Genomic DNA, 562,262 nt, shown 5'->3' with positions numbered 1-562,262 from the left:
CTTCTTATATTTAATAAAAGATTCTTCTTTCTTAAACAGATCAAATATAGGATAATATTGTATTTGATCACTACACACCCTTTAAATCAGTCTTATAGAACAGATACATTTTAAAAACTAAATTTAACATCATAGGTATTATTTATTGTTAACTTTTTAAATAATTTTTAATTAACAAATCATAATCATGTATCTGTGGGGCATGAAGAGATATTATCATATATGTATAAAACGTGGAATGATTGAACCAAGCTAATTAACACATTCATCACCTTAAATACATATTATTCTTTCCATTTAACTGCAGCTTTGTACCCTTTGAGCATTCCCTATTCTCCTTATCCCCCATACATAATATTTTTATTAATAGAGTGATGTGCCCAAGTCACAAGAGAGAATGAGCTCATTGCTGATCACACATAAACACTGAGAGAACTGGAAATATGTATGGAGACAAAGGGAGAGAGCCAATGAAACTGTAAATCACAAGCACACCTATGTCTTCTGAAATAATTTTTTTAAATATTGTTTTAGTTCTTGATGGACCTTTTTATTTTATTCATTTATTTATATGTGGTACTGAGAACTTAACCCAGTGCCTCACACATGTAAGGCAAGCACTCTACCACTGAGCCACAACCCCAGCCCTTCTGAAATAATTTTTAATGTACATTTATAAAAATAATATTAGATATCTTTACTAGTTCATGTACATTAAATCATTATTAGAAAATTTGAATATAATTTTTATGAAAGATTTTTTAATTTCTTTTTTAAAAATTCAGTCACTTAGTTATGAGTAAAACAGTAAAAAGTTTGACTTCTGGAGGTTTAGGCCAAAAAAAGAACTTTGATTTCTAGGTCTTAGAACTAAAAGTGAGTGCATCTCCAAATGGTGCAAAGTCTTATACAAAATGTATTGAGAGCTCCTATTTTCCTTTCACACATTTTCTATATTTTGTAAACCATCCAAGCCCTTCACATGTTGAGACTAAACTAAGAAAATAATACCCCAAAATCTAATAACTTTTTAACATGTAAACTACAAGTGTTTTAATAATTGAAAACTCAGGAACAAAATGTTGGTGCAGTCTCTGTGGGTCCTATTAAAAAGAAAAGTTTGTAGGCTGTACCTGTATCTCTAACATGAGTTTTTTTATCATAGTGAGTGCATCGTGTTACTATAAACACATGCTCCCACCAGCACACACTCATGGGAGACTCTTTTTTAACATGTCAAAACTATCCAGGGATGGATTATTTAAACTCTACAACTGAAAACAACATGAAATATATCAACATTTATCCAGGCATAAAAATGTAAGCTATACAAAGGAATCATCTGCTGTGAATTATCTGTGATGTGGGAGAAGCAAATAGTCAACAGTGAAAAAAAGTAAAAAAAGAAACTGAGAGACCAGAAAGATCATCTACTCTAACACTCCATCTTCATACAGTAGTAAGGGTCCAGAGGAACAATTTTGGAATCATGAGAAATTTCTTTTCACTTTTATCTAGATAAATAATCTTTGTCATACATGTACATATCCATTTTCCTCATTAACCAATATGACATAGCAACTTGTAATTTGTTACTAAAGTAACTATCAATTATGTTAAAATTTTTTTTCCCTTTTGTGGGTTGCAGGGGGGCGGGGGTCAGTGGGCAGGGAACTGGGGATTAAATCCAGGGATGCTTTACTGAGCCACATCCCCAGACTTTTTTTTTTTTTTGAGACAGGGCCTCACTAACTTGCTGAGGCTGACCTTGAACTTGCGATCTTCATGCCTCAGACTCCCAAGTCACTGGCATTACAAGGGCCACGCCAATACACCCAGCTTTTCCCTCACTCCTTCTAAAATACTCATAGTGAAATAAATAGGAAATTCTACAGTACTAGAAAGTTTGTTCCATTATTTATGAGATCTTAACTCCCCCCAAATTAACCCTCTGTTTTTTCAACCTCAAATATTAGGGTGTGGGTATTACAATATTTTCTATCAATGAGACCTTTCAGATCATGGAAACCAGATGTTAGCTTGCTGGAATGTGAAGTCTTTTTAAAGTACATTTTTGTTCAAAGCACACAACCCTGAAAACTCCTTGCAACACAGAGATAAAAGATTCCCTCTATCGCAATATAATGGAGGACCAATAATTTCCTCTAATTGTCTAAAAAGAGAAAAAAAAAAAAAAAAAAAAAAAAACAGGAACATAGTGGGCTCAGGCAGGTGAAAGGAAGAGAATAAAGAGAGGAGATGAGGAAGCACACAGGAGACTTAGAACACTTGAGTGGGCCTTTTCAGAAACAAAATTTCACTCTAGTGTCTGAGTTGGGTGATTCTGAGGCAGAGAACTTTTTTGGGTCTGGAAATGAGCTTGGATGAACAAACTGTGTTAGATAGTTTACTCTTATCTTCCAGAAGAAAGCTAAGTTATTTTTGTTTACTCTCAGCCTTATTAAAAATAAGGACCAAAAAGAAAAGCATGCATGGTCCCCCAATTTTTAAATACAGGGAAAGGAAAATCCACATGATAGATGCTTTGATTAGACAGAGCTGGTGCTGCATCTCTCCCAAAGCCATGTCATAAGACAGATTTTATTTTTCAAAAGTATCCATAACAATACTGTCCATCTTGCATGCTTTTGTTACAATGTGACCTTGCCACTTTTCCCATCAAGACCTAGTACCTGTGTTCACTGTCCTTGAACTTGGGCAGTCCTTTATAATTTCCCCAATTAAGAGTGTGATTTTGTGACTTCTCAGGCTACATCATAAATGACTTTGTAGCTTCTGTTTCGCTTTTGTTCCTGGAGTGCTTGCTCTTGGGAACAGCTGCAATGTGAGGAAGAAGCTCGCACGCTGTGGTGAGGCCACTTTCCAGCTATCAGCCACAGCTGAGTTGAGCTGCAGCCAGCACCATCTACCAGACACACGAGAAAGGAAGCCTTTCATATGTCTCCAGACCAGTCACCATCCGACCTCAACTACTTGAGAGACTCCCTACTAAGAAGTCCAGTAAATACCAAGAACAATAGAGTCAATAACAATAATGCTTGCAGTAAGTAATGATAATTGTTCCTACCTCACCACACAAATCCAAAGGCAGCATCATGGTGAATGAGGAAAAACTGAAAGCATTTCCTTTAAAATCTGGAACAAGACAAGAGTGTCCCCTCTCACCACTCCTATTGAATAAAGTACTAAAAATTCTAGACAGGGGGAGCAGGCAGGAGAAGGAAATAAAATGGATAAATACAGGGAAGGGGGAAATCAAATTACCATTGTTTTCAGATGATATAAGCCAATTCTTAGAAGACCCAAAAAACTCCACCAGATGATTTCTGGAGCTGATCAACAAATTCAGCAAAGTAGAAAGTTACAAAATTAACATACAAAAATCAATAGCTGGGTTGGGGTTGTAGCTCAGTGGTAGAGCACTTGCCTGATGCACTGGGTTTGATTCTCAGCACCACATATAAACAAAATAAAGGTCCATTGACTACAAAAAAAAATTTTAAATCAATAGCTATCCTATACAGTGATAATGAATCTTCCAAGAAAGAAATCAGGAAAACAATCTTATTGACATCAACCTCAATAAAATAAAATACCTAGGGATAAATCTAAACAAGGAGGTGAAAGATGTCCACAGTGAAAATGACAGAACAAAGAAAATGACAGAAGAAAGAAATTAAAGAAGGCATAAGAAAGTGGAAAGACCACAGACCTCCATGTTCGTGGATAGGCAGAATTAATATTGGTAAAGTGGTCATACTACCAAAAGCAACATTCAGATTCATTATAATCCCCATCAAAATATCAATGACATTCCTTACAGAACTAGAAAAAAACAGTTCTAAAAGTCCTTTGGAAGAATAGAAGACCCAGCATAACCAATCCAATACTAGGTCAAACAAGCAACGCTGGAGGCATCACAACATCTGACTTCAAATTATATTACAGGGCTAGAGTAACAAAAATAGCATGACCCTGACATAAAAACAGACACATCGACCAGATAGAAGATGCAGAGATAAAACCATGCAGATACAGTCTTCCAATCCTTGATAAAGGTGCCAAAAACATAAGCTGGATAAAAAGATTCTTTTTAACAAATGATGCTAGGAAAACTGGTTATACATATATAGAAGAATAAAACTAGACTCTTGTCTCTCACCGTACACAATAATCAACTCAAAATGAATCAAATACCTAGGAATTATACCAGAAACTAGGCAACTCCTAGAAGAAAATACAGGGTCAAGACTCCAACATATAGGCACAAACAATGATTTTCTCAATAGAAACCCTAAAGCTCAAGATATAATTAATGCCAAGAGTTAATAAATTACAAAGTTTCTACACAGTAAAGGAAACAATTGAGAAAGTGAAGAGAGGATCTACAGAATAGGAGAAAATCTTTGCCAGTTACTCTTCTGACAGAGAATTAATATCCAGAATATAAAAAGAACTCAAAAAACTTAACACTAAAAAAAAATAATAATAATAAACAGCAAATGAACAGACACTTCTCAAAAGAAAAAACATAAATGGTGAACAAATACATGAAAAAGTGTTCAATCTTATTAGCAATTATGGAAATGCAAATCAAAACTGCACGGAGATTTCGTCTCACACCAGTCAGAGTGGCAGTAATCAAGAATACAAAAAATAATAAATGCTGGATAAGCTGTAGAGAAAAGGAACACTTACACTATTGGTGGGATTGTAAATGAGTACAAGCACTGTGGAAAGCAGTATGGAGTTTCCTCAAATAAATGCATTCTACTGTCATGTACAACTAATTAGAAGAAAAAAATTTAAGAAATTTAAGTTACAAGAACAGTAGGCATGGAACCACTATACGATCCAGCTGTACCACTCCTCAGTATTTATTCTAAAGAATTAAAGTCATCATACTGCAGAGATAACATGCATACCCATGTTTACAGTAGCACAATTCACAACAGCCAAACTATGGAACCAGCCTAGGTATTCATCAATGGATGAATGAATAAAGAAAGTGTAGTATATATATACGCAATGGAGTTTTATTCAACCATAAGGAAAAATGAAATTATATCATTTGCAGGGAAATGGATGGAATTTGAGAAACCATTACATTAAACAAAGTAAATTAAACTCAGACGTTCATGGGTCATATATTTTCTCTATTTGTGGAAACTAGAGAGGAAAAATGAAAATAAAGGTGAGTGGGGGTCTATTGAAAATTGAAAGGAGATCAGTAGAGCAGAAGAAAAGGAGCAAGGGAGGAAGGTAGGGGAAGGAAAGGGGAAATACTGGGAAATAATATTGGTCAAATTGTCATATTGTGTACAAATATGTAACAACAAATCCCACCATTATGTATAACTATAATTCACCAGTAAAGGAGAGAGAGAGAGAGAGAGAGAGAGAGAGAGAGAGAGAGAGAGAGAGAGATTATAGTTGTTGCTTTATGCCATGTTTGAGGTTGTTTGCTATGTGGCAGTAGATAATTGGACCTTGCTCCCTTCCCAAGACAGTCCACCACTGAATAACATGATATGTAAAGATCTGGCTCCTTCTTCCAATTCATGATGATTCTAAAGGGTGCCTCCAGCTACCAAGTCAGCTGAGACTTCCATTATCATAGTTCAGCTTTTCCCTCTGCTCATTTTTACTTCCTTTCCTTGAAAACACAGGTGTTAGTTTCAAGAGCACTCCCTAATAAACCTACTGAACCTTAAGAAACCTGCTGATCTCCATCTCTGGGTCTGCTTGTCAGAAAACCCAACTTCAGACAATATATTTGTTCCCAGTATTATTTAACAAAGAAGGAAGAATTATGTTATGCCGGTTCTCACCATTATAAAGGAAAGAATACATTTATTGCTTGCTAATTTTCTTCTAGATCCCCAATAGTCAAGTAAATAGAAGCAGGTGGGGAAATGTGTGGGAATTACATTTGTGCTAAGATCTCATTTGCTTCCTTGAAATGGAGTTACCTGTTCCAGTTTGGGCAGACACGACCAAATGGCTTTTTATATTTTCTAGAGCTCATTCTTGGTAAGGAAAAACTTTAACATAAAATCTAGAAGTAGGTAAGTGCTGAATTAAACTTAAAATCCCACAGTTAGTGGTCACCTTTGTGTTGTTTAAAAGACATTTGAAACTCAAAATCTTGTATTTGCATTAAACCACAATATATATGTAGTTCTTATTTCTCCACAACATAAATTCAAAGAGTTGCAAGGGAGTTTAAGAAAAAAAATATCTACACAATAAATAATAATAGATGGAAGAGACTGATCACAAGACAGGACCACAGCATATTGTTGAATAGGTTTTGGGCTGTCCAATGTGGTCCCTGTAAGAATCAAGCAGTATACGTGTGCTCAGTGGTACTTGATGGCTTTGACAGTATGTGTTTAAGGGCAAGTGTGATGCATGTGAAGAAACCTGTTTCACACAAGGGATAAGAATGAGACTACAGTCTCTCCTTTGCACCTATTCACTTCCATTTATCCTGCCTTTGGCCCTTGCTTGGGCTTTCCCCAGATCCTCATTTTGGATTTTAGATCCATTATCTATACTAATTACCTTTCAGAGATTTCATTTAGTGTCTGATTCTGCCCCATTACCTAGACATGCCTTCATTACCTGGGTCTAGATTCCAAGATGTTTTTTGTGACTCATTTAGCAATATTTGAAGTTTTACTTTATTTTTCCCCTTGCCACTTGCAACCTTCTAATTTTAGAAGGAGAGGGACTTAAGAAATTTCATATTAGCTTATTCATCCATTCAGCATTCATCCATCCAATGAAATTGCAACAAAGTTAATTTCCCAAATTCTTTCTTCTCATTATGCTTTTTCTTAGTTGGATTTGTCCCCCCTTTTACCTCTCATTGAGTTTTACTTTGTTTTTGTTTGTTTGGTTGATTTTTCTCAATGAAAACCTCTCAGTACCATACAGATTTCTGGTTCATACAATATGTCTTCAAACCACAGAAGAAAGTAGACCAATTTCTGTACAAGGTCTGCAACTTTATAAGTAGACTTGAGCTGTGTAAGAGTCTGTGATTGCCTTTATATAGTCAGAAGATTGCTGATCCATACATTCACTTAATTTATTCCCTTTGATGCTAACATATGTCAACCTAAGATAACCTGATAATTTTCTACTTGGCTCCCAGGAATTCCATAAAGGGTTATATATTAATTTTTAAAAATCTCATCTAAAACTTATTTAGTTAATCCCTTTATAAGCAAAAAGTAAATCATGAGGCATAGTAAGATAAAGGACACACAATTATTCAAATTATACTCAGAGTATCTTTTAGTTGGCTTTTACTTGAAGCTGGTCTAAATTTCATTGAGTAGGTTGCTAAGTGTCTTCCTTTCACAAACTCTGGCAGTTAACTGAGTTGGGGGATGAGTTTGTTGTTGTTGTTGTTGTTTTAATGAAAATGATGTTTTAAAGAACTTAAGGAACAAAGTTTTTTTTTTTTTTTTTTTTTAAACATGGGTGAATCTGTATGGTTTGTACCATAAGCATTTTTATAAGCATTTTGCAGTCACCTTGAGTCAGACGCAATTACAGAATTGTTGGTAAGATCTAGTCCTTTTTTGTTATAGACTCAGTTTAGGTTCTTGTAAGATTTTCTTTCATTTTTAATAAACTACCCAAAACACAGACCACAACTCACCAACTTGTTATTATACTAACTAGTGAAATAAATAGAAAACTTCAGTTGCTTTAGGTAATTAGGCTCAAGGAACTGGATTGTATCAATTTTTTAGCCACACTATGGACTTTATAAATATGGTTCAATGGGAAAATAAGAGTGGTAACAGGAGGAATTTTCATCCTGGAAAGTTAGTAATGGTATTGGGTACTGAACCCAGGGGCACTGTACCCTGAGTTACATACCCAGCCCTTTTAAAATTTTATTTTGAAACAGGAGCTCATTAAGTTGTCAATCTGGCATTGAATTTGCAATCCCCCCCACCTCAGCTTCCCCCGTTGCTAGGAATACAGTCCTGTGCCACTGTGCCTGGCTAGTTTAGTTTTTTAAAAAATTCAGTAGAAATGTAGCAAAGTTTAGTTTCTATTGAGTATGAGAAGAAAGATTCATTTTGAAATAATTAAATGATCATCAAGTACTGGAGAAAAGGGTATTCTTGCTAAAAATGTTATGGCTCAATAAAAGCAGGTGGAAAGGCTAAGGCTTTTTAAATGCTTGGAAAAACAATATCTCATGTGCATGTACAAATATGTATCAACAAATCCCACCATTATGTACAACTGGAATACATCAACAAAAATATGGGAAAAAACAATATCTCAAATACAGAAAGTTAACTAGATGAGAACTTTGTGTTCATCCACCGCTTTTCTCCTCTTATGAGGTAAGCAGGCAAGGAGTTAATGTGTACTCAGGCCATGAAAATCATAGCTGCCTCTGGTTCCAAGTGATTCTGTGAGGTGCTCCAAGGCATCAGAAATTAAGTCATATTCTAACTTAGAGCTAGAGAGCTAGAGTCCTGTTTATTCAGGGAAAAACCAAACTGGCTCCTTTAGATGGTTGCTTCACCTATTTGTGTTCTCTGTTTGGTGGCCAATACTCAAGTTTGGTCAAACTCAGGGAAGAACTCCAGAATTTCTGTCTCTATATGAGAGACTTAGATATTCAATCAAGTTAAAATCAGGGTGCTAAAGAATGTGTGTCAAACATGTATTTGCAAAGCAAACCCAGAGTTTGTGTGTTTATTTGGAATAGCTTTGAGGGGAGGGGAAGGGCTAATGGAAAGAATAGATATGTTTGAAGTCCTTTCAAACAGCCCTTGGAGGTGTCTCTACCTCTCTGTTAAAGGTCATACATTTTAAAACCACTGGACTCTCTAAATCAACAACTTACTTATCTAGCTTTATCAGGGAGTAAACTTTTCCCCATAATTGAATTTTCCAGATAACTAAAGCTGACTATTTGAAGTACTAAAATGTCTTATGTTAGCCATTTCAATGGAAATTTTCATTAAAGATTATCATACTTCCTTGATTTCTTAAACAACATAGCAAAAATAATTAACTTTGTGATAATGATTAGGTTTCTTAAGATGAAATCTATGAAATAAGGACAGAGAACACTGTTTACCACATACTTATTACATGGCAGCACATGTAAGGGTAGTGAGCCATCCAATAGCAAGGACAGGAAATAGTGTCATCAGCAATCTATCCTACACCCGGGGTGCTATTAGTATGGAGAAGCACCTCCATTCTATTTGAGACACTCCTGGCAAAGCAGCAGACTGCTAGGCTTTCATAGTCTTTATGCCTATATTTTATAGTTCTTCTAGCCTATATCTGATAGTCTTCTACCTCAAAACCTTTGTGTTGTCATCTCTCATCCCTTCTAAAACCTTAAGGGCAAACACAGTGTTTAGCCATGTTTGTGTCTCAGTGCTTACTCTAAGCCCTGCAAATTTGTTGAATACCTTTAGTTTAATATAGGTCAATACTTCCAGTAGTCTCATTCCCTCAATTTTCTAGATTATGCTATAAAAATGCACCAATCATATATTAAATAATGAAATTTACTAAAACAGTAACCCTATTTTATACATAATATCAGGCCATATAGAATCTGGGTAAGAGTCCAATAGTAATATTATTTCTTATAGAAAAAGGCATGTGTGTTTAATGATAACTTCTTTTTCTTTATTTATTTTTTAAAATTTCTAGATATATGGCTATGTTGTAGGTGTTTGGTACTCTACTCTTACAAATCTAACATTAAAATATTTGAGGTATAAGCAAAGGTAAACATTAAGCAGAAGATAACTGCTCTAAGAGTCATTTGGACTACATGATAATATATTATTTGAAGAATTTAGTTTTAGAATTAAGAATTATACTAATTCTGGTGTATAAAAGAGGAAATTCTGGCACTGCTTTCTACCTAGGTTCTATTTGCTTATTGTACAATATTGTATATTGTATGTATAATGGGCACATTAGCCTAGGAATCTCAGTGGCAACTCAAGATACTCCAACGAGCATCTCTAAGGGATATGAGCTGTGACTTCCTTCTAATACAAGATTTTCGGAAAGTCAAAACAAAATTTATCTCGGGCAATCTTCTATATCTCACGCACACCCAAGATCTCAAAGACAAGATCCTTTACTTTAGAAGCCTGTTTCTTCATCTGTTGTACAACTCAGCTGGACGTCTTGATTTCAAAGATTCCTTGTTTCTCTGATATTCTGTGAGTCTTAAAGAAGATTAACATCTCAAGAGTCTGAACAGAGACCTCTGGGATTCTAAGGTGTTGGTTTGTTACAAAATAGGAGTGTGAATCCCAAAATAGGACCATTTTATTCATCCCCTCCCCAAATGGCTCCTTCTCCATGCAGTAGCCTGCCCTGTAGCCTCCATGTAGTGGTGCATGGGAAAATGAAGCATGAGGCCAATCCAGACAGTGGAGTTGGAAAACATGTTGCCACAGTCCTCCCTAAGGAATACAAGATAGCCAATATTCATAATTTATAAGTTTTAAGTACTCTATTTTTCTACAATTGGGGAGAAATGATGGCCTTAAGTATCTGAAGAAAATAAAAATTAGGATACTCATTAGCACACATTAACCGAAGTCTACTGAAAACCATCACCAGTGAGTAGCACAAGAAAATGCTGAGGTCTTAGCACCAACATAACACAGCCCAGATCCTCATTCACAGCACAAATGTACAACCATGACCAAATTCTGTAAATAATTAGAATAACTTTATAAAGAATGTATACTCAGTACATTTCAATAAAGCCATATGTTCAAAATTCATACTTTATAAGAATACATAACTCTTTATTTCATTAGCAATAGTATTTTCTTTGAAAATCCAATTAGTTCAGTGACAAAAACATTATCTCTGTCACAAATGCTCAAATATGGAAGTCATACTGGAAAGGACAGTGTAACTTTGTAGGATCAAATCTTTGAAATTCTAACAGGCACTCTGAGGGATAAATTAAGTAACAGCAGGAAGTAACTACATGCATTAAAGTTTTAGCAGCTCAAGAACCATCTATACTACAAACAGTATATTATGAGTTGTATGAATCATTCCATAAGAATGGTATTTGATTTTCTGTAACCTTTACTAGAAAAAGTCTTAATTTTTTGGTCATTTGGTGTGAGAAGATAGAATAAAGCAAGCATTAAAAATAGCCTGATAAACTTCAGGTATCCCATGTCTCAAGAAAATTGCTGCAAAAGTCAACTCAAAATGAATCAGACACATAGGAATTAGACCAGAAACGCTGCACATAATAGAAGAAAATGTAGACCTAACACTCCAACATATTGGCTCAGGAACTGACTTTCTTAACAAAACTCCTAAAGCACAGGAAGTAAAATCAGTAATCAATAAATGGGATTGCATCAAATTTAAAAGCTTCTTCATAGCAAAGGAAATAAGAAGGTGAACAGAGAGCCTACAGAATGGGAGAAAATCTTTGCCACCTCACCTCAGAGAGGGCATTAATTTCCAGGATATACAAAGAACTCAAAAAACTTAATACCAAAAGAAACAAATAACCCAAGTAATAAATGGGCAAAGGAACTGAACAGATGTTTCTCGAAAGAAGAAATACAAATGGTCAACAAATGTATGAAAAAATGTTCAACTTCTCTAGCAATTAGAAAAATGCAAATTAAAACTACACTGAGATTTCATTTCACTCCAGTCAGAATGGCAATTATCAAGAATACAAATAACTATGTTGGTGAGGACGTAGGGAATAAGGTTTACTCAAACACTGCTGATGGGACTGCAAATTGGCGCAACCACTCTGGAAAGCAGTATGGAGGTTCCTCAGAAAACTTGGAATGGAACCACAATTTGACCCAGTTTTCCCACTCCTTGGTTAATACCCAGAGGACTTAAAACCAGCATATTATAGTGACGTGGCTACATCAATGTTTATACCAGCTCAATTCACAATAACTAAGCTATGAAACCAACCTAGGTGCCTGTCAACAGATGAATGCATAAAGAAAATGTAGTATATATACACAATGGAGTATTAGCCTTAAAGAAGAAGGACTTTATGACATTTCCCAGTAAATGGATGGATCTGGAGACTATCATGTTATGTGAAATAAACCAGTTCCCAAAAGTCAAAGGTTGAATGTTTTCTCTGATATGTGGAAGCTAACCCAAAATAAGTGGGGAAGGAGGAGGGAATAATAGAAGTTCAGTGAATTCCACAAAGGGGAATGAAAGGATGGGGGATAGGAAAAGGAAAGATAGTAGAATTATTCAAATACAACTTTCCTATGTACATGTGAACACATCATAGTGAATCTCCACATCATGTACAAGAAGACTGGGATCTAATTAGAATAAGATATCTTCCATTCTTGTATAAATATATCAAAATAGATTCTACTGCCATGTATAAATAAAAAGAATCAATAAAAAAAAGATTGCTGAAACTTCTCTGCTACTGTTGCTAGACTCCTTCATAGACTGTGATGGGCAAAGAAGGAAAACAAACTAAAGATAGAAATCGAGCGTAACTGGGACTGCAGAATTCTTGCTTATGTAATGAACAGGAGACCACTCTTTCTTTTTTTTCTACCATGTGCATCACTCCAGTTCCAAGCTAAGCGAGACCAGAGCTATCTTTTCCCAGAATTCAGAGGGACCTGAGATAGGAGAAATGCAGGCCTCCCTTGTTAGACTCCAGGGGAGGAAAATGTCATATTGGAATACACAATTGGGGAAGAGAGCAGAAATTGGTGATTTCATATAAGAAATCCAGCAAAGTTTATACAATGCTAAATAATCAGGGCAATAGAGATCCTCTTGCACATACACTCAGTGAAATATTTTGCAAACATTAAAATATTCATTATAGTTGGGCTTGGTGGTGCACATCTGTAATCCCAGCTACTCAGAAAACTGAGGCAGGAGGATCTTAATTTCAAGGTCAACCTGGACAACTTAGCAAGACCCAGTCTTAACAACAACAACAACAACAAAAAGCTGGAGAAGTAGGTCAGTGTAGAGTGCTTGCCTAGAATGTGTGAGGCATTGGGGTGAATCCTCAGTACCACAAAAAAATTATGAAAACTGGATGTGTGGAGAAATTATAATGATATCATGAAAGCAACTTGTATTAAAACAATAATATAATACATATCCTCATATAGCAGATGAAGAAACAAAAATAGAAATAGATTCTTTTTCTGAAAAGTAGGATTATGGGAGAATTTTTCTTTTGATTAAATTAATGCTTCTATATTTGTCCCATGATATTTTTAAAGTCTTGCCGAAATATTCATCAAGATGAGCAGATTTTGTAAGAATTAGTTTTTCTCTGTTTTAATGACTTACAGTAAAATATCCATTACATCTTTTTTAGATTTGAGGACTAACGTGTTCTTAATCTTGAACATCCATTGGCTAGTCAAAACTATTACTATACAGAATGAAATTTTAAAGCCAAAATGTGGAAGTAATCTGGACCCAATCTAAGAATGTTTCATTTTGAAATAATACCATACAGATTTGACCCAAATCAAGGGAAAACTGTAGATTTACTCCAATAATGTCACTTAGAAGAATGCTGAAGGTAGTTATTTGTGTAGTGCGCTCAGATCTCATGAATGTCATGTGATTCCTAAAGATTATGCCATGTTTCTGACTGCAAGCTTGTCTGACCCATCTATTAAAAACAGGAAACTCCCGGAGATAAATTGGCCATCCAATAACACTTGCTGTTTGAATATAACCTACAATGCCATGAAGTTCCTCTCCTGGAGTGAAATTAATTGCCCTCAGAATCACACTGAAAGTGGGACGTTAGTCCGAAAAAGAAGTTCCCACCAGGAAAAGACCTGGGTTGGACTTCGAGCAAGGAACAGGACAGTGTTGAACAGTGCTACTTTTATGTAAATGAGAATAAGGATTAGCCTTCCTTCCTGCTTCACAGCCTCAAACTCTGGCCCCAGGGTAGAGCAGGAGTTTGCCTCCACAGGTGCAGAATTGGTGTCTAGAGCCTTGAAAGTTGCTGAAATTGCGGTGGTATGGAGCCCAGGGCAGGCTTGGAACCCAAGTCTGTGGAGGAGGTTGGGAGCTGCTGGGTCCCTCTTACCCCCAGGGTCAGACTGGGCACCGGGCTTTTTGGTGCAGATCTAGTGCTGGAGTCTAAGATAAAGCCTGGTGCCCACTTCCCTCTCCAAAGGGAGGGTGAAACTCACTCACGCTGTGCTGCTTAGTGCAGATTACTTTTTCTGTAAGAGGATGAGCCCTGGAAAGTCCAACAAAGGTTTTTTTCTTTCATCTCCACACTTCCAACCTCCTGTCCCCCCACCTTCCCTGCCACCTTACGTATAGCCTCTTCAAGGTTTCCTAGCTGACCCCAACCCACTGCAGGCTAACTTGATAAATAAATGCAAGGTTTTCCTGTGCCTAGGCCCTTTAGAAGTGTGCCATCAGCCTTCTGAGTAGCGTTGACTGGGTGGGGATGACAAGGGCAGGCCAACAGGCAGGACTCTTGCCCCAAACTATTCATAGAATTTTGATCCTGCTCAGGATAACAAAATTATTCAGACCCTTGCGAATTATCTGCTTGGTGGACTATAGTACGGTCTGCTTTCCTCTAAGTCAGTGGCGCTATGAAGGCGACTTCTTTAAACAAGTTTTGTGGCAGAGAACAAGAAGTCACTTCTGGTGTTGCTGAGAAAGTCATTTTCAGGGCACAGAAAACCAGGTGTTCTTTCCCTGGATTCTAAGATCTTCATGTTCAAATTATAAGTGATCAAAGATACTTCCTGAATAGTTTAGAACTTCACAGAAAATACATAAATTTGGTTCAAGTTTATTGGGAGAATATTTGTTATTTACATTTTCCCTTTTAGTCATTTCAATTGAGAAACAGCTCTCAGAAAGTGAAGGTCACATGGGACTTGCCTACATGGCTTTTTTCCAGGGGCCGAATCTACTGGGCTCCTCCTAACATTCTTATACCAGTTAAATAAGATTAAAATTAGTATCAAAAACAGACTTGAAGTAGAAAATTGTGTTTTTAAATGAGCAAATTGCATTCAGAGAAAGATAGCAATAACATTAAAGTTATTGCTTTATAACATTAATGTCATTGCTCCTGTGGGACCACAGGTGACAGTCTCATTCCTTGCATCTTGGAGACAGCAGAGGCTGAGGAACTCCTAGTGCAACAAAGAGGCTGAAGTTTTCTTTTTTCATAAGCACAAATCCCAAATACAGTACAGTGGTACTACCTATAGTACTCATGTTGCACATTAGACTTCTAGACCCATTCTTCCTACATTATCTGCCACTTTATATCCTTGGACTTACATCTCCCTCATTTCCTCCCTCACCCACCCATACCCACCCTTGGTGACTACTATTTTGTTCTCTATTTTTGTATATTTGAATTTTTTAAAATTCCACATATAAGTGAACTCATGCAATATGTTTTCTTTCTGTGCCTGGCTTATTTCCACCTTGTGCCAAATGGCAAGTTTCATTCTTTTTAGGGTCAAATAATATTCCTTTGTATATATGGAAAATTTATCCATTTGTCCTTCAATGAACACTTAGTTTATTTTCATATCTTGTCTATTATAAATAATGCTATGGTAACATGGGAGTGCAGATGTCTTTACAAGGCTGTGGGTTTTGCAACCTTTGAGTATATGCCCAGAAGAGAAAATGCTGGGTCATGTGGTAGCTCTATTTTAAAATTTCTTTAGAAGCCTCTTTAATGTATTCCATAATGGCTGTACCAATCTACCTTTCAATCAACTGTGTACAGGAGTTCCCTCTTCTCCATACCCTCACCACTACTGTCTATTTTTTGACTTTTGATACTAGGAAGGTCTTCTTTAACACAGGCTGAGAAGCTGCCTGTGTCAACCACTTGTTTATTTGCCAGTTGCTACTTCAGAGGGTTAAGACCAGGTTAGAGACACAGTCACAGGCTGTACCAGAAACAGACAGGCAAGAGCCTGGGCCTGGTTAAGGGTATACATCCACCTTTCACCTCTCTTTCTTCTGTGCAGTTGGAAGAAGTCAGGCTAACTGAGGCAGCCACTAATGCTGCCAGTTACCCCCCAAAGCATCTCAGAATTCAAGAGACTTCAAGATTCTTAGTATATTAAAAAATGAAGGAATGCCTAAACAGGTTACAAAAATTTTGATAGATTTTTAATATTTACATGTAACAAATTGCTGTTTTTAAAACATACATACATTTTTTAAAACACATGAAACAATCATCATGGGAATTATGAGAGCTTAAGTCATAGTGTCCCATGGTTGATATGGTTCAGAGGATGGAATATGGGTTTAAAGTGGTGTCCGAGGGGTGTTGTTTTCTTTCAGTCCAGTCTCTGTAACTCTAGACACAATATTCATGTTTACACTTGAGACTTTTCATGACTGGGAGGCCCAGGCCAGATGGTCCCATTGGTTTCCCTGTGACTGGTACTGTTTACCAAATGTTCCTAACTTGGACTCTTTCCTTAACCATAAGCCTAGCACGCTACCTGCTCCAACATACCGTGATATCATAAAAGAGGCAAAAAGACAATTTGCAAAGAACCAAAAGGATTTTAGGATGTAAGTTCACGTCACACTGTTGTTTAATATAAAATACTTTTATAGAGCTGGAAGTAACCAAAGAAATCATCTAAACTTAGCTCCCTATTGTACTGTTGAGGAGATTTGTTTCTGACTCTCCTTCAAGTTCAGATTCTTTTCCGGTAAGAGTCAAGGATACATGTTGTACTGGTGGGGCCAGAGCAAGTGTCAGGGACTAAAGAAAGCAAGCAAGCTTTTCTGTAATATAATTGGGGATATACACCAGCAGAGCTCCAGGCAAAAGAAATCGGAGTATCATCCGTTTACAGAGATGAGTCCTGGAAGAAGAGTAGAAAACTTGTCTATAGTAGGAGTTCCCTGGAGCTGGGGTGGCAGCTGGGTTGGCAGTGAGGAAAGCAGGACAAGTAAGTCCTTTCTGAAATGTATTCTTAGGGAACATTTTCCGTTTTCTGTGCTTAATTTAAATGATTGCTCATGGCTAGTCATGGTATTTTTATGTGCTAGGAAGTTAGGAATGAGTTGTGAGATGATGCCCAGGAACTTTAACAAAAAAGAGTTGGCAGGATTGTTCTTCTCTCCATGGTCTAAAGTTACTGCCCAAAGATTTTGATGCCTTAGGGAGAGAGAGGATTGGGATCCTCAGCTTTAGATACCTAACGCTGTTCAGGGAATGGGAGAGGTAAATGGAAGAGCAGCCAGCTGGGTCTATCCAGCAAGCAGAACAAAAAGTCTGAGTCCCTGCTTTCCACAGGCTCCAGGCCCCTCTCACCCCACAACTCAGGGCACACATGCACTCTCCTTAGGATCCCTAGGCTTAGTGGGAAGAGCAGGGAGGGACACCTTTCTAGGAAGCCCTAAAGAAGCAGTGGGGCAGAGGGGGAGGTCCTGGCCACCCCAGGCATCCTGGGTGATGCCTTTGGCATATGCTTCTGAGGGGAATGGGCTGGGGAGTCCTGACGCCAAGCAGTCCATAGGGCTGGAAGGGATGGGTCTATAAAGAACTTTTACTGACATGCAGATGTCAGTAAAATGTTGATTTGCCTTTCCAATTAGGATTGACTGCCTTACTTTAAATTTTAACTTCAAATTTTGATTTTATAGAGAAAAGCAAATAATTAATGAAGAAATAAAACGCATAAAGCAGCGCCATCGAAGAATTGTCAAGGAGCTTGATAGGTTTGTTTCTTGTTCGACTTTGCAGTGCTTACAATCATTTTTAATTGAATGAATATGTTATGTAAAACCACAATGGGTTTATTATGTAAAAATATATCAACTAGAGTGTCTACAAAGAGGGTTTTATATCTAACAGTTCATCTTCAGCAACACTTTAGCTTTTTTATCCAAAATATTACCTACCCTCTTAATTTAATTGTTAAACATTATCATCCTCTATTTTTAGTCCTCTAACCATAGGACTTAATCTCAAACCCTTTTAAAAATAAAACCATACCATGCCCTTCCCTAAGAAGTATATAAACTAGAAAAACAAACTTTTTAGTTGTTCTTTAAGTTAGTTCTCTTTTCCGTTCTGCCCTTGCTGCTTCCCTGACACAAAAACATTTGTCCCCAATGAAGCAAGGAAAATTGGGTTCATTTAATTTGTTTATTTTATAAATTAGAGTATAAAAAGGAAAACTATAAAATATTGAGACCAACTGACTTCTTCCAACATATCTGCATGCACAAGAATAAGTATCAGATGCGTATAAGCCCCTCAAATGAGCCTCCTCTGGAGACTATGGCTTTGTGCTAGTCATGCTATCCCACTTCTAAATACTCTGAACTCACAAAGGTAGTTTCCAAGTCACATGAGAAAATCCAACATATTATTGTAGAATCTTATCTTACCTTTTGCCGAACACCTCATCAGCTAACTTTGCCCTTTGCAACACCTTTTGGTGTTTATAATTTATTATAAAATCTGATTCCAGATAATTCTTACAAGGTTCCAAAAAATCAAATCCACACAGGAAAAGATTTCTCACCATTAAGAACAAGCAGAAGAATGTAGAATAGTTCTCAGAGTAACTCCAAAGAAGCACTCACATGGTTTATGCAATGGCACATTGTTAGAGAAAGTAAAGGGGAACCTGCTCATTTGAATATTTAAACCCCATGTGCCTGTTAAGTGTATAAACACAGCATAGTAGCTCTCTTCTATAATCTTCAAAGAGATTGATAAAGGGGAAGGGCAATCAGAAAGAGGGAGATTAGATAGTGATGATGGTTGTAAAACTTTGTGAGTATACTAAAATGTTTAATTGTATACATGAAAAACTGTTTATTTTTGAGAGAGGACAGTAATTTTAAAGAGTTGGAAAAGTGAGTTGATTTTCACAAAGTGAGATGAAACTGAGTCAGAGAATAACTTGGAACCCAAGGAGATTCTAAGAGGGTATCAATGAGAAAGGCACCAGAGATATTTAGGAGTATGTCTATCTAGAATTATGAACTGTAAAAGTCAGATTTGAGACATGCAGAGAAAGACAGATAAGAGACTAAGAAGGTAATAACTAAGAAGAAAACCCAGGTTGAGGAGATTAAGTAGGCAGAGATAGACAATGCAGGGTGCGGTGGGGTGGTTATTCAGTCACAGAGTACTAGTGCAAGTCCTCTAGCTAGGTGGCCATGCTGTGTTCTTAGGTTTACCCTAAACAATGAAGAAACCTTTAGAACTTGCCTTGCTAGAGGATAGCTAACCAAACTTTATTTCAGAAAAGTGTAACTTGAATTGTCAAAAACTGTACCTCCTACCAATTTTATAGAAAAATATTTTAAAGTATTTCACATGAAAATTATAGTGAAATTAATAGCCTTATATGCCCTTTTCACTCTTTTGTCTCATCTGTTTCTCTTACTAATGTTTCACTTTTGTCCCAAGTCCCTACTTTTCCTTTCCTGGCCTACCTCTGCTTTTCCCCTCACTATAAGATTTCTGGAAGGGTTCCTACTGCCTCCTGAATTGAACCATTCAACCCCTTCATAAATTTTTCTCAGATGAATACTTGGTGACAGAAACCATGATATATTCCTAGACCCCTACCCTCAGTGAACTTGACTTTTCCATTTCTCTCATTTTCTTGCTTACATCTTCCCTTGACAGTTCTCTTACTCCTCTCTTCCCACCTTCACTCCTTAAAGTTCAAGCTGAGCCTGGTGGGCTCAGTTAAGGAAGGTAATGCTGTGTCTACCATCTGCCTGAAGAGGGCGCTCCACTGCTAGAAGGAAAGTCACACAGTGGTTGGAACTGAGGGCCTGAGTCAGTGCTTGGGTCCACATCATCTAATTTCTAGCTCTATGAATATGGGGGAACTGGGGTTACTTCACCTATCTCAACCCATTTTTTCAATGATAAAATAGGATAAAAGTAGTTCTTCATAAGATTGTCATAAGGATAACTGAATTAATATATGTAAAGTGTTTAACAAATGCACAGCATATTAAACTCTTGATAAATGTTGGCTATTAGATAGTATAAAGATAATTAGTATGGTTACTGATTTTCTTTATTCCATAGACTCAAAAAAAAGGCTGTCAAGAATCCTTTAGAAGTTAAGAAGGATTTGGAGAAGTTCCTACATGATCTGGTATGTTTTCTTCCTGAAAATAACCAAGAATTCTCTATTTCCTCTTCTACAGACCTGACAATATTTCCTAAGCAATTTACAGTCACACTCCAGTTACAGAGGCAGAACAGATCACACTCCTGTTATTCAATCATTCATATGCACATGTAAGATAGTCTCTATTTTACACATTTAGGGACAATCTCATGCTGCTTTCACCATTCCTTGCTTCCGATCAGGGACAATTTTTGCAACTAAAAATCTCTTGAGTGCAGTATGAATTACAAAGTAATAGAAAAATTATTGGTGTTTGAAATTATATTTTATTTTTCATTAGTAATCCAACAAAGGCAAATTGGTTGACAACAGCCACATTAAATGAAAGGCCCCTGCCCTCAGTTAACACAAACAAAAGGCAGAATGTGATAAGGTTCTAAAAAGGAGTCATATGTAGGAGGAAAGAAAAGAAGGAGACTCCTCCATCTTTTTTGTTTTCCTTGACCCCTCCTCATCTGCTCCTCCTTCCCTTCTGGGAGATTCCGTTAAGTGTGAAGGGACTTTTTCCAAAACACAGAGACCCTTGTACAAGAAATCAGAAAGTTGGACAATCTGAGGACAGGAATGGAACAGAGCCTTATTTTCACTATATCAGGTTTCCACTAAATCTAGAGCAATCCCATTGGTGACAGTATAACGGGTCAAAAATGGTTCAAGTAAGCAAATTTTTATTTGGGACAATAAGGTGATAGAAAATAAATGAAACAGTTGCATGTTCTATATTAAGTGGATGGAATGAGGCTTTACTCCCACACACACACACAAAATCTTTCTCCTATTTTTCTTCGTCTGTCTTTCCTATTACTGACAGATATGGGCACAGAGAAATACTTACATAAGAAAATAACAGTGCATATGTGCTGGTAAGGGGCAAGTGCCTGTGGAAAGGTAAATGGTGAATGGTCTGAGCAGGAGGGAAACCAGCACTGGGGGGCTGTGCCTCACCCAGCAAGGCAGTGCTGCCTCAGCCCTCATTCACTGTTGCCCTGCAGGAACGGAGGCCAAAGTGTTATCAATCTTCCACTGGTAATCCAAGTTCTTTATAAAATCTCTTGATTTAATCCCCAAAGTTTTAAAACATGCAGTGGGCCAAACTACATTTGAAGACCAGATGTGGCCTGTGGGCTGCCTGCTTGCAACTCTGGTCTAAATTCTTCCTGGATTTGGAGCTTTTCAAAAGCTGGTTCCAGCCACTACAGCCAATATTATTCTTCAGTACATCCCCAAACAAACCCTTCACTCCCACTGAGCATTCCGCCCACCCCGTGTCTGCAGGTTACACTCTATGCCATGTTGATCTGCAACACATACTCCCTAGCTTTCCAACTCTACTCATCCAATAGGGTCAAACTTCATTTTCTTCTTAAAGCTTTTTTTCCAGTGGTCCCAGCCTTATCCTTTCCAGACAAGTTTGATATCTTTCATAATTTCTAGACCACTTAGTGATGGCAGGATTTCTTCTTTTCAAGTCAGAAATCAGAATGGAACAAAATCACATTCGAATAAAGAATGTCCAGGAAAATCTGTGAATCCTTAACCATGTATTATTTTCATAGGATGCTGAGGCTAAAATTGAGGGAGAATTGGTGGCATCACTATCATCATCATCATCATCATCATCATCATCAACAGAAGACTACACCTTTGAGGAAAGACGCTTATGGAGAACAGAAATGAACTTCATTTAAGAATAATGCACACGATTCAATTGTATCAGTTTAATTTTAGTGGTGTGTTTAATTCAAGTCCAACCCATGTATTAACAGTGTGTTTCACCATTCATCTTTAAAATCTTCAAACCAATAAATTTTAGTAAATCATTCATAAAAGATCTGTCCAAGCACAATCTTGGTTTTTATTGGTTAAAAAAAATATTTTAAAATGGAAAAATAATCATTATGAAGTATAGAGAGATTTGAACCATTTCTTTGGAAATACATCTTGATAATAGCAAGCATTCATCATAATATAAAACAGAAAGAGGATTAATTTACTGTGGCATAGAAAGTCCTGCCAGTTCTTAAATGCCCTAAATAGTTTCTCTGACTTATTTTACATTGTTTAGGCCTCAAGGAAAACCAGAGCTCCACCTCCAGGTTTGGTAGCAAACAAACTCTGCTTCTCTGGGGCTAAGCTGCGATCGCTCCTCTGGTAATAAGCCTCCTGCACGTTTGCTAGGAAGCTGGGCAACTTGTCAGCAGGCACTATTGATACCGTGCAGCCTCCCCATCCAGCTCCAGTCAGTCGTGACCCAGGAGCCCCAGACTTCCTGAAACAATGAGAGAGAGAAAGATTAGCACATATAAGTGAAAACAGTGATTTGTTTGATGCTTACAGAACACACAATCCAAGTTCTGAGGAGGGAATAGTGGGGAGCTTGGGGGGTACTGCCAAATGTTTTAGGACATTAATTAAGAAATATTAGGACACTGAAAAATTTATACTGTTTCAGAAGACTGTAAGAAATCTGGCAATAGCCCACTGGAGTCTTGAGTTCATAAAGTAGCCACTTAAAAATGTGTGTGCAAGCCTATAGGTAAAACGGGAAAAGTGAGTAAAAAGAAGACAGGCAATCAGCATGGTTGACATAATGAATCAGAAGGTCACTACCAGGGAAGGCAGGTCAAAATCAAATGTGCACAGTCTTATACAAGTCAGAACTGTTTATTTCAATTGTACTCTTAAGGCTTTGCTATTCAACATAGGAGAATCAGACTCCTGGGGCTGGAGACATAACTCCACTTCCCTAGCATATGTGAGGCCCTAGGTTCAATTCCCACCACTGGAAAAAAAAAAAAAAAAAGAAAGAAAGAAAGAAAGAAAAGAATCAGACTCTTACAACTGATAGACTAGACATGTTCTACACAAATCTATCAACACAGAACTCATTACTGAACTCTAGATTGATTGGTTGGTTGGTTTGATCTCTAATGGAAAATTATACAATCTTTCCACACAGAAAATGGTGCCTATGCATATCCACACCATTTTTCCACACCTTCTGGAGCTGGTCTGACAACTGAACTAAGAATTTGCCATCAGATGAGATGTGTCTGATTAGGATAGAAATGACTATATAAACTACCACACAGCAAAAGGCAATTTTAGTTACCATCAACCAGGTACAGTTTCAAACCTAAAATTGAACTAAAGTGAAAGACCTTACACAAAGCACAAGGATCTCGCAACTTTAAAAGATGCAATTTATCTTGACAATAAAAGTTAACATATACTTTCAATTTATTCTTCCTAATATAATTTACTCCAAATTAGTCACAGATTAAAAACTCCATAATTAACTTAGCACAATTCTGTCTCTTTTTTCCATCTAAATGAGCTATTTTACTTCCTGGAAAATATCAATAGATTACCCCACCTCTAGGACATCAGAATTACTGCACAGCAGTAATTCATTTTCCCCCTCAATGATTTTCTCAATTGATTTCTTTTCATCATGTTTTATTCATTAAAATATGTTTTTCAGATGAAAATAGATGTTTAGGGAAAAAATAATACTTAAAAAGAAAGAAAGATTACTAATTTTCTGTCCTGCAAACATTCAGTTTATGGCCCAATAATTTAACTGAGACCAATCTCTAACATCCAGACTGAAAATTTCTTTGACCCCTGGAATTCTGGATTCTGACTTCCTGGGCTGACAAAGGGCCCATTTGCAGTATGTTGATTTAAAACAAACAAACAAAAAAGTCACATACAATCACATCAAAAACTCTTAATGTGGAAGATGTTGGGAAAAACTGAGGTGTCCCTGAAGCATCTCTAAGGACCTTAAAATGTTAGTGTTTTGGTCAACCATGGCAAGGTCTCTAGAGGACAACATGCCCTCTCGATTTTTTGACCCCAACTATGCCATTTTGCTGAACTCAATTCACCAAGGCTTTAATGGTCTTCAATAGACTTTGAGGCATTTTTCCTTACACTTTCTCATTTGAACAGTTTTTGAAAGCTGTGGTTTCAAAAATTGAACTTAAACCGAGAGTATTGTTTTTAATCTGGCTGCAAAAACCATAGGAATTGTGCCAGAAGGCGCAAAGAGCAAAAGCTAGAAGACTTATTTTATTCCTATGTATTATTATTTTGTGGGGGAAGGGCACTAGGGGTTGAACCAAGGGCTGCACACATGTGAAGCAAGTGCTCTACTACTGAGCTACATCCCCAGCCCTAGCTAGAAGTCTTTCTAGGTAAACACCTTCACTTCTGAGTCTACAGAACCATTCAGTTACCACCTTGCCTACCACAGAGGAAAATGGTCTAGATGGTATCAACCACATGGTCCCAATTATCAGAGCTCAAATTTCCCAAATAAAGAATAAGTGCTATTATGAATGCCCTTCTGCCCCTGAGTCAATGGCACTCCTGATCACAAGCCAGAGGCTACCTAGTAATAGTCTGCAGCCTGCCTAGCTGCACCTACCCTGAGGTGGAAAGGAGCCATCTATAGTGCTTCCCGCTAATGCTTAACATGCCCATTAGTCTATATCATTGAAATTCCAAGGGAGGCCCGAAGTTACAAAACCAATATAGGCTTTGAATTAAGAAAGAAAGGTAGGTGAGCTGAGGGTATTTAATAAACTTTTCACATTTAAATTTTTTTCTAGAACAACAAAACATTAAAAATATATCACCTGAGCTATTATACATCAGAGAGGCAATACAAGAGTTATGAAAAACAATCCCAAATCCCCCAAATACCACTTTGATGATCATGCTGACTGGGTGGGAATGATGGAAAGGGCTTGACAAAGCAACCAAAGCAGTCTCTGCCTTATAAAGCATGATTCACATAACAAATGCCAAGGCCATGAGGGATGTAGATTAAAAAGAATTTCCCTTTGATCCTTTTATTGCTAAAAAGAATGTTCATATAATTATTCATGCACCCAATACAGCCTATCTAAAATTTCCAACTTTTAAATGAACTGGTTTACCATAAAGCCAAGTTGCAAGGCGCAGGGCAACGAGGAACGAACGTAGGGAACCCAGAAAAACCCAACTGTGCTACAGACTAGAAAGGGGGAATAAGGCATCATGCTTTGCATTTCAATCAATTTCATTTATTTCAAAATAAGTAAGTATTTACATATTAAACAAATGGATATTAAATTACTTCAACAAATGATGAATTTAAGGACAGGGCATATCCATCACTCTAACCCCAGCTCAGCATAATTTTAGGCATTTGGTAGTTTCTAATAAATGCTGGGCTATTTGTTTAAAAATATAAAAATACATATTATATATAGATATAAACAGTCTATAGTATATTCTTCATAGGAAAGACTTCTAGTTTCTGTTCTCCAAAAACTGGCAAGTTCTCAGGAAAACAGTCCTTCTAGCACAATTTCTATGATTTTTGGTCAGGTTAGAAACAGCATTTTCAAATCTTCACAGCAAAGGAAGCAATCAAGAATGTGAAAAGAGAGCCCGCAGAATGGGAGAAAATCTTGACCACCTGCACCTCAGAGCATTAATCTTCAGAATACATAAAGAACTCAAAAAATTTAACACCAAAACAACTCACCCACTCAATAAATAGGCTAAGGAACTGAACAAACACTTCACAGAAGAAGAAATACAGTTGATGAACAAATAAATGAAAAAATGTTCAACATCTCTATCAATTAGGGAAATGCAAATCAAAACTACACTGAGATTTCACCTCACTCCAGCTAGAATGGCAATTATCAAGAATACAAGCAACAATAAATGCTGGCAAGGATGTGGGGGGAAAGGTACACTCATACATTGCTGGTGGGAATGCAAATTGGGGCAGCCACTCTGGAATGCAGTATGGAGATTCCTCAGAAAACCTGGGATGGAACCACCATTTGACCCAGCTATCCTACTCTTTGGTTTATACCCAAAGGACTTAAAATAAGCATACTATAGTGATACAGCCACATGAGCTGTTTACAGCAGCTCATTTCACAATAGCTAAACTATGGAACCAAACTAGATGCCCTTCAATAGATGAATGGATAAAGAAAATGTGGAATGTTACAGTAGAATATTACTAAGCCTTAAAGAAGAAAGAAATTATAGCATTTGCTGGTAAATGGATGGAGCTGGAGAATGTCATGCTGAGTGAAATAAACCAATCCCAAAAACCAAAGGCAAAATGTGTTCTCCAATATGTGGATGCTAATTCACAATGGGAGGGAGGGGCTAGGGAAGAATAGAGGTACTTTGGATTAGACAGAGGGGAGTGAAGGGAGGGGAGGGGGTGTGGTGGTGGGAAGGACAGTGGAATGAATCAGACATTATTACCCTATGTGCATGTATGATTACACAACTGGTAGAAGAATGAGAAGTTATACTCCCTTTATGTATGATGTGTAAAATGCATTCTACTGTCATGTATAACTAATTAGAACAACACCAACAAAAAAAAAGAAACAGCACTTTCAGATTGTTTTAGATTCAAGAAACCACAGTCTTCAAATTCTGCTCAAATAATAAAGCATAAGAATATGCACATACAAATCTATTTAGAAATGTAAGCCACTAAAGGCTACTGAAGAACAGTTGCTTTGATATGAGTAAAAGACATAGTAGAACACAGAAGTCCAAAAAGAAAGTTCCTAAGGATAGCTAGAGTGTCGCTGTTCCTTTTTCTTGGTAGGGTATGCAGATTAGGATCTAAATTCACAGGTTAAAGAGCACATAACTAGTATTCATACTTCATTCTTCCCCATTTGGACCTGGTCAGGAGAATGGGCACAAGAGGCTGAGAAGCTTAGCCATGGAATAAAGTTAAGAAAAGACTTCTGAGGAAGACAAAGCAAATTAACTTTTGTACCTATTGTTCATCCATTAAAATCTGTCATTCATCTTTCTTAACAGTTTGGGCAATAGTATAGCAATGAATTGTCTCTAGTTTCAACAAGTGTCAAAACAGAAATAAAAGGCATTAACTGTTTTTTCTTAAGTAAAATCAGGGACCCGATAACAAATGAGCTGTCTCACATTTAATTGACTTGGTTTCAAAATTGTTCTGTGCTCCTCAGTAAGTCTACTTTAAAATTTAACCATTTTTTTAAAAATTTACATTTTGTTCATTTGAAAGAGATATTTTATAATTGGGAAAACATCATCTTTTTCCTTCATCATTTTGTTTCACATAATTAAAATTCTAACATTAATTTAATAAAAAAAATAATAAACAGCTTAACTACGTAAGTGCAGTTTCCTTCTTCCTCCCTGGTCCTTTCTTTGGATTCTAAATGGATTTTCTCTTGAAGAGCAGTAAATGGCTCCATTAAAAAAAGAAAAAACCTCAAACATTGGTGATCTCTTTTACTTTTTTTATGTCTCTCTCCTCTCTGATCAGGTCATAAAATTGCTTGCCCCACACATTGTCCTGTAGGGTAACTACCTACCCATTCAAATATGGTCTAGGTCAGATCAGGCAAGGTTTTCATGTGTATATAGTATCTTGGGTGGTCTTAAGTATTCAAGTCCTTCATTCAATCATTCAGTTAGTTATTTTTTTCATGCAAAGTTTCCAAAAAGTTTTCAGAACACAAAAGGAATTTTATGAAGTGCTACAGGTAGGCCCAGGGAGGGTGACCTAAAGATTACCTTTGGCAGGGCTCCTCCTGGAACCCATTTCCTCTTCCCCCCTCCCTCTTCTCATCTCCATAAACAACCAGGGGCTCAGGCTCTCAAGTCTCAGTCACAACTTCTGATGTTAACATTTGTCAAGGTGTCAGGAAAATCTAGAGTTGATGTGATCCTCCAAACAATGCTCTATCCAAGGTTGAGATTATGGCACCAGTGGCCACCTTTCCAGCACATCCAACATCTCCCCTTCCTGGCCCAGAAATACTCATGGGGCCTCAGAAGGAACTAGGTCTTAAGTGTTTCCATTGTCCTTCTGAATCTTTCCCATTTTTACTACCTATTACTCTTCCATCTTCTGTCTTCCCCAGTTTTTAACCATCCTTTATCTTATTACCATCTTTTACAGTCTTCTGAACAGCTCCTTCCTTCTTGCCTTATCACTTCTCAAATATCCCCACAAAAGAAAGTACCAGTTTTTGAGATAAAGATTAGACTTCAACTTCACATGGTCTACAAATATCCATGTAAAAAACATATGTAGACTGCAGGGAAGAAAGACAACAATGACTGTGTCTATTTAATTCTTCCTTCAAGTTTGTTCTGCTACTTAGGACCTTTTAGTACTAATACCCACTGGAATATTTGGCTGGAATATTTCCCAGATATTATGTGCTAGTCACAGCAACAGCAAAGAAAATATTAATTAAAAAAGTTAAGGACCAGACAAATCTTCTGGTCGATATTTTCTTCACTATGCCAGAAGATAATATTTCAATATGGGAAACTCTATATGGTCCTAGAATAAATATAAACTCATTTTGATACTTAGCCAGTGACTTCCAAAGAAAGTCTGCCATGAAAAAAGAAATGGTGCTCCTTCTATTTGAGACACAGCTGATTTTTTCCTCAGAAAATCAACACAGCAGATGGAATATGTACTCAGAAACACTTGAGTTGCCATTCAAAAAGGAATTGCTCAAATAAATTATTAAAATAAATAAAAGGTGCACTTCCAAACCCATTTAAGACATAGCCACAAAGTCTTTCACTAGAACCACATTTTTTAAAATGTAGACCTGTAGATTGCTAGAACAGAAAAAGACAAGGGAAATCATAAAGCAAGGCAACAGTCTAAAGTTAAAGGGCACAGAATGAAAAGAAACAAAGTTAGAACCCAACCTGTCCAGTTATGGTCCAGTCTTACCTAGTCCACTGCCTGCCTCTCTGCTCAGCATGGATTTGCTCAATATTCAAATGCTGGAAACTATAACAACCAAGACTTCCCATCATATAGCTTCAAAACGAGGCAAGAAAATAGGTTTTGAAGGTTCACACTTGAATGTAACCAAGTGGTAGAGAGGCGGGAGCAGCAAAACACTGATCTGAGAGCCAGTCTTTCCCACTAACTTATTTTGAAATTTGTTCAAATCACTTCACCCCTTAGTGCCTTCTCAGATCTCTAATAAAGGATGGTAATATAAGATGAATCCTGACCCAGAATTGCCAAAGATGTGGCTTTTAGTAAAACAAAAAATGTTTCTCAAGGCAAAAACCTAGGAGTCATCTTGATTCCTCTCTTTCTCCCATACAGCAATTGTCTAGAATCTTCCTTGAAAGCGCATGTGGTGGCACTGCCATACAGCAATTGTCTAGAATCTTCCTTGAAAGCACATGTGGTGGCACTGAATCACTTAGCACTTGCACTGCTGCTTTTCTCCTCAAAGCTAGAGTTCTTCCCTGGCCTAGCCTCATAAGGCCCATGGGGTATGGCTCCCCACCACCTATCTACTTCCTCACCTGCTACTCTTTCCTTCCTTTACTGCCTTCCACCATACTGGTGCTCTCACTATGCCTCGCCCACCATGGCCACATGCCCACCTCCAGGCCTATTCACTTGCTGTCCTCACTTCTTCACGTCTTCAGGTCTCTGCTTAAATGTCACTTCCTCAGAGAGGCCTTATTTAACCATTCCATATAAAGAATATCCAGTCAACCCAGCAGTTTCTATCCTAATTTCTGTTCACAGTCACATACCACTAACAAACTACTGTTAACTGTCATTTCTCTCTTTTCTCACAAGAATGTACATTCCATAAGAGCAAGTGCTGGTTGACCATCCCAGGAAAAGAAAGCATGTTAGAGAATTTCAGGAGAATAGCAAATGCTCCTCTATGGCTTTTCAGGTAGGAGTCAAATCATCCCACTTCTTTCCTCATTTCTGCACATATCATTCCACTTCCTCTTATTTCCAGAACTGAACAATATCTGTCCCTTCCATTTACTGGGCCCTTGATATTTTCAGAAAAGTGCACTTACAATGAAATAAGCTCTGGAAGGCTTTAGGGCAATTAGTGAGCAAATACTGACGTCAGCAGAGTGGTTCTCATCAATGCTGGGTGCAAGTCTCTCAACAAGTTGGGTTATACATGCCATTTGTGATCACTAGAGCTACTTGGTTTAAAATTTTCAGGCTGGGAGTATGGCATGAGTGAAGCAAGCCACAGGCGCCAAGTGATTAATTATATTTCCATTACTAATTGCATGCAGCTCTATATTATCTTCTCCCACTGAAATAACATCAAGACATTTGAGAGCTCTCCCAATTTCCCTTTCAGTTCTCCCAAGGTCAGTAAGATCCCTCTGGGGAAAGGAGATCACTCTATTATCATAATTCTTTGACAATTATAAGGAAGTTGTTTTCAGGTTTGGTGAAAGAATTTCCCTTTTTACACTTCTGTTTCAATCCTTCATTTATAAACTGCACTTTCTTCAATCCTTATTTCCCCAAATTGCTTAAACTAAACCTAGAAGGCAGAAAATGCTGGCTGTCTGAGTGATTCTTTCAGCAATCTCCCCACATGCTCCTATCAAGCTTGAGACCTTCTTTTGGCTGTCTCCCTGCTTTTGAATAAAACTAGAAAACTTAATTAGGACATCTGATAGGAGTTTCTGGCACAGGAACAGTGTAATAATTAAAATATCATGAGAAAGTAATGACAAAGCCCATGTCTGAGAAAAGCTACTTTCCCAAAAGGTGGCATCGTCCAAAGAAGGGAAAGTCTTTCTTACAACATCATAAAGCACTGATTACAAACTAAGACCCTCATAAAACTATCCAGCTAGGTCTCAAAGCTTTCATCCTATAGATATATATAAGGGAATAAGGTTGGGTTCTATAGTACAGGAGGACCCTTATAGGAAGGAAAGAAGAATCTTCTTTCATGTAAAAGATTATGAAAATGTTCCATTTTTTTCCCACTGATTTGAACACTATACTTTGGTGGTATCCTTTGGTCCCCACCACGCTGCTCTCTCAGCCTCACCGACAGATGTCTACCAGCTGGTCCAGCTCAGGGCAACTGCACTCATACATGTCCCGGCAGCTCCTGTGGCTCTGGTTCATTAACTCTCCTAGCAGCTGGACTATGTTGTCAGGTGCTTCTTCACATATCTTCTTAAACTGGAGCACTCTTGCAGCCTCGCTGTACACGTGCTTTGCCCGCTGGTAGAGTTTGAAGATGAGCACTAAGGAAGCAAAGGCATGGGGAAGATTAGAAAGACGGACTGTACTACTCTGCACAAAGACAGTTTTGAGGCTTCCCTTTTGCCTTCATTATCAAAACTTAGACTTTTAATAGGTCTCTATTTTATGGAAAGATTTCCTCATAGTCAAAATATGCCTATTTGCAAGTCAGTTCTACTTCTTAATTTTGAATAAAATCCTGTAATAATACTTTCTTCATTCAATACAGAAAAATGTATACAGGTGTGTGCCAGCTAAGCCATTCCATAGGAAGGGAGGGTGACAGGTATTGAGTACTCCCTACAAATCAGGGGCTCTAAAAGCACTACCTCATGTGTTTCTCAATAGCACAGGGAGGCAAGCAATATTATTCCTGTTTAACAAAGAAGTAGGCTCAGTGGAGCAAACTGACATACCTAAAGTCACACATCCAGAAAGCAACAGATGCAGGACAAATCAGGGATGTATGGCCCTAGAGCATGTTCTTTTCACTGTACCCTCACCTCCCAGAAGGGAAAACTTAAAATGCTCATGCAACTATGTTTATAAAAATGTGTTTAAAGAAACATAGAAACACAATTCTTCATATATGTGTAAATATTTATGAATACATATATCTGTATGATATGTACTGCAGCCTTATTTATATTAGTAAAAAAATAAGAAACAATCCAAACATTTAATGACAGGGGACTTCTTAAAAAATATACTATACCCATTAAAATATATATATTATTGGAGCTGGGGTTGTAGCTCCGTGGTAGAGCACTTGCATAGCAAGTTCGGTTCTCAGCACCACATATAAATAAATAAAATAAAGGTCCATGGACAACTAAAAAAATTTTTAATTTTAAAAAATTAGAAATATATATAATTTTATATATACTATAACTTATAGATATTATATAGATCTAAATAGATAGAGCCTACAGAATGGAAGAAAATCTTTATCAACTATTCTTCCAACGGAGGAATAATATCCAGAATATGTATGAAGGACTCAAAAAACTTAATACCAAAAGCACAAATAACCCACTCAATAAATGGGAAAAAGAACTAAACAGAAACATATCAAAAGGTCCAATGACCAACATACATATTTAAAGTTTTTTCAATGTCAATAGCAATCAGCAAAATACAAATCAAAACCACACTGAGATTTCATCTGACTCCAGTTAGAATGGCAATCATCAAGAATACAAATAACAAATGCTGGCAAGAACACAGAATGGGAGGAATAGACCACCATATGATCCAGTGATAGCACTCTGTGTTATTTACCTAGAAGAATTAAAGTCATCATACTATAGATGATACATCCATACCCATATGTATAGCAGCATAATTCACAAGAGCCAAGTTATGGAACCAGACTAGGTGTCCATCAACAGACGAACTATTACAGAAAATGTGGTATAACTACATGATGGGGTTTTACACGGTCATAAAGAAGAATGAAATTATGTCATTTTCAGGAAAATGGATGGAACTGGAGAACATCAAGTTAAGGAAATTAAGTCAGGTTCAGAAATACAAGGGTCATATGTTTTCTCCTATATATGGAAGCTAGAGAGAAAAGGGGGGGGCGATGAAAATAGAAGGGAGACTAATGGGGTAGTGAAATGAGATCGGGGGAGGAAGGAGGGGAGAAAAAGACAAGGTACTGAGGAATGAAATTCATCTTTGGGGAATGAAAAAAGGAGGGCAGACAGTAGGCTCACAGGATTTATTCCCCAGCTCTTCCACGGAAGGACACTGAACTTCCTTCCACAACTCTCCTTCTCCTGGGTCTGCCTCAAAGTCCCTTCTCCCCTAAACCATAATTACTTTCTCAGAAGTACTTTTACATTTTTATTTATGAAGCAATAAATTCTATTACAGTTTCAGGTTACATTCTTTCTCCTCCACAGCACCATTCTCATAACAATGAGAGGTGAATAAAAAGGCGGCCCAGGCTAGAAGAAGGAAAGAGTCAGGAGTAGGAACTGCATGTCTGTGTCTTCCCAAAATTCATATGTTGAAACCCTAACCCCTAACTGGATAGAATTAGGGGCTGAGGTCTTTGAGGGGTAATTGCATTTAGATGAGGTCATGAGAATGGAGTCCCACAATGTGATTTATTGTTCTCATAAGAAGAGAAAGAAACTAGAGTTCACTTTCTCCACCTTATGAGGATACAGCAAGAACAGTCATCTGTATCCCAGGAAGAGGGACTTCATCAGAGACTGAATCTGCTGACCCCTGGATCTTGAACTTCTCAGGCTCCAGAACTGTAAGAAATAAATTTATGTTGTTTAAGCCACCTAACATGTCGTATTTTTGTTATAGTAGCCCAAATTAATACACTACTCACGGGATTTGTGCAAAAGTTTAGTGATTATAAGGATGGGGCTAAACTTATTAAAAATTAACAATGGAGAATTAATTTTTCTTTCAAATATTCTCAAATGAGTAATATGAGATATAACAACTATCTGCATCAATGAAATGATGCAAATTCGTGTAAACTTTCCAACTCTCTTTCTGAGGACCTATATTTAGTCTCTAAATCTAATCAGTTCCTCTTTACCAATATATGTCTTCTAATCTACTCTTTTATTCCCACATCTTCTCTGAATTTGTACTGTGTTCTCTTTCCTAGGGACTATTTCTCAGTTATCTGCTAATTGATATCCCTGTCTTGATATTCTTTCCTGCAACCTATCTTCCAGTCAATACTGCCAGATTGAGCTCCCCAAACACAGCCTTTTTCATATCACTACTCAAAACCCTGTCTCCCCAGTAGTCCAAAATCCTGCCCTCACTATGTTCAGCCTCAGTAGGATCTATTCCCTTCAGCCAAAATGGCCTGTGTTACCCTAACACTCCTTGTTTCTGGATATACTCATTAGTCCCACAGGGAAATAGTTTCTTGCCCTTTCTCTGTGTCAAAATTTTACCTCTTTCTGCAGGTTCAAATTACATTTTATATCATCCATGAAGCCATGAGGGCCTCAGCTGGAAACAATTTCTTGACCCTGAACTTGTACCACGCTTCCAGTCCGTGGCACTCATGTGGTGCTTATCAAACATTTTCCATAGTAATTATTTCTCATATCTCAACAAGGAATTCAAAATCTGCCCCCAGGACAGCCTCTCGCCCCAGAGCACTGCCACAGTGCCTTACGTGACAGTTCAATGAGTGTTTACAGTCGATGATCATATAGTAAGGGCTTTATTTTTAATCTTAGTTTGAAATCAAAATACTTCCATCTGGCCATTGTTGCTTTAAAAATGGAAGCTAGTTTCCACTATTCACAGCTTAAGGAGCTGTTGAGACTGAGGAAAGGGGATAGCAGGATTCCCTTTGCTATTAAATCTGCAATTGCTGACACCAAGTATGGGTGAAAAATAAAAAGTGGGGGAGGGAGAGAGAAATTACAAGTTAAATGTAGGTAAGGGGAAAAAACCACCCACACACAACAACAACATGTTTTGTTCCATCAGTAGCAGGTCATGTGAAACAGCCCACACTGCAATGTGAATTTGTTGTTTCCATCAGGCAGTTCCACTGAAATGGGAATATGATTTATTTTAGAGTCTGGGTGTCAAAACATCCCAAGGGAAAAAAGTCTTCCCAATACCCAATGCTGGCATATACCCTCTACAAAAATGGACCGTATGAGGAAAAACAGCACATGAGGATGTGGCAACAACTCCTCGAAATCTCTGAACAGGAAAGGACAAAGAAGTACAATTGATTGAGGTTACGTGCCTGAGACAGTGCCAATCATTTCATACATGTTACTATAATCCAGGTTGTAGAATATTTTTGAGAGGAAAGCTAATGACTTTGGTAACAGTAGTTTTAGGATGATTCTTTTCTAAACCTTGAAGTTGAAATAAAATGTTTAAAATACCAGCTTTGGGATTCCATGTTTCAGTTTTACTTCTGAACTACTTCACCCTCCACAATCAGCAACCAAGTTACAAAATCAGAGTCTGGGGAGGGAGGAGGGAAGAGTATTGTTTCATTTTTACTGCAGTGTTCCATGGATAAAGAAATCACCTTGTTTCCCCGTCCACTGCCATTTATGTCTGCAGGACAAGGGGCACAATAAAGCAACATCCTCTATGATCATAAAACAGTGCTATTTAGCTCACAAATCACAGCACCATGCTTTAATGAGTTAACTCTGAATAATAAAAAAAATTTCAAACAGATCAGACTCTGGTGAAAATACTATAGCAAACTCCACAAGCCATCACCTATACTGAACGATTACTAACATTTTCCATATTGACTTTAATTGATATTTTGCCAAAGTATTTTCAAATTAATTATAGACCACTTACATATTTTCCTCCTTCTCTATTTGAGTATGCCCTTCTATGAAATACTTTCTTATATAAATACTATATCATCATTACACCAAACACAATTACCACTGATTCCTTATCACACAAAGTGCATATTTAAATTTTCTGAGTTGTCCCAAGTTTAAATTTCAGTTGGTTCATGCCAAGACCCCAAAGTTCACACATATATCCAGTTAAATCATAAATTTACAGTAATTTTGATATTCTGGATTCCCAATATCATATCCAAGCACATTTCAGGGCCATATCCTATAATAAAACTCAATATAGTCCATTACATATTCCTTTAGGATTAAAGGTTCTGAAGTAGAAACTGTCTAGAAAGATGTTTTCTGTTAAACCTTCAGACTTGGTGCTTTGCTTTGTGACAAGAAACATTCAGACGGTACTGAGCAGATTATCAGAACCTCACAATCCTGGCAGCTCCTTGTGTCTATTCGTCCCTGCAGAGGAAGTGTTGGACAGCAAGCTTTCTGCATAGGAATGTCTGTCTAATGAGGGCGCTTGCTGGGCACTCTGAAGTTGCGTGAGAGATCACCACTGCTCATACTCCCCAACGGTAGTAACTGAGACAACAAGGGGAAAGGGCAGAAAGGGCATCTGGTTTCAATTGTGATATAAAGGTCTTGCCAAAGGCTAAAATAGATTTAGAGACCACCCTTTGGGAGGGAAAGCAGTTCTGTGTTGGCTAGATATCACAAATGCTCTCCAATCCAGGATTCTGGCTTATTATATGCTGGCAACTCCTCTGAATCCAAGAAAAGATCCAAGAAAATCTGAAACTTTGTCCATAACAGCTTTCTTCCCTGTCCAGTTAACTTTATAACCAGATGTTCCATCTGCCTATAAGCTCTTGTAATCCTTGAGAGCAATTATTATATTAAAGGATGAAGGAAACAGTTTCTTTCTATGTTCACTGCATGTGTGACTATGTCCAAGGCAAATTCAATTCAAGAATACAACACTAGATGTTATTTTCCGTCAATACTACTAGTAGCCTGTCCTACCCAAGGGAAATCCAAGGCTTCAAAGCAGGATGTACCACATGGATTTTGGAACACTGGTTTTCTCTAACGTGGATCTTAGATAATTACTGAATCTAGTCCTAAAATCATGCACCAATTCTGAAATCTAAATGTTCATGACCACATACTTTAAACAGCAAAATTTTTGTTATTTGATTTTCATTTGTATAGTAAATTCCATTGCTATACTTTCCCTTCCTCTGACTTCATCCCTCATCACCTACTCTTTTCCCAGACATTCTGGTCTTGCCACTGTGCCTCCAGAATACAATATGGGCTTCTGCCTTTGGCCCAGTGCAGCAGCTGCTTTGTTGATATGAAATACTCTTCCCCATGATCTTTGCATAGTTGGCCCCTTCTTGTCATGCAAGACTCAGATGCTACAGTTTTAGAAGCTACCCTCAATTCCAATCTAGAGTAGCACCTCCCCCCACACACACACCACATACACAACTCTTCATCCTATTTTATTTTTCCAAAACTTGTCACCATCAATATTTTCTCATATATTCCTTTTTTCATTGATTTGTTCAACTTTCCACAACTAGAAAGTCAGCTCCAGGAAAGCCAAGGTCTTGTCTGATATCTTTATTACTGTATCTCTCTCCAGCAGCTAGACTAAAATCTGGCACATAGCATGGGCTCAATAAATGTTTGTTAAAGGAGTGGTTCATCTCCCTGTCTAATACAACTGCGTCAAATGTAGGCTAAGTGAAGAGTTGCGGGACAAATACAACTGGAACTATGGAGAAGACCTCCTATTTTTAGAATTAATACTTACTAGAATCTTTACCAATCAGTGGGGAAAGTTGGCTAAAATAAGGCTTAGAGGTCATTGATAAACTTCAGTGTCCAAAGTGTATCTTAATATCCCTTATCACAGATAACTGATAATTGTTTATATTGTATTTTGCTTCATAGATGTGGTAGAGATTTCTAAAACAAATAAAATGTGTTTTGAATAAAAGGGAAGAAATAGAAAATAGATAATTATAACCAGTTAAGAGAGACTGGTTTTTGTTTCCCTTTTAGGCAATCTTTGCAACAAAGAAGTGCCTACTAACTTCTGCCTTAAAAAAGGTGGAAGGCTACATATCATCTTATGATCACAACCCATCTCTAATCAATGAATATAAATCAGGGCACAAATAATTGGTTATTTTCTTTCATCTTTGGTGAAGAAGGGTGAGGGAAAGCCTCTGACAAATGAAACACACTGAACACCATTTTCCTCTCACAAGTTCAGGGGACAGCAGGTCAACAGTAGATGAAGAACATGCCTATTCAAACTCTGAAAGAGTTCTACTGGTTAATTTTAAATTCTGCATGCAAGAGCTGGTGGCCTCTTCTTTATTACCTCCTTTTCTACTAAAGCGATGCCAAAAGCCCTGGGTAAGATGGCCATTTAGCAAGTCACCCAATAGTTCTTACTGAGTACCTGCCACGTGCCCCATCTCATGTTCAAAATGACATGAAAGATACATGAAGTAGAAATCCCTGCTTTAAGGATCTCAGCTAAATAGGGCAAAATATGAGACCTTTGGACAATGGCCAACTTCAGTATCTATCCAAGTGCTGGAAATGCTAAAGGTACGCTAAGAATACAGGACTTAGTGCAGGAGGATCAGTAATAGGAGATGACATAGGAGAGTGGTCTAAGCTACGGAGCTTCTCTGCTGCAAAGATAGAATGGCCAAAGGCCCAAGTTGGGAACAATTATGGATTAGATATTAGGTGTCCCCAAAAAGCTCTCATGTGAGACAATGCAAAAAAGCTAATAGGTGAAATAATTGGGTTATGAGAGCCTTAATGTAATCAGTGCATTAATCTTCTGATAGGGATTAAATGGGTGGTAACTGTACACAGGTAAGGTATGGCAGGAGGAGGGAGGTCATTGGGGTTATACCATTGGGGTATATATTTTGTTCATGGTGATGGAAATCTCTCTCTTTCTTTCTCTCTCTCACTCCTGGTGCTATGTCCTGAGTCACTTTCCTCCACCATACTCTCCACCATGATGTTCTCCCTCACCTCAGGCCCTAAACAATGGAGTCAGCCATCTATGGACTGAGACCTCCGAAACATGACTGCTAAATAAACTGTCCTCCTTTAAAAATGTTCTTGTCAGGTCTTTGATCACAGCAATGAAAAGGGTGACTAAAATAGGAACAAACAGTGTGTTCGTGAGCCTGAAGAGAGCAAGCTGGTTGGAACCTGGGGCAACCTCTTTAGGAAGCTGTTCTCACATCTAAAACTTCAATATCCTCTGCTGCACCGGGCCACACAAAGACTACAAATTAATAACTCATGTCTATAGTGGGTCTTAGTGATGCTTTCTTGAGTCATATAATACTTAATTTTGGGAAATTTTATGTGAGAATCTAGATTTTTGCTTTCTCTTGAAAACACCAAAAAGTCTGGCTGGGCTGGACCTGCATCCCTGCACAGCAACAGTTGGCTATAGCTGAGGAACAGCTACTTCTTGGAAACTTTATTCCACCCAGACCCACCATTCCCACCATCTGAGATTCAGCCTACCTCACTAGCTTATGTCTTCATGGTTCCCATAGGTATCATGTGGATCTTGTTCCATAAAATTCTCTAAACTAAGAATTCATTGCAGAGAGCAGTATGTCAGCAAAACTTTCCCAAGTGGGTCAGCATATCATAATTAGCCAACTTAAGTGTCATAATCAAATGTTCCCTCCTTAGGTGCATCAGAAGCTCCATATTGAATTATAGTCTGTCTTCCTATAACTTTTACTCTTTTGTCTTAGCTCTGTCCCCAGATATGTAAATTTCAAGTAGCCCTTCAAATACCTAAAGACAACTCCTGTGTCTTATGTCTTATACACACTGATGAAGATCCACCATGTGCCAGTTTTACAACTGAGGGACCAACAATAATTAATAAGATATTCTCTTCACTCTCAAAAAATAATGGTCTACTAGAGAGCAATCATTGTTAAGAACAATAAAGAGCAACAGATGCTGCCCTCACAGTTGAAGTCGAGGCACAAAACCAAGAGGGGATAACCTGAAAACACAGGTGGTATCTGGTGCAGGTGACAGGACTCTAGGAAACAGGGATCAAGAATAAGGAAAGTGAGTCAGGAAATGAAAAAAGGTAAGAGAGGGAGCTTAATTAGCACACTACCAGTATGGACAACCTGGACTCAGTGTGGACAACCTGGACTCAGTTGCTTGGGGTCTCTCTGAAGAACCTTGTAGAATGTGCCTTAGAACTGGCCCAGAGATAATAGGAAGATAAGCACTAACTCAATGAGACTTCCACTGTTTGAATGGGGCCCTTAAAAGGGTTAACTTCTCCAGAAAGATGTGCCTGGGAAGCAGAGTTGCCTTCAGTGACTTTGGGAAATGCCCCAAGGTCACAAGGAAAAGGCACTGACACCAGCAGCTAGCTTGACTTGGGCTACTGGCAATGTTGGAATTAGGTGGACTGATGGGACGTGCACAGAGATCACAACCTTCACCAGGGAGATGAAACAGTAGAGTACAGAAAGATGAGTGGTGTTCAGCATACCAATTAAAGGCTGAGTAGGGAGAAAAGAAAAGGACTGAGAACTTAAAGCAGAGAGAACACTATGAGCAAAGACACGGGAATTAAAAAACATGAAGAGCTTCTACAGGACCCATTGTAGTCTGATTTGAATGAAGCATGAAATAAGATAAAGAAACAGATGCAGCAGAGTACATGTTTGAAAGAGAAATTTAAAGCAGTAGGCAGAGGTCAGAAAATGAGGCCTTGTATATCATGGTAAAGTATATAAATTGTAACCTATAGATAGTGGTTCTGGTTTTTTTTTGTTTGTTTGTTTGCTTGTTTGTTTGTTTGTTTTTAGGGTTATAGAACCTTTTGAGAACAAAATAAAGGCGAATGCGTAGTGCAAAAGGAAGGTCAGGACACCGATATCTGGAAGCAACACTATTAGTGGTGCCATGACCCAGAGGGATAATTTCCAAAATCTGAGCCCCAAGCACAGCAGGGCTTTTACTTTTTATACATAAGCAAGTTTGAAGTACATTTAAGGCAAGCAAGTTGGTGCAATTGTATTTGAGGGTGTATTCTACATTCCTTATTTGAGTGCAAACTTGTCAATAGCCTAGGGACTCAGCTCATATAGCTTGGGGACTTTGATGCACTAAGCCTAAAGAGGAATTGTTCTGTCCCTGTTGCTTTGTTTCTTGCTTCTGCTACTGCAGTTATCTTTTACAGGTACCTGTTAGTCACTGAAAGCTTCTATGGTTAAACTAAGCAGAGCTGCTCTGTGTCAGCATGCAAAACCACGACCTATCAACTCTTCTACAAAGATGAGTAGTAAAGTTCCCATTTTGTTTTACGAAAAATGAACCCTCTCTCTAACATGAGTGTGTGCACAAATATCTAAAATTCTGCATACAGTGCAACACTCACAGAGATGCCATAAAGCTATGGTTGTATCCAGATTAAGAGTTCCAGCTAGACGTAAGAAAGCACTGTAGGTTTTAACCATTGTATCAGTTAGGATTCTTGTTTGTAAACAACAGACAGCTATACTAATTATGTCAAAAAGGAACTTATTTCAAAGATATTAGGGAGCTCACTAAATCTATAGAGACTCAAGACATAGTTCTGTTCTCTATTAGGATGTGAGAAAACCAGGAGGGAGATGATCAGAAGCCAAGAGAAGCAGGCAGTTAGGACACTCCACAGGAGCAGTCTAGATATGACACTCAACTCTAGATATTTTATCAACTGATTCATGCCTGCTAGACCCAAAGCCCCAGAAATAAAAACAACCCAGAATGGCAAGAGGAGTCTGGTACCATTGTTCATACCCAGGTTTCAATTGACCTAAGAGAGACAAAACTGAGGTTGGTTTCCACCACAGGAAACTGTGTATGTTGGTGAGAGGCACTCACACCAGCAGCTAGTTAATCAACATAAACAGTAGGAATTCCCTGATATGAAAAAGGGGCTCAAATGCTAGGGAACACCTGCTATTTGCCCCCTGTAGAATGAATGTCATTACTATTAGCTTTTGAGTCTTTTCTCCAGAACAACCATCAGCTTCCCTCAAATGATTGAATTTCAGGTCTCCTTTGCCTGCTTCTTCCTGTGATACAGCTTAGTCTTTATCTACACTTCTTAAAGTGTGGCTACCTGTCCTGGGAGTTAGTTCAGTTGTGTGTAAGAGAGAGTTGAACCCCTCATCTCCAGGGAGTGTCTCTCTCCATGTAGCCACATATCACCAAACTGCATAAAGTTTTATAAATACAGAAGAATGCAGAGCATTGGTTTCAGCTAATAAGCTAAAAAAGTGATAAATATCTTGGAAATCAGATATTCATTACAGGACAATTAATCAAAACAAAATAAGTATGCAAGTCTGAGAGAGTTGGAAATCTTTACCATGTGAGTATATAATTAATCGTTCTGAGACTCTCTTGCTCCAAAATACTTTCTCATTGTTTGGGTGAGGGGCTAAAAGCAGTTGTGGCTTTAGCTGCCTTTGTACAATCATGTAGCTGCCTGCTACAGGCCAATTTCTCTGCAAAGCAGAAAGCTCCAGTGGGCTCAACCCACGGTGGGTTTCCAAGAACAGCAATCCAGAGATGGATGGGGAAAACCACTTCAGAATCCACTTTGGAGTCCTCTCTTTTCCTATGCAGCAAAGTTATAATAAGTCCCTGTTCTGAGGCATAGACTCTTTGGAGTATTTAAGCAGTATAATGGAAAATCACTATACAATCCTCAATGAAGTTGGACTGTGGTTTCAAATTTATTTTCCTAGTAATAATATTTTTCATAAATGTGAAGTTTCTGAAATGGTCAAACCCACAAAAAATAAACTGCTGTTTTCAGCCACATTAGTGTCCCATTCCCATGCTGCAAAAGACTAAATTAAATTAGCATTCTACATTTAAAGGGAAAAAATCTTTAACTACCTGCTTTTAAAAGCAAAACCACCAACAAAAAAATACATATACACTTTCAACACAAACCACATTAATTCATGGAAAACTACATTCCAAGAGGCATTTGTGAGTATTTTAAAATCCACAGCATAATACCATTTTGTCCAGGAAGAGTAGCAGACCCACATGTTTACAGCTTCCCTTTCTCAGATATCCAAAGAAGCAAGAGCCAGCACTGTTGGCTTATAATAAATTTTACTGCTCTGATCTTAAAACTGTTGCTTTAGTCACCCTCACCTGCATTTTCCACTCTGGCACTATGCTAAGCTCCTTTGAGTAACTCTGGGGTTATTCACATGATAAAACAGCCTATCTCTCCCTTCCCTTCCATTCTACATTCTTATCTTCCTAGTTTGGAATTTTATCATCCCATGTCTGAACTATTTCACCACCTTCCAACCACTTTCCCTCCCACCTCTAATCAACCTGTACACAGCTGACATAATAAATTTCCCAAATCACTATTTTATGGCCTTCCTGAATATTTCATGCATTTCAGTGCATGAAAATTCAGCACATTTTCCCACTGTCCAACAAAATGAAAGCCCCTCAATGCGCTCAATCCTTCCACACCCCACATGAAATGTCCGTTCCATTGCTACCTATCCACTGGCAGCACAGAGTCCCAGAGGGAAGTCCCAACATCAGCATCCCACACAGATTGTGCATTCCTCAACATCTCTTTAAGTATCAGCTGGATTCACCTCTTCCATGAAGCTCTCCAAAAATGTAACAGTCGAAGGTATCTGTCTTCCCAACTCTATACATCTTTAAAATCTGTGCATTCCTTTCTAATTACAGTTATCACACACTGCTTTAGGAGGGCAGGAACTGTGCCCTCCTTCCCTTTATAACCCAGATTCTCAATAAATGTCATTTTGCTCCCATCCATCAGCCAGGGAAGAATCTGAAGCTGCTCCCTGCATGAACCACATTTTTGTGTTTCCTTCTCTTTCTTGGAGAAGTATTTTCCTACTAACTTCCCAGAATTTCACTACAACTTTGTTCTTGGAAAATGTGAAAGAAGGAGACAATCTCAAGTGAAAAGGAGCCTAGAGAGTTGGAAAGGAGTCTTGGTCAATGCAGAGCTGAATGAAGAACTATGGGAACAATGTCACGCTTGCCTACAGCTAGCCTGTCCTGATATTTTGACATAAAAGGGAATGAGTTCCTGTCTTAGCTTTCTTCTATTAATTGAATTATAGGAAAAAAGAAAAGGAAGAGGAAAAAAGGGATGAAAGAGAGGCAAAAGAAAAATCAATGCTTATCTGAGAAGTAGAATATTTCCATCAGAACACTTCAGTAATTATTGTTGTCTTTCCACAAAATGCTCAAGTAAATGAAGGCAAGTATTATGCTGGCCTTGCTGATTATGAATGCATAATATTTAGCACAGTGCTCAAAGAGTTGGCCTGCAATCAAATATCTGTTGAATAAAGGAATAAAGTCTACTTCTATTTAATAACCCAATGTGATCAAAAAGTAATCATTGAACTGATTACAACAACATTTTAAGCAAGTGTGAAGCTGTCATGCAAAAGGGCTTACCTAAAACACATAGGCTGTTGCCCCAAACTTTCTTTTGAGAGGGATGCACTGGAGCACACCAGGAAGAGTGGCCTGAGCACTGGATGAGGGTGCGTAGGAGTGAAGGAGCTTTGACTCATGTGCTAAATGTAGTCCTCCTCTGAATTTCCTCATGACAAGTATTCAAAGACAGTACACCCAGCTAGGAGTGTAGCTCAGTGGTAGAGCATGTGTTTAGCATGCTCAAGGCTCTGGGTTTGATTTCCAGAATGAAAGGAAGGAAGCCAGGTAGGCAGGTAGGCAGGCAGGCAAGAAGACAATACCTGAACTTTTTAAAATGCAGTGAAGTATTAGGAAGATAAAAATGTTTCACTTGCATAACCATCAAACATCTAATGAGATGTTCCAGTCCTCGAGGAGGTGTTTACAATATAACTGGCAATATCCTGAAAGGATAAATGAGGATATTGCTATTTTACAGTATTCTGTGATGACACATGTGTTTATATTGCTCTCTGGGGGCAAAGGTGGGAAGTGAGTGCACACAAGGATGAGTTTGTTTGTGGTTTCTCTGAATTTGTGTTTATGTGCTTTTCCATAAGCAAGCTCTGTATATACATAGCAGCCTCTCTCCAATTATCAGATTCTTTTTCCCTTTTCTTTGTCCCTTTTCATCTTCATCCTCTCTGCCACCTTTCCCTTATAAGTCTAAAAGTCAGAAATGAAGTATAAATCTTGCTATTTCTTGTGCTAATTATGCAAAATTTTATATTCCTTCTTCAGGGAATACTTCAGAATTTCTCAATTATATTATGCTAAATTATACTGCTTTCCTATGTAGGTGGTCTTTGGTCATTTTGCTGCTACATCAGTGGCTCTTGAAAAAAACAGGTCAATCTTCGTGTTCTCTCCAACTCGAATATTTCCAAAAGACAACAGGAGGAATCATCTTCCTCAATGTTTATTTATTTATTTATTTATTTTATTTTATTTTATTTTTTTTTTTTTTTTTTTTTTTTTTTTTTTTTGCGGTGCTGGGGATCAAACCCAGGGCCTTGCGCATGCAAGGCAAGCACTCTACCGACTGAGCTATCTCCCCAGCCCTCAATATTTTTTCAAACTATACATTGCCTCTGTCCAGAATGTAGAGTGGTGGCCTATGACATTTTTTTCTGAAACCTACAGCCTAAATGACCATCAATTGAGACTCTCATATAGTTAAAACTATTAATGTCTATACAGATACAATGGATCATTACTTTTGTTGCTGTTACTTTTGACATTTGGCAATAATCTGCTAAAAGTCACCAGATCTACTCATAGTTACTCACATGGAAACAAATGGCACAGTGGGTAGGAACTGGTATATAATTCCTAATTTAGAAGTTCTCGCTAGGAAACTTTTCCTAAATACTTTACAAAAGAAAAAAGGCTAGAGGAAGTAAGTGACTAACATCAAAGATGTTTTTCTGGATCATGCTATTAGAATAACAGACTGCTGAAAAGATACTGTGTGAACTCTATAATACAGGGAATGAAGTGACAAGCCACCAGGTCTAAAAAGACTTTCACCAGACCAACATACATAAAAAGTCAGTATGAGAGAAATACACAACATAATTAGAGATCTATCTAATTCCTGAGTGAAAATAACTTGGAATTCAGACTAGAACAATAGTCATTGACCCAGATGTCTGGAAAGAAAGAGAAAAATCATATTTTATATGAGAAAGTAAATTGGTTCTCATTGGTATCATGAATTTGATGGGATAAGACCCAGCTACACAGCATGAGAAGTATGGTTGTCATTAGGGTTGTTTCCAAATATTCCAATTATTCTTACACAGTTAGGACTGTACTCTTCTCTGCTCAGACCCCAACAAAGTTCATTACATCCATGTGATTTGCTTTGCCAATCAAATTAGAATAGGGGTGAAGTAGGCCATACTGTGGTAGACATTAAGAGACAATGAGCAATGAACAACATTCCCTTCCTTCTGCCACAGTGATTGTACAGTTAAGATAGAGCCCCTTGCCCACAAAGCCTAGTCCCTGAGTTTCTCAGAGGAATTGATTCCTTCACTGACTTGTTTTAGATATGCAGAGTAAGGAAGAAATGCATTGTTGGATCAAAACACTGTGACTTTGGAATTGCTACTGAAGCACAATCTGTTTGAACACACCAATAGAGGAGAGAATCAGTATGACCAAAATTAAAGCACTTAACTATACAAAAAGTTGCTTTGTCTACCAAAAAAAAAAAAAAAAAAAAAAAAATTGTCTGTACAGAAACATAAAGATGTGAAACTAAAATAAAAAGTAGCAGAAAAAGAAAAAAAAAGATACAATGTTAGCTTACTAGGAAGATAAGAGTAGAAGACAGAAGACAGTATCCTATAGAAAATGTTTCCAAACCAGCAAAGGAGTAGCAGAGAAGAGGCATCATTCTTCCTCATACCTGCAGAAGTCTCATTCAACTCAAAGCAGTGTTCAATAAGTTACCAACTGACCTTTAGATAGTTTCATCTCCCAAAAGGTAGAGACAAGGCCATGATAACTGCAAGCAAAGTGAATACTGAGTAACATATCTTTAGACTTAAAAACATATATTTGCAAGTTTAAAAATTACAATGTTCTTCTTTTCTTTCTTGAGGCAGCCATGGATGTCGGGGCCACAAGTACAGAGCCAAAGAAGCAGCTGAGCTGAGGAGGAGCAGAAACTACACCAAGGAAGCAGGTAGGGCCAGACCAGAGTAGTCAGAGCAGAGGAGCCCAAGGGGACAGGTGATACCCAGGCAAGAAGGCAGCAGTGGTGAAGATGATAAATTGCAGAGTCAGGAAACCAGGTAGATACAGGCAAATCAATACATACACAATGAATGATGAGAGACATGTTTTATGTTTCAAAGATCTATGCAGGGATATCTGGTGCCATTGCAGCTCATGCACATTGTTACTTATCTGTTGGCCTCAGGAATCAGAACTACTTCCATTTTTAACCTTATGGGATAAAAGGTAGACCCTAATGTTGGCCTAACTGCCAGTGGTTTAAGTAATGAACAATACACAGCACACATCACTGGTGCTCTTCCTACAGAAGACAAAAGTGTTAAGATACTCAGTCTTTAAAATCATATTAATATATTCACATTCACCTTTAGTTCCTTCAGTATTTGAAGAAAGAAGATGAGCTAGGGAAAAGGGGCATGTCATACACATCTGGAAGAGGAAAGGAAACCCCAAGAAGGAAGCACCATTCCCAAGCTATAGGAGATATTAGTTCAATCCCTATTTCCCCTTGAATATAAAGTAGGAACCTTTACTCCCAGCACAAACCTGCCCTCCATGGCCAGACAACTGAGGAATCAATAAAAGCTGAAGAACAAAAAGAAAATACCAGGCAGAGTGGGAAAGGAATAAGGCTAAATGAAAGCAAATTTTCCCCAGGCTTGACTTCCAAAACAAACTAAAGCATAATATGTTTTTTTGTATAACAAAAATAGTTATTATTTGATTTATTCTTTTATATCTTGTTTTACAAAAATATATTAGTTTATTTCATCCGTTAAAAATGAAAACAGGTAAAATCAAAAGACACTTTTTGTTTGGCGTTATCGTTAGAAGTTCATCATATAGATTTTGAGGATTTCTCTTCAACCAATATGTATAAACTCTAGAAGGATTTATAATTTCATTTGGGGCTTCTTCTAGCTTTTTATGGAAAACATTTCCCCCCAAATTTTTACAGAAAAAGCAACTGAATCTGTTGAGATCATAGAGTTTGGTGGTGAATATTTTACAAACTATTTTTAAATCAATTTCCTTAATGCCTAAAATCAGTAAATTAAGCATTTAAATTACTGAGCTGATAATTTTTATTCTGAGAATATCATTATAACTTTCTGTTATATAAAAACAAACTATTATTCTTAAACCTAACCTAAATGGACAATTTATGAGAACTGAAAAAGTTCATAGAATTTCTCATGGTTTTACAACACAAAAGTTCATGCTCATTATCGCCACGTTGAATTGTTATTTAAATACAGCAAGCTGCTGGATGCCACAGTCTTATCACTTCTAAAACCAAGGCATCAGAATGAGAGTCAAAAGGAAGCTCTTCATCCACAAAATAACCAATCTTCATCATCTTCCTTAAGTCTCAAGAAAAACTCAGAGTCAAGAAAGACAAGATAAAACATCATTTCCTCACTTAGAGCAAGATTGCTAAAAACAGCCTACAAGAATGCCAAGATAAATATGCAATGGAGAAAAGATAGCCTCTTCAACAAATGGTGCTGGAAGAATTGGAAATCCATATGCAACAGAATGAAACTAAACCCATATCTCTCACCCTGCACAAAACTCAACTCAAAATGGATTAAGGACCTTGGAATCAGACCAGAGACTCTGCAGATTATAGAAGAAAAAGTAGGTCCCGATCTTCAACATGTCGGCCTAGGACCAGACTTCCTCAACAGGACTCCCATAGCACAAGAAATAAAAGCAAGAATCAATAACTGGGATAGATTCAAACTAAAAAGCTTTCTCTCAGCAAAGGTAACTATCAGTAATGTGAAGAGAGAGCCTACAGAGTGGGAGAATATCTTTGCCAATCATACTTCAGATAGAGCACTAATCTCCAGAATCTATAAAGAACTCAAAAAACTCTACACCAAGAATACAAATAATCCAATCGACAAATGGGCTAAGGAAATGAACAGACACTTCACAGAAGAAGATATACAAGCAATCAACAGATATATGAAAAAATGTTCAACATCTCTAGTAATAAGAGAAATGCAAATCAAAACTACCCTAAGATTCCATCTCACCCCAATTAGAATGGCGATTATCAAAAATACAAGCAACAGGTGTTGGCGAGGATGTGGGGAGAAAGGTACACTCATACATTGCTGGAGGAGCTGCAAATTAGTGCAGCCACTCTGGAAAGCAGTGTGGAGATTCCTTAGAAAACTTGGAATGGAACCACCATTTGACCCAGCTATCCCACTCCTTGGTCTATACCCAAAGGACTTAAAATCAGCATACTACAGAGATACAGCCACATCAATGTTCATAGCTGCTCAATTCACAATAGCCAGATTGTGGAACCAACCTAGATGTCCTTCAATTGATGAGTGGATAAAGAAACTGTGGTATATATATATACAATGGAATATTACTCAGCCATAAAGAACGATAAAATTATGGCATTTGCAGGCAAATGGATGAAATTGGAGACCATCATGCTAAGTGAGATAAGCCAATCTCAAAAAACTAAAGGACGAATGATCTCACGGATAAGTGGATGAAGACACATAAGGGGGAGGGTGGGGGGAGTTAGTGTTAGGGTTAGGGTTAGAGTTAGGGAGGGGGACAAGAATGGAGGAAGAAAGGACTGTTTAGGGGGAAAAGAAGGGTGGGAGGGGTTGGGGGGAAGGGAAAAAATAATAGAATGAATCAAACAACATTACCATATGTAAATTTATGATTATACAAATAGTATGCCTTTAACCCATGTACAAACAGACAAACAACATGTATCCCATTTGTTTACAATAAAAAATGAATAAAATAAAATAAAGTGAAAAAAAAAAGAATGTAATTTCAGAAAAAGTATGGGATTAAGTCAGAAGGCTAGGATTTGAGCTCCAAGTACCTACGTGGTCTTGACAATCACATAACTCTCTCATTTCCACTTCCTTGTCTGTGTGATAGAGATAACCCCATATCAAGTGCTGTGAGTTAAAATCAGATAGGAGTGAAAAGTGTAATGAATAAGCCATAAAGTAGATAAAATAACAAGATGTCTTCTTGTTGTTTAGGGTTGCTTGGTGTACGTGTTTGTGTGTATGTTTGTGCTTTACCATCAACTCTAGGTGTCTTCCTAAAAAGCAATCTATGCCAATGCCTTGTACTTGATTAAAGCCATGATTATCACTTATGATTCTGGAGATCCAAACAGACTGATCAGAAACTGGCCAGCACTTAGTCAGAATATGGTCACAGGCAAAGTTGGTAATCCAAGCAATAAAATTTGTGCCCAGTTCAACACAGTGCAGCTAAGCAGCCAGCTGGGTCACTCCAACCTAAACAGTATGGACTTGCTCAAAAATGAAAGTTTTCAATACATTCTCCCTTTTTTAAACTAGCATCCAAAGTATCTGCCAATTGTTTTAATTCCCATTTCTTTCATGAATTTCCATGTTTGTCTCTAATGTGTGCCCTTCACTTGCATCCTGTGATTGATACATGTGCCTAACTCTCCTGCCTCTAATCACAGCTTCACCTTTTCCTTTGCCTTAAAAAACACCCTCTCTCAATTAAGTCTGGCCCCTGCATGCACTCTGAGCTTGTAGGATCCCAGACCAGTAGACCACACACTTAAACAATTCCTACCTGTAGGCAGTGTCAGGCAAATAATTCTTAAACTATTCATAACTGGTTCTTCACAATGGTTTGCAGTCAGTCATTCAAAACATCTAAAAGATTTGAGGATTTTTCTTTGAGTGTGTGTTTAATTTTAATGGTCTCTGAGCATTTCTAAATCTATTTATTAGAAATTTGGAAAGAGAAAATGAAAATTGCACACAGGCCTTTGGGAGTCTGGTTGGTTTAGCAGAAGCTGCAAACCACAGTTTTATTGTACACATCTCTCCCTATCCTGTCACCTCAAGGTCAACATCTCACAATTCACACTTATATCCAAGTGGAAAGTAATCTTGCCAAAATGAGACATAGGGAGCCTCTGCATCCCTAAAAGTCATGGGTTTCCATGATGGAAAAATTAGTTCAATCAAAACTAAGCATGTTAAAATGTAGGCACCTAGAGTAAAGGGGCAGTGGTGCCCTCCAGAGTCCTCTGCTAGGAAAATCTGCCATCTTTCCCTTCAGTAATTTAACCTAAATAGAGTGTCATGTTCAGGAAGAGTCACATCTTCTTTAAGGAAAAACATTTGTTTCAAGTCTAAAATCACACAAGTCAAAATTTCAGAAAGGATCAAATGAAAGAGATTTAAAAAAAGATTTTGATCCATAAAATTCAGCTGGAAATTTGGCTAGGGCTAGACGGCTAGATTTAGAAAGTAAATTAAGTAACATTAATCAAGGCAACTCCAGAATCCACAGACTAATTTATGTTCATAGTTTTTTAAAATTAATTTATTCAAAAAGTAAAAGGAAACCCTTTGAGGATGACAGGATTACAAAATGGATACACTCATTCAACATAGATTTATTGAGTACAAAACAAAGTAAATTATAGTGATAAAAGTGGAGCAATATTTTAGATAAAGAGGTAAGGTGAAGCATGCATCATTTTTACAAAAACAATGAAGTTACTATAGAAAAAACTTGAAAAATTACATAGCAATACATTTCCTACAATTAGCAAATTATTCTTTGTATTTTCCAATTTATTCTGGGTAATTAACTTAGTCCAAAAAAATGCAAAAAGAAGCAGGGAAGGAAAGATAGGTAGATGCAGAAAGATGTTAGAGAAAAAGAATGGTTTGTGGGTAGAGAAGTATAAAAGAAAGATAAAGCACATTGAGCTTTACAGACAGGTATAAACTACATTTCAGAAAAATGGACAAGTCCAGTCAGAAAATAACAGTGAGTTTAGTATTTAAAGTCCAAGGTGCCCACATGCCTATGTATAGACTCAAAAGGCAGATAGGACAGAACAGAGTTAAGGCCTGACTGAGAAGAAATCTAACACATTAAGGCATGTGGGATTTAGGTGATGGTGAACCTTATAAGGCATTACACAAGTCTGCTTTAAGAATGTCACTTGAGGCAATCCAAGATGGCGGACTAGAGGGTGACTGCATCTCCAGTACCCAGGATTCAGGAAGGGGAGGCATTGAGAGACTCAGACTAAAATACAGCCACGGGGTGAGTCTCCCCTACCCAGTGAAGCTCGGCCTGGGCAGCAGGCCCAGATACGGGCGGCGGCTTATTAGAGTAGGGCAGGGCAGCTAGAGTCTTCCCCAGGTAGCCCTGCGCACTCTGGCGGTGGGATCCTCCCACACAGCCAGATTCTCCAGCTTCTTGGAGCAGACCCCCCATTGAGAGCCATTCTGCACAGAACCAGCTCCAAGTCCCTGAGCCAGCATGGTGAGCTCTGGCCCCCCGGTAGCTTCAGGGACCAGGACAGGGCAGCCAGGGACTTCCCCAAGCAGCCCGGCTCCCTCCGACGGGAAGCGCCTTTCTAGGCTAGCTTGTCGGAGCAGTACGCCCAGTGAGAGCCTTTCTACAGAGAGCCAGCCACAAATCCCCAAGCCAGCAGAGACCTCCGACCCGCAAGCAGCCTCTGGGACCAGGGCAGGGCAGCCAGAGACCTCTCCAGGCAGCCCTGCCTCCTCAGGCCGCAGGCTTTTTCCACGGGGCGATCCAAGATGGCGGACTAGAGGGTGACTGCATCTCCAGTCATCCAGAACCCAGGATTCAAGGAGGGGAGGCATTGAGAGACTCAGACTAAAATAGAGCCACGGGGTGAATCTCCCCCACCTGGTAAAGCTCGGCCCAGGCGGCAGGCCTAGATTCGGGCGGCTTATTAGAGTAGGGCAGGGCAGCTAGAGTCTTCCCCAGGCAGCCCTGCGCACTCCCGCGGTGGGCTCCTCCCACACGGCCAGCCTCTCGCAGCAGGCCCCCCAGTGAGAGCCTTTCCACACAGAGCCAGCTGCAAGCCCTGGAACCAGTAGCGGGCTAGGGGCAGCTTTCTTCGGAAGCACTACATTATCAAGTTACTCCAAGACTTCATGCTACTGAAGGCTGGGAGGTGATACACTGGAAATCTACAGGGACACTATAAGCCAATAGAGGAAATCTGCAATATCACAGAGTCCCACTTACATCTGACCAATATGAGAAAACAAGGGAAGAAAATGTCCCAAACAAACCTAGATACTATATCAATAAAACCCAATGACAGCACAGCAGAAGAAATGTCAGAAAGGGAGTTCAGAATGCACATAATTAAAACAATCAGGGAAGCAAACGAGGAGATGAAAGAGCAAATGCAGGCATTGAAGGAGGAGATGAAAGAGTAAATTCAGGCATTAAATGATTGCACCAATCAACAGTTAAAAGACCAAATACGGGAAGCAAGAGATCATTTCAATAAAGAGATAGAGATACTGAAAAAAAAAACAAACAGAAATCCTTGAAATGAAGGAAACAATAAACCAAGTTAAAAACTCCACAAAAAGCATAACCAATAGGATAGACCACCTGAAAGACAGAACCACAGATATTGAAGACAAAATATTTAATCTTGAAAACAAAGTTGACCAGAGAAGATGGTAAGAAATCATGAACAGAATCTACAAGAATTATGGGATATCATGAAAAGGCCAAATTTAAGAATTATTGGGATTGAGGAAGGCTTAGAGAAACAAACCAAAGGAATGAACAATCTATTCAATAATATCAGAAAATTTCCCAAATCTGAAGAATGAAATGGAAAATCAAGTACAAGAGGCTTATAGGACTCCAAATATACAAAATTACAACAGACCCACACCAAGGCACATTAATATGAAAATACCTAAATACAAAATAAAGACAGAATTTTAAAGGCCGCGAGAGAAAAAAATCAAATTACATTCAGGGGAACCAATAAGAATACCAGCAGATATTTCAATCCAGACCCTAAAAGCTAGAAAGGCCTGGAATAACATTTAACAAGCCATGAAAGAAAACAGATGCCAACCAAGAATCTTATACCCAGCATAATTTACTTTCAGATTTGACGATGAAATAAGATCCTTCCATGATAAACAAAAGCTAAAGGAATTTACAAAAAGAAAGCCAGCATTACAGAACATTCTCAGCAAAATATTCCATGAGGAAGAGATGAAAAACAACAATTCATATCAGTAACAGGAGGAACTGGCTTAAAGGAATAGCCAAATAAAGGAGAAACCAAATCATGTCAAAAAACAAAAATGAGTCAAATGACAGGGAATACAAATCATATCACAATAATAACCCTGAATGTTAATGGCCTGAACTCATCAATCAAAAGACATAGACTGGCAGATTGGATTAAAAAGAAAAATCCAACAATATGCTGCCTGCAAGAGACTCATCTCATAGAAAGAGATACCCATAGATTAAAGGTGAAAGGATGGGAAAAAATATACCATGCACCTGGACACAGCAAAAAACTGGAGTATCCATCCTCATTTCAGAGAATGTGGACTTCAAGCCAAAACTAGTCAGAAGGGATAAAGAAGGACATTACATACTGCTTAAGGGAAGCATAAATCAGCAAGACATAACAATCATAAATATCTATGCCCCGAACATTGGCTCATCCATGTACATCAAACAAATCCTTCTCAAATCCAGAAATCAAATACACCACAACACAATAATACTAGGTGATTTTAACACACCTCTCTCACCGCTGGATAGATCCTCCAAACAAAAATTGAATAAAGAAACCATAGATCTTAATAACTCAATCAACAATTTAGACTTAACGGACATACATAGAATATACCATCCAACAAAGAACGAATACACTTTCTTCTCAGCAGCACGTGGATCATTCTCTAAAACAGACCATGTTTTATGCCACAAAGCTACTGTTAGCAAATACAAGAAGATAGAGATACTACCTTGTACTCTATCAGATCATAATGGATTGAAATTAGAAATAAATGACAGAATAAAAAACAGAAACTTCTCCAATACCTGGAGATTAAATAATACACTATTATATGATCAATGGATAACAGAAGACATCAGGAGGGAAATTAAAAAATTCTTAGAAGTAAACGAGAACAAACACACATCATATCAAAATCTCTGGGACACTATGAAAGCAGTACTTAGATGAAGATTTATTTCATGGGGTGCATTCAACAAAAGAAGTAGAAATCAACAAATAAACGACTTAACACTACAGCTCAAAGCCCTAGAAAAAGAAGAGCAGACCAACACCAAAAGTAGTAGAAGACAGGAAATAGTTCAAATCAGAGCCGAAATCAACGAAATTGAAACAAAAGAAACAATTGGAAAAATTAATAAAATAAATTGTCGGTTCTTTGAAAAAATAAACAAAATTGATAAACCCTTAGCCACACTAACAAAGAGATAGAGGGAGAAAACTCAAATTACTAAAATTCGGAATGAACAAGGAAATATCACAACAGACACAAGTGAAATATAAAACATAATTAGAAGCTATTTTGAAAATCTATACTCCAACAAAACAAAAAACCTCAAAGACATCAACAAGTTTCTAGAGACATATGAATTATCTAAACTGAACGAGGAGGACATACACAACTTAAATAAATCAATTTCAAGCAATGAAATAGAAGAGGTCATCAAAAGCCTACCAACAAAGAAAAGTCCAGGACAGATGGGTTCTCAGCCGAATTCTACAAAACCTTTAAAGAAGAGCTCATTCCAATACTCCTCAAAGTATTCGATGAAATAGAAGAGTAGGGAACCCTCCCAAACTCATTCTATGAAGCCAATGTCACCCTGATACCTAAACCAGACAGAGACACATCGAGGAAAGAAAATTTCAGACCAATATCCTTAATGAACACCGATGCAAAAATTCTCAACAAAATTTTAGCAAATCGCATACAAAAATATATTAAAAAGATAGTGCACCACGATCAAGTGGGTTTTATCCCAGGGATGCAAGGTTGGTTCAACATCAGGAAATCAATAAATGTCATTCACCATATCAACAGACTTAAAGTTAAGAATCACTTGATTATTTCGATAGATGCAGAAAAAGCATTCAATAAAATACAGCATCCCTTCATGCTCAAAACACTAGAAAAAATTGGGGTAGTGGGAACATTCCTTAACATTGTGAAGGCCATCTACACTAAGCCCATGGCCAATATCATTCTAAATGGTGAAAAAGTGAAAGCATTCCCCCTAAAAACTGGAACAAGGCAGGGATGCCCTCTTTCACCACTTCTATTCAACATCGTTCTTGAGAGTCTAGCCAGAGCAATTAGACAAACCAAAGAAATTAAAGGGATACGAATTGGAAAAGAAGAAATCAAACTATCCCTGTTCACTGATGACATGATTATATATTTAGAGGAACCTGGAAAGTCCACCAGAAAACTCTTAGAACTCATAAGTGAATTCAGTAAAGTAGCAGGTTACAAGATCAAAGCTCATAAATCCAATGCATTTTTATACATAAGTGATGAATCTTCAGAAAGAGAAATTAAGAAAACTACCCCATTCACAATAGCCTCAAAAAAAATAAAATACTTGGGAATCAATCTCACAAAAGAGGTGAAAGACCTCTACAATGAGAACTACAGAACACTAAAGAAAGAAATCGAAGAAAACCTTAGAAGATGGAAAGATCTCCCATGTTCTTGGATAGGCAGAATTAATATTGTCAAAATGGCCATACTACCTAAAGTGCTATACAGATTCAATGCAATTCCAATTAAAATCCCAATGATGTACCTTACAGAAATAGAGCAAGCAATTATGAAATTCATCTGGAAGAATAAAAAACCCAGAATAGCTAAAGCAATCCTCAGTAGAAAGAGCAAAGCAGGGGTTATCGCAATACCAGATCTTCAACTCTATTACAAAGCAATAGTAACAAAAACAGCATGGTATTGGTACCAAAATAGACAGGTAGATCAATGGTACAGAATAGAGGACATGGACACAAACCCAAATAAATACCATTTTCTCATACTAGACAAAGGGGCCAAAAATATGCACTGGAGAAAAGATAGCCTCTTCAACAAATGGTGCTAGGAAAACTGGAAATCCATATGAAACAGAATGAAATTAAACCCCTATCTCTCACCTTCCACAAAACTCAACTCAAAATGGATCAAGGACCTTGGAATCAGACCAGAGACCCTGCATCTTATAGAAGAAAAAGTAGGTGCAAACCTTCAACTTGTTGGCTTAGGATCAGACTTCCTTAACAGGACTCCCATAGCACAAGAAATAAAAGCAAGAATCAACCACTGGGATAGATTCAAGCTAAAAAGCTTTCTCTCAGCAAAGGAAACTATCAGTAATGTGAAGAGAGAGCCTACAGAGTGGGAGAATATCTTTGCCACTCATACTTCAGATAGAGCACTAATTTCCAGAGTCTATAAAACTCTACAGAGTCAAAAAACTCTACACCAAGAATACAAATAATCCAATCAACAAATGGGCTAAGGAGATGAACAGACACTTCACAGAAGAAGATGTACAAGCAATCAACAATTATATGAAAAAATGTTCAACATCTCTAGTAATAAAAGAAATGCAAATCAAAACTACCCTAAGATTTCAACTCACCCCAATTAGAATGGTGATTATCAAGAACACAAGCAACAATAGGTGTTGGTGAGGATGTGGGGAAAAAGATATACTCATACATTGCTGGTGAGGTTGCAAATTAGTGCAGCCAATCTGGAAAGCAGTATGGAGATTCCTCAGAAAGCTTGGAATGGAACCACAATTTGACCCAGCCATCCCACTCCTTGGCCTATACCCAAAGGACTTAAAATTAGCATACTACAGAGATACAGCCACATCAATGTTCATAGCTGCTCAATTCACCATAGCCAGTATGTGGAACCAACCTAGATGCCCTTCAGTTGATGAATGGATAAAGAAAGGGTGGCATATATATAAAATGGAATATTACTTCACCATGAAGAATGATAAAATTATGGCATTTGCAGGCAAATGGATAAAATTGGAGAATATCATGCTAAATGAGATAAGCCAATCTCAAAAAACTAAAGGACGAATGATCTCACTGATAAGTAGATGAGGACATATAATGGGGGGTGGGAGGGGTTAGCGTTAGCGTTAGGGTTAGGTTTAGGGTTAGGGATAAGGAGTGTGGTAAGAATGGAGGAAGGAAGGACCGTATAGAGGGAAAAGAGGGGTGGGAGGGTGGGGTGAAGGGGAAAAAAATAACAAAATGAATCAAACAACATTGCCCTATGTAAATGTATGATTACACAAATGGTATGCCTTGACTCCATGTACAAATAGAGAAACAACATGTATCCCATTTGTTTAAATAATAATAAAAAAAGAATGTCACTTGATAGTAAATATTATTAACATCTGTTAAGACTTCCTCACCTCTTCATTATCTCTTTGTTTTTTATTTAGATATTGTGCCATTTTACCAAACTTAAAGATAGATAGAAAACTCTTGCCCTATAACCACTTCCAAAGCCGTAATTCCCTAATTTTCCTAGCTATCCATACCTTGACTTTACTACCTTCTATTTCTTCTTTCCACTTTCCTCCCTCCCTCCTTCCTACTTTTCCTTCCTCCCTGGACACAGGAAGTCACCAATGCCAACTGAATTCTTCTTTATAATCTTAAGAATCTACCAAATGACTCTTCCACCAAATCTCCCCTATCCCCGGCCCTTGTTATCAGCATAAAGTAGTGCAATGGTCTCCAAGGTGGCAGCCATTGAGTCAGTCTTTCTGTCATCACACAGCACACCCCACCTCTTGGTACACATTCTCCAGTACTTTGTTCCTATGTTTCTGTCTTCACTCAGGCTGTACTATCTGCCTGGAATGGCCTATACCCCTCTCAGTCTGGGAACTCCATAATGTTCTTTCAAGATCCAGCTTAGCCACTCTCTCCTCCACTCTCAGGGTTCTTGATCAATACCTGTATTTTAGTAGGTATTCGTTACCATGATTGTTGCAGGGCACTCTCCTCCATTAGACACTAAGTTACCAGAAGGTAGAGACCATGTTCTACTTATCTTCATATCCCAGCATTTATTGTGATACTTAGTCAGAAGTAATCGATGCATATTTGCTGAATTAAAGAAATTGTCTTAGGTCAAAGCAGAAAATGCTGTTTTCCTGGAAGATCTTCCTGTCCAATTCCCTACCCAACCTCTTCATTTAATGAACAGTTTATTAATTCTCATTACTTATGCACATGCACACATAACACACACACACACACACACACACACACAGAGTATTTAGCAAGTCCTTTGGTGATGTGGGTCTATTTACAATCTCAGTCACCTCACTCTACATTACAGACATTTTGGAGATAAACACTCAACTCTCTGTACTTCTCTGGTCATGTTATTTTCTCTCACTCCTCTCTGCTCTGTACCTGCTGTTTTGTCTGCCTGGAATTCTTTCTGACTGCTTTTCTGCCTAGGAAACTCCTATCTATTATTTAACTTTTGGCTCACTGCTATCTCCTTAGTAAAGCTGGCTTTGACTTCTCCTTTCTTATCTCCAAAGTACTCTCCATCACCACACTCATCACTGCATGAGCACCTCCATTACAAAGCATGAATCTTAGCACATTACATGATTACTCCCTTAAGGGAAGTACTCCTATTATGTCTATTTTCATGGCAAAACTAAGGCCACCTTTAGTTTACTGCTTTTCTGGAGCAAGAATTTTAGGTTTTGTGGGCTATCTAGGCTCTGTAACAACTATTCTACTTTGCTCTTATAGTGAAAAATCAACTACAGCAAATATACGGCTGTGTTCTAGTGAAACTTATTTTACAAAAATAGGTGAAAGGCCTCAGTTGGTCAGTTCTGGAAACTTAATCAAGTTCATCAAAGTAAAATCAATCTGGCAATGTTAAAAATCAAAATGCAATCCCTGTCCTCAAGTGATCCCCTTATATTATCCCAAATTGGTCAATAGTGGCAGCCTTAAAGACTATTTCACAGACAAATCCACACTAGGAACTCAATAACCAGTCATAGAAACAAACTGAAGGGGATAGAAATGGGGCTTTGAGGCTTGTCTTTTTGCCAAAATCCCACCCTTCCTAACCTCACCCTAAAGGGAAATTAAATCTTAACTTAATGTCCTTGTCACTAATACTGACCTCCCACAAATAGACAACCTTTACTTCTAAGAGGAACAACTACTCAAAGATTCCATCCTGTACCTCCAACTTGAACTTGGGCTTCATCTTAGCTTCTGATGTTATCTGTTCAAAAACAAAACTACCGGGCTGGGGATATGGCTCAGTTGATAGAGTGCTTGCCTTGCGAGCACAAGGCCCTGGGTTCAATCCCCAGCACCGCAAAAAAATTTTAAAAAAATTTAAAATAAATAAATAAAAACAAAACTACCTCAAAGCAGCAGGCAAACAGAATAAACTTCCACTCTAAAGTGGGCCATGGGTTTCAACCTGAGCACTGAAGAAGGCTGGTGTTCCACAGCAGTTCTGAGTACTACTCTAACCTAGATCCTTCTATATAAATAACATAATAACCAGGAAAATGAATAAGGAAAAAATAAGATGAAAAGAGAGAGGCTTACTAAGTTACAAACCTCTTGAGGCAGGAATCATGTCTTATTCACCTTCACCTAAACCAAATACCTGGCATATACCAAGAAATGTTTGGTAATGAACAGATTTATGAACCTACAGACCTATGTAATTTAGTTTGTCAAAACACACAAAACTATGCTTAGCAGAATCCTTGGGGAAGTTTGAAAAACTTCCAGTTGTAAGTGGGGGAATAATCCATGCCTTCCTTTCTCCAGCAGACTTACCATCTTTTTTTTTTTTTTATAGACTGCATTTTGATTCATTGTACACAAATGGGGTTCAACATTTCATTTCTATGGTTGTACACAATGTAGATTCACACCATTCGTGTAATCATACATGTACATAGGGTAATGATGTCTGTCTCATTCCACCATTTTTCATACTCCCCCTCCCTCCCTTTCATTTCCCTCTACATAAACTAAATTTCCTCCATTCTTCTCTCACCACCCCCACCCCCCAGATTGTGGAAAGAACCTAGATGCCCTTCAACAGATGAATGGATGAAGACTTACCATCTTGAGTGTTTGGACTCAGGATTTGCGTTCGGAGTTCCTCCAGGCTAATTCCCAGACACCTACAGATCTCCTCAGGGCTATAGGGTTCAGAATGAAGGGCATCCTCTGTGACCAACAGCATTTCTTCCAGACTAATCCCTAGTTCCGTCTGCACCTCCTCCAGTCGCAGAACTTTGTCCCATTGCAAGCTTTTGTACTTAGCCAGGAGCTGTAAGTTCAAACCATGATAATAGTAATCATTCCACAATCCAATATATACTATTCTAATTAGTTAGATTCAACTTTCAGCTGTTCAGGATTTTGTTGTTGTTGTTATTCTTTGTTTTCTATTCAACCTATCCAAATTTCCCACCCTTGCTTGGAAGTGCAAAGTAGGATCAGATGTTTGGAATTAAATATGACTATATGACACTCACAGGTTAGTTAAATACCTGTACTAAAACACATATATACACATGCATGTGCACACATGTGCACATGTGTACACACACAAAACTAAACCCCCACTGAATTTTTTTTTTTTTTGGCCTATCACCACTTTACCCCAGGACTATTTATTTGAATAATTTCATTCTTTTATCCCTATTCAGTTCATCTCTACAACATCTCTTTATAAAGTCTAGAGAAAACTACTCAACTCTCATGTGACCTAAGATGAACACTGTATGCCTGATTTCATTAGAGCACTTCCTGTTTACTACATGCCTCTTTGAAAATGCCTAATGAGTTTAAGTATCTGGGCGTTTGGAGTGAAGTCCCAGATTTTAAATGAAAACCTCATTGGTGACCTTATGAAAAACCCTTTCATTAGGTCGCTGGTAGTAGTAGGGCTGTATGTTTCTCCACCCTCAAGAAAAAGAGCCTGTCTTTCAATTGTGTCCTGAGGCAGATCCACAATCTGATGGAGAGGGTAGAATACAAATCAAGTCTTTCTAACCAGATCCATTTATGGGAACCCCAGTCCACAATATATTTCTCTAATTTTCCCCAAACTACTGACATTCCTTCAGAGCAGGTGACAATCAAAACAATGAAGATTTCACTCCCCGGATATCTAAACAATTCATTGCCTGGGTGTGAGGACAGCAGGTGCAAAAAGAAGCAAGCAAGCAAGCAAGCAAGAGAAGGGGAAATTAGTCTTCAAGGAAATGTGCATCTGATTTGCTCTTCTATTTTGTTAATGATTTGATTTTCTCTCTTTTAGAGAGGAAGCAGGATTTACCAAAAGACCATTGTAGTTTGGTTAGGGCCACTCACTTCTGAAGAATGTTAATAACAGAAGTTCTTATATTTATTAATCATCTTTTTTAAAACCCTGGCTCATACATTTGAAAGGAGTTAATGATTTTAAGGCAGAACTGGGAAAAGAGACAATAGAACTCTGTTTTTCTACTCAATTATTTTACAGAACACGGTGCCATTTTTAAAGCGAAGACATAAGCTAAGACCTTTCTTCTGGCTTGTTTGCTTAGCACATTTAATTAGTGTTTATTAGCAGTGATGGGTTGATAGCTCTACAGACTCATTCATTCATTAAACTCAATCATTCATATTCTATATGACAACGTATTACAAAAATACTCTGACAAAACTTATAAACAAAAGAATAAATATACAATACATTTATTTTATGTGGAAAAAGAGCTGAAGTCAGTGATCTCCTACAATAATGTTTTTTTTTTTTTTTTTTTTTTGTGAAATGTATCCAGAATCCAACCAAGATAAGTAAAAAGCTAACAAATTTGGTTTCAATGTGCTTTTCTCTTCTTTTAAAATGTTCGAAAAACTTAGCTGGGCAGCAGCTTGGGAGGCTGAGGCAGAAGAATCTTGAGTTCAAAGCCAGATTCGGCAATGGCGAGGCACTAAGCAACTCAGTGATTGAGTGCCCTGGGTTCAAACCCCAGTACCCCCTCTAAAAAAAAAAAAAAAAATCTTCAACAAACCTACGAAATAGGTATTATTACACTATTTGAGAGATGAAAGTAACTTGTTCAAAGTCACCTAACTAGTAAATATCAGAGTTAGAAATTAAACTCAGGTCCTAGGGCTCTTTCTTGCTTCCCCCAGGCCACATTCTGAATGAGATATTCATATTAGTTCAAATCACCACCTAAGTCTTAGAAAGGCATTTCTAAGCATAAACTAATGTTTGTGCTAGACCTGAACATTCCAGTAATTTAAAAACACTTTAACAAATGGATTTCTTTGAAAATAAAGGAAAAGGAAAAACATCAGACATTTCCCTATGATAAAAGAGGGTACTTTCTAAGAAATTTTCAGTCACAAGTTCCCATCTTCATTCTCACTTGAACTAGTCACATTACCCTAGACACTTGATTTAAAAAAAAAAGAAAAACTGGGCCAGTGATGTACAGGAAGAAAGCCTATTAGGGATGCCTGAAGCCCATGATTCAGTTCTCACAGGACCCCACTATATTCTTTTCCCTAAAGACAAGAGGTACTAACATACAGCAGTTCACATTCACTCCAGCAATATCTCAGTTTTCTGTTAGCCCAATCGTCCACTTAGTCCTCAGCTGAAGGGTCTACACAGCCAAGCTGGTGTGTATTTCAATTAAGGATGAAATCTACCACATGTCCTCAACAACAGCTGCACAGTCCATCATCTGTTGAATTGCACTATACTGGGAGAGTAAAATAGGAAAGCCACTTAAGCCTGTTGAAATTTGGCTCAGGAATCAGAAAGATGACTTGCAGATGAGGGAAGTGGGTGGGTAAGATTGCTGTTACTCAAAGACAGAACTTCATGAGGGAATTCATCACTTGCAGCCCTGATGACTGGCCTACTTCACATTTGTGGGGCAGGGCTACAGGTCATTTTGTCACAAGTTCCTCACTCAATAGCAGGGTGGGGAAATAAGAAAAAGCAGTACTTTGTCAACATTTACCATTTTCTTTTTTCCATAGCAAACTCATTAGGTGTTCACATCAGAAACTACTTCTGGGAGGTTCCTAACTCTGTTTCATGATCCATGGACATAAAAGCAGGCAACAAGTGTTTTGTTTGGTCATGGAAAGAAGCACTGATATACAGTGATAGGACAATGTCTCAGGCTGCTTCGTCTCAGAAGCAGGATTTCAGACAAGAATCTGGGGGCAAGAAGTTGTGGGGAAGGTGATCCTAAAGACCACTGGTACAGAAGTGGAAAGCAAGACGAAAAGAAACCAATAGGAAGGGCACTGATTGACAGATGAGGTTAAGTCTGCTGGGCCCTCTGGGACCTGCATGTATAAACCTCAGCTGGGACTTACACAAAGGGCAAGAGAGCTGAGATGTTTGCCACTAACTCCCAATTATGACTGGTTGAGGATACTCTCAAGGGAATGAACTCCCTAGCACTTCCATGTTGTCTCAGATTCAAAGTAAAGTACTAAGCACTCTCCTACAGCCAGAAAAAGTTCTCAGTCCCAAAAATGGTCCCATTAAGCAAAGTTCAAAGATATTGACCCTATCAGAATCTACCTCTATTCAGTTATCTCATTGTATTAACCCATCAATGGAAAAAGTACCAAGTTTTCTCCTTACCAGGTCAGCAAAAGGAAGAATTACCTATAAAAACAGCAATTCATTGAACAGGCTGTTTTCCAGACAACATATATGTTTATGATAAAAATTTCAAACAATACATAAAAGTTCAAAGTACAAAAAAATGAAATAAAATCATTATAAAATCATTTGTAATCACCCTCAATGAACTAACCATCAACTGCCTTTTTTTTTTTTTGGTATCAGGGATTGAACTCAGGGGTGCTTAACCACTGAGCCACATCCCTAATCCTTTTTATCTTTTATTTTGAGATAGGATCTCACTAAGTTGCTTAGGGTCTTGGTAAATTGCTGAGATTGGCTTTGAACTCGCAATGCTCTTGTCTCAGCCTCCTGAGCTGCTGGAATTATAGGCATGTGCCACCATACCCAACTTAACTGCCATTTTGATAACCATCCTATCTTACTTTTCTTTCTTCATGCCTACACATATAGTCTGACATAAATGGAATCATACATAGCTGCTTTTATTGGGGATACTTTTTAAAAATCATTCCCCTCAGCCCTCTTCCAACTACAAGAGCCTTCCCCAATGTTCCACACTACATGGTGACTTCTGTGTTCATGTACTACCATGTACTACTTCTGTGCTCATAACTACCAAAAACACATTGACTACATTGACCTTCCCCAATCTTAGTCATCCCTATTTTCATGTTTTCCATATTAGTTTGCAGGCCACAGAATAATTCTGGTCCTGCAAATGGACCTACTACAATCCTATCCATACCCTCCCTCAACACGACCTCTTCTCTAAGGCAACCCTCAGCATCATGCTCAGGATTCCATTTATACTTAATTCCTAAGGGGATACAATGGAAAGAACAGAGGCTAAGACAGACTTGGACTCTTCCACTCACTTAAAAGAAGTCACCACAATACTTGGCCTGAAAGTCCAAGTATGTAAAGTGAGGCATTCACAAGCAATTGTGAAGATTAAATAATAATTAAAACACAAGTAACACCTTTCCTGGCCCAGAAGAGGTACTCTGGGAGGATTAAATTTTCTTTCCTCTGTACATTCTTCTGACTTTTAGCTGGTTCTTTTTCATCTGACTCCTTCTTCAATATACAAATGTTTTCTATCTTGAAATTCCTTATTCTTTATTTTTCCACTGCTTTTGCCATCCAACAACTAGAATAAGTGGCCATTCTCACCACTTCCAGGCCTTCTCTGGCTATTCTAAGCACTATGGCCTCACAAAGACTTCCTAATCTCCAAAACCACTTGCAAATCCATTGGTCTTTTCTCAGACCCCTTAATATTTATTTACTTGTGTATTTATCTTGTGTGTGTGTGTGTGTGTGTGGTACTGGGGATTGAACCCAGGGCCTCATGCATCTAGGCAAGCCACCAAGATATTTCCCCCCTTTTGAAACTTTATTTTGAGTTAAGTCTCACTAAGGGAGAACCTGCAAATCTCCTGCCTCAGTCTCCTAAATAGCTGGTATTACAGGCATATACTGCAGGGTCTGGAAGTTCTCTTAATTTTTCATTAATCCATGATCTTAGATACTGGATTTTAGTACCCACTTTTGAATTTCCCATTGCATTGGTTTCTATAGCATTAAATTTTCCTGGTTTCCCTCTTGTCTCCGATGCATATACCATTTCCTTCCATGACTCACCTTTTTTTCCTTTTCTTATTTAACTGAAGTCATCTCCAAGCTTATCCTGACCTTCTGAGCTTCTCTTTCCACATTCTTCCCCTCAGCAAACTGAATTTAGCTGTTGGTTTCAACTACAACCTTAAAACAACTATATCTGAAGGTTATATCCCTGACCAGTAGGTACATTCAAAGCTGAAATTACCAAGTACTTGTAAGAAAATTCCATGGGGAATCCGAGTCACCTTCGATCCTACCTTCATCAAATCTCACAGCAGCAGCACCATACTTTTCATTCGTCATTTCAACTTGAAATTGCAGCCCTTATAAACTCAATGCTTTTCCTTCATGCATGCACATCTGCATGCAGTGAGTGTTTACTGAGTGCCTGCCACTTCCCAGGTCCCAGGCAGACAGCAGCAATGAATAAGGCACATATGCCACCTGACCATAGGGAGCTTACAGCTACCAGAGGAGAGAAAATGTTAAATAAACATTACACAGCAAAGAACTTAATCCAACTGTGATAAACTGTATAATTGAAAAATATAAGATGTGCTTAGAGTATATACAAAAGTGTCAAATCTAATGAGGGTGGGGAGGATGTCCTAGAAAACTTTTCAGAGTTATGGCATGCATTCAAAAAGGAAAACAGAAACACAATCAGGAGATCTTGGATTCAACCCCTTACGAGGTCCAGTAATAGCTTCTCTCATCTCTCTTTGTATCCCACCCAATACTGTTAAGACACACTTCTCTTCAATCAAGTCAAAAGTTTCTGCTGTTCAATTAATATTTCTCAAATCCCCTGCTAACAACATAACAACATTAATGGCTCCCTGTTATTTCCAGGACCAAGCCTGGGTGATCCTTAATATATTCAGTACTGCTACAGTCTGTTTCCACTGTACTTATCACCAGTTTCCCAGTATGTAGACCCCTCTGCCATGCAGCTTGGACTCACCATTCTCTGAAAACTCCATGCTAGAGTCTTGGCAGTGTGCTCTACTATATCAACAGAATGAGGGAAATTGGCTACATTCTTAGGTATTTGGTTTTTCTCTGCTCAAATTAAGAAAACTGCCAAGGACCTGAGAGTATTATGCCAACTCCTACTCACATTCTATCAGACAAAGAATAAGTTCCATATTGATTGCTAAGTGAAAAAAACTGAAAAACTGGGTGAGGGATGGTCCCTGACCAGACAGGCCCTCAAAAGAATCGCTGAAAATATTCCCTGAAGTGTCCAAAGGACCACATGAAACTCCCTCCTTCATTGCTCCACATGTTGCCACAAAGAGTTCAGGATATGCAAAAAGCAACTGTATAATTTCTCTTCCCTACTTAACTTCCCATAATGCTTATTATTGCCATCACAATTTTATCCCTCAATGTAACTAAAGGATACTCTCTTTTAGAGACATAAAATATTTCTGGAAAAATTTAAGCCACTAAATACATGAAAAATATGAAGAATTTTGTGCCCATTAAAGATTCCTACCGCTTTAATTTAAGAACATAAAAATGTGCCTCACTTAAAAGTATCATTTACGCAAGTAATAATTATAAATCTCTACTGAGTTTTCTTTGAAATGTTTTTAATTTTAGTCCAAATGCTCTATAAGACTCTGACTTTTAATGACTCTAAATCAATTAGTTTTTGAAAGCTGGTGGAGAGAGGCAGAGACAAAGAGAGACAGAGAAAGGAAACAAGAATAAATGAAACTGTTCATATTAAAGCAAAACAAATAAAAATCACCTTTATTGGTTTAGTGTACTTCCCTGTGCTAAAGAGATATGAAAGATATTCAATATCAAAAAAGGAGTTTAGGAAGATAGGAGAATAAAAATAAGTGTTATTCGTTACATCTTTGCCCTGTGGTGCTCTAAAACTATCCTGACTAGCCATTCTCCACTGATACATTATTATTGTCTGCAAACACAAAAGTTTGTTCTGATTGAGATAAGTTTCTTTACATTTTAACATGAGTTTATTTTCTTATCTGATAAGACTATTTTCAAACAAAAATTAAATCTACTCATCTACCAAAAAAAAAAATGGAAGAATGGAACCATAAACCATATTGGCAGGAAAATATGCTTTACAGGATCTCAGTCTATCTTCCTAAGCAAAAGCATATTCCTAACATCAACATCTCTGGATGCAGCTCATATCAGCAGTCTTATCTTCACTTCCCTATTATACAAAACCTTCTAGTATAATTATTTGCTACATCCTGATATAGAAAAATTTCTCCGGTGTGATAGTCTTCCACTTTTCTTCACATTTGGGAGAGAGAAAATATTACAGTATTTTAAACAAGTGTTTTATCTACATCATTTGGGGGAAATAGGTAGCCAGAATTCAAATCCAGATGCCAATTTCACTGATCAAAATACCTTTAGAATGAATATGGAGATATGTGTTAAACTCAAAAGACATCTTCCAGAATAGGAGGTTGTATAGTGGCTTAAGATCTTCAGTTACTACTGTTTCCAAGTGATTTCCTTTTTTTTTTTTTATTTTTTTTTTTTTTTATTGTAAACAAATGGGATACATGTTGTTTCTCTGTTTGTACATGGCGTAAAGGCATACCATTTGTGTAATCATAAATTTACATAGAGCAATGTTGTTTGATTCATTGTGTTATTTTTTTCCCTTCCCCCCACCCCTCCCTCCCCTCTTTACCCTCTATACAGTAGTTCCTTCCTCTATACTTGCCCCCCTCCCTAACCCTAACTCTAACCCTTCCCTCCCCCCCATTATGTGTCAACCTCCACTTATTAGCGATATCATTCGTCCTTTGGCTTTTTGAGATTGGCTTATCTCACTTAGCATGATATTCTCCAATTTCATCCATTTGCCTGCAAATGTCATAATTTTATCATTCTTTATGGCTGAGTAATATTCCATAGTATATATATACCACAGTTTCTTTATCCACTCATCAATTGAAGGGCATCTAGGTTGGTTCCACAGTCTGGCTATTGTGAATTGAGCAGCTATGAACATTGATGTGGCTGTATTTCTGTAGTATGCAGATTTTAAGTCCTTTGGGTATAGGCCAAGGAGTGGGATAGCTGGGTCAAATGGTGGTTCCATTCCAAGTTTTCTAAGGAATCTCCACACTGCTTTCCATAACGGCTGCACTAATTTGCAGCCCCACCAGCAGTGTATGAGTGTACCTTTCTCCCCACATCCTCGCCAACACCTGTTGTTGCTCGTATTCTTGATAATCGCCATTCTAATTGGGGTGAGATGGAACCTTAGGGTGGTTTTGATTTGCATTTCTCTTATTACTAGAGATGTTGAACATTTTTCCATATGTTTGTTGATTGCTTGTAGATCTTCTTCTGTGAAGTGTCTATTCATTTCCTTAGCCCATTTGTTGACTGGACTGTTTGAATTCTTGGAGTAGAGTTTTTTGAGTTCTTTATAGATTCTGGAGATTAGTGCTCTATCTGAAGTATGATTGGCAAAGATATTCTCCCACTCTGTAGGCTCTTTCTTCGCATTGCTGATAGTTTCCTTTGCTGAGAGAAAGCTTTTTAGTTTGAATCTATCCCAGTGGTTGATTCTAGCTTTTATTTCTTGTGCTATGGGAGTCCTGTTAAGGAAGTCTGGTCCTAGACCAACAAGATGAAGATTTGGACCTACTTTTTCTTCTATAATCTGCAGGGTCTCTGGTCTGATTCCGAGGTCCTTAATCCATTTTGAGTTTAGTTTCGTGCATGGTGAGAGATATGGGTTTAGTTTCATTCTGTTGCATATGGATTTCCAATTCTCCCAGCACCATTTGTTGAAGAGGCTATCTTTTCTCCATTGCATATTTTTGGCCCCTTTGTCTAGTATGAGAAAATTGTATTTATTTGGGTTTGTGTCCGTGTCCTCTATTCTGTACCATTGATCTACCTTTCTATTTTGGTACCAATACCATGCCGTTTTTGTTACTATTGCTTTGTAGTAGAGTTGAAGATCTGGTATTGCAATACCCCCTGTTTCACTCTTCCTGCTAAGGATTGCTTTAGCTATTCTGGGTTTCTTATTCTTCCAGATGAATTTCATAATTGCCTGCTCTATTTCTGTAAGGTACGTCATTGGGATTTTAATTGGAATTGCATTGAATTTGTATAGCACTTTAGGTAGTATGGCCATTTTGACAATATTAATTCTTCCTATCCAAGAACATGGAAGATCTTTCCATCTTCTAAGGTGTTCTTTAATTTCTTTCTTTAGTGTTGTATAGTTCTCATTGTAGAGGTCTTTCACCTCTTTTGTGAGATTGATTCCCAAGTATTTTATTTTTTTCGAGGCTATTGTGAATGGGGTAGTTTTCCTAATTTCTCTTTCTGAAGATTCATCACTTATGTATAAAAATGCGTTGGATTTATGGGCATTGATCTTGTAACCTGCTACTTTACTGAAATCACTTATGAGTTCTAAGAGTTTTCTGGTGGAATTTCCAGGTTCCTCTAAATATATAATCATGTCATCAGCGAACAGGGATAGTTTGAGTTCTTCTTTTCCAATTCGTATCCCTTTAATTTCTTTGGTTTGTCTAATTGCTCTGGCCAGAGTCTCAAGAACGATGTTGAATAGAAGTGGTGAAAGAGGGCATCCCTGCCTTGTTCCAGTTTTTAGGGGGAATGCTTTCAGCTTTTCACCATTTAGAATGATATTAGCCATGGGCTTAGCATAAATGGCCTTTACAATATTAAGGAATGTTCCCACTATCCCTATTTGTTCTAGTGTTTTGAGCATGAAGGGGTGCTGTATTTTATCAAATGCTTTTTCTGCGTCTATTGAAATAATCATGTGATTCTTGACTTTAAGTCTATTAATATGGTGAATTACGTTTATTGATTTCCTGATGTTGAACCAACCTTGCATCCCTGGGATGAAACCCACTTGATCATGGTGCACTATCTTTTTAATATGTTTTTGTATGCGATTTGCTAAAATTTTGTTGAGAATTTTTGCGTCGATGTTCATTAAGGATATTGGTCTGAAATTTTCTTTCCTTGATGAGTCTCTGTCTGGTTTAGGTATCAGTGTGATATTGGCTTCATAGAATGAGTTTGGGAGGGTTCCCTCCTCTTCTATTTTATGGAATACTTTGAGAAGTATTGGAATGAGCTCTTCCTTAAAGGTTTTGTAGAACTCGGCTGAGAACCCATCTGGTCCCGGACTTTTCTTTGTTGGTAGGCTTTTGATGACTTCTTCTATTTCAGTACTTGAAATTGGTCTATTTAAATTGTTTATGTCCTCCTCATTCAGTTTAGGCAATTCATATGTCTCTAGAAACCTGTTGATGTCTTCGAAATTTTCTATTTTGTTGGAGTATAGATTTTCAAAATAGCTTCTAATTATGTTTTGTATTTCCATCCTGTCTGTAGTGATATTTCCTTGTTCATTCCGAATTTTAGTGATTTGGGTTTTCTCTCGTCTTCTCTTTGTTAGTGTGGCTAAAGGTTTATCAATTTTGTTTATTTTTTCGAAGAACCAACTATTTATTTTGTCAATTTTTTGTATTGTTTCTTTTGTTTCAATTTCATTGATTTCAGCTCTGAGTTTAACAATTTCCTGTCTTCTACTACTTTTGGTGCTGTTCTGTTCTTCTTTTTCTAAGGCTTTGAGCTGTAGTGTTAGGTTGTTTATTTGTTGAGTTTTACTTCTTTTATTAAATGCGCTCCATGAAATAAATTTCCCTCTAAGTACTGCTTTCATAGTGTCCCAGAGGTTTTGATATGATGTTTCTTTGTTCTCATTTACCTCTAAGAATTTTTTAATTTCCTTCTTAATATCTTCTGTTATCCATTCATCATATAATAGCATATTGTTTAACCTCCAGATGTTGGAATAGTTTCTGTGTTTTACTCTTTCATTTATTTCTAACTTCAATCCATTATGATCTGATAGAATACATGCTAGTGTCTCTATCTTCTTGTATTTGCTAACATTAGCTTTGTGGCATAATATATGGTCTATTTTAGAGAAGGATCCATGTGCTGCTGAGAAGAAAGTGTATTCACTCTTGGTTGGATGGAATATTCTATAAATGTCCGTTAAGTCTAAATTATTGATTGTGTTGTTGAGATCTATGGTTTCTTTGCTCAATTTTTGTCTGGAAGATCTGTCCAGTGGTGAGAGCGGCGTGTTAAAATCACCTAGTATTATTGTGTTGTGGTCTATTTGGTTTCTGAAATTGAGAAGGATTTGTTTGACATACATAGATGAGCCACTGTTTGGGGCATAGATGTTTATGATTGTTATATCTTGCTGATTTATGCTTCCCTTAAGCAGTATGAAATAACCTTCTTTATCCCTTCTGACTAACTTTGGCTTGAAGTCCACATTATCGGAAATGAGGATGGATACTCCAGCTTTTTTGCTGAGTCCATGTGCATGGTATGTTTTTCCCCATCCTTTCACCTTTAATCTATGGGTATCTTTTTCTATGAGGTGAGTCTCTTGCAGGCAACATATTGTTGGATCTTTCTTTTTAATCCAGTCTGCCAGTCTATGTCTTTTGATTGATGAATTCAGGCCATTAACGTTCAGGGTTATTATAGAGAAATGATTTGGTTTCCCGGTCATTTGGTTCATTTTTAAAATTTTGTTTATTTATTTGTTTGACACAACTTGTTTCCTCCTTTATTTGACAATTCCTTTAGGATAATTCCTCCCTTTGCTGATTTGCTTCTTTGTTTTTCATCTCTTCCTCATGGAATATTTTGTTGAGAATGTTCTGTAATGCTGGCTTTCTTTTTGTAAATTCTTTTAGCTTTTGTTTATCATGGAAGGATTTTATTTCATCGTCAAATTTGAAGGTAAGTTTTGCTGGGTATAAGATTCTTGGTTGGCATCCATTTTCTTTCAGGGCTTGAAAAATGTTGTTCCAGGACCTTCTAGCTTTTAGGGTCTGGATTGAAAAATCTGCTGATATGCGTATTGGTTTCCCCCTGAATGTAATTTGGTTCTTTTCTCTCACAGCCTTTAAAATTCTGTCTTTATTTTGTATGTTAGGTATTTTCATTATAATGTGCCTTGGTGTGGGTCTGTTGTAATTTTGTGTATTTGGAGTCCTGTAAGCCTCTTGAACTTGATTTTCCATTTCATTCTTCAGATTTGGGAAATTTTCTGATATTATTTCATTGAATAGGTTGTTCATTCCTTTGGCTTGTTTCTCTAGGCCTTCCTCAATCCCAATAATTCTTAAATTTGGCCTTTTCATGATATCCCATAGTTCTTGTAGATTCTGTTCATGATTTCTTACCATCTTCTCTGTTTGTTCAGCTTTGTTTTCAAGGTTAAATATTTTGTCTTCAATGTCTGAGGTTCTGTCTTCCAGGTGTTCTATCCTATTGGATATGCTTTCTATGGAGTTCTTAATTTGGTTTATTGTTTCCTTCATGTCAAGGATTTCTGTTTGGTTTTTTTTCAATATCTCTAACTCTTTATTGAAATGATCTTTTGCTTCCTGTATTTGCTCTTTTAACTGTCGATTGGTGCGATCAATCAATGCTTGCATTTGCTCTTTCATCTCATCATTCAATGCTTGCATTTGCTCTTTCATCTCCTCGTTTGCTTCTCTGATCATTTTAATTATGTACATTCTGAACTCCTTTTCTGTCATTTCTTCTGCCATGCTGTCATTGGGTTTTATTGATGTAACATCTAGATTTGTTTGCAGCATTTTCTTTCCTTGTTTTCTCATGTTGTTCAGATATCAGTGGACCGCTGAGATATTGCAGATTTCCTCTGTTGATTTACAATGACCCTGAAGATTTCTATATATATCCCCTCTTAGCCTTCAGTAGGCTGAAGTCTTGGAGGAGGTTGATAATGCGGTGCTCCACAAGGAAGCTGCCTCTCTAGGAGTGGTGGCCTTCAGGTGGGGTATATTCCCTGCTAGTGGGCAGAGGTGCCTCCACTTGTTGACCAATGGTCATCCAAAGGGGACCTAGGCTGTGGGCTGAGGCAAGGCCTGTTTGGGCCTGAGCCTGTGGTTTTACCGTCCTTGTGGGAAACCTCACCCAGCAGGGAAGACTCACCCGGTGGGGAGGTCTCGCTGGTCAGTTTCCTCCTAGAGGTTCCCCTCAATTTACATCTACTGCCTGGGCTGGGCTGCCTTCCTCTGCAAAGTTTCCAGGGGCCCGGCCCTACCTCCTGGGCCTGGGAGCCTCACCCTTCGCAGATGAATCTCCTTAGGCTGCCCCTCCTCAGAGAATTTGCCCATAGGCCTGGAACCTTCGCTCCGCCCTAAGCCTGTCTCTGTGCGGCTCTTCCACCCAGAAGCCTCCTAGATCCTGGGACCCTGTTCTGCACCTAATCGCCTGGCTGCGTGGCCCCTCCTCTGAGCAGCCACCTGTGGCCCCGGACAATCGCTCTGAGTCCCAGAGACCCGCCACAGGCCTCTTCCTCCAGACAGCCGCCCAGTATGCCGGTGCGGTCACTAGGAGTCCAAGAAACTCACTTCGTGCCTCCTCCTCCCACCAACCACCCGTAGCCTGGGGCAATCAATCACTCCGAGTCGAAGTGACCCTGCCCGTTCCTCCTCCTTCTCCAGATAACCCCCCGGGTGTTCAGGAGCAGTCCCTCTGAGTGGCTCTGAATCCACGTGACCCGCTGCACGGGTCCTCTGGGCCACCGCCCGGAGCTCTGGTGTGGTCCCTCAAGACCAAGCGTCCCACCACGCTTCTCCTCCAGGCAGCCCCCCTGTGTTCAGGAGCTGTCACTTTAAGACCAAATAACTCACCACTCGCCTTCTCCTCTGAGCAGCCGCCTGGAGCGCTAATGCAGTCACTGCGAGTCCAAAGGACCCGCCGCGCTCCTTCTCCTCCTTCTCCTACTCCTCCGGGCAGGCCCCGGGGTTCAGAAGTGGTCAGGGTCCAAACAGCTCGCCACGCAGCCCCTTCTCTGGCAACCGCCTGTAGTTCCCGTATAGTCGCCCGAATCCAAGCGGCTGCTCCTCTTCCTCCTCGTCCTCAGGGCAGGCCCCGGGGTTCAGAAGCGTCGTTCTGATTCCAAACAGCTCGCCGCGCGGCTTCTCCTCTGGCAACCGCCTGCAGCTCTGGCGCAGTCTCTCCGAATCCAAGTGGCCACGCTCCTCTCCTCCTCCTCAGGGCAGGCCCCGGTGTCCTGAGTCCACACAGTTCTCCCCGCCTCTCCTCCCCCGGGCAGCCGCCGGAGCCCCAGTGGCTGCTCCGAGTCCCAGCGCTGTGCCGACCGGCCTCCTCTATGGCGCTCCAGCGGGGGGAGGGGCGTCTTGCCGGCAGTTCTACTTCACAAAGTTTCCTGCGTTCCGGGACCCCCGTCCCATCCGGGATGCCCCCCCAGGGGGTGAGAGTCACCCGGCTACTTTGAGTTGGTCCCAAGCGTCTCAATATCTCCTCTCTTGAATCCTGAGTTCTGGAGCAACACGTAATGCAGCCACCCTCTAGGCCGCCATCTTGAAAACCCGTGATTTCCTTTTTCTAGTAAACTTTCAAGAGACATTTCCCCCATATCACAATTTTATTCCTCATTTTCTTCTTGCTTCTTTGGACTACAGTAGTGATAACATGAACCTTTTTAAACATCACCTTTGGCTCTGGTAGAGGATATCTAATTTCGTGATAGAACTTTTAAAATAATATTGTGTATGTCTGAGGTCTCCTTAGGAAGACAACTCTTACTCATCAACCTCAAGATAAAAAGTCAACAAGAGTAAACCTCAAACAAATAAGACTAATTTCTTCCATCTCCCTAAAAAGGAAGAATGTCCTAAGGGAGAAAAAGTTCATTGACCCCTTGATATTAAAAATCTTATCATACTCCTTCTGCATATATATACTGATCAGATGCTATGAATAGACCAATGTTAAAACATTTTTCTACATAGTCTTTAGAAATTATCCTAATAAACTTCAAAGATAAAACACTTAAATCTTGATTTGTTTAGAAACAAGGTATTAACACTAAAAAAAAAAAAACTTTTATTTTTCTGGCTTATTATATCTCTTCTCTTCCCAACTTCACAACCTTGTAAGGTAGGAATAAGAAGAGAAGTGTGAAGTAGGTCACCTTATACATCCACACAGGATCACAGGATCTAGGTCAGTGCTGGGCACACAAAAGGCACTTATAAAAGAAAAATTTTGAAACAGAGTGAAATAAGTGGGACAGAGCAGGTAAAATAGGAAGTAGTCATTCATTTATTCAGCAAATGTTTATCCTGTACCTATTTCAGCTTAAGCGCCACTTTGAACATTAGAGATATAGGAGTTAACAACATGGATACTGATTCAGTTCTCAGGCAAAATCAAATCTGAAAAATGAGACATACATTAAAAAAATAATTGTGATATGTACCATAAATGACATGCAAAATATAAAGGAACCTTACCTTAGTCTAGGACTAAGAAAGTCAAGGAAATTTTCCTTCAGGAGCATTTAAACTGAGACTTCAGAGAGGATTGAGAGAAGAGTATCCTGGATGGGTGCAAAGTCCCTGAGCTGAGAATGAACCTCATGACTGGAATATAATGAAAGTAGGAGATACAAGGAGATGAAGAAGATGAGGTATACAGAACTCAGGCATTTTAGCTTTCCAGTCATCAACAAGGACTTTTTATCTTATTCCAATGAAATGGTAAGCTTCTGAAAGGTGGTAAGCAAGGAAACTGCCAAATCAGATACAATTTTCTAAATCATCATTCTCACTGTTATTCTTGGGAGGTCTTTACTTATTTATTTATTTATTTATTTATTTATTTATTTATTTATTTATTTATTTATTTATATGTGGTGCTGAGAATTGAACCCAGTGCCTCACACATGCCAGGCCAAGCGCTCTACCACTGAGCCACAACCCCAGCCCTCTCACCGTTACGTGAAGAATGAATGGGAAAGAGACAAGCATGGATTTAATAAATAGTGAAAAGTCTAATGCCATAAGTAACGAATAGGGCAAATGATAGAAGAAAAGGTTTGTGAGAGAAAGATGGAGATCGGTTTGAACATTCTCAGTACAGATATTAAATAAAGTGTTCAATATACAGGTTTGGAGCTCACCCAAGAAAGCCTGTATCAAAGATGTTCACTGGGAATTCATCAGCATAGAGATGGAAGTTGAAACTCTGAAAGGGCGTGAGATTATTTGGAGGAAAGACCAAAAGAAATAAGAAAGAAAAGGCAAAGTCCCTGAAGAACTCTAAATAGAGAAAGGCATGTAGATATTACAGCAAGAAGACAAAGCCTGTGTGACCACATCTGTTTACAACAGAAAACAGAATAAGATCACTTTCAGAACTAGTCAGGCTGGGGTGGGGAATGAGAGTTCAAGAGGAGTGAAGAAGGTATGAAATTGTTACTATAGACAGAATAGGACCTGGTAAAGGTTGGTGATCATTAGTCTTAGGTAATATCCATCAGCTCAGAAGGATAGAAATCAAAGGAAGAGTAGAAAAAAACACAGCTTCTGACTCATGATCCATTCTTTAGCCTCCAGCCTCAGGTTTCTCCACCTTTCTATTCATATTACATGCCACTGTGGATTCTCCATAATGTTTAATTCCCGTGTCCCTTTAAAGAGGACTAGATTACTTACTACCTGATCACATAGTAAACATTGCCTATTGGCTATCCCCCTAACTTTAAATCCCTACTTTATTCTCTACTCTCTCTAACACTATGTCCTGGATGAACTCTTGTTTATCATCTTCATACTGCTATGTGTACAACAGCTACTCAATGAACACTTCATAAATAGATTTAAGGTTTGACTGGCAAGGATCTTCTAAACTATGAAACTGAGAACTGCCAAAACTCCCTTCTGGTTTGTATTTCCCTGATACACATGAGGAACTCTTCCTTCTAGTCACAGGAAATTTGCACCAAGTCTGTATTTCTGGAGTTCCCAGTACAGAAATGGTGCATCTGAGAGGACCAGGAAGGGTGAAGCTGCCCAGATTTCTTTTGAGGAAACAAGACCAGGTGTTGTCACTTCCATTCAATGCACAACTGTCTTTCTCCACCTATAGATTCAACTCAGTGCCACCCCAGAAGATTTCACTATGAAGTTTATATAACTTCCAAAGAGCTAGAGGGCAGAGGGCACACCTATGGCTTATCCATTTCCTAAGTCTGCAGTCCAGTTGCTCTGTATCCAAACATCTTCAGTTAGAATGTTGCCCTAAAATGTGTGAAAAGCCTACCAACTAAGAGGGAATAAGCAGAAAAAGAAAGAAAAGCCTACGAAGAGTTTCACTAGTTTTCCATGTTCATACCTTTGCGGCCAGTCGACACTCCATCACTCTGGTATTGAAATGGGAAGTTGCTGCCTTATTCATTTCCACACAACTGTTGGCAATCACAAATACTGCTCCACTTGGGAGTTTCACATCAGTTGCCCTCAGAGGACTAAATTCTATCAACTTGGCCTATTGGAAGAAAAATGACAGATGAGATATAATTGATTAGGATTCAGAAAATGCTTAAACATTTATGTATTTATTTATTCTAGCAAAGTCTTCTCTCAAAATACATTCATTTAAATAGCATGTGTTGGCATCCAGTCACTGTACCAAGCACTGGAGATAAAACAGTGAACAAGACAGATAGTGTCCCTCCCCTCACAGAGCCTACAATATAGTAGGAAAGACTACAAATACATTTCCAAGTTGTGTTACAGTGGTGGCAAAGCACAGGATACCATACACTTAGTTGAAGCACCTGATCAGATACATCCTAGTGAAACTCCTTTAAAAAAGGAAAATCTAAACTGAGAAGTAAAAGATGAGAAAGAGTAGGGCAGAAAGAGATTTCTTTCCTCAAATGGGACGTCAAGAAGAAGAAAAAGTTTATGCAAGTCCAGAGGCAACAAACAATGTAGGGTGTTAACAGAGTTTTGAATATTGAAAGTTAGCTGGAATTTAGAGTTGGAGGAGTGAGAGGTGGTGAGAAGTTACAATGAAGGGGTAAAGTAGGGGTCAGAGGATGAAGTATTTTGCCAAAGTCCAAAGAATCTGGACTTTGTTCAGATTCTATACCTGATTTACATTAACATCAGTACTCTTGTCATCGTGTCTCTTGTCATGTCTCATCCAAAACACCTAGAGTATTTTTTTAGCATTAAGCCAAATTTCCTCATGCCTCATGTCTTTGGCTTAGGAAAATCAACAACAAATATTCTTAACAAGAAGGAATCCAGGTGTTCTCTTGGAAGATAGCCAAGCCTGTAGGAATGTGACGAAAAACTAAGAAAATATCTTAAAGAAATGTCTGCTTCTATTTTGGAAATGGGCAGTTTATGGGTAACAACCAAAACCTCTGTCTTGCCTAAAGGAGTTGATGGCCAAGGGGAAGTAATATCCAGTGAAGGAATTCATTCCTGGCTTACCGTCAGCATTCTTTTTCCCACCACTGAAACCCCAAAAATGTTGACAGAGAAAAATGATACCAAAGAGTAAATTATAAAAAGAGGAGTTGTGAATACATGTGGTAAGAAAACTAACATTTGGGTTTAAAGCCAACATGAGACTATGAAAATGCCATGAATTGAAGTGATTTAGGACAGGAGCAGGAAAGGAGGTCTCAGTAAGTAGGAGTTGGGAAACTTCATCTTAAGAATGAAGACACGGGTTGGGGAAAAACCCACAGGAGAAAAATAGACTTGAGATATGATTCTGGAGGAGACAGAGGCTATCAACATGAAACGGAGTAAATTAACCAGTGATACAAAGCAGTTGGGAAAGAACATTCTATAATATAGCCTAACAGAAAACGTTGCTCATAACTAAGCATGCTGGGAAGTTCAAGGCCTTCTTCTCCTACGGATTTTTCCCTGTTGATATTTCCAAATAATTCAATGACACCTACAGTTCCTTCTTCTGCAAGAAATGATATGGACTGGTCCATGCCTCCTCCTTCAGTTCCAATATAACGCTCACTCTTGGCACAGATTTCTGCAAGCTCCACCTGGAAAAGTAAAAAACTGATTTAAACTGTAAGTCTAGTAATATCCCTTTCTCTCCATTTTTTATTCCAGACATGGCATATCGGTTTGAATTTCAGTGCCAACTCTGATCAATTAATAGCAGCTGCCTGGAGCAATGTGTTAACAAGAGCTCCAGAGTACCATTGAGTCCAATATGAAAACATATCAACATCATTTACCAACTGTGCTATGGATATGGAATGAAATATTGACTGTGTATGTTGTTCTTACTCTCTCTAAAAGATTCAGTTTCTCCCATCTTTCTCTTTACTCCATATCTCTCTAGACTGGTATTACTGAAAATCTCACATTCATTTATGCCTCAGCTTTCTTTGTCTCCCAACAGTGAACTATTCCAGTCTTGCCAAAGTCAAAGTGGGACTAAATGGGTCCCTAGTTGCTAGTATAAAAGTAATGCCATTTCTTTGACATCTCCATTAAATGTAAGAATATAACTTCCAAACAAGATGAAGAGGTCCTATAGACGAACATAGTTCTAATCTAAACTGAAATCTCAAAATATCTATTTAAGAATTTTCAATGGCTTCCTACTGATCAATTAGTAAGTCTGAACTCCTCAACCTAGCATTTCAAAGCCTTCCAAACTCTGGAACCAATCTGCATATGAAAGTGTATTATCTACCCTTCTTTTCCCATTAGCTATGTCTCTTGGATCACTCACATATTTATATAACCTAGTATCACTTCCCATCCTCTTCTTTATAAATCCTGTTTCTCCTCAATATCCAGCTATGGGCAAGTCACTGTGCTGGCTGCTCAAGTCTTCTTCCAAAATGGAGTCTTCCTGAAATATTATTTGCACGATGGTGTCTACTTTCTATGAACTCCTACAACACTCATAATCACTAAAATCTATTTACTCACATTACTACTCATTCATTCACCCTTTTAATACTTGATCCAGTCCTTTATTTCTCATGTATGAATTGCAAGATGTTTATGGTGACCATCCTGAAACACTAACAGTGCAGTGCTTGCCTGCTTGCTTGCCAACATCTTAATGCTCATACCTCTCAGTCTGGTCTTTAATGACTTAACCACTGCTCATTTCTCCAGCTCACTCTCCCACCACGATTCCCCATAACCCTAAGCTCCAGCTACGAGAAATACTGAACAAATGCTCTTCTTTCTCACCACCAGGCTCTCTCACTGCTCAGTGTCTTTTCAAGTATGATTTTTTGTCCTCCTCATTCAATCCTCCTCTATCCCCCAATCAGCTACTCAAACATCATCTCCCTCAGGAACCGACACCACTACCCACATTTATACATACCACATAACTCTTCTTCTTTACCCCCTATTTATAACTCTATCATCATTTTTTAACTACTCTTTAAATGTGGGTTTATTTATCTCTATCTACCAGGCTATGAAAGCCCATATGAAAACACCTATTCCAGAGTGCTCTAGACTGGATCACAGTATTTATTATCATTCTTTAATTGTGTCACTTTTCTATTACATCTGCTTTCCCCAGAAAATTCTGAGTCTTGTGAAAGAGAAAGTACCCTTTTGTATCACCTACTTCACACAAGGCCAAGCATGTAGCAAATACTCAGCAAACACCTGCTACCGAAATTTTCTGAGAATAGCTACCCAAACATCATCTGACAGATTCCACAAGTGTCATAGTTCTTGCTGGTCATGTGGATTCACTAACATTAACTCTGTCTTGTGACATGAAGTAAACTTGGAATTTTGACGTAAGGGGCATTGCACATGGCCTGCTGACCCACAGAGCCAGTGACCTGTCCATAAAGAACAAATTCAAAATAAATTAGTAACCTAAATGTCAAAACTTGGATTTAAAATATAGAGAAAACATATCCAGATGAAGCAGTGTATGCAGCATTCAGTGAGGTCTGGGTACCCACCTAACTGTGACCCCGAGCCAGTATGAAAAGTCACCTCCTTCTGAGCATGGTGCATGCCTGTAATTCCAGCAACTAGGGAGGCTGAGGCAGGAGGATTCCTAGTTCAAGGCCAGCCTCAGCAACTTAGCAAACTTAGCAAGGCCCTAAGCAACTTAGGAAAACCCTGTCTCAAAATAAAAAAAATAAAAAGGTCTGGGGATGTGGCTCAGTGATTAAGTGCCGCTAAGTTCAAACCCTGGTACCAAAAAAAAAAAAAAAAAATGTCATCTCCTGCTCAACAGTAATAATAGCCATATTTACTGAGTATCAGGTGTGTGTCAAGTATGCTAACCGTCTCCTTTAAACCTCCAAACAATATTCTGCTTCTCACCACTATACAGACAAGGATAGTTTAGAGACACATAATGGACACAGAGGAGCTAGGATCTGAATTTCATCTGTATGACTCTAAAGCCTGTGTTCTTTTAACACTGAACTTCAATTACTTTCCCCCAAAATGGAGATAATATAAACCATTTTTTCACTATTTCAAAAGGATATGAAACAACATATGAGAGCCACCAAAATTTAAATATTCTTCCTCTTTAAGAGGAAAGAAACTAGAGCATTTCATTACTTTTTTTAAAAAAATCTCTTGATGTATGGCAAAAATTAAATGCTTTAATAGAAATAACATGTTAATTTCTCAAAACGATTTATCTGGGCAGAATTCAGAGGGCAATCAGGGGATTTCCCTGCACCTTACTTTTAACTCTTCTGCTAAATTCTAACAAATCAATCCCATAACTGGAAAGACAATATTCAACAGGCATAAATGGGGAGAACACAAAGAAAATGAAGATAAAGAAGTTAAAAGATGGAAGACAGGATGAACTCAATTATAGCCCCCCCCAGAATGTGTAAGGAATTTAGATGTAAAATCGGTGCCAGAAATCTCCCAATCTCAGTTCAAACTCTAACTCTCCTGTTTACGAGCTGTGTAACCTTAGATTGCTCCACTTTTTTGAGCTTCCATTTTTTTGTATATTTTACCAATAATAATAATATTAATTATAATAAGACTTGTTGAGCACTACTATATGCTAGGTACTATTTCATTTGCATTGCCTGAATTATTTACCTCTCATACAACCATATAAAATAGGTATCCATTTTACAGATAAGGAAACCAGATAGGTTAGTGTGGGTAGGTAGTGTCAGTTAATACTGACACTAGGCTAGAAATTACAAAAGCTAGAATTCAAATTCAAATTATCTAACTCCAGGACTCATACTCTTAATCTTTATGCTATACTACCTGCCATTTGTAATATGGAGAAAAAGATCCACCTCACCAGTCATGGAATTATTTTGATAATTCAAAGAATTAAATAAACAACTTCAAATAAGAGTAACTCATGGTGCTCTAAAGCACTATTCAATTGTTAACATTATTATTTTTACAAATGTAAAAGGAATCATTTGATTTAGGCAAGAAAGTAGTTAAATCTCAAACCAAATGTAAACTACATGGAATACAGATCCATTTTTTAAGTGTTTAAGGAAAAATAGAATTTAAAAGATTCTGGATGCCCCTAAAAAAGTCAATTCAATGATAGGGAATAATGAAACCTGAGGTAAACAGAAAAAATTGTGTCCTCCTTAAAGCATTTTGGTTCAACTGAGGCAAATATCTAAAATACCTTAGTCCCACTAAGCGAAACATGCCCATAGTAAGAAAATTCAACTACAGGGTCATCGGCTGACTTTCCCAGTGCCCTGACCCTTCAACCCAGTATTAAAGCAGAAAGGTCAAATCCTAAATGGTCAAGAGATGTGAAGAAACTAGAAACATTTTTTTTAATCTCAAATTCTATTTAAGGAAAACACTTGCTCACTTTGGACAGTAGTCAACAATTGGTTAGACCCAGAGCCTAAGCCAAGAGAGGGTATGACCTGAACTCAAAGAATCATTAATGGAGGGACCTTAACAACACTATGTTGTAAATGGAAGCAGAGAATGCCTGTCATTCCGGATGATGTGAAGGAGGCATGTGAGCTTAACCACGCCTTTGCAGTCTTTTGGGACACTAGAAATAGAACCATAAAATATCCTCCAGGAATTATACTCAGAGTGACTTGCAAAGGCACTAAATCGATACTCCACACTGAACTTATATTGTGCAAAATCTTCACAGGATTAAGAAGGAGCTGTCAAAACACATTAATGAAGTGTATGCAAAATAAGTCTAAGGGAAGCTAACCACAGAGAAACCTGAAATGAATTCAGGGACCCAATTATGTTTGGCAAAAGACACAGTCATCTTTGCACCTGATAGCTGAGGAATCCTGAGACTTTTCCACTTCTTCCCACCTCCCAAACATGCACAACCTGAAAACCCTCAAGCAGGACTAGCATAGCTCTAACCAGAGGGCTTCCTTCCCCTTTCCACCAACCTATTTTTTTTTTTTTTTTTTTTTTTTTTTGGTTTGGCTCTTATACTGATCACCTCAAGAACCTCAAGGACCTCCAAACCAGTCACTGTAGTATTTGACTCTCTATCCTTCCTTCGAAATGCTAATTTCTGAGAATCATCAGGGAAGAAATGTGACTGCCTGAGAAATCACCAACATTTGTGCCCAGTAAGTAGTATCTGTTTTGACTTTTGCCCTCTGGACAATTATGAGAAACCTTTCGTTGTTCACAGATGTCACTTAGAACTACTGAAGATGGTTAATAGGGCCAGTTTAGTCCTTTGAGTGATATTATGGTTTAGATATGAAGTGCCCCCCAAAACTCATTTGTAAAACAATGCAAGAATTTTCAGAGGTGAAACGAGTGGATCATGAGAGCCTTAACCTAATCAGTGGATTAACCCACTGATGTGGATTAACTGGGTGGTAACTATAGGCAGGTAAGGTATGGCTGGAAGAGATAGGGAGTGTGCTTTTGGGGTTTATATTTTGTATATAGTCAGCAGAACTCTTTTTCTGCTTCCTGCCTGTCATGTCTTGAGCTGCTTTCCCTCACCACACCCTTCTACATGATGTTCTGCCTCATTTCTGGTCCAAAGCAATAGTGTTGACCATCTATGGACTGAGACCTCTGAGACTGTGAAGCCCAAATAAACTTTTGGTCACAGTGACAAAAAAGCTGACTAAAACAAATGGTTTTCTCAAAGCAGCCTGGGAAGGAACTAAAAGTCATGTGGGCTCCCTAAATAAACAGCTTACCCATTTGCTGGTCTGAGAGACTCTGGGTAAAAGGGGAAATAACAAGGTTAGATTTAATAGTCACTGAGAAGGGCCAAAGATTCATGAATATTTTGCCTGGCTAAACCTGGATATTTATACAAACAATAATAATTTTAAACAACTCAAGATAATACAATGAACTCAACTTTGTTTAGCAGTTCTGCTAATAAGATTGTCAAAAATAGAATTACATAGAAAGGAACATTAATCTCTTTGAGTTAGTTAACCAAGCCTATGAGAAGCCTAACTATTTAGAACAGAACCTTAATCAAGACAGAATCTGCTAATGTCACTTAAGATTGAAAAGTTCCCAATAAGTAATGTAGGAAATAAAAAAGGAGTTCAAACATTAAAACAATCAAAACTGGGAAGAAACAGTGAGAAAGTTCTCAAAAGTAAATCTGAAAAATCTGCTAAAACCTGGAATCACTGGAGTACTTATTAAGCACTCATGAGTGATGATATCACAAAAGAACAGAAGTGGACACTTTCTGTAACAGGATTTAATGAACCTGGAAAAGGCAGTAGTTGCAACATGTGGCTCTAAAACTCTCTGAGATACTCAGTGAGGGCAAATAGTCTTTGATTTCCTCCAAACCCTAAAGACACAGAGGGACGCCACTTCTCTAACCTACTGAACTGCAACTGAAGTTGTTAACGATCCACATTCTGAAATGGGGCCTTCGCCAAGGCAAGACACAGCATTTTATAGTAACTAATTTGGGATTCTTGTCCATGGAGATCCTGAGAAAATACCTATGACAGGCTTCTTCTAGACTTCAACCATCCCTGCCTGTACTACATGAAAAGGAACCTTCTTGGTAGATAGATGTTAATGTACAACCTTTGATATTTCTACAAATGATGATCCTGGATAGGCAAGGGTGTGTGACAAAATTATTAAAATATTAATATGAATCTAATAGGCAAAATGAGATGCAAAGGAAAGCAAGAGTATAGTACATTTTTTGTTCCTCCAAATATGATCTTGAGATGAAGTGTCAGTGTCTGCTGGGAACTGTTTAGAAGTACACAATCTCAGTCCCCTCCCCAGACCTGCTGAATCAGAATCTATAATTTAACAAAATCCCCAAGTGATTTGTACTCACAATGAATTAAAAAACACTCCCTTAAATGATTTCTTGCACTGTGAGTCTTTCTTGATAAACTGAACAGAGAGGAAAGAATCATGAAAAAAGAGAGGAAAGCTAACAAATGACAAATATTTTCCAAGGGCAGACACTATAGAGGGTATTTTCTATATGCTATCTCATTTAATTTCCAAAATAACCCTGAAATGTCAGAACTATTGCTATTTCATAGAGAAGGAAATTGAAGCTCAAAAAAGTCAATAAACTAACCTAAGGTAAGACTCAATTCCAGATAGGGCTGACTCCAAAGTCTACCAGGCTACTTTATCACTCTGCTTCATAGACTTCTACTTTATCACTCTGCTTCAGAGACTATGCCCAGACACCAGGCTCTAGTGAGCTGATGGTACATAATTTTGGCATACTCACATGTAACTACCTTTCATTAGAATGAAACGAAATTGATCATGAGCCCTAAAATACAGACATTTTTGAGTTATTACAATTTCACTTTGTTTTCTCCTTGGGTTAAAAGAAAATCACCTCACTGGATTGTTTGAGGCATGGAGGACTTTCCCATTATCCATACCCAAACACAATCTCAAACAAGTCATTCCCAAAGAGCCCAATGTTTTCCATTGTCCCACATCCCACAGTGATCTCAATATGAGGTTGATATGTTGTTGTGATTTCAGTGGCCTGGAAGTGACAGCAGTTTATATGTTGACCTAGACTCCATTCTAAGCATTTTTCATGGACCAACTCCTTCAAATCCATGAGAGAACTTTCTATTACTAAATGGATTCTATAATGAAGAAACTGAGGCAAAGAGAGGTCAAGTAAGCTGCCCAAGATCATTCATTAGTAAGAGGCAGGGCCAGGACTTGAACTCAGATTCTTGGTTCTATGCTTCCAAGTACAATACTAGAACTTATTCCTAAGAGGAGAGAGGTTTTGGGGGTAGGCCAGGAACCCCAAAATTGGAACCCAAAAAAGCTTCCTTCCTTATTTATCTCTCACTAGTACAGCTAATTTATTCCCTTTCATTGTTGGAATTCTAAAAGAAAAAAAAAAAAAAGGTGGGAAGTGGGGAGGCAGCAAATACACAACAGGGGCAACTATTATTGGGAAGAGGGGAGGGAGAAATGCCAAGAAAAAAAAGTTGTTGTGGGAAGACAGCAGGAGGCAGATGCCTGGCCAGACTGATGGAATCAGACAAGAATATGACTCAAGTCACTGCAACTAAATACGAATGGGGCCTCTAACGCCTGTGGTAAAGGCTGGTGTCGCTTCCTTGGCTGGTAGATTGCTTATTTTGGCTCTGACCTTCCAAAAACGCTAAATAATGATGATAACAGTAGATGGGTGGCAGGCCTACAATCTCTGTGGTTTGGCAAATGTGTCTTGGAACTGCATGTCCCTTCCCATGGGACCCTCCCACTTTCAAGGGAGCGCTCTTCATACTGTGCTTTGAACAGCACAGTTCCGTCTCACCCTTGAAAATCAAGCTGCAGCAATTCTGATAGTAAACCAATCTGGACCCTATGGGACAAGGCAAAGAACAGAGGGGACATTCAATAATCGATTATTGTTTTTCCTCCAGCATAAGAATTATTATTAGAAATAACACCTAATAATTTTCCTAATAGGGATCTAATAAAATAGACACAACCAAAGAGAAAAAATAACTACTGTGAATCATCATTTGAATCAGTCAAATACAAAATGTAGTTCTCACATTCACCTAAGGATTCTATGTAAGTAGCAGTCAAATTATAGAATTTGACACAAAGAGGGAAAACTCTTTAAAGAAAAGGCAAGGTTGTTCAAAGATTGTTACTCAGAATAGATTTTACTGATTTATGCTCAGATGTTATACCAAAAATATCTACCAAATGTCATCATAAGAAATAGTTGTGTGAATACAACTTTTGCTTTTTTTTTTTTCGGATTGTTACAGAAGTCGTTTTCATTATTAATAAGGTTTTAATATGGCTTGTCCCTACCAAAACTCATATTGAAGCTTGGTTCCCAATGGAAAGGTATTGAGAAGTGCTAGGGACTTTGAGAGACATCTGGAATCATGAGGGATATACTCTTATGAGTAGATTTTCTTATGGGAATGGGTTATATATCACAGGAATTTGGTCCCCATTGTGATGCCATCCACCAAGATTTGATACAGCATGAGGCTCATACCAGATACAGCTAGCCAATCTTGAACTTCCCTGCCTCCAGAACTGTTAGCTAAATAAACCTCTTTTCTTTATAGATTACTCAGTCTTGGGCACTCTGTTATTGCAATAGAAAACATACTAAGACAATTGTGTTTTGTATGCTCTAAAAAATTCATTTAAGAATGCCTTTTAAAATTTAGCACACCTGGGGTTAGAATTGTGGCTCAGTGGTAGAGTGCTTGCCTAGTATGTGTAAGGCACTGGGTTGAATTCTCAGCATCATATACAAATAAATAAATAAAGGTTCATCAACAACTAAAAAAAATTTTTTTTTAAATTTAGCACACCTAAACATATTGCCTCTTCTGAAGAATCTGAATGATTCCCCCAACTTTGCATTTTCCCTTTTCACCTTGTCTTCTAGAAATCTTAGTAAATAGTATTAAACAGAACAATTACATCAAGTAATTAACAGAGTGTCTGTATTACTCTTTCTTTTGCCCTGGCTTACTACTTCTAATTTATTGACCTTATTGAATATACATTCTCTATCATACAATCTTGGACTTTTGTTAAGGTAAACAAATAGGCAGTTGGCAATAGTAAGAGAAAAAAGTGAGACAAAACAGGCATAAAGTGAAATAGTTGTTAAGAGATGCAATGATAATGTAGAATACTTTTTAACAGGGAGAATAAGAATGGTGAAGAGAGTTGGTAACCATATTTCATAAGAAACAGTGAATGTGTGACCTAAAAAAGAATAAAAGGAGCCAGAAGAGGTTCCCTCAAACTCTGAAGGATCAATATCAAAAGAAGAAAAAAAAATGGGGATTTAGGTAAAAAAGGTAAATTTTGATTAAACATAAGAAAAATCTTTCCAATGACTACAGTGGTCCACAAATGAAAAGAACTAATTTGTCAAGCAGTGAGATCACTAGAATTCTCAAACAGAGGCTAGAAAATTATCTCTTGTGAATGTTGAAGAGCAGAATTCTGCTAGGTTGGGATGTGACTAGAGTAAATATGCATACAGGGAGAGAGTCCTGAGATCTGGGGTTCAGAACAGGGGCCTCTTAACTGCGGGGAAAACTGTACATTGCTGAGAGCCATCTATGAACCGTGTGTATGAATTGAGCCATGTTCAAGCCATAGGCAGGAAAGTTGCTGTCTTGGGAACTTCCAGGCGGAAATCCACTGGTTCAAGACCTTCCACTTCATGCTGGCACCCTGACCTGCTCACCGCTGAAGTTCAAGCATAGGTGTAGTTTGCCAAACACAATCAACTGTTTACTGCAAGACCCCTGCCACACCAGCAAACAAGCACTGAAACAAAACTCCTCCCACTGAAACCTTATCCCTGCCTTTGATGTATTCCTCCTTAAATAAAGAATTGGAACCCTTTTCAGCTGTTCAGTTCCAGTTCCTATTAGGACTGGAACACTCATCAGGTACTCCACTTTTTTAATATAATCTTTGGTTTTGTCTCTTTTATTGATTATTTCACACTTTTCATTTCCTCAGGCAGCTCACACCTCTGAGCAGGAATCTGCTCTGTCCAGGTACTGGCCACTCTGTCATAGTACATTTTCTTGCTCTCCCCCAAAATTTAAAATCTTATAAATATTGTGCTCAACTAAGGATAAAGGTGAATGTAGACATGCTAGAGACAAAAGGATCAAATTCTCTGCCCTTTATGGGCCAGGTAAGTTAAAAGAGAAATTCATGAAACAGGAAATTTTCATTTTGCCCTCTCCCCCAAAATGTGGATTATTGGGGACTCTTGTCCATGTCGTTGCCTCAGGCATACGCTGAGGTGAAGCTTCCTTCACCCTCCATGCATTCCACCAGGTCCCCCTTTCTGCACTGCACAATGTTCCCCAATGAAGGGCAGCTCCGGACACATTCATTTGGTCTTTCAGGCAGCATTTCTGTATATGTACTCAGAGCTCTACACCACACACATGGGAGGACCAAAGTGCCAAGACCCATATCCACTTTCATGAATGGGCACTCTTACTACAAGTCCCAGCCCAAGGAGAATTTAATGTAGAGGTTAAAAAGCTGTTGGAGAAAACATATCCTTTGGAAAATTGTCTCATTGCAATCTCTTACTCTAGAATTTCATTCCTTGTTGAGTACCTACATGTAGTGTAACACTCTCCAAAATATAAGCGTTATAAATACTGTATTCAGCAAGAGTTAATGTGACGAGAGAAACAATATTGCAAATGGCATTGCATAATCACTCTTGGATGTAAATATAGAAATGTGAGACAATGGTTTAACAAACTATTGATAGAAAAGCTCAAAGGAAGGGAAAATAATTTCTATGAAACAGGAATTAACCAAGATCAGAAGATGTGCCCAAATGGAGGTAATAAGACAAGGGGTTAGGCCCAGTGGTGCACTCCTGTAATCCCAGCAACTCTGGAGACTGAGGCAGGAGGCCCACAAGTTCAAGGCCAGTCTCAGCAACTTAGCAAGACTCTGTATCAAAATAAAAAATAAAAAGGACTGGGGATATAGGTCCATGGTAAAGCACCCTGAATTCAGTCCCCAGTATCAAAAACAATAATAATAATAATAATAATAATGAAAAAGAAAAGGGAAAAACTCCAAGGGGGAATTGATGATCATTTCCAGTAGACACCAGTCAGGGCAGGACCCTGCTATTCTGAGAGGTGGCTGTGGGCTCTGCTATTGGACCAAACATCACCCTGCATCAGCCACTGTCCAGATATTACCTGTGCCTCAGATTGCAGCTCTGCTAACTTTCCTTCTTCCCCTCACGATTCTTTCCTTCTACTCCTTTTGGGAAGATAAAAATTGCTTATTTCTACAGAGGAAGTTTTAATTCTATAAAGCATTCTGGAATACTTGTGTTTTATGTTAACACACGAAATAGTAACTTTTAAAAATTAATAAATTTTTGCCTGGCACCTCCTACATGGCTTTCACATCTCAACTTACTGCATAACGCCTTCCCCCAAAACTACCCCTTCCCATATGAATGGGATTCTCCCCATTTTTCTCAATGTATGTTTCCTTCATAGCATTTATCACCTTCTGTATATAAAAATTTGCATGGTTACTTAATATTGGTCTCCCCTATTAATCTAAGCTCCAGGAAGGGAGGAAGCATTCTGTTCACCTCTGTATCTCTGTACCTAATCTAGTTGTTAATAAATTAATGTTGATCTAGCCAGAGCAATTAGACAGACCAAGGAAATTAAGGGAATACGAATAGGAAAAGAAGAACTCAAACTATCCCTATTTGCGGATGATATGATTATATACTTAGAGGAACCAGGAAATTCCACCAGAAAACTGTTAGAACTCATAAGTGAATTCAGTAAAGTGGCAGGTTACAAGATCAATGCTCATAAATCCAATGCATTTTTATACATAAGTGAGGAATCCTCAGAAAGAGAAATTATGAAAACTACCCCATTCACCATAGCATCGAAAAAAATAAAATACTTGGGAATCAATCTCACAAAAGAGGTAAAAGACCTCTACAATGAGAACTACAGAACACTAAAGAAAGAAATCGAAGAAAACCTTAGAAGATGGAAAGATCTCCCATGTTCTTGGATAGGCCGAATTAATATTGTCAAAATGGCCATACTACCAAAAGTGCTATACAGATTCAATGCAATCCCAATTAAAATCCCAATGACGTACCTTACAGAAATAGAGCAAGCAATCATGAAATTCATCTGGAAGAATAAGAAATCCAGAATAGCTAAAGCAATCCTTCGCAGGAAAAATGAAGCAGGGGGTATCGCAATACCCGAACTTCAACTTTATTACAAAGCAATAGTAACAAAGACGGCATGGTACTGGTACCAAAATAGACAGGTAGATCAATGGTACAGAATAGAGGACACGGACACAAACCCAAATAAATACAACTTTCTAATACTAGACAAAGGCGCCAAAAATATGCAATGGAGAAGAGATAGCCTCTTCAACAAATGGTGCTGGGAGAATTGGAAATCCATATGCAACAGAATGAAACTAAACCCATATCTCTCACCCTGCACAAAACTCAACTCAAAATGGATTAAGGACCTTGGAATCAGACCAGAGACTCTGCAGATTATAGAAGAAAAAGTAGGTCCCGATCTTCAACATGTCGGCCTAGGACCAGACTTCCTCAACAGGACTCCCATAGCACAAGAAATAAAAGCAAGAATCAATAACTGGGATAGATTCAAACTAAAAAGCTTTCTCTCAGCAAAGGAAACTATCAGTAATGTGAAGAAAGAGCCTACAGAGTGGGAGAATATCTTTGCCAATCATACTTCAGATAGAGCACTAATCTCTAGAATCTATAAAGAACTCAAAAAACTCTACACCAAGAATACAAATAATCCAATCGACAAATGGGCTAAGGAAATGAACAGACACTTCACAGAAGAACATGTACAAGCAATCAATAAACATGAAAAAATGTTCAACATCTCTAGTAATAAGAGAAATGCAAATCAAAACCACCCTAAGATTCCATCTCACCCCAATTAGAATGGCGATTATCAAAAATACAAGCAACAGGTGTTGGCGAGGATGTGGGGAGAAAGGTACACTCATACATTGCTGGTGGGGCTGCAAATTAGTGCAGCCACTCTGGAAAGCAGTGTGGAGATTCCTTAGAAAACTTGGAATGGACCCTCCATTTGACCCAGCTATCCCACTCCTTGGCCTATACCCAAAGGATCTAAAATCAGCATACTACAGAGATACAGCCACATCAATGTTCATAGCTGCTCAATTCACAATAGCCAGACTATGGAACCAACCTAGATGCCCTTCAATTGACGAGTGGATAAAGAAACTGTGGTATATATACACAATGGAATATTACTCAGCCATAAAGAATGACAAAATTATGGCATTTGCAGGCAAATGGATGAAATTGGAGAATATCATGCTAAGTGAGATAAGCCAATCTCAAAAAGACAAGGGACGAATGATATCGCTAATAAGTGGAGGATGACACGTAATGGGGGGGAGGGAAGGGTTAGTGTTAGGGTTAGAGTTAGGGTTAGGGAGGGGGGCAAGTATGGAGGAAGAAAGTACTGTATAGAGGGTAAAGAGGGGTGGGAGGGGTGGGGGGAAGGGGAAAAAATAACAGAATGAATCAAACAACATTACTGTATGTGGATTTATGATTACACAAATGGTATGCCTTTGCGCCATGTACAGAGAGGCAACATGTATCCCATTTGTTTACAATAAAATAAAAAAAAAATAAATTTAAAATAAATAAATAAATAAATAAATGTTGAGTGAAAGAATCAACAATGAGCATACAATGTGAATTTCCTGTCCTCTTACTAATCTCCCATATATAGAGATAAAAATTTGCACCTTATAAATGAATATGTACCAAATAGAAACCCTGGGACTATTTATTACTCAGTCATTGCATGACATTGACACATCTTGGAAAGTGGAAATCTAGAATCTGGTTTTTGCCTTCGGTCAGGTACCTACCCCTGGATCTACAAACTGTGGTGGGGTGTGTGGGTGTGTTTGGTTAAGTCAATGGGAGATATGGGATTATTTGTGTGAATTGGGCAATCAAGAGATAAATTGTTAAAACCTTGTAGTAATTGGAAGGGATGGGAAAGAGGACAGTGTTCCCAGAAAACGTTAGAGATGGGGAGGGAGTAGACAGACATAGGAGTTCATTATACTGAGTTTTATAAATAATGTACTAATTTAAGGAGACTGAGAGTAGTGGCTAGCATGAGATATGATGAGAGACATATGCTGCAGTCATCTCCATTATCCCAACTAACAACCAGCCAATCTAGAACCAGCACTGCCTAACGGACAAGCAGCTGAGAGAAGATATCTTAGCCCAGCCAAGATAAAAAGAACTACTATAAAGCTAAAATCAGTTCAAATGGTTGTTATTTTAAGCCACAAAGTTTAGGGGAGGTTTGATACCTCAGCAAAAGCTAACTAATATAATTAATACGTGCCTTTTTATTGCAGGACATACACCTAAAGTAAATATCCCTTTTGTTGTTGTTGTTTTTGTTTGTTTTGGTGGTTGTTTTTTGTTTATATGGGGTTTTGTTTTGTTTTTTTTTGTTTTTTTTTTTTTTGGCAGTGGGTTTGGTACTGGGAATTGAAACCAGAGGACTTAATCACTGAGAAACATCCCCCACCCTTTTTTTTTATATTTTATTTAGAAACAGGGTCTCAGTGAATTACCTAAGGCCTCCCTAAGGTTCTGAGGCTGACTTGGAGATCCTCCTACTTCAGCTTCCAGAGCTGCCGGGATTATAGGTATGTGGCACCGGCACCGCACCTGGTGCTAAACATTCCTTTTTATCAAGTGAGCTTGAATGGCCTATCATCCCTTGCCAGCAAAAACATTAATAATTCACATTTGCATTTGAAAATATTTTATTTTCACAGAAGCCCAAAGAATATTAAAAGATTCAATTTTAAACATTTTGGGTTTAAAAAAATGAGACTATTCACACAATTACATATGTGCTGGACACTTGGTCTCCAGTGTGTCAGTGTTGAAGTTGTGGAACCCCTTGTAGGGTTTAGTGGGAGATAATTAGGTCACTAGGGACACAACCTTGAAAGAGGTTAACATAATTATCTTGGGACTCTGGTTAGTTCCCATGAGAGTGGATTGTTTTAAGAGTAAACCTGGTCCCTGGATCTCTCCACCTTCTGTCTTGCCACGTGATCTCTCGCTCTCACATGTGCTCCTACCATGATGGCATCTGCCATGTTGTGATGTGAGCAGATTCTGGTGATATACTCTTGAACCTTCAGAACTGTGAGTTATGTATCTTATCTCTATGTAACTAGCCTCAGGTATTTTGTTATAGCAACAGAAAATGCACCAAGACACATATTACACTTTCCAAGGCTCCATGATCATCTCTTCTATAATACATCAATTTTTAGATTATATTTACTACCAAATAAGTATTCCATTGCTTTTCACAAAAATAGATTTAATGTCTGACACCTGCTTACCTCTACCAGATGTCTACATTTGATTTTATCACATAAACAGTGATCCTGTCAAAATGAACTAATTTAAACTTTCTGATTATGCCATGTTCTACTCTGCCTCTTATCTTTGTAAATATTCTTGCTGTATTTGTTCAATAAATATAAAGGGCCAAGCAAAGGCAAAGCATTGTTATAGTTTCTAAGGGTATGGTAGGGCAAGGGGGAACAAAAAATAATTCTAAACCTTTCTGCCCTTGTAAATGCTCTGTAATGAACTAAATTTAAGCAATGATTGTTCTAGGAAGCTTTCCTGATGGCCTGGAATCTGAGTTACTCTCTCTGCTCCATCATAGCAGTTATCAGGATAGCACAGTAGTTAAAGTATGTGTTTCGTCATCTGCAAAGTGGGAATTGTGATAATTACTCAACTTCCTTGGGTCACTGTAAGGATTTTAAAACCCTAGTATATTATTAGTGCATAATTAACATTAACTATAATTATTGGCCAATCAGGAATCAATGTCCCACTGCCTCCGGATCTTTACACCTACCATTCTCTGAATCTGAAATGCTCTTGTCTCAAAATTTCTGCTCAAATATCACCTCATTAGATGGAATATCCCTCATGTCCCCAAAATATCTTAATACCCCATGCCACTCTCCATCTCATACCTGGCTTTTTCTTTGAACAACTTATATTATCTCTTTCTTGTTTTTGGTCTCTCTTCCACCCCACTCAAATGTAAGTTCTATGAAAGAAGGCACTTCATTTTAATCACTGTTCTATCCCAATACCTAGAATGGAATCTGGCACAAAATAGATATTCTATAAAGATTTAATTGAACACACGTGAGACAAATGTAGTTTCCTTGAATTGTAGGATTTAAAGAAGGTACACATATTTTATTTTCATCCCAATACTCAAGGTGATAATAAATCCAATCTTTGGTTGAGATTATGGGTTATTTTTAAATTTAATTTTAAATATATTTTTAAATTCCCTAATGTTCTATGATGAGAGAACATTACTTTTCTGGTACTAAAAATGACTTTTAAGGAATCTTTAATCATTCCTGATGATATTTAAAAATTCAATTTTTTTAAGAAATATATTTTTACCCTTTTAAGATGGTACACTGTATTTCCTATTTCTACTCATGGCTTTGAGAACCCCCAGCTCATGAACTAGCCCTCAAGACTAAAACTGACACTTGAAAATGCTTCTCATGCCATTACTTTCTGTTGATAGGTATGTTTTTTAACTAAAACATCCTAATTAGAAACTACTTGATTTTAAATTTCTGGTTAACAAGCAAAAAACACTCACTGTACTACTTTGTATCGGCTATATAATGCCCATCTCCTTTCTCCAAAGGAAAGAAAATTAGAAAGCAGAAAATAAGAGAGCATGAATCTTTACACTCAAAAAGATTATAATTGGGGTAACAAAGAAAGTTTCCTCATTGCCGAGCAGTTTACATCTTTATGAACTTCTTCATTTTTGGTAGCCTGTCATGTACCAGAGGTGCTTATTCTGTGACACTGCATCTGCTGCTCAATTATTACCTTCATATGTAATAACTCCTTCATCTAAGAACATAAGAGGTAAGATAAAATTCAGGAAATTCAAGTGAGGAGCCCAAGAGCGTCTTTACTCGTACCATTACTATGACAGCTCTACTAATTCACATGTTTGGATTTATGGGACACATGACATATCTGTACATGACAAAGCCTATTAACAACTAGGAAGAACCCAACACCCTGTACAAATGCCTGAAACTATGTACATTTTTAACAACTACGATGGCATACAGTATGGCATGTAGCTATAGGAGAGAAGGTGGAGATATGAGTGTATCAGCTCTATCTGGAACAGAATTCTTCAATAAATGTGAACAAATGAGTAAATTCTCCTAATTAATTAAATAAAAGCCAAAATCATTATTAATGTCATCAGGAAATTATGTTGCAAACAAAACCACATTTTTATCTTATTCAGTTAGGGATCATACTGCCTGATTTGAATCAATTATGATTTCTGTCCATGGGGATCCAAAGATTTAAAAAGGGATAGTCTCGATGATTAAAAATTTCACCATGACCTAGACAGAAACAGTTTTGCAATTGCAATCTAAAATGAGAAGCACTAAAGTGAGATCCTACAGGCCAAGGAACTTTAATTTAGTAGGTGGAAATCCATTAAGTCATTGTACAGCTATGGACTTAGCCACTGTCTGAGTTTGCCATCTCACAAAAGCATGCTAGTAACAAAGATGATACAAAATGAGCAAACACATGTGAATGGTTCAGTGCCTAACAATACAGTATCTGCCTACTATGGATGAGGCGTCACCTCATTAGCAAAGGCTGGCACTATTTATATTTTCTTTCTTATAACACACTAACAACATGACTAAAGAAACCTAAAAAGATCAAATGACAGCCCTGACTTCTATCAAATCCACCCGCCTGGAAAGAAAAAAAAAAAAAAAAAAAAAAAACAGTCAATACATAAAAACGCATGCAGACGACAGGCTGCCTTTGCCCTTGTCAGCACCCTCAAGTTCACCTGTTCCCTGCAGAAACTCTGGTTTACACCAACATTTATCCAGACAGACTGCAGTATCATTTTTACAGTTATATATACTACTGATCAACTTCTTTTAATCTAACATAAAGCTTTAAAGAATTAAGCCTTGTAGTGTAAACCCCTTAAAAGATTATAATAATTAGAGATACAGAGACATGTAAATATTTGTTAGTCAAACCAAATTCATGTTGCTTGGTATTTTCTTTGGAGCCTGCCCATGTCATTATGCTGAAATGTGATATATACAAACCCTGAGTGACTGCAAGTGAAACAATGTGACCCTATATACACAGTGACAGCTTAAAATTACATTTGCTTTGGTTATTTTTATGTTAGATATCTCAAGCAGTTTATACCAAGCTTAGTACATTTTGTTTCCTAAACAAAACAATGGAGGAAAACATGAAAATACTTAAATAGCAATACAACAATAAAGAATTTTTAAATTTTTGGACAAAGTTGAGAATTTGAGACTTTTAAGTCATCAGTATTTTCATTCATTCAACAAATATGCATTGAGCATTGGATTTATTAAAACACACAAGAAGAACTAAACACAGTATCTCTGACACTTCTAACCATTTTTTTCATAATTGTTATTAATAGAAAGTCCACCTTTATGAAAGAGAATTTGTCATATACCTAAACTAAGACAGTCTTTTGGATTGGCAGCAGATCTCTACCTAGCAATTTGTGTTTTTTAAAAAAATTAATATTTCAAGAAACAGAACCCATACAATATGATTCACTATGAAGGTCATTCATTATAGTATTCTTCAGTGGGGAAAAAGTCTCACGCCAGTTATAAGGCAACCATTTAACAAACCCAAAATGAGAAAATGTTACCCCACCTCCAAAAAAATTGGTCTGGACTCTTAAAAATGTCAACATCAGGCTGGGGCTATAGCTCAGTGGTAAAGCATCTGCCTGGCATGTGTGAAACTGTGGGGTCATTCCTGGCATTGCAATACATACATATATAAATTCAACATCATAGAGGAAGACTGAGGAACTGGAATAAAGGAATGAAGGAAAACTAAAAAATAAATAAATAAATAAAGGAAACTAAAGAAATATGGTAATTAAATGCAATGATTGATGCTTGAATAAATTCTGGATCATAAATTTTTAAAAGAAAAAATAACAGGAAAAATTGTAAAGGATATTATTCAGGTAATTGGGAAATTGAATATATAGCATGTAGGATAACAGTATTGTACCAATGTTAAATTTTCCAAATATGACAATTAGATTTTGATTTTGTGGAAGAGTGCCTTGCTCAAAAGAGATATAAACTGAAATATTTAGGGGTGGTGTCTATAATTAACTCTCAAACAGTTCAGGAAAAAAGTAAGAAGATAAAGACAATATGACAAGATGTTTATGTGGTTTTAGATGAAAGACATGTGGGTTCATTGCCTGTCCTTCAACATTTCGGGTATGTTTAAAATTTTTGCATAATAAAAAAAATAAGTGCTATATTAAGTCATTTAAATTGTGTTTGTGTGCATGTGTGCAAATGCACAGGTGTGAGAGAAAGAGAAAGAGAAAGGAGAAAGACAGAAGAGAGATTTAACACTGTTGTCAATAATTTCCCCAAATATTGAAGCAAATCAATGAAAATTTCTAAATAGAAAGACATTCTGCATTAAATCATAATTTTCTATGAATTGTTCCAAAAAGAAATTTACATCTTCTAAATTTTTCTGATAATTTTTTTGTTCTATCATTAAATTTTCTTTCCCAAGTTTTACCACCAAATTTATAAAACTTTTACCACCAAATTTAATCATCACAATCTATTTGAAGAATTAAAAAATTAAATCTGACAATTATAATATTTGTAGTCATGAAAGTAAACTTAAATATGTTATAAAATTAAAAGGAACATTTTCATTTTCTTTACAATGAAGAGTCCACAGCATGTAAAGTCCTAATTGCTTGAATTTTTGCATATATTTTACAAAGCAATAACACAATTTTTCAGAAGAAACATTAATCAGTTATTCTCTGGATGCCCTGAAACCACAGGAATCATGGACCATTTTACCTTCCCTGTAACTTACTTAAATCATAGGAGATTGTAGGCTTTAATGACCACACATACTGTTCCACAGGCCCCGCTTCCACTTGATTTAAATAAACACTGTCAAAATTAACAAGTGGTTAACAGCCCAGAATGTCTTCTTATGTGGGATATTACTCAAGATCTTTGAAACAATTGTTTTTTTTATTTTCATGCTTAAAAGAATTAAATCAGCATATTGGTCAAAGAGTAACCTGGGTGGTACTCATTAAAACCTATTATTTGAAAGTGATACCAAAAAAAGCCAACCTACTCTGTATGTTGTAAGATCAGACTGGAGCTGATACAAAGCAGGGGACACACGTATGTTAACAGCACATCCTGGTTTTCTAGAAGACGAGTTTTATAAACTCTCCCTGTTCGTTATGGAAAATAAAATGAAATAGGATCCTTATTCCTGCTTCAACTATTGCTCCAAGACGTTCCATGGAAAAGAGGTTAATTACAGATAAAGACTTTCACAGGGTAAATTATTTGAATATGTCAAATAAAGTGAATAGTCTACACATATGGAATGAAATTTACAAAACATTAATTTTGCCACTCACCCAGAAAACTAATCCTTCCTATTCTGAAAGATCTGTTCTCTAAAAAAGATTAATTATTGAAGAAAATTAACAAGAAAAACAGTCTAACAACTCAGGCTTTCACATTATTTGTTTTAATAATTTATCATGGAATCTTTTATCATGTAACAATGAAACAATGGCTGGCAAAATTCGAAGTTGTGAGATAAGAGTTAAAAGCATATGGTATACCACACTGTACAAAATAAAATATTTTATCATAAAAACCAAGCAACTCAAGGTAACTAGCAATATTCATGCACCTTTAACCAGAGTCAAAGACCTGGAATTTTGTCAGGCCAGTTCTCCAGAAGAGTAGCTTCATAAGCTAGTATTTTACTAATGACTTGATTGAAACATTCAATAGGCACAATATTTCCTTTTTGATATTTTTCCCCTGAATGTTAATGCTATAGCCTAATGATGACCATCTTTGATTTCCTAGGATACATGAGGGAAATAGTATGCCTGCCCTTAATGTTCAGCTCCAAGCAGAAATTCTATGAAAAGTGGGAAGGGAAAACAACAAAACAAATTTGGAAATCGACTAGAAGATTCTAGTCCCAAAACATGGAATACTGCCCTTGAGGCTACCATTCCTACGGACTCTACTTTGCTACCATTCCTATGGACTCTACTTTGATCCAAGCTCAGATGTCCCTCAAGATGGAGAAAGAAGCCCACCACCAGGACCTTGAAGTATTGTCACTCTGCCCTGGGGTTCTGTGCACCAAGATGACACAGGGGGTCAGTAGAAACAAGACTATATCCAAAGAATAGCACCAATTTCCTCAAAAGGAAAATTTTGGCAAGTCAGCAAAGCAGATGTTATCAGAGAAGAAGGTTCAAAATAGCTAATAGTTAAATATTTAATAAAAATAATTCAACCCAAATGACATTTCCTACATCCTCATGTTATCAGCTACCTGTACCAATACTTGATTTTGAGAATAATTGATGATTGCTTTAATTTGTAATTTTTTTTCATCTAAATTTCTTTTCCTTTAATTCTTTGTACTAATCACATAACTTAAAAGTAGCCTTTCACTAAGTCTTTCTTCATCATTTCTAGGCTTCATTCTCCTTAAATAAACTAACCCCATGTAAAAGTATCTGCCCATCTGTTTGGTTATTTTACTGTCTCTCCCATCCAGAATATAAGCTCTTTGTCTACCTTACACTTTCAGCCCCAATTTCTAGAACAGTGCATGCTTCAATAAACAGTGCTGATTAAAGGAATGGAAAGTAAAGTTCTTTTTACTATCTAATCCATTTCACTTTGTGGTACCCCTAAATCTCAGGATTAGAAGTAAAATAAAAAGGCTTTCAGTGAAACTAGCCTACTCATTTTCCAGTGACTCGGAATGCCTCACCTGCAGAGGAAATCTACCTTTTAATAATTGGAATGAGAATTATAGATTGTTATTACTATCATCAACATCAGCATTATAATAATAATGTGGTCATGACAATAATGATCATTACCATTTACAGTGAGCTGGGGGCCCTGTGCTTTATAAACATTATCCTCACAATGAAGTTACCAAGTAAGCATCATTATACCAATTTTGCAAAGAAACATGTTCATAGAGATTGAGTAATATACCCAAGATCACACAGTTCTTGAGGCAATGAGTGAGGAGATCAGGGTCTTTTTGACTCCACAAGCCCTATTCTTCCCACCATTCTGAGCCATGAATTAGTGAGTGAAATCAACTCCTTTAAATTATGTCCTTTAGTCTTTATGATCAGACCAAGCTGCTTTCCTGTCTCCTGATCCCTTACCACTGTGACTATTATTAAAATTAAGAATTATATCCATATACCCAAATTCTAAATAATCTCTAATAGTACTTCTTAAATATCTGGTATATTCAACAACCAAGGAAAACTTAATTTGTAAAATACTTCTTTCTCTTGGTCATTGATTTGGGGGCTATCTACATAAAATACAATTAAATTACTTTTATGTACCTATATTATCCATTAGGCACTAGTAAATAATGTAGGTACCAACTTCATTAAAATCTTTCATGAGGGGCCAGGGTTGTGGCTCTTTGGTAGAGCACTTGCCTAACACATGTGAGGCACTGTGTTTGATCTTCAGCACCACATAAAAATAAATAAATAAAATAAAAGTATTGTGTTCATCTACAACTAAAAAAGTTTTTTTAAGTCTTCTATAAATACATTGTTTTTCTAGCATCACTCCTCAGCATTAACACCTAGGAATTCACCAAGTCTCTTACTTTCAAAGACATCAAAGCCCCGAGAATATTAAAGTTGGAAAAAGTCACAATACACTAGTAAAATACTTCCCAACTCTGAAAACATATCAATACTTATAAATTGCTCAATGCTTTTGAGAGTAAACTACTAAAAACTTAATAGAAAAAATACTCAAAAAAGAAAATAGAAATTATTTCTATAAAGACTAACCCTAAAAATTAAATTTGAGAAACAGGAAAATTTGATAAATGAGATGTTCTTAGATTTTTCAAAGATAATAAATTAAATATAATCATTTCAAGGAATGTGGATATTTGTAAATTAGGTCAATGTACTTAGTCTTTTTATTGTTGCAAAACATTTTAATTAATGCATGTTTGTTACAAATGCCATTAGAGTTGATAGTAGCAGTGTCATACAAGTGTAAGACAAAGTTTCCACATTATATTCATGTGGAATTATACTGATTAAATTTAAACTTTATTAACTTGAGGAGTATAAGTTTGAAAAATAAAACATTTCTAATCATCTGAAGTTTCCCTAAGTATTTGAGGTGATGCATATGTTAACTAGTTTGATTTAATTATTCCACATTGTATTCATAAATGTATTTAGTTTTAGTGGCAGGAAATATGCAGTGCAGCTTTGAAAGGCTTTGCCATGATTTATAGTGTACAGTATTTGAATCTGTCCTCAGAGCCATGGGAATCTGGGTTTCACTCTCAGTCCTCACACCCTCACTTTTTTTGTTCCTCTCTTTTTCTTTCTCTTTTTCGTTTATTCAATTATTTTAATTAAAACTAAGAGCACAGTGCCCAGAAGTAAAAATATGTGTGGTCAATTCAAAGTGTGCTCAGTTACCCCAGTATCTCCATCTAGTGGGCATTATAGTTTATTTCATCCAATAAATTCCAAATGGTCAAGTTTATTAAACAAAATAACTATGAGCTAAAAAACAGAAGAAAGGTAGTAGGTATCTTCCTGGGGATGGAACTCTCAATCAGCATGACCAAGTGAGTTGAATTACATCATTAAACTATGATAAGTACCTATACTCACAGTGATTCAATTTTATTTAAAATTGCATATAGCTTTTCATTGGTTTGGTTTTGTTTCCAATAAGATCTAGAATCTTGAAATATTTATTGGAAGATTTAGAGGCAAACACAAGTTTAACTAATATACAGCTATTCAAAAAAATGTAGCCTTAAAAATGGCTTCACCTCTCAGATCACAGAATCTTAGTACTAAAAGGGACTTACTAATAATAGTCTAAATTTGTTTATTTTATTGTGAGAAAATTGCAATTTAGAGACAGGAAGAGACATCACTTCAGTTATAAAACTGGAGAATAATGGAGCCAAAATTCAGACAGCTCTGTTTTGTAGTCCCACAGTTTCACAACAAAACTAGAAGACACTGCTTCTGTGGAACAAAGTATTCATTTTATGTGTTCTTTAATTAATCTAAATATAGTACATAGAAGGAAATGGCTGTTTCATAGATGATGATAGTGATGATAATTTAATCCCATCTAATTGCCCCCTTTATACCAGGCAAGATGCCCATAAGTAAGTGATGTAATCATTTCTTTCTTCAGGGAGAGAAGTCTGTAAGTGTATATATTATTTACCAGACTTGTTGCATTTGTTCTAATCTTAATGGATATATATCCCTCAAGATTAAAAAGTCATCCCCATTATCAGTTACCGGCGGTTTGCCTGAGCACTGGAAAGGCTGAATGAACTTGAATCTGTCCACCAATTGCTGTACTTTCCAAATAGTTTTTTGTAGTTTTGTTGTTGATGATGGTTGGAGGTTTTAGGCCATAAGGGCAAGTGAGGGCAAAAGAAGTGAAATCTGCATATCTATTTGATATAATGTGCAATCCAGAGTTCCAAGTAAACAATCCTGTAACTAGGCTCCATGAAGTCTCTGAGAGGCAGAATTCTGGTCTAAAAAGCTGGCAGTCATTCCTCATTTTACAGAGTTGAAGTGGCCTACCATATGGATCATGGTAAACTCTTTGAGATTTTCCAAGTGCTAAACAGATGCTAGGTTGCATTATCCATGATTCAAAAGTGTATATCTTATGGCACAAATGCAACTAGAAAAACATTCCTGCTTAAAATACAAAATAGTACCAATTTTGGTTCCATTAAATAAGCTTCTGAAGATACAAAATTAAACATGGTAGTTGAGAGAGCCATGGAGTCTATTTAAAGGAGATGGTAGCTCTGAGAAATTTTTACCAAAATCCTTGAGTCTATCAGGCTTTTTTGTGAGCAAGTCCTTCACTTCAATATGAAATGAAAAGATGTACAGCATGTTCAACTCAATGAAAATAACATTGAATCCATCCTATGTATTTGCTCAAATATGACTGAAATGACTTTGGCTTCAGAATTATTAGTTTAAAAGAAATAAAACAGAAAAGTGGCTTGAAGAAGGATGAATATTTGCAACATATAATAGACTAATGGCTAATATGTGATGAGTTTACAACAAGATGATTAATGACTATTCCAAGAGAACATGAGCTGAGTAGATAAACATTCAAATCAAATAAATGCAAGTGACCATTTAAAGATATGGAAAAAGAGCCTGGGGATATAGTTCAGGCCTTGCATGCACAAGGCCTGGTGTTCAATCCCCAGCACTAAAAAAAAAAAAAAAGGAAGGAAGGAAGGGAGGGAGGGGAAAAGATGTTTATGCCCATAATTTTAAATCAATAGAGTGTTAATGAGGATGTAGGGAAATATATACTTTCATAAAATGTCTCCAAATACTAATAAAATCTTTCTAGATGGCAATTTGGCCATGTATTTCAAAAGTTCAAGTGAGAATATCCTTTAATCCAATAATTTTATGTCCCAGGATTTATGATAAGGAGAGAACTGAATAAGTGTGAAAATAATAATGTACAAGAATACTTATTATAGGGCATTTTTTTAATAATAGTGGAAAACTGGAAACAACCTAAATTTCTAATTTAGATTGACACAAAACTAGAAATACAAAAGTAGCAGTATAGTTAAATAAGGTGCATCCATACAAAAATTATTAATTATTAAAACTAATGTTACATAAAATTCTAGAAATAACTGATAAATCTAATAATAGCATCAAATGAATTATATTATGATCATGTATCAGAAAACAACGCATCCACTAAAGATAATTCAGCAAATGTATACGTGCTAACATAGACAGATTTTTTTATATACAGTTTTAAGTTAAAAACAAATCAGGGAGAAAAGCATATAAATATAGATATATTTATGTATAAAAATATATGTATATATAATTTTCTTATGTGTATCACAAAAGGGGGAAATACATATATATTACATTGGATAGAGTACTTTTCCATGGATTCATTGAAAAAAAACTTAAAAGTGGTAAATTGTGAAGTTAAAAGAAATCTTACTATTTTTTCTTTTATTGGAATGTAACACATTAGAGAAAAAGTGCATTAAGCATAAAAATAAAACTCAATAATTTATTACAAAGGGACCCTCCTGTACCTACCATCAAGGTCAAGAAATAAAGCTCTTAGAATCAAAGAATGGAAAGATAGTTGCCAGGGACCAAGGGACACTAGAGAGAGGGGGTTACTAATCAATGGGCATAAAATTTCAGTCATGGAAAATTAATAAATTCTAGAAATCTGCTCTACAATATTGCACCTTTAGTCAACAATAATGTACTACAAACTTAGAACTTTTTGTTAAGACAGCAGATCACATGTTAAGTTTTCTCACCACAAGGAAGAAAGAAAAAAGAAATGAAACATTGTCAGTACTCTAGAAAGTCCCTTCATGTGCCCACCTAATCATTTTTCTTCCCTAATTCCAAAGTCAGTCATTGTACTGAATTTTAATTTTCTAAGAGCTTTATCCTGTTAAATCTTATCACAATTTCCTTTATCTATCAAGATGACCACATTTTAGTCTGTTAATATGGTAAACTACATAGATTTTTAAATGATAAGCCAATCTTTAATTCTTAGAATTATACATTACCCTATTATATTCCTGGATTAAATTTGTGAATACTTTGCTTCAAATTTTTTTCATATAAGTTTATGAAAGAGATTTATCTGTGGTTTTCTTTTTTGTTATGTACTTGGCAAGTTTGGTATTAAGGTATTACATTTCATTTGGTATCAAAATTATACTGGCCTCATAAAAGAAGTTGGAAACAATTCTTTTCATGTCCTTTGGAGGAAATTGCATATGCTACTTTTGTATGACATTTCTAGATTTATGTTAATCTAATTTTCCACCTAAATTATAAATTCCTTAAACCCAAGGATAATACCTAGGTAGGGTTTTTTGTGTTCTTATTATAATCTTTTGCTTTTGATGCAGCAGGATTTCAATAAATAACCATTATTACCTTAACAAGGAATATAAAATCTGTCACCTATAAAATATTAAAATCACATTATTAACCATATGCATGGAAATTTGTGATTTACTTCCTCCATTTTTAGGACATCAGAAAGACCCTAGAATGTTAGGGCTGAATCTCACCTTCAGAGTGTTCCCCATGTCTATTATACTGGTAAATTACAGAATGTCATATAATTACATTATAGTAGGCAATAGCATGGCTGAGTAGAAAAAACAACTATTGGGGGTAGGGGTTGGTTGGTTTTGTTTTTGTTTTTGTTTTCTTTTCCATTTTTGGTGTACTATAATTATATATATATATATATATATATATATAAGTAGAATGCATTGTTACATATTTGCACATGTTCACAAAATAAAAATATACTTTGGTCAATTTTGTTCCCTCCTATCTCCCCTTTCCCTCTCCTTCTACCTCCCTCTGGTCCCTGCCCTCTATTCTACTGATCTTTCTTCTATATTTTCATGAGATACCCTCTACACTTTTTTCCTTTCCTTTTTTTTTTTTTTCTATCTTCCATATATAAGATAAAACATATGACCCTTGACCTTCCGAGTTTGGTTTATTTCACTTAATATAATGGTCTCCAATTCTGTGCATGTTCCTGAAAATGACACAATTTTACTCTTCTTTATGGCTGAATAAAATCTCATTTTGTATACATACTACGTTTTCTTCATTCATCCATTGTTCTATAGTTTGCTATTGTGAATTGCGCTGCTATAAACATAGGTATGCATGTATCACTATAGTATGCTTAGAATACTGACTTAGAATATTTGTTAGGATAAACACCAACAGATGGTATAGTTTGGGGGTTCCTAGTCTTTATATTAACCTCCATACTGATTTCCATAGTGGTTGTACTAATTTATAATCCCACCAACTGTGAAAAATTGTTCCTTTTTTCCTACATCCTGTCCAATTTTTTTTTTCCCCTGAGGCTAGCCTAGAATTTACAATCCTCCTGCCTAGTCTCCCAAGTTGCTGGGATTATAGGCATGTGCCACCATGCCTGTGGAGCATTTATTATTGGTATAATTGATGGTCATCATTCTAACTGGAATGAGAGGAAATCTCAGTTTAGTTTCAATTTGAATTTCCCTAATTGCTAAAGATGTTGAACATTTTTTTTATGTATTTGTTGGTCATTTGTATTCTTCTTTTGAGAAATATCTGCTTAGTTCATTTGCCCGTTTATTGATTGGGTTATTTGGGGTTTTGGTGATTTTTTTGAGTTCTTTAAATATTCTAGATATTAATCATCTGTCAGAAGAATAGCTAGCAAAGATTTTTCTCCCATTCTGTAGGTTCTCACACTCTTGTTTCCTTTGATGTGCAGAAGATTTTTTATTTGAGGCATCCCATTTATTAATTTTTGGTATTATTTCCTGAGCTTTAGAAACTCTTTTGAGGAAGTAGTTTTCTGCACCTATATGTTGGAGTGTCCTCTGGCAGAAAAATAAAACTGTTTTTGGATCAAACACATCTGAGCTAGAATTCAGACAACTCTAAGTGATTTGTCTTGGTCACATTATATAAATACTCTAGCCTCAATATTTTCCTCTGAAAAAAAATTAAAATAATAAAATATGCTTTACAAAGCTACTATGGGTTAGAAATTATGTGTTTAAAACATCTAGGTGATTAATTGGAGGGGAAAGGGCATCTTTTAGGGCCCATGAATTCTAACACAGAACCTTAAATTCTAATACAGAACCTTTTCAGTAGCAACCTCCAAATTTTGTCTCTAAAACTGTAGTGTATACCTTAAATAGTCTCCAGTTGTTAACCTTTTCCATTTGAGTTCCTTTCTTCTTCACATGATAGTTTGACTTCTTACTTTTCCCACAATCAATAATACACTTAGAAAAGTTCACATAGTTACAAAAACTTCACTGTTAATTTATTTTCCTACCTTATCTATGGTCTTGATAAACACTTTCCCTAAACTTTTCTAAAAATCTCCTACCAGGAAGGTCAGAGAACTGGAGGTATTGAGCCAATTTAACTGACTTTCCCCTGTGAAGTTAAAAGAAGTGTTAATCTTACTCTCATTTTAGAAACAAAAATGAGGCATAGGAAGATCATCACAAGTTACAGATAAAAATGGTCACAACAGAGGACAAGGTCTAGACAGTCTTTCATCATCCTCCTTACACTATCAAATATCAGTCTGGGGTCAGTATAGGGTAACACTTGACCAAGATGGCGCCCAACACCCCTGTGAAACATAAATGTATGGAAAGAGATGACAGGAACTTCTGAATTTGGTAGGGGGATTACGTGTCCTTGTATTTTCATCATTTAGGTATTTTCAATGCTCATAATAAATGTAAAGGTAAGGGCTATCCACATATGTGGTGTACTTAATTCCACCTGCATTGTTCCAGTTAAATTCTTAATACTGAATAATATTCAACTTTATTGCTGGGTGCAAGTCAAAGTTTAGACTCAAAAAACAGTGACCTATTAATAATACAGATCTATGATCACAACAAAAATTCAAAACACAGCCAGTCATGCACATGAATTTGCTGCAATACTCATTTCATTTGAAACCACTCAGAAACATTTTGAAACCACTCCTCCAATCTGCTATACCCTAATTCATCTTGTTTGCCTTGGTTTATGCTAAAGGTAAACATGTGTTTATCCTAGCAAAGGAAATGGAAAAAAAACAAAGGTGACCTAAACAATCTCTGCAGAGCAAGCCTTCTAATACACAGATAGCTTACTCACATCACCCAAGTGAATCCAAATTGCTCAAAATTCTTAAATAAATGATTCAGTCCCCAATCCTACCTACTTTTTTAAAAAAAAGAATCCACTCAGAGATACCAACACCATCCACATAATTCAAAGAAATATGATTCTCTTTTTATTGATAAAATTATGTGAATGGTTTTGTATATACATTACTAACTTAAAATTTCAAACATATTGAAACACAGGCCACCCAAGGCTAACACTAAAGCTTCCTGGGTTTTGTACCAGTGAACACATGGCTTTAGTCCATGTTCAACACTTAATTAAGAGATTCTTTTCAAAGATTATATTCTGGATTTACCATCTTCTCAGAGGCTGGCTGCTGCAGTTCATTAGCAGCCGACATCTGGCTGGAATGTTTTAAACTACTATTTTCCTTAACTATAATATGGATGAAGTTTTTGTTATTCTAAGAAAACTTAAACAATGTCCTTGTATGGACTTCTAAACATAATAATTAGTGACAGTGCAAATTGGTTTCTGATTTTTCTTATACCATGTAGCAAACTGCTATTAAAACATTGAAGTTACACTTTAAACCTTTGGATAACTGTGAAATTCTTTTCATTTTATAAAGTAGATGTTATATATTTTATAATGTAGTTATAGTCTTTAGTTTTTAAGTACAAGGTTAACAAATATTTCATTCTGAAGGTTAACAAATATCTCACTTGGGTGCAGCTATATACAAAGAAAAACATAATCTTAAACTTTCTCAAGAAATTGGCCATTATAAACTCAAGAAAGGGAAAACTTGGACTTATTTGGCACAGAACTTTGAACATTCCATGTGTTCTGCTTCTGAACCTCAGAGGTCCCCTGCACAGTATGGATTTCAACTTCAAAAACACTTCTTTGTAAAGAGTATCAACTCATGTCTATACAACTAATTTGCCCCTGAAATTAAGTTAACCAAATCTGTTCAGGGACTTAAGCAACTAGAAAAATACATACATATTTACATCCCAAATCTTCAGTACAGCAATGTTAAGAAAACAGTAGGCTTAGTACTGGGATACTAGGGGTCAACAGAGAAGACAGATATTACTATGTAACTGCTTGTTAACAACCTTATTGTTATTGTTCAAGAAAATTAGTGTTTTTCATATAACATCTGTGTTACTTACATAGAGAAAATTTTACTGTTTTTTTCTAATTGTAGAAAACTAGAGGTTTTGAGTTGTGCTATACTTTTTCCTATTGAAAATAATAGTAAGTCTCTGCTTAATTTTGTGCACAGCATTTGGCTTTCAGAATGAACTACTGCCATTCAATGGAATATGCCTGTATTTTCTTGGAATGTTTCACCCAAAACCCATCAACAAGCTTCTCCCTAGTACTTTCTGATTTGCTCACATTCCAGCAGCTCCTCTATTCTCAACTTCTATCCTTGATTCATGAAATCCCTTCGTGCCTCCTCATCTTCCAATTCCCCTGACTCTGGTCACTCAGGTCATCTGCCTCTCTCATCCTATTCATTTCTCCTTTCTATTCGTGCTTTATTTTACTTTTTCCAAAAAGATATTATACATAATCTACAAGAATAAATGGAGCTAAAAGCCTTAAAACAACAATAAAAGCAGTCCCTAGTTTGGAACCTCTCATCCCTATCCCCAATGTGGGGTGCAGAGAGGCAAATATTTTCAACTCTTCGCTTTCATCTCAAGTTACCAAATAATCTGAGTATGTTATTTCCTGGTTGATCCATTTTACACTTCATCTACTACTTTCTTATTATGGTATGAGGTTTTGGGCTCTCTTACAGCCACCCTTCCCCTACCAGTCCCAGTTTTCTCAACAAAATGATGTCAAAATTTTTGTTTAAAACTTTATTCAGTGTGTTAGTTATTGAACTATTATTCACATATGAGCCAAATACTGGAAATTTTATTTTTATTTCTAGCAGAAATGTTTTCCTATATTTAATAGTTGCCTTATTTACTTACCATTATTTGTATATCTAGCTAAGCCTTCCATACCCTATAACAGTTCTATAAAAGCACTCTTAATCCATTTTTCCACATGGCTGAATGTTTGTTTACTTATCGGTTCTTTTTTAACTGATAAGATTTATTAGTTAGTTCCATTTTTCCCCTCCCTCTTTTCATTTTAATCTGTACTGTTTTCTAAATTGCTGAATGTTATGCGTATTGTGTTGGGATTTCCCTTAACCAGTATTCTATAAATAACCAATTGTTCTTTCTCTTGCATAGGATTTTCCATTTCCTAGTTTCAATATCATTTTCCTTCTTGGTTTTCTCTCTGATTATGGTAGATTATGTCCCTTTCAACTTTCAGACTTTCCATCTTAAAAATGCCTTACTGTAGCCTCACATTTGATTAGTTCATTTAAACAGATATTCTAAACTAAAATTCATTGAAATTTTAAAGACATTACTCTGTTGCCTTCTTCTATCTTCCAAAGCTGTTTTTGACAAATTAATTTTCATTCTTGATTCATTAGTTGTAATCTCTTTTCCTTCTATTCTTTTGCTTTTCAATCAGCTTTTAGTGTGTTTTCTATTAACACTTGAGTTTCAAAATTCTCAGAGGGTATGCTTTGGTTTAGACTTTTTCATTTATTATGCAAACACCCATGGGCCCTTTCAATCTAAGGAGTCACATTCTCACTTTGGAGACATATTATTTAAAAAAAAAATCTAATGACTGTTTCCTCTATTTCTCCTAACTAGTTGGAGATTTTCTGGAACTGATCCATAAAAAAAAAAAAAATCTCCTATTTTTCTCTCTTATTGTCCACCTCTTTTTTTTCCCTACTTTACCAGATCTTCCAATCCTTTTATGTTTTGGCTATCATATTTGTAATATCTAAAAGCTCCATCTCATTGTTCTTTTTTTAAAATTACACTGTTTTTAATGATTTAACATTTTCTTTTATCTCTATGAGGACATTGTCTTCTTTGAAGCATTCTTCTACTCTCAGCATTGTCTGTTTCCTCTGAGTTCCTGTTTTTTCTTTGTTTCTTCATTTGTTCATTTAATTTTGGAAGACTTCTTCCAAAATCTGATTAATCTTGCTGCCCTATCATATTTAAGAATGAGTCACTAAACAGCTGATTAGAAGCTTTGAAAAATAAGCTTCTAACAGGTCACAGAGTAGCTGGAGAGTTTTTATGGTAGAGGAGGGGGTGGCAGTCACCAAATGTCAGTATCTACATCAAATATCAGATTTTTCTCTGGGATAGCTCCATTTCTTCCAAGAAGGATCCTCCAACGATCCTGGAGGGATATAGGGTAGTAAGACTGTCGGTGTGCTGGAGTTAAACAAAGAAAGGAAGATTCTTCTGTTCAGATGCAGCATGTCCTATAATCCCCCAGTTTTCACATCTATGTATTGTCCTGCCTTTCTCAGAGTTCAGTGTTTCCAAGTACAGAAGATCTCTAGTTGTTTCTCCAGGGGATTCCTGCATAGACAGAAGGAAATGGTCCCAGGTAGGAAAGGACTTTGAAGGTCTAACTAATCCTCAAAGGACTTTCCAATAAAAACCCATTGACCAAATTACCCTCCTTTCTTCCTACGCCTTCCAGAGAGCTGTGGGATGAGTCAGCTGCTTCCATCTATATCTCCTTCCACAGGCACTTGGCTTTGACCTTTCTCCATCCTGCCAAGTCATGCACCATTCTTCCATCCACTTTCCATCTTTGTGTTTTGTGGTTAAGGGTTATTTATGTCTCCCTGGTTTATCAAAGACAGAGCTTGTACTCTCTTTTTTTAATTTTCCCTGTTGTTTGGAGATAACTTTTTAGAAAAAAAAGATTGAGTAAAGGACAGAGAAAGAAAGAATAGAAATGACTTCATTTTGAAATCTTGAAGTCAGAAATCTCTAGTTTTTTTTTTTTTTTTTTTTTTTTTTTCATAAGTATTTTGCTACTTCATACTCTTTTCTACCAATATCATTCTGGTTCCTAATTCTGGCTTCTGGATCTCAATGTGGCTAGATATTTGTTAGGCTGATTTCAGACATGTGACATTTAGTTTGTTAATGAATTAACAATTTCTACATCTTCTTATCATATCCTATTTGCAATAATTATTATCTGCAACTAAATGAGGTCCACTGAATATAAACTAATTGAGAGGGCATTAGTCATCAATCTCCTGCAGGACTTAGTATACATGTCAAACAGCAGATTATTCCCTGTTTGTTCCCTGGCCCCTCCATTCTCACATTTCTGTTACTCCAGGAGGCTGACTTCTTTGAACAACTCCCTCAACCATTTCCATTTATTGCCATTTTCATCCATGTCATTGTTTTTCCCCCTGTCCTGCTGGGAAAAAGTAGAGAGATATTATTCCAGAGCCTCAGCTCTTAAAGTTTAATGGCTTCCAGCTTCACAAGGAAACCTTTCCCAGTTGGTTCTCTTGACCATGCACATCTATAAATAATCTATTAAGCTCTCTTCAGTTATGCCCTATGTGCCATTTGTTTCCTGATGGGGCACTAACTGATACATAAATGAGAAAGAAGATTTTAAACTAGCTCATCTCTAAAATTCCTTGAGTCTTATGCTTTATGATTTTTACAAGTCACAAATACAATTGGCACTTAATTAAAGACTATAAATACCAGGCTTCCTTTTGATCAGGATTCTGTCTCTCTCCAGGAAAAAAAAAAAAAATACTCTTCATAAAATTATGCTCAGTCCATAGAAAATATTAGTATGGTTATATAACTTAAACTAGCAGGGAAATCCAGGATATACATATCATTTCTTTTATGCTGTAGGCATTTTAGTTACATAGCTCCAATAAAAATATATTTTCTATTTGTTTGCTTGGAAAATAGAGACTATCAGAACTAATTCCAAGAGTTAAGTGTTTATCTTCTTTTTTTTTCTTTTCCCTTAGACATTCATATTATCAAGTCAGAAAATGCAAAAAATAAGTTTCACCAATCCTCCCATTAAAAAAGAAGTGAATTCCTTGACTTCACTTGACTCTCTCCAGTTATCAGATTATCTCTTTCCATGAATAGTCAGGAATTTTTGATCCAACAAACTTTTCCACTTTTTTGCCTCTCACAGATCCTTCAACCCAATCCTGTCTTAAATTATTCTTGTCAAGGTTTTATTCAACTTCTTTGTTGCTATATTAAATGACTAGTTTTCAGGCCTGCCTTGTTTAACCTCTTGATAGCAGTGAACAACACTGCCATTCATTTCATGAAACATTCTCTTCCTTGCCTTTGCAGTGGCTTCGCCTTTCCAGTTTTCCTACTTCTTGGACTATGTCTCAGTCTCTTCAGTGAACATCTCTTCTTCTTCCCATCTCATTTGCTCATGCTTCTTGGGGTTCTGTCCTTGTCTTCCTTATCCTTCTGTCTATACTCCACCATTAGACGTTTTCATCCCCTCCTGTGGCTTCAAAAGTCAATTATACATTTAATGATTCTTAAATTGATCATCTCAGGTCCAGATCTCTCTCCTCACCTTCAGAGTTTGTTTGTTCATTTGTTTGTTTGTTCCTTTCTTTCTTTCTTTTTGCAGTACTGGGGTTTGAACCCAGGGCCTTGAACATGTAGGCAAATGCTCTACCTCTGAGTTACATCCCCAGCACCTCACAGATTTTTTTAAATTAACTAAATACTAAAAAGCTCCATTAGTATGCACACAAGATTCCTCACACAATGTTTCAGCTTGCCCTCAAACCTAATTTCCATCTATATTCCTTATTCCAAAGAATCACACCAAGCCAGAAACCTGAATATAATCCTTGATTCTTTGCTGTCCCCTATTCCCATACCCAGTGACCAAATCCTACTGATTCTAACATATACTTTGATTCTATTATCCAGTTCTCTCCACTCTCACTACCATTTTTCCAGACCAATCATCTCCCTACTGTTAATAGTTACGCTCAAATCCAGACTTTATAACACACTAGCATGATCTTTCAAAAAATAGATGTGATTATGTTACCCTCTTCCTAAAACCCTAAAGTGGTTTCTTACTACTATCAGATGAAGCCCAAATTCTTCAACATGGTTCACAAAGCCCAGTACCTGATCTCAAAACCAGTACCCAATTATCATATGCTCCAGTCATAATGAGCCCATTTTAGTTCCTCCAACAAGCCATGAACATTCTTACTCTAGATAATTTACATTCTTTTCCCTCAACCTAATAAATGCTTGTCTAATGTTATCAGTGTTATGCCAGCAGTATTTCCTACAACTCCTTGAATTCTTGGTACCTTAGCTTAGATCCTATTCTAAGATGGGGTAGATTTGCTTCCACAGCATACTAATTATTCATTTATCACATTCTATTATAATTATCTATTTACTTATCTCTTTTAGATCCTTAGTTTGGTGAGGGTTAAGATTATGCCTATTATATCTCCAATATTTTGAATGTTATATAACACAAAGTTGTCACCAAACAATGGTTGAATAATGAACAAACCAATCATCAGATTAAAAGTTGTACCCAGGAAGGCATATTTTACATAGACTTCCTTTCCCTCCCTTTCTCTCCTCATCAAACAAATAATAACTAAGCTATCCTTTCTCCAAATAAATTATTACTTACAAAGGGATAATAATGGATATCTACACATGAGAATTGAATAGAATTTTGTCTGGGTCTTTACTTTCTCCTTCATTTCTCCCTGTCTGATGACATATAAATTTTTCAAACTGAAAATTTAAACATGCTTAAAAGAAACTAAGCTGTGGTTGACATTCTCTTGATCTGCCTGGTGCCCAGTCTGTTCCCAAACCATCTGTAAACTTGATAGTTTATACATGGAATAAAAAGAATCTATGAGAACACTTTATTTGAACCAGAACACCAAGTGTTAATTAAAGCTGAGCACACCTGCTCTGAACGGCAAAGTCAGAGATTTATGTGAACTTGTAAAGTTAAGGCTTTCTGACCTCTTGTAGGATTTATATTTCCTTTAAATAAGAATTTCCCCTTTGTTTTTTTTTTTTTTTTTCACAGATAAATTTAATAAAATACATGACAGTATACACATATGTTTAGAAAAATGCCAAATTGTTTTGCCAAAGTTTGCTTTTTTGCATTTGATGCCATGACTCTTTTTTTTTTGTTTGTTTGTTTTTTTTTTTGTTTTTTTTTTTTTAGAGGTCTATCAAATTCATTTATTTATTTATTTTTTTATTGTAAACAAATGGGATACATGTTGTTTCTCTGTTTGTACATGGCGTAAAGGCATACCATTTGTGTAATCATAAATTTACATAGAGCAATGTTGTTTGATTCATTCTGTTATTTTTTTCCCTTCCCCCCACCCCTCCCACCCCTCTTTACCCTCTATACAGTAGTTCCTTCCTCCATACTTGCCCCCCTCCCTAACCCTAACTCTAACCCTTCCCTCCCCCCCATTATGTGTCAACCTCCACTTATTAGCGATATCATTCGTCCTTTGGCTTTTTGAGATTGGCTTATCTCACTTAGCATGATATTCTCCAATTTCATCCATTTGCCTGCAAATGCCATAATTTTATCATTCTTTATGGCTGAGTAATATTCCATAGTATATATATACCACAGTTTCTTTATCCACTCATCAATTGAAGGGCATCTAGGTTGGTTCCACAGTCTGGCTATTGTGAATTGAGCAGCTATGAACATTGATGTGGCTGTATTTCTGTAGTATGCAGATTTTAAGTCCTTTGGGTATAGGCCAAGGAGTGGGATAGCTGGGTCAAATGGAGGGTCCATTCCAAGTTTTCTAAGGAATCTCCACACTGCTTTCCATAGTGGCTGCACTAATTTGCAGCCCCACCAGCAGTGTATGAGTGTACCTTTCTCCCCACATCCTCGCCAACACCTGTTGTTGCTCGTATTCTTGATAATCGCCATTCTAATTGGGGTGAGATGGAATCTTAGGGTGGTTTTGATTTGCATTTCTCTTATTACTAGAGATGTTGAACATTTTTCCATATGTTTGTTGATTGCTTGTAGATCTTCTTCTGTGAAGTGTCTATTCATTTCCTTAGCCCATTTGTTGACTGGACTGTTTGAATTCTTGGAGTAGAGTTTTTTGAGTTCTTTATAGATTCTGGAGATTAGTGCTCTATCTGAAGTATGATTGGCAAAGATATTCTCCCACTCTGTAGGCTCTTTCTTCGCATTGCTGATAGTTTCCTTTGCTGAGAGAAAGCTTTTTAGTTTGAATCTATCCCAGTGGTTGATTCTAGCTTTTATTTCTTGTGCTATGGGAGTCCTGTTAAGGAAGTCTGGTCCTAGACCAACAAGATGAAGATTTGGACCTACTTTTTCTTCTATAATCTGCAGGGTCTCTGGTCTGATTCCGAGGTCCTTAATCCATTTTGAGTTTAGTTTCGTGCATGGTGAGAGATATGGGTTTAGTTTGATTCTGTTGCATATGGATTTCCAATTCTCCCAGCACCATTTGTTGAAGAGGCTATCTTTTCTCCATTGCATATTTTTGGCCCCTTTGTCTAGTATGAGAAAATTGTACTTATTTGGGTTTGTGTCCGTGTCCTCTATTCTGTACCATTGATCTACCTTTCTATTTTGGTACCAATACCATGCCGTTTTTGTTACTATTGCTTTGTAGTAGAGTTGAAGATCTGGTATTGCAATACCCCCTGTTTCACTCTTCCTGCTAAGGATTGCTTTAGCTATTCTGGGTTTCTTATTCTTCCAGATGAATTTCATAATTGCCTGCTCTATTTCTGTAAGGTACGTCATTGGGATTTTAATTGGAGTTGCATTGAATTTGTATAGCACTTTAGGTAGTATGGCCATTTTGACAATATTAATTCTTCCTATCCAAGAACATGGAAGATCTTTCCATCTTCTAAGGTGTTCTTTAATTTCTTTCTTTAGTGTTGTATAGTTCTCATTGTAGAGGTCTTTCACCTCTTTTGTGAGATTGATTCCCAAGTATTTTATTTTTTTCGAGGCTATTGTGAATGGGGTAGTTTTCCTAATTTCTCTTTCTGAAGATTCATCACTTATGTATAAAAATGCGTTGGATTTATGGGCATTGATCTTGTAACCTGCTACTTTACTGAAATCACTTATGAGTTCTAAGAGTTTTCTGGTGGAATTTCCAGGTTCCTCTAAATATATAATCATGTCATCAGCGAACAGGGATAGTTTGAGTTCTTCTTTTCCAATTCGTATCCCTTTAATTTCTTTGGTTTGTCTAATTGCTCTGGCCAGAGTCTCAAGAACGATGTTGAATAGAAGTGGTGAAAGAGGGCATCCCTGCCTTGTTCCAGTTTTTAGGGGGAATGCTTTCAGTTTTTCACCATTTAGAATGATATTAACCATGGGCTTAGCATAAATGGCCTTTACAATATTAAGGAATGTTCCCACTATCCCTATTTTTTCTAGTGTTTTGAGCATGAAGGGGTGCTGTATTTTATCAAATGCTTTTTCTGCATCTATTGAAATAATCATGTGATTCTTGACTTTAAGTCTATTAATATGGTGAATTACGTTTATTGATTTCCTGATGTTGAACCAACCTTGCATCCCTGGGATGAAACCCACTTGATCATGGTGCACTATCTTTTTAATATGTTTTTGTATGCGATTTGCTAAAATTTTGTTGAGAATTTTTGCGTCGATGTTCATTAAGGATATTGGTCTGAAATTTTCTTTCCTTGATGAGTCTCTGTCTGGTTTAGGTATCAGTGTGATATTGGCTTCATAGAATGAGTTTGGGAGGGTTCCCTCCTCTTCTATTTTATGGAATACTTTGAGAAGTATTGGAATGAGCTCTTCCTTAAAGGTTTTGTAGAACTCGGCTGAGAACCCATCTGGTCCCGGACTTTTCTTTGTTGGTAGGCTTTTGATGACTTCTTCTATTTCAGTACTTGAAATTGGTCTATTTAAATTGTTTATGTCCTCCTCATTCAGTTTAGGCAATTCATATGTCTCTAGAAACCTGTTGATGTCTTCGAAATTTTCTATTTTGTTGGAGTATAGATTTTCAAAATAGCTTCTAATTATGTTTTGTATTTCCATCCTGTCTGTAGTGATATTTCCTTGTTCATTCCGAATTTTAGTGATTTGGGTTTTCTCTCGTCTTCTCTTTGTTAGTGTGGCTAAAGGTTTATCAATTTTGTTTATTTTTTCGAAGAACCAACTATTTATTTTGTCAATTTTTTGTATTGTTTCTTTTGTTTCAATTTCATTGATTTCAGCTCTGAGTTTAACAATTTCCTGTCTTCTACTACTTTTGGTGCTGTTCTGTTCTTCTTTTTCTAAGGCTTTGAGCTGTAGTGTTAGGTTGTTTATTTGTTGAGTTTTACTTCTTTTATTAAATGCGCTCCATGAAATAAATTTCCCTCTAAGTACTGCTTTCATAGTGTCCCAGAGGTTTTGATATGATGTTTCTTTGTTCTCATTTACCTCTAAGAATTTTTTAATTTCCTTCCTAATATCTTCTGTTATCCATTCATCATATAATAGCATATTGTTTAATCTCCAGATGTTGGAATAGTTTCTGTGTTTTACTCTTTCATTTATTTCTAACTTCAATCCATTATGATCTGATAGAATACATGCTAGTGTCTCTATCTTCTTGTATTTGCTAACATTAGCTTTGTGGCATAATATATGGTCTATTTTAGAGAAGGATCCATGTGCTGCTGAGAAGAAAGTGTATTCACTCTTGGTTGGATGGAATATTCTATAAATGTCCGTTAAGTCTAAATTATTGATTGTGTTGTTGAGATCTATGGTTTCTTTGCTCAATTTTTGTCTGGAAGATCTGTCCAGTGGTGAGAGCGGCGTGTTAAAATCACCTAGTATTATTGTGTTGTGGTCTATTTGGTTTCTGAAATTGAGAAGGATTTGTTTGACATACATGGATGAGCCACTGTTTGGAGCATAGATGTTTATGATTGTTATATCTTGCTGATTTATGCTTCCCTTAAGCAGTATGAAATGACCTTCTTTATCCCTTCTGACTAACTTTGGCTTGAAGTCCACATTATCGGAAATGAGGATAGATACTCCAGCTTTTTTGCTGAGTCCATGTGCATGGTATGTTTTTCCCCATCCTTTCACCTTTAATCTATGGGTATCTTTTTCTATGAGGTGAGTCTCTTGCAGGCAACATATTGTTGGATCTTTCTTTTTAATCCAGTCTGCCAGTCTATGTCTTTTGATTGATGAATTCAGGCCATTAACATTCAGGGTTATTATAGAGAAATGATTTGGTTTCCCGGTCATTTGGTTCATTTTTAAAATTTTGTTTATTTATTTGTTTGACACAACTTGTTTCCTCCTTTATTTGACAATTCCTTTAGGATAATTCCTCCCTTTGCTGATTTGCTTCTTTGTTTTTCATCTCTTCCTCATGGAATATTTTGTTGAGAATGTTCTGTAATGCTGGCTTTCTTTTTGTAAATTCTTTTAGCTTTTGTTTATCATGGAAGGATTTTATTTCATCGTCAAATTTGAAGGTAAGTTTTGCTGGGTATAAGATTCTTGGTTGGCATCCATTTTCTTTCAGGGCTTGAAAAATGTTGTTCCAGGACCTTCTAGCTTTTAGGGTCTGGATTGAAAAATCTGCTGATATGCGTATTGGTTTCCCCCTGAATGTAATTTGGTTCTTTTCTCTCACAGCCTTTAAAATTCTGTCTTTATTTTGTATGTTAGGTATTTTCATTATAATGTGCCTTGGTGTGGGTCTGTTGTAATTTTGTGTATTTGGAGTCCTGTAAGCCTCTTGAACTTGATTTTCCATTTCATTTTTCAGATTTGGGAAATTTTCTGATATTATTTCATTGAATAGGTTGTTCATTCCTTTGGCTTGTTTCTCTAGGCCTTCCTCAATCCCAATAATTCTTAAATTTGGCCTTTTCATGATATCCCATAGTTCTTGTAGATTCTGTTCATGATTTCTTACCATCTTCTCTGTTTGTTCAGCTTTGTTTTCAAGGTTAAATATTTTGTCTTCAATGTCTGAGGTTCTGTCTTCCAGGTGTTCTATCCTATTGGATATGCTTTCTATGGAGTTCTTAATTTGGTTTATTGTTTCCTTCATGTCAAGGATTTCTGTTTGGTTTTTTTTCAATATCTCTAACTCTTTATTGAAATGATCTTTTGCTTCCTGTATTTGCTCTTTTAACTGTCGATTGGTGCGATCAATCAATGCTTGCATTTGCTCTTTCATCTCATCATTCAATGCTTGCATTTGCTCTTTCATCTCCTCGTTTGCTTCTCTGATCATTTTAATTATGTACATTCTGAACTCCTTTTCTGTCATTTCTTCTGCCATGCTGTCATTGGGTTTTATTGATGTAACATCTAGATTTGTTTGCAGCATTTTCTTTCCTTGTTTTCTCATGTTGTTCAGATATCAGTGGACCGCTGAGATATTGCAGATTTCCTCTGTTGATTTACAATGACCCTGAAGATTTCTATATATATCCCCTCTTAGCCTTCAGTAGGCTGAAGTCTTGGAGGAGGTTGATAATGCGGTGCTCCACAAGGAAGCTGCCTCTCTAGGAGTGGTGGCCTTCAGGTGGGGTATATTCCCTGCTAGTGGGCAGAGGTGCCTCCACTTGTTGACCAATGGTCATCCAAAGGGGACCTAGGCTGTGGGCTGAGGCAAGGCCTGTTTGGGCCTGAGCCTGTGGTTTTACCGTCCTTGTGGGAAACCTCACCCAGCAGGGAAGACTCACCCGGTGGGGAGGTCTCGCTGGTCAGTTTCCTCCTAGAGGTTCCCCTCAATTTACATCTACTGCCTGGGCTGGGCTGCCTTCCTCTGCAAAGTTTCCAGGGGCCCGGCCCTACCTCCTGGGCCTGGGAGCCTCACCCTTCGCAGATGAATCTCCTTAGGCTGCCCCTCCTCAGAGAATTTGCCCATAGGCCTGGAACCTTCGCTCCGCCCTAAGCCTGTCTCTGTGCGGCTCTTCCACCCAGAAGCCTCCTAGATCCTGGGACCCTGTTCTGCACCTAATCGCCTGGCTGCGTGGCCCCTCCTCTGAGGAGCCACCTGTGGCCCCGAACAATCGCTCTGAGTCCCAGAGACCCGCCACAGGCCTCTTCCTCCAGACAGCCGCCCAGTATGCCGGTGCGGTCACTAGGAGTCCAAGAAATTCACTTCGTGCCTCCTCCTCCCACCAACCACCCGTAGCCCGGGGCAATCAATCACTCCGAGTCGAAGTGACCCTGCCCGTTCCTCCTCCTTCTCCAGATAACCCCCCGGGTGTTCAGGAGCAGTCCCTCTGAGTGGCTCTGAATCCACGTGACCCGCTGCACGGGTCCTCTGGGCACGGCCCGGAGCTCTGGTGTGGTCCCTCAAGACCAAGCGTCCCACCACGCTTCTCCTCCAGGCAGCCCCCCTGTGTTCAGGAGCTGTCACTTTAAGACCAAACAACTCACCACTCGCATTCTCCTCTGAGCAGCCGCCTGGAGCGCTAATGCAGTCACTGCGAGTCCAAAGGACCCGCTGCGCTCCTTCTCCTCCTTCTCCTACTCCTCCGGGCAGACCCCGGGGTTCAGAAGTGGTCAGGGTCCAAACAGCTCGCCACGCCGCCCCTTCTCTGGCAACCGCCTGTAGTTCCCGTATAGTCACCCGAATCCAAGCGGCTGCTCCTCTTCCTCCTCGTCCTCAGGGCAGGCCCCGGTGTTCAGAAGCGTCGTTCTGATTCCAAACAGCTCGCCGCGCGGCTTCTCCTCTGGCAACCGCCTGCAGCTCTGGCGCAGTCTCTCCGAATCCAAGTGGCCACGCTCCTCTCCTCCTCCTCAGGGCAGGCCCCGGTGTCCTGAGTCCACACAGTTCTCCCCGCCACTCCTCCCCCGGGCAGCCGCCGGAGCCCCAGTGGCTGCTCCGAGTCCCAGCGCTGTGCCGAGCGGCCTCCTCTATGGCGCTCCAGCGGGGGGGGGGCGTCTCGCCGGCAGTTCTACTTCACAAAGTTTCCTGCGTTCCGGGACCCCCGTCCCATCCGGGATGCCCCCCCAGGGGGTGAGAGTCACCCGGCTACTTTGAGTTGGTCCCAAGCGTCTCAATATCTCCTCTCTTGAATCCTGAGTTCTGGAGCAACACGTAATGCAGCCACCCTCTAGGCCGCCATCTTGAAAACAGAATTTCCCCTTTGAAATGCAATTTTTTTAAGTTTATTTCAGTGACTAACCTACTCACATAAACAAATATGCTGCTCACTTCCTTTATTTCCTTCTTTACCCTTCTTACCCACTGCTTGTCAAATATTTAATTTAAGGCTTTGGGTGAAAATAAGCAGGCCCAACCATGAGGCCCACAATTTCTTGCTCAAAGTTAACTTGTTAATGAGGTAATCTTTTTTAAAAGATATTCTTGCATTCAAACTTCATATTTAATCCAAGAGCATTTTAATACAGTAATTCACAGACTTGTTCACCCAGTTTAGAAAGTATCAGTTACCTTATAGTATTTTATCACAAGCAAGACTTGTTAGGCTGCAATGCTTGCCCATGTACATAGTCCTTTCGAGTAAGACAAAGTTTTTCAATCAAGGAAGACATTCTGATTTTGAGATTTGAATGCTAATGCCTTCAAAGGGATTCTGTGAGTTTTACTATGAAAGGCAGTTACCTTGGATAGGTTCATTCCCAGCACTGTAAGTGTCACTAAGCCAGCACAACAGACCAAAGCACTAGAGCTGGAGAGGCCAGAACTTGGTGGGATATTTCCGTCTACCAGACAGTTCATTCCAGTCAGGTTACTAAGACCAAAGTGTTCCTAAAAATAAAAGGAAAAACAGTAATAATAATTTCATAGTTGGATTCAAAATCTTCTTTCAAAAGTTCATACAAATTTACTATCATATTTGTAGAAACTAGTTATGTGACTCAAATTAGTGGAGACTACACATGTTATTTGATTTAATGACTCTTGTCCTTAGACTAATGTAATCTGAAGATTACTTTTTACTTCGTTCAACAAAAAGCTACTGATTCATTTCCTAAAATTGCCATGAATGTTCTGTTTCTTGATTATTGATTTAAACAATATGGAAAATATATAAAAAATACTTATAATTCAGCTTACCAAAGACAAGAAAATACACGATTATTAGCAAGGTAGGTTAAAAATTATGAAACACATCAGCAGCACTGTTACTATAAAAGTCTAACCCCTATGCAGTGGCATGTTTCCATGGAGTATCTTGCTTCAGAAAGACCTCTGAAGAAAATAACTCCAAACTTTCTCAGTCCTGTTTTACTTATTTAAAAGAGAGAGAGAGAGAGAGAGAGAGAGAGAGAGAGAGAAGGAAAAAAAAGAAAAGAAAAAAAACCTAAGCACCAACAAATTCAGAGACTTTTCCAAGATCATACATACAGACCTGGAAGTAGGGCCCAGGTCTCTGATTCTCAGTTCAGAACTTCTCCCCCACAATTAGAAACCTAGGCCAGAATACTGTAACTATGATTTAATATACATCAGCTATATGAGGAAATCCAGATTTTTTACTAGAGTTTATAGATATAATTTAGCCATATGGTAGCTATAAAGACAGTCAAATTATAATTCAGCCTTAAATGAAAATGCAGACTCCAAGAAGGTAGGGAAACTCTGTTTCTACAAATAGGAAAGCCCAAATTAGTAATCAGACTGATTTAAAGGTGGAAAATTCTAACATACTTACATGAATATCTAAGACTAGGACACTTTGAATGGTATCATAACCTCTATAAAGTAGGATTAAAAACAAATTCAAGGCCAACACCTTCTTAAGAAAAAGTACCATCATCTTCACACATTACTCAAACAACTCAAGACCAAAGTATGAAATACTATTATATTGCCTAATTATGCATTTCATCATACATATTATTCTAGGGAGAAATTTCAATAAACTAGTTAGAATAACTAAAGTAACAAAAAACTCTGCAAATAAAAGATCATTTTTCCTTAATTTTTTGTCCTTTTTTCTTAGTTGGCAAAACTCATGCACCACAAAAGAAGAGATTCACTTGGATGTACTTCTCTTCTTGATTTCAAGTCATCTAAAAATTTCTTTCCAGAAATACAAACAAATTATAAACTGAAAAACTGCTGTTGTCAATGCCCTTTCATACCAAACATCAGACAGTTTGTTTTAAAAGAGTAATCCTTGGGGAATACTATATATTTAACTACAAACTGATCCACAGGGTGTCTTGAATGTGAATCGTACTTAGTAACTTATCATGCAATGTTTAAATTAAAATGTACAACAGATTCAAAAACGCAAATGGGTTGTGCCAAATTCTGTAATAGCTCTATTCCAAAAGGATAACATGTTCAATTTCATATAAACAGATTATCCTCTGGAACTTTCTAGTATTAAGATTTCTGAACAGGCTAACATTTAAATTACTCTTCTGCCAAAAGTTCATTGTACAACTCAGCTTTTCTGCACATAAGTTGTCAAACCAAAGAGGAAGGCTTTAAGCCCTACAAGGCTCAAAAGCAACACAAAACATCATACATTATTTAGACCTCTTTATCCATCTCTACAAAAAAGCATGTTGTTATAAGGAAGATCATATTGCATTTACCAGGCAAATGCTTCCAAATACTGTAATCCCCACTAATGTATATGATAAACCAGATGATTTTAAGATATAAAATCTACCAATAATTTTTTCCATAATTTATTACCTTGTGTCTGGGAGAAAGATACGTACACAACAAAGAAATAAATGAATGTGGTAACTCTAAGACCAGAATTAGAGTACAGGACTATACATCAGATAAAATTTTGATACATTTCTGTAATAGGTCACTAAGTTCTAGGCTATTCATGACAAAGATTCAGAAAAGACCATCAGGCAGTTAGGAACACAAGGTCTCTAAAATACAGGTTAGGTTGTTTGTTACTGACTCACTTCTTAATATCATTTACCTAAACAAGAGTCACTATATTTGAAACACATACTGAAATACGAAAGTGGTTCTAAAATCAGCAAATATTGATTTTTCTGTTTATCTTCATTTTCTTTAATTACAAGAGAAAATGGAGATATCTTTCATAATTTTTAATTATGAGAGAAAAATGGAGATATTAATTTTTTTAATTATGAGAGAAAAATGGAGATATTTTCCTGTTCTTGCACATGGCATTAGAGATATTCAAGGTAATTATGCAATGTTTCTAGGAAACTACTTGTACTAATACATTTCACTATGTCTTTTTTTTTTTTTTTAACCCCAGCTGGAGTAGCAATAACAATACTAGTTACCATTTACTGAAGGCCTACCAGTGTCAAGCACTGTGTCATCCTTGTAACAACTCTTTTGAGGTAGCAATGACATCATTTTACAGGTAAATCTGAGACTTAGGTTAAATTAACACAGCTGGATAGAACCCCGATTCAAACCTGGGGCTGTTCAACCCTATATCCTTACAATATACTCCTATATAGTCAAAGAACAAAATATAAATAATTTATTAGAATGTATCCTTAACAGAAACATGATTCAGAGATTTAAAAACCAAAGAGATGTTTGTCAGATGCACCTGATTTTTGAACAGCTGCATGAAAACCACTGTTGCCCTCTGTGAATACTACCAGAATCAGTCATATTTTCCCACCCTTTGAAGCATAAGTGAGCAAAATAGAAGAGAAACATCAGTTAGCATTGAGAGGAGACCAAAATGATACAGTAAATAAAATAAAGCTGACATAATACACCCCATAATCTCAACTGCTAGCAGTTACCTTATAAACCAATTTACCTGAATTCCTTTAAATCCACATAGGAAATAGTTGTGCCAGAAAGGCTTTGTTTTGTCAATCTGAATGTTATTCGCACTAGTACTGAAGTCCCTGCAAAAACAAAAGGCCCCATTAATTTAAACCTTAGGCCTCGAACTGCAATATCAATGGCTGACTGCTGCCATCTTGTGCCAACACAGCGATACTGACATCTCCTTTTCCCTTTACTTTGAATCAATGTACCACACTCTACCCCAAAACAATGAACATCTCCAGCTGCTAAAAGTTAAGAGAGGAAGTTGTAGTAGCCTTAATGACTACACTGCCTTTAACTGACCCCTCTTATTTCCTGAAACAGAAAGGAACCAATATATTTTAGTATAATCTACAACCATTTTCTCTTTCATGTTGGTCCTTGTTAAGCTGGTGTAAACCACATGAATGCTTTATCCTCTGGGCCTGCAGTTTGGCAGACCCCCAAATGAAACAGGAGTACTCAAAGCCCTCTTTCCCCACACTCTCTGCCACCCATCCTATTTGACCATCTGTGGTGTTTAAGAAAAAGAAATAACAATAAAAGCAAATAATTATTCTAATGGATCATAACCCATTGAGGGAATAATATTCTGTGAATCTATACTGATATAAATTAACAAAAGAATAAATAGATAAATGATAGAGAAGGGGAAAACTCTTCCCTGTAGCAAACTGCTAACCAATAAATGTAGAAGAAATTATAGAAATAAAAAAATCACTACATGCTGAATTCCATGATAACTGATTCAGGAAAGACTCATCAATGGATGCTAAAATTAAAGTAAAAGTCTGATTAGAAAAAAAATATTTACACAAAATTTAAGTACTTCCCCACCAAATATTTTTAATTAAAAAAAATAACTTTATGGTAGAAAAATCTGGCAGACACCACCTTAACCAAATATTCAAAATTAACACCAATAAAAGGACATCGTGGCCTCCTTGATATGATGCATTGAGGATATATCCAAGGATATGTGTGAATTCTTTGTGCTATTTTGTGACTTCTTTGAAGAAAACTTGAAAATGGAAGATAAATAAATAGATAAGACAGACTCCTAAATCAGTCAAAGAATAAAATCTATGAACTTGGCAAGGAGCAACAGAAAAGGGGAAAGCAAGGCAACATCCCCCATGTTTTTATTAAATTTTTTTATTTGTTCTAATTTGTTTTATATGACAGTAGAATGCATTTATACATTTTGATAGATCATACATAAATGAAGTATAATTTCTCATTTTTCTGATTATACATATCGTAGGATCACATTGGTCATGGAGTCATATATGTACATGAGGTAATTAATGTTGGTTTCACTCTATATCCTTCCTACCCCCATACCCTTTCCCCTCCCTTCCCTCCCCTCTACCTAATATAAAGTAACTCTATTTTTCCCTATCCTTCCCTCTTATTGTGAATTAACATCCACATATCAGAGAAAACATTTGGCCTTTGGTTTTTGGGGTTTGGCTTATTCACTTAGCATGATATTCCCCATCTCCATCCATTTACCAGCAAATGCCATAATTTGATTCTTCTTTAAAAAAACCGAGTAAAATTCCATCATATACATTTTCTTTATCCATTCATCCATTGAAGGACTTCTAGGTTGGCTCCACAGCTTAGCTATTGTGAATTGAGCTGCTGTAAACATTGATGTGGCTGCATCACTATAATATGCTGATTTTTAAGTCCTTTGGATATAAACCAAGGAGTGGGAGAGCTGGGTCAGATGGTGGTTCCATTCCAAGTTTTCTGAGGAATCTCCATACTGCTTTCCATAATGGTCGCACCATTTTGCATTCCCACCAACAATGTATGAGTATACATTTTCCCCCATATCCTCGCCAACATTTATGTTGCTTATTTTCTTGATAATTGCCATTCTGATTGGAGTGAGATGAAAATGTTTTCCATATAATTTACTAAATATCTACTATGTGCCAGTCATTGAAATCAATACCTTCCATATCTTTCTTAACTCAGTAACATGGATACATAATCTCTATCAAAAAATATTTAGTGACTGATCACTTAAGTGCACAAGATATGCAGAGGAATATAAAGGCAAAGGGCAGAGGACTTGTCTTTTAAGAATTTGTAATCTAGCCAAGATGACATAAACACAAATCACTACAAGAGAGTAAATATGTGATAATGTGTAATATGAAGTGGGACATGAGGCTGAGAGGGTAGGTACTGTTTCCATAGACCCGCAGTGGGTGAAGAGGAAAGACCTTTCAGGAGGCTCAGAAAGGTTTAGTGACTTTCCAAGGATACAGCCTGATTCCAGCTCACAAATATTTCATTCTGTTGTTAACCATGGACGTTAAATATGCTGTCTACAGTCAACAAAGGGTTACAGAATTTGGAAGCAGATAAAATATATTAGCAAATCTGATGGGTTATGTTCCTAGTTATGAGAGGATCTTGTAAGTCATTAAAAAAAAAAAAAAGAAAAGGTGTGTATTCAGAAAAGAAGAGGAGGAAAGTTGCATAGAGGTAGAAAGCAAGATAAGCAACATAAAGGAAAAAGGTGAACAGTGCCAATTCCTACAGAATTAGAGGTACAGGCTAAGCCTTCATAGGAAAAAAAATCTGTTCTTTAATTAGCTATTTATGTTCACTCTTTCTAGTATTCTTATCTGGCCTTTCTGCTTAGTTGTTTCCTAAATTTCAAAAGCAGTCACTCATTTTTCTCACCAATCTCATTCCTGCATTTTATCACCTATATGTTTTCTCACTCCTACCCCCACGTTGTAGAATTCTGAGAATAAAATTCCTGAAAATAAGTATACAGGAGTGACTACACTGATACATTTCACTTACACATTTTATTCATTCATTCACTTGTTCCTCCAACATTTTCCCAGTGTCTATCCTGTGGATATCTGGTATAGAGCTAGAAAATGTACAGTAACAATAGTGTCAAAAATGTGAAATATTTAGAAATTTGACAAAAGATGTAAAAGACATGTATTCCAAAAACTACAAAATATTTCTGAGAGAAACTGAAGACTTAAATAAATGGGGAGAAAGATTCAAGGACTGAAAGATTCAAGATTGCTAAGATCCAATTCTCCCCCAAATTAAACATTCAATACAACTCTAATCATAATCTTGGCATACTTTCTCATTGAAATTGAATAGCCAATTCTAAAATTACTAAGCAAACACCATGAATTAGAATAATCAAAATCACTTTGAAAAAGACAACATTAGGGGACTTATACTATCTGATTTCAGGATGTGTTATAAAACTACAATTATCAGATAGTATGTTAATGGAATTAAGATAAGTCAATGGAATCATCAAATGTTTTAATCTTAGTAAACTAGAAATTTTTAAAAAAACAACTTCCTTACCTTAACAAAGTATATATACTAGAAACCCCTATTATGCATCAAATTGTCTCATACTGAGGCTAGAACATGAAAGAACACAACAATAAAGTCAAAAACCTTATACTCTACTGAGAGATACAGGTAAATAAACAGAAAATCATAATACCTTCTAATTAGATGTTCTCACAAGAGAATTAAAGGATGTCATAGTAACAAAGGAAAGACAACACAACCGCCTTTACTGGAGACTGTTACTTCAGTAGATGATAAATACCTTCTGGGCAAGGAGAGATTGCCCAGTATCTAAGACAATGTGTAGTACATGGTTAAGTCTTCAGTAAATGTTTCTTAAATGAATGAACAAAATGAACAAACATTAAATAGTAGCCTTAGATAGTAAATATCAGGTAAAAATATCAATAAATTACATAACTTTCTATAAATTTGATATCTTCTAAAGAGTCCATTTGGGTACAAACACACCACTATACTTCACAAACACAGATTACACACACATCAGTCAATCACAAATACTCACGGATACAAGGGGTTTGTGTTGGCCAATTGGAGAGTGTGTGTTTTCACAGGTTCCACAGCTATTAACATATCTTGTTCTACAGCCATAGGAAGAACAGAATATCCACAATAATCTATGTGCTCTCCTAGAAAAGAGATAGCATTTTTTAAAAATCATTGCTACCATATGAAATAAAAAAGTCCAAGTTAAGTTGACACGGGAAAAAGTCATGTTTTAACAGGAAGTAAACATACTATAGGAAGAAAGTTATTTGTTTTTCTTTTTACCCCACACATCTGAGCCAGGAACTTCTACCAGCCATAAGTATATTAGTTAGTTTCTGTCAATGTTTTGAATTCCTTTAATCTTAAGCTTTTCTTCCAATTTCTAATTCTTAATGACCATTTTCAAAATTCATATTATGTGACTAGCTATATGAGCATCAAGAAAAGTATATCTCCACCAAAAAATCAAGTGACAAGAAATATATGGGCAAATGAATTAAACAGATACTTTTCAAAAAGAAGAAATACAAATGGCCAACAAATAAATGAAAAACTGTTTGACATCATTAGCAATTAGGGAAATGCAAACCAAAACTATCCTGAAATTTCATCTCATACCAATCAGAATGTCAGTCATCAAGAATACAAATAATGATAAATGCTGGAGAAGATGGAGAGAAAAAGGAAAATTTTTACATTATTAGTGGGGCTCTAAATTAGTACAACCACTAAGGAAATCAGTATGGAGATTTCTCAAAAGACTAGACATGGAACCACCATATGACCCAGCTATATCAGTCCTCAGTATTTATCCTAAATACTGTACATATGAGTATATACATGCATACTCATGTTTATAGCAGCACAATTCACAGTAGCCAAACTATGGAGCCAGCCTAGGTATCCATCAACCGATAAATGAATAAAGAAATTGTGGTATATATACACAGTGAAGTTTTACTCAGCCATAAAGAAAAATGAAATTATGTCATTTGCAGGAAAATGAATGAAACTAGATAGAGACTATTATGTTAAGCAAAATAAGTCAAACTCATGAGGTTAAGGGTCGTATGTCATCTCCAGTATGTGGAAGCTAGAGGTAAAAAGGAAAAGAAAGGTGTGAGCAAATCTCATGAAAATCAAAAGAAGATCAGTAGAGGAAAGGGACCAAGGTGTGGGAGGTGATGAGGGAGAGGGAAAGTGTTGGGGAGATCTGTTGGCCAAATTACACTGTTATACTGTATGCGTGTACAAATATGTAACACCAAAACCCATCATTATGTGCAAGTATAATGCACAAACAAAAAAATGTGAAAAAAAGAATGAAACAAAAAAAGTAGTATCTCCTTTTCTGTTGCTCTTTTGTATTAACTTTTAAAATATGAACAATGAAGCCTTAAGTACATTCTCCCTTACATTAGCATTATTTGAGTTCCAGCCTCTTCCTTATCAGCCAATGAGCTCTCCAAATAAGGATTATGTTTATCACTGTGACTTAACCAAATGTTCAGCAATTAGATCAGCTCTGATAAGTTGTGTTTAATGTGCTAGACAAGGCTAAGAAAAAGAAAAGGAAACTATAAAAAGATATTTAAACTGTACTTGCAACAGGAAACAAACTATTCTTTTCATTCAAATTCTTGTATGAATCACCAGCAGGAATTTTTTTTCCTATTATACCATAATATTTTACCCAAATTACCACTTAAACTCAAGGTCATTATACATAAGACTTAAACACAAAATAACAAATTCAAGAAAGATGAGTTAAGCAAGTTCATTTATTTCCCTGGTTACAAATTTTTTATATCTGATTGCTTCAGATATAAATCAACTTCAGATAATAATCAACTAGAAAAGATAAATTTAATAAAAGACAATTCAATTGCATAATTATATTATTATTCTACATATTATTACAGGGAATAAGTATTTTCTTTCCACATTAATTTGCTCTTTAAAATGACATAAAAAAGTTTTGTGGGGGATTAACAATGATAAATGTAGAGCTGGTTTTCAAAGTTATCTTTCTCCAACTACCTTCAAAAGACAACAATATAAAACAAGTACAAAACACATATTCAAATAAACAGAACTCTAGGGAGGCATCATTCTGTTGGGAAGGTGGCAGCATGAATGGTAGCCTTCTGAAAATTAACAATTTCTCCTTTTGTCAAGACTGATTAAAGAAAAAAAAAAGAAATCACCCCAGTTGAAGGGGTGGGGAAGGAGCAGAAACTACTAGGAAGGAAGTATAACAAAACTATTATGAGGTACAAAAATATTATTGATGGAAATTATAATAGTGTTTTTAAGAAAAACTGAAATTCACTTTATCCCATGTACTAACTACTTATGTTAGAATCATTTACAAACCTCCTACACCTTTTTTAATCAGAAAACAGTCAACAAATTTACGAGAATATGAATTATTTTTTCAGGAAAATCCTACCCCCAAAACCACATGAAACTTGGTTCTTCTCTGAGGATACTGCTTCTTAGCAATCTTCTGGCAATTGAGAGAAGCTGATGTCCTCCTCCTACTCTGCATTTCCAGACCCTTTCCCTGTATTTCTTCTGAGGCTTATGCCACATTCTCTCCTCCTCACGACTTTCATCTATGACTTCTTAGCCACACCAGTCCTCACTAAAGACCTCAGCAGGTGGTTCCATTTCCCTCTTTTTCCCCATCCTGCAACAAACTGGGTAACATCCACGCAAATCTTGGTCCAAGACCCCAGCTTCTCAATTCCTTGGCCTCCAGAGAGTCTAACCTCCTCTCTACTTCAGCCGTCTACTTCCATGGCCTTGACAAATCCAATAATGACTGTAGACTTTCTTATCACCTGGAATTTTCTACCTATGAAAATTATTTCAGCGGGGCTGGGGAGATAGCTCAGTCGGTCGAGTGCTTGCCTTGCAAGCACAAGGCCCTGGGTTCGATCCGCAGCACCAAAAAAAAAAAAAAAAAAAATTCAAATCTCATAGTTTTTACTAAAACTTCCATCCTACTATTTCTCACTCAGTTTCTCCCACTCACCTGCCTTTCACATTTAGTTCTTTGCCTTCTTTACTTCATAAGTTCCTACTTTCCTTTCTTTTTCTCCTCATCATTGATTCCAAGGTTTATTACTTCACCTGCTCTCCTACCAATATTATGAACTTCTTCAGTCTGTCATTCTCTTGTCATTTATCAATCTTGTATCTCCAGCTTTTAACTAGATCTCGGTCCTATTCAGCAAACCTCTCATTTATACAATCATTTCCCTCTCCCATCCTTCACAAGAACTATTTATAATTTTTTGCCTTCCTAAATTTCCAGTTCCTTCCTTCTACTACCCCTCACACAAATTCCCTCAATCTTCTATGCTAAAATTATTCATTTACCAACTTCAACAGACATACTTTTCTTTCTTGTCTCTTGTTAAAAGTCAAAGTGGACTTCTTCCTATGCTCTGGACACCAGTCCTTCTTGCCTTCATGGGCATTCTGCTTTACCAGTTCCTCAGTTATCTTTACCCTTTCCCTTGACTTTACTCCATTGTGACCCTTTCCCCAATAACTATGCCCAAATATCCTGTATTTTTAAGTTTTCAATAATTGGCTTCAAAATAAAATAAGATTACCTGAATTGATAATAATTGAAGCTAGATGATAAATACATGGGAGTTCACTACACTATTGCAATTTTTATATATTTGTATTTTTCATTATAAAAAGGTTTTACTTTCAGTTCTCCCCTGACACTTGGATTTTTTCTCAGCTCTCAATTCCATTTTCTCATGATAAAACTTATTCATCCTAGAGTCACCACTTATAACTTCCTCCAAGAGACTTCTCTAGCTCTTCAATTCCGGATTGGATGACCTTCCTATGAACTTCTATTGTACCCTGCACTTCCCTATCAAAAATTTTAAGAAGTATTTTAGCTGTAGATAAAATACTGGTTCAAATGGAATTTTACATGGATGTGAAAAAAGTGAAAATGATTAACAAGAGGTTCTTCTTGCTGAGCTGCTTGCATGGGTGGCCTCCCTACTCAATAGTAGCCCCCGAGGAAACCCCAATGAATTCTGAGGGCTCTGCTGGACACAGTCTGAAGGCAACGCTATCAAAGTGCTTAAGAACTCCATCATAATTGCCATTAGAGGACTGGGGCTCAGTAATAGAGCGTTTGCCTAGCATATGTGAGGCACTGGATTCGATACCTAGCACCACATGAAACTAAATAAACCAAATAAAGGTATTGTGTCCACCTGCAACTAAAAATATTTTTTAAAAAATAATGCCATTAGATTGTTCTATGAGGGTAGAACTATGCCTTTTAATTTTCACCAAGGCTATTCTCATGCCTGCCACATAGAGGATACATAACAAATCTTTAGCTTCAACCCCATATTTCCCTCAATGAACTTCAGAAGCTCATATCCTAGTGCTTTTCCTGGCTAGCCAAAGGCATTTCAAGCTGAAAAATAAGTTTTTTACTTCCTCCTCTTCCCTCACTTAGAAAACAGTACCACTCAGTTGTCCAAACATGGAGTTCATCACTTAGACCTTAAAGTTAACCATCTTGTAACAGAAGACTATAGTGAAATTAAAAAAAAAAAAAAAAAATGCTTGCTGCTTTCTTCCTTAGCACTGCCCCTACTCTAGTTCACATTTCCATGAGACTCAGTTGTCTTTTGGCTTCTGTTTTTGTTTTTTGTTTGTTTGTTTGTTTGTTTGTTTTGTTCTGTTTTGTTTTAGGAAAGTACTAAGAATTTTTATTATTAATACAAGAGATCATAAGAGAAGGCACAAATAAGCTAATTGTTCTCGATAATTTTAGACTCTAGAGTCTCTCTATGGAGACAAAATACTATCCAAAACAAACAAAAAAGAAAAAATAGCAGATATTCAAGACAGTGGTCAAGATAATAACTGAACATAAACACAATAAAGTGAAACAGAAATGTACTGTTTCCTTTTCTCATTATAAGGTATGTGTTGAATAAAGATATAAACCTTGTTTTGGTGGGAAATGCTTTTGTATAGGAAAATTTTGAATTCTTCTACCTGTCATATAAAACAATGCCTGAAGAACTGGCTGCAGGATAAAGTGATACATTTTGTCTACCAAGAAGCAAGGAGACTTCAGTTTCGGCCTAAAAGATGGTCCCCTCCCAAGTCTGGTTTTTAGCTATACCCAGACCTATCTGACAAGGTAGGACCACAGCAGTCAAGAGGGCCAGAACCACTCAAACTCATCAGCAGGCACTTCTATACTGTGATATGTCAATGCTCATATTGATGGTGGTAAAAGAATCAAGAAGCCTAGGTTTCAGAGTAGCACAAACATTCTTTAAATAGTAAGAAATTATTGAAGTTCTTGTCTAGTGTAAATGATATGAAAATAGGTAATGAGGTCAACCACATATCACTTCTGAGATTATTTAGTCTGACTTTAAAGCAGTATAAAATGTTTTCTTCCACACAAGTATAAGCTTTGTACCGAAATTTCTGAGAAAACAATTATGTCTTCATGTCTAGCCTAAGTTTAAATGCTTTCAATTTGGATACTTTTCTGTGAAATTTGAGTAGAAATAGCGCCTATTTCTTCAGGTTTTTATGAAAATACAATGTCTTATTTGTAAATTCTTACTTGAAATCCCTTTACTCAAGATTTATTTAACAAATATTTCAATAAAAGATATATATATGTGTGTGTATATATATGTATATATATATATATATATATATATATTCCCTACATCAGAGACAAGGTAAAGCAAGTGAGGTGCAAGAAACCCTCTACACAGAGTCCCTGGGATAGAAAGAGCTCTAAAAGCCAATGAGCATGAGCACGTTTAAATTACAAGTTTGAGATTGTGGGTCCATGGCAGGTGCTTCTTCCCTCTTATCACTGGGATGTCCATCTTAGGCCATTCTAAGGTTGCTGGACTTATAGCCACTCAGATAGACCAGACACAAATCTGTTCCCTTAGAGAAGGCTTCCGGGCTCCTCTGTAGAGCTGGATGGTAAAATCTCCAGAATCAGACTTCTAAAGGGATCTTAATCCAAAAAAGGCTCCATTTATCTGATGGGTTTCTTTCCTTATCCCCATTTAGAGAATACATGGTGCTAGGACTTGGACCAGGGAAAGCTATGGGGGAACCACAAATAAACAAGCCTCTGGACTTTTACTTAGGGAAAGAAAGGAGGGTGATGCTTGAGGTAGACTGGGTTGATACAGGCTGCTCCTCTCCTTTTGTTACCTCTTCACTCTGTAGCTTTAGTTTATGGAATGCTTCTGCCACTCAAAGTACTTGGTCTCCTCTGGAATATGTAGCCAACATCTCTCAATATACTCAGTACTCAAAATGCTGAATGCTTTAATGGATCTGTTTTGAGGTCAGAGAATTCACAAAGACATGAGTAGTTTTAGCCTTCACACCAAGACCTTGTCTATACTGTCAATGGCTGATAACAGAATCATGGAAGAGGAGGATACACTGGAATTTCCTTCCTCCACGGTGGTGAAATACTAATACTTCAGAACCACTGGCTTCCAGGGAATGCTTCCCATGACCAATGGAGGAAAAATCATGAGTGTAGGGTCTTTGAAGGCATTATCAAAGCTGAATGCCCAGTAGTACATCCAAGTAGGCAGGACATCTTACTGAAAATCCCACTAGGCTCAAGAACAGGCATTTCTGATTGTCTTGAAGCCACCAAAAGACTGGGTTCCTGTTGCTTTTTTCCAATAGAATTCCAGATGAGTTCCGGCCACCACAGTGAAATGAAGTGACAACTATGCTGACAAATAGATGTTAATAAGAAATCATTGTCCAACTGCTGCAAATTAGAAAACAACTCAAGAAGAACCCATTCCAAGGGTTCTATTCTCCCACTGTGGCAAAGCATGTGTGGCCTGAACTACAGCAATAAATAGGCTCAGAGGACCTACATCTCCCAGGGGGTTCTGGCAGTCTAGACCCAAGTTATGTGGAGAGTAACAACAAAGGTTTTCACCATCTACCAGGGAGCACTATCACTGACCTTCTGTTCTTGTTTTTTATCATCATCATCATCATCATCATCGTTATTTTGTTGTTGATTGTGGTACCAGGGACTGAAACTAGGGCCTCAGTTTGCTGAGTAGGTGCTCTACCACTGAATCACATACCCAGACCCTTGTTCCTGTTCTTGTGAGACCTTCTCCCTCCTTATTGCTACATAAACTTAAACATTCTTTTTTACTTAAACTAACCATATGAGTTATTTTGTTCTTGTTGGGGTCGAAGAGAAAAAAAAAACTTATACAAGGCTGATTTCTATATGGTTAATTTCCTTTAATAGCCTTCAAACAGATCATAAAACCAAATTACACAGTTTAATAAAGCAATTCTAGTAAAAGCCAATGGTGCATTTATTGTATGAAACTCACTAATGATCTGGCTTAATACAACAATGAATTCTATGCTATGAAAATGAGTGGACAGCATAACTTTCAGGACATCTTTTATGATGGGTCATTTTAACAGAATCTTAAAGAATGGGCAGAAATTAGGCATGGCCTGGATATGGGGTAAAGGTATTCCAGATAGAAAAAAGGGAAAAAGGAAAGTCAAAGATGGACTGACAAAACATATGAGATTCAACTCAACCTCTCAAGCATTAACTATGTCCTAAATAGGTAAAAATATAAATGATACAGATATCCTTCAAAGTTTTAAGAGTTAGCTGGCAGTCACTGTTCCTTATGCTCTAGACCTAGAGAGGAACTAGCCACCCAGGTCAGTTTCAAGGACCACACGAGTGATACAAACTCAAGATTGATCAGAGGCAGCTTCCTTCCTGACTTTTCTGGCAGCCAAAACAAACTTTTAGAATGTCAATACAGTCTTATAGAATGTTCAGGAATATGAAAATGTTCTATGTCTGTGCTATCTGATATAGTAACCACTAGCCACACATGGTTACTGGGCATTGAAAGGTAACTCGTGCAAGTCAATTTAAATTCTATTTTACTTTAATTAATTTAAATTTAAACAGTCAAATGTGGTTAGTGGGTACTTAGCAGATAGTACAGACATATATAATTCATATCCTTAGCAATACAAAATTTCTCCTTTGTATCTTCAAAGAAAGGCTAGTGACATCACAACCAAATATATAATGTCTCTACAATAACCCTGATAATGAATCTCACAAAATTATAGATTAATAAGAAGGTAAAACCTGTTGAAAACAATTCTATACATGAAGATATATATTTCTGAAATCTACCTTGATTTTGAATAAATTTAGAAACCAGCGAAATAGGTTCCACATATCCTCAAAATAATGTTCCATAAATAATATCTATCTCAACAAGGCTTATGATAAAAATTCAAGTGATAACAATTTTGCTGATCAAAGTAAAACCAAATACTTAAAAGTTCAATATTCTTTTGTGAAAATTAACAGTTTAAGTTCCATGAAAGAGGGTACATCCTCTATTCTACCTATTTCTCCTTTCCACCTGAAAAAATTTCACCAGAAATTAAAAAAGAGAAAAGACAGAATGAATAATGCCATTCTCCTCTGTTTCTTTTCTATCAAATGGCTATAATACTGAAAAACTAGAAATAACTTCACATACAATGGAAGAAAGTTGTTAATTAAATTATAAAATATCAATTAGTAGGCTATTATGAAGTTATTAAAGTAATAATTATGACCTCTATAGAAAGAGGAAAATATTTATGACATATTAAACAAAAAGAATAAAAATTGTATGCTATATATTAAAACTATACCTATTATTTTATGTATACATGGAGGTGGACAGAAAGACAGTAGATGAAATTGTTAAAAGGCTACAATTTACTACTAAAATGTACTAAAATTCAAAAGCATTTCAGAGAAGAAACATAAAATAAAAATACACCTAGAAAACCTGAAAAATCTGTGCAAACACTTTTAAAAGCAATGAATTATAAGATTTCTGAGCATCTCTCTAAAATGAGAAAATGTACAGTCATCAAAATTACTCACCAGAGTTTAAAAATATAACCTATGGCACAGAAAAAAATTCATCTTCCATTCAAATAATAAAAACAACTGGGTTTCAACAAATTTATAGATTTAAAAAATGAATGGAAAAGGGCTGGGGTTATAGTAGCTCAGTATTATGGCACTTGCCTAGCATGTGTGAGGTACTGGTTTCAATCTTCAGTAACATCTACAACTAAGAAAGAAAAATTTTTTTAAATATGAACAGAAAAAAAGCAACATTAATTATATGAATTGGGAAGGATGAAAGTAAGGAATTGGGTAAAAGTGTATCTTAATAGATATATGTGTAAAATATTTGGTAATGGGGCAAAATTAAGAAAGAAATATATTAACAAAATTTGTATCTTATTAAAGGATGAGCAAAAAATTAAAAGGAATGTTTAAAATACCTATTATGTTGACTCTTCCTGGTGCTCGAACATAAAACTTGGGAATGGATCCAAATTTAGAGTTAAACATCTCCTTTAGCTTCAGTAATCTGAAAACAAGAGTAGAACATTTCAAAATATCATATATTAGAAACTCATAATGGGGGTGTAGCCCAGTGATAGAGCCTGTCCTTAGCATGTGTAAAGCCCTGGGTTCAATTCTCAGCACTGCAAAAAAGGAGAAAAAAAAAAAAAAAAAGACCCATAAAAGGCACACTCATCGATGCACACATTTCATGTAACTGCCACCACTAATTCCTCAAAAGAAAAAAAAAAAAAAAAGAAAAGGGGTAAGCTTTTCTGGTAGCATACTTACTACCTTTAAAACTCCAGGACAACAGGATGCAAAGTATAATGAAGTTCACTTAAGAATTCCAAATAAAGTCACATTCCAAGGTTCTAATGGACAAGAATTTGGGAGGATACACATTGAACTCAATACAGGGAGTCATATGAAAACTATCAGGAGACCACAATACTAATCTAATGGGTCCTCTGATTTAATGCCAAAGCTTGGCAAATCATTTTCCCTTGGTCCCTGGTTCTCTAAAAAATTTGAACTAGATATTCCTCCTAGGTCCCTTCCAGATCTGAAATCCTTACAATAGATTTAAAAATATGATACTGTCAAAGTATCTCAGGTTAATTCTGTGAATAGCTCCACTGTTTATAGTCTCACATCATATTGTGCCTAAATAATAATACCAGGACAGTAAACATTTATTAAACTTACCATATTCAGGAAATTGAGTAATTAAGTAAGTAATTGGTATTAGGGATTAATTAGTTGCAAGAAACAGAAACACAGAAAAAACGTTCAATAAACAAAGGAAATTTATTATAATGATAGATATGTTGAATATTTTCAGAAATTATTCAAGCTGACCTCCGGGAGAGTCATCAGAAACTGCTTATATTCATGTCTTTGGCCCTCTCTCTTCCTTACTCATCCCCTTATACCTCCAAAGATACCATCACTGTTCTGCTTTTCTCAGAGCTTTTTGCATTTTGCCTGCCTATCTGAGTTCCTCCACACCTTCAGTTTTCATGACACTGTGGCCTTGATGCTACAAGACTTAATAGCTCTAGTGTCTTCTACTATCTATCCTATACATCTCTATGTCCTTGAGTTCAAATTCTCAAAAGATATAATGTGTTTGGCAGAGTTTAAATGTAGTATCTATCCTGGTCCCCATCATCTATGGCCAAAAGGATAAGGCACTTGTTACAAACTAGGCTGTATGTTTTAGTTACAAATATGATCACTTGGATCCACTTCTTCAGAAAAGGCTATGGATGACAACAGACCTCAGCAGGAGACAATAACTGGTATCTCTAGCATTTTAAGAAGCATTGACTTGACTATCATGTATGTGTAGACAATGTTGACTGCCTAATTCTGAGTCTCCCTCTATATCCTCCAAAAGCAATCAGAACAAGAACAAATAAAACTATACAAAAAAAAAAAAATGTCTCCAGTGTGACTAGAAGACAGAGACTGTTAAACTTTAAGTTATAAGTAGAACAAAAAGGGAAAGATGAAGAAAGACCACAATGAGCTACTGGAAAAATAATAAGTGAAAGAGCCAGCAAAATAAAGATTAATATAAAACAACCACCAGGAAGAAAAGCTCACTCACTGAAAAATAGAAGGTGTGAGGAGGAAGAAGTGAAAGTGCAAAGAGCTCATAGACTATTAAATGGGCAACAAGTAAAAATAAAAAATAAAAACTGACAAAGCAGTGATTTTTTTTTTTTTTAAGTAATGGTGCAGGCATTATGAGAATACTACTAAATCACTTTTTAAAAAGTTATAGAAAGGGCTGGAGTTGTAGCTCAGTGGTAGAGCACTTGCCTAGCATGTATGAGGCACTGGGTTCACATATAAATAAATATAAAAAGGGTATTATGTCCATCTACAATTTAAAAAATTATTTTTAAAAAGTTATAGAAAGACCATGGCTTGTGTAGTCAGGCATGCCTGGGCTTAAATGTCTTTACCATACATAATGAAATTCATTAACCTCACTCACCTTTACGTGGGGTGAAGACATACATCCATGGAGTTGTCAAGATTAAATAAAGTAATGTAGGCACAGTGTCTAGCTTAGCGTTAGCATGAAATACATGTTTAATAAATGGTAGTTACTATTCCTGATTCCTAGGTTCACTATCATTTCCATTCTGTAGCATATAAATAAAAATTTATTAAAAGAAATGAAAGAAAATAGATAATTAAATGTTTATCTTGTGTCAGAACTGGAAGTACTATTAGGGCATTCAGTAATTTTGATGATGCCATCAATAAACTTTGGTGCTTTCTACCCACTTCTTTCCATATTATAGAGGATGAGAAAACTCAGATTGTTCATCCAGATTCTAGATTGAATGATTTAAAATGCTAGTGTTTTTCAACAGAAAACAGGAAGATGAAGAAGGAAGAGGAGGAGAAATAACTGACATAGATAGTAAAACAGGAAAACAGTCCCCTATTTCTTAAGGGCACTAAAAAATATAAAAGTACGAAAGTAACCAGTAGAAAAAAAAAATTGTTTTCTTAAATACCAAAAAAAATTAAAAAATAAAGAAGCAAAGAAAAAATTAAAGGAAAACAAAACACAGAAAACATATTATAACATGGTTATCAAATACTATGACAGAATTGAAATCAAACATATCACTATAGTTCTAACTATAACTATAGTTATTTTACTATAGTTCTCTGTTACAAGATGTTTAACCAAGGACTGAGTAAAGTTACATCAACAAATGTGACCAGGCCTAACATATCTCTTTAAAGAAAAAGATTTGCAATTTGGATCCAAAATCAAAACTGAACTACATGTTGTATACAAAAACACAACTAATGTCTAATAATTTTAGATATTTTAACTTAGAGTAATTCCAAAAGGCTAAATATCAAGGAATGGGTAGAAGTACTTCAGGAAAATAGAAATAAGAAAACAATGGGAATATCCTGATATCAGACATTGCAGAATTTATGCCAAATACCATTAAATGTGCATAAAAGAATCCTTCTTAATCCTGAGAGCCACAACTCAAAATAAAGATATGATTATTAAGTAATGCCCCAAATGAAACAGCAATAATAATTTTATAAGGCAAAAACTACACTACAGGCAATGTAAGAAAATATGAATAGAAATACATCAACAGTGAGGAACTATATGATACTTTCTCATATCATATAGACAAAAAATGAAGAGAAAAATGCAATATTGATAAAGAACATTTTATGGATGTATACCATCTATCAAACATTACATCATGATAATTTGTGCACAACAGCATAAGTATTGACCATATATTAGATCACAATAAAATGCTACTGAATTTCATAAGGTGAAAATACTATAAACAACACTGAACTCGATGCAACAAAACTTGAAATTATTAACTGATAATAAGTCACAAAAAGGGTCTCCTATACCTAGTGCAATGGCCCATGCCTGTAACTCCAGCTAAAAAATGCTAACAATTATATTATATGGATTCACTGATATTACAAGGATTTGAACCAAATGAACAATTTCTAAGAAGAGAAGTCAGAACTGGCAGCGCAGGGTAAAAACCAGAAGCAATAACAAAGAAAGTAACTGTGGGATTTTTCAGGTTTTACTGAATATAACTTTGGCTTTTATTTTTTTCTATTCTTTTCAGATATATATGACAGTAGGGTGTAATTTGACATATTATATATACATGGAGAATAATTTATTCTAATCAGGATCCCATTCTTGGGTTGTACATGATGTGGAGTTTCAGTGGTTGTGTATTCATACTGAATAAACTTTTAAATAATCCAAATCTTTAATATTAAGAGTGTGTTTAGGATCACCTAGTTGAATTGGCAGAACATTGAGACTTTAAAGGTGGTCATATGGTATCATATACAGCAGCACTATTCATAAGAGACAAAAGATGGAAGCAACCAAAAAGTCCACCAACTGATAAATGGATAAACAAAATGTAGTAATTCATAGGATAGAATATTATTTGATGATAAAAAGGAATGACATGGGGCTGTAGCTGTAGCTCAGTGGCAGAGCACTTGCCTAGCATATGTGAGGCACTGGGTTCCACCCTTAGCACCACATAAAAATAAACAAAGGAATTCTGTCCATCAACAAAAAAAAAAAAAAAAAAAAATTAAGAAAAAAAAGAAATGACATACTAACACATTTTACAAAATTGGCGAAACTTGAAAACAGGCTATATTTTTTTTTTAAAAAGACAATCCAAAAAACTCAAACATGTTTTATGATTGCATTTATTTTAAAGTCCAGAATAACCAAATCTATAGAGACAGAAAATACATGAGTAGTTGCTTAGGGCTAGTGGGGAAGCAGGAGGGGAGGGTATGGGGAATCTGAGGTGATCCCTAATGGAATACTGGGTTCTTTTTGAGTAAAGAAATGTTCTAAATTTGAGTATGGTAATGATTTAACGACTCTGAAAATACTAAAAACCACTTCATTGCAAACTTTAAATGGGTGAATTATATGGTATGTGAAAAATTAACAAAACTATTGCAAAAATAATAATCCAACAATTTAAAACTTAATCCAAATAAAGGGAAAAGAGAAGAGATACTGCTGTTTAGAAGGCAAAGAAAGATAAAACAGTGGAATTTGGCACCTTCCAGTAAAGGGAGGAAGCATGAATGAGATGCAGAAATAAAATCTTAGAGCTTCTACTTGTAATTGATTTTTATATAAGAAGAATACAAAAGAAATTATTTTTATAATGTGGTTATATTTGTATAATGTGGTTCACTAATGCCTTTACTCAGAGGATCTCCTGTCCTGTGAGGTTGATAAGGCATCTTGAGGAAAGAGTAGGAGTTACAGTAGGAGACAGGCTCCCACGGGGGCCCTCAGGAATTGCAACATGTGACCAGTTAATTAGATTTATAGATCACACTACCAAGATTTAACAAAACTATGCTTCCTAAAATGACTACGTAGTTTCAAAAGATTCCTGTGAACAAAATGTTGCTTGAAGTTAATCATCACAGTGCACACACAAGTGAAAAACAATAGCAGATCAAACAACATTACTCTATGTAAATTTATGATTACACAAATGGTATGCCTTTATGCCATGTACAAACAGAGAAACAACATGTATCCCATTTGTTTACAATAAAATAAAAAAAAATGAAGAAAAAAATAGCAGAATTTGTCTGATCATTTTTATGATGTCCTCTGTGGCTAGCAAAGGAAAAGAAATATTAATATTAAATATATTTTGCATGAATAAATACTATAAAATCAGGAAATACAAGAAAGAACACTAAGGAAATTTGGCAAACAATTCCTCATTTCTAGTGCATGTAGTTGTGTTAGTTACCACCTCCCCACTGCAGGGTTAACTATAGAAATTGATTTTTGTGATTTAAACCATATAAAATGGAAACATTGAAATACACAATGGATATATTTTACACAATAAAAAGTTTAAATTACAAGGGGCTGGATTTATTTTCATGTAACAAATTCCTCCTTACTATTATATGAAGCATGCCTTTAACAATGTGTCCTAATTCAATCATATATATCAGAGCAACATTAAAACACTCAAAGTCAAAGACATTCAGAGGTAATCCAAAACTGTGCTGGTCTCCAGAATTAAAAATTAAGTTTCTTTCTGGTAATTAAAGACACAGAGCTGGTTTAAGCATGAAAGAACATCTTCAAGTTATGGTAAAGTATAAAATGATCAACTGACCCATAATAGTAAATAAACAAGGAAATAGAGGAGCTTAAAGACTTGATGTTAGAGAACACAATTTTAGGGGGAAAGAGTTAAGAACAGCAAAGTGGGAAAGAAGTCAAACTCAGACAAGCCCTTAGATTAATGCAGCAAGTGAAAGACATCATTCAATGAGATTTTAGCCCTACAAGTCAGAACAAAGTGTTTCTACACAAAGTATCTGTAATTTAAAATATCCTCCACTAGTCATCACCAAATTACCAGTTATTCTGTAGCTAGCGATTGGCAACAAATTCCCTAAGTGACAATTCGGATATTCTGGGGTTTTTTTTTAAGATGCAGAGACCAAGGAGGTTTCTGTGTTTGCTTTCAATGAATATTTAGAAAGACGACTTTTAAAAGCAATTATCAACTGGCAGGCAAGGCAAAGGAGGAGTTTTAATTTATTTTTCTGAAGCCAGGTAGAAAGAAAGACTCTAACACCTTCAGCCAGAAACGGAAAAGAAGAATCTGCAGAAATAAAGCAATACACAATCCTTGGGAGCAGCGAAGGTGTAACGTGTTTGACGCAGGTTCTTTCTTGCAAGCCCGGCCTTAGAGAATTACAAGAGTTCTGTCTGCTCCCTTGGGACAAAAGCAGCGCCTCAAGGAAGCAGCCAAAAGCCGTGGGCCCTATCTGCAACCAGCCAACCTATGAGATCCCCAAAAGTGGCTTCTCCTCTCCCCCACCTGGGATGTTCTGCCACCTGGACTCGACGCGTGGCAGGACCCTCCGTAGTCATATTTCGCTAGATCCTTTTTTCTTCTGCAGTTTCGAGTTGCGAAGAAAAGCTTCTAAGGCTATCACGAGATAACCGCCTGTCAGTTGCCCCTTTCTTCCGGACAACACTAGCTCTCACCCTGCGGAAATCCTGCAGCTTCGCTGAGGTGGCTGCTTCCAGTCGGCGCCGCCTCCAGCTCCTCCTTCTGGGCTCTGAGCCAGAGTTCCCTTCCAGTCACTGACAAGTGCAACCACAGTCCCACACTAAGCTCACAGGCACTGGGGCTCTGAAGCCCCTGCACAAGCAAGTGCCAAGCTAAGGAGGTTTTCTTTCTGCGACCTATGGATAAGTCTGAGTACAGAGTGATAACCTGGAGACCAGCACACACCTTGGTCATCTGATCTAACTGGGGCTACAATTTTTCTTCTAGGTTAGGGATTTTGTTTTTGTTTTTGTGTTTTCTTTAACGTCTAGCAGCTACTTCCAAACAATACTGAAACGTTCACCAAATTTCCTCTTATGTGTATTATTTCCAAATCAAGCAGCAAAAAATCGATGCAGCATCTGATGCAAACGTATTTGCATTTATTTCCAGAATAAGCCTTTCAAGAATACAATTAATAGGAAAAGAAACATATTTTTTAGTCTACATCAGCCCTTAGCTACCCCTTAGATTTCCTATTGCCTAGAAAAATCCCAGATGCCCTATCTATAGGAGCACAACATTCCCAACACATCACTCTACATTATTGCTGTTCTTAGGTCTCAAAATGATAAAAAAAAAAAAAAAAAAAAAAATTACCCTGTATATTTATTTTCTTATGTGTTTATTGTCTGTCTCACCACCTCCACCCTCCACCATCACTATCACTAGATAGTAAGTAAGCAACTTGAGGGAAAGGGCAGAGTATCCCTGGCACCTAGAATAGTGCCTGGTAGATTAGTTTTTAATAACTAGATAAGATAAACTGACTGATGACTGAAAGGTGAGATGATATTCTTAAGTTCACACTGTTCATCAGCAGCAAAACTCAAGTTAAAATTTAGCTCTTTTAATTCTCAATCTAGCACATCTTGTACCTCAGAACACTAAGATTAAACTCAGTAATATTCCAAGATATTGGACTGGGATGTAGCTAAGTGGCAAAGTATCTGCCTTGTATTCCCAAAGCCCTGGGTTTGACCCCCAGTTAAAAAAAAAAAACAAAACAAAACAAAACAAAAAAAAAAACACCAAAATATAAGATAAAATATAAATATTATGTATTCCAAGATACTCCAATTGAGGAAGTTTGAGACAACATGCTTGTATTACACAACTTTCTTTTGCTATAACAAAATACCTAAGAATACAGAAAGTGTTAATTCCTTCCCAAGACAATGCCCCTAATGACCTCCCACCTCTGGAAGGTTCCAACACCTGAGCCTTTGGGGAACACTCTCAAACCTGAAATACAAGTGTTAGTAGAATAATTAGGAGAATCAATGCCTGACATACTAGGGATGGCATGGTAGCATAACTTAAGAGAAATCTAGTATGTTGCTGTTCTAGAATTCTGTCATTGTATATGTGTATGTAAGAAGGGGAAAAGGAAATAGAAGCTAACATACACATGGATGGTATCAGTTTAGCCCAAGGGTGGAAGACCATTGGCATCCCCTTGAGTTATTACTGTAAATGGCACAAAATGGAAAGTTATTCTGTTTTCAGAGCTGCTTTTTTATTGTTAAGGTTTTGATCTCTAATGTTCCCCAAAGGCCATGTCTTAAAAGCATGGTTACTAGTCCATGGCTCTATTGGAAGGTGATAGGACCTTTAGGAGGTGGGGCCTAGTGGAAGGGTGTGTCCTTAAAGGGTGGGTTAGTCAATTTTTCATTGTTATGATCAAAGTACCTGACAAGAATAACTTAGAGGAAAAACAGTTTACTTTTGTTCACAGTTGGCAGACTCCACTGCTCTGGGCCTGAAGGGAGGTGGAACATCATAAGAGTGCTACTTATCTTATGGCAGCCAGGAAGCAAAGAGAGAAGGGAAGAGACTGCAAGGAAGATGAACCCTTTTAAAGCATGCCCCCAGTGGCCCACCTCCTCCAGCCACACACCATTTAACCCATTCAAACAAGGAAGGACTGACTGGTTGCAACACTTATGATCCAATCATTTAACTTCTAATAATTCCTGCATTAACACAGGAACTTTTCAGGGACACCTCATATCCAAACCATAGCAAAGGGGATATTGGGACCCCAGCTTCTTCCCCTGTTCTCTTTTTACTTCCTGGTTGCCATGAGATGAGTACCTTTGCTCCAACAGGTGCTCCCCACCACCCTTTTCTGTCTCACCACAGGTCCCCAAATGAGAGAGTCAACCAATCATGAACTGAAAACTCTGGAATCATGAATCAGCATAAATCTTTCCTCCTTATAAGTTGATTATCATCATTATTTTGTCACAGTAATAGAAACCTAACACATTCACAATCATACAGTCCTTTCTAATCATTTCTAAAAATTTAAACATAACTTCTTTTTTGAACCCCAATAAAAATAATATTGTGGTTTATTCTTGAGTAAGGGACAATATCATTGTCACTTCCTGTAAATAGCTTTGGATAAGGAGAGAATCTAGTAAGAAAAAATATAAACTTTTTAGGAACATCAGTAAATATGGAAATGGACAGAACATTTTTTATTCAGATGTTTGTAATATATCCTTTTAGATCAACTGAAAAATAATCAAATTATAAAACTTTGAAAACACTGTTTCTTAAAAAATAGTACAAAATAAATTCATTTTATAATGGGTAAAATTAGTGATAAAGGAAACTTTCATAAAAGAATATTTCCTACTGAATGTATATTTGAGGACCAAACATTAACTTTGCTAAATGAAATGCAGTGTGAAATGATTAACTTGGGTCTTGGATGCATTCCTATTACAGTATCATCAAAACTGATACAGATTGGAAAGACCTTATAATGCAATTATTTTAAAAATTCTTTTTGAAATAACTGTCCCAAACTAAAAAGAGTATAGTGGAACTAGAATTAAAACCTACATACAGCTCTGTACTTGTAGCCCAGAAATCATACTACTTCAGAACATTTTACCTTTCATGAGATCTCAGCAAAGTGTGTTTTAAAACAAATTATTGAAACAATTAGAATTCTTGTGCCAAAGCTGAAATATGCACATAATTTTCATAAAGTATTGCTCTTAACCAACTATCAAACTTTTAGAGACCCCTACCAGACACACACACACACACACACACACACACACACACACACACACAATTAACATTACTTTCTATGCCAAGCATCTTGCAAGGAAAAACTTTGTGTATTATATTATCTCTTTAGATTTTCTCAATAATCCTTAAGGGATAGAAAAAATACTATTTCTCTGTCAGTTTTAAGGAGGTATTCCTTTGGTTTTTATTAGACATAGCTGGCAGTGAAATATTTAAAAACATAAATTTTATATTATTTTTATATCCACAAATCTCAAACCTTTCATCTTTATTTTTCTGCATATGGGCATACTTACACTGAGGCTTAAAGTCTAAATTATAAACTAATAGGCGGTGTATCACGGTAAGTTCTTAAACAGAGATCTAATTGATAAGTTAAAATCATTTTTCTTTAATGGTATTAGCCCTTGCTCAGATAAAATAGCAAACCAAATACAAATAAAATAAACACCAAATGGAGTAATTTTTAAAAAAAAATTGACCCAAAATAAAACAGGGTTGCTAGAGTCACAAGAATGTGGCTATCTGGCTGATATCTACAGATGTTTATTAGGTCTTACCTTAGAATCACTTCCTGTGGGAAGTTTCACTGTTCCTAATGCCTATCTTGACCTTCAAAATGAAGAATGTAAGGCCACAAAGAGACCAATTATTTACCTGATTTGTTATTCCTGTGACTTAGTCTATTTAAACAACTTCTGGGAAATATTTCCTATTTTGAATTTAATAAAAAAGTGTTATTTGCAATTAGGAGAATTAACTGGTGAATTATTCTGGAGATTTTCCCATTATGGTAAATAATAAACTTCTTTAATGTCTCCTTTACAATGATTATTCTTCTGAATATATCTCTACCATGTAATTATTTAAGCCAAAAGGTAAAAGATAAACTCATGAATTAGAAAATACATATTTAAATAGTTAAATATAGTATTATAACCTTTTAAAAATCAGTATGAAAGGAAAAGAAATCATGCAACAAGGTTTTAATAGAATATAGATTGTTTTTAGAATGAAAAATAAAACAAAAGTATCTCTAAGCACCCTCTGATTGTCCATTCATAGTAATTTTCACACCAGCACTGGGATTACTTGTGTTTTTTCTTGACTAACAAGTCTAAAACCTTGCTATTCAAAATGTGCTCCTCAAACCAGCAGCATCAACATCACCTGGAAGATTTTTATAAGTACAGAATCTTGGAACTAGATCTATGGAATCCTAACCTATAATGAAAGCCAAATATATAATTAAAATATTTAGAAGCTGCTTTAAAAAGATAAGATTTTTACTAATAAATTTTATATAGTAATACAAATTATCATTTCAAATATAATAAAATGTAAAATCATTCAACTATTTTACTTTTTCGCAGTAAATTTCTAAAATTCACTGTATATTTTACATTTAAATTAACTAAATGTTAACTCCAACTAAAAACATGTGGTTGTTATGTTGGACAGCATGAATCTCAACTGTAAGTTCCCTGAAGGCAAGGACCATTCTAAAACCCTTTTAGGGTTTTAGAGACTCTGGCTCAGTGTGTAGCAGGCACTCAGGGAATGTTTAATGAAGAAATTAATGAATGACCTGCATTAGAATGGCCCAACCACTTACTAACTTTGTAACTGGAGGCAAGTCTAAGATCTCTGATCCATAAAAACCATCCCAATATTCTCTCTGGTCATTCTCTTTGCCCTAAATATGATTTGTTGTCTTTGTGGCTATTTAAAATTACATTATTTATTGATTTTTATGTGTTTATTATCCATCTCCTCCATTAGAATTAGCATTCCAGGTTTCATCCATTGTCCTATCATCATTCATTTATTTTTAACAAATGTTTGTGACACTATGTTCTCATTTTTTTTTTTTCTTTTTAAGACAGAGATCTTGCTGTTTCCCAGCCTAGTCTCAAACTACAGGGCTCATGGGATCCTCCCACCTCAGCCTCCTGTGAAGCTGGTACAACAGACATGGGCCACTAACCTGGTCTGTGCAACTAAGTTAAGTTTTAAAAACTATTCCAGGTACAGTGGTGGATACAGTGATAAATTTTTTAAGTTTCTGCAATTATGGCAAGTTAAATTAGTTGAATAAATGAACTGATTATAAAAACTGATGTGAACTCTGCGCTATAATATACATTCCATCATTACAATGAAATAAGAATTTATAATAACTTTATTTTACAATTAGAAGCTTGCACGTCACACTAACCAAATTGCAGATTAATTGCTACAATTTAAAACTATATGCTTTTTCCTTTTATTTCTTGATTGAGAAACTGAGTATAATACAAGTTTTCCAAAGTAGACAATATTTTCCTCACTTTGTCACAACAATCCAATTGTGCCTAGCTCAATAAGGGGTTGATTATTAAACAAATTTTGTCTTTTTCTTTTTCTTTCTGGATTACTTTGCCAAGGGATCTTAGGTGACTAATGTAATTTAAGGACTTGTTTTTCTAGGAAAGCAATTGAGATAGTCAAAACCATCTACAATATCTAAGCATACTGCACTCTAGATAGGCTTTTTTTTTTTTTTAAGTTCTGATTCTCGGATCAATCCATGAAAGTAAATATAAGCTACAATACAGAAATAATAGTATTAGTATCTCACCCAGAATGTAAACCCCTGAACTAAGTCCTTAACTGGGGGTGGGAATGAGGTGGAGACACGGATCAGGATAGAGAAAAGACAGGTACAGACTCTGAGAAATAAGTAAAAACTGGGGAGAAAGTAGGAAAGCTTTGGTTTAAAAGGAACCAACAGGGAAAACAGGAGTTTGTAGGATCTGAAACAGACTTGGTTAAATAGCAAAAGTCTGGTAATCTCTAAGACCAGGAGGAGATGGAATGGGGAGTAGCAAAGGGAGTTCAGGTACAGTGTTCCTTCCTATGTAAGAATGGTTCCTGTCAATTCCCAATTGAGAACTGAGTACACAGAGGAATCATAAGAAGATTGTTAAAAGCACTGAAAAAAACTTATTAATTACAGTAAAGAAATAAAGACAGTTTGGAATTACACTATGTCAGTCCCTTGCTTTATCTCCACACTACATTTTACTGAAAGACTGGTTTGTTTCACAAAACTTGCAAGGTGCAGCCACCACTCTGGGTGGCAATAAAAACAATTGGGCATTAGAAATACCAAGATGGCAAATAACAAAATTGCTAAAGTTGGGTAATTGCAATTTCAAAAAAAAAAGACACATTTTTACAATATCAAAGTCTATGTAAATAATGAAACTTGGAGCATTCTGTAGAGGAGAAAAATTTTTTCTGTATTCTCTTAAATTTAGTAGCTGTGGACTTATATTAGTCAGCTTTCTGATACTGTAACAAATAATCATAATAAAATAATAACCAAATAATATAACTAATAAAAAGTTTATTAGTGTTTCAGAGGTTTTAGTCCATGATGAATTGGTTCTATTGCTTTGCGCCTGGATAAGGTCCCTCATCATGGATGATGCACATAGTGGAACAAAACTACTCATGTTATGGCCAGGAAACCAGAGCAGAGGAGGAAGGATTTTGGGTCCACTATTCCCTTTTAGGGTATATTCCCAATGACCTGTGACTTCCTACTAGGCCCCATCTCTTAAAGGTTCCATACCTGCCAGTAACACCAGGCTGGGAACCACTTATCCAAATCTTAAAAGGACCACAACTCCAACGGACAAAAGAGATTAGCAGGAGAAAAAGCATAGAAATTTTACAAATGTTTTTAGTTTTATGTGAATGGAGTCTTCATAAAAAGACATGAAAAACCCAAAGAAGCACCTGCACTTAGGGACATAACAAAGGGCAGTACATTGTGGAGAGGTGACTAGGAATATAAGAAGGAACTAATGGAACATAAGGGTTGTTTTAGTCAGCTTTTTCACTGCTGTTACTAAATGACCCAACCAGCACAACTGTAGAGGAGGAATAGTTGATTTGAGGGCTCACAGATTCAGAAGGCTCAATGCATAGACAGCAGGCTCCATTCCTTGGGGCTCAAGGTAAGGCAGAACATCCTGGCACAGGAAAGACATGGAAGGAAATGGCTCACATCAGGATCAGGAAGCAGCGGTCTCCACTTGCCAGAAACAAATTTATATACCCCAAAGCCACGCCCCCAATGTCCCACCTCCAGTTACCACTCAGTTAATCCCATCAGGATTTTGAGTTAAGGCCCTCACATCCCAATCAGTTTTTCTCTGAACTTTCTTGCATTGTCTCACTTGTGAACTTTTGGGGACCCCTCACATCCAAGCCATAACAAGGGTTTAGAATAGTTTGTTTATGCAAATTCAGTACTACTGCTCATCTTCCTGGTACAGAAGGGGACTATTTATACTAACTTCACAAAAGGAAATTTATAACCTATTTTCAGGCAAGTAAGGAATCTTTGCCCTTGATTGTAGGCAAAACTCTTACAACTCAATGGTAATAAGACAAACAACCCAGTTTAAAAACAGGCAAAATAAGTAAAGAGATATTTCACCAAAGAACTACACAGAATCCATATAAGCACACAAAAATATGTTCAACTTTAATCATTAAGGAAATGCAAACCAAAACTACAATGAGATACTAAAATACTCCTGCTATAATGGCTAAAATTAAAAAGACCACACTAAGTGTTGGCAGGTACATGGAACAATTAACACTCTTATAAACTACTAGTGGGTGTACAAAATGCTAAAACCATTTAGGAAAACAAATTAAAAGTTTCTTTAAAGCTTAAACACACATCTACCATAATATCCAACCATCAACACTAGGCTTTTATCTTTATGTGTACCCATAGATGAATAACAATATTATTGCCAACTTAGTAGTAAAATTCAATACATATTATCCCATAATTTCTATGACTAGGGAGTAGATGCATCCACTACTTTAGAGACTCACAAGGCTCAACTAGAGAAGAATTCAGATTCAAGTGGCTTTAAACAGCAGTCATTTCCTTGTGGGTTTTCAGACTAAGGCCACAGTTAATTGCTGGCTGTTGGTCAAATGCTACCCTCAGCTCCCTGCCACATGTTCCTTCACAACATGGGTGACTGCCTTCCTCTAAGTCATTAAGGGAGATAATCATTGCTAGCCAGAGGAACTTTACAATCTTGCATAATGTAATCATGTACACATCATCTTGAACATTAACTTTTCTATCAACTCTTCTTGATTATTAGCTATAATCAAGTCACAGACCTCACCCAAACTCCAAGAACAAAGAGTTATCCAAGAGCATGTATAATGGGGGAAACACTTTAGAATCTACCTAACATTATCCAGGATCAATGAAACATATACACATTAAAAACTCCTACACAAGTGTTCTTAGAAACTTTATTTATATTAGTCACAAAACAAAACAAAACTCAAATATCCATCAATGGGCACATGGGTAAGAAAAATTGTGGTATATACATATAATGGAACACTGATGGGTAAAAGAAGCCACAATGCTGCATGAAACAACATGAATGAATCTCAAAATAATTATACTGTGTTAAGCCAGGCAAATGAGAGTACAAGGTGTATGGTTCCACTTATATAAAACTGCTGAAAATGTAAGCTAATCTACGGTGACAAAAAGTAGATCAGTGGTTGCCTAGGAAAAGTAAAAGAGGGAAGAAATAGATTACCATGAATCTGCAAGTTCTAAAAAGAAACTTTTGCAGTGAGAAATATGCTCATTATCTTGGTATGGTGCTGGTTTCACAGGTGTACATATATGATAAATTTCATCAGATTGTGTACTTTATGTGTCACTTAATGTACCCTAATAAATCTGCTACACTGTACTTCAATAATGCTAGTTTTTAAAAGTATTTTTTAAAACATAAGATTTACTTGCAATAAGGACACTATGTTGCACCAATACATCCTGTTAAATAAAAATTTTTCAGCTATTTACCACTGAATAAAATTGATTTCAAGAAAAATTTAAAAATATCTTAGCTGCACAAAGTATTCAGGATAGACTATGTGAACCAGGTAACAAAAATGGACTTTTATGGACAAAAACTATTTGATGTGCAGAGATGGATACAAGCACATTCACTAAACAGAAAGATCTACTTATAACATATTTATTTACTCAATAAGTATTCATTAACATCTGTGTATCCAAGTAGTATGCTAAGAGCTGTGAAGTCCTTCTCAATTTCTCTTAGCAAACTTTCAGACTGGGCTTAATAAATTTAGATACGATGAAGGAAAAATTATGATCGAATTTGAGTTGTCATTTTTCTAGTGATTTCTAGTCATCTACTTATTTGAGTAATTCTTTTCCCGTAAGGAATAAGGTATTTCATTGAAAAGCAGCAAAACATGTAAATAAATTCAATGTAAATCAACATGTGGTTTTATACATGCAATCAGCATGCACAAGGTCAATAATCACTTTCAGAATTGGTATCTTGACTAAGAGGCAAAACTATAAGCAAATGAACCTCTTAACTACCTTGGGGTTCTATAATACATTATTTTGAAGAATTATGAATTACAGGTAGAGTCACCATGTGATTTATTGTTCTAATTTATGAGTTATGAGTGCTGTTAATTACAATGCTGGGTCACTGTACTAAGTCAGCTCTGTCCCAGGAGTACTGGGATGTAGTCATTCACCCTAGTTATAGGGAGGTTTTGCTTTGTTTTAAAGTTACAAGTACAGACTCCTGACCTCCACCCCAGAAACACTGAATCAGAAGCTCTAGTGTGAGATTCGGGAAGCTTTGGGTTCTAAAATGATATCATTAAAGGCTCTTCCAATTCTAAAATTTTATGTTTCACAGAGTAATTTTGAATATGTACTCAATATTAATATGAAGAAAGTATTAATCTTATATGTAATGATAATGTTATTATTGTATAGAATTCCTTAATTTTAGGAAATACACATAGCTGCATTTAGGGGTGATGTCATGATATCTGCATCTTCCTTTCACTTGATTCAGGGAATACACACACACACGAGTAAAGCTCATAGTGCATATACACATGTCCACTATTCTTTCAATTTTATATGTTTGAAATTTCTCATAATAAAATGGTAAAAGAAAAAGGCTTTTAAGGAAAATATTTGTTACTCTGTGACAAAGATGAGGCAGGATTATTGTTACAAACACGACATATAAGAACTGGGCCTTAATCGATTGAAGCATACCTAATTTGGAATATCCAGGGAACTGTTTTGCCAACTACAAATAGAACAAACATTACGTGTAAATCGTGTTGCTGAAAAGATCTCCAAACATCACAGGACCACCCATAGTAACGTGTGGCCTAAGTACACATAGATAACGGTGGCAGAAACACTACCTGTCACATAGGACTGGCATGTCAGCCTTTTCTCCGCGAAAGGCTTCTGGTCCTAAGCTGACCTTACTTTCACCTGAATGAGATGGTTCCAGAGTCCCAAGCAAGGGAGGAGACTGCTCCCCGACCCAAGAGGCTAGAAACTGTTCCATCGGAGAGCAGAGTTCTTGAGACCCTTAGATGGAGATCGGAAGCTACAGATTCCCCAGTTGCTATGTTTAGTTGCTAAGGCACAAATCGTCTCGCAGGAAGAGTGGGGTGGTGCACTCTCTTTTAACGTCGTAGCAAATCCTCTAGGTGCTGAAAGCATTGGTTCCGGAAAGAAACTCAGCTCCTCTAAGAGCGACGGGAAGACGAGGAGACGCTGGGAGTGACGCCTCTGAGCCGCGGAGGATTGTGGGAAGAGGTTGTCTCCAATTTCTCCTCCCCTCCCCCCCTCCCGGCCAAGATGTCTGACATGGAGGATGATTTCATGTGCGATGATGAGGAAGACTACGACCTGGTGAGGCGCAGGGAACGGGATTCTGGGGCTGGAGATGGTGCCTGCCTTTCAGGAGGAGGCTGAGGAGGCTACAGCGTCTCCCTGTAGAGCATGTGTCCCTTTGAGCCTCTCCGAGTGCAGTGACAGGACGGGTTTACCTCCTCCCCCTTCCCGCACCGGTCCTGGGCCCTGCTTCTCCAGCTTGGGGGAGGGGAGGGTGAAGGAGGCCGAGTAGGGGGTCCCGGGCTTTTACGCTCCAAGTCCAAACGCCTTCTTGGTTTACACCGACGTCCCTGGTCCGGCGCGTCCGGTTCTCGGTGCCTCCTACCTCCTTTACCGCGCGAGCCGCCTCGGGGACCGTGCAGCGGTCTAGGCCCTAGCTTTCCGCTTTGGGGCCCAGCATTCCGAGCCCTTCTTCACTCTTGAACTGAGCGGGTGCGAAATGCCAGAAGGCCCTGAAAACTGGGGACTATACTATTCCTAGGCCCGACCGCGAAACGCTGCTTGCGACTTTCCTGGAAACAGCTTAAATGTTTTTGTCCGGGGTCAGTTTTGGTCAAAGGTAGGGGTAGAGTGGAGAGTTCAGAGCAAGGATAAGCTGAAAAAAGAGTTGAACTACCTTTTCAGTTCTTGAAAGAGAAAGCTGGGGTAGGGGGTAGGTTTTGCTTGTTGTTGTTGGGGCGTTTTTCTTAAAGGGGGAAAGGGAAATAAAACCACGGGCCTTTTCTTTCATTTAAGAAATGTCCCAGTATTCAACGTTTAAAACGTAAACAGCATAGAAATAAACGAATTTATCTAGTTCAGTGGAGATTTTTTTTAGAGATTCAAGGTTTAATTTATTGTTGGATTTACAGGTTTTTTAAAAAAAATTACCAACGTTTCAGGTTCATATTCAAGAACAAATGTATGGAAACTAAGAAAAATTATAATGACTAAGAATTAGCATCAGCTTTATTTGGGGGCGTTTTGTTTGGTTCTTGTTTTGAGAGAGGGGTTTGTTGTTTCTGTGCTGGGGATTGAACCCCACAATTGGCAAGTGCTCTACCACTGAGCTACATCCACATCCCCGGCCCTGGTTTTTTTATATTATGATGATGGAGCATTATGGTAAAGTTGTGAAGTAGGTGATTTGGGAAGTCTGGCTCATCTTTTTAAGTGTCAGAGATTCTCAAGATATTATTATTATTATTTTTTAGTTTATATATAAAACTTACTTGTATACGGGGATCTAGAATTCATTTCCAGTTAGTCTTTGCATTTTAGAAAAAGGTACATTTTGCAAAAGGGAGAAGGATATGCTTCCTATTTCTTGAAAGTCATAGTGGAGATTTTGATAATTATTGAAGTTAATTGAAGGATATTGCTAACAGTTATGGTTTATGCCTGACAGATTTGCACAGACCAGCTGTAGGCAGTGCCTTCAGTTCTTTACGAATGTAACTTGTGGTATCTATGTATTTTTATTACATGTTTATTCATATTACAGGTGTTAAAGTGTTGTTTAAATGCGTTTATATTTTTAGTTGATGTTTTTAAATATTTCTACTCATCTTTTCGAAGTAATAATATTTAAATACACAACTTGTTAGCCCTAAGATTAACTTAAAGATGATCATTGAAAATGTAAGGTTGCAGCGATGAGAACCTTATCATCCCATGAAGTGCTTGATTGATTTTTGCAAGATTTTAAATTAAACATGTAATGTTTGAACTGTTTGCCCAACCTTTAAGGGCCTAGTCTACATGAACAGTAGAATAAGATTGAATGTGTAATTGTTTTAACTTTTTTAAATTTTCTTTTAAAAAACAAAACTACATAATTAAATGAAATTTGGGGATCTTTCTTTTCCAGCATTCTGTTAAATAACTCCTCTTCTTCACCCATCTCTCATGTAGATACCATTCTAGATCCCCAATCATGTCAAATAGAAGTTGTTACACTTTGTCTACTAACAGTTAAAACTTTGGTTACATTATTTTACCTAGGTCCTTTTTCTATTTCTTCATATTCATAAATCCTGCAGAATTGATTTGCTGCCTTAGGAAGATTTGTTTTTTTAAAAAAAAGGTATTGTTTGTTGGAAAATTGGTTATTTCAGTTTAGTTAAAATATTAACTAGTGCTGTGCATTTCTGTCAGCTCATTGATTGATGCTCATCATATCTTTATAGGCTATTCATTGATACATTTTAATATCTGAAATCACTTTTTGTTCTTGCCCAGTGGAACAGAAATAGGTGATTAACCTGAAAAATTTAAAGTTCAGTTTCTGTACTGTTTTATCCAAGAAAGTAAATAATTTGTGCTCAAGGTCTGAAAGAAAAGAGAAAAAATTAAAAGAAAGTCAATATACTTGACCTCTTATTTTTAAGATGTTTGGTTTTTATTACAGGCAGAAGCAGGCATTTTCTAAGGATAATAATCCGTATAGCAGTAAAGGAGACACAGGATATAGTACTAGTAGATACCTTTTAATCTAGTATAAGTGTTATAGATTTATGGGTTATTTGCTGATCTCATAATACTAATAACAGTGCTGTTTATTAAGTTGATAAGGCAGTTTATAGGTTATTTGCTGTAATTGTTCAGACATTGTAGCATGAAATAACAGTACTTCTAATATTTTTAGAAAAGATTTAAGACAGACTGACTTTATACCAAAAAATATTTTTAGTAAGTTCTTCTATATAGGTAGCATGTTTTATATTTGAATATAATTGAATTAAAAGGAAATCACTGTCTAAAAAAATAGAGTAATTCCACTTGGTATATATATTACCAAACTGTGAGCCTCATTATATTCCCCTAGTCTAGTTTTTAGTTGGAATTAGTGAATGAATATTTATTAGTGTTATTTTTCTTTTCTTTTCTAATTAGTTATACATGACAGTAGAATGTACTTTGACACATCATGCATAAATGGAGTATAACTTCTTCTTCTGCTTGTGCATGATAATCACACTGGTTATGTAGTCATATATGCACATAGGGTAATAATGTCCAATTCATTCTACTGTCCTTCCTTCCCTATCCCTCCTCCCCTCCCTTCACTCCTCTCTGTCTATTCCAAAGTAACCTCTATTCTTCCCTAGCCCCCACCTTATTGTGATTAGTGAATGAATATTTATTAGTATTTTATTATTAGTATTTATTTATTTATTATTTATTATTTATTTATTAGTATTAGTATTACCTTTCTTGTCTTTTTTTTTTTTTAAGTTGTAGATAATACCTTTATTTTATCTATATTTTATGTGGTGCTAAGGATTGAACCTAGTGCCTCACACATGCTAGGCAGGCACTGTACCACTGAACTACAACCCCAGCCCATTTTTCTTGTCTTAACATATGACAGTTATAATGTCCTAAAGTTTTGCTTTTGTACACTTTTTGGGGGGGAGAAGTGTGGAGATGAGCCTTAGCTACAGGATATCTTACAGAATTTCTTACTTATCTCCATTTTAATAAAATCAGAGAAGCAAAGGGTCCATCACCAGAGCTGTACACACAGTGCATACATATCCACAGTACCTGTTGAATTTTTTAAATATTGAAGACCTGATAATGTAATCATTACTGTCCCAATTTTGTTATATTGGGGGAAAATATAGAAAATGTCTAGAAGAAATTATTGGTGATTTTAATTTTTAAAAATTGTTTTTTATTGCAAACATTCACAGCTTCTTAAAAACATTCACAGCAAACTATAGTACTTTTATTTCTGGGAGTAGGGTAGATAGCAAGGAGCAAATGATGAATAAAATTGTTACTTTGGGGAGTAGGAATACAGCTTAGTGGTAGGGCATTTGCCTAGCAACGTGCTCAATCCTGGGTTTAATCCCTAGCACCACACATGCACACAAACATTATTTGGTCTTGGGAGACTAAGCAGTGATTCTGTCATTGCTCAGAATTGTTTTAGAGTTCCTCTTAGAAAATTGTCTTCAGAGCCTTCAACATGTTTAGCTTTTTAAAATAGGTAATACATAATAAGCATGATTCAAAACCAGAAAATAAATACATTAAAATTTCATTTCTATTTTTGTTCTTCTCCTACTGCCCAGTTCCCATCCCCCACCCACCCAACCAAATACATATCCTTATCCGCCGCCTCTTTTTAAAGCCCAGGTATAGAATATTTTAGTTCTATACAATGCATTAATTTACATATATATAGATATATATATATATATTTCTGAGATTTTTCCCTCTAAGTATACAAAGAGCTTCCTCTTTTCTACAGCTGTCTTTTATAGATTGCATGGTATACTATATTTTGTTGACAGAAACACCTGTCTGATGAAGTTTCCTTGCAAATTTCAGAAGTGTTACTATAGTCCATGTATTTATCATTGTAAAAAATTTTACTGCCTTGGGGTCGGGGGTAATTGGAATTAAACCCAGGGGAGCTTTACTACTGAGCTACATCCCCAGCCCTTTTTATTTTTTATTTTGAGACAGGGTCTCACTAAGTTGGTTAGAGCCTCCCCAAGTTGCTGAGGCTGACCTGGAACTTGCCATCCTCCTGCCTCAGTCTACTGAGTTGCTGGGATTACAGACATGTGCCATCATATCCAGCATTATTTTACTGCCTTTTAAAGCTACTACATCAAAGAAAAATATTGATTTGGAATATAAGTTTTGGTGAATTTTCTAAAAGGTCTGTTGCTTTACCTCATCGGTATATCTTATATAGTGAAATTAGAAGTTTTCAAACAAAGATAGCTAAAATAAATGGGAGACACCTTTTATATGCCAAGAACAAAATAAAATGCTTCTAAATATATGTAAAAAAGTTAATAAATTTAAGATTTTTCACAATAACTTAAAACTGTAAGCTATAAATATCCAACAAAGTGAATTAGTACTTATACAGTATTCTAAAATGAATGCACATACCTCGGTGGGCATTAGAAACTTCCCACAGGGTTCAATCCCAAAACTGACAGAAGAGGAACTAAAGCATCAAGGGTGAATGACATTTTTAATTTTGCAGGACAAATTAGTGGGAAAGTCAGGTCTAATGATTTTTATGATGTCTCTCCTTGAAAATTTTGATTTGACAGCTGAAAGTTTGGGACAAATAAAAGAACATCCCAATGTACATCATAGAATTTTAGTGAAATTTTTTAAAGTTTAGATAACTTTACAAATAGTTAAACCACAAATAGCTACTGAGGATGTGTATTATATATGATATTTAAAGATAATGAGGCATTCCCCAGACATCTCAGTGTACCTACCATTTGGTACAGCTGCCTAGATATGATCAAGTCTCAGAAAGCATTATTAATGAGTCTTGTTTTCCTAAAGTACATTTCTTAGGTCCTGTATTGGCAGCAGACACAAGAGTAAGTTAAAAGTAGATGAATTATGGAAGCAGGAACTACATTCCAGAATGTAGTCAAAATTTACCATAGCTATTATGTTATTATTTTGGAATAATCACTCTCTTTTCATATTATTAAACACTTACGGAGTATTTTGCAATATCCCAAGTTCTGGGAATATAAAAGATAAGTGTGAAAATTCCTGCTTTTATGACGTTCACAATTGGAGCCAGGTGCAGTAGCTCATGTCCTAGCCACTCAGAAGGCTGAGGTAGGAAAATCAGAGTTCAAGGCCAACCTCAGCAACTTAGCAAAATCCTATCTCAAAATAAAAAACTAAAAGGGGCTGGAGATGTAGCTCAGTGCCAAAGCACCTCTGGGTTCAAACCCCAGCATCCCTTCCTGGCCCCCCCAAACAAGATAAGTTCACAGATGAAAACTATGGAGAGGGGGGTGGGAATAACATATACACAAAAGTTCTGTTAGTTACATGTCATGTAACTGCATAACCATAGACAAATTGATTTTGCCGAGAAGAATTAAGGAATCACAAAGGTAAGCATTGATGAATACGTTTCCCAGACCTAGGCTGGGGGCACTATAGGAGAAAAGCAGAAATGTTAAAGGTGGGGAGGTGATTTAGAATTCCTAGCAAAAATAATAGTTTATGCTAAAGGCTTTAAATTTTGTGGCATATTTGGGGAAAGAGGAATAGATTTGAACAGTATGTATGGGGCACAAATGGCTTTGGGGAAATGTTGGGACATGATTTATTGTATAAGTAGGTTGAAACTATTATTGAACTTTAAGATTTTTAAATTCCTTTTATGGCATTCATGTGTTTGTTTATTTTACATAAATTGCTTAATTCTTTTTTTTAAAGCACTCTGCTTATATTGGTTAAAATTTCAGTTTCTTTTCTATTAAAAAAAATTTAAACTTACAAATTGGAATCTCAGTCAACATAAGTGTGTTTAGTTTAACAATATTTATTAATATATCTCCTATATTCCCTATTCTGATTATTGGCACCTTTTGATACTAAGCCATTGATGGTTATTATTGATAACTTTATTTTCCTTATCCTGTGCCCATGTGGTCTCTATTTTTATTCTATTCATATTCTCTCTCTCTCTCTCTCTCTCTCTCTCTCTCTCTCTCTCTCTCTCTCTCTCTCTGTACCAGGGATTGAACTCAAGGGCACTTAACTAGTGAGCCACATCCCCAGCCCTTTTTACTTTTTTATTTTGAGAAAGAGTATCTCTAAGTTGTTAGATCCTCACTAAGTTGCTGAGACTGACTTTGAACTGGATCCTCCAGCCACGGCCTCCCCAGTTGCTGGGATTATAGGCATGTGCCACTACACCCAGCATTCTCTTTCTTTTCTCCTCATTCTACTACTTGGGATCAAACCTCTGTCATGTCTTATCTAGACAGTTGTGTGAGTAGCCAACAGGGCTACTCTTTGCTACCAGAATGCTCTTCTTAAAATACGAATCTGATTATTTCTTTATAAAATCTTTTAGTAGCTCTTCTTTGGATCTGAACTCCTTGCTAGATTTCTATTGTCCTGTTCCTCTGTCCAATACCAATTCATCTCTCATCAGCCCTTTGCATACATCCTATGCTTTAGCCCAAACTATTCATGATTCTTCCAAATGTTTATAGTTTGTAAGCTTACTTGCCTTTGCACCTTTTAATTACTTTGTTTTAGCTGGCAAATTATTTCTCACTGCTGGCACTTTTATACTTGACTCAGGTATCTTTTCCTTCCTCTATCTCTAGAATAGTTAATATTCCTTTTTTGAGATGTCACTGAACCTAGTATTTGTCTGTTACTATTTCTATTGTGCTATAATGCAGTTTCATTTGCATATCTCTTCCTTGAAGGGAAGGACTTAATTTGCATTTGTGTGTACTAAATTGCTGGCATATACAGTCATGTGCCACATTATGACATTTGGATCAACGATGAACGATAGATATTATTGGGGGCCATATGATTATATCCCTTAGCAATGTAGTAGTTTTCTTAGTATAAGTACACTCTAGTTCACACAATGAGGAATTCCTCTAATGACTCATTTCTCAGAATATGTTCCCATTGTTAAGTGAAGCATGACTGTATTAAAGGTCATGATTGTTAAATATAAACAATAAAAGCATCTGAACAATATAGTGTTCTTCTAAAGACTTTAAATTGTCAGTTTAAAAAATCAGGCCTATGTTAAAACTGAAGAATAGTTTTGCTTTCATGAATAGCTTGAAGAGATGATTTGACTCACTGAGCTGCAGTTGACAGGTTAGTGATGTGATGATGACTGGTTCAAACCATATGAACGTGGTATTAAAGATCATAAGGGGCTGCCTATTCTATAACCATATATGACAAACTAAAAGAATATATCCATAAAATGTTGAAGACTGGATGAAGTCTATTGTCAGTCATGATTTTTCTGGAGTTACACAGTGTAGAATTTAGAGATCGCACTAATCTGAAATCAGTCAGGTTCCAGAAGTTGGAGGTAACCAGTCTTGTACTATAATTGTTATTTGGTGATTAAATAAGAAAGCACCATGTGAGCCATGGCAGGAAATTTAAAGGATCTTGTTTTCAACAATGTTGTAGTTGGTTCAATAACTTTTAGGTAATCGAAATTAATCCCCTTCAATTCATAAAATATTTTCAGTTTCCTCTTTGCAGGGGAACTCCATACTTCCAGTCCTGCTGTTATCATATGTAACTTTCAACTTATGCCTCCCTCTTGTGTCCTGGCCTACTTGTTTTTTCTAATATGCACAAGGAAATAATTATCCTCCAGAGGGCGCACATTACAAAGCTACTTTTTGATTATTGAAAAATTCATCCCATGTTCATGATATATTTTGAACTTTCTAAACAAGTACTACACTCAATATACCTTTCTGCACCCCTCTGCTGTTCTAAGGCTTTACAGAATTTTCCATAAATCTCTCATGAAGAAATTAACTGTATTCAGATTTAGAAATAACTTAATACTTTTCTTGTCTTTTTTTAAGTAATACTTAATCTTTCACCCTACTATTTTTAATTTAACATAAACTTGCTGCTCATGGCTGAGGAGGAAATAATCTTTATCTTGTGACTTCCCAAAATAATAATTTTCATTGTACTAATGTATGTTTATTTTGTAGTTCTCATTATTAGATTGAATACCTTGAAATTACTTAAAACTTATTTATACTTCTTCACATAGTGTTCATTTTGTTTTCCATTCTGCCTTTTTATTTTTCACTGAGGATCGAATTTATATTATGGAAAAAAGTTCATAAGTTAAATTACATTAATAGAAATAATTTGTAACATGAATGCACATAAAACAAATATTATAATTTTTTTAATTTCAATTATATTTGGCATTAGACTACTCTACCATATATAGATTACCATCCTACCTAGATAGGATATGTTAGAACAATAAAATTTAGATTTAAGAGAGTTGAAAAAAATTAGATTTCTAAAGCAAAGATTAATAATTAGAACTAATTTACATTAGATTTTTGTCAGGTTGAAATAGAGGGTCATTGATGCATATTCTTTACATTCTGCTTTTGTGTTGATTCTGTGGAAATTGTAGTTTTGATCTGAAAGGAAGAATTCTGTTTTACTATTTATTTGATTTCTCCCCAATTTTAAAATATTGGTTAAATATCAGTGTCATTTTATTTATGTTCAAGGTAGTTTTCTTTTTGTGTGAATATATGAAATTTCCTATTCTAACAGTATTCACTTTTTACAGTGCAATGTGTGTGTTCCTTTTCTTCCCCCTAATTCATTTAACTATTTCTTTCTTACCACACAGGAATACTCTGAAGATAGTAACTCTGAGCCAAATGTGGATTTGGAAAATCAGTACTATAATTCCAAAGCATTAAAAGAAGATGATCCAAAAGCAGCATTAAGCAGCTTTCAAAAGGTTTATATTTTTTTTCCAGTCAATTCTATCTCTTCAAGTTTGATATATTAGACCAAACTAAGTCCAGAGTGATTTTATCTCAGAAATGTGTTTTGAATATTTGGTGATAATCCTTAAGATAAGTTTGTGTGAGGGAGTATATATTTCAAAAGGGCCCGCCCTATTCTTTTTCCCAATCAAGCTGCCTCTGAAGCAGGGTTATCGTCCTGAAAAGCACACTAGCATACTGGCAGAAGGAAAACCAACTTGATGGTCCAACCACTAAAATCTTGTTCTTTTTGGAGACAGATCATATTGTTTTCTTGACTTTATAGAACACTTTTGGGTCACTCTTATTGAAGGTTATTCAGGAGAAATATTCTAGGCCCATATAATCAAGTAGTAGTTCTTAATTTTTTGACCAAAGAACTTCAAAATAAGCACATTATACATAAAAAGCATCTTAAGATTTATCTCTATTATAAGCCTTTTAAAAATGACATTGAGGAAAGGTGGAATTCTTGGGGAAATGTTCATAAGTATGATGTAAAGTAAATTCCAAACTTAGTGGTTGTCATTTTAAAATAATGTGTTAATATTAAGTTAAACTAAACTTCCTTCCCTTTTTTAGGTTTTGGAACTTGAAGGTGAAAAAGGAGAATGGGGATTTAAAGCACTGAAACAAATGATTAAGATTAACTTCAAGTTGGTAAGAATTGTTTTGAGGAGAATTAAACTAATAATGAGTGAATTCTGCAGGTGAAAACCTCATTGTGACAAAATGCCATTTTATCTACTTCTCTAGAATGGTTCTATGACATTACCATATTTAGTCTGCTTCGCAGTTTATAATACTACTATTCATTAAAAAAAATTCTGCATAGGATACAAAAGCTTAGGTAACAACCACATTTGCTACATTTTTTTATAGAGTGACTTTTCCACAAAATATTATTTTGGAAGTTTATCTTGGAGCTTTAAAATCCTTCCACTGACTAAGACCAAAACCATTAGTGTTGTACCTACCACCTCTTTCTTTCAATCCACAAATAATCCATTAGTAAATCCAGGTGATTTCATATATCTTCAGAATATATCTAATGTCTAACTGCTCTTTACTGTTTCTACCTTCATTACTCTGGTCCAAAGATAGCATCATCATTCACCTAGATTATTGCAGTAGCCTCTCATCTCCTTACTTCCCATTCTTCCTCTGCTATAGTCTGTTTTCTACAACTTGACTGCATGATTCTTTTAAAATGTAAATCAGATTATGTCATTCCTTTGCTCCTAATTTTTTAATGGTGCCCCATCTCCTCAATGAAATCCAAAGTCATTAACATGGCCTACAAGACCTTATAAATACTGTCTTTCTGGTCTTGTTTTCTATTCACTCCCTTACTAACCTTGCTGTTTCTCAAGTCATCCTAAGCCTACTCCTGTAAAGGCTTGCTCTTGCTGTTTCCTCTGCATCAGAGATTCCTAGATAGCCACATGGCTTTTTGTTTGATTCAAGTCTCCGTTCAAATGGTACCACACATCAGGATGGCCTTCTCCTGACTACCTGATATAAAAGCATTTTCCCCATCGTCACTTAATTACCCTGCTGTTTTTCTTCTTTGTAATTTACTTATTTATTAGGTCTCTCTGCACCTTTCTCCGCCAGTAAGTTGTAAGTTCCATGAGAGTAGGACTTTATTTTATTCACAGTCATATTCCTAGCAACTATGATAGTGGCTGGCATTTAGTATATACTCAGAATTTTTGTTGAATGAACTCAAAAATAAACTGGTATTGCCATGACATACCTTTATAGAATGCCAATCCTCAAATTTCTTTAAACTGACCAAACAAAATTCAAGAGTACAGGGTAGAAATGGGGCAGCGGGGGAGAAGTTTGGAGATGAGTACTGGGTGTAGACATGAATCTTAGATTGCTAAGGGTAGAAAAACTTTTAAGAGAAAGATAGCAGGGTTCAGGATAGCAGAGGGGCAAGCACCTGGAAAATACAGGAACATGGAAAGTGGAAAGATAACTGGTAATCTGTGACTTTCCACTGTTTATTTCCTATAACCTTCTTCTCTCTCATTAGCCTCTCTCTCCCATCTGAAATTGAATTTTCTGATTAGTACTATAATTTATCTAGTTAACTTCTGCTATTCTTACGTTTCTTGTTTTGACATATTCTTAGTCTGGTATATAGACTCCCTCCTTTAATGGGGATGGCCCTCCATAGCATCTTCTACAAAAACTATCCGTAAAATGTTTTAGCTCATCTCTTACCCCTAAATATCAGGACTATTCAAAATACGTTGAAATGTTACTAAGTTTTTTGTATGTTATATTTAAATCTAGTTGAAGAAGGAAAAGCATCTACATTGCATTTGCCCTTTCAATTTCTGCTCTAGCATTCTCAAAGCATTTTTATGTTGCACAAAGCTACTATGCTTTCTTGCCATGTACTGATTTTGAAAATATTAAATATTTTCTATATTGAAATTAATAACTTGGAGGACTAAGGAAGCAGCCCTAAGTGTCCTAGGAGGAAGAGATTTTTGATTAAACAATTATAGTGATCTTAAGAGCTAAGTGTTCAACTCTTAAGTTTCTATGATTTGAGATATTATCAAGAGTTCCTATAAAAATCTGCTCTTAACATACCAGAAGTACTGTAGTTTTTAGTCCTTTTAAACTGAACGCTTCCCTTTAGACTTGGTTTGTTAGCTTTCTGTCATGCGATAAAATACCTGAGAAAATCATCTTAAAAGGAGTTAAGATTTATTTTAGCTCATAATTTCAGAGGTTTCAATTCATAGTCAGTTGGCTTTGTTGCTTTTCAGCCTGTGGTAAGGCAGAACTTCATGGTGGAAGTGTGTGGAGAAGCAAAGCTGCTTACTTCAAAGCAGCCAAAAAGCTTAGAGAATGGAAGTAACTGGGGCCCCAATATCCCCTTCAAGACCACACACACCCCTGCCTTCCTTCCACTAGGTTTGATCTCCCAAAAGTTTCCAGTAGTGCCACCAACTGTTAATGAAGCCTTTAACACTTGAGGCTTTGGGGAACATTTAAGATGCAAACCATAATGCTTGGGTTTTGCCATTTTACCATTAAGGAAGTAAAGGAAAAGGTTATTTGAACTTTGTTATTTTGTCTGTCTATCTTTTATTTATTCTAACAGCATCTGAATAAGCTGTGGTTCACAAGTGGTGTTTCTAGCTTCCATCCTTTCTCCCTCATTTGCTAGTTAGATTCAAAGCAGAGATTACATTGCTGTATAATTGTTTTAGACAGTAAAAAGTTGGAAGGTTCATTATCAATTACTTTGTGTATTCACCATGCCTATAAGATCAGTTTACCTAATCTTCTCTTAATCTTCAATTACAATAACTTAATTTTTGAAAAATGAGCTTTAGAGTTATAGCATAAGGAGATTAATTCAAAATGTGCTTTTTTTGCTATAATCCTGTTTTAATACCAATATATTATGTCAAAGTTGGGATAGCCATATTTCTTTGATCTGTCTTTTCTATATATTGTTCTAAAGGGATTTTTGCACATCACCAATAGGATGTTACCTGTTACTTATTCCCACATGAAACTTGCATATCTAGAGACAAAAAAATAGTTTAATATATATAGATATCATTGTTTATTCTTCACCCTAATAAACACACGTTCAATTACTCAAGGAAATAAACACTTATATCTGCCAATGCTCTATCTCCCTGATTAAAAGAATAGAAGTAGAAATTATTAAAATAAGGAATTAATGACAGTTGGAGATTGTGGAGTCTGGATGCAAATTATAAGGTTAGACTCATGAAATGACTGAGTAAATCTCCCATCCAATATTTAGCTGCTGAACATTTCACTCGCATTCCATTTTTTCTTCAGATCTTTCATGCTTCTTGAAATAACCCACAAAAGAATAAATAGACATGCAAAGAATAGCAACATTAACTATGTCTGCTATTGAGTTGGAGCCTTAGTTAGGAGGACTTATTTGACATGAAATGAGTACTGTGGCTTGAAATTCTTTTACTTCATATTTTTATGTAGAGCCGGCTAACTAGGGAGAAAAAGCACATATGACTCTTGTTAGAGAACTTCCTAAAAAGGGTTAAATCTTCAGGGTAAGCTATATGTGCCCTACAATGAGGAATAATATCTGAAATTTGGAAAGTGAAAAAGTTATATTTGTCTTGTAGGCTGTCTGGATAAATTTCATTTGTATATCTGAGTAATATAATCATCTGAGTAAATTTTAAGATAAAATAGCTATAGCATTCTGGCCATTATATGTGGTCCCTCTTTTAAAAGTGTATTGTATGGGCTGGGTTGTAGCTCAGTGGTAGAGCACTTGCCTAGCACGTGTGAGGCCCTGGGTTCGATTCTCAGCACGAGAGAGAGAGAGAGAGATCCATTGACAACTAAATTTTTTTAAAGGTGTATTATGAATTATATAAAGTGTATTTCAATTAGGCACAGCATATACTGTATCTTAATCATGTGTACATGTTTTAGTACATAAATACGTGTCTAATACATTTATCTTCCCTCACAGACAAACTTTCCAGAAATGATGAATAGATATAAACAACTATTGACCTATATTCGGAGTGCAGTCACAAGAAATTATTCTGAAAAATCCATTAATTCTATACTTGATTATATCTCCACTTCTAAACAGGTTAGACTCAATTTTTTCCTCTTGGTACTATCATTGTGTTTATTATTTATAGTAAGAGCTTTGTTCTTTATAGAAGAAAAGGCCTAGAGATTCCATCAAAACAATTATGCCAGTTATTAGTATCCTTCAAAAAAAAGTACTATTTTCTTGATAAGAGTACTAATTACATAACACTAAAAGGTATTGACTCCCACTTAATCTCTTTAAATATTATCTTCAGATACAAAAATAATCTGTAAACAACTTTTGCAGATTTACATTTAGACTCCCGTACAGTTATCTCATGGTTCTTACATTTCCTTCTGCTTTATTTTGTTTTCTCTAGAGCTAAGAGCTCAAGCCCAGGGCCTTGCACAATTGGGCAAGTAACTCTACCACTGAGCTACACCCCCAGCCCTCATGGTTTCTTCTAACAAACTATTGCTGCCTTAGCTAACCTTTGGGAAGCATTTAATATAAATTGTATGTGCAGACTTGATTAGCATTCTGGCCATTATATGTGGTCCTCTTTTAAAAGTGTATTATATGGGCTGGGTTATAGCTCAGTGGTAGAGCACTTGCCTAGTACGTGTGAGGCACTGGGTTCGATTCTCAGCACCATAGATAGATAGATAGTTAGATAAGATAAGATAATAAGGTCCTTGTGAAGAGCCTTTTCTTATATCAGTTATTGCTTAGTAGGTGATATGAACCTTTTCTCATATCAATTATTGCTCAGTAGGTGCTCAAAAATAAATGCTTCTCCAAAGGATGGGTGACTGATAGTTAATGAAAGAAAGGGCTGATGAAAAAAATGGAAAAAAAAAAAAAAAAAGTTGGGAGTGATAGTACTTTCATTATTCTAGATTTTGGTTGTTAAGAAAAGGAATGACTTTGTGTGTTTTTTTTTTTTGTAACCTTGTTCATGTTCTTTTTTTTTTTTTTTTTTTTTTTTTTTAAAGAACAATTTTGTTTTATTTATTTTTATGTGGTGCTGCTGAGGATTGAACCCAGTAACTCGCATGTGCTAGAAAAGCACTCTGCCACTGAGTTACAGCCCCAGCCCCTGTTCATGTACTTTTAAGCAATATAATCTTAAGTTTTCGCTTTCTTTGATATTTGAATATAAGATGTATTCACTATATCATTTGTATTTCATAGAACATTTGATACTTTTGTTTTTAGAAAAAAAAGTAATCTCAGAATCAGTTTCTCATTTCCTGTCTTTGCTATTAGATGTCATTTTTATTTCTTGAGTTAGTTTATTTCTCTTTTTCATGTTTAAAATGTGATGGGAGTAGAAAAGGCAAATTTGTGTTTTGTTGAAACATTAGCACTTAACGGTGCTAAATATGGAATTAAGTTATATATCAAGAGCCTTTTCTTAAGTGGAAAAGTGTTTTCCAAGTCTTATACAAACAAGTGTCATCAAAACATTCTTGGTACACTATTTATGCCAAGTTTTGGGGGGAGGGAAGTTAAGTGCTTTTAAAAATTGAAAATCATGTGCTTCTGTCTGCTATTATACATAAGCTTTTTTGCCTTTTGAAAATAAGAAATGGGTAAAGTAGCATTCTGGTTTATTCCATATTCCAACAGTAGTCATGAAAAAATAGCCTTTCCTGAACCTGTCAAACTTGCCAGTTCTCATAGAGATCCTCTTTCTCTTGATCCTGCTAAGTAGAGATTAGAGAACCAGATATTCAAACAAAGGTAGAGCCCAAAGTAGAACAAGGAAGGTGAGCAGAGGAGCTTATGATAAAAAACAAATAGTGATTTTCATGAAAACAGTTTACACTCAGATTGGTGAATTAGTGAATTGGTGGTGATCAGACACAGCTAAATTACACTAAACTTTCTTTCCACCTAGCTCCAAGGTTTACCAGTGACTTAGAAGCTATGCAGTTCAGTTAGTTAATCAGATACATTTTAAGAGAAGAATTCTGAGGGAAGGAGCTTATTCTTTGTTAACCTAGCAGCTTGCTTAGTGTTTGCCATATAGAATATATCAAATAAGGGTTGAATGAATAAAATGCACACTACTAATAACAGTGCAGCACATCATTTACTTGTGTTAATATAAAATGAGTTATTAGATTGGGAAAGAGACCTATACTGTTATAGCATCAGAGCTTATAGCAATAGAGTTTATACAGTAAAATGTTTTCTTGGTGTTATAAAACAAACATAAAAACAGATCAAGGCACTTATCTTTTTATAAGTTTGGTCTGTGTTTTTTGGACTATAGAAGACATTTGGTAAGATACAAATAGTGTATCTTATGTGTATTAAAGTTCAAAGATGCACTTTTAGGTTGTTCAAATTAACTTTATTAACAGGTACAAATTTGCTGTTTACAATTATAGAATTCTGATTTTTTATGTCAGATGGATTTACTGCAGGAATTCTATGAAACAACACTGGAAGCTTTGAAAGATGCTAAGAATGATAGACTGTGGTTTAAAACAAACACAAAGGTAACAATTACAATTAGATTTCTTTTCTTTTGAAGAGTGGGTGGGTGTCCTTAATAATCTCTCCTAAAGCTATACATCTTTTCATGTTGAAATCTTTTTATTTTAATAAGTTTGCTTTTTTACAGCTTGGAAAATTATATTTAGAACGAGAGGAATATGGAAAACTTCAAAAGATTTTACGCCAATTACATCAGTCATGCCAGGTAGCATTCACTTATTTATTTTTAATGTTTCTTTCTTCATAATATAAAGCATAACAAATAATTGTATTTAAAATATTGTTTAGGGATTTTTGTTTAAGCATCATCCCAAAAATAAAATTGGGAAATAAGTTTTGGAAATACTAATTTCAATTCTTAATCTTTGGTGGAATGAGGTATAGAAATCAGAAAACAAATAGGCCTGTTATAAAACTTAGTAAGAATAAGCCTTGAAAATTTGAGAAGCAATATGGTCAGGACAGCACATCTCTAAGTTTAACTGGGCTTCCATTTTATACTCCTACTTTTCTTTTCATCAAATAAGTCATTTTGAGATTAATTTATATTCTACATAGAAGTTCTGTTTCAAATATTTTTAGCTCTTCTGATACTGATACTATGTACTGTTATTTAAATATTACATAAGTCATTTCTGTGAATGGGGACTTTCAGGAAACTAAATATCTGCAAATATTTTAATAGTTTTGCATATCAGTCATTTATATATGTTTGTTATATACATCTTGTCTTCTAAGTTCAGTCTGATAAATAGCTGTAGGTTCAAATTCATGTTAGATGAAAATGATAAGAGAAACCATTTCTGAATAGAGAACAGTCTTTCGATATGTTTGTAAGGAATAGGGGGGAAAGTGGGAAATGTTGTGCTTGTCTTGTTTGTTTTGATTTGGTTTTTTGTTTTTGTTTTTAATTGCAGTACTGGAGGTTGAACCCAGGGCCTCTTGCATGTTAAGCCAAGTGGTCTACCACTGACTTATATCCCTAGCTCTTTGCTTGGTTTCTATAGGAACATAGCAGAAATGCTGTCTGGATTATAAATAGCATTATAATACTTTGTATTTGATGGAATTAATATTGAGATAGATACATGATAATCTGGACATACACATTGTTTTGCATATCATGTGCTGATTATGATTCATTAGTGAATTTTAAATGGAATTTTAAGTTGAAAGACCCAATAAGCAATAAATTCTGGCTTAGTGTATATTAATGTTTGATAAATCTTCAAGTTGAAAATGTCAACATCAAACCAGGTCCAGTGGCACACACCTGTAATCACAGCTACTCAGGGGGCTGAGGCAGGGGAAATCATAAGATTGAGGCCAACCTGGTCAACTTGGTGATACCCCCGGCTCGATGAAAAATAAAAAGGGCTGGGATGTAGCTTAGTATTGAGGACCCCTGGTTTCAATCCCGAGTACCAAAAAATAAACAAACAAACAAATACCAAAGTATTCATACATACAAAAAACTTGTGATCACTTTTTACTTTTCCAGTAACTAGAAAGTTAAAAGGTTATGTTGATCCCTTTTGGCCATTAAAAGTCATTTTCTGAATATGATAGTTCTCCATTAAAATGTGTACTGCTTTTTTAACACAGAAATAGTATTATAAATGTCAGGCTCACTGACTGATTCAAATGAAAATGATTAGGTTGCCTGAATTCTAGCTTGACTAAAGTAAAGTATTTGCTTTCCTAGACTGATGATGGAGAAGATGACCTGAAAAAAGGTACACAGTTATTAGAAATTTATGCTTTGGAAATTCAAATGTACACAGCACAGAAAAATAACAAAAAACTTAAAGCACTCTATGAACAGTCCCTTCACATCAAGTCTGCCATCCCTCATCCACTGATCATGGGAGTTATCAGAGGTAAGTTTGGTTTGGAGAAAGTGGGAGGTAACATGGGAAGATATTCAGGTGTCATTGCCTATGACTGAATGACTAAAGGTTTTTTCGGTTTTTCTGAAACTAGATGGCAAAATATTGAAGTCAATGAAATGATCTAGTCTTAGAAATTAAGATGATTCTTTTCTCGTCAAAGTTTTAACAGTAAAGATTTTATTAGAAAACTCAGTTTATCAGAAGTTCTTTTCCTGTGTTGTAATGATGTAGAAAATTACATTCATCTGAGGATAAAGATTTGCAAATGATTGTTTGACTGATGTTTAATGAAGACCTTGTTTTTTATAAAGTATATATCCTGGGGAAAATGCTAATCAGCTATAGAATTAAAAACAGAAAATCAATGAAATAGTTTTCATTTGATCTTTAAAATTGGTTAGTCTTGTTATTACAGAACTGCAAATGTTCTTTTTCCTCGTGTTTCATCCTTTACAGAATGTGGTGGTAAAATGCACTTGAGAGAAGGTGAATTTGAAAAGGCACACACTGATTTTTTCGAAGCCTTCAAGAATTATGATGAATCAGGAAGTCCCAGACGAACCACTTGCTTAAAATATTTGGTCTTAGCAAACATGCTAATGAAATCGGGTATAAATCCATTTGACTCACAGGAGGTGTGTGTACTTTGTTAGTTTCTCTTACCAGATATTTTTTTGTGGAAATAAATGGTATTCTCTCTTTGTATGTATACATAATTTATTTGTTTTGTTTTAACTTGTGTTTAGGCCAAGCCGTACAAAAATGATCCAGAAATTCTAGCAATGACGAATTTAGTAAGGTAAGATTTAATGTTTCAGTTAAGGTAAATTTCTTTACAATTCATAAAGGACAAAAAACTTCAGAATTCCATTAGTATTCAGCATTTTATTTTGTACTTTTATATGAAGTATACAAAGTTCATGAAACTTTTATCTTTTTTTTTTTTGAAATTTTTATCTTCTGAAATCAATTATGCTATTTCTGTCAGAAAATTTTATAAATTATCAGCTATTTGGTTTTCTTGTTAGCCATGTTTGTGTGTGTGCTCATGCTTGCTATTTTTCAGTGGAAAAGTAGTTGTGGATATCTTAAAACGTTATTTCACAATGTATACCCCTGGCTACCTTAATCCAAACTAAAATTGTGTATTAATTCATGATGAGTCAAGAACTGTCAGTAAGGAAAAACTACATAAACATACTTCCTTATTCATCTTTTTTCTTAATGACAAAATGAAAATATTTTTAAAGAATGTTCCATGGGTAATTTTCTGAGGTAGAGGTTAAGGAGGCAAAGGAGTCCTAGTAGTAAGAAACCCAAGAATTTTTTGAGTACTTCTGTGGAGAGAAATAAATGATAATGGTTTGCCACTGAAGAACTTGCCATAATCAATTAATATTAAAGTTGTAGAAGACAAGACCAAACAAAAAGCCTAGAAGAACAGGTATGTTTTTGCAAAAGAAATCAGGGAGCAAGAGAAACTTTCCTCTGGGCCAGGAATAAATGGAACTGTAGGCTTCTGTGGACTTGCTTTGTAAAAAAAAGGGATAAGAAACATACTGTTTCTTCAAGTCCTTTGTTTTAGGTTGTATCAAGCCTGAAAAAATATGGTTAGGGCAAGAGGGAAGGGTTTTTTAATAGATACATTTAGATAATTTAGATAACAGCTGTTTCTTAGTAACCTTTTTTCATTAAAAAATAACATAAGTTGTAAGTCATCTGTATATAAATTTTGTTTATGGAGAAGACAGTTTATTTCATCACATTAAGTTTGTAAAATGTCCCCATTTATTCTGTCTTCATTTAACTATGACTTCAAGTTTTTTGTTTTGTTTTTAAAAATCCTCAGTGTAGCCATAAAAAATAAGAATCAGATTTTTTTCAAGGGAACTAGGAATGTCCGGGGGATAAAAATAAATTGTCACATAAGAAATCAATTCCTTTATTGTTTGCTACTTTAGTCTATTTTAATATCTGTTTGGTGAATCAGGTTTAGGAGAGTTATCTATTTCAAGCAGTTTATTTCATCTACATTTAGCCACATAGTTAACTAAGAGCTGATTTTGTTAGAGATTAACTTCAAAATACTTTAAAAATATTTTGTTCATAACATTAAATTGCTAAACAGCTGCTTTATCTTTTAAATAGTAAGAAGTTTGCCATTGACTTTAATATTTTATATAAATTAGGTTGGTTAGATACAATAAAATGAAATAAAGGACTAATTTTTTCAGACCTGTAAGAAGTATTGATTGTATTTATGTATTTGTTAATCTCACTCTATTCCAGTGAAGCCTCTGTGTTGGTAGAATTTTACCCAAACAAGTGACAAATAGTGTCCCACAATTTTGTACAAGATTTTTTTTAAATCTACTTAAGTAATGGAAAAATGTCTTATAGTTTAAAAATATATATGCAGATATAATTATTGTGTGCAAATGTTTTCGCTATTTGAATATATCCTCCTATAATATATTACAGTATTATATTGGGTAGGTAAGAAAATAATGCTTCCTAATTTTATCTTCCTAGTCAGTTGCCAGCAGACTAGAGGAAAATAATTCCTGTTGAAGCACTTGAATCACCTGTCCCTAACATGAAGTTACATTGCGACCCAACAGATGGAAGCACAGCAGAGGGCGTGCAGAATGGTTGATGATATGTCTTACATATAAAGCACACAGTGGTGCCATATCCAGAAGGTTGGCTTCTTCCTTCTCAGCACCTTTAGCAATCCCCATAGTGCCTTACAGAATTATTTCAAGAGTAGATGCTAGATTCCTCAGAGAATTATGAACATAAATCAGCCTTTGACCTTCTGCAACAGGGGATTCCATCACTTTCTATTTTGTGTGTATGCTCATCTGGCACTAATTATCGCCACTGATATTTCTGCTGAATAGTTCAGTGGAACTTTTAAGGCTGGAGAGACTAGAGAATCACATTTTCCTTAAAGTTTTGGCAGTTGCTGGTAGCTTTCTAGAAGATAAAAATTAGGAAGCTGCATTTTCCAAATAACCTTGAGAGAAGGTATATGTTCTTATTTGGAAGATAAGCCCAAACTCCGCCCTTAGTGTGCATGAAACCTGATTTCTTTCATTAAGAACAATTAGGAATTAAATGCACAATTTAATTTGAAAATATCAAACATTAGTTATTAAATGTTTTATTGTCACCTTTAAACCAAACTCAGATTTTGAGATTACTGTAATTAGCTATGTATAAATAAGTACATAAACCCCAAAAGATTTATTTACTCTTGCCTTTAAAAAAAAAAAAAAAAAATGAAATCATTAGAAAAAATATTTTGTGTGTGTCTGTGTCTGCATGTGTGTGCCCGTGCATGCGTGCGTGTGCTGGGGATTGAACTCAGGGCTTGCACATGCTTAAGTATGCAGTCTACCTCTGAGCTATATTCCCAGCCCAGAAATTCAGTTATTTGCAGAAGGATATGAGTTTAATTCTGATTTGCGTGGTAGAAACAGTAACGTAATTTAGATTTTTCCATGTGAAAATTGAGACACAGGCTCTGGATTATCTGACTTAATACTTGATTCTTCACATTTGACAAAATTGCACCTTATTTTTTTCTATCAGTGCCTATCAGAATAATGACATCACTGAATTTGAAAAGATTCTGAAAACAAATCACAGCAACATCATGGATGATCCTTTCATAAGAGAACACATTGAAGGTATGTTCTTTCTGCTAACTGAATTCTGTTGCTTTCTTTGCTGCTGTTAAATATTTCTTAATGGAATTAAGCTGTTATTGCAAAGTACAGAAATGTTTCTGAATGTTGTCATGGAACAGGGAACTTAAAATTATAAAACTATAGTTGGGCACGGTGGCACATGCCTATAATCCCAGCAACTCAGGAGGCTAAGGCAGAAGGATTTTGAGATCGAGACCAACCTCAGCAACTTAACAAGGCCTTAAAATGAAAAATAAAAAGGGCTGGGGATGTGGCTCAGTGGTTAAACGCCCCTGGGTTTAATCCCTGGTATCAAAATAAATAAATTAGCTGATTTTATAAGAATATAATCAGGTTCTTACATGATACCGTTTTGTTTGGAGTGGCTGTCACATTTAACTTTTTATTCTAATTAGGTACTGTTTCTTGTTTATTGATGCGTAGGTTCAAAGTTAATTTTTATGGCTTATTTATCAAAAAGCTTTAAAAATATCCTGCTATAGCTAATCCTGAGATGCATTTACTATAAAAGGTAAGATAACATTGGGAAGGTTTCATACCATTAAGTGAATGAGATTTTTAATCAATTCCATTGAATTACTAAGAGCAAAAATCATCTCTTTGTTCTGGGGTCTCTTTTAGCTCCAATGTACCCACCTGTATGGAGCTTTTTGAGGACCTTTAAATGACCATTTGGAACAACTTATTTAAATAGTTAAATTCCAGATGCATCAGGAAAATTTTTTTCTTTCTTTTATTCAGTAGACATTTTTTAGAAGTTCTTTCATGAACCTGGAATGGCACTGTGCTTTATAGATATAGAAAAATGTAGAAGCATTGTCCACAAACTCCAGACTAGTTTTAAAAAATTAAAAAGACAATTTAATGTGAAGAAACTAGGGGAAATTGTGAATGCCGTATATAAAATACAGTTTTTGAGAACTATACAAAAAAGGAACTTGGCAGGTATAAATCAGAACTTGTTGAAAGATTAGTTACTCTTGAGAAAATGATGGACAGAATGTGAAGGCAAGAGCATGTTTTAGTAGAGTAAGACATAAGCATAATAAGAAAGATGGGAACAAGAAATGGGAAAGGCAGCCTCTAAATATACTGTGCATCTATTGGATACATGTATCTTTAGATCTAAATACTTTATATCCTTGCAAAGCAGAATTCTGTGTTTTGAGAAGATATCATATATTAATATGATTTAGAAGCATATAATTCATAAAAATATACAAACAACTATGATTGTATTAATTTTTGTCTTTTCTTTCAGAGCTTTTACGAAACATCAGAACACAAGTGCTCATAAAATTAATTAAGCCTTACACAAGAATACATATTCCTTTTATTTCTAAGGTACTTATTCATTGATTTTAATGATGTATACAATTTGTACTTATAAATGTAGCATATCTTCCTTTTAAAAGACTAATTCTGACTAGAATGTAACATATAGTGTTACATTTTTAAAATTAAACATAACTTTGGAACTTTGATTTTAATGTGAATTTTTTGTGTTTTGGGGGGTTTTTTTGTCTTGTTTTGCTGGGGGTTTTTTTGCATAAAATTGATATCAGAAAAGACCTTTAACATTGTAGCAGATTACTTTCAACCTCAGAAAACTGTAGAAAAGAATAGTAGCTGAAATATATCAAGACCAAACTCAACCACAATAAAATCGTAGTCGGAATATTCTTCAAAAGTTAAATTGTTATCAGACCTGTGTTTAAAGTGATAATGAATTTACAAATCTTCACTAATTTTCCTTCATGCTGTAGAAATGACTTTAAAATCAAAATGATTATATAAAATCATGAAGTCTTCAAAAACGTTAATTAGTAGAATTATAATGAATCTTTTGTCTTAGGAGTTAAACATAGATGTAGCTGATGTGGAAAGCTTGCTGGTGCAGTGCATATTGGATAAGTAAGTACTTTGCATTTTTTTTTTTTTTAATCACAAGGTGTTTGAAACTATCTTAATAATGGTGACAAAGGTAGCAGTAAAATTCTTGATTTTTCATAAAAAGCATTGTGGCTTCAATTTTCTATTAGAAGAGGGGTGTTTATGTGTATGATGATTTTTTGATAAATGAACATATTAAACACATAATTTCTGAAAAAGTTCTAAATTGAAAGATTTTTTATTCAGCATATTATCTATGTATAGCAAAGAAATTATTTAAAGAATAGTTTTTTTTTATATGCTTTAAGTATAAGATATATGCTACAAAACAGTTTCCATATATCTTAAAAGCAGTATGGTATTTAAAGCTTCACAAAAAACAGTTTTATTTTGTAAGTCTATGCCTAGTGATTCTTTTAAGTAAAACTGATGAAAGGTAATCAAAATTCAGTTTCATTCTAGGTTTGAATGAGGCAATAAATATTATAACTAACACTAAATTTACTCAATATAGGCAGCAGGGTTTTTTTGTTTTTAAGTGTTTTTTTGTGTGTGGGGGTTATTTTTGTTGTTTGGTGATTTTTGGTGAGTCAGGAAAGTACTGGGAATTGAACCCAGGGCCTCTTTACCACTGAGCTACCTCCCCAACCCCTTTCTTTTTTATTTTGAGACAGGGTCTTGCTTAGTTGCCGAGTCTTAGTTAGTTGCTTAGTTGCTAAGTCTTACAAACTTACTGAGGCTGACCTTGAACTTGGGATCCTCCTGCCTCAGCCTCCCCAGTTGCTGGGATTACAGGCGTGTACCACCACGCCTGACAGTTTTTCTTTACAATATTGATATTGTGACTATCTAATGAAATGTTAGTACAGGAACTTTTCTTAGTGAAAATGATTTGTAGACACATTTTCTTTCATTTATTTATTTATTTCCAGCACTATTCATGGCCGAATTGATCAAGTCAACCAACTCCTTGAACTGGATCATCAGAAGAGGGGTGGAGCACGATATACTGCACTAGATAAATGGACCAACCAACTAAATTCTCTCAACCAGGCTGTAGTCAGTAAACTGGCTTAACAGAGAACATGCTTTTACAGACATACTTAAGGCAACAGTGCAGAGATGTAATCCTTAAAAGAACTGGGAATGGCAAAACTACTGTCGGTTGATGTGTCCTGAAAATTATTGGAGTTATGGCAGAAGTGCTTTTTTGATCAACTGGTTTGTGTTTTGCTGCTGCATTTATCCCAAGAAAAACAGCTTTAATCTCCAGAAGAAAACCAAAATACCATGGGATTTATGCTGTATTGACATCTTGCCCTAAACATACAACATCATAGTAATTTGTCATGGGCAACATGACCAGAGAGAAGATTTTTGTCATGATTTTAAATACACTGACACGCTACTGTTGGTTAAATTTAAACATGTTTTACCTGCAGAAATTCTCTCACAAATAACCTGCAATAACTTGAAATGCATACCCTTTTGAACACTTCCTTTTCTCATGTATAAATGAAAATGTTTGCTGCATTTTGCAAAATGTCAATTCTCCAAAAATGTGTCCGTATATTTCTGTACCTGCAGTGTAGTAAAGGTTTAGATGAAACCCCATAATTATAGTGGCATACTGTCACTTAGGTTTCAAGCAGCAAAATAAACAGTGCAGCTCAGAAATTGTAGTTTGGTTCTTGATGTGTTTTTATTACATTTGGGGTTGTTGTTTTGTTTTTTTAGAGATTTCAAATTATTTTATCTTCAGTTAATGATTTAAAAACCTGGAAGCAAATAAGTTGGTTATTTGCTTTCAAGTTTTTAAAAGTGGTCTTATTGGTAAAGTAAGGAGAACTACTTTCTAACAAAACACTTGCATAGTATTTACTTTGACAGTGATGCTTTAAAGGAATACAATTCTTTTTTCTTTTTTTTTTTTTTTTAAGAATGATATTCCTTTTTAAAAGAGTAAATTTTAATTCTCAGAATGTCACTTTAAACAAATATGCCAGAACATAGACAGCTAAATGAATGTTACCCTGCTTAGTGATCATGCTGGAAGGTTATTTTCTAATGCCAGCAATCTACCATTGCCCAAAACCTCATGGGTGTGCTCTTTTAGAATTGCATTCAAAGTTAATTTAAGTCATACATTGTTAACTTTATGATTATACATTGTTTAAAAAAAAAAAAAAAAAAATATTTCCAAGCCTGATTGTTTTTAGTTACTATTATTTGGCACCAAATGACAGTTTCCAAAACTTAAACCTAACTTTGAGGTAATGCAGAAAGTATGCAATTGGCTTTGAAAGCAATACCAAAAGGGTTTTAAAGGTATTTTGTGCAGTGGCAGTATAGGTAAGAGAATGAACTGTGGCCTTCCAAAGGTGACTACCTTAAAGGAACTCAGCTCATTTGAATGTATTGAGTTTTGGATATGTTTGTTTCATTTTTTTAAAAAGCTCACATTATTTTATAGTGTCAAAAGGAAGAACTAAGATTAACATAATTTCTTTGGTTTTTCTATTGCTTGTTATTATGTAAAAAGTGAGTGGCAGTTCAGAAGGAAGACTGTTGTAACTGAAGAGTGACAACCAAGAATTTTTGATCATTAAATCAGATTTTATAAACAGTAGAAGGAGCATGGACTTCACATAAGGCATGCTTATTCGGTTTTGTCAAAATTTTACAAAAATATGTGATATATATTTATACCAAAACTATATAATCCTTAGATTTAGGAAAGCAATCAGTTAATGTCTTTAGCAGATTAAAGCAGTATTAAATACAGGTATAAGTTGGAAATTGTAGAAACCTGAAAGAAACGAAAGACAAAATTAATGTCTATGATAGGGAATAAAAAGTTTAAGATATTATAAAATCATGTGTATTTTCTTCTCTTTTACTTAAGTCATTTGTGAAAAGTGTGCTAAAAATTTTTTTACAGGAGTGATATTAATTAGGATTTATTTTTCAATATAATTTGGAGACCCTTTGTTACCTAAATAAAAATGACAAGTTTCTGTGCCTGTATTCAAATATGTATGCATGTGATAACCTTGAGAAGCTAAAGCCCTGCTTAACTTTCAATTGATGGAATTAGAATTCAAAGAATTTGAATGATGTGATATAACGTTTACCCTCCAAATGCCCAGTTTTACTGTGATGTCTTTGCTGCTTGCAATGTTGCATCTTCTGGTTTCTAGAAAGAATGCTTGTGCCTGTAGTTCATTGGAACACTGGGTCAAGTATATAATAATATTTAATGTTATACCATAACTTTTAATTTAATGTAATGGTATGTGTATCACACAGGGTTTACTTACTATATAATTCCCCAGACACAGGTTTTTTGCTGTTTTCTTTTGGGTTTGTTTGGTTGGTTAGTTGTATTTTGTCTTTGTTGTTGTCACTCATTTGCCACTTTTCTTCTAGAACACAGTTTTTGACCTATCTTAACAGTCTAACTTGATATTTTTTTCTCTAAAGATTTTTCTTTTTTGTGAGGATCAGATATCTTACTTTTTACCAAAATATAATTAAGGGAACTAAAAAGTTGATCAGTAGATTTTGCATTTATCCATTGATTTAATCTTCCACACTTTTGTGAAAATGACAATGTCTTGTTGCAATATGTTCGTCTCATTTTTTCTTTTTAATCTCTAAACGTGTTAAACTTATTCCAAAGCAATCGTTGGCTGCCCCAAGTAGCTGCAGTCTACTATCAGAGCTGTATATTCTATTATTCTTGCCCTTAGATTAATTTAAAGTTGTTGATTTAAAATTTTTTTCTTTCCACATCTTAACGTAACATAACTGGGGTTTTTTAAAAGATGAGATGAATATATACATACTAAATTTTGCTTTCCTTACATTAGTTCCTTCTAACTAAAGATTGGTAGTGACGGTATATTTTTTAAGACTGTTAAGAACCTCATGGGAGTTTAATTTGTGAAGCCTGTTTTAGGTGGGCTATTATGAGTGATGTGATACTCTTTGTTACATAAGATACAGGTTTGTCTCAGACTAAAAACACCTATTCTTAATATTTTTAATAGCCATGTTACTAGAAATTTTCTTTTTCAATTGATAGTTTTTATAATTTTTCAGGTAAGTATTCTTTTCTTTTGGTTTAAAGATGTCTAAATCAGCATATGAAGCAGATTAATGATGATATAAAGCTCTAGTCAAATAGTCCAAAAGATACAGTATTTGCCTAGTGAATTCCTCTTATCTATTAAGGAGTTCAAAAGTCCTCTAATTTATTTACCAAGGTCTTTTTTTGTACCAGGGATTGAACCCAGTGGCACTTAACTACTGAGCCACATCCCCAGCCCTTTTTATTTTTTTATTTTGAAAACACGGTCATGGTAAGTTTCTGAGGCTGGCCTCCAACTTGTGATCCTCCTGCCTCAGCCTTCTGAGTTGCTGTATTTGCAGGCATGCACCACTGAGTCCAACATACTGAGGCTTTTTTTTTTTTTTTGGTGCTGGAGATCAAACCCAGGGCCCTGTGCTTGCAAGGCAAGCACTCTACCGAGTGAGCTATCTCCCTAGCCCCTACTGAGGCTTTAAAAAAAAAAAAAAAAAAAAAAAAAAAAAAAATATATATATATATATATATATATATATATCTTTTAGTCACTGACTTAAATAAACCTTAAAAGTTTTTATTTGATCCAGATCCTATTTAGTATCATATATTTTCTAAAAACCTGAAATAATTAAAGATCTTATAGTCATCAAATCTTAGAGTAAGAAGATAGATGCCAGCGCTACCTTACAACCCTGTGACAGGCAAGGGAAAAAGTATTTCTTAAATACTTTTCTTACTATTGGAAGCCAACTTTGTTTCATGCTGACAAAATTGTAAACCTTGGTTGAAATTTCCACATAAGTGACTGACCAGTACTATATTTAGTGGGTTTGTTTGTGAGTATACATATATAGAGAGAACATTGTAAAAGTACTAAATTCACTTCCTGGTCTATCATAGTAATTTTTTTTTCTAGTCTCCATTACTCAATATCACTTTTTTCTGATTCAGGCAAGTGTCAATGCCATGAAAATAATTGCCAGTGTACCAGTAACTTCTGTGTTAAGTTTTACATAAAAGACTGTTCAACTTTACATAGTAATCTAAAAGAATTTTTCATTTTAATTCTGAAATCAGATCATTTTTTAAATAGTTCGTAAAGGCTGTTTTATTGAACATTTATCTTATGTGAGTTTGAGAGATTTAAAAATGTGATCTTTTTTTTTTATTCATCCCATGAAGCTGTCAAAAGTTTTAGTATGCTTAATTTTTAACAGCATATTTTAGTGCTGCATGATGAATACCTATTATTTGTTTAAATGTTTGCCTCTCCCTAGTTACTACTAAGTTAAATACTTTGAGGATAATATTGTCAATTATACTTCAACCAAGAAATTGAGCAATGATATGGAAAATGCAGTGGATTTTGCAATGTGTTACATAATTGGTTGTTAGAAGTTTTCTCAATTTTGCTTAAACTAATGATAAAAATTGACATAAATTCCTTGAGTTCACACTAACTAGATGGTAAGAAGTAGGTGACTAGGAATGTAGCAGGTGTTTACCTGGAATTGGTAGATCTACAAGTCAGTACTTGAGAATCAACTAACAGGTGCAGGGGTGAATGATAAGATGCTATGAGGCTTAGGTGTTCAAGAGTTTTTGACTCATCTGGAAGTACGCATTCCTTACTGGTAATAAAGATTACATAAAATCTGCTTGTGAAATATTTACTATGTAAATATTAGTTACAATTAGTTTAAGACCAGAACAGTGACTTTGAACAGTACAATTATATATGCTTAATGAAGTATTTCAAGAATGCACCTCTGTAAAATAGCTTGCATATTTTAAGAACGTTTCTCGGGAAATACTACCAAAAATCTTAGCCATTTGGTTTGAAAATCAGTTTTAGTGTTCTTTTTTAAGATTACCTTCTTATTCTGCTTTGAAGCAGTCATGGAGGAGTTAACCTCTCCTGAACCCAGTTTAATTATCTGCCCTGGCATAATTCATGTTGCAAACCAATGTCTCTTAGAAATTATTCCTTCTGTATAAAACTACATATTTCCAAAACAGGAAATTCAGCCAAAGGAAAAAGTAAGGGAACAAATGTACTCTTCCAAATCCCTAGTATGGTTCTATAAAGTGAACAGTTTAAGAGCTGTAACATCTTAGAAACCACTTGTGAATTTGTTCAGTGTGTAAAAATAATACTGCTTTCAGTAACCTTCAACCCCCCAGTGAAATGGGCCAAATCTTATCTCAAAGTATAATGATAATGCAATCAGATAGCTTTTGAAAGTCAAAAGAACTTTCATATTGATAGTTATATGACCCAAGTTACAATGTAAACTTCTAAAATGAACTTTTTGTGTGCCGCAAATCCTTTGGCCTTCCAAGTTGGGGGACTAGAAGAGGAGTGAAACAGGTTAGCCACTTCCTATTTCATAAAACTGCATTCCAAAATGCAATGGTAGGTGGTATTATGTTCGTATCATTAGCCCAGCAAGGAACTACATATGCAGTATACATCTAACATTTTGAGTTGTGTAATTTATTGTACTTAATAGTTTTATATTCTCAATTTCTAATTTTTAGAGTACTAAGTAGAAATTTTAGTTTTCTTTCTGGAATCCTGTTTTAAGTTTTGTATTGTGTTTGATCCTCCGTAGATTAGTGGTTTTCAACTGAAGAAGGGTTACCTGTCTTCATCTTGTTAAAGTAAGCTGTTTCATGAATAAATATAGGTTACAAACTGATGTAATTTATTGGATAGGGTGAGATTGTTTAAGCTTGGTCACTTTCCGTTCTCGTTATTGTTGTCTTAACTACCATGGTAGTTAGGAAAGGAATCCAAACATGCTAGCATACTAAAAGATACATGCCCTTTCTCTACCCACCTTCATCTGTTTGTATAACATTGAGTGCTTTCCATGTGCTAAGGACTATTCAAAAGCTAAAGAATACCAGGTAAAACATATTGTCCTTAAATTGTTCTGTAGAAAATAATGGAAAAGATTTTACCAGTCAGCAAATAAATTGATTTCACACAATGTTGAAGGAAAGAAATAGACAGACCAATGAAAGAGAATTTTCAGCAGAAGTTAAGTGCATCTGAGTTGTGATGGGTGTATGTAATATTATAACTGCAGAAGTGAGCAGGAACCAGATCATGTAACCTTAGTTTGAGGTAATGAGTTGTGACTTTATTCTAGATGCAATGGGAAGCTTTTGGAAAATTGAAAGATAATTTTGATTATTATGTGAAGAAAGTATTGTGTGGGGCAGGAATGTCACAGAAAACAGCAACCATTGAAGAAGTGTGAATGAAAGATGATGGAGATTTTGGACTAAGATTTGCAAGGACTGCACACAATTAGGATAGGGCCAAAGTCTGCTTATCTGAGGTGAAATCATGAGTTAAAGGAAAGTGACATCTAGTATGGGTTTTAGGTTTCTTACTAAATAACTGGTAGATGGGTGTTTGTCATTAAGTGAAATGTGAAGACTGGGAAAGCATTTTTTTAAAAAGGCAGCAAAAAACAGTGAACTACAAGTTTGACAATAAGAGTGGTCTCAGAAGCTAGGCAATTTAAATGGAAAATAATGATTGGCAATGCTGCTGAAAGGTTAAATGAGGGCAAAGAAGAGCCCTAGGATTTTGTAAAATGCAAGTCTTTTGGTTTATTAATGATTGTGTTTCATGGAGTGATGTCCCAACCCTTCTCTTTGACTTTGAGGAACTTTATTTAAATAGTCACTGAATTTCCCATTATAAATCGAAGGTCTAAAAAAAATGCATCCTGCCTCCCAAGTCACTGGGATTATAGGTGTGTACCACCACACCTAGCCTCTAAACATGGTCTTGTACAGCAGATCTCTGGAACTAATCTTGCTTAATGAAACTTAGTCATTATTAACAATTCTATTCTTCCCCTAGCCTCTAGTGGCCATTTTACTCTCTTGTATGAATTTGACTGTTTTACATAACTCATACAAGTGGAAGCTTGCAGTATTTGCCCCTCTGTAAAACTTCATCCTTTTACCCCTACTAAGTGTTAAACAGGACTTGGAAAATTTTGAAATTGAGCATTCTATAACTTCAAACATTAAATATTAAAAATACAAAATATTTTAATGTTTTCCCCTTCCAATACTACATGTTTATAAAATTTTAACTTTTAATTTTTTCTTCGATGCCTATTAACTATGTATGAAATCCATGGTTTTAATCAACATTTTTATATCCCCACAAAAGCTGTCACTCCTTTCTAGTGCTTATGAAGAATGAATTACTTATACGTGAAAATAAGTTCTTTTAGCCTTACCAACTTTCATTATATCTGAGAAAATCGGTATAGTGAAAAGTCAGTAATTTCAATATCATGAATTGTTTTGTTTTCCAGCTAGTTCAAATATAAGCATTACTATAACATTTAGAAGTTAATATTTTGAACAATATACCTTCATCTGATACCAATTTTTATCTGAATGTGCACACTTACATACTTGAATGTCCCTGAATTAAGTAATAATTAATATTTACAGATCATCATATATCACAAGGATATGGCCATTTTTATCCAATCAATTCAGGAAACAAGAAGTGGAGTTGGATATCTGAGGACAAAACTACATGAACTCTTAAGAACAGGCTGCCATCTTAAAACTTTTTAATCCATGTTATTTTTTTAATTTAGTCCATTACTTCCATCGTCACTTTCATCTCATACCTGTTTACTTGATCATTTCTCTAGTGACAAATCTGTTTCAAGTTGCATATCCTTACTCCACTAAATAATTCTGTGGTGAATATTTTATACTTATTTCCTTAATTTTACCAAGTACTATTGGATAACTCATCAAAGTGACTATCATTTATTTCCTAGTCAGTAGCACTTGAAGTTTCCAACTCTCTCCTATCCATGACAACCCTTGATGATATCCAACTTTCTATAGTGGCATGTTAATTCACATTTTTCACAATCACTAATAAACTTGAACATCTCCTTATAAGCTACTCAGTTGTCTCCTGTGAACTATCTATTTGTGTTAGCTTTCCATCACTGTAGTTTACATAGAGGAAAGGTTTAATTGGGGTCACACTTTCAGAGGTTTCCAGTCTATGGTTGGTTGGTCCATTTGATTTGGGGCCTGTGATGAGGCAGTACATCCTGGCACAAATGCATGGTAGAAGAAGATGCTCACCTCATGGCAGCCAAAAAGTGAAAGAGAAATAAGAGGGGCCAGGCAGGGTACGGACATCCCCTTTAAAGGCATGCTCCCAATGACCTGACTTCCTCCTAAGAAGGCCTTACATTCTAAAGGTTCCACCACCTCCCAATAGCTCCACAGACTGGAGAACAAACTTTCAACAGTTGGGCCTTTGGGGAACATACCAGATCCAAATTATGGCACTACTGTTCACAGTCTTTATTGTTTTCTTTTTAGTTATTTGTGGGAGGTCATTGTATATTCTACATATCAACTTATCTTTTCTATTTTAGACATGCAAATTTCTGAAGCATTGCTTCTTAGATCCTTTATAGAACGTAAAGCTTTCATTTTGATGTTAAATCAATTCTTTTTTTCTCATCACCCATACTTTTTGGTGACTTGTTTAAGAAATCTCTCCCTGCACAAAAATCTTCTTTTTCAGTTTTATGGTTTCCCCTTTTATATTTAAGTCTTTACTTGAAGCTCATTTGGGAACATGATTTGCAGTAAGAATCAAGTTATCTGCATTAGAAAATTATTTTGATATTCTTGGACCTTTATTTTTCTTTATCAATTTAAGAATTAGTTTGACAGGTTTCTTTAAAGTTCTATAGTTTTAATTAATTGGAATTGTATTGAATTTGGAGATGAATTTAAATCTTTTATGTTATTTAAGATAGTTTTTTAGTTTTTCTCCATAAAGATTTTGAGTGGTCTTAATTTCCAGATATTTATAGTTTATGGTCTCTTATTTTCTAAAATAATTTCTAGTTGGTTATTATTGGACTAGAAGAATGTTATTAATATTTGCATACTGGCATTTGCATTACCAACTTTGCTGAACCTCGACTCTATTACTAGTTGGTCTGTTGATTTACCTGTATTTTCTATATAGATAATTATCAATCAAATTATTATTTTTTATCTTTTTTTTTTTTTTTTTTTTTTTTTTTTTGTCCTGGGAATCGAACTCAAGGGTACTCTTACCACTGAGTCATATCCCCAGTCTTTTTTTTTTTTTTTTTTGAAACAGGGTCTTGCTTAATTGCTGAAACTGGCCTTGAATTTGCAATTCTCCAGACACAGCTTCTGGATTACATTCACTGGGATTACAGGTGTGTGCCCCGCCCTCAGATTTCTTTGTCTTACTGCATTGCATTGCAGAGGATCTCCAGTAAGTGAAAATAGTATCCTTGCCTTGTCCCAGCCTCCAAGATAAATTGTTTCTCCGTTAGGCATGAAGTTTAGCTTTCATTAAATTAAAAGCATTCCTTTCTATTTCTAGTCTTCTAAGAAGTTTTCTTTTTTTTTTTTTTTTTTAAATCACAGTGTGTTGCTTTATTAAGTGTTCCTAAAACTAGTAAGATGAACAATTTTTTTCTTTTGGTCTCTTCATATAGTGAGTTACACTTGGGTGTTCTGATGTTAAATCATCCTTACATTCTGGAATAAATTCAGACTAATTATATATTCCTTTTTAATGTTGGATTTATTAACCAACATCTTATTTAAAGGTTTTTCACTTTTTTTCCCTTTCTTTTCTGAGCTGGGGTTTGATCCTAGGGCCTCACACACAATAGACAAGCACTCTACCACTAAACTATATTCCCAACATTCATCTGTGTTCTTAATTAGCTATCTTTATGGTCAATTTAGCTATCAGTAAACCTTAGTTACAAATAACCTTGAACAAGTTTTATTTTATAAAATGAACAGGCAGCCTTCACACTTTCTATTTTTAGACCAATATGTATCACATGAAAATCATCTGCTCACTCAGAATCTGGCCTGACGTTTTACAGAGAGAAAGATTTTTATATTACTACATCAATTCCTTTAATGATAATTCATCACTCAAATGTGGTTATTCATCTATTCAAGTGTTCTTTCATCTTATGCTATTTTGGCTGGTTGTTTTCAAAAATCTATTTTGTCTAAGTCTTCAAATTATTAAAATATAGTTTGTAACAGCCTTTTGATTTTTAATATCCATTATAGTCATGGTTATTCCTCACTTTTGTTCTGTGTTTGTTTGTTAGGGCTATCTTATTAACCTTTTCAAACTATCAGGTTTTGGTTTGTCTTTACTTTTTGTTATTGTCATTGTTATTTTTTGCTTGATCTGCATTATTGTCTTTATTCTCATCTCTGTCAATGTATATTCTGTGTCTTGTTAGCTTCTTGAGTCATTTTTAAGATTCATTATAATAAATTTTCTCAAAACTATACAAGGGGCTAGAGTTGTGGCTCAGTAGTAAAGTGCTTGCCTAATATGTGTGAGGCACTGGGTTCAATCCTCAGCACCACATATAAAATAGAATAAAGGTATTGGGTCCACCTACCACTAAAAAAAAGTATTAAATAAACTATACAAGTACTGGTCTATTTGCCATAATTTAATGTGTAAAGTTTTAGTTGACATTGTAAGGAATTTATTACTCATCATTGTGGGTTTTGTTTTTAATTTCCAAACATAGGAAATTTTTAGCTACCATCTTTTTATTGCATTTTTATGTTAATACACTATTGAGAGAATATATTACGTATGACATGGGTTCTTTAGAATGTACCAACCACAGTTTGCTTTTTGGCTTAATATAGATAATTTTGTGATTGTTCCATTTATGCATTAAAAGAACTTTTTGAGTTTTGCATAATAGCCTGCAAACTATTTGGTCAAGCATTTTAACTATAATTCAAACCTTCAAGTTTTTTGGTTTTGTTTTGTTTTTCTGCTTTGATATATTCCTTTTATAGAAGAATTTACTTAAATCTTGAACTCTAAACTCTTTTTTTAATCTATTTCTTCCTGTAAGTCTATCACTTCTTGCTTTATATATTTTAAGACATAATTGTCAGCTGCATATATGTTCATGGTTGTTATATCTTTGTTTTTTTAATAGTAAATGTATCCTTCTTCATCCCTTATGGTTTTTGTCCTTATGATCTGTTTTGTGTCCCATTAAAATCTTCAACTTCTGTTGTTTTTATTTACCAGGTATCTCTCCCTTTTATCTTCAACCTTTTCATATATATATATATATATGATTTTTTTTTTCAGTACTGGGTGTTGAATCCAGGGCCTCATTCACGCTAGTCAATTGCTCTATCACTGATAAAACTTATCTCAATATTTGTCTATGGCTTTTCAACAACAAAATAAAGTACATTACCTCATTCCCCATCTCCCACTGTTCTAACCATCTAACCATCTATTGGAATCTTTTAGAATTTTTTCAGAGGCTGTAACTGTATTTGAATATTTTGATCATCGCTTCTTTAGGTTGTAAGAAACAATCTGAATTCATTACTGAGCCTGAGTGCATTCAGAGAGGTCTTTGATAAATTTTCTGAGTCCTTGATATGCCTGTGGATACCTTGCTTCATCTTTATATATAAATGAAATTTAGCTTAAAAATAAAATCCTATTTTCAGGTTTTTCCCTCAAAACTCCAAACACATGACTCCCATTGTTTTTGCATCCAGTATTGCAATAGGGCAATATGAATTGGTCTATTGTTCCTTTACAAACAATCTTTATACCCAGAAAGTGAGAGTATTTTTCATGTTTATTCTAATTCTTGTATTGATAAAGTTCATCAGTTCTCTTGCTCTGGTATAGATTTGTTTCTGCTTTATTTATTTTGAGGCCATGTTTTAAAAACATATAAACTTAAAATGTTTTTCTTCCTGATGAATTAAGTCTTTTTATGAAGTATCTCTTTTTATCTCTAATAATGCCTTTTGCCTTAAAGTTTATGCATCTATCTCCTTTTATTAGTGTTTACATATTATGTATGTGTGTGTTTCTGTTCCTACCAATGCTTTTACATTTTCATGTCTTACATGTGTCTTATAGGCTGCATATAACATGATTTTTATCAGTCTGATAATCTTTGTCTTTTAATTGGAGCGTTTAGTCCATTTATATTTAATGTAATTATTTATATATTTAAATTTAGTACCATTCCACTATATAGTTCCTACTTTCCCACCTTATCTTTATTCCTTTTTCTATATTTAATTGCCTACCTTTGGTCTTATTTTTCTTTTTAGTGTGTTGATTACCTTCTATTAATGTGGAAATTATATACTGTTAACATTTTTAGCAGTTGTTCTAGAAATTACAACAGATTTTTGATGTATCAAATTTTAAAGTTCCCAAACATTGCAAAGAACTTTATATTCCCTGTCTTAGTTAATTCAATATTCTCTAACAGAATACTACAGAGTAGGTGGCTTAGATAACAGAAATTTATTTTGCACAGTTCTGGAGATTGGTTACTCCAAGATCAAGATGCAAGCTGATCTAGTGTCTGGTGAGAACCCACTTTCTGGCTTGTAGATGGCTATTTTCTCTTTGGATCCTCACATGGTGGAGAACAGTGAGGCAGGAAGCAAGTTCTTTTGTACTTTTAGTAAGGGCATTATGAAGGCTCTTCATTCATGATCTAAGTACAGCCAAAAGACCCCCAACTTCCTAATATCATCACATTGTGGGTTAAGATTTCATCATATTATTGGGAGAGAGGAGGTACAAACATTCAGGCTGTGGCATTCCCTCTCCCCATAACTTACTTGCTATTGTCACATTTTTAATAGTCTTTTCCTCCCTTCTCTAATATCCTTAGATGGGTATAGACATATATAGCCCCATGAGACATTGTTATTATTTTTATGTAGTCAGTATTTATTTTTATTTACCCACATATTTACTAATAGTCTGTCTGAAATTATTTTTCCTTAAGTTCCAGCCTGAGTTGTGTTATTTGGCTTTTTTTTTTTTTTTTTTTTTTTAGTATAGATCAGCTGGTGATGAATTCTCCTGGTTTTTGTTTCTCTAAAAATACATTTATTTCACCTTAATTTTTTGAAGGATATTTTCATTAGATAGAAACATCTAACTTTGATGTCATTTTATCACATTGATGATATATCATTGTCTTGTGATTTTTATTATTTCTATTAGGAGTCAACTGTCAATGTTTTGCCTTTGAAGATTATCTGTCCTTTTGTCTTTGACTGTTTTTAAGATGTTCTCTTTGTCTTTGGTTTCTACAGCTTTACTATGATGTATCTTGATGTGGAAGTTAAGTTATGTTTGGCATCTGTTGGGTCTTTATATAACCCAACTTTTACAAAGTTTTAACAAAATCCTCCCTTCAACTTTGTGTATTCCATTGTTAAGCCCATTATAGTGAGTTGAATAGTGTTCCCCAAAAACGTAGACCTCAGATATGACTTCATTTAGAAACAGGGTCTTTGCAAATGTCATTAGTTAAATATCTCAAGATGAAAAACATCCTAGATATAGGATGGGCTCTAAATCTAATGGTGTCTAGAGAAAGGAGAGCAAGATTTAGGCACAGAAAGTCTCAAAGAAGGGGGACATATAAAGACAGGCAAAATTGATAATGCTGCCACAAACCAAGGACTGCAAAGAGTCACCAGAAGTTAGAAGAGAAAAAAGGAAGGATCTTCCCATAAAACCTCTGAGGAAAGTGTGGTCCTGCCAGTACCTTGATTTTGGACTTCTGCTTCTAGAACCATGAAAATTAATTTCTGTTATTTTCAGCTACCAAGTTTGTGATAATTTGTTATGGCAGCCCAATGAAACTAATATGCCCATCTATTCAGTTATTCTCCAAGAATAATGGGAAATTCCTGAGTCGGTTTGCCAACCAACCAATCATGCATAATCTTGTTTTATATATATTCTTGTTTTTAAAAAAAACATTTAATGTATATTATTGATTCATTAGCATTAAACTCATGGCCAGTGGCACTATAATTCATGCCCCAACAAAACTTACCTAGTACATACATTTTCTTTGAAGAATCATTGCAGTTTTTGTGCTTAGTAACACTAGACAGCACTTTAGCATTCTGCTTGAGAGCTATTTTAAACAGCAAAGTCCCTAACAACACAAAAATGCAAAAAAAAAAAAAAAAAAAAATGGCACTAAGTAAATTACAAAAAGAACACTTGTTTATAGTCTTAGAGCTAAAGCAAGAAAGCAGAGCATCAACCCCAACTAGGAAAAAGCACTTTGAATGACTCAACTTTTTCATTAGTCTGCAATGTATGTCCATAAAAGACCATGAAATCACTGGCGAGTATTGATTTTCAAGTTACGAATACATTTTACATGAATAGGTGAGTTTGCAAATTTGAAATCTGCCAATATTGAAGACTGACTGTACAAAGAAATTCAGGTAAGCATTAACTTGCCACTGGAGAACTCAAGGTAAAGAGCTAATTAAGATAACTTCACATATGAAGCTACAGTACTACACAGGGTTTGAATACCACTCATTGCAATTAGTGGTCTATTCTCAATAGACTGACTAACCTTTCTGTAGTCCCAGTGCTAAAAATTCCCATTCTAATGCATCTTCCACATTGTGGTAACCAAATACACGCAAAAGAAAGCTCCATTTTTCCCTTCCTGTTTCTCTTCCCTTCCAAGTTATTCCCTTACCTTTCCCCCTTTTCTTTTGCAGAATCACCAGTTCTCCCCTCCTTGTCTCCTGATTTCCCAGTGACAAACTTGGGGTCTCCCATCCATCTCCGCCACCATTATAATTTATTTGCAAATAATGTGGCAAAAGAAATCTGAGCAGATAACTTGGCTTAGACTATCTGTTTTCAGAAGAGTCAAAAACTGAAACTAATCCAGTTCAATCACCATACCATTGGTCTTCTCTCTTGTTTTCTCTTGGGGTACTACTTGTTAATATATATTTTGCACTTAGGCCAGGGACAGAATTTAGCCTTTTTCCTCTTTCCTGTGTCTTTGATTTAAATATTTAAGGGTTCGTTTTTTTTGCTTTGTTTGTTTGTTTTTTGCAGTTTTGCTATCTGGGAAATCAGGCTTAGAGGACTGACTGGTTTATGTGACAGTTTTGGAAACTGCAGAGAGGCTCAAATGCAACCCAGGAGTTCACAGTGATTAAAGACATATTTTTGCTACTTTCTTGTGAATCTCCTTTGCAGAAAGTTCTATACTTATTCAGCCCAAATCAACCGAATAGGAAAAGATTCAACACACAGTGTCCTGCAAAGAAAATGCCGGAAATTCATATTGACCAGGTGGTCTCTTTCTGTAAACTTGAACTGAGTTCATGTCTCATAAATTCTTTTCACACTACCCAGGTATAGACTCCCTCACTATCCTGAAAGCAGTTTACAAAAAAAAAAAAAAAAAACAGAGGGGCCATAAATTTCTGAATTATTTGGTAGAGCAAAATATTTACTGAGGACATTTGCAAAAGAGGTTATATCACTTCCGCTTACTTTAGAAGGACTATCCCCCAAGATTGTCATTTTGTCTTGTCTTTATCAATGCTACTCCTTTCTGAAAGGTTTTATATTTGGTCACTTATTGGTGTACCCCCATATCAAAAGACTTTTTACCAGGACATTTTAAATTTTCATTATCTAAATGTGTAAGAATGCAGGAATTTTTATTCATACACAAGTTATCTGGTTTTTCTATCACAATGCTCAAGAGTTGGAATGAAGGTACAAGATAAAAATCAAAATACTTAGAAATATGTTTGTGAATTCCCCTTATGATACAGCTACAACCCTTAAAGTAATTTTTTTTTTGGTGGGGGGCAGGGGAGAGTACTGGGGCTTGAACTCAGGGGCACTCAACCACTGAGCCACATCCCTAGCCCTTTTTTGTATTTTATTTAGAGACAGGGTCTCACTGAGTTGCTTAGTGCCTCACTTTTGCTGAGGCTGGCTTTGAACTCACAATCCTCCTGCCTCAGCCTCCCGAGCTGCTGGGATTACAGGCATGTGCCACTGCACCAGGTGCTTAATGTAATTTTGACTCAATAAGGAAAGAGTGCCACACACATTTCAACAAGGCAGCAAAGATTCATCCAGATTGCTATGGTTTGGAAGTAGTTTGTTCCTGAGGGGTCCCTGTGTTGGAAGCTTGGACACCAATGTGGCAGTATTGAGGTGGTGAAACATTTAAGAAATGGGGCTTAATGTAAAACAATCTGGTCTTGTAGATACCACCCTGGGAGGAAATCAATACTGGTCTCTCAAGTGATTAGTTCCTGTAAGAATGAGTTGTTATATAAAAGCAAGCCTACTGGGCCCAGTGGCACACTCTGTAATCCCAGTGACCTGGGAAGCTCATGCAGGAAGATCACAAGTTTGAGGCCAGCCTTAGGAATTTAGCAAGACCCTGTCTGAGAATAAAAAGAACTAGGGCTGTAACTCAGTGGTACACCCTGGGTTCAATGTCCAGTTCCAAAAAACAACAACAAAACATAACAAGCCTGACCCCTGAATCTCTCAGGCATTTTGTCTTGCCATGTGATCTCTCCCTTTTGCACATGCTCCCCCATGGTATCCACCAAATCACAATGCAGCCACAGGCACTGTATCACCAGAGCCAAGCAGAGGCTGGTGGTATGTTCTTCAGCCTCCAGTACAGTGAACTAAAAAGCTGCTTTTCTTTATGAAGTATCCAACCTCAAGTATTGTGTTAAAGCAATAAATGAACAAATATACAAGTGGACAACTAAGCATAGCTGGCAACTACACCAGTAGAGTTCCTTCTGGACTGAATTAAGTAAGTTACCTCATTTTTGCAAAAATGCTGGGGTTAGACCCTTACATTTAGAGAATAACCCTGGGAATGCTTGAAGGTCATTGTTAATGAGAATTTCTTCTTAGCATGAATTAGGTTATAGGTAATATAATATTTATGCACACACATTTATTTTATTTATGCTGGTCTTTTATTTTGAATGACAAACTATTTCAGATGACAATTTTTTTGGGGGGGGGTGCTGGAGATCGAACTCAGGGCCTTGTGCTTACAAGGTAAGCACTCTACTGACTGAGCTATCTCCCCAGCCCCCTCAGATGACAATTTTTTAAGTCTTCTTCCTAAATTCTTATTATTCATAGAACTGTGTAATCTACTAAAGTATAAATTTTTTCTGTATGCATTTTCATATGACTTAGAAAACCATTCTGTAAATAATTCATGTTTGTTATTAAAAAACTAAACTCAAGAGTACCCAGGGGGATATATGGTAAAAAGAGAAAAATTTCTGATCTCAGATATAAAGTTACTATCAACAGATTACTGTCTCTTCTTCCAGAAATTACACATCTAAAGGCATATAAATTTTGCATCATCGAGGTCTGACTAAATGTTCTGCAACTTACTTCATAACTAATGTGTATATTTTAAGCTGATATGAAAATGGCATTGCAAGTCAAGGCTCACAATGCAGTATGACATTTCACAACTTTTCTTCTTGACTACCACATAAAGTGCCTTTAGAGTGAACTTTTGTTTTAGTATGTATGGCAGGAGCACAAGAGTTGACAATAAACAATATCTCACAATAATGACTCATTATTTGGAGAAAAAAAATCCAGCAAATGTCTTGGGAAAATGTCATCATGCATCTGGTGGTCAGCAAACTTGAAATGGGATTCCTGTCTAGTTCTACTACATTCCATATCCAGTCTCACAAAGAATGGGATTGTGAGAAAACTCATTTTACCAGTGGGATGTTTGACTAAAATTTTTTCCACCATGATACTCCCACCATTCTCAAGACCTCTAAGCCAGTTAGATTTTCTTTTAAATGAGTTCCACAAAAAGTGTGTATTATTTTTAGCACCGTGAATGCCTTTACTTCAGGCTCTTAAAAAGCGACCTCTACCAGTTAATTATTTTAATGCCTACTCCATGCCAAGCGACTATAAATATTTTAGGCATATAATCTTCTTGAATCCTCACAGCCACCTTCGGCCTAAGCACTGTTCTTTTCTGGTTTCCTCTCAGTTAATGAAATAGGCACACAACAGTTTTAAAAAAAAAAAAAAAAAAACATGTTGTAGACCACACCTGTATATGGGGAATCTGAGATTTAGACGGAGGGCAGTCTGACTCCAGAAAGCACATATTAACATCTGGGCTATCTGACTTTTCTTTCTATGTAAGCCCTGTCCCTTCTCTTCCTACCTAGTGCCCTTGTTCTGCTGGTATACCTCAATCAGCATATCTTCTGTGTTAGCTTAAACAGTGTATTGCCTTTATTTTTAAACTGTTATCATTATTTTTTAACTCCCTTCAAGGAATTCTTTTCCAAATACAGCCCAGACTACCTTAGCCGAGAGTTCAGCAGACACTGCCCATTGAAGTGAAAGCAGGGATTTCACATGGACAGGTGGCCTCCTTCTGAAACCTGGATCAGGATGATGCAACAACTCTATGCCACACGTACCTGTTCCCCAAACACTGGTGTTTAGTGTGACCTATATCCACAGAGCGATGGAGTCTAACTTGGTGAGCAGAACAAGTTAGGAGAAATTCATTGCATCTGGTCATGAATCCTCTCCTGAGCTTCAGTAATCATGAGTCACTATTCTCTTTCTTAACTGGCATGCATGAGCTTGGCCCTTCCTCTGAACCACCCAGTCTTTTTCTCTCACAGACTTATATTATGAGTTTATTTTTTTCTTCTGAATTTTTGTCCTTGCATTATTGTCATAGATTAACACAGATAAGCAAATGGGTATGCCTATATGGGTATGCATGGGTAAATGTATTTGTATGCCTGATGCACACGCTGATATATAGTCTGGCATATACTCCATAAATGTGATAAATGAATGGGAATAAGGATGTAAAATTCCTTTTCCATAACAAATACATGGTAATAGAGCTAGGGAATTCCTCTCACTCTCTTCCTGGCTAACTAACTTCTCTATTTACTAGCCATGACTTGCAACATTTTTATCTTGATCCTCAAAATATTTCCTTACAAATAGCTTTCATATTAGTCCCCTAAACTTTTCTCTCTCAATTTACCCTGGTATCCAATTTCAGATTCATCTTCCTAAAGCTCACTACCTAAGAACCTAGATATTATAGACAGAACAACCCTGCCATGTGAATGAATGTATTTTGGAGATAAGACTTTTAAGGAGGTAGTTAAGGTTCAAAGAAGTAATGAGCCCCCCCCCCCATCCAATAGTATTGGTGCCCTCATAAGAAAAGGAAAAGAAACAGTGCTTTTCTCTCCATGCCAGCACAGAGGAAAAGCCTTACTGTGAAGACACAGTAAGAAGGAAGGGGGCTATCAGCCAGGAAGGGAGTCCTCACACTAGGAACCAAATCAGCTGACACCTAGATATGGGATTTTGTGAACCAAATAACTTCTTATGGCATTTTCTTGTGGCAGCCCTAGCAGACTAATATATAAGGGTAACTCCCTATTTTTCTGACTCAGGACTCCTTAACACCCTCTACCAAATTTAGTCTCAGCAGTCTCAGCATAATTACCCATCCTCTCCAACCTCTCCCCACTTGGCATTGTCTGCACCAGTCAAACTCTTCCAGGGGTCCCTGAATACTTCTGTCTTTAATTCATGGTGACTCCCTGCTTCAAAACACACTGAAGCCAACTATTTTTCATCACCTCTGCTGCAATTGCCCTGGTTCAAGCCTCCATTGCCTTCAAAGATGATGTCAATAGCCTCCCAAGTGATTCCTGTGCCCTCACCCTTTTGTTTATCCTCAGTCTACTCTACTCCTAGCACAGCTGCCATGGTGATTTTGTTAAAGTGTGTCCAGCTATCTCACCCTGCTGCCTGAAACCTTCCGTGGAATTTCCATCTTCAAGGGTAGAAGACCATGTTCTTAAAATAGCCTCTAAAGCCCTACCCAAACTGCTCCCTCATTGTGTTTGTGATCTGACCACCTGGTACTCATGTCCTTGCTCACTGCAGCTATGCTATCTCCTTGTAGCTTCTCCAAACGGATAGGCATATCCCTCCTCTGGTCATTGCATTTACTGTTCCTATGGCCAGAACACTATTTCCACTGAATAACCAGTGATTGATCCCTTTACATCCTCAAGTCTTTGTGCATATATATCATCTTCTAAAAGACATAGTCTTCGACCATGATACTGTAATTTACATCCACCCAACTTCTTATCTCACTTTCTGGCTTTAGTTTTCCACTGCCACTATGTAACATAGTATGTATATTGCTTTTTTGCTTATTGTCATATCCTTCTGGAATATAAGCTCTCTAAGAGTAGGAAGTTCGTTTACTTTGTTCTTTCTTTATATGACTAGAAAAGTTCCTGACACAAAGTGAGTGCTTCCTGAAAACAAATCAATCCCAGGGCCTCTGCTTTCCTGTCTAATATTATATTTCACTACCCCAAACCACAGTACCATCATGCCAGATCTGTTACATGGTTTTAGTTTTGTCTTTCCAGTCAAGTTGTAAGTTTCTTGAGGGAGAAAACAATACAGGGGTTCTTTTCTATAATGCACAATTCCTTGAAGAGCACTGGGCATGTGCTTGATTAGATGGATTGATTCTTGATTAGATTCTATCTAAAGTCAACCAGAGTCTTTCAAGTGAGACTGCCTATTGGATAACTATAAAAATTTTCCAAAGGAGGCAACTGGGCAAAAGGTACACTTCCTTCTTGGATAGTGAGATTCATTGTGTGATAGAAATTTCCACAACTCAGAAAAAACAAGTGAGAGTCTTGTTTATTGGGAGTTTAAGGAAATATGGAGGCTGTATAGGAATCATTAATAATATTAATGATTAATAGGATTAATATTCCTATAATAATGACATACAAGCATGGTCATAATTTTTATAATAGTTTGTCTCCTCATTCACCAAATAATCTGCTGAGGAGATGGAAAAGCCAGATCCAGGGGTATATCTAAATGCTAAGAGGTAGATTCTAAATCCTGGACAGAGTTTATAAAATTTAATGCAGCCTCTTTGGAAAACAGTTTGACAGTTTCTCAAAATGTTAACATAAAGCTTCCTGTATGAGCATACATTTCATTCCTACCTATCTACCTAACTATTCACATGTAAGTCTTTATGTGGACATATGTTTTCATATCTATAAAGTACACTTCAGGGGAGGCAGGAGTAGAGGTTCACCATATTGAAACGGCAGCGGGGAATGGGGGAAAGGGTTGGGGGATGGAAATGGGAAAGGCAGTAGAATATATTGGACATAACTTTCCTATGTTCACATATGAATACACAACCAGTGTAACTCCAAAGTTAATGTACTTTTTCCAGTTGTATTAGAAAGTATAGAAAAGCTTTGAAGAGAAAATAATCAGCACCTAAGAAGAAATTAAAACTTAGTGTACTTCCTTCTGGTATTTTTTTTTCTTTTTGTTGTTTCAGTGCATGTGTTTTACATAGTTGAAATCGTTCTCAGTAAGCAATTTTAAAAATTTATTTATTTTCAACAGGTGCAATGGCACATGCCTATAATCCCAGCAGCTTGGGAGGCTGAGGTAGGAGGATCATGAGTTCAAAGCCAACCTCAGCAACTTAGCAAGGCCCTAAGCAACTCAGTGAGAACTGTCTCTAAATCAAATACAAAAAAGGACTGGGGATGTGACTCAGTGGTTAAGTGCCCCTGACTCCAATCCCCAGTACTACCCCCCAAAAAAAATTTCTTTTCCACATTATTTATTGGTGCATTGTTGTACACAATGATGGGATTTTTATTGTTACATATTTGTGCAAGCATACAATATACAATATAATAATATAATTTGGCCAGTATCACTCCCTAGCACTTCCCCCCAGCCCCCTGCCATCCCTTGGTTTTTTTCCTCTACTAATCTCCCTTTGATTTTCATGAGATCCACCCCCACCTTTTCCTTTTTCCTCCCTCGCTTCCACATATGAGAGAAAAATATGTCCCTTGACCTTCTTTCTGAGTTTGACTTGTTTTACTCAACATAATGGTCTCTAGTTCCATACATTTTCCTGCAAATGATATAATTTCATTTTTCTTTATGACTGAATAAAACTCCATTGTGCATATGTACCACATTTTCCTAATCCATTCATTGATTGATGGACACTCAGGCTGTTTCCATAGTTTCGCTATAGTGAATTGTGCTGTGATAAACACAGGTATGCGTGTTATCACTGTAGTATGATGACTTCAATTCTTTAAGATAATACTGAGGAGTGGTATAGCTGGGTCATATGGTGGCTCCATGCCTCAGTAGGCAAGTTTATATCCTTATTTTCTGAACAAATTTTACGGTCTAAGTATTTAAATTCATCATCGAAGCCTTTTACTCAATATCAATGGCTACATAATATTTTGTCATGGAAAAATAACATAATTCATTTAACTACCCTCCTTTTTGGATATTTTCATTTTATAATTATTGAATATCCTTTACAAAAAAAAATTACAAAAGTTTCTTTTTCAGTTTAGATTATTCCCCTGTTCTTAGTCTATTTTTCAAATCCTTAATTTAGAAACATGACCTTTGAAATAAGGACTTTTTTATCCTTAATTGGTGAAGTGAACCCTGTTTAAGTATAGAAAATCACTCATGATTTCAAATTATTCAGCATATGAGTTAGATCTAAATAAAGCTGTTGAAACTGTAAGAGGGAAGAAAGATAAAGAATTGACCATGAGGGGCTTCTCTTTAACATCCAGAACAGGGGGCCTATGAATATCTCCCCATGTTCAAGATCTCTACATCTGCTTACCAGTGACCCTAAGTTTTCAATACCAAAGACTGATTCCTTTGGGTCATTCCCTTGCTTCATTCCACTCTCAAAATACCCTGGGAGACTCAACTTACAGGAATGGTGGTCAAGCAAACGTGCCTCTTGGCTCTGGGGATTAGGGCATGGCCACTAAAGGCTGTGGAAAAACATTGAGAAACAAGAGGAGGAATTCACACACTGTATTACAACCAAATGGGAAAAACCTATGCAAAAAAAAAAAAGTTTAGAGGAAATTAAATTAAAATGCTAACAGCAGTATAAAAGAGAGAATGATACTTTTTGCTAACAATTTGCATTTTAATGTTTCTTTGTCAAGAAATAACATTCTGTAGTTCTTAATGATGAATTATTCTAGAGAAACAAAAGTACATCCAGTTCTGCTCATAGAACTTGCTTCATGAGACCTGGCTTTCTTCGTGACAAAAGAAGTCTAAGGAATTATGGAAACACATGGGGCTATCAGTGCTTCTAGGGCAGAAAAGACAGGGCAGGGGTGGGGGAAAGAAAGGGAGCAGATAAACTTGCCTTTTGTTTTTCTTGTTTAGAGTTCATATTTGTTTTTATCCATGTTAAAAAAAAAAGTTTTTAAGATTATAGATATATAGAACAACCTGGTTTATCTTCTCTTGACCTCTTCTACTTCAAAATGTTTTCTTTATGAACATACCAAATACCAGCTACTAATCTCCCTTTCTTAGAGAGACAACTTGTACTGGGTTAGGTGGAGTGAATTCAACCTTGTCTTGTCTGCAATGAGAATAGCAAAATAAAATGCAAATAACCACCTTTATCTAGACACCTTAACTAGCTTAATGTGAAAGATAAATGTTAGCCTGTGCTCTGGCTCCCTACAGGTTCCATCCATATCAGGAAAGGTCTGTGCTGGTATGAGGTGATTTATTCAGTTCTGACTTGACAGGTGGTTTCACATCTGCTAAAAAAGAGCAGGTCGTTCAATGGGAGGGGTCTTGAACATAATCTAGTTGAACTGTTATTTGAATTAAAGCCCAGAGAAGTGATAATCTATCCAAGGCTACATCAATGGCAGAGCCAAAATCTTATGCTGTCACCTGCCATGGAGCCCAGTGCCAGGCTTGTCTAAAGTAAACTTAAACCTGAATCTAGAAAGAGGTAAATGTGCCCTGTCCTGTCTCATGATCCTTTGAAGCCAAAATGCTTCTTTAAAATTGGAATATTCACTCTAAAAGGTTTCTGCAAAAAGTGTTAGTATGGTTTATGAAAATCCCCAAGCAGACAGACTCTTCACAACTTAAAGATAGATGCAAGTCTTATTTCAAAGCCAGGATATAGTGTGACTATTTCAAATAAAATTTGTACCACTGGAAAATTGAATCTTTCATTATTCTAACCAAAGTCATGTTTACAGAATTTTAAGAAATCATCTCTAATTCATGAGCTTAATCTGATTATTCAGGAAATATTTTCATACAGTAAAACATCCATTACTGTTTACATTTTCTAATTTCATACATTAGGTTAAAATGTGTTTCAGATATTTAAAAAAAGAAAAATGCATGCATGTGTATAACTATTTTGTGTACCATTTTAAAATGAAAGTTAAATATTTCTAAGGAGTCCACATGAGGAGTTTTAAAGGTGAATTGGACAATTTTTCATCACCATTCTATTTTTCATGAACTGAAGAATAAAGACGTCTGCTACTTTTATCATTTGAATTGTCCTCTCTGTGTATTTCAAAAGCAGGAAGACAAACTTAGAGAAATATCTAATGTAATGAATTCCAGAATAAATATTTGGAATAAAGCAAAGTGATTGAGGAAAGCAAGGCAGAGAAATTTAACAGTAATTGATAGCTGGGTTAGAGAAAGAGAGTTGCATTATTTGGAATTTTTAGCTTAGACAATTCCAAGAATGAGGCATCAGCCTGGCTTGGTATTGCTCTAGAAGTCAGAACTAGGACGCCAGTGGGAGGGAGATATTGGACTGTGGTGAAAAATAATTTCTTTCAATTACAGTTGAAGGTAGAGGAATGTGCTGTCCTGTTAATGGCAAGTTCCTGCTGCAGAGATTTGAAGCAATAGTTGTAAAAGTATCTAAATCGCTATGATTTGAGGAAAATAAGCTAACCATTACATCCACCCACTCAACCCTGCTTCTTCCTAAGGCCAGCATGATGGTTGCACATGACAAACCCTCCATTAATTTTTTTTTGAGTAAGTAAAGTCCTAAATATGGCTTAATGCTTATTGCTGCATAACAGTAAACTTGTGGAGATATAAAAAATTAAAATCAAAGTATATAGTATCAAAAACCAATGAAACATTTATAATCCTTTTTAAGTTTTTAAGCATTCTGCTAACAATGAAAATTTTTTTACTTTTTTTCTCCTCTGCATTGCTTTGAACACAAGGCTGTGCAAGATATTAAATAAAAGCCTCATAGCAGAGTGCCTGCTGGACTACAAAAGAATCCATTTCTTTCACAACAAAGTCATATTTAGTTTTAGGCCACTAAGAAAGCAGTCAACCCACAGCATCACATGATACAACTTAAGCTATTTGTAGGTAGGGATGATATTGTTACTGGTGGGAAGAAAAAAAACATAGCTATAACCTGTGTGCATTTTCTAAAAGCAGCATTATTCCCCCAGTCATAGAGAAGGGACCAGTAAAACAGGTTCACATTACACACAGACATACAGGCCATTCGTATATTCTTAAATAAATAGAGAAAATTGAGAAGAAATAAAAACAAGTGAAGTTCTGAAATTCTCCCACAGCATGTGAAGGTCTTCACTATAAATTTGCATATTTGAAATAAGCAAACCAAATAGGCATTATGTTATATATTCACTTTGACTCCTGTTCCTTTTTCACTTTATGTTATATTCTGGTTGAGTCTTTGATGTTTTATAAAAAGAATTCTTTCCCCTACTTCATCCCCATGTGTCACCACTTTGAATTTAAAGATTTGAAGGCATTTGTCCATCTGATTTGAATGTCATTGTTCAACATTACAGACTGAAGAATTTGCAAATTCCTTAAAGAGGAATTTAAGAAAATCTTAAACGTTTCATAAGTCATATCCTATTCAATGTCCTATTTTCAGTCTATTTTCCAGAGCAGACAAATTCCCCAGAGTTATGCAGCGTTCCAGAGCATCCTCCTTTTTATTTAATTATTTTGGAGGATGAAAAGCTTTTTCATAGCACCCCCACAAAATCTGTTATACCAAGCACCACAAGAAGTCACACATAGCATTGAGCCCAACACAATGCCTGTGATTGTCACGCTCCTCCTCAGCATCCTGTCTCTCCATTCTTTGGGCTTGTCATCTGTACACGTTATCTCTTCTGAATGCAGGCTTAACACTAACATACCCAGTCATCACACACATCTTCCTGAGGCAACCTCCAGGAGTTGGAGAGTTGTTCTTTCAGCGTACCCTACCTTGGAAGACAGAAGATTAAATTGTCTTTGATCACATATGAGCCAGGTCTGGTGTGAGATGGTGGCGGGAGGGGCACCTTGCTTGCAAATCACTAACAACTACTCTCAAGCCAAAACTGTCCATCGTGGCAGCTATCTCCCATTAGACAACAGACTTCAGGACTACATTCAGCAGGCGATTTTATTCAATCACCCACCCAGCTATACTTTTGTCAAAGAATTTTATCCAGAAACTTCCCAAGAAAGTATGCTGCTCATAGACTTTCTGTGGAGAGCCATTAGTGTGTGTGTGTGTGTGTGTGTGTGTGTGTGTGTGTGGTTTTGGGGAAACCTGTTTTAAAAATGTTTCTCACTGATCTTATTTCTTCTGTGCTGCTATGGCGCAGGTTAGGACTCGGATCACTGATTTGTCCCAGTATTGAGGGAAAGCCAGGTCTCAAGTGAGATAAACCTCCCCAGCATGTCTGAGGGACTTCACCAGTTTCTCTCCCACAGTCCTATGAACCCTGGTAAATGACTACACCCCACCTTAGCTGCCAGAAAGATCAGACTCATGTTTGTGGCCCCTCTCTAGCAAGTATGTAGGACTTCAAGACAAATGTACTAATCTCATGGCTTGTCTAATTTTTTCCACTGTATTAATTTGTGATAACTGTTATAAGAATGTCATATATTTTTAAAACTACCTAATATTCTTTCCAGAAGTGGTAGTCAATAAATAATTTTAAATAAACTTCTCATACCATATAGCATAGAAAGAGTTCTGATTGATTGTTCTCATCTTGAAGAAACATTCTTATTCATTGGTATTTAAATGTCATATAGACTACCGCTATTTGGAAGTTGCCTTTATTTATTTACTTAATTTTATTTTATCTTGGCACTGGGAATTGAACTCAGGGACACTTTACCACTGAGCCATATCATATACCCAGCCAGTTCTATTTTTTATTTTGAAACAGGGGCTCACTAAGTTGCTAAGACTGGCCTCAAACGTGATCCTCCTGCCTCAGCCTCCTGTTTTACTGGTAATAGAGGCATGTGCTACCACACTTGGCACAAGGGAGTTGATCGTATTTAAAATCCATTATCTTACTTGCAATTCCTTCCCTGCTTCTTGTAGCAGAATTGAAAAGATGATCAGGACAGACAATGTTCAAAAGAAAAAGGGGAGAATATTAAATGTACAAACTCAAATTCACTTAAGATTATTCATAAATGTCAGATATATTTAAAAGAATATGCACATTGTTTTACTGAGCTAAGATTGTATTATTCTGAATGAACTCCTATAATTCTAACAAGTAGATAGGTGCTAGAGGCTAAGCAGATATGATACAGTATCTATTTAATAAATTAAAGACACTAAATTATCTTAAATATATGAAAGACAGTAGGTTATATCCCATACACAATTTGATGTCAACTAAAGAGTTTAATTGTCTGGAAAGTTTAGGGCAATATTTTGTTTGGTGGATGTTTAAGAGTCTAGCTCTGTTTTTGGTTAGGATGTGACTGAGATGTTCAGTGGAGTCAGGGGAAAGAGTTAACAAGTCACTGTTCATCTTTGGTGGTAAAACAAAAAAATGGTGAAAAGCTCGTCTCATCAGACAAGTTTAGTATAGAATAGAAATTCTTTTGTAAGATAATCTGCTACCAAAGTTGTGATTGAAGAGAATTTATTTCACTAGATCAACAGAATAGTATTATCCAAGACAGTAACAGTTATCCTTTGTATATAGAAGCCAACAGTTCTTTTTTTCTTCTTTCTTTCTTTTTTTTTTTTTTTTTTTGGTGGGGGGTTACTGGGGATTGAACTCAGGGGCACCTGACCACTGAGCCACATTCCCAGCTCTAATTTATATTTTATTTAGAAACAGAGTCTCACTGAGTTGCTTAGTGCCTCACTTTTGCTGAGGCTGACTTTGAACTCGCAATCCTCCTCCCGAGCTGCTAGGATTACAGGCGTGCACCACCACGCCCAGCATTAAGCAACATTTCTTTTTTTGTTTGTTTGTTTTAGTTGTAGGTGGACATAATACCTTCATTTTATTTTTATGTGGTGCTGAGAATCAAAACCAGTGCCTCTGCTGAGAATTGAACTCAGAGCCTCACATATGCTAGGTGAGTGCTCCACCACTAAGCCACAACCCCAGTCCCTAAGCCAACATTTCTTATAACATATACACATATACATTTTTTTTTACAATACACTCATATATATTATATATTTCCATGAACTCAGATATATAATTAGCATATCTTTACTTCTATTGATAAATGCAGAGAAACTTAAATAAATAGGGTGAGAGTCTGATGGAGAATAAAAACTGAAGGTTAATTTCAATCTTTCTCCACCACAGCCAACTTTACTAGCTGAATTGAATGATGAGGACCTGGAGAGATTTAATTTAAAATGAGCTATTTGTTGACTCTCTTCAACTACTTTGAAACATTTATAGTCTTTACAATCCTTTGAGTAACTGCAATCTATCTGGTTCACACTGGGTACATGTAACAAAGCTAAAACTAGAATATATTAATCTTGAATATTGTTGCTTTCTGTTCTTGACTAACTATCCGTCTGCAGGGAGCATATTTTGATTTTCCACATTACTCTTTCTTACCAAACACTTTTTTTCCAGCTTCACTCTGGTTTTCTATGATTTATCTGATCCAACTACTTTAGTTTTTCCTCTCATTTCTTGCATAGGGTAAAAAGTTTTGTCAGGCAGGACACGGTGGTGCATGCCAGTAATCCAAGTGATTTGGGAGGCTAGGGAAAGAGGATTGCAAGTTCAAGACCAGCCTCAGCAATTTAGTGAGGCCCTAAGCAACTTAGAGAAACCCTGTCCCCAAAAATAAAAAGGTTGGTGACATAGCTCAGTTATAAAGTATCCCTGGGTTCAATCCCCAGTACCAAAAGAGGAAAAAAATAAATAAAAGCTTTGTCAGTTGTGTGAATAAACATTGTGCAATTTTTTTTTCGATTTCACAAATAAATTCTCTATAATCTTACCTTAATATCTATTACAAACTTTGCTAAAGGTAAAACAAACAGCTTAACAAAGTGCTTGAAGTGCAATGCTCAGTATCCTTCATGCAGTTTGATTCGCTCTAATTTTATTAGCAACAAAATTTTACGCAAAATTTCAACTTCTATATCTCAATAATCTCTAGTTGTTCTTTCATCTAGAAAGAACCTGCATTTTCTTTCCATAAAAAGGCAGCATTTTGTTGGGTCTGATTAGTTTGGCACAACCCATTAGCTCCACTAACAATAGATTAATTGTCAGTGAAATTAGCCTTTTATCTGTCACTCTTCCCCTCCTCCATTTTCTAGCTGACTGTAGTGGCAAGAGCAGGCTCTGCTGGCTTGAGATACAAGATTCCATCCCTCTGAGCCTCAGTTTTCTCATTCGCAGAACAAGTACAGCGATACACACATTTTAGGGTTGCTGGGAAAATGGGTCCAATTCCTTCAATAGCGTCAGCACTCAATAAATGTGAATATCTCTACCCTCAAAGAAGCTTGTAGGGGTGCTGGGGTTGTGGCTCAGTGGTAGAGCACTTGCCTGGCATATGTGAGGCACAAGGTTTGATTCTCAGCACCACATGTAAATAAATAAATAAATAAATAAATAAATAAATAAAGGTCTATCAACATCTAAAAAATATTTTTTAAAAACATTTTTTTCTGTTTGTTTTAAAGAAGACACTTGTAGGGAATTATACAAGCAAAGCCAAGACACTGAGAAGCAAGAAGTTACTCATAGTTTTTCACAATATATGTGTTTTCTAAAAAAAAATCACTCTCCTGAACAACTTTCAAAAATTTGTCCAAACTGGAACTTGGAAAAGACAGCTTTTAAATCTGACCCCTCACTTAAGATTAACATCTAATTTAACATCACAATTATAATACATTCATTTTCAAAGCACTTTGTACTATTCCTTTGTAGTATTTACCAAGAAGGTGATTAAATGCCTTTGGGCCCTGGTAGTTGATGAGCTCTATCTGGAAGGGAGGGACAGGGTCTTGGCCACCTTTAAATCCCCCAATGACATACAGTGGGTGATTTTATAAACATTGGGAAGTCAATGAGTGACTGTTTCTTTTTAACACAGCCTGTTTCTTTTTAATGCAGTGCTTTTAAAAGGCTGTAAATTAATCCTTTTTTGGGGGTGGGTACTGGGGATTGAACTCAGGGGCACTCAACCACTGAGCCACACCCCCAGCCCTATTTTGTATTGTTATTTAGAGACAGGGTCTCAATGAGTTGCTCAGCACCTCACTTTTGCTGAGGCTGGCTTTGAACTTGCAATCCTCCTGCCTCAGCCTCCCAAACTGCTGGGATTATAGGCATGCACCACCGCACTGGCAGGTGAATCCATTTTTAATCCATTTTATTTATCTCCCAGGGACTTCTGGTGAAAAAATTGCTAATGCTTTCTCCCCATTTCAGACTGCTCTTCACTTGGCCTTATCTCATTAAAAGAATCTATTGATCTCCTTCATGCTCTGTAAATACATGTTTTACTACTTGGAGGAGATAGGCTAAGAAGCAGAGGCTTCTATCTGAAGAAAGGCCATCACAGGATCGTTTTATTAAATGAAAGTTTTACCATGTGAAAAATTGGTCTTCACATTTTTGCATAGTGATATTTTTATATATTTTCTTGTAGTAATGTGTGGTAATTTTGGTAAAAAGACAGCATTTTGCACCTGTTGCAACCTCATTTAAAAAAATGTGCACTGATGTTTCCTCAAGACATTCAGTAAGTGTTCTTAGATTCTTAAAACATTTTCATAAAAGAGCAAAAAAACATAGTTTTAGGCAAATTCCATTTTAGTTTCTTATTCGAAGCCAAAAATCTATTAGTTACAACTACTCTTGATTTCCATTTGTCTTTTAACTAAAAGTGCATTGGAAAATCCATCTCAAAATCCATCAGTAGGAAAGGGGAAAGGATTTAATATTTCCATGAAACTGGAGACTGGGAATGGAAATGTTGTAATGAATTTAAAATCTCCAACTGCTTTTTTCCTAAAGGTGGGGGCTGGAGGGGGTTGGGGAGAAGAGAACTTCCTGCAAGAATTATTGTGATGTGATCTTTTGACAAAGGCAAGATCTTTTGTGATTGTTTTTCAGACCTGAATGGGTTGGGATAAGGACCCATGGGGATGGAACATATGCAGACTAAAACTGGGCTTTTTATATTGCGCAGGAATCTCTGAAGAACATGAGATACTTTTGCTTTGCGAAACACAGTTTGAAAAACACTCTTCTAAATCTGAATATAAGTAGTTCCCATCTTACCCCAGCCCTTAAAGCAAGGCTCTCTATGTACTTAAGAATCACCTTGGAGTCTGTGAAGGGTGCATGTTCAGTAGGTGTGGGGCTGGGCTCAGGCGCTGCACGTTAACCGGCATGCTTTTAAAAATGGTGATGTTAACATAGAAGAAGGCAACTGGTTTTAACTGACCTCTGCCATTTTCCTGGTTTTTCTTCTAGTGAGTCAATGCCTTACATGACTTTCCCACACATTCTGCATCTGCTTCTCATCAAGATCCTATCCAGGGGAGGTCCATGATAGGTTGTGGTCTCTCCTACTCCCAACCTGTGTCCTCACTCCATGGTCCTACCCTGCACTTCCCTTTTAAGCCCATTTGCTTACCATAACCTCAAAATATGTGTTGTTATTGTTTTGTAACAGGGGTAGAATCCAGAGGTGCTCTACCACTGAGCTACATTCCCCAGCCCTTTTGATTTTTTATTTTAAGCTGGCCTCAAACTTTCAATCCTCCTAACTCAGCCTCCTGAATAGTTGAGATTACAGACCTGCACCACCCACACTCAGTTCAGAATGGTCCCCATTTCACTTCATTCATTCATCTACAAGCTTGCCATTAATATTTCCCCAGTCATTTCATCCTGGACCTCTGTGAAGATAAGAATGCATCCAGGGTGAGGTAACCATGGAAGCCACATCCATGTGGGACAATATAGGAACTGAGGTGTTAGAGAGGATTTAGATGGTCTGTGGTGTTATCACTGAGGGATGGATGTTTTGTGGAAGTTGGCTTAGAATCATTCTGTGCAGTTCTATGACTCCTAAGCAGAACAGTTTAACAGAAATTACACAAAAGCAGATTTTGACTAAGTACAAAGAAAAACTTCCTAAGAAAAGAGAGCCTTATAAAGTTATAAAAATCTAGTCACTAAGACTGTTTAAGCAGAAGCTGGAGAATTTTCTATTTCACGAAGGAAGACATTCTCTTAGTAAGGGTCAGAAGAGATATTCCTTTGTTTGAAATTCAGTGAATGTTTATGGAGCAGCCACTCAGCAATGGTGCCCCAAACAGTGGTGATGCAAGGACAAATAGGATGTTTCATGTTCTGGAGGGCCTCAAAGTCCAGCAGATTTGTTTGGACGTTGAACAAATATATTGCAATATAGTGTATTGACTGTAATAGAAGATAGCTGGCATCTATCGCATGTGAATGAGCAAGCTCCAGAGGTTGTGCCTCTCAAACTCTGAGCTGTCCTAGGTAACACAAAGTGGGGCAGCAACAATCTCCTTGCAGCCCCAACCCCACCCAAGCTGCAGGTTTGGAAGCAAAATACGTATTGTTGTTGTTTCCTAACTGAAATTTTGTATCTTTTTATTTTTTTACTTTTTAATTGATTTTTTAAATCTGTTCTAATTTGTTGTAAGTGACAATAGAACATTTGCCATGAAATAACAGAAAACTGGAATAAGGATGAAGTGATTTCATCTATGTAAGGGGCAGAGAACAGTTGCCCAGCACGTGACAAACAATCATTAAATATTTAATGTGGTATTATTTTCTTTCTACTTACAATTGATATAAACATTATTTTTAAAAGCATTATATATTATGAGCTATATCAAGTTATTCAACTTTATCATCCCATGAGCTGTCTGCTCACATTTTCTGCCTTTTTCACATGCCTTTTTCCTCCTTCTTCTTTCCATTGTCTGCATAGCTCATGACCTCACGGGGTATATTGGCAAGGAGCTAAGGATTTCACATTTACCATTTACCTGACCTAGACTATTGCAGTACTCACTTTCCTGGTCAAGCCACTTTGAGCTTGTTCTTTCTGATCCATTCTCTTACATAGCTACCAAATATATATACATATATGCATGTATAATACATATATACATGTATAAACATTTATAGATTTATATAAATATCATTTTTTTAATTTACTTATATGTGGTGCTGAGAATTGAACCCAGTACCTCACACATGCGAGGCAAGCACTCTGCCACTGAGCCACAACCCCAGCCCTAAATATCAATTTTTTAAATTCAAATCTGACAATACACTCTCCTACTTTAAATCTTTCAGTGGCTTCCACCATTCTTAGAGTACAGTCTCCAACCCTAACCTTGCTTCACACCCTCTGTGGTCTGCCCTTCACTCACCTCCCCAAGTCTTATCACCTTAGCTCACTGTGCCCCAACCAGCCTGGCCTGCCTGTACTTCCTCTCTTGAATGCTTCCAGGTCCTGGAACACTCTGTTCTTTCTCTGGTCCTGAGGCTCTTTGAAGAGACTTTCAACTGTGTTAACTCCTCCCTATCTTTCAGACACCATCTTAAGTTTCACTTTCTCATAGCAGACCGCATGCTCTATAGCATTTCTTAAATGATAAATAACAGATAATAGCAACAATCACTCTTGGTGTCATATGGTCTATAGGTTTGAACACATATATAATGACATACATCCACCATTATAGTACCATACAGCACAATTTCACCACCTTAAAAAACTCCCACACTCTGCCTGTCCATCTCCACCTTCCCCACACTCCTAGCAACTACTAATTATCTTCCTTTTCCTAGAGTTAGAACCATACTGTATGAAAGACTCCTAGTTTTAACTAAACTCATCTCTTCTGGGACTTTATGCCAATAAACTTTTTTTTTTTAAACCAGCAGACATCATCGTAGTCCTCAAAGAGTTCATCATTGACTAGTGCAGAATCCAACAAGAAAGAAGAAAGAGAGGAAGAGGGAGAGGGAGTGGAAGAAAAAGGAGAAAGGGGAGGTGGAGAGAGGAAAAGAACCGTAAACTGTGTAGCAGCTTATCCTGGCAGGGGCACAAAGAGGTAGATGGATCAAGGAGCCTTTCTTGAAGGAGCTGGAACCTCAACTGCGGTTTTAAAATGAGTAGGATTTAACCAGTTGATGATGTTTTCTCTTTGTTTCTAAGCAAAGAAAATAACACAAGCAATAATATGGGAGTTAGAAAAAATATAAACATTTTCTGGGGTACTGGGGTTCGAACTCAGAGGCACAACATCCCAGCCCTTTTTCATTTTTTATTTTGAGACAGGGTCCAACCAGCCTCAAAGTTGCCATCCTCTTGCCTTAGCCTCCCAAATCACTGGGATTACAGGCCTGTAGAGCCACACTGGCAAGTAACATCTTTAAAAACCAGGAACTGTGCTAAGTGCTCTGTTAAGTTTGTTACCCTTAGCCCTCACAACCACCTTGGCACAGAGAAGTCACTAAGCTCATAAGAAACAAGATGGGATTTAGACCCAGCGACTTTAGGAAAGAGGTATTTAGCAGTTGCCCTAAAAGCAGAATCTTCAAAATCTGTTGTAATTCAGGTGAAGTTAAATTGACCTAGAACAAGGACAGAGGGATTGAGAAAAGTGAACAGATTTAAGGACTATTAAAAAAATAGAGTAAAAGTACTTGGTGGAAAAAGAAGTAAGAGAACCTCATCGGTCAGGATGCTTTGAACAGCAAGGAAAAAGAGGACTTAACTATAAAGGGCAAAAAACAGGGGCAGGGCGGCTGGGAAAGGATTTGGGGGCTCTAAGACGTCATTAAGGGTCATCCTCAGCATACTGGTGCTAGGCAAGAGTACAAGCAGGCCAGGGACTGTAAGGACCCTTACACACATGCAATGTGGACGCCCCAGTGCATCTCCTCCTGCATGCAGCCACCTCTGGGGTCCAGGGATGGGCATGCCAACCAGCCATGTGGGCCCCCACCAGAGGACAGTTGTGAAGTCACTCTCAGGGCCCTGGGGGCTCTGGCAAAGAGCTAGGGAGTTTGGAGAACAGGGTGCTCTGAGAATAGTGTAGAAGAAAGCTACAAGCTCTGGAAGGAAATGTCCCCTCTACACCAACCTCTGCAACAAGGAGCACCAAGGAGTCCTTCTGTTACATCCTCAGGATTCTACCCACCTTCTCATTCCCTGCTGGCTCTTCAGGCCCTCACAGCCAGGTGGAGCCACATGTCCTGGTCACAGAGGCAAAGGTAGCTGGGAGAGCAAACGTCATCTTTTCAACCCTGCAGAGGAAGAGGCAGTAAAGAGTAAGGAGTGGAATATGAGATAGATGGTAGAATGGACACCAACCATCACTTCTACGGAGTCAAAAGTCATGCTTAGAAGTTTCTTTAGAATGTAATGTATAAAAACATGTCTACCATATTACCCAGATATCCCCCTTCTAAAAATTTAACCAAGAGAAATAACAGTATATGTTCATACAAAAGCTTGTGCATGAAATACTAATTTTATTTGCAATAGCCCTAAACTGGAAACAATCCAATGGTCATGAATGAATGAACAAATTAAGTTATGTCCATACAATAGCTTGATACTCCCTAATAAAATTAATGAACTATTAATACACACAATTATGCTTAGTGCAAAAAGTCAGACAAAAAGGAGTATATGCTATATCATTCCATTTATATAAAATTGTAAAAACAGAGAAATATCTTCATTACCATGTTGATTTCAGCACTATTCACAATAGCCAAGATATGGAATCAACTTAAGTGTCCTTCAATGAATGAATGGATAAAGAATATGTGGTACATATATACAATGGAATACTATTCAGTCATTAAAACAGAATGAAATTCTGCCACTTGCAGTAACACAGATGGAACTAGAGAATATTATGCTAAATGAAATAAATCAGGCACAGAAAGACAAATGTCACGTGTTTCCACTCATTTGTGGGAGCTAAAAATGTTGATTTCATAGAAATAAAAAGTAGAATAGTGGTCACTAGAGAGAGGTTAAAAAGGGAAGAGTGGGGAGCAAGGGTAAAAGGGAACTACATAAAAGTAACCAAACTACATTTAGATAAGAGGAATAAGAATCAAGATATTGTATGGATATAGCCTAACTAGTGGGGTGACTATAGTTTATAACAATTTTATATATTTATAAAGAAATAAGAGAGATAAAGATTCCCAACACAAAGAAATGATAAATTTTAAAGAGCTGGAAATGCTAATTTCTCTGATTTGATTATTGCACTTGTATATATGTATTGAATTATCACAATATACCCTACAAATATGTACAATGATTTTGTATCAGTTAAACATTTAAATAATTCTACAAACTCAGAATTATTCTGTACTGACAGAAAAGCAGATCAGTAAATATGTGCAACTTACTGAGGTGCGTCAAGTATGCTTCAATAAAGTTGTTTAAAAATAAAACAAAATATATCACCTGAGTGATTCTTATTTGGGTAATTTGATGGTTCATCAAAATGGGAGACCACAGGTCTGGAGGAAAGTTATGAGTGTGGGCAGCCATAGAATATCCAACTAGAAATGTCAATAAATATGGGGGTATAGAGTTTCTCAAAGGAGGAATACAGGCTGGAGCCTGTTTTGTTTATATGTTTGTTGACTGGGGATTGAATTCATGCCAACGCTTTTTATCTTTTATTTTGAGTTAGGGTCTTACTAAGTTGCTGAGACTGGACTTGAACCTGCCTCAGTCTCCTGAGTCACTGGGATTACAGGTGTATAGCACCACACCGACTTGGAGCCATTCTTTTACAAATAACTATACACATTAATTTTTTGACATCAACCATTAAGGTTGAATAATGAAGACAGAAACCAGACTGTAGTCAACTAAAGAAGCAAAGAAATGTAGAGAGAAAAGTAGGCAGTTACTTTGGTTTCTTCTGTTGTAACTCCTGGGCTCATCTGCAAGGGACATGTACTCAGGAATTGAAGGCAGTGAGACAACATGCTATGCTTATAGGGAGGGCATCTGCTGCTGACCTAAAAATATTTTAAGAAGCGGGAATAATATGATCATTATCTTATTCTTTAAAAACAGGAGCTCAATACACTCATTAGGAGTCTGGTGCACTCATGGTTCAACTTCAGCAGTTATCAACTGATAGCCCATCTTCCTTCATCTATCCCACCAGTCTCCAACTCCCCATCCAGATGAATTTGAAGCAAATTCTAGATTCTTTCAAAAAATATTTATAATTACTTTACCATTACTCAAACTAAATAAAAATTAACAACAGCTCCTTAATATCTTCCAGAGTTTAGTTGGTGTAGCACCAGACTGTTGACCCCACCTACAGAGCGGTTATAGGTAGCATCCTTTGGAAGAAAAGAACAGAGATTCACATGACATGCACTTTGGCCCCTCACTGCAGTACTGTCATGAGTGCCTCCCCAAAGCTGATGAGCCCTGGGCACAAAGCAGGGCCATACCTAAAACCCTGGGTGATCAGAAAGTTCAAGTCCCAGAGCTTGACCTGTGGCAAGTCTAGAGCTGCAGTCTCAGCAGCATTTATTCAACCTACTCATTCATTAAGTATTTGCTAAGCACTTCCTTTGTGCCAGGCACTGTTTAAGGCATTGGCATATAGAAGTTGGCAAACCAGACAAGGCCCTTGGCTTCTCAGAGCTTTTAGCCTACTCTCATTGCCTCTTAGGGAGAATCCATACCTCATTCCTCCCATTTTAGCTCACATAACATTATCCTATATTCCAATTTGCCAATGTGTAGTCTTTTTTTTTTTTTTTTTTTTTTTTGGTACTAGGGATTGAACCCAGGGGCATTTAACCACTGAGCTACATCCTAGTCCTTTTAGATTTTGAGTTTGAGACAGGGTCTTGTTAAGTTCCTTAGGGTCTTGTTAAGTTGCTGAGGCTGGCCTTGAGCTTGCAATCCTTCTGCCTCAGCTTCCTGCATTGCTGGAATTACAGGTATCCACCACCATGCCTCAAATTACATTCACTGTTAAACAATTAATGATATTAAAGGAATTTTTTTTAAAAAGTTTCATCTAAAATTGCCACGTTTTTCTCATAATTGTATTTTTTCACATATTCTTTTAGAGTTTGGTTTCATATTAAAATCAGAAGCGATCTATATGTTCATCAGTATGGAATCATTATATTTATACAACCATTAAAGATGATGAAGTAGATCTGAATATGTATACACATTACAAATGTGTATATATACTCAAAGTTTGCTGAAGTCAGGGGTCTCAAACTTTAGCATGCCTTAGAATTGTGGAAGGCTTGGAACTAGTGATGTAGCTCAGCGGTAGAGCATTTGCCTAGCCTATGTGAGGTCCTGGGTTCTGTCTCCAACACTGGTGGGCGGGGGGGATAAAAAGTATTATCTGGAGGGTTTGTGGATGGTCTTCATACCAAAAAGGTCTATGGTGGGACCTGACATTGCAATTTAACCCAGGCAATGCCAATGCTGATAGTTTGGGAACTGCACTCTTGAGAATCACTGCCTGCTGATCTGATTCTATTAAGGACAAGGTTTATTCACTTTGATTTTGAGGAGCTGGGGACTGAACCCAGCGTCTCACACATGCTAGGAAAGTGCTCTACCACTGAGCTACATCCCCAACCAATGAAGGCATGTTTCAGAGTCTTTATTGCTTTGTGCTAAGTGTAGTGTTTTAAAGCAAATGCCTATTTATTTGGGAGGCTATTATAATAAGTATCAAAGTAGGCCAGGAGCTGAGTTTGGAGTAGAAGCAAAAGGTACCTCAACCTGCATAATGATAAAAAAAAAAAGGAGCATATTTTGAATATTGAGGAAAATTGGGGGAGAGAAAAAAGAGGTGAGAAAAAAATGACTTGTGAAAAATGATCAAGGGAACTTGAGAACAAACTGAAATATTCAATTTTAAGTTATTTATTCTCCTATACTACCAATAGTTGTCTCGAAATATTTAGATATTACTTTGTCAATAGTATTTGGGGGAGTAGGGGAATCAGATATGTCCGATATAGTATGATGTGGTACAGAAAGGGGGATACAAGGGTCAGATCAGAGCCAGGATCAAAGAATTCAGCTGAAGAGAATGACAAAATCAAAACTGACTGGGAGAAATGCAAACCCTGAAAGTGTCTGGGAGGAAAGATGAGAGAGAGTGCTCAGAGCTATTTGTGCTTAATATTATGAAAACGAGTGTGTCCAGAATGCTTGGCGATACCATCAGCTGGTACTCAGTTGGAGGTTGATATTGAGCATCAACAACAAGGCCAAGTGTGACAATGTGTGTGTGTTGCAAACAGTGGAGGCAGAGTCATGACTGTGGCAGAGAATTGAGACAGAACATCATTAACAGAATACTTACCCCTAGAACAGAGTCCCGCCCAAACTATGATAAGTTTAAATTGTTGATGTTTAGCTAGAGAAAACAACTCCCTCATCCCAGCTCTGGTCAACAACTATGTGGCTCCAAACAATAAGATTGTATCTTTAGGTACAATCTGTAGCTTGGTGCCAAGTGGCATTAATGGCCAAACATAATACCAGTAATGTAAGGAGAAGCAATCGTGATAACAGAGCTCTCTCTTTTTAAAAAATTATTTATTTATTTTTTAATTTTTTACAGGCTGCATTTTGATTCATTGTACACAAATGGGGTACATCATTTCGTTTCTATGGTTGTACGCAATGTAGATTCATACCATTTGTGTGATCATACATATACATAATAAATCAGCATGGGCTGTGAAATCCACCACTGCTTAACATTTTGAAAAGTATTGCCTTTGCATAAAAATTTTCATTTCCACTAGCAATACAATAACTTAACCTTTTGTGGAAAATAGAATGAGAATAATGAGCACCCCTCCAATGCTTCCTTCAGTTGGACTGATTCAAAACCTATGCCTATTCTTAATGACTCTGAGAAAAAAAATTGATGCAGTTCATGGTGGTACATGAACCTGATTCAAAGAGAACTTGTTTAACAAGACAACCATGCTCTTTATAGGTTTTTCTAATTGCAAAAATATACCCATCTAGGTTTCAAGCAAATGAGTACAGCAACTAGGTCTAGTTGGTGAGCAGCAACTACAAAGGAGATGCCAGACTTAACCCAATTAAAGGGAATGAAACTACAGTGAGTTGTATAAGCTCCAGGTGTCTAAGGAAAAACTGTGGGGAATCTGGTGATAATGTGTTCAGTAAGACTTTCCAATGGCATAGCTGCTCTGCAACCAGGTCCCTATATTTCTAGAAAGGACAGGCAATTCCCTCTCCATAACGGAGTCTTTAGCAAGATCAGCTATATGAGTGCTAGAATGTTGAAGGAATCCTGGCTTATTTGGTAATTTTGACAAAACACCTCACAAAAAAATATCATGAGAAAAACCTTTATTGATTATTGCAATGTTATGCCATGCTTCATCCATTCACTCATTTATTCACTCATTTATCCTGTTGTACACTCCAAAGTATCCTAAGGTATGTATCCTCAACCTTCTGATATGATGTAACCCTTGGATCTTAGAGTCCTGTGAATAATCCAGATCATCTGATATCAGGTGATGTGACCCTGTGGCATAAATTCTGGGTTCCATCTAGCAGCATTTAAAATAGTATGCTCTTTCAAGGTGGTCTTTCCTCATCCAGAATCCACACTCCACATCTTAAGATCTGTGACTCACCACATCTTCCAAGATGTTAGCACGCCTGAAACATCTACACTTCTTACAGAACATGCATTCCTTTTCTCAGCTCTCTCCATCAGTCAGTGTTTCTACCTACACATGAACTGAACAACCTTTAAGGAACACATGGTCTCACTAATTGAGTCCCTTCTTAAGTGTCAAATTTTAATTGCTCAGGTGCCACTATTGCAGGATTGTGAACTCCACAAATCTGGTGATCCCTTAACATGTCATCTAACTCGCCCCAGCTGTGGCATGAAAACAGCCATCAGAGCTCTGCAAGATGGAGTACAGTGCCCTCACTAGGGAATGAATTTCTATTTTGAAATTCAAATCTCTAACTACTGACCAGTGGTGGTGATTAGTAAGTGTCATGACAAACATCATCTTTCAATGAGCTCCAGACTTGCTTTACAGCTGCCCACTTGGATATCTTAGGGCATCTCAATGTGTCCCAAACTGAACACTGGCTTTACTACCTTTCTCCCAAACCTCTAGGTTTTTGCTCAGGCTGAAAACCTAGAGGTGATATTGAATCTTCTCTTTCCCTCACAAATTATCATCACGTCCTTTTGTTTCTATCTACAAAATATATCACAAACATGAGAGACCGTCCTCTCTTACCTTGATGACTCCAATAGCCTTCTAACTAGCTTTCCCTTTCCTGCCCCTGCTCTTCTATATCTAAAACTTAACCAGAGGCCAGAGTGATCTTTCTGAAACATAAGTCAGATCATGTCACTCCTCGGCTCAGATCCTACCATGGTTTCTCATCACATTGACAATACAATCCAAACTACCCTTCCCTTGGACTGGGGATGTAGCTCAGTGTCAGAGCACTTGCTTAGCACACATGAGGCCCTGGGTTCAATTCCGAGTGCTGCAAACAAACAAACACCAAGCTGTAGCCTGCTAGGCTCTGCATAGCTTTGTGGCCATAGGGCTTTGGCTTTCTTCCTAGTCTGTTCTAACCTGACTACATTGCTGTTCGATACTCTCCAAGTTATTGCCATCTCAGGACCATTGCACTTACTATTCTTTCTATCTGGAACATAGTTTTTCCCCACTTATTTGCCTAGCTAACTACCTCACTCCTTTCAGGGTTCTGCCTAAATGTCACTTTTTGAGTGAGGCCATTCCTGACTATCTAAAATAGCCTTCTGATGTTTTTTTATCCTTTTGCCGTGCTTAATTTTTATTGAGAGCAGATTATCACTTCTGACTTATTTAACTGTGATTTACCAATGGTGCTAAAGGTGAATTTTTATGACCTAATGTTGTCCAACTTTGTACATAGTATCCCTGCATATTTTCCCTCTGAATATAGCATGTTACCCTTAGAACATAATTTTCCCCTGGCAATGTACCTTAATGTTTTTAAAACTGAATCCAAACTAATCACATCAGCATATAATTTCAGGAACACAAAACTGAAAAAAAAAAAATCCATCTAGATCTTAAGAAGGAATAAGAGAAACAGCACTTATGGGGATCACAGATTCCCATAACTTGCAAACATCTTTCCTCCGCAGCAAGCAGTAGAATTGCAAAATGTTATACATCAAAGGTTGCCACAGGGTCCGGGGTGGAGTAGGCAAGGACTCAGGACTAAGTTACACCACTGAAAGTACTGCAGTGTTATCAAATTTGGACCCATGGAACTTGACCTCAGTGAGAATAAGGTCACTGAATGCTTTGGAGTTCAATGTCTCACTGAATTCTTTTCCTAGTATAGTATTGTAGTAAGTCACACTGCAGATCCAGAATAAGGGCTAGCAACTCTTTTTATTTATTTATTTAATTATTTGATACTAGGGATTGAACCTAGGGGGCTATTAACCACTGAACCACATCCCCAACCCTTTTTTGTATTTTGTTTAGAGAGAGGCTCTCACTGAGTTGCTTAGGGCCTCGCTAAGTTGCTGAGGCTGGCTTTGAATTCAAAATCCTCTTGCCTCAGCCTCCCGAGTAGTTGGGATTACACACGTGCACCATGGTGCCCAGGCAGGGGGCTAGCAAGTCTTTTGGTGCTGCCATCCCGGAGAAGGGTATTTACAGAGTGAGAAAAGTGAGAAGAAAGGGTGAATGATGAAGAGATGGATAAAAGAGAGCGGTAGAATGGAGAAGATTGGGAGGGAGAGAAACAAAGTGATACTTGAGCAGAGGTGGAACAGCAGGGAAGGGTAGGTGTGCATGGGGTTCTATTAGAACCCCCACCCTCAGCCACTGTAGACCATCCTGGTTTGGGCTCTGTGGTCAAGCTTTGGAACCAGGTATGTTGAGAATCAGGAGCGCTTCACATCCAGGGCCCAGGGTGTATCCTGAGTCTTCTCTTTTTACTCTACACTTGAGCCTCTTATTTCTCCTCTCCTTTCTTTGTTTTCTGGGCAAACCCCTTGCCCCTCAACTTTTTTCCTCACGAAACAGCCTGTTTTTCCATCATTTGGAGTGCAGACATTAACTTCCTGCAGAGGAGACTGAGTTTTTTTTAACACCCTAGGAAAATGTATGAACAGATACACAGATGTGGTGCCTCTTTAACAGCTTTGCTACCATGGCTGCTGCTGCTCTCTAATCCCAATTGATTGGGCATCAAAAACCACTTCCTCGTACTGTGAAGGGTTTGTGAACTTGTCAGAATGACTTTTCCCCTAGATCCTTAGTTCCTCTTTCTGTCCCAGTTTGAACGTGTCACTAGTTTGTCTTCTATGCCTGGGCAATTCCTGCTGGCATCATGAGTAAGCAGGACACCTCAAATCTCGAACGGTACTGTCAGGCATGAGCTGTCTGGTCAGGGCACATGGGACAAGGTGAAGCATTTCAGAGGTCTTGCTCAGCTCAGGACATAATAGCCCATGATTTCCAAGGCAACCTGCCGTGTCCCTGGCATTAGTCTCACCATCAGGAAAGAGTGGTCCCCTTCTGTATGAGACCCTTTGCTTGCCATATTCAAATTACAGTTTTGACACTACTTTTATTTATTTATTTTTTTAGTTAGACACCAATATCTGTATTTATGTATTTTTATGTGGTGCTGAGAATCGAAACCCAGACCTCACATGTGCTCCGCAAGTGCTCTACCATTGCACTACAGCCCCAGCCCCTAGTTTTGCCACTTCTAGCTGAAAAGGAGTTTGTGTATACCAATTAAGATATATAAGTGTCAGTTTGTCCCTTCTGGGAATAAAAAAGGACAATGATTCCTACCTCAAGGATTGTTGTGAAGGTAAATGAGATACTCTCTATATAGACCTCAGCACTGTTTCTGACAGAATTGGTGAAAGGTACGGTTATTGTTACTACTTGGTAAGAGGTCATTGTGAACAATCTCTACCATTTGCTGTTCTTGACTGTCAGGTGCTGCAGTTCCTATTGCTTCTCTTTCAGAGATCTTGTGAATCTCAAAGCTTGTGAATTTTAACCTGGTAGAACTGGGAATCCAGAGATCCCAGGGTCATCTGGCAAGTGAACGGGCTCCCCTGCCACCAGTCAACATGAAGAAAGAGGGCAGGTCAGCCAGAAGCAACAAGCCAGTATTGCTACAGGAGTGTCTTTCTTAAGAGTTCTGCCAACTCAGATTGTAGAAGGACTGGGGAAGAGGCTGGGGTTTTTATAAGCAGATGTAGTTTCTTGTTGACTTTTGTTGTCAATGGGTCTTGGATGAAAACACAACACGGAAGTTTTGATGTCCTTCTCTGTTATCTCCAACACAATTTCAGAATTTTATATTATTACCTTTTTCTCCTCTCAATATTTATCTAATACTACCTTCTACCCCCCAGACCCAGATAATGCAGTGCCTAGATAGTAAGGACTTTATAGAGTTGTCAACATGAGAGCCCAGCTGCCCTTTAAGTGGATGGAAACTCTGTTCTGTTCTGGGGTCAAGACTGGTCTCTGGTCTCCCAAGTCATGCATCAGGCTGAGTGAAGCATACTTTGGGGTTCATCGTAGGTCTCATCTCTCAGATTTCCCTAGGCTGTTTCAAGTTTTTCCCAAGTTCCAAGATCTTATTTATACAGGCCCCAGAGCTAGATGCCACGGTTTCTTCCTACCCCATTTCTAGAGAGCAGATACTTTGTTGTACAATAGGTCTGAGCATGTCTGTGTTACATGGAGAAAAACTAAGTCATGTAGGTATCTATTCATAGAGATGAACAGAAACCAAGAAGGGGAAGGAGAGTTAGCCTCCTATTTGTTACAAAAATGAGTTGTGGGTGATTTTCTCTCTTTTTTATTCTTATTGCTTTGAAGTTATTTATGTAAAAACATTTAAAACTCAAGAAAAGGAAAAATCACAATGTCATCTATACTGTATGCTTTTTTTTTTTAATGGTATTCTTTGGAGTGGGGATTTTTTCAGAGGAGTTAGTTCTGCTGATTTGAGTTGTTTAACTGGCACTACTTATTTTCCCTCTGAAGCCAATGCTCAGTCAGGTTGCTTGGAAGCCTTGGGGAAACCTGGTGATATGCCAAGGCTAACAAGAGTTACATATTCACAGGTAGGTGCAACTTCGTAAATCAGGTCCTGCTGATGAAGTAAGTTCCTGTTAGTTCAGAAAGGACATTCCAGAAAGTACCTAGATTTGGGGGGCTGTGGACATGAGTCAATGACTTGAAAAATCTCAATGGATTGTTTACAAAGGTTTTTAATAACAAAGTGAAAAAACATTGACTTGAAAGAGATTTTTTCAAGTCTGATTATATGACACTTCCAAATGAAGGGCAACCATCAGAGATTTACTGTTTTCACTATCATAAAAGTAGTTTCCTATAAAGAAAGATTGAGATTTAGAATAGTTCATGAAAATAATCCAAAGGCATAATAATAAATCTTAGAAGTTATTTCCTGTGTTTAGTTGGTGTGGCCTGATGACCTCACTGTCATAAAAAAAAATGAATGCCATGTTTAACTTCTGGGTCTCAGAGTCAGTCCATTTATGTAATAAATCCATTCTTTTCCAACTCATTCTTACCTAAACTAGATTATTCACAAGACTTCTTTGTGGTTGATCTTCATGTAATCTTTCCACCCACAAATCAGTTTTTGGATGGTATCTTCTGTGTTAGTTAGCTTTTCATCACTGTGACCAAAATACATGATAAGAACAATTTTGAGAAAGAAAGATTTATTTTGGATCATGGTTTCAGAAGTCTTAGGCCATGGTCAACCGACTCCATTGCAGAAACATCACAGCAGAAGGGAGTGGTGGAGGAAAGCTACTCAGCTCAAGGCTGCTGGGAAGCAGGGCCAGGAGGGCAGGGAAAGGATATACCTTTTCAGGGCATGCCCCCATTGACCTACTTTCTCCAACTAGGTCCCACCTCCCAGTAATCCATTCAGTTATCCACTGATGGGGTCAAAGCCCTCATGATCCATCACTGCCTAAAAGACCCACCTCTGAACCTTGCTCCATTGGAGACCATGCTTTCGACACATGAGCTTTTGGGGTGACATTCCATAACAGCTTTTTTTCTTTTTTAAATTTACTCACATGCAACTTGTATTCTCAAAAAAGAGTCAGAGGGTTTTTCATTTAAATCCACCATTTAATTATATCTCTTCCTTCTTTCAGTGAATCCATGTCAGCTATCAAGGCAAGCTTATTCATTCATTCAACACTGTTGACTAACACTGTTCTCAAGGGTGTACACTCAGACAGGAAAAAAACTATATATATAATTATACACAATACATAATTTAAGACAGTATGTGACGCAACAAGCTAGAGGAATTTGTAGGATCCTTTTCATGCAGGAAATGGAGGAAATAATTTTCAATGTGGGAAGGCCATACTAAGTAGGAAGAACTTCAAAAACAGAGTCAAGGAGAGTCAAGCACATTTAAGGTAGGCAGCAATCCATCACTGAAGTTTTCAGATTGAGTAGGGTGTATGCTCAGAGATTCCATGTGGAACAGCAACAAGAAATATATAGTAAAAACTTCCCTGTACCAGGCAGTGATCTAACCTTTGGGAGTACCCAGCAGTGGGTAAAACAAAATACAGAGTCCCTGCCCTCATGGAGCTTACATTCAAGTGGACATTGATAGTCAATAAACAAAACAAAATACATAGTATTTAGATGGTGATAAGTACCATAGAGAAAAAGCTGTAGAAGGAGGAGTGCATGTTTATCTGCTGTTCTAAAGACGGTGGTCAAGGAGGGCCTCCCTCATAGTCACATTCAAGCAAAGGCCTCAAGTCATGACGGAGCCAGCAAGACCAATGGCTCCTAGGTGGGAGAGTTCTGGAATGATAGGGGAATAGCAAGGAGGCTAGCCTAGCTGAAGCCAAATGAGAGAGGGGGAGAAGCAGGAAATGAAGCCAGAGCAGGGTGTGAGCCTGATCATGGTGGCCTCAATGACTAATCTAAGAACTTTGGCTTTTACACTGAGATGGGAATCTCTATTGGAAGGTTTGAAGACAAGAATGACATAACCTGATCTAAGATTTTTATGGCTTACTCTGTTTGATTGGGAGATTTTTCACCTAAGGGATTCTGACTTAGTATAAGGAAAGGCCTGAGCATCTTACTTTTAAAAGTGTTCCAGATTGGACTGGGGATGTAGTTCAGTGGTAGAGTGCTTGCCTAGCATGCACAAAGATCTAGATTTGATTCCCAGCACCTGGGAAAAGACGTACCCCAGATCTAAGTCATGCCTCTAGAGCTTGCAACATGATCTCAAATTCATTATCTCATCTTGAACCTCTCAACAACCCAATGCAATGTGTGGATGAGGAAACAGGCCCAAGGAGGCTCAAGTGACTTTCAAGCTTGCATGACCTCTAAGGGACATAACTAAGATTTAAACCCAAGTTGTACACTCTTTGTCTAATAGTGCTCTTTCCTTCACTATGATGATATCATCAGTGGGACCTTCATTCCAATCAGTTTGCCACTGATATAAAGGAATTTTGTGATTTATTTTATACACTGAAATCATGCAGGTATTAAGTATTTTTCCTTATTTCATATTTTTATTTCATTTTATTATAATTGTACATAATGGTAGAATTTGTTGTTATATATTTGTACATGCACACAATATGACAATGTAATTTGGCCAATATCATTTTCCATTTCTCTTCCCTCATCCCTCTCCCTGGTCCCTTTACTCTACTTTACTGATCTCCCTTTGATTTTCATGAGCTCCCACAAGCATACAACCTGTGACTTTCTGAGTTTGTCTTATTTTGCTTAAGGATATTCTCAAGTTCCATCCATTTTCTTGCAACTGATATAATTTCATTCTTCTTTATGGCTGAATAAAACTCCATTGTGTATTCATGTATCACAGTTTCTTTATCCTTCATCCATTGATAGATACCTCAGCTGGTTCGGTTTGGCTACTATGAATTGTGCTGCTATAAACCTCGGTATGCATGTGTTACTGTAGTACTCCAGTATAACGACCTTAATTTTGGGGGGCGGGTACTGTGGATTGAATTTAGGGCTACTCAACCACTGAGACACATCCCCCAGCCGTATTTTGTATTTTATTTAGAGACAGAGTCTCACTGAGTCACGTAGTGCCTATCTTTTGCTGAGGCTGGCTTTGAACTCGCAATCCTCCTGTCTCAGCCTCCCGAGCTGCTGGGATTACAGGTGTGCACCACTGCACCTGGCAGTGATAACTTTAATTCTTTTTTTTTTTTTTTTTTTTTTTTTTTTGTGGTGCTGGGGATCAAACCCAGGGCCTTGTGCATGAAAGGCAAGTGCTCTACCAACTGAGCTATATCCCCAGCCCTGATGACTTTAATTCTTTAAGATAAAAACCCAGGAGTGGTATAGCTGGGTTATATGGTGGCTCCATTCCTAGTGTTTTGTACCTCTAGTAATTTTTGATTAACATTATCTTTACTCATCTTTGATTTCATGGTCCATCACCCTTAATTACCCTCTTTAGATCATTTTCTTCTCCTACCAAAAAAAACCCAAGAAATCAAGTTCAGCTGTGTTTTGACATTTGTGATTAGCCAAAATCTAATCTTTCCAGCTTTAACTTCAGCCTTGACCTTTGGAAGGCCACTTTGTTAAATTCCTATTTCACCTTCTGGAAACTCTAAACTTGGTATGGCCCCATGCCCCCACATCAGGTAATCTCACTGGGTAATCCTTACATCTAATTAGTGTGACTAAATAAGTTATAAGAACAAAATATGTCAGTCAGGGTTAGTGAATCTATGGATATGCTCTTACAAATAAGTAAGCATTCTGGAAGTAGCTCCTTATATTGAAATTCCATTATTGTTTAAATATAGAGTAAGTTGTAATAATAATGGTGGTCATAAAAATTATTATTTTAAGGAAAAATTTCCAAATAGTTAAATAGAGAAATAATTGAAAGGCAATACAATTATAAGAAAGTTTGACTAAATAAATTTAGGATGAAAATTATATCCTTTTGAGTCACAAAAATACACACTATAATTAATAATGAAAGGCATGCCGAAATATATACATATTAAATGTTAATTCACTAAATGAGAATAATAATCTTCAGTCTTCATCTGAAAATATTTATAAAGTATCTTCAATCACAGCATTAGCTTTAGATTCTAGGGGCTTCAGTGAAATTAAATCACCTCCATTAGTCAAACCTTCACATACAGGAATTGAAGAGCAGATCAAATTTTACCTTATTCAATTTCTATTAGCAAGTAAGGGAAGAATAATAAGTAGTAACATCACTATCAGAAGTATTCTATACTTAGCAGAGGTAGCCAAAAAATATCTTGCTCCTTATTTGACTTTAGTTGAAAGTAGACGTTCATTAAGATCACAGTGTATAGTATCTGGCTATAGGAACACCTATGAACCAACAATGCTAACAAGTTGTTTGCACTACTTCAAATTTCTAAAGTTTGACCACTAAAATTTTTAACAATAAAATTATAATAATGACCCAATTCTTAAATAAACATTCAGATTTATTTTTATATCCTAGAAGCATTAATTTTAACATTTGGTTCTTCAGTATTCAGACAAAATTTGAATTCAATGCACCTCTTCAAAATCCTCCAAATGAGCCAGGTGCAGTGGCCCTTACCTGTAATCACAGTTACTTGGGAGGCTGAGGCAGAAGGATCACAAGTTTGAGGCCAGCCTCTACAATTTAATGAACCTTGTCTCAAAATCAAATAAAAAGCGTTGAGGACATAGGTTAGTGGTAAAGTGATCCTGGGTTCAATCCCCAGTATCAAACAACAACGAGAATCCTCCAAATGACTTTTTACTTAAAATTAAATTCAAAGCCCTTATTATGGTCTACAAATTCCTATATGATCTAGTTTAGACCAGTCTAGTTTAGACTTGTCTCCAGTTACATCTATTCTTTTCCCACCACTTTTTCTTTTGTGTGTGATACTGGGGATTGAACACAGGGCTTTGTACATGCTAGGCTAATGTTCTACCACTGAGTTACATCCCCAGACCTTTGCATTTATTTTGAGCCAGTTTCACTAAGGGCTTAGGCAGGCCTTGAACGTACAATCCTTCTGCCTTGGCTTCCTGAGAAGCTGGGATTAAAGCCATGCACTACCTTGCCTGGCCCTCCCACCATTCTTTATTCACACTGTCTCTTTTTTCTGTTCCTCCCATGCAAGATTTTCCCCCTCCAGGGGTCTATGCTTTGTCTTTTCTCTCTTTTCTTCCTTTTATATTATTCAAATTAGGTATCATCTTCTCAGAGGTCAATCCATTAAAAGTATTCCACCTCCCTCTCCATCTGCAGTTATTGTATTAGCATATTTTATTTGCTTCATAGCATTCATCTTATCTGAAATCATCTTTTTTTATATGCTCATTGTATATCTGCCAGACTACATTGTAAATTCCATGAGAGCAGGAATGTTGTCTTGTTCACAGCTGTATCCTCACTACCTAGACCTATGCCTAGTAGAAAACAGATGATCCAAGTATTTGTTAATTAAATGACCATGTAATATGATATTCAATAAGGATCATCTCAATTTTGAGCAGGTACTCAAAAGACAACACATAAGTGCCACATGTTTAGATCCTAAGCCAAATGTTAGCATACCATGCAAGATAAGCTAAGAAATTGTGATGTGGTATTAATCATCACTCACTTCCAGCCCATGGTAACTAGTGGGGAGTGGACCTGATGACTTCTGAAGAGCATGGCTTTGGGGGCTATCTGATACTTACCAATACCCCACCCCACCCCCGCAACACACGTACCATGGGAAAAAGGAGAGGCCTCTTCTTACCTCAAACTATATATATGAGAGCAGTTTTCACGGAAGCATTTGGAGAACTTGATGATATATATTCTGGAGGCTGGGAGAATATAGGGACCAGGGATCTGATACTTCTCTGAGAAAACCAAAGGAGGTATAAACATAAAAGACAGAAAACAAAATTAAAAAGGTAGGCATGGTGGTGCACACCTGTAATCTCAGCAACTTGGGAGGCTGAGGTAGGAGAATTGGAAGTTCAAGGCCAGTCTCAGCAATTTAGTGAAACCCCGCCTTAAAATAAAAAATAAAAAGGGCTAGGAATATAGCTCAGGGGTAGAAGACAAAACAAAAGCAGACATGCCATATCCCTTACTTCAGACTTCTAGTTTAAAGCAGAGCTAAAAGGGAGAAAAAGAAAAACTTTGACCTGGAATGAAGTTTGTGTGCCCTTCATTAGATTTCACCCAGGGCAGAAAAAAAAAAAAAAAAAAATTCAGAGAATGAGAAGGTACAGTGCAGTAAAAAATAATATCTTATTTATACCTAGTTGAATCCTTATTCAGTAAAATGCACATGCCTAATAAAACCCCAACTCTGGGTGAAAAAGCCCTGAGTTGATATTATATCACATGATAATTTATTCAGCAACTAGTAATTCAGCACCTGCTAGATGCTAGGCATTGGTACAGGTAGTAAGAATACAAATGTTTGTAGAAGGCAAACATTTGCTGTAAGAAGAGAAGTTCTTAAAATCACTGGGGGTAATGGTAACATTTTGTGGCTTTATGGAAAAAATTTGAATTACATAGGTGTATGCATTTGTTAAAACTAGAGTTGGTTATGTTTTTTTTTTCTTTTCTTGTAAAATTGCATGATGACATATATAAGCCTTAAATATGTCTGCTGAGTTTTAACAAGTGCATGATCACAATGCTGCCTCCTTTCACTGTCAGCAGGTAACATTGCCTCCCGCTTCCCTGAGAACACAGAAGCCATCAAACAGGCACTCCTTCAACTCTCAGCATCATACCTGTAAATGTATCTGCAGCCATAGCTATCTTTTATTTCTTCCCTTCTATTACAGGGGATTCCATGTCCCTACTTTTAGAAGAGACCAATTTCTTCTCCTGACTTTTGTATCCCACCACCTCCAAATTTCTCAGAGGACTTGTTCTATGGCATCCTAACACATGTCATTTTCTCTTCCTGAAACAGCCTCTCTTTCACCCATCACAACTCCCACTCCATATCTTTGTTTAGATGCTATTTATTCAGATGTGCCTTCTCTGACCTTCTCTCTTTAGACCTATTAAACTTTTTTCATGATACTAACTCACTTCTAATTACTTTCTGTATGTGTGTCTTGCCCACAAGACAAACATGGCCTTTGCTCTTAGAGTGTCTCCTTAACTGCTGTACCTTCAGAACTTGGCATAGTACCTGGCACATTAAATGTAATAAATATATGTTGCTATATAAAATAATTATTTTTAATTCATCTATATGATTTGTAAAATGTATTATTAATGGCTTCATTTTCTTAATAGATTTAATTTTTAATAGCTATTTATTGATATCCTTTTCAGGATTATATTAATTAATAAAGGCATTATAACATTGTTTCTATAATAATTATTACATTTATTATATATATATTTTTTGGAACTGGGGATTGAACCCAGGGCTGCTTTACCACTGAGCCACATCCCTAGTTCTTTTTTTATTTTTTATTTTGAAACAGGTCTTCACTAAGTTGCTAAGGCTGGCCTTGAACTTGTGATTCTCCTTACCTCAGCCTTCCAAGTAGCTGGGATTACAGGCGTGTGCCACTGTATCCATCTTAATTACTATAATTTCTTATGATTCTCTTCTTATAATTTAAATGAATGTCTTATACATAAAAGATTCTCTTTGAAGAAAAGTTCAGTCCTAAAAAGCCTATAACAAGAAAGATTCTTGGATATTCTATATTTAAATGTCCTCAGATCATTCCTCAGAAGAAAGAAAAACCTCAAAGTATTGTAGTAGTACTGTAGTATTTTCATAACTGCATTATTATTATGATTTTATTCAGATGGGGGTATTTTATGGCTATAAATCACCAAATTCAGAGTTAGATTTATCTTTTAGTTGTGGAGGATGATCATCTGTTAGTTTACATAACTACACCTTATAAATAGCTTAGTTTTTCTGAGCAACCCTAAATGCATTCAGCATTCATTGAATCACGACTAGGTGTGTAGAAGGCACTAAGGACTTAACATTACATTAAATGTACATTTGTAACATTCATGCATATATGTGTGATTTAAATATACATGCAAATAGATATAGTTATAATTCTTCTGCCTCCTCCTAAATTTAAGAGGACAGAATTAATATAACCAAATGAGAGATCTCTATGTACAAGTACAAATGTTTCTCCTTAAAAACCATTTCTTGCCAGCCTTGATATAAATCTTATTGACACACTATAACTCCTTTCAATAGGCCAAAATAAAGTATCAATACAATTACAGTTGGGGACTTTACAGACCAGCTTCATTTTGGAGTGTTATTCAAATAAAACTAGACCAACAACCTAGACAAACTGAAAAGGCAATTCCAGTCTTTACTGACATTTCCTGAAGCATGACAGAGCAAATTTCTTAAAATTCTCTTCCCCCTTCCCAGTCATGGATTACTTCAACAGTACCCCAAACAGCAGTCACTCTACCCTTTTTTTTTTCCCCCTTAGGTCTAACTTAGCTTATTCTGTTTATATTTCTTCCTCCTCCCAGAGCTTACCAGAAAGCAAGAACTCTTCAGGGAGGTCGTGTGTGTGTGTGTGTGTGTGTGTGTGTTGGAGGCTGTGTCTGAAGAGATGCCCAGAAGGAACTGGCCATCCTAAGGGAAGTGGTCAGTTTAAAGGCAGGCTCTGTCTTCAAGGAGCTAATGATCTACATATTAAAAGGAATAATTAACACGTGTAGTGGTGAAAGCTGCATACTTGAGTATGTAATTACTTGCTGGGTAGTATTATATAGATTCTGGGTACAATTAGGGTTCTGAGATGGTGAAAATCAGCCTGGAAGCAAGCCTAGAGGTGGGGCTGGATCCGGATAAGGAATTAATTAATCAATAAGTATTTGTGGAGTTTTCTAACAGGGTTTCTTTCTGATAGCTACTCTGCGTATGCATTTTTCTGGGGCAAGATTCCGTTGTTTTCATTCCTTTCTAGTCATGACTTCTTTTATCTGGATAACACGAAGGATCACATGTACATGCAGCTAAAATCTCTTCTAACATCACTTAAAAGTGGTTTTGGACCTGAGGTCCCTGACCACTGGCATCGAGTGTCCTGGGTCCGGAGTGGCCTGACACTTTTCCGGCTCAAGGGGAAGGAGCGTGGCTGGAGTCATTTACTTCTGAGCATCTCCACCTTGCTTCAGCCCGTAGGCCAGCCAGCGTTCCAGCCGCCCCAGCTCCGGCCATTTACGGCCATTCGGCCCACTGCCTCGCTCTGCCTCCCCCCTCCTCCCTGCCCTTCCGCGCGCCTCCATTTCCGACTACGCCTCCATCCCGTTTCGGCCCTCCTCGGCTTCCGTCCCAGATGATCCCTCCCCGAGCTTGCCACCGCCTCCTCCATCCTCCGGAGCTGGAGCCGCCTCGGCCAGTGGCGTAGCCGACTTGGTGTCGCGGATAGCTAGACAGTGGCGGAGGTCCGGAGCACAACCTGGACCCGAGCGGGGGGCCATGGAGAAAGCGGCCCGAGGCGCTCTTCATATCTACTAGAGCAGGCGTGTTGCGGCTGCAGGCGCCATGGACCGAGCCCCAACAGACCAGGTACGCGGGCTCAGGCTGGGCCCGCCTGGCCACCGGTTGAGGGTCGCCGCTTCCTTTCAGGCCAGGCTCTAGCCTCCGAGCGTGAGGCCCGGCGGCCGGAGACCTCGGGCTCCTGCGGGAACCCACCAGGTGTCCGGCAGCCCGGCTGCGCCGCGCTCTTCTGCATTGTTGCAGCTGCTGCTTCGGCTCGGGGCTTTCCAGCCCTGCACCCCTCGGGTTTGGCGAGTCCCCCCTGCCCTCCGGAGGAGGGGGGGGGGCTGTAACTTCCAGCTAACCCCGCTCCTTTGCCTTCAGTTCTGGAATGCGTTTTCAAGGTGGAAAGGCTTTTGAAGGCTTCCTACCCTGGAAGACAGAGAGATGTGCGGTAACTACAGATGAAGAGGGTCATGGGCCTTTTACATCTATGGTTGAGCAAAGCATTGTTTTTGTTATGGCTTAGGGAGGTATTCCTTTTTAAGAAACGATAGCTTCGGTTTCCCCACGTTCTCCTATATGATTCTTTTGCAAAAAACTGTAACTAGTGTTTTTTTTTAAAAAATCGAGCCCATATTTTTAAGGCTATAGGAGCATGAGTTCATTTCTAAGGCCTTTTTCACAGTCGCAAAATAGTACCATTAGTGTTGTTTTATTTTTAATTGCATCAGATTCTCGATAATCCGTGCTAGTAGGTGCTGGTAGTCAGGAACAATGATAATGTAAAAAATAATCAAAGGTAATAGTCGCCCCCCCCCCCCCCCCCAGTATTTTCCAGTCTTAGGATCACTTCGAAACCACTTAATCTGATGAAGTCTTAACGTTTATTCACTGTCCATTCCCTCTTCCAAGGCCTTGCGCAGGGATGAATTAGGCAAATGGATGAAAGAAGAGAGGATAGTGATTTGCTGTTTAATTTAGAAATTTATAATTACACTTGAATAAATGAGACAAGATTTCCTAAATTCCTGGTATATTTCTATACCCAGTAAGAGCCGGTTGGATTTTGAAGTCGAATTCTTAACAGGCAAAACACAGCTTCCTAATTGTGCATTTTTTATTTCACACAAACTTTAATGTTTAAAAAAAAAAAAAATTCATGTGAAGACAACTCTGAAAGCCCAAGAGTTTCACAAAACACTACATGAGTTACCAAAGCAAAATTGATGTTGTGCTCTTTGCAAATGCAGTCTTGCCTGTGACCCAGAGTTTTTTTTTTTTTTTTTAATACAGCCTGTATCCAATTTAATTTAAGGATTGTTTTTGAAGATATCAGAAATACCTGACATTTCAAAGTTCAACTGACAAATAGGAAAATTTCCGTGAACCATTTCCTTGTATGTCACTAATGAAAGGGTTCTATATTTTGGTCCTTCACCAAGATGCTAGAACTGTAACCAGTAATGCCACCATAAGTATACTTATGGTTCCTTTCATCCTAGAGGAAATGTAATTAACTATTTAGATGGTAACTTTTGACTTAGCTGTTTGTGTGATTATCTTAACAGCAGGTGTTGTGAGCAAATTGTTTAGAGAGTCTCTTCCTTTTTCATCCCACCTTCTTCCAAAGCCCCCAACCTTTTAAAACCTTGTAGAAATTTAAGAACTAGAGAGAAGAAAAAAAACAAAAAAAAAAACAAGTCATGCATGAGATGAAAATCTTCTTTCAAAGATTTTTTTCCTCTGGTATCTCTTGACTCTTCCCCAACCTAACCCTAAATGAGACAATAATTTGAACTCTCCCACTTTCCCAAAACAGATCCAGAAAAGTGATGTGTCTTTATCTAGCTAATGCATTAGGCAGTTAATTCCAGGATCTATGGTTGACCTAGAAGGAGCACACTTCATTTTTTAATGCACTTTTCTGTGTAAGAGTCCATTCTTTTCACCATATTCTCAAAAGGGTCTGTTCTTGGAAAAAGGGCTAAGAACCATTAATTGTAGATGAGAGGCTGAGATTTTTCAGCTCTATGGAATTCTTGATTCTTCTTACTGTACCAGAGTAATGTGATGGCTATTCCGGGTTATTTAGAATATACTGTTATGTTCCTACAATTTTTTAAAAAAATTTTTGTACCTTTATTTTATTTATTTATTTATAAGCGGTGCTGAGAATTGAACCCAGTGACTCACACATGCCAGGCAAGCGCTCTACCACTGAGCCACAGCCCCAGTGCATGTTCCTACTATCTAAATGAATTTAAATAGGTACAAAACATTAAAAAGTTTATGTGGTATATGCTGAATTCCCTCCCCCCCCCCACAAAATTTTTTTCCCTTTTAAACTAGTGTTGACTTGTAGTGGTTAGCAATTTATAAAGCTTTATTATCTTTTTAAAAAATTTTTTGTGGTTTTGGGTATTAAACCAGGGCTTCATGAATGCTAAGCAAGTACTCTACCACTGAGCTACACCTCCAGCTAGAAGTTTGATTTTTAAAAATAGTACTTAATAGAGACTTTCTGCATTTCATCTTAATCTAATTAAGTCCTTGAAGTATTACACAAGTAAGACTTTAAAAAGTCTAATTATTTTGCGTATGAGGCATTCATGTTGCTGTTCTTGCAGATTGCCTTTTTATATAAAATGTTTATAAAAAGATACATTTTGTATAAATTGATCATGATTATAAAAAGTAACTCACTGGGAATGCAGTGCTAGATGGATAATCTTAATTGCAATAATGACCATTTGAAAGAATGTTATAACTAATCAAGAGAATTTTGGGAATATTCTCTTTCAGCAAGACTTTTAAATCGAAACAGGTAGTTAAATTTTAACTGCTAGAGTTAGATGTTTTAAAAAGGGATGTTACTTGGTATAATGCATTTTGTTTTTCTAAAAAGAAAGTTATGTGAAAGGATGTGAAGAATAAATCATGGAGTTCATTTTGTTTATGAAGGTTTAGTGTCTCTGCTTTTAGGAAATTTAGAACAGTGGTTGGAGATTTAATAAACCATGGGCTTAGAAGTGATAGAACACTTGCAGTTCTCTTCCACCTGACTCTCTCTCTCGTTCTCTGGGTATTGTGAATTGAACCTAGGGCCTTACACATGATAGGCATCTTTCTCTCTTTCTTTCTTTCTTTCTTTCTTTCTTTCTTTCTTTCTTTCTTTCTTTCTTTCTTTCTTTCTTTCTTTCTTTCTTTTTTACTGGTGCATTATGGTTGTACATAATGGTGGGATTTGTTGTTACATATTTGTGCATGCACATAGTATGACAATATAATTTGGTCACTATCACTCCTCAGCACTTCATCCCTTCCTTCTCACCTCCCATCCTATAGTCCCTTCCTCTAGTGAGCTCTCGCCTTTCCCTTATTCCTTTTTGGAACAGTTTTATTTTGAGACAGGGTCTTGCTGAGTTGCCCTGGCTGATCTCAAACTTGTGATCCTCCTGCCTGTGCCTTCCAAGTAACTGGGATTACAGCCACATGCTTCCACATCTGGCTCACAGTCTCTTTTGCATAATTACAAACAATTTAAATGTTGGCTTAACTTTTAGTATATTAACATTAGATAATTTTTTAAAATAAATACAGAATTGCTGATATTTCTTACATCTTTCATTCTTAGAAGAACAAACATAATGAGTACATGTCATGCTATGTTGTTCACCAATAAGAACACAAAATTGTTTGACTTACAACTGTTCCTTTTAAATAATTTATAGACTTCGAATAATATCAGTACTCCAAACTTGATATATAATTAGTCCTCTTATCTGCAAGTTTTGTGTCTAACTATGGACTGAAAAAATTCGGGGGAAAATCATATGTGTATATGGAACATGGAGAGACATTTTTCCTTGTCATTATTCCCTAAACTGTTTAACAGCTATTTACATAGCATTTGCATTTGTATTAGATGTTATACGTTATCTAGGGATGGTTTAAAATATACAGGAGAATGTCCATATGTTATATGCAAATACTTTGTCATTTTATATAAGGGACCTGAGCATCCACGAATTTTAGTATCTGTGGTGAGGATCCTGAAACAAATCCCCCTTGAGCATTAAGGGATAACTGTATTCTAAATAAGTTGCTGCAGGGAGTGGTGGCACATGCCTGTAATGCCAGCAACTTGGGAGACTGAGGAGTATTTCAAGTTTGAGGCCAGCCTCAGCAACTTTGCTGTCTCAAATAACAGGAAGGACTGGGAATATAGCTCAGGGGTAAAACTCCTCTGGGTTTAATCCCCAGTATCAAATAAATAAGTTACTATAAAATGTTTATTATTCAGTAATACTTACACAGTGTATATGGGTATATATAGGTAGATAAATAATTGAACTATCTTAATAGATTTAAAAAAAATACTAACAGGGCATGATGGTGCACACCTGTAATCCCAGCAACTGGGGAAACAGAGACAGAAGGATTACAAGTTCAAGAGCAACCTCAGCAACTTAGTGAAGCTTTAAGCAACTTAGCAAGACCCTGTCTCAAAATAAAAAATAGAAATCACCGGTGACATGGGTTAAATCCCTGGTACCAAAAAAAAAAAAAAAAAAAAAAAAAAAACAACTTTCGTGATTGGAAAGTAAATACATGCTCATTTAGAGAAAATACGTTTTGAAATTTAAAAAGATATTTTCAAGCCTTAGGTCAAAGAACAAATAAAAATATATTTATTGAGAAAGTTTTACAATGAAGTACCATGTATGAAAACCTTTGAGATATGGCTGAAGCTATACTCTGAGGCAAATGCATAGTCATAAAATGCTTTCATTGTTCAACAGTTTAAAAGAAAAATAAAAATTATCCATCCACAGAAAGAAATTAGAAGGAAAGTCCCATTAAAACAAGAGAAAATAATAAATATAAAAACAAATTAATAAATTAGATAATCTGAAAAATAATATTAAATCTAGAAAGCTGGTTGTTAGAAAGAAACCATCAAATTTTAATAGGATTAGATTTGCTGTGTTAAGGAAAAGGGCAAAAATATGTGAGTAACAAAGTAAATGAGCAGAGTCTGTTAAATTCTTTGATTTATTTTTCCTTAGTATTTTCTGAAGTCTTAACAAACTGCACTTTGGTTTGGCAAGTGATTTACTTTCAGTACGAGCCAATGTAATCATAAAACAACGTAACCAACAGGTTTCTCTTAAGCATTAATCCTTTTCCTTCAGAAAACATTTATTTTATCTTTGACTATGGGATATAAAATATTTTAATGTTTGATATTTTTACCTTAACATAGAATATGGAGGGTTTTTATGATCATATTTTTTCTGTGGGTGTCTGGTACATACTCTGAAGTTTCACTGTGGGAGAGTGTCGCATTATGTTCTACTTCAGTTTTAAGTGGGTGTCTTTTTTTTTGTTGTTGCTTAATCTGGGAAAATTATTTACATTCTCTTGGAGCTTCTGCGTCTGAGAAGTTTAGTGTGCATTGTCTGCTGATGTGTGCTTCTTAGTAATGTTTGCCCATTTCCCTTAAACTGGTTCAGTGCAGTTTTCTTTCCAGAACATGTGGTCAATGCATATTTGTTGAATTATATAATCTCTTGGTGATCAGAATGCATTTGTCTAATAATCTCTTCTAAGCAAGGTTTTTATAGTTTCATGTTCTAAAACAGTTTATTGGATTTTTAGATTATTCACATTAAAGACATTTTATTTATTGCCATTTGCTTGGATATATATATACAAAACTAAAATGAGTGAAACTGCTTAAATATGTTTTCAAAGATAGGTTTCTGGAAATACTTTAATTTTTCATTAATTTGGAAATTTCTGAAATAATTTCTAGAAGATAAATTTACCATGTAGATAGTTGAAGGAAGATGGGAGTACAAGAATGACTAGACTATATTCAGTGTAGTTTAGATTTACTCCATATTTACATTTTCTTTTCTTTTTGGAGCTCCTGATATAACATTTCTGAAACCTAAGAAAATAGTTCATTGCAAAGATAGACTAAACATGGAAATTCAAACTGAGGAATAACATGATACTAAGTAACTAGTCTTAATTTTTTCAAAACATTTTGTTGCCCACTATGCAAAACATTTTTCTTTGATATCTGTTTGAATGTCAAAATATTACCAGAATCTGTCATTTACCTAACATTATCTAAATGGGTTTTATTATATGGAATTTTAAGACTCATTTGGGATCTTACCATTGCTTTTCACACCCGAGAATAACAGATGGTGCATTTTGATTTTTTATAAATACTGAAGGTCTCAAAGTCAAAATAAACAACTTTTGAGACCATACAGAGCTATAACTATAGAGAAAGTTTGTCAGTCTGTTCCTATTAGTGACATCTTCTGTTTGTGCAGCTGTTGACTGTAGCAGCTTCTCTCTCTCTCTCTTTCTCTCTCTTTTTCTCTCTCTCTGTCTCTCTCAAAACAAAGGATCATTTCAGTGTTTGTTTTATTGTTGAGCTCTAGTATCTAGAATTTCACTTAGAACAGAAACCAATACAAACTTTAAAAATAATATGCTGTGTATATGTACGGACATTAGTTATAGGTTACACATTTCACTTTTTGAACAGTGGATTGCCTAAGATCATAGAACACTTTTTTTTTTTATCAAGTGTAAATGAAGTGAGGTATAAAAGTTTGTTACAACTTATGACCTGAATGAGAATTGGAATTTGTTGTTACCAAAGTAACTGATGAATTGGGGATTTTTTGGGAAAGGGGGCCAGGAAAAGTGTTATTTAAAAAAAATTATATTTCTGTGTTCTTTTTCATTTCAGACTATTTGATGTACCCACGTTCCTTGCTTAAAAAAATGAATATAGTCCAGATACTAGTCCAGATTTATAAAACCGTTCAGAGAGTTTTTATATGTTAAAAAGGACTACTTGATTTTTATAAGACATTATAAAAATTACATTTTTAGTACAGTTAAAATGTGACTTAAATTTCTTCCTTTTTTATGCATATGTGTGAACTATATATAACAAGTTTCCATTAACTATGTGTTATTATTGAAGCCTTCTTCTCAAATTGGGGAAGCATTTACTAGTTTGATATAATATACTCTATGAAAATAAATCTTGAGTTCTAATGAATATCACAGTGAGAATTACTAATTTATTAGCATTAGAAGGTTTTTTTTGTCTCTTTTTAAAATTCAAGGAACCAACTTAATTTCACAAATGTTAAAACTGTTAACTACTTCAGGTTTGGTTAATAGTAGAAATGTAGATTTCAAAGTTAAATCAGGTAAGGAGGAAGTATGTTGAATTAATACTGCTTTATCGTTCAGATATCCATCTCTTCCCTCTACCTCCTTTTTTTTACAAGCATTTCTACATATACAGTGAACTCTTTAGATAATTTAATTTTTCTGAACAAAGGCTACATATTAAGCATAACAAGACTTGTCTTTAGTTTTCATGGATTTATTACTATTTTTTTGTGAAAAATGAGAGTTGTGCTTTGGTGGGAGCTGCTAATAAATATCATCATAGTGAGTTTTTTGGGGGAAAGTTCTGATTAAGACTTAATTGCTTTTAAGGCAATTATTTTATGTAGTTAAAACACTGGCTTATATTTCACTAACTTGTTTCACTAAAAAAGTATTTAATATTTTTCTAGTATTTACTTGGCTTTTAACATTCTCATAATTCAAAATTTTAAATTTGTTAAAATCTCCTGCAGAAAACTACTTAAAACCCTATACAACTACTTGAAACCCTTGTACGGCTTAATAAATCATTATAAGATGAACACTTTGTAAGTTTCACCCCAGTTAAGATACAGAACTTTGCTAGGCACTCCAGAAACTCTCTAGCTCCCTTTTTCCTAAAAGTAGTTCCAGTTCTGACATTTATGGATCTTATTTACTCTTCTTCATAGTTTTGTCATTCATGTGCATCCCTGAACACCATAGTTTTTATTTTATGTTTTTAAAAACTCTATAGATTTATAAAAAAAAAAAAAAAAAAAAAAAAAGTAGGAAGGAAACCAAAATGGAGTACATGTTATGGATTACTTTAGTTTGCTCAAATGTCTACTGGGAAACTGAAATTGTTCTCATTTTTTCCCCTACTTAACTATGAACCAGAAATTGTTCCCCTTGTGTTAAGGTTTCTTTTGTTTGTTTCATCTTAGGCATTTTCCTTCCTTTTAATTTAGGGATACTAATCTATAATTTCCTGAAATGGACAAATATTTTTTAGAATATTGAAACAAATATAATTATCCTTCAAAACTGTTTAGTGATTTCTTTCCCCAAACAAAATTAGTTAAAACCATATTGTCTAAAGAGTTAAGATTCTTACTACAAGTTTTGTTTTTTGATACAGAAGTTTGACTTCCTTGCACTCTTGATTGTTTAATGGCTTTAATTATGTAAGAAATTATTTCATTGAAACATAGTAACCTTTGATACAAAATTTTTCCTTATTTTATTGATCACTTTGTCTAAATAACTTCATCATTATTAAGTTATTTTAAATTGACATTACTGTTCCTTTCTGATTACTGTTTGTAAAGAGGAACTGTTCTGTTAAATTGTGAATTTGCATTAAGTTGTTTGCTTATTTGTAATAATGTATTCTACCTTTTCTTTGAAGAATGTTAAGCTTTCAGCTGAGGTAGAGCCGTTTATTCCCCAGAAGAAGAATCCTGATACGTTTATGATCCCTATGGCTCTCCCAAACGATAACGGAAGTGTTTCTGGTGTAGAACCAACTCCAATTCCCAGCTACTTGATTACGTGTTATCCATTTGTTCAGGAAAACCAGTCCAATAGGTAATTTATTTATTTCTTTATTGTGTGTGTAGTTTGGGGTCTAGAACTTGGCAAAGCATTGTAACTTTTAAACATTAATCCTTTGTTTATTTTTAAGAGGAGTAAATGAAACCAAATGATGTAGAAATTTGAAAATGGTTAACATGAATTATTTTCTCATTCTTTCTGTGAGAAAATGGAGTTTTTTGGTATGTTCCCTTTATTAAGTCATGAAATTTATTTGAAATAAATTGACCAGAGGGAGGAATTGAAATATTGAGAGATCTGATTTTGAGATTAGATGTCTAAACTCATAATTTCAGGAATAATCTCTGGCAAAATACAAGTTTTCATAGTTAGTTAGCATGTATTTCTAGATGCTTTTGGTTTAAACCCAGTGTTTGTGCTCTAGTCACAGGATGGTTTAGCAAAATGCCTGCAGTTCAGACAATGTGTGATATAGTGATTTGGATGTAATTTGTGGGTACTCATGATAGCCTTGCTAGCCCTTCTGTGATGGTGATTGTTATTTCAGTGGCACATCAGTTCATTTTATTGCTGTTTAGAAGTATTTTTAGTCTTTTTCAAGTTATGTAACACAGAAAATGGTATTTCCCCAATACAGTGGGATAAATGGGTGAGGCAGCTGGTGGCTATGGGCTCTGCCTAGCTTTCCTTTAGGGCTGAGGCAATCAATATTTCCACACATCTATAACCCATGTGGCATACTAGTGTGCCAACGCACAGTGTTTGAGAAATTCTGGATGGATATGAGGCCACTGAACTACCTTTTCAGATATTAGACATTCATGTTAATATTCTGAGATCTTAATAAAAAGTCTTGAGGGTTGGATAAACAGAAAATAAAGGATCACTGTTGATTGAAGTTAGAATTATATTAAAATCATTGACCTATTAAATAATGTGTAAGTGGATTTGTAAGCTAATAATATTTTTCTGTTTGACAACCTAGTTGTATACAGTATGATAAATTTAATTTGATTTCTTTTCTTGCCTTAGCAAGTAATTTGAGAAATCATGAGTAAGCCAGGTAGCATATATTTTAATATTTTTAGAATTATGGTAGTGAACATTTTTTCATTTTTCTTTGCCTTGACAGTAGTGAGTGAGGAAAAGCCTATGTTTCAGTTCTCCACTCCCAAGGTCCTCCTCATTCATCCATAGTGCTAGGGAGGCTGTTGAGACTGGAAGAATTCTTGCTGGTTCTTTATAGCAACTGCTCTAGAAGACGCTCTAATGTTGAGGATAATATGTCATTGGAGAGTCTTGCCTTTTCTGTTTTTTTGTTCCTGGAGCCTGCTTCTGTTGACAGAGAGAAAAGCCAGGAAGAGCTGAACTTAAAATTAACCAAGTAGTTAGGGGAATGTAGGAGAGGAGTAGGAGGCCCTGGAATGGACATGAATGAGAAGTAGAGAAAATCACCCTATGTAATGATCACCTTACGTAATGATCACCTTACTCTGCATCTTGCAGAAAGCTGTCACAGTTGTTAGCGCTGGATAAAAACTTTGGACTGACATTGTTTACAAACCCAGCAGCTGAATGTTTAACTTTTAAGCAGAAATATCTTGAAGGAGTTGAGAGCAGAGGTACAAATAATGGTATGTGGAATGTCATAAAACTATCAGCGTGATTTCTTTATACTGTCATTTAAATGGTTACAGGTACATGATAATCTCTGATGATAGCAGAGAAATTTATAAGATAATGTTAAATTTGTCCCCTTTCCCATAATTAATATGAAGCCACATTTTTTTCTTTAATTGAAAAAGAGATGAAAGATTTGCTTTAGCATTACTTTTATACTTGTCAATAGACTTGTTCCTTTTTGATTTGGTTTTGCAGGCAGTTTCCTTTATATAATAATGATATACGATGGCAACAGCCCAACCCAAACCCTACTGGACCATACCTTGCCTACCCCATTATATCTGCTCAGCCACCTGTTTCTACAGAGTATACGTATTATCAGCTGATGCCAGCACCATGCGCCCAAGTTATGGGTTTCTATCATCCTTTTCCTACACCTTACTCCAACACCTTTCAGGCTGCAAATACTGTAAATGCTATCACCACAGAATGCACTGAGCGTCCAAATCAGCTTGGACAGGTCTTTCCGTTGTCCAGTCATCGAAGCAGAAACAGTAACAGAGGACCAGTAGTACCAAAAGTAAGTGACTTTCTCTGACTTGTAAATTTGATATTTGTGTTGCTGATACTAGTATAAGTAATTTATTACTTGGATTGCTTGTCCTTTAATGCTGAATTTACTAATATAAAATGTAAATGAAGTCACTAATATAAAATGTAAAAGGTTTGTGGTTTAAAAATTTATTTCTCCTGTGATAATTTTTCCTTAGTCTTATAATTGTCTTCATGTTCCTTCAGAGTGTTTTATGTAAACATAATGCACAGTTATTTCCAGATTATTTCAATTTAGTGATAACAATTACATAGTGACATCAATAATAATAAATGGATTTTATAGTGTTGAATGGCTAATACAGTTCAAGATATTCTAGTCTTTAGAAATCAGGAGACATGGAAAAGAACATTTGTGATTCATTATATTCCTTCAACTTCATTGTTCTATTCTGTGAATTTTTAGTAGAAATAACACTTTGTTATTAAAGAGGTACTTTGCTATTATATGAACAAAGGATATCCTAGGACTGAAGAAACTGAAAGAAACATGTGAAACCACTTTTATTCAGGACCAACCATTTGACTAAGTTAAAAAAAAAAATTAAGACCTTGAAATTACAAGAGAATTAAGGTTCATTTTAGGCAGCTTTTGCACTGAGGTCTTAAATATGGAAACTAAAAAACTAATAATAAGAAAAAAACTTTGTAGTCAGCATTGTAAGCTGATGGGAGACACATCTTGTGACTGTTGTCAGGGAGTTGTTGCTTTCTCTAAATTCCCTTAGCCCAGCTTCTTCAGTGAAGTCTTTACTGCTTCCTGCCATAATTTTTACAAATTAAAAAACAAACAAGCAGCAGAGGTTACTTTGAAAAGCTTTTTGTCTTTGTTCATGGAAATAGTATGGACCAAGGGAAATCCTTTTGGAACCTCAGAATGAAAAGAAATAAGTATTGAAAATAAGATAATAGTATATAATTTCCAGATGTTGAAAGAATATGATTTCTCAGAATGCATTCCCAGTGGTTCAACTTAGAAAGTTAAAGAAGTTAAATTCAGAGTTCTATTGTGTAAATTGCTATTAGACAATAAATACACAAACTTTAAAAAGTGAAAAAAGGGATCATCTTTTTAATGTTTTCTTTTTGAACTCCAAAGCAGAATTTTTTGCTCATCATTGCTATCATGAAACTAAATTTTAGCCTTGGAGTAAGTTACCATGCTTACTTCAAAAGCAAAAATTTACAACCCTTTATATGATATGTTTATACCCTTGTTATTTATTAATTGTTGATTGATGAAATAAAAAAATTCAAGTAGTAGTTACAAATGAATTAAAAATGAAAAAATGAATGAATAAAGTAGTGTTAGTAGTTATTTGAAAGTAGTATATAAATGTGTATAAAGTAAATTATTTGGCCTGTTATGCTTAACAGTAGATAATTTCATGAAAACCTAGTAGAGAACCTTTCCTCATGGGTTTAGAGCCACTAATTTGTTGTATACATTTAGGTGTTTTATAATGAATGTATATTCTATGTTTAATAAATTGAATAGATTCTTTTTTTTTATTAACTTAAATCAGCAACAGCTTTTACAGCAGCACATAAAAAGCAAAAGACCACTGGTGAAAAATGTAGCTACTCAGAAAGAAACAAATGCAGCAGGTCCTGATAATCGATCAAAAATTGTGCTTCTGGTAGATGCTTCACAACAAACTGGTAAGGTGGGGGTTCTGTACATCACTGAGTTTTCTGTTTTCATGCATGGACTTTATAATTGTGGACTATACTCCCTTCAGGGTTCTAGACTTTCATCCTTCCGTTTTGTTCTGCCACTTTGTAAAAGTCTATTGAAGCATAAAACAATCCGTGTTCTTAATGTTCTTTGGAGCTTATGTACATCTTTGAACAGGGCTTACATTTCCCTTGCCCCTTGTCTTGTACTAGTGGAACAGTTCAGAGATGGGATTTTGCAGGTACTGTAGAAATTCGAGGAATTCATTTTGCTGGAAATCAAAATTGTACATGTTTTTATAACTGGATTAAAGCTCTTTTTGAAACATTCTAATGTCTTACAACATCTTCACATCAAGTTTTCTGTGCCATTTAAGCATAGATCTGAACCAAATCTATACGTGATACTTATAATCTATCAAAAAGTAAATATTTTAGTCAGATTTTTAAACTAATTAGTTGAAAATTTCTTAAAGTACTATATAAGCATTAAATAAAACAGCTTTATCTTGACAATAATATCCTTTTTGTTCCCCCCTGATACTGGGGATTCAGCCTGGGGTGCTGTACCCCTGAGCTACATTTACATCTCCAGTCCTTTTTTAATTTTGAGACAGGGTCTTACTAAATTGCTGAGACTGGCCTTAAACTTGTCCTGCTTCAGCCCCTCAAATTACTGGGATTACAGATGTGCTACTGCATTCAGCTAAGAATTAATATCTTGTAATCTTCTATTTTCCAGTTTATATCAAGAAATTCTAGTTTATATCTCTGAACTAAGCTTATTGTCTGCAGAGTAGATATGTATCTCTTTTCACCTGTTGTCACTGACACTGGTTAAAAAAAAAAAGATCCTTGTAAAGGATCCGAGGCCAAGAAAGAATTATATCTCCTCAAGGCACGGTAGCTTTTTTTCCTCTTTCTTTCTTTTTTTTCTTTTTTTTTTTTCTTTTTGGTGGCAATAATGGGAATTGTGCATGGTAGGCAAGTGCTTTACCACTGAGCTACATCCTTATCCTCCAGTTACTTTTTAATCTCTCTATTGTCTCTGTTTAATAAAATTGAAATGAACAAGATGGCTTACTTTTCTTTTTTACGTTTGGGCTATACTTTTTTTTTTAATTGGCTATCTATTCATAATGTCCTTTTAAAATTGCTTAGATCCTTTACCAGAGAAAGGATCTGGGGATTGGTTAAAAGTATTGGTCTTGGGATTGTTGATAGTATAATTGTAGGGTTTGTAGGCCATAAAGTTGTGAGATTGATTAACAGACTCCAACAAATGCTTGGAGTTGCCAAGGAAAAGAATCATTGGGTAATATATCCTAAAGTTTTCTGTTTTAGTTGTTCCTAGTCATAGTGATCCATTTCTACATCCTTTCAACTCTGGGAAGCCTTTTAAAAAACAATTATTCTGCTTCTTTAGTTTGCTCATTAGGTCACCATAAAGGCAACCTTTTGAAGCTTAACAATTAGAAAATGAGAAGATAAAGGCATCTATCAAACATTTTTATTCTTTGGTTTGTTTTTAATTTCTGAAAGTTAATTGGTATTAATAAGAGTTGAATATGATAATTTGATAGGAAAATGTCTTTATAGTTGTAACAAATATTTACTTTTGAACACAAGCTTGTATTATCTAGGAAAAGTTTAATATGGGTAAATATATACAAAAGTTAAATGCATCTCAGTATACCACTAACATAAAATTTAAGAAAAGATATCATTTATAATAGCAAGAAAAATATAGAGTTTCTGGGAATAAATCTTAAGAGATGCATGAGACGTATGCAGAAACTATAAAGCTTTATTGTAAACTCTTTAAAAAAACCGTAAATAATCCTATTCATGAAGAATGATATTGCAAATGTCATTTTTCTCATAATTAGTCTGTAGATTCAGTACAGTTCCAGTAAATATTCTCACAGGAAATTTTGGGGAATTGACAAACTAATTTGAAAATAAAGGAGCAGTGGTCTGAGAATAGGCAAGATTTGCCTGGAAAACAACTTTTCCTCTAGATATTAAGACTTAAAATGTCATCTTAATTTCTATAGGTTTATGTTATCAGTGTAGTGTACAAGAACCTTCAAAAAAGAGGCTAGAAAGGAACCCCACATGTGGAAATACATATGTGGAAAACAATAGAGATAATTTTGCAGATCCCTAATTTATAGTCCACTCAAATCTATTCCAGGTAGATTAAGAACTTAAGTGAGAAAATTAATGGTAGAAGAAAATATAGGCAGATCTTTAGACTGTAGGGAGGGAACTATTACTAAAATTAAGAATTTTTAATTTTTTTAAAGTGAGTAAAAGAGCCAGGTGCAATGGTGACACATGCCCATAGTCCTGGCTTCTCAGGAGGCTTAGGCAAGAGGATCGCAAATTCAAAGCCAACCTGTTTCTCATTTTTATTTTCTTAAAACATACTGATGATTTAACGAGAATTTATTCAGTCATCACAAAGAGTTGTCCCACTTTCCTTGCTTTGTAGATTTTCCTTCAGATATCGCTAACAAGTCTCTCTCAGAGAGCACTGCCACAGTGCTTTGGAAGTCCAAAGGCAGGAGGAGAAGAACTTCCCACCCCACGGCTGAATCCTCTAGTGAACAGGGGGCTAGCGAAGCCGACATTGACAGTGATAGTGGTTACTGCAGTCCCAAACACAACAACAACCAGCCTGCTGCAGGGGCTTTGAGAAATCCTGATTCTGGGACCATAAATGTATGTAACATTGCCTTGATTTATCTATCATCAACATCATTATTATTCTTGTGTCCTTTGGTAAAGTTTAAGTATCTATTACCATTACTAATTTCTATAATAGTGAGATGTTTAAAGTGTATTTGTGTATTTTATTAATAATAAAAGAATTTATGGAGTAGTATTCTAAGATTGTAATAAGTATGCTTCTAACTAGAGTAAATTGTGAAAGGTATTGCAAAGTATAATGCTCACTTTTAAGGAGAAAATAATTGCTTTTTTTGTTTCTTTTTTTAGCATGTGGAATCATCTGTATGTGCAGGTACTCATTTCTGTGTATTATTTTTACTGTATTTTCTTCTTTGTCCATGTCAGAGTTTTCCTTTCAAACATGAAGCTTGCTGATGTCAGCAATACAAAGCAAATACAAATACAAAGCAACAACAGCAACAAAACTATAAATCTTTCAGAGATTCAGGTTAATTTGAAAGTATAGTTTGGCCAAAAGAATTGGGAAAATGCCAACTGTAGATATTTTGCAAGATACAATTTGTGTTATTGGAATACCATTAAAATTTTCAGTGTTAGATTTATATTGCCTTAATTTCAGTATGTGAAGTTAGGGGGCAATTTAGATTTTGACTTCTTTTATAAGCAAATCATATTGTTACATATTTGTTGCAGGTGGTGTAAATTGGTCCAGTGTAACTTGCCAGGCAACTCAGAAAAAACCCTGGTTGGAAAAAAATCAGGCGTTTTCCAGAGGTGGAAGGCAAACGGAGCAAAGAAATAATTCACAGGTAATTTGAATTAGTTTGGAGAAATTTGATTGTGAGATGAATTTTTTTCCCATTTGTTTTAATAATGGTATAGTGATTATGGAGGACAGTATCCTTAATTTTTGAAGATGCATAATAAGTTATTTAGAAATGAACTAGTGGTATCTAGTGGCTTAGCCAATAAGACTTACTTAAATAATGAAACAAAATGGTAAAATGTTGAATGAATGTAGTGCATATATGGGTATATTTTGTACCATTTTCTACTTTTCTGTATAGTTGAATATTTCATAATTTAAAAAAGAATGCCCTCCAGTACTGATTCATCTGCCATGATTTTCCTATCCATGTTAACATGTTAAAAACATTTTTGACTTAAATATTCTTTGAATATAAGGACTGAAACTTTGTTCATGTTTATGTTTATTTGACCATTAACACGCTTCTGTGTATGGCATTGCCATAGTTCTTGCTGCATTGTGCCATAAGGGAGAAGCTGCAGACTGGGTTGCTTCCAGAAGGTCTTGAGGAGCAAGATTAAGCTTCAGTATAGCAGAATATGCTATAAATGAACTTCCAGTAACTTACATTGGTTGGTTACGAAATTAGGAAGTTGTTTATTGGTTGCTATTTTCCATTTTGTTTTTAGATAATTTTCCTGGATCCCCTAAGTTAAGGATTTAAACCATCATATAAGTAGATCTGCAGATGGGATCAAAGTAAGGAGCAACTTTCTAGTGGATTAAGTATGCCACCCACTTGCCTATTCTTTGCCTCCCTGAAATGGAGTACTTTAGAAATGCCTTAACATTAATTAGTCTGTCAGGAAAACAGGCAGAATAATGTCCTCCTTCTCTGTGGTTATTGCAAAAATGACTTGTTCATTACTGGCTTGTGTGGCTATCTAGCTGTATTTGATTAAAAACTGAAGAACTACAGTGGTAGGGTGCTTGCGCAAGCCCCTGGTTTCAATCCCCAGTACTGCACAAAACAAAACAAAACAAAACAAAAACCAAAAAAGCTAAAACATTTGTTTATATGGATTAGATAAGATCTACAAAATGTTTGTTTATGTGAGGAAATTTTTTGTTGAAACTGCAGACTGCTAATCTTGCCAAGTTTGTAGCACTGTTATTTTTGATATCAGTAGCCCACTGGAGTAGAAATAATCCTGAGATGAAAAACATGAACCTTTGTGGGGACAAACAACATCCAAACCAATCAGCATGCCAATTAGGTAGAGATTTTATCTTAGTATAGTTGAGCATCTTTCCATGTGCTGGAAGGCCATTTGAATTTCTCTTTCTGTGAACTTACTTGATCGTGTCTTTGAATATTTTTTGAATGTCATCTATTTCTTTTCCCCTTTTTTGGCACATTTAAAAATTCATTTGAACAAATTTCTTTCAAATTCTTAAAGTTTCTAGGAGCCTTTTATCTGTAATATGAGTTAGAAATATTTTATTAGATTTTCATCTTTATTTTTTACTTTACTCTGATCACTGCCATGCACAATTTATATTTTAAATAGCACTAAAAGGTTAGTTTTAAAATTGACTTTTTAGTCTTTTTTTAAAATGGCTTCTGAATATTTATTTATTTTTGATGTACTGGGGCTCAAACCTAGGGATACTCTACCTTTGAACTACATCCTCAACCCTTTGTATTTCAAGACAAAGTCTCACAGAGGTACTGAGGCTGAGCTCAAACTTACCATTCTCCTGCCGTAGCCTCCCAAGTGTCTGGGATTGCAAGTGTGTACCACCATGCCTGACTGGCTCCTGGTTTTAAATCAGCTGAAAAGTCTTGTTCTAACATCAGGTTTATAAAGAAATATGCCTGTGTTTTTCTCTAAGTTGTTGGGTGTCTCATTTTCTTACCTTTAAAGCTAGCTAGCATGTTGACACACACTTGTAAATTTCAGCTCCTGGAAGGCTAAGGAGTCAAATTGGAGTCAGTTTGGGCAACTTAGCAAGACCCTGTCTCAAAAATAAAAATTTTAAAAAGGGAATGAGGCTGGGAATGTAGTTCAGTGGTAGAGTACTTAACCTCGTGTGTGCAAGGCTCTGGGTGCCATCTGCAATACTGGGGAGGAAAAAAAGAAAAGAAAGCTTTATTCCATTTGGAGTCTTTCCATGTATATGGTGTGAAATATGGATCCTATTTTGTATTCCTGGTAGCACCCAAATCTGCCAACATCATTTATTGAAAGATTCGTCTTTTTCTCTTTTTCAGAGATATGAGACCACCACCTGTCACTAACTAAATTCCCACATGTATTGGAATCTACTCTGGTGTTTTCTGTTCCATCAGTTTTTTAATTAATCTATAAATTTAGGGAGAATGAACTACCTTAGGGAGGTAGCTTCTTTCTATACAAAAACAGTATGTCTTCCTATTTTTTGAGTTGTCTTTTTGTGTTCTTCAAGAGTGTCAAAATTTTTCTAAAATAAGTTGGTATATATTCTTCAAACATCATTTCCTGTATTTTTTTAATTACTTACTTATTTATTTATTTTTTACAGACTGCATTTTGATTCATTGTATACAAATGGGGTACATCATTTCATTTCTATGGTTGTGTACGATGTAGATTCATACCATTTGTGTAATCATACATGTACATAGGGTAATGATGTCTGTCTCATTCCACCACTTTTCATACCCTACACAGATCCTTCTACATAATCTAAAGTTCCTCCATTCTTCTCAGTATTTTTGTTGTTGTTGTTATTTGTGTTAATATGAAAATAATCTTTTTTTTTTCAGTGCTGGGGATTTGAACCCAGGGCCTTGTGCTTGCGCGAGGGAAAATAATCTTAGAAGTTGTAATAGGTATTTGAAGCCATAGCTTCTGCTTTGCTTTGTTCAGTATGCCCACTTTCTATCAACAGAACTCTTTCTTAGAACTGACAAAGTATTTAAACATCATGAGGTTATTGGAATACTTGCACATTTATTCAGGAGGTTATTGGATACTCGCATATCAGGTTCTCATGAACTTTGTTAGTACCATTAGTTTGGGGGTTTTAATTTAAAATCTGGCACTTTTGTCTCTAAGAATCAAGTTGTATTTGTTTTTAAAGAAAATTGTTATGTCCATTTATGCATATGTACTAACTCCAATTTATAGTAATAAAAATAGGAATAGCCAGGTTGTTGTAGGTCTTTGCATGTATGAGTTTGATTTCAGAATCAAAGGCTTATGTACTAACACCTACTCTCTAGGTCTGCTTCAAATTCTATTTGTTGTTAGAATTTTGGGGTAACTCTTAATGAAGGTGATATTTTTGCATCTTTTCAATTCTTCAAGTTAAGAGGGTCATTTATTATCAGGTATAATGGGTATTTAAGAGAAAGGACTTAAAATATCTTTTAAGATTCTTAGAACAGTTAATATAATTTATTTTGTGGTATTGGGAATTGAAACCAGGGACACTTTACCACTGAGCTATACTCCCAGTTCTTTTTTATGTTTTTATTTTGAGACAGGCTCTGAGTTGCAAGGCTGGTCTCCAACTTATGATCTTCCTTCCTCAGCCTCCCCAGTTTGCTGGGATTAGTCGTGTGCCACCACACCTGGCTTAATTTTTTTTTTCTTGACCTTATGACAGTTACACACTTCAAAAAATTTCTTAGTAAGATATTTCATTGCACTTGGGCAGCTATCAAAATGTACTGTAGACAAAGCGACTTATAAAGAGAAATTTATTTCTCATGATTCTCGAGGCTAGGAAATCCAGGATCAAGGCACTGGTAGAGTCAGTATCTGGTGAGGGCCTACTTCCTGGTTCATCAGTGGCTGTGTTCTATGTCCTCACATGGTGGAAGGGGTGAGGGAGCTCTCTGGAGTCAATTTATTTTTTTGTTTATTTTTCCAGTACTGGAAGTTGAACCCGTGGTCTTTTGCGTGCCAAGCAAGTTCTTTTACCACAGAGTTACACCCCCACCCCCTGGAACCCCATTAGGTCACTTTTATAAGGTCACTAGTTCGTTTCATAATGGCTCTGCTCTCATGACCTGATCACCTACCAAATCTCCACCTCCAAATGACATCACATTGGGGGTTAAGATTCAACACATGAATTTGGAGGATACAATAATAGTTTATGTGATTCAATGAAAATATTATTTTTGCACATCTGTTTTCTTAGAAACAAAAATTTTATTAACTACTTTTCCTTAGGAAATAAAAAATAAATAAATGGTAGGTATCAGAAGACTTACTTAAATAAGAAAGTAGAGTCTGGGATTATAGCTCATTTGTGGCTCAGTATTAGAGCACTTGCCTAGCACGTATGAGGCACTGGGTTTGATCCTCAGCACCACATAAAAATAAATAAAGTTATTTTAAAAAGTCATCTTAAAAAAAAAAAAAGAAAGTAACGTGCAATTTCTTGAAGTGGTAATAACATCTTGCAAAACTGTAGTACAATATTATAACCTGGATATTAACATTGAAACAGTCAAGTTATAGAAGCAATCCAATACAGAATCTCACTTTCTGTTATTTTGTTTCAAGAATGTTTTATAGCTGGGCATGGTGGTGCATGTCTATAATCCTAGTAGCTTGGGAGGCTGAGGCAGGGGAATCACAAGTTCAAGGCCAGCCTCAGCAACTTAGTGAGGCCCTGTCTCAAGATAAAAAATAAGAAACTTTGGGGGATATAGTTCAATGGTTAAACACCTCTGGGTTAAAAGAATATTTTATGATTGTACTTGTGTAATCCTTTTGGGATTGGCTTTTTTCACTCATCTGGTTCTCTGGGGATCCATCCAGGTTGTTGGGCTTATTAGTAGTTCATACTTTTACGGCTGACTACTGACTAACCATACTTTAGTGTGGATGTAGCAGTTAGTTTAACTGTTCACTCATTGAAGAACATCTGGCTTATTTCCAGTTTTTGGCTTTTGTAAATAAAGCTGATATAAATATTCATATACAGGAAAAAGAAAGGTAAGGTGTGTTGTCACATTTTTTATTTTCCTTATAATTACCTTATTTGTCAGAAATTTTTTAACTTTTTAAAATAAATTATGCATTTCAAACATTGCATTGTACATTTTTGTGTAGTTTTCTGTAAGTATGTTATATTTACATAAAATATATACTTAAAAATAATATTTTCTTTTCCCCTTCGGCATTTAAGGTTGGATTCAGATGCCGAGGCCATAGTACTTCCTCAGAAAGAAGACAGAATTTGCAAAAGAGACAAGATAATAAGCATTTAAACCCTAGTCAGACCCATAGAAGTGACCCGAATTCTGAGTCTTTATATTTTGAGGTATACTTTCCAAAATCTATATATATACTGTTATAGAAGATTTCTCATTAAGAAATCAATTTGTCATACTGTAAACATTTTTTAACATGTGACTCTACTATTAAACTGTAAATTATCCAGAAATATTGACTCATTTTTGTCTTAGTTATATATATTTAGTCTAACATTAACTTCACTGATGTTTGTTTTTATAAATTTTTGCCTGTGTGTTCATTTTGAGATAGTATATCAAAGTAGAATTCAATTTCATGTGGACTTCGTCCAGTATGAAACTTTTTCTTATTAACTTTGTTGTTGTTCAGTCCATTTGTAAGGTTTTTCATATTTGAATAGTTCAATCTAGTTAATTTGTGCTGCTATTCAGGTGTGTCTTGGAGAAAGAAGAAAAATGTACTCTCTAGTACTACTAGTATATGGTAACCTTCCTGTGGAGAGCATCCACTCACCTAGTTGTGGAAATATACATACCTAATGCTTGGTTGGGTGTGGTTGGACTTGAAAGTAGCCACAAGTCACATTGGGTTTTGGGCAGGATAGGACTAACATTTGAAATGGATTTTAAGGGATTAGTAGAATTTGCTTATGTCAAACATCCCTGATGATTTGTATAACTTATTTTGGTTGGATCATAGATTCTGTAAAATAGGCTAATAGATGGAGATTAAACTGGAATTCTTGAGGGTCAGAGGATACAGATGAAAAATATGTTAGATAAGTTAGTAATTTCCCCAAAGTACTTGAGAGTACATCTCAATTATTCTATGAAAAATAGTTTTAATACCTACAAATGTGGCAGCTTTTAAATAAGCACTTAACTGTATGATTGGTTGCATCCTTATGTTTAGTTAAAGATATTAGATACATATTTTCAATGTAAAAATATATGTTAGATATATATTTTTCAATGTAAAAGATGATATTGGTGAAGAAATAATTTGAATAGAAAAGATTTAAAAATTTTTAATCTTATACTTGTATATGTGGGATAGGGAATATATTAATAAAATTCATATTAAACTGCTTCAGATCTTTTCCAAATGATCTGAATGTGATAAAATCCAATTTAATTTTTTTCAATTACCTACCTGTTTGGGATATAATTAGTAATCAAAATGGAAAATAGGTGCAGAAATCCAAAGGATGAACTTAATGTGGCTATGCTCCCATGCTTTAATAATTAAATTGGGTGGGATTTAGCATGTAAGAAATGTGATTTCCTTTTTAAGACTAATTTTAATTAGTTCAGCAGTAGAATACGGAAAACTATTTCCTCATTTGTCATTACTCTTAGACATTATAAAAAAAACTTTCTTAGGAGTTTGCCCTGAATCATTTTTACTAAAAATGTGAAATTATTTTAGGATGAAGGTGGATTTCAAGAACTACATGAAAATGGAAATGCTAAGGATGAGAATATTCAACAGAAACTTTCTTCAAAAGTAGTAAGTGATTCTTTTTAAAAAGATAAGCAAAATAGAGCATCTTTTAAACTATGGCTATGTGAAAAGAAATGTTAAAGATCAATATAAGGAGACATGGGGCAAGGTACTGTACAGGATACAGTATGTTTGGTATTTAACTTTTTGTATTTTGTTTTTGTTTTTGGTACTAGGGGTTAAACCCAAGGGTGCTTTACCCCTGAGCAATATCCTTAGTCCTTTTTAAAATTTTTATTTGTTTAATTTATCTAAAAATTATATTTAGCCTTTGCTAAGTTGCTAAGTCTGGTCTTGAATTTGAGATATTTCTGCCTCAGCCTTCTGCATCATTGGGATTACACATGTGGGCCCCCACACCCAGCCTGAATGTTTCTTTTTAACATAGCCAAAACACTTTCTTTGAAATCCATAGTTTCATTACAAGACCAGAAAATACATTTAATTACATAAATGAAACATGTAACATTCTGTACAGAAATTTTCCCAATTAGTGAAAAATTTTACTTTGGAGATATTTTGTTTTATTTCAGAGATCAAAGGTCAAAACGTGTCCACCCATTTGCAGTAAGCTGTTGTCCTTTTTTTCCAGGCTGAAATGATCCACTTTCTTCTTTACGACATCAAATCCTTGGTTACAGAACATGCCTTATTCTGGATTTCTTTCTTTATGATTAGACTTTTATGAGATCGCTAACAAATGTTTTTCTCTGGTTATCATAGTTGGATGATTTACCTGAAAACTCACCAATCAATATAGTTCAGACTCCAATTCCCATTACCACTTCAGTTCCTAAACGTGCAAAAAGTCAGAAGAAGAAAGCTTTAGCAGCAGCTCTTGCCACAGCTCAAGAATATTCAGAAATAAGTATGGAGCAAAAAAAATTACAGGTATATAGTCATTTGTATGAGCAATTATGATAATTTATTTGCTGGGTTTGATGGGATGGATAGGAGTGATAAGCATATAATCATGGTAACTTGTTATACTTTCATACTACATCAAAAAATAAATATTTTCATATTCACCTTGCAGGAAGCTTTATCAAAAGCAGCTGGAAAAAAGAATAAAACACCTGTGCAGCTAGATTTAGGGGACATGTTAGCTGCTCTGGAAAAACAACAAGCAGCAATGAAAGCGCGGCAGATTACTAATACCCGACCTCTGTCATATACGGGTAATGATATCATTAGTCTGGGTAATTTGTATTTGGCTTTGGCAGTATATTTTGGATATTGTTAATATAAATTTATATTTGTATAGATGTATCTGTACATGTATGTGTGATCTAACTTAAATTGTGTATATATGTATATATATGGATACATATACATTACATATATATGCATTTTAGATATATACGCAATTTAAGTTAGCTCAAACCACAAGCCTTGAAATTGTCCATGTCTCTTCACTTTCCATGTCAAGCCAAGTTCTTCAGCACATCCTGTCTATCTTACCTTCAAAATATATCCATAGCCGGGTATGGTGGCACACACCTGTAATCCCAGTGGCTCAGGAGGCCGAGGCAAGATCATGCATTCAAAGCCAGCCTCAGCAAAAGTGAGGCACTAAGCAACTCAGTGAGACCCTGTCTCTAAATAAAAATGTAATATAGGGCAGGGGATGTGGCTTAGTGGTTGAGTGCCCTTGAGTTCAATCCCTGGTACCCACCCCCACAAAAAATATACGTATATATCCATAATGTACTCACCAGGTCCTTTCCTGTCACCCTAAGACTGCCCATCATTATATTGTACTACACTAGCTCCTGACTGCTATCTACCCTTCCCTCCCCCAGTTTCTCTCTCTCTCTCTCTCTCTCTTTTCAGTACTGGGGATTGAACGCAGTGGTGCTCTTCCACTGAGCTGTATTCCAAGACATTTTTATTTTTATTTTGAGACAAGTCTTGCTAAGTTGCTCAGGCTGCCCTCGAACTTACTATGCTCTTACCTCAGCATCCTGAGTCACTAGGATCACAGTTGCACACCACCATGCCTGGGCCCCCCAATTTATTTTAAAAGAAGTGATCTGTTTAAGATATAAGCTAGATTATATTGTTCCATGACTCAGAACCCTCCAGTACCCCTTCATCTCACTTGAAATAAAGCTTCATTCTGCCCCTCTTACCTCTTCACCTTTATTACCATTCTCTCCTGACACACTCGATCTTAGCTACATTCACTGCCTCAGCTATACACAACATCCTCCTAGCTCAGTATCTTTGGACTTGCTGTTCCCTTTTCCTAGAATGCTGTTTTCCTGGATATCAGTATTGTTTGTTTCCTCAGGTCCTTCAGATCTCTGCTAAAATGTCAATTGTGCATTTTGAACCAACCAAATTTCTTTCTTCTTCAGTGGTTAAAATAAAAATCACAAGTAATTTGGTTCTCCCATTCTATTACCCAGTTTAAGTAGCAAACAAGTTTTGATCAAATTTTGTGTGCGTATGAGAAAATGGTCTGACTTCCTACTGAAATAGTAATTTCTGTTTTAACAAACCTTGTCAGTTTTAGAACTCTCAGAAGTTCTAATGTGCTCCCTCATTTCTTTTTTATAGTCTTTGTTTTAGCGGGTGTGGAATAGGACAAAGGGAAGGGAAAGACATTAATAAAAAGTACTAGTGCCAAATGATGGAATGAATTCTATTGGTTCTGTTCCAGTGTTGCTTATTAGAAAACAAAAAGATAAGTAACAGTGTATAACTGTCATCTGTATGAAGAATGTTTAAACCTATAGCTAGTTACCCATCCAGTATACAACTGTGCTTTGAGTCACTATTAGTAAAAGTAATATTGGATGTATACGAAGCTTTAGAGTCACATGTTATTGAGATGGAGAGAGTGGCAGTAACAACTTCCTGTAGTCTTTTCCAGAGCACAGCAGTGTTGGGGAAGAGGTATGAACTTGTAGCTAAAAGCAGGGTCTCTGAAGTCAAGCTGTGTTTGAATATTGCTCTTCTATGTATTTATTTGTGAAGTTACTATGCTTCAATTTCTTTACATTAAAATGAGGGTAATGATAGTACTTACTTCAAGATTGGGGGAATAAAGAGATAATGCATGTAAAGTGCTTAGAGACTTTGGGTTATAATCACTAAATAAATGTTAACTAGTATTATTATGAAGAAGAAATTATTAACCTGTGACATTTCAAATGAGTTATCATTACAACTTTGATTCATTTAGCAAATGTTAATCAAAAGTAAATAACTGCAAAATATGCTGTCAGGATCTATTGGAATTGCAGAAATGATTGAGATATACTTTTGTTCAAGAAGTTTAGTCTGGTGAGATTAGAAAGACATACATAATGAAGGTTTTGTGAACCTGTGGAAGAGAGAGTGAGTGATGTATGTCAACATGAGGCTACGGTAACAGTGTTATAAATTATTTCATATAAGATAACATTTGAACAGAGCTTAAAGAGGGAATAGGATTCTCTGATTTTACACTTTATTTATTTAGTTATTTATTTTTTTGATCGTGGGGATTGAGCCCAAGGGCACTGTACCATTGAGCCATACCCCCAGCCTTTTTTTACTTTTTATATTGAGACAGCGTCTCACTAAATTGCCCAGGCTGACCTCCAACTTTTTATTGTCCTGCCTTGGCCCTGGAGTTGCTGGAATTATAGGCGTGTACTATCACACCCAGCCAGGAGTAGACGTCTTGATAGATAAAAATGAGATTAACTTCTAACCAGTCACAGGGTTTAAATTGGAAAGTGTTGATTACAAAGAATGCTGCTGGAAAGTTCAAGAAAAGAATGAGACTATGGTAGTGATGAAAAAAAAAAAAAAGAATTGTAAGGAATTGATAGACTTTTTAATGGTAGGATGTAGAAATGGGTCAAAGATGACTACTCTGGCACAGACTGTGTGGTGAAAAGAACTATGATGGTACTACACAAAGATCGTGGAAGATTTTTCTTGGGAAGAACAGGCAGGGGCCTTGATTTCAAATGCAAGCAATGAAGTTCCTGTGGTTCCTATTTGACATGTAGTTATGAATGTATAGTTTAGGTTAGAAGTTATTGAGTTTCAAATAGAATTGTTGAAGCTATGGAAGTAAGATTGTTAGAGGAAGGGAAAATTGGAAAAAAGATGCTCTGGGATAGAACTTTTGGAATGTGCAAATTTCTAGTACAAAAGAAAGAAGAACCAGAAAAATACAATTAAAAAGAGTTTAAAAAATCGAAATCACAGAAGGCACAGAAAGATTTTCGAGGAAAAGGATAGAGTGTCAAATGCCAAGGAAAATTAGAAGAGAGTAAAAGCAGAATTTTATTTGGCAATTGCAAGGTTATATGTGATCTTTACAATAACAGTTTCAAGAGAGTGGGTAGGACAGAGACCAGATTGTAATGATTTGGGAAGTGAAGATGGGAGAAAGACTATTCAGAAATTTAACAGAAAAGGAAAAAGTAACTGTGGCACCTTAGCTTGAAGGGAAGCCAGTCAAAGGAAGGACTCTGTCACCTTCAGCCCCCTTTCTTTTGCTTATTGTGAGGGGTCAGGGAAAAGAATCAAGAATTAGGGAGGAAATTGAAAAATGTAAGGGGAAAGCAATAGAGCAAGATCCTAGAGGAACTGAGATGGGAGTATGAGCAGAGGTAAGGATAGGAGTAAGGATATCTGCCACTTCCTTTCTTGTTGTTAATAACTTATATTAGATTTCATCTTTTCACAGAAGTAGTAGAAAAGCTCTGCCGGAATAAAATGATGAGGTTATCATTCTTTAGGAATATTAAAGATATTATAAAGATCCCAATGGAGATAACCATTGGAAAATGAGAGTATTGTCCAGTCATAAAAAAGCTATGATAGTTTTACACAAAGATCATGGAAGATTTTTCTTGGGAAGAACAGGCAGGGACCTTGATTTCAAATGCAAGCAGTGAAGTTCCTGTGTTTCCTATTTGACATGTGGTTATGAATGTATAGTTTAGTGCTGTATGGTACCTAGAGTGTAGCTGATGGGGGGAAATCAGCATTTTTACTGACATTAAAATAAGGAAAGGAGTGATAGGTTTCATAAGTTTCTTATGTAAGTATGAATAGGTGATTAGGAACAAGAAAAGGTACAGTTTTGAAAATTCAGGTGAAATGTTTCTGACTGAAGACTGCTGTAAGGAACTGCCATGCTTAAAGTTGCTGCAGTAAAGTAGAACTAATTTATCCCTTCTTTGGACCTCTAAATTGGCTAGTGGCTTTGGCTTTGTAATTTTTATCTTATGAAGGCTAAAAATTTGGAGATTTATCGTAGGGACACTGTATCTGAGGGACACCACTCCTACTGTTAGGATGTCTGATTTTTCTAGAGGAAAAGGATGTTCTTGTTTTTGTAGATTTATCATTGGAAATTTTGAAAGTATGTGAAATTGACCATAATAGTAAAACTAATTTCTTTTTTGTTTTTAGTGGTTACTGCAACTTCTTTTCACACTAAAGACTCTACTAACAGAAAACCTTTAACAAAAAGCCAACCCTGCTTGACATCTTTTAACTCTTTGGATGTTACTTCCTCTAAAGCAAAAAAAGGAAAAGAGAAGGAAATTGCAAAACTAAAACGACCTACAGCACTTAAAAAGGTAAAACAAAATCTGGGGATGTTTATTTTATAGGATGAATAAGGGTTTTAATCTGTTTTGCAAAACTAATTGTGTTTTAACCAAAATATTATTGGGAAGTATTCATAGACACGCATTTTTATGATAACTGGTTAATTTGAAGCCTGGGATATCATGATTGTCTGTGAGGAACAAGGCCTTAGAGAATGATTCTTTCTTCCCATAAGGAAGGTTTAAAAAAAACAGAAAATAGTTAAACATTTAATATCCAAAAGCATTAGACCCTAAGAATCAAAATCTTTGTGGATTTTTTTTTTAATTGTTTTATATTGTGTGTGTGTGTGTGCGCGCACACCTGCGCATGCGTGTGGCAGTGCTGGGGATTGAATTCAGTTCTTTATGCATGCTAGGCAAGCTCTCTACCACTGAGCTATGCCCCTAACCCCAACACTGAACCTTAATACTAACTTTATCTTAGTACTAACTTAAGTGCTTGCTCTGTACATAGTTTTAGGTAATTGTTTTTTTAACCTTCATTTTTCTCATCTATAAATTGAAAGTAATGTTTGCTTTGGTTAGCTCACAGTTCATATCAGAAGAATTAGAATGACATAATCCATGTACAAATAATTAAAAATGGTGAAATGTAAATCAGTTATATGGTTTCCAGACTTTTAAACTTAAGTCACTTTTTTGTAAACTCCTGTTTATCACCAGGATTTAAAGAATGAAGCAGATATAGTTTGATAAATATTCTCAAGCACAATCGCTCTCCTTTATTTTTATGTACAGTGTTTCTTTCAATCTACAGTGCCTAAAATTCTATTTACCTTTTTCCAGTTAGTTTATATTTTAGCCACGTAAACACATAACCTATTAAAATTCTCATGTCCACATGTAAGCAAACTATATACCTCTGTTTTAGTGTACATTGTAATCATTGTAATCAGTACATAGTTGATTAGTAAAGATTGGCATAATGACTTTTAGGTTATTTTGAAAGAAAGAGAGGAAAAGAAGGGACGTTTAACTGTGGACCACAATCTTTTGGGATCTGAGGAGCCAACAGAAATGCATTTAGATTTTATTGATGATTTGCCACAGGAGATCATTTCCCAGGAAGGTAAGGAGGTCTTTTTTCTCCTCTTCTCATGGAATGGTCTAGAGCATTCTAATTGATAGATGAGCTATTGCTGGTTATGCTCCTATGTGGAGGAAGTGCTCCATATTTTGGATAAATTTGATTTTGAGAGTGGTTTCTTTTGAAGATGCTTTTAGATGGAGACAGCTGGAGGACGGGACAAACATTATAGTAAATCTGTGACATTTTTGAGGCCTACATTTAGAATTTGTAATAAACCCTCAAAATTAAGATCTCTCTGGTTCCTCTGGAAGTATCAGATTTTCCCCCCATTTTCTCTTCTTTTATATCTGAAACTCTCTTGGTCATTTTTCTTCACGAGGGTATTTTTAATTGAGTTATTTCTGTTGATTTTCTTTCTTGCTTTTAGGAAATTGACATTTACGTTTGATGGGTAGAGAATTGCAGCACAGAGCCCAGTTAGTCAATAAGATTCAGTCCCATATAATAAATACCCATCACATAAGATTTTGCCACACATTTAAATCTAATTGATACACAGATTAAGCATCAGTATTTCCTTGTTTTTAGAAAAATGAATTTGCTTCCAAGGATTATTCACCTAGGCCATATTTGGTTAGAATTCCCTTTATTCTCAATTTAATATGACTCCCTTTGTATTTAGGGTTATTCATCCATCCATTCATGCAGCAAATGTTTATTGAATATCTACCACACATATTTTATTAACTAGTGGGAGTAGAGAGGTTGGAGAATGTAAAGGAGATATATAGTGGGCAGGTCCTGCTATCAAAGAGCTGATGATCCAATAGGGAGATAAGATAGATATTTGTGCAACTTTGCTAATTATTGAACTGGATATACAAATATGAACTCATTTCCTGAGCTATTTAGGGAAGAAGCCATAATCGAACAAAGGAAATGGTAGAGTCAAGGGATAGCATCTAAAAACGTGGCTTCCTGAGCACTGAAGCAAATGCCACATTAGAGAATCAGGAGTGGGTATGGAGAGAGTGAGATAGAATTTATCATTGCCAGCAACAATTGGAACTTCAAAAAGAAAGAAATATTTCTAAGAAATAGTGGACAAGTAGAGATGTAGGAGATGGGTAATATCTGAAAATAGGTGCAGATCTTTGTTCTTTAATTTAAATCCCCTGAGAATTCATGTTTTGGATAATTTGGCCTCTCATTTCTTTTGTGGAGACTTTAAGACTGGGCTTGATTTTTAAGAGCATATTTTTTATAGATAATGGGAAGATTTAATTTTTGTAGTATGTGAGGAGAAATGTTTATTTGTGAAAGGAAAAATGCCCAACTTATTAGCTTGCAGAGAGTTAGGAAATAGCCCAAAAGACAACTGCCATTCTAGATTGTAGAGAGCAGTATAGAACTTTTCAGCATTCAAGGTTTCTAAATTATTTTCCCTCATTTGAAATTTCCACAGATACTGGACTGAGCGTGCCCAGTGATACTTCACTTTCTCCAGCAAGTCAGAATTCTCCATACTGCATGACACCTGTGTCACAAGGCTCTCCTGCCAGTTCTGGGATAGGCAGTCCAATGGCATCATCAACAATAACCAAAATCCATAGCAAAAGATTTAGAGAGTAAGTTTTTATCTCTTTATTGAGGTGGAATAGTTTAGGATCTTTATTGTGGTTCCGAATTTAGTATTGTCATTATTACTCCATGAGTTGAGCATGCAAAAACACCAAAAATATTTTTTTCCAATTTTGTTTAACAGCTAGTTTTGCTATATTTGAAGCATTCCCTTGCCAGTGTTCATGGAGAGTGATTTGTCCGTAAATATATTCTATTTATATCTCATAATGTTTCTTCCCTAGAATCTTGGCCTCTTACATCTTATACCAAATGTTTTTGCTTTTATATATGTATTATTAACCCTTCAAAAATTTCTCTCTATTTAATATGTAATAAAGTTGTAGGACCCTATTATGTGAAATTAATCTATTACATAAAGCTAATTTTTTTATTTTTTTACATTGCTGGAAATTGAACCCTGTGTCTTGTGCATAGTGAGCAAGCGCTCTACCACTGAGATACACATTCAACACCAGCTATTTGTCCTTTGTTTGTTTTTAAATTCTTTTCATATATATTTTTAGTTGTTGATAGACCTTTATTTTATGTATTTATATGTGGTGCTGAGACTCAAACCCAGTGCCTCTCACATGCTAGGGCAAGTTCTCTACCACTGAGCCACAACCCCAGCTCTAGCTATTTGTTTTTAAGCAGATACTTATAGGTTTTAGAATTGAAACATTTAGTGAATCACAAAATGATAACCTTGTCTGTGAATAACCTTAAACTGACAGTTATTGCTGTGAAGCATTTTAGAATTTTAACATTTGCTTAGATGAACTGCACAACCTTAACTGCCTTTACTTATTTACTTATTTTTTTGTGGTACTAGGGATCAAACCCAGGACTTCACACATAGTAGGCAGATGCTCTATCAGCAAGCTGCATCCCCAGCCCTCTTAATTTCCTTTAAAGATGGCATATGGAAGAATCCCAGACTGAAAATATAGTCTTTGAGAGACCAAACCATATCAGTTTGTTTTGTTACTTTTTCTTATTCCATTGTTTTTGAGCAAATATTTTGAGAAGTTAATTAAATGTCAAATAACAGATGTGGAGCAAAAGAACCATTTAGGGAATAAAATGTTGCATATGTATGAAATAACAGTTTGAAAGAAAAAACAAATGAAAATTGCATTTTCAATATTCTGTTCAATTGTCTCTTTAATTTTGAATATTTTATGACATTTAATCTTCCTGCAGTGTGTCCAGTTTTCTCTTCTGAAGTAATGTTGTAGTTACTTAAACATTTTTTACATACATCATAAAATTCCCAATACAAAAAAAAATTTTTTTTTTCCACTAAAGAAGGGCAGGCCTTAATTTTTCCACTATATAACTTTAAAATAGAAGGCTTCTATTTTCCTTGTCTAGTCATTACTAGATTAGAACTTATACCAATTCTCATTGTTAAATGCCTGCTTATAGTAGAGATGAGGGATGAGAACTAGAAAAGATGGAAAGGGTATATAAAAATATGCTTGGATGATTTTCTTATCCTAGAAGTTAAGTACTATAGTGACATTACATTTTTTCCTGTTTTCCATATGATAACCATACATGATTTCACAAAGAGCCTCATTCAGTTGCTTTGTCTGATAAAAGGTATATGACTTCTACCTCAAGGCCTCTTTAATTTTGACCTCAGTTTAACTTTTGAGTTCATTCTCCATAGCTGTAGATTTTCAGAGCTAACAGGGCCATGAAGGTCATCTCACCTGACTCATTTTTGTGGTTGAGAAATACCCAGAGACTTAATCCAAACTCAAGATAAATTGTTAGGACATTCATTTAAAAGTTAGATTTATTTTTTTCCTTTTGGAAGCACCTTTAGTATTCACTGGACTGAAATAACTTTGTCTCTCTTTACTAGAAATATTTTATCTGTTTTCACCTCATGGCAAGCTAACATTTGATTTGTATCTTTAGGAATTTAATAATTGGAGTTCATATAGTACTTCATAGAGGTTATGAACCTATCTTTCACTAAAAGCCAGTTTGTTGAAATTCAGTATCAAAGACAGTCTATGTCACTCTTGTGTCTAGTTGACTGAGGGATTTAGAGGCTTTATTTATTTATTTATTTAATGGTACTGGAGATTAAACCCAGGGATGATTTATCACTGAACTACATCCTCAGCCCCCAACTCCTATTTTTGAACAGGGTTTTGCTAACTAAGTTGCTAAATCTGGTCTCCAATTTGTAATCCCCCTGCCTCAGCCTCCCAAGTTACTGAGATCACAAGTATGCACTACCATGCCCAGCTAAGGATTTAAAAGTTTTAAAGACTTGACTTTTCATGAAAACCTTTTATTGAATGTAGTTTCTCTTAAAGATGTTTTCCTAATAATATTTTTTAATTACAGAAAAATAGGATGTAGTTCCTATTGTTTTTTATGTTTGTTTTTCTTTCCTTTATAGGTACTGTAATCAGGTTCTTTGTAAAGAGATTGATGAATGTGTGACCCTTCTTCTCCAAGAACTTGTCAGTTTTCAGGAACGCATCTACCAAAAGGATCCTATAAGAGCAAAAGCACGAAGACGGCTGGTTATGGGTCTAAGGGAGGTCACCAAACATATGAAGTTAAATAAGATCAAGTGTGTTATAATATCTCCAAACTGTGAAAAAATACAGTCAAAAGGTATCTACACTTAGATTTTGAAGCGTTTTGATATTTATTTGGTATAATTGTAGTGTTTTTTAAACATTAGTCTTTCTCTGTAAAGCATAATATAAAACAAAATATTGAGCATGAGAATAGAATGAAATATTTCAGTGACTAAAATTAACTAGGATAATTGGAATTGGGTTATAAAGGAAATCCCTATGTATGAATAGTGGGTAAGGGGGGATACTAAGTGTCCCCACTGTTAATGATCAGAGTGGAGACTAGTCAAAGTGTATTGTGCCTTGTCATGCATCCTTACTTGTCCTTTTTTGGTGGAGGAGCTACTTTAGATTGGAGTAGACACATCTGTCAGGTAGCAGTGGTAGCAAATGCATACATAGGATAGAAAAACCAATAAAATCAATAATATGTTATCTGTCTCACTGCATTGTGATAGGTCATTACTTGAGCTGAAAGATTGAATAAAGGAGTTAGCCACTATTAACAATTTTAAATAATTTCTTCATTATAAATGTCTGTAAAATTGAAATTTCATTCTTGCTCTGCTAATCTGTATGAAGAGACAAAAATACTGGGTTTGAAGGAATTTAGAATTTAATTGGTGAGAAAGAAAATGTGTGTGTGTGTGTGTGTGTGTATTTAAAACATACATGTACCCATATGTAATATAAACTCAAATAGGATAATGTGTGTAACAGTGTAAGTGCTATGAGAATTTTCATAGAATCCTTTGTTCCATGTTTTATGCTTTATCTGTTGGGTGCTAGATTAGCTCCATTTAGGAAATAACTGAATTAATACCTCCCTATGTGTTGATTTTCATAGGTGGACTGGATGAGGCTCTCTACAATGTCATAGCTATGGCACGGGAACAAGAAATTCCTTTCGTGTTTGCTCTTGGAAGAAAAGCTCTAGGACGCTGTGTGAACAAGCTAGTTCCTGTTAGCGTAGTGGGAATCTTCAACTACTTTGGTGCTGAGGTATGAATTTAGGCAATACACTCTCTTGTTCCTTCCAATCCACACATCCCTCAGATCGTACATTTTCTGTGGACACATACCAGAGTTATGTTTAAACATTTAAAGGGGAGTGAGTTGATGACTCTCAAAGAATAAGTGGAAATTCTTAAATATTACCTTTTCCTTTGAAAGCAGTGAAAACATTTATGTAGGTTAAACTCACAATAGTTTGAGAAGATTTTAGTTTCTCTTTTGCCAAGATGTTTTTTTTAAATTTTGAATTCAGCTGTTTAGTACTTGATAGTTTATTTAACTGCTAGTTGAAGATATCCAGTATTATGCAATGCGAAATAATTTCTTCAGACTCTATGATGACTATATTTTGTATACTAGGAGTTAGGAGAAAAGAATCCTTTAATTGAAGGAATTTTCCTTTAGAAAATGAAATACCTTAAAAAAAAATAAAATGAAATACCTAAACAGTTGTCAGAATAGTTCTGCATACATGATACCTTCACCTCTGGCAGTTTGCTAATACAGAGCTTACAATAGAACTGATAAAATGAAGGTTATTAGTTTAGAAAAATGCTTGCCAACTAATGGCATTTTAAGACTTTTTTTTTTAGTGGGGTTGACTCTTAAGTACTTTGTGATATCATGAGCAGATCATTTTCTCTTGCCAACCATACTATTTTTATATATTTAAGTGTCTCTCCCTGTCTTTTCACTATGTTTGCATACATCTCATTCCCCCATCCATTAAGTTTCTTTTCCATTGCCCACAAAATTATCTACCCACCCACTTTTTATGAATATATAATAATTTGTGCTCTCACAATTGCCCTTGCTTTTCTCATTTATAGCTTATCACATTGCTTTGCTATAGTTTATGTGTGTTTCTTTCTCTTTCACTGACTTCTTTGAAGGCTGATAGGCCCCTTGTCTTTGTGTGCCTGATACCTTTCACATAAGGGAGCATGAACAGGTGACAAATGTTTGTTGAATGAATTGTGATAGATATTATCTGCTCTATTAAACTATATGTGGGAATTTGGGTGCTAAAAAAGAAGGGTCACATATAGATATCTGATAAAAATGTCCTCTTTTTAAATTCACTGTTAGAGTTTATCAAATAGGAATAGGGTCAGGATCCAGAAAAGTGGATTTGTTTTTAATTGTATCAGCTCCTTCATATATTATGTGTGTTAACTTATATAATTTTATATTATAAAATATTTGCCAGCTTTGCACATTTTTTTACTTGTCCTCTATAATATTAAGGTAGGTAAATTATTATTTAAACCAAGTTTCTTAAAAGAAAATTTTTTAAAATATTAGTATATTGTCAAGTATATCCATTTGTGGTAGTGTTATTTAAGTGGTAATGTTATGTAAGTTATTTTTATCATCTGATAAAACCTTTGATTTAACTTCCTATCCTTACTCTGACATTTAATACTTTCATTCCCCGTTCCTAGCTACTCTCCTTAGTTTTTCTTCTCTTTCCTTATATTCTTTTATTCCTAATAATCTTTTTATGTGTAAAACCAATATGAATCTCAAAATCATTTATCTTTTTGCCTATTTTCCTGTTATTGGTTGCACTCTAAATGCATTATTTGTTAAACACTGCACAAATATTTGTCATGTCTGTTGCATGTAACAGGTAGAGGCTGTTTTAATCATCTTCCTTTTTAAAAACAAAGTCTTAATACTGCTAGTTGTTAGCACCTGCCTTCTTCAAAAAGCAGCACAATTAGTAACATTGTTTATTGTACATACTCCTTTAAATAGTTTATAAAGCATGGTACTTAACATTTTTTCTATTTTTGGGGTGCTGGGGAATAAACCCAGAGCTTTACCTATGCTAGGAAAGAGCTCTACCACAAAGGTACATCACCAACCCTTTTTAAATTTTTTGAGATAAGGTCTTCCTAAATTACCCAGGCTGCCTTTGAACTTGTGATCCTCCTTCTGCCTTAGCCTCCAAGTAGCAGGCCTAGCTACATTTTTCTTTCTTGAAGTTAATTTTTGGACATCTTAGTTGCACAGTAATGTGGTACCTTTTGTCATGCTTTTATCTTGTTAAGGTTTATTATACTTAAAGGACCAGTACCATGATAAGAAAAAGAATCTTGGAATACTTTTCCTTCATGTCTGAAAGTATAATTTTATGTAAAATTAAACATATTCTTATAAATATCCAGATCGTGTTTACCAGTTGAAATTCTGTGTTTAATATTGTGTGTTTTGTTGTGCTACTAAATCAAGACATTTAACAGGAATAGGTTATTGTGTTATATGGCATAGGAACCACTGGAAGTTGTCCTGCTCATGGCTATAGACACTTGAGTTTTCTTTGAACATCATTATATACAGTTACTGAAGTATAACTTTAGTACTGTGTTATTTGCCATTTTATTAAAATTCAAGTATGTTCTTTGTACCTGCCATTTCACTGGAATTATTCTATTCATACCAACTTTTGTTCACTGGTATAGGAAATTCAATTATTTAGCCTGACATTCTACATTCAGGTTCTATATTCTGGTGTTGTTTTTGTTGTTGTTAGTTTTTATTCTTAATTATAAGTTTAACTGTAATCCAGCTAGATTAAGGAAAATATGGGAAGTTTTGTTATTCATTTTTATTCATAATCATAAACTTAGTCTAGCTAGGGTATACTGCTTTTATAATTTGCCTTTGACTCAATAATCATGCTTACCTCTTTTGTAGGAGTCATATTTTTATCATTTTCAAAACCCTGACTGACTTCCTTTTGGTCTTCTTCATGTTCTTCCAACAAGTGAAATTACTGGGAATTTTTAATTCATGTGGAGACTGCCGTCTTCTACATCTATCTGTAAATGTCTCCCTGCATATAGTCATCCCTTATTTCCTAATCCATGTATGATTCCTCACTGCTCTCCAAATAAGCCCCCTACTTTTTTTTTTAATGTCTCTACCCTTATTTATGGTTTTGTTTGTTTACCTAAGAATGCCCTATCTTTACCCCTCAAAATTGTATAGATATCAGATGTCATCTTCTTTCATGAATTCCAGCAGTTAGAGTTGATGTCTCACCTAAAAGCCACAACATGTTGTACCTCTCAAGGCATTTAAGCTATTATGCCTTGAATTACAGCTGTCTCTTGTCTTTTTACAACTACATAGAAGATTCCACTAAAGCAAAGTTGGTTTTCCAGTCTTTGTAGTCTCTGTGATGCCAGACAAGACACAAAATGAACTGCATTTAACTTGTTTTGTTGTTGTTGAATTGATAAATTTTGGAAGAACTTTAAATATGTATCACAATTAGTGGCTAGTGTTGGAATCAAGGAATTTCTTCAGACTTGTACGGTTCTGTGGTTTGCATACCATTCAGATTTTGTCCTGATTGAAAGTGTATCTGATCCTAAAATAAAAAGATATTTATTGCTGAAAGTAGAACTAAAAAGTATAATAAAAAAATTGACTAATTTGAATCTTTAAAGATTAAAAGAATCTTTATTTCTTTCTAGAGCCTGTTTAATAAATTAGTAGAACTCACTGAGGAAGCCAGGAAAGCATATAAAGATATGGTTGCAGCAATGGAACAAGAACAGGCTGAAGAAGCCTTAAAAAATGTGAAAAAGGTACCACACCACATGGGGCATTCTCGGAACCCCTCTGCAGCAAGTGCTATTTCTTTCTGCAGTGTTATTTCCGAACCTATCTCTGAAGTAAATGAAAAGGAATATGGTAAGTTGTTGTATACCATTTGAATGACTTAAACTTTGAAATAATTTAATTAAAATAATTTTGTGCGTAACTTTCCATTCTACCTTTTGTTCTTACCTTTATTTTTATAACTTTTTTAAAATTTTTATGTGGTGCTGAGAATCAAACCCAGTACCTCACACGTGCTAGGCATGCACTCTACCACTGAGCTACAACCACAACCCACCTTTATTTTTGATTATCCAAATTTTGCTTAAAATTTTGGCTTAAGAAATTGTACCAAACATTCCACTAACCCATAAAATTCCAAGTTTTCAATTCTGTATAGAACAGTGGGACATAATGGGTTAAAAACCAGGAGAATTTTTGTGACAGACTTTCTATGAGACCCTGGAATTTAATCACAGTTCCAAAAAAATAGCCAAGGTGGATCTTGAAAGCAGAATGTACCATACATGTGACCTATCACTAAGTAAATATTAGGAAGTTTTATTCTAATAATTTATACTCACTTATTGAAATTCTGTATTTACTAAGTAAACTAAAGAACTGAATACTACTGAGTCTAATCTTATGAAACCTAGACATATGACATTTACTTTGAGTTTAATCTGATTGAGGTAAAAAAGAAATACAGACTCATGGTATTTGTGTTTAATGTTTAACATTATTTACTACAGTCTACATTTTAATATCTTTGCCTTGTTTCTGTAATACTTTGAACGCTCTAACTTCTCTTCCTTGAACTAGTTTCTGATTCATTTCCCATATCTTGCTTTTTCTTTATCTTTCTCTCTTTTTTTTTTAAATAACACCCTCCTTCCTTTTGGCATCTTGTTCTTCTTTTCTTTTCTCATGTTAATCTTATCTGGAAATTTATCAAATAGCTTGTTAACCACCTAAAATTTAATATATAGACATCTGAGTTTCCATTTTCTTCCCATAGTCCCTTCCTTGGCCTCCTTGTCTGTGATTGTAGCTAAGTGTTATAAATGCCTTTGATAAATATCCAGGCCAGAGGCAATTAGCAAGTTGTTTTCAGCCTTTAGGAAACTGTTGGTCATGGACAAATGTCACTGGCTAAAGGGAGCCATGTTTCTTTTGCTGGATGATAGCTAGTTGAAAATAAAATGAATTAAATAAGTTCACTCTTCTCTCTATCTATATTTAGTAAAAGACCAGATCTCAAAAGCAGTTTGCAAAATAAATCTATAAAGCAAAGGGTTTGGGCTGATGAACAGATTGATAAATAATCTTCATGTGAGGATGTATGGTGAAAAATAGCATGAAAAGAAACTCTCAGATTTAGTATCAGATTTAAACTGTTCAAAGATTGAAAACTTGGTTTTTCACCCTCTGCTTAGGGGATTTAGGTATACTCAACTAATCTCTGAACCTCAAATTTCTCTTTAGGAAAAAATTGCTTGAAGGAAATGTAAATATGCCCTAAAATTTTAAGAAATTTAATGCCTTTACAGTTTTTTTTTGCATAATTAAACATATATGTGAGCTTTTTCATTTTAAGTCCCTCCACCACCAGTACTTAGTACATGACAACCATAGGGGGCATGGGAGTGGGAGTGAGGAGGATTAATGGTGGAACAGCAAACAGAACAAATGCTTTTTGAACTATGTAAAAATTGTGGGAGTTCAGGTTAGCGAATGCCTCACAAAGGAACTGACATTTGGGGTGTTTATCAAGGATGAGAAAAAATCTGAGGGGTAAAAGAAAACACAAATTGAACAGAAAGAACATTGTATGCTAAAGCATAGCTTATGCTGTAACTTCAGGTAGCATTGAGAATCCAGTGATACAGGATGACATGCATGGCTGGGGTCAGGATGAAATGGGACTGGAAATATAGATAAGGGTCTGTTTTAGTCAACTTTTTTTTGCTGCTGTGACCAAAAGATCTGACTAGAACAACTTTAGAAGAGGAAAAGTTTATTTGGGGGTTCACAGTTTCAGAGGTCTCAGTCCATAGCAGCTGACTTTCTTCCTCAGGGCTTGAGGTGAGGCTAAACATCATGGCAAAAGAGTGGCAGAGGGAAGTGGCTCATATAATAAACAGGAAGCAGAGAGAGTAACTTGCCAGATACAAAATACACAAGCCTAAGACATGCTCCAATGCCCACCTCCTCCATCCACACCCTACCTGCCTTCAGTTACCACTCAGTTAATCCCATCAGGGGATTCATTCATTGATTGGGTTAAGACACTCATAACCCAGTCATTTCTCCTCTAAACCTTGCATGGTCTCACACATGAACTTTTGGGGGATAACTTACATCCAAACCATAATAGGGTCAGATTACAAAAGATTTGGCTGTGCCAAGCTGAGGGGTTTGAATCCTGTCGTAGGGTGATGGAAAGCCAGTTAGATGATAGAATCAATTCACAGAATCAGTTAGGAAGGTATAAGACAGGAGCTAAGGCAGTAGTGATCAAATTAAGTAGTTTTTGAGCTTGTAGTGACAGGATGAGTTCAGAGGAATGAAGGTGTTTACTAAGGGAGAAAGAAGACAAGGATTAGTGTGAGGTTTCTTCAGCTTCAAGATTAGCTGAGAATGAGAATATAGGAGAAAATTTCGTTTTCATGAGGTAGGAGTAAAAATGGGAAGGACTTGTTCTTATATTGAAGTAGCTATAGGAAAGCCATTTTTTTTTTTCATAAGCCATGTACCTGATTCAAAGTGTCACAAATATCACTATATGAATGTATAGTCAGTCCATGGATGATAATCTTATTGAATACATTAATATGAGTAGGTTTCTTTATTTCACTACAACTTGATGAAAATATACCTATAAAATATAAGCCAGAATTGGAGTGTAATTAAATATTTTTATTTAAATAATAAAATAGAGGGATGGGAGAACTGTGTTTTATCTACTGATTCCTGGAACATTTTTTGCTCTATACTGATTTCCTGATACTAAAAATAATTTAGATTATCACCACTATATTGTATGATAACATTTTTGGCACTCCAGAAGCACTGTGTAAGCCCGGCTACATATATTATTAAATAAATCTTCAGAATATTAGGAATGCAAGGACAGATTTATTGCTTATAAATGGAAATACATCCCCCAAAATATTTTAGTAACTTGCTGACCAAATGTGGTATAAACTCATGAAATCAGAATATTTTTGCTGGATATCTTGGTTCTGCCATCTGTAAGTTGTGAGTACTTGAGCTCAGTACAACCCTAACCTGCCAACTGCCCCCTTCAAAAAGAAAAGAAAAAAAAAAAAACTTTAGATAATCCATTGATTTTTATGAATATATGGATTTTATATATGAATGTCAGTGGGTTCCTATTGGTGTAAGAACTTTTGCTTTAATTTATAGTTTTTCAGTCAGTTTCTGAAGACAACAAATTTCAGTATTTTGTTTGCACTCTTTTTGCATTTTTAGGTTCCATGATTTTGAAACAGTATTTTAACTTTTAAAAATCTGTTTGCTATTTGTAGAAACAAATTGGAGAAACATGGTGGAAACTTCAGATGGACTGGAAACATCAGAAAATGAGAGAGAGGTTTCCTGTAAGCACAGCAGTTCTGAAAAACCCATTAAACTTCCACTTGACACAACTCATGGTGGTAAGCAACCATCATTAGTGTCTGCAGGCAGTACTACCTCAGCTACAGATCCTGGGAAATCTACAGCAGGCGAGAAAGAGGAAGTGAAGCCAGATGACCTGGAATGGGCCTCACAGCAGAGTACAGAGACAGGCTCTTTGGATGGCAGTTGCCGAGATCTTTTAAATTCCTCTATCACCAGCACCACCAGCACTCTTGTACCTGGCATGCTTGAAGAAGAGGATGATGAAGATGAGGAAGAGGAGGAAGATTATACTCAAGAACCCATATCAGTAGAAGTGCAGCTTAATAGTAGAATTGAGTCATGGGTCTCAGAGACCCAGAGAACTATGGAAACCCTTCAGCTTGGAAAAACCCTTAATGGTTCTGAGGAAGACAATGTAGAGCTAGGTGGAGAAGAGGAAGCAGAAGCACCTGAAGTGTTGGAGCCAGGGATGGACAGTGAAGCATGGACTCCTGACCAGCAAGCCAATCCTGAGCAAGAGAAGTCCAGCAATTGCAGCTCCATGAACAAAGAACAGTCTGATTCTAATTCTACACCCCAAAATATATAACTCAGGAAATGTCAGCTATCTCCCAGCCATGTAAGGGTTGCAGCCATTACCTTTTATGCTTCATCTCAACATTTAGCACTGTCTAGTAGTTATATGTGTTTAATTCCCAACAAATATTTTTGTAGCTTTTATGTGTTCATTATGATCTATAGCTTAACTTTTAATTAGCATCAAAGTATATTTCTAAGGACTGTGCAGAAAATTCAGATCTGTTTCACCTTATTTTATAATGAAAAATGATTTAAAAAAAAAAGACAACGAAGTTTTAAAGAAAATAAATTAAAAATGCCTATTTAAGGTCATTTTGAAAGCTTAAGATGAAAGTTCTAAGGATAAAAGCGGTTGCCAATGTTTGTTTCATGACTACAACTCTTTTACTCAATTTGTCTGATTAAAAAGTTTAAAAAAAAAAAAAAAGGTGAAGTTAGACTGAAACTTAAAGACTGAAGTTAACAAGTCCACAAAATGTATACATTAAAAAATTGATGAAGCTATCATTTGACCCACAAATGCTTACTTCAGAGGTCACTGGTCATTATAATCCATTAAAGTTGGGATGGGCTAAAACAGAGCCTCCAGAATTTAGCAGTGGCGCCACTCAGATAGATTAGAACTGGCTGGCCTCATTTGTAGAAAATGATAGATGTCATTTATGATAGTGAACAGTCACCCATGATAGGACCTGTCAGGTTCTATCTTGTATTTGCTTCTTACTTACCTCAGGAATGCTTTTGTACATAGTCTTATTTACATAAAGTTAGACAAATTTTGACAGGTGAATAACTGTAACTGATTGTATGACTGCAGCACTTACATGTAAGCTATCCTGAAAAAGTCTATTCTGGTATGTTCTCTTGCATGCTTCTGGTTCAGGACACTCTTGATTTGAGATACGGATTTGATTGGGCATTCAAACTTGTCCTGAGTGCAAAACCATTTCATCTTTTTTTAAATATACATTTCAAGCCTAGCCTTGAGAACCTTCCACATAGCAACCACCCATAGTTACTGAAAGGAAAAGGAATTTTGCACAATTCATAACATATATCCTGATAATCAAGGCTCAGAAGAGGAAGTTTTAGAAGAACAGAGAAAGTTGTTCTAATTGTGCTGAACCTATTAGATGACTTATATACAGGTATTTTTTATTCACTATTATTTATCTCTGCCCTTCTCTAAGAGTGTGTGTACTTGCTTGGGAGAAATTAAACTTACTGAGCTTAATGTTTTATTTGCTAGCCCATCATCACCTGAACTTAAGTGATATCTATAAGTTTATGAAATGGTAAGAAAATTACAAATTATCCATTTCTCTGTCTTCCCTCTACCACTTCCTCCATCTCCAGCTGACCAACATGCATGTGCTTGATCAGCTTTCCACTTATAAGCTCCCATAAGCAGATGCAAAATTGAGGAGGGAATGTTATTTCCCTGCCCTGATTATATGGGGCAGGGTATTGCCTCACAGAGGCAGAAGAGAAGAGTTGGGCAGATTATTTACTGAACTTATTGGGACTACTGTGCTAATTTTGATATTTTATGATGCTGGCACTTAATTACTGGAGAGATTAGATTCTTGGTTGGTAATATAGTACTTGTGACTTAGGAAAGTTTAGGAGCGTTGCTATATAGAAAACATCAGTCTGTCAGCTTTATTAGTGTTCTAAATGGGGACATTATTATGCTGTCCTGTCAGCACTGTTCTCCAGTGTAGACTTCCTAGGCACTAATTATCCAATACTTAAAGGAACACAGCATGTAAGGAATGAAGCCTCTGAAATAGTTATCATGGATTTATATGTGGCAGATCTTACTGTCTCTACACATTTGGAAGTGTTAATTTGTTTAAAGAAATGATAGAGGTTTTGAACTACTGACAGTCTTAAAAGTGAATTGAAAAACTTTCCATACTTTTTATGGTGTTAATTTCCTTTACTCCATGTCAGTGATTCAGATAACTCTTGATCTTGAGGTAATGGCTTTTCAAAGGTTTCTTATATTTTGTATCTCTTCTGAACATGAATCACCATTTTAGATTTTTGACATTTGTATCAAAAGAGAAGTTGGGGAAATCTTCAGAACACCAATAATTTAATTTTGGTATAGACTTTGGAAGTATTTGATTATGTTTGATAAATGCTCTCATGCATGCAGTACCTGCCAACAAAACCAAGGGACCATAGCCTTTTTTATATGAGACAGGTCACTTCTAGAGGACAACCCAAGATTTATTAAAGAAAATGCTATTATGTTGAGAGTATACTTAAATATGTATTAATGATGTCTTTATAATTTGTTTCTTTAGTTAAATTTTGGAATTTGTGTATATTGAACTATAGGCTTTGGGTGAGGTATGAGAATTAGGAAAGTTTTATTTTTGGAAGTTGTGTGGTTCACTCTTTGGAGACCCAAAAAGAGATCTCTTGGTAAGAGTAAGGGTTCATCAGCACAAGAAGTAAAAACGTGGTGATTTTTTTCTTAGTGTATAATTGTTTTACTGGGAATTTGTAATGTTAGATTTCTATTTCAGTACATAGGTATATGAATTACAGTATGAATTACACTCCCCAAATTAGATTTCTGCTTCAGTAGATTTGTTTGCTGTGAAGATTACTTCTCAAAAGACAAATGTTCATATTAGCTTAATTTTTTGGTTTAAATATGTTTGTAAATGATGTAATATATTTCTTTTGACTAAACATGGAAAAATAATGTGTGTTATATTGAAAAGTTTTTACAGGCTTTGACTGGAGGTCATTTTTGCAGAGATGGTATTTTATATGCTTCCAGTATTTGGAAAAGAATTAGTCAAAAGGAATTCACATACTTTAAATATTGATAAATTAATATCCAAATAATGTACTTGTTTGATTTCTTAATAAACTGGGGGAGGTGGGTGGGGTGGGAATTATAATGTGCAAATGAGTAGTGATCTCTACATTAATTTTCAACTCTTAACATAAAACTGCTAAACCGTAACACATTGTTACTTTAATATGTGTATAAAGAAGTATTACTGTTTGTAAAGCTGCCTTTGGCTTTAAAAAAAAAAAAGAACTCATCATGTAAGTATTTTCTGTATGTTGTGCCAACAGGATAGAATATTAATCTGCTAAAAACTTAATTATCTTCTTTTGGTTTAAAAAAATTTTTCTGTCAAGTAATTTATTTATCATCTTCTTCCCTTGTCCTTTCAACCTTTACTATACACACCACAAAATCAACCAAACTTTTTCTAGTCTGAAACTGAAACCTAAATCTTAATGATACAAATTTAAAATTTGTTGGCACATCACATCTTTAAAGTATGTGTATTATTTTGTAATTTAATTTCCAGATATACCATATGAGTTTATAATTTAATGTCTTAATTGTAATGCTCTAATAAAAACTAGCAACATTAGTTGAATTATAACATGAAGGGATTTTCATCTTGCTCTTTTGCTGTATGAAGAATAATTGTTATGTTGGGGGTAATAACAGCTTTTTTGCACTATGTAAATTCTAGTGGGGGTTCTTCTGTACTAATAAAATGATATTGAAATGTAGTCTTATCATTTCAGAATAGATACTCATCCAACATGTAGAATAGTGAAAAAAGAGGTTTAACTCTTGGTAATGTTCAGTACTCACCTATGTTTGCCAAAGAATATTGTAAAGTCTCCATATGGTTGGTGTGAGCTATGGCAAGGGCCTAGGCCTTGTTGTTAGAAGACTCCTGTAGAGTCGTCCTTTTTCTGAGTTCCTCTGTGCCAGACACTGTTCTAAGCCAAGTCCCATATTAACACATTTAGTCCTCACAACGGCCCTGTAAGGTAGAGGCCATTACTACTTCTCACTTTTCAGATGGTGAAACAGTCATGTTGACACTAACTTGTCCAGGATTCCACAGCTGGTCATTAGCAGAACTGGAAACTGAATTCCATTCCAGACTGCTTGATTTTAATCACCACTTTGTTGTGTCTCTGCACAAAGTGCTGAGGATGTCCAAACTGAGCATACTCCCTTCACCTTCTTTAGGTGTCCACTCAGTGTGAAACAGGAATGAACTGATTGCTTTGGAGACTGGATTTATTGGCCCTCACCTGTCACTTTCCCTAGAGCACTCCCAGACATTGCCACTGTCACAATGAAATGCAGGGAATCTGAAAGATTAGTCTTCTCTATTAAAACAGTAAGACACTTAAACTTCATTTCTTTTATGAAAATTTTGTTGATCACAAAGGAGGAGTACATCATCAATGTATCAGAAATGTCCTTATTTTCAGTTATACATGACAGTAGACTGTATTTTGACATATACACACATGGAGTGTAACCTATTCTTGTGGCTTGTACATGATATGGAGTTACACAGGTCATATATTCACATATGAACATAGGAATGTTGTGTGTGTCTGATTCATTTCACTGTCTGTCCTATTCCCATCCGTTCCTTCTTCCCTCCATTTTCCCCCGTCCGATCAGGTGAAACACTACTCTTCTCCTCCCCCCGCCACCCTGCCTATTGTGAGTCAGCATCTGAATATGAGAGAGAACATTCAGCCTTTGGTTTGGGGGGACTGGCTTATTTCATTCGGCATGATAGCCTCCAGTTCCATCCATTTACCAGCAAATGCCATAATTTCATTCTTCTTCATGGCTCAGTACTATTCCATTGTGTGTATGTACCATGTTGTCTTTATCCATTCATCTGTTGAAGGGCACCTAGGTTGGTTCCATGGTTTAGCTATTATAAATTAAGCTGCTGTGAACATTGATGTGGCCACTATAGTATACTGATTTTAAGTCCTTTGGGTATATAATGAGAACTGGGATAACTGGGTCAAATGGTGGTTCCATTCCAAGTTTTCTGAGGAATCTCTGTACTGCTTTCCAGAGTGGTTACTCCAATTTTCAGTCCCACCAGCATTGTATATCTTTTCCCCTGCATACTTACCAACATTTATTGTTACTTGTATTCTTGATAATTGCCATTCTGACTGAAGTAAGATGAAATCTCAGCATACTTTTAATTTGCAAGAAACGTCCTTATTCTTAATGTTTGTACTACTCCCTATGCTTTTTTTTTCCCCATTATGATTGTTTTTTTTCTTCTAACTGACCAGAAGAGGTTGTGCATGGCACCTGAAAACAGTCAAAAGCTACCATATCACATTAATTTTTTAATGTGCGGAGAGAAGGTATCCTGAACTATAGATCTTGCCATAAAAGGTGCTTAGTTCTAAGTTTATACTCAAGAACTTGGGGACCATGTCTACCAAATTTCTTTTTAGAAACTTTTTCTAAAACTATCAAAAGACATTTAGAGTAGTCAAGTTGTATGACATTTCTAAATTACTTTAGCAATTCAAATCACTAGTTTTGGCTCAACTTGGGTCCTGATGTTAATGACAAATGACACCTGACTTATTCCATAACAGGAATCAGTGGCAGCCTGTGGATTGCCAAGGTGAAGCGTGCTCCATTAGAACTCCCGCAGCAGAAGATTTGGAGAACTGGGAGATGGTTCAGTTCAGGATGCAGTCTCAGTCCTACATTCCTTCCCATCCTACTCTTTCCATCTTGACACTTTGAGTAATTCCGTGTCAGCCCTGAGGCAAGCAAAGAAGTGTTTACTCTTGCAAAATGGGTTGTGTAATTGACTATAACCAGGCTGTGACTCTATGAGCTTCTAGTCTGGAAACAGGACTGGAGCAGGTAAGAATGAGCTGCATAAAAGTTGAAGGTCATAGCAAGTATGGTGTTCTTTATAACATTGCCGAGAGCCAAACAATGGAATTGCAACATGACAGGCTGTGCTGGAGGCTGGCATAGTATAAGCTGCTGTGGAGGGACAGGATGCTTTATCTCCTTGAAAGCATCAGGCATGGTTATGGCCTTGAATGACACAGAGGGGAAAGGTAACTACCACAGCCTTCCCTGGGTGGGACTCTTGATTTGAGACGGTGTCCATCACACCCTTATTTACCAGGGGTGAAGTGGTGTCAGTGAGCATGGTACTTACCATGAAGATTCTTCAGGTTATTGTTTCTGTTTTCTCTGCGTGGAGAGTTTGACTGTTTGTAAACCTTCAGCTTGAGAAAGGGATAATGAATTGAACTTTAAGCAGTTCATTTTGTTCATTAACTCTGGATAAAGAGAAATGAGAAAAGTTTGAAAATATAGGAGAAATATCAGAGGTTGTTCTTGTCAGTATTCTTTTTCCTAGCTTCCCCTTTTAAAGCCAATATTGAAAGGCAAATGGTGAGTTTCTAAGTGATGGAGTGAGTTGTAAACAGGAAGGTAAGAGAACACTGCATTCCTACTTTACAAATATTTAAACACAATGATGACCAAGAAGATGGATACGGCTATTCTTTAATTTCTACAGTGTTCAATAGATTTAATTATCTTTTAGGTAAGTTGATCAGTAGACTACAGTATATGGGCCAAGTCAGTTAGCAGCCTGCTTTTGTAATTAAATTTTTGTTGGAGCACAACCATGCCCATTATTTTACCTGCTGTCTTCAAGCTCCAATGGCAGAGTTGAGTAGTTGGAATAGACCACATGGCCCACAAAGTCAAAAATATTTATTCTTTGGCCTTGTACTGAGAAGTCTGTGAACCACTGAAGTTGAGATGATGTCCACAATGCTTTACATTCAAGTGTTTCCCTTCCAGTTCTTTTGTTTCTGGAGATGACACATCTGTTGTGAATTTACGTATTTTCAATCACATTGGGCTCTGCCGTGGAAGGTGTGTGGACGTGTGGGAGGAGTGCCATCCGAAGCCAGCCTGGACGCCGGCTGTGATGTACTAAGACTTGGAAAGGGAAGCCTGGGATCTTGTTTCTCCATTCTTGCATTAGCTTGAATGTGAATAAAACACCTGACAAAAACAACTTAGAGGAGGAAAAGTTTTATTTTGGCTCATAATTTCAGAGGTTCAATCTGTGGTTAGCTGAGCCTATTGCTCAGGACCTGAGGCAAGGCAAAACTTTATAGGGGAAGGGAGCGACAGAGGACACCTGCTCAGATGAGGGCAGCCAGAAAGCAGACAGGGGAAGGAGATGTGGGAAGATGAACCTTCCCAGGGCACGGCCCCAGTGACCCATCTCCTCCAGTCACACACACATGCCTACAGTTACCACCCAGTTAGTTCATTCAAACTAGGATGGACGATGAGGTTACAGCTCTCGATCCAATCTCTCACCTGTGAATATTCCTGCATTAACACAGGAGTCTTAGGGGGACAGCCCATATCCAAACCATAAACATTCTCTACTCATTCTAACGTTGGGCAAGTCTTTTGAATCTCTGGTTCTTGATTTCCTCCTTTATCAACAAGAAATGTACAAAAGCTTGGCTTCTCCTTAGAGAAACAGGCCATTCTTTGGCCATGGGTGCTTATAAGTTGGACCAGGGCTGAGCACTTCCCTAAGGCCATCAGCACATTCAGGGTGAACCTAGTACCCAGATCATGGTAGTTAAGCCCATCACCCTAGTTCCCTCGAAAAATTGAACTGGAAGCCACTGAAAGCAGAATGGAGTGGTATGCAGAGAAAGCAGGCTCTGAGGAACAGCAAGGAGCTGCCTTCTACCACAGTGGTTTTGTATTTTTAGTCCATTCCCATGTCTCTGATCAATACTTTTCTAAATTGTGTTCCTGGATTTTCTAAATTTTTATGTTCCTGGATTATTTACTAAGAGTAGCTAAGAGGAACCAGCCAAACACAAATGGAATACAACCCTTTTCTATTCCACAACTGACTTCACAAACTGCTCTAAGTCTGACTTTGATACATTGCCAAAGAAAACTAGTGGTAGAAGTGGAACCAGAAGCCAGGCTTAACCTCCTATCCTGACTATTAAGCAAATTGCTACCATTTGTTAAGTAGCCAAAAGCTACAAATACTATTTCTTCCCATAAACTAGAAACTGTCTCCCTTCTCACCTTGGCACTCTTTATGTGGCCTAACCCTCTACCCCAGAATGAGAATGAGTCCCATCTATAACTCCTCCATCTGCTCATTAGCTAGGGCAAGGTGCTTTAATTTCATAGAAAGATTGAAGATTGTATTAACAACCTTCTTGTTTGGTTTCCTCAGCAACCAGAACGCAGTATTTAAACTGATGGCCTCCCTGGCTCAGAATAGAAAGTGAATAAGCTTGATTGTGTGTCTCTGGTCTGCTCATGACTGCTTTACCTCTTCAAAGACTTCCTCACCTGGCTATTCATAAAGGGGCTATATCCTGGAGTACAATCTTAGCAAAAACTCTGGACCTGCATCCAAAGCCAGCTTCATCCTTGCCAGTTACAGTGGCCTTTATCTTCAAGCCATGGAAATATTGACCTAGTTGTCTCTTTTAATTCCAGTATTTAGGAAAAATTTTCCATGTCTTTGTAACTTTGTAGACATTTCAGTAAATTACCACCAGTTTCCATGAAACCTGAGCAAGAATCTAGGTGATGGAGTTGCCTAGCCATTTAGAAAAAAAAACTTTTAAAGGAAATTACTATTAAGGAACTATTAAGTAGGTATCTGTTGTTTGTCTGTTTAGTTTATCCCTTCTCTGGGAAACTGATTCCTGCTCCTAATATCCCAATCAGTATACAATCTCTTAATTAGAACTGGAACAATAAGTCAACTGATCCAGAAACCATTGATTAGTTTGGAAATCCTGAAACAGTTTAATCATATTGTGCCAATGGGGTTTTTCCTTGGGAATCTCAGACCTGGGACTGTGAAAGAGTGAGTTTGTTTTAGATACCTGGATTTTTTTTTCTTTTTTTTTTTAAATGTACTGGGGATTGAACCCAGTGCCTCACATGTGCTAGGAAAGCGCTCTACCACTTAGCCACAACCCCAGCCCTGGGTACCTGGATTTAAAAATATATATATATATATATATAATATTTTTTATATATTTATATTTATTATATATATTTATATATAGATATTTTTTTTAGTTGTCAGTGGACCTTTATTTTATTTATTTACTTATATGTGGTTCTGAGAATTGAACCCAGTACCTCAGGCATGCCAAGCAAGCACTGTACCACTGAGCCACAACCCCAGCCCTGGGTAGCTGGATTTTAAGAGAGAAATCTCTGGAGTCATTAGTGGTCATGAGAAAGCAAAGTCTCTATCCCATAGTGTTGAGCAGGTTTCCTTACTGTCAAACATTTCTGAACTTCCAACATCCTAATGTATTTTTTTTCCCTAATGCATTTTGACTTTCCGCAAAGGGAAAGATTTATCATCTGTCGGGCAGCATTTCTCAAAACATGTTAAGGGGGTGGGGGGGTGACTAAGAGAGTGTGTGATTAGCATGTTCGAGGCCCTGGGTTCAATCTCCAGCACCAAAATAAAATGGAAAAAAAAAAAAAAAAAAAAAACCTCCTAAAAACCCCCCAACCAACCAAACAACAACAACCCAACAAAACCAACCATACAAACAAACAAAAACAAAAAAAGCCCACAGTGAACCATGGAAATGAAGTTCTCCATGGAGCACTTTTTCTGTGCAACAAGTGTGAGCATCCTGGGAACCAGTTTTTCATGTGTGCATCCAAACATGTTTCTTAGACTGTGAAGTTCCAGAAGGCCCAGATGAAAAAGGGACACCTACAAAGCTGTAAATCAGAGCTTCTCAATCAGGAGCACCCCATTCCCCACCCCCCACACACACTCAGCACATTTGGCAATGTCTGGAACTACTTTTACTGTTTCCACAACTGGAGAAGTTGTGGCTGTCCTCTAGTGGGTTGAGACAACAGATATGGCTAAACATCTTAGGACGCACGAGACAGTGTCACCCTCCCCAGCAATGAAGAATCATCTGGCCTGAAATGTCTACGGTGCAGAGGTCGAGGCACCCTGCACTGATGCAATGTCAGGATGCTGCATTAGACCCACACAGGTTCGGGACCCCAAGGAGGGGGCCATGTGATCATGTGGCGTTATCAAACACTCTTGCATCATTTCTGCTGCATGGTTAGACCTTCTTTAATGTTCCATAGTGGGTTTAGCCAGACACATCCTGATCTTCTGGATAACACAGTCCCCCTCCACATACATGCTTACTGGGGGAAAGAATGAGGAAAGTTTGACCCAGAGCTTCTGTTCGCTTGCCAGTGTCTCTTCCCACATCTCCCATCTAATTTCTCCCATCGCAAGGGCAGGTGCGTAAAGAGAAGGCTGCCAAGGGAATGCTCCAAGAAAATTGCCAGTCAAGTGCTAAGAGGAGGCCTGGGGAATGAGCTGGTCTGGCCTTGACCACACAACTGAAGCAAGTGTGGCAAGGACTGCATTTTATAGGATCATGATATAGAATTCAGCCACTTGCCCTGGTAAGCAGAATCCCTGGAACAGATTCCAATCCCTTTTCAGGGAGAATCATTGGACTGGTACTTGGAAAGGCCTGAGCAGTTCCAATATTTCTGGAGAGAAACTAGAGCACAGAGCCCTGCCTATTAAGGATTAGCTGTCTTAAAGTCATCAACATCCTGATCAGGAAGGGCTCCTGATGCACTGGGACTTAGTTTTAAAACCAAGACAGCCCTGGGTAGTCTGGGAAGAGTTGGACACCCTACTGTTCAAAGACATGGGGAGACTTGCCATCACAAAATGAGGACCCTCTATTTCATTTTAATTGAATTGATGTTGGTTGGTGCTGATGATGAGCCCATGGTTGAGTGAAGCCCCTGGCAGAATCAAGACACACTCACACATGGCTGTGTGCTAACACATAGGAAGCCATTCCTAGGGATGTGAAATGTTTTCTCAGAGAAATCATATAAAAATGTTGGGCTAGGGATGTAGCTGAGTAGTAGAGCCCTTGTCTAGCATATATGAGGTACTGGGCTCAATTACCCCTTCTTACACCTCCAAACCTGGCAATCCTTCAACACAGCTTACATAGGATTTGAAATGATGGGGGAAATTCCCACAACTTTAAGAAATGATGCTATTGCAAGTCATGTTTCAGCTTCATGGGTTGAAATTGCTGTTGTGGGTTCCTTTGTTTCTAGGAGAAAATGTGTAACTCAGGACAACAGTCCCATATTTGAAATCTCCTGGCCTCTCCTACTAATGTGCATATGAGCACATACACACGGTGTGCACACTGTCTCTTACTCCCACCCCAGAGGGGCAGTGTGCCAATCACAACTTCCCAGCTACACTTTCCCCTGCTGGGTGCTGACCTCTTTGGATAGACCATCACCTGTCTATAGCCTCCAGACACGAATGACAGGGATGAGAAAACAGCGCAATTCCCCAGTCTAGCAAACAGACACAGGGCAGGCAGCATGTGGGTAGGGACCTATGTGAGCTGCACCCAAGACAGGCTTCCCAGGATGTAGGAATTTTAGTATGAAGAGAACCACAGAGATAACTCAGTTCAAGTCCCAATTTGGGGATAATGGATGGGAAAACAGAGACCCAGGGAAGTGATGGGACCTGCCCAGGATTACTTAACTTTTTGGAAGAATATTAGGCTGGCATCCCAGAGCCCCTCAGTCCCCAAGCTGTCCTCTTGCCACTCCATCTCAGAGTCTCAGAAACTAAGTATCTCCATTCCTAATTCCACTCTCAAAAAATACATTCTCCACTTAGCAGGTGGAGGTGTGGGGTGTGAGAGAAGAATGGGGGAACTTTAGATTATGTAGAAGGAAATGAGAGGGAGGGGAGGTATGAAAATGGTGGAATGAAACAGATGGTGGTGGTACATGTATGATTACATGAATGGTATGAATCTACATCGTGCACGACCATAGAAATGAAATGATGCACCCCATTTGTGTACAATGCATCAAAATGCAGTCTGTAGAAAATTAAAAAATAAATAACTAAAAAAATACTACTGAAATTAAAGAACAATAATGATAAAAAACTTTAAATAAATGGTATTGTGATGTATATTCAGCCGCATGCTCTTTCTGTTCAACTCCAGCTATTGTAGGATCTACTCTCATTCATTAACTTAAACTGCTGTATGTTTTCCTTTTTATGGCCATATCATGGTTTACTTACCATTCTCCTGTTGATGTACACTACATAGTTCAATATTTTGCTGTTCTTAATAATGCTGTAGTGAACATTATTGTATATATCTTCCTGTTTGCAAACGTGTGAGTTGTTGGCTTAGCCATTTGAAATAAAATAGAAAAAAAAAAATACATTCTCTAAGAAAATCTTTATTTTCAGGCTAAAATAGCTATACCTACTAAGTTGGGGTCATAGACATGGGTTTACAAACTTTGCCACCCATGACTCTACAGTGTCCTTGCACCTGGAATCTCCATTTTGTCTGTTTTTGTTGTGAAGGTATTTTTTCCCTCTTTTTTCTTTCTTTTTCTTTTCTTTCTCTCTTTTTTGGTGCATTATAGTTGTACACAATGGTGGGGTCATTGATCTATCTATATCTATATCTAAATCTATATCTATATCTAAATCTATATATCTACACACACACACACACACACACACACACAATATAACTATGCTTTGACCAATATTGTCCCCCAGTGTTTCCCCTTTCCCTCTCCTCCTCCCTCCCCCTGGTTCCTTTCCCCTTCTATTTTCACGAGATCCCCACCTCTTTTCCTTTTTTTCCTCTCTAACTTTCCCATATGACAGAACACGTACAACGCTTAACTTTCTGAGTTTGGATTATTTCCCTTAATGTAGTGCTCTCAAATTCCATTCATTTTCCGCCTGCACCCGAAATTTCCTACTGAACAGAAACCAGTGAGAGCAGTACCAACCAACATCAAAATCTGTCCCATCCTCATTAGATTTCCCTCCACTAGTGGGAGAGGGGCTGCTTCACTTCTGGCTATCTTCTGACCTCTGCAAATGTTCTTAAGTCCCCAAAGGAGAAAGATCACTGCAAGTAGGTGCATGATGGTGACAGAAACAGAGATCTGCTTCACTGAAAGATTTACTACTTGGTGCTTCAAACTGCTCTGTGCACAGATGTCCAGGCAAATAGTCAAACTTTACTTCTAATCTAGAAATGCCAGTTATCTCCCTCCAGGCCATGCTGCTTTCCCCAAGGTACTTAGGCTGTCAGAGGACATGAATAGAGTTCACCTTAATGACACAACTAGGATCTAGTAATGTATCTTACATGGAGGGTTGTTTACACCTTTCAAATGCTTTCTCACAGAAAATCTTTGCCACTCATATTTCAGATAGAGCACTAATTTCCAGAATAGATAAAGAACTCGAAAAACTCTACACCAAGAATACAAATAACCCAATCAACAAATGGGCTAAGGAAACGAACAGACACTTCACAGAAGAAGATGTACAAGCAATCAACAGATATATGAAAGAATGTTCAACATCTCTAGTAATAAGAGAAATGCAAATCAAAACTACCCTAAGATTCCATCTCACCCGAATTAGTATGGCGATTATCAAGAACACAAGCAACAATAGGTGTTGGCAAGGATGTGGGGAAAAAGGTACACTAATACATTGCTGGTGGGGCTGCAAATTAGTGCAGCCACTCTGGAAAGCAGCGTGGAGATTCCTCAGAAAGCTTGGAATGGAACCACCATTTGACCCAGCTATCCCACTCCTTGGCCTATACCCAAAGGACTTAAAATCAGCATACTACAGAGATACAGCCACATCAATGTTCATAGCTGCTCAATTCACAATAGCCAGATTGTGGAACCAACCTAGATGTCCTTCAATTGATGAATGGATAAAGAAACTGTGGTATATTTATACAATGGAATATTACTCAGCCATAAAGAATAATAAAATTATGGCATTTGCAGGCAAATGGATGAAATTGGAGGATATAATGCTAAGTGAGATAAGCCAATCTCAAAAGAACCAAAGGACGAATGTTCTTGCTGATAAGCAGATGATGACACATAATGGGGGTGGGAGGGGGCAAGAATGGAGGAAGGAGGGACTGTATAGAGGGAAAAGAGGGGTGGGAGGGTGGGGGGAGGAAGAAATAACAGAACGAATCAAACACCATTACCCTATGTAGATGTATGATTACACAAATGGTACGCCTTTACTCTATGTACAGAGAAACACCATGTATCCCATTAGTTTACAATAAAAATAAATGAAAAAAAAATGCTTTCTCACAGATGATCTCATCTGACCATGTGAAAAGATAGGGTATTTGGTATTCTTATACCAATTTTATGGATAAAGGAACTGGAAGTAAACTTGCCTCTTCTTCAAAGTCATTCAGTAGCAGAATCCAGTATCTTTCCACCAAAAATATAAGTCATTTGACTCTCACTACAAATATATTTTGGGATAGGGCCTTTAACTAGGTAATTAAAGTTAAATAAGGTAACAAGCATTATCCAATAGGTCTGGGAGCCTTATAAGAAGAGAGGAAACACAGACGTCTCACCCTCTGAGCATGCGCAGAAGAAAGATCATTGTGAAGACACAGCAAGGAGGTGGCTGTCCACAAGCTAGGAAGGAAACCCTCATCAAGAACCTCGCTTGGCACCCTGATCTTGAACTTGTGGCTTCCAGAAATGTAAGAAAATTAATTTCTTTTGTTATAAGCCACCCGGTCTATGTTTTTTTATGGCAGTTTGAGAAGTAACTAACCATATTAGTTCCCATGATCTAAGTTTCCACCCTCTACCTCCACCTTCAGGCAATGAGCCTAGGTGAGTTACCCAACCATCCCCTCCGGCATTCTTCTGAATTACAGGTATTCCTCAGAGTTTGGGTCCAGACCACTAAAATAATATTATAATAAAACAAGGCACACAAAATTTTTGGTTTCGCAGTGCATGTGAAGTCACATTTATCCTATACTATAGTCTATTAAGTGTTCAATAGCATTATGTCTAAAAAAAAGTATGTACCTTAATTTAAAAATACTTAAATGCTAAAAAGAATGCTAATGATCATCTGAGTTGCAGTCACAAAAAGCTGGTGGAAGGTCTTGCCTTGATGTCTGTCAATGGCTGCTGATTGATCGGAGTGGTGATTGCTAAGGGTGGGGTACCTGTGGAAATTTTTAAAAATAAGACAATGAGGTTTGCTGCATCAGTTGATTCTTCCTTTCACAAAAGATTTTTCTCTAGTGGATGATGTTGTTTGACAGTATTTTACCCACTATAGACCTCTTTCCAAATCCTCTCAAATCCTGCTGCTGCTTTTCCAACTAAGTTTATGTCATATTCTAAATAGTTTTAGTAGTATTGTCATGACAACAATGTTCAGAGCATCTTTACCAGGAGTAAATGCTATCTCGGGAAGCTATTATCTTTGCTTATCCTTAAGAAGCATCTACTTATCCATTGAAGTTTTACCATGTGATTGTACAATTCAGCCACATCTTCAGGCTCCATTTCTAATTCTAGTTCTCTTGCTATTTCCACCACATCTGCAGTTATGTCTCCACTGGAGTCTTGACCCCCTCAAAGGCATCCATGACTGTTGCAGTCAACTTCTTCCTAACTCCTGTTAATGCTGATATTTTGAACTTTTCTGAGAATTGAACCCAGGTGCTTGTGCAAGAACTCTAACATTAAGCCACAACCCTAACCCTTTTTAGTTTTTATTTTGAGACAGGTTCTTACTAAGTTGCCCTTTAGGGCCTTGCTAAGTCACTGAGGCTGTTTTGAACCTGCAATCCTCCTGCCTCAGCCTCCTGAGCCACTGTGATTACAGGTGTGCGCCACGACACCCAGTCCTATGAATATTCTTAAGGACATCTAGAATGGTGAGTTCTTCCTAGAAGACTTTCTTACTTTACCCAGGTCCAGAGGAATCACTATCTGTGCTTTAGGAAATATATGTATTAGTCATCTTTTTGTCACTATAATGAATCACCTAACACAGGTTACTTATGAGGAGAGGTTTATATTTTCTCACAGTTCTGTAACTTCAAGTACAAGATGGGGTGGCTCCATTAGTTTGGGCCTCTGGTTATAGTGGCACATCTGGTAAGAGAGCACAGCTGAGCAAACCATTCACCTCTCCAATCAGAGGGGAGAAGAAGAGAGCTCCCTCTTGAGCGCACTCCCAATAACTTTAGGACCTTCCATGAGGCCCTACCTCTTAAAGGTCCACAACAACTCCCAATTCACTGGGGATCAAGTCTTTGCATGTCGACCTTTGGCGACACTCATCCAAACCATTGCATTGTATTTCTTAAATGAGACTCGAAAGTTGAAATTACTCCTTCGTCTTTGGGTGCAGAATGGACATTGTGTTAGAAGGCATGAAAACAACTTTAATCTCATTGCACATCTCCATAGAGCTCTTGGGTGACCAAGTGCATGTCAATGAGCAGTCATATTTTGAAGGGAATCTTTTCTCTCTTTTTTTTTTTTCTGAGCAGTGCACCTCCACATAGTAAGCCATGTTGTAAACAGATGTTCTGTCAGCCAGACTGCAATGTACCATTTACAGGTAGAGTAGCTTTAGTAAAATTCTTAAGGGTCCTAGGATTTTTGGGATAGTAAATGAGCATTGGCTTCAACTTAAAGTCACCAGTTGCATTAGCCCTTAATAAGAAAGTCGGCCTGTCCTTTGAAGCCTTGACACTACGTGATGACTTCTTCTTTCTAGCTAGGAAAGTTCTAGATAGCATCTTCTCTCAGTAGAAGCTGTCCTGTCTGTATTGAAAATCTGTTCAGTGTAACCACTTTCATTAATTATCTTAGTTAGATCTTCTAGATAATTTCCTGCAGTTTCTGCATCAATACTTGCTGCTTCACCTGGCATTTTTGCATTAGGGAGATAGCTTCTTTCAGCAAACTTCAGGAACCAACTTCTGTTAGCTACAAATTTTCCTTGGGCAGCTTCCTCACCTCTCAGCCTTCATGGAAATGAAGAGTTAGAGCCTGGATTTGGCTTTACCCTAAGGGAATGGTGTGGCTAATTTTTCTTCTATCCACACCGTATCAGCAATAATGCTGTCTTGCTTTCTTATCATTTGTGTTTTCAGTGGACAAGCACCTTTAATTTCTAAGAACTTTCCCTTTGCATTCACAGCTTGGCTAACTATAGAGACCTGGCTTTCAGCTTGTCTTGGCTTTTGACATGCTTTCTTCACTAGGAAGCATGATTTCTAGTTTTTGAATTAAAGTGAGAGATGTGGGCCTATTCCTTTCATTTCAACACTTAGAGATCATGGCAGGGGTACTAACTGGCCTAATTTCAATATTGTTGTGTTTCAGGGACCAGGGAGACCCTGGAGAAGAAGAGAGACAGTAATGACTGATTGGTATAGTCAGAAAACACACATTTATCCATGTGAAGTTCTCTGTCTTGTATGGTCACAGTTCATGGTGCCCCCAAACAATTATAATAGCAACATCAAAGATCACAGATCACCATTACAAATATAATAATAATGGAAAAATTTGAACTATTGGGAAAATTACCAAAATGTGACCCAGAGACACAAGTGAACACAAGCTGTTGGGAAAATGGCACCAGTAGACTTGCCAAGCAAAGGGTTGCTGCAGACTGGTCTTCAATTTGTAAAAAAAAAGTCCATTATCTGCAGAGAAAAGTGAAAGGCAATAAAATGAGGTATGTTCATAACCCCTTATACCCTTTAGCCTCCTTCACTACTGTCTCAGCTCAAATCCTTCACCTAGGACAACCTTAAGTGCTCTTGTTTTTTATCGGCTTTTTAATGGCCCATTAAATATTATCATTATAAGGTAATAGGTCTCTTATCTTCTCTGTGTCTCTTTATATTTACCCATGAGTTACTCAATGTTGGTGGGGCCACGTATACAGGTGTGGAAACTTTTGGTTCAGAGTCTTGGCTCTGCCACCTTCTAGCAGTGGGCCTTGATGAAGTCACAGGACTGTCAGAGACTAAATTAATTAGTGCCAATTGTAAAGAGTTATCTAAGCAGAGAGCAGTGCTATTGTAGTGATGGTCATGGTTGTTGTTGACAGTGTTCAGTGGCTTGGAGGCATGCCCACACTGAGCCGTGCACCAGTGTTACGCTATCGTGAAGGAGCATTAGGAAAAGGAACTCTATTCACCAGTACCACCTGGAAGAAAGAAAGAAAAAGTAATTCTGTGAAACTCATTCTATTAAAGAAGGAGCATTGCTGATTGCTGATGTTCACCATGCACTGTTTGTCTTCACAAAAACTTTCCAAATAAATTTCTAAAAAAATAGCTGGTGATCCTGAGAAACAGTTTTGTTTTCATCAGTAAACTATGAATTATGAAAACGATCATGTTCCCTCTTTGTCAGGCCTGCTTGGGAGATCAAAATTAAGTTGACAGTCTACTTCTGGAACATTTACTTGTCCTCTGCCAAATACTTCATATTCTCTCACTACTGTCACTACAGCTTTCTCCTTAACTTTCTTTTTTTTCCCCCTTCACTTGGTTCTTAAATTCATTTATTTCATAAATTAAAGGATGAATGCATTCTTACTGTAAAAGAAGAAAAGAGTTTAGTATTAAACAAAGCAAAACTCAAAAGCATTCTTGTTTATTGTGGTACTCTATATTTGAGTAAGTAGCCTCAAATTCATTTGGGACATTCTTAGGGAAAAACTCAAATTTCTAAAATCATAAGTAAATGGCTTTATTGGAATTTTTACTGCTATGCTAGAAACATTCACACAGGCTTTCTTTTTTAATTCTCACTGCAACTCTGTAAGGCAGATATCATATGCCCATTTTAGAGATGAGGCAGTAGAAGGAGACTAAGCTAGATGTCCAAAGTTATAGGTAGTAAGTGGCAAAACTGAAATGACACTCTGGGATTCAGACTGTTAGTTCAGGTTCTTGGTTGTTTGTTTGCTTGTGTTTTAACTGTCTTCGTTGTCTGTAACAAAGAGCAGGATTACAAGCCACATGTGGGGGGGTGCATGTCTGTGGCGAGGGGAGAGAGTGATTTGGTCTTCAGCACAGATACTCTGCTGCAAGCCACTGGGCTTACTTAGGTAATGCAGCCAAGGCCTGCCTCCTTCCTTCCTTCCTTCCTTCCTTCCTTCCTTCCTTCCTTCCTTCCTTCCTTCCTTCCTTCCTCCCTCCCTCCCTCCCTCCCTCCCTCCCTCCCTTCCTTCCTTCCTTCCTTCCTTCCTTCCTTCCTCCCTTCCTCCCTCCCTCCCTTTCTTTTTCTTTCTTTCTTTCTTTCCTCCCTCCCTCCCTCCCTTCTCTTTTTCTTTTTGTTCTTAGGTGCCAACAGAAGTCTGGCCCAAGACACCTGATCTTGTGCCAACTTCAGGACAAGACTCACCAAAGGCCAAGTGTAAGGATAGTAGCTTACTTCCATCAGTGACCTTCCCTGCTGGCTGGTGGGCTGCAGCTATTAGGATAGAGCACAGCATGGTCACATTTTGGGGAAGAGGCAGGGACAGCATGTGGGCAACTGAAGGCTGATTAGGATCTAGTGAGAAGTAATCTGCACACCCCCTTCCCCCCTTTCCCCCTTTCCACTCCCCAACAAGGGCAAATTCTCATTGCTGTGTACCACATGTGCATGGGCCCCTTCTAGACAGAAGGCAGTCATCTGTACTGGCTTCCCCCTTCTCCCAGGGCCCTGGCCAGAGGACACGCCATTGACATAACACTGTCCACTGTCCCAGCTAGCAGGCAAGCACATTTCTATTTTCATCCGAATTCCCAGCATCGTGGGGAAAAAAACTTGGCTCTTCCTACTCACCAGACCTCTGGACAAGGGAGGCGAGCCTGCGGGCTCCTTCCGTAACCTTCCTTTGACTTGGACTCCGAAGACAAGGGTGAACTTGAGTGCTGCGGAGACACAGCTCCCCTTTATGCTCCCACCGGGCCCCGGGGCCGCCTTCTCTGCAGCACTGAGGCCCTTTTGTCCTGGCGGGGGACCCACGGCTTGACTGCCCACACTGTTCAAGCGCGGTTTCGACGCCCTCTCCCCCTCCCCCGTGAGTCGTTGTGCCTGGAGAAGGACTTTGGAGTTTCTCGAACGCACACTGGCCCTTTTCTTCTCCGGGTGCCTGCAGCTTTGATGCTGTGCGCCTGGCGGCCTGGTGCTCCGAGGGTCTTTTTCGGGGAGGTCGAGTCAAAGTGCGGAGTAGACGCTCTCCCTGCCGGAGCGTCCGACGGGGCTGCATTGGAGGGTCGTAGCCGCGGGCAGCAGCTCTGGCTGCGGGGCCCAGGGGGCGCTGCGCGGGGCTAGGGGGAACCGCAGCTACCCGGGGCCATAGGGAAGCTGATCGCAGCTGTGCCCTTCAGTTCCCAAACCTGCAGCCTCTGGTCTAGTCATGCTGCTTGTAGGGTCATTCTAAAAATACGCCTGGGGATCTCTGCGAGGATATTTCAAAAAAATTTCATCCAGATCTTATTGCAAAAAATTTCAAACATGCAGAAAAGTCGAAAGAATGGTATAGTGGACACTAGAATCCGAAATTAGCGTTTTGTAAGGAAAGATTCAGCTACAAGGGCTGTAACTGTTGTGTGTGTGTGTGTGTGTGTAAAGTTAAATCCCCCCCACCATTTATTAAATTGTGGCACATTTGCACAATAATACTACATAGCCATTAAAATAACAGCATACCTTTAGTGACATGGAAAAAATGTCATCTTTTTGCTAAGTGAAAAAAAAAAAACAGGTGGAAAACTGTAATACAATATTGTTATTTTTTTGTTTGAAAGAATTATTTATGCATGTTTGTGTAGATGGTGGTGGGGTGGATATCCTGATTTTTTTTTTTTTTTTTAATTTTCCTGCAGGGATTAGAACCCAGGGGCACTGAACCACCTAGCCATAGTTCAAGCCCCTCTCCTCTTTTTAAAATTTTTTATTTTGAGACAGGGTCTCACTAAGTTGCTGAGGCTGGGTTTGAACTTGTGATCCTCTTGCCTCACTCTCCCCCGAATCTCTGGGATTGCAGGCATGCACCACCAAGCTCTGCTGCTGATTTTTTTGTTGTTGTTGTTGCAAAAATATTTGCAAGGATTGTGTCTAAATTTGGTTATAGGCAAATTGAATTTTCATCTCTAGATTATTATTATGATTTCTCTCAATGAGGTACTTGTATGTAAAATGAAGAAAGAGACTTGAAATGAACGGTTAGCTCAAGAGGCCAAAAGAGCTTCCTGGGATTATTCCATCAGATTTTACTTATCCTGGAGAAGTCCTGGGCTCTTCGAATCTGCCTGCAAACATGGCTACATCTCTCTCCTGTCCATTAGCAGCTCCACCAGACCCACCCAAGTTCCTGAATCTGAGGACCAGATCCTCCTTTCTCTTGTCCCTCCTCTTCTGCACAAAACTGGATTTCTCCCTCTTGCTGTTACACCTGGAGGATCCTAAGTGTCTGCAGGTGGTTTTGGGGGTTTGACCTTGGGACTTTCCCCACTGGAAGTAAGTCTTGTAGGATGGAATTTCTCTCCTAAAGTTCTCTGACTCAACCCAGGTGCAGCACTGAGTGGGCCCTGAGTTCTCTCTCTGTGAGGGGACTGTCCCTGTTAGACTCCCAGGTGGAGCCTTCACTTTAATGCAGGTTCTTCCAACATTTAGGACTGGCAGGATGATATTTTCATCACCAAACAAGCAATGGCACTCTGGGAGACCACAGTAATAATAGCTAATTTTGCACACATATTTTTATTTTTATTTATTTTTAAAAAATTTTTCTTTTTAGTTCTATATAACATTAGGATTCATTTTGACACAATCATGAAAGTATGGAATATAATTTGCTCTAATTCAGTTCCCAGTACTTCCCCTTCTCCTTCCATCCTCCCTCCCCCGTTCCCTTCCTTCTACTCTACTGATCCTTGAGTTTCTTGTTTTGTTTTGTTAGTGGTGTATATACATGATGGTGAGATTCATTGTGGAATATTCATATATGTACACAGGAAATTTAGGTCAGATTCATTCCACTGTTGTTCCCTTGTCCTGCCCCTTATCCCTCCTCTTCAATTCCTTTAATCTAGTCTACTGATCTTTCTTCTATTTTAATAGAATTCCCTCTCCTTTCCTCTCTCCACCTTCCCCCTTATTTTGGACTGGCTTCTGCATATCAAAGAAAACATTCAACTTTTGACTTTCTGAATCTGGCTTATTTCGCTTGGCATGATAGTCTCTAGTTCCATCCATTTACCAACAAATAGTATAATTTCATTCTTCTTTATGGCTAAGTAAAACTCCATTCTGTGTGTGTGTGTGTGTGTGTGTGTGTGTGTGTGTGTGTGTGTGTCACATTTTCTTTATCCATTCGTCTGTTGAAGAACACCTCGGTTGGTTCCATAGCTTGGCTATTGTGAATTGTGCTGCTATAAACATTGATATGGATGTATTCCTATAATATGGTGACTTTAGATCTTTTGGATATATTGAGGAATCTCCATACTTCTTTCTAGAGTTGTTGCATTAATTTGCAGTCCCACCAACAATATACAAGTGTACCTTTCCCCCCACATCCTTGCCAATAATTGCCATTCTTTCTGGAGTGAGATGAAATCTCAGTGTAGTTTTAATTTGCATTTCTCTAATTACTAGAGATGTTGAATGTGTTTTTCATGTATTTGTTGGCTATTTGAATTTCTTTTTTGAAGAAGTGTCTGTTTAGTTCTTTTGCCCATTTGTTAATTGGTTTTTTTTTTTTTTGTATTAAGTTTTTTGAGTTCTTTATATATTCTGGATATTAATGCCCTTTCTGAGGAGCAGGTGGCAAAGATTGCCCACTCTGTAGGCTCTCTCTTCACACTCTTGTTTCCTTTGCTGCATGCACATAATTTTAGTTCACAAAGTAAATCCACACACTCTCTTATAGTGGTTCCCAAAGCAGTATCAAAATTCATTTGTAAATGGATAAAAGGTAGCCAACTTTTTAAAAAAAAAGTTTTTTAGTTGTTGATGGACCTTTATTTTTATTAATTTATATGTGGTGCTAAGAACACATGCTAGGTGAGTGCTTTACCACTGAGTCACAACCCCAGCCCCAGGGTAAACAACTTTTATTTTGCCTTGTAAAACCATTTAAAACATTACCACTGGGCACAGTGTATCATATCTATAATATCCCAGTGGCTTAGGAGGCTGAGGTAGGAGGATCTCAAATTCAAAGCCAGCCTCAGTAATTTATAGAGTGTATAAGCAACTTTGTGAGACCCTGTTGCAAAATTAAAAAAGCCCTGGGGACTTGGCTTAGTGGTTAAGCACCCCCTCAGTCTAATCTCTGGTACCAAAAAGAAAAAAAAAATCTCAAAATAAAAATTTAAATATAATTTATAAAATGCTCAGTATAAGTCCCTCTTTTCTCCCCCATATACTTTAAAAAATATTATTAATTCTTTTGGGGGGGGCATACTGAGTATTGAACTCACAGGCTCTGACCATTGAGCCACATTCCCAGCCCTATTTTGTATTTTATTTAGAGACAGGGTCTCACTGAGTTTCTTAGTGCCTTGCTTCTGCTAAGGCTGTCTTTGAACTTGCAATCCTCCTACCTCAGCCTCCCAAGTCGCTGGGATTACAGGTATGGGCCACCACACCTGGTGGGATTACTATTTCTATATAAATTGATGAAAACTTTTTACAGACAAGCACTTGCCAGTAAGGAAACTGAGGTTCAAAGACCATGAGCTGAAAATGATTGAATTAGAAATAAAATTCAAATTTATCTGCTCCAGAACCAGTGGTTTTCCCCTATTCCAGATCGTCACTGTGATTCTACCAAAGATTGTTAACATTAAATAGGCCTGATCTGCTTTTCCAAGTCTTGTCTAGATTTGGGTCACCAGAGTATACCCAGTGGATCAGATTTTATTTTTGACCCAAAATTACTGAGCTCATCAGCTGGTATTAGCCGTTCAGGGAAGTACTTTCCTAATTTCATTATTTGTTTTATTAGAAAAGCTATCTTTATAGGTGATTCCAAAGGGAGAAGTATATATTAGAATTCTAATCTACCCCGGTACATCTATTGACCAATGCCTGAAATTCCTTCAGTTCGATCTCTGTGCCTGTATTTACGGGTGTGCTCTACTGTCCCTGGCTCCTTCGTTGATGTTTTTTTTTTTTTTTTTGAACATCATTAAAAACTTGGAATAAGACACAAGTAGAGAGCATATCCTTTCTTTTTTTTTAAGTTTATGGTACCATGCAACAAAACATTTTTCACATTTCAAACAGGTTCAGCTATTACCAAAACTGATAATATCTAAACTTAAATTGGGGCAAATAGTTATAGTACACAGTAATCCCACCATTGGCACTCTGAATGCAGACTGAAGAATTAAAGCCATCCCTCAGGTGCAAGACCAGGTACAGGGTCAACTTTTTGTGGATGTCATAGTCAGGAAGAGTATGCTTGACCTCTAGCTGCTTCTCTGAGAAGATGAGCCTCCATTGGCCAGAGGGTTCTTCTTCATTCTGGACTTCACATTCTCAGTGGTATCACTGGACTCTACCTCCAGGCTGACAGTCTTGCTGGTCAGGGTCTTCAGGATGACCTGCATTTTGGCCTATTATCAAATGCAAAGAAGCTGCAAATCACCAGTTACATGGAGTCACCCAAAAGCCACTGCAGTGCCACTCTACAAAGCCACTGGTCACTGAATCAGTGGGTTCTTTCAGTGTTACACGGAAGCATTGACAGGCTTATTCAAAAACTACTTAACTATCCAGGGGAATATTACTGTGTTTGACTTTGGTTTTTACTATAATTGAGTTAAGACTCTGAAGTTACATGTTAACTTGTAGATGTTGTCTGGAATAGAGACAAATAATTTCTGTCTAGTAGAAAAGATAACTACCAGGTTATGGTTTTTTTTTTGTTTTTTTTTTTTGTTTTTTTTTTTTTTTTGCTCTGTATAACATTAACCAGTTTGGTCTGTAACTTGGCAAACATATTTCATAATGACTTTCCTGGTAGGCTGTATAAACTCTTGTTTCTATAATTCCCATTTAAACTAGGCTTACCAGAGCACTGGTTTGTTCACACTTTGATGAATTGAATAAAATCTATTTAAAGAAAGTCATGGACGATGCCACTATAATATGTTATCAATCATTTGAGTTGGTGTGAATGAAGAATCCCAGAACAGATCTTTAGAAGCTAAAAGAGATAATATTTGGGATTTGAGAAAGAGGAGGGAGAGAATGCATGGGCTGAGAGTGAGGAGGATTAACCAAACTTTTCAGGGCAGTTGTATAAAAACACCTTCAATTTTGTCACATATTTCCTTTGTCCTTGATCAGTGGCCAGTGGCATGGTTTACTTGGTATGGTTTAATTATTCCTTGAAATAGGATTTTCAAGGAATGATGGGGGAAGAGATTGAAAAGCTATTTGGGGCTAGCCTTGGTGAAGGATTAGAATTTTATCCTATAAATCTCAGGAGTCATTAAAAGTTTTAATCCAGGAACGGATGTGATCATATTTTTGAATGAGAAGCAAAGATAATTCTGAGAAATGTATTGGATATGTGAAGTCTCACTGGGAGATTACCAGGGCCAGACCTGTGAATGGGAAGTTGAGGATAAGATCAAAAGGCAATTCAAAGGTACAATGGACAGGTTTGATGAGTGATCATATATGGGACATGAAGAGAGAGGCATCTGGGGTGACAGCTGGATGGGGGGAGGGGAAGTAATGCTCTTAGTCAACCGCAGAATGTCAAGGAGGAAAGCTCTAGTTTTGACCCTCTGTGTTTGAAGATTGCCAGAAATTTGAATCTGGAGCTTAAGAGTTTGGATTACAAAGAAAATTCAAGGCTTAGCAATGCATTGTTTTTTCTTTCTTTCTTAATTCACATTTTTCTCTGTGGTTCTTGGATAGAACCAGGTCTGGAGTATGCTAGGCAAACATTCTATCAGTGAACTTCACTCCCAGCCTAGTGTATCAGTTATAAATAAAAGATATGGATATGGTTTGATGGCTGCAGACAAACGTATCATGGGAAAATCTCCCCACGACTTCACTGACTAGGGAACAGTGGTATGGTTTACCAGTAGGTATCTTCTTCGATTATAGTACATTACAGCCAAAAATAATACCTCAGCTGTATCCATTCTCCATGCCTATTTCACTTTTATCGAAATGGAGTTTCAGAAAGGCAAAGAAAATTTCTTAAATGTATGTTGCAGGAATGGAAGGTTATATGGGGAACATCTGGAAGCGAATTTTGCAGCCCTGACAAATACAGATAAGCTGACCCAAATGTCATGCCTCTACCCCCATGTCCTCCTTTCTACTGACATGACTGACAAGCGCCAAGCTGAGTGTGGCACGATTGGCCTGCTTTATGGTATGCCCCTCCCCCACCCTACTTATCTGCAGTGCCTTTTTTTTTTTTTTTTTAATTTGTTGCTTGACCTCCATGTGGCATCTGCAGGAGCAACATTATTCCAAAGCTCTAAGAGAGGGGACAGCCAGGTGCAATTCATCCTCATGCCTCCACCTTCCACCTTCAACAATTATCCACATGCCATCCATCTTATTTGCTTCATTTGTGTCCCATTTCCCCCAATTTTTTCTCCCCTGCTTGATTACTGTAAATTCCCATGATCACATTGTTTCATCCCTAAATAGTTCTGTATGTATCTCTAAAAGATAAAGAACTCTTTCTCAACACATAACTGGGGGACACATTTAAAATGTTCTAGATCAGCAAGTGTGGATTTGGTATCCATTCGCCCTGGTGTTGGTTAGTTCTGCCCCTTCCTTGGGCCTCTGTGCTAATGTTATGGTTCGGATGTCAGGTATCTCCCAAATGCTCAAGTGTGAGAAAATGCAAGAAGGTTTAGAGGAGAAATGATTGGGTTATGAGAGTCTTAACTCAATCAGCGATCAAAGGGGATTAACTGAGTGGTAATTGAAGGCAGGTAGAGTGTGGCTGGAGAAGGTGGATCATTAGGACCGTGCCTTTGCGGTATATACTTGTGTCTGCTGAGTGAAGTCTCTCTGTTTTCTGATCATCATGTGAGCCACTTCCCTCTGCCACACTCTTCTGCCATGATGGAGCCGGTTATCTGTGGGCTGAGACCTCTGAAACTGTGAGTCCCCAAATAAACTCTTCCTCCTTTAAAATTGTTCTCGTCAGGTCTTTTAGTCCCAACAGAGAGAAAGCTGATTAAAACAGCTAATAATCTTGGCTGTCTCATAATTATGGCCTACTGTGTGTCCCGTACTCATTTATTTCTTATAGTCATACTACATAGACATTGTTATCTTCATTGTACAAGTGAAGAGAAACTGGGGCTCAGAGAGGTGCAGTAACTTGCCAAAATGACATAAATGGTGTGAAGGGAAGGCTCAGGAAAAAAATTTGTAAAGGAAAGTTGTTGACCTCATATGGAGGTTCTTCAAGGAAGCCCATGCTTTAGAAAAAGATCAGCTCACCATACAGTTGGTATTTAAAGGAAAAGTGCAAGGTCACCAGGGTTACTACATGTGCAGTTAGTCTAGCTATGGCAGAAAAACAGCCATTTTTCTCTCCTGATTATCACATTTGTAGAGGTCAGCACATATTTTCAGTTCAGCATTGTAAAAGCTGTTTGCGTAAGGAGTTTGTAAGTTTTGAGGGAGCTGGAGATGTCATTTTTGGGGGGACTAAAATGAGCTGGAGCAGATTTATTCCCTAGTTATCAATTCCCTTTTTAATTTTAGTTGCTATTGCTGCTTTATTATCTCAAGGTGCAATTTGTAATAGAGAGTGCCTGTGTTGGTCACTACTATTCCCATTTTTTTTTTAAGTCATAAATTTAGCAACTTAAACAACAATTCAAATTTATTATCTTAATTTTGCATAGGCCAGTCCATCCTCTGGCTTCCAAAGATTCACATCTCTTTCATATGCAAAATACGTTCACCTGATCCTAAGGTCCTCAGAATTCTCAATTTATTATAGCAACGACTCAAAGTCCAAAATCCCATCTAAATCTTATCCGCTCAGATGTCCCAAATCTCATTATCTCAAGCATCTAAATTAGGTATGGGCAGAGCATTGAGAATGTTCCATGTTCCATCCTGGGACAAAGTATTCTCTATCTGCTGATCTGTGAAACTAAAACAAATTATCTGCTCTCAAAATATAATGGCAGGACAGGCATGCAGTAACAGTTACAGATATTTCAGTTCCCAAAGGGAGAAAATTGAAAGCAAAACTTGTTCAGGCAAATTGTTCTAGGTTTCAAGGCCTGGAATAATCTTTTGTGGCTCATAGTTCTGTACCCAGACTCCTGGGTCTGCCCTAAGTCATCCCCACTTTCCCATGAAGGGTAGCATGTGGTTGCAGCTGAGTATTTCTTCAACCTGTTTTCTGCCTGTAGGAGTTTGGGGGTTTGACAGCCTTCTTTGGTTTCGTACTCTTACTGCCCATTTCATTCCAAGCTACTGGAGTTTCTGCTGACTTAACATTCAAGTATCTAATGGGTCTCCCGCGTATGTCATGGCAATTTACTCCATTATACAAGAGGTGTGTGCACAGATCTTTCCTAGAATATTTTGATCTCCATTTTTGGTTTTTGATCCTATAGCTAAAAAACAGGTACTCTTTTTAGTTTTATTGAGGGTATTTGTGCACCATTCCTGTAATATCTTCTAAGAGCCTTTTTTGTGATTTATACATTTTGATTTTTCTGAAGTGCCATGCCCATGGATTTTTTCTGTAGTGCAAACTAGCCTTGACTCTTTCAATTTTAGCATCTTTCACCATCTGGATATTATGAGAGTTTTCAAAACCATCAAATCCTACTTCTGTTTTAAAAAAACAAAAACATGTTTTCCTTCAATTTATCTTTATCTCCCATTTTACTAAAACCAGCAAGAAGAAACAAGACCTTACTTTCAAAACTTTTCTAGGAACTTTCTTCTGCTAAATGTCAAATTTTATGTTGTACAAATTCTGCTTTCCACACAACCGCAGGACACAATTCCACTAAGCTTTCTGCCACTGATTATCAAGGATCCACTTTCCTCCAGTTTCTAATGACATGTTTCTCAGGTTTTCTGAGACCTCACTTGATAGTACCTGTTATTGTTTGAATATTAGGTATTCCCCCTTAAAGCTCCTGTTTTAATGCAGGAATATTCAGAGGTGAAATGATTACATTATGAGAACTATAACCTAATTGGTCCATCCTAGTTTGAATGAACTGACTGGGCAGGTGGGTATGGCCGGAAGGGGTGGGTCTCCAGGCACATGCCCTGGAAGGATGCATCCTCCCTTGGGCCCCCTCCCCTTCTCTTCTCTGCTTCCTAGCTGCCATGAACAGAACAGCAATCTGTTACACCCTTCTCGCCCTGGGTCCAGAGCAATGGAGTCAGCCATCATGGACTAAAAAACTGTGAGACAAAATAAATTGTTCCTCCTCCATGTTGTTCTTGTTGGGTATTTTGGTCATAGTGACAAAAAGCTGACTAACACAATACATTCAATGTCCATATTTCTATTAATAGTCCACTCAGGGGAATCTAGGCTTTCCCTATTGTGCTCCTCAGAATTCTAGCTACAGCCTGCTGACCAATTTCAAAGCCATTCCACATTTTGTATTTGTTATAGCAGCATCACATTCCTGATGCCAAAATTTATATTCATTTCCTACTGCTACTGTAGCAAATTACTATCAATGTAGCTTAGAGGACACAAACTTACTACCTTCTTATGCTATAGATTAGAGTAGAAGTCTCATAAAAGTCTCAGTGAGCTGAAATCAAAGAGCAGGCTAGGCTGCATTCCTTTCTGCAAGCTGTAGGGAAGGATCCAAGGTCCTGCTCACTCAGGTGGTTAGTGGAATCCAGTCAGCTTTATGGTTTAGATGTCAGCTGTCACCCAAAGGCTCATGTGTGAAACAAAGCAAGAAGGTTTAGAGGTAAAATGATTGTGTTATGGGAGCCCTCATCCGATCAAGTGAATTAATCCCCTGATAGGGATTAATTGGTAAGGTGTGGCTGAGGGGGTGGATTCCTGGGAGGGTGCCTTTGGAGTTTATATTTATTTTGTCCTTGGAAAGGGAAGTTCCCCCTCATCTCTGCTTCCTGATATGATGTCCTGAGCTGCTTTCCTTCACCATGATGTTCTGCCTCACCTTGAGCCCCAAAGAATGAAGACAGCCTTCTATGGACTGAGACCTCTGAATCTGTGAGCCCCCAGAATAAAATTTTCCTTGTCAGATCTTTTGGTCACAGCAGTGAAAAAAGCTGACCGAAACAGTGGAGACCCCTGTTTCTTTATTAGCTGTGAGCTGAGGGCTTTTCCCAGTGTCTTTGCTGCGTGATCTGCTACCTCCATCTTCAAAGCCAGAAACAGCAGGTGGAGCTTTCTCTTCTTTAAATCTCCCATTCCTTTTTTCCTGCTTTAAATCTCCCAGCTCTTACTGCAACTGGGAAATGTTCTCTGCTCTGAAGGACTCCTGCAATTAGATTGGGCCCAATCAGATAGTTCATCTTCTCAGTGTCTGTGGTTGAATGACATCTGTAGTGTCTTTTTTTGTCATGTTCCTGGGATTAGGACATGGACGATTTCTAGGGCCTTTACTCTGCCTTCCATACTGCTGGCATCCTGATTTGAACTCTAGACAATCTGACTCCATTTGGACTCTTCCTTCCAGGGTTCATAACCCCTCTCATAACTAAGCTTTATCTCTTGTCTGGAGGTCCCACACATCTTGTTCTTGCCACTGTATTTGTGTCAGATTAGTAATGCTTTGGGCTGTAAGTAATAGCAAAACGCTAAGATTTCTTGAGCTCTTTGATGAAATAGAAATTTATTTTTCTCGCATAACAACATGTCCAGAGATGGTTGCTGGGCTCAGGTTAGTGATTCAATGATGTCAAACCTTTGGATTGATATTGTTGGTCTTTCTATCATGGTTGCAATGTGGCTGCCAGAGCTCCAACTAGCACATCCACATTCAAGACAAGAAGACATGGGGGAAAGGCAGTGGGCTCTGGTTTTGTCTGTCTCTTTTATCAGGAAAGCAGATGTTTTTCTGAAACTCCCCATCAGGCTTTCACTTGCATCTCATATGTCAAAACTATGTTACATGCCCCCATCCCATGCAGTTGCAAGGAAGTCTGAGAAAGTGAATCTTCTGCTTCTCCTAGTGGAGGTAGGTAAAGGAACAGAAAATTGGAAATGAGGATTGGACCAGCTAACTCATTGTGCCAGCATTCCAATCTGTCCAGGATTCTGTCTTGGCTTTTTTTTTTTTTTTAAACCAATTTACATTGGAATTGCCATCTTGCTCCTGGTGATTGTGCTCGGACCTACTGTCTGACACCCACTGACTCTTCTGGCAAGATAGTCTTGACCCCAGTTTTTTGGTTAAACTACCAAAATGTGCTTCCTGTCATTTCTTGCTGGCCCCTGTAAGCACCTAACCATCTTCCAGAGGTCAAGAGACTCTGCGGGTCCCAGTGACCATGCAGAGGCAAGCTTGGATTCTGGCAGCACCTGCTTTCTTGGGTCTGTTTTAAACATTGTGTATGTGTGTGTGCACACACAGGAAAAACAGCGGTGGTGGTGGATTTAGGTCACATTGCCCAAGGACATTTTTATCCTAACCTAATTTTAAATTCTGAGTAGAAGTTCTGAAAATATCAACATGGTAGAGGTTACCATTGTCTACCAAAATATGTAGCCTCCTCTTCCCCAGAGACAGAACTGTGGTTTTTTGTGCAATAGCCATGCACCCGGACAAAAGACTTCTTTATTTTCAGGTGAAGAAAATGTCTTTTCTTACAACTAGGTACAGCCATGTAACTAAGTTCTGACTAATGTGTCACAAATGGATGATTCCTTAAAGAAAGGGCATGTCCTTTATTCTTTAATTCATTTGCTGTTTAGAGTACAGATGAAATGACTGGAGCTCCATTAACCACTTTGGGATATGAAGAGGAAGGAATATATATTAGGGATGGCCAAGAGCTGACATTAACCCCGTGTTTCCCACCACCAGGTAAATAAACTGTGTATTTAAGCCACCGTGCTTTTAGATGTTTGTGTTATTTGCAAGCGAACCATAAGGACTATTTCTTCTGTGTGATATCTAATGCTTTACAAGGCTCTGTCAGGTACATTATCTCATTTTCAACAGATGAAAAGATAAACTTTTTTTTTTTCATTTCTAGGTGGTCATCATTTCAGGAGAGCTTGTTAGGGCCAACAGCAGCCATCAGAGATGACCACCTACCAGGGCTGAAGACTGGAAAACAGAAAACATCTGGTTCAAGAGGCAAAGGACAAGGTTGCTTCCAGAATCAATGACAAACCTGGGAGAAATGGTCCTGCCTCCGCCTTTGCGAGGCGAGGGCCTGACTCTCAGAGAGTCAACCCTTCTTCCCATCTCACTTCCCCAACCTTAAAATGTTGTTTTGGTCTCTGTTGTGGGAGAGTAAAATATTCCACCTCACATACGTTCCCTTGGTTTCTCTGAATTGGTTATTCAGAGAAACTACAGTCACCAGAGTAGCTCTGAAAAACTGTCCTTTTGTCAAAGAAATTGACATCTCTCTACGTGTCAGATGCAGACAGAGCATGTCTTTTCTTTTTTTTAAAGTTGTGGATGGACACAATACCTTTATTTTATTTATTTTTATGCGGTGCTGAGGATGGAACCCAGTGCCTCCCACGTACTAGGCAAGCGCTCTATCACTGAGCCCCAGACAGAGAGTTTCCATCTGATGCTCCTCTGGCTGCTTCAGAAGGATCTTTCCAAGCACAAGGAGCAGAGACCCGGGGTCTGACACCTGACCCAGACAGGGGGCTGCAGCAGGTGGCTGTTCCCTGGGAGACTTTGCACACAAGGCCACCCTTGCTCACTGCTATATCCTCCTCCCTGGAAAGGGGGTGGATCAAGTTTTGGACTAGTATGAAGTAGGTGGGTAGTCACACCCTGTGATTTCCCCTCGTGCCATGGCTTCCTCCCTCTGCATGTTAGTGAATGTGTGGCCTTCATCCTGTTTCATGGTCGTCAGTTTATTCCAGCGAATCTTGAGAGGGTGGGGGCAGGTTCTTCTTCACACCGCCAATGACTTTATGTAAATATTGTCTCCAGGAATTCTTCCCTCCTGAACTAAAGCTTCAGTCATGTTGCCACTGCTTGCTTGGGCTCATCTTGCATAAGGCTTGCTGTGGGTATGTGGGGGGAGAATTCTCCAGGGTAGGTCTGCATTGTGATGGGAATGCTGGTGGTGGGCTGGAGTGGATGTCTTTGAGCTATCACATTCTGATGTCCCCTGTTCTACCTCATTCCAAAGTAGCAATCAGCTCACAGTCCCCCAGAGTTCTTTCTTTTTTTAATTTGTTATTTGTTCTAGTTAGTTATACATGACAGTAGAATGCACTTTGATACATCATCTATAGATGGAGTATAATATCTCATTCTTCTGGATGTACATGATGTATGTAAGGGAAATACCATGGAACCACGCCGGACTCAGGAAATCACATAAGGGAGTTTTTTAAGCAAACAGAGTGTCTCCCTGCAGGGTAAGAGAGAAAATGAGAGAAAGAGAAAGGAAAAGAAAGGGCACATGCTACAGAGAGTGGAAAGCCAGGAGGATAGAGAAAAGTGAGGAGGACAGACAGAAGGATGGGAAAAGATGGTGGGGAAGCTATAGTACAGTTGAATTCCGCAGGGCTAACAGGGGACCAATAACGGAGAAGGATACTTGCAAGCTGACTGATGAACCAATAGCTAGCTAGGATGTTCACAAATTGACAAGTGGTTGGGAGGCGGGAAAATGGCTGCACCTGATGGGCGGGGGAGCAGCTTTATACATTACAATGTAGAATCCCACTGGTCGTATAGTCATATATGCACATAGGGTAATAATGTCTGATTCATTTTACCGTCCTTCCTGCCCCCATACCCCCTCCCCTCCCTTCAATCCCCTCTATCTAATCTAAAGTAACTATTCTTCTCTAGCCCTCACCCCTCTTATTGTGTCAGTACTGGCATATCAGAGAAAATATTTGGGTTTTGTTTGTTTTTTGGGATTGGCTTATTTCACTTAGCATGATATTCTCCATCTTCATCCATTTACCAGCAAATGCCATAATTTCATTCTTATTTTTGGCTGAGTAATATTCCATCGTGAATCTACACCACATTTTCTTTATCCATTCACCTGCTGAAGGGTACCTAGGTTGGTTCCATTGTTTAGCTATTGTGAATTGAACTGCTATAAACATTGATGTGGCTCCCCAGAGTTATTTCTGCTTTATTTTGCCTATACCTCCCCACATCCTCTAATGCACCCTTCTTCCACCCCAAATTCCACACTGGATTATCTTCAAGAGCTGGATGGCATTTTTTCTTTGGGGGGGGGGCAGGTCCTCTTCTCTCCCACTCCTCCAAGAAGTTCTATGGGGTCCTGACTAATTCTAGCAAGGCCCCTCCTGACCCAGCTGTACTCACCAGAGCAGACTGACCCTTAGGAAGCTGGTGCACAGGAGGGGCCTCAGAGCAAAGGAGGCACACCATGTGGCCTGAGCAAAACTGTCGCTGAGGGTGATGATGAGAGGGGTTCATGGTTCTTTGATGGTTTAATGACAAACATGATTTTTCTTATCTGTGATTCATATTTTTCCTTTTTAGATATTTAGGATGAATTTTTTTCGGTCTGAGCTGCAAGGAGGGGAAAAACAAAAATTAACATTTAGTGAGCATGGAGCAGGACTGATGTCCTTGCAAACCCTGGACTGTAAACAGAGGTTAAGGGCCTGGGGTTGGAGTGAGTCAGTGCTCACATCTGCCCAGGTCTGCTACTCACTGGCTCTGTGACTTGGACAAGTCAGTGAATGATAAACAGCATCTGCTCCCAGTTGCTGGGAGGCTCAGATATGAAGTGATTACTTCAGGCCCAGCAGCTATTCTCTCTTACCATGCCCATTTTACATGTGAGAAAACTGTCTCAGAGAGGTCAGGTAACTGACTGAACCTGCTCTGTACCACCCAAGCGCATGCTCTTTCTACTCCACTAGGCTTCTAAGAACACAAGCTCGTGGGTAGTATTCCAGGTACCAGAGTTTCTTGAGTCATCAAGTCTAGTATCATCTTCACTTTGAGAAATTGCCTTTGGGCTAAATACACTTTCCCTTGGTAATTGTGTGTGTATGTGTGTGTGGGGAGACAGAAAACACAGTAAGTGGGGGAATCTTCTGTTAGGCCCTCTCTCGTTGACCTGTGAGGGCAGTGTTAAGGCTTCTCAACAATTCTAGAACCTCCAAGAATCCTCCAACTCTGTTCCTGCTCAATTGTGTCCCAGAGCTTTGGGGAGCAGCAAGAGGCCTGTGGTTCTCAACATAGGCCCAGAACCCAGTCTTGGGCTCTCTGTCCCCCCTGGGAGGCAGTGGAGAGCAGAGGTTAGGACTCTGGCTTTACGGTAAGGCAGAGCTAGAGGGGTCTTGGCACCATTGTTCAGCGATGGGGGGATGTGGAGCAAGCACTTCTGTCAACCTCATTTCCACATCTGTAGCTGAACACAGTCACAGCCTCCAGGAGTTACAGTTGACTATGAATACAGGTATATGGTCAGGTGTTTCATAAAGAGTAGATCTAATCAATATTATGTTTGTTATTACTGTTGAAAAGAATAGTTTAATGTCCTGGGGGAAAAGTACACTATACCTTGTATCCCAGCTACCTGGAATAGAAATCTGCTCAATAAACAAGCATACTCTTGGGCTCTTGAGATATCTTTTCAGCCCTGTGTTTAGGTTGAGAGCTGCCCAGCCACACTGGCTGGCCTTGCAGGCTTGTCCCACTGCTCAGACGCAGATCTCGGCTCTTTCACTCTCATGAGAAGCCCTGGTTGAGCTGCTAGGAGAGTGAAGGTCTCCAGGGTTCATGGGCAGTGGCCTGCCTGCTTTCTTACTGCCTGGTTGCCCTGAGACCGTGCCCGCCCCCTGCTGCTCCACCCCTCCCAAGACTCACTCCTTCTGAGGAATGGAGGGGTTGTTTTGGGCCCTGGGAGTCGCACTGAGACCTACAGAAATGAAGGCCTCCGAGAGGATTCACAACCAGCAGCCCCCTAACCACTGTTCTCAGGCCCATATGATGGGTTGGGAAAATGTTTCCTTGGACAATGTTGGTTCTTTTGTCTTTTCCTACTTTGTGCTTTTTAATTGCCTAGGATGGTGTAAGGTTAAAGGTACCAGCGTTAGTGGAGGAACCTGATTCCAATAGCCTTAAAATACTCTACAGCGAGTGGGAGAATATCTTTGCCACTCATACTTCAGATAGAGCACTAATTTCCAGAATATGTAAAGAACTCGAAAAACTCAACATGAAGAATATAAATAACCCAATCAACAAATGGGCTAAGGATATGAACAGACGCTTCACAGAAGAAGATCTATAAGCAATCAACAAACATATGAAAAAATGTTCACCATCTTTAGTTATAAGAGAAATACAAATGAAAACTACCCTAAGATTCCATCTCTCCCCAATAAGAATGGCGATTATCAAGAATACAAGCAAAAATAGGTGTTGGAGAGGATGTGGGGAAAAAGGTACACTCATACATTGCTGGTGGGGCTGCAAATTAGTGCAGCCACTCTGGAAAGCAGTGTGGAGATTCCTTAGAAAACTTGAAATGGACCCGCCATTTGACCCAGCTATCCCACTCCTTGGCCTATTCCCAAAGGACTTAAAATCAGCATACTACAGAGATACAGCCACATCAATGTTCATAGCTGCTCAATTCACAATAGCCAGACTGTGGAACCAACCTAGATGCCCTTCAATTGATGAATGGATAAAGAAACTGAGATATATATATATATATATATATATATATATATATATATATATACATACATACATACAATGGAATATTACTCAGCTATAAAGAATAATAAAATTATGGCATTTGCAGGCAAATGGGTGAAATTGGAGAATATTATGCTAAGTGAGATAAGCCAATCTCAAAAATCCAAAAGACGAATGATCTCACTAATAAGCGGATGATGACACATAATGGGGGGTGGGAGGGGGGCAAGAATGGAGGAAGGAGGGACTGTATAGAGGGAAGAGAGAGGTGGGAGAGGTTGGGGAATGAAAAAATAATGGAATGAATCAAATATCATTACCCTATGTAAATGTATGATTATGCAAATGGTATGCTGTTACTCCATGTACAAACAGAGAAACAACAAGTATCCCATTTGTTTACAATAAAAATAAATTTAAAAAAAATACTCTGCAGCATGTACTTAGAGAGACAGCCATTCTCTGGAGCACTGTGCCAGGACCTCTCAGGGATTAGGATTACATCATAAACCCTCCTAACATCTCCATTAGATAGCTACTCTTAACAATGAGGACATCCAGGCACAGAGAGGTAAAGTAACTTTCTCAAGGCAGTACAGAATGGGGTAGTCACGCCCTAGTGTCAGCAAGGAAGCAGCCCAGGGGAGGACAAGGCAAAGAAGGCAAAGACAGAAAAAGGAACTGGGAGGAATAAGAGATAACAATCTTACCCAGGAATAGATAACAATCTATTTCCTCAGCCCCAGGGATATGAGTTTTGACTGATTTACCACTGCCCTCAGTTTTGCCAGGAGGAGGTTTATGGATGGGTGAAGGTCAGCAAGGATTGAAAAGGAAGAGTCATGAAGATGCAGAAGGCGTTCCCAGGGAAAAAACACATCCAAACACACTCAGCAGCAGACAGGATGCCAGAAGGTTCATTCTTTCCGTGGAGGAGTAAGAAGCCACAGAGGATGTCTTTCCCAAGGGTCACCAGCAACCATTTAATTCCAAACCTGTGTTTGGAACCCCAGGGAGCTCAGGCTGTTAAAGTCATGAATACCCATGAGCCTATTGCAGCCCATGGTCAGTGAGACAATCAGGGCACATCCCTGACTCCCTGAGTTGCTAGCTTGCTTTAATTTTTGAATTAATGAACAATTTCAGCGCCCAAGCCTTGGTCTACAGAGAAATGCAACATTTCGCTGTTTTCTTATCTCTTCCACTACCATATTCTCACCCCTCCCCACCGGCACCCCAGTGTTTCAGCACTTTCCTTTTCTCTGTTCCTGAAAGAACCTGCATTTCCTCTGCCCTACTCCGGTTCTGGCTTCCTGTGTGCTAAGCCTCTTGCAGTTGTCATCATGTCTTCAGATACATTTGATAGGTTCAGGAAGCTGCACCAGACGGAAGATGGAACCAGCGATCAATTAAAAAAAAAAAAAAACAACCTACGTTTCTAAGAAAAATGCATCACTGGCTTCCCACAGGAGTTGTTTGTGTACCATATGCCCTAATATCCGGGACAATGTATCTAATATTTATCTTTTGTGCTTGGCTTTCCCCAAGCATCTCAACAAGAAAGAAAATAGATCTTTTAACCTGCTGGTACCAGCTTTCTGATGTTCTGTAGTAGAGATTGTCTTTATTTTAACCCATTCATTCATCAGACAGCACAAAATAAAATCTTTCCCTCCTCTCTCCCCCAGCTCTATTTCTCCTGGCTACTAGTTTAGTATATTTATGGTGCATGAGTCATCAAGCTGCTGCCTGATTGGATAAAAACCAAGCACCCCTGAGACCGTCAGTCAATTACAGCTATTCTCAGCTTCATTCACAGATTTATTAGCTTGCACACACGGAGAGAAATTCATTCTGCAAAGTTCATTCATAAAAATTTCAACACTCTGCTTATCATTCTGCACATCTCAGCCTTCTGCTGCGAATGGGTTCCTGAAAGAATCTCCGAGAGTCCGGGAGGGAGGGAAGCTCTGAGCCAGGGTGGGCAGGCTGGAAGGGAATCTAAGAAACACGACGGGGTGGGGTGGGGGAGAAGGGAGGGATCGAGAGTCAGTGAAACAATGCAGAACAGCGCCTGTCGCTAGTACTCCTGGCTTGTGGCCCAGAATGGGAGGCAAGACAAGATCTTCCAAGAGAGGGCAGCCATCAGAATCAACGAACCCAAACAGAAGGGCCTTTGACTCATATATACATTATATTTTTCCTTTTTAAATGAACAATCATTGGAACAAATAAAGGGTTAATAGGCCAGTCGTTGCCCCGCCCTGTGAAAACGAAGGGAGCAGGTTTAAAAGTTCCTGTGTGCAGAAGGGGGAGGCTGGGGGGTGAGGGGGGGTGCGTGCTACATATTTCTGCTAGATTCCTGCAAGGCTAGAGATGCAGCTGGACCGGCTGGCCGGTGTTTGACTGGGTTCTGTGCCGAAGAGTTGGCGGTGAGGGATTCTCCTCGCCAGTAGCCTGGGTGCAGGCTTTCCCAGCAAGGAATCTGAGGCGAGAGCACAGGGCGCCTGCCTCGGCCGGGGAGGGACTGAAATCAGAGCTAGGGAGGCGTTTCCCCTCTGGGCTGTCACCCTTAAGCGTCCGGGAGCCGAGGCGGGCAAGGGTTAGAGCAGAATTAGCGGTGGCTGCTTCGAGTTGCGAGTTGCACTGGGCGTTGAGGCGTTTGATGTCGGTACCGGTTATCTACCAGACAACGAAGCGATTTATGCTACAATATCCTGTTTCAGCACTGCCAAGGCTATGCGAGAACGCGGCCAGGACAGCCTGGCAGGACTCGTGCTGTATGTAGGACTATTTGGGCACCCCGGGATGCTGCACAGGGCCAAGTACAGCCGCTTTCGGAACGAGTCCATCACGTCTTTGGAGGAAGGCAGTCCTGGAGTCTCTGTCGGAAACAAGGGCTCGCCGCAGAATCCCCACCCCGCCCTGGCACCTCACCTGCCGGCTGAAGATGCCACCTTGCCGACCCAGGAGAGCCCCACCCCACTATGCACCTTGATCCCCCGCATGGCCAGTATGAAGCTGGCCAACCCTGCCACTTTATTGAGTCTGAAAAACTTTTGCCTGGGTACCAAAGAGGTGCCCCGGCTGAAGCTCCAAGAAAGCCAGGATCCGGCTCCCAGCAGCCCGGCTTCCCCCGAAAGCAGTCTAAATAGGATCGGGTCTGCACCTGCATTGCAACCAGACCTGTTGGGACACAGGGTGACCTCCTTAACCCCTGATGCTTGTCCGCTTCCTGGTCCTGGAGAACCAGTCCCCAGAAGCAGGCAGGAGAGACACTTTCTGCAACCTCTTTTGGGGATGGGCATGAACTTCTGCGTGAGGGTAAGTCCATTTCCCTCTCTGCACTCCTAAGGACTCTGGGGGAAAGGGGCATCTTCCCTGCTTTCTGCAAGGGGCTGCACATTACCTGGCTGGGTTCCAGGTTTGAACAAGACTTGTGCAACTGGACCAAGGGAGATGGGGAGCTGGCTTTACACATTTTCCTATAAATATCCGGCATGTACCAGAGTCAAAAAACCTTTGGTTCAAGGGCATGAACTGTTGCTAACTTGTAGGTAGTTGCCTGTGTAGGGGCAACTTCGAATAGAGGCAGCTGAGGTGGCACCTTCTTGTCCCCACTGGACCTAGCATGGTGGCCAAGAAGGGTCAAAGATTTCAAATCTGATTAGTGGTTGAGACCTGGTAGATTATAGTGGGGTTGTATTTTGGATGAATCCAGTAGAGATTTCTGTTAGAGGAGCCTGAAGCATGTAAGGAGGCTTGGATTAGTTCTGAAATTTTTAATTCAGCATTTAACAAACACTTCTCAAAATATGGCTGAGTCTCCAACCTTGTGCTAGGAGGAGGTCTTAGCTCCTCAGTGCATATTTATTGCCTACACTGCAGCAAGTAGGCCTTGTCTATGAACTACATGCAAAATCAAGGTCCTTACTGGCCTTGCATCTGTCCTTACCCAATTAAGATCTGGGGCAATGAAGATGTGGCCCCTTGCCCTTTTAGAACTCAGATCTCAATGAACACTTGTGAAATAATAAGAGAACAATACTTAGCTATTGGTATCTAGTGATAATGCTGAGGGAATTCAGAAAAAGGGAAAGGTGCTGTGATCTGGGATTCATTCATGTTGTAAACCTTCAGGAGAAGGTGCATCTTGGAAGAAATATCAGATCTGAAGATTACTGATGGGGCAAGAATAGGAGCAGAGTCACTGCGGTGGTGGCAAGGGATCCTACATAGGTCTATACAGAGCTTCCTTGAAGAGAATGGGGGATGCTGGAGAGGGGAAGAGTAATAGGTGACAAAGAGTGGCTGCTATCACATTGTTCAAACAAACATGAATCAAGACAAGTATAGATCCTGGATAGTTTAGGGTGAGGGGGGAGTTGTCTACAGCTCTTTGATGCCAAATGAGAGAGTCGTAAACACGCTGATGAACAAGAACCCTCCTTGGTTTGTAGGCAAATCATGACTTGATGGAAGTAGTTTTAAAAGATCGGTCGGTTGATTTATTGGGCATGAATTGAAGCAGGGAAAAATTTGAGCCTGAAAGGCCAGTGAGAAATCTTGGTATTGCTTTTGTTGGTGGAGACTGAGGATGATTATTATGAAGAGTGAAAAATCACTTCCAAATTTAAGTCTTGGAATGACATTAGCAATGCCAGTGAAAGAAACAGAAGTGAATTAGGAAGGGGGATTTGTGCTAAGTGTGTTTTTTGAAATTCTATATTAAAATGATATTATCTAATCGTGCTAATATGTAGGTGGACCGCAGAATAAGACTGGCACTCAGGTGAGAGTTTTGATCTGAAGGTATCAATTTGAGAGCTACTGCAATAACTGTATCATAGACAGACAAGAGGGAATCTTGAGGAAGGCCAAATAATGAGTGCCAGAAGGGTTACAGAGGGAGCAGGCTCAGGACATCCTCAACAGATGGGCACCTGCAACCTGAACGATAAATGTATGGAGCACTCAGTTCTTGCCCTCCGCCACAGTGAGTGTTCCATATTGGAAATACTTTATGTGCCTACGGAAAGTTCATTTGTCAAGCTTCAGTGCATGCCAAGTCCTCATGGGAAAACCAGTCACTCTCCAAACCTGTGCTCTCTGCACCTGTTCTTCTGTCTCCTGCAGATCCTCTACCCTCTGCTTCACCTTTTCTTCCCTCTTTTACCTCCTGCCACCTCCCCACACTCACACACCTGTATAGTTTTAAATGTGGAATAGTTGCTACGCCATTTCTATTTTCCCTGGGAAGTGACCTAGCTGGCATTGTAGATTTTTAATGAGGTCACCAGCTGTCTTTTCATGGCAATGATAACTAACCCCAGGAAAATTGCTGACCCCCTGACCCAAATGCACACTAGATAATACCAATAGCTATGACGTGACTCCAGTTACTACCTCTCTTACAAAGTCACTATACATGGAAGAGCTTATTTAATTTTTGTACAATTCTAACTTTGCAAGATGGAAGGATTCTATTTATCAACTTATCGATATCAGTGCCTCTATGGGAAAACTGAACCCTGAAGAAGTAATTTTTAAGGCCACACATGTGAGTCCAAAGCAGACTGAGATCTGGAACCCAAGTTTCCTGTGTGTCGTTCCTGGTGCTCTTTCCCATAGGTTCTCATCCTGGCCGACATTCTTTTCCTAAGAATTCTTTCGAGACATGAACTACTTTTTAAAAACTGCCAACCTATTAATTTATAGTGAAAATATCATACCAAGGAACCACAATTGTTATCCATGTAATTCATCTGCAGGAAAAGGCACATAGGAAGATTTAAGTCAGTGCTTGCTGAATAATGATGTCTTTGGATCGAGAAGTCATGTTCTTAATGGCTAGGGGACTTGGGGGCAAATTTCGTAGGCAAAAGACTGCCCTGTAGTCTAGTCCATATCCATGACACGTGACTGCTCCCCTCCCTGCCCAAACTTATTTGCCAACTCATCCACTCATTTAGTCAACAAAGTATGGACTGTGAAACAATTATGTGGTAAGAACTGTTCTAGGCACTGTGTATCAGTGAGCAAAACAGACCAGGTATGAGCCCTCATGAAACTTTCATTCTAAGGCACGGAGATGGGGCCTAATAAAACAATGAATGGGCATAGTAGTGAAGTGGACAAAGTCCATTAAGTGATGTCAAATAGTGACTTTCACTCTCACCATAAAACTAGGTCTTGTTTCTTAATGAGGTCTTCCCAAGGCACTTCACCCATCAACAGTCACTCATTTAAAGGTCTCCAAGGTACCCAACATAATCTGCAGTAAGTGTAGAAAATATATAATGTGACCAGTGCTCTCATCTCTAAAATGAGAGACTTTCCCCCAGTGGTCTTGAACATGTCTCCCAGCCTGAGCATTTAATGACTCCAAGGCTCCTTTATCCACATGGGAGGTATTTAAAATGTTTAGTTCCCTTTCCCACCACACCGCAACCCTGAACTTGCTTCAAAGACTAAATAAAGCAGAGGTGAAGAAATTAACCCTGTTAGAGCTTCTCCAGGTAACCACAAAGGTTCTCACAACAATGCCCTGAAGAAGACTGTATTCTCTAGGTCAGGACACTGACACCCCAAAAGCTTGTGGTGTGCATACACTTTACAACTAGTAAGCAACAGACTAAGGATTCCTACCCAGAGTTTTCTCCAGTGGTCCCCTTCCTTACCTTTCACCTACCTTTGAGCAAGACAGGCAATCTTGGAAGTTTATGAATGGAATAGTGTTGATGGAGAACCACACTATGCAGGATAGCTTTGTTATAGAACAGCCTACAGAACATTTAATGCACAATTCTACACTCCTCATTTCTGCCCAGTCTAGCCCAACCATTTCCCCAGACTGTATTAGTTTGCTATTGCTGCTGTAACAAGTACCACAAACCAGGAAGCTTGCAACAACAGAAATTTACTTTCTCACAGTTCTGGAGGTAAGAAGTCCCAAAGCAAGGTTATCAGCAGGGCTATGCTGTCTCCGGCGGCTCCAGGGGAGGAATCTTTCATCATTCCTTCTACCTTCAGGTGGTTGTCAGTATTTCTTGCTGTTTCCTGGCTTGTAGATGCACCGCTCCACTCTCTTCCTTGTCTTCACACAGCATTCTGTCTGTGTGTCCATGGCCAAGTTTCTCTTTTCTTATAAGAACACGAGTCATTGGATTTCAGTCTGTCTTAGTCAACCTGACTCCATCTTAACTTTATTACATCTGCAAAGACCTATTTCCAAATAAGATCACATTCACAGATTCTGGGGGCTAAGATCTGGATATTTTTTCTGGGGGTTTTAGTTCAACACATAAGAGTCCCTAAGAAAATTTATTGCAATGTGTCTGCTTACATAGGTATACTTGTGTTCATCATCTTTGTGTGCAAATACAAATGTGTCTTGAGAGATTTTCTTAACTTCCTTTGTGAATATCAAATCATACTCTGACCCAATCATCTTGTTCTGTCTAATTTGTATCTTATTTCTGAGCCAGTGAACTAATATTGTCAGCCTTCTATTGTTGAGACTAGGTGTAGTTCACAAAACTAAAACGTTATGTCTATCTTAGATATCTTTTCCACACGAGAGTATAGCTCTAGAAGTTAGGCAGCCTGGGTTAAAGTATGATGCTGGCTGACTGTATGATCTTGGGTGAGTCACTTCACCTCTCTGGGGCTTCATCTTATATTTAAAATATGAAGACTGAACAAAATGCTGTTTATTATCTTGAGATTTCAAGTCTCCTTTTCCACATGTCTGAGATATCTTACTATTAGGACCTTTTATGGTTAGAAAGAGTTCTCTGGAAGAAATCATTTTTAGCATCATCTTGTGAACAGAGAGGAGAAGAATGTCCTTCAGGATGCACTAACCTCTTCCTTATCACTCTTTCACAAACACTGAGCTGCCTTCACTATTAAGCCAGGAAGGGGTATGTTCCACCGCCATGGGCAGAGGTGGTACATTTTAGAGGTATGTGGAAAGGAGTCAGATTATGGAACAACATCCAAGTGTGGGACTCCAGGGAGTGGTGGAGGGTGGGCTAGTCTAGGAGAGGCCAGGGTTGGAAGAGGTGAGTGGTGGCACCAGGGATTCTGGGAGCATGGCATTCTCAGGAGTTGGTGGCGGCTGGAAGGACAGCAGGAGTTAACCCTTCCCTGTTCTCTCTGGACAACAGTGCTTAGAGAAAAAGGCCCTGCCACACAGACAACCTTGTAACTCTTGTCTTGAAAGAGGAAGTCTTGTAACTCCAGGAAATCCCTGAAGAGACAGTCCCATGGTGGACACAGCAAGGCCAGGCCTGGGCCGTGTGGCTCAGGTGCCCACAGTTAAGGAAGGTGGCTTTCTGCCTCTGCCAACTTCCCCCTTTTCTATGTTATTGGTGATGAAGTTGGAGATAGAGTGGGCGGAAATAATTCCAGCCAAACTGACAATTTGGCTTGAGGGTGTTGCATTTCCTTCCTGTTTCTCCTTGGGGGCACTTATGAAGTAGATTCTACTAGAACAATCTTAGGAAAATCCTGGCATGTTTGAAGTGTATTTTCTTTTTTAAGACCTTCCCTTACCCCTGATCTGTCTAGTCCTTCCATACCCCTTGACACCAGAGCAAAAAAGAATTCTAGAGATCAGTGAGTCCAAATGTTTCATTTTACAATTGAGGCTCCAAGATGTGAAGCAACTTGCCCCAAATAATACATACCCAGAAAGTTTACAGCATTCTCTTTTCTACTCCCTTCTTGCTCATTTTTTTCCATTCCCTGTACTAAATATGCTATTCCAAATGTTCCCTAGTTGGTTAAAATGCTGGGTATGCTTTTATAAGACCAAAATCAAGACTTTTTTCTAATAGGAAACTGTCTTAAAATAGTAGTAAGAAGATAAAAGAAGGCATGGGAGAGTGGCAAGGAGCCTATATTAGTCTGTTTTCCGTTGCTATTACAAAATATCTGATGTTGGGTAATATATAAAGAAAAGAGGCATTTTAGCTCACAATTTTAGAAGCTGAAAGTCCAAGATGGGGCAGGTCTATCTATTTGGTCTCCACTGAGGGTCCCTTGGCTGTATCATAACATGGTGAATGGCATCACTGTGTGAGTGCATGGGATAAGGTGAGATCACATGGAGACAGGAGACTTGAAAGATTTAAGGTCCAGACTCAGTCTTTTATAGCAACTCACTCTTGTGGGAACTAACTGGGACCCTGTGAGAACTACATTAATCCCTTCTAAGGGCATGCCCTTAATGTCCTACTTACCTCCCAGTAGGTCCCATTTCTTAAAGCTTCCACCGCCTCCCAACACTGCCACGCTGGGACCAAGCTTCCCACCCAGCAACCTTCAGGATACACACTCAGACCATATCCAAACCATAGTAGAGCCCATAGAGCATTGACTTTGCCAATTTCTCCCTTGTATTTAAGAAGGTCCCTGTGGGTGGTATGTATCCATGTTGGACTAGGACTTGTACAATTATGCATGGATTGGCCCTCTTTCGTTCATCTTCTGGGGCCCATTTCTCCAAGATGGCATGGCTTCCTTTCACTTCTGCTTCCTTCCTTCCTTTCTTTCTTCCTTCCTTCCTTCCTTCTTTCCTTCCTTCCTTCCTTTCCTTCCTTCCTTCCTTCCTTCCTTCTCTCTCTCTCTCTCTCTCTCTCTCTCTCTCTTTCTCTTTCTCTCTCTTTCTTCTCCTCCTCTTCCTTTCTTCACTGGGGATTAAATTCAGGGGAGCTTTACTACTGAACTACAACCACAGTCTTTTTTATTTTTTATTTTGAGACGGGTCTCACTAAGTAGTTTAGTGTCTCACTAAGTTGCTGAGGCTGGCTTTGAACTTGCGATCCTCCTGGCCTCAGCCTCCTGAGTTGCTGGGATCACAGGTGTGTGACATTACGCCTGGTTCACTTCCATTTTTGTATTACTCCAAAGCCAATACCATGTCACCACATGGATAGTACTGAACCAATCCTGGAGAGTGACCTAAATGATGCACACAGCTCTTGAGTCAAGGCTGCTTTCTCACTTCTCCTACCCAGCTTCACTTACTCACATCAGCTGCCTGCCCCTGAGGTGGCTAGGTTTTCACACTCACTTGGGCATGGGAACGTGAAGAAATTTCTAACCCTTTGTCTTGCACTTTCCAATTCAGAATACGTGGTAGAAAAACTGAGAAAGTCTTCTTGGGTGAACACACTGGGGCTCCTTTCTTTTATGCAAAGAACAAAGAGTCCTGGGAGACTGGGTGAGACCAAGAGAGGGTCCTGCCTCCTCAGCTGAGAGAGCCTTTTTCCCATCCTAACAATGTTGCAGAGTTTTTCGGGGCAGAACTCCAGGTCTAGTACAGGCTGTCTATAATTTTGAAGAAGTTGTGGGTCAAAAGTTAGTTTGTGTGTAGTTCTTTGGACAATGAAATTTCCCAGAGGAATAATGATAAAACTCGATAAGCTTTCTCATATGGTTAGGGAGAGGATGAAATGAGAAAATATGTGGAAAGGCTTAGCACAGAGCTTGTGTCATAGTAGGTCCCAGGTAATGGGAAGAGAATGGATGTGGTCTAGGAGTTCTTTGGGGCACACATGCAGAATAAATTATGAAAGGCTAAATTTGACTTTGGCCTTTCACCAAGCCCCTCTGGCATACCTTCTCCTGGCCAGCGGTGCTACCCTGGTGGAACCTTCTTCCGCTAAGCCTTTTCCATGGTCATTAGGGAAGGCCTGCCTTCCATTCTAAAGTTGCCCGCTAGCATCCATGGTCAACTCTCCTGTTCCCTCCATGCAGCAGAGTGAAAGCCTTTGCATTTTGAAAAGATGCTTATTTACTTCACAGACTCTTCATTGTAGTATTTCCCAAGTTTGCTGGGGAGGACTGATGTCAGTTAAAAATGATTGTTAAATGTATAAATTTCTAGCCTCCATCTTGGACTTATTGGATCATAATAGATGAGGCTTGGGCCCAGAAATTTGTATTTTAATAAGTTCTTTATATGATTCTGATGCACAGAAAATTTGGGTAACTGCTGAACGCAGCGCAGTGGTTCACAAATGGGGATCAATTTGCCACTTGAGACATTTGGCAATGCCTGGAGACATTTTGGGGTGTCATAACTGGGAGGGAAGAAGGGTACTACTGCAGCTGAACATCCTACAACACGCAGAGAAGATCCCATAACAAAGACTCAGGAGTCCCAACATGTCAATAGTGCTGAGGATGAGAAACCCCATGTTAGTGGGATGAATTGCATAAATGTGGGATGTGGGTGAGGCAGTAATGCTGAATAGAAGAATATGCAACCAACCAATAATTCCTAGAATCTAAACTAAGTGACCTCTAATTTTCTTTGTCCTCTTTTAAATGCGTAGATTTTCTAAAGTTTATAGTTTGCCACCTGACTTTCCACCCCACCATACTCCTTCAGATTCCACCTCAGGGTCTCAAGCAATGGGGGTGGGAGTGGGGCAAAGAACCCTTGTGTTGCCAAGTCACTTGCAGCTCAAGACATTCATGAGCAGCAGTCTACCTCAACTCAGATGCACTCTGGGCTAAAAGGCATCTATAGGCTAGCTGGCATCCTAATTGTGGCATTCCACTAGTATTGGTACCTCATTTCAGCAGTAAGAATTTTAACAACTAACAAGTAAATTTTAAGAACAGAGCCTTCTTGGGGTTGGAAATTTCTAGTTACAGGAGAAGACAGAGACTTGAGGAGAAAGGCTATGTATTGTGAAGACAACTCCAGAAATTGCACCCCTCCCCCACTGTGTTGTTAGATAATAATTTATACGAAATGCTTAAAGGCATAATTCAAGCTTAAATATTTTAACCTACTATGAATTCTAGAGCCTAAAATGTTTATTGTCCCACATCTCCTCTCTCAACACTTTTTTTCTTTTGTGGTGCTGGGGATTGAACCCAGGGCCTTGTGCTTGCAAATGCAAGCACTCCACCAATTAAGCTATATCCCCAACCCATCAATGTTGTTTCTTTAACCCTGGTCTCAGATCTTATCTTTCCATTTTACTACACCTTTCTGTTTCAAGGTGAGGTAAGCTCTCCAAGGTCACAGGGCTCGTCAGCAGCACAGCAAGGACTAAAGTCAGTCCAGTCTTCCTGACTCCTAGACCAGTGCTCTTTGCACTATATCATGGGAATAAGACAATTCTTGCATGAAGATGTTATAATAGTAAAGAAGAGCAAAGTTGTTCACACAAATTACTGTAATATGTCAGGTTGTAATAAATGGCACCAGAGTGTCAAAGGAAAACTTTCTGATTTCCAGGGAGGAAGGGTTGTGGAACACCTCTACACTCTGCTCTTGCCCATTCAGTGGATGGCAAGACAGGAGTGCCACCAGATCCATCCCAGACCCCAAACTCTTCTTATCCCACACAGCTTCTCTTGTCAAGTCCTGTTAATTCCACTTTTTGAGCTTCTCCCCCATTTCCCTTCATCCTCACTGTGGTTTCTTAGGTAGGGACTGTAGTATGCAGTGCTTCTAAACTTGTTTGATCAGCTTCTTACGAAACTAGTGTTGTGTGAAACATGTGGGGAAAGTGCTGTTGTTGTTTTCATTTGAAACCAGATGAATAATCATAATACAAGGTAGGAAACAGTATATGCCTGGACAAGATACATCTATCAGCATCAGAGAAGTAGAGGTGTCCTGGCTGGGTGGTCAGGGAAGCCTTCCTGGGCCTTTGAGATGGTCTCTAAGGACTTGACTGAATGTGTAAACAAAGGGGTTTTCAGATGGACAGGAAGTTGATAAGGAAGTGTAGGTTTCTATACAAGAGAGAACATCAATTTTCATTTGGCTAGAGTAGAGGCTGCTTGGAAAAGATTGAAAGATAATGATACTGAGATTTGAACTAAATATCAAACTAAAGAGTTTAAATATTGGAGCAGAGGAATGAGAATGAAGTAACTGGAGGTGTGGAAGCCCATTAATGGGTGATTACAATAATTAAGATGAGAAGGGTCTATATTAGGGTCTTGTTGGAGGATTTGCCTGAGGATTTGAGGTAGCAGGCCTAAAGTAGAGAGGGGGAGCTAGTGGAAGACACGGGGACCCTAGGAGGAGGAAAAGCAGTTGAGTGGGACCACCCAGGGTTCCATTTCTGACAAGCTGAGCTCAAGGTGGCAGGCATCCATATGAGGGATGACCAGCTGGCAGGCAGAGGCATCTAGCCCAATGTGTATTTTGTAGATCAAGCTTCTTTATCTGACAGTATTGGACAACTGTCCTATTAAGGTAGAGATATTTCAGGTGATTTTTGAGAATGGTATATTTTAATATTATGTAATGGAAGGCCTCTCCTCTGATACTATTGAGGCTTGTTATTATAGGATATAAAAATTACATGTATGAATTTTCTTTTTTTTTTTTTTTTTTTTTGGTACCAGGGATTGACCCCATGGGCACTCAATCATTGAACCATGTCCCCAACCCTTTTTTAATATTTTATTTAGATACAGGGTCTCACTGAGTTGCTTAGCACTTTGCTGTTGCTAAGGCTGGCTTTGAACTCGTGATCCTCCTGCCTCAGCCTCCTGAACTGCTGGGATTACAGGTGTGCTGGCTACATATATAATTTTAACATTTAAGTTAAACTTGCCTATCTATGATTTTGTTTTGTAAGGTCAAGGCCCTTTATCTGAATTTCATACACAATGATTTTTATCCTTTTCAGTTTGGGCATAAGTTCTACCTATAACACCTCATCTGCCTTCCTCCTTGCAGTATCTTTAAACTGGAATGAAGTCTTGGAGCCATCTTCAGAGCAATCTCAGTTCTCAGTACAGACCAGTTTCTTTTCTTCTTTTTCTTTTTAATCTTTTGGTGATACTGAGGATAGAATCCAGGGGTGCTCTATCACTAAGTTACACCCCCAGCTCTTTTTATTTTTATGTAAATTATTGAATGTCTTATAAGTTGCTGAGGCTGACCTTGAACTTGTGAACCTCCTGATTTAGCCTCCTTTGAACCCCTGGGATGACAGGTATGTGCCATATGCCCAGCCAGTTTCACTTTTTAAATTATATGTCTTAGAGTAGTTGTATCTACTTCTAACTTAATGTGTTTTCAAAAGTAATTTGCCTTCATGAAATCTTCCCAAAGGGAAAAAAAAATCTTCCCAAAGCTTTTGACTTATTTTCTTATTTTCTTTTTTTTTTTAAAGAATATTGTTAGTTGTAGATGAACACAATACCTTTATTTTATTTATTCATTTTTATTTGGAGCTGAGGATTGATCCCAGTGCCTAGTACATGTGAGGCAAGCACTTTACCCCAGCCATAACCCCAGCCCTAGACCTATTTTCATCAATGGACTACCTTTTAAAAAACTTCCATGCTTACGTTTTTATCAGTGTGTTTAATATCTCCTTAGATTATGTGATTTCAGCAGCAATGAAGTTCGTGCATACTGGTGTGGCACACACAGAGCTAGATTTTTGGAAAACCCACAGTTCAAATTATCATAGCAGATGTGGACACACCAGTGGCCTAGTGGTTGCTGCAAGTCAGTCAAATAGAGGTCAGTCCAAAGAATTTGACCAGAGTCTATGTTAACAATCCAGCATCATGACTTGGTGATCTGTCACACAGTGCATTTCTGATTTTCATCCTCACACACCTGCTTTGTTGCACAACTTTAATCCATGAATGCATTTTACATTAGATTTTTTTCTACTAAACCTGATAACATCTTACCCTGGACGACTAGACATCATTTAATAAATACTGCTGTACTTACTCTTAAAATGGTTTCTGTTCAGGAAAAATGATACCTCGAGAGTGTCCCAGGGCATCCTAGAAAACAACCTGGCTAAGAATACAACAGATACCCTGAGAGTCCATGCAGAATTCCATGCGAGATTTGGTGCAAGATACTCCAGAGGTGAAACCGAATTAGCAACTCTATCTCTTGGTATAGTGTTTTAAACTTAGAAACTCATCTAGAGCTTTCTCTTTATAAAGAAGACCCCAAACACGCCAGTTCCCTCCACTCGTTTTTAAAAACTTTTTAGCAATTTGTTCTAATTAGTTATACATGACAGTAGAATGTACTTACGTATTTTGATAAATTATACATAAATGGAGTACCATTTCTCATTTTTCTGATTGTGCCTGTTGTAGGATCACATTGGTGTAGTCACATATGTGCATGAGGTAATAATGTCTGTTTCATTCTACTATCCTTCTCCCTCCACTCAATATTTTTATTACTGAAGACTAAGTGAAGAGGCCTTGAGTTTTGTTTTTCTTAATAATAACCTGCGTCTTCTGGGATACCCTTTTCATCTCCTTAGTGTTTTGTGAACACTAAACAAATTGGAGTTAAGTTTGCTACAAAGGGAGATGTAATTTGTTCTCAATAGTTTTTGATGGCAATTCAGAGGAAATACATGTGCTTCTCAGATACAATGACATTAACTATTAGAAATCCACTCTGGCAAAACCCAATGTGGTTTTCCATATCTGTTTCCCCAAAACCATGATACTTTACCAGACAAACTGGTTGTATGTTTGTTCTTACTTATCCCACTTTTCTAGGGACTCAAAGGCTTCCAGGCTCTTGGTGAATGAGAGTTTTTTTCTCATTTGAATTTTTTTAAAAAATAGAAGAGTCAGGACTAGAATAACAAGTGACAACTTCTTTAGTTCTTTTTGTCTAAGATAATTTTTTCATTATTGTGTTTTCTGAAATGTCAAAGGTAATAACATGCTAATTTGGTAGAAAATTCAGACAACACAATGGGAAATAAGTGAAAGTTCATTCTCTGGGGTAATTGATACCATTAGCAGTTTGTTTGATATTCTTTCAGACTTTTTTCCCTATGCAATTCATATTTACATATACACACAAACATAGCTGTGGACACAGAGGGAGATCATTCTGTGTGCTGGAGTTCACAATGTTTTTCTCTGCTGACCCCACCGTGGTGGTGCAGTCATGGAATGGACCACACTTCTAACTGTTCCTCTATTTAGAGACCCAGGGTTCTAGAAGAGCCTGACCAGAGGCTGATTTATTATTTGTTTGGTTTCTGAAAGGATGTTAAGGATACATTTTCTGGTCAAATTAAGAGATACTTGGGAAGAGTTTCTGATTTGAAAATAAAAAATCTTGGAAGTACTAAACATTGAAAATAAATGTCAAAAACTTCATTTTAGCTCTAATTATGCCCCACTAACCCCAGATTCTCCCAGCATATCCATCACAGATAGCTCATGGGAGCCACCACATAACACCTGTTAGCATAATGCTGAACTCTTCAGGACCTAGTTATATCAAGTATCTCTTCTCAACCCTTCAAATACAGAGTGAGTTTTTAACACTCTGTTAACCCATCTGAAATAGCTTTGCAAAAGCAAAGAAACCCTTATTCGACATCAAATCTTAATTTCTTTATCTTTTATGACAAGCAGTAGTAAGTTACAGAGTTTTGAGAAAAGAAAGACAAGACAGCTGGTACCATATCATTGCGCCTAGTTCCATGATAAAAATGTTTGGGGAGGGAATGTTCCGAGTGTACTGCCCAGTGAGCAAAAAGGATGATAAGTGAGGCGGAAAGAGAGAGCCATGCAGTGAAATTATCAACACGAAACAAAGGGAAAGAGGTTCTGCTTCGGAATGTGTGATAGATTTCCAAATCTCCCTTCAGAAAGTTTAAGAATCTGATTGCCTAACTCCAGTCTGTCACCTATGGACAGAAAGAGGAAGAGGAGAAGGAGGAGGAGGGAGAAGAAGGATGAGGAAGGGTGAGGCACGATGTGGGCATAGCACTGGGAGGCCCCTGGGCCCTGGCAGGGAGTGAGTATTGATCCTGGAAGCCTTGCAGGAAACATAATGTGCATACTCATGGGTGATGTATTTATTTATGAGTTATACCCTGTCAGCTTCCAGAAAAGTTCGAGGTGGCCCACCTGCTAGTGAGGTAATGCTTCCTACACACACTGAGCCACTCTGGGGAGTGAAAGAACAGAGATGTGAGTCATCACCCAGCTGTTTAAGAGGGGGCGTTTCTTCTGAATAAGAGGCCCTCAGATGCTGTGAGTGCTCACAGTAGGAGTCCAACAGCGTAAGGCTCACCTCCTTGACATTGCCAGGCAGTCAGTGAGTTTTTCAGATAATTGAAGCTTCTCCCTTTAGAAGGGAATCTTTGTTTTTTTGGTACCAGAGATTAAGCCCAGGGTTGCTTAACCACTGAGCTACAGCCCAGCCCTTTTTATGTTTTATTTTGAGACAGGGTCTTGCTACGTTGCTTAGGGCCTTGCTAAGTTGCTGATGCTGGCTTTGAACTTGCAATCGTCCTGCCTCAGCCTCCCAAGTCACTGGGATTACAGGCGTGTGCCACGGAGCCTGGCTAGAGGACAATCTTTAAAAACTTAAAAATATTTTACATGGAAACCTCTGTGTGGTGAAGACAATGTACTTCTTTCTCTTCATAGATGATTGATATCAACTGAAAAAAAATGAGGGAAAATGCCATAATTTTTCTAGGTCTTTGACTTATATTTTTATAGAGAGATAATTCACATACCATGAAATGCACCTTTTAAATATACAGTTCTGTGGTTTTTAAAAAATATACTCACAGAATTGTATAACAATTACCACTGTCTACTTGTTGGAAATTTTTTTTTATTCCAAAAAGAAACCCAGTATCCATCAACAGTCATCCCTCTTCTCTTCTCCCGCAGACACTAATCTACTTTCTGTCCCTGTGGATTTGCCTCTTCTAGATATCCCATGTAAATGGAATTATATAAGATGTAGTTCTTTGTGTCTGTTTCCACTGAGCATGTTTTTAAGGTTCATTCTCACTTTTTAAAAAAATATTTTGCAGTACTGGGGATTGCAACCAGAAGTGTTCTACCTCTAAGCTACATGCCCAGCCCTTTTTATTTATTTATTATTTTATGTTGAGACAGGGTCTCCCTAAGTTGGTGAAGCTGGCTTCCAACTGTGATCCTGCCTCAGCCTCCCAAGGTGTTGGAATTACACAAAGGTTCATTCTTTTCTTTTCTTTCTTTCTTTCTTCTTTTTTTTTTCTTTTTAGTACCAGGGATTGAATCCAGGGATGCTTAACCACTGAGCCACACCCCAGCTCTTTTTTATATCATATTTAGAGACAGACTTTTGTTGAGTTGCTAAGGGCCTTGCTAAGTTGCTGAGGCTGACTTTGAACTCATGATCCTCCTGCCTCAGCCTGCCAAGCTGCTGGGCTTACAGATGTGCACCACTGTGCCCAGCCAGGGACATTCTTGTATTATGTATCAGTACTTTATTTTTAAAAAAAATATTGAATAATGTTCCATTGTATGGATGTACCATATTTTGTTTATTCATTTATCAAATGATGAACCTTTGGGTTCTTTCCACTTTTTAGCTATTGTGAATAATACCGCAATGAGCATTTCACGTATAAGTTTTCATGTGGACATGTGATTCAATTTCCTTTCTCTCTCTCTCTCTCTTTCTCTCTCTCTCTCTTTTTTTTTTTTTTTTTTTGTCTGGTCGAAGTAGAACCTTTGTTCCAACAGTCATTGGTGCTATATAATTAGGACAAGGCAAATCTTCAGGAGTGAATGGGTTAGTTGCCCCTGAACTCTGGGTCCCCCAAAGGCCTGAGCTTTTGGAGTTCAAATATCTATTTTTAAACAAATTTTCAGATTTCTTCTGTTTAATCAGCTGTCACTTTTTGCTTTTGATGGTGTGAGTCTGTCCCAGGAGGACACAACATTTTAACCTGGGCTTCTGAGCTCTAGAGAGAACAACCTGTTACAATTGTCAGCTAAATCAGAAGTAAACGGGGGTCAGGGGATGAAGCTCAGTGGCAGAGTACTTGCCTAGCATGCACCAGGCCCTGGGTTCAATTCCCAGTACCACAAAAAGAGTAAATGGACTCTGAGTTAAGAACCAAGGTATTTTCCTAGGAAAACACAGCAGAAGCTTTACTGTTGGCTGGGTAGTGTTTTTATGTGTCTTGGGTGCTTGCTTTTGTGTTCTCCACCATGCTTAGGACATTTAGCTTTGTTAGGTCTAGAATTTCCAGTTAAGGTTTTATTGCATAAAGGCTCTAATTTCAGACAATTGGGATTCAAGTGTTACTTCTGCTGGCATAGGAAAGTCCGGGTAAGAATGGCTGGACTGATTCTAGTAAGAAGGCTTCTCATGAAGCTCTCCTTTGTTAGGAAGGGAACTGCAGAGATGCCCAGAAATGTGCCATCTGCAAAGCACAGGTTAAAATGCCCCCTTGGTATTTTGGACTAAGGCATGATAAAAGTTCAACTAACTGGAGTTTAAGTCAACTAACTGCAGTTTAAACAAGACAGAGTTTTGCCATTTTGCTTGGTGACAAAAAAGTCCATAGCTGCATGGGTCGGTGGGTCATGGTTATCCAGTCATAATAACCCTGACTCCTTCCTTCTTTCTCTTTTGCCATCCTCAACACATGGCTTCCAACCTCAGGCTCACTCTAGACTGCAGTATGGCTGCTGGAGTACCTTCCCCCTGTTTGTCTTCCAGGAGGCAGGAGGGAAAAAAGGCAGGGTCAAAATATACCTCCTGGCTGAGTAAGCCCCTTTTTCCATAGCTTTCCTTGATGGCTTACCCAGTGTCATCCTCTTACATTTCATTGGCCTCCTGGCTTCAAGGGAAGCTAGAAAAGGGCAGTTTTAAAACTGGGGACACTGGGAGTTCTGTTAGTAAGGAGAAAAGGAATAAGGGGGGAAAGATAGAGGAAGGAAACTTAAAGTCTCTGCCTGGGGCTCCTTACAGCTCATGGTTTACGATGGATGAGGCAAAGGAAAGTTATCGCAGTGTGATACACAGAGCACGCAGCTGTGTAGAGCTATTTAAGGGCCCATCCCTGGACCATTTCAAGGTTTGTAGGCTTACGTTATTAAAATGTGAATAGACATTTTTCCAGAGAACATATACAAATAGCCAATGGTATATGGACATCCACATCACTAACCGTCAGGGAAATGAAAGCCAAAACAATGAGCCACAATGAGATAACACCTCACACCTGTTAGAATGGTTGTTATCAAAAAGGCAAGAGGTAACAAGTGTTGGCAAGAGCTTGAAGAAAAGGGAACCTTGTATACTGTTGGTAGGGATGTAATTTGCACAAGCATTATGGAAAACAGTATAGGTTCTTCAAAATATACAGAGCTACTATCTGACTCAGTGACTTCTTCTGTGTATGTGCCCAAAGGAAATGAAATCAGTACCTCATAGAGACATGTGCATTTCTATGTCCATTATAGCAGTATTCAAAATAGCTAAGATATGGAAACAACAAAGTATCCATGGATAGATGAATGGATATATATATCTACATATCTATATATAGATAGATAGTTAGATAGATATAGATATATGGCACACATATGCAATGGAATCTTATTCAGCCTTAAAAGGGAGATTCTGCCTCTTGTAACGACATGGATTGAACCTAGAGGACATTATGTTAAGTGAAATATGCCGGGCACAGAAAGAAGCAAACTGTATGACCTCACATGTGGAATCTTTAAAAAGTTGAATGTATAGAAGTGGTAAATACAGTGGTTCCCAGGGGTGGGGAAGGCAAGGAAATCAGGAATATGTCAAGAGGTACAAACTTGCGGTTAAGTAAGAAGAATGAGTCTAGCGAACTAATGAGCAGCATGAGAACTAAAGTTAATAAGATTGTATTACATACTGAAAATTTGCTAAAGGAGTGGATTTTGGGTCTTATCACACACACACTCACACACACACACACACACACACACACACACACACAAAGGATTGTTGAGAGATTGTTGAATTGTCCATCTCAGTTCTTTAAGGGGAGAATCAGAGGATTTCCTAGAAGATATGGGATTTCAGAAGAATATTAAAGGAAATGATGCTGTGAACAGACCCACTTCAGGTGTGATGGGAAGGCTGGCTTGGAGCTGGGACAGTGTCACTTGCTCTTCTTTGTTCCCATTGTATTCATGAATGCCATTGGTCAGGGGTAGCCAGGGCAATTGTGGGAGGTTCCTAGAGTGGATAGGTGGGCAAGGAGGAAGTTGCTTGACTTCCATGAGAATCTCAAACCTGAAACAGACTCCTCACTATGAGCTGTAACTTCCCAACCTCTCCCTGCCTCTAGTCTCATTTGAGCATTCCTATTTTTTAATTACTTACGTTAAACTATATATTCTTTTAGAGAGGTATTACTTAAATGGGACAGGAGGGGATGGGGGCAGGAAAGATAGTGGACTGAGACAGACATCATTACCCTCTGTACATGTATGATTACCTGAATGGTGTGAATCTACATTGTGCACAACCATAGAAATGAAAATGTTGTACCCCATTTGTGTACAATGAGTCAAAATGCAGTCTGTAAAAATAAAAATAAATTAAAAAAAAAACAAATTAAAAGTTTATCCCCCCCCCCAAAAAAAAAGAAGGAAAGGTACTACTTAATGTCATAACAAATACTACTAATTATTCACCTCATGCTATATTGGACTTTAAAAGAGAGATCTTCTTTGCACCCTCTTTTTCCTCAGCTAAAATGCTGTTTGTTTTTTAAGGAGTACAAACCATAAAATAAACAATTTAATCTAAGTTCCTATTTGAGTTGCATTCTAAAGATGCCAATTTAAGTAATAAAAGAGTTTTATTTGAATGTGAGTCACAATTCTATGGTAGAATTTGTTGGGAACTTGATGTCTGGGATAGAGTGACGAATAGCAAATGTCTGTGCTTGTTCCGAGCCTTGTGATACTGGGTGACCTTGTTCAAGTCATTTAAATGTTTAAAAAATAAGGAATTTGGGGCCAAAAAACCTCTTCCAACACGAAGGTTTTATGAATCAAGTTTTTTTTTTTCTTTTGTTGTTGTTGTTTTTAAATACTGACTAGTAGGTTAATGTCTTTTTAGCTCTGATGGTGATTACCTTGTGATTTAATCCTGAAGCAACACTTTGGTTGCTGAAGTCAGGGGATCATGCTGCAGTTCATCATAACTGCATTTCTACTCACACAAATTTACGCTCAGTCCTAATTATTTATAATGATATTTAAGATTGCCCTAAAGGTAACCCGTTATATGAAAAAGGGAAATGTTATTTTTCACTTTGAAAGTTACTTGATGTGGGCATTTGGGAGAATCTGACTCATTATTAATGATTTATTTGAATCAGGTCTTACATATTTCATGGCTATTTCCACTCCTACCTCCCCAGGGACTGTGAACTCACCAATATTTCTCCTCCCTCCTGTTATTTTCAACCTTTTTAACACATAAACATGTTCAAGTCTGTTCCATCCTTAAAATTACTTCTCTCCTTAGCTTGAATTTCCTCTTTTGTTAACACGTAAATCCCTCAAAACAAAAACAAAGCAAAAGCACTATGCCCACTGGCTTGCTTCCTTGCCTCTGTATCAAATTCTAAATCTCCTGCTGTCTGGCTTCTGTTTTTACCCCTCTACTGATGTTACTTCACTAAAGCCAACAGTTAAAGCCAACAGTTGGTAGATTCCTATGGATGTTTTCCAGGTCCTTGTCCTATTGGCCATCTGCACTGCCCTGCGTTCAGCTACCAGCCTCTTCCTCCAGGAGCTCTAATGCCTTGACTTCTCTGCCATATCACATCCTTCTGGTCTTCTGGTTCTTGTATGTTTCTGGTTTTTGTTTCATGTCTTTTTTTCTTTTTTTTTTTTTTTTTTTTGTGGTGCTGGGGATTGAACCCAGGGCCTTGTGCACTGTTTTGTGTCTTTAGTAGATTCAGTTCCATCTATTCTTTAAATGCTGAGTGATATCATTTTATTTTAATTCTTTATCTATGAAAAGTAGCGGAGTTGGAATGAATAATTTCTAAGGTCCTTTCAAGCTTTAGTATTCTCTAAAGTCATACCAGGAGTCAGAATTCACTGATTCAAATTACAGAAAACGCTTGTGTTTCATGTAGAAAGAAATGTAGTGACTGATGACCTAACAACTGGGCTGTAATTCTGCAAGTGCATATTGTTGGCTGCTTCTTTTTGAGGGAAATCATGAAAGTTGGAAACTAGTATGGCATCATTCAGCAGTTTATCACCACGTGGGAGAGTGACCAGGGTAAGGCATGGTTTCACCATAATGAACACTGACCGTTGTGTAGGACTTGAATTCTGTGACTTGGAGAGAAGATGGTGTGGATGAGTTCTTTGGCCTCCATGGCCTCCACACATTGACCACACACAGGTCATGGTGACATCCTAGAGGACTGAGAAGATGGGAGCCACCATTGTACTGACACACCCCCTGGAGATACCGTGGTTGACTAAACATGGCAAATGATGATAAGTATTTTGGCTTTGTCCAATTTACCTTTTTCATTAAAACTTAATTAAATGATAACGTCAGTTCTTAATAGTAATTTAGTTATGTATACTGCTAGCTAAGATTTTACTCAAAGCAGTGTTTAATATGATAAGCAAGGGCAGGAGCAAAAACTTAAGGGTATTTGGACCTCTTTTAAAGAGGGCAGGGTGTAGACACTTGGTGGGGAGGGGAATGGAAGAGAGAACTCGATGGAGCTTCTGTCATTTGTACCTGTGGAAGTACTTGCAGATGCTCTCATTTGTGAGTGTACGAAGTTCCTTCAGTAGGTGTTTAATTCTGTCAGATACTTTACGTCCTAGGCACTCAAGGCTGAGTTAAAGTGTGTGATTAGGGGATGTAGAGTATAATTTTCTATTTTTGGAGTTCATGTAGAATTGAGAAATAAGGTTATAAAAAAAGATATTCAATTTTAAGTGAATTATGGGTTGTCAAGAAAGACCATACATACATTACCATTATTAGGTTAGATTACATCCCCTACTGAATTAGACAAGGTTACAAAATATAATCAGTAGGTCATCTCTAAGCCATGGGAATGATTCCCTAAGTTGTGGCTCTTCCTTAGCTACAGCAGAAACCATACTAAGGCTATAACTAATAGGATGGTGGACATGCTGGGCCACGGAGACAATGGCAGGGCTCTATTCCATTTGCCTAAGTACACACCCAGAGGACCCGTATTCCTGTGTGTTTGGGCCCATGCCTCTGCTGCTCTGAGATGGGATGCAGGGCTGCTGCACCTTGGCATCTCTTCCTGGAAGCCTTAGAACACCAGATGGGCACTCAATGTAGGGTCTGAGCATTGCATTGGCGATCTGCACAACAGTGGTGCTGGCTTTTTGCCTAACCTTTCAGAGCAAAGGACATCCAGCAAGACTCTCTTGGGAAGCATATTAACTTCTGTGAGTCACTGCTTTTCCATCTCATTTATGATTCATGACTTAGGCTATATTTTTAGCTTTTATTTATTTGGGTCTGAGAAGTGGGCCGGGTGGAAGTGTAGTTCAGAAACTCATGGAAGAATGAGGAGAAATTGACATCATACTTAAGCCAGGGTTGCATGAAATTTGGTTGTATTACTTAGACATTCAGCAGACCTTAATTAAGCGCCTACAATGTGCCACATATTGTGCTGTACTCCAAGACTGTAAGGATAAATGAGACTCAGGTTCTGCCTTGCATGAGCTCAATGAACTATGTGGGCAGATGGTTTATGGATAATTAATGTAGTGTAACACCTGCCAATACTCCCAGTTGTATCTCTGGACTTTAGGTGTATTGAAGTATTTAGAATTTTTGAAGCACCCCTTATCCTTGGCCTTACTCTTGCACACGCTATGTTCATTGCCTGGGAATTCCTTTTCCAGCCTCTTGCTTGTCCTTCATCACTCACCCCAGCATTCCTTCTGAAAATCTTCCCTGACCCCTGAGGCTAACCTGGAGCCCCTCCTACATACTCCCATGGTCCTTTGCATCACAGCACTCTCACATCCTATAGCGTGCTCTCATCAAGGTCCCCTCACAGGAGTTGAGGCTGATTCATCAGCTCCCCAAACTAAGGCAGGTGGAACTGAAGACAAGCCAGAAGAACAACAGGGTCATCCCAATATAGTAACTACCTTTTGCTGAGTCCTTTCTATATGCCAATCCCTTTGCTTAACATGGCACATGTTATTACTCTATTGACGCCTCATGATGATCCTATGAGACAGATACATTTTTTAAAATCGACTTTTCAGAGAGGTAACCAAGGCTTTGAGGTTTGTAGTTATTTGCTCAAGGTTTTACAGCTAGTCCATGCAAAGCTGAGATTCAAACCCAGGCCTGTCTGACTTTCGAAGCCCACACTCCTACTCTGTGCTGCCTTCCTTCTTCCCTTTGATGGTTTTCCAATCAGTCAGGATGGGCCAGGTCTTTCTCTGTTAACACGTATCCTCAGCGTCTCAGAATTTTTTGCTTTAGCTGAATGTTCTAACACACCGGCTAGAGCTCTGCTCTCAGTCACCTGGGCTGAGGGCAGCTTCCCAATTGCAAAAAAAAAAAAAAGGAGATAGGACAAATCAGTCCCATAAGTGATGTTATTGGCCTAATGAGGAACCTCATCCAACTTCAGAGAGGCTAGAGAAGTACAATTCTACTATGTGCAGGGACACTGAGAAATTGGAAATGTTTGTGGATCTGCACCAATGACTCCCACCTTTACAAAAGAAAGGAGTGAGGGAACTAGAAAGATGAAAATAAAAGAGAAGGATAAAGTGTCCAGAGGAATGAGAGCATTCCAGGAAGTAAGAAAAGTCTTTTTAACCATAAGTCTCTGGTTAAACAGCTGCTGGGATCAATTATTCAGTTGTTCCTCCTGTAAATAGCGCAGTTAAGGCTGCTTCTGTTCTAAATGTATTAATGCTTTGACCCATCTTGGGATTTCCCTTGGTCCATCAGGGGAGAATAGTCAATTGCTATCACAAAAGCAACTTAATCTGAGTAAGGCAAGCTTTTGCAAGCCAGTATTTCAGCTCTCATTTTCATTATGAAGAACCAGTCCTACCAGGTTAGTGACTTTCCTCAAGAACAATAGAGAATAGCATTCTTGGTCTCCTAGTATTAGGCTTCCACAGTGATAAAAATCTCTTAAAAATTTGCTTAGGAGGCTTGGACATAGAGCTGACATTTGCTTCTCTCTCAAAGACTTGAGTTAAAGCTATTAGTTGCAACTTTTGAATCTCAATAGCAACATTAAAACTAAATATAAGATACCAGGCCCCAGGGAGTTTCTGCAAAGAGCTACACTGAGTATATTTTAGTCAGGGAGAATTCACCTTTGTACCCTGTAGTTCCTGCTTTCCTAGAACACAAAGGGTGACTGATGTAATGTGGAACCAAAGACAGTATTTACTGTTTTATGTGGTTGCCCTAGTCCATTTTCTGTTACTATAACAGAATACCTGAGACTGGGTAATTCATAAAGAATAGAATTTTATTTGGCTTACAGTTCAGGACTCTGGGAGGTCCAAAAGCATGGCACTAGTATCTCGGGCATCTGGATAAGAGCTTACTTGCTGCATCATAACATGACACAAGGTATCATGTGGTGAGACAGAGCAAGTGTGCAAGTGTGCTAACTTGTGCCTCTGTTCCTCTTCTCAAAAAAACCCACCAATGCTATCATGGGGTACCCTCCTTCATGACCTCATCTAATCCTAATTACTTCCTAAAGGCCCTACTTTCCAATATATTAACATATGAATTTGGATGTTAAGTTTCCAATACATGAACTTTTGGGGAACACACTCAAACTTGGCAATCATGGATATTGCACTCTTTCAGTCACACCATTAGTTATTATATATGTGAAAACACTTATATATATATATATATCTCAAAACATTTGCTGCCATCAGTGATGCCTGGCTTTACCACTCTTCTTTCTCTTTATAACTATCTATCATCTATCTATCACGAGGATTTTGATTGTTAAAGGAGAGACTCAATGTAATAGCTTTAAAATTTTTTTTTTGAGTTATAGATGAACTCAATATCTTATTTTATTTATTTTTTTTATGTGGTACTGAGTATCAAACCCAGTGCCTCATGTGTTCTAGGAAAGTGCTCTACCACTGAGCCACAACCCCAGCCCACAATGTACTATCCTTAATCAAGAAGTTTTTGGGTTCTTGAATTTATTTTCATGTTGAGTATCTCCCCAGATTAAATCCACTGTGGTACATGGGGCTTTTCAGGAGGGTATGCACAAAACTTCTGTCTGACCCAGGTGCCCTGGGAGAATACTGTCAGCAAATGCCTCATAGATCAGATGAAACACTTGAGTGTTAGTCAGTACCCCAAATCATTGTGTACTGTACTATATTTTTTCATAGATGCAAGGATTAGAGTCTCCCCCAGGTGATAAACTTCTTCTGGGGAAGAAGGTGACATGGAATAGAGTGGATTTAAACACTAAGGATCTGAGTTCTTCTCCATTTACGTCTATGATTCTTTCGCCCCTTTTTAAAATTTTTACCCAGTGTGATTTTTCTGGCCATGCTCAGCAGCAGAAAGAGCCACTTGTGGCTTCAAACACGCGGATGCAAAGTTATCCCTTAGGTGAAGTCATAGCTCTCCAAATTGTGTAATTTTTGCCACAGGGATAACCTCAAGATGAGTGACTTTGTCCTTGTTCAGGTCTGTAGGCAGAGATTAAAAAAAAAAAATCCTATGTGTAAGTGGTTTTCAATGGGAGTAGGACGTCGGAATGACACTGCATAACAGCCTTGTGGGGCACAGATGGTTGTCATACTTTCCTTGCCCACAGACAACCAACTTTTTTTTTTTTTTTTTTTTCAGATGAGTTAGAAAATTTCTTTGGATAATTAAAGTCAGCCCATTACCCAGCATAATACAGTGTCATGAAAGCACTAAACAGACCATGATCTTGAATGTGTATTGGTTTTTGGCACAGAAGACATTTAATTTCAGGTTCCTGGGTTGCCCACTGTCAAAGAGAAACTTTTTTTCTGAATCAGCTTAAAACTTCCCTCACTTAATTCTAAAACTCCCCAGGAAATTATACTTAAGGTATTAGCTCTGCTTACATTAGGAAGACTTGCAATGGAATCTCAGTGAGCAGAGACAATCCGGGCTTCTTCAGTCATTGTGTGTGAAGAAGTGTACTTAGTGGGGGAAGGGTGTGATGGAGAGGGCTTGGGCCAGGAGCTACAGACCTTTCCCACTTCACAGCCCTGACTTTTGGCATGGGCAGGAACCCTGGAGAGGGAAAATCCCTCTTGGGGAAATAAGTGGAACACACAACTTACTTTTAGAAGGTTTCATCTTTGTAAGCACTAAGGATTTAGAAGGTTGAAATTCCCTGGTTGCCAAGTTCCCAGTTGTGAATGTATGAACAAATTGAGATTTTTAGGCTTTTGAACCGGGACGTAAGGAAGAGCTTTTGACTGATGTTTGGATTTTTAAAAAATGTGTTCCGTGCAATCAACTAAACAGTATTTTGAGGGACTGTTGTGTGCTAGGCAGTATTCTAGGTGATCAGGACAGAGCAGACATGCCCTCCGATACTAACCTTCTTGTGGGAGACACAGCACAACAACAACAACAACAAACAAATAATATTTTCAGCAGTAAAAATCTGCAGAAAAACAAATGTAAAAGGTCCGGGAATAGTGGAGAAAGGAAAAGTGTTAGCATCTCTGTGCTCTTGGATGGGAGATTTGAGGGTGTTTGCTCTAAGTTCACTCCTAAGAGGAGTCCATGTTGCCAAGATCTCTTGTGCATTTTCCTTTGGGGGAGTCTTTTCCTCTAAATCGCTCCCCATTCCAGAGAAGGGATCCCTGTCTCATTGCCCATCTGCCTGGGTTTTCACTTGATTATTACACTAATAGGGAAGGGATTTATTCATTCCCTTCTCACAGACCCTCATTCCAACTCAAACCTGGCATGAGGAAGGCTTTGACCAGCTTGGCTTCAGGATTATTTTAACTGGAAATATATTCCTTTAAGAAGGAACACATTACAGATGATCCAGTTAGGATGTAGGTTATTTTAGGACTTCCTGAACATCATTTCTTGGCAATTCATTCAAATAAATCATTTATTGCACTGTAAGAGGTGCTGGGGATAATGATGAGTAAGATTCACTCTCTGCCCTTGAGAAGCCCATAGTCCAGTTGGGGGCATAGACATCAATACAGATAAATTGCACTAAATGAGAGCAACGTGGGGGCATGACTAAGATGCTCTGGAACCCCAAAGAAGGAGCAGTGAATTCTGCCTGCAGGGTACTAGAGAAGATTTCTAACAACTGTAATAATTTCTAATTCTCATTGATTTATTCATTCACACTCATTCATACATATTTCTTGAACATGTTATATCAAGGGTTGCAGATATTGCTTGTTTGACCTCATGTTGTTTCTTCTTTGATAATTGCTTTATTGAGGTATAATTCATATACCATACAATTCACCCATTTAAAATGTACAGATCACCTTTTTAAAAGTATATTTCCAGAGTTGTGCAATCATCACCAATTTTAGAATATCTTCATCAACTTCAAAAGAAGCTCCGCACTCTTTAGTAGTCACACCCCATTCCCCCCAAACTCCCAGTCCTATTTGCTAGTGTTATAGATTTGTCTATTCTGGATATTTCATACTAATTAAATCAGGCAATATGTGATCTTTTTCACTCAGGTTAATATTTTCTAAGTTTATTTATGTTGTAGCATGTATCAGAACTTCATTCCTTTTTATTGTCAAATACTGTTCCATTGCACGATTATACCACTTTTTATTTATCCTTTCATCAGTTGTGGACATTTGGGTTGTTTCTACTTTTTGACTAGTATGAATAATGCTGCTATGAATATTTAAGTGCAAATTTTTATGTGGACATATGTTTTCAGTTTTCTTGGGTCTATATCTAGGAGTGGAGTTTCAGGGCCATATGGTATTTCTGTTTAACTTTTTGAAGAACTGACAAGCTGTTTTCCCTAGTAGTTACACCATTTTACATTCTCACAGCAATGAATGAGGGTTCCAATTTCTCTAGATCTTTATTAGTATTTGTTATTTTCTGTTTGTTTGCTTTCTTATTCTTAAAATTATGGATATCCAGAGATTGTGAAGTGATATTTCAGGGTGGCTTTGATTTGCATTTCCCTAATGATGAGTGATTATTGAACACTGGTCATTTGAATATCTTATTTGGAAAAATGTCTTTTTAGATCTTTTGTGCATTATGAAATTGGGTTATTTGTCTTTCTATTATTGAGTTGTAAGGATTCTTTATATATTCTAGATGCAAGTCCCTTATTAGACATATCATTTACAAATATTTTCTACATTCTGTGAGTGGACTTTTCACTTTCTTTTGTGAAAGTGTTTAATTTTTATGAAGTCAAATTTATGTATTATTTCTTTGGTTGCCTGTGTTTTTGGTATCATATCCAAAAAAACCAGTTACCTAATTTAAGATCCAAGGTTCTGATGAGTTATGCCACTTATAGTTTTAGCTCTTATATTTAGGTCTTACAAGCATCTTGAGTTTATTTTTTCATAGATTATGAGGTAGATGTTCAACATCATTCTTCTGAATATAGACATTCAGTTGCTCCAGCATCATTTATTGAAGACTATCCTTTTACCCACTGAATTATTTTGGTATCAAATTAGTTGATAGAAAATGTGAACCTTTATTTCTGGACTGTCAATTCTATTCAGTTGATCTGAAAATCTATCCTTATGTCCCATACTACACTGTCCTGACTATGCAGTAAGATTTGAAATTGGGACATGTGAATCATTCAACTTTTTTCCTTTTTAAGGTTGTATCATTTATTCTAAGTCCTTTGAATTTCCACTTGAGTTTAGGATCTGCCTATCAATTTCTGTATAGAAGTCATCTGGGATTTTGATAATAGTGTGTTGACACTTCAGATCAGTTTTGAGAGCATTGCTATCCTAACAATATTGAGTCTTCTGATCTATGAACATGGTTTACCTTTCCATTTATTTAGTTCTTGAATTTTTTCAATAATATATTGTAGCTTTCCAAATATGTTTTGCATTTATTTTGTTAAATTTATTCACAAGTATTTTATAGTTTTTTTCTATTGTAAGTGAAATTGCTCTCTTAATTTTATTTTGGATTATTCATTGCGGCTTTGCAAATAAAGTCTGATAAAGTGAATAGTTTGGATCTCATTCTTTTTGTAGGTCAGGTAGTTCCAACTTAGCTCTAACCTGTCTACTTTCTTAACTCTGACTTCATTCACTCATTAATCATTTTATTAGTAAGCACTAAGTTTTTGTTCTTTGGGGGACATCTAAATTAGATGAGGTTTAATTTGGAAAGGGGATTAATATTATGAAAATCTTTAATATGACTGTTTTAGTATACACATCCTATTCTTTCTCAAAAGTTACTTCAAGTCACATTGAATTTGCTCATCTCAAGAATATTGTTGAGCCAGGCTTTACAGAGAGTATACAATGAAAAAATAACCATCCCTGTTTTAAAAACGATACAAACACATTGACAAATAGATGCCATATGGGCAACTGACGTTTTATAAAATATCTAGGAATTCAGGCAGTATATAGAGATGGGCTCAGAGAAGTGAGTGGTCAAGCCTGTGGGTAAAGAGGAGAGGAAGAGGGAAGGTTTCGTAGAAGTGACTTTTGTATTCCCTTCTGAATGATGTGTAGGAGTTGCCAGATGGATGTGGTTAAGAAGGGTATTTCAAGATCAATGGGCAGAGGAAAGGTTCTGGATCGAAATGAGGTGGCGAGTTCAGCAAAATGACTGGGGCTAGTAAGATGGGAGGGCAAGAAAGGGAAGAAAAGACTGACGATTTCAGCTGGGGTTGGATAATCAGAGGCCCTGACTAGCATGTTAGGGAAGCTGGATCTTTTTCTGAAGATTGGCGTTTTCTCCAAAGTGTGTGTCTTGGACCACCTGTAGCAGAATGACCTACGTGCTTATTAGAATGGGGTTTCCCATGCTTACTGAAGAATCTGAGAGCTCAGAAATCTGCTTTTAAATTTCCCAGGTGATTCTGAAGTTCTAACATTTGAGAAGCTCTGCTTTAAGGATGGGGTGACTATAAGGTTTTAAGTGGCACGGGAATGGGATAGTTTGGAGTGATAACATGCTATATGTGTTTCAATAACATGCTGGTTGCACTGGGAAACACAGATTGAGAGACACATGGGCCCCATTTTAGGAAGGACTGTTTTAAAGGCAGCACTGGAATTGAATTCAGGTACAATAAAGAACAGACTGGGCCATTCTTGAAATATCTAAGACCTGAGCATGTAAACTGTCAAGGGTCAGAATCAATGTTTTGTATTTCTGTTTGTATTTACACAGAGATTCCTTTCCCAGGAGGGCAGTTAAAGTCAAAATCTAGTTTGGGGAGTAGGGAGCTAAATGGGCTGATCTCTGCTCTGCCTACCAAATGCATATAATTGAATTCATGAACATTGAATATGCATACAGTGTGAGTTCCTTGTGTTGGAATTGAGAGAAAGAGTGTGCTTGCCCTAGGATTGTAAAAATTGAGGCAAGGAGTGGAGTTGAGGATGGAAACAGGGCAGATATGAGCAATGATATGAAGATTGCAAGGATGGGGCTTAGCTCCACATTGGATGAGAGATTTGAAGGAAAGGGAGTTGAGTTTTCTGTTTATGTAACTAGAGAGATAGTGACACTATTGGCTAAGATCAGAAATGTAAATTCAGGAATAATTCAATGTATTGAATTTGAGATGCAAGTAGAACATTCATTTTTTTAATGCTGACCTAGAGGTGAGAGAGAGCTTGGGCTGAAAATATGCGTGTCATTAGCACCATGTAGCTATGATAGGCATGAGTCTACATGCTAGGAATTCATTTTCTTGGACTGGAGTTGAACCTAGGAATTAGTTTTTAATGCTTCCCTAGTGATTCTAATATGCATTCAGGGTTAAGAACTACTGGTATAGGCTGAGAAGAGAAGGAACATTGTCTAAAGAAAAGATGAGATGAGGGGGAAGTAGCAAAGGAGACTGAGAAGGAGTAGGCAGAGAAGAAAGATAATAAATCAGAGAAAATACTCTCATAAAAACCAAAGAAGGGGAGCAGTCTGAGGAAAAATAAGAGTGGGTGGAGAGCCACACTTTACTAGAGTGAACCAGGAGGAAGTAATTGGTTTGTTCAGAAGGTTTCAGGGGTGTTGAGGCCAAAAGCTTAACTATGGTGAGTTGATGCATGAATGGAAAGTAAAGAAGTAGAGATAATGTCTCAAGGTTGTATAGGAATGTCCTTCCTTGACCTTTTTTTTTTTTTTTTTTTTTTTTTTTTTTTTTTTAATGGGAAAGACTAGAAGTTATTTAAGGAAGCAGGAAAATCCCCCAGTGTCTTTCTGCCAACTCAGTGGCCTCTACCATTGTTGAACATTTATTGCATGAAGGTCAGACCTTCATACTTGGTCTTCACTATTTAATTATTTCATAACTGTTGTTCTTCCTTATCTTGCTACCCTTATTTTAAAAGTGCAGGGGCTAGGCCTTAAACTTCATAATATTCTCTCATACTTTGAGAATGGGGAAGGTATATTCTAAAGAAAACATGCCATTGATAAAAAGAATTCAACAGACAATATTTTTATTATGTATTGTGTGCATGTACAAATATGTAACAACAACTATAATGTACCCATAAAAATTGTGGAAGAAAAAGGAATTTAACCCTATTTAAGAAACTGTGGTTCCTAGAGTTGAGGTGGTAAGCTTGTTTATTTCATTTTAACTCTAAAATAATACTACATACTTATTTTTAAAAGCATGTCTGTTATGGTTTGGATGTGAGGTGTCCCCCAAAAGCTCACATGTGAGACAATGCAGGAAGGTTCAGAGGAGAAATGATTGGGTTGTAAGAGTATTAAGTGAATTAATCCCAGATGGGATTAATTGAAGCGGTAGGGTGTGGCTCGAAGAGGTGAGAATTGGGGTGTGGCTTTAGGGTATGTATTTTGTATCTGGAGAATGGAGTCTGTCTCTGCTTCTCTGATTTGAGCTGCTTTCCTCTGCCATGTTTTTCCTCCATGATGCTCTGTCTCACCTGGAGCTCCAAGGAATGGAGCCAACCTTCTATGGGCTAAGACCTCTGAAACCGTGAGCTCTCAGATAAAACCTTTCCTCCTCTCTACAGTTGTGCTGGTTGAGTCATTTAGTCACAGCAGAGAAAAAGTTGACTGAAACAAAATCAGTGCAAAAGTATGAAGTAAAAATGAAAAGCTGCCTCTTCCCAGCACAGAGGCAGTCACTCTTAATCTAGACACTGTGGACATTCTTTCTGAGGATATGGGGGTGTATCTTTTTTCCATAGGTAATATCCTCGAAGTCACCCCTCTCTAGAGTCAGGTGAGATGTTTTCTCAAGGTTATACAGGAATAACTAGTTGTCACTCCTTTTCTCTGAAAACCCCAGTAATTTCACAACTGGAATGGATTGCCCTAGATATACACGACCATAAATTGGCTGGTCACTTTTCACTGGGAGCAAATGATTGAAGCTCAGACAGTACAAAAATATTATTATTGGGGTGTGCAGAGAGCGAGTGAGCTGGGAGTTAGGTAAGCCACCTGCCAGGTGCTGAATGGAAAGGTTGCCTGGGCACTATCCAAGCTCTGCCTGCATATCTTTGCCACAAGGTCAGGAATTAGGGAAAGTTTTCTGTCTCATGTGCCACTCCTGCAGTCCTAGGGGAGCCTGCATTCACAACCGATATCACATTGGGCCCCCAGTCTCGTCACTGTGTTACCGGGGTCAACTAAAGGAGGGGACTGGGAGACTCTAGACAAACTCTTTCCTTTTTACTCCTGTTATGCAAGGTCCCAGCAATGGGCAGTGGACCCTAGATTGAACCCTAATTCAGTTTCAGTAAATAAACGAAACTGAACCAGGCCCTTCTCTTGAATAGGCTTTAATTTCTTCTTCTATTAAGTGAAGTTAATAGCAGTGACTCACCTCATAAAAACAGAAGTCATCTCTTTCCATGGTTATCCTGTCTTTATGAGGCCAGGTTTCTTAAGAACAGAGACCATGTTTCATGCAGATCTGCATTTAATAAATGAATGAAAGTTATTGTCATCTCTAGTTATTCCCACCATACTGAACTTCTCCTCCCTCAGGCCTTGATATTCTGCCACTCTATTTATGCATTTATCAGGTACCTAAACAAGGAAGTGGACAGGTTATTTTCATGGACCCCACCTCCCTGCTTCCTCATAGCAATGGTTTCTAGGTGCAATGGACTGTGATTGGAAGATCGATTCCATTCAAGGCTTTGGGGTAATTGTGACAACAAGCAGTTGTGGCTTCCTCAACAGGTGCCTGCAGAAGGGCGAGGAATCGCACTCATTGTCAGTTATCTCAGACTAGGACTCACAGTTCTTCAGATCCTTGTGTTGTGTCACAGTGAGGCTGACCAGAGGTGTCACCGGAACCATTGTTGACAGTCAAGTATATGAATCAAAGTGCATTACCATGAAGGGATGGAATCCCACAGCAAGGCCTGGGCCTGCCTTAGAAAGAAGCAAATAAGGCAGCTATTGCTAAGAAGTGTGATTAAAAAAACACCTTGTAGAATGCCTCCCATCTCTTGGCCCCAAAATACTACCCCTCCTTTCACTGACAAATCCCATCACTGGTAATTCATTTCATTGAGTTGAGATTTGCCCCACTCCGTCACTCTCCTGCACATGGGTCTTAGAGCTCACCAGCTTTGGGGTGTCTCTGTCACAGCTGGCTCCCTTTTCTCTTTGCCCCCCCCCCTTCACACACGCAGCCTACTCTCCTTTCCTTTTAAAGTCTCTGCCATCTACTCTCATTTGAGATTGGCCCCAGCCCTAGCCCACAGGCAGTCTGAAACATGGGGCACATTGACCCCTGCTTGCCACCCCACTTTAAACCCCCCGTCTAGGTTGTTGCCAGTCTTTGGAGAACGGTAAGCACAACACACATGGAGCAAATCACCAGGCAATCTAGAACCTTCCAAAGGCAGCACCCCCACCTCTAGTGCCTGCATCTTTCTCCTGAGACCTTGCCATTCCTGTTCTCCTTGTTCATCTCCCCACTTGGAAAGAAATTCATCCCCCTCAGCCTCTTCTCCTGCTCTGCTTGTTGTAAAGGTTCAGTAGAGTTGAACACTAGGTGCTTTCTGGGTTCTTTCAGCCAGCATTATGGATACCCACTGGGTTCTTGGCACTATCTGAGGTGCTTGGATTAGGGTGCTTGTAGCCAAAGAAATGGACAAGCAAATTACAAGTAAATTCAATTATCCTTCAGTGACATAAGGTGTCATATAGGACTCTGAGAAAGAGTGGCAGTAGGGAACCTCTAAGGAGGTGTTGTTTGAATTGAAACCTGAGGGATGAAGAGGACTCAGACTTGCAGAGCAATGGGGGACAATTTTGAGAGAACAGTAGAGGTCAAGGCCCTGCCTTTGGGAAGAGTAGGGTGTATCTGAGGAAAAAGAAGGAGCCAGTGTGGCAGCAAAGTGCATAGGGACAGAGTGACAATGATGGAGTTGGAAGGGTGAGCAGGGCCAGTAAACACAGGGTCTAGGGGTTATAGTCATAGGGTTTTTTTGTTTGTTGGTTTATACTGGGGATTGAACCCAGGGGCATTTTACCACTGAGCTAAGTCCCCAGACCTTTTCATTTATTTTGAGACAAGGTCTTGCTAAGTTGCTTAGAGCCTCACTAAGTTACTAAGACTGGTCTTGAACTTTGGATCCTCCTGCCTCAGCCTCCTGAGTAGCTGGGATTACAGGCATGTGTCACGATGCCTGACAGTGAGCTTGTTTTTATAGATGTTAAGGGTGTTAAGCAGTGAAGGCTCATGATCTGGCATGATTTTTGAAAAATCACTGTGGCAGAGGGTGAAAAATGTAGGTGCTTGGTCACCTTTTCAAAAAGTGTACACTGATAAGCCAATTAGTACCACCTTGCCTTGCATTTGTGATTTACAACTGCGGGAAAAGATTATACCTCTGTACCAACAAGGTGTTCTGGGGGAACTGGAGGCGTAGCCTAGAAGTACTCCCCAAATTGCGTGGGGAATCTTTCTTTCCAGGGCCAGCACTGTAGGAGACAGGGCAGCAGGAGCTGAGTTGGGTTGTGAATCAGAAGAGGGTACTGAAAAGCAAAAGAAACCGAAGCAACCAGTGAGGACATGTAGATAATCTTTTTGATTTACCTTGAATGTGGAACTTAAATCCTTGTCCTGAAAAGGACATTTCTAAATCAAGTTTTCCTTTCCTAATAAGCCTTATGGTTTATTGAACAGAAATCCCTAGACATCACTTACTTCCATGTGGCAGGTACTCAAGCCTTGGGAAGGTAAGCGTGATTGGGACAGAACAAAATATCCAAGATGTTTCTTGTGTTGCTGTTGGAAACTCAAGAGGAGTGTGACTAACAGTGGTCTGGCTGAGAACATTCCAGCCAGTGTGTTCTCCCCAACACTAGGCTCAAGGCGATACTTGAGCACTGAGCTAGTCTTAGGATGCGAATCTAGAGAATCTGCTCAGAATACTACATGAACTCTTTGGAGAGCAAAACCTCCCCCACCCAGTTCCTGCCATCTTTCCACAGTGTTTTCGCCATATCCAAGCAGAGGGAACTGGAAGGCTTCCGAAGGAAAGCTAAACAGGAAACATGTCATTTCCAAGGAGCTGACAGATCACTTTCAATCAAACTGCTTGGCTCTTAAAACATTTCCAAAGCAGTACTCAGAGAAACACTCTCCCTAGTCAACTAAGGCTCTGCTAAGAGGATTTCCTCCCACGGCCTCACCTGGCAAAGCTACACAGAAGACGAAGTCTGCATCCCTACACTTCTTTTCTCTACAGGATCCAGGATTCAATTTTCAACTGCCAACTTGTTATTTCCTGGCTATCCCACCAGTGTCTTACAGTCAATGGATCCCAAACGAATTCATCATCGTCCCCTTCCTGGCTTTCCTGTTTCTGTTGATGGCATTACCATTCCCTCTGCTACCCTGGCTGAAAAAGTCTGAGTCATTCTTGACTCATCCTTCTCTTATTCTTCATGTCAAATCAATTACCGAATCTGGTAGCATCTATTTCCGTGATGTCACTTGAATTGGTCCCCTCCTCCCTATTGGGACCATCCTTCCTCCACGTGGGCTGTCAGTACCTCCGTCTCCACAGGAGCATCCTCCTAACTCACTCCCTCACTATTAACCCCCGCTTCACACTGCTGCAGACATCAGCCTCCTCAAACCCAAATTGCATCAGGCTGTTATCAGCAGCCCGCCGTGGCTCCCCACTGCTTCCACATTAAATACACACTGTCTTTTAGCTTCATATGTCACAATTCCTTTTCCAACGTTCCATGTTCAAGTTAAACTCACTAATCACTGGTGTGGAACACAACTTTTGTTTCTTGAACTGCTTTAATATTTCAGCGATTTTGCAAAAGATGATAAGATCGTCTTATGTTACTAACTTCTGTGTTATATGTATGTCTCTGCTCGTTAGAGTTTCTCTGAAGATTGGACATTCCTATATTATTTGTCTCACTTTTTTTTTGCCTCCTGTAATATTCAAGCACTTATACATAGTAGGCATCTGAGAGCTTTACACGTGTGAAATAATTTAGCTTTTACAACAATTGTATTTCCATTTTACCAATGACAAAACTGTGATGCAGAAAAGTTAAGTAATTGGCTGTGATTCCCTAATGAAGAAGTGGCAGAGACAGGATGAAAATTCACACCATCTGGCCCTGGAGCCCACACTCTTGACCACTAAACTCACATCCATCCCTATTCCCTGCATTCCTGGCAACAATAGTTTGCATTTTGCTAATGTTTTATAACTGAACTGAAGTGTAAGCCATGTGTCCATTAATGGTCAGATCAATGACAGTTGGAGTGTGCATATGTAACTTGACATCAGGAACTTCCCAGGAAGTCAGTATTTAGCTAAGACCCAGCTTTGTGGTATTTTTGTCCTACTTGTTCTTATTTTTTTCTTATTCTAGTACATGGGCTGTATTGAAGTGCTGCAGTCAATGAGGTCACTGGATTTTGGAATGAGAACCCAAGTTACAAGGTAAGTGACCAAAAATTATGGGGAGGTTTAAGATCTATAGTTTAAAGTCACAACCATTTCTCCTGTAGGAATTTCATGTAAGCCTTCAAAGTCATTATGGGTTTTTGTCCATATGGCTGGAAGGCAGAACATACCCCAGTGACCTTGCATCTCATGTGGCTTTATCTCATCATGGGAAAATTTCCCAACTGTGTGGCAGAGCATCTGTGTTCCATATGAAGACTAGTAAGATGATTCAGTCTACAGAAATAGCTGGTTTCCCAGGTACCAAAGTACTTAAAATTATGTCTGGAAATAGGACATTACAGAACCTCAGACCTGTCAAAGAGGCAGCTAAAAATAAGAGCAGGCAAGAACTTTTAATATAAAAAATCCCAAGCTGTCCTCATTTATACCATCCCTGACATGAGACTCTGTCTGAGTCTCCCTCCTTTTTGTATAGTGAGCTAGATGAAAGAGTTGAACTGGGGGGCAGGAGCCTTTAAGCAGGTGTCCCCAGGAAGCTTATGGGAAGAAATCAATCTTTGTTATGTAGAGCTCAAGTAAAAGACAGAAATACAAGGCATGGTTCCTTATAGCCAAGTTCAAAGCAAGGGTGTGAAGGAGAACATGTAAGTGAGAAACTGATAACTGAGAACCCTGTGAGGTGAGAGGAATGAGGTGAGGAGTCTAGGATAGTGGTTTAGAATGAAGGCTTGGGCATCTGTGGTAGATGGTGCTATGTCTCAGGGATGTGCCCATCTGGATCTGTGGGTGCTTCCTGTTCTGAAGTTGAAGGTTCTTTCTGTGAGGAGAGGAACTTGTTCTAATGCTCAGCCCATGGACTTCTGGGGCTAGGAAAGTATCCTGTGATCCAAAAATTTGAAAAAGAGCCTGTTATGGTTTGGATGTGAGGTGTCCCTCATAAGCTCATGTATGAGACAATGCAAGAAGGTTCAGAGGAGAAATGATTGGGTTGTGAGAGTCTTAACCTAATCAGTTAATTAATCCCATTAGGGATTAACTGAGTGGTAACTGAAGTGGTGGGGTGTGACTGGAGGAGATTGGAACTGAGGCGTGGCTTTGGGGTATATATTTGGTATCTGGAGAGTGGAGTCTCTCTCTCTTTCTGCTTCCTGATGATGCAAGCTGCTTCCCTCCACCACCTTCTCCCCCATGATGTTCAGCCTCACCTTGAGCCCCAAGGAATGGAGCCTGCTATCTTTGGATTGAGACCTCTAAAACTATGAGCCCTCAAATAAACTTGTCCTCCTTTAAGATTGTTCTGTTCAGATCTTTTAGTCACAGCAGCAAAAAAGCTGACTAAAACAGAGCCTTATTGCTCTTTAAGAGAATCACAATGTGCAATGGTATATTAAGAACTCTGAGAAGTCCTGTGCTATAGTTTAAAAAACTAACTTTACCTCAAATATTTCTAAACTTATTTGGACCAAGAATCTTTTTTTTTTTTTTTTTCATATAACAAACAATCCATGTATCCCTAGGGTTCCATGGGATACACTTTAGGAAATGCTGATTTGATTCTCTGCTTTATGCAGCATTGAAATATGTCTTTGCAAACTTCTTACAAATCTTTGGTATTCCATCTGGAGTCAAAGAAATGAGGTATAATTCTGGTTTTTTTTTGTTTGTTTGTTTGTATTCTTGACACCTACCCCATCCCTAGAACATGGAAGAGGTTCGGTGGATATTTATTAAATCAGTGCATGGTTCCTCTTGACTCCACTTTCAGTATTTGGAGACAGCTACCACTTTCTTCTCTTCTTTATACCTTCCCTTTCACATTCTTAGCCCCTTTAATTATCTTCAAGTGATGTGGGGTCTGGATTACTTTCTACCCTGTTAAACCTATTTTGGAAATGTTTTAAGCTTTATTTCACTTTGGTGATCCTTAGTTTGAGAAAACCTTTCCTCTGATTGATACTCCAGGTGTCTGGGATGGGGCACAGGACAAAGGAATGTCCACTCTCTGGATCTGAGGGCTATGGTCTGAATGTGCCTTTCTCCAAAAATTCTTTTTTTTTTTTTTGGGCGGTGCTGGGGATTGAACCCAGGGCCTCATGCTTGTAAGGCAAGCACTCTACCAACTGAGCTATATCCCCAGCCCCAAAATTCTTATATGAAATTTAATTTCCAATGTGATAGTATTAAGAGAGGAGTCCTTTACTAAGTGATTATGTCACAAAGGCAGAGTCCTGGTGAATGAGTGCTCTTATAAAAGAGGTGAGAGGGAGCTGTTTGCCCTTTTTGCCATGTGAAGATGTACTAAGAGGCTCCTGTCTATGAAGCAGAAGCCAGACACTGACTCTGCTGGTGCTTTGATCTTAAACTTCCCAGCTCTCAGAACTGCAAGAAATAAATTTCTATTATTTATAAATTATTCACTCTAATGTAGTTTGTTATAGCAACAGGAATGAACTAAGACACTGATAGTGACCTTTTTCCTGTTCATTCATCCATTTATTCATTGACTCATTCTCATTTACTCAAGTATTTATAGTATATCCATTAAGTCCTGAAACTGTGTAAGAACTAAGGATCCAGCAGTGAATAAGACAAAAAGTCTGCCCTCATGAAATTTACATTCTGGCTGGGAAAATGGACTATGGCAAGGAAATAGATGTGCAATATAGTTTTAGGTAGTAATAAGTGCTATTACTAAAACAGTAATGCAGAAAAAGTGGAGAGATGTGTAGGAACTGGGTTTTTAAACTTTATTTTACTTCCTAGTTATAAAAACACTGCATGTTTACTTAGAGTGTTGGGAAATGCAAGTATGAAAGAGGAAATTACTCATAATCTCACCTAGAGATAATGTCTATTAACATTTTGTGTTTTGGAATAGCCTTCCAGTTTTTTCTTCGATACAATGTTTTCTGTAGAAAAAATGAACAATACTATATATTTCCTCCATATTGATCATTTTCCCATTGCTCCAATTTTTTTTTTCCTTTTTTTTTTTGGTACTGGGGATTGAACCCAGAGGTGCGTGTTACTGAGCCACATCCCAAGCCCTTTTTATTTTTAATTTGGAGACAGGGTTTCACTAAGTTGCTTAGGGCTTTGCTAAATTACAAAGGCTGGTCTCCAACTTGCAATCCTTCTGCCTCAGCCTCCCAAGTTTCTAGGATTATAGGTATGTGCTACCATGCCTGGTGCTATCATTTTTATTGTGTGTGTGTGTATATATATATAAATTTATTATTTTAACCAGTTTTAAGTATGCAATTCAGTGTCATGAAGTATGTCCACACTGTTGTGCAACCAGTACCATCATCCATCTTCAGAATTTTTTCATTTTCTCAGAATTAAGTAACATACTCATTAAACACTAACTTTCTATTCTCTGGCTCCTCACCTTCCACAGTCCCTAGAAACCACCATTTCTACTTTCTGTCTCTATGATTTTGACTAATCTAAGTATTTATATAAATGGAACATACAGTATTTGTTCTTTTCTTTCTGGCTTATTTCTCTTAGCACAATGCCTTTGAGGTTGATTCCTGTTGTAGTATGTGTTAGAATATCATTTCGTATTAGCCCTGAATACTATTCTATTGCATGTATATTACATTTAGTTTATCCATCCATCAGTCAAAAGATACTTGGGCTGTTTCTTTAAAGAATTTTTAATGGCTGCATAACATTCTTATAATTATTATGAGACTGCTGTGAACATCTTATCAACATCTATTGATTATTTCTATAGGACAAAGTCTAGAATTAGAATCATTGGTCAAACAACTTAAATATTTTAAAGGCTTCTGTTGTGTATTGCTCGGTCGTTTTGCAGAATAACTCTACCAGTTGATATCTTTTCTCCTTAGTCATGTATCTGTGTATCTTCTAGAGTCTGGGGATGCAGCCTAGTGGTAGAGTACTTAGCTAGTATGCACAAATTCCTTGGACCTTGGATTCAGTCGCTAGCACTGCAACATATAACATACAGACAACTTTATAAACTTATGTGTCTATACTTTCCTATTCTTTAGAAAATATTAAAAGCCAACTTTTCCCCTCTGCTGTGAAGACTCAGCTTCAGACTAATGTACACAACAAAGGAGAAGGTCTGTCTTTGTCTTTGTATATTATTCCTTATAGATGTGTGTATATGTGATACAGGCATAGGAGATTGTGTGCTGGGCAGATTTATAGAAGCTTGAGGATGGTGGTCTTTTTAAGATTTGGTAGTGAGGCACCCTCTCTGAGGAAAAGAAAATTGAGCTAAGACCCGAATAAAGTGAGGGATCCAGCCACAGGAGTATCTAGGATAAGCAAGCTCAAGGCAGAGAGTCAGGATGGCTGTTCACAGCATCAACATTTTGGCAGGTAGTTTGGAAGAAGTATGAAGGAGTGTGCGCCTTCTCCCAAGAGTGGATTCAAAATACATTCAACGAGTCCCAGCCCAGGAGAGAGCGAAATTGACTGGAGGGGAGGGAGCTCTGAGTTTTAAGATGCTCTTTGGTAGCGTGGGGATCTCATCTGCTATGGGCCTTGAAATCTTGTGGCTGACTTACATATGTAAGACCAATCATCATTCCCCTTACTACAGGATCATGTCCTAAGATTTCCCTTTCCAGCTTCTTGAACCCCTTTCCTGGGGTTCATCAAGTTCTTCTCACCTTGATGTTAGATGGGCACATTCAGTAAAGTGTGTATCTCAAAGCCATGAAGTCTCTGCCCCTGAACAGATGGCTTCATTGTTCTTATGTGACCAGGTTAAAAAATGGTTCACTTTCCTTACAGTCTCTATTTCCCACCTTATTTCCAAATATTTAATCCTTTTCATTTTCTTTTAGCTTTTCCTTTTTTTCCCTTTGCACTTCTTTCTTCCTAACCTGTATGTGTTTTGACATTCAACAAATATTCAAGTTACTTTATTAACATTTTTCATGGATGTCATCTTTAAAACATTATTGTTAACTCAGGTTTCAAACTTTTTTTAATTTAAAATTTCATCTGCTCACAAAGTTTTCTCTTTAACACATAGTCCTGTTTAGTACAAGACAAAATTTTCAGTGGGCCAGTTACAATTTTGAAAGGAAGAATTTTATTTTGTGTGCTTATACACAGTGATCTCCAGACATTTTCTTTCAAGCATGATCATTCAGATCAGTGTAGCTAAAAATCTCTATTATGGGTATAAACATTAGGGCCTGATGTCCCACCCATGGTGTGTGTCTCACAATCTCTAGATTGCAAGTAATAGACAACATGACATCCTGGTACTGAGGAGGAGCCATAGTTAAGCTATACCAAGAGGGTTCCCATCTGAAACAGGAGAGAGATGAAGCAGAATTCCTGTGTTTATGATGGACTTCTTGCCAATTGTCTAAGTGGTAAATTCATAGGACCAGAACACATAAGGTACTCACATAAGAGCAGAGAAAAAGAAAAGGACAAGAGGCCTTTATTTTCTCAGTAGTTCCCAGCTTATACCTAATTCGATCCTCTTGTCATACCTTTCTACCTTGTCTCTGGGTGGAGTCCCTGGGGAAGCTCCTTAGGTGGCTTTTCCTGTTGTTCCTCTGCTAATTCTTATCTAGGTGTTCATTCCTTGACTGATTCTGTTCCAGATCTCAAGTTTTAGAAATAGCATATTCATGCAGAAGGGCAAAGGAAGAGGCTTTTCCTGATAGTAAAGAAAAATAAGATCATCAAGAAAGCAAAGCTTTCCAGGCATGATGGTGTTCGCCTGAAATCCCAGCAGCTTGGGAAGCTGAGGCAGAAGGATCCCAAGGTCAAAGCCAGCCTCAGAAAAAGCAAGGTGCTAAGCAACTCAGTGAGACCCTGTCTCTAAATAAGATACGAAATGGGGCTGGGGATATGACTCAGTGGCCAAGTGCCCCTGAGTTCAATCCCCAGTACCCTGCCCCCCAAGAAAGAAAGAAAACAAAGCTTTACAGCCTCAGTTGCCTTCCGAATGTCTGGAAGATAGTCTCAAAAGGATATATGAAAAGGTGGACAGTGAAAATCATGATGAAGATGATAGAGACATTTGCTTTCTCCTGGAAAACTGCCCTCGTGATTTTAAAAGGAAAGTTAAAGAAAACAACCCTCATCTGATCCAAATCAAGAAGCACACACACACACACACACACACACACACACACAGAAATCAGGTCGTTGAAATGTAAAGCCCAGCTTCCTTCCGTTGAGTAACCAGCTATATCAAGAAAAGAAGAAAAACATCTTCCTCTGCAAGGAGGCCTCCTTGGTGTATCCAGGTAGGGCCTGTCTCAGACACTGAAGGAGGAATAGACACCTCAGGGTAAACCCAAGGGTGAAACTGGTGGGATGAGGCTTGGCTTCCAACCTGAAGAACCCCATATTTTGATGCCCAAGGAAACCATAGAGGAAATATGTAATTTAACACCACATCACCACAGTGCATACTGTACCCCAAGGTACAGGGCACACTGGTGGCAGAGGGACCTCCAGACCCTCACCTGACTCCTCTGTTGTCTTTGAGTATTTGGTGCCTTACATTTGTAACTCATATTTGGTAATGAAATCAGCCAGGCTAAGAGCTAAGCATGCAGCACAGGATCTGCTCCCGGGGCAGCTGGGCAGCAGTGGCTCACAGTGGCTTTGCACGCTTGCCATCCCTGGAATTCTGTGGAGGAAAATGGGGAGCTGCCAGAGAATGAGTGGTGAGTACTCCCTTTTGGGGTCCTGTCTTAAGATTCATTCTCTCTAGCTGATCATAACGGGCTGCACATTATGGTTTATCTGCCCCATTATGCCATGGGGGAAAAATTCTTGAGTGGTGTTTTTTTGGAACTGCTGCTATAGACAGTAAGCAGGCTGTTTGGGTGATTTGGTACTAGGTACAGCAACAAGGAAGCAGAGATCATAATTCAGAAGATATTATAATTGAACTAATTTCCTGTTTGTATGTAATGTTACTGCTCCTGAGCAGTGATTCTGAAAATTCAATTCACTCACTTGAAAATTTTGTTTCTTTGGTTTCAACAGGACATTAAAGGTAGCTCTTCAGAGACTCTGTGTGTGTGTATGTGTGTGTGTATGTGAGAGAGAGAGAGAGAGAGAGAGAGAGAAGAGAGGGAGAGAGAAAACAACCTTTTGATGCAAAGCAGATCCAAGGTACAAATGAACATTTCCATAAGGGCTGGTGCATGTGGCTTTTAAGAAATGTGAACATTAAGACAGATATTCTGTAGAGGTCAAATATCTGTGTGTTAGGTGATTACATTAAGATACCCATTTGTTTGAAAACAACCTGGCATTTATCTAAATTTCCTGAGTATTACAGGATCAGGATTGGTGAGTATGTATATCTCTGCCCAAACCTTGGAATAGTGGAATGGCATATGGCATATTGATTCTGTGTTGACTTAGGATGAGACCATTGAGTAGGAGTAGGATTGCAATTCAAATGGCATGTTAAATAAGAACCACCAGAGTGGAGATAAAAGCTGGAGTGAATTAACCTGCCAGGCAAGAGAACACACCTCGATGAAGAGTTTTAAAGTTCTAGTTTACACTGGTCATACTAAGGATTAGACACAGCATTGTGGCTAAGATGGAATGTACATGGCTGGTTAAAACAAGTCCCATTTTTCGTTGCTCAGAAAAGAGTGTTAAGACTCCAGTAAGGGTCTGGAGTCCCAGGGTCAGGTTCATGACCTTTATCGGCTGTTAGACCAATAAGCCATGCAATGAAACATAACGCTCAGAATTGGTATTTCCTAGGCAAGCACTGGTGTAAGTGGACATATTTCCTTTTACACGTTTAGCTGTCAGGAGGCCTTTTGCTGGATGTTTGATGGCCTTTTGCAGGTGTGTGAGTGTGTGGACAGTGACCACCTTTTTTTCAAGTTTTGCTGCCCTCCAGTTCCTCATGACCTATTTAAGGAAAAGAGCTTCTCCAATATTTGAGATAAATTAAACAGTCCATTAAATTTATTTTAGAAGTTTTCAAAGATCTAACTAAAAACTATAACTAAAAAAAAGTCTCCAACCAATTGGAAAAGATTTTGATGGTATGATGGAGTCCAGTGCAGAGAGAGGGTACGTAAACCAACTGTACTCTTTTGATGGTATGATGAAGTCCAGTGCAGAGGGAGGGTATGTAAACCAACCGTACTCTTTTGTTTAGTCAGTGTATTCCACATGGCAGGTCCATAGTAATCATGGGAATGAACAGATGTAAGGTTAAGAAGTATACTTAATTATACTTCAAATGTAAATGTGGTACACACACACCATGAAATACTATTCAGCCATAAAAAGGATGATGTCCTCTTGTTTGCATCATCATGAATGTAACTAGAGCTCATTAGGTTATGTGAAATAAGCCAGGCACAGAAAGACAAGTACCACATGATCTCACTCATGTGGAGTATAAAAAAGCTGATCTCATAGAAGTTGAGAGTAGAATGGAGGTTACCAGAGGCAAGGCAGAGTAGGGAGAAGAGACAGAAGGGTGGGGAAAGATTGATCAATGGGTACTAAGTTATAGTCAGAGAGGAGAAAGAAGTTCTGGTGTGCTTTTGCACTGTAGAATGAGTATAGATAATATTAATGTATATTTCAAAAATTCAGAGAAAAAATTTTGAAAAATTTTACCATAAAGAAATGATACATGTTCGAGGAAATAGATATGTTTAACCTGATTTAATCTGTTGTATACATGTATCAAAATGTCACCTCATTGACATGTCTAACTTTTGTTTTTCTCTATCAGTTAAAATTAAGTTAAATTGGAAAAATTATTTTCAGCACAAGAACAACATCACCATGATCATTATCATTGCTAATGTAAATCCTATGGGAGATATTTCATTGTTAAAATATTTTCACTTTTTTTCTGGTTATGGAAAGTAAATCTGGTTTACTGTAGAAATCAGTAAGTGGGATTAAAGTAGAAGAAAAATAAAACACTGAGATAACCACTAGTAACAGTTTGAGGTATAGTTTTTCTACTCATGTCTAAAACTCATGTGGGATTATGTGGTGCATATTAATTGATAAGATGTTTTACAATTTATTGTGCTCATTTTCTAAGTCATTAAGTTTGAGTGGTAATTACTTTGACCTCAGTTTAAGGTAAAAGGAATAATTTTAAGTATATCCATTTTCCATAGGTATGTTCATTGAGTCTTTTTGGTTTTAAGTAATAGGAAAATAAGGGCCGAGTTTATTCTCTTTCTTTCTTTCTTTCTTTCTTTCTTTCTTTCTTTCTTTCTTTCTTTCTTTCTTTCTTTCTTTTCTTTTCTTTTTCTTTCTGCTACTGGGGATTGCTCTACCACTTAGGTATGTGCATGACCCTTTTTATTTTGAGACAGTCTTGCTAAGTTGCCAAGGCTGGCCTTAAACATATAATCCTTCTACCTTAGGTTCCTGAGTCACTGGAATTAACAGCTGTGCACCACTGGGATTGGCCAAGGGAAATTTCTTGGTAAGGATATTGGGGTAGCTTATGGAACCTGAGAAGCAGTGAACAATCAAGCCAATAGAAGGACCAAGGGCAGGGCTTCTAAGCCTCCTCACTTCCCCATCTCTGACTTTCTCAGTTCCAGATATCAGATTCTCAGGAAGGATGCTGATAGTGATTGCGGCCTATTTCTGAACCATTCATTCGCCTTTGTCCAGGACAGTGTTGTATTGTGGCAATATGGCAGCTCCGCGGTAATCATATATTGGGGAGGGCAGAAGAGAGCAGCAGGAGGAAGAAAGGGAAAGGAGGGGAAGGAAGAAGAGGAGGAGGGGAAATACAAGGAAGATAAAAGGTTTATAAAATAGAGGTAGTAAAAAATAATTTCCATCTCAAAGGGAAAATGAGACATCATATCAATTTCTTTGGGCACTTAAAAAAGAAAGAAAATTGAGATGGTTTAAATCATCCCTAAATGCTCCACTAAAATCTCATGCTTGCAAAATTGTTAATCCAATTTTTAATGTTATTATAGCAGTGCATTAATTTTAGAACATACATCAGTTTCATTGCATTTTTATATGGTGGTTGGACATTTCTGGAAACTTGGAGAATCCATGTCTAGGTACTGTATATATTTATGTCCCTTTTATAGGACTTAGGGCATTGTTTTAAATATTTATAGAAATTTGTTAAATGGTCACAGTTTTTGTTCCATGACAAACTATTTAAAGTATATCTATATTTTACTTACTGAGGGACTCCTTGATCAGGAATGAAACTCCCAATTATAACATCTTTTCCTTAGAAAATATGGTGCACTTTATGGAGTGGTTTCTAAAAATACGTTGCAGCTAAAAACGGGCTGCTGGTTTATCATGTACATCTATAGAAATGTACAGATATTATCACATAAGCACTTACTGCAAACAAGTTATATACACACATTTGCCAACCTAAGACAGAAGAGGTATATATCTGTCCATGTCCATGTATGGATAGGAGTGGATGGCCCAAGAGTTTGAAGGGAAACAAATCAATTCAGAGGTTAAAATACAAATGTTAAAGCCCATGCATGTGGAAGAGACTCCAGCATTACCATTCAGTTTTATGAATGAAACAGGTCTCTCCAGTGATGTCTTCGCAGGCCTCCCTTTACATGTAGAATCAGATGAGAATGCATTCTACTATTTCCTCTTGTGGTCCTTTTGACTTCCTGAATTTCTAGTTTAGATTTTGTCAGTGGCCAACCCCTCATCCTAATCATTTTACAGTGCAAGTAGAACAGGCCTTTTGAACTGTTGTTCCTGGAATCACCAATGCTGCAGTTGTGTGGGAGCTTCCTGAGAAAGCACAGTGTGCCCCAGAGTGTGCCTGGCCTGGATGGGATTGGGTTCCCTAAGGTCCTATTTCAATGAAACAATCCTAAGGGCTATATCATCCTTTGTCTTTGGACTTAAAGGTTCTCCCTTGGAAGTTTTGGTCTATGAGGCTGGTAGGGTTCAGAACCACAGTGCCTGGGACACAGTTGGATCAATGAATATTTATTGACTAATGGGGAAGTTTCAAGGCTTCTCAGACCTAGATCCCATATCTGAAAATGACCCTGGAGGTTTCGAAGTCTCCATGGTCACTGCTGATTAGAGAAAAGCAGGAAAGACCTAAAGAATCTGAAACATGGGATCTGGAATTCTGAAGCAGGCCAGAATGAGAAGCGCATAGACAATTGGATCAGGTCGCTGGCTCCACAATACAGTGTTGGCATATGGGAAACACATATATGTGCAAAGGAATAAAAATAAATTCACTGAAGATACTCAGATTGGTTCAAACAGCCTCGAGGTCCAAGCTGATTCAAAGGAAGAGAAGAATTTCTCGATCCACATGGAATTGGCTGAACTTCAACCTCTTTGTAGTTGAAGAAATAAAATATGATTTTCAACTGTTAGCAGTTAACAGAGAAGTTTGTTATTAACTAATAGCTACTACCATCAACATTCTCATTACAAATTTAACATTTAGAATTAGTAATCCTGTTTTACCAAGGGAATATTGAGACTTAGAGAAATTAAGGAATTTATCAAGGTCGCCTGGCAAGTCCATAAGTAGTAGAGCCAGAAACCAGATCTGCCTGACTCTTTTGCACTATGCTTCAAAGTGAGAAAATTTTAAGGAACGAATTTTAGGAAAATGCTGAAAGCCAGAAGTAACAGAATAAGAAGACATTTAATCCTCAGTTTGGAATTTGGCCTGTGTTTGAAATGCCATATTCCCTCTTAGTAAGTTCTTTCTGAAAGGCCTTCATAAAGACACTAACAAATGTGTAGGTCGGGGTACTCGTAATGTCCTTTTCTCTACTAAGGAAAAAAAAACCCTGTGTAGTTCTCATACTAGTAAGCAAGGACTTGTTAGAAATAATGTTGTACTGCACCCCTGGAATTTTCAGGTGATACTGATGCTCCTGGTCTGTGGACCACACTTTGAAAATCACAGGTACAAGGGAAGCATATCAAGTTTCAAAAGGAGGTTTCCAGTTGGATCACAAATCACATGAAATCTTTTATTTTTTAACGAATCATCTCCCAGAAAATTCCAAAATGCAACTGGGAGTGGTGGCACTCACCTGTAATCCCAGTGGGAAGATAAGCTAGGAGGATCATGAGTTCTAAGCCAGCCTCCGCGAAAGCAAGGTGCTAAGCACCTCAGTGAGACCCTGTCTCTAAATAAAATACAAAATAGGCCTGGGGATGTGGCTCAGTGGTTGAGTGCCCCTGAGTTCAATCCCTGGTACCAAAAATGGAAGGAAGGAAGGAAGGAAGGGAGGGACAGAGGGAGGGAGGAAAGAAAAGAAAATTAAAAAGGCATCTGAAAATTTTTATTTTTAAGAAAGGAAAGTGGAATACCAAGGAATGCTAGAGCAGTGGATTTTAATTCTTCTACTTTCTAAGAAGACAGAGAAATTAATGATATAGTTCTGTTTTAGTCAGCTTTGTGTCACTGTAACCAAAGCCTTCACAAGAGCAACATAAAGGAGATGTATATTTGCATGTTTCAATAATAAGGACTTTTGGTTCAGATTACTGGTGCCACTTTGAGACATTCTCTGACAATGACTTTTTTCACTGTTGTCTGTGGTAACATAGATTCTTTTCGTAATTACATTTTTTTAAATTGAGGCATGGTATTTTCACATCTTCATGGGATATATTATGGAAACGACACATTTATGCAATGTATAATTATCAATCAAGATAATAAGCATTTCCATCTCTTCACACATTAATTATTTTTGTTAGGAATTTTCGACTATATTTTTAATATTTTTATTAGTGCATTATAGTTATACATAACAGTGGGCTTCACTTTGACATATTCATATGCATAAAATATAATTTGTGCTATTTCAATCCTCAATACTTCCCCTTCCCTTCCCTGCCTCCCTCCCCGATCCCCTTCTTCTGCTCTGTTGATTTTCCTTCTAATTATTTATTGTCTTTTTAATTGGTGCAGTATAGTTATACATAAAGTAGAATTCATTGTGATATATTTATACATGTGCATAGCATAATTTGGTCAATTTCATTCTGTAGTTCCTCCTCTTTCTCTTTCCTTCTCCCTCCCCCTAAATCCTCTTTCTCTACTCTACTTTTCTCCTTTCTATTTTCAGGAGATTCCCTTTCCTTTTAATTCCTTATTTTTTTCCCCTTAGCTTCTGCATGTGAGAGAAAACATTTGATCTTTGATTTTCTGAAATTGGCTTATGTTTTATAATATAATGTTCTCAAGTTCCATCCATTTACCAGCAAATTAAATTGTTTCATTCTTCTTTATGGCTGAGTAAAACTCAAATATATATATATACCACTTTTTCTTCATCCATTCATCTGTTGACAAGAATTTTGGCTGACTCCATAATTTGATTATTGTGAACTGCACTGCTGTAAACATTGGTATGCATGTGTCACTACAGCATGTTTATTTTAGTTCTTTTGGACAAACACCAAGGAGTGGTATAGCTGGGTGATGTTGTAGTTACAGTCCTAGTCTTTTGAGGAATCTCCATACTGCTTTCCCAAGTGGCTGTACTATTAGTACAGTTCCACTAATAATGTATGAGCGTACCTTTCCTCCCACATCCTCACCAGCATTTATTGTTATTTGTATTTTTGATGATTGCTATTCTAACTGGAGTGAAACGAAATCTCAGTGTAGTTTTGATTTGCATTGCCCTGATTATTCAAGATGTTGAACACTTTTTAATGAATTTGTTGTCTATTTGCTCTTCTTTTGAGAAATGTTTGTTTAGTTCTTTTGCCCCTTTATTGCTTGGGTTTTTTTTTTTTTTTTTTCATTTTTTGAGTTCTTTATGTATTCTGGATATTAATCCCCTGTTGAAAGAGTAGCTGGCAAAGATTTTCTCCCATTCTGTATGTTCTCTCTTCACATTCTTACTTGTTTCATTTGCTTTTTAATTTGATGCCAGCCCATTTATTGATTCTTGGTTTTATTCCTTGAACTTAGGAGCCTTATTAAGGAAGTCAGTACCTGTGCTGATATGTTGGAGTGTTGAGTCTGTTTCTTGGTAGAAGTTGCATAGTTTCTGGTCTAATTCCTACATCTTTGATCCACTTTGAGTTGACTTTTGGATAACATAGATTCTTAAAAATAAAAAAGACATCCTGTAGTTAAATGTGTATGTGAATGTAAGGTGGCATATAATTCTGGCAGCAACTTATTGGCATGTCTTAGGTAAATGGAGAGTTTAGTACAAAAGGCTTGCTGGAGTACTCTCAAAGTTAGTACCTGAGGGAGTGAGGGAAAGAGGCTGGATATAAGGAGAGGCTGAATAGCAATGAAGTCACAACATAGGTCTCTGCAGATACCATGGGCAGTTCTGGAGCGAGGATGGCACTTCAGAGTTGTCCCAAATTGAGGCAAGGGGACAAGGCCTTCCAACCCCATACTGACCAGTATTGGATGCCTGCTGCCTCTGGGATTGGGGCATATTTATGGGGAAGATGACTTCTTTCAGGAGAGGACAATTTCTGGGGAAGAAATCCAGCTGTGTGCCATCAGCAGTCCACTCCAGCATTTGAGGAAATAAGCACCTCCATTTTGAAGGGGTGGGGGTTTATACAGGGAGATAATGGTCATACTTTGTTTCAATGTCATGGAGACACCTAAACTTTTATATATTTCACCCATTTTATGTCCAAAGTAGTCTGCAAGATTCCAGGGGTATTTAAAGAAAATCAGACATGCAATCTGTCTTTATAGAAACTTGTAATATCAAATACTACTTGTATAATAGATACAATTTATTATCCAATGTATTATCTATAGCATCCCAGTTATATCAAACATATACTTTGCTGGTACTAGGCATTGTATAAAATAGATTAGATCCAGTTCTTAAAGCAGAAAGCCATTAGAAGAATAAAGCAATAGCAATAGCTGGCATTTACTGAAACATTGTTCAAAAACTATTATTATTCCTACTTTATATATTTAAGGAATTAAAACCTAGAGAACTTTAAAAACTTCTTCAGGGTCACAGAGATTTTTAAGAGACAGCTAGATTTGAACTCTAGCTTGCTCTAGAGGAAACCAAAGCAACTGGGGCCAGTCCAAGATCTCCTGGGTCCTGATTTTCTCTAGAGCAGTGATCAGAAAATCATAGTCTACAGGCCAAATTTAGCCAGTGGCCTGATTTTGATTCTTGTTACCTTGCAGTCTAGGCATAATTTTGATATTGTTAAGTGGTTGGAAAAAAGAAGATATTGTGACTTGTGAAAATTATATGGAATTCAAATTTCAGTGACCTTAAGTGTTACTGACATCACAACCAGAACTGTTCATTCATATACTGTCTGTGGCTACTTGTCAAGCCATAGTAGCTGAGTTGAATAGCTGTGACACAGACTGTATGGCCTGCAGAGCCTAAATTATTTACCATCTGGACCTTTTCAGAAAAACTTGCAGAGTGATTCTCAACCTAATCTCATCTGGAAACACTTGGGAGAGGTTTTAAAACTTGCAGTCCTTAAGCCCCATCCTGCACCAATTAAGTCAGAATCTCTAGAGATAAGACTGTTAACTTATCTTGTTACTTGTTAACACACTCCTTGGAGTTTCTCCAGTGTGCAGTCAAGACTGAGAACAACTGCCTCGAGCGGGAATGCGTTTTGAGGTACAGATGGACCCAGCCTCTCTGCCTCCAGACTGCCAGATGGGAAAGAGAATGCAGGTCACTCTTGCCACCTGCATGTGCTGTGAGCAAAGAGGTTCAGGACCTCCAGATGCCCACTGATAAAAGCATTCCCCAAGAGCAGGCAAGGCAGGAAGGCAGAAGGGAGAGGAGTGGATTTACCAGATATCTAAGCTGAAAACAGATTTTCCCTCAATGGAATATCCTCAAATGTACAGGGAGTGTAGCCTTCCTTATCAACCCTCTAGGAACAGTTAACCTAATTCCTTAGCATCCCCTAAGAAACCATCTGGTCAAAGCTATAGATCACAAAACCAGTTATCCTATGTAGTTGAGTCCAAGAGAAGTTTTAATCAGCCATGTGAGCCATCAGCTCTGCTTCAGGATCAGCTGAGAGGCTTGTCAAATGGAAGATTCTAGGCCGCATTTTAGACTTAGAGAATCAAAATCTCTACAAACAACCCCGGAAGTCTGCACTTTAACAGGTACCAGTTGATTGTTGAAAACTTTAAAGTTTTTTGCCATTACCTAATTGGTTATGCTGGTAAATTCCTGGCAGACACGTAGGTGCAACTTGTCCTTCAGTCATTTGCCACAGTGGACTTAACTGGCTAGGCCAGGTATGATTCCTTTTCAGATAAAATTGATAACGTATATGCCAAATGGTGTTAAAAAGAACCAGTTTTTTTTTTAAGTGGTGTAATTTTTTTTAAATTGCTGTCTCCATGCTATAAACACCTTTGCAGCAAATATTAAATAGGACCAAATCTTCCTTCTTTGAAAAAAGGCCAAGTTTTTGCAAATAGATGCACATCATTGAGAGTGAAATGGAGTGAATAAAAAGGGGCCGATCAAGTTGGATCTGTTTTGGTTTAAAAAAAAAAATAAAGGAACTTTGACTGTTAAGTGATCCCATTGCATATGGTGCAGTCTTTAATTCCAAAAGCCACACCTTCATAATATTTTGAATATTTTTCTAACAAAGTTGTTTTAAAGAAGCCCAGCTTATCCAACAGTAAAGGAAAACAGTGTTTTGGACTGACAAATTTTGTTGTATTTTGTATGAAACCAACTCTATTTCTTGTCATTTTCATAAGGCATGACCACTTACAAAGGCTACAAGCCTTCATTTTGTGGGTGTAGATGTCTGAATACTGAAATGCATGATTCTGTTACAGGGAATCATTGTGAGATAGAGAACATTAGCACTTTCTGTTAACTAGGGAGACTTGTAGGGGAGATGTGATACTTTGAATAGGATGGTCATTTCACCTCATTTCAGTGTGATGAATGGGTCCACATTTGCATCAGAGCCAAAGGGCGCAGAACAGAGTAGACAGAACAACCTATGTGGTATCGTGGCTGAGCTGGGTTGAATTGCAAATGCACTTTAGAATCAGATTTTACATATAATTCAGGAGGACAGTGGTAGATAAGTCAGTGTGAGGGTAAATGCTGTGGCAGCCCTGAAAGGTTTTGTTTGACCACCTGGGACCTGAGATGCGTGTTTCTAAAATGAAAGGATATATTTTATGAGCTGGGTGTACTCTCCATGAGTGCATGGGTGATGCCCCTTGATAACAGCACAAAGGGAGTTTGAAGCTTTCCATTTTTAACTTGTCTGTAGACATTGACTGTGTTCATTGTGCCTTATCGCCATGTTGGCAGGCTCAAGTTCTAAAATTCCTGTCCAAGGGCTCTCACAAGTCCTTGGATGTCTTTAATTTCACCACGCTGAACAAAATTGAATACACGGATCACTCAGCCTTGATGTCCTGACGGCAAAGATTTTGAACAAGATGGCACTGGGTTCCCTAGAACAATTGGAATAACATGACAACACACTGATGTGGAGTCCAAATGACTCACAAGTGTCTTCATTCATAACATGAAGGTATTTTGAGACTTTCAGGTGACAACTTGACCCTTAGACATTGCTAACTGGTTTCTTTAAGGATCATGTTGGAGATGAGAAGTAAGAGGAAGTCCCTTGGGAAATAGAGGCAACTTTGTGTGGCAGGAATCTTTTCATTTTGGAAAGATTCTTATTGTAATTAAAAATTTATTCTCATTTCTGTTGCCAGAACAAAACTGAAACCACTCACTCCTTCTCTCTGTGTGTGGACATATGCGTTATGTGAGACAGCGGCTGTGACTCTGGCTGTGTGTGTGGGGGGTGGGGGGTGAGGGGTTGTAGGAACATTGCCTGCAATCATTCCAGCGGGGGCCCTTTGCCTGGTTTCATGTGACACATTGTCTGTCTTTCCTATTTACTGAAGAACTGCATTTTCACTGGGAGAAAACTGCCCTGCAGCCTCTCCCCACCCCGCCCCCCATTAAATGTTCCACTTTGTCTTGGATTGTGATATTGCCTTCCAAACTTGGGGGGAGAAAAGGAGGGGGGTGTTAGGCAACATTGCTACCAAAGGAGCTTAACTATTTAAGGGTTAAAAACACAGAAAAATTATAACTTAAGTACTGCTGTGGGCCAGGGTTAGTGAAGAAAGATGGCTTTGTTTAGATGATTGGTTTGGACTTTGTGAAGGCAGACAAAATATCTTTTTTGGTCTTATGGCGTAGGCAGGGTTTTATAGTCTTAAAAGCAAATCTTCAACTGCATTCTCCTTGTCTTACATCAGCCCACTTCTCCCCTTCCCTCTCATGTGGTGAAACAATAAACAAAGTGGCCACTGTTGGTGTTGTGGAGTGTTTCTCTCTCTCTCTCTCTCTCTCTCTCTCTCTCTCTCTCTCTCTCTCTCTCTCATTCTAGAACAGGCTCCCAGGATAAAAATCTTCAGCCACTTAAACTCCAAAAATTCTGCTCCTCTAAGAGAAGACAATTGCTGTATGTTTGCTAGCTGCAGAAGATCTCATGGCCCGGCAGCTCCAAAAGGGCTCTGCAGAAAGGCAGGCTTGCTGGCAGCGAGGCAGGCTGGGAACCCTGGACCCTGGGAGAAATCGCCACTGCAGGCTCCCAACTGTTTTCTTTTTCGGTAGCATTTGTAAAGTCAGTGCATTAGGCCGGAGGGTGTGGCTGAGACTCCAGAAAAACTCTGAAAGTACTATTTGTTCCTAAAAATGTTACAGTTAATTTCTTGGTCCCACTCTCAGGGAAAGAAAAGATCTTTGTAAAGAAAAGCAACCAAATGTAGGCATATATCTGTTTTCTGTGCCTGAGATTGTTAGATTTGTTAATATTGATATCAGCAAAAATAAAAGTGAGTTTGAGAGGTTATTTTTAAGCAGTGGTTTAAAAATGTTTTGGGGAGAGTGAGGTGGGAAGTGGGCCCTTTGAAACTGACTAAAGGTAGCGTGAACACATTTTTCGGGGAGGGAGCCCATGGTTCATTTTGGAGTTCCAAAACAAAACAAAAAGCCCTCCATTAGCAAAGCAAGTTCATAAGCACAAGTCTCCCCTTATTTTCTTTTGAGGAGAGTTGTATATCCAGAGATTTTGACACTCAGAAGTTGTAAGCATCTCAACTGACTTAAAATTGGGATGAGTGTGAGAAAAGGAGGGGGGCGTTAGGCAACATTGCTGCCAAAGGAGCTTAACTATATAAGGGTTAAAAATACAGAAGGCACCAGCAGCCAAGGGACAAAATGCAGAGACTGGGAAAGATCTGGGGCTTCAAGGGAAGCCTTTTCAGAGCTGATCCCAGCCCCTTTGCCCTATGCAGTTTATCCCAGCCACATTGGTGTGAGCATTGGCTAAAAGGTAGCCCTCACTCTGTAGGGGACGTGAGCAAAGGAAGGACAATCAGTACCCCCACCCCAGCCTTTGGCTCCTCATCATCCACTTGGCCACATGTTTCCTCCTGCCTGAGCTTGAGTTTCAAAGTCAGATCTGGATTTGCATTCTGTGTTTTCCACTATCTGCTGCCTTGTTTGGAGGCAGTAAAATTTAAGTTATCTGAAATTTAGTTTCCTCCTTTGTAACATGTGAATAAAATAATCACCTTGAAATGACGTTATTAAGATTGAAGGAGCTGATGTTACTTAAGTTGCTTAAGGCTGGGCCTGGCCAAGAGTGATCAATAAATAGGGGCTGCTCATTTGAGAAATTTGGGCTCCCTGTCAAAGCAAGTTGTGAAGGAGAAATTTCTAATGTGTGTGTGTAGCTAAACTGGGTTAAGTTTTTTTTCTTTATGAAATTTTTGGGACAAGGAACAGGCAAGCCTAAAAAAATCAAAACAAAACCACCACCACCAACAACAAAAGCCCCCCAAGCCCCTGAAAAAGTAAATTTGGTTTTAGTGACTAGAAAGAAGGAGTCATTAAAAGCCAAGATGGATGGGAGTAGGGAGACAAATAGAAAATATATGACTGGGTGTGCTGGTATACACCTGTAATCCCAGCAATTTAGGAGACCGAGCAGGAGGATTGCAAATTTGAGGCCAGCCTCAGCAATTTATTGAGGCCCTGTCTCAAAAGAAAAAAAAAATTTTAAGAGCTGAGGATGTAACTCTGGTAAAGCACCTACTTTGTGTGTTTGTTAGGAATTAATAGGAAGAAACATTAGTATAGCGTGAGTAATTATGTTCTTATTTAGTCAATAGTTATATTAGTTTTTCAAAAGTTGAGCAAAAATATGGTTGTCTGTTAGATTTCTTTGGGAGGGTTGCCTTCCTTGACATCTCAGAAGATCTTAGATCTAAAACTTGCTATTTAGGGGTGGGTAGAATGGAGGATAAGGCTGGTGTACCTACTCCTGAAATTAAGCTGCAGAGGTACGAAAAGGTCAGTGTATCATTGGGAAGCCCATTGGGGGAACTGGCATACTCTCATATACTGCTGAATCTCTATCTAGCTTTATTATTTAGTTTATTATTTGTATTCAATAACCCCTAGGTTCAATTCCTAGTACCTTTAAAAGAATCCATTATTCCATTATTCTTTATAACACAAACACTCTCCCACCTCTCTGCAGGTGTCAACTCTCCAGTGGGACATCTTTGACATGCCCTCACATTTCCGCAACATCTGTGCTTCACATGCTTCAACTCCTGTTGAAGGAAATTTGCATTCTTTGAATATTTTAGAAAGATTATTTATAACTTCACAAGCAAAGTAAAACATAATATTATTTACATTGTTAATATCTAAATTCAGCAGAATTAGAAACAGGAAATAACAAACCACAAACACCTAAAGTTAAGTCTCTGTAGGCTTTCTGTATATCACTAATTATACAGAATTAATTGTACATAGTATATACCATTCCAAGTTCTACTCTCCAACTCCCAGTTTACATAGATCTTCCCCTTGTAGTTCTGCAGTCCTTATTCTTAATTTGCTTAGTGACTTTCTTTCTTTTCCCCTCCCTCCCTCCCTCCCTCCCTCCCTTCCTTCCTTCCTTCCTTCCTTCCTTCCTTCCTTCCTTCCTTCCTTCCTTCCTTCCTTCCTTCCTTCCTTCCTTCCTCTTTTGAGACAGGGTCTTGTTATGTTGCTCAAACTAGCCTCGAACTTCTGGGCTCAAAGAATCCTCTCTTCTCAGCCTCTACAATATTTAATTTGGCATATTTTATCTCTACATCACAAGCTTTGGGGTTGTTTTTCTACTCCAAAATAAATGTTCCTTTTATATACACACTCAATGATGTTTCCATACAAATTCTTCCCCTGTCAAACCTTTTGATAATTTTTATATTTGTCATGCTTTATCAAATTACTCTTAAAAGATTGTGCTAATACTATTTAGGCTCCTACTAATGGATAAATATGTCTGAAATGGAAGTTTTACATCTTTCCCAATAATGGATTTCATATTTGTCTTTTTCCTAATGTAAGTGAAATATCATGTGGTTGTTTTAAATCAAATTTTAAAGTGATAATGGATAAGAATATTTTCCTGTCTTTTAAGATTGAACTCTTCTCTTTCCTTCTGTGTGAATTAGCAAACCATGGTCTGTGAGCCAGATCTTGCCAACTGATTGTTTCTAGAAATAAAGTTGTATTGGAATGCAACCATGCTCATTTGTTGGCATATTTTTTGAGGCTGCTTTTTGCGTTACAGTGGCAGAGTTGAGCATTTGGAACAGAACAAAGACTGAAATATTTACTATCTGGTCCTTAACAGAAAAACATTTGCCACTCTCATCTCATCTCTTATCTCTTATTCACTCTTGCTTTGTTGTCAGATGTGGGTTGGCCTCTCGGGAAGGGAGTGAGTGCGAGGACGATGCCCCTCAGCTCAGACACCGGGAGCAGGTTCTGTGACACAGACTCAATTTATTCAGGAAGTGCAATAGTTTATATATGGAGTGAGAACCAATCATCTTAATGAGATAGCCAGGCCACTGCTCAGGTTACATGTTTACAATACCGTACTACAGGGAAGAGCAGACTTCTACTGGGGACCAGGAAGGCCCAAGAGGCATTGGGTCATCACAGAGTGTTCTCATGTGACATGATGAGAGCCCAGTGTTCTGTGCTCAAGCCCAGTCCATACCCTGGATCCATGCCTGGTACACCCCAGGATTCTCCTCATTGCTTTACCACATTTTTTTCCCTAGCAATGTCAAAGACCTTGTCCCCCTCATATACTTCATCTTTTTGGCATATTTGCTTTTGCTCTTCTTTGTCTGGGATTTCCAGTCCCCATTATGCCAGGCAGATTCATCCTTCCTTGAAAGGTGCCCAATCCTAAAGAATCCCCTTTAATTCAGATTTACCATGTTACTTTCGTTAGAAGATATTGATAGTTGGTAGGTGAGAAGTAAAAAAATAAAAACAAAAAACCCCAGTACCCAGGAAAACGCTTCGTAAAACTACAAGGCTCTATATAAAAGTAACAACTTCTTCTAAAAATAATTCTAATAATACTTATTATATCTGGTAGCATCAGGGTCCACCTTCCTTTGTACTTTATTTTGAACTACTTAGAAAGCACCCCAATTGACTCTCATGGAGTAAAGGACCTGCCCTTTCTTATAACACTGTATAAAATACTATCAATACAGTGGGGTACCTGGACTAGTTATTTTGTCAGTCAATATGAGTCTCATCAATTATTGAATAATCACTAAGGTGACTCAGAACATTAACCAACCAACCAAAGAAGGGAACCCAGCCTTCTGCATTATCCTTCTTTGGGAATTCAGCTCACTCTTCCAAAGACTCTTCTGGATCACTGCTCTGCACTACCACTATCCTAACTGTAGCTTCTTAGTAATGGGTCCACATCCCTTTCTCTGATGCCTCCCCGTTTTCTGTGGGAATCAAAATTATCTCAGGAAATATTACAAAATATTATTTAAAAGCTTAAAATACAATGTTATATTATCTGAATGTACAGTTTGTTACTTTTAAACTGTGATCTCCAGGGGACCCAGGAAGGAGCATGGTGATTTCCATTTGCCCTGCGAAAAGTTTAATGCGTGTGTTGAAAGCAAAAGGCTAAGGTTCATATTACACAGAGTAAGAAGGGTCGGTTATGAATGTTCATCGTCCTGGACACAAAAGCTTTTAGTTAACTGCATTTCTGGAGAGGAGGGCGTCTCTCCTCCACCACTTCCATTAAGGAGCAACTACTTATTTTAGTGGTGCTTTTCTCTCAGGAAGTGCAATATGTAGTAAGGGCAGAAAAATAAGCAAAGGAGGAAATTTGATATTGATTTTCTTTTCTTCTGTGAAATTACATGAAAGCTCAATGGCATGTAACAGTTACTTAGTCAATAAGGCTCCATTTGAGCCTACCTTGAAGTCCAGTGCTCTCCTCTTCTTTCATACTTCCTCTAGTGTTGTATTTGTATGTATTTAATTGTCTTTGGTGCTGAAATAACCACGAACCACAGTGAGGATTTTGCTAAAGGTAAAATTGTAAAGTATTTCCAGAAGACAAAATTCTGCCCCTCCTTTTTGGTTAAAAAATCAAACAATGGGAAAATCAAATCTGAAAATCCAAGGGAAAAAAATTAATGAATAAAGTGAATAGTAGGACTCCTTGATGGAAAGCAGTTTTTCAATATTAGGATGTTTCTAGGTCTCCCTGGATTTGAACTGCAGAGATGATTCTAAGCAAAATGCTTTCTCCTGTGGATCTCTGGGAAGGTCACTTATGGCAGCCTCATTGTTACGTTTGTATATATGTTGGCCATACTAATGCTAACCTTTTTTGAATGCTTACAGTGTGTAGGTGGTATGCTAAGTATTTCTATGCTTTCCATTCTGTAGGGAAGCAATAAGTCGCCTGTGTGAAACTGTCCCTGGGACAAATGCAGCCACTAAAAAGCGAAAGGTAAATATTGATGTGGTTTTGCTTTATGTTTCTCTAACTATGGCAAAGAAGGTATCAAAATGGTTGTTAGTTCATTCCACTATGTTAACCTGGTAATAACCTGGTTATCATCTTTCTAGAGAGTATACCTGTAAAGAAAAATGAATTTTTGAGTTAATTCCCCTTGATAACTAGCATTTTGGAACACTTAATGTATGCCAGGAACTTCCCAGAATTTCATTTTTTAAATACTCTTCTTTTCCAAAAATTTTACTGTGTTAAAATACACATAACAAATCTATTATCTTAACCATTTTTAAGTGTACAATTGAGTGGTATTGTTTTTCTATTCTCTATTTCTTCCATCTCTGCTCTAATCTTATTACTTTCTTCCTTCTGCTGGCTTTGGGTTTAATTTGTTCTTTTTCTAGTTCCTTAAGTTGTAAAGTTAGGGTTTCTTTCTTTCTTTCTTTTTTTTTTAATTTGAACTCTTTCTTCTTTTTCATTGTAAGGGTTTATAGCTTTAATTTTCCTCCTGGCATTGTTTTTGCTGTGTCTCTATTTTGGCATGTTTGCTGTGTTTTTATACTTCGTGAATCATCACAGAAAACTATTACTTATTCTCATTTTACAGCTGAGGAACCTGGGGCCCAGAGGGGTTAAGTAACTTGCCCAGTGACCCAGGTTGCCAGATTAAGCCCAGGCAGTCTGGCTTCAGGGTCCATTCTCTTAACCACCATGTTCTCTGCCTCTCTGGCCTTGCATATCTCCCTGATCAGGGAGCCAAAAACTATTAAAGTCAACTGAATATGCTGAGGATCTCAGTTTTATTGCTTTAGGTCTGTGGGATATTTTACCATAGGCAATTTGGAGGGCTGAGGATTTATTCATTTGTGTGATATCACAAGTTTCTAAATCTAAAAGTCGAATAACAAAAAACAAAACAAACAAAAAAATGCAGGGGGGGGTGGAGCTCCTGAGGGACTGTGATGTGGAGTCAGAAGAGGCAGTCTGGTGTCAATACCAATAAATTAATTATTTTATATCAATTAATGTCTCCCTATCTTAGAAGTTTTCTCATTTATAAAATGTAGAAAATCACCCCTCCCAGCCAGCCTCCACTCTTTTGGTGAAAGTTGGGAAGGATCTGATTCTCAACCTCTCCTTTTTGGTCCCTTTCCCTCCTACTCTGATAGTGGCCTGTCCCTAGGCCAGGACCTGCACAATGTTCCCCCTCACTCTTCTCAAAAAGAAATACTGTAACACAATTGCCAGAATTCATTTAAAACATAGTAATTGCAATCACTACCATCTGTTAGCATTTCACTATGTACTGTGCCTTTCCATGTACTTTATTACTGAATTCCATTCTTCCAAGAATTCCATGGCTAGAGGTAGAAGGACAGAAGCAATGTTATTATTCCTGTTTTATAAGTAAAGACACTGAGAGGGGTTCAGGGAGTTTCCTAAGGTCCCTCGCTAGTTAGTAGCACCTGAAAATTCCTTTAACTAGTTAATAGTTTCCTAAGGTCCTCGGGCTAGTTGAGTCGGAGTTGCCCACTACCAGTCCTGTTTGCTTCTGTTCTGCTGCATTTGCCTAAAAACCATGTGCTTTCTCCTCCATGGGTTATTGGAAAGTTAGGTCATTTCTAATAATGGAATGAAATACTTTAACTCCTGTATTTTTTTTTTTTTTCTTTTTTGTAGTGTTAGGGATGGAACCCAGGGCCTCATGCTCTCTAGGCAAGTACTAAACCACTGATGCTAAGTCCTCAGCTTTGTCTTCTATATAATAAATACATTTGGGCATTTCTCACAAGGTTAAGGTTCTTGTGAGGGGGAAAAATTAAATAATATATGTAAATGATTTTTATAAATAAGGAAGTGCTTGTCAAGTATGAGAATTATTATTTAATTTGTATTTAATAAAAATTTTAAAAACCCAAAGAAGCAAGTAAGTGGCTTACTCTCAAATATAATGACTTTAGTTAACACAAAATCCCTGAATTTGTGGTTTATCTCGCTAAGCGCTATAAAAAGAACAAAGAAAGCAGACCAAGAGTCAACTTTATGATGGAAGGATACATATGTTCTTTAGGGTATCTTAGTTACATTGTCATTATATTTTAGAATGTAATTGAAATTGAAATTGAAAATAAACTGCATCAAATTTCAATGATGTCACGAATGGTATGAATCTGCATTGTGCACAACCATAGAAACAAAAAGTTGTACCCCATTTGTGTACAATGAATCGAAATACAGTCTGTATAAATAAAAAAATTCTTAATAGGCCTATTATCAATAGCGCATAAATCTGTATTTCCTTTTTTAAAAATTAAAAACTTAATCCCCCCCAGAAAATTTAAATGATGTATATTTAACCATTTGGTGTGATTCCATAAGGAATCAAATAAAAGTACTATAAAGCAAAACTATGAAGAAACCAAAGTATGTGTTCATTGATTGCTTCAAAGTATTGATCTATATGTTGAGGAATCACTAATTTTCTATCTACAACTGGCCACTTTCCAGCAGAGGATTTCAAAACTTAATTCAAGCATCCACCCCAGTATGTAAATCCTTCAAACCATCTTTTAGGATTTTCGAATTGGAAAGGACAACAGCAACAGCAGTAATAGTGATCATGCATACAGCCAAGCACTATGCTAAATGCTCTCCATTTATTACCTAGTTCAATCTACAGTGGCCCTTTTTTCACTTCTTATACAAAAGGAATATTGAGGCTTAGAAAGGTTATTTCTCCAAGGTCATACAGCTGTAAATGGCACTTCTGCTTGAGAAAATTGGTCAACCCATCCCAAAGAGGTACTCTGTGTTCGTAACTCTTTCTCAGCTTTATGATACCAGTGCCTAGTTTTATAATGAAAAGTCATCCCATCTCATTGGATATATGTAAAGTGAGATAGAAAGAGTATAGACTTTGACTCATTTTTAACATTTAAAAAACATTACTGTTTATAACAAAATCTGTTACTTACAGTGTTGTTTTGTTATTTTTAAAGCCTCCAGTTAAGTCCCTATCAACAGTTCTTGGCAAAAGTAACCTTCAGTTTTCGGGAATGAATATAAAACTGACCGTCTCAACGTGCAGCCTCACACTGATGAATCTCGACAACCAACAGGTGAGACAATGAATATCATTCATAGTTTATGTATCATCTATTTTTTCTGGAAAACTGGGGGTAGAGGAAAATAAAGTGTTCAACAGAGTATGACTATAATTTAATAAGGTATAAAGGAAAAAATCTCCCCAAGATTTACTTATAGTTTTGTATAATAATAATTAGAATAATAGTATTACTAAGCCATCACTGAGGCATTTAACGGCCTACGTACTTGCCGTTCCCTAATCAGCTTCATATAAAGAACTAAGGTTCAAAGAACACAGTAAATACCATTTACTAACTAATATCCTTCATTTGGTCATTGATTATTCTCCGCCAGCCCTCGCTAAAGGGAAAACATTTCCATTATCAGAATTACTAGAGTATGTGTTGGATTGGGATGCAGTTGAGGGACAAAGGAGAAAGGTGATGTCAGGGTTAATGTTGTAGCTAACAGAAATTTAAGCAAAAAACATTTCCATTCAACTCCTGTGGTTGAAAGCTTTCTACAATGTTATTTATTGTATAAACTCACTTTTCTCCCTTGATGATTGATGTTACTACAGTATGCCTGAGTTTTCATTGTGAACCTCATTTCTCATACAACAGTATTGCGGGAGCAAATATAAAAGATATATAGGAATGGGCTAATTATGTACCTAAACTAGGACACTGTTTTTGATTTAGTTTAATTTTTAAGCTAAATTCCTTGTATCGATTTACTTATATGTATTGGATTCTGATTTTTCTGTGTCTAATATGTATACACGGTTCAAGGTTCTTCATATTTAAGGTTTTACTCTATGGAGTGCTCAAGTATTCATGCAAGATTTAATGTGCACTGGTAATGATAAAACACTAAGAAGTTTAAGATCATGTGGGGGCGAAATGATGGTTTTGCCATTTATTAACAAGTTACCCTATTACTGTGAGTTTCAGTTTTCCTCATCAGTGAACTGCAGATATTTTTTTAATAGGAAAATTGTAGATATACTTTATTTACATAATGTTAGTTCTGGAAGGAAGAAAATGTACACGGATATAATAGCTTCTGAAATTTTGGAGGATATTTCTGGGTATTTAGGTAGGACTTTGAGATGTGAATCCTGTTTTCTTCTTTTTAACAAATGGGTCTTAAATTAATTCATGACTTTTTCTTTACGTGATTCTACTTGCACAGAATCATAACTACCAGTCACAATTATGGTCAGATATTAACTCCTAAGTAAGTTGAAGAAGGCAAACAGAAGGAAAATTGAGAAATCTTTCTGAGATATCTGGGGTATGGGTGAAGAGAACAGAAAATGAGGTTACAGGACTATCGTAGGGTTTCTGAGAGGATGGAACTTAACAGTGTCTCATAGGGCTATAGGATTAAATGAGATAATGGACATAAATCATTTAGTATAGTGCCAGTCACATGGTACCTATATTGTTATTTACTTATTCCTTCTCAGAGACATTTTTCATATGTGTACTCAGTACTTAATGGGGAAAGCATAATAAAATATATAAAATTATAAAACTCTCAGTAACTTATGTGTACATGTTTTTGAGGGCTGTTTTATTTTCATAATTAAAATGGAATAAAATACATTGCTGATGCATTAAGATGAAACATCTCAGAGGAAAATACTTAATATGAAACAATTCAAAGTAGATTCCCATCTAGTTGGGTCTTGACTGATTGTCTAAGAGAGGTGATACCATTGGTATAATGACAGCAAAACATTTTGTCCTGTACCTGGAAGATGCAAAGCATCTGGGTGGAAGATGAAACATTAAGGCATTCATATGCTTTGACCCCAAGAGATCTGTGGCTATAAAATTTAGTTTTAGTTCTCACCCATTGGTATGGTGACCATAGAGGCTCAATGCTCTTAGTCATGAGATATGTGTTTAGGAGCTCTCGAATTACCTCAGAAATTTTTAAGGCAGGAAGAGTAGGAAAAGCTGGAAACATTATGGTGGCAGCCTTATGTGCAGAATTGAATAATCATTTTTTAAAAATGGCCCCTTGAATGGTGCTTGAAATAAATGGAATTTATGAACAATAGAATTGTGGTTCATGTGGTGGGCATAGTTTATTTTCGGCATTTACTTCCTTCTCTACCATCTTCTTCAGGTCATAGCAGTTAGAGGTGGCATTACTGTATGCCCATCATCTTTTCAGTTCACACAAAGCTAGAAGAATGGGTATGGGTAGCTTCTACTGCTGGCAGCTATAGCAATGATTTGTCTCTGAGAATAGCTCACATATTTTCTACACTGGTAGTACTGAGTGAGTTTATGTTCAGCCCACTGCTGGAGTGGGGACCAAAGTTAGGATCTCACTGATCTCAGACTCACGGCTGATTTTGAGTTATTTTGCAGTGCTGGGAGATGACTAGAGGAAAAAGGTAGAGATGTACCAACATGGATGCTTCAATTCAAGAAACTTTATATATCTCATGGAAAGGGTAACTAAAATGTTCAAGGTATGAGGGCACCAAAGAAGAAAGACATTATCAATGTAGCATGAGAAAAGGATTTATTAATTAAATCTTTAAAGAAAGCTATCCCTGGAAGTTCTAAGATAAATAAATAAAAAGAAATGTGAATGCCTCCCCCTTCTCCTCAACTTCTAAAGATACACGTTGGAATGAAAACATAAACAGGTTCAAGTTTATGGATATATTCATAGATGGTAGCATCTATTGGTTAGGCAGCCCCATCTACCTTCAGTCACTGAGAACATTAACAATATAACCATTTACTCCTAGAAAATGTTTCATAGTGCTTCAAAGGCAGAAAATAAAATTGTATTAAACATGTAATGTTTAAACAACTACCATATTTTGGGGTGAGAAAATACATCTTGGAAAGGCAAGTTATATGTGTTTTACACATTCCTTATTTTAAAATTTGAGCAACAGGCTTTTTTGACATACTTTAATACAGTAGTTCTGCCTTATCTGTGGGGGATATGTTCCAAGACCCCAGTGCATGCCTGAAACCCCAGTGCAAACCAAACCGTATATATCCTGTTTTGTTCTTAAGGTAGATCATAGTAACCTCAGCATAGAATTTTTTCCTTTCCTTACTAAGTCAAAAACTTAAACTTTTCACTTAAGGGACGTATTTTATGACTTCTCTTTGGCATATCCAAATTGCCTACCTTACTACTATTTTGTTTGTGTCCTGAGGTAAAATAAGGATTACTTGCACAAAGATACCATGATAGTGGATTCACTGATCCTGAAAGGGCTACTAAGTTACTGTAGAGGACGTACAATGTGGATATGCTGGGTAAAGATGATCAAGATTCTGTATAGGATCGAGCAGGACAGCATGAGCTTTTATCATGCTAATCAGAATGGTGTGCAGTAAGATTTTTCAATCATTTACTTCTGGAATTTTCCATTTAATATCCTCAGACTGCAGTTGACCACAAGTAATTAATTGAGGAAAGTAAAACTATAAGGAGACTATAACGTTTTGGGGCCTTAAGCAAAAACGTTTCAGTAGTTCCTACTCCCACAATTGATTCATTTTCTACAATTGTCACCAATTCTAACAGCTATTAAATTGAGAAAGATGATAAACACATTTTTTAAAAAGGTCCTTAAGAAATGGATATATCATTTAGTCTCCATGAGGAGAGACAACTTCAAATATCTAGAGGGCAGTCAGGCAATGCAAACTGTCCAGGTATAAGAAAAAACAGGGGTGCAAGCACAATGGTAAATGATGGGTGCTACTTGCCACTATAATGGGGAAGTGACACTGGAGAACCTGGCAAACAGAGTACCTTCCTAAAGGTGAATCGGATGTATTTTGCAACATAGGACTAGTTCAGGGGTGGCATATATCCCACTTTTGTGAAAATAAAACTTGAAAACCTGTTTTTAGGTGGTATTTCTGATTCGAGAGATTGGTCTGTCATTACATTAAAATTATTAGCATGAGCCAAACAAAATAGACCTGGGGTAGCCAATGTGGGACATCTGATCTAAGGAAACATAATACATATGGAGACATACATACATACATATAATCTGGAAAATAGACAACCCCAATCACACTCTGAATGTTTAAATTTCTTTAAATTCTCTATTCCCACCCCAATTCCCCTCCCCCTTGCAAAATAGAATTTCCCCAGAACTCCCTTCTTCAGTTTCCACTGAATGTATATATATATCTATACAGATATACACCTTTTATATCTGTAGATGCATTTAATCCTCATAATTTATACGGCACATCCAATTACTTTCTTCAGTTTAGGACCCAAGTCAGAGAGATGAATTTACTATTACCAAAGTAGTCCAAATTTGAATCAGGAAGTCTGGTTCCCTTTTGTAACAAACATTAAAAAAAAATACAAATTAGAAAATGTTACCATTTTCTATTTTCAGTAAATATGAACAACTATTTCAGTGGCCTCAGCTTATAGCTTTGTGTTACTTAGGATTGAACTCAGGGGCACTCTACCACTGAGCTACATCCCAAGCTGTAATTCTTCATTTTGGGACAGTTTTACTAAATTGCTGAGGTTAGCTTTTAACTTGGAATCCTTCTGCCCTCAGTCTCCTGAGTCACTGGGATTACAGGCCTATGCCATTGTGCTTGGCTGTTTTTAATAACAAACCATCCATTAGTTGCAGAGCCCAGTGTTTCTCCCAGAGATGAACCTACAATGCTCCTCACTCAGTCCCAGAAACAATCTCAACTTGTTTGTAGACCTCAGAGATTTTTTTCTGAGCCTGTCTTTCCTGCCATCTTTATCTGAAGGTAAACACAACCAGTCAGTTTATTGTATTCTGGCATCCCGCCACCCTGTTAATTTGTTTATCTACCCAGACTCACCTGACCGTGGCTACAAGGTATATGAGAAACAAAAGGAAGACCGAGGTATGGAGAGGCAGCAGGATTAAGGACCAACATACCTCCTTTCTAGTCTTTCCTTCCTCTCTCCCTCCCCTTCCCAACCAAGCCCTATTTATCTTATTATTATCCTTATCAGTCTTGTAGTTTATAGGACTATCCCACACCAAAAGACAGGTTGACTGTAAAGATCTGAGTGGTCCTATTACATTGGTTCTGAATTTAACTGCCATCTGTGGAACCCTTTTATTATTCATGGTAAGCCTGCTGATATACTCATTTTACTTGGCACAGCCTTCTGATAACTTACTTTCATGGAACTTTGGGCTTTTAATAACCAAGTAACATGCTCAATGACAAGACAAGTTTCCCTAGGTAGGCAAATTCTTATAGGTAATAATGGTTTGATATCCAGAAATTAATTTGTAAATCACCTTGGAGCTGGATCATTTCCTCTTAAAATGTTGGCTTTTTAAATCATGAAGTGGATGCAGTGAAACACAATAAAAAGTAGCGTACAAAGTATATATGCAATACTATTAGCCAAACAAAATACACAGAACAAGAAATTTTATTATCTCCAATGCTGGTGCATAAGGAATAACAAGTTTAATTAGAGGAGGAGACAGAGGGAAACTTCAGATACGGAGGTGAATTTCTGGGCAGGTTTAAAACCTTCAAAGGTTGACAGCATAATTATGCATATAGTCTTTTTAAAGATAGAGGGCTTTCTGTTCACTTGACAATTTTCATCAACAGTTGTTACAATATGAAGTTCAACAGTCTTTCACCTGGCAAGTTAAATGAAAAACAGCAAAGCAAAACTTCCCTAGTATATAAGGGTATTAGAAATAAATTGTCTTTTTTGTACTTTCATATACATTTTAATGTCTAAATTTGAAACTTTGTAAAAAGACATTAATTTTTGATTTTAAAAGTCATGACAATGGATTTTCCTGAATTATTGATCATAGCTTTATAAATGATCAGAATACATGTACAAAATTTTTGATGCTCTTGGAAACATTTTAAGATATAGCACATGTGATACATATAATTCACTAATCCTTTTGTAAATGAATACTCAATTCATCTCACACTGAAAATTTAGCCTTTGATAACCATGACTTGGCTAGATCACGAAGTAGAATTTTGAGTTTCTCAACAGGTTTTCAGTCCAAATAACTCAAGATATCTAATGTATTTTTTTTTTTTCCTCCCATAATTCCTATCAGTGGGCTTCTGTATCAGCAGTTTGTCTTGGTCATGATTTACTCTTGTAAAACCATCTTTACAGCCTAACAGAAAGATATCTTCCCCAATGGAAGGAAAATAATCTTGATCAATAACAAAGTCAAAGCCATAGGTATTTCAGGACTTTCTTGGAAAACACATTTTCAACAGTCTTAAGACCGCCTTTTCTTTCATGATTCTTTTCCTTTTCACAACTGTGCAATCGCTGTCCTACTGTCCTTTATTCTGAAAAACAAAAACCAACTTTTTTTTTTCAAAGATCAAGTTTTTCATTGGCACAGATCTATTTGAAATGAACCCAAAGAACAGCGGAAAGTTGGGTCTCTCCTCAAGTAGTTTCCCCCTCTTATCAGCATTTAACTACTCTCTATCAATAATCTCATCACAACCGAGTTCTTCGGTCAGACGATTGACCACCATAAGTGAAAAAAGCTCTTCGATAAAAGCTAACTGATCAAACGGGGTCTTCTCATAATGCATCTGAAACCCGCCATCCAGGGCTGCTTCTCTTGCTCGGGATGTTCTCAGAAACATCTTGTTGGCTTCTTCAAGGGCAGCGGACACTCTGTAGCCCGCCCCGCTCAGCTGCTCCTCTTCGGGATAGTCGTAGTCATCCTCCCAGTCATCAAATTCCTCGCCCTCCTCCTCACTCTCGAAGTCTGGGCCGGCGATCTGGCCCGGCTGTTCCCCAGGGTTAGGCCGGATAGCCAGGCCGCGTTTCCACTTTGGCGCCGCCATTGGCTGGGCCTCCTCCGCCTCCATTGGGCCTTCCTCCTCGAGCTGTGGCGGGGCCCCATTGCGGGAGGGGCTCAAGGATGGCTCCCGGTTCCCGCTGCCTACCTCCATCTGCGGAAGGTCACCCTCGCCAGGCATCACATCCATCTGCAGGTCATTGCTCTCTTCATACAGCTCGGACAGCTCGGCCATTTCCGACATTGTTGAAACCGCACAGTCCTGCAAAGGGCTTTCAGCAAATTAGAAGATGCGCGGCCGTGGAGTTGTGCGCCTGCGCAAACGCTGCGCTTGCGTAATTCCGTGCGCACGCGCGTTGCCTCAACGAAGCATCCCCTTATGCGCGCAACTGTGGTGGGAGTCGCTCTTGTTCCTCAGGGAATGTTAGCGTGGCGGGCGGGTTCTGTTTTGACAGTCTGAACTCTGCGTAGAGACTGTATCCAAGAGCATCACGTAGTCTTTGCGTTGCCTAACCGTATTTCTGCTTATGATGCTGTAAAATACGTGTCCTCGGTAGCAGCACTTCAGAATCCCAGCCCACTCCCTCCCTCTCCCTCCCCGCTGGCAGTCACATCGAACCTTTAATTACCTTTTATCCATGCTCAAATGACTCTTCGGTCCATGTCCCCGAACCAGACAATATGTGCAACCACAGGGCAACATATTAACAAATGACCCAGTCTGCTCTTTTTTGTCATTTAAAAAGTTAAATTAGCAAGTAACATACTATTCTTTTAAAAAATCTGCAAAGAAATGCTTGGTCCTATATCTTCTCCCAGGAGCTAACTTTTCACGATTATCAATTTGGTGCTTAGTTTTTAAGACCCCCCCCCTCCTTTTTGTATTTACATGAATCTTCATGTAACTTGTAGAAAAAATAGGTTTTGTGGATTTTTTGTATTATTTTAACCTGACTTTAAAGGGAAAATAAGTCACAAAAATGTCATGAAAATTTAACTTTTTTTTTCATTCATGTAAATATACTGTAGTTGATCTTATCATGGACAGATAATCTGTGGGTTTTTTTCCTTTCTTTTGTTTGTTTATTTTTATGTGGTGCTAGGCAAGCGCTGTACCACTGAGCCACAATGCTAGCTGTGTGTGTGTGTGTGTGTGTGTTTTGATGTTATAAACAATGGCTAAATGAACATTCACATGTGCCAATGTTTTTCTAAAATAAATACCTAAAAGTGGAAAGGTGGAATCGTAGGGTATGCATATCAGTTTAAATACAGCCTGTCGAATAGCTCTCTGAAGTTGCTCTACAAATTTGAAGCCAGCTGTGTTTGAGACTATCCACATCCTTTGCACAATATGATTTTGTTGGACTTAAAGGATTTTATCAGCTTAATGGTATCCTGTCTTATTCTTCATGGCATTAGTTTCTTGGAGGTTGGTTATCTTTCAGTATTGTTTTAGCTTTTTGGCTGCCGTGACTAAATGATCTGACCAGCAAACTGTAGAGGAGGAAAAGTTTATTTAGGGCTTATGGTTTCAGAGGTCTTAGTCCTTAGAAGGCCGGTTCCATACCAAAGGTGGAGGGAAGCAGCTCACATCATGGTGAGCAAGAAGCACAGAGAGAATCTGCTAGTCGGATATAAATGTATACCCATAGCCACGCCCCAATTCACTCCTCCTCCAGCCACACCCTACCACATCGGTGACTACTCAGTAAATCCCTATCAGAGGATTAAATCACTGATTGGATTAAGATTCTCACAACCCAATCATTTGTCCTCTGAATCTTCTTGCACTGTTTCGCATGTGAGCTTTTGGGGGACACCTCATATCCAAACCATAACAAGTATGATTTATTTAACATTTGTGTTCCCTCTGTGAATTAACTGATCTTCTTTTTCTTACTGAATTATGAGAATTCCTTATTAATTCTGCATGTGAATACTTTGTTTTTTTCATTTTTCAAAATACATTCTCTGACTCCTGTTTGTCTCATTTAAGGGGTCTTGTATAAAAAGTTTTAAATTTACTCTTTAATCAAGTTTAAGCTTTTTTTCCGTATATCTTTTTCTTCCTGACTTTTTCATACTTCAGTGATGTGTATGCTCTTTAATAAGAAAAAACTTGTTTTGGGTCTTTAAAAAAATTGTGTTAGCTCTTCTTGCACATTTATTCTACCTATGAATTTTAGAAGCAGCCTAAATGTCTTTTTATAATTCTGCTATCTGATGAGGGAATTTTTATGTACTTGTTCTTTAAAAAATGGTGTAAGCTGTTTTTCCACATTTATTCTTCCATATTAATTTAGAAGCAGCTTGAAAAGTTCCTTTAATGACAGTGGTAGCATATTTTTAGTATTAGATGGGATTTATGGCTTAATTTAAGGAAGAAAATTGACATCTTTATGTTATCTTTTCATCTATAAGGTGATATGCATATTTCTACTTATTCAAATATTATACCCTTCAACAAAGTTTCTAAAAAGATTTACATGATTCTTATTAGTTTTATAAATAATTACACCATTGTGTAAAATGTTCCTCTGACTTTGTCCCCTAGATAGTGTCTAGTCACCTGTTGCTGATACATGATAATGACATTGATCTTTGTATATTTTTGTTTTTAGTGAAATCTAAATATAGAAAAGAGAATAAATAATTATGTAACTTATAAAATGAGCATATTTGTGTAACTACTACCCAGGTCATTTGTACCATCCCAGAAAACCACTTGCCCCCTCTTCCTGTGCTTCAGAAATAACCACTATCCTGACTACAAAAACAATAAGATAATTTGGTCTATTTTTGAACTTAGATAAATCATGCAATATATATTTTTTTGTGTTTGAATTCTTTTGTTTAACAAACACATCATTGTATGTAGTAGTCTTTTGTTTAAATATCACAGTGGTCATCATTGGAATTGTTTCAGTTTAGGGTTATTATAAACAGGGAAGTTGTTATCTTTCTTGAGGTTATCTTTTGTTGCACATATTTACTCAATTCTGTTGGATATATGTCTAGGAGTAGAATTGGTCATATATATGTCATTGTAATAGAGTCTGTCACGCACAGTTCTGAAAACAGGATTAGTCAACAGTGTATAATTGGTATTTTAATGAACCTTTAAAACAGTGTAGCAAATTATCTCTTTAAATTGGTGATTTTACTGTGGTTTCCAAACCAGCAAACAAACTAGAATCTCAAGTAAAAGGGACAATCTTCTTGACTTACTAATGCAGTTCACTTGTCTAGTCTTACTTGATGTTAGCAGTCTTAATATTCTTAGTGTATATCCACTTGATGGCAAATTCAAACTATGCAAAAAATAATAAATAGAAACATATGTAAAAATATAAATGGAAGGGAGAAAATATATTGGTTAAAGTGATAGAACAAATGTTCCCATCAGACTTTTTGCTGTTTTTAACTCTCAGCTGTATCTCCAGAGGGAAACTTTGGAGTCCAGCAGGCTTTTCCCTCATAGCAAAAGATGATCCTCAGAAACCTAGGGCTTACAAGATCCTTAAAACCAGAGAAAGATACATTTTATTATCCATTTCAGTTCCTTCCAGAAACGTTGATTGCCTTTATATCCAGAGAGATGGTATTTTCTGATTGGATAGACATGAATCACATGTCCAGCTAGGTGGGGAGGGACAGTGAGATGGGCATTTCAAATCCACCTGAACCTTATGGTTTCAGTTAGATTATGGGGGGTGGGTGGCTCAGTGGCAGAGCATGTACTTAACAAATACAAGGTCCTGAGTCCAATTCCCAGTACAAAAAAACAATAAAAAAGGGATTATTTTGGAATATGGGTGGGGTGGTTTCCAAAGGAGTGCTAAAAAGGTGAAAACAAAACAGATATATGTATGTCCACTTCTGTTAGACTATACATAACTAGGAATAATAATTTACAGGATTATACATGTTTAATTTGCTTATTTTTCAGATTATTGCAAATCATCATATGCAGTCAATTTCATTTGCTTCTGGAGGGGATCCGGTAAGTATGGATTCATAAAAGTTATTTTAGGAGTTAAAAAAACTTTCATGTAAGCCTATTAGCCACGATATATCTTTTCCAAATATCTTATTATGTTTTGTTAATAACTACATGTAACAAGTAATAAAATTTGACTCGGGCAAAATATTTTGTTACTGAATTTAAAAATATTTGGATTAGTAGATGAGCTCACAGTACTTCATTGTGTCATTAACCATGGAGTTGTCATCTGTAAAGCTTCTTGTTGAAAGCATCCAAAGCAAGTATGTCTGTTATACATGTGTTGCCACTCCTCTCTCAGAATTCTTCTCAACACAAAGTTCCAGGCAGGCTAATTAATTGGACTTAGTATATGAAGGAAGCCTATTTGCCATCCTGGCTATCAAGTAAGGCTTAATCTAGAATGGTATTGCAAAAACCCATGGAGGAAAAGCTTAACTGGGCAGAGAGAACTTATAATTCTGCTCTATCAAGAAACCACGTGGGGTTCATATCCCACAAATTATGCTGGATTCTCTCTCCAACTCTACTTTATGGAATGGAGTGTCATTCCTTCTCTCCCTTCTGTATCATTTCTGGATCAGAGTCTTTGGATAGTGTCATTGAAGTTATGGAGTCTGTGACTGAACAAGAAACAAATCTGTTTAAACTGAGAGAACAGAAGGTCAGATTTGTTCCTCAGTGATATTATTGGCCATTTTCTTGTACCTGTAAACATTTGGAAGTTTAGACAATGGCAAAGTATTAATTAAATAATGAACATCGATAATATCAAGGAAACAAATGGAGAACATAGGCAGACAACAAATACTTTGCAGAGGAGATAATACATTCTGGGTACGTAGTAGTATTAAACATGTCCTTCAGAAATGAGCCAGTTAAATCCATTTTGACAGCTATTATTTTTTTATCCATTCCATTCAGTTTCTCACCATTTTTTTTTTTTTTTTTGAAACCAGGAGTTGAACCCAGGGGCACTTAGTCACCGAGCCTTATTCCCTTTTTATTTTTTATTTCAAGAAGGAGTCTTGCTAATTTTCTTTGGGCCTTGCTAAGTTGCTGAGATTGGCTTTGTACTTGTGATCCTCCTGCCTCAGCCTCCTGAGCTGCTGGGATTACTGTCGTGCACCAGTATACCTGGCTCAGTTTCTTGCTTTTAAATGAGGAATAAAACTTAGAGTTATAAATGATGAGCCACATAATCGAGAAACCCAAGATAGCTATGAAAGGGTAATTAAAACAAAACAAAACAACACCTAAATCTGGCAGATATTATCACTGCAATGTTTTGATTTGGTTTAAACTCTATGATAAATATGTAAAGGAAAAACATGACTGTGTACCCTAAAAGAAAATAAAATTTGGAAGTTACTGATTGATTTACTGTCTACTAACGTGTGCGAGCAGGTTCTTCTACTTAGGTGTTTATGTAACGTTCTTGTGTGTGAAGCATATAGCTAAGTGCCGTTGAAATTAATCCATTTAAGAAATCTTCAGAAATTACTTTTCTTCACTTTGGCTAGCAATGACTCAAAAGTATTTAAGCATATCGGCCAAGACAACCTGCCTTTGGAATTTCTTTGAAGCATATGAAAGAAAAATGATCTTTACAGAATTATTGTTTGTTTACTTTTTAAGATATGCAGTTTTTCCTTTTAGGCTTCACCACTTTCTTATCTTTTGGTTTTGGGGGCAGTTATTTTCAAATGAATATATTAATCCCACAATGACACCAAATACAAATGAACCAAAATTTAAGAGCTCTACTCCCCTGCTCCCAACAGACTCCATGGGTGGCTAATCGTGGATTTATTAGCAAACGGGTCTTGCAAGATGGCTGGTGCTTCATAGCTGCTATGTGAGCCTAGTAGTAGCTCTAGACTCTGATTTACCCAGCCTTTTAATCTGTCCTCAGGAGTGACATCAAGGGTTGCGTAGCAGAGATGGTTCAATGAATCCAAGCTGAAAAACACCAGCATGAATTCCTTTCCTTAATTATAGCTTGGTCATACATGAAGGAACTCAGATACTTTTCTTGTGTTCTTTAAGTGTAGTGTGAAAAATAACACTATAACAAATAACGAATACTATTGGTGTTTGGTCTAAAGTGCCCTTTTCAAATTTCAAGAGTTGCCATCATTTCAGGATTGGTATGCAAACCCTCATCTACCCCCAGGTGTGCCCTGCATGATTTCTCACACATACTTGGAACTACCTCACACATGCTAGGCAAGTGCTCTACCACTGAGTCACAACCCAAGCCCTTCTTTAGTTCTTTTAACTCACCAAAGCACTGTCTGTACCAAAAACAAACAGCATAAAATCTCTATCACACTGTGAAAAAATATGTACCTGCTGAATTGAGTGGAATCCCTATGGTCTCTGCAGCTGGTCCCTATTGATTCAGATTTAAATAGGAATATGGATCCATCCTAAGCATCAGCATTAGAAACCCCACTGAGGGTTTTTACGCTCATGTCTGGGAGGCAGTGTGGTGTAGTACAGGTGTTGAAATCAATTTACATGATTTATTTAACCTAAGGTTCAGGGTTCTTCTCTGTAAGATTGGGGATGATCTCTATTGCCTCACAGTGTTGCAAAACTTCAGTGAAATGATATGTAAAGTGCTAGCACAGTGCCTGGCACACAGTCACAAATGTAACTTTTACTGATGTATATCCATAATTGTTTTAGGATACTCACTGAGCTAATGTACAACTTCACAGCTAACTGGGTCCAAGGGGTAGGAAGCTGACTTAAAAGTTTCTGTGGTCCAACATAGACATTTTCTCTCTACCAGATTTTCTCCAAGTTTCAAAAATAGAATATTCTTCCTTGCCTGTGACCTTTACTCACCCTTACATTTTCTGTCTTCTCAAAAAAGTTTGTTTTCCTTCTATCAGCTCTGAGTGGAAATGCTTCTATAGCCATATGTGCTTTCTCCATTTCAAAAATGCATTGCAAGGATGTCAAAAATTAACTACATTTAAAAATATTTCCCCTGCTATTTGTGCTATCCTTTTGAGCATTCTTCAAATTCTCCCAGATGTTTTCGGTCACAGAATTTTAGAGTTATTAGAATGTTGAGAACTGTTTTGAAGATAAGGAAAACTGAGGTCTGGAGAGGTCCCATTACCTCTTTCCCATCGATTGCACCAGACAACACTGCTGGCATCATGCCACTTCTTCAACTTAATGAGAGTGTTTTCAGCAGTTGCTTTTCTTCTAAGTTAATATAAAACAAAGCTCATAGACACAACCTCATTTACTTAGGATATATATCAATCCTTTTTTCTTTTTACATGAGAAATTTATTTACGTTTGTGTTGTTTTAAAAAATAACTCAAAACAAGTTATGCTGACCCTGATATCTGCTTCCTGTATGAATCACTGTGGGTTATTAAGTGATTGTCCTTGAGGGCATTACAAACATGGATTTTTATTTCCTGCCAGTTGATTGCATCTTTCCTCTAGAGAGTCATACTTTTAATCTGTAAATGGCATTATGTGTTTCTTTTCCTGAGAATTGAGATAACAAAAAGCATCTTTAATTATTAAAATTTTACCATTCATCAGCTTACTGTTTTCAATAAAAGCTAGAATGTTGAAGTAGCTTTTATTGTGTTTGTTGGTAGCATGCCTTTTTGACCTTAAGTATTTCACAAGTTCCCTTCTTTTAAGAATTTTTTTGTCTATATATCGATCAAATAAATGTGTTATATTTTTGTTTTATTATTCCATAAGTTAGCTTCACTGCACACATGCAAGCTAACAGCCACAGAACTCATCTCTTTTAATCCATTTAATTTCTGAGGTACATTGTATCTGTTTGAACAACAGAGAAATCACAATACCATATCCTTATTTATGACACTTTTGCGATCACATGATCCCTAATATTTCAATTTCAACATAGGAGTCATAGTGCCCAGTTATTTTCATTACCTATGTCCTAACATAATCCCTATCTGCACTTTTTATTCTTAATGACATAGCCTGGCTCTAAACTTTTAATCTTCAAGTTTTTTCCCCAAGAGGCAGAGAATGTGGGCTCCACAATGGTTAAACTATGTAGTATATATTGTATTCCCTCCTGAAGTGCTTTCCTTTTCTCTGAAACAGAAACATTCCTGTTTAAGTCCTTGCTTCAGTATCATGTCCTAAATGTACTCTTACCTTTCAATGGTACAATTCATTCATTTAAAATGTAATCTTCCCCCCCCCTTTTTTTTACAGGATACTACAGACTATGTTGCCTATGTAGCTAAAGATCCAGTTAATCAACGAGGTATGGAAATCAATTTCTAGATTTTGTTGAGAGCTGTTATATACCAACTTTAAAAAGTAAAAGGCAGTTATTTTTAATATGCAGAGTTATGAGTATCACTGTATTGCTATATTACATTTTAGAAATATTATGTATATAAGTTGGAAATAAATAGCAAAATAGAAAAAAAATATATAGGTGAGATTTTAAATCCTAGTCACTTGAGAGATCCACAAACTAAAAGCTATAACTATAATTAAAACTATAAACTATGTGTATACTCAAAAGGGAAGCTGTTTTGGTTATGATTGCGTGGACTGGATGCCCATCCCCAGTGGGCAAGTAAAATACACATAAGACCCAACCCATTGAAGTCACCAGCCTGCATTGGCATTGGTGTGCGTGAGTGTGTATGCACACATGTATGGAGCCTGTGCACTTGCTGTTCACATGTCTGGAATGTCACTTTGAGTGTTTGGCATTTCATGTTTTGAATCTTAATTTTAAACATTACTTTTTCATAAAGAATACCTCCAGTAGCATATCTCACTCTGATGCATTGTAACACTTTATTTCTCTTCTTAACAACCCACATTTTTATTATCTTATTTACTCATTGCACTTGTTTATATGATTAATGTGTCCTTTCTACTAGGCTAAACTTTCCATGAGAGCCAGAATCCTATTTCTCTTACTCATTTTTGTTCCCAAGTATTTATCACAATGCCTGGCACACAAGTGGTGCACAAAAATTGTTTTGTCAATTGAGTGAATGGAAGAGTTGATTGGATTTCTCATCCTGGGACTTGGATGAAACTCATCATCCAGCCACACTGTGGTTCAAGGGCCTGAAGTCCCTCAGGTGTTTGGACCTTGCTGGACAGATGTGATTAGCATTGCTAACTGTGGGACATTCAGACTCTTCTAAAGGATGAGTTTAGGTCAGTTCTCCTCCTTAACTTGAACCTCTTAGTTAAGGAATCTTTGCCACCCCAGGAATGAAGTTTGTTTCAAAACATTTGTTAAGTGAATATGGAATAGGATTTGGAAATTAAAAGAGCTATAAGTCACAGTGGTGGAAATACACATGGCATGCTGGGAAGCAAGTGAGTAGAATACACTAAACTGCAGAATGTATGTGGAAGAAGAAAAAAGTCTAATAAGCATCCAGAGGGCATAAAAAAAAGAGCTAATAAATAGGGACTTAATCCTGTGAAGAAATGGGTAGAGAGTGCTGTTTACAAAGCAGAGTTTTACAAAGATTGGTTTGGCAGCAGACTGAAGTAGGTGGATTCAAGGAAAAGTCTGAAACAGGGAGATCCATTTGGAAGCAGTTGGGATTGTCAGAAGTGAAATGATGAGGATCAACTGCTGGCACAGAGCCTGACACACAATAGTTGCTCAGTAAATGTTAGCCAAAAGAATATGGCAAGGTGAAGAGGAAAGAAATAGTTGAAAAACTCACAAAATACTCCATTAAAATCAAATCACACTAAGGTAAATAATGAAGAATGGATAATGGTCAAAGAGTGGGCAAGAGAGACAGAAACAATATTGGTGTAGTAACAGCACGGCAAAGGATTCCAGCAAAGAGCAACTTCTTTTAATCCTGCATAGAGAATAATGGCTTGTTATATTATATTTGGGAAGACTTCTGAACAAGAAGCTTTTTTTTTTTTTTTTTGCCCTTTCCTAACATGAAAAGAACAGGATGAAAGGAAGAAAAAAATAATGTCAGGAAATATAGATGCATAGTAACTTTGCCACCAGTCACTGAACATCTCTGGACATGTTATTGTTATTAAGTAAACAGTGATGAGGAGGTCAAGGGTCAGAGTTGGTTGCTGAGGGTATTGGCCATGAAGATGAATCCATGTGCTTGCCGATCACTTCTCTTGCTTATTTGAAACAGGTAGAGAAAAATTTGCAGCACATTCACTTAGAAAGCTCCCATGGTACCTGAGTAGTATGTCAGAGCTGAGATGCTTGAAAGGGATCTATAGGGATCCTGGCATGTGGATTGTAAGAATGCATTCATGAGAACTGTCAAGTGCGGTCATATGGGCTTTGAGGGACAGAAACAGCCCCAAAAGAGCTTTCAGTTTTTCTTTCAGCCATTAGCCTATATGTAGGAAATAAGATCAATACTGGAATAAGAAAGACTGGGTTAGAATAATAATTTTCGTATCATTTCACTACATAACGTTAGGCATATTTTCACATCTTCAAACCTTGACTTCTTTGTCTTAAAAGTGGGAATAATAGTGTCTACCTCGTAATGTTGTTGGGATGAATAACTGAGATAACATGAACAAAGCATAATTTTCTTTCCTTCTTCATCTCATCTTTGTTCTTCTTTAGGAAAACAGACCTATCTTAGAAGTTAGATAACTTAAAAGTATAATGATATTTTTCTTGGATTTAAAAGTTAATTATCACCCCATCACTTGTTCCTACTTTTCCTATCCCCTCACCTCCTCTCTTACTTACTTACCTTGTTATAAAAAGACCTGTGAAAAGACCTCTAATGTTAAATCTTTCTCCCCCATCTGAGCCCCTGGACTCATGGTACCTGCAAAGAGGTAGTGAGGTAAATTTTGAGGCCACAAATAATTATTAGTTAATCCTAAAACAGATTGTTGGGGGTATCATTTGCTAGCCAATAGGTCAGTAGTAGTCCTCAAAGATGGTGAATTTTATAAAAATTATATGGCTTCTGTCATTCTACTGAGATTATAATGTAAGTTTTTGGCAATTCTACCTGTAAAGTGATATTGAAGTAGCATGGAATTGTCGAGTCCAATTCCGGGGACATCTCATTAGTTCTAAACTGCCTTGAAGAAGGAAGGCAGTTTTTTAAATTTATTTTTCATTGGTGCATTATAATTATATATAATGGTGGAATTCATTATTGCATATATGCATGCACACAATATAACAATTTGGTCAATGTTGTTCCCTAATATTTTCCCTTTTCCTTCCCTCCCCAGGTCATCTTTCTCTATTCTACTGGTCTCCCTTCACTTTTCATGAGACCCCCGCTCTTTCTTTTTCTTTTTCCTCTCTAGTTTCCGTGTAGAGAAAGCATACAATTCTTGATTCTGAGTTTGGCTTATTTTGCTTATCATAATATTCTCAGGTCCATCTAGTTCCCTGCAAATGACATAATTTCATTCTTCTCTGTGGCTGAATAAAAACATCATTTGGTGTATATATACCACATTTTCTTCATCCTTTCATCAATTGACAGACATCTAGGCTAGTTCCATAGTTTGGCTGTTGTGAATTGTATTGCTATAAACATAGGTAAGCATATATTGCTGTAGTATGATAACTTTAATTCTTTAGGATAAATACCAAGGAATGGTATAACTGAGTCAGATGATGATGGTTCCTTTCCTGGACTTTTGAGGGACCTCCAAACTGATTTCCATAGTGATTGTAATAATTTATAATACCATCAACAGTGTTCATATTCTCTCCAGCATTTGTTATTGTTTGTATTCTTGATGTCTGCCATTCTAATAAGAATGAGATGAAATCTCTGTGTAGTTTTGATTTGCATTTCCCTAATTACTAAAATGTTGAACATTTTTTCATATATTTGTTGGTCATTTGCATTTGTTCTTTGAGAAGTATCTGCTTAGTTCATTTGCTCGTTTATTAACTGGGTTATTTGTATTTATGGTGTTAAGTTTTTTAGTTTTTTTATATACTCTAGATATTAATCCCCTGTTGGAAGAGTAGTTAACGAAGATTTTCTCCCATTCTGGAGGTTCTCCACATTCTTGTTTCCTTTACTGTGCAATAGCTTTTTAATTTCATGCCATCTCATTTGTTAATGAGCTTGCCTCTGTATTTCCATTATATTATTTCTTGAGCTTTAGGAGTCCTATTGAGGAAATTGTTATCTGCACCTATATGTTGTAGTGTTGACCCTATATTTCTTCTAGGAGTTGCACAGTTTTTGGTGTAATGCCTAGGTCTTTGATCCATTTTGAGTTCATTTTTGTTCAGGGTGAGGGTGAGATACAAGAATCTAGGGAAGGGAAGTTTTGACTGAATTGTAGATGGATAGTATTTGAGATTATTTAGACATGAAGGTTGATGAAGAAATGGAAATTGAATATTCCCAGGGACTTCATGAGATATTGTATGCGATGAAAACATCTCAGTGCTTGGCTAATTGTAAATATGTAATAAATGGTAGCTATTATTATCCTGTGTGATTTGGAGTGGTGTTTTCACTAGAGAAATAGGGATTCTCACTGATAGGAAAAAGACAAGCAATACAATGGAAAAATAAGGCAAAAAAAAAAAAAAAGCTACTCTGTGTTGCATGCTTACCATATGCCAAACATTGTTGGAGTACTTTGTCCACATCCAGTTGTTTAATCCTCACAACAATCCTATGAGGTAGGTCAGAACACTATTCCTTTCTTACAGGAAAAAAACCCACAGGAATTGAGAAAAGGGAGGTGTTTTCTTAAAATCACCAGCCAGTGAGAGAAATGACCAGTTCCAGGTCCTGAGCAAAAACATTACAAAGCAACAAGAAACATTTGGATAAAAAAGTTTAGTCTCAGTAACAAAGACACAAATTATAATTAGACACCATATTTTATCTTCAAATTTCAAACATTGAAAAAAAGGCAAAATGTGTTTGAGTAGTAATTAACAGTTGAACACTGCTGATAAAAGTCTAATTCAAACATTTTGCAGAGCAATCTGACAGTTTACATCAATGAAAACACATTCAAACCAGCAATTTCACTTCTGAGGAAGTAATTAGGACTTGCACAAGGATTAAACAATACAGATCATTGTCATATTATTTATACAACAGGACAAATAAATTCAGTATTTGCAAATGGAAAATAATTTACTTGGTTCCATATCATGTATTACTAGGCAGCAATTAAGACTATTTTAGAAGAGTATGTGATGATGTGGGGAAAATATTCCTAATGCTATTAGGTACAGAAGCAGGATATAAGGCAATGTGATTAGTGGGACCCCAGGCAAGTTTTGGGGTGAAAATATACACTAAAAAGTTTGAAAAGATGAAAAGACACATGCCAAATTATTAGCAGTTGTCCTTATATGGTGAGATTTTGTGTAATTTTTATTTCTTCTTAGTACCTTTTCATTTTCTAAAATTCTTACAATGAATGTTTATTACACTTAAGAATAAAATGTTCTAAATCTTTGATTAAAATAATGAAACCAGAAAGATGTATTTGATCTGTACATGGGAATATGGCAGACAGGAGAAGCCCAAGGAGTGGGTCTTGATAGTGAGGAGACAGAGGAAGAAGGAAAGGGAAAGAGGGGAGGAATCCGGGGAGAGAGAAGAAGAACACCTACAGGTGCAGGTTTGTAAAAGCTAGAACTTAACTATAAAAGTTAATGAGATCACCAAAGAAGGAATCTAGAAAGAAGGCTAAAGGTTTTAGGGAATGGGAGAACTCAAACATAGTATGATGCTCCAGAGTAGTCAGGAGCAGGAGAGAAGGAAATCAGGAGATGAGTACTGCTTAAGAAGGAGGAATGGCAAGTTTCTCTTGAAGAAGACATTGGGGGAATGAAGGTGGGAAATGCAATTGAGACCATAATTCACCTTGGGAAGCACAATTTTGGTGGACTAGAAAATTCAGGAGCCAGATGGTAGGGATGAGGCAGAAAGTATGACTGACAGGAAGTGGAGGTGGGCAGAGGAGATTAGGCATTCTGCTAGTAATCCTGAATGTTCCCACTGTCTCCCATGTGCTTAATTCACTTTTCACACTAGTGCATGCAAATTAAGACAGTTATCATTTTTTCCCCTATTTTAACTAGGACCCTTTAGTGAACTCTTCATTTTATAAAAGGTCCTTTCTGTTGAAAAGCCAATTTCCAGTAAGAATGTTTTGAGTTTACTTAGTGACTAATACAGCTTTCCTCTGTAATTGCTGTCAATGAGGAAATCCATGTTCTTCTCATTTCTACTCCAAGTGTGTAGCAGTCTAGGAAGGTTTGAATATTTTCTCTGAACTGAGTCTGTAGGAGTCTACAGAAAGACCATAGTTCTGAGTCTCTGAAGAAGTTAAAAAAAAAAAAAAAACACCAAACAAAACTTAAAACCAATTAAATGGACAGTTAATTTGTACTTATGTTACGGTTATGAAGTACATGCACTACTGCACTGGCGACATCCGTTAACCATGAACTGACAGCAGGCCAACTTCTTTGAGCTCCTTTCTTCCTAAGGTGTGTACTCCCTGTTTCAATCTCACAGCGCCATCTGGTGGATGACCCTAGAAGCTGAACTTTGGAATTTCTAATTTTCTAACAAACAAAAAAGTAACTGTTCTCTCAAAAACAAGTAGAACTACCAAAGAAGGGTCTGTTATCCCATAAGAATAGTCCTCATCCTCTTGTTCATGACTACCCAGTTAGGAAAACAAACGAAAATGAGAACGACAGATGATAAATCTAAGATTCTTTTAAATCTTACTTAATATCATGCTTGATACCAACTAGTAGAACTGTGGGTCTGTCTGGAATCAAAGTGGGATGACATGAATCTAGATCTGCATCTGAGATCTGGAGAGCAAAGCTCAGATCTCCATGGCAAAATTATGTCACTGAAAGTCACAATTTTTTTTTTTTGGTAGTGGGGACTGAACCCAGGAGCACTTAACCCCTGAACCATGTCCTCAGCCCATTTTTATATTTTATTTATAGACAGAGTCTCACAGAGTTGCTTAAAACCTCACTAAGATGCTGAAGCAGGCTATGAACTCGCAATCCTCCTGCCTCAACCTCCTGGGCATGTGTTTGGTGAAAGTCACGCTCTTTAGGGGGGATTAGGAATTTTTATATACTTGTCTTTCTTCCTACCCTTTAACTGAACATTGGGCAATTCTTAGTCAAGCCTTTGGAGATACTGAGAAATGGCATATTTATGTGTTTCAAAACCTAACCCTATGTTGGCTCATGACCAATTTTATTTTATGTTTTATATTCATCTCTTTATTTATCTTTAAATGAACTTAAGAATAAAAATATGAGAGAGTATGTTGGTAAATGACTACTAATGGTTTACCATTTTGAAATGCTTAAATTACTTCTAGGAATTGGATGTATTCCCAAAAAGTAAGCTAAATGACAGTCACCTGTTGACTATTAGTATTCCCAGGAGTCATTATCATCTTTCCCGAAGAGTCACAAAGAACAGATGGATTTCTCACAAGGAAATAGACTTTTGTGTGTGTATGTTTTTCTTTTCTTTTTATTAGAGCTTTATGGTTATCCATAGTCATGATAAATTTTGGGGACTGAACTCTGGGGCACTTGACCACTGAGTCACATCCCCAGCCCTATTTTATATTTTATTTATAGACAGGGTCTCACTGAGTTGCCTAGAGCCTCACTTTTGCTGCAGCTGGCTTTAACTCACCATCCTCCTTGCCTCAGCCTCCTGCGTTGCTGGGATTACAGGTGTGCGCCAACACACCTGGTTATTTTTAAAAAGGCTTTTCACAGAGTAGTGTGTCTGTGAGTAGTAACAATGTCACCAATTGAAATACATGTGCTCCCTGAAGGTGATGAGACTAAGTAGAGTATCTGCACAGGGTAAGCCTATTTATCCATTGCCACTTATTTCATGTAGTGGAATGTGTAGCATTGTTTTTTGTTTTTTTCCTGTTTAGTCTTCTCAAAAAGTAATATGCCAAAAAAAAAGTAATATGCTGGTAACAAGGTTATCTGAAGCAATGCAAAAATTATGTTGTTAGAATCAGCCCAGGTATCAGAATCAGAGAAGGTGAGATAAATAAATCATATTGAAAATATGTTAGAAGTGTCAGAGGATGGTCAATCTCTTTGGTTGATTCATTCTTCCTGTATGTCCACATGCGTTGTCCTGTTCCTCAGTGGATTTAAGCTACTATGACAAGGTATGTTTGCAGCCCCATTGTCTAGTATGAGAGAACTGTATTTATGTGGGCCAGTCTTAGTGTCTTCTGTATCATTGGTCTACTTGGCTATTTTGGTGCCAATACCATGCTGTTTTTGTTACTATAGCCCTGTAGTATAATTTAAGGTCTGGTATTGTGATGCCTCCCACTTCACTTTTCTTACTAAGAATTACTTTGGCTATTCTGGGTCTTTTATTTTTCCATATGAATTTCATGAGTGCTTTTCCTATTTCTATGAATAATGTCATTGGAATTAAATAGGAGTTGCATTAAATCTGTATAGCGTTCTTGGCAATAGGGCCATTTTGACAATATTAATTCTGCCTATCCAACAACATGGGAGATCTTTCCATTTTCTAAGGTCTTCTTCAATTTCTTTCTTTAGTGTTCTGTAGCTTTTATTGTAGAGGTCTCTTTTGTTAGATTGATTCCCAAGTATTTTTGTTTTGTTTTGTTTTTGAGACTGTTGTGAATGGAATAATTTTCCTAAATTCTCTTTCAGTTGATTCATCACATATATAAAAACACAATTGATTTATGGGTGTTAATTTTATATCCTGCTTTTTGGCTGAACTTATTTATGAGCTCTAGGAGTTTTCTTGTGGAGTTTTTTGGGTCTTCTAAATATAGAATCATGTCATTGACAAATAGGGATAGTTTGAATTCTTCTTTTCCTGGAGAAAAGATAACCTCTTCATCAGATGCTGTTGAGAAAACTGGAAATCCATATGTAGCAAAGTGAAATTAAACTTGTATCTCTTACCTTCCATAAAACTCAACTCAAAGTGGATCAGACATAGGCATTAGACCAGAGACGACCCTGGGCCTAACAGAAGAAAAAGTAGGTCCAAACCTCCATCATGTTGGCTTAATAACCAATTTCCTTAACAAAACTCCTAAATGTCAAAGAGTAAAATTAAAAATCAACAAATGGAATGGAATCAAACTATAAAGCTTCTTCACAGCAAAGGAAACAATCAAGACTGTGAAGAGAGAGCCTACAGAATGGGAGAAAATCTTTGCTACCTGCACCTCAGAGAGAGCATTAATCTCTAGGATGTATAAAGAACTCAAAAAACTTAACATCAGAAAACCAAATAACCCAATCAATGGGCAAAGGAACTGAACTGACACTTCACAGAAGAAGAAATATGATCAGTCAGCAAATATATGAAAAAATGTTCAGCATCTCTGCTGGTTAAAGAAATACAAATTAAAACTATACTGAGATTTCATCTCACTCCAGTCAGAATGGCAGTTATCAAGAATTCAAGAAACAATAAATGTTGACGAGGATGTGGGGAAAAAGGTACACTCATACATTGCTGGTAGAACTGAAAATTGGTGCCATCACTCTGGAATGCAATATGGAGATTTCTCAGAAAACTTGGAATGGAATGATCATTTGACCCAGTTATCCCACTCTGCAGTATGTACCCAAAGGACTTAAAATCGGTATGCTATAGTGATGTGGCTACATCAATGTTCGTAGCAGCTCAGTTCACAATAGCTAAACTATGGAACCAGCCTAGGTGCCCTTCAACAGATGAATGGATAAAGAAAATGTGATATGTATACACAATGGAATTTTACTCAGCCATAAAGAGAAATGAAATTATGGCATTTGGTGGTAAATGGATGGAACTAGAGACTATCATGCTAAGTGAAATAAGTCAATCCCAAAAAACCAAAGGCCAAATGTTCTCTCTGATATGTGGATGCTAACTCACAATAAAGGGGTGGGTAGGGGAAAAACAGAAGTACTTTAGATTAGACAAAGGGGATTGAAGGGAAGGAAGGGGATTGGGAGTAGGAAAGTTAGTAGAATTAATGGGACATTACTTTCCTGTGTTCATACACGCTCATATACAAATACACAACTGATATAATTCCACATCATGTACCACCAGAAGAATGGGAAGTTGTATTCCATATTTATATATATATAAAATATGTCAAAATATTTTCTACTGCCCGTATAAAAAAAAATAAGAAAGTTACCATGACAGAAAAAGGATAGGATTTCTGTATTTCTATAAGCAAGAAGGGACTTTAAAGATCACCAGGTGCATTATCTTAGTAGGTGAGGTAGCATAATTGGAACTTGAGCTCAGAACTTAATCTTTTCACAGAATTCTTATAAATACCCTTATTCTCTTCTTTCACTGGAAGTATAATTTTGTTTTTCTTATTTATTTACAACTCAATCTCTTGCCTCTCATTATTTTTCTCATCTTTATCCCTTAATATTTCTTCAGCTCTAAGAAAAAATAAAATTATAAAAATTGTTTCTGATGTGATTTCTGATTTTTTATTTCATTTTTAATTGGACCATGAATGTATGATATTAAAATCAAAGTGAATTACCTTTTCATATAATGTAACATGACTTCTCTTGTTTCAACTGGAGGATATAGCTCCAAGGGCACTTTGTTGGTCTCAGTATATGAGCACTGACTATGAAGGAAACTATATTTCCAAAAATGATCCGAGCAATCATTTATCACTCAATGACTATAAAAACATGTCTTACTATGAGAATTCACTGTAGATTTCACTTCAATAAAATCCAAGACAATTTCTTTTTTTATTATTATTATTTTTTTATTTAGCTTTTAATTTTTTACAGACTGCATTTTGATTCATTGTACACAAATGGGGTACATCATTTCATTTCTATGGTTGTGCACAATGTAGATTCATGCCATTTGTGTAATCATACATGTACAGAGGGTAATGATGTCTGCCTCATTTCACCATTTTTCATACCCCCCCTCATTTCTTTCTACATATTCTAAAGTTCCCCCATTATTCTCTCATTCCCCACCCCAATCCCCATTATATATATATCATTCTCCACTTATCAGTGAAAACATTCGGCCAAGACAATTTCTTGATCTCCTATGTATCAGTAAAAATAAGACAATTTCTTAAAGTAGAACTATAGATGTGATTCAGGGAAACAAATATTTATTCAACAAATATTTTAAAATCCCTTGTATGTGTTGTCACTCTGACAAACTACTATAGAGAAAACTTAAGGGGCAGTATAAAATGGCAGTCTAAAGATAGACCAAATGTTTTCTTTTGGTAGGAAGGTTGTAAATTTACAGATATTCTTAACTGAGTTTTACAAGCATGCATTCTCATATAAGTGTTTAGAGAAGTAATTCCTTTAAATAAAAGTCACATTAATTCTGGAATGAGAATATCTCAGATTCCTTGAGATGCTTATCAAAGTAAGGATAAGAAACACTGTTACAGTTTCCATAATTTACTGTTTATCAACTCTATGAGTTCTGTCAGATAGGAATGGATTGCCTTTTACTTAAATAAAAAATGATATCCTTTCCAAGACAACACAAAGCATAAAGTCATGCTTCCAAGTTAATGTCATTAAACCAGTCCACAAAGACAGCTAACTCTCCATGCCTCAAATTTCCCTTTAGTAATTTGTTCCAGTGTTGGTTTAAAAATTCTGATTTCCCTGGTATTTAATTTAATCCCCCATGGACTCCCTTGAACTAATCACAATTTTTTTCTTTCCTATTCTGAGAGCAGAGCTGACATTTTTATAATATTCTTATGTGTATTAAACTGCTATCAAGTTTTTTCTTCATCCCTCAATTCTTCAGGGTATACAAAAGTTCTTTTTTTTCCTCCTCATGAGATTTATTGCCTCTATCTTTAAATCATCCTTATGACCTTAAGTCATTGTTATGAAACTCAGGCCATTATATCTTTGTATTGCAAGGCCCTAAACTTGACACCATACTCTAGCCAAGTCAAGAATGTTATCATATGTGGTGAGGAGATAAGTTTATAGTCTGTAAACACAAGCTCTTATTTTTACATAATAGCAGCAGATTTTCTAACTAATGTCATTTTGAGATTCTGGTAGATGCCTCTACCCCTTATTTATTTTACATGTAAAACTAGCCTCTTCCCAGTAAAAGCATCTTAGAGAGGTATCTAATAAAAGCTTTAATATCTTCTGGTAATGACAACCTCACCAGTTCTTGATTTTAATGCTTACTGGAGATAATTCATTGGTGGGATTTCAAAGATGGTGATGGCTGTACTTACCACTGCTTTATAATACTAGCAATGCCAGGACAAAGGGGTGACTGGAGAAAGGGGTTATCTTTGTTCAATCTTCTGTTGTATGCCATATAAACACAAGACCTCAAATTCCATCTTCTTGTCAGGTACTATGTTAATCATCTCCTGCATTGAATTCAAGAGATAGTATATAAACATTTGTCATATTATTAATTAAGACAATCTATTTGATTAAAACATGGGCCCAAAATACCTGCCTTGGGACCAAAACTACATGTGTTAGCAGATCTTTAGATATAAAATTGAATATGGTTTTCTCATTGATTCATATGAAATATGAGGTATTCCTCATTATTTCTCTCCAAAGAGAGTTGTAAACCTATTGCTGTTTTTTATTTAATTACCAATTCATATTCTGGAAGTATTTTAACTTTATATAATCTTATCTGATTGGAAATTTATTATAATTTTTTTGTATCTCTTCTCACAGCCTGCCACATATTAGAATGCCGCAATGGAATGGCCCAAGATGTCATAAGTACCATTGGGCAGGCTTTCGAACTCCGGTTTAAACAGTACTTGAAAAATCCTTCTTTGAACACTTCTTGTGAAAGGTCAGCCCAGAGTTCTGTAATTATTTGACATACTTTCTCTTTATTTTAAAAATTAATATATTTCACAATTAACTATGGAAATTAGTAATTATTTTCTTACAAATAGTTGCAGTTTTAGTACAAACTAATAGTGACATTTTCTATTTTCTTCCATTCATATTTATACAGATATCTCCTCTTGTTTTGTAACAAGATTATAGGAGACACTAAAAGTAAAAATCAGCCCTGTTTCTCTAGTGTTAACCAAAGGCTATGAATTAAGTACAATTATAAAATATTAAACATCAACAAGTTCTTTGGATTTTTTTTGACCCCAGATCTCTTCTGTGTCAGTAAAAACAAACCAAGAACCAAGAACAAAGAACAAAATAATAATAAGAATCAATGTCTACTGTAGAAATTCTTGTTTGCTAGTTTGCAGTGTAAATAGATCAGCTTTCACTAAATTGTGGTGGGGGGTGCAATGTGGTGTGACCCAATGATCTGATTATACTATCTAATGCACAGAAAGTTCAGGATGAAAAATGAACCTTTTTAGGCCTCTTAGACTCCACCAGGTATGGAATGCAACAAGGCCTCTGGTTTGCAGAGTTCATGCCAGAGATATGAAACTCTTAGGTACTTTAAAATGCATTTTCCCCTCATTTGTCTTTATACATACATATATATCCACAAACACTAGGTTTGGAGATCTCCCTTAATGAAGTAGTGAAGTAGTCTAGGGTAGCAAATGAGAATAGTTACCAGAAACCTTGATGCTGAATTTTTCCCAGGATAGTACTTAGTCTTAGTACTATCATTTTGTTTACATGTAATGAACTCAACAAAACCATGCGAGTTGTCAGTAGAATCTGCTCATTCCAAAAAGTCTTGATTTATTCTTTTTTATAACAAATTTTTATTAATTCCAATTCAGAAGAAAAGCCTATTTGTTTCTTCATTACCCTGTTTCAGTTTTAAAATCAATTGCATGTTTACATAAATGTACCCACTTGCTACATATGGTTCTAATATTTCCTTATGAATCCCATATATTTGTCTGGATTTGTGCAGACAAGATAGCTGGCCATAGTGTTCTTATTTTTTTCATCTCAGTTTAATAAACTGGGCCAGCCCTTCTACCCAAAGAACAATATCTAAATTATCCTTGAGTAAAACATTTCCAAAATGCAACAGTCGAAGCCTGCTGGAGATACCCAGGAAGCCTTTGCATCTTATGACAAAAATGCCTTATATTTAGAGAGTTCATTATTAATTGTTGCTATCATTATTATTATCATTATTATATTATAATCCCTGAGGGAAGGCACAAAGCATCACCTTTGTCACTATTTTTTGGCTTCCCCCACTTAATTGTCTACCAAAACTAAACAACAACTCAAACATCTGTTTGCTTCCATCCAGATGTTTGCCATCACGTAAGCACAGCTATACACTTAAAACACAAATGCAAAAGTTTTCAGGATGATTTGCTTGGTTCTGATCCCTTTGCATCCTTTACAGCATTTGAATTCCCACCCAACCTCTTAGGGATTCTTTTTTTTTTTTTCCTTTACAGTGAGAAGGTGCATACTGATGACCTTTCAGAGGAAAGAGAAGATCATGAATACTACAATGAAATCCCAGGGAAGCAGCCACCTGCAGGTGGCGTTTCAGATGTGCGGATCAAAGTTCAAACCACAGAACAAATGGCTTACTGCCCAATACGCTGTGAAAAGTTATGCTATTTAGTAAGTAATGTTTTATTGTTACTGGAACCAGCAGTGTAACTCTGTCCCTGTCACTAGAGCATTTCATTTGAGGGTTTCCAAATGCCGGTTTCAGGAAAGTCTCTTCTTTTTCAAATGGTTATTGGGAGATGAATCAGTCAGAGGCGGTACCAGATCATTTTTACTCCCAGTCCCTCAACCACAACCTCAGCAGTTGGTCTCATATCTCACTTCACTGGGAAGACCAGTTCATCCAACACGTTATCTTCAACTTCTCCCTTCTCCGTCTCCAAGTCTTCCTGTGTTCTCTTTTCTTCTTCTTAGCAACTGTCTCCAAAGTCAATTTCCCCCCTATGCTCTTGATCCAAACCCCTTGAATCTACCCTTGTCCTGTCCATTAATTTTTTTCAATATTTATTCTTTGCAGGTTCATTCTCTTCTGCCTGCAAATAAACTTGGACTCCTACAATCTAACTAATAATGTCTTACCTCTTTCTTACCTTCCTTTCCCTCACAAACTTCTAGAAAGCATTGCCTCTATGTTTGCTTTCCTATCTGCATTATACTTTTAGAATTTGAACTCTGCTTGACAACTTGATAGAAATTACTTTTATAATAGTCATCTGCTTAATTTTAAATCTGCTTTCCTCAACTGTATTTTGCATCTGTCTACAGCATTTGATGCCTGTTGGCTACCTCTTCTTTTTTTGAGATCTCTTATTTTAGCTTTCAAAACATTTCCATCTTGTCATTTTCTTCCCATATCTCTAGTTACTGCCTGTCTGCCAGCCTGCCTGCCTTCCTTTCTCCAACATCTTATTATTAGTATTTTCAAATAAACAGAAAAGTTAAAAGAATTATACAGCGAGCACTCACAGAGTCACCATCTGGATTCTATAATTAACATCTTACTATATTTGCTTTATCACATGTTGCCATTTATCATTCATTGATCATCTTATTCTGATCACATTTCAAAGCAAGTTGTATCTTCTTTTTATCTCCTATTTTCTCTCCTGAAACCCAAGCCCTACCTTTCCACACTCTAAGCACTCTTCAAGGCTCTGCCCTTGGCTCTCATCTCACTCTAGGCCACCTGTGCACATCCTTCCTCCGCCTTATGTCTTCAGCCCTTATTTATCTTTCCAACTGTAATGCCACATTGTATTACCTTGCTTCTTTATATAAAAGTTGAAATTGACATTTTCTCCTCAACCTCAAACTCAATTCCTCTACTGATTTATTCATGTTTATTATGGCACTACCACTTTTTACCAATCTATTATATTCGGTTTTTCTCACATTTTAGGTTCCATATTGACTCAGTTTTCAAGACCAGATTACTACCATGAAAATATCTTTTGCATCTACCCAAACTTCTTCATCCTTACTGTCCTTTTAAATTCTGGTCCTCTCTTGCTTAGATGGTTCTGAAAGCTCCTTTCCTGTCTCCAGATTCATTCCTCAAACCCTCCTGCACAGTATTGTCAGATAAATCTTAAGCACAGTATTGTCAGATAAATCTTTCTAGACATTACCCTTCTCAAAGGCATCAGTTGATCTCCATTCCATTGCTGAAGGCAGCTACGTGTGTAGGAATCATCGAAGTCCTTTTATTGGGTGATTTTTTAAGAATGAGAAGTGTGCTTGGTACAAATCTCAGTAGAATAGGGTTCCATTCTGTCAACTCAAAGTTAGGTGGAGGTTGGCTACATGGCTATGTTTATACAAATGTCCTGAAAATCACTTTCTGGCTAGACTTTAAGTCCTATAATATGAACTCCCAACCAGAAATAGGGACACTAAGAACACACAACATCAGCAGTCTTTGATTCCCCCACACAGATCAGACCTACCTCTGCAACTCCAAAGCAATAATACGAAAAGAGTATGCTTCCCCATTCATAATCTCAGTTTCTGACTTGTCATTTCTTATGTCAGAAAGTAAAGTTACCTACTATATTATCCTGGGAGGAGTATTAGTATTTTTTTAAATTTATGCATGTGTACATAAATGTTTCACCATTTAAATGTACCAATAAAAAATGTGGAAAGAAGAGAGAAAAACAAAAAGAAAAAATAATGTTTCACAATTTGGTTTTCATTCAGCCTGGAAACACCAAGTGCAGCAGTGTATATGAGAACTATCTGGAACAAAGCAGGGCAATAGGTAGGTATGGCACCTTTCCCCATGCTACCTCCTGACCCCTTTTAAGTAATATGAATGTGTGTGGCCCTTGCTCTTAAATACTTTATGGAAGTATTTGCAGCAGTCATCCCAGAGAGGCCCAGAATGTACAAGTGTATCCCTAGAAAGATTCTTGGTTCCCTCTTGCTCTTGTGTGATCCACCTGTTGATGATTTTATAGTATGGGATGTTTCACTTCTCTGACATTGTGAAAACTCTTTCTGAAAAGGTGCTGTCTCCGCTCAAAACTCAAGGGATTTCCACTTCAAAGATCAGACAGTAAACTAACACTATGAAAATTGATGCCTGTCAAATCCATTAGGATTAAGATAAAACCTTTGTTCCAGGTTGGCAAAGGGAGCAAAAGGATACTTGAAATGTGAGAGTACTAATTAGGGACCTGTCTACTCCCTACTTACCAGGGTACTACATGTTTTTGTTTTATTTATTTATTTTTTTAGGGTACTACATGTTTTATTGCTGTGTGTGATCAGTAATGTTGGGCAAGACTTTCCACAATCAAAATATAGGGCATCAGCTGTCAGATTGGAAATACATTTTCATAAAACAAGTTATATTGCCAGTTAGTCCTTTCATTCTTCAAATTGTGTAAAATATTTATATGGGAAGAAAAGTTTTACAGCTTTAGAGGGGGAGATGACAGAATAGTATAAATAATGCAGTGGAGGACAGAGTTAGATAACCACAACAAAGGACTCAAAAAATAGGAACTTGCCATTTAGAAGGTAGTCACTTCAAGCATCCTTTTATATTTCTTGTGCAATCCATTAATTTTATTATTTTTACATAGTGGAGGGACATATGAGGATTTATTGTTTTTAGTGTAACTGATTATCACCCTCCTCCATCCTGAAAAAAAAAAAAAAAAGGAATAGTAAGCTAAGGCAGTATTTAAACATGACTCCTGATTAAAATTCCATGGCATTCTTCAAGATTACTTAAAACTCCAGAATAGTATGACTAGTCAAGCTACAGTAACTGTAAGTGTGAATGTCTTTTTAAAATTATGCTAAAAGCTGTAATTCCTCCTACCCTCCCTCTTTTCCTTCACCCAGGAAATTCTTAACCCCAAAATTTAATAGTCAGGAACATACCTGGATGACCTGTGATATTGTAAACTTCTTCCTGTGTTGAGCTCCCTAGAAAATACTTCTGTTTCCTTTTTTATCTTATTCATATATTCTTCACCTACTCAGCAGTTCATTCAGTGATGTTTATTGAAGACTTCTCATGGACCAGGCACTGTGCTAGCTGCTAAGGATAGAGACACAACTGGCACTCATGCATTTTAGTCAGGAAGACACACATAAACAGATGCTAACCACTTTAACGAATGTCTCAAAGCCCAGGATGATATGGGAACAAATAGTAGGGGAACCTAACTTAACCTGGGAAGCTATGGAAGGTTTTCCTAAGGAAGTGACAGCAAAAATCAAGACCCGAGGGATGAGTGGGAAATATCCAGGTATAGTGGAGAAGGTAGGGAAAGACAGGGAGGGAGGGAAGAAGATAGGGAGAGATGGGGGAGAGACAGAGAGAAAGAGACCGAATAAGCATCCAGACTGTTGTCACAGAGAGAACATGGGTAGAGAAAAAAATGAGTCTTAAACCTGCAACAAAGTCCTAGGGAACACCAAAATTTTTAGCCCTGCCCAGAAACCTCCTTTGCAGCTTGTCTCCCTCCTCTCCATTAAATAGCCATCATGATCATATCTTGCATCCTCAGTCATCCAGCTTCTGAAGGGAACTCACTGAATGAAAATTATCACTTCTAGAACTAGTAGAGTACTCCAATATAACTATTGGAGGAAAGGGGCATGTTTCCCTCCTCTTCTTCCTCCTCCTCCTCCTCTTCCTCCTCCTCTTTCCTCCTTTCTTCTCTAACTGTTCTTCCTTTTTCTCTTCTCTTTCTGTTCCTCCACCTTCCCTTCTCCCAAGAGCTCTCATCTTGATTTTTATTTTTTACATTTTATTCTTCCTCCAAATGAATAAATTTTATGAAGGAATTAATGGGTATGGAAGCATCATTTTAACCTTATTCAAGATTTTTCTTTTTGTAAGTAAAGCCTTGTCATAGAATCCAATTGTTTCTGATTAGTTTGGTTTTATTTCTTACTTAAACTAACAGTGTAACTTATTCATATGTGGTATTTATATGCCCTAAGCCACCATAAGCAGATACAAACACACAAACAGACTTTATAATAAAAGTTTGTTTAGAGCCTGGGATGTTTTCCCATAGAAATAATTTTAGAAATGATAGCTAACTCTTACACAAATACACTATATTATGCTACTCTGGTTTGCTTAAACTGGAGCATAAATGTATATTTTGTTATGAAAAATACAATTAAAATTCTGTTACACTCTGCCTTTCATCATGGTGGCTCTGTGGTAATGATTAACTGAGAACTTTGTAGAATCTTAGGGAAATGAGATAGTGTTTGTAATTGAAAAAAGTCCTTCACTAGATATTTTCTTCTACTATTAGTCTCTAAAGTACAACATTGTTTTGGTGGGGAACCAGAATACTAGAAGCCATCTTGTTGAATCTTAGCCACTAGTTGAGCATAGTAGCACATGCTTGTAATACCAATGATTTGGGAGGCTAAGGCAGATGATCCCAAATTCCAGGCTAGCCTCAGCAACTTAGTGAGGCCCTGAGCAATAAGATCCTGTCTCAAAACAAAGCAAAACAAAACAAAACAAAATGGGCTAGGGATGTGGTTCAATGGTAAGTGCCCCCTGGGTTCAATCCCTGGTACAAACAAACAAACAAAAAAAAACTCAGCCACTAAAACCATGATGGAATAGAAAGATTCAACACATGTTCCAGAGGTTCCAGAGGCTACAAGAATGGTCCCTCTTATTCTGGCAAGAGGCAGTTTCCTACTGTAATGTCCTTTCATCCCTAGATAACTGTAAGTCAGATAGATGTTCATATCTCAGGATCTTCCTGTGACTTCTTGGGCATATGTTTAAAAAGTAATGTGAAATTTTTGACCAATGAGCAAATTAGCCAGTTGCAAGAATAGCAAACATGTAGTTTTTATGGCATTTTCCAGAGATTCATACATAAGCATTTGAGGGACACCTATATAAATATTTTTAATAAGGTTTGACTTTTTCCTCCCAAGACATTTATTTATTCAAATATTGACTTAAAACTTCAATTCTGGAAGTATTATAAATATTGCAATAGGTTGTTGAAGGATTTAATTGTATTTGTTATAAACACAGAAACTATCTCTATCCTTAGCACTAAATTTCCTCATGGAAAAAATAATTAGCAAACTATAAACTATAATGCTTCCCAAGTCTTCAAGTTAAAATGGAAGTGTTCGTATTTTAAACCAAAACGGTTTGAAAGTTCCATAAACCCTAAGGGCTTACACTTGAAAATTTTGTTACTTACAGTGTGTACACTGTGTATATATTTATTTTCTGCTACAAATCTTCTCTTAGACAGGTTGGATAGGTTCTCAGAGTAATATTTGGCACAGGGAACTTTCGGAATGCATAATGGCTGGCATATGTGGCTAAGCTCTCATCACACACTTTAGCCTAGAATGATGTTAAATTTGGGTACTGGGTGGGATGCTTTTTTAAAAATTTAAGACAACATTGTCAACTTAACTATGATGTTGCATTTGTGAAAAAAAAAAAAAAAGGCAAGGCAGTTTTCAGGAGAGACTGGATGCAGACATTGAGGTTTCTGTGTAATCCTTCTGGATGGTAAATTTGATGTGATCAGCTCAGACTAATGCTTTGTGAAGAAGCAGATGAGGCAGTACCTTGTGCTAAAAATTGATTCAGGATCTTTAGAACACAATGGGGTCAAATATGCTAAGACAGGAAAACTGAATAGACACGCAGTCATTTGTCATTCAGCTGACATTTTTCTTTTGAGTACTAGCTCCACGACAGGTACTGAAGATGCAGGAGCTACTCAAGAACAACATGTTCTAGTCTTTCTTCTCTAGGACTCAGTGAATTTTTGACCTGGAAGCAGATAAAATGTACTATGGTGGTATCTAACCCAATCTAAAGGAAGGAAGAACTCAGGGGAAGGCTTTCTGAAGCTTCTGGTTTTAGATGGTTTCAGAGCAGAGTTGTACAGGACAGGAGTTAAAGAATGGGGAGGGGTATTGCAGTAAGAGATAAGTATCGTGCACAGGGCCCAGCACCTATGAATAAATAAATAGCTGAGCATTATGATAACTATTGATTGCCTACCAAAAGGCAGATTCTACATTCATTGTCTCACTAACATTAGTCCTCATGAATCTAATTTATAGATATGAAAACTGAGTCTTTGGTGGGGGATTAATTAACTTGCTCTGGGACACATAGTAAGAGATACCACAGGGGTTTGAAACAGGTCCATATGGATGTAGAAACAGACCTCTTAGTTACTTGTCAGCACTTTTGGTCATATTCTAATTTCAGTAAATTTTATGAGCAGCAACTCCTAAACAATTGATTATTCAATCACATGTTATACATACATATACCAGTATATTATGCAGACATTATAAAACACACAAATATAGAATATTTTGAAGTAGAGTTAATGATAAACATTTTTTAAAAATCTTGCTAATAAGAAATCTTGCTAATAATGGATGCTATCATTAGATAATATCTTGAGACTCAGTATGCATTCAGAGTATTTACTGATAAAGAAAATAGATGTAGATCTGCATTTTAAATCTTGGTAATTTTAACTTTTGTGGGGCCAAAGCTCTCACCTGATTATATCATTATTATTCATAAGCTCATAATGCAACTCAGAAGGAGTTTGTACAAAGTAAAAAAATGATCTTCAATCCTCAATTTCTTTACAGTAATCTTTTAGTTACTTTCTATTTGTGAAAGTAAATTTAATTTAAACTAGATAATACAACTCATAAATCCACTTAACCAAGCAAATGGAAACTGTGATATATTGCAAAATACACAAAGAGGTGCTCTGTTGACCCCTCCTCCCTGCAGAAACCCCACTCCTCTCTCAGGATATCCCACATACGAAGTATGCCACTTGACCAGATGACAGGAAACAGCTGACAAACAGAAAAGGAGGAGAAGAAGAGCAGGTAGTAAGAAACTAGTCTTTGGCTGGGCTCCCCTACTTGGTGTGCTCTTAAGTTTCCATACTATGAGTTACAGAATCATAGCACTTAATTCATCATGAGGTATGGTCCACTATGAGATAGGTCCTCCTTACTGCATCACATCAAGGGAGTTTCATGACGGAAGCTATAGCAGGACTAATGTGTCTTATGGTAAAGCAATAGAATGTCACTACTTCATGTACACCTCATGGCATAGCACATTTAGCTAAGACTTAAGTGTTCTTATTTAAACAGAAAAGCAAAAATGTTCTATTCAGACATTCCTAGGAAAGAACTATGTGGATGCTACAGAGTACTTCATGCCATGAAGTACTAATGTCTATGAATTCGGTATTATGTGCCAGGTATGTGCAGGGTGACAGCTGTGAACAAAGCAGACATCCCCTGTTTTCATGGAGCATATGGTTGAGATGCATGTAGAACTTCAACAAAAAATAACAAATAAAAAATGAATTATTCCTGTGGTAAGGGCTTCAGTGGTTAAGTGTAAACTACTAGGAAAGAAAAGATCTAGTCTAGTTTGAAGGGTCAGGGAAGGCTCTCCTGAAGAAATAGAAGTTTAAACTAATATCTGAAGGGCAAGAGTGGTGGGCAAGGGAGAGAAGAGCATGTCAGTCAGAGAAGAGGGGCCTTACTGCAGAGACCATACTGCAAGGCCAGTGAGACCCCAGGCAGACACCTGGAAGGAGAGAGGAAGGGAACCAGATACAATAAAACAGGGCCTACAGCTTGTCAGAGTGTGGGAAGCAATCAGAAGGTTTTTAAACTGAAAAATGTGACCAGATTTGCAGTTTAAAACAGATAATTTTGGGCACAATGTATAGAATAGAGTGGATGGGGAGAGGACAGATTAAGAAGGGAGGTGATAACCTGAGGGTAGAATCCTTTCCATTGAATAACAGAATGAAATACAGCAATTGGTGCCAGGCTGAGGTTGGCACGAGAGAACTGTGAGAGTTAGATAGCAACCAAACTTCCCATGCTTAAGAATTTTAATTTATTCATTTATTTATTAATTTTAAAATATATTTAGTTCACAAAAGATAAGAATTTTCAATTAAGTAATGAAGCTTTTGAAAAAAGTTTATGAATATTCAGATTTAGTATAATATGTATGTTTTCCTGATTCCTGGGCTACTACTACCAGCTGAGCTGTGGATTGGAAATGTTTGCTGAGACAATTCCCTCCCTTTTTTTCTCTAGCCATTCCTCTTTGGGATCTTTCTGCTTGTCTCTGGTCTGCTTTGGAGGCGATGGGTCAGCTGAGGGACAGGGCAGAGAGGGAAAGAAAGGCCAAAGAAAAAATGTCTTTTCCTTGAAGACTGGTTCATGTCTTGATTTTATGGGTGAGACCGAAAAATCATTGTTTAGTTCTTTTTTTTTTTTTAAGTATTTTTTAGTTGTAGATGGACACAATACCTTTATTTTATTTATTTATTTTTATGTGGTGCTGAGGATTGAATCCAGTGCCTCACATGTGCTAAGCAAGCATTTCACCACTGAGCTACAACCCCAGCCCTTTGTTCAGTTCTTCTTTAGAGTAGGCCTGACTTACAGCTTCCTGTCACTTCTCTACTTAAACATGATTTGTTACCAAACAAAACTACAATGCACTGATCACTGCTAATCACTACAGGTAATGCTCATGAGAGAGGGGTGCAGTGCCAACGAGATGCCTCATTAATGAAGCACACATGTCGAGTGGACCTCTTTGATGACCCCTGCTACATTAATACACAGGCTCTTCAAAGTACATTTGGCTCTGCTCGAAATCAAAACTCAGCTCAGCCACTGGGAAGCTCATGGCACTGTGGAAGTAAGTACCTATTCATTGTCTATGTTAGTTTCCTGGGGGCTGTGCTAACAAATTACAAACTGGGTGTCTCAAAACAACAGAATTTTCTTCTCTCACAGTTATGGAGCCTAGAATTCATGTCTTGTATGCTGAGCTGTGAAGTGTTCTCTTACCTATATGGGCCTTATTAAAGATCTTGCCCTATTTGCTCCCACTGGTTACCTTATGATACCTGATTAGAACACTGTCCAATTTTCCCTCATTGGTTACTTTAGAATACCTATATAGAATACTGTCCACTTTATCTCCATTGGTTATTTTAGAATACCAGACTTGTGGAGGGACTTGCCACGGGTGATTAAGTCCTCAGTGGTGCCAGTCGTCATGGTAATGTGACTCATATCCCTGTCTTATCCTCCAGTGGCATTTTTCTTATACCTTGCCTCCACCATCTTGATGTCCCTGAACTTCTGCCTAACATTTCTGCATAACATTTCCCCTGAGAGATGCAATCTCAAAATTCTTTCTGAGTGACTGAGGGGCTGAAGGTATTATCTTATTATAGCTGCTTCAGGCTGACAATGGACTGTTGTTCCTCTATGTTTGGGATTCATGGAACTCTTGCCCGATCTGGTCAAGAGGAGACCCAGAATGCCTGGGTCCATTTGTGGGATCAATTTGTAGCCTTGTTGTAGTATCAGCTGCAGTTTGATTGCCTTTAGGTGAGAAGAGATTAGCCTTGTTAGTAGACTTAATAGACAGGGTCCAAACAACAAAGTCAAAAGGAGCATTAAAAGGATAGAAATCAAGACATCCAGTTCTACAGTTCTGGCCATGACTTTGACAATTGCTGTCAAATTTTGGAGGCATGGTATATTAATTTCTTTGCTACATCCATAACTATCTCTGTTGGTTTGCATAAAAGCAACATTCTTCCTCCAGGAAGAGAAATAATCCCCCTTTCTCAGAAGTTAACAAATCTAGTCCCATTCTGTTTTGGAGAGTGACTGCTGCTAATGAAATCTACTTTATTTTGAAGGTAACTATGCTTTTTGCTGTTTCCTCTAGGTTACAGAGAGATCTTTAGACAAGTTCTAAAAATAGAAGAGGGAGGTGGTTAGCCCCTCTACCCTTGTAGGTTACTGGCAATTCTCAATGTTCCTTGGTTTGGAGGCACTTCATTCTAATCTCTGCTTTGGTCTTCACATGGCCTTCCCGTGTGTATGTGTCATAGATCTTTTCTTTCTTGCAGACAACAGTCACTAGATTTAGAGTGAGATGAGATGATTGTGTGAAATAAAAACAACTCATCTTAAGAGCCTGGATTTAATTATATCTACAAAGAATCATTTGCCAAATCTGGTCACATTCATAGATATGAAGGATTAGGATTTGAAATTATTTTTGGGGGGCCATTATCTAACTCATTATACTGTCTATTGTTTTAAAGAAGATTATTTCCTTGACTTAATTTTAGGAGGTAGTAAATAGTTTTTTCTTTACTTAAGTTCTTCCCCATGGTTAATAATAGATTGAACTTTGTGGAATAATTTTGAGTTTCAAGATTTGAACACACTAGTTTTGAATATTCTTTCAAATACTTTGAATTTATTCTCATTTTTTGGTTTCTGTTGTGTTTTTGCTGAGGGAAGGGTGGTTAAAACTAGAAGATAGTTTTGCATTTGTTTATTTGTATGAGGTGTGTTGGACACAATTTCTGGTCTGTTTAGTGATGTTATTTATTTTATTTATTTCAAAAATCCTTGATAAGTCACCTATATAGCACTAAAATGAGATGACTCCTCTCTTCCACCATATACTGTAGATAAAATGTAATAAGAAAAGGTAAAATATCATTTTCCTGCCAAATTGCTACCAGGAGCAGATGCATAAACAGGAAAATAAATAAATAAAAGCAAAATAAACCAGACACCTACAATCAACTGAAAAATAAATAAACAAAAGTGTTTTTCATAAAATATTGAAGCTTGTTGGTTTTAGAGATTGGCTTGATGTCAAATTTGGTTTGCTCCAAAACTGGAGAACTAGTCCCTGAGAAAGTCCTTTCACTAGCCCAAGTATCCCCAGAACTGCCAAAGGCAAATTTCCAGCGAGTGTGGCTGCAATGGCAAGGCAAAATTTAAAAGGAGATTTTGTTGAGCCTGAACTTCAACGGACTACTTAACTCTCTAGACAGAGTTCTCATAGACAGCCAGGTGGCAAGCAGTCTATCTTTTTGCAAACTTTCCTAGATCACTCTTGGCATCCAACCCAACCAAGTGGGATTCTCTGGTAGCAGGCACGAAGATGGTGCTTGGTATGCAATGATTTTATGGGGTGAATATCAGAAAGCAAAGGAAAGGAGGAGAAATTGAGCAGAGGAGGAAGTAGAACTACAGAAGTACAAGCCTGATAAAGCCTTGACCAACCCCACAGAGAGCCTATGTGTTCTGTCAGAATTGAGCCTATATGACTGGGACTTTATGACTCCATGTATCTCAATCTGAATATGTACCACTCTAGGGAAGATAAGCCCTGGGGCTGCTGAGGCAGACCCTGGAGGGCTGGTTAGCTGGAGGCTGACTTCTTCATGAGAGGCAATTGGTCCTTCCTTGAAGGGTAATCTGGGCAGTGCATCTCTATCACCACATAGTGCATCTTGTGAGATGGATAATAGGAAATTCATTCAGATTCCTACAGTAAGCTCACTCAATTTCAATGTGAAATATCCTGGTTGGATAAGATAATATTTATTATAGGGTTGGTTTTTAAAGTAATTTTATAAGGAGTGGACACTTGATAGCTTTCCAGAGACACAACATAACAGGAAACTTATTTAGTGGGTTGTCCAAATTAGGTGATCTAGGGTATTCTTGATTCACAACTCTACTTTCTTTATAACTGAATCTTTGATATTAAAAATATTTATAATCCAGGCAAAGAAACTTTCTCTTTTGTCATATGAAAAGGCAGAATTAATTCAAAACTAAATTTCTATCAATAGTTGAAAATAAATGAAAATAAATAAGGCCTTCCTTGTCTGAAATTGCAGTGTCAAGGTGTATTTTCCCTGAATGTAGCTTCTTTTTCACCTTTTCTCCCTCTCCCTACTTTAGTGGCAGTATGTTTAATAATTTAGACCTCCAGTACTTTCTCATTTTTTGTTTCCTATGAGAATGTAATGTACCATGATCTCCTGAGCTTCTTGTTGCTCCCTTGAGGTAAATTTCAACCTTCCATGACTCCCTCCAAAAAATTAAATCCAATTCCAAAGCATTAATAAAGTTGATTTAAGAAAGTTTTATGGAAAGATAGAATGAGGTAACTTTATGCATATTTTTCTATAAAATGTTTTAAATGAATCTTTACTATTTCCCCCATAATGGTTCTTCCTATTTCCATCCTTCTTTCCTAAAATCCTTTTTAGCTTCTTTAGGCATATTTAGCCTCTTTTATCCAGAAAAAGCTTACTTATGTGTGAAGAATTAAAAACAAAACAAACAAAAAAATCCATAGTTTTGAACCTCATATTGCTCATTCCTGATTTCAGGGCTCTTAAATTCATCCTGTCACACTGCCAATAAAAAAAGTTCTGACACAATGTTTATTCTTACTGATCATGGCAGAAGGGGCATCTTTAATTCTGGTACTATCTAATTTTCTATCTACATATTATTAGTTTCAGTCTCAGCTGCCATAAGCAAGAAATGCCTCCAAATACTCATGTAAAAATGGCTGAAATTTCATTTCTTTTTACTAATGGTTGGAAGACTGAGATATAGGACTGGTATAAGACCACATTGCTGTTCTCAACATCTAGCTTCCATCTCTGGTCTAAGGTGGTTGTTTGGGTTCTCACCATCACATTTGGATTCAGCCAGTGGGAAGAAAGAAAGGCAATAGGAGTGTGTGTGTGTGTGTGTGTGTGTGTGTGTGTATAAGATATATGTATATTTCTTTGAAGGATGTGACCTAGAAGTGGTAGATATTATTTGTTCTCACTTACTACTGGTAGAACCTGTGGCTATACCTACCTGCAAGGGGCAGCTAGAAAAGTTACTCTAACTGGGCACCTAGCTAAAACTTTGGAGTTCTATAATGTAATGAAAGGGAAGATAGACTTTGGTAGACAAGTAATTGTCTCTGCTATGGTACCCTGCCTCTCAAATATGCGCTTTTATTTTTACATAGAACATATGTGTTCTCTTCCCAAAGGAGATCCCACAGATACCCATCCATTTACAGCATCCATGATTGGATGAGTATCCTTGTTATCTGTCAAGCTGTCTGCCCTCCTCCACATCCAAACTTAATAGTGGAAAAGAGATAAGATAACTGTACAGGAAACACATTTGCAAAGAGAAGATTGCAGCAGCAAGCACATCATCACAACTTCCAAATCCTGCAAGGTAGTAATTGTGGAGTCTCTCTGGACTGAAAGTGGAGAATGTGGTTTGCTTGGACACTGGCTCAGCTTGATGAGAGAACTTTGTTATCTTGGACCTAGACTGTGCCCTCTTGGTTGTCCCTGCAATTTTCTTCCATGTGTACATCTACAGTAGGTGTTGGGGAATGTGCTTTTCTTGGAGGCTCCACCACTTTTGCAGCTTGTTTTACGTTGATGGGGGCATAAGAAATTGGGGACAAAAGTCATAGACAAGAAGGCACTGTGATTTCTTTGGCAATGTGATTTACTCCAAAACTTATCAGGATTCTGCTTTATTTGATTAGAGTCCTTACCATGTGAAGTTTTATTTAATATTCCTTTATTGTCCTTTTATTTCCTGAAGGACATGCAGTAATATCCCTTCTCTCATTCCTGTTATTGGCATCTTTTTTTCCTTTTTATCTATTAAGCCTTCTTTTAGGTTTATTAATTTATTGATATTTTCAAAGTACCCAGGTTTTGTTTTAATTTTCTTTCTCTTTTTTTGTTTTCTATTTCATTGATTTCTATTTTTTTCTTTATTATGTCTTCCATTTGCTCTCTGCATTAAATTTTCTCCTCTATCCAGGTTCTACCACATTTTCTTCTATAGACTTTATAGTTTTATTTCCACAATAAAGTATTTATTCTACTTGACCCTATATAATTTATGTAAGATACAGGGTATAACTTTATTTATTTATTTATTTTTGTACCAAGAATTGAACTCGGGGCACTCAACCATTGAGCCACATCCCCAGCCCTATTTTGTATTTTATTTAGAGACAGGGTTTCATTGAGTTGCTTAGTGCCTTTCTTTTGCTGAGGCTGGTTTTGAACTTGAGATCCTCCTGCCTCAGCCTCCCAAGCTGCTGAGGGTATAACTTAATTTTATCCATTTTAGTCAATTTTCCAAACACTATTGATTAAATAATCTCTTCCTTAATGCTAGGCTCTGCTTATCTATATGTATCTGTTTCTGAGCTTTTCATTATAGTTTTTCTATTGGGTCACTTACCTGTTCTACATCAGTATATGAATTGCCATATGCTAATTGTTATGTCTTTGTTATATGTCTTATTAGACATGTAATATAAACCTTTTACTTAGGCTTAACATTTTATATTGATATTTTTCTACCAAATTTTCAGACAATTTTTGCAGGTAAAAATAGATATATTTTCTCAATTATGCAAATTATTCCCATTTTGTAACTTTCATGCAAATAAATTCCTATTGCATATTTTTTTACCCACCCAGGAATCCATACTAACAAGACATATATGGTCAGTTTTCATTATTTACATGTTTTATATTTGAGAATTAGCTCATCCACTAAAACTTCATGGTTACCCCAAAATTAGTGCTCCAAGTGCTTTCATGATCATTAACAGATGTGCACATAGCAACAACAAATCAAGTCATCTAAATGCCACATTCCCAGCTAAGGTAAGATAAGGACTCTTCCTTCTTGTTCACTTCTCATACTGTAAACAAGTGTTGTTTTGTGGTGTATTTAGAGTCATGTTTTGCACATTTGTGTTATTTCTTTGTAATATCACTTTTTAAAATGTTCCCCAAGCAAAGTACTGAAGTACTGTCTAGTGTTTCTAAGTGTAAGAAACTTGTGATGTGACCAGTATGTCTACATCATGTACAGCCACAAGAATGGGTAGTTATACTCCATGTATGTATGTCAAAATACATACTTCTTTCATGTATAACTAAAAAGAACAAATAAAAAAAAAGAAGTAACTTGCCTAAAGTTTAGTCAAGTTGAGAGTCATTGTAAGGTGATCTTGATTGACGTAAATTAAAATGGAGTGATAATCCAAGTTTTCAAAAGGCGATAGCTCCACACACCCCTAAGTAGTGTATGAGACTGAATAATTATAATTTTAGCTACTCTGACAAATATATAATAGTATCTCATTGCATGTTTTGTGGTAATTTCCCTGATTTATAGTTAAGTTGAACAACTTTGTGATATGACTGTTTAACTTGGTATACTTTTTCAGTAGGTTGTCTATCTTAAATTACAGTATTATTCATATATCCAGATATGTCAGCTATGTATATTATGAATATATTTCCCATTCTGTTAAAAAAAAAAAAAGTGTGTGATGTGCTTTACAGAGAAAATATGTGTTTTTAAATAAATTTTGATCAGGCATGGATTTTAGTGTAGTTGGCTGTGAGTTCAGTGTTCATCAACTACATAAACAAGGTGTCTTTAAACAGAAACCTGCATAAAATAAGATTGTATATTGACTGATTGATAAAAATTTTGTGACCTCAGGCTTGTAGGAACATAAACCCTTAGGAGGAATGCATTTCCTTTAGGAGTATGGTTGTTTTCACTAATTCGGTGTTTGTGGCTACTTTATAAAACATACCTACTGCAAATATCCAGAGTTCACTTTATTTACAGTTCTCATCAATGGGAAATGGAGTCATTATGACATGTTGTGGGGAGGAAAGGGGTAGGCTTCAGAAAATTGAGAACTCTTCCCAGCCCTGACACTCTTCTCACATGTTATCCTTCTCCTGATTATGTCCTTAGTTATGTGACTATCCTGACTTTTATATACATTTTACTCCATAGACAGTTTTTTTAAAAACAATTCAAAAGTAATACAAATACAGAAGAAATTCAAATGATAAAGAATGGTATAAAATGCTGGGGTGGGGGTGTGGCTCAGTGGTAGAGTGTTTGCCTAGCTTGTTGGGGGCACTGGGTTCAATTCTCAACACTACATATAAATAAATAAAATAAAGGCTTACTGCCAACTTTAAAAAAGAATAGTATAAAATGAAAAGAATAAAGATTCCTTCTCATGCCCCAATACTTCATCTGAATTCCTAGACATTAACAATTTTTTTGATTACTTTCAGAATGTTTATGCTTAGTTAAGTATCTATACTCTACATTTTCTTTAAAAAATAAATGTAAGTTATAACTCCTTTCTCTATTTGCTTATTTTAACTTCCTGTTTTAGACATGTTGTCTGTATTAGCACATGATCTCCTTTATTTTTCCATTTTCTCTAAAGTATTCTATGAATACATCAATAATTTATATAACCACTCTTGACAGACATCTCAATTGTTCCGATTTTTTGCTAATATAATAATCAACCTACAAAAATCCTTTTATTTGTGGTCTTTAAAAATTGAATTTGTTAGTGTGCCATTTTTATAGTTCACAGTGGTTTCTTTAAATGTTACATTCTTCCTTTCTTATTGGAATTACTAGCAATTGTTTGATCCAGATTTTGCAATTTAGGTTTTTTTTTTTCTTAAGCTGTATTCCTCCTTTCAGAAATTTTGCCCATCAGATAGATATGGGTGTGAATATTCATATCTATCCTGTGCTTTCCTGAAGTTCTGATCTTGAACAATATGTTTTTAGTTCCTAAGTGGAGTTCCAAGATGAGATGATTACATTCTTCTATGATTTTTATCACTTTTGGGGGTGTGGAGAATCTCAATTAAATATGGAGTGTCCTACTTTGCTACTTCTCTGAAATAGACCAAGTCAACAATTTATTAAATTTTTTTATAAATCGTACAAATAACTATAGTTAGATTATGATTATCATTCTCAAAGTCAATTTTACATAAGAAAAGTAGTAAGATAATGAATGATGCACCACAATATTAAGAGTGGTTATATTTATTGATGGAATACAGGCGAATAAATTTCTATTTTCTATATTTAAAAAAATTAGCATTTGTAACTTTTAAAACAGCATTTTAAAACATCTGTCATATATTTTGCTTTTGGCAGAATTAGATTCACAGCAAATGTTGAAATGACTGAAATTTCCCAGCAGAGTGTATCTTGTCCTGGTGCTAGCTTCGGAAACTGTGTTAGGAAAACATTGTCTGTATCTCTAGCTGGCCTAAGATCTGTTGCCTCTTTTCAAGATGATATAATGTCTGTTTTTCTTTTGTTTTGTCCTTGTCCAAAAACTCTTCACCATAATCTTGGAATAAACCAAAAGACATGTACTAAGATGAGTGCACCCCCATCCCTCCCAATGCATGCATACATTACTTCACACTCGTGCAAAACACTTGCTCACTTACATGAATACTCATTAGAACTTCTCCATTGTGCCTGAAAGCAGGCAGTACTGAGGCCAATCACAAGTATTATTCATCAAAACTGAACACATTTCATCAGGCTTTTTTCTGGCAACAATAGGAAGACGATTATTTGTAGAGAATTATTTCCAGTTGTTAGACTTAGACTAAAGATATTTTTAAAAAGATGTTATCTGTGAATGCTGCATCGTAACTGTATTATGCAAAAAGAATTCTTAAGGAGGGAGGAAATTATAACATATTAACAAGAGAATTGGATTATGTCTACAGAACAAGAGAATTGGATTATGTCTACAGGCAACTATAGGCCTATCCCAATGATTCCATGGTATGGTTATATATAAGTTTATAAAACTCTGTCATATTAATTTCTTATTGGTGAGACTCTTGCATAAGAACATATAAACACTCCTTTGTATTAATAAAATGAGAAGTATTCTTTGCACTTATAAAAAAACTACAAAAAAGGAAAAAAAGGGTATTTAATTTTTAGATGAAAGAGTAAATAAAATCTTTTATCCATGGAAAAAAAATACAGAAATCTGTTTTCTGTGGTTATTTTCCTGCTAAATTTGCCCAAAAACATACAATTATTACCTGAATTCAGACATAGGAATTTATATTGTTACTTCCGGAGATGCCCTGCGTCATTCTGATATCATTGCTGTCTACTAGAGAGACCTTTGTGAGCACTACAGAAGTAGAGTGGATAGACCAGTTTAATAATGGAAAAATTTCACATGCAAAGCTAGGGCCTTAGAGTTAGGTGATTAAGAGCCTGGACTTTGAAGTCAGGTTTCAAATCCCAGATGTATAACATAATAGCAGTGTGACTGTAAGTCCATTAGCCTTTCTAAAGATCCATTTTTTTTTCCCTAATTTAAAAATAAAGCAGGGTGGGGTTGTGGCTTAGTGGTAGAGTGCTTGACTGTCATGTGTGATACCCTGGGTTCAATCCTCAGCACTGTATATAAATAAAAAAATAAATAAAATAGAGGTCCATTGACAACTAAAAAAAATTTTAAAAATAAAATAAAATGCAAGTTTTTTTTTTTAAAAAGTAAAGCAGCATAATGTGTGTTAAGCGGTAGCAGTGTCTTATAATAAATGGAAACTACACAATAATTACTATCACTCTGAGTATCAGTAATAACAAGAGCTAGCTGATGTGCATTCTTGTTCCCAGTGTTCTCAGCTCTGCACGACACTGATTCTGAGGAGCCTTGAAGAGCTACTTTAAGGCTATGCCTCACTTATGTTTTGCTTTCTTTTACCTCATCAACTCTGTTTTGTCTGGACAGGTGAATGACCTAAACGATGGAGAGGTCATTTAATATAAATGCTATGAGGTTTCGCAAAGCTTTGAAGTTTTTGGTCAGAAGACTATCTAGAAGCACATTAGTAATTTATAAATTAGCATAAAAAAGAAAAAAGCTAAATGTTTAACAGTGGGCATACTTCAAAGTTTCTATTGCTGTTTTAAAAGAATTGAGAAACATTTTAGAATCATGTGTAGTCCAGGTAGAGTGTCAGCCTTTCTTTTTAACACACAGCCCTTGGGACATAAAGAGCCTCTCTCTACAGTTATAAAAGCAGTTCTCATGAATTGGTTCTGTTTCTCATCTGAAAGGAAAACTCCTGTACCTGGGCAAGCCTTTTCTGGTAACAGAAGCCAAAGGCAATGTTTGGATCTACCATTAAATGAGAGCCTGTTGGGCGTTCTGAAAAACAAGAACCTCATTTGTTCCAGAAACAGTGTTAAACGCTGCCTGGCTCATAGTAGGACGTCAAATTATGTTTGCTGAGTGGTTGGATGAGGAGGTAACTTGGTGATGTCTCTCTTTGTGTTCTGACTTCAGAGGCACCAGAAACTGTTCAGCCGGGTGCCATAGCCCAGCCTGCCAGCTCACATTCTTTGCCACACATTAAGCAGCAGCTGTGGAGTGAAGACTGCTTCCATGGCAAGCTGAGCAGGAAGGCAGCTGAGAGCCTTTTGGTAAAGGATGGGGACTTTTTGGTTCGAGAGAGTGCAACATCCCCTGGCCAGTATGTACTGAGTGGACTACAGGGAGGCCAGGCAAAACATCTTCTCCTGGTGGATCCTGAAGGCAAGGTATCATTGATCTCTCATTATACATTTCACAGAATGTTGTCTATTAAGTTTACTCTGAATGATATCCAAACCTTGGGACTGAATCGTGTTTAAGGTTAGGCATTTACTTTTTCTCAAACCTTCCTGCTGGAGCAGGAAGTGCTAAATAGAGGCCAGTGGAAGAATTAGAGTGGGAGGCCAGGCTGGAGCATTAAGGACAACCTTTCTCTGTCCTTCTCATTCAATTCAATGAGCACCTACTATGTGAAAGTGCAGGGATTCCACTGTACTCTTGTTGACTCTTGTTCAGTGTCACATAAGTAGTTCTTGCTCTTGGGAGGCTTATAATTTCATAAAATAGTGTTTAAGTATCATGATGTAAAACCAAATGAGATAAGGATGGTTGAACCAAAGCATTAGAGTGTTTCTCAGGACAGAGAGATCATTCTGGTTGAGACAAACTGAGAAAACTTTTTATAGGGTCTGACATGTTAGGTAAACCATGGAAGAGAGAAGAATTTAAAAAGGGAATTTGGAGTACAGGGAAGGAATGATAGGAACAGATGGAGTAATAGAATGATATTAAGCCAATAGAAGATGTATGAGTGGAGCAGAGAATGCCAGTAGACAGACAGATCCTGGAAAGGTGGATTGGAGCTGTTGTGTAGAGTGGAAATATAGACCAAAATGCCTAAAGTTCTAGAAAGTGTGGAGGCATTATCAGTTTTAGAAGAGGGGAATGATACTTGAAGAGGTGACATCAGCCACGATGACAGTAGTAGTCCTGGCCCTCATTCCCCAACAGAAGCACTGATTTGAAAATTCTGTACGGACCAAAATAATTTTATGAGAATTTTGGAATCCATTTAAGAAGTTAAAGCATAAAACTGGGAATTATCATGTTGGAATTGCTTACACTTTACCTAGAGCAGCTCTCCCAAGCCAGCATAGCTCCATGTCAGGAGAGAATGCTCTGGCTCATGACTTCTCCCTGAAGAGGGGAAAGAGAAAGGAGAAGCATGCATCCATTGCTCCAACTTTTCAGAGGACTGCCTGAGGGACTGGTTTCCGTCTTGCCTCACATGGAGCATTGATGGACTCAGCATAACTGGAATGCATCGGAGCTGATGAGAACTAAGAGCACAAAGTAGCTTGTTGTGTTTGGTGTACAACATGAGACTTCTTCAGGAAGGGGTGAAGCAAAATTTATATCCAGCATTCTGACTCTTTGGAGGGGTTCCTAATGGCCTGGTATCTCTCTTGCCTGACTCGAGTTGCTGATGTGAAGTTAGGATAGCATGGATGTCCACTGGCCACTGAGAACAATAGTGAGAGACTTGGTGCTAGAGAACCAAAGAGCTTGCAGTGCCATAGAAAGATACCAGAAAGAGGAAGAGATTTCAAGCTCCTAAATACCTGGCAAGCCACTCTAATTGAGAAACTGAACATAGCCCAGAGAAGTCTCATCTCCCCTCAAAATGGTTTCAGAGCACCCATAATCTCTAGCTGGGCTGATTGGTAAGTATATTCCCATATGTGAAGGTAGTCTGTTAGGATTGATAGACATAGCTGTTTTTCATATGTGTGGATCCCAACACAAAGAGGCAGGGAAACATTGTCCTGACAAAGGAACAAGATACATCTGCAGAAGATGATCCTAAAAAAATAGAAATATGCTTGCCTAGCTGGGGATGCTCTGGATTCAATCCCCAGCACACACACACACACACACACACACAAGTGGGGTGGTGGTGGGTGGGGAATAGAGTTATTTGAATTCTCTGACAAAGAAATAACCTGAATTCAAAATAACCATTATAAAAAATGCTGTGTGAGCTTAGGAATACATCCATGAAATACCACCAAAGAGATACAAAATATAAAAAGGAACCAAATAGAAATTTTTACAATTGAAGAATATAACTGCACTAAAAAATTCACAACAAATTCACATCATGATTTGATCAACAGAAGAAGTAGTGAATTAGTGGTCTTGAAGATAAGTCATTTGAAATTGTCCAGAGGAACAAAAAGAAAAAAAAATGATAAAACGTAAAGATCCCTAAGGCACTGATAGGATACCATCAGATGGACAGGAATCCAAAAAGGGAAAGAGAGAAAGGGAAGAGAAGGCTTATTTAAAGAAATAATGACTGAAAGTATCCCAAATTTGGGGAAGGAAATAGACATTGGACTCAATAAGCTCAATAGACTCCACCTATGAGAAATTCAAAGAAGTATGCACCAAGACATATAACCAAATCATCAAAATACAAACAGAGAATTCAAAAGCAGCAGGAGAAAAGAGGTTCATCAGGTACAAAAGAGCTCCCATAAGATCATCAATGGATTTCTCATATCTTTCATAAAACTATGAGTGGATTTGGTATATTCAATATGCTGAAAGAAAAAAATCTCACCATTCAAGAGTACTACATCTGGCAAAAAATGGCAGGTGAGATAACCAAAAGCTGAAGGAGTTCATTACCACTATCTCTGCCTTACAAGAAATGCTAAATGGAATCCTTTATGATGAAACGAAAGGACACCGAACAGCAACATGAACTATAAAACTTACTGGTAAAGGTAAATATATAGACAAAGAATACTGTAATAGTGTAATGGTGGTATACAAATAGCTTTTAATTCTGGTATAAAAGATAAGACAAAACTATAAACAATAACTATAAAAATGTTAATGGATATGTAGCATGAAAAGATGTAATTTGTAAAAGCAGTAACAGTGTGTATATATAGAATTTAAAAATGGACAGTGTTTATACACTGTTGAAGTTAAGTTACTAACAGCTTAAAATAGATTATTATCATTTAAGATTTTTTTTTTGTAAGCCCATGGTAACTACAAATAAAATACCTAAAGAAGATACACAAAAGAAAATGACAGCTGTTGGTACATGCCTATAATCCCAGTGGCTCAGGAGGCTGAAGCAGGAGGATCACAAGTTCAAAGTCAGCCTCAGCAATTTAGTGAGACCTTAAGCAACTTAGTAAGACCCTGTCTCAAAATAAAAAATAAAAAAAAAGAGCTGGGGATGTGAATTAGTTTTTAAGTGCCCTGAGTTTGATCCCTGATACCAAAAAAAAAAAAAAAGACAAAGGAGTCAAAACAAAACCATCAATAATCAATAAAATACTAAGCAAGACAGTAAGAGGTAGGACAAAAAAGACAGAAAAGACAGAAAACAGTTAATAAAATGATGAATCTTTTCCTATCAATAATTACTTTAAATGTAAATAAGGTTCATAACCAAAAGACACAGTGGCTGAATAGATTATTTAAAAGTTGCAAATGTATGCTATCCACAAGTGGCTCACTTTAGATTTTTGGGGCGGGCAGGGGGTACCAGGGATTGAACTCAGGGGCACTCAACCACTGAGCCACATCCCCAGCCTTATTTTGCATTTTATTTAGAGGCAGGGTCTCACTGAGCTGCTTAGCACCTCACTTTTGCTGAGGCTGGCTTTGAACTCACAATCCTCTTGCCTTAAGCATTCGGAGCCACTGGGATTACAGGTGTGCACCACTGCCCCCAGCTTACTTTAGATTCAAAGGCACACATGGCTGAGATTCAAAGGATACAAAAAGATCTGCTATGCAAACGACAACCAAAAGAGAGCAGGAGTGGCCATGTTTATATCAGACAAAAATAACTGTCAAAAACTGTTAAAAGGGGCAAAGAAGGACATGATATATATTTTGTGCCACTTTTTCCCTCTCACTGTCTTGCTTTGAATTATCTTTCTTTTTTGTGCATGTGTAGTAACATGCTTTGATTCCTTTGTCATTTTCTTTTGTGTATTTTCTACAGGAAATTTATTTGTAGTTACAATGGAGCTTACATAAAACAACTTGTAGTCATGACAGTTTATTTTGAACTGATAATTCACTAGAAAGTTAATTATAAATGTATATACATTCAAGAGCAGAGCACATGACTACATGAAGCAAACACTGGCAGAACTGAAGGAAGAAATAGAAAGCAACACAGTGATAGTAGGGGATTTCATTACTCACTTTTCAATAATGAAAGGAACATCATCAATTGAAGGACATCTAGGTTGGTTCCACAATCTAGCTATTGTGAATTGAGCAGCTATGAATATTGATGTGGCTGCATCACTGTAGTATGCTGATTTTAAGTCCTTGGGTATAAACTGTGGAGTGGGATAGCTAGGTCAAATGGTGGGTCCATTCCAAGTTTTTTGAGGAATCTCCATACTGCTTTCCAGAGTGGCTGCACCAATTTGCAACTCCATCAGCAATGTATGAGTGTACCTTTTTCCCCACATTCACACCAACACTTATACACAATGGAATATTACTCAGCCATAAAGAAGAATAAAATTATGGCATTTGCTGGTAAATGGATGGATTTGGAGAATATCATGCTAAGTGAAATAAGCCAAGCCCAAAAAACCAAAGGCCGAATGTTTTCTCTCATAAGTGGATGATGATACATAACGGGGATGGGGGAGGAGTGGTGGGGGGCAAGAGAAGAATGGAGGAACTTTGGATGGTGTAGAGGAAAATGGGCGGGGGGGGTGAGAGAAGGAAAGATAGTAGACTGAGACAGACAGTATTACCTTATGTACATGTATGATTACATGAATAGTATGAATCTATATTGTGTACAACCATAGAAATGAAAAGTTGTATCCCATTTGTGTACAATGAATCAAATTGCATTCTGTGAAAATAAAATTAAAAAATTAAAAAATAAACAAAACCCTTAAAAATTATTTTAAAATTTTTAAAATTAGTGAGAAAAGAACATCAGAAAGAAGATCAATGAGGAACAGAGAACTCGAAGACACTATAGACCAAATGGGCCTAACAATGTATATAGCAGCAGAATACACATATTACTCAAGTATATACACAGTAAATTTACCAAGATAGATAGGTCACAAAACAAGTTTTTAACAAATTAAAGATTGAAATAATACCAAATATCAATGAAATGTGACTAGAAATTAATGGTAAAAGGGGGCTGGGGTTGTGGCTCAGTGGTAGAGTGCTGGCCTAGCATGTGTGAGGCACTGGGTTCAATTCTCAGCACCATATAAAAAATAAAGATATTATGTCCATGTACAACTAAAAATATTTTTAAAAATTAATGGTAAAAGGAAAACAGTTATCTTCAAAATATGTGGGAATTAACACACTCTTGAGCAAGCAAGGGGTCAAATAAGAAATTAAAAGGGAAATTAGAAAATATCTTGAGACAAATGAAAATGAAAACATTGCATCAAACTCATGGAATGCAGCAAAATTTTTACTAAGAGGGAAGTTTATAGTGATGAATGCCTACATTAAAAAAGAATAAAGATCTCAAATGATCTAAATTTATACCTTAAGGAATTAGTAAAGCAAGACAAACTAAGCTCAAATTTTGCAAAAGGAAAGGAATAACTAAGATTAGCATGTGTATTGGTCGGTTTTGTATTAGTATAATGGAATACCTAAGGCAGCTGATTTTATAAAGAGAAAAGTTTCGTTTAGCTCATAGTTCGGAGGCTGCAAGTCCAGAAGGCACAGTGTAGATCCAGCGGCCACCCCATGGCACAGATGGCTGCTTATACAGAAGTAAGTGATTACATTTTGAACCAGGAGCAGAGAGGAGGCTGGGGGCCATCTTGGGCTCTTATCAAAATCCTCTTGGGAACAACCAAGAAGTTCTACAAGAACTACCTTCTGAGGGCACACTCCCAATGACTTAAGGGTCTCTCCCTAGGCTTTACCTTCCAAAGGTTCCATGGCACTTCCCAGCTTTTAGTCATAATGAACCTTTGAGGGTCACTCACACTATAGCCAAACCAAAGAAGAGCAGAAATAAATGAAACAAAGAATAGAAAGCAATAGAGAAAAATCAATGATGCTAAGAGTTGGTTTGTAAAAACATCAAGAAAATTGAGGAAGGTTTAACTAAGATAACTAAGAAAAATAAGACAAGTAAAATAGGAAATGAAAGACATTGCAAGGATTCTACATAATTAAAAGAATTGTAAGAGACTATTATATACAATTATCTGCAAATTGTATAATCCAGAAGAAATGGATGAATTTCTAAAAATCTGAACTGACCAAAACTGGATCATGAGGAAATAGAAAATCTGAATATACCTACAACTGGTAAGGAGATTGAATCAGTAATCAAAAATTTCCCAACAAAGAAAGGCTCAGGATTGGTTTCTATAGATTCAATGCAATCCCAATGATTTTTTTATAGACCTAAGAAAAACAATCCTAAAATTCATACGGAACCACAGAGAACCCTGAGTAGCCAGAACAGTCTTGAGAAAGGCAAAACTGGAAGGCTTACATGTCTGATTTCAAAACATGTTACAAAGCTACATTAATCAAAACAATATGGTACTAACATTTAGATTAATGTAACAACACAGAGAACTTAGAAATGAGCCCACTTGTATGGCCAAATGACCTTCAACAGGGTGCCAAAACTACATCATGGGAAAAGAATAGTGTCTTCAACCAATGAAGCTTGGAAAATTGAATATCCACATGCAAAAAACAAAAAAGAAAGAAATTGGATCCCTATCTTAGCCACAAACAAAAATCAGCTCAAAATAGGATTTAAATGTAGAATTTTAAATGATAAAACTCTTAGGAGGAAATAGAGGAAAAGCTTCTTAACATTGGTGTTGGCAGTGATTTCTTAGATAAGATCCCCAAAGCATAGCAAAAAAAGAAAAAACAGAAGTGGGACTTCATTAAACTAAAATGCTTCTGCATAGCAAAGGAAACAACAGAATAAAAAGGAGACCTAGTATGAAAAAATGAATGGGAGAAACTATTTGCAGGGCATATGTCTGATAAGAGATTAATATTCAAAATATATAAGGAAATTCTTTAACTCAATAGGAAAAAGAAAAGCAAAAACCAGACAACCTGATAAAAAATGGACCAAAGACTTGAATAGACATTTCTCCAGAAAAGACAAGCAAATGACCAATGGGTATACGAATAGTTGCTTAACATTGCTAATCATCAGAGTAATGCAAATGAAAACTACAGCCAGATATCACCTCAGACCTGTTAAGATGTCCATTGCTAAAACAGAGAGAAAAAATGACAACTGCTTGCAAAAATGTGGCAAAATTGAAGCCCTGTATACTATTGGCAGGAGTGTAAAATTATATAGCTGCTGCTATGGAAAACAGTTTAAAAGTTCCTCAAAAGATTAAAAATGTAACTACCATATTATGAGTTTACTTCTGGGTAATTATCCAAAAGAATTGAAATTAGGATCTTGAAGTGTTATCTGCACTCTCATGTTCATTACAGCATTATTCACAATAGCCAAGAGGTAGAAACAACTGAAGGATTCATTGACAGATGAATGAATAAAGGAAATGAGATATATCTATAATATAACACTACTTAGCCATGAAAGAAGGAATCCTGTCATATGCTACCATGTTCTCAAGGACCTTAAGTGCATTATGCCAAGTAAATAAACCAGTTTCAGAAAGACAAATACACTATTCCCCTTATATGAGGGATCTAAAGTAGTCAGATTCAGAAATAGAAAATAGAATGGTGGTTGCCAGGCCCAGGGAAGAGGAAGAAACAGGAAGTTCCTGTTTTATGGGTATAAAATCTCAGTCATACTAGGGAAAGTTTTAGAGACCCACGTTGTACTTACAGTTAACAATACAATATAAAGTGTACTATAGATTTGAAATCTGTTGAGAGAAATCTCATGTTTCTTTTATCACAGTTTTTAAAAAAACCTATGTGGGTGGGGTTATCACTATGAATGTCTTCAAGGTCCAACAAATACTGTGAGTAACAGTGGGAAGATGATGGAGTGGGCATTGGGTGCAGCGGGTCTGCACAACTGAAAAACACACAGTCAACTCCAATCAGTTGCTGCTAAACACAGCAAGATTTGATTTTTCCAAGAAGCCTCAAAACCAGAGTTTTATATAAATTCTCCCCATTTTCAGTTCAAAATACTCAAAACTCTCCATGCTTAAAAAAATTCTTAACCTAATCCCCAGCAAACTAACATCTGGTGTATTTGCCTAGCGAGTGGCATTTTTACAATCTCCATACTAGGAGGGTTAATTTGATATTCGTATGCTGGATCCATTAGAGAGAAGGGTAAGACCAGGGAAGTAGAAAAGTAATTAGGGGCTTCTAGGTAAAAAGCAGTGAAAGCCTGAACCAGAAAGGAGGCAGGAGAAATACAGAGGGGAGGCAGAATGAGTGTGAATCAAGGACATAGCATGGCAGGATTGATGGTCAGCTGAATTGGTGTGAGTGGGGATGAGATGGAAGAGACAAAAACTTCTACAAGGTTTGGAGCCATCTGAGAGTTACTTGAAGTCATTGTGCCCTTTTCCTCCAAATCCTTGAATGTGTATTTACTAAAACCACAGATACTCTCTTTTGTAGCTATTGTATAATAATCAAGTAAGGAAATTTAATATGCATATAATACTATTACCTAATTTATAGTTCCTATTATTTGAACTCTGTCCATTAATAAGTATATGTATATTTAATATGCTAAAATCCAATATCTTGATGGAACTCAAAAGAATCCCTTGTAGGAGAACAAGTAGAATTACATAACAAGGTGCTCCCTGGTTGTATACCTTCCTCTCCTGAATAATTCCTCAGCTACCTTCTAAACAGGAGTGTAGGTATGCTAAAACTGCCAAGCCAGTGGCACCGTGATGAATAGTATTGTATGTCTACGGTCCATGCATAGGGTGAGGATGCAAAAATACTAGGAAAGAAATTCCACAGAGAAAGGCCTGGCATAGGAAAATAGAGTTCCTTTGGCATGCAGACAGTAAGTTCTGTGCAGCAAATATTTATGAATCAGCTACTTTATGAAGTCTGCTGGAAGGAGACATGAATGCCTATTAGAAAGGTCTGAGGAGATTTCTTGGAGGAGACAGAATTTGTGTTGAGCCTCCAAGGAGAGGTTGGACTTCTCTAGAGGGGCTTGCTTCCTGCAGAGACAGGGTAATATGCTAGCATTCAACTTGATGGAAGATAATTTTAATCCTGGGATTCATTCTTGAATATAAACCAGTTAAATATTTATAATAATGGTAACAGGGTAGAGTATATGAAATGACATTACAAAGAGGCTGTTTGCAAATTTTGATTAAGTGACAAATGCTTACCATTATCCTAACTGTAGGGTTTGGTTTCTATAAAAAGGTAATGGGGCATATTCATTAGGGAATGCAGGGTTGAAGAGTGCCTTTTATTCTTTATTTAGCAAAATAGCTACTTTAGGAATATGTCTAGTTTTCCCTGCCCCTTCCCCACCCTAATTATCTGTATATTTCTGATGTACTCTTATTTAACCTAAATGTATTTATACTTGCTCTTCAAGGTGAGGACCAAGGATCATGTGTTTGATAATGTTGGCCACCTTATCAGATACCATATGGATAATAGTTTGCCAATCATCTCTTCTGGAAGTGAAGTAAGCCTTAAACAACCAGTGAGGAAAGATAGTAATCCAGGACTTTCGAATTCCAAGAAATGACAACATTGAAGCATCATCACAATGGTATTTCAAGAAACTCCATTTTTTGCTAGTCCACATAAATATTTCAAACTTTGTTTCTAAAAAAACAATGCACAAACTGTGAAGTGCATCTTTCCAAGAATATCATGGACAAAGTCTTTTATGAAAAAAGAACTAACAATATATCTTCAGAAAATGAAAGTCAGAGAAAAGGAAGAGGAATGGTTCATTTGAAAAGAAATCATACATATGCACGGATGTCACTTTTAAGGTCATATTGCATTGAATAACAAGCTAAAAGCACAATTAAAATATCACATGCTAAAGACAACTTGAACTGCTAGGGCAGTGAATGTGCCTTTTAACTTGATGATTTGGGGAAGTTTTCATATGGGGCAGATTAGTTCCGAGTGTCTTCATGTTCTGTATTACAGAACCATTTGCCAAAAATGTTTTTTCTTGCTAAAAAAACAAACAAACAAAAAAAGAAGCATTTTGCTTGATAATTACTGATTTTATTACATTTTTCTGTTTAATAGCGTTTTTCATGGCAATGTTAAAATAAATATGGCATTGAATTCAAACTGTGTCTATGCCAGTGGAGTCAAATCAAAAGCCACTGAAACTGTAAGTCTTTTCCATTGGTCTGTCCCATTTGCTGTTTAAAGGGTTGGAGGCCAAATTCTTTGGCCTAATATTTCTCAATCTTTGCTATTTAGACTGTTTTTATACATTATGCAACAAACCGAAGAGGCCAAATCTGTCAGTCATTTTTTATTTCATCATTATTCTCTCACCCTCTCTGCCAAAAAAAAAAAAAAAAAAGTGATTTAAAAGATGGTAACAAAAACTAGTGTTCTTCATAGTCAACATTCAAATTGGTTCCCTTCTTATGGAAACTACAGAATTTATTTGAAAGTACAGGGAAATTTTCTTTTGACTAACTGTCACTGATCATAGTTTTGCATCTACATATGTCCTAGCACCTTTTCTGGATATGATCAGACAAAATGCAGAAGGGAAAAAAACATTGAAATAGTTGGAAAAGTCTATGTTTTAGTCAGCTATTTGACTGCTATAACTAAAAGGACCCAACCAGCACAATTATAGACGAGGAAGAGTTTATTTGAGAGCTCAAGGTTTCAAAGGTCTTAGTCCATAGAATGCCGGCTCCATTCCTTGGGGCTTGAGGTGAGGCAGAGCAGCATGGTGCAGTGTGTGGCAGAGGGAAGCAGCTCACATGAGATCTGGAAGCAGAGAGAGAGAGAGCCTCCACTCGCCAGATACAAATATATACCCCATAGCCATGGCCCAATTCCCACCTCCTCCAGCCACACCCGAGCACTTCAGTTAATTCCTATCAGGGGATTAAATAGCTGGATTAAGACTCTCACAACCCAATCACTTCTCCTCTGAACCTTCTTGCACTGTCTCACACATGAGCTTTTGGGGGACACCTCACATCCAAACCATAACAGTCTACCACATGTAGATCAACTGGTAAACTGATAATGTAATTAAGTGTTATGTAGGGATAAGTATTAGGCTGGGGCTCATCACTGTGATCTTGAGTAAGCAGCTAAACTCATCTGAATTCCAGTTTTCTTGTCTATAAAATGAGGGAGCTTGACTAGGTGAGTTTAGTCCTAACTATAGTATGAGTCTATAAAAAGCAAGTTTTTCCTTTGTTAGAGGTCAATATTGGTATACAGTCTGTATGGTTAAGGTTAAAAATTCAGGTTTTTATTTTCCCTTTAGCTTGTGTCTATATTCAGGATAAATGGCACAACTGAGATCAACTTTCACATAGTTTGGACCCCAAGCCTTTCTGTCTAAGACAGTGAAACTTTAGAATAATATAGGCAATGTAGTACAAGTGGATTTGGTTTGTTTTCAGTAACAAAAAAGTACTTCAGTTCTTTACTTGCCTTTGCATATAGAGATATGGCATTACTGTTCAGTACGTGTGTTTAATCTTGAATTATCTGGATAATTGCCTTAACTCCATTTCATTTTGGCTAAGTAGATACAACCTAATATTTGTGATTATGATACATGGTAATTTTTCAATAAAGTATGGGAGATTTCTTTTGGATAGAAATCACCAGAAACCAAATATATTGTTATGGAAAGACTTAGGATTTTATTTCTGTTGCCATTGATTTCTTAGGTAGGTTCATTTCTTTTTCTACAACTAGGAAATAATGTTTATCTTTCATCAATTTTCTGTACACCTTAGTTCTTGATCACTTTTCCTTATAAAGGGGATCAGTATGGCTACAGAAAACAGAAACTTATGGGTTAATCTAACCACCCATATCAGAAACAGTCTCAATCTCACTGAGTAGAATGTTGACTGGGATACAAATTGATGCAGATAACAGTAATCATGTGAGCAGTATGTGTGGGTAATCAGTATTTGACTATAATGGTATAACAGTTAGATAAGCAATACTGTATTTATAAATACCGCAGGCACAGTAAAAGCAACAAAACAAATATCTGCATGCTGTTTTAATCTCACATTCTTATCTCCATCCATTTTGCAGTGAAAATCCATTTGCTTATAAATATCTGTAAATGATTTTTTAAAAAATAAATGACTATTGCTTTGTGACAACTGACAATATATGCCTGATATTTGGGATTTAGAAATTTTTACTATTTGGATACATCAGGGTCCTAGTAGGAAGCAGATGGCTCATATTGGGTAATTCTGAGGAGAGCTGAATAAAGGTACAATTAAAAATGTGGGCAGACTACAGGGAAACCACAGGGAGGATTCAGAAATCTGGGACCCAGTGGAAAGGAAGAGTGAGGAAGCAATTACAGAATCTGGAGAGAGAGTTGTGTGCAAGGGCTAGCTTTTAGCAACGGTGGTCTATCCTGGAGGGATGCAGCAAGCCCTGGTAACTCAACAGAGAGGTAGTGAGGGGCATAACCTATTTTTTTGCCCCCTCTCTGAATTTCAGCTGAGATTCTCCACTGGCTAAGTAACTTGAAGACAGAGCAAGAGAGCTACTTGATGTAGTCCTGAAGTTTAGCCTCCTGGAGCACAGAGGACGATGCAAAAGAGTAGAGAGAAAATCTGAAAGAGTAAATGCCAGCAACAGAAGACTTGGGAAATAGTCAAGTTTCTAAAAACATCAGAGAGGGTTTCCATTTGTCAGTAAGGCAAAACTAATTTGCAGAAAAATAAGTATAAATATTTGGGTAACTATATATGAATCACAGCGAAATGTCAGCTTTACTATTTAGAAAAAGCAATAAGCTGTATTTTGAGTGTTGGTTATTTTGCTTAAGAACAACTTCAAATTTAAGACATTTAAGTCTTAACATAGATACTTTGGATCCTTGACCTCCCTGTTTCTTGCAAAATTTTCTGTTAATTTTGCCATTTTCTTACTTGTAATTATATAAGGAAAAACAATGTATCTGACCACAATACTTTTTATGATTGGAATTACAGATCTACATAGACTGTAACATGAGATAATTTCTTACTATGTTGAATACGTATGTGAAACACGCTGTTGTGGGGCACAATTTAAGAACAGATCGATCTGAGAACAGACACTGAGAATTCCAAACCTGAAAGTCTTTATTAGCTGGCCAGCTGTGTCATACAATGCCCAAAATGGCTACTGGGAGAACAGCCCCTGAGTGTAGAGTTAGAGGGGGTTTTTATACCATCAGCCAGTACATCAATCGTTAAGTGTCTGTTGCTATGATTTAAAACTACAAACTAACATCATGAAATCTAAAGTCACAAGCAGAAGGGGAAGTGGGTCAAAATGACCTTAGTTGGGTACAAGCTAAAGAATGATTACTAACGTCTAGATAATTGCTGTTGACATGGTACATTGCTAAGAAAAATAGGAATCAAAAAGAGAACAATTTTACATTATATAAGAATTGCCATTTTGTGTTACTAAACATGCTATGTTAAGCAACTATTGATGGGTACAGAGGCAGGGTGTTCCTATCAGAGAAGCATTTCCTACATAACATGGAGTCTCAGAGTAAAAAGGAGTCTGTTTAGTCATTGCCCATATAGCCTGGCCTGTAACATTTCCTTGGAGTCAAATATGTCAACCCATCAAGATGCCATTATATATCTATGGAAAATATTTAAATATACACATATTAGTATTAGAAATGAATTGGTACTTTTATCTTTTTGAGCTTCTTACATATAAGAAGGACTCTTTCCTTCATTGATATGCTCTTCCTTGCTCCAGTTGTAGATAATTTGTGCTTTTTTTTTCTTACTAATGAGTCAAATAACCTATTAGTGTTGGAATGAAAGAGAGTTTTGCCTACAGACCCTACAAAGAAGGAACAATAAGGGAATGCTACACACAATTCTCCACATGTAAATTTGACAACATAGAAGAAATAGACCAATTTCTTTAAAAGGAAACTGATCATTTGAATAGCAATGTAACTATCAAGGAAAATTGAATTCATGATTAAAAACATATCTGTGATGAGACTCTAAATATCAACTTGATTGAATTGAACTATAGGAAATGCCTATAGTTAAGAGATTTCTGGTGTGTCTATGAAGGTGTTTCCAGAGTCACATAGGCATGTGGCATGTGGGACAGAAAAGTAAAGGAGGATATCCTCCTTGTATGTGGGTAGCATTGTCCAATAGTCTGGGGTCCCAAATAGAACGAAAAGTGGAAAAGGAAGTGAGCGTGGATACAAGATCAGTTCTTGAGTGGTTGCATCTATTGCTGCTGCCATGGCGCAGGAACACTGGAGTCCAGCTCCTTTACTCTTCCAACATGAACATTCTCCTGCAATCCTACAGTGAGTTTCCAGGCTTTTGGTCTCCAGTTGGAGCTGCATGATTGTTCCCTCTTATTCAGAGGCTCCAGCTTCTTGGATTGAACAGCTATTAGTTCCTCTGATTTTCCAGAATGCAGATGATCATTGTGGGACTATCCAATTTTTGACCATGTAAACCCCCTTTTATAATCATATATATACACACACATATGGATATATGTATATATATGTGTGTGTGTATGTATATGTATGTGTGTATATGTATGTATGTGTGTGTGTGTACACACACTCTCTCTGTTGGGCCTATTCTTCTAGAGAACCATAAAACTATCCTCAAAAAGGAATTTTAGGAGCACTCAATCATTTAAAGAAGAGTTAACATAAAAAATGCAATCACTTCTAAAACACTAAAGAGAAGGGAACACTTCCCAACTCATTTTCTGAAGCTAGTATTACTCTGACATGAAAACCAGACTAAGTGCAAAAAACTAAATGTCAATATCCTTGTGAATATAGATGCAAAAATCCTTTAATGTTAGCACATAGTATACCAAATATATAAGAATAATTATATAGTGAGACTCATTCCAGGGATGCAAGGCTAGTTCAGTGTTTGAAAGTCGATCACTATGAGCTACTACATTAACAATCTAAAGAAGAAAAATCACATGATAATATCAATTGATGCAGGAAATGCATTTGACAAAATTCAACATCCATTTATGATTAAAAAAAAGAACTCAGAAAACTAGAAATAAATAAAAAGCATCCACAAAAATCTTACAGTTAACATTATTCTTTGTAGTGATTGCCTGAATCCTTTCCCCCTAAAATTGGGGGAAAAAAATGCCTGATAGCACTACTCTTAGTCAACAGTACTGGAATTCCTAGTTAGTGCAATAAAATAAGGAAAGGAAGTAAAAGGCATACAGATCAGAAAGGAAGAAATAAAATGACCCCTACTTGCATGATTATCTAGGTACACGTTCCCAAGAAACTACAAAACACAAAACAAAAACCTCAAAAACCAAAAACCAAAACCACCCAAAAACCACAATATGAAAACTGATAAAATGTCTAGAACTAATAAGTTTATCAGAGTTCAGAGGACATTAGGATAAACTTACAAAATTCAGTTAGTTCTATTTCTATATACTAGTAATAAACCCATAGACACCAAAATTTAAAAATCAATACTGGAAAAAGGAAATATATGTAATAGCAAAAGATGTACAGAATATATAAAGAAAACTATAGAATGCTAATGATAGAAATCAAAGAAGATTTAAATAAATGGAGAGACATATCATGTCCATGGATTGGCGGTTCCAACATAATAAAGATGTTGATATTCCCCAAACTGAAATATCCTACTGAATGCACTTCCCATCACAATTACATCAAGACCTTTTATAGTTTAGACAGGACTATTCTAAAATTTATGTGGAAAGGCAAAGGAAATAATCTTGAAAAAGAACCAAGTGAGAAGAATCAGTCTACCTGATTTCAAGACTTATATAGTTGCAATAACCAAGACAGTGTAGTATTGGTAGAGGAATGGACACAAAAATCAGTGGAATGGAATAAAGAACTTGGAAATAGATCTATCCAGTGGATATAGGAACAGGAAAGAGTTCTTAGACTTGGCATGATCTATTAAAGATCCAATTTACATATAGTTTTCTCTGAAAGAATTTTATTAGAGGATGAAAGGTAAGTTATAGACTGGGAGAAAATATTTGCAAACCACATATCTGACAGAGAAGCTATATATCTAGAATATGTATGAAACTCAACAGTAAAATAAATCCAATATAAAATGGGTGAAAGACATCAACCTGACTGAAGAAGATACATAGATGGAATAGGCATATAAAAATATGTTCAACATCATTACCCAGTTGGGAAATGTACATTAAAACCACAATGAGATGTCACTACACTCCTGTCAAAATGGGTAAAATGAAAATAAAACCAACACCAAATGCTGACTAAGAGAGGAGAAAGTAGAACACATATTTTTGGTGGGCATGTAAAATTCTATAACTACCCTGGAAAACAGTTTGGCAATTTATTAAAAAACTAAGCATGCAATTAACAGTCAACCCAGAATTATACTCCTGAGCACTGACTTCAGAAAAAGGAAAACTTATTTTTATACAAAAATGTGTACAGGAATGTTCATAATGGTCTTGTTCATAATAACAAACCCAGCTGTTCTTTCATAGATGAATAGTGAAACCATGATATATCCATAGCAATAAAAAGAACTATTGAGAACCCAACAATGTGGATAGATCTCCAGAGCATTATAGTGAAGGAAAGCAATTCAAAATTTGTATATTATATAATTACACTTATGAAACATTCTTGAAATTATAAAATTATAGAAATGGAGAACAGATTAAGGATTGCTATTATCTGAATGCTTGTGTCCCTGCAAAATTCTTATGCTGAAACCTAATCACCAATGTGATGACTTTAGTAGATGGGGGCCTTCAGGAGATGATTAAATCAGTCACCTTATAAGAGGCCCCAGTCAAATGTGGGCACACATACCTTTACCACTCACTCAGGAGGCTGAGGCAGGAAGATCACAAGTTGGAGGCCAGCCTCAGCAACTTAGCGACACCCTATCTCCAAATAAAAATTAAAAAAAAAAAAAAAGGACTAGGGACATAATTCAGTGGTGAAGCCCCCTTGGGTTCAATCTCCAGTACCAAAACCAAATAACGGACAACCTGCCAAAAGAGGTCCCAGAGAGATATGAGGATGCTGCTTTCTAGGAACTAGGAGCAGGCCCTCATCAAACACCAAATCTCAGCCTTCATCTTGGACTTCACAGCCTCCAGAACTGTAAGAAATAAATTTTTATTTATAAGCTACAAGCTAATCAGTTTATGCCATTTTATGACAACAATTCCAATGGATTCCAATTCCACAAGGGTTAAGTAAAGATTTTGTGGGAAGAAAGTAGTTCCAATTATTAATGGGCAACTTGAGGGATCCTTTTGTGATGGAAATGTTTTGTATCTAGACTATATCAATGTGAATATCCTGGTTGTGATATTATAGCGCTATACTTTTGCAAGATGTTACCATGGCAGAAACTAGATAAATCTTATAAGAGATCTCCTTACATTATTTGTTGCATGTGATTTTTCTCAAGTTTAATTAAAACAAATTTGGTGGTAAAAACCTAGACATGTCAAGAAGTTTTAGAAAGATTGCTACTTTAACCCTTGGCGATTTCACTGAATATACTATATCCACAGAATAAGGTGGTAGGGTCATCTTGGTAGTCTTAGGTCCCATCATGGTAGGAGTAGGAGGGATCAATTGGGTGATGATAAGACCTCACATTCAGGAAAGTCCTTAAATATGTGTTTAATATTATTTCCAGAGATACTCTGACAAAAGGATGTCAAAAAAGAGTGTTGTAGGAGACAGAGCCAACCCTCTGTTCAGATCCCCTTCAGTCCCTTACACCATTTTTGTACACCCCTCCCCTGACTTCCACATTTTGCTTCTAACTCCCTGCACTGTTGCTGTTCATTCTGAGGACAGACTCATTCTGGGTCTTACTTTGAGTCACCAAGAGCCAGAGGTGCTTTAGGTGAACTTAGTCCTTGCCACCCTTACTAGTGCAAGAGTGTGAAAGCTCAGGTCCTTTGCCTCTGATTACACTTCAGGGTTTCATGTGGGATCAGGCAGGGGGCCAGCATTTTTCCTGAAGTCACACCCTTGCTTGGCCTCTTTCTCTGCCCTGACCTTTTTCCTCACTTCTTTACTGGTTTCTCCTGAAAGTTCTTCCTTAAATCATCTGCATCTGAATTTTCATCCCCACATTCACTTCTTAGAACCTGACCTAAAACAGATGTGTATCAGACAACTTTAAACACATGTCCCACTACTGGCCTATAGTCTTAAAATGCATCAATATTTTTGATGAATCTTATAATATTCTCATGAATGGTATCACTGTATTTTGTCAGCATGCACTGACCATCTTATATGAGTATTTAAGATATATACTAGCTTCATAAGTTTGTCTTGACACTTCTTTTTTAACCTACTGAGTGTTTCAAGAAACAGAAGTGGAATGGTTTGAGCATCTCTTGGCATTTGGGTGAGTCTGCATTCCACATTCAAATATAATTCTTACAGATTTGGATTTTTTTTAATGGTCAACATCACTTCTCGTAGCTTTTACTGATTTTCTGATTAAAAATCTTGTGATTGAAAATACTAAACATTAAATACAAGCAGTTGGCCTTACATACCTTAAAGAAGCAAAAGACCTGTTGTCCTGTGACTTTCATCCATCCTTTTTTTTTTTTTTTTTTTTTTAAATAGGGAAAAAAGAACTCGGTGACAATATAGAACTGAAGAGAAAAATAAGAATTGTTTATTTACTTTTAAGAAAGGAATATGATCTCATTGATATGATCTTATATTCCAAAATATAGCCCTATAAATTTTCAAATAAACAAGTAATTTTTTACACTTGCCTTTCTAATACATTGTGAGTTATTTGAATAAAGCAGATTTATAGCACATTGCTATAAAGTATAAGCAATTCTCGGGAAATTGGATGCCTTAGTAATAAATTATTAGTAGTAAAAATTTGAACCTTAAAATATATGGTATTTTAAAGTCAAGTGGTAGGAAAAGTATAAATGAATAATTTAAACTAGTTAACAGTACAGAGAGTTGGATTGACCAAACAACTTACAGCAAACTTACTGGATATTGATGAAACCAAACAGAGAGTTAATAATTAAGAAGCAGTAATAATGGCCCTTAAAAACCATGACCCCCTGAGGAAAAGCACTATTAAAATCATTCTCCCAAAAGTGGGAATTCTGGTTATCTTCAAGTGTGCATTAGCAGGAACTTTACAATGTTGTACATGTAAATTATGAATTCTTGATAAATCTGATAATAATAATAGTATACTCATTTTAATTTATGAATTCTAAATATTAGCAAACTCTGATATCTTGTTTGGAATATTCCTAGATGTGTGAAAAAATAAAAAACTATAAGGTAGCAAGTTATTTTCCCTAGATAACTGAAAAAATGGCTTTGGCATTTGTATCAATGAATGACTCATTAGAAAGATTCCTGAGGTACACCGTATTTGTGCTGTGGAACACATTTGGAATCACTCACTGGTGTAGACTTTCCAAATATAATCTATCATTGCAAATGCATCTTAGTTATGACTCTTTGGCTACAAGGAATATAAACCCACCTATACTGATTTCCTAAGGCTCCCATAACAAAGTATCACAAACTAATACTTTTATTCTCCCACATCTCTGGAAGGTAGAAGTCTGAAATCAAGGTGTTGTAAGAGCCTACACTTTCTCCAGACTTTAGTGAAAAAAAAGCTTGCTTTTTCCACCTGGCCTCAGGTGTTCCTTGCCCATGACAACATAACTCCAGTCCAGTCTCCATCTTAACATGGGTCTCTTCTTTCTCTTCCTCTTGTGTGTCTGTGTCCTTGCAAGTAGATTTAGGGGCTACTCTAATCCAATATGACCTCAAATTAACAAATAAAATCTTTAAAGAACTTATTTCTAAATAAAGTTACATTCTTAGGTTCCAGGTGGACATACATTTTGGGGAAACAGTATTCAATCTCTACGTGACCCAAGCCAGCTCAGTTTGAAAGGTATTTTAAGGTTTAGGTATCTATGAATCTAGGGGAAAGCTGAATTAGGAGGTTTCTGACAGTATAGGAATTAGGCAAATCCATGGCTTTCAGTGGCAGAAGTTCATAATCTTCAGTCTTGGCTCTGCCATTTGCATGACATGGCTATGGAGGCAGCATATTTCCCATGAAATACAAGTATAATAAGAGACTGCTTCCCTTATGTATGGCTGCCACCTTACTCATTCTGTGAAGTCCTATTTCAGTTATCTGGTAAGGGAATTTGATTGGCTCAGATTCGGTCTGATTCTCATACTTGATCTAATCAGGTATGACCAGGGCTAGGGATGGGTGTATAGGGATGGTGGTGAGGTCACAATGGTTGTGAGCATGGGAGATTCTAGGAGAATATGTCAATGTTAAATAAGCTCCTAGAACAGTGCTTGTCACAAAGTAGATGCTCAAAAAATATTGTTGAGTGAATGGACTACAAATAACATCTGATCTTTCTCAGTTCTTTCCAAGCACTCCTCTTTCTATCTCTGGTGCTTCCTGCTCCCTTTTTTTGTCCTGTTCTCATAAAACCACATCCTTTGCTTAGACTTCTCCTTTGCCTTATTTCATAAGCTCCTGTTGTTCTTGTCTTTCTCTGCCCACTGCTTTCCAAAATGCCTTAGTATTTGGGTTGTGGTAGTTGTATCTTCCTGGTTTTTCCTTATTGCCTCAAACCCCAGCATGCTCTCTAATTGTATAAGCCATAGAATATGGAAACAAAATAGAAAAAAAAATCTTTAGTGTTTTTACATTTTAAAAACTCTTCCACATAATTTCTCCTCATTGCATCTTTTCCATAATCCTGAGAAGTTGGTATAATTCCTATTTTCAGATAAGGACTTTGAGGCTTTTAAGGGTTAAATAAATTCCTCTGGACAAAATAGAACTGGAAATTGAACTTGGATCTTCTTACTCTTAAGATCAGTGCTCTGCTGAGAATAGCACGTGTTTCTGTGATGAAATTGTTTTGTCTGGAGAACTTAAACACCAAAGAGAAAGGGAAAAAGGAGTAGTGATGGTCTAGCTCTGCCTTTATACATGCTCATTAGTGGGAGGGTCCCCATCTTATCAACAATGTGACATTTCCCCTTGAGGTGTGAAGAGGCCTGATAGAGGTAGCCTCCTACCCAGTTCACTGTGTGGGTTTTAAAAATGGGAGGCAAATATTGACCCAACATTCCACAAATAATCTCCTGCCTAACACTCAAAGGTCTTTGGCAGTGTGTCTCCCCACACTTGTCTTCATTGCCCCCGTATGCCTCTGTCTGCTTGCACCCCTCTGGATCTGTGCCCTTCTGCTCACAAGCTTAACCTTTCTAGAAGGCCTTTCCTACTCTCCAGGCTTCCAGTTCTTCTATAGGTTACCTCCTTCCTGCCGACTTCCCCAGTCTTACCCCTAGATTTAAGAGTCCTTCCCTTTCAGTGTTCCAGGCTTCACAGTACACTCACCAAGCAAATCAACTTGCCTGTTGTGCTCACTCCTTCTCTTCCTCCTGGAACCTTCCTTTAGAGATTCTTAGGTGTTCACTTTCCTCCAGCACTATTGCCTGTTCTACTCCTATTAAACTTGATGATGTTTTCCTTGCATGTTCTCATTTGTCTTTCCACGTAAGGATCTTGTTCCCCAAATAGTGTTGATACCTTGAAGGTAGGGGTTCTGCCCTATACTTTATATTGGAGTCCCTTGTCAGGACTTAAACACGATAGGCTGTCAAACAAATTTTATTGATTATAATATAATCATAACTTCTCTAAAATTCATTTTTAGAGGCAGAGGATTTTGACTTATTATTTATTCTGCATCTTTCTTTAGTTGTGTGCTAATCCTACTAAAGTATTTTGTATGTAGTGACAAGCTCTAGATTTAGAGATAAAGGACCTGGATTCAAATTCTGTATCATATTAGCTGTGCGGCCTTTAATAAGACACTTAATTCTTTCGAGGTAAGTTTCTTTAGCTGTAAAAGGGGGTAATATTAAAATCATGAGCACTCAAATGAGATAATCCTGTGAAAGGGCATATCAAACTGACTATGTAAGGAATTATAAACACCGCCTCCACATGTGCTTTCCCCCTTGCATATTTTATGCTTTTGTCTTTGTAAGAAGCAGTTGTTTGTGGGCAGGGATCACTTAGCATTCTTGCTGAAGCATTCTGTCTAACCCTGAGCACAGGACACTATATACCGTTTACTAATGGACTTCAGTGGAACATGGAAAGTGCCTCAGTCTAGTTCTCATTAACAGATATCATGGCTCAGGTTCAACAAATGTCATTTACCTGAATACCTTTTATTTGCTTTTTGTGGTCTATGAAGTCTTTATTTGTTCATTCGTTAATTTATGCACTTAACACAATTTAACACAACTGTCTTGAATGCCAACCAGGGGTGGTGAACATGCTAATAGATGCCCAGGAAGCAAAGTAAATAAGTACCTCAAGATATTCACATTGTTCTGAGTGAAACACACACACACACACACACACACACACACACACACACACAATAACTGATTGTAATAGAGCCATTGTATCTCATAATAGGATACACACACTGTGTACAGAAGTGGGAAAGATAATTTCTGCCGAGCGCAGGTGGTGTGTGTAATGAAAGACTTCAGAGGAGGTATTCGCTCTCCTGGAGACTGAGTATATGGAAAAGCAAGGTAGGGCAATGCAAGTGTAAGAAACAGTTTGAGCAAAACAAAAGCACTCTGGGAACTATTGGTAGCTCAGCCTGTGACTTCATTCATTCTATTACTAAGGAGAAAGTACCATTTTGTGCCAGATCGTAGGATAGTTGACGAGATTACAGGGGTCAGTATAGGCACCACAGGGGTGGTGAGGTGCAAACGAAAACTAACCAGATTACAAAGAGACTTGCACAACCATTTGACTCCATACATATGGCAGAGGGTTAAAAAGATGTGAACCTGCTGTCACCAACTCCTTTGTATTCACTGGAACTCTTTTAACCAGAGACGGTAGATACAGTATCAAACTTTATTGAAGACTTGAAGGTGCTGTCTTAAAGAATAGGTTAATATATACTTAAATGATGCAAACATTCACACCCAAGGGAATTCAAATACATAGTGAACAAATATGGGAAAATGTGCCATCTTACAAGTAATTAATGAAACACAAATTTGAACAAGGCAGGAATTAGTAAGTTAGAAGACAAAGTATTACAACAAAGGCTGGCGATGGCACCTTAGAGAACAAAAGGGTGAAATGCAAAAACGTCTAAGGCAAGAAGAGTTTGGTGGGGGAAACAGGGACTGTATGTGCTGAAGTCGGGGAACTGGGGTCTAGGAGTGGAAAGAACCGGAGACAGAAGCGCCCCCGCCCAGAGTCGTTCCACACCAAAGGTGCAAGCCAGTCCAACCTAAGGACTCAGGCGGGGCACTCGGGCGTCTCTAGGCAACCGATAAGCCCACCCATCCGGAGTCAACCCTTTCGTAATTGGCTCATGAATTAACCAATTGGAGCACCTGGGAAACTTCCCGCCACCTCTGGCGCCCGCTTCAAACAGCCATGCTCTTGCAACTGCAGGCGGACCTCTCAACCAAGCTTGAGGAAGGCGGAGACCTCCGCCTCCTCGCCCTGCCCGGAGTCGCCGGGCCCCGCCCACCAGGCGAACTTCTAGCGGGTGATTGAAGGAGGCGGCTGCTCTTCAAGGGCCTCAGGGCTCCGTGGGTTTGTTTGTGACTAGGAAGGAGCCAGCGGATTAGAATCAAGGTAAGGGGTTTGCTAGAAGTTGGTCTTCGGCAGGGGCTAGAGTTTCCCCGCGGTGACAGCGTCTGTGGCCTCGGGTGAATTCTGCTTCGCGACCGAGCTTGGGGTTTGGTTTGGAGGAGTGCGGGGTCCTAGGGATTTGGTTAAGGTTTCCCGCCGGGCTGACCTGCCCCCTCCCCAAATCGTGCAGTGGTGGACTGCCCGCGGGTTAAGGGGTTCAGCTTTTGACTTTGAAGTGTCATTGAGACCTCTTCATTCTCCCAAGATCCTACGTAGGTGTGACGTCTGGAAAGCTCTCCTCGTCTTTTTTCTAGGCTGCTGGGGTCGCCTGGAGACCCTTCCCGGAGGACCCCCGCGGGTGGTCACCCTGGCGCCACGCCTGGCTCACAGTGGGTGCTCTGTGCACGTGTGTTGACTGAGTACAAGTGACGCTGGCACCCAAAGCCAGCAACCTAGACTTCCTGGGATCCGTCCGTGCAGCTTTTGATCTCGTGGTACCTGTTTGATGTGCCGTGACTGACGCCCAACCGAGTTCTTTGGTAAGGTCATTCATTTATGCAAGGCCATGCACTTATGTATTCATTCAGCCTGTGGGTGCCTTTTGTGTATTAGAATTACTCTCTTCTTCCTCTGTTCATTTCGAATTGATGTGTCCAAGCTGCTGTCATTAGCACTGAACACAGTGTTGAAAACAGATGTTGTCATCACTTGTTCATTTTATTTCGTCCCCCCATCTTTGTAAACTTGAACAGTACTTGGTAAATTGTTGAATGAAGGGGCCTTTTCAGCCAGGTGTTGCAGGTCTAGAACAGGCTAGTGTGCTCTGGCTATTTCCATTCTAGAAGTGAAGTTAGGTAAGCAAGGAAGTAGAATTTTCTAACTTCCAGGACAGTTCTTATAAACCATTTGGGGGGCACCTAACCCTTTCTATCTTGTACTCATGAACTGTAGTCTGATTTAAGCTGATTTTCACCATGTACATTCATGATACATGGCAATTTACAAGCACTCCTCATATAGGTGATTGCATTCAACTAAATAAGACGCTGAAGTTGAAACCATAAGAAAAGTATGAGAAATGCAGTCTGAAAGTGCAAAGAAGTAACTAATTTCATGGGGAGTGGGGGTACAAGATTTGTGAAGGCATCTGGAAGAGGGTGGCATGTTCATCTCAGAGGAGGTTGATATTTGAAGTAATGAAGGTTTTATGTTCACCTTTTCTTAGAATTTTGTTTTTACCCCCATTTCATTAATGAAGGAATGGTGGCAGTTTAAGATTACACAGCTGATAAACAGAAGAGCCAAAATTGATCCCAGGTTGTCTGAATCGGTGCACTCATTCTTTTTTTTTTTTTGCGGGGTTGGGAGGGGGTACTGGGGATTGAACTCAATGGCACTCAACCACTGAGGTCTCACCGAGTTGCTTAGCACCTCGCTTTTGCTGAGGCTGGCTTTCCATCCTCCTGCCTCAGCCTCCCCTGCTGCTGGGATTACAGGTGTGTGCCACTACACCTGGAGGTGCCCTCATTCTCTAGCCACTTACACCATATTGTGGCCTTTAAGATCTATTTCTGATCTAAAGCCTGTTTTTTCTGTAAAACCTCTTTAAGCCTTTCTTTCTTGTTAGACAAGTTAATTTGCACTTTGTATTTTCCCCCTTTACAGAATTTATTACAGTATATCATTATAACTGTTAGTTTGTAACATTGTCTCCCTAAGAGATTATGGACTCCTTTGATCCCTAGGTGCATTTAGGATATATTTTGGTATACAGTAATGTTCAATAAAAATTTATTGAAATAATTCCCTTAGGGTAACATGCATGTATCATATTAATTTAACAAATATTTGTGAGCCTACCATGTACACGGGGGCAAATACATTTTAATTCTGCCATCAGGTTGCATAGTTTGTTAAATGAGGTTAAAAATGTACTTGTGCTTTGTAACCTTTTATCCAACTAAACACATACTAGTTTGTTGCAAGGAGGGCAAAGAAAATATAACCAGAGACAACAAAATGAGTGCTAGGTTAGATAACTGTGAGAGAACTGTCTGACCTAAGAAAGGAACAGACATACATTTTATATTTCTTGTTAATGGAGTCAGAAAAAAGTTTTCTATTTAGGATGAGACTCTTAACTAGATTACTATATTTTAAAAAAAGTATATGTATGCTTATTATTCATGTTGATTTTTTTTTAAGTGGTTCTCTGTGTCAATGTAGATATATTTTATTATTTTGACTTGTGATATAGTATTGCCAAATTAATTCAAAAGCAATTTTTTTTAACTAGGGCAATACTTTTGTAAGTGTTCATTTAAAATATATTAATATTGCTAATTTCAAAACGGCTTTAGCAGTTTATATTTTTACCAACAATTCGTGAGCCATACATAGTAGCCAATATTAGGTGTTATAGAGTTTTGGGGTTTTTTTCAATATAATGATTGAAAAATGGCATTTTGTTGTTTAAATGACATTTGTTTGAATTCTTCATGAGTTGAGCATTTTTTCAAGTTAAAACTGAGTTGTCTTTTTCTCACTTTTTTGCAAAAATTACCTATTAAGGCCTTGTCATGTGTTTTGCAAATATTTTTCTCATGATTTTCTTTAACTTTGTTAGTGATGCATTTTTTTGATATATAATATTTATTAGTGATGTCTTTGCCTTATACTCATTTTCTGTGGTTAAAATTTTTTCCTATGGCTTCTGGATTTATTATCAGGTTAAGACTGTGTGTGTGTGTGTTTAATGTGATCTTATTCTGAATATTATAGTACAATCTCTGAAAGTGGTAATTAGTGGTGATTAAAATGTCAAAGGAAAACATTAGCTTTTAATTTAAATTTCAGGTATTTCAGTTAAAGTACTAATTACTTTCTTAATCTGTTTTAGAACCTCATTAAGTTGATCAGATTTCTCTTGTCTCTTAAGGTCTCTGGTAGTTTATCCTTTTTTAGAAGGAAATCTTTTTTTGCACATTTTGTTCCCCAATGATGGAGATTTGGGTCTTTTCAGATACTAATGACATGGTTTAGATTTAAAATGTCATTTAAAAAAATGCAGTTTGGTCTTTTATTCTCTTTACTTAAAAGCAGAAACACCTTATAGTATCAATCCATTTCCTGAGAAAAAGTACTTCAATATTTAATATTGCTCCTGTATTTAACAACAGGCTCTTGTAACTCTTAAAGTTCTTTTTCAGTATTCAACTTCAGTTAATGACTAATTAATAAAGGTTTGGGGGAAAACTCCCTTTCTTCTTTTGCCTAATACAGGAAAAAATAATCCAAATTTTATATTTTGAGTTGTACTTAGAGTTAAATGAAAAAAGAGGTGGGGAATACAGTAAGCAGAATTTAGAAACAGCAAGGATAATTTCTTCCTGGAGGCTTCAGGGTTATCTTTAAGGGCCAGCTTAATCTGATCTCTTCACGGTGATGGAGTTTACCTGGGCTGGGGTTTTAATTGTCTGTAGATTCTGTACTCTTGATATCTTCTTGCAGGAGTGAACAAAGTTGTGGAGACAGGAGATGATGTGGTTTTCCTCTCACCCTGTCAACTACATTGTAGGCTTGTTACCATATCCAGATCTTAATCTTAGGCTAGTACAATAAGAGAATTCTTATAGGTGTTGGGTGAAGACAAGGATTTAGATTCCCCAGGCATATAGTTTTCCTTTTAGTGAAAGAGTACTTATGTCCCTTCTTTCTTTAGTCCTGGCACAGGAGTAGAAAGAGGAGTAAGTATGACTGGCCTAAAAAACAGATGCTGGGAGGGTTAAACTTGACATGAAAAGCTTGAGTTGATGAAGGTTGAAAGGGAGGATTTTGGTGCAGGCAACCAAAAGAAGACAGAATGAGAAGGTGGGCTGAAAATTAGCGACTGGCCAAAAAAATCAGTCCTTGAATTAAATAACAAAAAATACATGTATGGAAATTTTAAGCTTGGATATTCATATTTGTGTTAATGCCATATTTATTTTGAAGTGCACATTTTCTTTTCACATTTTAACATCTAAAAAATATGATGTGTTATACTTGGCTGCTTTATCTTAGTGGTACAAATGGTACTATCATCCTCAAGGGTATCTTAGGTCTGATGAAATGGGATCTCTTTTGCTATAGAACTATTGGATTACATAAAAGTTTGTGATATAGTTCTCAACTCCTAACACAAGGGAGTTAATTTTTTTTCTTATTTATTTATTTTTTTGACTTATTTATTTAAATTTTTTCATTTATTTATTTATTTTGTGGTACTGGGAGAATCAAACCCAGGCCTTTGCACATGCTAGGCTAGTGCTCTGTCACTGAGCTATATACTCCCAGTGCTCTTTCTTTTATTTTGACACAGTCTTGCTAAATTGCCCAGGTTTTTTGAACTTGAAATCATCCTCCCTTAGCATCCTGGATAGCTGGGATTACTGCCTCACCAAGCTAAGGAAGTTAAATTCTTTAAAGAAAATGCATTTGGATTGCTGGGTCTCTGTGCTTTTTATTTGAATTCCAGTTCAATGACATTTTAGAGCCCGAAGGGTGTAGTGACTGAGTTGTGACTCAGACTCACATCAAAGTGCATTTCATTGGCATGAAGAGTCAATGAGTGGAGGGCAGTATTAGGCCAGGTAATGAATGATACCTGTTTATTTTTTTTGGATCAGAATTGTTCAGAGTTTTGAAATCCTGAGAATTCTAGGTGTAGTGTCAGGATCCCCAAGTGTAATTTAACCATCAGCAGTCTTTCTAAGTGTAAGCATTCAAAAATGCATCTCCAGTTGTTGCTTCTGCCATGCAGTAGTGGCTATTCCTCAGGGAGCTTTTGCTGTTGCTTTTAGATTTGGAACCTCACTGTGGCCTAGCCTCTGGTTTCCAGTCTGTCTTTCCTTAGTGTTTTGCTGGAACCTGGTTTTATCAAGCTTACAAGCAGAACATTTAACACTTAGATTTCTGTCGTGTGCTCTATAATGTTAACCGGATTCTAAGTGGTTTCTGAGTAGCAATATTAACTCAGGACTTAGGAACTTACTTTTTATAAAGTATGAAATTTGGATTTGTGTTATTCAAAGAATGAAGCAAATTATAGAGGATACTACCTGTGTCATACATCGATTTGGAAACTCTGAGGTTGTTCTTAAGATTTTTGTGTTTGACACACTTCTATTTCATTATCAATTTTATTTTTTGCATAAGCAAAAATTCTACTGTGTTAAGTTATACTTTCCAGGCCTTTAGAAAAATCTATTTGTACTTTCATTGTCTATTTGCATTTTAAGTTTTTTGAATTGCTTCATGCACGATTTTCTATGAATCTGAATTAATTTGTAAGAACTCGGTTTTATATTTGTAATACATATTATCATACATGAGTTATACATATTTTCTCCCAACCTGTTGTCTTTTGACCTTATCTATGACATCTCTTATGTAGTTTGTTCTGGGGACATTTTATTGGCTATTTAGGAATCAAACATCTTCCCCTTCCCATAGGAGGACCATGTCATTAGACTTTGGCAGTGTGGCACTACAGACACAAAATGAAGAGGAAGAATATGATAAAGAAGACTATGAAAGGGAAAAAGAGGTGAGTTACTCACAAAAAAGACCCTAGACCCAATCCTTAACAACTTGTATTTACCGATAAAAATTATATCATCTTGTGTCATTTTGAAGGGATTTATAATTCTTAAAAACACAAAATACAACAAAACCCTAAAACCTTAAGGCTACTTGGACCTTTAGAAGGTGATGAGTGGAATACTTCTTTCTTTGAGAGAAGAATAAAATACAACTTAGTGGTGCCATCAGATAAGAATTTTTGGTTTAGGAGACAATGGCTGGCTGTTGAAAGAGAGGCCAAGTTTCTATACTTGGAACATAATTGATGCTCCAGAAGTTTTCAGACTATTAGAAGCAGACAGTAAACAAGTAAATAAGTGAATAAAGTAATTTGAGTGAGTGCTGGTATATCACTGATTACTTACCAAGTAAGCCATTCTCAAATTCCAACCTCCATATCATCCTAATCATCTGTACAATTATGGTCTTGCCTTTGCCATTTCTGTTCTCTCCATGCTCACATTGAAGATCAGATGGAGAAAGTGCACTTAATCTTCAGGAAAGGAAAGGACTTCTAAATAAGCAATTCAATAGTCAGAGGACACTTACACCATATGGCGTCTCAAACCACAGACTACCATGAATAGACCCATATTTCAAAAAAGCCTTCAATAATTTTATGGAAAAGTAAGGCACTATAATAATTTTTAAATTGCTATGCCTCTTAATGGTATATAGGTAAAAGTTGTGTCTCTGTGGGTCAAGGCATAGCAGAGGTGCATACCCAGAGCTTCATAGTGTTTCCACTAAAACTCCATCTCTTATGCAGTTGATAGAACAGATGAGGGTACAGGCGAGTGAGTATTCATATGAAGAATTGTTGCACATTATTCATATTCCTCACAACTTATTGGAGCATGTTAACTTCTTGGTGTACCATTTGAGAGCTGCTGATGTAGTTGTCCTCGCTACTCAGTAGACCTCATCCAGAGTATTTTAGGCAAATGTTTACTTATAAAGCTGGGCCAGAAAAGAAGAATTCAAAAGCTCTTTTATTAACTCATCCATAATGTAACAATGTGATTTTGAAAATGCTTTTCATCTAAATTTACTATGCTTTGTGTGATTTCACAGTTATTACTGAGATATGCCAGTGGTTATTTTGGTTTGTATAAGCATCTGTTGATAAAGCCACAGCTTAAGGTAGATTGTTGTTTGGAACGGTCAGAGTCTGATGAAGTATACATGTATTTTCTGCAGTGTTACCAGAAGTAGCTCTGTGATAATTGGTTCCAGATAATAAAATTATGTATGTATATACATATATATTCTGGAGCTGGTGGTTTGGGGAAGAATAACTTGGTAATCTGTGCTGTCAAGATAATTGCTGATGATGGTTCATCTAATGATGATATATTTGAAAGTGATCTTGGTAGGGAGGTGATTTAAGTAGCACCTGGCAATGCTGCTTTGGGTCCTCTTGATTTTTATAGCCTTCTCCTCTCCATTGAGCTTGGAATTGTGTATTTTAGAGATAGGCTTTCCATTCAGTACCTTTATCCCCATTTTAACTGCCTTGCTTTATGTAGTTATAGAAACATTTTGATATTTGATTTCCACTAGAGGGAGTTATAAAGCTAGTGTTTATTTACAATTTTATTTGACTTATTTAGTGAGATTTTCTTGTCATTCTCTTACAGTTCAAGAAATGAATGGTTGTGTCTTAATATTATATTTTTCTTTATCCATTTCTTACACCTTATCTGGATTGTGTCTTGTGAGTCTTTCCCAATACTATACGGATATCTTTTAAGGAACATTGAATGATCACTGGCAGATTTGAAGCTTAACTATATACAAACAGGTAGAAATAAGTGTTGTTTTCCTGTAACCAGCTTCATGTTATATAAAAGATGAGGATAGTGGAAATGGGGGAGATTCAGACTCTGGTTCCAGGTCTGCACTTTAGGTTTTCCTGACTTTGTCCTTGTGTTTGCTGGACCTTGGTTTGCTTGCCTTTAACTGGAGGAACTCCAGTTATTGTTTTTGGCCCACAGTACTATTCTGCACCATCTGTAGTGTAGCTTACACTTGTCTAACAAATGTTGCCATATTTCTCTTTCAGATATACAGCAACCTAGACAAGGTCTCCCCTACTAACACTACGAAATTTAGTTTAACTGATGAAATGCCTTTCCGCCCTTGCATTCTGAACATAGCATAATTCATAAACTAAAGCTGTAGCTGCCAAGTTATTTTGACCGTTTATCATTCCCATATTGGGCTTCTTCAAAGAATGTTTTAAACTTGGTTCTTTGATAAGAATAGATTCTGCTTAGTGTATATCTATGAGAGCTTTATTTTATAATTCATATTTTAAGTATCAGAATCTTTTCAGAAGTGTACTATCAGGTAGCCTGCTCCAAAGAGCAGATGACTGTTCCTTAGTCCATTTGTTGTTTTTCTCTTGGGAGAAGATGTATTGTATGGTTTGTCATCTGAGAACTTCTCCTTTCACAAATATCAGGGATTACAGGCTCTGAAGACAGTCTGTTTAAGTTAAGTGGAAAATCTTAACAAAGGGCTGACATATTGTCTATTTTACTTTACTCCTGAACAGAAGTTGTTGATGAAATTCTTTGAGTTAAATGCCCTCTTTTTCTTTTTAGGAAATAAACATGAAGTAATAAAGGGAGAGGAGTTTATAGAATGATTCAGAATATATTTTAGTAGAAGTTTTACCAATGACACATTCTCTTTTTTCTAGGGGAGGTATCTCTTAAATTACTAAACTCATTTGATAGACAATAATATCCCACTGAGAAGATTGCTACTTACAGTCAAAAAGCAGTCTGTTGAATTTGAAATTAATGAGGGATTAAATCTTGTCATTTATAAGGATAAATTTTGACCTTTAGTCTGTATTTGGAAGGTGGTAGATCTTTAATGAGGAAAATTTAGTTTCTAAAATTATGGATAGGTCAATATGACAATTTTGTGTTTTGTGGCACAAGGTTTAAGACCAAAAGCAAAATCTGTTTGACAGTGGGTAGGAGGAGGGCACACTTTGATCCTGGGCAATGGAGATGTTTGAGGTGGGTTTTTGTTGCTGAATTACCTTATTAGGAGGTCTTGTTTAGATTCTTTGAGTCCTGAAGGTAAAAGGAGCCAAGGAGGAGGATCCAACCACACCAAAGAACTTGATGGAGAATTTTTTGAAGATGAACTAAACTGTTTAAAAATGTTAACATGTATGCAAAATATAGGACTCTAGATATTAGAGGAATGAGTTTTCTAGTTAATAAGTTAATCTGTGGATCGAGAAGCATTTTTATTAGCTGATTACTCACACTGAACTTAATTTTCTTGCATGGATGCCAATTTTGTTAATTTCCTGATATCACAAAGAAAGCTATAATAACTGCTTAATTTTTATGTAACTATTGCTGTCTTTGTGAGGCAGGGGGAAATGTACTGTTCATATGTCCTTGTCAAGGTTCCCCTGAATTAAAAGCTATATACTTGAACCTCAGTGAAGATTTAGAAGAAAATATTCTTTCTGTTCAGGAATCCTTACTTGATGTAAGTATGAAAGATTGAGTTAGTTATTATTTCCCCCTTTGTAACATGTGGGGTAGTGTTTTTCCATAAAGCAGTGATGCTTAGTTACAGACAGAACAGTTTGGACTACTAGACCTCATAGCTATTTTTTTCCTAGTGCGTTGTCTTGGTAGCATGGTTTTGCTACCTTTCACTTAAAGCAAGTAGTATTCTTTTATGTGGGTGTGTTTTGTTTGTAGTGTATAGTATAATTTGTGGTTAACACTGATGTGTCTAATAGTAATATGGCAATTTGATTTTTCAGTTATCCTACATGAGCAGGTAGGCAATATATCAAGGATTTGGTTGTTAGTATTAAGCAGATTTAAAGGTGAAGATAACTTTTCATTGAAATGCATCTTTCTTTTTTTTCATCTTTAAAAAATCAAATTCATCGAGAAAACCTCTTTTTTTTTAATCCAGGAATATAAGAAAAAAAATATGTGGGAATAAGGAAGAAGTATCTACTCTGCCTACTTCACATACTCCACTCTCACTTCCAAATTTTTATTTCACTGTAACCTGGTTAACAATTTGGGACATGCTTATCAGAACGTTTCTAAGAATATATTTAGTTTTTACAAATATTTTAAGAAAATTTGTAAAAAATTCTAAACCCAGTACTCAGATATGAACTATAGGTACATTCCATTTCTTTTATACTAGTGACAGAGAAAGTGGAAAACAAAAACAAAAAAGCAAACAAACACCTGCCTAATCCATAGAGCATGTCATTTTTTTCCTCCAAGGTTTTATAGAATATTTAATGTCTTTAAAATTCACTCATTACATAATTTTATTTGATTGATTTATGCACTTTGGAGAGAGAGAGTGGACTTAATTGGTGCTTAAGTCATTATAAGCAATCCGCTTATGGACTGTTTAGTAACATAATATTTTAACCTTCTGATTGTTACAAATTTTAAGACACTGTTTTGGCTATGAAGAAAGACAATTACCCATCTTGAAATTCAACAGACTTTTTTTTTTTAATCACAATTTATCTTGAAACTCTAATGGATCTATTTTGTCTATCTAGTTTATGTAGGCAGAATGTTAAGAACAGGACTTTTCTAGAATAAAATTGGGAGAGTAAAGTCAGATTATTTTATGTCATTGTTCTGCTTTTGAGCATGCTATTGTAGAAAACAGAATCTCTTGACCCTCTTTTTACTCAAATGTCTTATTAGAGCACAGAGTATTATAAATCTTTTCATCACACTGGAGTTAGATGTCTGCTAATGAATCACTCCCCAAGGGGTTTCTCTCACATTGTGGGAGCTTATGGACTTCTAGGCCACCTGCTGTTGCTGTTCTCACCACCTGGGAAAAGTGCATCTGGCAACTCAGGTTCCCTGTGGGATGTCTGATTATCAAGTCCCCAAGGTCTAATAACTGGCAAAACAGGACTCAGATGCAAGTCTGCCCTGTGACAACATAATACAATGATTGTACCATTATGACTTACTGTACTTCTATAAAAAAAAGTTTTTTGGTTCTGTTTTATGTGTTTTTAAATCTGAGACCTTTGTAGAAAAAAGTTAAGCCTTCCAATATAAATCCTGATATTATGCCTTTCTCTTTCCTCAAGTGAAATGATGGACATAATTCATGTGGAATTTAAGAAATTAGTTAAATGGAGGAATTAAACTTCATTGACTTGTCCAGTCACTTGCTGTTCCAAGGCAGCTTTGATTAGCATCTTGGGTTTAGTTAGTGTGATACTGATGCAGACTTTCCTGATTCAGTTGCAGCAATTGCTCACAGACCTTCCTCATGATATGCTGGATGATGAACTCTCCTCCCCTGAACTTAACTTCTCAGACTGCAGTGAGGATGGCACAGAGGGAGAGTAAGGACCTGAAATCACTTTTCCTTGCATTTGCATTTTATGTGTTTTGGTTCATGCTGTTAACAATAATGTAAGTGATTGTAAAATTGTAGACTGATTCTTAAATCTTTGGGTAAAGGTTGAAGGGAAAACATCAAATATAAGAATCTTTGGGTTTCTTGTGTTTATATCCAAATAAATGTTAGGCTTTAAGTCTAAACTAATGATTTTTCTCAAGACCACATCCTTCTGAGCAATTGGAGATGAACTGGAACAAGCATCAAATTCTGCCCAAATCTCAAAGTGTAAATGTAAGTATCTGGTGTGACCATGACCTTGATGAGGGTGGGAGTAGATCTTAGTGTTTATATTTTACTTTTGTCATCTAATAGCACTATAATGAAATTCAGGGCTTATATATTGAAGAAAAAAGTGGCAATGGCTGGGAAGAGAATCAAAGTAAAACTGAAGACCGACATCCTGAGTACCATCCCAAAGAAGGTGGAGATGAAGGTGGAAGTGGTTATAGTCCTCCAAGTAAACATGAGCAGACTGATCTGTATTGCCTTCCTGAAAACTTCAGGCCTTATACCAGTGGTCAGAAGCAGGAATTTAATAACCAACCAACCAATGTAGTTAAATTTTCTGATCCTCAGAGGAACCATTTTCAGGTATTGTAAGAATTTGACTTTCAAGAATTTGTGTGTGTATATATACATTTGCATGATGTATGTGTGTGTTTAAGAAATGCTCATAAATGCAATGGTAAGATGATTTGTTTTGACTACAATAATTTCCGAGACAGGTTCAGGCTGAATTAGCCTTGCTATCTTCTGTTTACAATCAAATGCAATTATGATCTTAAGTCAAAAGTTTAAAATAGAAGCTTTTTGGAAACAGTTATTTAAACATTAAAAGTTAAGTTTGCCAAAGAATAACTGTCTTCCTTCACTGTTGCTTCTGGCTCTACCACTTCAGTGTGCTTCAATGAGAAATTATGTTTAGGTGTCTTGATAATAGTGTTTAAAGCAGTAATTTTATGTAGATTACAGCATTTAGAGTTCTCAATTTTCTTGCTCACTATTCTTATAACAAATTTTAGGTCAAACACTTGAAAGCTAATGCCTGTTTTGTGTGTGTTATAGTAGTGGGATGAATGTTAAAAAGGGGAAAAAAAAAAAACCTAATTTTTACTATAAACAAGATTAATGAAGTAAGACCTCAGGATACAGTTAGTTGCTTTACTTCTTAGAATTTTCCAATGACAACAAATGCCTCACTTTGCCAATTGCTACTCTGTGTTACTCAATGACAGGATGATTTTTGGTCTATTTAAGATGGCTATTTTCTCTTAAATCTATCTCAGGACAATGTTATTCATTCTATAAGCTATTGAATATTTATTATATATAAGGGATTTTATCACATGTTCTTGTTATTGCGTATATGCCTTTTTTATATTCCCAGATGTTGGAATCATCTAAATCACTTGTAATAAAATAGTTATATATAATCTCATTGGAATTCTTGAGTTTTACTTACAAAATTGGTTCCATTATGTGCTCAAAAGTACAATGAAGGAATTAACAGTGTTAAATAACAATAAGCACTCTTTTTGAGCAGAGACGTCTGTAAAAAATTTGTAGTTGTACCCCAATTAGCTCCTATAACATAAAAATTAAGGTGAGTAATTCAGAGAATTCTGGAAGAGAAGGCCAAATCCTAATTGTCATTTCATTTTTATCTTATAATAGCAGTTTGGTTCATCACAAGGTCCTAGTTGTCAAACTTTGGAGCCATATAAAGTGAAATATAAGCCTTATCAATCTTCTGTCCAGAATAATAGCTCACCAGTCCAGGAAATAGCAGGAAGTGACACCTTTGAAGGCCTGCAACAACAATTTCTAGGAGCTAGTGAAAGTAGGTATCACATTTATATTTATTGCTAAATAACATAATTGGGAAGATTTGAACATTGAGTAGATATTTGATTATATTCAAGAATTATTATTTTTTAAAGTATGACAATAGAACTGTGCTTGATATTTAAAAGTCTTTATTTTTAAAGCTCTATACTGAAGTATTTATGAATAAACTGATAAAAAGTCTAGAATTTACTTCAGAACAATATGTTTCGAGGAGTAATGTTAGGTGGGTGGGAGTATAGATGAAGCAAAACTGTCCATGAATTGGTAATTGTTGACTGTCCTTGGGAGATGGGTGTGAGTGGGTTCATTGTGCTATTCTTTCTACTCTCATATATTTGAAATTTTCCATAATTAAAAAGTTAAAAGAAGGGCTGGGGTCATGGTCAGCAGTAGAGCTCTTGCCTGGTACGTGTGAGGCACTGGGTTCCATCCTCAGCACCACATAAAAATAAATAAATAAAATAAAGGTATTGTGTCCACCTACAATTAAAACAAAAAAAAGTTAAAAGGAATTTTTTTTTTTTTTTGGTATCGGGGATTGGACCCAGGGATGCTTAACCTCTGAGCCACATCCCTAGCCTTTTTTAAAAATTTATTTATTCATTTTTTAATTTTTTATTTTGAGACAGGGTCTCCCTAAGTTGTTTAGGGCCTTGCCAAGTTGCTAAGACTGTCTTCGAACTTATGATCCTCCTGCCTCAACCTTCTGAGCCTGTGGAATTACAGGTGTGCGCCACTGTGCTTGGCAAAAGAAAACAGTTTTAACTATTTTAGTCATTCTAGATTGTTAAGAACTTTTTATGAGCTTCATATATTTCTTATTGGAAACTACTTTGGAAAAATGACAATTTTCTCATTGACCTAAGATATTTCATTATGTAGAAATGTAATTTGACAAATCAACCACATTACCATAACTTTTCTTTTGAGTCTTACAATTTTAGTGTAATGATTAGGCAACTCTGATATAAATTACTTTATATTCAGAATTTGATGTAGGTCTCAGATTTAGTCATGTGGTACTTACCTCCAGTGTTTTTTGTACAGTGTGTACATCAATATGATAATAAGAGCTTATTGCTATGAGAGAATTTTGAGATGAAATGCTGGTACCAAAATTATCAAAACTTGAACAGCGACTATCCTGAATTGTACATCTAACTTTTATTATCATGCTCTCTGGCATAGTTAGTAACTTGTAATTATTGTGCGTGTTGAAGAGCCAGTGTGAATCTAGAGTGTGACTACAAGTTTGTTTTGTTTTTCCTTTAATTGGTGGTGGAAAGGTTGTTCTGGATACTCTGGGTTACCTAGGCTAGACCAGAGAAAACTGGATTCATGTTATGGTTTCATAGCATTGCTTCTAATATATACTGGAATATACCTTGGGATGACACCTGTAAGGAGAGGCCCAGAACTCACTTTCCCCAGAAGGGTTTATCAACAAATATGGGTGCCCTTTCTTTGTTCATATGTTTTTGTGGGATGAGGAAGAGTACTTGGCATAATTGGCCTTAGGTTGAGTGACAGGCATCACAGGAGTGGCCTGGTGTCTCTGTGTGTCTTCTGGTCTTTCTACATATATAATCTCTCAATACCTTTATTAACTACGTACATTTTATCAAGTTGACTTATTTTTTAAGTTGGTTACATATTTGCCAAAACTTGACATTTGGAAGTTAATTAAATAACTTAATGGAAGAGTCAACTTTGGTGATTACAGCTTCTTAGCAACACTAATTTTAAAAAATGAGTTTAAGGGAGGTGGAGCTTGCAGACTTTATTTTTGAGCCAGACTTGCTATAAGGCCTGAGGAGTTTTACCTGGAACACAGTTTTCAGTCTTTGTTTAACAGCTCTTTTTAAATAGAGGATTGAATTATCTTATTAGCAAGTAATTAAAACTTCCTAAGTGCATTTATTACTAATTGTAAGCTTATAGAAACATTAGCCTAGTAGAAAATATAAAACATTTATTATAACATAATTGAAGCATTAATCTTCTACCAATTATTTTCATTTTTTTCTCTAATCTTTTTAAGTGCTCTTTTAAAATGACTGATTCTGACAGATTTTGAAGTTCTTTATTAACCTATTCATTAGTTAATAATAGAGCAGTTTTGTACCAACATAAATATAAATATAATATATTTCCCACTCCTGCTAAACAGAAACTATTTTGAGAAGGATATCTACCAATTTTTTTTAAAAAATATTTTTATAGAAAATTATGTACTTTGTTTTTAATTTTACGAGAGCATATTACTCTATTTTTTTTGTAGTTGTTATATACAGTGATTTTTAATTGACCATACTGGTAGTGATTCAGGGTTAGACCCTAAACCGGTAAATATCACATTTTTGTGGCAATGACACACAGTAAGAAGTACATTTTTTACATTGTGATGGGTCTACAATATAAGTCTATGTAAGTATATGTAAATGAAAAAAGTTTCACAAACTTTTCTTACTACATGATGTACTCTGATATATTTGATTTGTTCTATCTTGATTTTTTTAAACACCAGTCACAGTCTAGTAAACTGTTTTCACAATATTCTCAGAAATTATCTCCACAGCTTGAAAAATGCTGCCCTAAATAACCACACATTTATATTTTGGTATGTTTTTATCTAACAAATTATCTTTAATTCCAAAGCAGATTCTGCAGAAAATATACAGATTATTCAGCTTCAGGTTCTTAATAAAGCAAAAGAGAGACAACTGGACAACTTAGTTGAAAAATTAAATGAATGTGAATGTCAAATTCGGTATCTGAATCACCAGCTTCTGATAATCAAAGGTAAGATAACAAATGCTGGGTGCCATTGTTTGTGAATTACACTAGAGCTAAACATCTTGTTTCCAACAATCTCAGTTTATTTCTTCTTCTCCTCCTCCTCCTCCTCCTCCTCCTCCTCCTCCTCCTCCTCACTGTAAGTCCTCCTATCTTCCTCCTCCTCCTCCTCCTCCTCACTGTAAGTCCTCCTATCCCCCTCCTCCTCTTCCTCCCCCCCTTCTCCTCCTCCCCCTCCTGTCCCCCCCTCCTCCTTCTCCTCCTCCTCCTCCTCTGTCACTTGGTCAGAGGACTTACAGTGAGATAGAGCAAGACAAAATCCCAGGACTTCTGAGCCCTTGCCTTGGATTACTTCTCTTCAGAATATATTATTTTGGAGTCCTCACTTTTTTTTCCATTTCTTCTTTTCCTTTATTTTGTTCCCCCTCCACTGCTCTCTTAGGTTGTTAGAATCACTGTACATGATTTAACTATGCTGAAGGCATTCTGCCCTAAAAGCTGTTGAGTTCTTATGTTGTTTCTTTGGAAAAGTATTTCAATTCCCAGAGTGACTGTTTAGTTTGCAATGCAACATATTCTGAGCCTACAGATTAGCATAGACATTTTAAGCCAAATAGGAGTTTGGGATTCAGTGTGCCAAAGAGAAATGGTGCCATTTCTGATATAATCACATAGAGGAAATTCAGATTCAGATGATAATTACTTACTCTTCATGATGGTCTGTAGTTTTGGTCAAAGTTGAACTTTCATTGGGAGAATAATTTTGTGACTGAACTCCAACTCATTTCAAATTTAATTGATGGTGAAAGGCTCTATTTCTCTATTGCTCATAACATTTTCTTTTTGAGAAGAACTTGTGAGCTGATACAGCAAAGTAAGGGGAGAATTTAAGATTAAGTGAATGTAAGAGTTATTGCGAGTATGTGTAGGGGACAGGTAGTCCTCAGTACCTTTTTTGATTAACAGGTTTGTCATAGTTTCTCAGATTAAAAAAAAAATGCTGAAATTATTAGGAAATTCTTTTAGCCCAAAGAAGATATAATAAAAATTTTAAAGGCAGCATTTCTGGGTCTCTAAAATATTTTCGGTGTCACTCAACTATTTTTTTTTTTTTTTTAAATTGTAAGTCATTTTTCTTATTTTCTTCAAGTCAACTCAAGTTCATGTCTGAATTGAATTTGTTCAAAAGTATTTATATAATCTGATAAGTATAATGACTATAAGGGTCCTTCTACAGTAGCATTTATATAGACATTTTTAATGCCCTAGATGAAAAGGATGGTTTGACCCTCAGCCTTCGAGAATCACAGAAACTCTTTCAGAATGGAAAAGAAAGAGAGATACAGCTCGAAGCACAAATAAAAGCTCAAGAGGCCCAAATACAAGCATTAAAAGTCAACGAAGAAAAGGTACATATTTTAACTTTATTCATGGTAAAAAAAAAAAAAAAAAAAAAGTTATTGTGAAGAGTTTGGTCACTAAACAAAACTTTTGGTAGGGTAGGACTAGATTTAGAAGAGCATTTTACCTTCCTCCACCATGAGCCTGCTTCTCATCTGACCTTGGAGGAGTCATGCTGCCATTCTCCTGGCCACCTACAGATGTCTCCAGCTCCTCTCTTCCCCTTTGTCCAGTCAGCCATTAAGTTCTGGTGACACTCCCTCTTCTCTGTCCCTTCTTATTGCAAAAGTCTCTTAACTGGTCTCCAGTCTTTTATCCCTTCCACAGATTCTCTTATGGCCATCTGAGTAATCTTTCTAGAGTAATCTTTCTGATTTTGTTATTCCCTTACTTAAAGGCTCTCAGTGACCCCAATTTACCTGTGGGACAAAATAGAGTAATCAGGATGACTCTCTGATCCTTGACTCTGCTCCTAATCTCTTCAGACTTCACAGTCTGTTGTCTTTCTATACTTATATGTATCATTTGCCTCTGGAATGTCTTTTCTACAACACACTATTTGATTAATAAACCCCTGCTAACAGGTCCCCCCCCCCCCCCCCCAAGTCTCCCCTGCTTCCTTCCTCAAGCCAGGTAATCATATCTATTTTAATAGGCCAAGAACACCTTGAAGACATCATTGGGCTGCCCTCATCTTTGTTGCCCCACCATCTAGGCCAGGGACTGGCATGTAGTTTGGTGGTTGGCATATGTTGAGTGAGTGTAGTTGTTCAGAGTTGACCTAATTTTCTTATATATTGCTCTATTCGGGCTCTGACACTATCATAACTGTAACTTTATGGTATGCTTTGAAATTGGTAATTAAGGTCTGAAAAAATTTTGCAAAAAAATTTTGCAATTTTTTCATTTTCTTATCTAGATCTTGCAAATCAACTTTTTATGTTTTGTAAAGAGAAATCTTGTATTTTGATTAGTAAGACATTGCATTTTATCATTTCATAGATGAGTTAACCAAGTTTTGGAGAAGGCAAACTACTTGCCCAAGGTTACAAAGCCAGTTATTGCCAGAGCACCCAGAACCTAAATTTTCTGACCCAAATAGTTGCTTCAGAGTCCTCATCCAGAGAAGGTATTCTTTTTTAAGGCTGGAGCAGGCAGGTGGTGACTGCTGCTTCCTAAACATTTGGGGAGCTGTTTTTTAGATTCACCTTTTAAGAGTGTTTGTATTAGTGTATTATAGTTTTACATAATTGTGGGGTTTATTTTGACATTCATGATGCATATAACATAATTTGCTCCATATAAATCCTCAGTAAATGAGCCAATCTTAGCAATGAAAGCAGTATTGGAATAAATAGGTGATCTCTGAAATAGAAAGAAGCATAAGATTTTCATGTATAATATGGATTATTTTAATTTTTTGAAAACTAACATTTTTTATACAGTAAGAGATTATAACATTGTAATTTTTTTATGTTAGAAATTGCATTTTTTTTTTTCTTGTACCAGGGATTGAACCCAGGGGTGCCTAACCACTGAGCTACATCCCCAGCCCTTTTTTTTTTTTTTTTTTTTTAGGGTGCTGGGGATCAAACCCAGGGCCTTGTGCTTACAAGGCAAGCACTCTACCGACTGAGCTATCTCCCCAGGGCCATCAACCCTTTTTTATATTTCATTTAGAGACAGGGTTTCACCGAGTTGCTTTAGGACCTCACTAAGTTGCTGAGGCTGGCTTTAAACTTGCAATCCTCCTGCCTCAGTTTCCTGAGCTGCTGGGATTACGGGTGTGTGCCATTGCACCATGCCTAGAAATTGCATTTATTTTAAAAATAGAATATCATAAAAAAAAAAACTAAAAGGCAACGGAGCCACCAATTGTATATAGTTCCTATTACTGCTATAACAGATTACCACAAGTTCAATGTCTTTAAATAATACAACTTACCTCACAGATCTAGAGGTCAGAAGTCTAATAAGGCTCTCACTGGGCTAAAATTCAGGTATCAGCAGGACAGCTTTGCTTTTCTGGAGGCTCTAGGGAGAGTCCACTTTCTTGCTTTTTTTCCGTTTTTAAAGTTCACTTGCATTTCTTGCCTTGTGGCCCATTTCCTTCTTTAGAACCAGCTGTGTCTGGTGGAGTCTCCCTGGTTCTGACTTTTCTATTTATGGACTCAGAAGTTACACTGACCCACATGGATAAACCAGAATAATCTCCTTATTTTAAGGAGATTTAGTAAGTTAAATTCCATCTGCAACTTTAATTTTCTGCTGTCCTATAACATAACATATTCTTAGGTTTTGGGGGATTAGCAAACCCCTTTGGGGACATTGTTTTACTTAAAGTCCTAATCATGCTTTCAAAAGTATTTTTAGTGGGGCATGATGGCACACACCTATAGTGCCAGCTACTTGGGAGGCTGAGGCAGGAGGATGACTTCAGCCCAAGAGTTCAGAGCCACCCTAGGCAACATAGTGAGATCCTGTCTTAAACCCAGAACAAAACTTTGTTTTTGGTAAGTAACTTTTGGCAAGTTTTACTAGTCTTTCAAGGAACAGTTGTAATTTTTTTATGACCTAACAATTAGGTTGCCCCACACTCTGCTCACGGAGCAATACACATAGTAGTAGGACCAGTAAACTAGCAGCAGGTTCCTTGCCTGTTACCCACATTGCCATCATGCTGTGCAAAATCCTTTCTTTCTTCTCAGGTAAATGCAAAGTCTGCATTTGTCTGAATATTGTTTCCAACAACCACAGGCCCCGTGGGCAGCAGCTAGGGAAATTTTACAGAGCTAAGGCCTTGATGTGGGAGACCCCTTCTTCTCCACTCTTATTAAAGCCTGATTGAATTTAAAGTTCATAGGGATCAAAGAGTTGAGTACTCTCACCGTGGATATCATATGTGTGTTTACTAGATGATCAAGAAGTCCAGAACAACTGAAATGGCTCTGGAAAGCTTGAAGGAGCAACTGGCAGATCTTCATCATTCTGAATCGCTTCAACGAGCCAGAGAGCAGCATGAGAGCGTTGTTACGGGCCTTACAAAGAAGTATGAAGAGCAAGTATTGTCCTTACAAAAGAAGTTGGATGCTACAGTTGCTGCACTTAAAGAACAGGTTAGGATGATTGCAGATGAGCAACTATTATCAATAAGTAAAGCTGGTTATATTTCATAACATATTTTGCAGTTCTCTTATAGAAATCTTGCATGTTTGTAGTAGGTGTTTGTGAATGAAACTTAAAAGTTAATATTTCAATCTGTGAATAGATCCTGACAGAAAACTTTTGGAAACCCTTTTTCCTATAGAGTTGGTTCATACTTTCTCAATTTCCATATTACTAGTCCTTTATCTATGGAGTATTTAGGCATGTTCTTCACATTGTACTAGAATAAGTCCAGCATGAAAGGAATGAGTGCTGGAGGCTGGCCAGAACCTGAGAGTTTGCCCTCAGAGCTTAACTAGTAAGAAACCCTTTTTGAGTGTCCCATCATTTGATAATTTATTTGTCAGTAGAGTTTTGAGAAATGGTTCTTGAGAGAAGAGTTAATTTTGAGAATAGAGGTTTAGCATTTCTAATCTGAAAATCTGAAATTCAGAATGTTCCATGTAGTTGACATGACAGCTCAAGTGGAAAGTTCCACATCTAACCTTAGGTAACAGGTTGCAGTCAAAATACATATGCACTAAAATATCCTTAAAATTCCCTTCAGGCTATGTATGTAAGTGTATAAGAAATGTAAGTGAATTTCATGTTTGGACTTGGGCCACATGCCCAAATACCTGATTACATATATGCAAATATTCCAGAACTGAATCATTTCAGATAAGGGATACTCAACCTGTAGTGTAATATGTAAAACAGGAGAAAATGTCATCTAAACTCAATGGAGATTTGAAGCTAGAGCATATTTCACAGGCATTATTTATTATTTTTGCCCAAAGAGGAATAAAATATTATACCCTGAGGGCGAGTTAGGTGGCAGGTTCCAAAACATTAGGTAATCATTTGAATAAAATTTCAGAATGCAACTGGGTGTGGTGGTGCATGCCCAGTGACTGAGGCAGGAGGAGGATTGCCAGCTCAAAGGCGGCCTCAGTAATTCAGTGAGAACCTGTATCTAAATAAAATCCAAAAAAGGGCTGGGGATGTGGCACCCCGGAGTTTAATCCCTGCTACCAAAAAAAAAAAAAAAAAAATTCAGAATGCATTTATCCTAGTGTAATTTCAGAATTAATTTAACCCAAGGGAAGAGGAAAAGAAACTAAGTTGCGAGGGTATGGAAAATACCATCACGCCCAAAATGAATTCTGATTTGAGTTGTTATTTCTGATTTATATAGGACTCTAACTTCTCCCATGCTTTTCAATAAGTATATAAGATTACATTATTGGCAATACTAATTGCTTATATATAAATTTTTATCTGTAATTATGAGTTCTTGTTAGATTTGTTTTACCAATTATGTTTTATTTCATATAGAAAAATATTCTGAATTTGATTATTGTGGAGGATATACAGGAGTGGAGAAAGATGAGGACTGTGCCAAATTATTAAAAAGTCTTCTTAGACTATTTAAACAAATATAATTTGATATTTATTAATTTTGTTTTAAAAACTCATTTGTTTATCTTTTATTTTTGGTCAAAATTTTTGGTCAAAAGTGTCATAGAATTAAAGTGAAAATGGTCTTTTATGGATGACAGGGGTAGAGTGGAGTGTGGTGCCTCTTCCATGCTGGTTATTTTGAAGAGCTCTCTGTTCTTTGTTGACTTTGACAAAGTTACACGGGCTAGAAGGAATTTCTGGTATGTTCTGCCCTGTACCCACTGTGTTCTTTATTCTCATCACCCACTCCCTTCCTTGCTTCAGTAGAAGAACCTTCAACTAAAGGACAGGACAAAGCCTTAATTCTGTTTTAAGTGGGCTTCAGACATCAGAATGTGTTGATTAAGGTCCTTCCCACTGTCACCTTCTGTGAGTGGTATTATTTTTTAACAGAGCATGTTGCTGGTGTTAGACTTAACATATAATTGCACAGCTCCTTAACAAAGGAATGATTCCAAAGGGACTATGGTTGGTTGTTTCTGGAAATGTTTTTACGGTGTCCCTTTTGTGCTGTCAAATTGTTACCAATTGGGTTAGCAGTACTTGTTATCTCAGAATCCAAATTGAGATTCCTGACTGGATAAGTGCTGTAAAATTAAACAGGAGCTGGGGAGAAATAAAACAATTCTTGGAAAATAGTGGTAGGATACTGGATAATTTACCTAGGTGAAATTGAGTAAATAGCTAGACTTGTTCCACTAGCTATATTGAGTGGCTCATGTAATCATGCCCAACTGCCCCTATACATTGTGTGTACAGTGTTAGGAGTAGATGTTCACACATAGTAAGTTTTGCTAGATACAGAGTTTTTTTAACCTCATAAGACAATCTGTGACTAAACTCCAGGAGTCAGTGAATCCTCTGAAATTATGGGTAAGATTTTCTGTGGGTGAGAGTATGCAATTTTATGGAGAAGTCCTATAGCCTTTTTGAGATTTTCTAAGAGATTCATGCTTTTCTTGCAAAAGATTGAAAATCCTTGCTTTATAAAGATGTTGTCCATTCCAACAACTAAACATAAGGTTGTAAATAGGCTAATGTAAGTTAAATTATGTGCATGTACATATATAATTTTTTGAGCACAACAAAATTGAATGAAAGTAACAGCATTTCCCAAAGAAATGTATGTTCCTAACACATACATAACCCGTCCCATTATCAACATCTTGCAGTAGAGTGATAGTAATGTATGGAACTTTCTGTGTAAACTTTATTCGGTTTGTCAGCATCCACAAAATAGTTCACTGGGATTTTGGTTAGGTTTGCATTGAATCTATAGATGAAGTTGGAAAGAAGTGACATCCTGACAATATTGGGTATTCCTTTCATGAACATGGAATATCTGTCCATATATTTAGTGATTTCTTTCGTCAGAGTTTTGTAGTTCCTCATAAAGAGCTTTTACATATTTTAGATTTATACGTATTTCATGTTTTGGGGATGCTAATATAAATGATACTGTATTTAAAGTTTTTAATTTCAGTTCCTACTTGCTCATTGCTGGTATATAGAAAAACAATTGACTTTTTTGGATTAACTTTGTATTCTGCAAACTTGCTGCAATTACTAGTTTCAGGATAATCTATGGATACATAGTTTTATTTCATCCTTCCCAATCTGTGTACTCTTTATTTCCTTTTATTGTTTTATTTCATTGGGTAGAACTTCCAGTATGATGTTGAAAAGCAGTAGTCAGGGGAGTCATCCTTGCCTTTTTCTTGATCTCTGTGGGAAAGCTTCAAGTTTTCACCGTTAGATTTAGTTTTAGTGGATTTTTTTTTTTTTTTTAAATCAGGATGAGGAAGTTCCTCTCAAGATCAAGATCAAGTTTGTTGGTTTCTTAGTCATGAATAGGTGTTTAATCATATTTTGAAAGACAAAATTCTCTAATTCCATGTGGTGGGAGGAGTAGCAATCTGTGAGAGAGTTTTTTTGAATATCTATGTAATTAGTATATTTTGAGAAATATATGCCTTGTAAAATAATATCATTTAATATTTTCCTTAAGACATCATTCTGTGTAGAAAAGATTGTACACATGAACAACATATACAATTCTTTTTTATTTTGACTGAGTTCCTCCTGAGTACTTTTAGTGTAATAGAAAAAATGGGAAGAAATGGTTTCCTTGGAGTTCATGGAGTTTAAGGACAACAAATGGGAGAAAGAACTGTTTCCTAATAGCGGTTATGCCCTGCACTCTCTCCTCCCAACTTCACTTTAGCTCCTCCCGTTCACAGAAGTAGCATGTTAAGATCTCTGATTATCTCCTTGATATGGTATATTCCCTTTCCTCATCCTGTGGTCTTGAAGTTCTCATCTTTTGGTGAAGTCACGGACGTTGTTTATTATGTCATGACCTTCACCTATCTATTTTCTGCCTCTCTTTTAATGTTATTTAAGGACTTCACTTTGCACACTTTTTGTTGACTTCCATGGACTTCTGTGTGTGTTATCTGATCCTCATTTTTCTCTGCACTGGAACTGCCTTCATTTCTGTTTCTTCCCACAGATTCAGCTGTCATCTGTGTCATCACTCTTCTCCTTCAGTCATAAAAGGTTCTGCCCTTATCAGTCTTGAACTGAGTGGTCTCACTCAAGCTCATCATGGAAAAGATGGAGTTACTCATCTCTTCTTGTTGTTTTTGTTGGTATTAAAGTTTTCTAATTTTATGAGTTTCCCATAGTTTAATTGATGCACATAATAAAGTTATTGTCAGGGCCTACCTTTTCTTTACACTGTTTTCATATCTACCTTTTCTTTAACTTCCCCCCCCCCCCCCCCCCCCCTTTGGTCAGTTCCTGGCCTCTTGTAAAAACTATTGTGACCTCCCCAGAACAAAAATATGAGTTGTCTCCCTGACCCCTACTTGCACACACATTATCACTATCACTAATATTAGCTCATTGTGTCTGCCATGTTACTTTGGAGCTTTAGAACTGTGCTTCTCAAGCTGGCCTGGGAATCAGGAGAGGTATGCCAAGAGGTTTGCAGTGCTGAATAAACATGGACCAGTTTCTGGAAGCTTCATTTTACTGAAAATTTTGGTAGAAAAATTTTAAAGCAAACACAGCTACATTATGAAACAGCACACAAAATTCACATGAATTTTTAAGTTAAAATGAGAGCCTTCAGAATTGCTTTCCTCTGCTTAAGGAAACTTCAGTTAGTTTCCTTTTGGAGTGTACCTATGTTTGTATCCTTAAAGCATTATTGGACTTTAGGTTATTCTGGGGATCTGACTTTCTCTCTGCTTCTAAACCCCTTCTTGATATTCTTCTTAGTACTTGTTTTCTTTAGCTTTCTTTTTTTTTTTTTTCCTCTCAAGAATTGCAACCAACTATCTGTATCCATTCCTCTGCCTCTTGGTGCTCTGCCATTTGCCTGAAATTTAGCCAGGGTAGCCATTTTTGAATGAGAGGCAATGATTTCTTTTACTTGGACTTGGGATTTCCATGACTCGTTATTCCCAAACACATTTTCTTTTTGGAGAAACTTGAGTATATTGTACATATATATTATTTACACATCCTCTTACACACCCATACACGCACACACTCACACTCATTTACTCTTATTTTTCATTGTCATTCGTTTTTTAAAATGCTTACTATAGCAGCTACTGTGTATAAAGCATGGCAGAGGCATCTTCAAGGAGAAAAGTAAAGGAAATAAGACATATAAAAGGAAGAAAGAGAATCATAAGAGAGAAACAGATCAAGTTTAAAAGGAGTTCAGAGAAGGGAAAGATTATTTTGGCTGTCCTGAACAGAGTGAGCTTTTGGCTGCCCAGAATAGAGTGAGTTTCCATGTGTTTATCTGTATCCTCACTGTCTTGGAGTATAAATTCCATGATTCAAAATGGTCTGCCTAAATATGTACACATATACTTAACACTGACAGCATAAAATGCACATAGGAATGTAGTACGATTCCTGTGGCAATAATAAAATCTAACTTTAGAATACAGTGTTTTGTGAATGTGGAGTAGAAGGAGTATTTAGGAATCATCAGCATAATTACAAAAGAAGAAGCAGACTGAGAAATTGAGCCTCACTAAGATCACAGTTTGTTCTCTTGACTCTGTCTTGTGCATTCAGCCTCATGAAAAGTGATGCTGCCATGTGATGAATGTATATGATTTAAAATCCAATTATGTATCAAAATTTCAGTCTAACATTTATTAAAATTGATCATGAAAATGACTTCTTGAACTCTTTTACTATTTAGGAAGATATTTGCTCTCGTTTGAAAGATCATGTGAAACAACTGGAAAGGAGTCTAGAAGGTGCCAAATTAGAAAAGACTGAGATTGTTAACAGGCTGACGAGGAGTCTGGAAGAGAGTCAGAAGCAGTGTGCCCACTTGCTGCAGTCAGGTGGGTGCCTTGTTGGGCTACTATCTCCTCAAAAGTCTAGTGTAATGTATAGAGAGAACACAAGTAGGATCCATGATTTAGAAAAACCTAGAAAATGTCAACATAGAAGACAAGAAGTGACAAATTTCTTTTTTAAAAATATTGTTATGTATGTATAAAGGCACAGATCATTTTTATTAGGTAATTCGGAAAACCTAAAGTATCGAGTAGAAACCAATAATCCTACTATTCAGAGATAAAAATTATTAATATTTGAGTGTAATCCTTCAAAAGAAATGAATACATTAATATTTGAGTGTAATCCTTCAAAAGAAATGAATACATATGCATAGATAATGCCCTGCTTCTGTTTATAGTACATTTTTGAAACATATTAAAACCCAATATGTAAAATTGAACAATAATATATATAAGGTGAGGATAGTAGAGTAAAACAGACATTATCTCATGTACCTGTATGACTGTATGACTGATATGATCCTACGTGTGCATTCAGAAAAATGAGAAATTGTACTCCATTTATGTATGAGTTCTCAAAATGCACAAAATGCATTCTACTGTTATATATAACTAATTAGAACAAAAAAATTAATTAAAAAATGTATAAGGTGAATTCTATTCCTGAAAACTAAAATTAATTATAAAATCTCATTATATTTTGCTTTTCGTAGACCCAGTATTTGATTATATGAATAGTTCTATCCTTTTGTATAACTTCTTCAATTTCTTTTTTCCCTCACAATGGAATAGTCACTTACATGGTCATTGAAACCAGAGTTACATTTTTGTTGTTCTTACGATTTCTAGAATGGTTTCCTGGTGTTAAGTTTCAGAAGTAGGCTTCCTGTCCTTTTAGTACTAACAGTAGTTTTATTTCTTGTTTTTTTTTTTTTTTTTTTCTTATAAAATTATATTAGAAATGTTTGTACTTTTGTCTGCTCTACCGACAAAAGCAGTCCTATTTGCTGACAAACAGCTCTCACTGTGAAGAAGGATCGGTGGGTTATTCATTAAATGATATCTGAAAGTCCTACTTTGGCACATGAAGGGCACTTGAAACTTTTGGTACAATATGTAAAAAGGTGATTTACTCACTGCTTGAAAGCCTGAAGTCAAAGACTGACTGTACATATGCATATGTGTGTTTATTTTGGTGGGAAAAATTTTTGGATGAGACTTTAGGTCCCCCTTCTTATTTAGTTATGTGTCCATTCTTCTTACTTGGCATTACTTGGTGAACTTTTTCCTGGCCATTAAAGAAGTTCACAGTATGGTTTCCTTTCAATGCATAATACGCCATGATTACTTTGCTTAGTAATTTCCCAGATGGTCATTTTCTTTTGAGGAAACCCAATAAAATCCCTTTAAATGGGTATCTCCCCTAGTACATTAAAAATATTAGTTTGCTGAAGTTTCAGGAAGCACAGCCCTAATATACTTTTTTCACATGTAGAGCTGGAAGTGGTAGAAATAAAAATAATTAGAAAAAGCTAAAAGCAGCAAGATGTAGTTTTCTTAGTGGAGGGTAGAAATGGACAGAAATGGATTTCACAGGAATTTTTTTCTTTCTGTGATTTAGAATGTTTTGCTCCTATTAAAGGACTTCTGGAGTGCTAGTATCTATACATGTGGCTGATTTGATTCATAATAGGTCACAGTAACCTACATCTTCAGCTCCCCAAGGACATATGGGGCCACGTGAGATCTTTGAAAAGTTTGCTGAGGTCCCCTATACCTTAAGGGTAATAAAATAGAACTACACCTTCCATAGAACAGTGGATTCAAGTTCTGTAGACCACAGGTACTTTTCTCACTTTCATTTAGTATATCCTGTGATTCTTTCCTCCGCAGGCTCAATACAGGAAGTGGCTCAGCTACGGCTCCAGCTGCAGCAAGCACAAAAGGCGCACACTATAAGCGAGAACATGAACAAGACTTTGCAAGTGAGTTTTGCCACTTGGAAGAGACCCTGTGGGTAGCTGCATTAGGCAAAGATTACATCACCTTTCTGAAGCTTAGATTACTCTGTATGATAGGGGTGGCTGGACCATCTTCACACCAGCCTGTGGAAGCTGTTCATAGTCTCACCTACACCATTTGGTCTCCAAGCCCAGGTCTGTTTTACTGCAGAGCCAGGGTCCTTTCTCCTCCCCTCAATCTTCCTGTCACCTCTTTCACATGTCCTCTTTCACTCTTCTTTCACCTGGAGATGTATTCCAGAGAGAAGTTTAGCTACAAGTGTGGGAATATTTATGTGTGTGTGTGTGTGTGTGTGTGTATATATATATATATATTTTTTTTTTTTTTTTTGGGGGGGGGTACCAGGGAGACTGAACCCAGAGGTGCTTAACTACTGAGCCACATCTCCAGCCCTTTTTAAAATTTGAGACAGGATCTTGCTAAGTTGCTTAGGACCTCCCTAAATTTCTGATACTGGCTTTGAACTTGCAGTCCACCTTAGCCTCCTGAGCTTCTGGGATTACAGGCATGCAACATCACGCCCAGCTAAGTGTGGGGAATTCTTAATTTGGATATAATTTTCTCACATCCTCTAGTACTACTTACATTTTCCACTGTAAGGACAAGAAAACACTAGAGAGGAGTTCCAGTATTACTTCCACTGAAAGAAATATTTTGCCTTTTTTCCACTAGCAGGTGAAAGTACAAGAGGTTCTTGGCAACCCACCTACTTTGTCCTCCGCTCCAATAAGCCAGAAACACTGCCACAGGATCTCAACTCAAGAGATGCTTTTCATGGAGAACAAAACATTAGCAAGAGAGGCATTAGAGAAACTGCCTATATTTGTTTTCTCATCCATTCATTTATGCATTTATTCAGTTTTCTTGAAAACCTGCTATGTTGGTTATATATATGCTGGTCTTTATGAAGTTATTTATAATGCATGGTAATAATGTATTCGAAGAAATTTTTCTGCCTGCTATTGATCCTTAAATTTTGATACAGATATAACGGCTGATTTTGTCAAATAGGAAAATAATGGAAATGATTTTCAATAATTTTGTGTTGCAGGAGGAATTAACAGAACTAAAAGATGAAATTTCTCTCTATGAATCTGCTGCAAAACTAGGAATACCTCCAAATGACTCAGAAGGAGAATTAAATATAGAACTCACTGAATCATATGAGGATTTGGGTATTAAAAAAGTCAACTGGAAAAAATCCAAAGTTAACAGGTATTGAGAGTATGTTTTAGTTTACTGCAGAACTTGCGTTAATAAAGTTGGCACTGCATGGTAAACAAGTGGCAGCAGTCAAGAAACGAGGAGATGAATAGGGTTCTGAATGTGGGGTGGTATGTTTTATGTTTAGTCTGAAATCAAGATGAACAAAGCCCGAAGTATTGATACTGTACTGTCTTCAACACTCAAACACATCCATTTCAGAAAGGTAAAAAGTGACTAATACAGTTAAAATATACAGAGTAAGTTCTAAAGCTGAGATTATGTATCTAACAATTGGTATGAGGACATATTATTTTTATATATTAACCTGTGTGTTGAAAGTGGATAACCTTGCATTTATCAATGATGTATGAGAAAATAAGCACTGATTTTTTTTCTTGGAACCTTACTGTGGCTTTACTTTTAAAATGGGGATTCTTGTCTTTTTTTCCTTTTTAGTTATACTTGATAGTAGAATCCATTTTGACACAGTGGAATATATTTTGTTCTAATTCAGTCCCTAGTACCTCTCCTACCCCTCTCCTCCTCTCCTCCTACCCACTGTTCTCTTCCCTCTGCTCTGCTTATCTTTCTGCCATTTACACATAGGGGGTGTGTCTTATACTACGGCTTCATACAGATATTTTTAGAAATCTCACAGAAGACAGTACTTTTTGTTCTCTCCAGGGAGGAAAGGGAGAGGGGTGGTGGTGGTAGAAGAGGAAGTGTGGATATATATAGGATGAATGATTGAGACTTTTAGTCATTCACACTTTTGAGACACTTGCTACTGGAAGGTTCTATGTAAGGTTTTGGGAATAGAGTACAAAAAAATGAGTTAGAAACTTTCTTCCCCTTGAATGTTTACATTTTATGTGGTCAGGAAGGAGATGACATACCCATAGCAACTAAGTGCTATGTGTTAATGCATGGGATAGGGCTACTTATCCTTTCCCTTTACTGGTTGGGTTAGGAATGAGACATGGGGTGTTGGGAAGAGGTTGCATTTAGGCTAAGGAAAACTTTTCTTGAATGCATTTGGCTGTCATCACCACTTTCTGGTTTATAGTTTAAGACTGAGTTTATCATCATGACAGCATTATTTTTCAGTGAGAGCATTTAATTCATGTCATGTTTCAGACATTTTGCAAGTAAATACAAACAAATCTCTTGAAGAGTTTGCTCTACAATAGGCTTTGGAGTTTGTGTATTTTAATATGTGAATTTCTGGTTTTTAGGACTGTAAGATGTAATTCAGCAAAATGAAATCTAAAGTGATCACGTGAATTGTGAAAGAAGATATTATTTTAGTAAACCTCCACCTATCTGGAGGTCTGTCTTCAGGGACTCTTGTATGTACAGAACACTGCTGCGATCTGTAAGGAAACTAGAAAATAGCAGAACTAGATCATGTGATATATTAGGAGCCACCTTCAAACTTGTTTCCCAGGGCAATATTGACTTAGATTTATTTAGATGAATTATCTGATTTCTTAACTGCACTGTGTAGCTGGGGCAGGGACTGGGGGCAGAGAAGTTCTCTTAGTGCCTGGGCCAGACAGCTCAAGACTGAGCAAGGAGAGAACTAAGAAAACTCAAGAGGCTAAAGTTGCTGGCCATTGGGGCAGATAACCACGTAGGTTCTGATCCACTTCAGAACGTCCATAATTATGGTCCCATGTTGTTGAAGAAAGATTTCTACTTTAGTTTGTTAGTTAAAGCAGAAGAGGAGTGTGCTATATATTTTTTAGACATATTTACATAAAAATGCAAAGTTAAATATAGTCACTTGGAAAACTCACTGTCTTGAATGCCTCGTTACCTATCAATGCCAGACTAATTATAAGGGGCTGGTAAAAGTGCATGGGCTGTAGATCCAGACTGTTTTGAACCATAGTTTTGACATTTATTACCAGTTTTATGATACTGGGCAAGTTTCTAACTTTTTTTTGAGTGTGTTCTTATCAAGCTTGATGTCCCTCAGAGATTAAAGTGAGGACTGAGGTAGATAATGAATATAAGAACCTCATGTAATATGTTCTGGCACAGATTGGGCACTTAGAATGATAGCTATTACTATTATTATGCAATAGGCGATTGGTTAAAATGTGCCCTGCATTATATTTTAATTCAGCACATACTTGTGAAGTTTTTGATCCTCAATCTTGTGACAAATGTTAGCTTCATTCTCATCAAGTTAGAGTTGGGGAGAACTGGAGCCCAGAGAGGTGAGCACTTTTGCTCAAGAAGATTCTTAATTAGTAGTAGAACCAGTACTTGAGCCCCAAATTGCCGAGACCAGGCCTAGTTTTATATTTGTTCATGTTTATGAGGCAGTCAAACCTTTTTGCCTTAGAGTTGTTCTTATTAATAGCTTTTCTTTTGGTGGATTAAAGATGTAGTTTGTGCTAAAAAAGTTTTTCTCCAGATTGTTATTACTTTGAGTTTGTGTCATGATTGGCCTGGGAACTGGGTAAATAATACATTATACATATGTTTATCTCTTTACATAAGTTTATTTTGTTATGAGGTGTACTAAAATTCCTCATTTGTACTTTCTAGTTGGTTAGCACTTATAACCACAATCCTCTAGGGATTTTTAAAGCATGTTTCTGTAGATAATAAACCTGAGACACACATCATGACAGACACATTAAACTGGGAAGCGGAGAAGAACTGAAGCAGACTGGTTTGTCATTGTGTTCATCAAGAAGACACCCAATGAAATGCAGTGTGAGGAAAGAAACATTCAGCTTCTAGTCATCCCACACACCAGTGTTAACGGATGATAATTCTGCTTTGAAAAACTAAAACATTTATTTTCAGATCAAATTTAAAGGGTGGACTCTGTGATTCTTAGAATAAAAGGAAGGAGCAGTTTTCCCAATATTGAGAATTTTAATTCTTTGTCTACTTGAGCTACCTTCAAATCACTCACCCAAATATTAGTGGCTCCAAGCTTGTATTACCAACTACCACCTCCCTTAAGCTACTGTATACTAAATTTTAAGGGTTTAACCTCAATGTTCTATTTTACATTCATGGAATTTGAGTAGCTAAATCTGCATGCCGTTTGCAGACAGCTTCCTCTCTCCCTTATTATAGTTGGCTGCTAAGCTCAAATAATAAACATTTAGCAAGTGGAATGCCTTTTCCCTTTGGTCTTCTCAGCAGGCTTCATAAGGGACTACAGTTTATTTGAATTTAAGGGAACCAACGTTCATATGGCTTCAATAGTAAGCCTAAATGTGGGACTAGTCCCACCACTGATTCTTTCCCTTTTGAGGAAAGAAGAGAAAATTATTTTAGCAAACACTTTCTCTATGGTCTAACTTGGCTCCCTCTAGGAGTACAGGATGTGCTATTTCAGTGGTCAACATTCAGTCAGAAAAGAAATGAGAGAGGCATAATTTTTTAACCGAGCAAAAAAATAAACACCGTACTTATACTTCACCACATTGCGTAGCACAGGAAAATACAATGTCATGTATTTTATATTATATTTTATATTATATTTCTTACATAATTCTAATTCTTATGTCTTCTATTTCTATTGAAATATATAATGACTTAAATATAATGGTATTTATGCAGTGGTTTAAATAGGTGAGATCTTCTATACACAGACATAGTTACACAATATGTGTTGCATATACAAAAACTACCTATATGTATCACAAGGAACTTCTTTTATAACACTTTAAAAAAATCTACCAAATATTTTATTCATTCTTTCTGTCTTTCTATACATACAAAATAGTCTAACATTTTATTTGGAATCATCTGAAAATTGAAGACTAGTAAAAATTTTGACTCAGATTCTATAATTTCTTTTTAAACTACTTTTTAGAACAGCTTAGATTTACAGAAAAGTTTACATCATAGGGAGTGTTCCAGTATATGCAGCTCCCATTTTTGCCTACTAACATCTTAAATTGATCTGGTACCTTTGTTAAAATTAATGGATATTGATGCATTATTATTAACTAATTTTATAGTTTATTTAGATGTTCTTAGTTTTTACCCAATGTCCAATTTCTGTTTCAGGATCCCATCCAGGTACCACATTACATTTAGGAGTCATGTTTCCACAGATTCTTCTTGACTTCTTTTGTTTTAATGACATTGGCAGTTTTGAGGCATATTCTTCAGGAATATTAGAATTTGGTATTTTTCTCACAATTATATTTTTCTCATAATAGAAGACCGCAGAGTTGAGATTCCATTTTAATCTCTTCATGTTAAGGTGGCACACTATCAATTACTACTTTCCAAAAGTAACTTCCTCTTCTGTTGTGGAAAAATTAGAAATACAGATTAAGGAAACAGAGGAAAGTAAAATCACCCATAATATTACCTCATCTTGCATGAAGAAAACCGCTATTAACATTTGGGTAACTTCCACATTATCTGCTTTGTGTGTTTCTAAAAGATAAATAATATTGAATATCCTGTTTTATGATATCCTTTAACTTGTTACATTGAAATTTTTTAATGTCAGTAAATATTGTTATATGTAATTTTTAATGGATCTATAGATGCATGGACTATATTTTAGTTTGTAATACAATATTGTTTTAAATTTTTATTACAAGTAATTCAATACCATTATCACAATCATCTTTGCAGTCAAGTCTTTATTCACATCTTTATTTCCAGAAGATGTAGAATAATTTTCTTGCCAAAGGGTGTGCACATAGTGGAAGATTTTGATACATGTTGCCAAACAGTCCTAATGTTTACATCATTACCTACATTGTGTGGCAGTATCTATTTCTCTGCACCCTAGCCTTTGCTTAAAGTTAATCACTTTTCCTGTTTAAAATTTTGTATCTTACATCATTAGACCTATCATTCTTTTCCTTTATAATTTCTTCATGTTTAAAAAGATGGTATTTTTCTAGTGCTTTTTGTAATTTTCATTTTATACATTTAAAACTGTGAAATAGAACACATAGAATGTATGAATCAGGAGTGTAGAGTTTAATAAGGTATTTTAAAGTGAATATTCATGGAATCACCACTAAGGTCAAGAAGTAAAAAGTGCCAGTGGCTGCCCACGTTCCTTTTTCCATCCATAACCTCAAGGCGAAGTGCTAGCTAAACTGTTATGGCATTCATTTTCTTATTTTTCGTTACCTTTAAATATCTGATTATTCATACCTACAAATTATTAGGTGTACCTTCATATTAAGAGAACCCATATATCAGTATTCTTTTTTTTTTTTTTTTTGTAGCTTTCTTGAGGTATTTTTATTTGCCATAAGTTATCCATTTAAAGTGTATGATTCAGTGTTTTTAGTATACTCACAGAGCTGCGTAACCACTGCCACAACCTAATTTTGTAACATTTCAACATCCCCAGAAGAACCCCCCCATACCTATTGCTAGTCATTCCTCTTTTCCTGTTCTTGCCTTCACAGTTCCAGACAACTACTGCTTTCTGTCTGTATTTGCGCACTCTGTACATGTCACATAGAATCATATAATGCGGTCTTCTGTGATTGGCTTCTTTTACTTAGCCTAATGTTTTCAAGATTTACTGATGTGGTGGCATGTATCAGTACTTCATTCCGTTTTGTAGCCTGGTAATATTTTATTATGTGAATAGATCACATTTCATTTATCCATTCATCTGCTGTTGGACATTTATTTAGGTTTCTTCTATTTGTTTGCAATTATTATGGTGCTATGAACATTTATGTACAAAATTTTATGTGGACATGTTTTCGTGTATATTGTAATGTATATATGAGTGGAATTTCTTAGTTGCTTGTTAATTCTTTGTTTAGCATTTTGGGGCATCATCAAACTGTTTTTGCAAAGTGTTCATCATTTTATATTCCCTTCATCAGTGTATGAAAGTTAATTTTACCATGTCCTCGCCAATACTTGTGTTTCTTTCTTTTCTTTTTTTTTTTTTTTTTTAATATGATATGCTCCTCCTGGTGGGTATGAAATGGTATCTCATTCTGGTTTTGATTTCATGGCTAATAATGTTGAATGTCTTTTATATGTCCACTACCTGTTTATATATCTTATTTGGAGAAATGTCTATTCAAATCTTTTGCCTATTTTAAAATTGGATTGTCTTTTTATTGTTTAGTTTTAAGAATTCTTTGACTATTCTGAATACAGTTCCCTTGTCAGATATATGATTTGCAAATATTTTCTTCTGAGGTTTTTTTTTTTTTTTTTACCTTTTTGATAGCATCCTTTGGTCCTAAAACTCCTTAATTTTATGAAGTCCATCTTACCTGTACTTTTCTTTGGTTGCTTGTGCTTTTAGTATCATGCTTAAGAAATCTTTCTCTAATCTAAGATCCTAAAGAATTGTATCTATGTTCTCTTCTACAAGTTTTATCTTTTGCATTAGGTTTGGGATCCATTAGGAGTTAAGTTTTATATATGGTATGAGCTAGGAATCCAACTTGATTCTTTTTTGTGTGGATATCCAATAGTCCCAATACAATTTGTTAAGAAGACTATTTCCTTTTAAATTGTTTTGGCACCCTTGTTGAAAGTCAATTGATTGTAAATGTGAGGATTTATTTCTGGGTTCCCAATTCTATTCCATTGATCTATGTCTTTTTATGCTAGTACCATACTGTCTTGATGTAAGTTTTGTAGTAAATTTTGAAACTGGGAAATGTGAGTCCTCTTAGTTCTTCTTTTTCAAAATTGTTTTGACTATTTTGAATTCCCTATGAATTTTAGGATCAGTTTGTCAGTTTTTGCAGAGAAACTATCTAGGATTTTGATGACTGTGTCAATGAATCCACACATTGCCATCTTAACAATATTGTCTTCTTTATTTATTGACAACAATATTGTCAATATTGAATATGGAATGTTTTTCTTATTTATTTGGATCTTTCATTTCTTTCATTTATGTATTGTAGTTTTCAGTGTACAAGTTGTACTTCTTTTATTAAATTTATTCTTAGGTATTTTATTCTCTGTGCTATTCTTTTTGTTGAATTGTTTTCTTAGTTTTATTTCTGGGTGGTTTGTTAATAGTGTATCACAGTACAGTTGATTTCTATATATTGCATTTCAGAATTTTATAGCAAGTGTTAATTTCCACCAAAAACTCATGAAATTTTAATCATATTTTTGTTCAATCTATAGACCAGTTTGGGGAACATTGACATCCTATGGATAGAGTCTTCCATTTCTGAACACCTATAAATACTGTTTAGGTCTTAATTTTTCTCAGTAATGTTTATGAGTTGTTAATGCTTTGTAATTTTTCAATTTCTTTTTTGTCTTCATTTTGAATAACTGCTATTATAATGCTGGTAATGTTTTCAGTGTAGAGATTTCCCTTTGGTAGATGAATTTCCCTTTATCTTGAAGAATTGCCTTTAGCATGTTGTTTGTTTTTAAGAGCATGTTTGCTAGTGACAGATTCTGTTTTCCTTATATTTGCTAATTATATAATTCTGGATCAAATATTCATTTATCTGAGCACTTGAAAGATAATGTTGATTCACTGGCATCATTAGTTTCTGAAGAGAATTTCATTGTCTTTTTGACATGGTTTCTGTCTCTAATGTGTAACAGACTTAGTCCCAATGTTGTAAAAAATTTTTTCTTGGTGTTTAGCACTTTGATTATGATGTGTTAGGTCTGTTTTTCTTTTAGTTTATAATTTGGGGTTCACTGAGCATCTTGAATATGTGAATCTATTATGTCCTTTACCAGACTTGTAAAAATATCCACCACTATCTCTTAGAACATCTTTTCCTTCTCCTTTTGGTTCTCCAGTAACACATATTAGACCTTTGATGGTTACCCACAGTTACTCAAGGCTTTGTTCACTTTTTCCATATCTTTTTTTTGTTTTTATTTTGGATAATTGCTATTGGGTTGTTAACAAGTTCATTCATTTCTCCTATTATCGCTCTTCTAATGAGCCTAACCAATGAGGTTCTAGTTTTTGTTTTAAACTTCCAGATACTGTTATTTTCTTGGTAAAATTTTCACTTCATGCCCAAAAAAGTTTTTTATTTCTCTGTTAAGAATTTCTATTTTTCACTAATTTCAGTTGTGCTTTTTTTTACTTCACAAAGCATAAGGTATAATAGCTGCTTTAAACTTTTAAAACTCCCTTTGTGATAGTTCTAGCATTTGGATAATTTATTGTCTTTTAAGAATTGGTCACAATCCTGGTTAGTTGTTTGCCAAGTAATTTCAAATTGTATTCTAGGCATTGTGAATTTTATGTTGTATAGAAACCTGTGTGGGTGTTTTAAATCTCAGTTCTCCAAGCCTTTACCACATTGATTTGAATGTGACCTATGTGTGCTTTCCTCTGGAGTCAGTCATCATAAGACTCGTGGTTCAAATTTCACTTGTTTTACAAATTGTTGCTATGTTTGTTTCAGGATCTGTCCTGTACAAGTATAATTCAGGGCTTAAACTGTGGCTTGTGCAAGTTTATATACAGAGTTCAGGATTGTTCACTCCAGTTCTCTCCCCTTCATAAGTCTTCATGTATTCTTTTTTTGTTTTTAATTTATTTTTATTGTAAACAAATGGGATACATGTTGTTTCAGTTTGTACATGGAGTAACAGTATACCATTTGCATATTCATATATTTACATAGAGTAATGATGTTTGATTCATTCCGTTATTTTTTTTCCTTCCCCCCACCCCTCCCACTTCTCTTTTCCCTCTATACAGTCCCTCCTTCCTCCATTCTTGTCCCCTTCCCACCCCCCATTAAGTGTCATGATCCACTTATCAGTGAGATCATTCCTCTTTTGGATTTTTGAGATTGGCTTATCTCACTTAACATGATATTCTCCAATTTCATCCATTTGCCTGCAAATGCCATAATTTTATTATTCTTTATAGCTGAGTAACATTCCATTGTATATATATACCACAGTTTCTTTATCCATTCATCAATTGAAGGGCGTCTAGGTTGGTTCCATAGTCTGGCTATTGTGAATTGAGCCGCTATGAACATTGATGTGGCAGTATCTCTGTAGTATGCTGATTTTAAGTCTTTTGGGTATAGGCCAAGGAGTGGGATAGCTGGGTCAAATGGTAGGTCCATTCCAAGTTTTCTAAGGAATCCCCATACTGCTTTCCAGAGTGGCTGCACTAATTTGCAGTCCCACTAGCAATGTATGAGTGTACCTTTTCCCCACATCCTCTCCAACACCAGTTGTTGCTTGTATTCTTGATAATCGCCATTCTAATTGGGGTGAGATGGAATCTTAGTGTAGTTTTGATTTGCATTTCTCTTATTACTAGAGATATTGAACATTTTTCCATATGTTTGTTGATTGCTTGTAGATCTTCTTCTGTGAAGTGTTTATTCATTTCCTTAGCCCATTTGTTGATTGGATTATTTGCATTCTTGGTGTAGAGTTTTTTGAGTTCCTTATATATTCTGGAAATTAGTGCTCTATCTGAAGTATGAGTGGCAAAGATTTTCTCCCACTCTGTAGGCTCTCTCTTCACATTGCTGATAGTTTCCTTTGCTGAGAGAAAGCTATCTAGTTTGAATCTATCCCAGTTATTGATTCTTGCTTTTATTTCTTGTGCTATGGGAGTCCTGTTAAGGAAGTCTGATCCTAAGCCAACAAGGTGAAGATGTGGACCTACTTTTTCTTCTATAATCTGCAGGGTCTCTGGTCTGATTTCAAGGTCCTTGATCCATTGTGAGTTGAGTTTTGTGCAGGGTGAGAGATAGGGGTTTAGTTTCATTCTGTTGCATATGGATTTCCAGTTTTCCCAGCACCATTTGTTGAAGAGGCTATCTTTTCTCCATTGCATATTTTTGGCCCCTTTGTCTAGTATTAGAAAATTGTATTTATTTGGGTTTGTGTCCATGTCCTCTATTCTGTACCATTGATCTACCTGTCTATTTTGGTGCCAATACCATGCTGTTTTTGTTACTATTGCTTTGTAGTATAGTTGAAATTCTGGTATTGTAATACCCCCTGTTTCATTCTTCCTGCTAAGGATTGCTTTAGCTATTCTGGGTTTCTTCTTCTTCCAGATGAATTTCATGATTGCTTGCTCTATTTCTGTGAGGTACATTATTGGGATTTTAATTGGAATTGCATTGAATCTGTATAGCACTTTTGGTAGTATGGCCATTTTGACAATATTAATTATGCCTATCCAAGAACATGGGAGATCTTTCCATCTTCTAAGGTCTTCCTTAATTTCTTTCTTCAGTGTTTTGTAGTTTTCATTGTAGAGATCTTTTACCTCTTTGGTTAGATTGATGCCCAAGTATTTTATTTTTTTTTGAGGCTATTGCAAATGGAGTTGTTTTTCCTCATTTCCCTTTCAGCTGTTTCGTCGCTTGCATATAAAAATGCTGTAGATTTATGTGTGTTGATTTTATAGCCTGCTATTTTGCTGAATTCATTGATGAGGTCTAGAAGTTTTCTGGAGGAGGTTTTTGGATCCTCTAAATATAGAATCATGTCATCCGCAAATAGTGACAGCTTAAGTTCCTCTTTTCCTATTGGTATCCCTTTAATTTCTTTAGTCTGCCTAATTGTTCTGGCTAGAGTTTCGAGGACAATGTTGAATAGAAGTGGTGAAAGAGGACATCCCTGTCTTGTTCCCGTTTCTAAAGGGAATGGTTTCAGTTTTTCTCCATTAAGAATGATGTTGGCCATGGGCTTAGCATAAATAGCCTTTACAATGTTCAGGTATGTTCCTACTATCCCTATTTTTTCTAGTGTTTTGAGCATGAAGGGGTGTTGTATTTTGTCAAACGCTTTTTCTGTGTCAATTGAAATAATCATATGATTCTTATCCTTAAGTCTGTTGACATGATGGATTACATTTATTGATTTACGAATGTTGAACCATTCTTGCATTCCAGGAATGAACCCCACTTGATCGTGGTGCACAATTTTCTTAATATGTTTTTGGATACGGTTTGCCAATATTTTGTTAATGATCAAGGATATTGGTCTAAAATTTTCTTTCCTTGATGTGTCTTTTCCTGGTTTGGGTGTGAGGGTGACATTAGCTTCATAGAATGAGTTCGGTAGGGTACCCTCCTTTTCTATTTCCTGGAATACTTTGAGAAGTATTGGAATGAGTTCTTCTTTGAAGGTCTTGTAGAACTCAGCTGAGAATCCGTCTGGTCCTGGGCTTTTCTTGGATGGTAGATTTTTAATGGCTTCTTCTATTTCATTGCTTGATATTGATCTGTTTAAATCATGTGTGTCCTCCTGGTTCAGTTTGGGAGGAGCATATGTCTCTAGAAATTTGTCAATATCTTTGGTAGTTTCTATTTTGTTGGAATACAGATTTTCAAAGTAGCTTCTCATTATGTTCTGTATCTCAGTGGTGTCTGTGGTGATATTTCCTTTTGCATCATGTATTTTAGTAATTTGAGTCTTCTCTCTCCTTCTCTTTGTTAGTGTGGCTAAGGGTTTGTCTATTTTGTTTACTTTCTCAAAGAACCAACTTTTTGTTTTGTCAATTTTTTGAATAGTTTCTTTTGTTTCAATTTCATTGATTTCAGCTCTGATTTTAATTATTTCCTGTCTTCTACTACTTTTGCTGTTATTCTGTTCTTCTTTTTCTAGGGCTTTGAGCTGTAATGTTAGGTCATTTAATTGTTGACTTTTCATTCTTTTCTGGAATGCGCTCCATGCAATGAATTTTCCTCTTAGTACCGCTTTCATAGTGTCCCAGAGATTTTGATATGTTGTATCATCATTCTCATTGACCTCTAAGAATTTTTTAATCTCCTCCCTGATGTTTTTTGTTATCCGTGATTCATTCAATAGCATATTATTTAGTCTCCAAGTGTTGGAGTAATTTCCTTTTTTTATTTTGTCATTGATTTCTACTCTCAGTCCATTATGATCTGATAGAACACAAGGCAGTATCTCTATTTTTTTGCATTTCCTAAGGGCTGCTTTGAGGCATAACACATGGTCTATTTTCGAGAAGGTTCCATGTGCTGCTGAGAAGAAAGTGAATCCGCTCGTTGATGGATGGAATATTCTATATATGTCTATTAAATCTAGGTTATTGATTGTGTTATTGAGGTCTGTGGTTTCTTTGGTTGGATTTTGTTTGGAAGATCTATCTAGTGGTGACAGTGGTGCGTTAAAGTCTCCCAGAATTATTGTGTTATCGTCTATGCGATTCTTGAAATTGAGAAGGATTTGTTTGATGTACAGGGATGCACGATTGTTTGGGGCATAAATATTTACTATCGTTATGTCCTCCTGATTTATGGTTCCCTTAAGCAGTATGAAATGTCCTTCTTTATCCCTTCTGACTAACTTTGGCTTGAAGTCCACTTTATCTGATATAAGGATGGAAACCCCTGCTTTTTTACTGAGACCATGTGCGTGGTAGGTTTTTTCCCATCCTTTCACCTGTAGTCTGTGGATGTCTTTTTCTATGAGATGAGTCTCTTGCAGGCAGCATATTGTTGGGTCTTTCTTTTTAATCCATTCTGCCAGTCTATGTCTTTTGATTGATGAGTTTAGGCCATTAACGTTCAGGGTTATTATTGAGAAATGATTTGTATTCCCAGTCATTTGGCTTACTTTTGGTTTTTAATTTGGCTTGGTTTCTCCTTTGAGTGGTTTTTCTCTAAGGTAGTTCCTCCCTTTGCTGACCTCCATTGTTGTTTTTTATTTCCTCCTCATGGAATATTTTGTTGAGAACATTCTGTAGTATAGGCTTTCTATTTGTAAATTCTTTTAACTTTTGTTTATCATGGAAGGATTTGATTTCATCTTCAAATCTGAAGGTTAGTTTTGCTGGGTAGGGGATTCTTGGTTGGCAACCATGTTCTTTCAGAGCCCGAAATATATTGTTCCAGGCCCTTCTAGCTTTTAGAGTCTGAGTTGAGAAGTCGGCTGCTATCTGTATTGGTCTCCCCCTCTATGTAATCTGATGCTTTTCTCTCGCGGCCTTCAAAATCCTATCTTTATTTTGAATGTTAGGCATTTTCATTATAATGTGCCTTGGTGTGGATCTGTTGTGATTCTGTGCATTTGGTGTTCTGTAAGCCTCTTGTATTTGATTTTCCATTTCATTGTTCAGGTTTGGGAAATTTTCTGATATTATTTCATTGAATAGGTTGTTCATCCTTTGGTTTGTATCTCTGTGCCTTCCTCAATCCCAATAATTCTTAAATTTGGTCTTTTCATGATGTCCCATAGTTCTTGGAGATTCTGTTCATGATTTCTTACCATCTTCTCTGTTTGGGCAACTTTATATTCAAGATTAAATATTTTGTCTTCATTGTCTGAGGTTCTGTCTTCCAAGTGGTCTAGTCTGTTGGTGATGCTTTCCATTGAGTTTTTTATTTGGTTTATTGTCTCCTTCATTTCAAGGATTTCCGTTTGGTTTTTTTTGAGAATCTCTATCTCTTTTTTGAAATGATCTTTTGCTTCCTGCAGGTGCTCTTTCAGCTTGTTGGTATTATCATTCATTGCCTGCATTTGCTCTCTTATCTCATCCTTTGCTTCGCGAATCATCTTAATCATGTATAATCTGAAGTCCTTTTGTGACATTTCTTCTAACATACTGTCATTGGATTCTATTAATATAGAATCTAGATTTGTTTGGATCATTTTCTTCCCTTGTTTTTTCATGTTGTTCATGTATCTTCCCCTCTAGCAGTGCACATCTGGGGTATTGCAGATTTTCCCCTATAGGCTTATAGTGGCCCTATAGGTTTCCAAAACCCTTTCTTTAAGGGGGAGATCAATATTAGCAGTGCCAAATCAGACACTATGCAATCCTAGACCAAATAGCCCCTATGGGGACAATAACAAAATTGTCATAATAACCAAAATGAGTTCAAATGTTATCTTCGGTAAAAGAAACAGGTTTGCAATAAGGTCTGCAGTTTCTAATGGAGGACAAAGAGGATGCAGAGGGATGTAGAATATGGCTGTTAGTGGGATAAGAAAAGAATATATAGAAGTTCTAGAAAATAGAAAGTGTGAGAGTGTAATCAAAAGAAATCAGATGTTAGCATGCAAAAAAGGGAGAAAGAGACTCTGAGGGAACAGGTAAACAAATGAAAAGAAAGAAAAGTAAAGAAATAAAAACTTAAATTTTTTTTAAAAAGGAGAAAAAGGAAAATCTACTGTATAACAGTCACATACTAATGAAATCTCCCAGTGTTCAGTAGCCTGATGCATGAGAGGTACCTGACAATGAACTTTAAGCCTCCAGCAGGCATCTCAGGATGGGATTTGCCCCACCCGAAGATCTGAGCTAAGGCTTCCAGGATTATCCAAGATGGCCGCTCTGGCTTCGAACTGTATTGGCAAATGGGGAGCTGCAGCTCAGGGGTGGACGTGGTCAGCTGGAGGTCCTGGAGATGGGATGCGGTTGGTCCGGCAGGGGTCTTGGAGGTCAGGTGTGTTGGTGTGGTTGTGGGATCCTGGAGGCCGGGTGCAATCAGTTGGTCTGGGTTCCCAGTGTAGGGCGCAGTCAGTTGGTCTGGGGGTCCTGGCAGCAGGGAGCAGTCAGTTGATGTGAGGGCCCCAGAGGCGGGGAGTGATTGGTCGGGCTGAGGGATCCTGGAGACGGGGCTCAGTCAGTCCGGTCAGGGGTCCTACGGGGCCTGGCTGTTGTCTCAAAATGGCAGCAGCCACGTGTAATCAAACCTGCAGGTACTGTGACAGTGAACTTCCAGGCGACAGCAGGCAGCTGGTGCTCCACTGGCGGTCTGCGGTCAGTTTGCTGGCAGCTGTTGGACGATCGGGAGGTTCAGCGTTGGGTGATGAATAGGAGTAAGGCAGCGATGGACAGGTGAGAGGCAGGCGAATGGCGGATGATAGACGCCTGACAGTGAGCAATCTGCTCTCAAAAAAGGCGTCAATATGCTAGCGTCATCACAGCAGACAAATGGGGTAAACACCAGGGGATCCATAAGCAGCAAAAACTGCCTCACCGAGAAACAGATATCCTCTGCGGAGGATATCTGTTTCCATCCTTAGGGAGCGACAAGGAATGCAGCCTCCCTCTAGTCCGCCATCTTGGATCTCCTTCATGCACTCTTTATATCACTAATTTTTAGCAATTTGATCTTAATGTGACATATGGTGGTTTTCTTCATGTTTCTTCTGCTTGAGATTCATTGAGCTTGTAGGTTTTATGGAGTTTTAGTTTTTATCAAAGTATGAGAATTTTGGCCATTATTGTTTCAGATATTCTGTCTTCCCTCTCCTCTTTCAGGACTTTAATTGTACATGTTAACAGACTTAATATACTGTATAGATTTCTGTTTTAGTCTTTCTGTTTTGAATTTTGTAGAGTTTTATTGCCATATCTTTGGTTTTCTTTTTAAACTACAGAAAACTTCTTCAGTAGTTTTTCTGCATGTACTTCACAGAGAATACCTACTGATTTTGTTTTTGTTTTTTTTTTTTTTTTTTTTTGGGTGTAAATTTATTTTATTCTAATGTCATTTAATATGTACACATGGAAGTTGAATATAAATTAAATTAAGAGAAAACATGCTTTCTATTTTCATACAATATAAAATCATACATAATTTTAAATGACAAAAAATGTTCTATTGAAACCAAATGGCACTTTTTATATTTAACAAGAAAGATATTTAAGGTTCATTCTTTGTATTCACAACTTACCTTGCTGTTGCTATGACTTTATGTTCATTAATCATTTCTTCTTTAGTGTAAAATATACTCTTAATCTCATCCAGTATATTTCTCATTTCAGGTGTTGTAACTGTTGTCTTATAAGTCTAATTTGTTTTAATATCCTCTGTAGTGCTCACAATTCTTGTATTTTTCCTTATCTTTCTGGGACATATGGAATACATTTAATTAATTCTGTTGTATGTGTCATTACTGATCAGTTTCTGTTGACTGATTTTTCTCCTGGTTATAGTTCATATTTTCTTTCCTGCTTCTTTGCATGCCTGGTGAATTTTGATTGGATGCTAGACATTTTGAGTTTTATGTTTCAGATGCTGGATTTTATTGTACTTTTAAAAATACTGTTGGACTTTTTGTGACACACTTAAGTTACTTGGAATTCATTTCATCCTTTCAAGGCTTTGTTAGATCATGTTTAGAGCACACTTTAATCTGGGGCTAATTTTGACCTTCTGCTAAGGCAGCCTTTGATGCCTTGTGAAATATGACAAATTCCCACTGTGGTTCATTGAAATACAGCATATTCCTGCCCCTATTCTTTTGCTGTGGTTCTTCCCCTGGCTACACACATTCATACACACAAGCTCTTTTTCTGTGCATCTCCTGTTTTTCCATATATATACTTTTTATATTTAAAAATTTAAAAATATAGATATATTTTGTGCATTATGCAAACTCCTTCCCTCCCCAAATATTGTCTCTCCTCAAATTTTAGCCACTTCTGCTTCCCAAAACTCTGATCTCTTTTTCTGCAACTTAATGAAATTACGGGGCTTCCTTTGGGTTTTCCTCCATTACTATGCCCTGGAGACGACAGGCAAAAAAGCTGGGCAGTCATGGGCCTGACTGTGTTTGTTTTCCTATCCTCAGAAATCACTCTCCTGTACTGCCTGTTTAACGATTAAAAAACATTGCTTCATCTATTTGATTGATTTTCTGTGTCTTAAGGAGAAAGATAGATCTGGTCTTAAGTCAATCCATCATGGCAAGGAACAGAAAATCTCATCCCAGCCTTTAAATTTATTGAAACTAAAAGCTGGTTGAAATTAGCATGGTTTTTATTTCTGTGCTCCTTCAGGTGCACAGTCATCCACCCAGTCTGTGTTTCAGGAAGTTGAAAGAGATGACAGAAATTATAACATAAATTATTGATTAGGGTGACTAGTATATATGTCCTTTTCCTCCTAATGTCCATGTTATTTCTTCTGGAACATGCTGTTCATCAGAAACACAAATGGAAGACATTCACAGTTCTTATGTCCAGACTCCTTACAGTGAAGCAGCAGAACTACACTTGGTAATGCTTATCCCATGAATGAACTTATTCTGCACATGGGGACACAGCAAAGGTGACATTGCTGTGTATAACAGAGTTTAAAATTGTTTGAAATACTAGCGTATAATCGTATAGGTGACACAACATGGTCAGGGCTGTGGTTAGTGCTTTGCAGGAGGAATCGTGCTTGGTTTGTTCTCCAGTTTAATTCTAAAACCCACAATTTCTGCATTAGCTTAGTGCCACAGGAAGACCCGAATGAAGAGCTCTCTAAAGATGAGATCATCCTGGAGTTGAAAGCAGAAGTGCAACGTCTGCTTGGGAGCAACTCAGTGAAGCGTCATCTGGTGGCTCAGTTACAAAAGGACCTCAAGGACTGTCACAAGAAAATTGAAGATCTCCAGGAAGTGAAGAAGGATGACAGCATTGGGGTCGAGGTTTGTAGAGCCTAGAAGCTGTTTTGAAAAGATGTAATGAAGAAATCTTTCATGCTTGTTATGTTGAAAGGAAGCCTTTGGCTGTCAAGGGTCATTTGAGTTTAGAAGGAAAGTTAAAGAAATATATTCCACTTAAAGGAATATATTTTCTGCTTACTCTTGTCACCTAGTAGATGATTTGCCAATTAGGTAAAATTCCTTTACCACAAACTTAAGCATTCTATGTAACAGGGTCCTGCATTTCTTCAAGGTTAAATTATATTAACAGTGCTTTAAAATATGATTTTTAAAAATTCTGTACAATGAAATCCTTTGGAATTTTGAGTGTCAAATTTCCCTGACACATTCTTCTAACAAAAGTCCAGGAAATCAACCATATAGTGGTGGCGGTGCAGATGGGAAAAGCAGAGAGGCAGATTCTGTGAGTCCTTGAAATCCACTTCTGTATTCTTCAGGCAATACCCTCACTTTATAGATGAGGAAAATGGAACTGGGGGCGTCGGTGAGCCTTCTAAGGTCACAGAGTCAGTCTTTGACAAATTGAAACTAAAGACTGATTAGCGACCAAGGCTGTTTCCTTAGGGTCCTGCTGTCATCAGCCCACCTTTCCTCCCTTCACGAATCCTCACCACCTCTACTCCCACGAGAAAGTGGTACATGAAGGCCCTAATAATTAAGAAAGGGCAAGGGGAAAAGGAAGGTTAAGTAGTATACTCCTTTTCCTCCTTGGACAGAAATAACTCTTTAGGAGTAGAGATCACTTAAAAAAAGTGCAGTTAAATCAAATTATGTAAGATCTTCTACAGTGTTAATTATTATGCAGTTTTAATTGTGGCTCTTTATTTTCTGGAAAAATAATTGTGTTTTTACTGTCAAAATCTTGCCCGACTGGTTCCCTCTTATGAGCACATTTTATTTGATCACTTCAACATTGATTTTAATATTAACAACAAAGGAGAAAGAACTACCTTCCTTCCCCAGCACATTGAACATCTTTAAATCAGTCTGTTTAATTGTTGCCATATGATTCTTTAGAAGATTGGGAATGAAAGCTTATGGTCTATGTTAGGAGTTTAAGCATTTAGGTGAGCATAGCCTAAAATTTAGGAGACTGGACACCTGCCTTTGAGTCTGAATTTCAGCTCAGGTATTTTGGTGCTTTTTTTTTGTTCCATACTGAAGTTATTAAAGGCATTTGCTAGACTGGTATAGGTCATGTATAGCTGTTGGTGGTGGCTGTGCCTTGTGTTGTTATATTAGTCTTTCCCTTTGCCTCTACAGTCTGTTTGATCAGTAGATCAAAAGGAGCTATCACATCTTTTAATGTCCTTTTTTGTCGGGCTACTCTTTTGCCATAGTGATGTCTCAGTAGTCTATGTTGAAACTCTGATTTTCCTTGAAGTGTTATATCAACCCTTCCTGCTTATGTTTGTTATGCTTCAATTTACCATATGGTGATTTCTTGGGAATCTTGGTAATTCTCTGCATATTTGTACATTTAATAATTGTTAGTACACAATGTTGATCCACTTCCTAAATGGGTGAAGTACTCACTTAACCAACAGATGGGTTTTCAGTCAAGTTCATAATCATCCGACTAATCCATGAACACCTTCAAATTTTGCTGCTTCATATTTCCTACATCTTTTATGATAGAACTTTGAGTGAATCTAAAAGGTTAGAAAGCATGATTGGGAGATGTTGGGAGGTATATGGAGGAAGAACAGATCATTCAGTTATTTATTCTTTTTGAAAAGTGATCCCATGAAAGGTCTTGTGGGATTCAACAATGAAAGAAACAATGGCCATTCCGTGAAGGAACTGAGAATCTGGAACAGTGCTAACCAATAGAAATATAATGTAACCACATATTAACTTAGAATTTTCTAGTATTCGCATTAAAGCAATAAGTAAAAATAATTTTAATAATGTATTTTATTTAATCCAATACCAGTGTTCCTGGACTTATGATGGGGTTGTAGCCCATCATAGCTTAAAAATAGCAAAGTTGAAAATACATTTAATAACACCTAACCTACCAAATCATAGCCTCACCCAGCCCATCTTAAATGTGCTCAGAACATGTACATTAACCTACAGTTGGGAAAAATCATCTAACGCAAGGCCTGTTTTATAATAAAGTATTAGATAGCTCATGTAGAGTACACTCTAGAGAGCAGGTTTGGTGGTTTATCCTTGAGATCACATGACTGACTGGGAAGAGCTGCTGCCCAGCATCACTAGAGTATTGTACTGCAATATTGCTGACCTGCAAAAAGACCAAATTCAAAGTATGCTTTCTACTGAATGCATTTTGCTTTCACATCATCATAAAGCTGAAAAATTTTAAGTCAAACCATTGTGAGTTGGGGACCATCTATACATGCAAAATATTATCAACTTATAATCAATGTAAAATTATTAATGAAATGGATTAGATTTTTTCCGTATGTGCTAAGTCCTTGAAATCTGGCACATATTCTATACTTGCAGCACATTTCGGTTATTAGCCAAACTTTACGTAAATTATAAGTGAGCTATCATGTTTAGTAGTACAGATCAGTAAGGGAATGGGCATCTCTCCCTATGTGTAATGAGAATGCTAATTTGAACAAAATCTATGAGAAGGAACTAATTAGGCTTAGAGGTGAGGAGAGGATGATAAGGTGGTGTTAGTGAAATCTTTATGGAGAGGACATTTGGTCTTTGTCCTGAAAGACAAATCCAGGAGAGAAGGCAGAAAAGGACGTTTTAGCCTTGAGCAGAAGTATATGTAAGGGTGTAGCAAATAAGCTGGTCTAACTAGAAAGTAAAGATGTAAACAGAAGTCTGCGTTAGGCTGCACCATTCTGAAATCTTTAATGAGACCAAAGAAGTTTAGATGTATCAATGTCTGTTTTTATAAAGAATGATCATAACTGTCATCAAATCCCAAGGACATGAATATTAAACTTTTGTACGTTATGAAAGAAAATCTATTAAGTGAAAGAACATGTCAGTTTAAAGTTTCCTGGATATCTTTCTGAAGAGAATTGGGCCATCAAAATCCTCCCCTGAGTGTTTCTAAGTATACATTCTAAGTATCAAGAGAGCCAGAAAAACTATTTACAGATTATTTGGCATGTTTCTTTTATGAACACTTGAACAATATGGATATATTTATTGCTTTATACACACTTTATAGTATATTTTATGTACATTTATATTCATCTTATGTAGAACAATTCAAAATTATTACAGAGGGTCATATTTTTTGTTTTCGTGTCATATGACCTCATAGCAGTGGTTTATTTAAAACTGAATTCTTGCTCAGGAACCTTATCGTTAATAGTGAAATTGTTTCTCTACAAAATCCAAAAATACTGCTTTCTGACTGTTTTAGTCAGCTTTTCTGCCACTGTGACTAAAAGGACTCAAAAGAACAATTGTAGGACAGGAAAAGTTTGTTAGAGGGCTTACAGTTTCAGAGGTGTTAGTCCATAGAAGGCCAACTCCATTCCTTGGGGCTTAAGGTGAGGCAGAACATCATGGCAGAAGAGGGTGGCAAAGAGAAGAAGCTCACATGGTGATTAGGAAGCAGAGAGAGAGAGAGACTCCACTGGCCAGATACAAAATCTATATTGAATAGCCATGCCCCCAGTGAGACACTTCCTGGAGCCACACCCTACCTGCCTCCAGTTACCATTCAGTTAATCCCATTAGGGATTAAATCACTGATTGGGTGAAGACTCTTACAACCCAATCATTTCTCCTACATTGTCTCACACATGAACTTTTGGGGGACACCTCACATCCAAACCATAGCAATGACATTTCCATGGTAGTAAATGTGGTGAAAATTGGGATACTGCCCTGGACAGTAATGGGGAGTAGATTAAATATTATTTCATTCACTCCAGTTGACCAACAGGGCCAGTAAGATAGATTGTGTTTAGAATGTGGTAAAGGCCTGAGGGAAACCAGATTGGCTTACTAGCAACCATATCTACACTGAATATTTTGTGAACACAGAACTTTTTGTGTCTCATTCTCAATGAACAGCTTTACTATACCTGAAGTTTGTGGTTGAAGCCAAAATCTGATTCCAAAAGTACTAGATAGGCAGTGTTCAGTAGCCAACTCAGAAGGTTTCTAGACATACAGTTGGTGTATTAAATTTGTTTTCTTGAAGATAGTGTGTTTAATATTCCACTTTTGAGAAGAAATTTTATTGTGACATTAAAGTGATCTTTTAATTTTAAAGATCTTTTTAAAGATACTATGCTGACAAGTCCAAGTATCTAGTCCCTGTGTGCTTGCAGTGTGATGATTCATCAAAACCAGGTGTAAAATCTAGCCATGAAAAACATTTTTCAGTGTATCAGTATGATGAGACTTTTATTCCTAGTAATAAAAACTCACTAGTCTGGTAGAAGCACAAATGAGTATCAAACTTTTAAAAGTAGAAGCCAAGTCTTTTAAAAACTGAAGCCCATTCCAGGAAGTAAATAAAATCTTTAAAAGTCTCATGCCCACCTTACCACCTACATTTGGAGAGAAGCCAGGGGAGTAGATATTCTTAACTCTTATTCTGACTGGAGTAGTAGAAACGTCTCCTGGAAAAGGTGGCAGGTGAAAAGGAAAAATACTTGAACTGATTGACTCTGAAGGAATGAATACTTACACTTTATACTGAATTGGAAGACTGGTCCAAAGTCTTCATGGACATGGTATACCTGCTTCCCTGCCAGGAGTAGAACAAAAGTTGGTATAGATATTTGTTAAACACTAGAGAAAAGAGCTCACAGCCAGGTACATGATATGCCAACAAGTCAAAGTAGATGAATTTAAGAAATCATTGTGACTCCCCCTCAATAAAGAGCTCAAAAAAACAGATATGGAAAACATTCAGATAGTAAGAGGAAAAATATGCAGTTACTTAGACAGATGTGGAACGATGGAAAAAAATGAAATATATATATGAGATTCTACTCTGTGGCAACTCAAGAAATAAAAGAAGAGCAAATGTCAAATGCCCTTTTCCCATTAGACAATAAGTATTTAAAGATAATCATTAGCAATGGAGACAAAGAATGTTGGATGGACTCGTATCACCCAATGGTATCATTTATGTGGTCTTTCTAAAAAGCGATTTGTCAAATTCTATCATAAAGCTTTAAAATTGTACCTATTAAACAAAACATATGAGTTTTAATACTCTTAAAAATACTTACAAAAATAGAATAAATGCTACTCTTGAAGAGTATGATGAAAAATAGGATATTTGCCTAGTCTCAAAGTATCTTTTCACAAGATATTTATTATTTTACAAGCCAAAAGGGAGTAGATTTACAATGGAGATGCCTGGGAGACATTGCCTTCAACAGGCATATTGATATCATGTGTCTCCTACAACACGCATATATCATTTCTTGTCATTCATGCCAAAGATGTGTAACCAGAATCTAATAAAGAAATAACAGACAAACTCAAATTGAAGGATACCCTAAAAAGTAATTGGTTAGTTCTCCTAGAAAAAATATCATGGATGTGAAAGACAAAGACCGAAGAACTTTTATTGATTAGAGGAGATTAATGAGACATAACAACTTAATGCAGTGTGGAATCATCAATTTGATTTTGGACCAAGAAAAAGGACATCAGAGGAAAACTGGAGACATTTACATGATATCTATAGGTTGGTTGATAATATTGTGTCTGTGTTAATTTCCTGGATTTGATAACGGTATTATATTTAGGGAAGATGAGTGAAATTATACATGCTGTCTTGCGTTTTTTTTTTTTTTTTCATTAGTATGAAATTATTTCAAAACAAAAAACTTTTGACTTCTTTTTAACATTTAGACCAAAGCAGATACTTCAGAAAAGCCAACCGATCAATTATTGCCTGACTCCTCTTCTTCTGATGTGCTTGTCAGAGATGATGTACTGCATCTTAAAAATGAAATTCAAGTTTTACAACAACAAAATCAGGTGATTAAAAAAGTCCTATATTTTAATGAGAATTTTTATGACCTTATTAAATATGAAGGATATAAATAGACTTTTTAAAAGCTACAGAGGCAATATGAGTTAGTACTCAAGTATAGCAGCAGGCAATTATGGAATCCAGTTGTTTCCCTGTACTAGTGGTTTTGGGTCATGGTTTCTTTGGAAGTTTTGTGTAATTCCTGTTTCCTGTCTCTCTAATGGAGTGACTGATATAGGTGTTTCTTCCTTCTCAGCCAACCTTAGACCAAAAAGTAAAATCTTGCTTATTTAGGCAATTACCGAAGATTATTGAATTCTAAGACATTTTAAGTATCAATTAGCCAGTACTTCTGGTTAAATTTTTCATTTAATATATTTCAAAACAAACACAAAATATTAACTTTTATTCCTATCAGAAAGCTATTTATCAAATAAATCTATGCTCTTATCAAGGCATAAAGAGACTTTTGTAGAATTATGAAAATGACATTATTTCAGATGTTATAGGGTAGAATTGAGCACAGAGGATGTTAAAAAGATGAAGGTAAATGAATTGATGAAAATGATGTTTGTTTCCCCTAAACACTTCATTCTTTTGTGTCTAGGAACTTAAAGAAGCTGAAGAAAAACTAAGAAATACAAATCAAGACTTATGTAATCAAATGAGACAAATGGTACAGGATTTTGACCGTGATAAACAGGAAACTGTGGATAGGTAAAATCTATGTAGATGCAAGATCCTGGGTCCCCCTTCCTCCAAGAGAACCCTCACCCCCAAAAAAAAGATGCATAGAAGAATTTTCCCTGTTGAGATCTTGAATTGGCAGAGATAAGTGCCTGGCTTCTCAAATTAGAATTTGGAACACATTTTCCATAGAAACATAGAAACCTTGGTTCTGTAGCATCATCAAACATAGAAACCTTGATTCTGTAGCATCATCAAGATTGTTCTTCACTGAAATATTATAGCTCAGTGGGGTTTTTGTTGTTTGCTTGTTTTTCAAGCTAGTCTGGGAAACTTTTTTATAAAGAAGAAATCTGTGGGAGGGAATATGTCTTCCAAATACCAAATCATAAACTTGGAAACAGACTTTTGGGACATAACTTACATGTGAGTTAAATACTGCTAGTATTTATGTTTAATATGTATAACTTTTGGAACCACACCTTCAATTATTTGAATTAGTTTCTTTATAAACAGAAGTTCTCAATATAGACTACTCTGTTTGAATGACTGGGACATTCTCATATCCAAGTTTGTAATTTTTCTGTAGAAACACGAAAAAAGAAAACTTTGAAGATTCTCATAAGATTATTGGTTATAAATTAGTTATTGCTGTTTTTAGTTGAAGAAAAGCAATCTGACCTTCGTTACAATTGGCATTATAGGGAAGGGGTGGGGAGAAAGGAAGGACACCAATTCATTCTAGTGTTTCTAGTAATGCCAAGCATTGCCTTAGATCTCCTTCTCTTTTGCTAGGTGCGAAAGGACCTACCACCAGCACCATGAGGCCATGAAAGCCCAAATACGTGAGAGTCTATTAGCAAAGCATGCTTTGGAGAAGCAGCAGCTCTTTGAGATTTATGAAGGGACTCAGTCGCAGCTCAGGTGAGAATAAGACTTTAACTGCTTTGCAACTATAGAGACAACCAATCTCCTAGTCCATAATTTGAAGGGATATTGTTTGCTATGCGGCCTTTAATTTTTCTGAGGTCATTTAGTTGCTGGTTTTGTGTCTCCAAGGTCTGACCTAGAGAAGTTGAGTAAGGAGATAACTGCTGTGCAGGAATGTTACCTAGAAGTGTGCAGAGAGAAGGATAATCTAGAATTGACTCTCAGGAAGACCATTGAAAAGGAGCAGAAAGCTCAGGAACAGAAGGTATGGTAGAGTTCATGATGATTCTTCATCATCTGGCTTCTCAGGCCTCAGTTTGTCATTGAATCTAATACTCTGGGTCGGGGGACGTGAATGGGATGGTGTCCCTAGAAGTCTCTTCACTTTTGGCTACATCACACTAATATAGCTCAGGAAATAAAGTAAATATTGAAATCACTGTTAAAATCTATGTAGAAAATGGCATATACAGAGGAGGAAATATTTCCTTGCAGATTTATTCTGGAAGGCAAAGAAGCGTGGACCACACTCACTTTAAGGCTGAAAGTCCATGGCTCCTCAGTTTCATTTTGTGTTGACTGCCTAGCTTTGTCTGGTCCTGTGAGTTGTGCAGTGTGTTCATTCCTTACTTTTTCTCAGGCTCCTTTCTCTCATAGTAGCTAATCCTCGTTTTATTCTTCTGGGAAGAAAGACAGGCAGGAGTTTGAACGTGGTCTTGTGATAAGGAAGGGTGAGGAAGTTCAGCGTGTTAGCATGACCTCTTTGAGTGGAACTGGAAGAGTGCAGTGGATGCTCTAACTTCCCTGGTTCTTCCAAGCTACCCTCAGTCCAGGAGTAAAACCACATGGAGATAGTCACCTGAGCTCCTTTTTCCCTACCCCGGTGGGACACAGATTTGACCCTTCCATATGCTAGGGACCAGCCTGCAGACCCCAGTTTGAAAGGCCCCTGCCTCAGGATTAAGAAATAAATTTAAAGGCTTGAATAAATGTTCTATAGAGAGGCATTTGAGTAAGTTATATTAAAGTAAGGTATTGCTACCGTGGACTTAAAAAGAATAGTAAAGAGCAGGTGAGGTATTCAGTTTGTCTAATATTTTGATTATTTTTTAATACATTATATATGATGAAAGAAGGTCATGTATGCATACCATTTAGTGGAAAAGAACTTCTAAATGGAGCTGTTTTAGTCAGTGTTGGCAGCAAAATTTAAAAAGGATCTTATATTATCTAGAAATAAAGAAGTTACCTTTCAGTAGTGTTTTAAAAATTAAAATAGGGAGAAGATCTCTAGTATGATTCTGTTTTTAAAAATATATAAATTGGCAAGAACATAAGAGCAGTTCTCTCAAAGAAGCCATTCTTTTCAGGATTTTTTTTGGTACTTTTTAAAGAATCAATTTGACTATAAAATTGGATCTCATATAATAGGTCAATTGCAATTAATAGCTGCTACTGACTAATATTTTGGCTTATGAGTGTTTGTACATAAGTACAAGAAGGAAGGTTAGTATTTCTGCTGTTTGGCCCTTTCAGAGCAACAAATTTAGCAGTTTGTTTTTTTTTTTTTTTAATTTAAAATTACCATGCAGTATAAGAAGTTATTCCCCTCCCCAATTGGGTGAATAGCTTATTGATTTTTATCCTTGTATGTATTTGTCAGGTTACAGAACAGTTTTGTGACCCTAAAATCGCCCTTGTGCTATCACTTTGTAGTCACACCTACTCCCCACTTACAGGTCCAGTGTATTTGGAGCATTAGATGTTTAATTTCTTCCTTCTCTGGGAATTCTTCAGTTTTTAAATTATAGACCTGTATCAGCCCTCCGCAGTCTTTGTAAGCCAATGAGAACTTGAAATGCCTTTGTATTTAGGAGAGTTTATCTAATCTTTTCATATCTCTTGGAGGTTGACAAAGATATACCAGTTTGTTTTCCTAGGAAATGTTTTCACATGCACGTTCAAGAATTAACTAATCTCTGGAGCAGGCTAGGCAGCTTTTGGGGTACCCATTCTCTGCAGGACACAACTGTGGTTGAGTTTAGGTAGGAAACTTAGTTTACATACAGAATTCATGGAAAAGGCAACACCAAGAGGCCAAGGGTATATTTTCATGTTTCGTGTGTGTTTTTTTCTGAAACACTTGAGTCAGGCTGTAGGTTAAGCAGAAGTTCAATTATGTCTTAAAGCATATATCAACACACAGGCTTTTCTTCATGTGTTAGCTTTACTTATTCAGAAAAAGGTGGGGAAAAAACTTACACAGAACTCCAGATTGTATAGAAATCAGTGCAGGCTGTGCAGACAAAAGACAAAGACTACCAGCATTCCCATTCATAATGCCATTCCTATACCCCTTAAGGCTTATTCATACAACTGCAGGCCAAACTGAGCCATTCCTTCACAGAAGTTAGAGGGTTGTTTTTGTTGACTTATTTTGTTTTTGTTTTTGTTATGTAAGCAAAGCACAAGTTTTAACTCAGAGAGACCATAAGTATTGTATAGAGATATTTACTTGAATTTTGTTTAAAGAGACAGCTATTGGCGGAAAGAGAAGAATTTGTAAGCAAACTGCAGTTGGAACTTGAAGAAAAGTACCAAGAAACTCTTACAATGGAAAAAACCAAGTGGCTGAAAGAGCAAGAAACTGTTAGTAAGCAGCAGGTTGAAAGCGAAGTGATGTTAGCCAAAGCACACTGGGATAAGGAACAGAAAGAGGTGTGGGTTAAAATTTCTTTCTGGTCACTATGTTTTAAAAATTATAGAAGACAATTCTTCCTGGATAGACATAGTTTTTAATTGGCAAGTATATACCTAATTGTCTGTTCTCCCTTTCAGAATTGGGCTCTTAGCAGCTTATCACACCAGTTTTATCTTTCAAAGTTAACCTCTCTTGACCCTTCAGCCAAGTTCAGGATATAATGGGTTTATTGGGCACTTACTTGATTCCTAAAAATTAAACCCATGATCCAATTTCATAGTGTGCAGTGATTCTGATAACTCTAGTCTAATATATATACACACACACATATATATATATATATATATATAAAATTAGCAAATACATAATCCTTATAATGGATTAGAAGAAAGAAGTAATGGGCAGACTTGGAAGTACAAAATTTATTATCTCCTAAGTGGCAAATGAGCTTAGGAAATGCTAATAGTTTCCTAGAAAGTTAAGGACCAAATTGTGATCTTATGTATGTACTTGGAAATAAAAAAAGTTTTTTTCCAAGTTTATTTAAACTTAGATTCTCCTATTCATAAAATTGCTTTTTAGTTTCTACTAATCTAGTAGCCAGGTATGCAATTTGAGAACTTTGGATACCTACGAGGTAGGAACTGAAAAAAGGAAAAGCAAATGTTGCTACTTCACAGTTGGCCTAAGACTAATTATGTTTAGATCCACCCCACTACACTGTGGAAAGTAGAAAAATCAAGACATTCTTCCAGTAATGCTTTCCTCCTGAATGCAGTCTTCTACTTGGTAGAATTTAATATCTTAAATAAAATGTCAGTGTGTTCACGTTAGTAAACTATTTTTAAGTAAAGACATTTTTTTTTTAGACTAACCAATTACATTTACTCAGTGCTGATTTATGGAAACATGGTACTGATGATGGCAAAACCCATATTAATAGCACATTTTTGTTTTGTTTGTTTTTGTTTTTATCACACCACATGGTTAGTGGCCGTATCAAAGCTTCCATAAGGTTGCATACTGAGCACAAGTTAGTCTGACCTCACACAGCATAATTAAATCTTCCCTGTGATTTTTGTCACATAGTTAAGGTCAAAGAGTAACATTCAAGTTTTACTTGACAATATATTTCCATTGTCTAAATTTCTGAACCTCACATAATTACTATAACAATGTCTAGATGGTTTTCAAACACAGGTGTGGTTGCTTTTGTTGTCTAGCTATTCTAATTTTTGTTTTTGAGCATTTTTCTTCTCGTATGATCTTTGTTCTGAAAACAGATGAAACAAAAACTCATACAACAGCTGGAAAAGGAGTGGCAGTCTAAGCTGGATCAAACTGTAAAGGCTCTGAGAAAGAAGACCACAGACTGTGGCAGCCAAACTGACCAAGCAGCCACCCTGGATGTCATTTCCAAGGCAGACATGGAGGTCATTGTAGAAGAGCAGAGGCAAAATCTCCAGCGAGATTTAGAACAGGAGAAGGAAACGGCTATCAAGGGGGCTTTGAAGAAACTCGAAATTGAATTAGAGCTCAAATATTGTGAAAATATTGCCAAGCAGGTAATAGGCATGGTTACTATAGAAATTATTGGAGCTCCCGTCTATCAGTGCAACTTTTGAACTTGTTTATAACTTTATACTTTTAAAATTTTGTGCATTTCTAGAATAGAAAACCTTTTTTATGCTGTTCCTAAACTGTTCTTCATTATATTTCTGTCATAAAACTCTCACCCTGTAGTTTTTCTGTATTTTCTTTCAGTTTACAAAATGTTTGTTCCTCTAAGATCTGAGATTTCACCTGAAGTTAAAGATGGTGGTTTTCCATCTGAGTGAAGCACAATTTAATTAGATACTAACCTTTTACATCTAATTTCATAGAAAATTTCCCACCAAAATGGTTATAGATATAAGTACACTTGAATAAGATATTTAACAATATTGGTGTTGAGACTCCATGTGGACTTGGATCTGCAGACATGCCCCTTAAATGGAATTTTGTCTGTAATTCTCGTCAGTTGCCAAAAAGTGGTGCCATTGCCTTTCCTTTGAAGCACTCAGAAACTAGCTTTTAACTGGGGCAAATGACTTGATTTCAAAGAAGTATCATACTGAGAAAAACAGTTTGTGTTAACAGAGTTAAGATGAGTTACCTGTTATATCTTAGCTATTACAGTGATTCTTGAGTTTATTGGTCTCAGAACTTATAAACTTTTAAAAATGGAGGACTCTAAAGAGCTTTTGTTTATATGGGTTATATCTATTTATTGTGTGACAAAATAAATTTTTAAAAAACAAGAATACCCAAATACATATTCTGTTTGCTATCAGAGCATTTTTGCAATCAACATAGCATGTAGCTCTCGGAACACTGTGCTGTTTGTGCATGAGAGATGGGATTGGAAAAGCCAGATTGTGTCTTAATATGATTTTGAAAATAGTTTTGGCCTCACAGACCGCCTGACAGGGTTTCTGACCCTCAAAAGGTTCCTAGACCTTGATATATCTTTTATATATTTATTTCCTGAGACATGTTATTTATTATAAACTCTTTAAAAAGTTATTACCTGAACTCAAGTTTTAAAAAATATACTCAAGTTTTGATCAATACTTAAATTTTACTTGAATATATTGTTCTACATGATTTTACAGGGCATTCATAATGTATAGAAATATAGGCCAGTATGTAATGGTATCAAGGACATCTTCAATCAATTAGAAAGTAGTTTTCTGAAATGGTCACTGAGTTAAGAAAATGTTCCACAGACAAATGTGTTTAAGGACCCTTCTTTGGTATTTATGTAACTCTAAATCTTGTGAAGACAAGCAAGAAAAACAATAGCATATTGTAGTGTAAAGGAAATTGTTCATTCCTTTTAAAGGAATATAAATTTCTGTAGGAATTTTGTCTTTTCTCTATATTTTCCTTGCAGTTTATCATAATTGTATTTAGTATGTCAGTAAGAAATGTGGCCTATTATATCAACTCTGTTTTTGTATGTATATGTGCATGTATTTTTAAAGAAAGGAATAAAGAAAAATTATTTAATTAATAATCTTGTAACTAGTGACAGATTTATAACCAGATTGCCCTCATAATTCATTGTCTTCTCCAAAATGAGGTATTGCCTTTTTCTTTTGTACAAACTCATCCTTGACAGCAGGAAAATTTCCAGGTGTAAGGCTCTAAACCATAGTGGTACATGTATGTGTGTATGTATGTGTACATGTGCATGTGTGTGCAGAAGGTATGGGGAGGGAGGAGCAGGTGGGTGTAGGGACCTAGATAGCAGCTGGCACCAATAGCCCTCTAGCATACCTTCTTCTTTTTCCCAAGACAAGGAGAAGTTTATAGGAAATAACAATTTATACTTCCCCTACAATTTTATAAGATAGTAGTTTTGTAAGATAGTAATTGTTCATCAGACATCTCATGATTCCCATTTTCTGTTGTGGCATTTGCGGGGACAGCATGAGAAGTTTAGAAAAGAAGAATTGGAATGTACTGTTCAGAATAAGGTAGGGCACTTACAGTCAGTGTACCTGAACTGTTGTGAGTGAGACATAATATCAAATGCACATGAAATTGTAGTTGCTATTTGAAAATGAGCTCTTTTTGAAATTTTATACCCTACTTTGCCTCTTTGTCTTGTAATGTCCTACAGGTAGAAACAGCTGTGCAAAATGCTCGTCATCGATGGCTAGAAGAACTGCCTGAGCTTGCAGAGTACAAAGCACATGTGAGAGTGGAACAGAAGAAGTGGGAGGAGCAACAAGAGATCTCTGTGGCCAGAAGGGTAAGGACTGTCCTGAAGAGGAACTTGGGGAAAACCTCTCCCTGGCCTTGGCCTCCTCTGTCACCTCTGTCCTGGAAATTTCTTCCTACTCATGACAATGCGTATTAGGCATTAGCTAAGGGCCTAGCACATGATATCTGTTCTCATCATCATCAAGTTGTGTAGGGAGAGAGAATGTATTTTAGCATCTTAACACTCCCATAGGAAGGTGACCTTGACTTAGAAATTAATTCCCATTGTGTCTTGTGCTATCTTTGGACAGGATTGAGAACAGGTGGTTATCTGTTTACTATTAACTATATAGTATACTCTTGTGTGTGTAAAGATTTTCTGTGCCATGTCAGCCATCATACGACATAATCTCTTTGATAAAGAGCCAACTCTCCAGAGATACCATGTTCTTTGAGAGGAAAGCCCAGATATTATTACCATGTGATCCATGTGTACTCTTCAACTTAATTTTCTAGTCTAAATCAATTCTACTCAAAATGCCAACAAACTGAAAATACTTTTGAAATTTGACACAATAATTCTAAAATTTATTTGGAAAAACGAAAGGACTAGAAATTTTTTAGTGTCCTGGAAAAGGAATCCCAGTCCAGCTTTCACATATAATAGAACAGGAAAGCAACAACTTGGACAGTTGAATTGCAGTAATAGAATTTTTTTAATTCAGTATAATATAGACTTCTCGATAGGCCCAACTATGAATTAAAGCATAATAAATTGTTTCAAAACAAGAGAATGAGGAATTACTGCACAACAAATCATCTTTTGATAGCCAGGTAACTCTGCAGAAAAATGTTTATAAAGCCCCATTCTTCATAATAAATGCTGTTGATGGAGTTAACATTTTCAAGTTAAAGTATAGAAAAATTAAAATAAAATTAAATATTTCAGATCTGTATTCTAATAACAACACAATTTTGAGGCAAATGGACCCAGAAATAAAGATAAAGTAATAGGTTTAAAATATGTACCAACACTTAAAACATTTTTGTGTTTACAATAAATAGCAAAGTCAAATTGAGAGTAAAAATAAGGAAAATAAATGAACCAAGCCTGAGAAATATTAATCTAATACATAATGAAGAGTTCACATAAATTCCTAAGATAAACAAGAGTCCAAGGCTAAATACACCAAGGGTATGAGCAGGCAATCTCCGTAAGTCCAAGCAACAACAACAACAACAACAAAAATCAGTTAAAGAACATCCATACCTGTCAGTATGAGGGAAATAAAAACCAAAACAAACTTAAGATGCATTTTATGTCATGTGTATAAATAAATCCTCTCTTAGGAATTACACAACATAACAATATAATCTTCTGAATTATATGACACACAATTTAGTGGATTGCAGTTTCAAGCATGTGCAACCATTTAGAGGATAATGTGGCATATAGCAGAAGTTATAAATGATTCATATCTTGTATTCCTCATTGTACTCTACACATTACTTAAGGAAATATTTCAACATAGATCAAAATCATTATGTAGTAGTACATGGGTATTTGTTACATCATTCTCTACTTTTTAATGTGTTTGAAATATTTCAAAAGAAAATTTAAGGAGAGAAAGGAAAGAATATAATTGTGAGGATATTTGTCTCAGAACTCAGAAGTCAAGTAGAATATAAAGTTGGGTAGAATATAGAAATTAAAATAGACCAAAAGATCTTTCCTTAAAAACACAGAAGAAAAAAAAATGCAAAAAAAAACCACAAAAGGCCTGAATGTATGTGAGTGTAGAAATATAGAAGTGACAGGGCAGTATTGTGTTGCTTCTGAAACTTCAGCAAATCTGAGACTCACCTGCAGTGTCTGTCAGGGTACAGATTCCTGGGCTTTCCATCTAGAGATAATGAATTGATGGGTTTGGACTGAGTCCTGGGAATTTGCATCTTTTACAGGCTTCTGGGTGTCATGATACTGCTGGTCTGCGGACCATATTTGTGTGTAACACTCTTCTAGATAATTCCATTAGCCACACACCATAATGTTAACTTGTACATCCGCTCTCCAACCAGAGGAGCTAGAAGAAAGGGCCCAATTCGTAGCATTGACCAGAGAATTCCCTTTAAAGTTGGAGTTGTCATGAATTCAGGATCTATGACCATTTAAAACTAGTTTCTGGAGTTAATAAGTAGGTTAATTCAGTAGTTCCCAAGCTTTGCTGCACATTGGAATTACTTGAGGATCTTTGAAAAATAGTTTTGCCTGACTTCTATACTCAGCCTATGTTTTTTTTTTTTTATTTTTATTTTTTTTATTGTAAACAAATGGGATACATGTTGTTTCTCTGTTTGTACATGGCACAAAGGCATACCATTTGTGTAATCATAAATTTACATAGAGTAATGTTGTATGATTCATTCTGTTATTTTTTCCCTTCCCCCCACCCCTCCCACCCCTCTTTACCCTCTATACAGTCCTTCCTTCCTCCATACTTGCCCCCCTCCCTAACCCTAACTCTAACCCTAACACTAACCCTTCCCTCCCCCCCATTATGTGTCATCCTCCACTTATTAGCGATATCATTCGTCCCGTGGCTTTTTGAGATTGGCTTATCTCACTTAGCATGATATTCTCCAATTTCATCCATTTGCCGGCAAATGCCATAATTTTATCATTCTTTATGGCTGAGTAATATTCCATTGTATATATATACCACAGTTTCTTTATCCACTCATCAATTGAAGGGCATCTAGGTTGGTTCCACAGTCTGGCTATTGTGAATTGAGCAGCTATGAACATTGATGTGGCTGTATCTCTGTAGTATGCTGATTTTAAGTCCTTTGGGTATAGGCCAAGGAGTGGGATAGCTGGGTCAAATGGAGGGTCCATTCCGAGTTTTCTAAGGAATCTCCACACTGCTTTCCAGAGTGGCTGCACTAATTTGCAGCCCCACCAGCAATATAAGAGTGTACCTTTCTCCCCACATCCTCGCCAACACCTGTTGTTGCTTGTATTCTTGATAATCACCATTCTAATTGGGGTGAGATGGAATCTTAGGGTAGTTTTGATTTGCATTTCTCTTATTACTAGAGATGTTGAACATTTTTCCATATGTTTGTTGATTGCCTGTAGATCTTCTTCTGTGAAGTGTCTATTCATTTCCTTAGCCCATTTGTTGATTGGGTTATTTGTATTCTTCGTGTAGAGTTTTTTGAGTTCTTTATAGATTCTGGAGATTAGCGCTCTATCTGAAGTATGATTGGCAAAGATATTCTCCCACTCTGTAGGCTCTTTCTTCGCATTGCTGATAGTTTCCTTTGCTGAGAGAAAGCTTTTTAGTTTGAATCTATCCCAGTGGTTGACTCTAGCTTTTATTTCTTGTGCTATGGGAGTCCTGTTAAGGAAGTCTGATCCTAGACCAATAAGGTGAAGATTTGGACCTACTTTTTCTTCTATAAGATGCAGGGTCTCTGGTCTGATTCCGAGGTCCTTAATCCATTTTGAGTTTAGTTTCGTGCATGGTGAGAGATATGGGTTTAGTTTCATTCTGTTGCATATGGATTTCCAATTCTCCCAGCACCATTTGTTGAAGAGGCTATCTTTTCTCCATTGCATATTTTTGGCCCCTTTGTCTAGTATGAGAAAATTGTATTTATTTGGGTTTGTGTCCGTGTCCTCTATTCTGTACCATTGATCTACCTTTCTATTTTGGTACCAATACCATGCCGTTTTTGTTACTATTGCTTTGTAGTAGAGTTGAAGATCTGGTATTGCAATACCCCCTGTTTCACTCTTCCTGCTAAGGATTGCTTTAGCTATTCTGGGTTTCTTATTCTTCCAGATGAATTTCATGATTGCTTGCTCTATTTCTGTAAGGTACGTCATTGGGATTTTAATTGGAATTGCATTGAATTTGTATAGCACTTTAGGTAGTATGGCCATTTTGACAATATTAATTCTTCCTATCCAAGAACATGGAAGATCTTTCCATCTTCTAAGGTGTTCTTTAATTTCTTTCTTTAGTGTTGTATAGTTCTCATTGTAGAGGTCTTTCACCTCTTTTGTGAGATTGATTCCCAAGTATTTTATTTTTTTCGAGGCTATAGTGAATGGGGTAGTTTTCCTAATTTCTCTTTCTGAAGATTCATCACTTATGTATAAAAATGCATTGGATTTATGGGCATTGATCTTGTAACCTGCTACTTTACTGAATTCACTTATGAGTTCTAAGAGTTTTCTGGTGGAATTTCCAGGTTCCTCTAAATATATAATCATGTCATCAGCGAACAGGGATAGTTTGAGTTCTTCTTTTCCAATTCGTATCCCTTTAATTTCTTTGGTTTGTCTAATTGCTCTGGCCAGAGTCTCAAGAACGATGTTGAATAGAAGTGGTGAAAGAGGGCATCCCTGCCTTGTTCCAGTTTTTAGGGGGAATGCTTTCAGTTTTTCACCATTTAGAATGATATTAGCCATGGGCTTAGCATAGATGGCCTTTACAATGTTAAGGAATGTTCCCACTATCCCTATTTTTTCTAGTGTTTTGAGCATGAAGGGGTGCTGTATTTTATCAAATGCTTTTTCTGCATCTATTGAAATAATCATGTGATTCTTGACTTTAAGTCTATTAATATGGTGAATTACGTTTATTGATTTCCTGATGTTGAACCAACCTTGCATACCTGGGATGAAGCCCACTTGATCATGGTGCACTATCTTTTTAATATGTTTTTGTATGCGATTTGCTAAAATTTTGTTGAGAATTTTTGCGTCGATGTTCATTAAGGATATTGGTCTGAAATGTTCTTTCCTTGATGAGTCTCTGTCTGGTTTAGGTATCAGTGTGATATTGGCTTCATAGAATGAGTTTGGGAGGGTTCCCTCCTCTTCTATTTTATGGAATACTTTGAGAAGTATTGGAATGAGCTCTTCTTTAAAGGTTTTGTAGAACTCAGCTGAGAACCCATCTGGTCCCGGACTTTTCTTTGTTGGAAGGGTTTTGATGACTTCTTCTATTTCAGTACTTGAAATTGGTCTATTTAAATTGTTTATGTCCTCCTCGTTCAGTTTAGGCAATTCATATGTCTCTAGAAACCTGTTGATGTCTTCGAAATTTTCTATTTTGTTGGAGTATAGATTTTCAAAATAGCTTCTAATTATGTTTTGTATTTCAATCCTGTCTGTTGTGATATTTCCTTGTTCATTCCGAATTTTAGTGATTTGGGTTTTCTCTCGTCTTGTCTTTGTTAGTGTGGCTAAAGGTTTATCAATTTTGTTTATTTTTTCGAAGAACCAACTATTTATTTTGTCAATTTTTTGTATTGTTTCTTTTGTTTCAATTTCATTGATTTCAGCTCTGAGTTTAACTATTTCCTGTCTTCTACTACTTTTGGTGTTGGTCTGTTCTTCTTTTTCTAGGGCTTTGAGCTGTAGCGTTAGGTCGTTTATTTGTTGAGTTTTACTTCTTTTATTAAATGCGCTCCATGAAATAAATTTCCCTCTAAGTACTGCTTTCATAGTGTCCCAGAGATTTTGATATGATGTTTCTTTGTTCTCATTTACCTCTAAGAATTTTTTAATTTCCTTCCTAATATCTTCTGTTATCCATTCATCATATAATAGCATATTGTTTAATCTCCAGATGTTGGAATAGTTTCTGTGTTTTACTCTTTCATTTATTTCTAACTTCAATCCATTATGATCTGATAGAATACATGCTAGTGTCTCTATCTTCTTGTATTTGCTAACATTAGCTTTGTGGCATAATATATGGTCTATTTTAGAGAAGGATCCATGTGCTGCTGAGAAGAAAGTGTATTCGCTCTTGGTTGGATGGTATATTCTATAAATGTCCGTTAAGTCTAAATTATTGATTGTGTTATTGAGATCTATGGTTTCTTTGTTCAATTTTTGTCTGGAAGATCTGTCCAGTGGTGAGAGAGGCGTGTTAAAATCACCTAGTATTATTGTGTTATGGTCTATTTGGTTTCTGAAATTGAGAAGGATTTGTTTGACATACATGGATGAGCCACTGTTTGGGGCATAGATGTTTATGATTGTTATATCTTGCTGATTTATGCTTCCCTTAAGCAGTATGAAATGACCTTCTTTATCCCTTCTGACTAACTTTGGCTTGAAGTCCACACTATCGGAAATGAGGATGGATACTCCAGCTTTTTTGCTGAGTCCATGCGCATGGTATGTTTTTCCCCATCCTTTCACCTTTAGTCTATGGGTATCTTTTTCTATGAGGTGAGTCTCTTACAGGCAACATATTGTTGGATCTTTCTTTTTAATCTAATCTGCCAGTCTATGTCTTTTGATTGATGAATTCAGGCCATTAACATTCAGGGTTATTATAGAGATATGATTTGGTTTCCCGGTCATTTGGTTCATTTTTTAAATTCTATTTATTTATTTCTTTGACACAACTTGTTTCCTCCTTTATTTGACAATTCCTTTAGGATAATTCCTCCCTTTGCTGATTTGCTGCTTTGTTTTTCATCTCTTCCTCATGGAATATTTTGCTGAGAATGTTTTGTAATGCTGGCTTTCTTTTTGTAAATTCTTTTAGCTTTTGTTTATCATGGAAGGATTTTATTTCATCGTCAAATTTGAAGGTAAGTTTTGCTGGGTATAAGATTCTTGGTTGGCATCCATTTTCTTTCAGGGCTTGAAAAATGTTGTTCCAGGCCCTTCTAGCTTTTAGGGTCTGGATTGAAAAATCTGCTGATATCCGTATTGGTTTCCCCCTGAATGTAATTTGGTTCTTTTCTCTCACAGCTTTTAAAATTCTGTCTTTATTTTGTATGTTAGGTATTTTCATTATAATGTGCCTTGGTGTGGGTCTGTTGTAATTTTGTGTATTTGGAGTCCTATAAGCCTCTTGAACTTGATTTTCCATTTCCTTCTTCAGATTTGGGAAATTTTCTGATATTATTTCATTGAATAAATTGTTCATTCCTTTGGCTTGTTTCTCTAGGCCTTCCTCAATCCCAATAATTCTTAAATTTGGCCTTTTCATGATATCCCATAGTTCTTGTAGATTCTGTTCATGATTTCTTACCATCTTCTCTGTTTGTTCAACTTTGTTTTCAAGGTTAAATATTTTGTCTTCAATGTCTGAGGTTCTGTCTTCCAAGTGGTCTAGTCTGTTGCTGATGCTTTCCATTGAGTTTTTTATTTGGTTTATTGTCTCCTTCATTTCAAGGATTTCTGTTTGGTTTTTTTTCAATATCTCTAACTCTTTATTGAAATGATCTTTTGCTTCCTGTATTTGCTCTTTTAACTGTCGATTGGTGCGATCATTCAATGCTTGCATTTGCTCTTTCATCTCCTCGTTTGCTTCTCTGATCATTTTAATTATGTACATTCTGAACTCCTTTTCTGTCATTTCTTCTGCCATGCTGTCATTGGGTTTTATTGATGTAACATCTAGATTTGTTTGCAGCATTTTCTTTCCTTGTTTTCTCATATTGTTCAGGTATCAGTTGACCGCTGAGATATTGCAGATTTCCTCTATTGACTTACAATGTCCCTGACGATTTCTATATATATCCCCCCTTAGCCTTCAGTAGGCTGAAGTCTTGGAGGAAGTTGATAATGCGGAGCTCCACAAGGAAGCTGCCTCTCTAGGAGTGGTGGCCTTCAGGAGGGGTATAATCCCTGCTAGTGGGCAGAGGTGCCTCCACTTGTTGACCAATGGTCATCCAAAGGGGACCTAGGCTGCGGGCTGAGGCAAGGCCTGTTTGGGCCTGAGTCTCTAGTTTTACCGTCCTTGTGGGGAAACCTCACCCGGCAGGGAAGACTCACCCGGTGGGGAGGTCTCGCTGGTCAGTTCCCTCCTAGAGGTTCCCCTCAATTACAGCTACCGCCTGGGCTGGGCTGCCTTCCTCTGCAAAGTTCTCAGGGGCCCGGCCCTACCTCCTGGGCCTGGGAGCCTCACCCTTCGCAGATGAATCTCCTTAGGCTGCCCCTCCTCAGAGAATATGCCCTCAGGCCTGGAACCTTTGCTCCGCCCTAAGCCTGTCTCTGTGCGGCTCTTCCACCCAGAAGCCTCCTAGATCCTGGGACCCTGCTCTGCCCCTAATTGCCTGGCTATGCGGCCCCTCCTCTGAGCAGCCACCTGGGGCCCCGTACAATCTCTCTGAGTCCCAGAGACCCGCCACACGCCTCTTCCTCCAGACAGCTGCCCAGTATTCCGGTGCGGTCACTAGGAGTCCAAGAAACTCACTGCGTGCCTCCACCTCCCACCAACCACCCGTAGCCCTGGGCAATCAATCACTCCGAGTCGAAGTGACCCTCCCCGTTCCTCCTCCTCCTCCAGATAACCCCCCGAGTGTTCAGGAGTGGTCGCTCTGGGTGGCTCTGAATCCACGTGACCCGCTGCACGGGTCCTATGGGCAACCGCCCGGAGCTCTTGGTGCGGCCACTCAAGACCAAGCGACCCACCACGCTTCCTCTCCAGGCAGCCCCCCTGTGTTCAGGCGCTGTCCCTTTAAGTCCAAACAACTCACCACTCGCCTTCTCCTCTGAGCAGCCGCCTGGAGCGCCAATGCAGTCACTGCGAGTCCAAAGGACCCGCCGCGCTTCTCCTCCTCCTCCTCCGAGCAGGCCCCGGGGTTCAGAAGTGGTCCGAGTCCAAACAGCCCGCCACGCAGCCTCTCCTCTGGCAACCGCCTGAAGCTCTGGTGTAGTCACCCCGAATCCAAGCGGCCGCGTTCCTCTTCCTCCTCCTCGTCCTCAGGGCAGGCCCCGGGGTTCAGAAGCGTCGTTCTGAGTCCAAACAGCTCGCCGTGGAGTTTCTCCTCTGGCAACCACCTGTAGCTCTGGTGCAGTCTCTCCGAATCCAAGTGGCCACGCTCCTCCTCCTCCTCCTCAGGGCAGGCCCCGGTGTCCTGAGTCCACACAGCTCTCCTCGCCACTCCTCCCCTGGGCAGCCGCCGGATCCCCAGTGGTTGCTCCGAGTCCCAGCGCTGTGCCGAGCGGCCTCCTTTTCGGCGCTCCTAGTTGTCCGAGGTCACTGCTCCAGCGGGGGGAGGGGCGTCTCACTGGCAGCTCTACTTCACAAAGTTTCCTGCGTTCCGGGACCACTGTCCCATCCGGGACGCCTCCCCAATGGGAGAGACTCACCCGGCTGCTTTGAGTTGGTCCCAAGTGTCTCAATATCTCCTCTTTTGAATCCTGAGTCCTGGAGCAACATGAAATGCAGCCACCCTCTAGGCCGCCATCTTACATCAGGCTCAGCCTATGTTTTGATTGTTATTGAGTATAACCTGAGCACCAGGATTTTGAAAAGCTCTTTGGGTGATTCTGGTTGGTTTGAGTTGATTAATGTTATCAAATTATCCTTGTAGAACTTCACCTGAGAAGGTGTACATTTTTTGTTAAAGTTGGGCAGGTCATCTAAATTCCATGGGACCCACTACATCTATCCAAGTCACCTGGTAATAATTCTTAGGCATCCATTGCAATGTGACCCATTTTTTTTCTAAAAAACTATTTAAACTTGTTTCAAGTCACTGCTGAATTATTCTTCTAGTGGAAAAGGAATTTTATGATAACTTCTTTTGTGAGATTACGTTAGACAGTGAGTTCTCTTAATAGAAAATTTAGTAAATAGTCATGGTGTCATCTCAAGTATATGTAAGTAGGATGGACTATAGTAATCATCACTGTCTAGGTCAAACCTTTGAAGTGCTCAGTTCTGTCTTTGTCTTTTGATACTGTTGTGTCCTTCTGACTTCTTTGAATACAGTGAGGGAGAATTAGAAGTAAAAGGGACTCAAGGTCATTCTCCAACTACTCATTACATAAGTGAAGACAGTATGTGCCAAAGAGATTAAGTGACTTTTCCAAGGCCATGCATCCAAAAGTAGCAAAAGCTATGTAACATATGAGTCTTCATTATCTACAGGCTCTGGGTTGAGTACTTCAAATGGATTATCTCCTTATGTCATTTAATCCTAAACAACACTATCAAGTTGGCATTGCAATCATCCCTACTTTATAGGCAATGACATTGAGGTTCAAAGAAGTTGAATAGTGGGCCTGTGGTCCATAGTGACCCATGAATGCCAGCAGTTGTCTACAAGTCTGTTCCTTCAAGCCCTTTGATAGGCTGCCTCTGTAGTCAGTGCAGAACTGGAACTGAATTTTGATTACCTTATTACTTTTTGATTAATGGCTGCTGTTTTATCTACTTATCCTTTTATACAGTTATAAAAGAAAATGAAATTAATGAAAAATGACTTTCCATTTGACATTGTCATTTAATGAACTTTTAATAACTAAAATTACATTACTTGCTTACTAACATAATTATGCAGGTGTGTGTTATATTCCTAATAGTAAGATTTCCTTATGAGATTGTTTTTTGCTTTAGATAAAAGACACTTAATTTGTCAGGGGGCTTAGATAAAAGTTGAAACTGTATCTGTATTAAAAAATATCAGGATTTGATCACCATTTGGACCACTACCACCAAAAAAAAGAAAAAGATACTAATATGAAATATTTTTCTGACATTAGTTTTGGTTGGTTTTATAAATACATTTATATAGAATGAACTCATAGATTTATATTCCATTTCCAATTTCAGTTTCTAGTTCCCCATTAGGAAATCGATGTTTATAGATAGCATAAGCCTTACTAGCTAGTGATCTAAAATGAAGGAAAAGATCTTCAAGATTATATCCAAATTTCTTTTTCCCCTTTAATTTTAATTTTAAATCTCTTAAATTGAGAGGTTAACCTAGTTACTTAGTTTAATTTTGTTATTAATGAGGAGATTCATAAAGACTTTTCAAACATATGTTGTTAATGTCCTTCAGCTGGAGTTGGCTGTGTCTGAAGCTAAAGAGAAGTGGAAAAGTGAGCTTGAAAATATGAAGAAAAATGTAACACCTGGCAAGGAACTGGAAGAGAAGATTCTTTCTCTCCAAAAGGAGCTGGAGTTAAAGAACAAGGAAGTCCCTGTGGTTGTCAGGGCGGAATTGGCTAAGGCCTGGAGTGAGTGGAACAGAGAAAAGCAAGAAGAAATCCACAAAATTCAAGAACAAAATGAGCAAGATTACCGGCAGTTTTTAGATGATCATCGAAGTAAAATTAATGAAGTGCTTGCAACAGCTAAAGAAGACTTTATGAAACAAAAAACTGAACTACTTCTCCAAAAGGAGACAGAATTACAAGCTTGCCTGGATCAGAGCCGTAGAGAGTGGACAGTGCAGGAAGCCAGGCGGATCCAACTGGAAATCCATCAGTATGAGGAAGACGTCCTGACTGTGGTTGAACTTCTCTTAAGGGAAACCCAAAAGGAGTACGTCAGTGGTTCAGAGAATAAGGAGCTTTTGGAAATCATGTCAACTTGTTCTTCAAAGTGGTTGTCTGTACAATATTTTGAGAAACTAAAAGTCTGTATACAGAAAGTACTTCAAGACACAGTCTCCTTACTTAAAGAAAATACCAGCCCAGAAGGGGAAAAGGTACGTTCCTGAGAGTAAAAAGAGCTGTTGGATGTCAAGGATGACTGTAGAAGTCGCATATGGTATTTTTTTCCTTTCTTTACTGGTGGTTTAAAACACCTTTGGTAGAAAATCTAAAGGACTGTATATTTTTGTTGCCAAAGAACCTTTACTGCTTCATAGTGCCACAAAGTGAGGCAGAGTTTTTAGCCTCTAGATGTCTTGTTTTAAAAATTTTTAATTTTTTATTACTTTTATTTAGCTTTTAATTTTTTACAGACTGCATTTTGATTCATTGTACACAAATGGGGTACATAATTTCGTTTCTGTGGTTACACAATGTAGATTCATACCATTCGTGTAATCACACATGTACATAGGGTAATGAAGTCTGTCTCATTCCACCATTTTTCATGCCCCCCTCCCTCTCATTTTCTTCTACATATTCTAAAGTTCCCCCATTAGACATCTTTTTCCTAAAAAAGTAAACATGCTTTTCTTTGCAAGGGTGAGATTTCAGAAACTGAATAACTCTTGTTCCTATTTTTTGTTTTCTGAACCTAACACTTTAAGAAATATGTATCATATTAAATTATAGTTTCTTAAAAGCTTCGGAAGAGTTTGGAAACCTATTTCTTGCCCTCAATAAATTTGTCTTATTTAGGCAAAAAATACCAACCAAGTACAAAAAGTATTGAAACACAAACAAACAATAAGAGGTGTATGTCTCACACACCCAAATCCCTAAAGTTCAGTTTCACTGGTGCAACCCATATGTGCATGTAGAATGGATTAATTGTATTCTTTTAGTTGTAGAAGTATTCTCTGAGTCACTTTAAGTTTGTGTGAAAGATCTAATAAAAACTGAAGTCTTGCTACCTTATAATTTTTTAAAAAATGAGGTAGGCATGAAAGATCCAGAATGATGTTCTAAGTATTGTAACCAGCCAGTGTCAGCATGTGGAAAACATGTCAGTATTATCAGGTTGTTGGAGACAAAAGTTGAGACATATGAATTAAGGTCCATTAGGATATCATTATTAAAGATTTTTCAAGGCCACAATTGAGAATTTTATTTTAATACCTACAGGAAAGAGTTATAAGCTAGGAAAAGAAACTGAGTTCCAGTCATTTGGTGATTATCAGTTTATTGTTTGGGCAAACATATACCATAGTTGTTCAATCGGGGGAAAGAAAACAAATCAGTCCCTGGCCTGGTTCCTTAGATTTGGGTACAAGATATGCATGACACAGCTGGGCCTTTCTATATCCAGCATGTGAAAAAGTACAGAATTTTTAGAAACAGAGGGACCTAAAAGATCGGTTCACATCATTCCAGTTCACCCCAAATGATGCTTTTTCCTTGATTTCACATAGACTTCAATCTTGAGTAGTTGCCTTCAATATAAAAACAACTAGATAAGATTGTTTCCTGTGAGCACTGCTTAATCCTTTATTGAGAATCTTTGGAGAAAAAAGAAATTAAAATAACATTATCCATAGCAGGTTTTAGGATGAGAAGTGATGAGAACATCATGTTAATGTTTTCAAATTTGTTCTCCCGAAAAGACAATCTCTGCTTTGAAAACGAAGAAACTGTACCACCTTTCTTCTGCCATTTATATATTTTGTTGACATTGTAGTTGTAATGAATTTGACCCCTGCTTTAGTGAGAATATTCTCAATTTTCAAAATTGTGCGGAATACAAACACATACACACACACAATCAACCTGAGACCTGAGGTGTTTTTACAGGGCTTACAGTTGTACACACAGTTTAAGATTATCTGTATGACTTAATGTGGCTCACAGTTCTGTGGAGAGAGAATCACATAATCTGGCTAAGAATTTAGCTTTTGTTGGGTGGGTCAGATTCCATTCCTGAGAAGCTGACTTTGAAGTGCCTAATCTGGCATTTGTCATAGAAATAATATTTGACCTTCTGTCATTTTCAAGCTAGCTTAGCTCAGGATGTTGAGGTAAATCCATGATTATAAATTTGCAATATAGGTGCCATAAATATAAATAACTATAATTTATTAAATCTGTAGTACTTAGAATTATTCATGGAAAGTAAAAGTGGAAAAATTGTGTATATAAAGAAAGTCCTCACTAAAACAGCTAAATTGATTAAAAGTTTCCTGAAAAAAAAAAAAATTTCCTGGAATGGAGAGGATAGAGTGATTGGAAAATATAGATTTTAAGAAAATGAATGCCTTATCAAAATATATTAATGTAACAGTTCTTAATGGATAAAAGAAAAATATCAATCAGGATAAAATTTTCTAGCAAACTTAAGAATGTATATTCTATTTTTTCTTCCAAAGTCAAGTTAAAATTAAGACAAAAAGGTTTTTGCTTTCCTACCTTTTTTTGTCATCTTGGCTTTTCTTTTCCAATTTTGAGTGGAAGCCAGAGATATGATAGCCTTTGGATAGTTTTTATTTCTCTGATGGGCCTCAGTCTCAGCCTTTGATTGTGTGTAGTGAGCCTTTTCTCTGTAATTCCCAACTGCTGCTGCTTTGGGACACCATAGATGGGCTTCCTGACGCTCAGTGAGTGGGTTTCTCAGAATCAAAATTCAGGCTTCTAGAATCAAGCAGAGAATATGTGTTTTAAGTATTTAAATAAGATTGCTTTAAAACACTATGTGTTCTGTTCCTTTGGGATTTTATAATTGCCCCAAATCTGAAAATACTACCTTTAAAAATCAGTGAGTTTAATCAGCTGTATTACCTGTCATAGGAACTGAAGCACAAAATGTAGTAAACATTAGTGAAGAAATGGTCTTGTGCAAGATGTTTAACTTAGTTAAAACTCAATTTCTGTCTTTAACTTGGAATTTGATTGGCATTTCTTATCTAATGACAGTATATGTTAAAGTACTTAGAAGCATGTAAGTACTTTGTAAGTTTAAAATTACATTTATTGTTTTTTTCAATTCAGAGGTTGGTATTATAGTTACTAATGAATTTGACCCCTGCTGCAATGAAAATGTTCTAGATTTTCAAGAATAATTCTGATTTCATATTGTTTGTCCTGTAGTTTGATTACATAAACTATTCAAAGTCTCTCAAATTCATATATAAATAAATGTGTAAACTTTACCTCCTATCTCTGTCATAGCAGGCCCATCAGACCCTCTGTTGGATGGTTGTTTCTCACAGTGTTACATGAATCTCGTCACTCTGCTACAGACTAGCTAGTCTGTGACAAGATTCATGCAACACTCTGAGAAAAACATTAGTGATAGTTCGAGCACAATTGTTTTCAGGCAATGTTTTTTTTTAATATTAATATTTTAGATAGAAATTTGTATAGACATTTTCGTGGGGGGTATTAACTATGAAGATAATTTATTTCAGAGAAATATGGCCAAGATCTCTATGAATCCTGCCAGCGGGGGTAGTGGGAGAGGAGATCCTGGAGTCCTAGGTGGCCTTCCTGCACCAAGTTCCGGATACCAAGCACAGCCTTTGGCCTTGCAAGAAGCAGAAGCTGGTAATTAGATTTTGTTTCCATCAGTCTCTATAATATCTGTAATCACTATTCCAGAGGGGCACCTTGAGGATAACAGGAAATCAAAGATGTGAACAGTTTTCTGAGCGAACAAATGTATAAAATTACTCTGACTTAATGTCTATCTTCTCCTTAGATTTTATTTTGTATTTAGAGGACAGAGTTGAATTAGACCTTCTTCTTCTGCCTTTTTATGTATTTTACTCCATTCATGTGATTCTGTTGTAATTACAAGGAGAATAATGAGAGTTTTAATAGAGCAGTCACATTTTTATTCCCTGACTATTGAGAAATTAAGGGTTTCATATAAGAGAATTGCCAACTAATGGAGACTTTTTCATTCAAGTTACTGGAGTTTATATCAACCATTTGTTAATGGAAATCTTTCTGAAGTATATGAGATATTTTCTAACTTATTTGTATGCTTTTTTTAGGGCAGGGACAGTATTTTTAATCTCTTCCTTTCCAACACATGATGAAGTGAAGGATGCAGAGTTTGTATTCCTTGAACATTTGATGAATTAATAATTTAGCCTAAATTTAGTGGCTTTGACTTGTCATTATGAAAAAGATTATACTGTACCACAGCCCCTTATATTCAGAGCTAACTAAGGAATGTTGGGTTTATATTGCCTCTTTACTGAAATTTTTGAGCTAGGAATTGGAAATCCTTAATGAACTTGCATCTTTTTTAGCATATTGATCCCTTGCAGCCTGCTCCTGCCCTCCACACACAGCTGCCATTCTTTTTGTTTGCTGTTTCCATTGTAACCTTAGAAAGAACCAGCAATTTCCAGGGCAAATTGCACATAAAAAGTTATTTACCTTAGTTTCCACCTTTGTAACTCAGTAGACATATGTTACCCTAATTGCAGATTAATCTCTACCTGTCCTAAGAGGTCAGTTGACAGTTACTTTCCCCCTTGTTCATAGACCCTTTTCCTGTGCTTCTGGGTTCTTATTGCCAGTTAGGTTGAGGGTAATGCTACCTGAATTTGAATTTTGCTTCATACTTTTTATGTTATATCATATTTGGAATAGCCTGAAGGTTATATTTTAATCTGTGAAATGGGTAGAAACAAAACTTAAATGATATTTAGCTTTGGGAAGTTCTGTGAAAGAAATTAGTCATAAAAAATTAGATTTGACTGAAGATAAATCATACTATAAAATGATTTCTTTTTCCTTCTTTAGTCTTTTTCCCTTAAAAACAAACACATTAATATATTTATGTAGGAAGAATTAAATCCAGGGTTGAGGATATAACTCAGTGGCAGGTGTTTGCCTAGTTTATATGCAAGACCCTGGGTTTGATTCCCAGCACAGAAAAAGGAAGGAAGGAAGGAAGGAAAGGAGGGAGGAGAACATAGTCCTTGACAATCCTAGCATCAGAGAGTGCTACTACTCATGGTTTTATTATAGTCTTTTAATAGCCTATTATTTTATAAGTAATTTAAACATTAATTGTGAAATACTTAATAATGCAAAGAATACATGTAATGCAGAGGTAAGTCATGAAACCTAACAACCAGGAACTCAGTGTAGAATATCACCAATGCTGTTAACCTACAGTTCCATACCCACAGCTTCCTCCAAACTGAGGTAACAAATATTCCAGTTTTTAAAAATTATTCTCCTACTTTATGTTTCATTCAAATATATATGCTCTCAAAAAATTGTTGCTTCATTTTATGTCTAAACATTATAAAGAGATTTTTTTGTAACTTACTCTGTTCCCATTTAATATCATGCTGCCGATTTGTCTGCGTATAGCTGTAGTTCATTCATTTCTGTTACCTGAATATTTTCTAATTGTGTTTTCTTTTGTTAATGGGCATTTGCTTGGTTTCTGATTTTACAACAGTATTTTAAATGAAAAATTTAAAATCAGAGCTGGGCATGGTAGCACATGCTTGTAATTCCAGCTATTAAGGAGTGTAGGCGGAGGATGGCAAGTTTGAGGCCAACCTTTGCAACATAGGAAGACCCTGTTTCAAAATTTAAAAAAAAAATTTTAAAGTGTTGGGATGTAACTCAGTGATTGAGTGTCCCTGTGTTCAATTCCCAGTGCTGGAACAAACAAAACAAAACCAACAATCATAGGAAAAAGATGTTTATCTATCTCTGTCTCTATCTCTATATACCTATCTATGTGTGTGTATATATATCAGTGTATGGTACCATTGTGATGCTTCATTGATCTCTTGATGCTCATGAACATAATTGGTTCCATTTCATGAAACTAAAAAGTCAGGAGGGAGTGAACAATAATTTTGTTGGACTAGTGACTTTATATTAATATTTTAGATATTGGTCTCTTAGTATATGCTAATTTGTGTTTCTACTTTATTACTTTATATCTATGGTCATAATCTACCTTTTGTATCATTTTCATATTATTGTAATTTTCTGATTTATATATATTACTTATGACAATACCTGTTATTTATTATATACTTGCTTATGCCTATACAATTTTTATACATTTGTGTCTCCGAGTAATTTTTAATCATTTTCTAAAATTTGGAGATAATTTCAAACTTTTAGAAAAGTAGCAAAAATAAAAGCAGTTACATAGAACACTTATGTACCCTTTAACTAGAGAGATGTGTTGATAATATTTTACCCTTTTGGTGCTCTTTAGTGTGTATGTATATGTGAATTTTATTTTTTTCTGAACCATTTGAGGGTGACATGTATGCATTGTGACCTTTCATGCCTAACTACCTGTCTCAATTTTCCAAGAATAAGAATATTGTCTTGCATAACATAACACAATTTAACATTAGAAAAAGGTATCAATCTGCTGTTTGTACTCTAATTTTGTGAACTGACCTGATAATGTCTTTTATAACATTTTCCCCTCCACTATTGGAGTCTGTTTGAGGCCAGATATTATATTTAGTAGTCATGGGTTTTAGCCTCTAGTTCAGAACATTCCCCTAGCCTTTGTATCTTTTATAGCTTTCTTGAGAGAAGTATCCTCTGTTCTCTTGCCCTTTGTTTATCAGAACTTCTATTGTTTTGGGTTTGTCTTGTGTTTCTTCATGATTAGATTCATATCCTGCTTTCTAGGCTGGAACGCTACATGGGTGATGTGTCATTGCATTTGTAGGCACATCGTGTCTATTGTCTTATTGGTGAGGTTTGTTTTGATCACTTGGTTAAAGGTTGTTCGATTTCTTCATTATATACTTATTGGGGTTCCCCCCCCTTTGCAACTAATAACTATCTGTGAGGAGACACGTTTTAGACCATGCAAATAGCCTCATAAAATTTTCTCTTAGTTTTGGCAGTCATTGGTGTTTCTTGCCAGATCCATTCTTTATCAAGCTGATTACAAAATGATAATTTTCTAACTCCAGGCTTTCCTGCATTTTTACCATGTTGCTATAATTAAAAATCCTCCTGTTTCATTTGCTGTGATCCATCTATCTACCTACTTATTAGCCTGCACGTTCATCTGTTCAGAGGACTATTGATCTGATTCACAGATTCCTATTTTTTCCCAAGCTTTATAATTCATTAGTATATTTAATTAGTGCTCAAATTGTCCCATATTCGGCTAGTGGAGCACTTTGAAACTGGCTCCTATATCCTATGTCATATCTACATTTTTGTACCATCTTACTTTCTTCATGGCAAGATATTTCAATTTCATTTAGTATATACCCTCTTCCAGTACTGGAGTCAGCAATTTCTCAAAGGTCCCTGGTTCCTTTTAGTGTTGAGTGGTATTCAAGGCCATGATCTGGGCCTTAGGTTTCAAAGAAATTTTTAAAGTAAGATGGTATTACAATTTTACTTAATAAAAAACTAAGCCTTAGAAAATTTAAGTAATATGCTCTCAGAGGCACACAGCTAGTAAGTAGTAGAACAGGACCTAAACCGAGTTTCTCTTTCTGAAGCATCATGTTCTTTCAGTTATGCTATAGCCTTTCACCAGGAGTTATGTCATCTGGTTTGCTGTGTGTGTGTGTGTGTAGTCCTTAGTCAACTTACATAAGTTTTCTGTCATTTAATTTTTGCAGATAAGAAAAAGACCCTTGAAATTAAAGATTTTTGCTGTGGACACTGCCTCCAAGAACTTGAAAAGGCAAAGTATGAATGTCAAGATCTGAAAAGAAAACTGGAGAAATGCTGTAGGCATTTTCAACATTTAGAAAGGAAACACAAAGCTGTAGTGGAAAAAATCGGAGGTTAGCACCCAAAGTTGCACTGCCACTAGTATAAAAGCTCTTTGAGTTGAAATGTTCAGATGTGACAATTTTATTAATGGATGCACTGGTTTTCTCTGGGGATTAATGTAAACCAATTTGGATCTTATTTTTACTAACCAAATTTTCAGCAAACTTGAAAGAGGAATATTTCAGCTTTGATTAAAAGCTTCCTACTCCTTTCTTCCTTTCTTAATTGAACGGATATTGAGAGCTTAGTATGTGTCAAGCAGTATTCTAGGCACTGGAAGACTTCACTAAGCCTTAGAAAATGGAGGCCTTTGCCCCTGAGAGCAGTGTTCTAGGAGGGGAGAAGGCATAGACAAAGGCCCGGGGTCTGCTCTAGCCTCCAGCCAGCCCATGCATCACAGTGCTCTCAGGGCAGTCTGTCTAAAGGGATATCTTTGGCCATTTCCCACTGCCCTTCTAAGAAGCGAAGCTGTTGGGCTTAAACCACTGCTCCCTCTTATTCACCTATAACTTGTGCTCTGAACTCTGCATCCGAAATGTTTCAGATTCCTGAACTGATTGTATTTTCTTTTTCTGCTAGGTCTTACATATGATGTTGTCCCTGTCTTATACTTACCCTACCATTTCCCTTTTGGTCTCCCTCTCATGCTTTCAAGTTCAACTCAGAAGATGCCTCATCTGCAAAGCCCTCCTGATTTTCCCATCTGTGTTAAGTTGGCCACTCCTGTGTTGGCCCAGTAGCACTTGGCTCTTCCTCCATCGTCTCATTACCATTCTGTACATTAATCATTTGGTTACTATAATCATTCAGTTACCTAGTCAAACTGTTACCTGAGGGTGAGGACTGTGTCTTGTCTTACTCATCTTTGTGGACACGATGTACACCATCTTCTAGACAATAAATGTTTGAATGAATAAAAAAAACAAATACCAGGGTCTCAGATAATTGTGTTGTCCAAAAAGACCAGGCAGATTGGCTCATTTATTTTCTCTCTCGCCTGGACAATGGAAATTGCCTCCTGAGTGTGTCTTCTTCCAGTCTTGCACCAATCCATTCCTGTAGGGCAGCAGTATCAACCTTTAATAAGTGGAATTAGGCCATGACACTGTCTTGTTGAGAGTTCTTCAGTGGGTTGGCAGGCCTGTAGTATGAAATACAAGCACTTAATTTAACATAGTTTAAAAAGGTCTTCATGATCTAGTGCCTGCCAGCCCTCAGCCTCTTCTCCCCAACCCTCTCATTCTCAGTCATAGTTTGGATTTTAGTGTGTCTCGTCTCTGGGCCTCTTGTCTTCTTCCTCTCTCCAAACTTCCTGATATCAGCCTGGCTAACTCCTACCCGTTTTTCTCCTAATACATCACTTCTTCAGGGCAGTTTTCCTGACTACCACATACCTGGTTAGTCCTCCTACTACATATTCCCTGTAGCTCCTGGGCTTTTTATAACATTCATTATCTTCGTGATTATCTATTGTCTCTACTCCTCTTGGAGGTGTAGACTTTTGGGCAACAAGAATCAAGTCCTGTCTCAGCACTTGGCACAGTACTTGCAGCAATGTTGCACATATTTGGGTAAATATTGCTGAGTAATGAAGCCACCAGCACCACCTACTGCTTACCAAGTCTGTTAGAGATAGATAATAAGTACTGTAAGGCCAGAAAGTACTATAAGGTCTTAATTAAGAATTTTGAGATAAAAAGCTTTAACAACTGTACTTGCCTTTTGGTTAATTTCACTCCTTAAAAGAGGCCAGTAGAATAAATAAATACAACTGTAAGGTATAGATGAAATATAGCTATTGCAAAATTTGATAAAAGTCAGAAAAATATTTTTACCTCATAGAATGACAACTGAATATGATTATTATTTACTAATGATATTTAGCACTATACATTATTGCCATAGTTATTTTGCACAGTGACTTTGAAAGCTGCTGTCTTCCACAGTTCCTTGACTTAGAAATGATCCAAGAAAATTGCTACTTTCTTTAAAACAGTAGGCTGATAAAAAGGTCAGCGCCAGAATTTTAAGTCATTTAATAGTTTTATTTGAATTTTTTCTCAACATAAATCTATTAGGTGATAATATGTTTATCATTGGGCTTCCTTCTTTTTTGTTTCTTTATTCTGTTTTTCATTTTCTTGGTAGCATTTGTTGAAAAGTGGTTTAAAAGTATATGTTACATCAGCCACCAGGGGTTATTGGATAATTGCATTCCCCAGCTCATGGGGTGTGTTGAGGGGCTGGCATAGTGGGAAACATGAAGTACCATGTTCACATTTTACTGAACATCAGAATTGCCAGGCCTTCTATAAGGCATTGTGCATTTGTTGTTTTATTTCTGTTATAATCTGTAAGGTAGATAACACTGGCTTCATTTTACATGTGAAAAAAACTTAGACAGATTAAGTAATTTGCCTAGATTAATTCAGTAGGTAATAAACTGAGCGAGTGTGGAAACTTTGTCTTTCTGACTCTGAAATTCATGCTTTTTTTCTTTTCACACCATATGGACTCTGTCAGTTTCTTCATATTCTTTTTAAAAGTTCAAGGAATTAAAAATCTTACATTATTTCTAAGAATGACACTTAAGGTTAATGTTCTGTATATTTTGTATTGAGGTGCTTGTTCAATGATTATAGGAGGACAGACAGTATACTGGATTTAAGGAAAGATGTAGTTAGTTATACCTATTAGGTTTCTACAGAGCTTCCGTCTAGCTGGAAAACAAAACACATGCATGTGTTTTATATACCCCAGGATGGCGTTTAGCTCGAAACAAGATGTGCTATAGGTGTTAAGCTAGAAGAAAATGTAACCAAGGAACATTCAGACTAGGCTTATGAGAATGAATGACCCAGGAGAGCAACTGGAAATGATGCATTCTCCTCTACAGCCTTTTTGTTGGGAACATGGAAAGGAAGACTGGGAAAATCTAACCTAATATAAACTTTTCTTTTACAGAAGAGAATAATAAAGTTGTTGAAGAATTGATAGAAGAGAACAATGACATGAAGAATAAATTGGAAGAACTGCAAACACTTTGTAGAACACCACCAAGGTAGACTTTCACTATTTTAAAGACCATTTTATTTCTAAGTATCCTTTAATTTTTAGGAATATCACTGGTATTGTTTTGTTCCTATCAAAAAGTATAAAAAAGGAGATAATTTCCCAAACCCTAACCCCAAAAGATACCCTCTATTAACTCCATTTTATATCATTTTAGCTTCTTTATACACACATGCTATGTGCAATGAGTTGTTAAAAAGTTAGAATGATTATAATCTTTTGTTAACTTACTCTTATTAGAGAAGCATTCCCCTAAGTTACTAGATGTGTTCCTACAATGTGCTTTTTAATAGCTTTGATACATTTTCATCATGTGGACTTACCATTATTTATTTAAGCAACCAGAACATAAGTTGTCTCCATTTTCCTCTTGCTTTAAATAACTGTGTAGTGGAGATCTTTTTGTATGAAATTCCTTTTTTTTTTTTTTTTTTTTTATACTGGGGATTGAACACAGGGGCACCAAGCCACGTCCCCAGCCTTTTTTTTTTTTTTTTTTTTTTTTTTCCTGGTATTTTATTTAGAGACAGGGTCTTGCTGAGTTGCTTAGGGCCTCAGCCTTCCAAGCCACTGGGATTACAGGCATGCAGCATCAAGCCGGTCATTTGTGAAATTCTTCATACGTCTCAGTTTATTTTATTAGATTATGTTTTATTAGAATATTTGAATACATGGATGTATATTTTTCAACATATACATGTCAGTTTTTGTCAGTTTTTTCATTATAATCTCTGCTTTTGCAATCTTGGATTGTCTTTAGGTCACTGTCGGAAGGGGCCATTGAAAATGCATGCCTGCCGTGCAATAGGCAGGCCTTGGAGGAACTTCGGGGGCAATATATTAAAGCTGTAAAAAAGATTAAGCGTAAGTCCCTAAAGAGATTCCCAAGATTTTAAGGATGGTTTGAACCTTTTCTATTGCTGTGAAATATAAATTCAGAATTTATGCACATTAGTACTTTTTCCAAACTTTTTCTTCAATCTTAGAAAAGATCATTGATACCATTTCAAAATTATGTAGTAATGGATCATTTTGCCAAAATATGTTTTGGAAATGACATGGAAGTAGAGTTGTTTTTATATTGTTGATTATCCTCATTTTTGTTGTTGTTGTTATCTAGACCTTAGTATTAAACCAAAAAAATTAATACCTTAACAACATATTTAGTAATTATTACATATTAGCAATTATAGCTTCCTACCATAAACTTTTAGGGAGTGTGGAAATGAATCCAGTTAGCAGCTGTTCTGTTATTTCTCATCATATCTAATACCTGTAAACTTGGGTCTCAAGAATTTCTCAGGACCAGGTGATGGCAGCCACTCTGCAGAGCATTCCCCTGGTACAATTTCAGAGTATAAAATACTTCCTGCTTTCTAATTACAAAATTGCAGAGAATGGATGTACATTTCAATGTAATAGCCAGTATTTATTCAGGAAAATGTATATTTGCCTCCTAAAACTGCATTTATTTTTTTTTAACAAAAAAGAGGAGGAAAAGGCTCAATTTCCAAATATAATGGTTAGAGAGCAGAATCATGTATAGAGTTCTGATAAGCTCAATCAATATCAATAAAGGGAATTCGTATCTCACTTGTTACTGGTGTTAACCAAAGGTGTATTATAGTGGAAGTGAAATTTAAAGCATTTTTTCATCCTAATAAGATAATTTGTATGTGTGTATTATGTCATAGTTACATGTTATAAAGATGGTTGGAGGTTTGATATCGGCATGTACTTCATTTAAATTTTTCCTGTTTCAAATAATGAAAAATAGGCTTGGCATTTTTACATAGAACATTTAATTTTCAGATGCTAACTGATATTAATAGAGCAATTCTTGTATAAATTGATATATAATGAAGATGAAATTCTAGATGTAGGATGTAGTTCTGGATTTAGTTTTTAAAAAAGTTAAAGATGGAAAGAGAATTTAAAGCTGTGGATTAATGATTTTATGCAAATTTCAGAAAATGTTTCATCTCTCAGCAGCATTTTGTATAAATCTTTCATAGATTGTAATGTATTTAGTTAGATGCTCAATAAATGCTGCTGAAAGTAAATGAAACAGATTTTCTTAGCACAAGAGAAGAATGAGTCTTTGCAGCTCACCCTGTCTCCTTTTCTTCTTTTGTTTTTCAGAATATTTATTTCTTTCTGTTCACTCTTTCTATTTTTTCTTAAATGCTTAAGCTTCTCCACCTCCTATTTATTTTATTTTTTTGCCTAAGTATTTAGAATACGACAGAATACTCTGTATTTTCTTACCATAAGTAGCTATTCTCATTCCAGACAAACCTACAGATTCTCTTGAGTCTACTAAAATGATGATCTGAAACACCCCATTTTAATGAGTACAGAAAGTATAACTTTTTTGACTCATCAACACTATTTTATGACATAATAGGGGTCAGGATTTTAAGCAGGGCTCAGTTGACCAATCCAAGTACCCCTGTGGCTTCCTTGGGGATCATTGAGTGGTGTTTTGCTGGATTCTGGGCAGGTCTGGAATAATGTTTAAACCATACCTCCAGTCACCTTATCTCCCAGAAAAGTGGTCTGAAGTCTGCCCTTTGTGTTCCTGAAAAAGTCCTAATAAAACGTGCCTCCTGTGGGTATTTCCTCCCTGGTAGGTGACATGCTTCGTTACATTCAGGAGAGTAAGGAAAGAGCAGCAGAAATGGTAAAGGCAGAGGTATTGCGGGAACGTCAAGAAACTGCCCGGAAGATGCGCAAATATTACTTAATTTGCCTCCAGCAGATTTTGCAGGATAATGGAAAAGAAGAAGGGTAAGTTCAGTACAAACAATGTATCCTAAGAGCACCAGGACAGTATATTGTTATTTCTAAACATTTTCCTTAACCACAAAATTAGCTCTTCTTACATGATCAGCTGTTGGGGATTAAGAGAGGCTTATGGCTATGCTACCCTAAATGTTGGCAGAGTTAATAGAAAACAAATCCTGGGGCTCAGGAAACTTACAAACTATTTAATTTTGTATTTTGGAATTCCCCACAGGGCTGAGAAAAAGATTATGAATGCTGCTAGCAAACTTGCTACAATGGCAAAATTGCTAGAAACACCTACTTCTAATAGATCCCAGAGCAAAACTGCACAGTCAGGTATGTCTAAACTAAAGTCACTTTAGTGTTTTTTCTCTCTTCTTTTTTGGATATTGAATAGTCTCAGTATAAAAAAGAGCAAAAGTATAAGGAATAGAGTTTATAAAGTTGCAGGGGAATTGCTTAAACTAGAAATTGACGAAGGAGAAGAGCATAGAGTTTCTGGTTCAAGTTGGTAGACAAGCATGTCCATCAGCTCCCCATTGTTATAACTTCCCACTGTTGCTTCCATCCCTAAAAATGATAGGAAAGGTTTTAAACAACAAATAAAGAATAAGAAATATATGAAATTAAATCTCGGTTTTAAAAGGAGTTAATGGGTAGATCAGAAGCTATAAGAAATCCTGGAAGAAACCAGGCACAGGGGTGCAATCCCAGCAGCTGAGGAAGCTGAGACAGGATCGTGAGTTCAAAGTCAGCCTAGCAACTCGGCAAGACCCCAGGCAACTCAGTGAGACCCTGTCTCTAAATAAAATACAAAAAAGGGCTGAGGATGTGACTCAGTAGTTAAGCACCTCTGGGTTCAATCCCTGGTACCGAAAAAAAGAAAAGAAAAGAAAGAAGACAGTATACAATCAAAGATGAAAAACTTCAATTCAAAATTTCCAGAAGATGACAGCCTCAAGTGGAAGTGATATCAAAACTGTGCCACAAGTGAAAGTGGTATGGTCTAAGAGAAAGAGTGGGCTTCGGGGATGCCTGTGGGGTGATTGTTGGGCATTCTAGAGCAGTGGCAACCCGGTGAAGGCACTCCTCATTTCTTCCTCTTCCTTCCCTATCCACTGTTGATTGGACTGGGCAACAGCAAGAGGAAAAAAAGTCTGGGGGCAGGGAAGTGCTCCAGGTGGCCAGCCACAGGAAGGAGGCATTAGGAGCCCAGAACTATTAGATCTTTCTGCCCTGCTGCTTGTTCTCCCTCCCCCTTCCCAGTTCCTGTAAGCAAGCAGCATAAAGAGATAACGGTATTCAGGACATCTACAAGATTACCGTATAACCAAGAATCACCATACATTTACAAAAAGCTATCACTGAGAAAAAAGACAGCAAACTAACATCAAAACAAAACCATTCGAACTTAATACCTGTCCTAGCTATTTCACTGTTCTGTGTGACTAAAAGATCTGAGCAGAACAATTTTAAAGGATGAAAGTTTATTTGAGGGCTCATGGTTTCACGTCTTAATCTTAGTCCATAGTAGGCTGGGCTCGAGGTAAGGCAGGGAAAAGGTGTTGGAGGATAGCAGCTCACATCGGGTATCAGAAAGCAGAGAGAGACTCCACTTGCTAGATACAAATATATATATACCTCAAAGCCACACCCCAATTCCCACCTCCAGCCACACCCTACCTGCCTCCAGTTACCACTCAGTTAATCCCATTGAGGATTGATTCACTGATTAGGTTAAGACTCAAAACTCCATCATTTCTCCTCTGAACCTTCTTGCGTTGTCTCACACGTGAACTTTTAGGGGCCACCTTACATCAAACCATAACAATACCTAAAGCAATGGAATTAATAGAACAAATAACAGAACCTAACAATGTTAGAAATCATAATATTCTTGGATAGATGTAAGAGAATATGGTGAAGGAAACTAAAAATATGATAAGACTTTTATTATGTTCAAGGAGAGGATGTGGATACTGACAGCTTTAGCAATTACTAGAAAAATATAGGTTTAAGAATATGTGCTAAAATTAAGGGTAACCAACAAGAACTAGAATATATAACTTTCAAACTAGTAGAAGAAAACCTCTGAGGAAAAATTTATATCAATATCAAGAAGAGGAAAAGGTAAACAAATGAAAACCTAGAAAAAATCAGAAGACAAAAGTTAGTTGAAATATCAACAGTTACTCTAAATGTTGAATAGGTTACACTCACTAATTAAAAGGTCATAACTTTCAGGTGTAATTTTGGAAAATATGGACATTTTGTTATTTTAATAAGATCATCTAAAGTTCAAAATAAAGGAGTAGAGAGTGATATACCTAGCAAATGCAGTGCTAATATTGATGAATTACGAAAGTAAATACAATATTAGGAGAGCATTAAAAGGGTTGAAGATGATAGTTTATAATAATAATGGAACAGTCTCCCAAGAAACTATAAATTGTTTCTATATATAAATAGTTTTAGAGTAAAAAAAAAAAAAGAAAGAGCTGATAAAAATACCTGGGGCGGGGGAGAAGAAAAGGTAAATTCCCAGTCACACTGGGACATGTGCAGCATTATCTGTGGGGAAATGGAGCTTTTGGACTTCCTGGAAAACTTAAAACAGAGATTGTTCCAGAATACATGAAACATCCCTCATGTAGAAGCCCAAAGATTATTTGTGTAAATTTTGGAATGGTGATGAGAACTTTAGGGATAGTCAGTGGCACACAACAAGAAAAACATTTCCTAGAGCAGGGGCAACGTACAGGTAGTATCCCTGGTAGAACTTTACCCTTTTCCTGAACTCTAGGGCTGAGATACCCATTCTGAGATATAATGCTTCTAATTCTGTGCTGTGTGGCGGGTTTGCCTCTGGTCTGATTTAGTATCCTAGTCAATTAAATCAGAAACTCTAGGTTAGGTGCTGGGTGAGCAGGGTTCTTCCAGTAGATTTTCTTCATCAGAAACTCCATTCTTGACCTCAGAGTCAGAGCAAGATTGGAGACATTGCAGTTGGCTCTTGGAGTGCTATAACATCTCTTGCAGAAAATGATGGATCAGGTGGATAGCAATAATAATATTTTGAACTTCAGAAACAAAATTACCAAGTATTATTTAGTAGATATATGTAAAGTAATATCTTTATGTGTCTACAATTGATGTGTTTTTTGAGAATGATTAAAATACATATGCATTCTTTGAGAATACATAAAACATTATTCTTCTCTTTAAATATTAATTTTCTCCTAATTTGTGTTCCCCTAATTTTGTTTTCTCTTGCACATAGTAGCACTACCCCTGACTTCAGAGATGCTGATTGGAGTTGAAAAATCAAAAAGAAATGATATGAATCAGAATATACCACGTTTTGAAACCAAATCAAACTGTGTAAAAAGTATCCCCAGAAGTATGTGTGAACAAGTTCCTAAGAGGAGGGCTGCCTGTAATTTACAGAGACGGTTAGAGGATTCAGAGCATGGAGACATACAGCACATGGCTCCCCAGGGGTCACATTCAGACTTTCAGTTTGGGGATAGCACTTGCAAACGCCTGGACGTTCTGCCAAAGAAAGTTTCTACTGAATTTGTTCCATATGAAATTGAAGAAGGCTTTGATTTGCACAAGAAGAAAAACCTGCCCAGTGATACTGGCTCTCAGTTACTTCTGCATTCAGCTGTATACCCTTTTCTTGAAACCTTTGGAAATAAACCCTCACCTAGATGTTCCCCTGGGCTTTCTGAATCAGGATCCACTCATATAACCTTTCGAAGTCCTAAGGAGAGGCCTGATTTAAAAGTATATACATGCAATTCTGAAAGTGAAATTGCTGCATCTGAGAACAGTCAAGGTTTGGGTATTCAGGAAACTCCAGTAAAGGACGGAGGAGACCTCAGTGACTCATTATGCTGGCTTTCCAACAGTGCTACTTTACCCTGTAACAGTCATGAAGTGTCATTTTTACATAATAGGCCACAAGGAACTCCGGATATGCTAGGTGACTCTACCAAATTGAAACAGTTTTCAGCAGCCAATTGTCTTTTAGATAGGGAGAAAGATAATATGATTTGCCAACCAATGAAATATCAGAGTGATTACACTCCAGGCCTGTCAAAAGAAACCCTGTATTCCCATCAGGGGAAGATCAGTGTGACTCCTGGACACGCAGTGCATCATAAGACTGATATATTCAAGTCAGACTCCAGAAAGCTGAACAGTACAGTTCCACCTTCAGTATGTCGGCAGCCTGCAAGAAAATCAGTTGTTCCACTATCTAGTCAACAAGATAGTGGCTTTGATAGTCCATTTGTTAATCTAGACTAATTGTTTACTCTATTTAAGAAGAATCATTAATATTTCAACAAGAGAAGACTTCAAACTGAAAAAATTGTGGGCTCTACCTATATTGAGATGTTTTAATAACATCTATTATATGAGTAAAGTATTCTCATAAAATTATACTTGAAATATTTATGTTGCCTTAATCTTCTAAAGGCTGGATGGTGTGTTTGTAATCTGCTTATGTGTGGTGCTTTTATTTGGTTTCTAAACCATCTATTTTTATACTTATAAATTGGCTCACTCTGCACTGTTAAATTATTTAAATAAAATTGCATATAATCTGTAGAATTGTCATGAATTATTTTGTAGTTCATAATGTAGAAATATATTAACATCATGCTTGAAATTCACTCAGGAAAAAAAAATAAACTCAGATGATTTGTATGTATGACCTGCCAAATGTAATTTTTGAAATTGCCCATGCTGTGAGGATATGGACTTAATCTAGACATATATTTCCTGATAATGTCTACTCAAAAATTTTATTCTTGCTTTCAATTAGAGAAAAGAGATTTTGCTCTAAGATACAGATTTGTGTCCTGGTTTCATTATTTAAAATATTAGTCTGAATTTTTTCAGTTGATAATTTGCATTATTTCATATCACATCTGGAGACTTTGTCTCTTTTATGATTTCATGTTTTCTTTCATCTAAATACTACTTTTTGAAAATTTGAAATAATAAGCTTTGTCATCTAGCAAAAGATGTGAAGCTGTTAGATATTTATGTCAGTGCAGAATGGTCTGACTTATGAGTGCTGTGGGTTGGAGACTGCGATTCTGAATGGAGAACACATACAGAAATGGATGGCTACCTAAATGCCAGTTTTTCTAGACTAGTTCTTTTTTAGATTCCTAGAGAGGGATATGAAAATGTTAGGATTATTCTTTTGTTGTTGTTGTTTGTTCTATTTAGCTATACATGACAGCAGAGTGCATTTTGACTCATTGTACTCAATGGAGTACAACTTTTCATTTCTCTGGTTGTACACAGTCTAATCACACCATTCGTGCAATCATACATGTACGTAGAGTAATGATGTCAGTCTCATTCCACCATCTTTCCCACCCCCTCATCGCAGTCTGCACAATCCAAAGTTCCTCCATTCTTCCCTTACCCCACCCCCATTATGTATCAGCATCCACTTATCCGAGGAAACATTTGGCCTTTGGTTTTTTGGGATTGACTTATCTTGCTTAGTGTGATATTCTCCAACTGCATCCATTTACCTGCAAATGCCACAATTTAATTCTTTATGACTGAGTAACATTCCATTGTGTATGTATACCATAGTTTCTTTTTCCATTCATCTATTGAAGAGCATCTATCTTGGTTCCACAATCTAGCTATTGTGAATTGAGCTGCTATAAACATTGATGTCACTGTAGTATGCTGATTTATAGACCAAGGAGTGGGATAGCCTGGTCAAATGGTGGTTCCATTCCCAGTTTTCTAAGGAATCTCCATACTGCTTTCCAGAGTGACTATACCAATTTGCAATCCCACCAGCAGTGTATGAGGTGTATCTTTTTCACCACATCCTTGCCAATACCTATTGTTGCTTGAATTCTTGATAATTGCCATTGTAATTGGAACGAGATGAAATCTTAGGGTAGTTTTGATTTGCATTTCTGTAATTGCTAGTGATGAACATTTTTTTCATATATTTGTTGATTGATTGTATATCCTCTGTGAAGTGTCTGCTCAGTTCCTTAGCCCATTTATTGATTGGGTTATTTGTATTTTTGATGTTTTTTGAGTTCTTTATAAATTCTGGACATTAGTGCTCTGTTTGAATGAAGTATGTGTGATAAAGATTCGCTCCCACTCCGTAGGCTCTTTCTTCATGTTGTTGTTTCCTTTGCTGAGAAAAAGCTTTCTAGTTTAAATCTATTCCGTTTATTGAATCTTGATTTTATTTCTTGTACTTTGGGAGTCTTGTTAAAGAAGTCTGATCCTAAGCCAACATGATGAAGATTTGGGCCTACTTTTTCTTCTATTTGGTGCAGGTTCTGTGCACCAAAGCTCCTTGATTCATTTTGAGTTGAGTTTTGTGCAGGTAAGAGATAGGGGTTTAATTTCATTTTGCTGGATATGAATTTGCTGGAAATTGATCTGTTTAAATTGTGTATGTCCTCCTGATTCACTTTGGGTGGTTATATATCCTTAAAAATTTGTTGATGTATTCAAGATTTTCTCTTGTGTTGGAGTGTAGATTTTCAAAATAGCTTCTAATTATATTTTGTACTTCAGTGATACTTCCTTTTTCATCACGAATTTTAGTAATTTGAGTTTTCTCTCTCCTTTAGTGTGGTTGAGGGTTTATCAATTTCGATTATTTTTTCAAAGAACCAACTTTTTGTTTTGTCAATTTTTTCAATTGTTTTTTATGTCTCAGTTTCATTGATTTCAGCTCTGACTTTAATTATTTCCTGTCTTCTCCTACTTTTGGTGTTGATCTGTTCTTTTTCTAGGGCTTTGAGATGTACTGTTAGGTCATTTATTTGTTGACTTTTTTTTTTATTGTAAACAAATGGGATACATGTTGTTTCTGTGTACATGGCGTAAAGGCATACCATTTGTGTAATCATAAATTTACATAGAGTAATGTTGTTTGATTCATTCTGTTATTTTTCCCTTCCCCCCACTCCTCCCACCCCTCTTTTCCCTCTATACAGTCCTTCCTTCCTCCATTCTTGCCCCCCTCCCTAACTCTAACCCTAACACTAACCCCTCCCACTCCCCATTATGTGTCATCATCCACTTATTAGCAATATCATTCATCCTTTGGTTTTTTGAGATTGGCTTTTCTCACTTAGCATGATATTCTCCAATTTCATTCATTTGCCTGCAAATGCCATAATTTTATCATTCTTTATGGCTGAGTAATATTCCATTGTATATATATACACCACAGTTTCTTTATCCATTCATCAATTGAAGGACATCTAGGTTGGTTCCACAATCTGGCTATTGTGAATTAAGCAGCTATGAACATTGATGTGGCTGTATCTCTGTAGTATGCTGATTTTAAGTCCTTTGTGTGTAGGCCAAGGAGTGGGATAGCTGGGTCAAATGGTGGTTTCATTCCAAGTTTTCTAAAGAATCTCCACACTGCTTTCCAGAGTGGCTGCACTAATTTGTAGCCCCACCAGCAATGTATGAGTGTACCTTTCTCCCCATATCCTTGCCCACATCTGTTGTTGCTTGTATTCTTGATAATCGCCATTCTAATTGGGGTGAGATGGAATCTTAGGGTGGTTTTGATTTGCATTTCTCTTATTACTAGAGATGTTGAACATTTTTCCATATGTTTGTTGATTGCTTGTAGATCTTCTTCTGTGAAGTGTCTATTCATTTCCTTAGCCCATTTGTTGATTGGATTATTCGCATTCTTGGTGTAGAGTTTTTTGAGTTCTTTATAGATTCTGGAGATTAGTGCTCTATCTGAAGTATGATTGGCAAAGATATTCTCCCACTCTGTAGGCTCTTTCTTCTCATTGCTGATAGTTTCCTTTGCTGAGAGGAAGCTTTTTAGTTTGAATCTATCCCAGTTATTGATTCTTGCTTTTATTTCTTGTGCTATGGGAGTCCTGTTGAGGAATTCTGGTCCTAAGCCGACATGTTAAAGATCTGGACCTACTTTTTCTTCTATAAGATGCAGGGTCTCTGGTCTGATTCCGAGGTCCTTAATCCATTTTGAGTTTATTTTCGTGCACAGTGAGAGATATAGGTTTAGTTTCATTCTGTTGCATATGGATTTCCAATTCTCCCAGAACCATTTGTTGAAGAGGCTATCTTTTCTCCATTGCATATTTTTGGCCCCTTGTCTACTATAAGAAAATTGTATTTATTTGGGTTTGTGTCTGTGTCCTCTATTCTGTACCATTGATCTACCTTTCTATTTTGGTACCAATACCATGCCGTTTTTGTTACTGTTGCTTTGTAGCAGAGTTGAAGATCCGGTATAGCGATACCCCGTTTCACTATTTCTGCTCAGGATTGCTTTAGCTATTCTGTGTTTCTTATTCTTCCAGATGAATTTCATAATTGCTTGCTCTATTTCTGTAAGGTACGTCATTGGGATTTTAATTGGAATTGCATTGAATCTGTGTAGCACTTCTGGAAGTATGGCCATTTTGACAATATTAATTCTTCCTATCCAAGAACATGGAAGATCTTTCCATCTTCTAAGGTTTTGTTTAATTTCTTTCTTTAGTGTTCTGTAGTTCTCATTGTAGAGGTCTTTCACCTCTTTTGTGAGATTGATTCCCAGGTATTTTATTTTTTTCGAGGCTATTGTGAATCGGGTAGTTTTCCTAATTATTCTTTCCAAAGGTTCATCACTTAAGTATAAAAATGCATTAGATTTATGTGCATTGATCTTATATCCCACTACTTTACTGAATTCACTTATGAGTTCTAAAAGTTTTCTGGTGGAATTTCCTGGTTCCTCTAAGTATATAATCATATCATCAGCGAACAGGGATAGTTTGAGTTCTTCTTTTCCTATTCGTATCCCTTTAATTTCTTTGGTCTGTCTAATTGCTCTGGCTAGAGTTTCAAGGACGATATTGAATAGAAGTGGTAAAAGAGGGCATCCCTGCCTTTTTCCAGTTTTTAGGGGGAATCCTTTCAGTTTTTCACCATTTAGAATGATATTAGCCATGGGCTTAGCAAGATGGCCTTTACAATGTTAAGGAATGTTCCCACTATCCCTATTTTTTCTAGTGTTTTGAGCATGAAGGGGTGCTGTATTTTATCAAATGCTTTTTCTGCATCTATTGAAATAATCATGTGATTCTTGACTTTAAGTCTATTGATATGGTGAATGACATTTATTGATTTCCTGATGTTGAACCAACCTTGCATCCCTGGGATGAAACCTACTTGATCATGGTGCACTATCTTTTTAATATGTTTTTGTATGCGATTTGCTAAAATTTTGTTGAGAATTTTTGCGTTGATGTTCATTAAGGATATTGGTCTGAAATTTTCTTTCCTTGATGTGTCTCTGTCTGGTTTAGGTATCAGGGTAATATTGGCTTTATAGAATGAGTTTGGGAGGGTTCCCTCCTCTTCTATTTTATGGAATACTTTGAGAAGTATTGGAATGAGCTCTTCTTTAAAGTTTTTGTAGAACTCGGCTGAGAACCCATCTGGTCTCAGACTTTTCTTTGTTGGTAGGCTTTTAATGACTTCTATTTCATTACTTGAAATTAGTCTATTTAAATTGTGTATGTCCTCCTCGTTCAGTTTAAGCAATTCATATGTCTCTAGAAACCTGTTGATGTCTTCGAAATTTTCTATTTTGTTGGAGTATAGATTTTCAAAATAGCTTCTAATTATGTTTTGTATTTCAATCCTGACTGTTGTGATATTTCCTTGTTCATTCCAAATTTTAGTGATTTGGGTTTTCTCTCGTCTTCTCTTTGTTAGTGTGGCTAAAGGTTTATCAATTTTATTTATTTTTTCGAAGAACCAACGATTTTGTGAATTTTTTGTATTGTTTCTTTTGTTTCAATTTCGTTGATTTCAGCTCTGAGTTTAACTATTTCCTGTTTTCTAATACTTTTGGTGTTGGTCTATTCTTCTTTTTCTAGGTCTTTGAGCTGTAGTGTTAGGTCATTTATTTGTTGAGTTTTACTTCTTTTATTGAATGTGCTCCATGAAATAAATTTTCCTCTAAGTATTGCTTTCATAGTGTCCCAGAGATTTTGATATGATGTTTCTTTGTTCTCATTTACCTCTAAGAATTTTTTACTTTCCTTCCTAATATCTTCTGTTATCCATTCATCATATAATAGCATATTGTTTAATGTCCAGGTGTTGGAGTAGTTTCTGTTTTCTTTCTTTTATTTCTAACTTCAATCCATTATGATCTTACAGAATACAATGTAGTGTCTCTATCTTCTTGTATTTGCTAACATTAGCTTTGTGGCATAATATATGGTCTATTTTAGAGAAGGATCCATGTGCTGCTGAGAAGAAAGTGTATTCGCTCTTGGTTGGATGGTATATTCTATAAATGTCTGTTAAGTCTAAATTATTGATTGTGTTATTGAGATCTATGGTTTCTTTGTTCAATTTTTGTTTGGAAGATCTTTCCAGTAGTGAGAGAGGCTTGTTAAAATCGCCTAGTATTATTGTGTTATGGTCTATTTGGTTTCTGAAATTGAGAAGAATTTGTTTGCCATACATGGATGAGCCAATGTTTGGGGCATAGATGTTTATGATTGTTGTATCTTGCTGATTTATGCTTCCCTTAAGCAGTATGTAATGTCCTTCTTTATCCCTTCTGATTAACTTTGGCTTGAAGTCCACATTATCGGAAATGAGGATGGATACTCCAGCTTTTTTGCTGAGTCTATGTGCATGGTATGTTTTTCCCCATCCTTTCACCTTTAGTCTATGGGTATCTTTTTCTATGAGGTAAGTCTCTTGCAGGCAACATATTGTTGGATCTTTCTTTTTAATCCAGTCTGCCAGTCTATGTCTTTTGATTGATGAATTCAGGCTATTAATATTCAGGGTTATTATTGAGATATGATTTATATTCCTGGTCATTTGGTTCATTTTTTAAATTTTATTCATTTATTTTTTTTGACACAACTTGGTTTCTCCTTTATTTGACAATTCCTTTAGGATAATTCCTCCCTTTGCTGATTTGCTTCTTTGTTTTTCATCTCTTTTTCATGGAATATTTTGCTGAGAATGTTCTGTAATGCTGGCTTTCTTTTTGTAAATTCCTTTAGCTTTTGTTTATCATGTAAGGATTTTATTTCATTGTCAAATTTTAAGGTTAAGTTTTGCTGGGTATAAGATTCTTGGTTGGCATCCATTTTCTTTCAGGGCTTGAAAAATGTTGTTCCAGGCCCTTCTAGCTTTTAGGGTCTGGATTGAAAAATCTGCTGATATCTGTATTGGTCCCCCCTGAATGTAATTTGGTTCTTTTCTCTCACAGCCTTTAAAATTCTGTCTTTATTTTGTATGTTCGGTATTTTCATTATAATGTGCCTTGGTGTGGGTCTGTTGTAATTTTGTGTATTTGGAGTCCTATAAGCCTCTTGAACTTGATTTTCCATTTCATTCTTCAGATTTGCTAAATTTTCTGATATTATTTCATTGAATAGATTGTTCATTCCTTTGGTTTGTTTCTCTAAGCCTTCCTCAATCCCAGTAATTCTTAAATTTGGCCTTTTCATGATAGCCCATAGTTCTTGTAGATTCTGTCCATGATTTCTTACCATCTTCTCTGTTTGTTCAACTTTGTTTTCAAGGTTAAATATTTTGTCTTCAATGTCTGAGGTTCTGTCTTCCAGGTGTTCTATCGTATTGGATATGCTTTCTATGGAGTTCTTAATTTGGTTTATTGTTTCCTTCATTTCAAGGATTTCTGTTTTTTTTTTTTTTTCAATCTAACTCTTTATTGAAATGATCTTTTGCTTCCTGTATTTGCTCTTTTAACTGTCGATTGGTGCGATCATTCAATGCCTGCATTTGCTCTTCATCTCATCGTCTGCTTCCCTGATCATTTTAATTATGTACATTCTGAACTCCCTTTCTGTCATTTCTTCTGCCATGCTGTCATTGGATTTTATTGATGTAACATCTAGATTTGTTTGGGGCATTTTCTTCCCTTGTTTTCTCATATTGTTCAGGTATCAGTGGACTGCTGAGATATTGCCAATTTCCTCTATTGACTTATAATGCCCCTGAAGATTTCTAGTGTATCCCCTCTTAGCCTTCAGTAGGCTGAAGTCTTGGAGGAAGTTGATAGTGCGGTGCTCCACAAGGAAGCTGCCTCTCTAGGGGTGGTGGCCTTCAGGCGGGGTCTATTCCCTGCTAGTAGAAAAGAGGTGCCTCCACTTGTTGGCCAATGGTCATCCAAAGGGGAACTAGGCTGCAGGCTGGGCTGAGACAAGGCCTGTTTGGACCTGTGTCTCTGGTTTTACCGTCCTTGTGGGAAAACCTCACCCAGCAGGGAAGACTCACCCGGTAGGGAGGTCTCGCTGGTCAGTTCCCCTCCTAGAGGTTCCCCTCAATCTACAACTACCACCTGGGCTGGGCTGACTTCCTCTGCAACGTTCCCAGGGGCCCGGACCTACCTCCTGGGCCTGGGAGCCTCGCCCTTCGCAGACGCGTCTCCTTAGGCTGCCTCTCCTCAGAATCTGCCCGCTGTCCTGGAAACTTTGCTTCTCCCCTAAGCGTGTCTCTGTGCAGCTCTTCCACCAAGAAGCCTCCTAAGTCCTGGGACCCTGCTCTGCACCTAATTGCCTGGCTGTGTGGCCCCTCCTCTGAGCAGTCACCTGGAGCCCCGTACAATCGCTCCAAGTCCCAGTGACCCACCGCATGCCTCTTCCTCCCGACAGCCACCCGGTGTTCCGGTGTGGTCACTAGGAGTCCAAGCAACTCACTACGCACCTCCTCCTCCCGCCAACCGCCTGTAGCCCTGGGCAGTCACTCCGAGTCCAAGTGACCCTCCCCGTTCCTCCTCCTCCTCTGGGCAGCCCCTCGGGTATTCAGGAGCAGTCGCTCAGTCCAAGCGACCCGCCGCACACCTCCTCCGGGCAGTCACCCGGAGCTCTGTTGCAGCCGCTCTGAGACCAAGCAACCCACCGCGCTCCTCCTCCGGGCAGCCCCCCCGGTGTTCAGGAGCGGTCACTTTGAGTCCAAACAACTCACCACTCGCCTCCCCCTCTGAGCAGCCGCCCGGAGCTCTCCCGCAGTCACTCCGAGTCCAAGCGACCCACCGCAATCCTCCTCCTCCTCCTCCTCCGGGCAGCCCCCCCAGTGTTCAGGGGCCATTGCTCTGAGTCCAAACAGCTCGCTGCACAGCTCCTCCTCTGGCCTCCACCCGGAGCCCCAGTGGTTGCTCTGAGTCCCAGCGCTGTGCTGAGCGGCCTCCTCTACGATGCTCCCAGTTGTCCGCGTTCACTGCTCCAGCGGTCCAGCGGGGGGGAGGGGTGTCTCACTGGCAGCTCTACTTCACAAAGTTTCCTGTGTTCCCGGACTACCGTCCCATCCGGGACACCTCCTCAACGGGAGAGACTCACCCGGCTGCTTTGAGTTGGTCCCAAGTCTCTCAATATCTCCTCTTTTGAATCCTGAGTCCTGGAGCAACATGAAATGCAGCCACCCTCTAGTCCACCATCTTGAAACCTATTTGTTGACTTTTTATTCTTTTATTGAATGAGCTCCATGCAATGAACTTTCCTCTTAGAACTGCTTTCATAGTGTCCCAGAGATTTTGATATGTTGTATCAGTGTTCTTGTTTACATTTAAGAATTTTTTAATTTCCTCCCTGATGTCTTCTGACATCACTATCCATTCAATAGTGTGTCATTTAGTATCCAGGTGTTGAAATAGTTTCTATTTTTTATTTTATCATTGATTTCTAATTTCATTCTACTATGATCTCGTTGAATGCAAGGCAGTATCTCTACTTTTTTTGTATTTGCTAATAGTTGCTTTGTGGCATAACATATGGTCTGTTTTAGAGAAGGATCCATGTACTGCTGAGAAAAAAGTGTATTCGCTCATCAATGGATAGAATATTCTATGTATGTCTGTTAAGTCTAAATTATTGATTGTATTATTGAGTTCTATGGTTTTTTTGTTCAGTTTGTTTGTCAGATCTATCCAGTGGTGAGAGAAGTGTGTTAATGTCGTCCAGTATTATTGTGTTGTGGTCTATTTGTTTCCTGATGTTTAGAAGGGTTTGTTTGGCATACATAGATGCTCCATTGTTTGGGCATAAATATTTACAATTGTCATGTCTTGTTGGTGTATGGTTCCCTTAAGCGGTGTGAAATGTCCTGTTTTATCCCTTCTAACTCTGGCTTGAAGTTCACTTTATCTGATATGAGGATGGAAACCCCTGCTTTTTTACTGAGTCCATGTGCACAATATGTTTTTTCCCATTCTTTCACTTTTTGTGGATGTCTTTTCCTATGAGATGAGTCTCTTGAAGGCAGCATATTGGGTCTTTTTTTAAAAAATCCAATCTGTCAGTCTATGTCTTTAATTAATGAGTTTAGGTCATTAACATTCAGGGTTATTATTGAGTTATGATTGTATTCCTGGTCATCTTAGCTTATGTTTGGTTTTTAACTTGATTTCTCTTTCAATTGGCTTTTCCTTTAGTGTAGTTCCTCCCTTTGCTGACTTTCATTGTTGAGTTTCATTTCCTCATGGAATATTCTACTGAGAATATTTTGTAGTGCTGGCTTTCTATTTATGAATTCTTTTAACTTTTGTTTATCATGGCAGGTTTTTATTTCATCATCAAATCTGAAGGTTAGTTTTGCTGGATATAAGATTCTTGGCATCCATTTTCTTTCAGAGCTTGGTATATATTGTTCTAAGATCTTCTAGTTTTTATGATCTGGGTTGAGAAATCTGCTGATACCCAAATTGGCTTCCTCCTATATATAATCCGATACTTTTCTCTTGTGACCTTTAAAATTCTATCTTTATTTTGTAGACTGGGCATTTTCGTTATAATGTGCCTTGGTGTGGGTCTATTGTAATTTTGTACATTTGGTTTCCTGTAAACCTCTTGTATTTGATTTTTCATTTCATTCTTCAGGTTTGGGAAATTGCTGATATTATTTCATTGAATAGATTGTGCATTCCTTTGGTTTGTATCTCTGTGCCTTCCTCAATCCCAATAATTCTTAAATTTGATCTTTTCATGTTATCCTATAATTCTTGGAGGTTCTGTTCATGATTTCTTACCATCTTTTCTGTGTGATCAATTTTATTTTCAAGATTAAATATTTTGTCTTTATTGTCTGAGGTTCTGTCTTCCAAGTGATCTTCTGTTAGTGATGCTTTCTTTGATTTTTTAATTTGGTTTATTCTTTATATCAAGGATATCTGTTTTGTTTTGTTTTGTTTCAAAATCTGTTTATTGAAATAATCTTTTTCTTCCTGCATTTGCTCTTTTAATTCTTTATTGAAGTGATCTTTTGTGGCCTGCATTTGCTCCCTTATGTCATCATTTACTTCACAGATCTTTTTAATTATGTATATTCTGAACTCCCTTTCTGACATTCTTCTACCATGCTGTCAATGGATTCTCTTAATAAAGCATCTTTGTTCGTTTGGGGCACTTTGTTCCCTTGTTTTTTCATGTGTTTGTGTATTTTTCCCTCTAGCACTGCAGATCGAAGGTATTACAGTTTCCACCTTATAGATTTATAGTGTCCCTGCAGGTTTCCAATACCTCATCTTTAAGGGGGAGATCAATATTTACAGCACCCAATGCAAACAGTATGCAGCGTTAAACCAAGTAGCCCTTGTCAATACGTTAACAGTATTGTCATAATAAACAGAGATCATGTGTTTGACTATTAAACAACATAAACAATTGATTTTTAATAAGGTCTACAGTTTATAATGGTGGACAAAGAACGGAGGAGGGTTGTAGGATGTGATGTTGATGAGGTAAGAGGTGAGATATAAAGGTACTAGATCATAGGAAAGGTGAAAGGACTCAAAAGAAGTTATTAGCAGGGGGAAAAGGAGAAAGCGACTGAGAAAACATAAATAAGAGGAAAATGGAGTTAAAAAAAAAAGAATCTACAACAAAATTGAAATATACTATTCAAACCTCTCAGTCCTCAGTAGCCTGATGCATGAAAAGTACTTGATTTTAAAAGTGATGGGGAGTGAGAGTAGGAAAAGAAAAAAAGAAAAAGATATAGTGGTGGGGGGAGAGTCTTGAAGGAAAATTGGCCACTTGTTTCTGTTGGAGTTCCATATCTCCTCTGCTTCCTTCCCTTCTGATAGGCCCCACTTATCAGAACATAGGTTGTCTGGAGTTTGCTGGTGACTCCATCCTCAGGATGATGAAAAGTACTAAGATGGGAGGATTAGACTTGGAGGCCAGACTCCTAGAGGAAGGGTATAGCTGTTGCCAGTCCCTCTGAAAGACTGTACCCCAGGACTCTCCTTTGGGGTCCACTCATGACATGGGAGCCTGGTCTTAACCCCTGCCCTCACTTCTGGACCCCATAATTCCTGGTCTGTAATTTAGTCTTTAAATTATATCTCTTCTGTCCCGGCTCTTACAACTTCCCAGTCAGAACATCTCTCCCCGGAGGTCCTGAGTGTTAAGTGCCAGGCCCTGTGCGCCTGTCTCAGAAAGCTGTTTTGTATTGGGTAAATCAAGACCAGGCATTGAGAGCTGTGGGTTAGTCACAGAGCTGCAGGCACTGGGCTGGGTTGGTGACTAGCAGGTAGTTGGGAGACTGGGAATTGAGGAGCTGGAGGGTCCTGTTAATTGCCAAACCGGCAGGACAGGTAATCAGTGGATGCCATATTGGGTAGGGAGTCATGGACCAGGCTGATGTCGGGTCCCTGAAAGTGGTGCCCAAGTTGTCTCTGGGATCAGGGTGGGTGCCAGGCCAGTTGACTGGATGAGCCAGGATCAAGATGCCTTCACACTCTTTTCCCACCTACCAACCCCTTGCAAGGCTCTCTCCTGCCTCTGCAACAAGATGGTGGCTATTAGCACACCTAGCAGGGATACCTCAAATGTAACCAAGCCTCCAGGGCCCTTGGTGATGATCTCTCAGGTCCTGGCTGTTATCTCTATATGGAAATGACCCCATCCCTAGATGGCGGTGACTGCAGCAGCTAACCTATAGTACCTTGATAATGAGCTTCTAGTCTCCAGCAGGTATCCCAAGATAGAAGCTGCCCCAACTAAAGATGATGGTGGTGGCAGCTTTGGGAGTAATCCAAGATTATGGCGGAAGTGTTCAAGGGTGGAGGCTGCCGCTCATTGGTAGATGGGGAGCCGCAGCTCAGTGCATCCATGTGGGGTGGGTGTGGAGCTAAATCTGCACAGGGCAGAGCTGGGTTTATTCTCTTTTAGTCCTTTAAATTTCAGTAGTCGGTAAGGACATTCCATCTTTTTACCCTTGATTTTGGTATTGTGTGTTATCTCTGTTTCTGTCTTCATCACTTTAGCTAAATGTTTATCAAGTTTGTTGGTTCTTTTTCCTCCCAAAGAACTTTGATTTCTTTTGTTTTTTTCTATTCCCTTTTCATTGATTTTTTTCCCTCTGATCTTTATTTCTTTCCATCTGCTTACTTTAGATTTAATTCATTCTTCTTCATCTATTTATAAAGTAGAATTTTAGATTATTGATGTGAAAGTTTTTTTTCTAACATAGGTGTTTAAGTCTCTAAATTGCCCTCTAAGCACTGTTTAAATTACACTGCCTGCATTTTGATATTTTGATTTGTTTTCATTTAGTTCAAAATATTTTTTAATTTGCCTTGTGATTTCTTTTTTGACCTATGGGCTATTTAGAAGTATTGCCATTTTATTTCTAAGAATTGGGAGTTTTCCAAATTTCTTTCTGGTGTTTATTTTATATTTCTTTGTTGTTGGAGAATAAACTGAATGATTCCTGTTTTTTTAAATTTTTTTGTTATTTTATGGCCTAGCACATAGTCAATCCTGGAGTATGTTTCACCTAATGGGTTAACATATTCGATTCCATGGAAATGTTGTAGGCCAGGCTATATAAGTAATAACTAAACAGACTCCATTTTACCTTGAGACTCAATGTTATGTAGGAAATGCTTCTTCTGTGGGAACACCCGGCCTCTGTATCCATCAATAGTTGCTTAGCATAGCAACATTGGCAACACAAAATGGCAATTCTTATACAATGTAAAATTGTTCTCTTTTTGATTCCTATTTTTTTAGACAATATACCACATCAACAGCAATTGTCTAGATGTTAGTAACCATTCTTTAACTTTTACCCAACTACGGTCATTTTGACCCACTTTCCCTTATGCTTATGATTTTAGATCTCATGATGTTAGTTTGTAGTTTTGAATCATAGCAAACAGACACTTATGATTGATGTACTGATTTATAGCATAAAAACCCCTGCAACTTTGGGTGTTATATGAGACAGTCTACTGGCTGGCTAATAAGGACTCTCAAATTTGAACTTCTCAGTGGTGATTGGTCCATTCTTAAGTTGTACCCTACAACATTTCATAGGCACCTGAAGAGAATGTGTATTCTGCTTTTATTGGAAAGAATGTCGAAAAATGTTAGGTCAATTTGATTGACAATGTTATTCAAGACTGCTATAACTGTGCTGATATTCTGCCTATTCTGTTATTAAGAGTGGGGCGTTATAGTCTGACTATAATTGTTAAACTGTCTTTTTTTTCCTTTCAGTCCTGTTGGATTTTGTTTCATGTATTACAGAAGTTTGTTTTTATGTGTACATACCTTTATATTTGTTATATCTTTTTGCTGTTTTGACCCTTTCTCATTATATATTATCTTTGTAATAAAATTTCTTAGTCCATTTTGTCTGTAATAACTATAGCTATACCAGCTTCCTCATGATCACTGTTTGCATGGTATATTGTTTTCTGTCCTTATTACTCTATTTACATTTTTCAATTTGGAGTCTGGGAGATAGCATTTTATGTGATTTTGCTCTTTCTATCCAGTCAGACAAGGTTTTTTTTTTTTTTATCATTAGAATTTTTAATCCATTAAAATTTAATATAATTATGGTTGGTTTTGCATCTACCATTTTGCTATTGGCTTATTGTGTACTTATGTTTCTTTTGTTATTAGATTTACCCTTTATTGCCTTTTGTGTTATATATTTATGAGATTGCCATTTTAATTACTCTTGAGTGTTTACTATTTTTAAGTTATTTTCTAAGTGATAGCTATATAGGTATTCCAGTAGGCATCTTAATTTTTTATAGCCTACTTCAGATTAATATTGATAATGTGTGGTAAAATGCAGCAACTTTGTCCTAGTTTAGTTTCTCTTTCTTTCTTTCTTTTTTTTTTTTTTTTTTTTGGAAGGGAGGGCACCAGGGATTGAACTCAGGGGCACTTGATCACTGAGCCACCTCCCTAGCCCTATTTTGTATTTTTTATTTAGAAACAGCCTCGCTTTTGCTGAGACTGGTTTTGGATTCACCATCCTCCTGTCTAAGCCACCTGAGCTACTGGCATTTCAGGTGTGCACCATCATGTTCCACTAGTTTTATTTTCTTCCCCTCCTTTGTGCTGTTAATATATATACATACACATACATACATATATATATACAATATATATGTCACATTTATATATTGTCATGTATATGTAAAACTGTATGATGATATAATTATTCTT

General features: G+C 37.0%; 6 protein-coding genes across 30 annotated transcripts; 4 read left to right on the top strand and 2 right to left on the bottom strand.

Annotated features, from left to right (window-relative positions):
* Nucleotides 1-21,948: 21,948 nt before the first annotated feature.
* On the bottom strand, nt 21,949-158,625 carry GALK2 (galactokinase 2). 5 transcript variants are annotated; one of them, XM_079129949.1, is made up of 10 exons: nt 158,404-158,623; nt 141,298-141,386; nt 131,885-132,008; nt 127,985-128,075; nt 124,855-125,001; nt 80,124-80,222; nt 78,533-78,685; nt 61,084-61,294; nt 31,160-31,361; nt 21,949-22,521 (listed from the first exon to the last, which is right to left on the bottom strand). In XM_079129949.1, exons 1-10 carry the CDS (start codon nt 158,550-158,552, stop codon nt 22,314-22,316), a joined length of 1,473 nt encoding a protein of 490 aa, XP_078986075.1. In that variant the 5' UTR covers nt 158,553-158,623; the 3' UTR covers nt 21,949-22,313. The 5 variants fall into 5 exon arrangements, with proteins under 5 accessions (XP_078986075.1, XP_078986078.1, XP_078986076.1 ...); XM_079129952.1 differs by lacking the exon at nt 158,404-158,623 and adding an exon at nt 147,819-148,014; XM_079129950.1 differs by lacking the exon at nt 158,404-158,623 and adding an exon at nt 147,802-148,013.
* A 134-nt stretch (nt 158,626-158,759) lies between these two features.
* Nucleotides 158,760-185,809, top strand: COPS2 (COP9 signalosome subunit 2). 3 transcript variants are annotated; one of them, XM_079129957.1, is made up of 13 exons: nt 158,761-158,902; nt 168,054-168,167; nt 168,778-168,855; nt 172,712-172,837; nt 175,204-175,293; nt 175,419-175,496; nt 176,997-177,171; nt 177,640-177,818; nt 177,930-177,982; nt 180,781-180,878; nt 182,161-182,243; nt 182,755-182,813; nt 183,725-185,809. In XM_079129957.1, the coding sequence occupies exons 1-13, from the start codon at nt 158,849-158,851 to the stop codon at nt 183,867-183,869; spliced, it is 1,332 nt and encodes a 443-aa protein (XP_078986083.1). In that variant the 5' UTR covers nt 158,761-158,848; the 3' UTR covers nt 183,870-185,809. The 3 variants fall into 3 exon arrangements, with proteins under 3 accessions (XP_078986084.1, XP_078986083.1, XP_078986082.1); XM_079129956.1 differs by having other exon boundaries at nt 175,183-175,293; XM_079129958.1 differs by lacking the exons at nt 182,161-182,243; nt 182,755-182,813 and having other exon boundaries at nt 158,760-158,902; nt 175,183-175,293.
* Nucleotides 185,810-238,640: 52,831 nt separating this feature from the next.
* SECISBP2L (SECIS binding protein 2 like) lies at nt 238,641-284,501 on the top strand. The gene is made up of 18 exons (XM_079128799.1): nt 238,641-238,865; nt 247,384-247,562; nt 249,408-249,732; nt 251,291-251,426; nt 253,939-254,168; nt 254,445-254,469; nt 254,832-254,947; nt 260,077-260,211; nt 261,573-261,653; nt 262,371-262,538; nt 262,684-262,825; nt 267,072-267,241; nt 268,211-268,343; nt 269,770-269,932; nt 272,350-272,570; nt 273,384-273,538; nt 277,039-277,258; nt 280,717-284,501. The coding sequence occupies exons 1-18, from the start codon at nt 238,842-238,844 to the stop codon at nt 281,397-281,399; spliced, it is 3,306 nt and encodes a 1,101-aa protein (XP_078984925.1). The 5' UTR covers nt 238,641-238,841; the 3' UTR covers nt 281,400-284,501.
* Nucleotides 284,502-320,481: 35,980 nt separating this feature from the next.
* Nucleotides 320,482-444,035, top strand: SHC4 (SHC adaptor protein 4). Its single transcript, XM_079128798.1, has 12 exons — nt 320,482-321,409; nt 357,012-357,082; nt 380,866-380,929; nt 383,935-384,054; nt 394,801-394,854; nt 399,091-399,142; nt 411,635-411,758; nt 413,317-413,488; nt 415,577-415,637; nt 422,448-422,627; nt 433,002-433,255; nt 442,636-444,035. The coding sequence occupies exons 1-12, from the start codon at nt 320,825-320,827 to the stop codon at nt 442,789-442,791; spliced, it is 1,893 nt and encodes a 630-aa protein (XP_078984924.1). The 5' UTR covers nt 320,482-320,824; the 3' UTR covers nt 442,792-444,035.
* Nucleotides 389,456-391,166, bottom strand: EID1 (EP300 interacting inhibitor of differentiation 1). The gene has a single exon (XM_079126162.1). It carries the CDS (start codon nt 391,090-391,092, stop codon nt 390,517-390,519), a length of 576 nt encoding a protein of 191 aa, XP_078982288.1. The 5' UTR covers nt 391,093-391,166; the 3' UTR covers nt 389,456-390,516.
* A 12,943-nt stretch (nt 444,036-456,978) lies between the features above and the next one.
* On the top strand, nt 456,979-547,461 carry CEP152 (centrosomal protein 152). Of its 19 annotated transcripts, XM_079130224.1 has the most exons (29): nt 456,979-457,024; nt 457,287-457,560; nt 462,515-462,608; nt 467,932-468,105; nt 468,253-468,325; nt 468,425-468,685; nt 469,769-469,934; nt 472,601-472,744; nt 474,008-474,147; nt 477,055-477,255; nt 482,979-483,126; nt 484,978-485,069; nt 486,158-486,321; nt 503,475-503,676; nt 509,521-509,649; nt 510,252-510,361; nt 511,127-511,255; nt 511,391-511,526; nt 513,794-513,979; nt 515,246-515,527; nt 517,630-517,761; nt 528,549-529,199; nt 532,545-532,680; nt 536,730-536,897; nt 539,851-539,947; nt 540,719-540,822; nt 542,592-542,748; nt 542,978-543,081; nt 546,026-547,461. In XM_079130224.1, exons 3-29 carry the CDS (start codon nt 462,562-462,564, stop codon nt 547,057-547,059), a joined length of 5,367 nt encoding a protein of 1,788 aa, XP_078986350.1. In that variant the 5' UTR covers nt 456,979-457,024; nt 457,287-457,560; nt 462,515-462,561; the 3' UTR covers nt 547,060-547,461. The 19 variants fall into 19 exon arrangements, with proteins under 19 accessions (XP_078986350.1, XP_078986356.1, XP_078986355.1 ...); XM_079130230.1 differs by having other exon boundaries at nt 457,013-457,560; nt 467,932-468,035; nt 472,604-472,744; XM_079130229.1 differs by having other exon boundaries at nt 457,013-457,560; nt 467,932-468,035.
* Nucleotides 547,462-562,262: the final 14,801 nt, after the last annotated feature.

This window comes from Sciurus vulgaris (genome assembly GCF_902686455.1).
Source record: "Sciurus vulgaris genome assembly, chromosome: 2".
In the NCBI taxonomy this organism is placed as follows: Eukaryota; Metazoa; Chordata; class Mammalia; order Rodentia; family Sciuridae; genus Sciurus; species Sciurus vulgaris.
The sequence above is the reverse complement of the archived record's forward strand: the minus strand, read 5'-3'. Positions and strand labels throughout refer to the sequence as shown.

Excerpts from the sequence above, each read along its gene's own strand:
- COPS2 (XM_079129956.1), top strand. The coding sequence starts at position 158,849 with ATGTCTGACATGGAGGATGATTTCATGTGCGATGATGAGGAAGACTAC. Across the intron at positions 177,819-177,929 it reads ATCCATTTGACTCACAGGAG|GCCAAGCCGTACAAAAATGA; the intron begins GTGTGTGTACTT and ends ACTTGTGTTTAG. Across the intron at positions 182,244-182,754 it reads ATATTCCTTTTATTTCTAAG|GAGTTAAACATAGATGTAGC; the intron begins GTACTTATTCAT and ends CTTTTGTCTTAG.
- CEP152 (XM_079130224.1), top strand. The coding sequence starts at position 462,562 with ATGAAGAGGAAGAATATGATAAAGAAGACTATGAAAGGGAAAAAGAG. Across the intron at positions 509,650-510,251 it reads TTTTACAACAACAAAATCAG|GAACTTAAAGAAGCTGAAGA; the intron begins GTGATTAAAAAA and ends TTTTGTGTCTAG. Across the intron at positions 542,749-542,977 it reads GATAATGGAAAAGAAGAAGG|GGCTGAGAAAAAGATTATGA; the intron begins GTAAGTTCAGTA and ends AATTCCCCACAG.
- SECISBP2L (XM_079128799.1), top strand. The coding sequence starts at position 238,842 with ATGGACCGAGCCCCAACAGACCAG. Across the intron at positions 249,733-251,290 it reads GAGGACCAGTAGTACCAAAA|CAACAGCTTTTACAGCAGCA; the intron begins GTAAGTGACTTT and ends AACTTAAATCAG. Across the intron at positions 272,571-273,383 it reads TGAAAAAATACAGTCAAAAG|GTGGACTGGATGAGGCTCTC; the intron begins GTATCTACACTT and ends TGATTTTCATAG.
- EID1 (XM_079126162.1), bottom strand. The coding sequence starts at position 391,092 with ATGTCGGAAATGGCCGAGCTGTCCGAGCTGTATGAAGAGAGCAATGAC.
- SHC4 (XM_079128798.1), top strand. The coding sequence starts at position 320,825 with ATGCGAGAACGCGGCCAGGACAGCCTGGCAGGACTCGTGCTGTATGTA. Across the intron at positions 415,638-422,447 it reads GGAACAAAGCAGGGCAATAG|GTAATGCTCATGAGAGAGGG; the intron begins GTAGGTATGGCA and ends TAATCACTACAG. Across the intron at positions 433,256-442,635 it reads TGGTGGATCCTGAAGGCAAG|GTGAGGACCAAGGATCATGT; the intron begins GTATCATTGATC and ends TTGCTCTTCAAG.
- GALK2 (XM_079129949.1), bottom strand. The coding sequence starts at position 158,552 with ATGGAACAGTTTCTAGCCTCTTGGGTCGGGGAGCAGTCTCCTCCCTTG. Across the intron at positions 141,387-158,403 it reads ATGCCAGTCCTATGTGACAG|ATTACTGAAGCTAAAGGAGA; the intron begins GTAGTGTTTCTG and ends TCTTGTTTTCAG. Across the intron at positions 132,009-141,297 it reads AGGAAGAGTCAACATAATAG|GAGAGCACATAGATTATTGT; the intron begins GTATTTTAAACA and ends TCTCTTTTCTAG.